Here is a 576716-nt window from a genome sequence, read left to right on the forward strand (position 1 = left end):
CCAGCTGATTAGAGAAATATTCTACAACAATTTTCAATCCAACAATCATATCATTTCGTAATTCCTTGTCTTTTCGATCCAATTTATAATCATTATGATCGACTTTATCAACCAATTTATCGATTCTTATACCAATTTCATCAATTTCATCGATTTTTTTCATTAGAGTTGTAAATTTTTCCTCAAGAATGTTACATTTTAGGTAATAGTGAGTTAGCTTCTCACTGTATTCAAACAATTCTCTCATTAAGCTATCACGTACAGTCATCGAATTACGTAACAGAGCAGCCATATTCACCGCACTTGTCTCATCCGTAACATCACATTCTAAGTTTGAAATTATTTTCTTCTTGGCATTAAATGCATTCTTTTGTTTATCAAACTTTAACGTATCATTATCAGTTTTGTGGAAATAATTTCTCACTTTACCGGTATTGAAACCAGCTCCAAATTTATTTATTGTCATAGTGAAGTAGTACGTGGAACTGAGAAAATCTTGAAACTGCAATCTCTTTTATATAGAATAACGCTTTCTTCTCTTATTTAGATCCTGCCAATTTGTAACTATTATGATCGATTTTATCATTCAATTTTTCGATTCTTTCATCAATTTCGTCGATACGTTTTTTCAACAGATTTGTCATTTTTTCCTCAAGAATTTCACATTTTAATGCATATTCATTCAGCTTCACACTATATTCATTCATTTCTTTTGTAAAGCTATCACGCAGTGGTGTCAAATTACTCATCAGAACACTGATATTCACCGCACTTGTCTCATCAGTAACATCAGATCCCAAGTTTGAAATTATTTTCTTCTTGGCATTAAATGCATTCTTATATTTATCAAACTTTAACGTATCATCATCAATTTTGTGAAAATAATTTCTCACTTTACCAGTATTGAAACCAGCTCCAAATTTATTTATCGTCATAGTGAAGTAGTACGTTGAACTGAGAAAATCTTGAAACTGCAATCTCTTTTATAAGATGATACCTTCTTCATGGAGCTCCTCAATTATTGACTGTATCTCATTATGGTGATTCGTATGACCAGCAGCAGATGATGCAATTAATAGTTTTAATCGCTCGACCAGTTCGTTTGGATCGTTCCAATGTACATAGCTCACGGGATTATTATTAACACGCATATATCCCTTGCCTTGTACAAGTTTTGTCTTCGGTGGAAATAATTCACTAATTATTTTCTTCCATTTATGTCCCTTATTCCCACGAAGCTTTCCTGTACTAATGTTATCTGCTCTGTGCACATTAGTTTGAGAAAGAATACTTTTATATGTGTCTAAATCATCTTTAGTATAGTCTTCAGGTTCTTTCATGAAGATCAATTCAAATAGACCTTTCGTGCCAGGATAATACTCCTTATCGATAATAATAAAATTACTGTAATCATCAACATTAAAAGCACATTTCGCAAGCCACATTTTATTCGTCACTTTATCTAATTTAACTTCAAAATTACTGTCAATTTTATCCTTAGCATTATTCGTCAACAATTCTATATATTTGGATGCAATTGAACCAGACTTTATCGTACTTCGATTAGCATCTTTTACATCCTCGATGGATGTATGCACAGGTAATTCTATTTGTCTCGCTAAATCTTGCGTGCCATATTCATTATTCTTCTTCACCTTCTCCTCCTCCTCCTCCCCCTCCCCCTCCTCCTCCTCCTCCTCTTCATCATCTTCCAGAGAAAGGTACTGTGTTTCGTGCGACTGTGGATATTCCTGCTCATCATCCGATGAATGACCTTGAACGTTAATTCTGGAGCTGCGTATGAAATCTTTCCGCTGTGGAGTCGATGTGAGATAAGACTTTCTTCGTTTCATCGGAATTATGAAAGATTCCTCGTGTGAGAGAGATCTCTTTATAGGTTCCATTTTCATCTCATGTTTCGGTGCAACGAAAATTGCTTGATTATTTTCGGTGAGCTTCTTTAATGGTTCAACTATTGGTTTAAAAGTTTCATTTAAACTGTCTTCCATCATTACTCTGTCTGATTTGAGTGCGCGATATTTTTGACGAATTACTTCACTTGCCTCAGCAATCTTCTTTAGAAGCTTTTTCTCCTTCATTTTGTAAAGCTATTCTCTATTCAATATATAGACTTGTTCAACGTTCAAGGTTAAACTAACATTTTTGACCATTAACATCACTCTTTAATCACAGCATATTTATTGAAACCCTTTCGATATCGTCCATTTTGCATTGCACTGTCTTTATCAATTACTAAAAATCCATAATCACGCTTCCAACAATTTGAACACAATTCATAAAATTTTTCAAACGCCATATCTGTATTTACATGTTCGTTATATATATGTTTTAGGTTAGTTCCATCTTGTTTAAAAATAATTAAAAAATTTGCATTATCACGTATTAGATGTTTTGGTATCCTTGCATAAGTCTGACAAAGATAAAAGCAATCAATCTTAGAATGTCTACCCATGGAGAAGTAGTCTCTTATATTGTCTTGCTTATCGGTTGCAACATCATCAAATATGAAAATTGAATTTGGTAGTGCTTCAGCTACTTTTATAACCTCACTATTATTAGAAAATTGGAAATAACTAATTTCTTCATTGTCCGATAATAGTCGCTCCAAGTATCGATATTTTGGTTGCTGCAACGATTTTGAATAAACGTATAGGTTTTCAAATCTCACACCCTGAGGGCTTTCTATAAGGCTCAGCAATACATTTGTTTTTCCACAATTTGAAGGGCCACAAACTATACAGCGTATGGTTGATGGGAGTAGAGGTCCGTGACGTCTCATGCATTTATCGGTTGTTCGGTAATCTATATTAGAAACACGAATACCGAGCGGCTGCTTTACGAAGTCCATGACTGAAAACTCTGTGGTCATACAACCTATTTATAGGAATGAAATGAATTGTTTGATCAGTTCTCATCATGCCGTTATTAGTGTTAGATGTGTCAAGTTTGGAGGTATTAACCGCTGAGCAGTTTGAATACATACCGAAAATTTTACTTTTAAAGTACTTTCCGCGTAGTATTCAAGAGGTTTGGAATAAATTGCCTGAACATATTCGTGCAGATCCTGAAGTACAACAATATCGCTGGTGTTTTAAACATCATAATCTACCTAATACAGATCACATTGATGGACCGCTCCCTTCAATAAAAGATTGCTGGGCTTGTCAGCAAACTCTGTGTGAGAAACAGAAAGAAAGTTCCACATGGTAAGCTACGGTTGTGGAACTTTTTTCAATAAAATACTGAATAAATTACCGTTCGAAGTACACATACCTGGCTACAATTATTGCGGACCAGGTACTCGACTTCGAGAACGGTTAGCACGTGGTGATCCTGGTATAAATCCTCTAGACGAAGCCTGTCGTGAACACGATATCGCATATTCAATATATAAGGATCTGCCACCACGTCACCAGGCTGATAAAGTTCTTGCACAGCGTGCACGAAAACGTATCACTGCTAGTGACTCATCTTTACGTGAACGAGCAGCTGCAGCAGCAGTCTGGGCATCCATGAATGTAAAACGAAAACTTGGCTTAGGCCTACAAGTGCATGGAAGAAGCATGAAGAAAAGAAAAATTCGTGTACCGAAGAAACGAGGAGGTTTATTGAGGAAAAAGCAATTTACTCAAAAAAAAAAAACGGGGGGGTTTATACCTCTGCTCCCACTGTTGAGTGCAGTGGGCGCATTAGCTGGGGGCGCAGCAGGTATAACAAAAGCTGTAAACGATGCGAAAGCATCCAAGAGACAATTGGAAGAGATACAGCGTCACAATCGTGTAATAGAAGGCAGGCGTGGACATGGTTTATACCTAACCCCTTACGGACGAAGGGGAGAGGGTTTGAAAAGGAGGAAAAAAACCTCGCAAAAAAAAAATAAGCAACCTCCCGAAATCTGGAGCTACTAGTAATATTCAATTATTACATGCATGTCAGGATATACCACATTTTCGAGGAGTTTTTATGCGCACATCTCTACCGCAAACCGTACTATGCAATGAGTGTGCAATCGTGAATCTTGATGAAGATAAAGGTTCTGGTACACATTGGGTTGCCTACGTTAAACGTAATCATTACGTAAAGTATTTCGACTCCTTTGGAAATTTGAAACCTCCAATTGAACTTTTAGATTATTTTGGTCCTTCTGCTATAATCTACTACAACCACGATCAATATCAATCGTATGATACAAGCATATGCGGTCAGTTGTGTGTCAAGTTTCTACGTGAACAATGTCTTTAACGGTTACGCTGTCTGACCGCGAGTCCATATTAGAGGCAGATTTTTTCCCACCGATCAATCTTCGGGAGGAGCAATATGAACTTGGTCTCGTAGACTTTCAGAGCTTCAATTCAATCGCTAATGTTGATGAGTCGAACAATAAGTTTTACTACGATACTGAAGATCTGACTATACCTACAGGTTGTTATGAATTGAGTGCTATAAATGATCTTTTGCGTACATTGATGCATGAGGCGGATAATGAAGATGTCATTATTCTACGTGCTAATAATAATACGTTGAAAAGTGAAATAAAGTGTAAATATCTGATCGATTTTACAAAACCTAATAATATAGGCTCTTTATTGGGTTTTTCGTCAGATCGAATTATTCAGCCGAACACTCTAGCCGAATCAGACCAGCCCGTAAACATTATAAGGGTGAATATTTTACGAATTGAATGTAATATTACTGCTGGTGCATATACAAACGGCAAACCTCAACATGTTATACATGAATTTTTTCCAAGCGTGCCACCAGGCTATAAAATCTCGGAAACACCGAAAAACGTCATTTACTTGCCAGTCATTGTGAAAGTAATTGACCGTCTTACTTTGCGCATTCTCGATCAGGAAAACCGTCTAGTAAATTTCGGTGGGGAAGAAATTACAATTCGATTACACATTAGAAAATGCTAATTTACAAGAATACTTATAAATCACCGATACCAGATGAGCCTATCATCAGTCCAACAGTTGCTGCAGGAGCAGATACATTGGGTGGGGATTACGTTAGAAGACCGCTAACAAGAAAAAATATAACCTTTCTTCAATCACTGGGTTTCAAGGTCAGAAATAAAAATGGACCTGTTGGACGTAACCACACAACCTGTGTACGACAATCGCATTACTAAAATGGAAATACATGCTTACAATCCGTATGCAAATGCATCATTGGGAAATAGTGACGAAATTCGAATTCCAATACAACAGCAAGATTTAATTCTTCTACCATGTGAGAGTTACCTATACATAGAGGGAAAATTAATCGAGGGCACTCGTGCTCAGGGTGCAACAGTTCAAGATACAGTGGGACTTGACTGCAATTCCATGGCATTCTTGTTCGATGAAATTCGCTATGAATTGAATGGTATTGAGATTGACCGCAGTAAGAATGTGGGTATTACTAGTTCCATGAAGAATCTCATTTCTCTGACTGGGGAGGAGAGTACGAGTCTACACCATTCAGGATGGTTTCTATCAGATTATAAGCCTACGAAATATTTTAATTTTTGCGTACCACTGAAAATGCTGTTGGGTTTTTGTGAAGACTATAGAAGAGTCATAATAAATGCACGTCGTGAGCTCGTTCTCATTCGAGCGCGTAATTATACGAATTCGATATATTCTTCAACGAAAATCACCGACTCCAAAATTGATGTTCAAAAAGTGCAATGGAGAATTCCTCATATATCATTGAATGAATACACAAAACTTCAATTTCTACGTATTATCGACCAAAACAAAAGCCTCACCATGGCTTTTCGATCCTGGGAACTCTACGAATACCCGCTTCTACCAGAAACACAGAGGCATACGTGGGCTGTAAAAGCTGCAACACAATTGGAGAAGCCTCGATACGTTATTCTAGCATTTAGAACAAATAAGAAGAATACGCAGCATATGAAGGTGCTTGACTTCGATGATAGTTTTGTTCGTGATATTAAAGTCTATCTTAATTCTGAATTTTATCCGTATGATCGACTTGATACTGATACTGAAAAATCACGATTTTCTGTACTATATGATATGTATGTTAAATTTATCCAATCCTATTATGCTGGAGAAAAACCGTCGAAACCAATGCTTGATTACAACAATTTCTTAGAATATGGCCCTCTCTTTGTCATTGATTGTTCGCATCAAAACGAATCTATTAAATCTGGCACAGTTGACGTTAAAATAGAGATCGATTGTTCTAAAAATATTGCAAGTAATACTACTGCGTATTGTTTAATTATACATGATAAAATTGTTGAATATAACCCGCTTACAAGTATTGTTAGAAATGTAAGTTAATCGTTAATAGTTAGAAATGTAAGTTAATCGCTAATAGTTAGAAATGTATGTTAATCGCTAATAGACTATAGTTAAGCTTATCATTATAATGAAGGAAAAAAATAATAAATAAGATATAATAATCATTTATTTGTGTTTAAATTATTCATTACAAATGTTTTCTAAATTAATCTTTTGAAATTTGACTAACAATTGCAAATGTCATATTATTGTAATTTCCACCATGATACGTGAATGTTAATATTTGATTTGAAGCTGCATCTTGAAAATTCTTGAATTGTTCTGGTTTTTCCAGTAATGCCATCATCCTCGCAGGCAAGAAGAACCATTCCTTCGTAAGCAGCTTTGCTATTATTCTCTCCCCATATTTGGTTTTAATTTTCGATAATTCAGTTATTCGGTATGACCCCCCAATCTCCAAAGTATTCAGTTTTATAAAAGTTTTTGGTTCTACAGTTGCGAGTTCATTAATCTTAGTTAAATCCATTTCTATAATAATAAAATAATATTAAGAATAGAGAATAACGTAAAAGAGAAAAAATAATTCTTACCTTCTAAAGATTATCTACGACAATTACGTGACAATAAAAAAATATTCTATCTGCAACGTGAAACTGGTACTTTGCACTGCTTAAAGCTTCAATACTGCTATTACACCACAATAAAATATTATGACTGCAGCGTTACAGACTTGAACTTTCGACTGCTTCACGCTTCTAATCGAGACTGAATGAAATTTCCTAATTGCTAGCGTGGGTGACTTTGAATAATATCCTAGGAGGGAATAAGATATACACACTTGGAAATTGAGAGTAGGGGAAGTGTTGCAGGCAAACGAAACTTGGGTGGCTTTGAATAATATCGTAGGAAGGGATAAGATATACACGCTTATTGGAAATTGAGAGTGGAGGGACTGTTGTAGGCGAACGACATTTTTGATGGGTTACTCACTCATGATTGTAGATTTCAAAGAGAATTCATTATTTTAAACCTGTTGATACATGTATTCTTTAGATCAAGTAGTTGTTAATTAAAATAAATAAATCCATTTAATTATATACACGTTCCTTATATAAAGTGACATCAGTCTAGAATATAAACTTTTCATTGTTTAAAAGCAAGTCGTGAGATACACGTTCTTCAGATCAAATAACCGTCATCTAAAACAAATATATTTAATTCAAACGTGTCATAACACGTACTAGATGGTGCAGATAGTCACGTTCCTCAGATAAAGTAATGACAGTTTAAAATATAAACTTTTCATTATTTAGAAACGAGTCGTGAAATATACGTCCATTATTACTTGGGTTGGGAATACTAGCATCTTAAGGACATATCCTGAGTGCAGCTTAAAATTTACGAGCGCATCAATGGCTTTTCGACAATCTTACGTCACACTGTGACTCTGTTTAGCACGTGGGATCATTTGTCTGCTCTGCTTGTGAGAAAAGTCTTGAGAAAAAAATAGCTAGAGGCTGAATGATTTGTCTGGTCTGCTTGAGGGAGGAAAAGTCACGAAAAAATAGCTAGAGGCTGGTTTAGAGGGTAAAATATGGTCAGAAAGTATCGAGCGCATCAATGGCTTCTTGACAATCTTACTTCACAACTGTGACTCTGTTTAGCACGTGGGCTCATTTATCTGACCTGTTTGTGAGAAAAGTCTCGAAAAAAATAGCTAGAGACTGGTTGAGAGGGTAAAATATGGGCAGAAGGTATCGGGTCAGTTTTAGAGAGCCCTGGGAAAGCTCATAGGAGGAACATTGGGTGGTCCCTAGAATTTCACTCCCCATTGTTTCGCAAAAGGAAAAATAATGTCTGTTAACTATGTGACATGTAGAGCATGCTTACAGGAAGATGTAATGAATAATCTATTCATTTATAATATGCTTACAGTAATTTTTATTCAACATTCAAAAGATTTAACATATAATACTTTTATTCAATATATATATATATATATATATATATAACTAAAAAGAGTTTTAACATATAATATTTTAAAATATCAAGCTATTCTTCTGCCCTTGCTACCACCATCGTTGTCTCCTCCTCATCCTCCTCCTCCTCCTGCTCCTCCTCCTCTTCCTGCGGAATTATCCCTGCCTCTATCTCAATCATTCTGATACCTCTCATCAACAGTTGTATACAGCGTGTTACTGTAAAAAATCATCAGATTTTAGAAAAATGTATGATGCAATCTCATTCATAATAACTTACTATTTTCATACTCCATTCCATGCGTCTCGATTGTTTCTTCATTTACCGCTTGTGATAAATTTTGCATAATTTCATCTATTATTCTTGTAATTATATGAATTACTGGAGAATTCTGTCTATACGCTAAATTAATAATCACTTGATACTGCATATTTTTTCACTTTATATTTATCGACAGCTTGTATAAGAAAAAAGGAATCTGTACCCAAGGTTCAAGAAAGGTATAATGTGAAATTAAAAGAAGGACCCAAGGAGGAAAATAGTAGGAGGGAATAGAATGGGTATGTGGAGGGAAAAAGACCCTTCAACGGTGTAGAGGTAGGTTGAGAGGGAAGAAAAATGGTTAAATGTGAAATCAAGTTAAATGGAGGGTCCATAGTAGGAAAATAGTGGGAGGGTCTAGGATAAGTATGTGGAGGGAGAAAAGACCCTCCGAGGGCAGGACTAAGAAAACAAAAATGGCAGTCCGTAAGATGCTTAGGACCCCTAGCGGTGTAGCTGCCCCAGTAATTTTCGTGATCGCCACCTAGTGGAGAAAAAAGAAACTTTTTCCTCCACCAACTAAAATACAAAAAAAAGTTCTCTGGGTAACTGTCAGGATAACTAACCATCCGGGCCCTAGGGTGATGGGAGAGGGGTAACCCTTAGGGAACTAGTGGACCCGTAGGATAACTAACCATCCGGGTCCTAGGGTCATGAGAGAGGGGGTAAGCCTTAGAGAACTAGTGGACCCGTAGGATAATTAACCATCCGGGCCCTAGGCTGATGGGAGAGGGGTGAGAGACTCTAAGAGAGAAAGAGAGGATGAGAGGGATCTCTCTCTCTCTCTCTCTCTCACTCCCCATAGCCAAAGCATTTCCTCCGCACACCCGCACCCTCCTCATCACCCAATAAACCCTAGCTCTTAAGAAGACACTTCCCCCCGCACACCCGCACCCCCCCTCATCACCCAATATACTCCAGCTCTCAAGAAGACACTTCCCCCCGCACACCCGCACCCCCCTCACCACCATGTCACAGGAACCCAAGACACTTCCCCCCCGCACACCCGCACTCCCCTCACCATCGTGTCACAGGAACCCCCTAGCTACCACTACTGTAGTCGCATCTTACACTGCGGGAAATGAAATTGCCGTCCTTATCTGCAATAGTATATCATAGGAATTTGGTAAAGAATATACGGAGTGAAGTTAACTGAAAGGTCGACCGATCAATTTCCTATGTTGTAAGTGTGCATCCAAAAAGACATTACCGCCGCGACGTCGCGGCGTCACCTGCGCGTCAAAAAACCGCCGTGTGTACCAAGCCTAAGTTAACTACTACGCGACGCTACACGGATAAGTCCCTATTCCTGCGCGTGCGCGTCACTCGACAGTTATTCGCACTTACTCCGTTCCCGCGTACTCGATCACAACAACAAGAAGAACCCAGGTTGTTTACGTCTAGGCTGCTAAGGTCGCGAGTCCTCACGATGATTATACTAAGTCCGCGGCCTTGAACCCACTCAAGGGAACGATCCTATCAACGGTCAAACTCACAACGAATATATGTAATCGCGAACACTTTTACTAATTCGCGCCTTTGCACAATAAGATGTTCGTTATCGGTCCGACGGAATGACCACTCCGCTAGATTGCCCGCTTACCCGTGACAGGTGAGCAGGGCCAGCGGTTCCCTATAAAACCGTTCGGTGCTACGAGCCCTAAAGCCCCAGCACACCCCGGGACGTCACTGGACTTTATCACAAAACGAATAATCACCCTAATTTCTGCTTACAAGGGCTGGCTCTCTTCTATCCCCCTGCTCTCTCTCTGTCCCTCTGCTCTCTTTCGGTCCCCCTCTCTCTCTCTCTTCCTCCCTCGCCTCAGTCTCTCCGTCTCTCTCTCGCTCTCGCCCTTAATTCTCGCCCTTAGGGCAGTAGGTTTCCTCTGGCCGGTATGGATTCGTGGCGGTGGCAGTCGCTGCACTTTTTCGTGCCTTCCAATTTCTGTCCGGTAGCGGCTGTCACTTCTGGGGTTCGTACCGGCTGGGGGAACTCAGATTCTGGCACTATGTGTCACTTATGACATCTAAACTACGTGTGTCGGGGCAGTCCGCGGAAGCAGGTAAGGACCTGCGCCTGTCCCGCCGCTGCCCCGCTACACCCATCGCGCGGCACTAGGGAGCCGACAAGTTATTGATCCTAGATCAATACTTATCGGTTGATAACTTCCTAGTTCGTACGCGACCCGCCTATCTAGCGCTTGAGATTAGCAAAGCGCTAGATGGCAGCTATAGTAACGTTGCGAGAACGCAACGTTACACTACATACATCAAATATCCTCAATAGATACTAATATAGCATAATAATATTTTGACGACATTTGTGTTACTTGCAATTCCTTCCATCCTATTTCATTTTTTTCTTCCTTTGCCTTATTACAGGAGAACGTAATATTAAGAGTTGGTGGTATAAATGTTAAACATTTTGTAAGAAATGCTTTAACCACAATTATATCTAATGAATTGGGTACTTGCCTTTCATGGACTGGACAAAAAAATCACTTATCATTTAAGAATACCTACATATCCAAAATTGTAACCGGTAAAATTCCTAGTTTACATTATTTTTTTATTATATCTTTCTATTCTCTTTCCTTCATCATCCTAATAGCAACTATATTTTGTGCACGTCTTCTTTACTTTAGGAATACAAACAATTTACAGACTTAATCTTAATAGTCAATTTAATTTCATACAAAAATATCAATTTTAAGAATTTCATAATTCATTTCGTTTTTTTAATACATATTTGTAAGAAAATATATATATATACCCTCTTATTAAATATTCTAATTTTGTATTGATATTTTAGATACGATTATGAAGCGTTATCCAGAAAGCTCCATTTCTGAAATAGAAGAAATAATGAAGGAGTGGTTAAGACGTTTTAATGACAGGATTCGTTACCTAAATAAAAAAATTCAAAATGTGAATGTTTAGTTTAACCTTTAACACAGAGTTTTGTATGCAACTATATTTAATTACATATATATTTTTATACAACTTTTCTTTTTAATATCTTCTATTGAAAGCAAAGTGTAGGGATGATTATTCTTATTTGAATTAATAAGTTAATGACAACAATTTATAGCTAAAACTATATACAATTTATATAAAATACAATCGAAAAAATAATTTAAATGCAAATTTAATTTTGATAAAATTATGTATTTAATTATTAATTATTAAACAAACCTTTATTATTACTTTCCTTGAATTTATTAAGAAAATTCTGTTTAATAAATTAGATGATTGCATAAGCTTATATACCTGATTTAAATATAAAATAAAGATTTCAACAAAAAATCAGATAAGAACTTATGCAATCATTTAATAGATTGTACACGCTCATAATAATTTTTAGGTCTATTGACAACTGTAGAATGTCGACTAAATGCTGACTACAAATAGTCGTCCAAATGTTGGCCGTTCTTAGTATACGTATAGTCATCTTTCCAAGTTGTCTTAAGGTAGATTTAATGAAGTCCACTTCTAGTTAGCTTTTATTTCGGGACGTCTGCCATCGCTAAGATAACATAGAGTCGACATTACGGCAATCTAAAGTTAACAAATTTTAGTCAATTTCATTTAAAGTTAACATATAGGCAACTTTAAGTCGACTTTGTGCTGTTAGGGCCTGTATGTATCTATACGCGTATAAACTGGCTAATAGTTGGCTTCAAACAAGCCGAAAGTCGGCTTTACGATACCACTAATAGTTGACTGTAGGACGCCCATTTAATGTCGACTTTTAATGACTATTTTAAGTCAACTTTAAGTTGACTTTATTTTGACACCAAATTGGGACATCTGCCATCTTAAAGACAGCTTAAAGGTGACTTTCTAGCAAGAAAAAGTCGACATTAGAGTCGACTTTAGGCAACATTAGTCGACATAAAGTCAAATATAAGTCGACTCTGTGCTATTAGGGATATTTAAGTTAATAATATTATATAGTTTTATAATATTATAGACATCTTACTTTCTTTTATTAAAATACTGGGTAGAATATAATTACTTTATAATAGGGCCAACCAATTGATGTTTTTTCATTGGCCAACATTTTTGTTTGTAGAAATGTCAACAAATAAGATTATTTTAATCAATATATATGCATGCAATAATTTACTTTATTATTGTGGTAACTGTCATTTATTCTTGTATAGTACAATCGTGTTATAAAATTTATATACTACGTACCATATCTGATAGAGCTGTTAAATATATTGTATTATATGAATTAATATTCTGTTCGAATAACTGATGCAGAACAACTTAAGATTGCACGTAGTTTAAAGATATATAAGAATGTACAACATTAGTATAAAAGAGTTTAAAATATTATAAATATAAGGAAGGCTATATATTTATAGTTTGGTATTCATATATAGTGAATTATAGAAATATGACACTGTGAACACTGCATAGAGCTGTTTCAGAAAATAATAATTTAAGAAAGCTAGTGTTGTGAGAAACAATATTTAAAATTTATAATATTGATGATTCTTTGTCTTCATATAAGTTTTCAAAGTTCAGTACCCAGTCAATATTGTCCAGAGCAATGCATCGAAAAATGATACCATCTAGTTAACCTTTTAACAAATAAAAATTTAGTGTTAATATTTTGAAAGTTTTTGTGATATCATCCCATATAGCACACTTGATTAAAAGTGGTTTTATAAACATTTTTCAGTCACCCAATTGACTAAAAGACACTGTGACGTTACTGTCTATCTCAAGGGATAGTGTAGAAGGGGAGGGAGGAGTGATCCCTCACCGATCGCGTTCGCGTCCCAATAGGCGACTTCCTACAAGACCCGGGCGTCTTCGATGTAATTATTTTATAATTCCCGAATATTTATTGATACAGAGGGGGTTCTAACCTTTGTACGTGAATATAGGGAAAGGGGTGCTAAATTTAGGGATGGCGATATTTTCCAACTGTATCGATATTTCGTATCGATACGTATCATGAAGTGAAGTATCGATAGATATAAATATCGACGATGTGAGTATCGATACAGCAAATATCGATAATATCGGTACAGTTTCGGCCATTAATCTTGCGCCAGGCGAGGGGAAGTAGGAATTAGAGGGGTGAAGGGATATCTAGGGAGTTTGTCCGTAGCTGTCAAATGGCGCGATTAACCCTCAATTTTGGATCGTAAACAAAAGTAATATTTTCGGAAAACGATTGCGGAAAAGAAGGAAGGATTTTAATACATAACAGAGAAGAAAAAATATATCAGATGAGTATAAATTAATAACACAAAATGAAAATTATTGTGAATTTATAAAAAAATATACTTTGTGGTTATTTTATCTCCGTTACAGGCTAAATTCTATTCTTCATGAATTTAAAGCGCAGGAAAGAAATACTTAAAGAACAATGAATGAAAAGGACTAATTTATAAAGCATTTCTGTGTGGCCCAATAGTTTCAATAATTGTGACATAATGTTTTAATAGTGAATGTGTAAGAAAGATTGCTGCGTATACAAAGAAATTTTATTATAAAATAATAATGATGTTTAATAATGTTTTGATTCCTATTATTATAAATTAAAGTTAGTTCAATAAAAATATTATTTTAATTTCTTCCTTAACCATACACAATTTCTATACGTACATAGTAATTACATATTCTTGCAGAACTTATCTTTAAGCTACTCTAACTAAATTGCAACTATTTTAAATCTACAGCTCATAATTATTTACTTCAATGATTTTTATTTTTCAAAGTGAGACAAATTGCGTAGAGTTTTTGCAAATTTCTTATTAGTCTGTCACATTCTTCGACATATTACCTTTTATGATATTTATATGACTCCTTTGCACTATTTTCTTCTAGTCTATAACATATAACAATAATTTTATTATAAATTTTAAATACATGCAGATAAGATGATTATGTTGATATGTAATTAATTTTATAAATATTGGAATGATTGTTAAACTATTGTCTTATTAAATTTGGAAAATTGGCATTTGAATGATGCTATTTAAATTGGGCCTCTCTTCTGTGAGATATGTTTTCATAATACTTGGATAGATAAAGTTCCTTAAAAGTTATATGTGTATAATACTGAGTTCATCTTATTTTTTAGCTTCAAGTAGTTTTCCAGCTATGTGTTTGAATCGTTTGAATATACATTTTGAATATAGAATACTCATCTTTTTTCCTTACTCTTATTATAATGTTGTCAGGATTGATAGAAAGATATTTCAATCATTTGAAAATGATGGATATACATATGGCTACTGGATAAATTAAGGTTTTAGGACAGATAAGTTTCATGAACAAATAGGAATAATAAAATAAGTATTGCATATTGGGAATGGATATCCAAATATGTAGCTGAAAAATATAATTTGAAGCTAAAAACAAGATGAACTCAGCAGTATACATAAACATATTGGTCAACAATATCCTCTCAAATGGAAGGAAAAGATATCATGTGGATGAGGTGCCAAACATATTTAAGTACAATAAGTCCAGTGTCCATTCTTCAAATTTAATACAGCAATAGTTTACCAATTATCCTAATTATTATAGAAATAATTAGACAGCAGAATAAGCATATCTGAGCATATTTGAAAATATTTAGAGAATTAGTGGTATATGTGTTCAAAACTAGAAGAAGAAGGAATAATCAAGGCAAATAAATGTCATACGAGATGTGGAAGCATGTGAAGTACGGATGAATAGAAAATTAGCAGAAACTTTATACAAATAATCTCACATTGAATAATAAAAATCATTGAAGTAAATAGTTATGAGCTGTGGATTTAAAATAGTTGCAATTTGGTTAGAATAGCTTAAAGATAGGTTCTACAAGAATATGTAATTACTATGTACGTATAGAAATTGTGTATGATTAAGGAAGAAATTAAAATAATATTTTTATTGAACTAACTTTAATTTATAATAATAGGAATCAAAACATTATTAAACATCATTATTATTATATAATAAAATTTCTTTGTTTACGCAGCAATCTTTCTTACGCACATTCACTACTATAACATTATGTCACAATTATTGAAACTATTGGACTACACAGAAATGTTTTATAAATTAGTCCTTTTCATTCATTGTTCTTTAAGTATTTCTTTCCTGCGATTTAAATTCATGAAGAATTGGATTTAGCCTGTAACAGAAATAAAATAACCACAAAGTATATTTTTTTATAAATTCACAATAATTTTCATTTTGTGTTATTAATTTATACTTATCTGATATATTTTTTCTTCTCTGTTATGTATTAAAATCCTTTCTTCTTTTCCGCAATCGTTTTCCGAAAATATTACTTATTTGTTTACGATCCAAAATTGAGGGTTAATCGCGCCATTTGACAGCTACGGACAAACTCCCTAGATATATCCCTTTACCCCTCTAATTCCTACTTCCCCTCGCCAGGCGCAAGATTAACCCATTAACGTCCAAAATGTCAAAATTTCTTGCACGTTTTCAAAGTGATTTTTTCCTATGTAATTGGCGTTGAAATAATTCTTGAACCACATATTCTGATGTAAAATTGCATGCTCTTTCAGAATCCGTTGCCAGAATCATGATAAAACTCACAGGAAAAGAGATATGCTCGATTGAAACATAAAAAAACCTAAATTTTCGAAAAAAAAAATTTGTAGGATTTTTTTTCGAAGTGTTACGGTGAAGATATCACTTTGCGACCGTGATCAAAGGTGATCATGGGAGTTGAAGTTTAACAGGGAATTTTTTTGTTGACCTTGAACCATCGCTTCTTTACAAAATGGCGGAAAAAACGATTTTTTTTTTTTCAATCTTCATCAACTTTTTTCTCGAAATCTATGGTCTTTAGAAAAAAATTCATAAAAACAAAAATGCCTTAGAATCGCTCGAGGAACATTCTCAAATTTTTTCAGAATTTTTTGAGACATTTTTTGATTTTCCGGGAAACTTGTGAAATGGAATTTTCAAAAATGTCTCCAAAAATTCTGAAAAAATTTTAGGATGTTTCTCGAGTGCTTCTAAGACATTTTTGTTCTTATGAATTTTTTTCTAAAGTCTATAGATTTCGAGAAAAAAATTGATAAAGTTGAAAAAATAAAAATTCGTTTCGGCCGATGTTTTGAAAACCTATTGGTAAAAAAACGTTCTGTCTACGAAAACTCGGAAAAAATGTTACAATATTGCTCGAATGATTCTAACTTATTTTCATTCTTTTTTCAAAGACTTATAGATTCCGACAAAAATTTCATCCTTTATTTCCATTTCATTTCGGCAGATAAGCGTAATTTTTGGTCTCATGTATTCATGAATATTCGTCTTTTTTTGTTCTCTTCTTTCGTATTTTTGTACATACGGATGAGTGATAAATAAACGAAATCATTAATTTCATACATTATGTCGCGGAAACGTGTAAGATCTTCTGAATATGAATCAGATTCAGAAGATAGTGATTCAGAACGCAACGTATTGATTCCGGATCCTGACTATACAGGTTCCGATGATTCTGGTTCCGATTTTGATTCAGATTGCGAACATGAAATACCCAATATCACTTACAATAAAGCTCGTGCAAATTATTCTGAAAAACAAGATAAACTTGAAAAAGGTCATGAATTCACTTGGATTGAGGGTGAAAAGTTACACCCTGATTCTTGTGAAGATAAAGTATTATTGTCCGAATCGCAAAAAAAGAAAATACGTAGGACCGAACCTTTTCAATTGTTTGAAACCTTTTTTTCTATTGAAATGAAAAAATATATTATTGATGCGTGTAAAGACAATGGTTATGATCTGAAATTGAAAGATCTTGATACTTTTATTGGAATAGTTATTTTTTCTACATTCAATCCCAGAAAATCACAGAGAGATTACTGGTCATCTGATCCGTATTTATCTAATGAAGTAGTTTCTTCTGCAATGTCTCGCCAACAATTTGAAATCACAAAATCTAAATTGAAGTTTTCAAAAAACAAAGACAAAGATTCAAATGATCGAGGATTGCGCGTTCGTTCTCTACTGAAACTTTTTCAAAATAACATCATGAAATTCGGAATATGGAGAACTGCTCTATCCGTTGATGAGATGATGGCCAAATCCTATGCAAAAACTGTTTTGAAACAATTTATTCGAGGAAAACCGATAAGATTTGGTTTGAAATTTTGGGGCTTGTGTACTTCGGACGGCTATCTACTGAATTTGGATCTTTATTGCGGCAAGAATTCTCAAATTGGAGATAAGTTATCTAAATGTGCTTTAGGTTCACGAGTAGTATTATATTTATTACAACCATTTTTTCAAATAATAAGTTATAACAAAATTTCTCAATTTCATCTGTACTTTGACAACTTCTTCACGAACATGGATTTGGTATTACATTTGAAGAAATTGCGTTTGAAATGCACTGGTACTATCAGAGATAATCGAGTCAAAGAAAAAAATGTGCTTGATAAGAAAGCTCCAAGAGGGACATATGTGGTGAAGCACGACGTAAACAGTGGCATAAATTTCATTACTATCATGGATTCGAAGCCCGTCTCAATAGCTTCAACTGCAGCAGGTGTCAATCCTCTATCTATTTCAAAAAGATACAGCGCAGAGGCTAAATCTAAAATTGAAATACCTTTTCCGCAAGCTTTTCACCTATATAACAAATTCATGGGAGGTGTTGACCTGCATGACGGACATTGCAATGACATACTCCCAAGTATACGATCAAAAAAATGGACATGGGTAGTTTTTATGAGACTTATACAGGCGTCTATTACTAATTCTCTTGTAATTTTCAATGCTGCTAACGATGGAAAGAAAAAAGTTGGAATAAAAGAGTTCACTATTTCGATTGCCAAATACTACTTACAAAAAAGTAGTCGCAAAAGTAAAGCACATGGACGATCTAATAGTGACAAATTGAGGATTTGTTCGAATGGAAACTGTCCAATAAGAACAAGAATTTTCTGCAAAAGATGTAATTTAAATATTTGCAATAAATGTTGGCTAAAAAAGCACACCTAAAAGTATGAATAAGTGAGAGGCAAGAGGACTCACGGAAAACAAGCACCCCGAGACGTGAGAGGCAAGGGGACTCACGGGAAAAAGCACCCCAAAGGAGACAGAATTTTACCACGTCCACGCCGTAGTCTCTGGGTAACGCTAAGAGTAAAAAAATCTTCCTAAAATATGCACAGAAATCGTTTTTTACCAATAGGTTTTTAGAACATAGCGGCCGAAACGAATTTTTATTTTTTCAACTTTATCAATTTTTTTCTCGAAATCTATAGACTTTAGAAAAAAATTCATAAGAACAAAAATGTCTTAGAAGCACTCGAGAAACATCCTAAAATTTTTTCAGAATTTTTGGAGACATTTTTGAAAATTCCATTTCACAAGTTTCCCGGAAAATCAAAAATTGTCTCAAAAAATTCTGAAAAAATTTGAGAATGTTCCTCGAGCGATTCTAAGGCATTTTTGTTTTTATGAATTTTTTTCTAAAGACCATAGATTTCGAGAAAAAAGTTGATGAAGATTGAAAAAAAAAAATCGTTTTTTCCGCCATTTTGTAAAGAAGCGATGGTTCAAGGTCAACAAAAAAATTCCCTGTTAAACTTCAACTCCCATGATCACCTTTGATCATGGTCGCAAAGTGATATCTTCACCGTAACACTTCGAAAAAAAATCCTAAAAATTTTTTTTTTCGAAAATTTAGGTGTTTTTTATGTTTCAATCGAGCATATCTCTTTTCCTGTGAGTTTTATCATGATTCTGGCAACGGATTCTGAAAGAGCATGCAATTTTACATCAGAATATGTGGTTCAAGAATTATTTCAACGCCAATTACATAGGAAAAAATCACTTTGAAAACGTGCAAGAAATTTTGACATTTTGGACGTTAATGGGTTAATGGCCGAAACTAGTATGTATGTACTATGTCCAATTTATATATATATATATATATATATATATATATTAATAAATGTCACCGCGCGGTTACATTGAAGTAATAATTTTATTGTGTATTACTGTAAACTATTTGAAAATGAGGCTAATATGAATAAATTGAACTGTTAAAATAAAAGATTATATTTATTTGATAGTAGACACTGAATATTTTATTACATTAAAACCCCCAAGATAATTATTTTTATTTTTTTTTTTATAAATATATAATAATTTGTGATTTCTCTTCATTCTATCCATAAATCTCTGTATAAAATTGCAAAGTTATATATTTAATAAACTAATATTTATAAGTACTTAAATAATATTAGCACAGTGTTAGCAGAAAGAAGATAGCTATACTTAAGCCATCAAATTGACTATGAGCAAGATATAAAAGACGTCAATAACATTGGTTGCTGCATGAAAGTTAACAATACCCATAATTATAAATGCCAATCATCCTTCGACAAAGATCCTAGAAATAGTAAGTGCTGCAGATGTTCTCCAGTTAGACGATTTCTTTCTTCAGTTAAGATTTGACCACATTTGGAAAAAACTCTTTCGCAAGGAACAGAGGTTGCTATTACCGCCAGATACCTTTTAGCAAGCTTACCCAATTCTGTGTTGTTTGATTTCCACAATTCAATAGGAGATATAGTTATATCTATTGGAGGTTATGTCAAATAATACTTTAAGTCTTGTGGTATCTCGTTCTCTTGAACATTTAAACTTCTTTCAGATCTAATTCTATGTACTAAGCTTTCATGATAAGACCAGAATCCACTACCTATGGTTACATTTACGTTAGTAGTATTATTTTCAACTGTTAATTCTGATCTTTCTTCATTTATAAGTTTAACAATTTCATTAATACTATTTGTGCAAGCTGCATCATTATTAAAATGGACAATTTTAAATCTTGGATCTAAAATTGTACTAATTGTTAAAATCTTTTCGTTTTCAATGTTGCTAAACCGTTCTTGAAATTTTTCTAACAATAGATGTTTCATTTCATTCCCAATTTCAGTTTCTGATATTGTTTCTATTAATTTGATTTTTAAAGTATTAACGATAGGTATAACTTTGCTAGCTGTCAAATACTTTTCACCTGATATTATCTTTGTAGCATTTTCAAATGGTTTCAAAAGAGAAACAAACTTTTTTACAGTGTGAAGTTCAAATGCTTTGATCATTGACGGAGCATGTGGAAGCTTCAATAAAATGGAGCTAATTTTATTGGATAATTCTATAAATCTAGACAACATGTTATATGTGGAGTTCCATCTCGTTTCTACTGATTGAATTAATTTTAACTCCGTAATGTCTCTTAGCTTGTCTGCTGCAACAACAGATTTTTTAAAATAAGTAACAATACTTTTTATCTGCTTAATTATGGCATTTATATTATCCGACTCTATTACTTTTGTTGGAATAAGGTTTAGACTGCGCAAAACATGATAGATGCTTCTCAGCTCCAAAAGCATCTTTTATTGCTTTCTTAATATTAGATCCGCTATCAGAAACAATTACTATTATGCTTTCTACATTTATTTCCCACACTTTAATAATTGTTTTCAGCCACTTCTCTATATTTGATGCGCTATGCCTTTCATCAAGCTCTGTCACACCAATCGTAATTGATTTATGATTATTATCCAATATGTAATGACCTGTTAGTCCTAAGTAGCTTTTCGTGTTCAATGGCTCCGTCCAAATATCAGTTGTTAAAGATAATTGTGAAAGTTGTTTTAACTGACTTTTTATCATATTCGATAATACTTCGTATTTCTCATCAAGTAATTGGGTTATAGTTTTCCTTGTTGGAATTTTATAAAGAGGTAAAATTGTTTGCATAAACAATTTAAACCATTCTTTCTCCACTGTATTATATGGTAAATTATTTTTTGCTATCATAAATAAGAGTTTATTAGTAATTTCAGCTACTTTTGATCCTCCATCTGAAATGACATTATAATAAAATTTAATTTTATCCAGCATATACGGGTTGAACGTTAACGCCGCACTTCCTTTAAACGGGTTATTCCTGAGACTTTTCTAAGGAAAACGCCGTTGGCCGTTTTGAAATCTAGCCACTGGTTAAGGAGATATTAAAGATTAAATTTTGTATGCAATTATTGATTTTACATATGATTGCAGTGGTATTGTTGGTATGTACGTGTGGCAAGTTCAAGTATAAGAGAGAAGTTGCTGCTATGACGTTTCACTCTCCCCTTTTATTGATTTTTTCGGAATCGTTGAGAAGTTGCTGCCGGTTAGCTGTTTTGCTTTTTTATTGATTAGCTGGATATTTTGAGATTTAATTCGCGTTCTCGCGCAGAAGCTAACGCGTACGCGCAATTTACCTACGGAGAATCTTGGTTAACTGTTATTGTGTGCGTCCCCATACCATTTAATTTCCGATGCCAAATAATTAATGGGCAAATCGAGATAATGTAAATTAAATTCTATGAGGATTGAACACTTTAAACCAAGACTATGCTCCAGTCAATGAGCGCTCAGTTGTGCATATCTGTCGATCATTGACTGTAAGCGAGAAAAAGAAGCTATAGCCGAATAGTCGCGTCGTTGACGGTTAGCCTAATAAATGAAAATATTGCGTAATCAAATGTTTATTTACCTGATTTTATGGAGCAACTTCAAGGATGGGCAGCATTGTAAATGTGCTCCATATGGTCACCTTCAGCATCGATGCACGCCCTTGCTCGTCGGAGATTTGCTTGGACAGTGGCTACCATCTCAGGTGTGATCTCCGTGATAGCCACATCCAATCGCGCTGCTAGTTCTTCCTGACCCCGCATTAGGTGTCTTCCCGTGTAGACCTTTTCTTTCAAGGCCCCCCAAAAGAAGAAATCTAATGGATTCAGATCAGAAGATCTAGCAGGCCTAGGGATGGGACCACCACGGCCGATCCATTTGCCGGAAAACTTGCGGTGCAGCAGGCCTTTCGCAGTGGCCGCATTATGCGGAGCTGCTCCGTCGTGCTGGAACCACATTTTCTGCCGAATTTCAAGAGGAACCTTTTCCAGAAGGTCTGGAAGCTAATTCTCTAGAAATTCGGCATAAATGTCTCCCGTTAATCGAGATGGTAGGATGCACGGTCCAATCTGTAAACAATTCACAATGAACTTTAGTTGCAAGCATTATTAGCATTTAAGAAACGTGAATAAGTGTTAGAAACTTACCAAATATTTCCCGACGATGCCTGCCTAGAGATTTACCGACCATTTGTATTGAGATTTCTGTTCTCTTATTACATATGGGTTACTCTCAGCCCAATGATGGTCGTTTCGCATGTTTATATCACCATTTTTGTCAAACATACTTTCGTCAGAGAATAAGATACAATTTATGAAATCGTTATCCTCTCCATGTTTTGCGAGAAGCCAGCGGCAAAACTGCAAGCGGTTCCCATAATCTCTGGGCAATAATTCCTGTACACTTGTGTACTTGTAGGGGTGCATCGATTCGCCATGGAGCACTCGCAGCACCGTGGTGTGATTGCTGCCTAAATCTCTGGCTACGGCTCGTGTGCTGGTCCTCGGCCTCTCCCGGAACTCGCGCAGCACCCTCTCCTCAAAGGCAGGAACGCGTGATGTTCTCTGCTTGCCGTTGTCCCTATAATTTGGCGCTAAACTGCCCGTGTCCCTCAAGCGCTGCACAACCGTCTTCATAAACTTTTTTGTCCGGGTGTCGCCGATTGGGGAACTTTTCCGCGTACACCCTCGCGGCAACGGTAGCCGAAGCATTGTTCTGCGAGTATAACTGGAGCATATCACAATATGCAGTGTTGCTGTAACTCAGTTTTCACTAAATTTACGGTTGAAAAACGAAGCACAATTATGTCGACAAACTGGCAATAGTTTTTTCAGTTGCTAATAACAAGCACCCCCTTTTTTTTATAGCAAGGGCTACTTTCGCACCGCTAGGGTTGTTATTAGCAACTGAAAAAACTATTGCCAGTTTGTCGACATAATTGTGCTTCGTTTTTCAACCGTAAATTTAGTGAAAACTGAGTTACAGCAACACTGGATATTGTGATATGCTCCAGTTATACTCGCAGAACAATGCTTCGGCTACCGTTGCCGCGAGGGTGTACGCGGAAAAGTTCCCCAATCGGCGACACCCGGACAAAAAAGTTTATCAAGATGGTTGTGCAGCGCTTGAGGGACACGGGCAGTTTAGCGCCAAATTATAGGGACAACGGCAAGCAGAGAACATCACGCGTTCCTGCCTTTGAGGAGAGGGTGCTGCGCGAGTTCAGGGAGAGGCCGAGGACCAGCACACGAGCCGTAGCCAGAGATTTAGGCAGCAATCACACCACGGTGCTGCGAGTGCTCCATGGCGAATCGATGCACCCCTACAAGTACACAAGTGTACAGGAATTATTGCCCAGAGATTATGGGAACCGCTTGCAGTTTTGCCGCTGGCTTCTCGCAAAACATGGAGAGGATAATGATTTCATAAATTGTATCTTATTCTCTGACGAAAGCATGTTTGACAAAAATGGTGATATAAACATGCGAAACGACCATCATTGGGCTGAGAGTAACCCACATGTAATAAGAGAACAGAAATCTCAATACAAATGGTCGGTAAATCTCTGGGCAGGCATCGTCGGGAAATATTTGGTAAGTTTCTAACACTTATTCACGTTTCTTAAATGCTAATAATGCTTGCAACTAAAGTTCATTGTGAGTTGTTTACAGATTGGACCGTGCATCCTACCATCTCGATTGACGGGAGACATTTATGCCGAATTTCTAGAGAATTAGCTTCCAGACCTTCTGGAAAAGGTTCCTCTTGAAATTCGGCAGAAAATGTGGTTCCAGCACGACGGAGCAGCTCCGCATAATGCGGCCACTGCGAAAGGCGTGCTGCACCGCAAGTTTTCCGGCAAATGGATCGGCCGTGGTGGTCCCATCCCTTGGCCTGCTAGATCTTCTGATCTGAATCCATTAGATTTCTTCTTTTGGGGGGCCTTGAAAGAAAAGGTCTACACGGGAAGACACCTAATGCGGGGTCAGGAAGAACTAGCAGCGCGATTGGATGTGGCTATCACGGAGATCACACCTGAGATGGTAGCCATTGTCCAAGCAAATCTCCGACGAGCAAGGGCGTGCATCGATACTGAAGGTGGCCATATGGAGCACATTTACAATGCTGCCCATCCTTGAAGTTGCTCCATAAAATCAGGTAAATAAACATTTGATTACGCAATATTTTCATTTATTAGGCTAACCGTCAACGACGCGACTATTCGGCTATAGCTTCTTTTTCTCGCTTACAGTCAATGATCGACAGATATGCACAACTGAGCGCTCATTGACTGGAGCATAGTCTTGGTTTAAACTGTTCAATCCTCATAGAATTTAATTTGCATTATCTCGATTTGCCCATTAATTATTTGGCATTGGAAATTAAATGGTATGGGGAAGCACACAATAACAGTTAACCAAGATTCTCCGTAGGTAAATTGCGCATACGCGTTAGTTTCTGCGCGAGAACGCGAATTAAATCTCAAAATTTCCAGCTAATCAATAAAAAAGCAAAACAGCTAACCGGCAGCAACTTCTCAACGATTCCGAAAAAATCAATAAAAGGGGAGAGTGAAACGTCATAGCAGCAACTTCTCTCTTATACTTGCACTTGCCACACGTACATACCAATACTACTGCAATCATATGTAAAATCAATAATAGCATACAAAATTTAATCTTTAATATCTCCTTAACCAGTGGTTAGATTTTAAAACGGCCAACGGCGTTTTCCTTAGAAAAGTCTCAGGAATAACCCGTTTAAAGGAAGTGCGGCGTTAACGTTCCACTCTGTATAACATTACATTTAATGTACTGGTTAGTTGTAATTTTCTTATTGGTAACACACTAACTATTTTATATCATATATGTATTACAATTACATTATTGAACTGTAACACTACATGCACAATATGAAATAGTTATTATGTCACTGATTGGATAATTACAACTATATTGTATTTACTATAGAGATACATTAAAGAAATGCATTTTGTTTTAAATTACTCAGATATATATATTCCACCTTGAAATGAGATTTGTTTAAATAACGTATTATCTATTCGGGGCTGTTTGCTAATAGTTGAAGTTGAATTTGAACGTTGTATATTTGATAACATAGAAGTTGAAGGCTTTGAAGTCAATATAGAAGAACATTGGTCTATTTGACATGGATTTGGATCGTCTGGATCATCTATTGAGTTTCCTTCTCTTCCTTCAGTGCTATTAGATATATGCTATAAGTATATACAATTATTGTATAAATTTAAAATATTCAAATTTAAAATTAAATTGATCAAAAACCACATACAACTTGTTTTCTCTTAAGACTCTTTTTGTTAGTATTAGTACCATTATCAGTACTTATCTCTATATTTGGGTGTAGTCTTTGTAAATGGAACTTTAAATTAGTTGTATTCCCACTTGTCTTAATTTCTAGTTGGCATATTTTACATTTTCCACCATTTGGGATTTTTACAAAGTACTTCCAAACTAAACTTTTTGGTGGCACTAAGTATAATGAAATTATTAATTATGTCAGTGCAATATAAATACATAATAATGTATTTATTAAATTTAAAAAGGAAAATAAAAGGAAGTTGTGAATGTGAAAGTGAATATGATGTATTAATTCATACTGGTTATCAGGAATGATACGGCCACTTTTCAGGAACAAAATTTTAGGAACTTTTGCAGGATATATTTGATAGGTGCTGAAAAATCATTGAAAAAATCTATACAATAAAGTTAATCAACATTTATTTATTTTTATCATAAAATGTAAAACAAATACCTATAAAATCAGTGAAAGTAAATATAGACTGAAGTCAGAATAGATGCCACTATTGAGCTACTTATTACCTTAAATAGTCAGGTATATATGGTAACCATTTTAAATATTCCATTTTTTCTTGTAGATCTACAAAATCGTTTGCTTCTTTCATATTGTAGAATTTTAGGCTAATTGTGAATTTATTAACCTTAGTTATTGAGAATTGTGTATTTATGAAAGACTTTGCAGTTTTACTAATCTTCATTAAGTGATAATTGCCTATATTTTCTCCTTCTTCTAGTGAGACTATGTTGACAAGAAAAGGTCCAGTATGAATATTAGAATATTTGTTACCTTTTTGTTCTAACGCCCTTTTGATACCTTTTTTCTTTATTTCTAAAGCATTATTTTCTTCTAGAAGATCCTTTTGTGTTTTTCCTTCTTGGATGTAGTTGTTTTGTTGAGTTACAGAGGTGATCTCTCTTTGTTCAACATTGTCTTCTGAGTATGAGTTTGTTTGTGTTCGCGATTTTTTATGTGCTATATCCGCGATTGGATAATACATTTTATCCATTTTTATTATTATCTTACCACTTTGTGGGTTTTTTGTTGGTAGTTTGTTTTATAATTTACTAATAATAGTAATTTACAATTGGGTTTATGCAACTTTTCTATAAATTTTGGTTTTATTCTACTAATATACGATTTAGCAGGTTAAGATCATTTGAACGCGCGCGTACTCGAGATGAACGCGAAATATGGTCTATTCACTTGAAACGTTTCTCTTCAACTGAATATAGCGGTTACACACGTGGAGAAGTTGCACGCCATTTGCATTGAAAAGAAAACTGTGATTTTCGTCCAAAAAGCTTTACTTTATAAAGTTGAATTAGCACCTCTATGTAATTGGAGCACATTACATTATAATATATATATATATATATATATATATATATATATATATACATGTTTATTTCAAGTTAGACAAAGATATTTTCATATCTCAAAAGTTTGGGAAAAGTTTACCTATTTTTCTAATTAGTTTATGAATTTTGTAGATTCTTTGACCGAGAGAAAGAGTTGTATACATATAAGATTTGCATTGATTGCATTTTCTTTAATCCACTGGAATATACAAAAACTACTGAATGGTTTTAATGGTGCTTAAAAATTTTGTTGAGGGAAAAAGATTGTTTGTAGAATAAGTACGTATAATGTTTACATTGAAAATAAATGTGTGACTTTTGTGTCAAAAGCTTTGCTTTATAAAGTTTAACTACCATTGCACTTATTTAATTAGAAAACTTCAATTGTATGCAACTATTTCATGTTATCTATTCTTAACAGAATCTTAACAATTAGAATTTATCATTCCAGCTTATCCTACCTAATTACAACATTTTTATTGTATTTTAGGCTATATCCCTCATTTTCTCTAAATGTCGCTGAAATCTTTTTATTTCAGATTCTAGTTATTGAATTGAAGATTGGAAGAGATAATAGTGTTATCAAGGAGAGGACCAAAGTTACTACAATTTAACTTTCAACAACCCTTAATGAATACAGTTTCCATTTAAGTTATTATTTCTCCATTTTATCAGAAGGTTTTATAAAAAATAAAGATTTGCCTGTATACTGAAAAAACTTAAATCCTCTACATCTCCAGGTCCCGATACTATAAGCAATGAAATAATTAAATGCCTCCCAACAAATTTCAGAATTAGACTACTCAATATATACAATCAAATATTCAATACGGGGTTATTCCCAAAAGAATGGAATAATTATGACATAATCTTAATTCAAAAACCAAACTCACACAAGTTCAGACCTATAGCGCTACAAAATTGCCTCAAAAAAATATTTGAAAAATTAATCTCAAACAGACTCTCATCACACTTAGAGAAAAACAACATTATACCCACTATGCAGTTCGGTTTTTGACCCAATAACTCATGCAATGATTGCTTACTAATTTTCACGTCGGAAGTTTACAAAGCATTTATCAGCAAATCAAATTTAACGGGATCCCTCAAGCCCTCTGTAGCCAACATTACGGAACGAAAAACGAGGGAGAATTTTCCAGCGCTATTTTTCAACCAATTTCAATGTTTTTGGGCTTGTTGAAATCGTTAAGACTCGCCTTTTGTTTAAAATAAAGCCGTATTTTCCGAGAAACGTAAAAAAATAAAATTATTTAAAAATTCGCATTAATAATATTTAAACGCAAAACAAATCGAAAAATCGGGCTTCTTTATGACGAGGTGCCAGACCTAACGATTCCAACAAGCCCAAAAACATTGAAATCGGTTGAGAAATAGAGCCGTACCATTGTCCCGCGTTTCTGAGGTGGACGAAAACCAAAAATTTTTAGGAAGGCAGCTAGGCTTCCGCTCCTCTCGTGGCTCACGCTAACGTGTTCCCCCACTCCAGCATCCAAACTTACTGCGAAGCTTTCCTCATATTTACGCTATTCCCCTATCTGTAGCTATAAACATATAAATACCGCTAAAATAATGTTGAGAACATTTCGTTTCGCCGATATAATGAAATTGCTAAAAATGCAATTATCATTTTGAAATAAAATTGTAGAAAAGGAGATTTCGAAATGCTTGAAATATAGGGCATACGGCGAAACGCGGGACAATGGTACAGTCGTATTTTTCAAAAGAATTTGATGAGACTAATAATAATTAAAGCCATTCTTCATGTAGATTGTCCTAAAGAGCTCGCATTTTCGATAAAGCTTATAGTTTTTCAGCTATGAACGATTGAAGTTGCACGGCGCACAAATACATATTTCTTCTCTCGCGTAGATCAGCTGTTGTGCACGTCCATCTTCAATCGTTCATAATTAGAAAACTATAAGCTTTATCGAAAATGCGAACTCTTTAGGACAATCTACATGAAGAATGGTTTTAGTTATGACTAGTCTCATCAAATTCTATTGAGAAATACGCCTGTACCATTGTCCCGCGTTTTAACATAATTTCTGGTCTTCAAGCGTCCTGACTCGTTCATGCTGCAATTTATTTCGAGCAAAGTAAAAATGCATCAACAAGTTGGGTGGCATCATTGAATAGAGCGTGAAAAGGGGAGACGCTTTTATATTTTCATAATTTTGCAACGCTTCTTTTGGTCATTACAACGCGAACTGTAAAAAGATGCATACTCGAAGTAAATAAAATTAGCTTCCCCTCTCCCCTCTGCAGCTTGTTGCCTCGTCCAGCGTATGTACACCAGCATAGTAGGCCTACTTACATACGGGTGCGACTGTGTTAGTGACTCGTGAGTGTACTGTAAACAAACACACATAGCGTTTACCATGTATGTATGTGCGTCTTATTTTCAATCGCGAAATTGCCCTTCTAAATTTATTGCATTGCACCTTCTACGACAAACTTTATAAGATTAAGAAATACTCATAGCAGCATGTACATTATCGAGAACTTCTAATGTAATTTTTCAATGTGCAATCGTACTTTCATTTGTTCCGAAATAAATTGGAGAATGAACGAGTCAGGACGCTTGAAGAGGTGAAATTACGGCAAAACGCGGGACAATGGTACAGGCGTATTTCTCAATAGAATTTGATGAGACTAGTCATAACTAAAACCATTCTTCATGTACATTGTCCTAAAGAGCTCGCATTTTCGATAAAGCTTATAGTTTTCTAATTATGAACGATTGAAGATGGACGTGCACAACAGCTGATCTACGCGAGAGAAGAAATATGTATTTGTGCGCCGTGCAACTTCAATCGTTCATAGCTGAAAAACTATAAGCTTTATCGAAAATGTGAGCTCTTTAGGACAATCTACATGAAGAATGGCTTTAATTATTACTAGTCTCATCAAATTCTGTTGAAAAATACGACTGTACCATTGTCCCGCGTTTCGCCGTATGCCCTATATTTCAAGCATTACGAAATCTCCTTTTCTACAATTTTATTTCAAAATGATAATTGCATTTTTAGCAATTTCATTATATCGGCGAAACGAAATGTTCTCAACATTATTTTAGCGGTATTTATATGTGTATAGCTACAGATAGGGGAATAGCGTAAATATGAGGAAAGCTTCGCAGTAAGTTTGGATGCTGAAGTGGGGGAACACGTTAGCGTGAGCCACGAGAGGGGCGGAAGCCTAGCTGCCTTCCTAAAAATTTTTGGTTTTCGTCCACCTCAGAAACGCGGGACAATGGTACGGCTCTATTTCTCAACCGATTTCAATGTTTTTGGGCTTGTTGGAATCGTTAGGTCTGGCACCTCGTCATAAAGAAGCCCGATTTTTCGATTTGTTTTGCGTTTAAATATTATTAATGCGAATTTTTAAACAATTTTATTTTTTTACGTTTTTTAGAAAATACGGCTTTATTTATGACGAAAGGCGAGTCCTAACGATTCCAATAAGCCCAAAAACATTGAAATCGGTTGAAAAATAGCGCTGGACAATTCTCCCTCGTTTTTCGTTCCGTAATGTTGGCTACAGAGGGCTTGAGGGATCCCGTTAATTGCCGTGTTCTTTGATATAGAATCCGCCTTCGATATTGTATTACCAAACATGTTAATAGAAATATTGTCTAAAATACAAATACCCGTTAATCTTCAAAAATATATTTTCTACTCCTTAATAGATAGGAATATCAAATTCTATTACAATAATGTGTTAATGAGTCAGGGAAGTTTATCTTTAGGACTCCCACAAGGCTCTTCCTTAAACCCAATTCTTTTCAATATTTATCTCCACAATTTAGCAAACAGCCTTGATCCTCATTGCAAATTCATTCAATTTGCAGATGACATAGTAGTTTACTGCATAAACTCTAACATTAACGAATCATTGAATTATTTGGCTAATTCTCTAAACAACATTCATTATTTTTTAAACAATTTAGGACTAAATATATCCCCTTCCAAAACAACAATGGTACACTTCACAAGAAAAACTTCTGTAGATAGAGTACCTTTTCTAGATTGCAATCTGGGAAGAATTACATCAAAGGACGAACATAAATTCCTGGGAGTTATATTTGACAATAAACTTCTATGGAATAAACAAATCATTTATACCAGAAATAAATATAAAAGCCTTCACAACCTATTCAAATGGCTTACTAACACAAATTGGGGATGTCACTCTAACTCCCTAATTAAAATCTTCTCTACTTTAGCTAGACCAAAAATTGAATGGGGATCATTAGTATATATCAACCCCACTAACAGAACATTAATAAACAGTTACAATAGCATGCTTCTTTCTCTGTTAAAAATGTCTCTAGGCCTTTCACTCTCAGCTTCGGGTAACATTACCTGGTTTCTATCCAACAAATGGGACATACTAACTAGCATAAAGATAAATCTATCAAAATTATTACTCACTAGACTCGCTCTTTCAAACCACCCTACTATCATGACTCTAAGTTCATTAAACAAACACATAATAGATAATCCATACACATCAAAATGATACATCCCAATATTCATCACTTACCATCGACAACTCTCAATTTGGCACAAAAACATCTACAGATCACCTTCCCTTCCACACCTAAAAATCCCATCCTTCAACAAACAAGATACCATTAGGACAATAACAAACATAGGGTATGCATGCAAAAACGCTGCAAACCCAAATGAAACATTCAACATAGAATTAAACAAATTGATCTCAACAATCGACAATGTTCAAGACATATTTTACACGGATGGCTCAATTGCCAGAACTAAATTACCAGGAGAAAATAACACCAAGAAATTGTGTGGATCTGCACTAATGAATCACTCTGGAAATATCTCAGCCAAAATTAAACTTAATGAATTATCTGACATCTTCTCAGCAGAACTGTCTGTGATATGGCTGGCAATAAAAAAAATCACCGACTATACAAATAGATTAAGGATTCTTAACGCCACGTTCATTATAATAACTGATTCGTTGAGCTCTATTACGAAAATAAAATCAGAAATAAAAATCCAAGATACCAATTTTTTCATAACACAGATCAACCAATTACTTTATCAATTAAACATAGCAGGCATAAAAATCATTTTTATATGGATTCCAAGCCATAAAGGCATTATAATAAACGAAAAAGTAGACAAATTAGCAAAATGTAACAAGACCACACCTAATATCCAAATAAATTTAATAGATATTTCCAATATTCACTCATATAACAGAGATAAACTGATAGAAAACTTTGAAAAACAAAACTCTTGTCCCAGGAATAACACTGAAACAAAATTCTTTAAAATATTCAAAGGAAAGAAGCAGAAGGCACAATGGTTTGTGAATCTTGGTTTGACTAGGAGAGAAATCTCCACTATAAATAAGATTTTTGCAAACCAATTCATTTGCAATTATTATTTACACAAAATAGGATATACACAAACTCCAAACTGTGAATGTAATGGAAATGACACACAAAACCTCAACCACATAATAGGTGCTTTCCTTTTACACGAAAACTCAGTTAAATCTCCGTTATGTGACTCAGTTGAGTACAGTTTATGTTACTTAAACTGTATGCAAATGAGTCGATCAGACTCACTTTAGGTGTAAAAGGAAAGCAATGAATATACGCTAGTTAAGCACTTAAGTATAGTTTCTTTAAGTCTACCATATAAAATATACTTTTATATGACAAAGAACATTTATAACTACACACTGTTGTGGGTTTTGTTTTAATAGACTGATATTATATTTTTTTAATGCCTTTATTCATCTCTTAGAATTTTATGCCTAACAACTTACTTACTCGAAAGATCAAACTTGAACGAATAACTGTCGAATGAATTCTACCGGATATCTCTCGAATAATCGAGTAGTCGAGATACATCGAACAATCGACTTATAACTAACTGTACATTTTGATCATATTATATTTTTTTACTATAGTAACGCTACAAATATTCCTCCCAGAGAGTAAATTAATGATAAGTTATTAAGCGAATCTGACGGATTTTTTAATCTTTTGTGCCGCTGGATATGTTTTAATATGTGTAGGTTCATCGGAATTATTTTCAATATACGCTGGTTTGAGTCTTTCTATTGAAACTGTAGCTGGTGAACCTTTTATATTTATTTTAAAAACTTTATCCGTGATTCTTTGCAAAATTTCATATGGTCCTTCATAAGGAGATTCGAGTGATTTTCTTGCGTCAATCCTTATAAATACATGGGTACATGTATACAGGTCCTTATGAATGAATATCTTCTTATTTCCATGAAAAAGTGTTTGAGATGGACGTAATTTTCTAATTCTTTTTCTAAGATCTTCCAGGAAAAGTCGAGGTTGTCCAATGTCTGCTACATCCACAAAATATTCACCTGGTAATCGTAATGTAGTACCGTATAACATTTCTGCTGCAGATGCTTTTATGTCCTCCTTTACAGCTGTTCGCAAGCCTAATAAAATCAGTGGAATATTATCAACCCAATTATTATCATTGTTGTTATGACACATTAACGCTGTTTTTAAAGGTCTATGTAACCTTTCTATCATTCCATTAGATGAAGGATGATAAGCTGTTGTTCTGATTTTATGAGCTCCAAGAGTTTTAGATAATGCTTGAAACAACTGTGATTCAAATTGCTGACCTCTATCTGTGGTAATTATTGATGGTGTTCCAAAACGTGAGATCCAATTTGCAATGAAAGCTTCTATGATTGTTTCGATACTTATGTCTTTTATAGGTACTACCTCTGGCCATCGTGTAAATCTGTCTATTAAGGTAAGACAATATTTATATCCTTTACATACTGGAAGTGGTCCGACAATATCCAAATGGATGTGTCTAAATCTCTCATCAGGAATGGTTATGTTATCAGGAAATGTTTTTGTATGTTTGTTAATTTTATTACGCTGACATTGAAAACATACTGTAACCCATTCTGAAATATCTTTGTTCATATTGGGCCAAATAAATTTCCTTTGTATTAATTTTTGTGTTGCTTTAACACCAGGATGTGATAACTTATGAACATTATCAAATATTTTTCTTCTCAGTATCAATGGAATAAAAGGTCTAACATCTGATGAACTAGTATCACAAATTAAATAATTATCAATATCTTGCATTAGTAGCTTTTTTAATTGTAAAGATGTTTTGTTATCTTGTAACAACATTTTTAATTCCTGATCGTCCTGTTGTGCTTTAACAATGTCTTCTGTAGAGATTATTACATGCATATCTATTTGATTAACTCTAGACAAGGCATCAGCCACTATATTATCCTTTCCTGAAATATGAATTATTCTTGTAGTAAATTGACTAATATATTCTAATTGTCTTGCTTGTCTCGGTAATGCTTTATCAGATTTCTGGTTGAAGGCATAAAGCAGAGGTTTGTGATCCGTTTTAATTATCAAGTCTTGTCCTTGAATTAAATTTCTGAAGTATTTTAGACTACTGAAGACTGCTAACAACTCCCTATCATATGTGCTGTATTTCTGTTGTGCATCTGATAATTTTTTTGAATAGAATGCTAATGGTTGCCATTCCCCTTGATAGCATTGTTCAAGAACTGCTCCCATACATGTATCTGATGCGTCGGTATACAAGGCTAATGGAGCATCATTATGAGGATGATGGAGCAGGCACGAATTCGCTAATAGCTACTTGACTGTGTCAAATGCTATTCTACTTTCTTCAGTCCATTGAATGACTCTTTTATCATTCTTCTTGGAGCCAACTAAATATTTTTGTAATGACATTTGAGGCTTAGCTGCTTCTTTAATAAATTTTCTATAAAAATTTACCATTCCTAAAAATCTTCTTAGGTCTTTAACTGTTTGTGGTAATTTATAATCCAAAATTGCTTGGACCTTTTCTTTTATAGGTTTAGTTCCATCCTTAGTTATATTATAACCAATGTAATTGACTTCTTCAACAAAAAATTCGCATTTAGGAAGGTTAATAGAAAGTCCATATTTTTGCAATCTATCAAATACTTCTCTAATATGTTTTTCATGTAATTGCTCATTAGAAGACGCAATTAGTATGTCGTCAATATAAGCATGACAAAAATCAAGACCTCTTAATGCCTCATCAATCAGACGTTGAAAAGTTTGAGCTGCATTTCTCAAACCAAATGTCATTACTTTAAATTGAAACAAATCAAAAGGGGTTATTATTGCTGTTTTTTCTTGATCTTCATCTGCTAGAGGAACTTGATGAAAAGCCTTTTTTAAATCAACTTTTGAAAATATCCTGCACCCATCCAATATATTAGAAAAGTCGTGTATATGTGGAATTGGATATTTGTCCGGCAATGTGACTGCATTTAGTCTTCTATAATCACCGCAGATTCTGTATTCACCTGCCTTATTTTTAACTAAATGTATTGGCGTTGCCCAATTGCTGGAAGATGGTTTACATAATCCTTGATGAATCATGTCTTCAATATTCTTCTTAGCTATTTTATATTTGTCAGTTGGAAGTCTTCTAGCTTTTTCGAAAATGGGCATTCCTTTAGTAACTATATAATGCTTAATATTATGTACATTTTTTTTAACAGCTAAAGGTTTTATAATATCTGGAAATGACTTAATAATATTACTAATTACATTATTAAACTTATTAGAAATATCAACTAAAGTAATAGTGGGATACATAGCTTTGGTAAGTTTGGCATTTTTAGACAATGAGGTTATACCATCGATAATACATTTATTTCTTATATTTACTAGTAAACTATAATTAGATAAAAAATCAGCTCCTAAAATCGGGATACTCACATCAGCTACAATAAAATTCCATTGGAAATTTCTTCGTAATCCTAAATTAACATCAATTAACTTCATACCATAGGTTTCTATCTTTGTATTGTTAGCTGCATATAATATCTGCGTTGCTGGTAATATAGATTCCTTTTTTACATAGGCAAATGGAAATACTGATACATCGGCTCCAGTATCAATCAAATACCTGTTTCCCGATTTGGTATCAGATATTAACAGACGATTTTTATGTGCAGATGCACCATCACACGTCTGTATCTGTGGCGCATTTATTAGTTTTCCTGCTTGTTAACAGAAGGATCAAAATTACACGGCATCTTATATTTATAAGCGTTATGTCCAAATTTTTTATGATAATAGCAAATTGTTTGCTCCTTAGGCTCTTTTGATCTATTTCTATTTTTATTATATCTCCTATTTCGACTGCGAGATCTGGATCTATTGAAACCATCCATCCTTGCCGTTAAAGCAGCTATTTGTTTACATAAATGCTCAATATCTGTGGAATTATTCCTATGTTTATTAATATCATTGCTTTGACATATTTGGTTTATAGATAGTGAAATAATGTCTATAATTCTATCAGCTTGCTGAGCCAATTTATCAAGATCAACATCTTCATTAATAGAAAGTACAGTTCTAACATTTTCTGGAAGGTGTTCCAAAAAGTATGTTTTTAATAGAGAATCACCAAGTTGACCTTGAGCTTGATTTCTTAATTCCATGAGAAAAATAGATGGCTTTTTATTTTCCAATTGTAATCCATGTACTAATTTTCTTAACTTAGACTCTGCCGACTCTTGAAATGATTGTATTATTTTTTTTTTAATTGCTGCATATTTGTCTTCACTCGGTGGTGAAATCATTAAGTTTGATACGAACGGAAGTATCTCATGATCAAGATTATATAATATATATTGATATTTCAAATGATCATCTTTAATATTGAAAATATCAAAAATTGTTTCCACCTGAAGAAACCATAACGTAGGATTTGGCTTGTAAAATGGCGGCAGTCTAACTTCTTTAGTCGTCATGTCTAATCCTTTTACATCCAAACTTTTTGAAAAACAATCAGGGCTATCAGTTACTGATTTTGGAATTGTAGGTGTTACCTTCTCTTCTTCAATTTTATTTTCTTCTACCTTTATTTTAGAACGAGTTGTTGGCGGCATTTCAGTACTGGACGGAAGATCACGTCGGGGTCACCAATTTATAGTTTCTTTAAGTCTACCATATAAAATATACTTTTATATGACGAAGAACATTTATAACTACACACTGTTGTGGGTTTTGTTTTAATAGACTGATATTATATTTCTTTAATGCCTTTATTCATCTCTTAGAATTTTATGCCTAACAACTTACTTACTCGAAAGATCAAACCTGAACGAATAACTGTCGAACGAATTCTACCGGATATCTCTCGAATAATCGAGTAGTCGAGATACATCGAACAATCGACTTATAACTAACTGTACATTTTGATCATATTATATTTTTTTACTATAGTAACGCTACATAAGCATCGCTTGCAACGCCTCCAGTCGTCAATTTTTATAAGTTGTAGGGAGAAATTTAAAATCTCGATTTTGGTTTCTACCATTAATAATAATTTAATTTCTTTTATAAAATAAGGGATATGAATTTTAAAAGTAGTGGAAACCGTATTTGTTGCGTGCCCGGGTGTCCTAGTAGTGAAAGAAAAAACCGTGAACTCCATTTTTATGTATTTCCTGGGCGTAGTTACGAACAAGAAAGAAGAAAAAAATAGATAATATCCATCCGTCGAAAAGAGTGAGGAAATATTGTTTGATAAATGATAATATGGTTTGATTTTGATTCATTTTTCGTTGGCAGATATAAAAATAAGCCTTGGATTCCGACCAAAAATTCACGCATTTGCAGTAAACATTTTGTCAGAGGTAAAAAATGTAATGATCCCAGAAAGGATTCTTATAATCCTACAATTTTTCCTTGGACAAGAATATCGTCAACTACTGCAGCACCAGCAGAAAGAAGTGAACGCAGAGAGGCACGAAAGTCTGAAGAACTAAGAATTGTTTCCGACAGTGTCGTTTCGGATTTTATTGAAACAGTTAATTTGCCTTTAGTTAATAAATGCGAGATAGCCGTTCACACAGATCCTTCTGAAGAAGTCACGATTGCTAACGGTGTAGACCGTTCAAATACTCTATATTGTTGGCAAGATTCTTCCAGAAATGAAGCGTCAACACAAACATATATCTTCGTTAAAAAACCCACTAATAAAGATAAAAAAATTATGTTTCCTAAACTTTATAAATCAAAGTCTATAGCAACGAATGTTAATATAAAGGATGGATTTCAATGGTCAGCAAGTATTAAAGATAACAGTAGTATGAAACAATTAGGGGGAGTTACAATATCCTTTTTTACGATACTTTTAAATATTTTAAAAGTACATTTTGAAGGCCCTTCAAAATTTTATCGAACATTATGTCCTGCAGATAGACTACTTCTATTCTTAATGAAGATGAAACTGGGTTTAACGTTTACTGCACTTGGATGTATTTTTAAAGTTTCCACAGTAACAGCATCATCCATTTTTTATAGCATCCTTCATGTGGTTTTTGAAGAAACAAAAACCTGGATATTTTGGCCCTCAAAAGAAGCTGTAAAGCTAATAACGCCCGCATCATTTGCAAATTACCCTAATTGTCGGGCAATAATTGATTGTACTGAGTTGCAATGTGAAACGCCTCCTACAATTGAACAACGAGCATTAATGTATTCTACCTATAAATCTGGTTTTACTGTAAAATATTTAATTGCTATTACTCCGTCTGGTTACATTTCGTTTATATCAAAAGGCTATGGGGGTCGTGCAACGGATGGTTTTATAGCGAATGATTCAGGTTTTATAAAACTCCTTGAGCCCGGTGACGAAGTCATGGCTGACAAAGGCTTTCCTCAAATTAGATCAGAGTTATTAAAAAAAGAATGTACGATTATTATGCCTCCATTTGCATTTGATCCACAGTTTACAAGGGAAGAAGTTTTAGAAGGATATTCGATAGCTAGTGTTAGAATACATGTTGAGCGGGCCATTCAGAGGATAAAAATATTCAGAGTGCTGGATCGTGTGAATATTGAAATGCTTCCATATATTGATACAATTATGCATGTTGCATGTGTGCTTGCAAATAACAAAGAGCCATTAATTAAGCCAACATTATGATTTAATCTATCTACAAATATTTCTAATAGTATCAATGTTATGTTTCTTAATTATTTATTCAATCAAATTGTTTACACTGCGCTAAAAGTGGAATGTAATTTTTGAAATAAAATTGTTCTATTTTTGGCACAACATCTAAAAGAAAACTTTCATCTTTCACGACTAATAGATGAACATACTGTCCACGTGAATAAACGAACAAGTGACAAGTATTAACATTAAGAATATACAGGGATAATTGAATTTGCGTATAATACTGACTACTTCTTTTTAAAATCAAATTTCCACTTTCTTCAAAACTCAAATATGGAAGAAAAAATTGGAAGTTTTCTTTATCCACAATATTTGCATTTTGCCGACTATGTGGACATTTGATTTCTAATAGTTCGCATTCTTCATTAAAAATAACACCATCTGGACTACATGCCAGGAATGGCTGCTTCAAGGATACTACTAAACCAACCTGGTGAACGTGGTAGCCAGTAGCCTTTTGAAAAGCAGATCTGGCTTCAGGCTCCATTTCAATACCGTAGCGCAAAGTTTATTTGATTTACAGAATATTTCTGCTTAAGAAACCGCCGGACCAAACTTTCAAAATTATACTGCCTTGTTTTAATAGCATGTGCTTTATTGCTGCATGTTATTCTTACATGTCTCTCCCTGAACCAAGTATAACTTTCGGATTGTTTCAGTGATAAAAAGCAAATATCTTCCCAGGTTTTCTCGGAGACTACTACATATTTGTTGTAAAAAGATCAATATTCCGCTGAACATTTTTATCTTACTAATTTCAATTTATTTTGAAACATGTAAGTTTCGTAAGAATGGTAGCTTCTATGGTCAGCAACAATTTGTCTTTCTAATAATTTATGCAAAATTTTGCGATAGCTTTCCTCTTTTCGAGTTTTTTGTAACAAATTTTCCTCTTTCTCTAGAATGGAGTTCTTTTCGGCTTGTACCATATGGATGAAGGATGAATTTTCAAAAAAATGGTTATTTGAAATATTCGTTACATCTTCAAAAACTAAAACAGTATCACCTATCACTAATTTTGGTGGAAAAAGGTTTATAATTTTCGATCCTTTATGGTATTTATCCAATTGTGATTGTGCAGGCTTATTCCATATCATTGGCTTATCTGTTTTTGAACACGTATTTTCCAAATTTACATATAAGCATATTGCGGCAGCGTGCTTACAATATCCTTTTCCTGCTTTACAGGAGCATAGTGTATCTTTGACACTTCGATCTTGATTGATCTAATATAGGGGTAAATTTAGTACAGATAAAATATACTGAGCTATTTACATAAATCATTCTTCTATAGGAAAATTGGTCCCAATGACGTCGAAATAACTAAAGCTCTAAGCGTACTGACGTCAAATTGATCAATTTTGCTACCGAGGTATCTCCTACCTGAATTTCCGGTCTGTATATATTGGTATCAGTTTTGGTACTTAAACCACCAGGAGTTTCACGCAGAACAAAACCTTTTAAAATATGAAAGTCTGTGTAAATCTCCTCCACTACATCACTCACGTGATAACTTTCAATTAATTTTCTTCCTTTATTTAAGCTTTTTCGCCTAAATAAGCTGGTATCTACCGTTTGGAATCCACTTCTTAGTAAAAGAGCCATTCTTTTAGCCTTACTTTATTTTGTGAGCATGCTAATAAATTTTATCATTAGTTCTTTCAGCAAAGGTTAATATTACGATTTTTAAATTTATGTACCTGATAATGTATTCGCGCTCTCATGAGATGGCGTTTCGATCGTTTTTTGTCGATGCTTAACTAGCGTATAGGATTGTCCACTGAAAGATCATATCAGATACATCATGATAAAAATCCTAGAAAATTGCTATAAACCACATAATTACATTTGTAACATTATAGAACAGATTGACCTAACTCACCTAAAAATTTTACTTAAATTCCTGTTAGACAAAAGTTATATCTAAATGCCACAAAAAGAGATTCAAACATGGCGCCATATAGTTGGCGATAATACCAACTGCCAAACGTGAAACTTACAAAATAGAAACAATAATAATAAAACTATAGTACTACCAACCATCAAAATTGTTATCTGATGGAAAATCATTTGATACAGTGGAATCCATAAGAAGGAAAGAAGAAGAACCGCTATATTCGTCGAAAGTTGTATGGTTGTAGCTAATCAAAAGTATGCGCTACATGTATATTTGTGTACACCGTGCAGCCGCGGTTACATACATATATGATGAATGCAGCACTATAATCTATACATATGTATAAGTCTATATATATATTGTAACCGGGGAAACGGGTTCCAGGTTAAAATAATTAACTAAAAGGTCCGAGACACTTGATTTATTTCAAACTAATCACAACAACCAAAAACTGAACTAAATCCTGAGGGGGAGAGGCCTCCCGCGATGTCCTGGCACACTTATTATACGCGTACACTGATTTCATTAATCACTAACTAAAGGAGAAAGGGGGAAAATTCGGGGAAAACGGCGGGCGGAAAACGACGAAGGGAGAGAAAAAAGGAAAAGGAATAGGTCAAGGAAATTCCCCCGCGGCTCCGACGGCGATGTCCGGCGATCCCACGACGTCCGCCACGAGAAACTCCACAAAAATTCGTAAAAACGATGGCTGGGGCCTGCAATATCGAAATCCGAAGTATTTCGATATTTGCAGCGACGACCCAACTCTCTATACAAATCCACGTACGATTGCTCCAGAGGTAGAACAAGGTGTAGTCCGAATTGACACTTATTCCTTCGTTCTCCGTGTCATTCCCCTCATTCCGGGGGTTCCAATTCGGCATAGTTCCGATCGGGATGCAGGGACCAATCATTGATTAGGTATGGATCCGCGATCCATAATTCTCGCCGTTCCGGCTAATTACTCCTATGCTTCGCTTGCTAGCTGGCTGGCTAGCTCCTGCACGAAGATCCTGCGTGGTCGTCCTTAGCAGCAGACGACACTATGGCTTCGTGGCTCGGCGGCGGGGCATTGCGGTGCGGGGTCGGCGAGTCGTGGTTCGGTGATGGCGCGGGCAAGGGGGAACGCAGCTAGGCGCGTGAGGCGTCAGCGCGGTAAGGAGAGGGGACGGGACTCACTGCTAGGCGCTCGCGGCGCGAAGCGCGGTAAGGGGAAGGGTAGAGCGACGCGTAAACATACGCGGACGGTACAATGGGTGCGAGGGAGATAGACTTATGTGGGTTTAGCACGGGTTAGAAAAGGATAGAGTGACAACAGTTTTCAAGCTCTTGTTGGAGCAGAGGAATCGGTCTTATAAACTACTAATAAAATTTATCATTGGGAATATAATATTTAATTCTAATTAAGCTAAAACCTAAAAACATTCGCTCAATCCTCAATCATACCATGTCCCAAAAACGTTTACTCTCCTTCCGTGGATGGCGATTACAATATCCCTTAAGCGGGTAACTACATTACCATCACACGGAAGGTTCATCTATGCTCACTCACTCACTCATAAGCATACTCAAGGGGACGGGAGGTACTAAGGGGGGAGACAAGAGAACTAAAAAAATATGTACGTTTCTGTAACGTGTTTCCACCACGTTACAATATATATATATATATATATGTGTGTAATCGGGTAGATAAGGGGACCAAATCTTGTGTAAAATGGTATTTAGCGGTACATCTGGTACAAGTAAGGACGGTCCCCATAACTTCAATAAGTCTGAAGGTATATATGAGGACGGTCCCCACAAATTTAAATTTTTACTAAACGGTAGTTATAGGTACCGTCCCTATATCTGCCTATACTTATACATAGTATATATTATATATGATTATATAAGAAAATATATATATATATGCTAAATAATCTAAAAAATTTAATCTATCACCGAATAAAGAAAATATTATGTCGCGTACGCGTATATGTACCGAGATAAATGAAGCTAATTAATAAAATAATCAGCCGTGGCGAGGGTTAGCTAATAGTCGCGCACCGAGTCACCTATCCACCCTTGCCAATGCACTGGCCAGTGACAAGGGTCCTAATTCTTTTTTATCTACGAACTATTTGATAAATTACTACCGCTACCGACTGGCTGTCGTCGCCAAGAGGGTCGGGTCCGCTGCAAAATGCATTGTTTCAGAATCAAGGCCACAAGACCAACCAGCCGGGGCCCTATACCCCACCCATGCGTCGTAGTAACGAGGGTCATGTCCGCTGCAGAATGCATTGGCTCAGAACCAGAACCACAAGACGTCATCGGCAGGGGCCCTATGCTATCGCAGCGAACATATCAAACATAATTACCCATCGCCAGGCCGATAGAGGCGCGACGCGACCTGGGGAGAGAGAAAGGTGCCCCGAACCGTGATAGTTCCCGAGATCAGCTGGAAAACCCCCCTCTATCCCCAGCAAATAATAATACGACGTTCGTCGTCCCTCGCCGATGGGTTGAGAGGTCGCAGACTCATGGCCTAGGCTCAGAGCGCAAGATCAAACCCCACAAACAAGGGATAGACGAAAGAGTCAAGGTCACGACTGTGGGGAGAAAAGAGGCACCCTGATTGACGAAATGCCTGTTCGCTCCCCCCAGCTCGGGTGCGGGGTGGAGGCTCATGGTCAATGGACCACCGGACCACTGCCTAACTCCCGAGCTACCTTAACCCACCCCCCCATAATGCCTAGACGTCCATCCAACCTTTACCGGAAGTCTCAACGGCAAGGGCCGAATGATAAAGAACCAAGACCAACATCGTGAGATCAAGAGCGGAGAGTTCTCATTGGTCGAACAATCAGCCCCCGGTCCCCTCGACCCAAGTGGGGGGTGGAGGCTCATGGTCAAAAGACCACCGGACCACTGTCTACCTCTCAGGGGGTCAAGGTCACCGTCGACTCGTCACTACCCATGCCTATAACGAACGTGACTCTATGAGCGGCGATAAAGAATAACCGGGGATCTTATTGACGAGCCTTGATCCCATATATATATATATATATTGTAACGTGGTGGAAACCCGTTACAGAAAAATGCTTATTGTTAGCTCTTCTTCGGTCTCCCCCTTAGTGCCTCCCGTCCCCTTCAGTATGTTTGTGAGTGAGTGAGTGAGCATAGATGAACCTTCCGTGTGATGGTAATGTAGTTACCCGCTGAAGGGATATTGTAATTGCCATCCACGGAAGGAGAGTAAATGTTTTTAGGACATGGTATGATTGCGGATTGAGCGAATGTCAGTAGGTTGTATATTATTTAGGATTAAATATTATATTCCTAATGGTAAATTTTATTCGTAGCTTATAAGATCGATTCCCTGCTCCAACATGAGTTAGAAAACTGTTATTGTCCTATCCTTTACGCTCCCATGCCCGAATGCCTATAATGCCCTCTCTCTCTAACCTTCCTGCCGAGCGCGGTTGTTTACGCGACGCTCCTACCGTCCCCTTACCCAGTCTCCCCGCCGAGCGCCTCATCGGTTCCTTCCCGTTACCGCGCCGCGCCTCGAGCGCCAGGCAGCGAGTCCCAGTCCCCTCCCCTTACCGCGCTGACGCCTCGCGCGCCTAGCTGCGTTCTCCCCGGCCCGCGCCACTACCGGCCCATCGTTGCCGACCCCGCACCGCATCGCCCCGCTGCCGAGCCACGAAGCTACAGTGTCATCTGCTGCTAAGGACGACCACGCAGGATTCTAGCGCAGGAGCTAGCCAGCCGGCTATCATGCCAAGTATATGGGTGATTAGCCGGAACGGCGAGAAATATGGATCGCGGATCCATACCTAATTAATGATTGGTCCCTGGATCCCGATCACAACTATGACACCCCGGAATGAGGGGAATGATTGAGAGGACGGAGGAATATCCGTCAAATTGGGCCAGATCTTGTTCTACTGTCAGAGCATCAGTACGTGGTTTAAGTAGAGAGCTGGGTCGTCGCCGCAATTATTGAAATTCGGTGTAATTCAATATTGCGGGCCCCAGCCATCGATTTACTGAAGTTTTGTGTGGAGTTCTCGTGGCGGACGTCGTGGGATCGCCGGATTTCATCGTCGGAGCCGCCGGAGAATTTTTCCTCGCCCCGTTCCCTTCCCCTTTTCGCTTTCCATAGCTTTCCCCAGTTTTCCCTTCAATTAGTGTTTAATGAAATCATTGTGCGCGTATAATAAGTGTGCCAGGACATCGCGGGAGGCCTCTCCCCCCGAGATTTTTTAGTGTTTAATAAAGATTGTGTCCTCGGAGTTTGATCGTGTCTTACTAATTATTTTTAACCCGGAATTCCTTTTCCGCGCGTTACAATATATATATATATATATATATATATAAAGTGAATGCACGGAAAGCATCACTATACTAAGCACGAGGGAGTTAAATCAGAATTAAATTAAATTGTATCATAAATCTAAATTAGATTAAATTGATTTGACCAACTCCCAATGTCACGAGCAAGAAAGGTAAACATCGCGTACGCGAGCTATGTGTATTGAACGCGCCTAGTAGTAAGTGCAAGTGCGAGCGTACCGAACGTAAACAAACCGCGCTGAGAGGACAAGGAAAAAATATCAAAGAAAAATTATCTATTCAACACGTGCTATTATTTAGAAATAATATTGCACGATATAAAGCGAATATGGAAGAGAATAATTACGTGGAGATAAACGCGTAATAACTGTAACAGAATTACTATGTCAATAAACGAGAACCGATTATCACTAAGTTAAATTATGTTCCCCACACCCAAGCAAAGACATAAACCCAAGCAGAATAAATCCAGGCAGAATCACAATTAATTATGCCAGGACCAAACCACGAGAGCCAAGTCAATGCAAACTAAGAGATACACGAATATTTATCTACGCGGGCCGAATGGCAACCATGCTCGACAATCGAATACACATGTAATAGTGATTACCGTGTAAAGACGATCGGCCATGGTATCCACCAGCAATCGGAGCTATCATGGACCTTTGGCACGAAGGGCAGCACAGTAAGGGGATCCTCGTGACCATGCCCATTGTTCCTGTCCCGATTCGAGACAGGCCCAATGAACAACCCGCAACTATAGATCCTCCCGGTCGTCGACCCTTCGTGAGCCCCGTCACCACGGCAAGGTAGTCCAATCAATAGACGGGGGTCTTCCGGTTCCTGAGAGTTTCCGGCAGAATTGGGGCGGCGAAAAAAAGAGATTGCGCAGGAAGAAGAGGATGTACGTTCGCTAAGAACCATCCTTTCTTCTCTGCGTTGTAGTCCTGGTGACTCTAAACCCTTTTTATTTTCGTTTTGTAGTCCCAGCGACATTAAACCCTTTTTGTTTTGTTTCATAGTCCTGGTGACTCTAAACCCCTTTCGTTTTATTTCATAGTCCTGGTGACTATAAACCCTCTTATTTTCTCCTTATGGTCCCGCCGACTTTAGACCTCTTTGTCTTTCTATAAATCACTGGAGTTGTCGCTCTCGCTAGCGTTCACCCGGACTTTCCTTAGTTTGTTCGCGTGAACAGTTTTTTCTTTATTGTCGATTTTTACGGTCACGTTGTTCTGTTCAGTGACCCTTGTTACTTTGTACGGTCCATTGAACCTAGGGGAGAGTTTTCCACCCGTTTCATTGAATAGCAGGACGTTATCCCCTATGTTGAACCTGCAAGGGTTGATCTTCCGGTCGTAGTAATCCTTACTGCGCATCTTTGCTTTGATCAGGTTATCCATAGTTTCTAATTGGAGGTCCTTGATTTTCCTCTTCAGGTTCTCCCAATATCCCGGATAGGTTTCTGTGCCCCAGGTCGGTGGTGTCTTTCCTAGCGGTACATTGGATATAGTCCCGAACACCAATTCATGAGGGGTGAATTTAGTGCCTTGGTGTACGCTAGTGTTGTACGAGAAGGATGCTAATTCTAGAAATTTATCCCAATTGTTAGTTCTATCCACATAAATCCTCAGATATTCTTTCAGCACGCGATGGGATCTCTCTATGGATCCATTGCTCTGAGGGTAATATGCCGTGGTGGTCCAGTGTCTTATCCGCAATTGTTTCATCATGCGTTTCATCATTATGCTGTTGAATGCGCTTCCTTGATCCGTCAGTATCGCTTTTGGAGATCCGAATTTGCATATGAAGTGTTTGGTGAATGCATCGGCTATCTGTATTGAATCCGCCTTTTTTAGAGGTATCGCTAACGAGTATTTTGTTAGTAAGTCTTGGATTGTTAATATATACAGATTTCCTTGATTTGTTTCAGGTAAGGGCCCCACTATGTCCATTGATACTTTATCAAAAGCATTCCCCGGAGTATCCGTTAGGATCATGGGTTGTTTGGTCTTGCGCTGCACTGTTTTGTTCAGCTGACATTCTTTACATCTGGCTATGTATTCCTGTATATCATTCTTCATCCCCTTCCAATAGTAGTGTTGGCGTATCCTCTGTAGGGTCTTATGTATCCCCTTGTGTCCACCGTAAGCTGATTCATGAAAGCTTTTTATGGTTTCGACTCTTTCGTTTTCTTCCACAGGCCTGGTTAAATTTAACGTGATGGTTATTTTACTAACTACTCCGCTCAATCGGTCCTTGGCGATTTGGATCATTCTTTCCCATGATATTCCGTTTAAGTTTTCCGTTTTTGCTATAGCGAACGATGTTATTTCATGGTCTGTAATCATTAGTGATAAGCAAGAGAAACATTCGATTAAATTGTCTTCTTCTACGGCTGCGTGGGGGCCATGATTTGCTGCGAGTGCCACGTAGTATTTGTTTCCCATCTTATTAATCTTCCCTCTCCCTACCATTAGTTCTCCTAGGGGTGGCCACTTGTTCTCTTCCTTCAGGATTATTGCTCCTAAATCTAGGGGGTGTCCCCGTTTGGTCACCAGATAGACTAGGTTGTCGTTTACTATATGTAACGGATCTCGATTTTCCGTCAATGTAATTGTCCCTTCCTGCGCGTCGTTATCAATTCTTTGCACCAGTTCGTTTATTCCCTCCCCGGCAGAGCCATATCCGTCGTTTTCTGGTTCGGAGCTCTCAATTTCTCCATCGTTTTCAGAGTCGGCGTCTTCTTCAGATTCTCGAGGGGATGTAACAATCTCGGCTTCGTCGGCCTCATACAGGATTCGTTCCTCGGTCCCGGGAATCGATGGTTCTGTGTCTGTTTCTTGTGGCCTGTTTGTCCCTCTGGTGTTGATCGGGTCTAAGCTTCTTCTACTACTCGGTGTGCCCCTTTGAGTTTCGAACACGTAGAGGTTTGGTTCCCGACCTGCCATTTCTTGTCCGTTGGTTATTGGGCTTGTGGATACCTCTGTTCGTAACCTCCTTTTTCTAGGAGGGTCGAAGATCCCTTCTGAGGCGTCGCTGTCCGTCTCCCTACCTCTTGGGCGGATACGGGGGCCTGTTTTCGGTTTTATTTCCAATTCTTCTTGCTGGTCTTCGTGGGACGTTGATATTCGTAGCCTCCTTTTCCTAGGAAGGTCGAAGATCGTTTCCGATGCATCACTATCCGTCTCCCTATCTCTTGGGCGGATCGGAAATATTGAGACATTCCTTGACAAAGCATCGGCGTTAGTGTTTAGGCTTCCTGGTTTGTATTTGATGGTGTACTCGAATTCGGATAATTTTAGTCCCTACCTGGCTATCCTGGAGGATTGGTCCCTGTTATTGTGAAGCCAAACTAGGGGTCGGTGATCGGTGATCAAGGTAAACTTTTGTCCGTACAAGTAGGGTCGCCACTGTGCAGTGCAGTACACGATGGCCAATAATTCTTTCTCAATTGTGCTGTAATTAATTTCGCGCTTAGTCAGGGTCCGGGATACATAGGCTATTGGTAGCTCCTTTCCGGGATCTCCTTGGCTCAATATGCCTCCTATGGCATATCCCGATGCGTCTGTTGCGAGGGTGAAGGGCCTTTCGAAGTCCGGATATTGTAATACGGGTTCTTTACAGAGTGCTTCTTTCAATAACCCGAATGCCGTCCTTTGTTCTGTTTCCCACCGGAACTCCTTATCTTTCTTTAGCAAGGTGGTAAGGGGCTTGGAGATTTGTGCGAAATTTCTAATGAAACGCCGATAGTATCCCACCAAACCCAAGAATTCCTTTATATTTCTCGGCGTCCTTGGCGTAGGGAAATCCATTACTGCGGAAATCTTTTTCGGATCCGGTTCTACCCCATTTGCTGATATTTTGTGTCCCAGGTATGTTACTTCCTTTTGGAGTAGGTGGCATTTGTCCGGCTGGAGTTTTAAATTTGCTTCTCTCAACTTACTCGCCACACATTTCGTGGAATTTTTCTTCAAATTCTTCCAGGGTCGTTGCATAGATGACGATATCGTCCATATAAATGAACAACGTTTTGCCCTGTAGCCCTACCATCACGTTGTCCATCAACCTTTGAAAGGTAGATGGCGCATTTTTTATGCCAAAAGGCATTCTTGTAAAGTGATAATGCCCGAAGTTTGCTGAAAATCCGGTTCGGGGTGCGTCCTCCTTCCTCATCCTTATTTGGTGGAATCCGGAGGCCAGGTCAAAAGTGCTAAAGTATCGAGCACCCCCTAACTGGTCTAATATTTCCCCTTATATTGGGAATAGGGCATGCGTCACTGATGGTCCATTCGTTTAGGGCTCGGAAATCCACAACCATGCGCCATTTGGGTTTTCCCGAAGGGTCTGGTTTCTTCGCCACTATCCAAACCGGTGAATTATAAGGCGATGTGGAGGGTTCGATTATCCTGTTCCTTAATAACTCATTGACTTGATTTTTTATTTCTTCCTGATGAATAGGTGGGAAGCGAGACTGCTTTATATGTACTGGTCTCTCGTCGGTCAGTAGCAGCTTGTGATCTGTGACGTGAGTGGCGCCAAACAGTTCTCCCGGTAGGTGGAAGACATCAGCGTACGCTTTGATGAGTCTCCTCACCGTTTGCCTTTCCTCCCGCGTAAGGTCTTCAGTCCGTATCAGGGTCTCAATAACTTGAGCTCTATCAGGTTTTTCTTCTCCATCCTTTATGAACGTGCAGAGAATGCTGGTTCCGTCCATATACGTTTCTTTCTTTCCGATCCTTAAATCCGATTTCCTGATCCCCAGCTTTAGCCCAACTTCCTGCTCTGAATTTATGGGATCCCTTAGTTTCAGAATGGGGTTATCCCTACTTTCTCTGTCCTCCAAACTCATGCATTGGTCCGATTCTGACTGAGTATGCTCGCAAGGATCACAGGTACCACCGACGAGTCCGGGGCCCGCAAGCTCCTGGACGACCGAAACTCCTATTGCCTCGCAATGGGTAAGGTCCTTCTGCGCATCCTTGGGCAAAAACGTCTCCTCCAGATCGACATCAATGCCTACGAATTTATTTTTAGGACGTTTTGAACGTTCCTTTCCTGATTCTCTCCCGGATTCCAATTTCACTTCTCCTTTCCAGGCTTCAGATGGTTCCTTTGGGCGTTCCTTTTCCCGTAAGGCTGCGATTTCTCTTCGTTCGTTTAGCGTCCATTCTAAACTCCTGCGTTGGTCCGATTCTGATTGAGTATGCTCGCAAGGATCACAGGTACCTACGACAAGTCCGGGGCCCGCAAGCTCCTGGACGACCGAAACTCCTATTGCCTCGCAATGGGTAAGGTCCTTCTGCGCATCCTTGGGCAAAAACGTCTCCCCCAGATCGACATCAATGCTCACGAATTTATTTTTAGGACGTTTTGACCGTTCCCTTCTGGATTCCTGGTTGATTAGGGCCATTTCCCTGCCCTGTACCACCAGTTTTCCCCTCCCGAAATCCACTGTAGCCTGAAGGGTTTCCAACCCTTCCAGTCCCAAAAGCCCTTCCTGTTTTATAGGGAAGTCGTTCCCTATTACGTGGAATTTTAGCGGTTTCCCCAGAACTTGGAGCTGAACACTACCCATCGTGTAGGTGTAGTGCTCGGTGGTTCCCCGAATTTGGGTGGTGTCTTCTCTGTTTATCGACCAGCTTGGTCCAACATTCGTCAATTTTATCAAGTTTAGTGGTGAGCCTGAGTCCACCAGGAACGTTAGGTCTTTCTTTGATCCCTCTTCCTTTGCCCGTATAAACACGATGAGGTCCCTGCTAGTTCGTGTTATAGTTGCGACGTTGATGGTCCCGAGGTTGGGTTTACATAAGGGTTGTGAGGGTGGCTTGTCGGTCTGTCCTCTCCAGTCGCACCCTGGTTCACTGGAGAGTTTTCCGCGTTTCCCTGTAACTCCATGTTCCTGATCCTAGTCCTGCAGTCTATTAGGTAGTGTCCGGGTCTTTTACAGTAACGGCAGACTACTCCCGAGGCATTCTGCAAATTCCCACTCCTGGGGGCTCCTTGTCGGTTAGGTTCCTCACGGCCTGGCTCTGTATTCCTTACAGGTTGGCCGTGTGCTACTCCCCTCCCTTCCGGGGCATGATAATACCCTCTTTCTTTCTCCAACTTTAAAATCTTACTGTATTTGATAGCATTGTTAAAGGCTTCTCTCATCGTGTTACAGCCTTCCATTCGCAGGTACATTTTATAGTCATGGGGTAATCCTTCGATGAATGACGCGAGGGCGAAATTGTCCAGTTCTTTTAATGAACCTCCTCCCTCGTCTAAATCCTCATCTTCTAAGATTGCCGTGTGGATGTCTTTAACCCTGGCAATATAGTCCATTATATTTTCCTCCGCGACCTTGTATATTCCCGCTAGTTGTCCTTTATAGTAGTAGCGGGATCTAGCTGGGGCGAACGCATGTTTCAATATTTTGAGGAAGTCGTTGATAGATAGGAAGTCCTCGTCTTGTACTGCTAGGTACGCGTGACCTTTTAATCGGGTCCGCATCATCCTGGTAAGATTAGGTACCGCTTCGGGTGGGACCATTTTCCTTGCGCCCTTACATGCGCGTGCGAATTGGAAGTAAGTCATGTTTGATCCATCATAGGTTGGGATCGTAGTTAGGATGTCTTTCATTGACATCGTATAATAAGACGGGTTAACATTGAATTCCGACCCTGTGCTATCGAGTGGGGGTAGCCCGAATTTTATCCCTGCTAGTGGGTCATGCCTTGGCACCCTAGTTCGGCCAGGTGCAGATTCCCCTATGGTTGTTGCTCCAGGCAATGGTGTGGACTGGTAGTGTGGTAATCCTCCGGGTAATGAAGCTTCGCTTGTAGTCATCAGGGATTCTTGCTTTATTTTGGATACTTCATTCTCCAGAGTTTCTTGCTTCTCAGTTAACAGTCGTATTTTCTCTAAAAGGTACAATACTTGGCCGGCATTGTTCGTTTCCCATGCAACTTTATCTAAGTTCCCGATTTCGGTACTTTCTTTCCTGTTTCCTTCATGGTCGGAATCCATCTTGGCGGTCGTTTTTTGGCAACTAGATTTTCGAATCCCACCGCTGTCACCAATTTTGTTGTGTCTAAGGGGGAATCCCACGATTCGGATATGGAGATATCCCTCAAACCGACAACATATATTTTTGGGCCGCTGTCACCAGTTAATTTTTAAAGAATTAACAAACTTGATTATGTTAACATAACTTTATTTTACAATAGGGGTTTGAAAGGTACAGGATACATTTTATACGTTCCTACAATCCTTTCTTTTGTATTAGGGTCCTGAGCCCCGAAATATACCGAATAGTCTCGGTATGCTATCCTACAGAATACGCAGTTCCTGGCTGGACGGATGTCCAACGTTTCGTCTCGGCAACTAACGCATTTATCTCCTTTAGGGAGCTCGACCCGATAGATCCAATGTGCGACTATCTCGATGGTTCCGGCTGGATCTGGATCTTCATGGCACCAGCTACAGTGATAGTGTGTGGCCCGTTTCAGGGTCAAAGTACTTGTGGTCCGTTACAAACGTCAGGTCCTGGACCCGTGGGAACGCCGGCTGCATGTGGTGGATGAAGCGTTGGGGGGACTCTCAGGTTGAAAGGGATGTATCCCGGGGGTGGAAGATCTATCGGGATGAGTTTCCAGACGATGGGAGTTTCAGGTATCCCGTTGATCTCAGCAGGGGCAGCGGGAGGTCCTTCTATGGAGAGCTTCTGGAAGGTGGGGGCCACTGAGGGTAGTCCCGGGTGGTAGTAGTCCAAAGGCGAGATCCCTGAGGCTGAGTGAAGTCGCTGGAGCTTCCTTAGTTGGTTCTTGCGACCTCCTCTCTTTTTGTGGCTCCGAGTTCTGGCTGGTGGGGGTCCAGGTTTGGTATTTGATTCCCTCCCAGAGAATTCAAGGATTGCGGTTGTCCGCACTGGCCTTGGGTTTGATTTCGAACCAGGTTGCGGTGGTCCGCGCTGCCTGTGAATTTATTTAACACAAACTGGGTTGCGGTGGTCCGCACAGCCCAGTTGTGAGCCTAAAGGGGATTGCGGTGGTCCGCACTGTCTTAATAAGATCCTTTTCTTTCCAAAAAGCTCCTTTATTGCGTTCCCAGTCGTATGGGTAACGTAGGTGAAGTTACAACTGAACTGACAGCGCTGTGGTATCGCCTTATATACCCGAGGACGGACCATGGAGAGAGACCGCTCAAGAATTTGCACGTTCAACAGCTGCACCAATCAGGAAGCAGGGATTCTCTCTCAAGGTATTTCCTTTGGTTTTACATTGTTTGCTTATTCTAATTTACATAAGAAGTTTCTAACTTAATGTTAATTCATGAACTGTCTTAATTATTAATTATTTATTAATTATTAGCTGCTAAAGTAGCTTTATGTATCGTCTTTACATACTCGTATTCAATTGAGATTTGACATAACTAATCCTTTTATAATAGGTATCTACTCCGTCAATTATTAACTTAATATCTTAATTAATTATTTATTTATTAGCATCTAAAGTTCTGATATGGTCCGAGGTAGTTCCCCCACCATCTGGATTCGAGCCAATCACAGGCGAGAGCTTAAACATTGTTATAACTTAACGAAATTTAACATAAACAATCTTTCAACAATGTTGATAAACCCTGCCAAGTATCAGCTTAATATCTTAACTAATTAATTATTTATTAATATCTAAAGTTCCGATATGGTCCGAGGTAGTTCCCCCACCATCTGGATTCGAGCCAATCACAGGCGAGAGCTTAAACATTGTTATAACTTAACGAAATTGGGTCGGCGACAGTATTCCTAAAGGTAGTGGTATTTTAATGTTAAGCAGTTGGCAGCACTGATGGAATGATTGAAACTATACTAAAAGTATAATGGTGTGTGTTATGTGTGTGTCATGTCATTTTCAGTCGTACCAGCCGTGATGTATCTTAAAAAATAAAATCAAACCTATAACCATAAACGTCAAATGTGTTTTAATTATAGGAGAGATTTCCCCTGCTAAGAGTGATTAAGAAAATATTAATTAATGACCAAAGATTGAGTTACAGTGTAGTACATTTATTCTACAAATATGGAAAATCATATGTTAATATCAAAATAAGGATCAGCTTCTCAAGTACTTTACACCACTTCTTACTGAAGCAGAAAACGAGCTGTAATCAGATACGTAATTTATGTTTTCCAGAAAATTATATTATCCAATATTATTAATTAAAATTGGACATATTTCTTTGTGTAATTGGTTTTCCTTTTCCAGATATATATTGAATGTAAAGGGTTAAAATATACTCTCTATCGTAGCCCTGTTTTATCCTTATATATCAAGAGGCTGATCAGGGATGTTGATAAATCTTCGTATAGAAAAGAATAAAGGATTGTCCAAGCAATTTGAAAGATATATATTACATGGAGAAACTGTTGATATGTGAAGCTGAAGTAGAGTTTCTACATTTACCGAAATTGACAAATATATTTTGCAAGAACCGTTGCATGCTTCTAATTGTAAGTAATAAGAAATAGTATAAAAGGGGGGTTGAAACTTTCTCTACATTAATTCTTATTTAATAGTTAATCATTTTAAACCGTTGACTGTTAGCATCAAAGGTATACAATACGTACTCTGGAAGTTTAAGTTTATTACAGATAGATAAAGATGTCGAATGTCAACAGTCAAGGGTTTAATATATAACACACAACTTTAAGTATATGAATTAAAATCAATACTTTACGCTTTCTATTTCATTATTCCAAAAAATTTCAACAGAAACGCCCTATTTTAATAGATGGAAACTATAGAAGGATAAAATTGTTATGAGTTTCTTACAGAAGAAAAGCACAAGTAGAATATTTGATGTGTATCTGTTCTTTGGTAAATGTAGATGAGCTATGATTATTGCAATCAAACAAAACGAGTTCTTATGATTTAAAATGTGTCACTTCATTAAAATATTATAGTAGCGTAGATATGTTTTCATTTTAAATTGTAAATTTATATTTTATTATTAATAATTTCAAATTGTACAGAATCTTTTGAATTTAAATGTTTATGTTTCATTAAAATTAATTCCTGTATAATATCTGTATTTTCTGTTATAGTAATTGTTGGAAAATACTCACTATCACAATTAATTTCATTGGATGTAGTTGCAATATTATTAGCACAATAAGCCATATTATTATATTCAATACATTTTAACTGTTTAATATCATTATTAAACTCTTCTATTAAATTGCATATGTCTTTTTCCATATTATTATTTTCCTTTCCACAAATTTGTTCTATATTTTCGTAAAATTGTTCTATTTCTACATTTTTCTCATAAGTTATTTTTCGTTTCTCTCTACAACTATGATTATTATTTAAAATCTTCTGTATATTTAATCTACTTTCTTGTAATAAAAACTTGATTGCATCTGCAATATATATATATATATATACAGGGTGTAACGAAACGACCGCCTTTTTTCGTAACTGGAGGTTCGGGGTGACCATCCAAATGCACGTGTAAAATTTGGTTCGAATCGTTCAAGGGGTTTAAAAGTTATTTCCATTTAAAACTCACCCTTTTTCGGTCCTTTTCGAACGACTTTAACTGTGCATAATAAAGTGGAGAAAGTGAAAAAACAATTGACGAACACCCCACTAGAATGTAAAAATTATCGATCTCGCGCGATAATACATTTGCTATTTATTTCATTAATTTGGCTATTAGATTAATTTTAAAAATAGCAAAATCCTTTTCATTACAATTCCAAATCAATTCAATACAAGTATCATTGACTGAATTGATGGAAAGAGGGAGAAGATAAAATGAAAAGGAAAGTATCAAAAGCTAAGATGTCACGCGACTGCACTGATAATTTAATAGGAAACACATCAAGGCATTTTCTTTCTACAAACGAAGGTAAAAAGAATGATTTAAAATCAATTCATTGATGACAGAAAAAATTAAACTTACCCATTTAACGTTCTCCAAGTTCCTTTACACCGAAGTTTTTGAAAAAGCTTCAAACTGGCTTCTCAATGATTTCCAGAATGTACACTATCATTGATTTTGCATTTAAGAACTCGCGAATTTAAGCAAATTAGGTGTTAACCTACGTTTCTTCAAAACACCGGTTAATTTGACACTTTTTGAACTGTTTGAAGTAGGCTGAAAAGAGAGACACAGAGAGATAGAATAATCAATAATTCGTTTCGACCACTCTTAATCACCCTACTTCAAACAGTTCAAAAGTATCAAATTCACCAGTGTTTTGAAGAAACATAGGTTAAAACCTAATTTGTTTAAATTCACAAGTGTTTAAATGCAAAATCAGTGATAGTGTGCTTTCTGGAAATCATCGAGGAGCCAGTTTGAAGATTTTTCAAAAACTTCGATTTAAAGGAACTTGCAGAACATTTAATGGGTGAGTTTAGTTTTCTCCTTCATCAATGTATTGATTTTGAATCATTCCCTTTAGCTTCGTTAGTAGAAAGAGAATGCCCTCATGCATTGTCTATTAAGTTATCATTGCGCTCGCGCGATATCTTAGCTTTTGATACTTTCCTTTACATTGCGTCAACTCGCTCTTTCCATCAAATCAGTCAATGATGCTTGTACTGAATTGAATTGAAATTGTAATGTAAAGGATTTTGTTATTTTTAAAATTAATCTAATAGCCAGATTAAAGAAATAAATAGCAAAAGTATTACCGCACGCGATCGATAATTTTTACATTCTAGCTGGGTGCTCATCAATTGTTTTTCACTTTCTCCACTTTCCATTATGCAGTTAAAGTCGTTCGAAAAGGACTGAAAAAGGGTGATTTTTAAATATAAATAACTTTTAAACCTCTTGAACGATTCGAACGAAATTTTACACGTACACTCAGTTTGTCACCCCGAACCTCCAGTTACGAGAAAAGGCGGTCGTTTCGTTACACCCTGTATATATAATATACAAGTGGAATTAATTTATTTTTAGTTTCAGACGATATATTGAAAAGGACAATAGACGTAAATAATAAGAGGCGAGGATTAAAGCAGAGAAAATACGTTATCTTTTGTTGATTTGAGTATTACATATATTATTTTTTATCAATATAGTGCTCAATTCAGTATAAAATTTAATATACAGAGTGAGGTACTTAAGCCGCCCCAAAGTAAAAATATAATTAGACGGGTATCTTTTGTCTATATATAATATATATCACTTTTCGTATATGACCTTTTTGATAACAAATAACAAGAGGCTTGGAAAAGGTCCTATGCAAAAATTGAATATCTTTTATAGTTAAAGAGATACGCAGCTTTCTGCATCCATATTCTGGGGTGACTTAAGTACCTCACCCTGTATAAGGTGATTAATTTATCTTGAATCTGCTAAAAATGCGGACATGAAAAATAAAGGGTTCTATTTAAAAATCACAACGTAACATTCGTGTGATCTTTAAATGATATTTCACAAGATGATGTAAATGGCATCGCATATGCTATTCTTTCTACCAAATTTCTTTTATTTAAAATATTTTGCTCTAAAATGTATATTTATCCATTTATTTGGCAATTTCAAGTTAAATAAATCATGTGTATAATAATTAGTTTATAAAAACAAATATTATCTTACTTAGAAATACTGCTAGGCTAGGAGCTTTATCAAGGGAACTGTTCAAGCTTCTATGATAGCTTTCACAAAAATTATTTGTTCTGTGTTTCATTTTAAAAACAGAAATATTTTAGGGGTAACAGTTTGAAGCCAGTAGTTTTTATAATAGTTTAAATATTTTTGAAACAATAAGTCACCGAATTCCTTGATTATTTCGTTTTCCATAAAATAAAAAACTTTTTCTACACACTTTTCCGGCAACAGTGCTAAGCTTATTAATTTTTTAATTACAATATATCTTTCGGGATGTGTTAATTTAGTTATTGTTCTACTAATAAGATTCAATTTTTTTGCTCTTTTCACCAATGCCTATAAAATGAAATTCATATAAATAAATTATATAGTTTTAAGGTATATTACTGTAAATTTTAAATACTTGAGCATAATGAAAATAACAATGTGTTATTTTTATTGAACTAAAGCTTAGTTTTATAGCATTTTCTAGAGCTTTTTCATAGTCGGACATTGAAATTTGAGGGCGAAAATGGGAGAAATTCTGCTTTATAAAATTGAAAACTTGAACGTAGGTTTGCATATCTTTAATTTTCATTAAAACCCATAAACAGGGAGCCGCCTGAAAAAAAGTATGCTATTAAGTAAAATGTAAAAGCCTAAACCATATTATTAATAATAATAAGCGTTTACTGTAATTAATATATCATTCTCAATTATGGTCATAATTGTTGTAAGCTGCAAGTTTTTTTCATTAAATTTTGGAACGCATTTGAATGTTCCATCAATAAAAATATATTTTATTTTAGTACTGATCCCATTCAGTAATGACGAATCATAAAATATAATCGCATTGGTTTCTTCAGTATTTTTTAAAACTTTAACATTTAATTCGAATTTGTCATAACTTTCCATTCATTATTTTCCATTTTTACTTTAGTAACCTCACTATTTGACATTTTTCCATTTCACACCTCTTTCTTCTACAACTAGCATGTAAACACTTCTCTACTCCAAAATGGCGGATGGGTCTCATTTTTCGTATTCATTTATTGGTAACGGACCATTTCATGTTGGCACTACATGATATTGACCAATCAGCGCTCTCAGATACCATCATCCTGAGCGCTATAGTCAACTAACACGAATCTCCTATATGCCGCTGTTAGAGAACCTCCCTGTACATATACCGCCAAAATGATGCAATTGTATTTTTCTTTTTCTATCAAATCCATCTACTCTCAAACGAAAAACTGGATATATTTCTTTCTCTCAAACGATTTTCTATCGATTAGGCTCATTAAAACTTAATTTTGATGAAAAATAAAAAAGTGGGGGCTAACTTGACGGTCAACTTTCATTTTTATTTTTCAAGAAAACTATTAACTCTCAAATGTTACTCTTGGACTCTCAAACTCTCTCAAACGATTCTCAAACGATATGAATTATTAGAATTTAAAAATTCAATAGTCGGGCAGCGTTGCCAAGTCCGCCATGTTGGAAGATACTACGCTGTATAGTTTGTTGGCGAGAATTGAATATACCACGCAAAATGTATAGTAAGTGTGATTCACAGAGAAGAAACGAAGTATAGTGTTTTAGGTATAATAAGCTCTCAGTGCTTTCGGATGTGTTTTGGCCATTAATCTTGCGTCGCGGCGTTGTGTAGTTAGAATCAGAGGGGCGAGGGGATTTCTAGGGAGTTTGTACGTAGCTGTTAAATGGCGCGATTAACCCTCAATTTTGTATCATCAACAAAAATAATATTTTCGGAAAACGATTGTGGAAAAGAAGGAAGGATTTTAATAAATAACAGAGAAGACAAAATATATCAGATGAGTATAAATTAATAAAAAAAATGAAAATTATTGTGAATTTTTAAGAAAATATACTTTGTGGTTATTTTATTTTTGTTACAGTTGAAATCCGGTTATGATGACTTTCAATTAAGGAAAAAAGTAATTATAGACTAATAAATGAAAAAGTATTAAAACATGAAGCACTTCTCTGTATGGCCCAGTCATTTCAATAATTGTGACTTAATGTTATAATAGTGAATGTGTAAGCGATTAGTGCATATACAACAAACTCTTATTGTAAATTTAATAATCTTGTATGACAATGTTTTAATTGCTATTATTTTAAATTAAAGCTAGTTTAATTAACATATTTTTATTTCATCCCGTTCTCAAAATTCTAAACACACATGGTAATTACCTATTCTTGTAGTAGTCATATATTCGTTAAATTACATACAAAATTACAACTGTTTTATATTTGTAAAGCATAGCTGTTTGTTGAAATGATTTTTATTATTCAATGTGAGACAAATCGCATTTTGTTTAGGCAAATGTCTTATTTATCCGCCACATCCTTCCATATCTTATGTAACATTTATTTGCCTTGTTAGTTCTTTCTTTTAGTTTTCAAAATATACGATTAATTTTTTGCTATTTTTATATACACTCAAATATAGCTATTCTATTGACTAATTAATCTTATAAATGTCAAGATGATTGGTAAACCATTGTTCTATTAAAGTTGAAGAATGGACACTTGAATTATTTTACTTATAATGTTTGGCATCTCTTCCATAGGATATCTTCTCTTTAAATTTGAGAGGATGTTGTTCTCCAATACATTTAAGGATACTGCTGAATTTATTTTGCTTTTAGCTTCAAATAATTCACATTTGGATATCCTTCCTCAATATATAATACATATTTTGTTAGTCCTATTTGTTTGTGAAATTTATCTGTTCTAAAACCTTAATTAATCCAGTTACTAGATATATAATATATCATTTTCAAAGAATTGATATCTTTCTATCAATCTTAACAATATCATAATAGATATAATGAAATATGTATTCTATATTCAAAATAGATATCCATGCGTGTAGTTGGAAAACTATTTAAAGCTGAAAACAAGATGAACTCAGCAGTATACATATACCTTTTAAAGAACTTTATCTTCACAAATATTATCAGAACATATCTCGCAGAAAAGTTGCCAAATTTTAATAGCATCATTCAAATGTCCATTTTACAAATTAAACAAGATAATGGTTTAACAATCATTTCAACAATTACAAAAATAATTGCAGATCAGCAGTATTATTAGATCTGTGTGTATGTATAAATGATTAGAAAATTAATGTTATATGATATAGACTGGAAGAAAATAGTGCAACGGAGCCAAATAAATGTCGCATAAGATATGGAAGGATGTGGCGGATAAATAAGACATTTGCCTAATCAAAATGCGATTTGTCTCACATTGAATAATAAAAATCATTGCAACAAACAGCTATGCTTTACAAATATAAAACAGTTGTAATTTTGTATGTAATTTAACGAATATATGACTACTACAAGATTAGGTAATTACCATGTGTGTTTAGAATTTTGAGAAAGGGATGAAATAAAAATATGTTAATTAAACTAGCTTTAATTTAAAATAATAGCAATTAAAACATTGTCATACAAGATTATTAAATTTACAATAAGAGTTTGTTGTATATGCACTAATCGCTTACACATTCACTATTATAACATTAAGTCACATTTATTGAAATGACTGGGCCATACAGAGAAGTGCTTCATGTTTTAATACTTTTTCATTTATTGGTCTGTAATTACTTTTTTCCTTAATTGAAAGTCATCATAACCGGATTTCAACTGTAACAACAAAAAAAATAACCACAAAGTATATTTTCTTAAAAATTCACAATAATTTTCATTTTTTTTATTAATTTATACTCATCTGATATATTTTGTCTTCTCTGTTATTTATTAAAATCCTTCCTTCTTTTCCACAATCGTTTTCCAAAAATATTATTTTTGTTGATGATATAAAATTGAGGGTTAATCGCGCCATTTGACAGCTACGGACAAACTCCCTAGAAATCCCCTCGCCCCTCTGATTCTAACTTCCCCTCGCCGAGACTTAAGATTAATGGCTAAAACGTAGTATCCCGCAAGCACAGAAACTGTAGCGTAGGATCCCGCAGTGAACAGAAACTATAGCGTAGGATCCCGCAGGGAACAGAAACTGTAGCGTAGTATCCTAAGGATACTACGCTATAGGAAAATTATACTACGGTAGTATAAGTTGGCAACGCTGTAGTCGGGGGGCCAACTTCACGGAGGTTGACCGGCCTTGTCTCTCCATGGCCGTGTTCCGTTATTGACTGTGAGTACTGAAAATCTATAGTTTATGTCACGCAAACTATAGATTACTAGTACTCACAGTCAATAACGGAACACGGCCAATAACGGAACACGGCCTGTGAGTACTAGTAATCTATAGTTTGCGTGACTGGATGCTTACGTTCAGTGATCTGATGCGGGTTAGGGTTAGACCCAGTTTCAGAGCTGCAACTTTCGAAAAAACTCTAGATGGATCCGAGTCTAGTGAGAAGGCTTCCGCGAGTGGATCTGATCGGTACATACTAGATTGTCCGAAAACTTTTGTAGAAGTGAGTCGACTACCTATATGACTAGTGAATATGGCCGAAATCTAGTAATATATTGCTATAATGTCGTAAGGCATTTATTGTAGTATTCATTTAGATATCAAGATGAGAAAAAGATAATTGAATAATCTTCAAGATAACGTCAATTTAAAGAAGCAGAAGAAAAAACTGCAAAATAAATGTAATTAAGAAAAACTATGGATCTTAGATAAGTAAAAACGTTTGAATAATTTAAAGTATTTATATATTGAATTTACTAGTGTTACTTTGTGGAAATATATTTTGTACAAATATGATTTAGGTGTTTGTGGCTTTCGCAAAGGATTAAAGAAATGCAGCATAAATGTTTATCAGAATAATAATGAGAGACGAGACAAAAATGACTGATAAGTGTAATTAAAATATTCATGCGTACTTTATTGACATATATGTCATCTGGTATAACTTTTACTGCTACGATGTTCATATTAATTATGATTTTATGATGAGAAACGCATGGGTCAAAGAAGGCAATACTTCTTACAAGGTAAATGTAAACAATTTGCAAATGTATTATACTTTCAATTTCAAATATAAAACTGTGTCTTAACTGTTTAGTTGATTAATTATTTAGATATTACTTTTATCGCTGGAATGATATCTTGCTCATATCTACGATGAGCAGAAATAAGAAGATATGAAGGACTTTCGACTAATCCCATCCATGTAAATTGCTTCTTTTGGCACAGAGTTTATGGTTAGTAATCGCAAGGTATATGTAATTTTTATTACAGTGTTTATTAATTCAAAGTTACTTTTAATTTGTTTAGCTTAATGAGTTTATATATTAAATATGGTCTGCTTTGGTTTTTCAGATATTACTGAGCGACTGAAGTGGAACTTTTATCAAATAACCTATTCAAGGATTATAATAAATATATAGAGTATGGATATATATATAATTATTAATAATCATACGCTGCAAGATTTGTACAGATGACAAGTGTCTTTATAACAGTGATTTTGCAATACTTAATTAGAACAAGTTCAAGCAAAGTTAAATTATACAAGTTAATATTGAAATTTTATCATTTTCACTATTATTAAATATATTTAATAGATATACAATATGCAGGGCGTACCACTTAAAATGCTCCAGAACATAGATACAAAAAGACGCGTACCTCTTCAACTATAAGAGATATTCAATGTTTGCACAGGACTTTTTCGAAACCTTTTGTTATTTGCTTCCAAAAGGGTCATATGAAAAAATTGAATATCTCTTATAATTAACGCAATACACGCTTTTTGTATCTATGCTCTGGGGCATTTAAGTGGTACGCCCTGCATATTGTATATCTATTAAATATATTTAATAATAGTGAAAATGATAAAATTTCAATATTAACTTGTATAATTTAACTTTGCTTGAACTTGTTCTAATTAAGTATTGCAAAATCACTGTTATAAAGACACTTGTCATCTGTACAAATCTTGCAGCGTATGATTATTAATAATTATATATATATCCATACTCTATATATTTATTATAATCCTTGAATAGGTTATTTGATAAAAGTTCCACTTCAGTCGCTCAGTAATATCTGAAAAACCAAAGCAGACCATATTTAATATATAAACTCATTAAGCTAAGCAAATTAAAAGTAACTTTGAATTAATAAACACTGTAATAAAAATTACATATACCTTGCGATTACTAACCATAAACTCTGTGCCAAAGGAAGCAATTTACATGGATGGGATTAGTCGAAAGTCCTTCATATCTTCTTATTTCTGCTCATCGTAGATATGAGCAAGATATCATTCCAGCGATAAAAGTAATATCTAAATAATTAATCAACTAAACAGTTAAGACACAGTTTTATATTTGAAATTGAAAGTATAATACATTTGCAAATTGTTTACATTTACCTTGTAAGAAGTATTGCCTTCTTTGACCCATGTGTTTCTCATCATAAAATCATAATTAATATGAACATCGTAGCAGTAAAAGTTATACCAGATGACATATATGTCAATAAAGTACGCATGAATATTTTAATTACACTTATCAGTCATTTTTGTCTCGTCTCTCATTATTATTCTGATAAACATTTATGCTGCATTTCTTTAATCCTTTGCGAAAGCCACAAACACCTAAATCATATTTGTACAAAATATATTTCCACAAAGTAACACTAGTAAATTCAATATATAAATACTTTAAATTATTCAAACGTTTTTACTTATCTAAGATCCATAGTTTTTCTTAATTACATTTATTTTGCAGTTTTTTCTTCTGCTTCTTTAAATTGACGTTATCTTGAAGATTATTCAATTATCTTTTTCTCATCTTGATATCTAAATGAATACTACAATAAATGCCTTACGACATTATAGCAATATATTACTAGATTTCGGCCATATTCACTAGTCATATAGGTAGTCGACTCACTTCTACAAAAGTTTTCGGACAATCTAGTATGTACCGATCTGATCGGATCCGGGTTAAAGGGGATTAAGGTAGGACGTACTCAGACGTGATCGAAATTCAAAACAGCATTGGTAAAATTTCAATAAGCAAATAAAGGTAAACTTAGTTATAAACTTTTATTATTAACATTTTATCACGTAGTTTTTCAATTTCATCAGGTAAAAATAAAAAATTAAGAAGAATTAAATTATATTTAAAATGATAACCTTAATCTTATTTTTATTGTATTTAAATGGCAATAAATTTTCTGTATATTTGCAATTAATTACTAAATTTTTTCAGAAATAAAGATGGATCAATACTACGCTCACAATAGATATGTAGGTATGTAAAGTTTAAATGTAGTACAGAATACTAAAATAGTAAAGTATTCAGTTTTATTAATTATACTTTAATTTCCTGCACAACCCAAAATATTGGAGTGAAAAAAGTGTATTTGCATTAATTATTAAATCTTAATTTCATTAGACTTTATTAAAAGGAAATATTTTAATTAATACTTTCTTTTTTTTGACAGATCTGAATAAATATTCCTGGACAATTGGAAGCACAAAATTGTTGTTGGAACATATAAGGAAAAATAAAAATATAATACAAAATAAAAATATTGGTCAAAAAAAATTATGGGAGGTAATTGCTGCAGAATTAGGTAAAAAAGGATATTTAGTTAATGGCAAGCAGTGTTCAAATAAATGGAAATCCTTTAACTTGTTGGTAAAACCTATTGCTATTGGTCACTTGTCCGTTTTTGACACTTCAATCACGTCGGAATACGTCCTACCTTAACCCCTTTAACCCAGACCCGATCAGATCCACACGCGGAAGCCTTCTCACCAAATCCGGGTTAATCTAGGGTTTTTTTCGAAAGTTGTATTACTGCGACTGTAGTAAACCCTAACCCGGATCAGATCACTGAACGTAAACATCCACAGTCAATAACGGAACACGGCCCATGTGTGAGTGTGAGTGCCGATCTTTTTGTTGTTGATTTAGCATGATTCATTCAACAAATTACGCGGGTACGAGAAGAAAAATTATCTGATTGTTTAACTGCTTAAAAATTCTATGCGATAATTTATTAATATTTTAGTCATTTTAGTCATCATAAATGGATAATCTTTCGGAGGTAAATAACAACAACTTTATTTTTGTATTTTCAAAAACTACCCGATCAGCTTAATCTTTTTTTTTATCATTTAATAATAGAAAATTTAATTTAAAAGATTATTCTATAAACAGGTTTGTATTTGTTTTTACTAAACTGCTGCAATAATATACATTAATTAAATATATTAAAATAAGGGAAATGATGTGTTTAAAGCATATTTATCTTGTTTTGACTAATTGTACCAGTTCAGCGGTACAGCAAAAAAAACAGGCACAATATGTGTATGATTTTGTATGTTTCTATAGTTGAATGTATTTAACCTTGAATTATTATTTTATAGATGACCTTTGGGGAAGTTGAGATAGATGATAGATATAAGAAACTGAAAAGGGCTTTAAAGCTTTCTTGTTTGAAGAATGAAAAGAAAGATATTTTGTTAGGAAATCGAAGTCAGACCGTGCCTCGAGCTTGGCCAAGTATGTCTAGTATACATCCAGATACACATGATACAGACAGTATGAGATCTGCACGGGGAAGTGAAGTGGTATCAGCTAGTAATAATTTTGGATCTGTTTTATTAAAGAAAAATGATCTTTTTATTAAAGGAAATCTTGTAACATCAAGTGTGAAAAGTTTTCATGTTAGAAAACATGATGATTCTATAATAATGCCACCTCCTAAAACAATTAATATTCCATGCAGTTCCAGAAAAGTTAAAACTGTTACAGGCAAAAGTTCTTCAATGTCTAGTTATAAATCATTTTTGGATTGTAATCAAAGTAATTTTAATAGTGAGAATTCTGATTTAAAGAATAAATTGTCACTAAGGAAAAATAAGACTCTGAGCTGTAATTCTTCATACCAAGAGCAAATAAACAACGTTAGGAAAGATGAGCCTGTTTTCAAGAACTGGCGTCTAATTCTAAATGACCAATTCCAATTAATTATTAAAGGAGAAATAAATAGGTAAATGTATTATTTGTAAACAGAGAGATGGCTTTAAATCACCCTAGTATGGATATAAAAAAATACTTATCTTTATAATTATAAAAATATCCATTTTTTGGGTAGTTACTTTTACATTCAGAAAAGTTATATGCCTTGGATGTATCTTGAATGCCTCACTCCATATTGGGTTTTTCTATAATTATAGCATATAGAATTTAAGCACTTAGTATCATTGTATTTGATCAAATTTTAAAACTGATTTTTTTTTTTATTGCTTTTTTAATTCAATAAAATTAACTGTTTATTATAAATTTAATTGTTTTTTAACAAATTATATTCACTCAATACTAAATTGAATCATATACAAAAATATAGAGTGCTCTTAAAATCAAATTATATGGAACTTTCTATTAGCCAATTAGAGAAGAACCCTGTGTATTTTTAGTTTCTAAAGTTTGCTGTAATATTTTTCATGCTTCAGTGGGAGAATTGCGAGAAGTAAGCCAATCTTGAGGAGATTGTCTGCATCCATTGTTGAGTCCATTAACAAACGTATCTATCGCCTTGAAGGTGATATAGTAGATAACAGAAGAGGTAAATAAATATCAGTTATCATTTTAGCTTTCAAAAATGATTATATATTTTTTTAATAGAATTACCGGACTATGTGAGAGGTAAATTTGTTAATGGTTTTCCTGATGATTGGGTGAATGTTTATCAAATTTGGAGATCTTTTGTCTTCAATGGTTCTAAACCTACTTTCCGTTGGCCTACTGCAATCACAGATAGCGATGACGATCTACAAAGCAAAATAACAGATATAACATTGTCATATAAGCCTAAAAGGATTTTGGATTCATTAACTTATACAAATGAAAAAAGATCAACTACTGCACTTCCTACCAATTCGTCTGAAGAAAATAAAGATATTTCCAGTACGGAAAAAATGATAGAAAACCAACAAAATTTATCTAAAAGTAATGAAGTTTATAACTCTTTGTCGAAAAATCATAATTATAATTTACAAAAATCTTTCAGTAGTGAAAGAGAAGGGGAGGAAAATAGAGAGAGAAATAAACTTGAACTTCATGGTCAAAAACTTTTAAATTTACTTGTTGAAATACAAGAAACATTGACAGAAAAACTGTTAGTTTTAGCTGATAATCTAAAAAATAATATTTTCTCCCAAGAATACATTCTGAAAATATTAGAGTTACTTGAACATCTTCATTTTATTATGTCATATACAGAAGACCTAACATTAGCTCAGGGCATTCATGTAGCTAGAATGAATGATCAGAAAGAACAAGAGAAGTTAGTAGTAGACTCTGGCGTTGATTATGAAACGGAGAATAGCAGTGCTAAATGCTACAGTGAACCAAGAAATGAAACACCAAAAACTTCTATACTGAATGATATGAGTGAAAGCGAAATTTATTTAGGAGTTCCAAAAGTTTCAGTAGAACTTATCGAAAAGCATATGGTCATGATACGAAATCGTCATCAGAAACGTCGGATTAAAAGACCAAAGAGATTGAGAGATGTGAAACAGCTAGCAAAGGAAAACCAAATATTAAATGACCAAAAAATCAATAAAAACAAATTCAGAAAATTTTCGAATAGTATAAACAATGATTCAAATTCTACTCTTAGTTTTACGGAAGACGATGCGCCTGAAGCAATACGGGGTAAAACTGATTTACAATCTTATGTAACTGCTGCAAAACCCATAAGCTTTAGATCAGAGAAGGTTGGTGTAGATTCCAAGTACATAGAAAATATTTTAAACAGCAGGAGTAATAATAGCGATAATAATTCTAAAAAAGATCCAAATGTTGCACAAAAGACTAGGATGTATTTAAATGAAGAATGTACAATGAATAGCAATAATTCTGCGAAGAGTAGCAATAATTCTACGAACAGTAGCAATAATTCTATGAATTATTTTTCTGAAAATATAAATTTACGACATGAGCCAAGAACAGTATTATCTAATATTATAACTAATTCAAATTCCAAGGAGACAAATAATCCTTCATCTTGTGGGAATACAAATGACGATGCTAATTATAAGACGAGGCATAGATCATCCAAATCAAAATCTGTAGAGAAATCAATTAATATAAAGTATTTAGAATATAATCTTGACAAACAGAAAAAGTCTAAAAGTTTAATAGACTGGTTACCTGCAGTGATAAATGTGTCTAGCAGCCCACTGAAGTTTGGTTTAATATTTAAAGGAAATCTATTAAAGTAAGTTATTTTTGAAATAAAACAAAATTGCTATAAGCTAAAGCATTTACAAGCTATTTTTTTTAGCAACTCGGGGCACATTGATCACGGGAACTTTTCTACAAAGATTGTAAAACAAAAACTATCAGCGAAAAAATTTATAACAGTCGATGATGATGTTTATACATTAGTTGGTTCTATGAAGGATGCGAAACATGGTAACTTTCTTTATTTAACGGGAATCCATATACCGACGTTACAGGGCACAAACTATTTCGCATGCAACGTCCTCATTTGTTGACGGATTGTAATGTTATTTCATGTTTTTGGAAATGCCAGAAGATTATTTACTGAAGTACATTAGGCGAATTTACACAAAAACTTAAAAAATATTGTGTAAATAAATATATTAACATTTATGAAACAACAAATAAATTACAAAATCCCCCAACGTACTTTACTAAATAGTGTTCTTGCGTTTCCAAAAAGTAAAAAAAATGCAAATCCGTCAGTAATGACGATGCTGTTTTTTTTTGGACGTTTTGGAAATGCAAAAACATTATCTAGTAAAGTACATTGGGGGATTTTGCAATCTATTTGTTGTTTCAATAATGTTAATATATTTGTTTAAACAATTAATTTTTTTTTTAATTTGCTCAATGTACTTAAGTAGATAATCTTCTGGCAATTCCAAAAGCATGTAATAACATTACAATTCGTCAACAAATGAGGACGCTGTATGCGAAATAGTTTATGCCCTGTAATATCGGTATACGGATTTCGTTAATATATTAATTTAATAAAACTGTTTATGATTGTCTATACCTAATGAATTGTTTAGTTATTCCAGAAGTGCTACTAGTAGATTGTAAAAATGGCTGTCCCACAAAAATAGAACATTTTTGTAAAATGTGGAAATTTCTGGAAAAAAGTAAGTAAAGAAGGCAATTTGTGTATTGGAGAATAAAAGTGATTAACCATTTCAGAGGCACAATTGTTAAAACCGGAAACTGATCATGACTCAACTATCAATACTTTGGATGTTTCCGTTAGTTCTAGGGGTAGGAGAATTTTACCTCCTTTAAGTTACTGGACTGGTAAATATTATATTTTTAGGAAAATGTAATTACTCCTAACATGTCTGTTAATTTTTAGACGAACGAGTAATTTTAATAGGCGACATCCCTCATTATAGTCCAGGTATGTCGCCGAAGTTTGAAAATAAATCACCTTCGCTAAGCCCTAAAGTAAAAGTGAGTTAATAATTATCTTTGTAATTATTTTGGCGTAAAACATTACTAAAACTGTAGGAGAAGCCGGAAATGACGATCAAAGTAGATACCAAAATTGTTGCCTTTATAAAGTTAATCTCATAGGATTATTATCGTTTTTGAAAGTAACTGTAACATTATTTGTTAATAAGGCCAATGAGAAAGATGTTACTGTGAGTTCGAAGACGGTCAAAAGGGAAACAACGAATAGCTTCGTTTCATCTAAGTGGTTAACTATGAATACTAAACGAAGAATTATAAATAGATTACAGTTTCCTTCCACCGATTCATGCGACAACGAAATTAGACGCAGTAATAAAGTAATTTATTTTCATAAACTTAAATTGTTAATAAAATAATTAATCTGTATTATTTTATGTTTTAGAGACGAAAGTCGAATGAAAGTAAAAAAAATACAGAAACGGTATGTAATGACTAGTGCTAAATTTGTTAAATAAATATATATAAAATTTTCATGTTTTTAAACTTACTTGTTTTAGGTGTATAAAGATAAGCAGACTTTACGAAGGAAGCTTAATTTGAAGAGCCAACAGAAATCCGAGTTAAAAACAACTAATCCAAAACCTAAATCTTCTGTCTCGTAAGAGTTTTTTTTTAGTTTAAAATATATGTAGTTCTTTACAATAGCATACCAATTTATTTAGGTATTTAACGAAGCAAGAATCAACAATAATGCAGAATTCACCTCGTGAATTGACCTTCAAATTTTACGAAGGTACTATGAATGGCGATGATATTTTTTCCGAAGATCAAATGTCTATTATTTAAAATTAACGTAAAAGGAATATTAAAAAAAAAATTGGTGAAATCAAATAGAATTCTGTTGTATCACTTTAAGAGATTTAATATTAAAAAGTGTTTAAAGGTACTGAGCCAATGAAGGCTCTTAGTTATTTAGAATAGTAAGAGTATAGTAAATTATAATTAATCGTTTATTTTATTTATATCAAAAGAATATAAATTTAGCTCAGCGAATTCAGAAATCCAAAGTAGTTTTGTTACAATGATTTTCCATGTACTAGAAGCTTACTGTTTTAATTGAAAAAATAGTGCACAATATCTTCAAGATAAAGAGTTTGGTTTAAAAAAAAGCTCACTCACTTGTGTATAATATTATTCTATAAGAATAAAATATACTTTTCACACTTTAATTTTAAACAAACTTTTGTTAATCATGATCTCGTGTAAGCTTATTAAAATAGCGTTATATTAGTTTGCTGTAAAATGAAAGAGACAAAGAAAATCGCTGCTCTTTTTGAAGATCATAAATGATGTATATATTTTTTCATGCAATCAAGAGCAAAATTCTAGAAATAACTAATGCAAAGGGAGCAAATATATATATATATATATGTACATATAACATTTGTGAGCAAAATTTCATTATTTTTAATTTTTATTTATTAATTGTATTATTCCACTTTTTTATGTTCGTACTATATAAAATAACTTTCAGAAAATATGCTTCGATAAATAACAATGTATTCGCGTTAAGCATACGTTCATCGGGGTAAATTTTTCACGATTCAAAAGTAAACCATTCTTCATCGTATGTAAGATTAAAATATTAACTTATTACTAATAAACTGACAATTGTCAAATGAAGTTTCACAGGTGATAAGTTTTGTACATCTGCCTCGTCCTCTTATTAAAGTCGACCTTTTCAATTGTTCGTGGACGTCTCCTGACTGAGATTCGATGAGTATCGTGTAAAGGGTTGAAGAAAAACTGTTTATAATGGATTACAGTTAACAATATGATTATATGATATAATATAAGGAGAATAAACATAATATGCACATAGATCTGAGTTGTTAGCTCTCATCGTACAATGGAGTACCGTCCCCACTGAGAGACATACTCCGGGGACTAGAATTCGTATGCGGAGTTCCTCATGGTGATTTGTAAGAAGAGGGAGTGCGATTAGACGTCTGTCGACTTCGCGGAGTGGACCTCCCTGACGAATCATCATAACTACCTGGTGTCTTTCTCGATTCCTCATATCTTGGCGTGCAACCTCTGAAAATTTTAAAGATTTAATGAGGTTTTAACCCTTTTGAAATTAACTCTTTACAGTTACAGCATTACTAATTTCATTCAAATTAAATTCTCACTAGCTGAAGATATTTAAAAACATTTATTTAGCTTACGAGACTCTTGGAGCGGGTTCCTTCAATCTTGCCTATGCTTCAGCTGCTTTTTTCCAATCCATAGGATCTCTTGAGGGAGTGGACACAGGTGGTGTAGGTCTATGAGTTGGGGTAGACCTATGGTGAGTTGGAGTCATTGTGGGTGGCGCAGGGTGCATAAACGGTCCTTGATGTTGACTTGGCGTTTGTTGGCCATACTTGGTGTTGACTGACCAAGATGAGGTGTGTGATGTAGCATTTGATAAGGTGTTATGACCGGGGTTTGTCCAGATGGTGTGTAAGGCCGGTATTAGGATATGTGTGTATTCCCCCGTAATTTGCTGCACCCGTTGCACCAGGTATGTGTGGTGGATAATGATGTGAAGTCTGATTTGCAACTTGAGATAGCGAGTGCAGCATATGATGAGGAAGATTCTGAGCTACTCGCTGTATTGCTTCTTGATTCATTCCTAAAAATAATAAGATAAAGCACTTCAAAAAAAGATTTTTATTTACTCGAAGAATAAAGATAACTCTATAATGAAAGTACAGAAAGTATACGAAAAAATCTATTTCAATACATTTCATAATAAAGAGAAATTAAATAACGAACCACTCGCACCTCCTGGTGTAGTATTATAAGGAGTTCGCGATGTCATGGTCCCACGAGGTGTGCTTGGTGTCGCCTGCCTTGGTACCGGATCTCCAAAATGTTCCTTGAACCATCTGAACAAATCACTAACCCTTCCGAACATTTGTCCCCTGAATCTGAAACCATCCGGGGAGACAGTAACGTACTCGTGACAACATCTCACTCTTGATAAGTAGGATAGCAAGAACTTTCCAGGATAATTCTAAATTAAATGTCATTCATGACAATACAATTCGGAATATATACGTAAAACAACAAAACTTAATAAAATCTAAAACTATAAGTTTGAATAAAATCATGCAAGAAATATAAGTGAAAGAAGTGAAAGCAATATATGTATATGTTACTTTGGCAGCTGAAATAATATAAGGAATTCCTCCGGGATTTTCCTTTTTCTGTTTCTTTAAAATTTCATCAGCCTTGTCTTTGATACCTTCAACTTTTGGCTTGTAATATTTAAAATCCAGTAGCTCCGAGGCACATGCAGCCATAGAATTCACATGTCTGGCTATAATTTCATTCGGGTCCTCGAACTCTTCGCTACCGATCCACAAGCTGTGACCCAAAGAAAACGCGTTTTCCTTTCCCTCTTCCCTGACATCTGTATGCTGATAAATCTCATCCGTAACTTTCCAAGTTACTATTAAATGGTCTGCACCTTTGCTGCTTGGCCTAACAATTGCCTCTCCTTGTTTCATTGTTTGCATAAGCTTCTCCGCTTCTGTAAAGCTTATATTGTGGAACGAAGGATGGACTATCACGCGTTTTACGTAAGTTTGTCTTTGCTTAATTTTCTTAGCCTCCTCTTCAACTTTCAAATCCGTCTGTTCAGCATCGGCATCATAGAATGGATCACGTTGGGGTCTGAAAAGATTACAGAAATTCTGATTGTTTATTATAATTCTAATATAATAATGCTAAAGAAATCACATTATAATCACCTCCATTCGTGATTCTTGTCAGCCAAATCACTGCTTTTCCTGGTGCATTCAACGCTAAATCGCTCACAACTTCAATCTTAATGACTCTACAGTGGATAATCTGACCGACGCCGACTCTTTCTTCTGGATCGGCCACATGCTTATCAGATAAATTTTTAATATGAGTGTATCCGGAGATCCCGTTACCTAATCTTAATCTTACACCAGTAGCCTTTCCTAGGTAAGAACCAGCATCAAAGTGATTCCACACTTCTGAAAATTCGGGGAAACCATTTTTCAAACAGAAAGGACATTGCCATAGTCCAGTGTCCTCGTTTCTAACAGGATTTGCCTGATCTAATTATTCACCTTATGGTTTTCTATGATTAATTCCACGATGTGGTAAAATTACTCCATGCACGTACGATGGGAAAAATTATTTTGTATCCTTCATTGACCATTATACACATTTTGCTGCTGTGTACCTGATGAAAAGGAAGAGTGAGGTAGAAATATATTTTAAACAGTGTGTTGAATTAGTAGAAACTAAATTTAATGCAAAAATAGAATGTTTCAGATGTGACAATGGTGGCGAGTGTGCATCTAAGGGTTTAAAAGAATTTTGTTTAACAAAAGGAATTCAAATTCAATATACAATACCTAGAAATCCTTAACAAATTCGGGTGAGCGAACAATTTGGTCAAACAATTTTAGGAAAAGCAAGATGTTTGATCTTTGACTTAGATTTCGATAAAAAATACTGGGGAGAGGCAGTCAGAACCTCTGTATATCTGTATAATAGGACTCCTTTAACTGTACTGACAGACAATCAAGTACTATCAGAGTTATGGTATGGTTATAAGCCAGATCTAAACGAAATAAAAGTTTTTGGTTCGACAGCCTATGCGCATATACCAAAAGAAGATCGATTAAGTAAATTGGATTCCCGTAGTAAAAAACTGATAATGATTGGATATTGCAACAATGGCTATCGTTTAATTGATCCTGTCTATATAATAAAGTAATATGTGTAAGGTCAGCCATATTTGATGAAACAAATAGGAAAGACGTATTTGAAGAGAGATGTGTAATAAAAGAAATAGTTTCTGAGGATAAAATGGACAGTAAAGATGGACCAGTTTCTGAGGAAGCAGAAAATGAGGAGAACACAACAGAAAGAGAAATAACTTTAAGAAAAAGTACTAGAACTAGTGTACCTCCTAATTACTTGAAGGATTACAAATGTAATCTAATGATGGTTTTAGCAACTGGTTGGACTTTTACAGAAATACCCAATACTTATGAAAAAGCAATGCAAATAGGAGATGGTTGGGTTGAAGCAATAAATTAAGAGATATCTGCTCTAGTTAAAAATGAAACGGGGGAAATTGTAACAGCACCATCTAATGAGGAAGTCAGCGATTCCAAATGGATATTTACTGAAAAATTAATAAATGGTGTTAAGAAAAAGAAGGCACGCTTAGTCGCAAAAGGATTCCAGAAAGATTCAGTGAACCAAGAAATTTATGCACCAATAGCTAGAATGTTAACTTTAAGATCATTGTTATCAATATCCGTAGAAAATGATTCTTATATCAAGCAATTAAATGTTAAGTCTGCTTTTTTGTAAAGTTCACTAAAAACTCCAGTTTATTTAAATCTGCCGGATGGTGTTAACGTAGAAAACCCAGGTCAAATATGCAAGTTAAAGAAAGCGCTATATGGTTTGCGTCAAAGTCCAAGATGTTGGAATGAATGTATAAATGAATGTTTGATTGATAAGTTAAATTTTGTAAGATCCAAAGTAGATTCGTGTTTGTATTTTGATAACTTTACTTATGTTTTAATTTGGATAGACGACTTAATTCTATTTTCTAAAAATCTGATTGAGTCTAAAAGGATTAAAAGTAAATTAATGAATATCTTTGATTTCAGAGATTTATCAGGTAATAATATTGTATTTTTGGGACTAGAGAAAAATATTGAAAAGGGCAAAATTACTATTAGTCAAAAAGATCTTATATATAGTCCAGGCGAATTACCTGAGAATGAGCTTTAAAGTGGATGCAAGAGGTAGAGGTCTAAACAAAATTTTAATCGGTCGGGAAAGGTGTTAGGAATAAGATGCTATGATGCTCGCGCGCAGAAAGTTGTGCTCCTTTAGTTATAAACAAAAATGTGAAAAAAATCGCGAAAAAGCTGCGTTTTTCTCCAAACATTTGCGTTTATCTCAAAAACTAACGGTTTCTCGTGAAAATTGTAACGTTATTCCCGTCAGTGTGAGCGGCCACTCACTCTACGGGTTTTCCATTACCTTCGCCAGTCCTTATATCTATCGTTAACAGGGCGCTATCGTTAACAGGGCGCCATTTGGTCAGTTGGGTGGCCAACAAGGCAACAACCCTACGTTATCATTCGAGTCTTTCGACTCCATTCTCTATGCATCTTATACGGCCCTGTGGCCATGCATTTGGACGGTAGCAGTAGTCAGGGTAGCTCAGTATGCTTGGTCGTGGAGAGAGGGGAGGTTTCCTTGAGGAAGTCCAAACCTCGCAGACCTATCTGCTGAGGGGCATATATCTATCCCTCACCACCCACACACAGGTGGTAGTGAGGAGTGCGGAAACATGCGGTATCATTGCCAAGCATAGAGTTTGCCAGGAGCGGACCACCACGGAGGCAATTTTCGCGGTCCGTCCATCCATAGCGCAAGTCTATGGAATTACGTAGGGCAACGGGACACATTTCAATGGGATAACTACGCCCCTGCACAACCTACTATGCATTGGCCGGTATCCAGTCATGACGTCAGACGTACATACGTCTACTCGAAATCGCTGCAGCAACCGAAGTATCGATATCTCGAACAGCTTTTGCAAGACACGGAGGAAATTGCTTACTTTCAATTTTCAAACAATTGCGAGGTTGTGAACGTCGCGGATGCAAGCCGAGTTCTTTTTTCATATTCGACGATGTGGCCAACGACAAGCAGGACAATATAAGGGACTACATTTGCATGGGTAGACATTCCAACATCGATTGCTTCTATCTCTGTCAGACTTATGCGAAAATCCCAAAGCATCTGATACGAGATAATGCAAATTTGCTAATAATATTTAAGCAAGATGAAACTAATCTGAAGCATATTTTCAACGATCATGTCAACAGTGATATGTCGTATGAGAAATTTCTCAAATTGTGTTCAACCTGTTGGAGTCGCGATTACGGTTTCTTAGTAATAGACAAGGATAGCTCTCTGAAGAACGGTCGATATCGCAAAGGTTTCGACGAGTACGCCACGATCGAGTGAACGGACTTGAGTGGTAATAGTCTCAGTTTTGATCGACGAACAGGTCAGTTGATGATCGGATCTGTTAAGTTAAGAAACCGTGTCAGTTTGATCGGTTGACAATCGAGTGAACGAAGTGCAGACTTGTGTGCCAGTTTATCGACGAACAGGTCGGTTAATGATCGGATCTGTTAAAAACCGTGTCAGTTAGATCGGTTTATAACTGTTTTAAACAAAAACAGCTTGGGGAAACCTGTTATATACCCTGTAACGTTATTCCCGTCAGTGTGAGGGGCCACTCACACTACGGGTTTTCTCATTACCTTCGCCCGTCCTTTTCTATCGGTATCAGGGCACCAGTTGGTCAGTTGGGTGGCCAACAACCCTACGTTATCATTTGAGTCTTTCGACTCCATTCTTTATGCATCTAATACAGCCCTGCGGCCATGCATTTGGACGGTAGCGGTAGCCAGGGTCGCTCAGTATGCTAGGTCGTGGAGAGAGGGGAGGGTTCCTTACGGAAGTCCGAGCCTCGCAGACCTACCTGCTGAGGGGCATATATCTATCCCTCACCACCCACACCCAGGTGGTGGTGAGGAATGCGGGAACATGCGGTATCATTTGCCAAAGCATAGAGCCTGCCAGGAGCGGACCACCACGGAGGCAATGTTCGCGGCCCGTCCAGCCATAGCGCAAGCCTATGGAATTACGGAGGGCACCGGGACACATTCTAACGGACTAACTACGCCCCTGCACAACCCACTATGCATTGGCCGGTATCCAGTCATGACGTACGTGCAGGCTGGCCTATAGCACACGCCTCACGTACGCGAACGGACCCATGGCTGCTGAGTGCCGCGTCACGCGCTAACCAACACGCACGGACACATCAGCACAGTCCCATGGTCGCATTCCGACTGCCTGTTATGGCAGTCTGCGCACGACATTCGCGCAGCCTACTTGACGCGCGTAACCAGCGTTCAAGCCAGACTCGATGTTCTATTTCCCCTCCTCGTGGGGACTTATAGACACTGTCATTCTTTTAGGACTCCCCGAGGCCGCTTCTCCTGATCTCAGGTTGCCTGGGTTGTTTGGCATGGCCCTGCCTTACTTCTCAGGACAACCTGGACATCGTTTACTGTAGCGCCGGTCTTTTCATCCGGGCCTCTGCCTGTCAACGGGGTCTATCCTTGACGTTAGCTATAATCCACTCGTGAGCCTATCTCACGAGTCGATAACGTAGGGATTAATAATATCCACTGTTCGGAAGCTTTTATACTTTTTATTCGGTATCTTGCATACGTAACGGGGAACTTCGTTACATACCCCCCTCCGTAACGGAGGTTTCGACCCGAAACCGAAAGCGCCTGAACACGAGTTCGTTTTTCGCTACTACGCCCAAGCGTGCAGTGATGCACCTCAGTCTGGGTTTACTGTTGCGGTAGCTTAGGCTTGTATGGCTTGATGTCTGCCGTAGACATTTTGCCAGTGACGTTTCCTGCCAAATCAGACAATTCTACAACTGTCTCCGATAACTTTTTCGCAATGATAAACGGTCCACAGAATGGTTTGTTCAGTGCAGCCGATATGTGTTTTGCGGCATTCGAGAGCTGTCGGTTGCGAACTAAGACTAACTCGCCAACCTCATAGTGCTTTTCACGACGACGTAGATTATACGGTCTTGCCTGTCGTTCGTGCGCTTCTTCGAGAGCATACTTGAAAACTGTTCTGAGTGTTTCCAAGCGTTTCATGCTTGCCAACCACTTTTCTGTCGGTTGTTGCATGATTTCGGTATCGCCTTCTAATTCACGTCGCGTCGACCTTGCCGATTCTGGTTCTCTACCCAGATTAGCGAATGCAGATGTAGCTTGCAGTGTACCATGGTGGGCAGTATTAAATGCAAATCTAAATGCATCCAAATTCTGATCCCACTCTCGATGATCAGAATCGAGAAAGGCCCTCATCATCATCTTCAGGCTTCTATTCACCCTTTCGGTGGGGTTTGCCTGGGGATGATATGGAGGTGTCGTGGTTTGCCTCATACCCGTTAATTGTAATAAAGCAGTTATATCTTTATTTACAAATTCGGTACCATTGTCGGTAACTAAAACTTTTGGTGTACCCCATCCATGAATCACCAAGTTTTCGATAGCCTCTGCAATCTTTTTGCCGTTAGCGCGTCGAAGTGGAGCTACTTCGATCCATTTTGTGTATAGGTCTTGGATTACCAACACATACGAGAACCCTTGTTTACTTGGCGTCAGTGTCCCTGGCGCGTCGCGGCCGCGGCACAGCTTGCGCGCCTGACCACTAGGTGGCTAGCGCCACGAGCAGCACTCTCGCTGGCAAGTTTCGTGCCGCGGAATTATATAGATGGGTCCTTGATAAGGACCCATCGCACCCCAAACTTGTCGCAACCAGCAGCGTAGCAGCCGCAACAGCAGCAGTTTGTCGCCTTCACGGCAATTTTTGACGCCTCACCAGGCAAGGTTGCCAAGTGTAGTACTTTCCAAGGTTGCCAAGTGTAGTACTTTTGGTACTACCGTAGTACCCAAAAGCGACATATCCTATAGCGTAGTACTATTTTGGGTACTACGCTATAGTCGCTGCTGATACTACTGGTCGGCGGAAATACGTCAGAGGGTAGAGACTGTAGAAGGACCGCAATATAGATATTTCTAATTACTAATTTCAAAATACATAATGTATGGTCCGTGAGCCAAGACAAATGTTAGTATTATTGTATCGTACATACAATATACATACCGCAAGTTATAAAGTAATATAAAGAAATAAAGTGACAGTTTTAACCTTACTGACAGCTGATATACTGATTGTATAAGTGAATAAATAAAGTGACGAAATTTGTAAAATGTACATAAAAATAATTTTTAAAAGTATATAAAGGACTGAACATTTTAGATAAGTATAACAATAAATTTTATAATATAAAATGTAAGATATAAATATTTTGTGGTACTTTGTGGGATTTTATTTCAGATTAAATTATAGTAATGTGTTTACTATGTCACTGTGCTGAGGATGGAGCTATGCGGATTTTCAAAATTAAAATAAAGGAATAGACTAAACATAATGTGGTTATTGTGTCATCGTTGAGATTCAAACTATGTTAATTGAGACGGATAATAAAATAAATGAGTGAAAAAACTGGGTAAATACAATAATAAATAAAGAAGCTGACAAATTAGATATATAATATAAAATGTAAGATATTTTATAGTACTTTCTGGGATTTTATTTCAGATTAAATCATAGTAATGTGTTTACTATGTCACTACTGAGGATGGAGCTATGTGGATTGAACATTAAAATGAAAGGAATAGATTCACCATATTATGGTTACTGTGTCATCGCTGAGGATCAAACTGTGTTAATTGAGATGAATATTAAAAAAAACAAGTCAACACATTGGGTAAATACGATACAAATAAAGAAGCTGACAGATTACATTTGTAATTTCAAATGTAAGATTTTATATAGTACTTTTTGGGATTTTGTTTCAGATTAAATTATTGTAAAGTGTTTACTATGTCAATGCTGAGAATGGAGCTATGTGGATTGAACATTAAAACAAAAAGAATAGATTCACCATAATGTTATTTCTGTGTCATCGCTGATGAGGATCAAACTGTGTTAATTGAGACAGATATTAAAATAAATGAGTCAGCAATTTAGGTAAATGCAATAATAAATAAAGAAAATGACAGAATAGATATATGATATAAAATGTAAGATGTTTTATAGTACTTTGTGGGATTTTGTTTCAGATTAAATTATAGTAATGTACGTGTGTTTACTGTATCACTGCTGAGGATGAAGCTATGTGGATCGAACATTAAAAAAAAAGAATAGATTCACCATAATGTGGTTACTGTGTCATCGCTGAGGATCAAACTATGATAATTGAGATGAATATTAAAATAAAGAAGCTGACAGATTAGATATATAATATAACATGTTAGATATTTTACAGTACTTTGTGGGATTTTATTTAAAGTTAATATATGTAAAATAAAATTTTTTTTTTCTTTTTACAATTGTATCTATATTAATTACTATATGTTGCAATCTCTTAAAATTAAGCCTCTGCTTTTATTAGCAAACTAATAGTTCCACACGACAGTGATGCCAGAATCAAGCTTTTAGCAACAAAAATGAAGATAAGCGCTAGCCAGCAGCAGTATAGAAAATTTAAAGGGAAGCGGTACAAACACAACTATGCCTGGAGAGCATAGGTGTGATTTGGACTTCAGGCAACATTGGCGTCAGAAGAAGAGCGACTACCGCTAACCGTGACATTTTTACGTGTCATCCGAGTGAAGTGGTGCTGCGTTTACCTAAAAACTCAAAGCAAATAAAAATGCTTTTCCTAAATTGATTTTTAATATTGATAAAATGGTCAAATGTAGCCATTAATTAATTAGATTTGGTAATAAATACAGAAAATGCGTTTTATTATAACAAATGAGTTGAGGTAAAATAAACTCAATGTTTTTATATTAATCTGTTAACAAATGCATTTTTTTATTTATTATTGAGTCCAATAAATTAATGGTTATTAAACAAAATTCCTTGTAATGAAAAAAAAAAAGAAAAAATTTTAAACTTCACTAAGACTCGAACACGAGCCCACCGCATGACAAACGGCAACCTTACCGCCTGCGCTACAGCGCTCACTTGATGTACTAAGAGCAAAACAGCCTTTTAAAGACTGACTACAATTCTTTCACTAACTCGTCATAAACGATCAAGAATTAGCTGCAATAATAAATACATTTATCTCCACAGCATTATTGCACTAAATTTATTATGTTTTTAATTTGAAGCATACATTTTACATGAAGATACGATACTTTAAGGGTGTTCATGCAATACTCTAAATACAAAACTATTCATATGCTCGTTTATCATAGTTATTCGACTACATATAACAAATTTTATAATATTACTTAATTAATTTATGATAGTTGAGCATATGAATAGTTTTGTATATAGAGTACTGAATGGTTACCCTTAAATTATCATATCTTCATGCAAAATGTATGCTTCAAATTAAAAACAATAAATTTAGTACAATAATGCTATGTAGATAAATGTATTTATTATTACAGCTAATTCTTAATCGTTTATGACGAGTTAGTGAAAGAATTGTAGTCAGTCTTTAAAAGGCTGTTTTGCTCTTGGTACATCAAGTGAGCGCTGTAGCGCAGGCGGTAAGGTTGCCGTTTGTCATGCGGTGGGCTCGTGTTCGAGCTTGGTGAAGTTTAAAATTTTTTCATTTTTTTTTCATTACAAGGAATTTTTTTTTTAATAACCATTAATTTATTGGACTCAATAATAAATAAAAGAATGCATTTATTAACAGATTAATATAAAAACATTGAGTTTATTTTACCTCAACTCATTTGTTATAATAAAACGCATTTGTTGTATTTATTACCAAATATAATTAATTAATGGCTACATTTGACCATTTTATCAAAATTAAAAATTAATTTAGGAAAAGCATTTTTATTTTATTTATTCACTTATACCATAAGTACATCAGCTGTCAGATAGATCAAAGCTGTCACTACTCCTTATTTCTTTATTACACTTTATTTTTCCGTATAAAAAACATTTGTCTTCGTTCACGCCGTTCACGGTGACAGACTGTGAATATAATATATATAATTTTTGATATATTACGTTCTGCATTTAAGATGGCTACTGACGTATTTCCGCTGGCAGTATACTTTGTGCAGTCTGCATTCCTTATATCAAAATTCACTTACTATAGAGCGTAGTACTATTCAAGATGGCGGACTTGGCAACCTTGTCACCAGGCCAACAAAACGAGCGCCTCCACCGGCGAACTCTACGGGTCGACTACTTTGGTAAGTATCACCCAACCACCCACCGCCTACCAAGAGGGGACTACCCCTCTGCGACAATACCCTCCCTCCTCAGGGAGATTTCTCCGGGGACTTCCCGGGAGAATTTAACCCTCTCCTTCCCCTCCACACTGCCTCCGAGGACTACCTCGGACCAGTGTTGCCAGAAAGTAGACCGTCGGTCTACAGAATTTCCCCCTCCACTTACCACCACAGATGCAGGCTCGCTTGCGTGAGCCGTCCCCGCTTCTACCGCTGCTCGATGGTCACGAACACAAGTAGAAGCGTCCGTACATGTGTCGACTGGCTTCGCTCGCTCTCGCCTATCCTCGGATTAAAGAGAGAGCGGAGATACTTTCTCGGACCTCTCTGTCTTTCTCGCTGTTAGCGTCTAGCAGAAGTTCGAGGCAAAATCTTTCCGCTTCGCTTTGCCGAAAATCTACGAATATTTTATGTTATTTACATTTGCAGCCTAATGCCTTTATACATGTTTTTCAGCATTTTATATAAGCATTGACTTATTTAAATCAATAATAAATTAAGGAAATGCGTATTTGATATATAATAATTATTTTAACTACAATTTCATCTTTATATTTTGCTTATTTCCGTAAAAGCTGCATTTCATTAATTTATTATTGATTCTCGTAAGTCAATGGTCATTAAAAAAAAATTTAATTTAAAAAAAAAAAAGTAATTGGCAGGAATCGAACCCGGATCCACGAATCGCCACGCGGTTACCTTACCGCCTAGACCACAAAGCTTCTTCGGTGCACCGTAGGCAGAAAGTCTTCTTAAGGACTTGAAATCTTCTTTTGCACCGTATAAATAAACGAGCAACCGACAGCTTTATTCATTATTATTCTGTCATAATGGTACAAAAATTAAAGAATAATTATATATTGAATAGTTTTCAAAAGCTGTTCCAATAGCCAAGAACGAAGATAAATATAATCAACGCTCGTAGTTTCCGTCCTTGGCTATTGGAACAGCTTTTGAAAACTATTCAATATTTAATTATTCTTTAATTTTTGTACCATTATGACAGAATAATAATGAATAAAGCTGTCGGTTGCTCGTTTATTTATACGGTGCAAAAGAAGATTTCAAGTCCTTAAGAAGACTTTCTGCCTACGGTGCACCGAAGAAGCTTTGTGGTCTAGGCGGTAAGGTAACCACGTGGCGATTCGTGGATCCGGGTTCGATTCCTGCCGATTACTTTTTTTTTTTTAAAATTAAATTTTTTTTTAATGACCATTGACTTACTAAAATCAATAATAAATTAATGAAATGCAGATTTTATGGAAATAAGCGAAATATAACGATGAAATTGTAGTTAAAATAATTATTATATATCAAATACGCATTTCCTTAATTTATTATTGATTTAAATAAGTCAATGCTTATATAAAATGCTGAAAAACATGTATAAAGGCATTAGGCTGCAAATGTAAATAACATAAAATATTCGTAGATTTTCGGCAAAGCGAAGCGGAAAGATTTTGCCTTGAACTTCTGCTAGACGCTAACAGCGAGAAAGACAGAGAGGTCCGAGAAAGTATCTCCGCTCTCTCTTTAATCCGAGGATAGGCGAGAGCGAGCGAAGCCAGTCGACACATGTATGGACGCTTCTACTTGTGTTCGTGACCATCGAGCAGCGGTAGAAGCGAGGATGGCTCACGCAAACGAGCCTGCATCTGTGGTGGTAAGTGGAGGGGGAAATTCTGTAGACCGACGGTCTACTTTCTGGCAACACTGCCTCGGACCCAGTGTTCCGACCCTCAAGTCCAGGGTTCTCGAAAGAGTCGGGTAGCGAGAGGGGTAGAATTCACCTTAGGGGTTGGGGTGGCTCGGAGCCACTATAGCTCTGGGAGAAGGAGGCCGAGGGGTAAGGGGACTTCCCCTTCCCTAAAACCACTTCTCCTACTTCGCTCCCTCCCGTGGCTGGGGATTTTACTGAGGAATAGCCCAGGGAAAATTGCCCAGTCCGGGAGCTTCTAAGTCCGCATACCTTTCTGGGGAATTCTGGTTTCTGGGGTTCTAGGGAATCTTCGTCTACCGAAATTCCCTAGAAGTTGACGAGAGCAAATTCCCTAGAAAGTCGATAATTAGTCTAGCGGTTCTTGTAAATATATATATATTGTAAATTTTGTATATTTTTATTTATTTAAATAAACAACTCATTTTTGCCTAGTACCTTGGCTTTGAATTTTATTCTAGAATAAGACCTTCCCTTCTGATCACAGGTTCGGAGCTCTCTTAGGACATTGTTTCGCACATAATCATTAATAACTTATTTGAATTGATAATGAAATAAAAATTAAATTTTTATAAGAATTTTTTGAGCGTAACTATGGAATATTAAAACCCCATTTTTACATATTTTTTAATCTAATATGTTCATGGCAACAAATAAACATTCTACAATAAAAAAAAAATTATTGGTTGGAATCGAACTCGAATCTGAGGTTTGAAAGATGGAGCAGGATTGAAGCAGGACGAAAAGGAATTTTACTCGGCTCTTCGGCTAAACGAAAGTTAGATCGAGAGGGAGAGAGAGATCCGATAAAACTATGCCGTTCTCTCTCGAACTCGATGTATAGCGAAGATGTCCGAAGCTGAGCGATGGTAACCGAAGGAGGTTGCACACGCATTTGCACCACAGTAATGGTGTGTGTGTGTGCCTAACAAAGTGCTTCTCATTCGCGTCCGACAGATGGCGTTAGTGGTTTTATGGAATTTTCGACTTCTAATCAAGGTTGCCAAGTCCGCCATCTTGAATAGTACTACGCTCTATAGTAAGTGAATTTTGATATAAGGAATGCAGACTGCACAAAGTATACTGCCAGCGGAAATACGTCAGTAGCCATCTTAAATGCAGAACGTAATATATCAAAAATTATATATATTTGCTGCTTTCCTTTTACACCGAAGTGAGTCCGAGATCAGTGAGTTTTAGTACTCAGTTAGTGACGCCATTTTTCAATGGTTTTTAAGTGAGCTATGCAGTTTTAAAAGGAACGCGCTTTACTCAGTTTTTGATGAAAACTAAAACTAAATTAATTTTATTGGTCAATTCTGTTAAGTCTAGACAGTCTGGATTATCCTAACCTAACCTAAATTTGAAACTCTCCCGCTATATTAATTGTCAAAAACAAAATAAATACTCCGAAATACTCGGATATTAAAAATAATCTTGAATTGTAATTAGAATGTAAAGAATATTTATACTTATTAAAATTATATTTATAAATAGCTTAAATTATCTTCTTTTTGGTACGAAGCCAATAATCAGTTTATATCTTATACGTGCTACACATCAATATAAGTTATTTAACTATATTTATTTTTTTGTTATAGGAAGTTCTGCTGTCATAGGTGCTCATTGTTTTTGAAAATTACAATACTAACGGATGTACAGTAAGAAGCAACAAAAACGAGCTATTTAAAGGAAACTTACAATATCATTGTTATATATCAAATTTACTTTATATCATTAGCTTTTTTGTTTATAATATGATTAATTCTGTTTCTAATAATATTATAAATGTAAAATTTATTCTTTGTTATATTATAACAGTTAGTAAAACGATTGTATTTTAATATATAATTAAATAAAAACTATCAGATTGCAGTAAATGATATGGATTCAGATTTAAGTACATCAAATTCATCGACATCAAAGATTTTTTCCTCCTCTAATTCATCATCAGATTCGGACTTACCTGATCATCCTAGAAAGAAGCAGCATCGTATAACTTCATTTATGGAAACTGTGCACAAATACGATGATGAAGAATTTAAAGAACATTTTAGATTAAACCGTACAACTGTTGACTTAATAATAAGTAAGTATACTTTGTTTCTTCAATGCTTTCTTAAAATAACATAATATATAGCTGTATAAAAAAGCATAAATTTCAGATATTGTTGAAACAGAGCATATTTTACCAAAACATACATTTGGTAGAAAAAAGATATGCGCAGAAAAATCAGTTTTGTTAACTTTATAGTATCTTTCAAATACAGAAACATTTCGAGAATGCTCTGATAGATTTGATATCACTAAAAGTTCATGCCATCGCATCATTTCCAAAATTGTAGATTTGTTGGTAAAAAAAAGTACACAATATATTACATGGCCTATTAATAATGAGTTGCATAAGGTACAATCTGGATTCTATAAAATGCAAGGGATAAAGGGAGTAGTTGGTGCTATTGATGGATGTCACGTTAAAATTAAAAAACCAGCTTCTAAGTACCACTATGCATATTATAATAGAAAAGGGGATTATAGTGTTCTTATACAAGGTGTATGTGATCATAAGAAAAGATTTATTAGTTTTTTCTGCGGAGAACCAGGGCCTATTCATGATAGTCGTTTATTAAAAAAGTCATCATTATATAAAAAGGGTATGAATGGATTTTTGAACAGAAATTTTCTATTAGGTGACTCAGCATATCCTTGTTTAAACTGGCTGATTCCACCGTTTAAAGACAATGGAAATTTGATTTCAAATAAAAAAATATTTAATTATCGTCATTCTGCAACAAGAGTCGTTATTGAAAATGCTTTTGGGCTTTTGAAGGGGAGGTTTAGGAGACTAAAGTTTTTTGAAAATGACGATTTAAAATTGGTGACAAAATGTATCATAGCTACTGCTGTACTACATAATATATGTATAGATAATAATGATATTGACACACAATTGATATAGATGATGAAAATGATGATAATGATGATTCTATAAATATACAAGGAGTTTCTGGCATCAACGAAATGTGTTCCAGACGAGACGAAGTATATATGAATATGTTTAAATGAACACAATTATATAATTGAATAATAATTCTATTTATTAATGACGAATAAGGAATTTTTTATATTTTTTAATGTATGAAATAGTTTTTCTTATAATTCTTATATAAGATACAAAAACTTTAAGAACAAAACTAATTAAATTAACAAAATTTATTTTAATAAACTTTTTATATAAAATTTTCAATTTAAGTAATAAACGTTACTTAATTACTCTATTAAGCTATATGGTATATCAGCGGTAAACTTTAAACACTATGCAAATGTTAAATGGAAAAATAGTTTAAATTTCTTAGTACTGACTAGTAATTATAATCACATTACTTGTTCAAACGTTTAATAAAACGTCAAGCTTTTCTACATTTTAATACTGGTTGGTGTAACCTTAAATCATATTACGCTTGCAAATATTTAATGAAAGGCAACCTTTATCTATGCTGTAATACTGACTAGTAACCTTAATCTCTCTCTCACATTATTTTTATGTATGTTCAGTAGAAAATTAAAGTTTTTTACTTTTTAAAAGTAATTATGTAGCTGTTGCTGTATTTTATAAAATATTAATCATACACATTTTTTTCCTTTAAAACCTTTTGTAAACTAATTAAAGCCTCTATTTTCTTTTTTTCCATTTCCATTTTATCTTTATATAATCTCACTTTTTCTTCTTTATATTTTAAGCTTTCTTTAATGTAAACTTTCCTGCTCTCCTCTTTTTCTTTCATAACTATCATTTTGTTTTCTAAAAAATCTTTCTTTATTTTTACCAGCTCAATAGTAGGATTTTTTCTTTTTCGCTTTGAAGATGATGAGCTGCTGGAACTATTGGAAGACGAATCATCTAGGTGTTCTTCGAAATTCTCTACTTCAGGTTGTGCTATAGATTCCACTTGAGTTTCTTCGGTATTTATATCATCAACATCTATTGAATGTTGACATGCATTTGTTGGGGAATCTCCTAATAACTCATCCAATCTATTATAAAATACAAATTTCACTGGACCCCTTCCTGTTCGAGATTTTATATCTTTTGTACTTTTATAAGTTCGCACTAAATTTTGCCATTTCTTTTTACATACTGCTTCAGATACCTATAAATAACAGAAAATATTTTATTTTACTACAGGATGGTAATAAAAAAGAATCAATTACTTGACAAAGCAATTAAAACAACACGTAATTGTTACTTGTGTTTTTATAACCTATAATATTAGAAATTTTACTTACCTCAATATTTTGACTACAAAGTTCTTCACTTATAATTGTCCAGAAAGTCTTTCTCTTATGAATGTGATGCATATCATCATACCGTGCTTCAACAGCTGTCAATAAAGTAAGCGTTTCATTTATTGACCAAGTAGTTCTCTTATCTTTTATTTGTGTTGCTTTTGAATTATCATTTAATTCTTGCAACTGGAAGTTTCCATCAAAATCATTTCTTTCCCTCAAGGCTTCCTCTTCATTTTCTTGAAATTCTGAGCTTATGTCAAAAGCTTCGACATGTTTTATTGCATCATACTCTTGATTTTTAATAAAAGGCTCATTAAATTCATTTAAGCCTATAAACTTATTAGAAACCCAAAATCTACTATTTTTCTCTTAAAAATACATGAATTAACAAAATTAAAAACGTTACCGAATATTTTTATTTACATGTTTATACTAAATGCTTACCAATATCTTGTACATAAAAATCACCATTCTTATTGGTTACAAACCCATCGTTAGTTCTTAAAATGTAATATGCCATAACTACGTATAAAAATTGATTAAAACTATCGGATTTATTATCGGTTAAGTAAATACTTTTATTTTTGTGCCTCCCTGCTTAATTAATTAGTTATAACCGTTATATTTAACTGTCATAATAGTGTATAAGGAGATGACAGTTAAATATGTACTACATACACGCTCTCTCCATTGTCTCCATACACTTGTCCACACACTTGTCTCCGAGAACCTATAGATGAGTCTGACAGACTCATCAAAGCATATGCTCCTCAGCTAGCTCAAATGCTAGGGGAAACTCAGTTCTGTCTCAGTTCAATCACAGTTACCAACATCAAAAGGAACGCGCATTTAACTGAGCCATGACGTCACAAGTGAGATTTAACTGAGTTTTGGTGTAAAAGGAAAGCAGCTATTATATTCACAGCCTGTCACCGTGAACGGCGTGAACGAAGACAAAAGTTAGTATACGGAAAAATAAAGTGTAATAAAGAAATAAGGAGTAGTGACAGCTTTGATCTATCTGACAGTTGATGTACTTATGGTATAAGTGAATAAATAAAATAAAAATGCTTTTCCTAAATTGATTTTTAATTTTGATAAAATGGTCAAATGTAGCCATTAATTAATTAGATTTGGTAATAAATACAAAAAATGCGTTTTATTATAACAAATGAGTTGAGGTAAAATAAACTCAATGTTTTTATATTAATTTGTTAACAAATGCATTTTTTTATTTATTATTGAGTCCAATAAGTTAACGGTTATTAAAAAAAAATTCTTTGTAATGAAACAAAAAATGAAAAATTTTAATCTTTACCAAGACTCGAACACGAGCCCACCACATGATAAACGGCACCCTTACCGCCTGCGCTACAGCGCTCACTTGATGTACCAAAAGCAAAACAGGCTTTTTAAAGACTGACTACAATTCTTTTATTAATTCGTCATAAATGATCAAGAATTAGCTGTAATAATAAATACATTTATCTACTGTAACGTTGCGTTCCCGCAGCGTTACAATAGCTGCCATCTAGCGCTTTGCTAATCTCAAGCGCTAGATAGGCGGGTCGCGTGCGAACTAGGGAGTTATCAACCGATAAGTATTGATCTAGGATCGATAACTTGTCGCCTTCCTAGTGTCGCGCGATGGGTGTAGCGGGGCAGCGGCGGGACAGGCGCAGGGCCTTACCTGCTCCCGCGAACTGCCCCGACACACGTAGTTTAGATGTCAAAGGTGACACATAGTGTTAAAGAGTGCCCCGCCGCCGATATAGTGCGACCCCACTGACAGCCGCCACGCCAAAGCTAGAAAAAGGAAAGGTGCAGCGACTGCCAGGGAGCCGCGAACCCATATTGGACAACGGGACACCCAAGCCCTTCGGGCCAGCCACCAAGGGCGAGAGCGAGAAAGGGAGAGAGAGAGAGAGAGAAAAGGAGAGAGAGAGAAAGCCGAGAGGGGGACGATAGAGAGAGAGAGAGAAAAGCGGGAAAGAAGAGAGCCAGCCCTAGAAAGCTGAAGTAAGGGTGATTATTCGTCTTGTATTATAGTCCTGTGACGTCCCGGGGTGTGCTAGGGCTTTAGGGCTCGTAGCACCGAACGGTTTTATAGGGAACCGCTGGCCCGGCTCACCTGTCAAGGTTAAGCGGGCAACTTAGCGGAGTGGTCATTCCGTCGGACCTGTACATCGCGTCAGTGTGTGTGGAAGCGCGACTTAGTAAAAGTGTTCGCGATTACATCGACTCCGCGTGAGTTTGACCGTTGACAGGGACGTTCCCTTCAGTCATTTCAAGGACGCGGACTTTGTATAGTTATCGTGAGGACTCGCGACCTTAGGCGTCTGATAGTAAACAATCCTGGTCGTTGTGGTGTTTAAGCGCGGGAACTGAGCGAGTGCGGGTAACCGTCGCGGGACGCGCACGCGCGGAAGGAGGGACTTATCCGCGTAGCGTCGAGTAGTAGTTAGCCTAGGGATCCGCCGGTGGCGCGCGAGTACCGCGCGACTCGGTGGGGCCAGCGTTGCCAAGTGTAGTATAATTTTCCTATAGCGTAGTATCCTTAGGATACTACGCTACAGTTTCTGTTCCCTGCGGGATCCTACGCTATAGTTTCTGTTCACTGCGGGATCCTACGCTACAGTTTCTGTCCTTGCGGGATACTACGTTTTGGCCATTAATCTTGAGTCTTGGCGAGGGGAAGTTAGAATCAGAGGGGCGAGGGGATTTCTAGGGAGTTTGTCCATAGCTGTCAAATGGCGCGATTAACCCTCAATTTTATATCATCAACAAAAATAATATTTTCGGAAAACGATTGTGGAAAAGAAGGAAGGATTTTAATAAATAACAGAGAGGACAAAATATATCAGATGAGTATAAATTAATAAAAAAAATGAAAATTATTGTGAATTTTTAAGAAAATATACTTTGTGGCTATTTTATTTTTGTTACAGTTGAAATCCGGTTATGATGACTTTCAATTAAGGAAAAAAGTAATTATAGACTAATAAATGAAAAAGTATTAAAACATGAAGCACTTCTCTGTATGGTCCAGTCATTTCAATAATTGTGACTTAATGTTATAATAGTGAATGTGTAAGCGATTAGTGCATATACAACAAACTCTTATTGTAAATTTAATAATCTTGTATGACAATGTTTTAATTGCTATTATTTTAAATTAAAGCTAGTTTAATTAACATATTTTTATTTCATCCCTTTCTCAAAATTCTAAACACATGGTAATTACCTATTCTTGTAGTAGTCATATATTCGTTAAATTACATACAAAATTACAACTGTTTTATATTTGTAAAGCATAGCTGTTTGTTGCAATGATTTTTATTATTCAATGTGAGACAAATCGCATTTTGTTTAGGCAAATGTCTTATTTATCCGCCACATCCTTCCATATCTTATGCGACATTTATTTGGCTCCGTTGCACTATTTTCTTCCAGTCTATATCATATAACATTAATTTTCTAATCATTTATACATACACACAGATCTAATAATACTGCTGATCTGCAATTATTTTTGTAATTGTTGAAATGATTGTTAAACCATTATCTTATTTAATTTGTAAAATGGACATTTGAATGATGCTATTAAAATTTGGCAACTTTTCTGCGAGATATGTTCTGATAATATTTGTGAAGATAAAGTTCTTTAAAAGGTATATGTATACTGCTGAGTTCATCTTGTTTTCAGCTTTAAATAGTTTTCCAACTACACGCATGGATATCTATTTTGAATATAGAATACATATTTCATTACATCTATTATGATATTGTTAAGATTGATAGAAAGATATCAATTCTTTGAAAATGATATATTATATATCTAGTAACTGGATTAATTAAGGTTTTAGAACAGATAAATTTCACAAACAAATAGGACTAACAAAATATGTATTATATATTGAGGAAGGATATCCAAATGTGAATTATTTGAAGCTAAAAGCAAGATAAATTCAGCAGTATCCTTAAATGTATTGGAGAACAACATCCTCTCAAATTTAAAGAGAAGATATCCTATGGAAGAGATGCCAAACATTATAAGTAAAATAATTCAAGTGTCTATTCTTCAACTTTAATAGAACAATGGTTTACCAATCATCTTGACATTTATAAGATTAATTAGTCAATAGAATAGCTATATCTTAGTGTATATAAAAATAGCAAAAAATTAATCGTATATTTTGAAAACTAAAAGAAAGAACTAACAAGGCAAATAAATGTTACATAAGATATGGAAGGATGTGGCGGATAAATAAGACATTTGCCTAAACAAAATGCGATTTGTCTCACATTGAATAATAAAAATCATTGCAACAAACAGCTATGCTTTACAAATATAAAACAGTTGTAATTTTGTATGTAATTTAACGAATATATGACTACTACAAGAATAGGTAATTACCATGTGTGTTTAGAATTTTGAGAAAGGGATGAAATAAAAATATGTTAATTAAACTAGCTTTAATTTAAAATAATAGCAATTAAAACATTATCATACAAGATTATTAAATTTACAATAAGAGTTTGTTGTATATGCATTAATCGCTTACACATTCACTATTATAACAATAAGTCACAATTATTGAAATGACTGGGCCATACAGAGAAGTGCTTCATGTTTTAATACTTTTTCATTTATTAGTCTATAATTACTTTTTTCCTTAATTGAAAGTCATCATAACCGGATTTCAACTGTAACAAAAATAAAATAACCACAAAGTATATTTTCTTAAAAATTCACAATAATTTTCATTTTTTTTATTAATTTATACTCATCTGATATATTTTGTCTTCTCTGTTATTTATTAAAATCCTTCCTTCTTTTCCACAATCGTTTTCTGAAAATATTATTTTTGTTGATGATATAAAATTGAGGGTTAATCGCGCCATTTAACAGCTACGTACAAACTCCCTAGAAATCCCCTCGCCCCTCTGATTCTAACTACACAACGCCGCGACGCAAGATTAACGGGATCCCTCAAGCCCTCTGTAGCCAACATTACGGAACGAAAAACGAGAGAGAATTGTCCAGCGCTATTTTTCGACCGATTTCAATGTTTTTTGGCTTGTTGGAATTGTTAGGACTCGCACCGTGTCATAAATAAAGCCGTATATTCCAAAAAACGTAAAAAAAATAAAATTGTTTAAAAATTTGCATTAATAATATTTAAACGCAAAACAAATTGAAAAATCGGGCTTCTTTATGACGAGGTGCCAAACCTAACGATTCCAACGAGCCCAAAAACATTGAAATCGGTTGAGAAATAGAGCCGTACCATTGTCCCGCATTTCTGAGGTGGACAAAAAGCAAAAATTTTAAGAAAGAAAGCTAGGATTCCTCCCCTCTCGCGGATCACGCTAACGTGTTCCCCCACTCTAGCATCGAACCTTACTGCGAAGCTTCCCTCTCATATTTACGCTATTCTCCTATCTGTAGCTATACATATATAAATACTGCTAAAATAATGTTGAGAACATTTCATCTTGCCGATATAATGAAATTGCTAAAAATGCAATTATCATTTTGAAATAAAATTGTAGAAAAGGAGATTTCGTAATGCTTGAAATATAGGGCATACGGCGAAACGCGGGACAATGGTAAAGTCGTATTTTTCAACATAATTTGATGAAACTAGTAATAATTAAAGCCATTCTTCATGTAGATTGTCCTAAAGAGCTCGCATTTTCGGTAAAGCTTATAGTTTTTCAGCTATGAACGATTGAAGTTGCACGGCGCACAAATACATATTTCCTCTCCCGCTTAGATCAGCTGTTGCGCACGTCCATCCTCAATCGCTCATAACTGGAAAACTATAAGCTTTATCGAAAATGCGAGCTCTTTAGGACAGTCTACATGAAGAATGGCTTTAGTTATGACTAGTCTCATCAAATTCTATTGAGAAATACGCCTGTACCATTGTCCCGCGTTTCGCCGTATGCCTTATATTTCAAGCATTACGAAATCTCCTTTTCTACAATTTTATTTCAAAATGATAATTGCATTTTTAGCAATTTCATTATATCGGCGAAATGAAATGTTCTCAACATTATTTTAGCAGTATTTATATGTGTATAGCTACAGATAGGGGAATAGCGTAAATATGAGGAAAGCTTTGCAGTAAGTTTCGATGCTGGAGTGGGGGAACACGTTAGCGTGAGCCGCGAGAGGGGAGGAAGCCTAGCTTTCTTCCTAAAAATTTTTGGTTTTCGTCCACCTCAATAACGCGGGACAATGGTACGGCTCTATTTCTCAACCGATTTCAATGTTTTTGGGCTTGTTGGAATCGTTAGGTCTGGCACCTCGTCATAAAGAAGCCCGATTTTTCCATTTGTTTTGCGTTTAAATATTATTAATGCGAATTTTTAAACAATTTTATTTTTTTACGTTTCTTGGAAAATACGGCTTTATTTATGACACGGTGCGAGTCCTAACGATTCCAACAAGCCCAAAAACATTGAAATCGGTTGAAAAATAGCGCTGGACACTAGTGATGGCGATATTGTATCGATACTTGTCAGTATCGATATTTTCATGACGATACTATAGATTTTTATATTGATACTTTGCTCCTCGATAAATACCAGTATCGATACAAAGGTTCGAATATCGAACTTCGATACATTTGTATATATATATATAATGGATAAAAATACAAAAAATGCGCGCGCTACAGCTTTAAAATAATGAAGTTGGTTTTGATTTCATTAACAGTTACAAAATGCCTTAAGATTTGTCCAATGGGATAATCGCAAAACGGAATAAAAAAAATTGGTTCCTTCCGAATATTTCCATTGCCGCGTAGTATTCCGTATGGTTAACATGCGATGTGTAATATTAACCTCTGAGTGTAAGGAAAATAAAGGAAAATAAGTAAAACATATGCGTTTTTCAATTAAACAAACAACAGATCCCATATTAACAGTATGCATAAAGATTTGCTTAACTAATAATTAATTTTTCTATTATTTATTTTTGTTTGGTGTTATAAATAAAATTTTAATATTAGAACTATTACTAATAAAATATTTTGTTTATACTAGTGCCACGAGCAAGTCCAGTATGGAAATATTTTGTGAAGACAACGTTAGGGGGGAAGTGTAAGGTTTGTCAAAAAGAAATAAAAGGAAGTGGCAATACAACCAATTTAAAATTGCATTTGGAAAGAATACATCCAAACGTGGAATTAAGTTCCAATGTTAATAATAAAACAGATGTGCTGACGACAAAAAGAAAAGCTATGGTAACTATCTGTATAATCATTTCAATAAAAACAAAATAATATTACATTACACAGATATACATATTAATAATTATATATAAAACAGCACACACTTGAAATTGATGATTTAAATCAAGATCCTGATGACCCAGATTATCCATTTCACATTTCTCCATCACATACTTCTTCATCTTCCACCTTATCCACAGTAACTTCAACAACAACTTCTGTTGTAGAAGAGCCAACAAAACGAAAACAGCCAAGAATAGATACGACTTTAGTTAAACAAAGTTCCTTTCAGGGTAAATAAAAATCGAATTATATATTTAATTGAGAAAGACAAATAAATGCCAAGTATTCACATAACACAAACACAAATATGTTATTGAGACACGCTATCTTCATTAATATATATTTATAAATACTCCAAAAAGAGCTTTTTAATTTTGTTAAAACTAAATATATTTTACAATAATATTTTTTATTTTAGACGGAGGAAGTAAAGCAGCAGAAATAACTAACAAAATTTTATTTATGCTTGCAAAAGATAACATGTCGTACCAAACAGTTGAAAAAGAAGGGTTCCAATTATTTGTTAAAACAATTGTGCCTTTGTACAAAATTCCTTGCAGGAAAACAATCACTAAACTGATGGAAGAAAAATATGATGTTCTATCTACTATGATTAAGAATAATCTCTCAAAAGTTGAAAATTGATCGTTAACTACGGATATTTGGACGGATCCATTAAACACTAGAAGCTACCTAGGTGTCACTTCTCACTATATAGTTAATAGTAAGCATAAATCAGTTACCATCGGTGTCACTGAATTAACTGAAAGGCATACTTCCGATTATATTGAATCTTGGTTTCTAGACATTATAAATGATTGGAAAATTAAGAGTGATAGTATTGTAGTTGTTGTGAGTGATAGTGGTGCTAACATTAAAAAGGCAATTAAAGATGCTTTTGGCAGTGAGAAACACTTGTCGTGTATTGCACATACGTTGAATTTGATACCTGCAAAAGTAATAGAGTTATCTCCTGATATAAATTTAATCTGTAAAAAAATCAAATCTATCGTAACACATTTTAAAAAGTCAGTCATTGCAGCAGATAAATTGAGAGCTAGTTCTAATCTCAAATTAATTCAATCGATTGACACAAGGTGGAATTCAACACATGATATGTGTCAAAGATTTGTGGAGTTATCTGATATAATAGGAGGAATTCTTTTACAATGCACTACGGCACCATTAATGGTTACAGCATTAGAGCTACAAACTACAATAGAATTTATAAATCTCTTAAAACCATTTGTTGACGCAACAAAAATAGTTTCTGGTGAACTTTATTTAACAGCGAGCAAAGTAATACCAGTTATTAATACCTTAAGAGTTGCATTAAATATATCACAGCCACAAACTGAAATTGGAATTGAGATGAAAGAATTGCTAGTACAACAATTTCAACAAAGGTTTGAAACTATTGAAGATGAATCAAATTTAGCAATCTCTACAATACTGGATCCTAGATTCAAAAACATTCATTTCAAGGATGAGTTGGCTTGCTCTAATGCTATTAAAAATATTTCAAAAACTTTAAACAAGAGAATCTTAAATAAACAGCCTCTCCAAAATAATTCCTCTAATATTACTGTTAAAAATGACTTCTGGTCATACCACAAAGATTTGGTAAATAAAATTAAATCACAGGAAATAGTGAATTCGAATGATAATGAAACACCTGATGATCTAAGGTATTGCTATATATATTAGAAATTTTTACTCTTATATTTAATTAACTTGCATTTACTATTTGTTTAAGGTTTTACTTAATCCAGCCTCCAATTGAAATGACAAGCTGTCCCATTCAATTTTGGAAGTCCTCGAGCGATACAACATTAGGTAAATTAGCTATGAAATACTTATCAATAATAGCTACATCAGTTCCCTGTGAGCGAATTTTTTCTATGGCTGGTAGAATCATCACAGAGTCGAGGAATCGTTTGAACGCGGAACATCTTCAACAATTACTTTTTTTAGGTAAGTTTTTAACTGAGGGTTTTCAAATGTTGTTCTCCTTACATAAAACTATATTATATTTAGGTTCGTTATCTAGCGAAGATTGGCAATTTCCACAATGAACTAAATACTGAATGGAGAGACCACACTACATTGTATAATTTTAATATTAACATTTATATTATTCTTATTAATTATATTTATACGTACAAAATTAAGAATATCATTTATTTAAAAAATTGTCTATAAAGGGCAAATTAAAATTGGAACTCAGTCTTAAAATATTAATTGGTCCATAGCTTACTCCAGACTGTTTATGATGCAAATAAAGGAGCAAATATAATTATGTATAACATAGTATAACCTATAAGGTCGTACAATTGATGTTTGATAAAAGATAGGAAAATGAGGTAAAAGTAAATAATATATTTCGATTGAGTTGAATCGATATATCAATATATCGAATATCGATACATTGACTTCGATGCTTCACTCGTATCGATACTTCTGTTTTTGATACGTATCGATACGAAATATCGATACTTTTGGAAAATATCGCCAGTGGACACTTCTCCTTCGTTTTTTGTTCCGTAATGTTGGCTACAGAGGGCTTGAGGACACGTCCGAAAGCACTGAGAGCTTATTATACCTAAAACACTATACTTCGTTTCTTCTCTGGTCGTTTATTTTCAGGGATTAGATCCAGATCTCGGATCAAACTTACCGCAGTGTCGCAACTTACGAAAAAAAAATACTAGATCACCCTAGACTAATCCGGATCTAGTGAGGAGGCTTTCGCGAGAGTGAATCCGGATCCAGATTTAAGTAGAGTAATTAGGGCCAATTCAGGTGTGGAAATTTTAGCTGTCATCAGTGGCATTATTCTAATCAACAAAAGGTAAATATTAAATTTCCAATTTGTTTTGCTAAAGATAAAGAAAGAAGTATAATAATCATTAATAATTTTCACTTTTTATATAATATATTAATTTTCTTACATAATTTCTCTTAATAACATATTATTTACAGATTAAACAATGGATTATATGAATTTATGGAATATTTTATTTGAAAATGATGAGGAGGAAGATGATGTATAAATTATGTAAGAAAGTTAATATATTATATAAAAAGTGAAAATTATTAATGATTATTATACTTCTTTCTTTATCTTTAGCAAAACAAATTGGAAATTTAATATTTACCTTTTGTTGATTAGAATAATGTCACTAATGACAGCTAAAATTTCCACATCTGAATAGGCCCCAATTACTCTACTTAAATCTGGATCCGGATTCACTCTCGCGAAAGCCTCCTTACTTGATCCGGATTAGTCTAGGGTGATCTAGTTTTTTTTTTCGTAAGTTGCGACACTGCGGTAAGTTTGATCCGAGATCTGGATCTAATCCCTGAAAATAAACGTCCTCTGTGAATCACACTTACTATACATTTTGCGTGGTATATTCAATTCTCGCCAACAAACTATACAGCGTAGTATCTTCCAACATGGCGGACTTGGCAGCGCTGCCAGCAGGGGGAAGATTGTAAACACGTCCTAAATCCTTAAGCGGTGGTGTGCGCAGATCAGCAGATGTTTATGAGTGTTCTGACTCGAAATGCAACTAAAAACAAGTCCACGTGATAAAAAGAAAACTTTATAAATAAATATATATATATATATATTTTATAATTATCAAATAACTGGAAATATATTATTAAACGTATATAGAATATAATTATAAGAATAAAATGAATGTCATAACATGTACTACTTGGGTTAGAAGAGGCGTTTCAGCATCACACCCAGAAAAGGTTATATTTTCTTCATTTTATTGGGGGGAATTTTGAATAATGGTATATTGCTTATTATAGATCAGAAATAGAATATTTTTAAACAGTTTTAGAATGCCTTGAAATTGTATATATCTTTTTGAACATTAGTGTAAATAAATTAAAAATATGGGTAAAACTGTAGTTTAACTTTAAATTATGATGAAGCTCCGCAGAATTAATAATTCATGAACGTGCAAAATGGCTCTATTGACAAAAATTTCTGCTATCAATTTTTGTTACAGTTATATGTGGTTTTAATAACATAGTCGTAGGTAACAATAGTTATAATTTCCATCTCTTGTTACAAATTGTATAATGTAGTGTATGTTTGGCTTAGATTCTTGAGACTCTACCATCTATGGTAGAACATCTCCAGCATTTATTTGTCTTTTATATCAATATATTGACTCTTTTATAAGTTGTGAGTAGGCATATAAATTTTGTTTAAACTTTTCAAATGGGATTATGCAGACAATATCACGTTGAGTAGCACATTAAGAAGTGTCATAACGTTAACACATTTAAGAAATGATTTGTTTAATTTATCATTTGCTAAGTTAATGTGATTTCTTATTTTTAAAGATACTATACTTTTGTAATTATAAATCAATAACATTAAGATAATATTTCTTCTAAAAATTGACTTTATGATGTTTTTTTTTTGACATATTGTTCTGAGCAATGCTGACTGATAATCCAGCCATTTAAATGAAGAATATTACCAATACTTATTCCTACATTACACTGATACATAACCCTCTGCAAATTACAAAAGCCGCTTGAGGCACCTTTAACCTAATGTTTATCAAATTTGTTTTTTTAATTATTTCAAAACTAATGATGAGCGGTAATATTTGTTAATAGAATCATCTTCTGTATTAATAAATTATAAATTCTATAAAGTTTTAAAAAAATTGTGGGTGTGCAGCTTATAATTTTTACCAATGATATTTTTTATATTAATTGTATAATTAACTTAAATATTGAACTACATGTTGTGAAATTATAAAACACTGATTCTTTCATTTTAATGTCATAAACAGCCATTCGAAACCATTACTTTTGTGTTGAAATACATTAATTTGGAAATATTTATATTTTTTATATCATTGTTACATTGTATCTTGGACTAATCTTGAAGATAGTAGATATAATTATACTACTATCCATTATAAAATGCTTATTTTTAATTTTAGTACAAAATAATTAGAAAAAGTGTTTTTTTCTATTAAAACTAAGATATTTCATCATTAAAAAATTTCAGAATTATGTAGGTTTGGAAAAGGTTTGATTAAGGTAGTACAGCCAATAGATTCAGACTGTACTAGTCAGACATATTTTAACTTTAAAATAAACAAAATCCTTCTTTATAATTTAATTAATAATGATGAAATATCAAATATTAGATGGAACACAATGTAGAAGAAAAGATTACACTTTTGTATTTGCATTTAATTCCATTTTATTAACTATCATCTTCTACTTATATTTTTAACTTGGTTTTTCTTTTAAGAAATCTTTATTTCTCTTTTGATTTTAATCTTCGATATGTTATATTGTTTATGAAAACATACCCTACAAATTCACCAAATCCAATCTTCAATTTATCTACAGAAACAGAAATAATATCATATTTTCTCAAATCAATAAGCATATTTTTATTAAATAAAAGAGATTATCATGTACGTTAATCATTATTTCAAAAAATCGATTTGGTGAATTTGTAGGGCATGTTTTCACAATCAATATTACATATCGAAGATTAAAATCTAAGAGAAATATAGATTTCTTAAAAGAAAAACGAAATTAAAAATATAAGTAAAAGATGATAGTTAATAAAATGGCATTAGATGCAAATATAAAAGTGCAAACTTTTCTTCTACATTGTATTCCACCTATTATTTGATATTTCATCAATATAAATTAAATTATAAAGCAAGATTTTGTTTATTTCAAATTAAAAGTATGTCTGACTAGAACAGTCTGAATCTATCGAACTTACTACCTTTCAATTTATCCATTGTAAGTTGTATATTAGTTTAACATGTGCTAGTATTTCTTAGATTTACTGTATACATAGGGTGGTCTAAAAAACAAATTTTTATTTGAATCGAAATCCGGTAGTGGAAAAAAGTTGTCTAAATGTTTTAATAATAAACCTAAAATTTTTCAACCCTCTATGTCATTACCTTCTGTTTGTCCCCTAAACTGAAAGCTCTTAATTTGTATGGTAAATTAATGACGCTGAAGATAGCCGACAGTTACGGACGCAAGTTGAGAACCACTGCTCATACTTAATTTTGCAAAAAAACATAATATTTCGAGATTTAGATAACGCAGAAGCTTAAATTAGTCAAAAAAGAAAACATTCATATAATATTTATGAAGAAAATCGACTTTGTTCATTGATTTTTACTGTCAAGGAAATTCGTCACCAACGAGCTATTCACGGCTGTTTTCAGAACGCAGGAAATTTTTTTACTTTTTTTCAGCCATCCAGTCATTTAGATTGGGCCATTCCACGTCAAAACGGACAGGTTTCGGAGTACAACACCGAATTAAAAAAAAAATAAAATATGTATATATATAAGAAAATACAAGACTTTTGGCGCTAGTTAGAGTCAAAAATCTTTTTTCGTTCCGGAGATACGAGCTGTCAAAGTTTGCACTTTTGCTGTTTTTGGTAAAAACACGCAATATTCGAAAATTTATATATCCTAAACGAATAAAGATGAAGACTCTGGTTGGAACGAAAGCACTCAGGAAGAATAATATTTTGTTAGAAAAATATTTAAAAAAAAAAGTTTTTTATAATTAGTTAAAACTATTAACAATTAAAATAAACATTTCAATTAACAAGTGTGTTGTCATGCTCTGACAATTATAAAAAAATATCAGGAATGTTCCTTGGAATGTCCTCTATAAAGAAAAAAATTAAAACGCGTATACTCTCTAGGTGTTCATAGTGAAAAAAAAATATTTTATCACGACGCGAACGGCCAGAAGCGTCGTTCGAGCGGTGTTAACCGGTGAGGCGCATGCGTAACTGAGCGCGACTAGTCTCTAAATATCGGAATCCATCAATCTATGAATAATGCGAGTTAATAACATGTTTTAATTGTTTTTTTATGTTTTTATAACTATTATAAATTAACAATATATTTATTATTATTCTGCTTTATAAGCAGTCGTCATTTATTTACAAAATAATTAGAAATAAGACATTTGAACATGGCATTGAATATACAAATTATATACTAATTTATATATATATATTATATTAAATTATGGCAGAAGAAAATATGAATATGAAACTGCTGTACTGAAAATATTTAACAAACTTTTACAATTGTATAATTATCTGATTGAGGAAAAGCTTTAGTTTATAATTGTGTTGTTGAATCTATCGTTAAAAATGCACGATAATTTCTAGTTCCTTTAACTATTTTCACTTTTCAAGAAAATCTCGTTCAAAGTGTTTTAATAAGCATTAAAATAATTTGAACGAGATTTTTTTGAAAAGTGAAAATAGTTAAAGGATCTAGAAATTATCGTGCATTTTTAACGATAGATTCAACAACACAATTATAAACTAAAGCTTTTCCTCAATCAGATAATTATACAATTGTAAAAGTTTGTTAAATATTTTCAGTACAGAAATTTCATATTCATTATATTTTCTTCTGCCATAATTTAATATAATATATAAATATAAATTAGTATATAATTTGTATATTCAATGCCATGTTCAAATGTCTTATTTCTTATTATTTTGTAAATAAATGACGACTTGTTATAAAGCAGAATAACAATAAACATATTGTTAATTTATAATAGTTATAAAAACATAAACAAACAATTACAACATGTTATTAACTCGCATTATTCATAGATTGATGGATTCGGGCATGTATATTGGGATCTGACACGTGGGCGGAGTCTATATATATAGATAAATAAAAAAACGAATATGGCGCATGAAAGCCTAAGTGTCTAAATATCTATTGAAATTACAGGAGGGTTATAATGATTTCGATGGAAAATATCTGTACAAACTTTTCTCCCAAATTCAAAAGTTTTAAGGTTTTCAATAATAAATTGCAATTTATTGAAAAATATCCATAAGAATCAATGTAAAACCCGGGCTTCCTCTGCTTTCATTTTTTACCGCTTGAAGCGCTTCAACTATGTCAGATCCCAATAGAGACTAGTCGCGCTCAGTTACACATGCGCCTCACCGGTTTAGGCCGCTCGAACGACGTTTCTGGCCGTGCGCGTCGTGATAAAATATTTTTTTTCACTATGAACACCAAGAGAGTATACGCGTTTTAATTTTTTTTCTTTATAGAGGACATTCCAAGGAACATTCCTGATATTTTTTTATAATTGTCAGAGCATGACAACACATTTGTTAATTCAAATGTTTATTTTAATTGTTAATAGTTTTAACGAATTATAAAAAATTATTTTTTAAAATATTTTTCTAATAAAATATTATTCTTCCTAAGTGCTCTCGTTCCAGCCAGAGTCTTCTATCTTTATTCGTTTAGGATATATAAATTTTCGAATATTGCGTGTTTTTACCAAAAACAGCAAAAGTGCAAACTTTGACAGCTCGTATCTCCGGAACGAAAAAAGATTTTTACTCAAACTAGCGCCAAAAGTCTTGTATTTTCTTATATATATACATATTTTTTTTTTTTCAATTCGGTGTTGTACTCCTAAATCTGTCCGTTTTGACGTGGAATGGCCCATTGTGATATATTAAGTCCTATTTTTATTTCCTATTATTATTTTTGCATATATTTTAGGATATTTCAGATCGCTTAGGTGTTCCATACTGGAAAATAACCGAAGAAATTTCCGAGAAGCCCCACATTTTCTGTTATTAGGCTCTCAACATAAAAATTAGGTCAGATTTTTACATTTCATAGCACATATTAATGAATTTGGTCATATTTGCAAATCCGAATTGCTATCGGTGCAGTGATATTGTAAGAGAATGGTCGAGTTTTTATCTAATTTTTAACCATTTTTTCAAATTAATCTTTAATGTATTTTCGTATATTTTTTTTTTATTTTATAAATTTTAAATGTCACACTTCAGTGATCATTTTGTGCAATATAACAAGGATTTTTTCTTTCAATTACTGTCACGGACCATATTATTTATTTGTTACTTTTATTTTTTTTTTCATTATAATTTTTTACCATTTTCAGAATAATTGTTAAATTGTAATAACATTTAAAAATTTTCATGAATTATAATTGTCAAAAAGTAAATTTATTTTCCCATTGCATCGAGCCGGCCGATACCGTGGAAAAGGAGTTTGGCGCGGGTCGTTGGCTAAACTTGGGAGAAATAGAGAGCGAAAAAGAGGTCCGAGAAAAGTATATTCATCCCTCTCGTACTCATACCTCACCGGAGCTAACCGAACTTGAACGGCGAAAGCCGAGACACGCACGTATCGATGTAGCTGTGTGCGTGACCAGCGAGCGGCGACAGTAGTGGGGTTGGCTCACCGATGTACCGTTGGCACTGTGTGCGTGCTAGCTAGTGGCGGCGTGGTGGGGATACCGAATTCCCACAAGTTAACATCTCTGGGGGGAGGCAAGCTAGGTCCAGCGTTCCCTTTGTTATCATCGGCTCTGCGTATATTTCAACAAATTAGTCAAATCTTGCGCCAAACGAAACAGCCTCATTTCTTAACCGATTTTAACGTTTATGGACCTTTTTGAAAACGCCAGAAGATTATCTAGCGATATTCGTTGGCCAATTTTTCAAAAAATGAAAAACTAAAAAAAAATAAAAAAAATTGAAATTTAAAAAATCGGCCATTGAAGATCGCTAGATAATCTTTTGGCGTTTCCAAAAAGGTATATAAACGTTAAAATCGGTTAAGAAATGAGGCCGTTTCTTTTGGCGCAAGATTTCGCTCTGTAATGTCGATATACAGATTCCCCTTAAGGAGGTCCCTCCGTGTGACGGTCAATGTTTATTGCCTTTTTTTGAGAACCTGGGTCTTAAAATTGCGAAAAGATACACACTCCAGGTTTTATTACACGTTTATTGGTATTTCAAAAGTATGTATAATTTGTGTTGAAGCAAAAACTTCACTGTAAAGTGCGTTTTGTCAGTTTGAATACACCCATGAAGAAAAGCCGGACCAGGACGGTCTCCACGATCGCGACTGATTGGTTTTTCTAAAATGAAAAAAACGGCATTTTAATCTGTAGACATGGAACTAAAACTAGAATCAATAAAAAATAATAAAAATTGAAAAATTGGCATGTGTTTAAAATTAAAAATCAAATTTAAAATTTTTATTTTATATTTTTTTTTTTTTTTAATAAAGGGTTTGGAATTTTTGATTTATTCTAATTCATACGAAAACTGCTTGTAAGGAAGGTACTGTTCAAATTTCAAAGTAATCGGTCAACCTGTTTTCAAGATATAATGGAGACCAGTTAATTAGTAAAACAGAGTTTTGAGAAAAACGCCTTTAAAGAACCAATTATGCTTTACACTATGAAATCTATTACTCACGATTAGTCTGCTATGCCTGGTCCATAGAGAGTTCCTTCTTTAACCTTAACTTTTAAGATCTTTCTATACATATATTTTTAAAACTCTCAGGTAGCAAAATGAACTATCACAATAGGATCGGTGCGCACCACCAAGTTGAACAGTTCACTATCGCTAACCAACTGCTCTTCTTACGGCTATAGCTTTTGAAGAACTTTCAATATAAGAAAACTACTTTAAAAACATATACTACACATGTTTAACAATAAATTTATGCAAAAACAAATAAATTGAATTTTTGAAACCGTCACACGGAGGGATCCCCTTAAGTAACTTTAGCTGGGAACATACGCGTTTCTCGCAGATGAAAATTGAAAAAAAGGAGTATAATGATCCCTGCTCCCTAGTAAAGTCCGCGTTGTTTAGCCGTTATACATTGGAAACATTCTTAATTGGATGTATTTTTTCAACAAATTTTGAAATCATTTCTGAAAGCTATAATGGGATGAGTTTTTCAATTAATACTATACCTCCGCAATAAAAGAGTTACGAGTGATCTCTCCCTGGTGATAATAATCCCGGTATTAGGTATTGACGTTCAAGATCTCATTTGAAAGATTTATAAAACTTAATTTAGGGAGACCTTGCTTAAATTATGATAATATATCATTCACGGAAAAATATCAGTTTGAAAATTGGAACTGCCAAACTTACTGTATACGCACAGTAGAGCTCGGCGGTAATGTACTTGTCCTTGAGACACTTCCGTGTCTCTTGATAATGTTAATTCCATCAATATAAAATATGTTAAGCGCCAGGTTTGATCGTAGAACCATCACCACGGAAATATCATCCACACCATCACTAAATACTTCAGCTAACTCAGATGATAAAATCGGTAGAGAGGCAAGGTCAGGAAGATGTCAATGATATCTACTGATATTAATCAATAAAACTCAAATTAGAGAAGAATCCTCTTTCTTTATTTTCCCATTTTGCTAGTCAATAACTTTCCCCACATACTTAAAAGCTATCTTATTCACATACACATTCATCCATCGAATCACGGGTCGGAAATGCAGAGATTCCTTCTCGGATTATTTCCCCCGAATTTCTCCGTATGACGAGCATCTCCTAATGACGGGGAATAAATAGTCTCATAATTAATCTGCCAAGTCCCGTAAGAGGCATTATCGACGGGCTAGGATATTTCGACTTCCTAGGGAGGTCCTAGGCACACACCCTCCAACCGCGCATTTCAGAGGGACCCCTTAGGGTGGAGTACTCGACGAGGAGTCCGCGAACAGGACAGATGACACCCCGGCCACTCCAAACAGCGGCAGTGCCGTAACGCCCAACTTCCCTCCTCCACGCCGATTGGATACCACTCACCCCGATTAAAGCCGAAATATTCAGTCTGCGAAATAATCTACCGACCAACCGACGGTCAATTACTGTTTCAGAAATGAGACCGACTCACTCCCAATAGGAAAATTCCTCTATTTTACAAAATTCCAGCCGATGGACACCTCGGGAGTGGTGCCCTATGCTACCCCGGGACGTAGCGACGAGGGGACTCCACCTTCTCGCTCCCACCCATCGCTGCATGTTACTACGCCGGGGAGGGACTCTGAGAGAGATATTCACTCAACAGAAAACCAACTCCCGAAAAAAATGTAGGAAGAAAATGGTGACTTTTCTTCCTGAGGCCCACTCAGGACACCTCCCCCTTCTTGGGTCTGTCCTCCCAGCTAAACTCATCACACGGAGGATACCCTAGAAAGAACGATGACCTCTAACCTGTATGATACGACAACTGAGCAGCCTCTCCTTAGGTTCATTTCCTCACGGGGTACCTTAGCTTGCTCCATACTTATCTCCACATCAGTCCCTCCTAGAGTTCCGCTTCTTCTTCTCCACATATTTTCACCGTGTTCTTCATTCAGACTCGGCCTGGATTCACTCCCTGTTTCTTCACTAACAACTCGGCAAGCTGAGATCTCCAGGACCGTTCTCCTCACTCCTCCTCGAACAAGACAACGGACCCTTCTCAGTTCCTCGCGACTCGGCAGACAGAACCAGAACGTCTTCTATAAGATCCTTACTCCTTGACAGTCGCAACAACAGAGAGCTCTCCTAGCTCCGTACTTCTCAGTAACCGGTACAGGAGAGACTTCTTCGCTCGTGAAATTCTTTCTTCACTTAACACATTGTTGACCGGCAATTTTACTGAAAATTTATCTCATGTCACCGGCTATTATTTCGTAATTGGATGTGGAAGTAAAGCAATAAAAATAAACTTTAATAAATTTTATTTATTATTCAACTTTTAATATTTCTTTTTCGTATGATAAGCAGTATAACAATCACCTACGTGTAATGGTACACAACAGCTTTTCACAGTTACCACAATTTGATTCACAATCACTAGGACAATCAGATAAAGAATCCGCGTATAATTCATTGAAAGATTTTTCATTACGTTCCGTCATCGTTTTTTTAAATTTTTTTAATTATTAAATATTTTTTTACAACAAAAGATTTGGCGGGTCTTATAAGCGAGAGAAACAGCTTGTGTTATACTGACCAACAATTGCACTGTATGGTCGCCAACAGAGAAAACAATAGCGATGCGAAAAAAAAGGGCATCACGAGTTTATTCGTGGCCGGTCAGCAACGTTCGGCCATAAAAACACGAGTTAACTCGTGACCGGTCAACAATGTGTTAATTTTTCCCCGCTCCACCCCTACTTCTCTCGATATTCTCCTTTTGTGTTTAGTGGCATGTTATTGGCAATTTGGGTAAATCTTTGCCTAATTATTGGCTACTTTTAAACGGGTTTAAGCCATTTGCGACAGTTAATTCGCCAACTTTTGTTGAAGATAGCCGACCAATGTTTTCAAGTCGGAGCTATTGCATGCCTAGCTCTTCTCTCACTCACTCCTATCAGAGCTTTCAGTTTGGAGCGGGTACTCGCGTTGCTTCTCTTTTCTAATCATTTCACTATCCTTCTCTAATCACGCTGCCCAACGTATTCTCTCAGACAATACTATGCTAACAATTACCCACCGTTTCTCCGACCCGCGTCCGAATTATCACGACAAACCAACTTTTCATACCTTGCATACAGTCGCTTTCAATCAATACAAAACTTTCAATATTTACTGACTCGACATAATATAAATTAAATCCTAATCTAAGTCACTGATCAATGTGGGGGATTTTAGGGAAAAGGAACAGGGGCAAGTCGGATGGTGGGTATGTCTCATGAAATAAATAAATGTTTCATCGTCCTCCTAGTTTTCCGAATCTTAGAACTATTAAAGCTTTGGTACGGGGAAACTGAAAATCCACGTCACAAAGTATAATAGTATTAATTATTAAGACTGGCTTCCAAAATATCAATATTAGTAGTTTTCAACCAAAAAGTCTTTCAATAGGAGTTAAATTATTGAAAAGCTTTCACGTAAAAAATGTAGAAGAAAATGTGTAATGAAAATTCATGAAATAAAAATATATGGTACTGCTTGGGAGACACTCCGGATGCTGTTAGCACTAGAAACCTATCTAATTTCTATATAGTAACGATCAACGTTAGTTAATTACGTATAACAAATTAAAATTTTGATAAATTCACTTAATTCAGTTGGCACTATAAAGTATTTAAATGTTCGATTTATTACTTGCTTTATTACAGTTAAATTTTATAGATCAATAATATAAATATCTTGCTGCTATAAAGCTGTTCTAATATCATGCAAGCATGAAGCTGCAGTTTGTATATATGTTAATATGGAAGTAACTTGTTCTAAGACGAACCAATGATTTGGAATAAACTATCACAAAAACAATTGGAAAAATATCGAAAAGGCTGTAAAATTTCCAATTTTTTTTACTAAGGAAGAAGAGTCAAATATGGTTTCCCAGATCAATTGCAAAATACTGATGCTCACTGAGAGTCATTTAACCATGGTTCCGCCAATGGTTGAAAAGATAAAGGATGATGTTAAATTTACTGCTGAAAAGGAGGCAATAGAACGAGCAAATATTCAAGAAGAATTGAAACTTCACAATCTATTAAAAATCCTACATTATTTACAAATTAATTACAGTGACAAAAATACTTACTACTGAAATGCAATAACCAAAAATGAATATTTATATGTAAAATTTCAATAATTAAAATGTCCAACAAAACATTTAGATCAATTTAACTATATCAGAGTGGACAAAGAAAAATTGACAGATGTATGCGTGAAATCAGTAAATTAGTCTGAAACCGTTTTAGGGTTTAACGACCGGTCAATTAGAATAACGTGCAGCTCTAAAGCACACGAGATAAAAATAAGGCAAAATAATTTTGAAGAAACAGCAATTAGATTTAGTAAAGGTGTGCAAAAAGGAAACATGAAAAATAAAAAGATAGTATATGGTATTAGTATGGAAAGGAAGGCCATACGCTATGTTGAGAACAAATAAATTACAAAAGTATTTCCAGTTGGCTCCGAAAATTCAAAGTATTGCAACTTCTTCCTGCGTTTAGTCCAGATGGATTTATATTAATTGATGGTTCCTACCGATTCTTAGAAGTAAAGTATCCTTTCAGATGTAAGGTTACTTTTATAATTGATTGGAAAACTAGAACGAGCATTCCTGAATATTTAATATTTGACGAAAATGATAATGCGAGCTTGAAAAAATCGCATAAATATTATACCCAAATAAAGGTTTCCACGTATGTTTTGAATCTGAAAAATTGCCATTTTTTTATCTAATCGAGTAAAGATCACATTCATCAAGAGACATGGTAGTGGCTCAACGGCAAGTACATTGGAAAACAGTTGGGATACGATTATTATTAATGTATACAGCAAAGAGGTTTGTGTCACATACTTTTCATATCAATTTCTTTCGTAATATTATTAATTTAGAAGTTTCATTTAAGTTTAAATATTTTATATATTCAAAGACCTTCCAAATGAGCCTTCAAGTATGAAAATCAGTCTACACATTCCAGAAATATAGGAACCTTAAGACCGAATTTTAACGAAACATTTAAATTTTTTTCAATTTCTTCTTTCGAGTATGTCTCAGCCTGAAGGTGACTACTTATGTGTTAACGATCGATTATCGATGAATAATTGAAGACGATGGATAATTAGTAATTAATTATTGATCGATGGATATGTACGCGTACTCTTACACACAGGTAACTAACAAGCACAAGCAAACAAACAATTAATCATTCTATATTTACGGCAATTTTATGTGAAAATGATAAATTTTTTTATAATTTTTTTTTTAAGTATCTTCATGTCGAGCGATTTGAATTTGAAAACTGCTTTTTTGTCTACAAAAATTCTGAGGGTTTTTAGCTCTGAATTTGCGAACGTTTTACGACCCTACGGCAAAATATAGGATATTAAATAAGCGTTGTTCTTTGAAATAAAAGATTAAGTATGTATAGTTACCTGCTTTTTATTTACTTATTGCAGTAATTAACACATTGCTGACCGGCAACATTTTTGAAAATTTACGTTATGCGCCTGGCTATTGTGTTGAAAGTGGATGTGGAAGTACAAAAATATAAATAAACTGTAATATATATTTTTACGATTAAACTTTTAATATTTCTTTTTCGTATGATAAGAAGTATAACAATCACCTACGTATAATGGTACACCACATGTTTTGCAAATATATCGGGTTTCGCTTCCGTTTTCCTCTTGAAGAACATACTCTACACGCTCTAGTCGGATTTGTTTTTCTGGCAGTAACTATTTTTTTTAAGACGTGGTCTCTTAGTTGTCCGGAAAGCCTGGAGGGTGGATCTTTAGAAGGAGCTATTTGAGATCTTCGAGAAGTGTTAGGTGCAGTGCTGCATTCTTTGGAGACTACAGTTATCCATTCTCTGGCTACTTCCAGTAGAAATTATTTATATCTCATTTTACTTACTAGCCGATAGGTACAGTACATTTTATATGCATTAAACAAGGTGCAGTTTATAAAAAAAAGCTAACTTTTTGTACCACTTTACAGTTTTTCGTAAAATACTGCTATTCGCCAAAAACTGATCTGCACGATCTACTCCTTTCATATGCTTATTCTATTGCAATACACATGTAGGTTTGATTGTGTCATCTTTATAATTTTTTTTTCGATATCCACTTGATTTCATAGAAGCATCATGAATAGTTGATACAATCCGTACTATTCTTTTATCTTTCCAAACATTAAGAATAACTGGTCCCTTTCGTAAAAAAAGTCATTTCTCCTCTTTGTAGACATTTAGATTTTTCCAACAGGACTTTTGGTAAGCCACGATTTTCCCGTATGGTATCACACACTAATGTTTTTCTTCTGAACAATAGCTCGGCTGTAGAAACGCTGTTATAGTAGTTGTCCTGGTATGTGTTATGCCAACAACCAAGATACGGTTCCAATATCGACAATATAGTTTCTTGCAACTTTTTGCCTTGCCCCGAATAGATCTCAAAGTTACATATATACCCACTCTCACCTTCACAAAGCATTCTGATCAAAATTTCATACTTCGTTATCTTCAACGGGCTGTACGTTCTAAAGCTGATACGTCCTCTGAAAGGTACTATTGCTTCATCTAAAGCTAGCTCCTGTTTGGGTATGTATAGAGCCTGATATTTTGGAATGATATAATCTAAAAGCGGTTTAATTTTGGTAAGTCTATCTTGAGGAACTATATGTTGTGTATTATCATTTAGATGTAAAAATGTGAGAATTTGCTGAAATCGCATTCTGGTCATAGTTGCCCTAAATATTGGTGTTTCAACTAAAGGATCCGTTGACCAATAATCTTTCCAACAAGATTTTCTGGTTTGACCCATCAATATCAGCAATCCAAAAAACTTCTTTATTCCATTGGTGGTCACTTCCGTCCATGTTAATGTTTTTGCAGAGATCTTATGTAAGGCTTTCATTTGAGAATGGTACAAATTGGTCTGCGTAACGAATAAATCGAAAAATGTATTTTCAAAAAATAAATCTGTTACTTCGCTGATAGTTGGTGTATCACCAAGTTCAATAGTTGCACCAGGAATCTTTAAATAATTCGGAAAGTTTGGTGTGACATCATGTTCGTTCCATTCTTCCTCCAATTCGTCGTCGCTATCTGATACTATTATATTTCTTTTTCGAGATTTTGGGGGCATAATATTAGATTCACTATCTTCTGATACAGTATCATTTTCGAAGTTACCAGAATTTTATTCACAACTATTAGGACAATCAGATAAAGCATCTGCGTATATTTCAGTAAAAGATTCTTCATTCGTGCGTTTGGTCATCGTTGAAATTTTGGTTACAACTAAGAACGATACTTGGCCGGTCTTATAAGAGAAACACAACTTGAGGTATGCAGACCAAATAATAACACTACAAGATTTCCGACAGTGCGCAGTAAAAACAATAAAGATGCGGAAAAAAGTTTATCACGAGTTTACTCGTGACCGGTCACCAACGCTTGGCCACGTAATCACGAATTAATTCGTTACCGGTCAGCAATGTGTTAAAAAAAAATTGTGAGATACCCAAAAAAACAGGCTCCGCCTGTAAAAAAACGGACGGCAATTACGTTGATCCTGCCTTAGCTGATCCTATTATTAATAAAATAAATATTCGAATTAAAAAACGTATTGAGACCTAAGTAATGTGCAAGCATTTGTATTTTTGTTTTAATACAGGTTAGAAAAATATTCAAAACACAAAAAAATTATTTGCCTGGCCAGTTGTACGTTATAGCATGAAACAGCCATATTATGAAATTGCGAGAAACGACGTTTGTATTGGTAGCATTCAGCAGAAACAACAGTTACGTAACTATTGAGTAATTCTTTTTAAAATTCTACTTCTATTAGATAGAATTGTAGGAGCTAAGAGTAATAGCCAATATCATACATCGCTCCCCCAAATGTTGTTTCTGTTGAATGCTACCATTGTAAGATAGTGACTTACATATGAAAATTACGGTCCCGGCAAGTAACTCCTTTGTGTTTTGAATATTTTTCTAAAGTGTATTAAAATAAAGATACAAATGCTTACCTATTACTTGGATCTCACTACGATTTTTAATTTGAATATTAATTTTATCAATAATAGGATCGGTGTGTGTAGGATCAATGTACTTGCCATCCGTTTTCTTACAGTCAAAACCCGTTTTTTTAGAAATCTCACAATGTTTTTTAATTACTGCAATAAGTAAATAAAAAGCAGGTAACTATACATACTTAATCTTGTATTTCAGAGAACAACGCTTATTTAATATCCTATATTTTGCCGTAGGGTCGTAAAACGTTCGCAAATTCAGAGCTAAAAACCTCAGAATTTTTGTAGACAAAAAAGCAGTTTTCAAATTTAAATCGCTCAAAATGAAGATAATTTAAAAAAAAAATTATAAGAAAATTTATCATTTTCACATATAATTGCCGTAAATATAGAATGATTAATTGTTTGTTTGCTTGCGCTTGTTAGTTACCTGTATGTAAGAGGGCGAGTACATATCCATCGTTAATAAATAATCGATCGATAATGCATAAGTAGCCAACTTCAGGGTGAGACATACTCGGAAGAAGAAAATGGAAAAAATTTAAGCGTTTCGTCAAAATTCGGTTTTACGACTGCTATATCTCTGGAATGCGTGGACCGATATCATGGTTGATGGTTCTTTTGAAGGGTCTTTGAATACACAAAACATTTAAATTTAAATCAAACTTTTAAATTAATAATGTTACGAAAGAAATTGATATAAAAAGTATGCGACATAAACCTCTCTGCTGTATGTATATATATGTATATATATATATTATAACGCGCGGAAAGGAATTCCGGGTTAAAATAATTTAATAAACACACGGCCAAAATCCAAGGGCACACTCTTTATTTATCACTGCTAAAAATCTCGGGGGGAGAGGCCTCCCGCGATGTCCTGGCACACTTATTATACGCGCACAATGATTTCATTAACACTACTCAAGGGAAAACTAGGGAAAAGCAAAAAGGGGAAGGGAATGGGGCAAGGAAAATTCTCCGGCGGCCCCGACGATGACATCCGGCGATCCCACGAAGTCCGCTACGGAAAACTCCACAAAACTTTGTAATAATAATGGCGGGGGCCTGCGATATTGAAATTCGGCGTATTTCAATATTCACAGCGACGACCCAGCTCCCTATTAAATCCACGTACTGATGCTCCAAGAGTAGAACAAGGTGTAGTCCGAATTGACATTTATTCCGTTGTTCTATCAATTATTCCCCTCATTCCGGGGTGTCAATTCGGCATAGTTGCGATCGGGACCCAGGGACCAATCATTGATTAGGTATGGATCCGCGATCCATAATCCTCGCCGTTCCGGCTAATTACTCCTATGCTTCACAGGCTATCTGGCTGGCTAGCTCCTGCGCTAGAATCCTGCGTGGTCGTCCTTAGCAGCAGACGACACTATGGCTTCGTGGTTCGGCAGCGGGGCGATGCGGTGCGGGGTCGGCGACGATGGGTCGGTCGTGGCGCGGGCAGGGGAGAACGCAGCCTGGCGCGCGAGGCGTCAGCGCGGTAAGGGGGAGGATAGAGCGACGCGTAAACATACGCGGACGGGACAATGGGTGCGAGGGAGATAGACTTATGTGGATCGGGTATGGGCTAGAAAAGGATAGAAGGACAACAGTTTTCAAGCTCTTGTTGGAGCAGGGAAATCGGTCTTATAAGCTATTAATAAAATTTACCATTGGGAATATAATATGTAATTCTAAATAAACTACAACCTAGAAACATTCGCTCAATCCTCAATCATACCATTTCCTAAAAACATTTACTCTCCTTCCGTGGATGGCAATTACAATATCCCTTAGGCGGGTAACTACATTACCATCACACGGAAGGTTCATCTATCCTCACTCACTCACTCACAAGCATACTCAAGGGGACGGGAGGCACTAAGGGGGAGACCTGAGAAGAACTAAAAAATGTGTACATTTCTGTAACGTGATTTCACCACGTTACAATATATATATTAATTATTATAGTGTCCCAACTGCAATCCAATGTACTTGCCGTCGAGGCACTACCATGTCTCTTGATATACATTGTAACGCGGTGAAATCACGTTACTTAAATTTAGCATGCGATACTTCCCCCCTAGTGCCTCCCGCATCCCATAAAAAATATGAGTGTGAGTGGATTCGTGTAAGGATGAACCTTCCGTGTGACGGTAATACAATTGCCCACTGAAGGGATACTGTAATTTCCGTCCACGAAAAGCGAGTATATTTTTAGGAAATGGTATGTCTGTAGAAAGAGTGAATGTTTTTAGGTTGTAGTCTATTTAGAATAAGTGTTAAAATATTATATTTTAATTCTGTTGAACTGCTTTATAAGAATCTGCATTTACTCGCAAGAGCTTGAAAAACTGTTATTCTTTCATCCTCTTCTCGCGCCATTATCGCCCATACATAAGTTCTTCCTTCTCTTACCCGTTGTAAGAGACATCACCTCTGTTTACGTTATTCGCCTATCGTTTTTTTACCGCACTTCGCGCCTGATGCGCCTAACATCGATTCCTTTACCGAGTACCGGCCCTCCCCACGCTGCGCGCCTGACGCACCTAGCTGTGATCATCCGTACAGCGCGAGCCGCGAGTACCGCGCCACGCGTACCGTCACCTTACCGATCTCGCTACAACGCAACTAATACTGACACCACACTGCCCTGCTGTCCAACTATGGAACTCCCAGCATCATCTGCTCCACCGAACGACGGCGCAACCATCCAGCGCAGTCAAGCTGTCTATCAATCTGCGAGAGATTGATTGTTGATAAAGGGAACGACTAGAAAGCATGGATTGCAGATCGATATCTAATCATTATTGGTTCCTGGATTCCAATCGTGTTCCGAAACCCCAAAATGATGCCTTTTCCAATAGAGACAAAAAAGAAAGGAAAACACAGGAATTGCTTTCAGTTTCGGACCACATCGTATCTATTACTGTTCGAACGCGAACAACCACCTCCCAAACTTCTGTTGTAAGGATTGATTGGTTCGTTGCGGGAGATATATTCGAAGTACCGGCTCTGCATAACGTGTCTAATATTTTAGTTACTGTTTTTTGGAGTTAACACGGAAGTGCGGACCGTGTGGAGGACCGGTGAAACGTCTTTGGACTGCCGGGCTACATCGTTCCCTGCTTTTTCCCACGTCATTCTCTTTTCCTCATTTTTGGTTTCCCTTCATCCTTCTACCTGTCAACCCCCTGTTATTTTTTCCGTTGTCTCCCTTAGCCTTTTTTCCTCTTAGTAAGTAGAATCTGCTCTGCATCATATTATAAGTCTGCGTGAGCATCGCGGGAAGCCTCTCCCTTGACTTTTCTTTAGTTGTGAATTTTGGTTTAATAAAGTTATTGTACGCGAAACAGTGGTGAATTATTTTGGCCTGGAATTTCCACCCGGTCACAACATATATTGTTCATGTAAATACAATCTTTGATCGCATTATCAAAATTGAACTGTTTTATATTTACTTTTTAAAGTTTTTATACTGATGACACTATATGGCGCAACCCCGGCCGCCTGCAGATTAAAGCTACTATTACAGTCATGTAAATATTTTTCTCTAACTTGATGAAAGCACAGAAATCAGATATTACAGCCAGCAAAGTATTTTCGGGCAAATTGTCCAAAATGATTTCTCATATATTAAGGAAATACTGGATTTTTTACCAGTACACGGTTTCACAAAAGGTTTTGATATTCTTTTAGCAGTTGAGGCTCTTTTAAATATATTCGAAGTGGATTTTTCCAAATGTTCTTCCATCACCATTATCAGTACTGTAACGTTATTCCCGTCTGCAGTGTGAGGGGCCACTCACACTACGGGTTTTCTCATTACCTTCGCCCGTCCTTATTTATCGATATCAGGGCGCCAGTTGGTCAGTTGGGTGGCCAACAACCCTACGTTATCATTGAAGTCTTTCAACCCCATTCTCCATGCACCTTATACGGCCCTGCGGCCATGCATTTGGACGGTAGCGGTAGCCAGGGTCGCTCAGTATGCTAGGTCGTAGAGAGAGGGGAGGGTTCCTTGCGGAAGTCCGAGCCTCGCAGACCTATCTGCTGAGGGGCATACATTTATCCCTCACCACTCACACCCAGGTGATGGTGAGGAGTGCGGGAACATGCGGTATCATTTGCCAAAGTATAGAGCCTGCCAGGAGCGGACCACCACGGAGGCAATGTTCGCGGCCCGTCCAGCCATAGCGCAAGCCTATGGAATTACGGAGGGCACCGGGACACATTCCAACGGGCTAACTGAGCCCCTGCACAACCCACTATGCATTGGCCGGTATCCAGTCATGACGTACGTGCAGGCTGGCCTATAGCACACGCCTCACGTACGCGAACGGACCCATGGCTGCTGAGTGCCGCGTCACGCGCTCACCAGCACGCACGGACACATCAACACAGTCCCATGGTCGCGTTCCGACTGCCTGCTATGGCAGTCTGCGCACGACATTCGCGCAGCCTGCTTGACGCGCGTAACCAGCGTTCAAGCCAGACTCGATGTTCTATCTCCCCTCCTCGTAGGAACTTATAGACACGGTCATTCTTTTTAGGACTCCCCGAGGCCGCTTCTCCTTATCTCAGGTTGCCTGGGTTGTTTGGCCTGGCCCTGCCTTACTTTTCAGGGTAACCTGGACATCGTTTACTGGAGCGCCGGTCTTTTCATCCGGGCCTCTGCCTGTCAACGGGGTCTATCCTTGACGTTAGCTATAATCCACTCATGAGCGTATCTCACGAGTCGGTAACGTAGGGATTAATAATATCCACTGTTCGGTAGCTTTTATACTTTTTATTCGGTATCTCGTATACGTAACGGGGAACTTCGTTACAGTACCAAACCGATGGTAAAAAAAAACATTGGTTTAGAGCTGGACAGTTAAAATGCACGATTTAAAAATTCCAACTATACACGGTGTTATTCATCAGCAATCATTGTGTGGCTCAATTTTCAAGCTTTCCAATTCTTTAGAAAAGATCACTAAAATAGTAAACTACGCTAAAGATGGTAATAATTGTTTAATCCACAGGAAATTTCAACAATTTATTACTGAACATGACGCTATCTATCCAGACATAGTTCTACATTACCCGGTACGTTTGCTTAATAGTGCAAAATGTTTATGTACTTTCTTTACCTTAAAGAAGGATATTTCCCTTTATTTGAAAACAGCGAATAATTGAGAGCCTGAAAAGCATAACGTGACTCGCGCTAGAGGTAGCCCAGCATAGTACACAAGGGAGTGGATAACGTCTACTCACTGCAACCAATGTAATATTTTGAGTAAAGTTGCAATATTTTCAAATCGCAATTTCTCAGTTAATAATAATCGGATTGATTTCTTTTTCGTGACAAAATATTGGTGAATGTTCAGCGCTTCTGATTATTCCAAACTTATCATTAAGTTGTCAAAAATATTATTTAATTCATTACATTTTCTACCTATTAGATATATTATGTTTAACAATTTATAAAATAAGTTTGATGCAATGAATGCATTGTACAAACATGAAATTTATAATTTGGTTTTTAAGCTCTAAGGTGGGTAAAATTTATTAATTATTTATTAATAAGTATTATGACAATTTTATGATAAGTCTGGATTAGTCAGAAGCACTAAAAATTCACGAATATTTTGTCACTAAAAAGAAGTCAGTCCGACTATTATTAACTGAGAAATCGCGATTTGAAAATATTGGAAATTTACTGGAATTATTACATTCGTTGCGGTGAGTAGACGTTATCCCTTCCCTTGCGTACTAGGCTGGGCTACCTCGAGCGCGAGCTGCGTTATGCTTTCCAGGCGCTTAATTGCAAATACAAAGAGATTATTAATCTCTTCACTGATAAACATATATCTCTTGCTGAATTAGCCGTGATTACGGATTTAAGATTTTTAAATTTAAATCTGCAAAGAAAGGATCAAAATATCAAGAGCTAGTTACCCACATTAATTCCTGTAGAAACAAATTGCAAATGCTGAAAAATCAATTCAGCAGCGATATTTTTCATTATTTTCCTTCTATTATTATTATGCTTCAAGAGAAAAATGAGGAGAGGAATTCGATGTTAAATATTATCTTCATTTTATTGATTCTCTGAATGACGAATTTGAATAGCGTTCCACTTTGTTTTAAAATACTTCAACCCAAATTAATTCTTTTCCAAAACCCGTTAACTGCTAACATTGCAGAGAAAAATATCAATATAGCAGATGAGTTATTATATTTGCAAAGTGACATCTCTTTAACCCTTTAACGTCAAATGTACACGTTTACACTTGCATACCTTCGACGCCGTTAATAAGAATCAAATCGGTTGTAAAAAAATCAGTAAACTACGTTTTTATATAGATTTTCGTGAGTACTTTCAGAATCCGAAGTGCAAAATTTGAAATATAACTTATACTGTAATTATTTTTGCGATTTTAGTGAAAAAAACGCGCAATTTTTGCGAATTTTTTTGAAAAACCATTATTTTATCGGGAAATCTTTTAAGCAATGGCTCTCAATCCTACGAAAATCGTGCATCAATTAAATTTTCTTCAAAACCATACCCAAGAGAACATTAAAAATCAATGTGGCCAATCTAATATGGCGTTCGGAAATCGAAAAATGTATTGAATAACTGATTAATTTTTTACTCACAAACGATTAGCATTACAAAAAATAATTATGGAATATAAAGTGTTTAAAATTAACTGAAGAATATGTATGAATTTTTGTAGAATTTTGGGAGGTTTTTGTGTTTTTGCGGTTATTATCATATTTTTTTTGGATCTGAAAATGCACCAAAAAATTCTGCAAAAATTCACACATATTCTTTATATATTTCTAAGCACTTTTTGTTGTATAAATGTTTTTGTAATACCAATTATTTTCGTTTATCAGTGACAAAATTTGTATGTCCTTTTTAATAAAATATTCGCATTTACAGGCTAGAAGCAACATTTACCTTTTATGCCGGCCTTCATTTTGATAAAAACATAGTTATAAGATTAATGCTTAAGACTATAATGAGTTTCATGTAATGTGCATAATGTAGATAAAAAAAGAAAAAAAGAAATTTTTAGATATAACCCTACTTTACTCTACCCACTCGTGCCTCCGATCTTCATACTCACCAAACCAACACTCGCGGACCCAGGAGTTCGTCACTTCTCCCGAATTTTATGACTCCAAACCGATGCATGGTTTTATCTTATTACTCTACAAATTATTCCGATTTTGTTGCAACCTATGGATTGCTTTTGATGTCAAAAATAGAATAAAAACTTTCACTTCTTTTTTTCACACAGGACTTCCGAACAGTATTTATATTAGGGTGATTCAAAAAAGGTCGAAACAAAAATTTTTTTAATGCACATTTTTTTTATATTTTATGCATTAAAATAGAATTTTTCACCAAATTTGACCACTGTAATTCAATTTTAAAAGGTGGCGCAATTTATTTCGTTATAATTTTTTTACTGTAATATCTTTTTCGTCATAACCTATCATGAAATACCTTTTGAATAAGTTTTATTTTTTGGATGATCCTTCAGTTATGACATGACGTTAGTGAGTATTGTGAGTTTTGTTGAGCGAATGGCCGCCTAGCGGGGGCGAAGAGAGTTAATGAGCCAAAATAGAGTGCCAAGTCGAGACAGCATAATAGCACATACCGTTCTTTCATAAGTTTCCTCAAAATTGTTACATTATTAATAGCTAAATAATGATTATTGTGCGGTTAAATGCTTAACAGAAATAATATGGTATTGATTTTGTGTGAATAGTGTAACTTTATGATAGGTTATGACGAAAAAGATATACAGTAAAAACATTATAATGAAATGAATTGCGCCACCTTTTTAAATTGAGTTACAGAGGTCAAATTTGGTGAAAAAATCTATTTTAATGCATAACATATAAAAAAAATGTGCATTAAAATAAAAATTTTTTCGACTTTTTTTTAATCACCCTAAATTACATGTATGTAAATTGCATTTTGTACATAATCTTCGAGTTCTCGTAGTACAATTTTCAATTTGATAAGAATGTTGAGTATCTGCGGATTCAATTTTATGCTTTCCAAGAATTGTATAAAAACTTGTATTGAGATAATTTTTAGTAATTCTCAAAACGAATTCTTTTGTTCCTTTTTTCTTGCCTGTTATCGGAAGGACTTCAATATATAAGACGGCGGCATTCGTAACCGCAGCTCTTGTATCAATCTTACCATGATTAACCATGTCCACTTCTTCGAATGCATCCATGATCGTACTTGATTTGCATGTTGATTGTGTAGATCTACGCCACTCATGAACTTATTGTAAGAACAAAAAGCATTAGAAAATGGTATAATATTCTTGCTATGTGATTCTTTATCATAGCGGTTTATACTAGATAGTGGACTGACACCTGAAGCCGTCGACAGAATAAATACAGGCTTAGAATCCATTAAAGTAATGAAATTCATCCCACTCAATCTGTTGTGTTTTACTGACTAGGTGCCCCGCTTCACTTATCAATATCATTCATTGTTTTTATTCTATTACTTCGCACTGTACCAGTTGCTCGAAGACCAATCTTTTTCAAATGCACTAATAAATCTGGAGAGCAAAATAAATTGTCAAAATAACAATGGTATTCGTTGAGTTTCCGAGGAGTGCAATGATGCAAAAGGGGTTGTAACATTTGTAAAATGACGCGTGAACCTAAAGAATAATTCGGTAGTAGAATATTCTTTGTGTTCTCTCCACAATAAATATCAAAGTGAAATAAATAACCACTGTAAGAACATAAAGCCCATAATTTGATACCAAATCGTATCGGTTTTCCTTTGATGAACTATTTGAGAACGTATCTACCGTTGTATTTGACCTTTATTTCATCAATGGATAATGCGGGGGAGAAAAAATGGAATATCTTGATATTTTGATTGAAAATATTCACTATTCTTCGAACTTTCCAAATTTTGTCTTCCTTATCTTCCTCATTTGGTTTGGAATACTTCAATTTCGATTTAATTTTCTTGAATTCAGTTCGACCCAAAGCAGACACAACCGGATCAGCACGTAAAAATAAATTAGTCGACCAATAGTCCCTCTGAGAATGCCTTTTATTATAAGAAGAAAATAATAAAATACCTAAGAAGACATCAAATATATCGCGTGTAAGTTGATAACCATTCGAACAAGTACAGTCTATAATATATTGTTTTAGATCATCAGAAAAAAAATACTTAAATAGATCAGTTGGTGTACTGCATAAAATGTTTCTTTTATCCTTCTCAGATTATAAATTTATATTACTTAAATCGCTCGAATAGCATTTTTCTCCATCAACCCAACTGCATTATGCTCTTATTCCAATTTCTTTTTAGATAAATCATACTGATGAAATATCTGTGTATATGACGTCTTCGGAAACGACAAATCACAACCAATGATTTCGTCATCAGAATTTGTATCGTTCAATAATTCCGTATTATCTTTGTCATTATCATAGGTATCGGACTTACCCGAATCTTCGGAATTAAGAAGATATACAGCTTCAATATACTGATTATTTTCAGCTGTTTCGACGAGTCCACCATAACGCATTTTTAACTTTTTAGTACGATTTTTTATTTTAGGCGTAGTTAATTTATCTTATGGATAATCGAGAATAAAGAAAATATACTGAGAAAGTAGTGCAAAATTACTGCCACGGAATTGAAAGTCAAAGATTAATAATCAAAAAAGTTTCTAATAAAAGTATCAAAAATAAAAATTAAGAAACTTGGATTATATATAAATTTATGAAGCATAAAGAAAGTAGTTCAATTCGAAATATTTAATTCCAAAATGAAAACTATTATACATGATACGTGTTTATTCCTCCCACTGCATGATATAATATATTATTTGGTCAACTCTATAAGAGTTAGTAAGACAAAAAAATGTATAGAACAAAAAGTGCTTAGAAATATATAATGAACATGTGTGAATTTTTTGGTGCATTTTCGGATCTGAAAAAAATATGACCATATTCGCAAAAAAACAAAAATCCTCAAAAATTCTACAAAAATTCATACATATTCTTTAGTTTATTTTAAACACTTTATGTTCTATAATTGTTTTTTGTAATGCTAATCGTTTGTGAGTAAAAATTAATCAGTTATTCAATACATTTTTCGATTTCCGGACGCCATATTAGATTGGCCATATTGATTTTTAATGTTCTCTTGGGTATGGTTTTGAAGGAAATTTAATTTATGCACGATTTTCGTAGGATTGAGAGCCATTGCTTAAAAGATTTCCCGATAAAATAATGGTTTTTCAAAAAAAGTCGCAAAAATAATTACAATAGAAGTTATATTTCAAGTTTTGCACTTCGGATTCTGAAAGTACTCACGAAAATCTATATAAAAACGTATTTTACTAATTTTTTTACAACCGATTTGATTCTTTCTAATGGCGTCGAATGTATGCAAGTACAAACATGCACATTTGACGTTAATGGGTTAAACACTGTAAAAGGAAGGGCCAAAATTTCTTTCAGCTATTCAGCAATATAATAAATATACGAAACTTAGAAATTTTGGGCTTCGAATATTTTCGATATTTGAGTCGACGTATTTATGTGAAACTTTATTTTGACAGATGAAAAATATAAAACTTACAAAAAGAAGTGTATTAAGTGATGAGTCATCACTCAAATTGATGCGTCTTGCCATCTGTAATATACCAATGGATACTTCGTCTCTTGTTTGATGATGTATTGTCCAATTAAGTTAAAATATTTCATTTTCAGTACAGTAGAATAAGTCTACTGGGGATGCCACTTTAAAAAAACGCGCGCGTGCATAATACCGCCTAATGGATCATGTGGAAAAATATTAAAAGTTAAATAATCGTTTCAAATTGATTACAGTATAATTTTATATAAATAAGGAAATCAATGCTTCTTTATAAAAACTTATCGAATACACATTAGACTGCAAGATGTGGTGTGTACGTGTGTGTGTCTGTATAACTACTAATATGCAATATTGAATTGATTTGACGTTTAATTAAAATATTCCAATGAATCATTCTATTAGAAACAAAATTGTTTTTCTATTTAGAATTAAAACATAAATTTGCTCTTGCGCCCGCTTTCCGTGTGCCGTTCACGGGTCTGAAATGGAGTAACTTGTAGATAATGAGTAAAAGGGGGCGACAGGAATAGGAGGGGAAGAACTTAGAAACATGACTGTAGCGTGTCAAATTCGTCGATAACTGACTTTGAGGGTTGAAAATTTTCAGGTTTATTATTGAAATGACTAGACAACTTTTCCGCACTATTGGATTTTTATTTGAATAAAAAGTTGTTTTTCAGCCCACTCTAACACATATATTAAATAATTTTACAGTATCAGCAAAAACAAGAAGTATTATGACTTATCTAAATACTCATTTCAGATTAAATTAACTCAAAGGGAAATAATGGAAATTGTTGAAGACCGCAAAAAAAATGCAGAGTAAGTAATTTAATATTTAGTTGACGGGATATTTCTCTAAAAATGGTTTATAGAATATGATTCGTTTTACTATAGTACTTTTTAGTGTCACATTTAATTTAACCATATAGCACTCATTTTCTATTATTTTATTTTTATAACTTTCACTGTAGGGGAGACCGGGGACAATTATAACAAAAAGTGAGTCTCGTTTTTCTCCGAGAATCTTAGTGTTAAAAATCTCAAAGACGGTAATACTACATATGTCTAGAATACAAATATATTTTTATTGAAATAATATTTTAATTAATCCATAAGCAAACAATTAATATAGTACCACAAGCAATTTGTTACATTCGGCCCCATACAGGTGTCAATTGTAACACATCGATTTTCAATTGTAAAATGTGTGTAATTCCCATCGTGCATGGATATAAAAATAGTTGAAGACACTTCGATAAACAGAGTATGTTATCTAAAGATCATATTACCTTAAAAAATGAAGTTTACTTGTAAATAATGAAAATAACCATAATTGACTGTTTTATAAAAGTAAAATCTTTTTTATGAAGAATATTTTTATTTTTTGTAACATTTGAACATTTACTTGATCAGAACGATGCTTATTGCAATATGTAATGTCAATTAGCATGGTACAATCGACACCAGTTTACTTGTTACATTTGACCCCATACGTTCCAATTACTACGTAGTAAAATTTCGCCAAGATAATTTCATATTTAAAAATCGTTCGACATTGAAAAATTTATGCAAAGAAATGATAATTTCAGTCATATATTGAATTTTAATATTTACACAATAGTGAATGAGCAAGTCAAAGTTAAAGAGCAAGTGATATAATCACTAAAGCGGAGAAAATTGATTACCTCATTTCTACAAACAGTTGGCTTAGCATTGGCGATCCTAAACAATTGCAACTACATTGTCTTGTAGTATTTAAGAAAGGTACTAAATGGTATTAAATTTCATTAACGGACGGAGCTACAAATGTGAATGCTACAAATGCCCAGTGTTACAATTGTCCCCGGTCCCTCCTACATTATAGCATCATATATTTGTAGGTATTGCTGTTTGCTACAGTTAATATTAAATTAAAAAAGATATAAAATACTCGAAAGCTAAACTTAAATAAACTGAAGGCGCCTACCTTATTTTGTCATTACAGAAAGACCAGCATATATGTTGTACGTCATATATTGTATATTTGTGATATAAATTTCAGAGATACTGACGATTCCAAAGATGATTCGCCCAAGGATTGTACTTCTAATAGAACAAAAGATCACGTTAAGAGATCATCCAGTTCTGAAATTTCAGCAGAAGATGAATACAATTTTAGTAAATACGATGATGAAAGTAAGTTATTTACAAGATTTTTCTAACATTTCATTGCATGTATTTTTTCAATTCAATTTAAAGATAAAATTTTATTATATGTGAACAGACTGATGTACTGTCTTAACGGGATCCCTCAAGCCCTCTGTAGCCAACATTACGGAACGAAAAACGAGGGAGAATTGTCCAGCGTTATTTTTCGACCGATTTTAATGATTTTGGGCTTGTTGGAACCGTTAGGACTCGCACCTTGTCATAAAAAAGCCTTATTTTCCAAAAAATGAAAATCAAATCAAATTGTTTAAAAATTCGCATTAATAATATTTAATAGCAAAACAACTCGAAAAATCGGGCTTCTTTATGACGAGGTGCCAGACCTAATGATTCCAACAAGCCCAAAAACATTGAAATCGATTGAGAAATAGAGCCGTACCATTGTTCCGCGTTTCTGAGGTGGACGAAAACCAAAAATTTTTAGGAAGGAAGCTAGCCTTCCGCCCCTCTCGTGGTTCACGCTAACGTGTTCCCCCACTCCAGCATCGAAACTTACTGCGAAGCTTTCCTCATATTTACGCTATTCCCCTATCTGTAGCTATACACATATAAATACCGCTAAAATAATGTTGAGAACATTTCATTTCACCGATATAATGAAATTGCTGAAAATGCAATTATCATTTTGAAATAAAACTGTAGAAAAGGAGATTTCGTAATGCTTGAAATATAAGACATACGGCGAAACGCGGGACAATGGTATATTTGATGAGACTAGTAATAATTAAAGCCATTCTTCAAAGAACTCGCCTTTTCGATAAAGCTTATAGCTTTTCAGCTATGAACGATTGAAGTTGCACGGCGCACAAATACATATTTCGTCTCTCGCGTAGATCAGCTGTTGCGCACGTCCATCTTCAATCGTTCATAACTGAAAAACTATAAGCTTCATCGAAAATGCGAGCTCTTTAGGATAATCTACATGAAGAATGGCTTTAGTTATGACTAGTCTCATCAAATTCTATTGAGAAATACGCCTGTACCATTGTCCCGCGTTTCGCCGTATGCCTTATATTTCAAGCATTACGAAATCTCCTTTTCTACAATTTTATTTCAAAATGATAATTGCATTTTTAACAATTTCATTATATCGGCAAGATGAAATGTTCTCAACATTATTTTAGCGGTATTAATATGTGTATAGCTACGGATAGGAGAATAGCGTAAATATGAGAGGGAAGCTTCGCAGTAAGGTTCGATGCTAGAGTGGGGGAACACGTTAGCGTGAACCACGAGGGGGGCGGAAGGCTAGCTTCCTTCCTAAAAATTTTTGCTTTTCGTCCACCTCAAAAACGCGGGACAATGGTACGGCTCTATTTCTCAACCGATTTCAATGTTTTTGGGCTTGTTGGAATCGTTAGGTCTGGCACCTTGTCATAAAGAAGCCCGATTTTTCGATGTTTTATGATTAAATATTATTAATGCAAATTTTTAAACAATTTGATTTTTTTTTCATTTTTTGGAAAATAAGGCTTTTTTATGACAAGGTGCGAGTCCTAACGGTTCCAACAAGCCCAAAATCATTAAAATCGGTCGAAAAATAACGCTGGACAATTCTCCCTCGTTTTTCGTTCCGTAATGTTGGCTACAGAGGGCTTGAGGGATCCCGTTAAGGGAAAGAATGTAAGATATAATCTAAAAATTATGTTAACCTTTTTTGATGTATATATTTTTCGGTTATTGTAAACTAGTGGAAATTTGTTATTCCATGGTTCATAGAGTCGCTGATCATGAATCTGATATCATATCTAAAAAATTCAAAATGTTAGAACCAAAATGGTGCGTAGAAATTCAATAATTAACCAGATCTGTTTGCAATTTCTTAGTCAAGGTGTTTTGCTGGAAGCTGATTATAAATCTGATGAAAGATACGTGATGAGCGACTATCAAAATCCTACATTAACAAATTGTACATACTTATCTCAAGAAATATTGTCAATAATGAATTTTTGTATAAAAATCATCAGCTTTTTAAATTTGATATATTTGTTAATTTACATAATACATATTGACATTGTTCTAACTGCACCCAGATAGCCATTTGTGTACAGATTTCGTGCGGATTTCTGGCAGATTAAACCAAGGCTTGCACGCAGAAAAGTAGTGCCATTCCACATCAATATGAATAGATTTTGAAGTACAGCACCGATTTGTTTTAAAAAAATATATGTAATATATAGGAAAATATGAGAATTTTGGCGAAGTTAAAGTGAAAAATATTCTTGGCTCCGGATATACAAGCTGGTAAAGTTTGTATTTTTACTGTTTTTGGTAAAAGCACGTAAACTTTGGAAACTCATATCTCCTAGACATATTAAGATAGAAGTCTTTGACTGCAACGAATTTATATACTCTGAAAGATTGATAATTTATTAGAAAAATATATAAAAGTAGTTTGTAATAAATTATTAACACCGTTAACAATTAAACATTTCAATTAACCAATGTATTGTCATATTCTGACAATGTAAAACAAATATTAGGAGCTTCCCTTGGAATGTCTTCTATAGAGAAAAAAATAAGACGCGTATACTCTCTTAGTCTTCATAGTGAAAGAAAAGATTTTATCACGACGCGCACGGTCAGAAGCGTCGGCCGAATAACGTAAATCGGTAAAGCGCATCCTAAGCTGAGAGCAAGTAGCTTCTACACGTCGAATTCCATCAATTTACGGATTAGATAATTTAATAACATGTTTTAATTTTTTGTTCTTATTCTTATTACTATTCTAAATAAACAATATATATATGTTATTATTCTACTTTATAAATAGTCGTTATTTATTCACAAAATAACATAAAATAAGTTATTTTAACATTTGTTCGAATATAAAAATTATATACCAATTGATATTTATATATTTCATTAAATTATGACAAGAAAATATTATGAACGTGAAACTCCTATACTGAAAATATTTAACAAACTTTTACAATTGTAAAATTATCTAATTGAGAAGAAGCATTAGCTTATAATTGTCTTTATAATTTATCGTGAAAAATGCATGATTTTTTCTCGTTTCTATAACTACTTTCGCTTTTTTTAAAACGTTGGTTCAAATTATTTTTAAGTTGTTCATATTCTTTATTACTACAAAATGTAAATTTCATATTTTTAATGTTATCTTCGGCCCATTGAAATAATAACAAAGCATTTTTATTTGATTATTTAATGGTCTTTGTAAACTAGCTTTAACGGCAAGCTGTTTTAGTCAATCTATTACCATCATATACATTTTTAACATATGAAGTTGTGAAAACGTGCTAATCAGCATCTATTCCGAAATCTTCCTAGTGGTGAAGGAGATTTATAAAATTTGATTTATTTTTATTTTGAACTGCACATCCATTAGAAAAATAAGTTATCTTCTTAATAGTTTCTCAGTATTTGGTTTTTAAGTAATCAATTAATTTTGTTTGAAATAAATGAACTGCTACAGTATTGTGATTTAAATTTTTCGAAATTACAACAGACTCGTGGTCAATTTCATAATTTCTTTTAAAATATTATATATGAGCAATTTCACCAATTCGGGAATTGGTTTACTGACGCACATCCCAGATTTTTTTTATATTCTCAGATCTTGTACTCTTTATCGAAAAATGATTCTCTAATTTTTTTCAGAATTTTTTATCCATTATTTACGACGTGGTTATATTGGAAATTTTTTAATTTTAAGTACGTCCTATCTTTTAATTATTTTTCTATACTTTTTCAAATAACTTAATAAATTTTTTTCACACATGATTTCCATATAAAAAAATCTCACCTTTCCAGTGGAATAATTGTTTTTCTAGTAACATCACTTTATACCGAAGAAATTAGCGTTTAAAGGATAAAAATCAATTTTTCAGGAAATGCGTATTTTTTTCTTTTTTGGTAGTAATTTTTTGGTAAAGTTGAGAAAATTTCACATGGAACCTGTAACTTTCAAAATGGGATTCCTATTAAAACTCGTCGAATCAATAATAATAAAAAAAAAAAAAAGAAATTATAAATAGTTTACTGTAAGTAGGGGAGACAGGGGCTAGTTGTTACGGGGGTAAGAAGTTACAGATGAAAAACAGGTAAATAAACATATTGTAGAAGAGCATCAATACAAGTAAATGCTTCTTATAACGTCCGCTAATGGATTAAGTATCTTAGTCGCACTAATATTGTCGATGAAGGAAGATATAGGAGTAGCTGCTGAAAATACTAGGTTTGTAAATTTTTCTTGTAAACCTTATTTTTTATTTTTTAATATTATAAATTATTTTATCATATAGCAATTGTGTATATTTATATAAATTTGAAGTTTTTTAATGATCTCAGTATATAATAGAAAAGCCAAATCTTCTTTTACGACTTTTTTTATGCATTAAAGATGTAATTGTGTAGTCGGGGCAAAATGTTATAAATTTTCGGGGCTAGATGTTACGTGTCACAATTGACCTCAAGTTATAGATACCTAGACTCTTAAATTTCTACGCTAAAATTGGTTTATGTTTAAGTCATCGTGTTAAATTATAGATACTTTTATTTAAAACCATAAAACTATTATTATTAATTTATTTTATAGAAAATGCGAGTATATAAGAGAAAAACTGAACGTGGTACACAACCAAAAGAATTATTTGAAAAAGTTGCTCTTATTATACAGGAAGACAATACAATGAAAATTCGCAGAGTAGCGAAAGATTTTGGTTTATGTCACATGACTCTGGCAAGATATTTAAAAAAAAGAAAAATAGCCTTAGATGAAGGAAAATCCATAGATTCTGTTACAATAGGGTATCGGCCAAACAGACAGGTCTTTGATAAACAGCAAGAGAAAATCTTGACCGATTATATAATTAAATGTAGCCAAATTTATTATGGGTTAACTCCAGAAGATATTAGAAAAATTGCTTATGAATGTGCGCTTAAATATCATATTGAAATGCCACAATCATGGCGAATTAATAAAGAAGCAGGTGTAGACTGGTTTACTGCTTTTTTAAAAAGACATAATTCTATGATTTCAATAAGAATTCCTGAAGCTACCAGCTTAAGCCGTGCTACCTCATTTAATAAGACAAATATTGATAATTTTTTTACAAAATTAACTTCAATAATTGACAAATATAAGCTAACTCCTTCTCATATCTGGAACGTAGATGAAACAGGAGTTACTACTGTACAAAAACCGAGAAAAATTATAGCAACAAAAGGAGCTAAACAAGTCGGATCTGTAACTTCGGCTGAAAGAGGTTCTCTTGTTACTGTTTGTGTAGCAGTCAATGCAACTGGAAATTCCGTTCCTTGTATGTTTATATTCCCTAGAATTAGATATAGAGACTATTTTATACGCGATGGTCCACCAGGATGTATCGGTGCTGGGAATAAGTCAGGTTGGATGACTGAAATAGAATTTGAATTATTTCTAAATCATTTCATCGATCATGTAAAGCCATCTATTTCGAACCCTGTACTTTTACTGTTGGACAATCATTGTTCGCACTTAAGCATCAGTGTGGTTGAAAAAGCAAAGAATAATAATATAATATTATTATCATTTCCACCGCATTGCTCCCACAAATTGCAACCACTGGACGTAAGTGTTTATGGTCCTTTTAAAAATTATTGTTCCAATAAGCAAGATGCTTGGCTAAGAAACAATGCCGGAAAGACAATGAGTATACACAATATTCCATCCATAGTAAAAGAAGCTCTTCCGATGGCACTAAATCCGGTTAATATTATTGCTGGATTTCGCAAAACTGGAATTTTCCCATTAAATAATAGTATATTTCAGGAAAAAGATTTTCTTTCTGCCTTTGTCACTGACAGGGTATTAACAGAACAAAATAATGAACAAAGAGATCAAATTTTACCAGTTGCAGGTCCATCTAATCCAGATAAAAATTTATCGCCTGGCCCTATTAATTTTAATCCAGAAGAAATTCGACCGTATCCAAAGGCACCTCCTCGAATTAAGAATACATCACGAAAAAAACGAAAATCTGCTATTTTAACTGATTCACCAGAGATACAATTATTGAAGGAAGAAGAAGATAAAAAGTTAAATAAAAAACGAAAGGTTAAAAGCAAAAAGGAAGTGTGCGTGAAGAAAAAAAAAGTAAAATATAATAATGAAAAAAAAGATGATGAATGCTTTTGTTTAATTTGCTATAAATCGTTTAATGCAAGTAAGCCTGGTACACAGTGGGTTCAGTGTATGCAGTGTGGAAATTGGTGTCACGTTAAATGTGTGAAAGGTGATGTTTTGCATTATATTTGTTTCAATTGTAAATCTGAAGACGATTCTGATTAATTGGTGCATTATTTTTGATCTAATATGTTTAAAACTTTGTAATAATCATATCTTCATTCAAGTTAAACAAATAAATTAGTTAAAAGTTAATAAAGAAAAATATAATTCTGTTTTATTATATTTACCTTTGCATCCAATTTTAAAGAGACAAAATTTATCACTTTTTACCCCCTATGATGTAACAACCTACCCCAAGACTGGGGCAATAAGTTGCAAGCAATATTATTTAAAAATTATTAAATTAAAGACAGCCTAATAGGTATATAAGAATTGCTTATAGCGGATAATATAGTGTTATGATGTAGAAAGAACAGCATTTGATTTTAATTTAAAATATATGATTAATTAACTAGTTATTTTAAATATAATATAAAATGTCACAACTATCCCCTGCCTCCCCTATTATGGACTATCTCGACTCTCAGGGACTTTTTTTCCAAGTATGGCACTAGAGCCTGTAATATTTATTCGAAATGACTTAATTTTATTACTGTAACAGCCGGTGTCTTTGCATAAAAATCGGGATTACGTAGGAGTACCAATTTAAATTTTTTTAATTGCAGTAATGGCTCTCCCAATGTATTTTTTCTACTCTGTATATCATTTTTTATTTTTAAATCAACTTCAAACCTACAAATTTTAAACTTTGAACTTTCAAAACAAGAGTATATTTATGGTTGGGGAACAAAAAATTTAAATTGGTACTCCTATGTAATCTCGACTTTTACGCAAAGACACCGGCACTTACAGTAATAAAATTAAGTCATTTCGAATAAATATTACAGGCTCTAGTGTCATACTTGGAAAAAAGTCCTGAAGAATCGAAATAGTCCATAATACTTGCGGTCAACTATTTATTATTTCTTTTTTATTATTATCGATTCGACGAGTTTTAATAGGAATCCCATTTTGAAAGTTACAGGTTCCATGTAAAATTTTCTCAACTTTACGAAAAAAATACTAAAAAAAAAATACGCATTTCTTGAAAAATTGATTTTTATACTTTAAACGCTAATTTCTTCGGTATAAAGTAATGTTACTAGAAAAACAATTATTCCACTGGAAAGGTGAGATTTTTTTACATGGAAATCATGTGTGAAAAAAATTTATTAAGTTATTTGAAAAAGTATAGACAATTAATTAAAAGATAGGACGTACTTAAATTTAAAAACTTTCCAATATAACCACGTCGTAAATAATGGATAAAAAATTCTAAAAAAAATTAGAGAATCATTTTTCGATAAAGAGTACAAGATCTGAGAATATCAAAAAAATCTGGGATGTGAGCCGATTTAACCAGTTACCGAATTGGTGGAATTGCTCATATATGTATATATACAGGGTGTAACGAAACGACCGCATTTCCTCGTAACTGGAGGTTCGGGGTGACAAACTGAGTGCACGTGTAAAATTTCGTTCGAATCGTTCAAGGGGTTTAAAAGTTATTTACATTTAAAAATCACCCTTTTTCGGTCCTTTTCGAACGACTTTGATTGCACAATGGAAAGTGAAAAAACAATTGATGAACACCCCAATTAGAATGTCAAAGTTATCGATCGCACGCGATAATACTTTTGCTATTTATTCCATTAATCTGGCTATCAGATTAATTTTAAAAATAGCAAAATCCTTTTTTTCACATTTCCAATTCAATTCAGTACAATTATCATTGACTGAATTTATGGAAAGAGCGAGAAGACGCAATGAAAAGGAAAGTATCAAAAACTAAGATGTCGCGCGAACGCACTGATAATTTAATAGGAAACGCATGAGGGCATTCTCTTTCTACTAACGAAGCTAAAGAGAATGATTCAAAATCAATACATTGATGATAGAGAAAACTAAACTTACCCATTTAATGTTCTCCAAGTTCTTTTACATCGAAGTTTTCGAAAAAGCTTCAAACTGGCTCTTCGATGATTTCCAGAAAGCACACTATCACTGTTTTTGCATTTAAGCATTCGTGAATTTAAACAAATTAGGTATTAACCTACGTTTCTTCAAAACACTGGTTAATTTGACACTTTTGAACTGTTTGAAGTATGCTGAAGAGAAAGAGAGAGAGAGAGAGTCACAGAGAGGAGAAATAATAAGTAATTCGTTTCGACTACTCTTAATCAGCCTACTTCAAACAGTTCAAAAGTGTCAAATTAACCAGTGTTTTGAAGAAACGTAGGTTAATACCTAATTTGTTTAAATTCACAAATGCTTAAATGCAAAAACAGTGATAGTGTGCTTTCTGGAAATCATCGAAGAGCCAGTTTGAAGCTTTTTCGAAAACTTCGATGTAAAAGAACTTGGAGAACATTAAATGGGTAAGTTTAGTTTTCTCTATCATCAATGTATTGATTTTGAATCATTCTCTTTAGCTTCGTTAGTAGAAAGAGAATGCCCTCATGCGTTTCCTATTAAATTATCAGTGCGTTCGCGCGACATCTTAGTTTTTGATACTTTCCTTTTCATTGCGTCTTCTCGCTCTTTCCATAAATTCAGTCAATGATAATTGTACTGAATTGAATTGGAAATGTGAAAAAAAGGATTTTGCTATTTTTAAAATTAATCTGATAGCCAGATTAATGGAATAAATAGCAAAAGTATTATCGCGTGCGATCGATAACTTTTACATTCTAATTGGGGTGTTCATCAATTGTTTTTTCACTTTCCATTGTGCAATCAAAGTCGTTCGAAAAGGACCGAAAAAGGGTGATTTTTAAATGTAAATAACTTTTAAACCTCTTGAACGATTCGAACGAAATTTTACACGTGCACTCAGTTTGTCACCCCGAACCTCCAGTTACGAGAAAATGCGGTCGTTTCGTTACACCCTGTATATTAGGGTGACCGTTAAAAAGTGAGTTTGCGAATTTTTTTGATACCACTCCTTAGATCGGTTCTAAATAGAATAACAAACATTTTCTCACCGCGACAACTCTTTTTTTTTAAGGACAAATGGTGCCTGTAAGCTCGATGTTTTTTGCATTTGATTAGCATTAGGATTTTCAACAATTCCAGTTCTAATTTTCTCACAGTTATATGACGCGTTTTAAAAATTATACAATAATGGAAACTCACTCTCCTGCTATATACAGGGTGAGGCAGGTAAGCCGCTCCAGAATATGAATGCTGAAAGGCGCGTATCTTTTTAACTATAAAAGATATTCAATTTTTGCATAGGATATTTCTGAATGCAATTAACAAGAGAGGCTTCAAATATGGTCTATGGAAAAATGGAATATTTTTTATAGTTAAAGAGATACGCAACTTTCTACGTCCGTATTCTGGGGCGGCTTAAGTGCCTCACCCTGTATATGTAAGGAAAAAAATTGAAACTCATTTAATTTTACCCTGGCTTGTTGCAATGTTTTAATGAACATGACGTTAAAAATCGGCGAGAAGAAAAATATTTATATTGCCGAAATTCTCCAAATTTAAATTATATTAAGGCCTCTCTACACACATACATTATGAAAAATATTGGTAATTAGGGTTTTGAGTGTTTCATAATGAATTTCTTTTATCGATTCGTTCACTATTTAATATATCCAACAATTTTTAGTATTTTTTTTATAAATAAACTACAGCGCTGAATGTAGATTTTTAAATTTCATTTGTTTTCATTCAATTTGTATCTTTTTCCTGGGAATAATTTACAAACATTACGTTAGAAAAAAAACAATTTATTGTCCAATAGAACTTATGAAATCTTGATATTTATTCAACTCTATGTAAAAATTAATAAATAAATCATAAAAAATATTCGGACAATTTTAAATTATTTTTTGTTTCGGACACAAAATAAGCTAGTTAAAAAATGAATAAATAACAAAAAAATTCAATCAAAAGGTAAGTAAAAAGATCTAATTTTGTTCATTTTCGATATAAACAAAATACAAAGAAAATAAATGAAGTATCATCAAGATTTCATAAGTTCTATTGGACAATAAATTATTTTTTTCTAACGTACTGTTTGTAAATTATTCTCAGTAAAAAGATACAAATTAAATGAAAACAAATGAAATTTAAAAATCTACATTCAGCGCTGTAGTTTATTTATAAAAAAAATACTAAAAATTGTTGGATATATTAAATAGTGAACGAATCGATAAAAGAAATTCATTATATATGAAACACCCAAAACCCTAATTACTAATATTTTTCATAATGTATGTGTGTAGAGAGGCCTTAATATAATTTAAATTTGGAGAATTTCGGTAATATAAATATTTTTCTTCTCGCCGATTTTTAACGTCATGTTTATTAAAACATTGCAACAAGCCAGGATAAAATTAAATGAGTTTCAATTTTTTCCTTACATATATATAGCAGGAGAGTGAGTTTCCATTATTGTATAATTTTTAGAACGCGTCATATAACTGTGAGAAAATTATAACTGGAATTGTTGAAAATCCTAATGCTAATCAAATGCAAAAAACATCGAGCTTACAGGCACCATTTGTCCTTAAAAAAAACGAGTTGTCGCGGTGAGAAAGTTTGTTATTTTATTTAGAACCGATTTAAGGAGTGGAATCAAAAAAATTCGCGAATTCACTTTTTAACGGTCACACTAATATATATATATATATATACTAGGGTGACCATAAAAAAAGAAAAACTTTTGCGGTGCTATTATTTTGTTAAGAATGATGAAAAAATAGGAATCAAATTTTTTTAGATTTTTTTGAAGCCGTTAAATGGTGCCGATATCGTTTTTAAAATTAAAAATTTAGATTTATTAAAAATGATTTAACAAAATTATAAATTAATATTGTGCTGGATTAATGTTTATTTTATTACATTTTCTTGTAATTTAAGTAAAGGACTTTTCAAAGCACAATATTAATTTATAATTTCGTTAAATTGTTTGCAATAAATCTAAATTTTTAATTTTAAAATCGATATTATCACAATTTAACGGCTTCAAAAAATTTTATAAATTCGAGGATCTCTTTTTTTTATAATTTTTGACAAAGGAAAAGCTTATTGGAATTTTGGTTTACATCTAACCTCGAAAAAGTGGAAGAACATCGGATTTTTAACTTTAAAAACGATATCGGCACCATTTAACGGCTTCAAGAAAATCTAAAAAAATTCAATTCCTATTTTTTCATCATTCTTAACAAAATAAAAGCACCGGAAAAAATTTTCTTTTTTTATGGCCACCCTAATATATACACAGGGTTTTTCTCTAACGGCGGCATATAGGAGATTCGTGTTAGTTAACTATAGCGCTCAGGATGATGGTTTCTGAGAGCGCTGATTGGTCAATCCCACAAAAACCAGACTTCGACTGTAAAAAAAGGCGGCAAGTACATAAACCATCTAGCATAAATAATATAGTAAAATTATCCATTTAAAAAAAATAGTGAAATCCAAATATTAGGCAAGTATATTTTTCCACCTTAGAAAAAGTTAAATTTTCGGAAAAAAAGGAACAAAAAAGTTACTTGCCGGGCCCGTAATGTCCATGCACAGTGAGAAATTGAATCGTGTATGAGATTCAGCTATAGCGTAGTATAGCAAATTTCATTTTAAAATACAGAGTGAAGTTAGCCGGACCACATACGATTCTATTTCTCACTGTGCATGGATATTACGGGCCCAACAAGTAACTTTTTTGTTCCTTTTTTCTTTTCGAAAATTTAACTTTTGCTAAGGTGAAAAAATACACTTGCCTAATATTTGGATTTCACTACTTTTTTTAATTGGATAATTTTACTATATTATTTATGTTAAATGGTTTATGTACTTACCGCCATTTTTTACAGGCGAAGTCTGTTTTCTGTGGGATTTCATAACGTTTTGTAAGAGTATGATATTTAAAAAATTAAATTATTCTTTTAATTTCTACAGATTTTAAAGAAAATTTCCACCCTTCTCATTTTTTGAAACAGCAGCGCTTAACTAATAAAAATATATATATTAATATTGAAAAAATATCACAGTCAACACATTGATTTTATTGATATTTGTAATGCATTTTGCACAAATGAACTTCATAATTAATGCTCAGACTAGTTTTTTAATGTTTCCAGTTTCACCATAATAAAAGTTTGATTAAATTTTTCATAATCAATAAACATACTTTCAACATATAAAAGTAATTAAGTAAAATGTATGTTTTAATTAATTTACATTTTTTGTTTATCAACATTTGACTTTTTACCAACATCTTACTTTGCCAAACTTCAGTAACTCCCTCAGCTGCTTCAGGTGATACAGGGGCAAAACTAGAAAAGCAATTCGTAAAGCTTGAAATAAGCTACAATGAAGCATATAATCGAAGTTGGCATTGTCGTTTTGCATACGCCGTTTCTTTTTAGCACCAATCATTGTCACGTTTATGCTGCTAACTTTTGACAAAGGTGACATGGGAGATACATTGGCGAGTCGTCCTTATAAATTTCCTGTGCCAAAGTCTTCAAGTTTTCGTTTCGTAAATTTCTACACACTTCAAACTGGTCGGATTTCTGGTGCTGCAAAATGGAGTGGAAACCATTAATTTTTGGACTTTGTTTCAATTGAGAATAAACGTCCATTTTTTCATCCATACCAATGACCAGTATACTGCCTACGGCGTTGAATACTAGCATAGGTAACAGAGGAAAACAATCAACAGTTATTAACTCAATTTTACAGAATTTCATCCAATGAGTCTCATCCTTAAATTATGGCTGAGCAATGGATGACGTTTTTCTGAATATTGGCTTATTCTTACTTTGCCAATCTTTCAATGCTTTCATCTTTGCCTGTTTTAAGTACCAGAATGCAGGAGTGAAAAGCCCAATTGTTGATTCAATTCCAATAGTCAGTATGTGTGCGAACCTTCCTCCTTGGATTTTTAATTCATTTGTACCAAATGTATTTAAGTCAAAGCAGAAGTATTACTATTTGCTATAATACACTTGCACAGTGACTGTAAAATACTAAATGATGACACTACGAGTAAACCTAAAATCAAATTCATCATTTAACAATCTCAATCTTCAAAGAAAATAAATATTTGAAGGAACATGAAGCATCTCAGTTATTTACTAGTATTTGATGTTGCCCCATCTCCATTTTCTTTATTGCTTAGTGACCTAAATTTCTTGAGACTAAAGATCTGTAATATTTGGGTATCTTTGCATCTTTTGTAAACATCTATTATCGTATAATTAGCTTAAATCCAAACACTAGTCAACTTGTACTCAACGTAAAGGAAGGTTCATCGGAATGCGTCATATTTTCCAAACAAGCATTACTATAATTTAGTCTGAAATATTTGTTCTCATATATAATATAACCTATCGAACAATTGAAATCCATATCAGTTTAAGATAAAGAAAAAGTTAAACATAAATTTTATTAATGATTTCCACACCTGGAAGTCGAGCATATGATTATTAAATACCTTAACAATTTCTTTCAATTAATATCCTCCTGATAATGACCGATGAACATTAATGTTGAAAGTTTACTTCTCATTGGCCCAGAGTTGTAAATATTAATCTTATTTAATCTAGTCAGCTCTATCCTCATCAATGAAAACGAAAATGTTTTGTCTTAATTTAATCTGAAAAAGAAATACCTACAAAGTATATTATATCCTGTATTGTAAAATATAATGTTATACTTATCTAATTAGCGAATCCTTCAGTCATTGTTAATTGAATTTATTTGTTATTGTAGAAATTTAACGGATGCAATATCGCAACACGATGAATAACCTCACTGCATTAAATAAAAATAACCTCACATTACAATTTACAGTTCAATATAGTCACCGAATTAATGATCGATTATATCGATTTTAGTTGACAGTTCACAACCTTATATAGTTTGGTCGTTGAGTATATTATGTTGAAAGCGTTGTGAAAATGACGTCATTTTTCTTAGCGACCAACTTCAGCCCGAGATATACACTCTGGCTGGAGAAGAAGATTATGAAGGAAAATTTTATTTTCGATATATATATAGCTAACAGAATATGAGATCTCTGGATTGCGTGAACCGATTTTGATGCTCTTAGACGCAAATGAAAGCTTTTTCAAAACCATTTTAAGAAAAGCTTTACTTAAATAACGGCAATAGATTATTCGCGGAAAAACATCGGTTTGAATATTGGGACGCCCCAACTAGTTGTATAAGAGTGTAGTGCCCCGACGGCGGTATAGGCATCACTTTTTCTACTTTTATGTACTTGCCGTCGAGACACTACCGTGTCTCTTGATGGTGAGAATGCTTATAATGCAGAGTGTTATAGGCGGGACAGAATTAACATTAATACTTTGTTAATTTATATAAGTATTTATTTTGCACTCAACTTTCCACTTCTAAAGCTCAAACTAAACTGAATACATAGTCATCGACAACCTTATCCTTCGAGAGTTGTACTCTCTGATCTCCAAACAAAAAATGTTTTTTTTTCTGTGTACATAAACATTATATTTCTAAGTCGATAACTCTTTTTCATTGTCTACCTGAGCCTAGCCTCACCCTATCTCAGTCCATTTTAACTAGGTCGTACCTAGTGGGCCGCGGGCCACGTACCCAAACCTCGGTAAAATTTACTGTCCTTCTAAATGTGATACTCCAAACTCAACAGTTTGATGGGCTCTATAATTATTCAATCGTCTCCGTTACAAACCCTACTTCCCGAGTACAGAGAGTACAACTATCTCTGGATGGATTTACAATTTTTATAAACTCCAAATATAAATACTTCATCAAACAAAATTAATTTTAACTTTGAACTTTAACACAGAGTAATAACAAATATATTGTTAACTTATAATAGTAATAAGAATAAGAACAAAGAATTAAAATATGGTATTAACTAATCTAGGTCGTAGATTGATGGAATTCGGCGCGTAGAGGCTAGCTTCTTTCAGCTTAGGATGCGCTTTACCGGTTTACGTCGTTCGGCCGACGCTTCTCACCGTGCACGTCGTTATACAATCTTTGTTTTCACTATGAAGACCAAGAAAGTATACGCGTTTTAATTTTTTTTCTCTATAGGCGAAATCACAAGGATCATTCCTAATATTTTTTTACAATTGTTAGAATATGTCAACGCATTGGTTAATTAAAATGTTTATTTTAAATGTTAACGGTGTTAATAATATATTACAAACTATGTTTTATATATTTTTCTAATAAAATATAAATCTTCTTGAGTATACTGGTTGCTGTCATAGTCTCCTACCATAATTTGTCTAGAAAATCTGAATTTCCAGAGTTTATGGGTTTTTACCAAAAACAGCAAAAATGCAAACTTTGACAGCTCGTATCTCCGGAAAAAAAAAAGATTTTTCAATCTAACTTGCGCCAAGTCTTGTATTTTCTTATATATTAACATATACATTTTTTAAGAAATCGGTGTTGTACTTCAAAATCTGTCCATTTTGACGTGGAATGGCCCTGTATACATTTGCGTTGTTCATTGGTCAGTATTCTGCTAGCAGAGCCTGCGTGCAGTTACTGGTGGTAGGTTGTAAGTAGATATCGAGCAGACCCTGCGCTATCTGTCTAACGGCAGACTTATTATAGATTTGAGGCAGCTACTGCGAGAACCGTCTAGGAGTAGATTTTCATAGAATAATAGCATGCATCGTATAGCGCCGTAATATTTTATCAAATCTGTAACCAGACTTTTGTTTGAAGATTGCACAAATGTGGATGTATAGTAATATTATGAAATTTGGTAGTATTGATAAAATATTGTAGCTCTATTAAAACAGTTCGACTTTGAAATATTGCAATAAAAAGTTTTATCATAATTGTTCAATTAGACGTAATTTCTTATACTTAATAAATAAATTGAAAAAATAATGTACATAATGGGCCAGAGGTTTCTTATAAATTGCTCTGTCAGAATACACAAAGATTCACAGGGGCATTTTGTGGTGAAACTTATAAAGTGTTAGACCACTCTATGTCAAAACGGATAGATTTCGGAGCATAACACCAATTTTTTTAGATTAAGTTATGTTAAAATACAAGAAAATACTAGACTTTAGACGCCAGTAAGAATAAAAACTCTTTTCTGATCCCGAACATACAAGCTGTTAAAGCTTGCATATTTGCTACTTTTGGTAACAACACATAATCGTTCAAAATATGGCTGCAGTTATTCGAATAAAAGTAATTTGTTTATTTGAAAAATAAACCTAGCATATATTAAGTATTAGAATTATCCTAATATTCGAATAAGCGAATCAATAACTTCTACTTTTCTAAATATTCGGATTTAAAGAATATTCGAATAGTGCAAGGACGTTAAAAAACACAAGATCTGTAGCCCTCTGGTGAGGATTCTTTGTGGACACTTGTATATCTGTAAAAAATTTCTGCAGCAGAGTTTGTAAACGCTTAATATTTCGTATTTTACTACATTTTTGAAGCTTAAACATCGGCAAGGCACGTGTAATGTGTTTAAAAGCATATAATAAAAACCGAAAAAAAAAAACACTTTCGTGTAAAAAACAACGGCAAGTAATTTGGTCTTTTCTCTCCACAAAAATTAAAATCCCAATAAAATAACATCAAAAAAAATATTTACACAAAATAAATCTCAAACAAAAATACCGGCAAACACAAAGAATTAAAATCACTTAAATTCTACAAGTAATTATTTGATCCCAAACAAAAATAGCGGCAACACAAAGGATTGAAATCACTTATAAATTCGACAAGTAATCAAGCGGTAATATAAAGCACTGAGGTCGCATAATTTAGGCAACTAAAAAAATGTAAATAAATAATTAATTATTATATCATTTTTGTATACATACTACTTGCCAGGAGGGGCCAAATAGTGTTATGTATATTTAAATCTTCGTTACAGTTGCATATTGAAATATATACTACTCTACACTTTTTGGCCCCTCCTGGCAAGTAGTATGTATACAAAAATGATATAATAATTAATTATTTATTTACATTTTTTTAGTTGCCTAAATTATGCGACCTCAGTGCTTTATATTACCGCTTGATTACTTGTCGAATTTATAAGTGATTTCAATCCTTTGTGTTGCCGCTATTTTTGTTTGGGATCAAATAATTACTTGTCGAATTTAAGTGATTTTAATTCTTTGTGTTGCCGGTATTTTTGTTTGAGACTTATTTTGTGTAAATTTTTTTTTTTTTTTTTTATGGTATTTTATTGGGATTTTAATTTTTGTGGAGAGAAAAAACCAAATTACTTGCCGTTGTTTTTTACACGAAAGTGTTTCTTTTTGGGATCTCGGAGCTTTTTGTAATATGTGACAAAGATACATCTTAAGAATTTCTTTATGCAAATAATACAAAATGTAGTGAAACTCTTAAAGAAAGAATGTGTATTCAATAAATAAATTTTATTGGAAGGGAATATAAATTGAAATATATAAATAATTATATTGTTAACAATAATCAATTTTATTTAACAATATTAAAAAAGGTATAGTACAACAGTTTAAATACTACATTGAAAAATTATAGCTAAAAACAATGAAAAATTACATATCAACTCGTTATAAATAGTTTTGATGAAGAAAGATACAATAATTTTCTAAACAAAAAATATGTATTACGGGATTTTATTTGAAACGGCGCGATACTCAGTGAGAAAATAATTTAATAATGATAGAAACTCATTGTGGAAATCATATCATTTTTAAATAGTTTACTCACTAGATATATTGCAGCCGAAGGCGCTATAATTGCGGCCAATATTTAGTGAAATGGCGTTTTAAACGCAGCCGTGGTGCTAATATTGTTGAACATGTTATTACAAGTAAAACGTTTTTACCCATGATAACAACTTTCAACATTTATAAAAGCAACCGTTAGAGATACGAATAAGGTAATATTGAATTAATTAAATTTTCTCAAAGAATATGATAAACGTACCTTTTGAATTTCTGGGCCATGTTTTCTTTTGAACAATATGATCGTTCGCATATATCCATGATTTATCCTTACGTATCAAAAACGTATAATGACCAGTTGCAGCATTCTTGCCGTCATGGAAAATCGCACAATTCGCTTTATAAACTTTATCACCCATTTCTAATTTCTCAATAGGTATACCTTTAATGTTTCAGTTTTTAAGAACAATCCAATCTTTAACGTTTTCTATATTTTCAGTTTTGGTATTATATAATGATAATTTAACAATCAGAACTTTGTTAGTAACTGTACTAGCAATTTTTTGCTGAAGTTCTAAAGAACTCATGCAATTACTGCACAAAGAATTCTATAGTTTTTTTCTACTTAGAGAAGTTGCTCTGAATTATTTCTTTCATGTGCTCCAAGTAACTATGAATTCACGTGGAAAACTCACGTGCGGATCATACTAACAAAACGAACACTTCGATGGATACTACATATACGTCGCGCCTGCGTTGCGGCCATATTGGAATCAGTTTCACACCTATAGCACCAACACATTCGATAGAGCAAAAGTAAAGGACAGAAGATACGCTTAAACGTGTAAGAGTGAGAGGTCCGATGGAGACACCAAAATCTTGGTCGGGAAGAGAAGAAACGCTAAATGAAATGATTTGAGCTATTAGTGGAACGTAATCGTGAGATCTCATTATTGCGTGAACCGATTTAAACGTTTGCGGTCTCATTCGTAAGCTTATATTAACATTATATAACAAAAGTTTCATCAAAATTTTCATTAAATGAACCGATCGGAAAATATATCCATCGGAAAAATCGTGAGTCCAAACTTGGCGTAAAAGTAGGTAGTGTCGCGCGGCTCTTTAAATTACTTGCCGCATAACACTACCGTGTTACTTGATATCTTTGTTTAAAAATTGCTTGACTGCTACGAAAAACTGAATCCAGGTTAGGTCAAATTAAAATATCTTATACGTTACTTTAAATTAATTTATTAGCTTTATATTTTTATTATATGCTTTTAAACATATTACACACGTCTTGATGATGTTTAGTCTTCCAAAACTTCTTAAAGTGCTAGATATTAATCGTTTACAAACTCCGCTGCATATTTTTTGTTCAAGTATATGCCAGTGTTCAAAGAATCCTCACCAGTGGGCGACAGACCATGCACCGGTATTTATAAACAGAACTTGAGCTTAAGCTCCCCTTGAAGCCTATAAGATATGTAACATAGTGTAACGTCGCGTTTCGCGGCTCGGCCTCGAACAGTGTTTCACTAAGGGAATTACCTAAATTTTTAAGAAGACACCATTCAGCCATGATTTACCAAGGGAAGGCAGGGACCAGAAACGGACGACAAGACACACGGAGTTATTAATGTCCAGGGAATGCTAAATAAAGCTTCTGCACAATCATGATTATAAAAGTTATAGATTTATTCCCGCGAACAGAATGAAGATACACATATAATCTACTCTTAATTACTCTAATTAACGCAGATATTTTCTTTATCTAGTAGTTGGACGCCAGTGCGCTGGGATTCTGTTGATTTTCCTCCGCGGTTGGCCAGCTTCAGACCTTCAGGCGTGCACCTAGACGCTTTTTAAATTTCACCTGAAATAATGGGGTACGGCTATGGGGAAGAAAGTTCGAACACGGTATGCGATGGGAAACCTTTGAGGAGGCTCTGAATGGCTCTCCTCCAACGAGGGACTACACCCCGACCAAAAATGTTCCTAAGAAATGGGAGTTCCCTACGCGACTCGCGATCATTGAAGTATATTATCTCATGAATACGAAAACCGATCCCGAAAAATAATAAACACAATAATCATTTATTATAAATAAGAAACCGACTAATATTACGCCGGACCAAATTCGAGATAAGACAAGGAACTAGGTAACAAGGAGCCCTGGCCTGTCCTAAAGAGAAAGCCAATTTTACCTGAGAGCAATAGCTAATTGCGAATGACAATGGAAGGAGGCTGCTGCATGCGTCTTTGCAAGAAGTCCACCACTAGGTTGTCCACTGCATTCAAGCTATACTTCCCCTTTATTCCCCAGTTGTATTCACTCACAACTTTCATAAAATAGGAAATCAACTACAGGCCAATGCCCTATTACCGTATTTGCAACGGGAAACAAATTAACACATGAGGAAAGAAAAAAATAAAGACTACACACATCTTAACCAGACGGGACCCAAATTTTGTGCCTTAGGCGACCACAACACGCGAGATTATCAGATCGGCGCATGCGCGAATAGATCAGCTATCGACCCGCGATTTATCGTAATACAAGCAATAATCGCGAGTACAGGCAGGTGGCGCTTCACCCTCCCCTTTACCGTAACTAGTGTAAAAAACTCAAAAAATTTGAATTTTTTCGAGACGAATACAATGCCTTGTCACAATAGAATATAGACTTTATCGGTCTTAAGCTTGAATTTGAGCTTAAGTTCTGTTTATGAATATCGGAGTGATAATGTTCGAATACGGATTCCTTTGTTGTATATGCTCGAAGTTCTTATATACATATGTATATCATCTTTATTTGATAGTCTGGTCTGAGATTATTTGAATTTTAGAAAAATATTCGGATAATAGATTTATTAGTGTTATTCGGTGAGACGCTACTGTCTATCCTAGAGGATAGCGTAGAAAGGGAGGCAGGAGTGATCCCTCACCGATCGCGTTCGCGTCCAAATAGGCGACTTCTTACAAGACCCGGGCGCCTTCGATGTAATATTAATAATGCCCGAAGATTTATTGATACAGAGGGGTTTCTAACCCTCGTATGCGAATCGAGGGGATGGGGTGCTAATAACAGTAATTCTTCAATTCCGGTTAAACTCTCTTTATTATAAGTTCCGTACTCAGTATGATGCAATGTTCTCCTTACGCGGTTTAGTTACGCTAACGCGAAGTCCTAAATGTGGGCGCGGCCTACGTTGTGTGAACGCGGCTGAAGCCCCGATGACATAGTAGCTAGCCTTGCGCTCGAGCCACTAGTCGGCGTTCGCGGCGGTCCCGGTAACCGGAAATTTTATCGAAAAAATTTGTAGCATGGAGTATACTTTCTACATATCGCATGAATATGACTAAAGTTTGCGCATATCCCTACAGCTCACCTAGCGGAGAAAGTAGGCGAAACTTCCCCCAGGCAGTTGACACTTGACAGATTGGTTATTATTTGTATTATTGGTTAATGTCAGATAAATAATAGTTGAATAAGTTAATGTTGAATTTTTTATTATAAAAGGCATAAGATGTTTCATGAAAAATATATTGCAGTTTGCTATCAAATGGACGCCGAATTTATATAGTTATTGTAAAGATGACTGAAAAAAAGGAGCATATAATTAGCTTTTATACACTCAAAGTAGGTGTATAAAAGCTAATTATATGCTCCTTTTTTTCAGTCATCTTTACAATAACTATATAAATTCGGCGTCCATTTGATAGCAAACTGCAATATATTTTTCATGAAACATCTTATGCCTTTTATAATAAAAAATTCAACATTAACTTATTCAACTATTATTTATCTGACATTAACCAATAATACAAATAATAACCAATCTGTCAAGTGTCAACTGCCTGGGGGAAGTTTCGCCTACTTTCTCCGCTAGGTGAGCTGTAGGGATATGCGCAAACTTTAGTCATATTCATGCGATATGTAGAAAGTATACTCCATGCTACAAATTTTTTCGGCGAAATGTCTGGTTACCGCGGTCCCCACCGAGTCGCGCGCATCGCGCGGTACTCCGCGCGCCACCGATGGATTCCTGAACTAACTACTACGCGACGCTACGCGGATGAGTCTCTATCCCCGCGCGTGCGCGTTACTCGACGGTTATTCGCACTCACTAAGTTCCCGCGTACTCAATGTTACGTACTGGGTAGTTGTGGCCGCCTATCGGTCGAGTTTTGGCTGACTTGACACTAGAGTCTGGGTCAGTAGAAACGCCGACCGAGCTTTGCGACTCACGGTACAGTATACTAAAGTATTACACTCCGAGCGGTAAGAATGTAATGAGTTGGCAAGCTTCGGGGTGAATGATAGTATGTATAAACATACGTTGGAACAGCAAGTTTGACACAAAAGTTTGTATTTTCAGGTATTACAATTATACTTACAGTAAACGCTAATTATGCTGGATCAGCATTCGCAGGATTATTTACTATTTGTCACAACTATTGGAGAGACTAGACTCTCCGGTGGTTGTGGATTACTCGCACTTTATTAATTATGATCAGTTCGTAGTAATTGTGCTCGTCTTCCAGAACGGTACGTGTTAGGCACGACTGAAAGATGTACACTCGCGACAATTTCTACACGACTCGTTTCGGATTTAATTATACTAGACTTAATTACCAGTACACGGCGACTGGGCAAGAGATTTGTTAGAATACGGTGGAGTACTCTGCTCCCGTGGAACGAACACTAGAGTTACGACCTTGGAACGCGGATGATGCGGCAGCGGCTAAGCTTGCACAGAATAAGACTCGACTTGAGGGTCGCGGAACTCGCATATATATAGGAGGCTTAATAGGTCATGTGTCGTCAGTAGCGCCATGATCTTTCGACACATGACGACCAAAAAGTCTCCACATCCACGGCCGACGCCCAAGGTTTGACGCATTTCCGGAAAAGAATTCCGGGTGTCAGCAATGTGCAATACTACTGGTATTGCACACGGACGCGTGCGATCTACTTTGGTCCGGCGAGGTGGCTGACCCCTACGTTACACAACCACAACAACGACCCGGCTTGTTTTGGTTCGGTACTTAAGGTCGCGAGTTCTCACGGAAATTGTACTAAGTCCGCGGCCTTGAACCGACTCAAGGGAACGATCACGTCAACGGTCAAACTCGCAACGAATTTATGTAATCGCGAACACTCTTTTTAATTCGCGCCTCTACACTATGATTTTCGTTTAAGGCCCGACTGAACGACCACTCCGCTAGGTTGCCCGTTTACCCGTGACAGGTAAGCAGGGCCAGCGGCTCCCTATAAAACGATCGGTGCTACGAGCCCTAAAGCCCTAGCACGCCCCGGGACGTCACAGGACTTTTTCACAAAACGAATAATTACCCTTATGTTAGCTGCCTAGGGCTGGCTTACTTCTCTCTCTTTCTCTCTCTCTCTATCTCTTGCTCTCTCCTTCTCTCTCGTTCTCTCTTTCTCGCTCTCTCCTTCTCCCTGGCTCCTCTGCCGCCCTTTTATGGTGGCCCGAAGGGCTTGGGTGTCCCGTCGTCCGATATGGGTTCGCGGCTTCCTGGCAGTCGCTGCACTTTTCCTGTGTACTCTGGTGGCGGCTGTCAGTGGGGGTCGCACTTAATCTCGGCGGTGGGGCACATGATAGGCACAATGTGTCTTCTAAGACCTCCTAACTACGTGTGTCGGGGCAGTTCGTGGGAGCAGGTAAGGCCCTGCGCCTGTCCCGCCGCTGCCCCGCTACACTCATCGCGCGACACTGAGAAGCCGACAAGTTATCGATCTTCGATAAATAACTCATCAGTTGATAACTTCCTAGTTCGCACACGACCCGCCTATCTAACGCTTGCGATTAGCAAAACGTTATATGACAGCTATTATAACGCTGCGGGAACGCAACGTTACATTGGATAACGCGACTAACTTGATGTGCGAATAGGTATAGTTTTAATATCTTCAATTTCGAGAATACGAATATTTTTATTGTTACCTAATATTCATATATTCAAATCTCGATTCAAATATAAGTAATATATTTGAATTTCAACTGCAGCCCTAATTAAAAATGCATATCGTTTAAATTATTGAAGGTAGAATGCTCTATGGTTGGAACCAAAATACTTATGAAAATTCATATTTTATGAGAAATAAAAAAAAACAATTAAGCTTCGTCTGTAAAAAAAGGCGGTAGGTACATAAATCGTCTAGCATAAATAATATAGTAAAATGAAATATTCGAATTAAAAAATTAATGAAATTTAAGTGTTAGGTAAGTATTTATTTTTACTGTGACAAAAGTTAAAATTTTGAAAAAAAAAAAATACTTACAAGAAAGATACTTGACGGGCCCATAATGTTCATACCTAAGTCGCAATCTTACAACACAAGCGCTGTTTCTCGTAATTTTAAAATGTGGTTATTTAAGTATGTTCTCTTGATCACACACACACACACACTCACACAGTGAAACTCAACTGGCGGCGTATAACTGTTACCCTTACCCTACTTACATTCTATCTCTCCGAAGTAGAGTAAATTGAGCTCCTTGAAATACGCAATGACGAAATTCAATGTCCTGCCCAGCAATTTTATCCTGCTAATTTCTGTCCTTTTGGTCTCGATGACAGATGACCCCTACTGCACAGTAAAGCTGAGTCTTTTCCTCTCATTTGGTGCTACGCGTGCCCCGAAACGGCCGAAACTCATTGGCACAGCGCAGTTTATATTTCAATATTACAAAAAGCAATTCTATAATTGACCTGTTGGAAAAAGGTGCATACTAGTCGCAATAATCTGCTCTATAACTTACTTAAGTTTCAATGAAGCTGGGGAATTTTCCCAGATATGTCTTGTAACCGGTGGAATCGATCCAGGTTAAAATAATCTGAACAGTTTTTTCGGGAACACTAACTTTATTCAAATAACTGAACTTAACTCAAAGCAGGAGCCTCCCGCGATGCTATGGCACACTTATTATACGCTACACCAATCGTCTTATCACTAAAGAGGGAAGGAAGGACTTGAGGGAGGTTGGCAGAGCTAAATTCAGGGATCAGCAGGGGTAGCGACAGGGAGGGCACTAAATGGGAAGGTGGACGGCAGGGAGAAAAGCAGGGGAAAGGACTCAACCGCTCCGGCGACGTCTCTCGGCTTCCTCCCGCGTCGACACTCTTCTAGAACTCCGCACGAAACCAATGCAAAGATTGGGGCCAGGAATAAGAAGTCGGTACTCCTCAATAATCCCGCACCGACCCAATCAACTTCACAATCCTCGGCGTGCGGCCTGCTAATCACGCAGCGCAATCGGTTTCCAACCGACTCGTTCGATAGCAGGAAAAGATCTGGCAGTTCTAATTCTACAACAAAAATGGTCTGGTCCTTATTTCCCTGTTCATTCAGGGGTCCAGATGCTTTTACTAATTCCTAGGACATTAGCATTCATCAGGGCAACAGCGCATGCTCTCGATCATCCAGCCAATTATTATGTGTAATATTGACTATTATCCGCATTCGCACTGTTCCCTAGGTTTCTCAATCTCTCTTCCAGCGGTGTCGTCTGCTATGTGGCTTGGTGGCTTCTCGGGGGGGGGGGGGGGGGGGGTCGGCATTGGTGGGTCGGTAGTGGCGCGGGAGTAGCGCTGGCAGGCGAGCTCGCAACTCGGCGCGGTAATGGGAAGGAACTGGTGGGGTGTTCGGCGGGGATAGGCGGTAAGGGGACGGTAGGAGCGTCGTGTAAACAGTCGCGCTCGGCAGAAAGGTTAGAGTGAGAGGGCATTATAGGCTTTGGGAGTTTTGGGACATGGGAGAGTAAAGGATAGGAGAACAACAGTTTTCTAGCTCATGTTGGAGCAGAAAAGACTTCTTAATGCTACTTTTAAGTAAAATAAAATATTCTTAATACGCTTTATATTACATACAACTAATCCTACAAACATTCATCCAATTCCCAATCATACCATTTCCTAGAAACATACACTCTCCTTCCATGGGCGACACTTACAATATTCCTTCTGCAGAAAACTACATTGTAGCCCCACGGAAGGTTAATCATACTACACTCAACACTCACAGGCATACTGTGGTGGCGCGGGAGGCACTAAGGGGGAGAGAGGAGAGCTAAAAAATATGTACATTTCTGTAACGTGTTTCTACCATGTTACAGTCTAAAGATATTGTACTTCAAAACGAATCGTACTCTATGCAGTCCATGTTAAAATTTGCAACTTTGAGGTTTCATAACTCAAAAATTAGTACGGATTGTGGTACTGGAATTTTGACCACTCATCAAGTATGATACAATCAACCTATAAACTATGCTTTAGCAAATCTGGGGGAATGGTCATTTACAAAAGAATATACTTAATTCCATTGCATATAACACAAGCTCGGATAGTAAATTTTTTTGTGTCACTATTTTTTTTTGTTTTTTTTTTCGAAATTTTAACTTTTGCCCCAGTAAAAATAAATACTTACTTAACATTTGGATTTTACTAATTTTTTTAATTCGAATATTTAATTTTATTATATTATTTACGTTAGACGATTTATGTACTTGCCGTCCTTTTTTAGAGGGGAAGCTTGTTTTTCGTGGGATAATTTACACGGTAGCGCTCGGCGGAATATATCTATATGTATTTATTAATTAGTTTACTCAATTAAACCTTAAAATATCTGTAGTTTTACCATTTTAGGATTCATTTGTATTGTAAAAATGTATACAATTCATTAATAGTAAATCTAAAACAGTTATATGCAATTTACACAGGTTTAAACTTTTGAAAAGTGAACGCTCAGGTTTGTTTACGTCTGTTTTCATCGTTCGACACTTAGCGCTTGGTGCATGACTACTAATCCAGATTGTACACAGATATGTTAAAGCATTTACAAACGAGATGCGTATCGTATTGACTATTTTATGTCCCAATAGGTTGTCTCCTCAAATGTCAACCAATCACAGATACGCCCGGTTAAATAATTTCGTCATTTAATTACTCCTAAATAAGGGGCAATAGAATAAAAAATTTAAGATATTCGTCTTCAAATCCTTTTCTATTTCTAAGCTTCTCCTATTGGTCGCTTTAAATTACACAGCCTATATAAAAAAATCTAGTTTCTTTGACATGAAAATGCTAAATGATACTAATTTATAGTTATCTATTTAGTGTTATTGATAAAAATATTTCTTTGTTGTCTAGGTACTAACATAAATTATACGATAGGAGATGTAGTTTCCTTTAATGACAAAGATAACAAGCCTTTAATGGAACAGGATGATGAAGATTCTGATGATGAAGATGACATAATAAAGCAAGATGACAATTTGGTATTATTAGGACATGTTGAAGGGGATTTCAGTATGTTAGAAGTTTTTGGTGAGTTTTTTTAAAATAACTAACAAATTAATGTATGTATTAAAAGTACTCTAAAATTCGTCATTTATATAAGACTGTTTTTAATTATACAAAAAGTTAATAATTATGTTTATTTCAGTTTATAATGAAAAGGAAGGATCATTTTATTGTCATCACGATTTATTGTTACCATCATTTCCATTATGTATTGAGTGGCTGAATTTTGATGCTGAAGATGCTAAACCAGGTATTGTTTATTATTTAATACGTTAACCCGCCAATAGGAGCGTGGAGTGTTACGGATACCCCGTTTATTTTTCGTTATTTGACGTAAAATATTTACGAATTCAGATTTTCTTTGCAATAATATTATCTATGCGATGTTCCCTTTGGTACACAATAGCAGTTGGATTTCTTTAAGTTATTTCTATTAATTAAACTCTAATACTTGTAAGTGACTGTATAAATTTTTTATTAAGGTACAAATAGATTTCTATTCTTGGAGTGCTCTAGACAGGGCTGTTCCTGGATTGATAGCCGCTTAGGCACAAGAACATTTTTGCGCCCCCTTCTTAAATTAGTATATTTTACTGAATGATTTTTAATATAATGAAAGGTATACAAGGTGAGGCACTTAACGGGAATCCGTATACCGACATTACAGAGCAAAAACTATTTCGCATGCAGCATCGTCATTTCTTGACAGATTTGCATTTTTGTGGACTTTTCGGAAACGTATGAACATTAGTAAAGTACGTTGGGGGATTTTGCGATTTAATTGTGGTTTCTCAATAATGTTAATTTATTTATTAAAACAAAAATTTTTTTTCATTTTTTGTTAATTGTCCTAACGTAACTTGGTAGATAAGCTTCTGGCATTTCTAAAAACCTGTAATAACTTTACAATCCGTCAACAAATGACGACGCTGCATGCGAAATAGTTTTCGCCCTGTAATGTCGGTATACGGATTCCCGTTAAGCCGGCCCAAAATATGGATGTAGAAAGACGCGTATCTCTTTAACTATAAAAGGTATTCCATTTGTATATAGGACCTTTTCGAAGCCTCTTGCTATTTGTTTCAGAAAGGTCATATGTGAAAAATAAATATCTGTCACAGTTAAAGAGATATACGTCTTTTTGTATTAATGCTTTGGGACAACTTAACTGCCTCACCTTGTATATAGATCAAATTTAATGAAATAACAGTGGAAATGAATAAAAGGGAAGTTTTGTCATAGGCAAATGAATCAGTTTATGTGTTATAGAAGGTATGAAACCAAATTATATATATTTTTTAAAATTATTTAATGCAATAATATTAAATATATTAAAAGAATATAAATTAATATGTGTGTAACAAAAACACAAATAGTACATATGAAATCGTTATTTTTTTAATCAGTGTAGTATTACTATTTATGTGTGTATATTATTTTAAACTTTTTTGAAATAAGTAACACACATACATAGGGTTACCAGAGCCAAATGTTAAAATGGTGGACATTTCAAGTTAAAATTGATTAGAATGGAGGGCAAAATTAAAAGCAAAGGAAAAATTAACTTTTCATTTTCTTTAAAGCAAAAATGCACCAACATTGTTTTAAAACTAATATATATATATATTAGAGTGTCCGTTAAAAAGGCATTATTTTTGTTTGTTTGTTAACTATATCTTACTTAGTATAGAATCAGATAAAAATGAGGTTTGCAAGAGTCTAGCCGATTTAGGTAGTAAAAGCCCGTGCCACCGAAGGATTTAAGTTAAAAACTGGATTTCACATAGAAAAATGATATTTTGTGACTATTTTGCATGTCATTTCTTCATTCTTCAAATATTGCACACTATGATGTAGCTTTAGTTAGTTTAAGGGTCCTTGAATATGGATCCATAGTGAAATTTATCTTTTCACTTGTTACAACCTTTATTTCCCGTGTTAATATTTTTTTAAATAACGATTTGCAATAATTCATTATAGCCGTATCTTGAGTAATTTCTCCTTTTTTACGTCGGTATCTCCGCCCCTTTTCGTTCTGACATATCTGAATATGATAAGATTATTTAAACATTTTGTCTAATTTTTTGTAAAATGCGTTTCATGGGTTAATGTTGTTAAAAAACATTTATTTTTGATGACAAATCATTTTATTCCTGTGTCTTCTAGAATCTCTATCTTTATCTCTCTTCCTGTTTCTATTACTTCGAAATGATTAATTTTTAAGTTAAAAGTAGAGCCTCTAAGCTCTACCTTAACCCGGCAATGGGCGCGCGGGGTGTTCAGAACACCCCAAAAATAGAAATCTATTGGTAACGTAGCGAAAAATTTGTGCAGTCACTTAAAAATATTAGCGTTTAATTAATACAAATAATGTAAAGAAATGCAATTGCTATTGTATACCAAAGGGAACTTCGCATAGATGATATTTATTGAAAAATAAATCTGTATTTGTAAATATTTTACGTCTAATAACGAAAAACAAATGGGGTGTCCGTGGCACCCCACGCGCCTATCTACGTAAAAAAAAAGCACGCGCCTATTGGCGGGTTAAGGGGTTGCATTGCGCGTCGAAAAAGTACTTCCAAATTATCTTCTAAAATCTTAGAAATTTGAATATTTTCGTAGGGACCAAATTGGCTCGTATTGATCTTCTTAATTAACGTAAAGGCTTATTTTTTTAATTAAAAAAAAAATTTTTTTAATCGGATATTAATAATAATATTTTATTTCCCATCAATAATTTCGAAAAAGGGAGCCTTTACGACACTGCGCCAAACTTCAACGAGTAATTTGAGACTAAGAAAAACCAAATATTCCAGTAAATGTAGAAGATTTTGTGGAAATACTGTTGTAGCGCAACAAGGAAAAATTTGCAAATTTACCATTGCTGCGTTACAATAGTATTTCCACAAAATCTTCAACATTTATTGGAATATTTGGTTTTTCTTAGTCTCAAATTACTCGTTGAAGTTTGGCGCAGCGTCGTAATGGCTCCCCTTTTCGAAATTATTGATAGGAAATAAAATATTATTATTAATATTCGATTAAAAAAATTTTTTTTTAATCCAAAAATTAAGCCTGTACAAAAATTAAGCAGATCAATACGAGCCAATTTGGTCCTTATGAAAATATTCAAATTTTTAAAATTGTAGAATATAATTTGGAAGTACTTTTTCGACGCGTAATGCATTCCCTTAAGGATATATTGAATGCATTTTTAATTTCTTCAAATTTAAATATTTTTGTTAATGAGCTCTTAAGTATATTTAGATATCATTTTTGGTAATATTAATATATCTTATTGTAAAATATATTAATATTACCAAAAATTCCATCTAAATATACGTAAGAGCTCATTAACAGAAATATTTAAATTTTAAGAAATTAAAATGCATTCAATATATCCTTAAGGTAGAGCTTAAAGCCTGTACTTTTAACTTAGAAACTAATCATTTCAAAGTAATAGAAACAGGAAGAGAGATAAAGATAGAGATTCTAGAAGATACAGGAATAAAAGGATTAGTCATCAAAAATCAATGTTTTTTAACAGCATTAACCCATGAAACGCATTTTACAAAAAATTAGACAAAATGTTTACATAATCAAGAGACACGGTAGTGTCTCGACGGCAAGTACATATAAAAGTAGAAAATGACATGTCTATACCGCCGAGCACTACCGTGTACTTATACAGCAAGTTTTGCCGTCCCAATTTTCAAACCGATTTATTTCTATGAATGATCAATTGTCATAATTTAAGTAAAGCTTTACTTAAAATGGTTTTGAAAAACCTTTCATTTGAGCCTATAAACATTAAAATCGTTTCACGTAATCCAGAGATCTCATACTCTGTTAGCTATATATATGCCGAAGTTAAAATTCTTCTCCCTTCTTTCTTCCCGAGTGAATGTCCGAGGCTGATTTTGTATGTCTCGGGCTGAAGTTGGCCGCTAAGGAAAGTGACGTCATTTTCACATCGCTTCCAACAAACTATACTCAACGACGAAACTATAGTTGTGAACTTGCAAATAATTCGATGTAATCGATATAACTAATCCGGCGACTTGTTAACTGTCAATAGTAATGTAAGGTTATGTAAATTTAATGCAGTGAGAATGTTCATTATCATGTTAGTGAATGAGTTTAATTTTTAAAATGACAAATAAATTCGAATAATAATGACATAAGAAGTTGACAATTATTAGATAAGTATAACATTATATTTTATAATACAGGATGTTAGTATACTTTGTGGTACTTTGTGAAATTTCTTTTTCAGATAAATTAAGATAGAATATTTCTAATTGAATTGTTGAGGATAGAGCTGACTGGATGAAGTAAAATCAATATTTACATATTTTCAACACTGTGCGAAGAAGATGTATACTTTCAACATTTATGTGCATCAGTGATTATCAGGAGCATATTAATTGCAAGAAATTGTTAAGGTATTTGAAAATCATATGCTAAACTTGCAGGTGTTGAAATCATTAACAAAATATATGTTTAACTGTTTTTTCTTTAAACTAATGTGGAATTTAACTGTACGATAAGTTATATCATATATACAAACAATTATCCAGGAGACAATAAAACTTTCTTATTACTACGATTAAAGAAAAGTAGATGAATATTTGCTAATCGTTACTTAATATTCAATTATAATATAAAAAAAGTATTAAAACCAAATATTTATCTACGCTCCCCTAATCAGAGTAGAAAGAAATTATTATTATCTGCAAAAAAATTATTTAATTTCTTATAAGTTTAACATTGAGTTTTATAATATAATATATAATATATTTTTTGAAACTTAGTGAGATTTTATTTCAGATTGAATTATAATAACGTGTTTATTGTGTCATTGTGCAGGCTTGAGCTGTAATATTAAATATAAGAAATCAGAAATGATATCAGTTTGCCATAGTAAGACCCATAATGCAAAGTTAATGGTGAGAGTTAAATCTAAGAAAAAGGTGGAGAAATTAACAAATTTGGAGGCCAATTCTTGATAATGAAAGGCTTGCAGGTGATTTTGGGCATAAACTTTTGAAATATATATGTCTATTAAATAATAAGTATAATGAAAACATCATCTAGATGTGAAACAATGAAATGGAGTCATCATTTTAATATTTTCCATTCGATAAATAATACAGTGAATAAATTTGGGAAAATGGAAGCAGTATATCTAAAATACAGGCTTCCATTGCATTAATTTGTGTATTTTCTAGTTTATATTGATGAAAAGAAAATACAAATGGCACTAGTTTGCTTGAAAAAGAGCCCTGATTCATAGTTGATATTGGGAGTAACAGTTAAGAAAAAGGGATGAATTTCCAAGCAAATCCTTAAAAGTGAAGGGCTTGTAGATGATTTTGGGTATACAATTTTGGAATTAAAAATCACATAGTTGATGAAAATTATAACAAAATCACGTGGTTCTCTAAATATGAAAAGAATTCATGATTGCAATATTTTACATGTGATGGGGCATACAGTGAATAAATTTAGGAAGCTGAAAACTATATATCTAAAGAAGAGAGGCATCCATTGCAGGAGTTGGTGTATTTCCTAGTTTATATATAATGAAAGGAAAATATAAATGGCACTAATGTGCTGGAGAAAGTGCCATAATGCAAAGTTGATATTGAGAGTGACAGCTAAGAAAAAGGTGGAAAAATGAGTCAATTCATAAGAAAATCCTTGAGAGGGAAGGATTTGCAGGTGATTTTGGGCATACAATTTTAGATTTAGAACTCATATAGTTGATGAAAAACATAATAAAATCTTGTAGATGTGTAAATATGAAAGGAATTCATGATTTCAATATTTCACATGTAATAGAGCATACAGTGTGTAACTTCAGGAAACTGAAAGCAGTACACTTAAAAACATAGGCTTCCATTACATTAACTGGTATATATTTTACAGTTGATATTAATGAAAAGAATATATAAATGTCACTAGTTTATCAGGGAAAGAGCCATAAATCAAAGATGATAGTGAGAGCAACAACTAAGAAAAAGGTGGATTTGAAGGTAAATTTAGAAATAAATTTTTGAAAGCGAAAGGCTTTAAGGTGATTTTGGGTATAAGATGTTGAAAATATAATTCAAACAGTCATTGAATCCTATGTTAAATGCATCTAAAAGTGTAATTATGATAAGAACTCATCATTGTAGTATTTTTTATTTTACTTATTAGATTAATAAATTAATATCTCGAATTGAAGCGTTACATTATGGAACGATCACAACATTGGAAAATGTTTTGTAAGATTGAATTAGTTAAAACAATTTTTTAGTTTTAATTCCTATATTCTTACAAAACGTTATAAGATCCCACAAAAAACAAGCTTCGCTTGTAAAAAATGGACGGCAAGTACATAAGTCGTATCTAGCATGATTAATATATAATAATATAAAATATTTTAATTAAAAAAAATAGTGAAATCCAAATGTTAGGCAAGTATAAATTTTTACCATGGCGAAAATTGAAATTTGGAAAAAAGTAAATAGTAATACAAAAATTACTTGCCGGGCCCGTAATATCCATGTGTAAGTCGTTATCTTGCTATATAAGCGTTGCTTCTCGTAAGTTATAAATGTGGCTATTTAATACGACTGCACACAACGGGCCCGGCAAGTAATTTTTGTATTGCTATTTACTTTTTTCCAAATTTCAATTTTCGCCATGGTAAAAATTTATACTTGCCTAACATTTGGATTTCACTATTTTTTTTAATTAAAATATTTTATATTATTATATATTAATCATGCTAGATACGACTTATGTACTTGCCGTCCATTTTTTACAAGCGAAGCTTGTTTTTTGTGGGATTATCCTATAAAAGAGATTACACTTTCCATATTTTCCCAGTTGATTGTGTTACTTCACAATGTCGATAAATAAATTTGGAGGTATTTCCACTACCAGTAATGTGAGAAAATATTTCCGCAAAACTGAAGATGAAACATTAAAATTTGATAAACGTATGAATGCATTTAATGCTAAGGGGAATATTATTTCAAATTTAGGATTTGCTGCTACTGATGAGAAATGTGCTGTGAATATGCGTGTTCTGCTGGATAATATGAATGCTGTACGTGAGAACCTTAAAAATGAAATGCAAGAAAACAGTGATATTTTACGAAGTATTGCGTTAAGACTGGATGAAACCGAGTTAAGGCTGAATGATTTTCAAGTGAAATTGAGAATTTTCATGCAGAAACATGTTGAAGATAAAGCAGATTTAAAGAAATATGCATCAATTTTCATGGAGAATCAGGCTAAAGAAGATGCTGAATCAAAGAAACATATAATGAAGATAATGCAGAATTAAAAAAAAAAAAGGGCTATTTTTCATGGGGAGAATCATGCTAACGAGAATTCTTCTTGAAATAATTCGTCAAAGAGTTTTATTAGGAAAAAGAAACTTTTACTACCATCACTGCTCGATGTACCCTTGTAAACCCAACACATACCTGAAGAGTTATGGATAGTGAAGAAAAGAAAAAATTGGTCGAAGAACTGCATGTACCTGCAAGACGGAATTTTCAACGTAGAAGAGTTATAATACGAGGATTCGATGACCTCTGGCAAGCAGATCTGGTTGATATGAAGAATTATACTGACGGAGGTTACCACTATATTCTCACAGTTATTGATGCATTATCGAAATTTGGATGGGCAGTAGCACTAAAAACCAAAACTGGCAAGGAAGTGACATCCGCATTTACGAAGATTCTGAAAAGTGGGAGATGTCCCAAAAATTTGCAGACAGATGATGGCAAGGAGTTTTATAATAGTGATTTCAAATCGCTTATAAAGAAACGTAGAATAAATCATTACTCAACATACAGCGTATTGAAAGCTACGATAGTTGAGCGCTGGAATCGCACGCTGAAGACTGAAATGTGGAAACGATTTACGTTGAATGGAAATTATAAGTGGCGAGGCATACTGCAGCGACTAGTTGAAGACTACAACGCAAGAAAACATCGTACTATAGGAATGCGACCAGTTGATGTGACGCCAGATCATGCTAATATGCTCCTGACTACAGTATACAATAATATAAAGGTTGTTGGTCGTGCCAAGTTCAAAGTAGGTGATTTTGTACGAATCAGTAAATACAAGAATGTATTCGCAAAGGGATACACACCCAATTGGACAACTGAAATATTTGAAATTATAAAAGTGCAGAAAACAAATCCTGTTATATATTTACTTAGAGACTCTAGTGGTACTGATATATACGGAGGATTCTACGAATATGAACTTTTAAAAACTGCTAATCCTAATGTATATCTAGTGGAGAAGGTATTACGTAAGAAGGGTGATAAGGTCTTTGTGAAGTGGTTAGGATTCGAGAATACACATAATTCATGGATAAATAAAGATAATATGTTGTAAAAACATTATTTATTAATAAAATTATTCAATTTAAATATAATTAATTTATAGGGTGATAAGGTCTTTGTGAAGTGGTTAGGATTCGATAATATACATAATTCATGGATAAATAAAGATAATATTTTGTAAAAACATTATTTATTAATAAAATTATTCAATTTAAATATAATTAATTTATTCTATAATGACCCCATGGTAGAGTCGATACAGTTCCGTGCACGATATAACGCTTATCATCATATGGGTTGAGAGCTACTTTCCGTTGTGCAATCGAATAAACATTATGCAATTTTGAGCGAATTAAATTTTGATTGCGGACTTGTACAGTAAAATTTGTTAAACATTCCTTATAGTCCTCGAAGGTTATGTTTCTAGCAACAACGTAAGTCTTAATACCTTTAGCTTTTTTGATAATTTTATTTTGTACTTTAAATGTGTACATTTTTGATCTCAGTCCAATAAACTCTGTCATTATCTGCCCATTATTCTCATCTTTCATCAGCCCAGGGACTTTTTTATTCACTAGAGGTAAATTGTACTGATTGTTGGGAGAATAATCGCTTGTATCGAATTTAGCAAGATTCTCCCTCATAATAGTGTAAATATCATCACACTCAATGCTGTATATTAGACTATCCGTATCGGTATATAACGCTTTACATTTGCTACCGAACGTAGGAAGCATATAATCATAATGAAAATCATACAAACATGTTTTCGAAATATCAAGAATGCTCATACCTACGTATATAGGCTTATCGAATTTAGCTGCTAATTTTGATTATTCAATCGGGACCAAATTCTCACTGAATATAGTGCGACTGTGAAAATTAGGCTTAGCAATCATTGCTTCAGCACCATATCTTCCCTCCCACCTACTCACGAGTCTCACATCAACTCTATTTCTAACATTTTCCAGTCTTACCGAACACCGCATTGTTCATTAATTTGAAAAGATTTTTCTCAAACTAATTTTTAGATGCTGCACGCAAACTAGTGTTCAGATCGATATATTTACGTAACCAGGTGGACTGCTGAAATCCTAAAACGCGATGAATGTGTTTTAAGACAATACCATTACGCATACATTGCTGTAAAGCACGATAGTGTATAATATAGCGTTCCTTATTTTCTAAAGTTGCAAGTAGCTTCTTCTGACGTGTACCCGGTGGGGCATCACGTACGGGACAAAATGGAAGGTCGGAATGTTTATCGTGAAGCATGCTTGGATACTCTAAATCAACCTCTAAAATATAACCCTCGGGTGAATCTATCGGTATATTACAGATATCCAAATTATTAACATTTTCAATCCAGCGAAATCCGTGAGTAGGTAGCGGTTGAGATATTGCCCACCCATACAAATTATTTACATCGTAGTACATTAAATACTTAGAAGGTTCCTCGGCATTGTAGTTTTGCATGTACCGATTGTTAGCCTTTTCATAGCGGTGCGAGCATTGGCTTAAACCACCACGTATGCCTCGTTCTGCAAAAAGCAGCATTTCTACGTCAGTGAAAAGTTCTAATCTTTTTCCTGTATGTTTGAGCATTGCATCCCAAGTGAAGCCTGGGAGTGTATAATAATGAGCAGGATCCAAATTATAAGTTTGCATGCAGCTATCACGAAAATTTTCGAAAATGTCAGCCAACAATAGTACATCAGTTTTCAAATAGAGATCGCTATACTCCCCAAGTGTTCGTATTTGAAATTTGGTCCATACCTCCTTAGCGTGATTATACGCACCCTCACTAATATCACTATCGGATAATCTATTATAGAATATCTCGCGTGGAGGTAAAGCAGTTTCCTCCAGACGGTTCAGACTATCTATGTAATCGTAAGGAAAAATACCTTTCCTTGTCAGAAGGTTAAATTGTTCTATGTTTAAATATGAGAATTCTGACTCTAAATTTTTTAACTGTGATCTCGTTAAATATGAACTCAATTTGTCTAAACTAGATGCCATAAATTTGAAAGAATCGATAAACCTTAGTTGTATATTATATTTACGGATGAATTTAGTGAATGAAATATACTTCTCCTTATGTACAGGTAACAAATGTACTGAACATTCATACAAGTTAGCGATTGTACCGAAAATAAAATGCGCATCATAACCTGATAAATTATGAAAAATTACTGATATTACATGTGAATCTTTAAAGTTTAAATTACAATTATTATGAGCATGTCCCCTATATTTACCAGTTAAATGATCATGATCGCGAACACGTATTTGATCTGGAAGAAACGGCTTTTTACATATATGACAGTTGGGTTCAGTATAATGCCTTGAATTTTCACTAATACTTAATTTATGCATAGGTACTACTGTTTTCAGTTTTTCACTCGCTATACTAGCCATTTTATCAAGCTCATGTCCAAACCATTCAATACAATCAAGTCCTCGATATGATTTATAATTAGAAAGCGTTGAATCACGAACGCTTTTAAAATAATAACCTATACTAAAAGGTATGTGTTTTTGATAAATACCAATATCGTCATCCGTTTGATCAACTTTTTCAAGCAAGCACTCAATGTCAGCGTATATGACAAATGGTACCCTCTCACTGTTCTTCATGTTATTGAAGGAAACCCAACGGTCCTTGTCAGGTAGCACAATTTGGATGTTTTTATTCAGTTGCGCACAATCACGTTCATGCGATTTTAGTTTCTCATCATTGTGGAAATAATGTAAGCAACTATAAAAGGGAAAAAGTAATATTAGAATATAGAAGCAGTAATTATATATATATATATAGACAGTAAAACATACCGATCACAAATAAGATGAGAGCGTTTTCCTCTAGTAAGCTGTCCATTTAGCAGTCTGGAAAGGTTCCTGATGCATATAAAATGTGCTGCTGCTCCTTGATGCTCGAGGAGAAGAAGAAGATTAGCGTGCCTGGTCCTCTTGCATTTTGTTAATTGTAGAGGTGCTATGATTGCATTCTCATTCCTCTCAGTCCCTTCCACCATAGTAAAAATATTAATAGAGACATCATTATCTTCCTCAAATTTCGGAATCTGTTTTAATCTAGTCGGAAACGTTATACTTCTAACGTCGAAAACAATTGTAAAATGAGGATATGAAGATTTTCGTTGGGGATAAGTATTCGGTTTTGCCGGATAGAGTGCTGCCGTTACAGCCCATGCAAAACATGTATTATCATCACTGTGAATGTTTATCACAGCCTGTTTATTCTTCATAGATTCTGGAAGCTCGACTGCACAATCTATATGCAGTGGGTTATAATAATTTATATTTATAATTAAATTCAGAATTTTTTCCAACGCCCATCCACTATCATGCTCTTGAAACTCACTCAATTCTTTTAGAATTTTGTCTATTATATTTGAATTGTACCAATCACTAAAACTATCAGTTTTGTATAAGACTGCATTGCGGGTTGAGATATGTTTAATATCACTAATCTCTTTACAAATAAATTGGCCGTTAAAGATGCAATTTATCTTAACTGCGTTCACGTTATTAAACACTTTTTCTGTGTAGGTCTGTACTAAGTCTTTTGCACCTGTTAGAAAATCACGTGGTTCTATATAATTATAATTTACAACCATTCCGCTACATATTCGAGATTTAAATGAAAACTCGAGATCTTTCCAAATAAGCTTTCTCACTCCAATTGATTTTTTATTTTTTGCCGCATGCAGAAGTAGACGTTGGATAGTGGTTATTTCAGCCAGATTTTTGTGTACTGTATCGGGAGCTGCAGATCTATTAGCATCTCTTAAACTTCGAATATAATCACGACACTTGCGTACCCACTCATGATAATTATGCTGATTTCCTAAGTCAGGATTCTTGAGAGCATGATTCAAACAATAACTCTTATCCTTAGCTGCTCTAAGTAGAAGACACTGTATTTGTGCAATTTCTGCAAAATTTTTCTGCAGCGTGCCTATAGGTGTGTTGCGATTAGAGATTCTGAGTTTATGCATATATTCACGACATTCGCGTACCCACTCGCGATATTCTTCTTGCGTTTTCAAAACTCTATTTCGTAGAGACATCTTTTGTTCTTTTCTTCGAGAGGACTAATCAGGAACTGAGGAAAAGTGGGTAGGAAACTGAGCTCTTCAGATAAAGGATCTCTGAAACACTTCAGGGGGTAAGAGAACATTGAGGACAGGTAACGACATGTTAGAAAATAGATGCAAGCGTTTTTCAGTTATACATATATTCCAGATTTTTGCTCATACATATATTTCATATAATAGACATTTTTTAAGGCACACACACCTTCTTGATTCAAACATGCTGGAAGATTTGAATTATGCAAGCTATCTTCTAAATCAAAATCCCCCCACATAAAATTATCTACATTAGTTATTTCTAAATTACAAATATCTCTTAACCAATTTGTATTTTCAATTCCTTTCACAAAAATCTCATCCTCATCATCATAAATATACTTCCTTATAATATCTTTATATTTATAGTAGGGTGAGTAGCCATCCGCCCAATTTAAGCCGTGATAATTTAGAAAGAACCAGCTAAAAAAGAAACATTATATTAAACAAAAATAATATATATTTTTTCATTTTCATATACTTACTCTGTCCGCTTTCGCTCCTCTTCACTTAGCCACGAATATGAATAGGGCGGTGAAAATAAAATATGGAACACTTTTTGTTCTTGTATAACAGCAAATTCTTTGATTATAAATGACTTATCCGTCAAACGGAATCCTTGAAAATCAACGAACGATGGTGCCATTATGCCTACGTTTTTTATACTAAAATAATACTATTTAAATATGCATGTGTCATGAAAATTTCTCCCTCTCTTCAAGCTAATTGTTCTTCATCCCTCCTACTATCCTCACCATAGGTCAAAACTATCTCCCACTATACGTAGCATAGGTCATAAATATTTTCTTGAGGACCAATGACGTTTCCGTTCTTCCAAGAGTGGCAGGTCAGTCATTTCCCCACCGTAGGACAAAAGTTTTGTCAACCCTTAAAGCATCTTAGAATTACCGCCCACTACATGTAGCATAGGGCAGAAAACATTCTCTCTTAGAGCCAATGACGTTTCCGTTCTTCTAAGAGTAGTATGGGCATCTTCCTACCGTAGATTAAAAAAATTGTTGACACCTCCCTAACAGTGCTTAAACGCTCGAAGAAATCATAGGACAGGCATCAGTATTGCTTTAACGTGTACTCCGTTGAAAACAGTTCAGTATAACTTTATTCTTCACTTTTACAAGTATACGACTTAAAATGGATAATCTTCTATATATCACCCATATCATTGATATTGATGGGTTTATGGTGAATAAGAAATTTATTTATAAGGAAATTGTAATTAAAAATTTAATTTCTTGGAAAACATATTATGCAGCATTTCGCATCCGTGATTCATTTAGAAGTCTGAGTATTTCAGACAGAAAAAGTGTCAGTTATGTTTTCAAAAATGTGCATGGAATTAGATATGGCAACACGGGATATGAGAAGTTTACCCAGGAGGATGTACACAAATTTGTTAATAATAGTGTATATGAATGTGAATATCCAATCGTTGCGTATAAAGGCGGGCACGTAGAACAGGATTTATTAAATTATCTGGATATCCCAAATGCTAACTTAAAAAATTTCGGCTGTCCGAAATTCGACAATTTAATACGTCACATTCAACCTGTCAGACTCCATGTAAATTACATGAAAAATTGTATACCGATTGTGAAAAGAAGCCGGATACATTGTGTGTATCAAGAAGCTAACGTTTTCGCACGATTGGTACAGCAACAAATAGATGTAAGTATCATGAGTTAAGCTTGCAATTTGTAAAATATTAACTGAATTTCTTTGTTTCAGATGATTGAATAAAATATATATAAGTTTCTCTATCATTTATATATAAATTTTATGTATATATGTTTAATTATAAGTTTAATTGTAAAAAAAAAATCATTTTATATATTTGTATAAATTTATGTATATATATATAAATAAATTCCATCTGGCAGGCACATGCAACTCTTCTACCAATTGTTTCTTCTCCTCACTTCCAATGACTATTCCACTACGTATTATGTTTACACTAGCTCATCAATCACTGGCGGTAATATAAGTTTCTTTAGAGCATAATTCCAATCATTTTCTCTTTTCTTCTCATTGGCAGTCGTGATTTCCTCTTTTTGGTGCTCATTAGAGATATAATTTGCAACAATTTCAATCTACCATACATATCTTTCCGTAATGCCTCAACTTTTCGATCCAATTTATTTTCAATATAATCGACTTTATCATTCAATTGATTAATTCTTTCACTAATATCATTAATTTTTTCATCAATTTCATCAATTTCATCAGTTTTTTTCAACAGAGTTGTAACTTTTTTCTCAAGGCGGTTACATTTTAGGTAATAGTGAGTTAGCTTTTCACTGTATTCAAACAATTCCCTCATTAAGCTATCACGTACAGTCATCGAATTACGTAACAGAGCAGCCATATTCACAGCACTTGTCTCATCAGTAACATCACACTCTAAGTTTGAAATTATTTTTTTCTTAGCATTAAATGCATTCCTTTTTTTATCAAACTTTAACGTATCATTGTCAATTTTGTGGGAATAATTTCTCACTTTACCTGTATTGAAACCAGATCCAAATTTATTTATCGACATAGTGAAGTAGCACGTTGAACTGAGAAAATCTTGAAACTGCACACAATCTCTTTTATAAGATACCTAGGTTTAGTAAGAGCTAGGTATTAATAAGATGTCCTAGCAAAAATGTTATTATTCCTGAAATTGATGTTAAATTGTTATTCTATCCAATAGGGGAGACTATTAAAATTGTATCCTTTCATTTAAAGATTATTTTGTTATTCTTTGCATCGGTTTAGTTAAAACCATGCAAAGTTATAATTCCATGCTCGATGGAAAGTTAATTCCTTGCAAGATATCAGCAACTTATCACAATAGCTATCTACAATTTAACTAACGAGAAAAGGGTAGATTGCGGTAGCCACCTAGCGGCAATTACTGGTACTATCAATTAAATTGAACTAGTTCACCCGTGTGTATAATTACGTAATATTAAAATACCATTAGCGCGAAAGAAGATTAAGGAAGGCAGTCACCTAGCGGTGACTACTAGAACTAGCAATTAACTCAAGCTAGTTTATCTGTGTAGCAGAGTCGAAAATAGTTAGGCTACGTAAGGTAACTAACCATCGACTTCGAGGGGTGAAAAAACCTTCCTTCAACTAGGGTCCCTGTAGGATAACTAACCAACGATACCATAGGGTGAAAAATACCCCCTCCCTAACCAAACTCGGTCCCACTATAAGACCTTCCAATTGTGACATAGGCTGAAAAAAAACCCTCCCTCTCTAACCAAACTCGATCCCACTATAAGACCCTTTCCTTCCTCATCCCCACCACTACCATACTAAGAGAGTCTTATTCCCACCCATCCCCCTTCCACACCACAAAACAGCTACCCCCACTCCCTGTCATCGGAACCGCATTGCTACACTACTAACCTAAGATGTAGATGTGGCAAATTATACTAAATGGCATAATAAGTCCGATATATAAAATTTAGTATAAATGGAGAATGTATAAAATGGCTATTGGGTGTCAAACACCCAGACGGAACTTTAAAGGCTAAATAAAGTTTGGTCGAATTTCTAATTTCCATGTTTCTTAAGATAAGGTAGTTCAACAAATTTGTTGAGATTAGGGTGGCTAAAGTTGCTGAATAAGAGAAAGTAGCGTCTCCACGATTTTATATGTATTATATTTTATTATATATTTTTATATATTTATGTACTTCCCCTCTAGATACTACCGTGTCTCTTGATTTCTTTTTATTCTGATTAGAGTTCGAAGTGTAGATTAATATTTGGTTTTAATATTCTCTTATATTATAATTGAATATTAAATAACAATCAGCATATATTCGTCTATTTAAATCTTGTCGTCGTAATAAGAAAGCTATATAGTTTCCTGACAAATTGTTCAGGTGTAGGTTACAGCCTTTTGGAAAGTTGGAATATCAATTTAAAGAAACTAAAAAGTAAAACATGCAATTTATTAATAATTTCAATGCCTGAAAGTATAGTGTATGATATTTTCGATTAACTTAACAAATTTGGTCTACTAATATGCTGCTGATAATGAACAATGCAAATTTGTGTTCAATGTAAACTTCTTATTAGCAATGTTTTAAGTATCAGTAAATCCAGTCAGTTCTATTCTTAGCAATGAAAAAAAAGAATGTTTTATTTTATTTCAACCTGCAATAGAGAGAGAAACTCCACAAACTACCATAAAGTATATTGCATCCTGTATTGTAAATTATAATGTTATACTTATCTAATTGTGTTCTCCTTCTGTCATTACTAATTAAAATTTTTTAAATGTGGAAAATATATATTATCACATACAAAATCACAAAACAATTAATTATTATATTTATGTGAACAACATTATCTCAATAAACATAACATTATTTTAAAAGCAGCACCGGACAAGATTCTAACAGTTCAAAATTAGGTAGATAGTAGTGAGAAAATGATATCAATTGTTCGGCCGACATCAGGTGTCGAGAACTCGAAACAAATATTTCTAGGGAAAATAGTCGAAACATATATTCTAATGTTGGAAGAAGAAACTAGATCTAATCTTAATTTTGGCAATAATATGGATAACAGAGTGTGAGATCTCTGGATGGCATGAACCATTTGTGATGTTCATGGTCTCAAATGAAAGCCTATTCAAAATCATTTTAAAAAAACTTTACTTAAATCATAACAAAGTATCATTCACGGAGATAAACCGGTTTGAAAATTGGTACGGCCAAACTTGCTGTATAAGTTACACACTAGAGCTCGGCCCGCTCGGCAATATGTACTTGCTGTCGAGACACTACCCTGTGTCTTGATAGTTTAATCCTCCTCTTTTGATTAACGTAATAAAATATACTTCTTGTGGTTCCGATATTTGTTGTAACATTTTTTGCTGAAAAAAAATGTTTTTCGCTTTTTTTTTCTTAGAAATTATAATATTTATGTAATAAGCTGTTGTTGGAGATTTTTAAAATTGTAATAAATCTTTTAGTTAATCCCTACTATTTTAAATCACATAAGAATTTCTTGAAGAAAAATATATGATATTTTCAAGGTTTCCGTGTAAAAATGATTAAATAATAGAAAATAGAAAATGATCGATTTGTCCGATTGAGCTCAAGAGTATAGTTAAATATTTTAATAAAAAAATATTTAATTTCTATTTTACATAAGTTAGGTTCAAAATTTTATAATAAAAATAATGGCAGCTCATTTACTTGAAATAAAAACTAAGAGAATTTGATTTATTGAAGGGCACATTTTTCCTGAATATTTAACATGTAATGTGTGAAATCTTATATCATATTTATAGTACGCACCGTGACCCTATTTCACATAAAGTAGTTTCTCATTACATTTTCACCAAGTTTTCTAAATTTAAACAGAAAATTCGCTGCTATTGTGTATATGATGTACTTTTTGTTATGGGGACCCTGTTTTATAAAGCTCGAAGCTTTTAAGGTGCCTCAGAGCATGGATGTAAGAATAAATGCATTTTGGCAACTGTGTAGGATATATCAGTGTTTTTAGAGATCTGAGTGACTTTTTACAACCTCTTCTCTACTTGTATACATAAAGATGTTATACAAAAGTTACTATTTCTTACAGTTACGAAGATTTATTATTTTGCACATTCTAGCTGTAGGGCATGTCAGATGCCTGAATCTATATACATACGTACATATATATATAATATTAATTTTTTTCAGGAAATTTTTGCGCTATAGGCAATATGACACCAATAATAGAAATATGGGATTTGGACCTAATAGACTGTTTAGAACCAGCATTTAAACTTGGTGCTAAGGGTAATAAGAAAAAGAACACAAAAAGATCCGGTCATAGAGATGCAGTATTAGATGTAGTATGGAATCAAAACTATGTGTTAGTTTGCTTTGTTGTTTGTTTTTTAATTGACCCTTAATTAGGCGCATGGGATCACCTTGCTGATATTATAAGTATGCTAAATATTCCGATGTGTCTGATTAAGGGTTAAACTACTTTTTATCAGATTTTATTTATTTAATGATTTTTTTATTTAATAGACATATTTTGGCTAGCGGTTCTGTGGATCAAACAACTTTATTATGGGATATGGAATGCCTTAAACCTGTTACCAAGTTTGATTCATTTAACGAAAAAGTCCAAAGTCTTGCGTGGAATCCATCAAATGCACATTATTTATTAACAGGATGCGCTGACAAGTAACTAAATTTTGTATTCAAATATAACTTTAGTTATATGAAAGCATGAAACTAATTGAAAGAATTTCTCGATATAAGGTCTTTATTGTTTATAATTGCAAGTAATGAATAACGTTCACATAAATAATAGCAAAATTGTGGTGATGAAAAAAAATCGAGTTTTTTCTCGTACAATTAAAATTACTTTTTATACTTTAAAATAAATTTGATCACCAAATTTGCTTTAGAAGCAAAATGTATACAGTTTGGCAACAGACTGCCTACAGAAATCCAGCGGATCACACGACCTTTTCTGTTCCGCTATAGAGGGGAATCTGGCCTACTGATTCTGCAATGCAGAAACTTTCAACAGACTGCCGACAGATTGTATGTAAATTCTGTAGGACTTTACAAGTTAGAAAATGACGATCAACGAATAGCCATTGTAAAAATTAATTCAGTATTTCTGCTTTTCGTATTTAGTTTAGTTACTTAAGTTGTATGGTACACTATAGGTTAAAACCTCAGCAAATTTTACGATTTTTAGGAAAAAACGCATTTCAATTTTTTGATCAACTCATACTTAATATTTTATATAATTCAGATCTATAATATATTTCTATAGAGTTGAAAAAACTCGATTGACCACAATTTTTTACTTGCAGAACTTCTACAGGATGTGTATACAATGTGTTGATATTTTGTAGGAAGTCTATGCACAACAGAATCTGTAGGCCAGATTCCCCGCCATGGTGGAAACAATAAAGGTCCATATCTAAAACAGAAGCTGCTTACAGAAATTGCTACTAAGGTGAGGTCTGTACATTAATTTTAAAGGAAGGCACAATTATCTTTATAATAGTTTTTGCTAATTTAACAAGTTAATGCTGTAAGGAATATATTAATTGTATAAAGTAAAATGTTTTATATGAAAATTGAATTTAAAATTCAAATAATTGCAATATTTAATTTTTAGATAGAGAAATAGAGAGTGAGAGAGAGAAAATCTTATTCATAAAGGAAACGTTTTTAAAATAATAAAATTTATCATAAAGTAAATTGTGCCTCTTTTAAAATTAAGCTATAGAACTCAACATTGGTGCAGGTTTTTATTTTAATATATTGAAATAAATATTAATTGCACCATAAAAAAATAATCAATATTATAAGTCACCTAATAAACATATAATTAGGGGGAAGTTCCCTAGTATCGGACACTTAAGCTTTTTTTTAAGTAAAGTGATCAATAATTTCTACATCTCACTTTAAGTTAATAGAAACTAATTTATATTATATAAGATAATGTTACTAAGATAAAAATAATATTAAAATAAGGTAAAACTGTAAAATTTTGATATTTAAGATTCACAGTATTATATAGCAGATCATAAAAGAGTCCTCTAGTTTCGGACAGTCATTATTTTTGTCTTGAAATAGTTTTTCTGGTTATTATAATAGGTAAAATGAGCAACTACTAAAATTGACTAGGTACCTATTTTATTTAATTATATTAAAGAACATTAATATTAATTATATATTTATTAATAAAAATATATTTTGTTGTTTTATTCGCAGTAATCACAAATGTAATGATCCTCACCAGATTCGACATCAGTGCAAGATTCGTGTACCCACTTATTACACATTTGGCATAAAATCCAATCCTCGTCATTATTTTCTAAATACAACAAAAAAGTGGTAGCCTCTGTTTGAGATTTTGCTAATGAAGCAGATAATTTTTTAGAATTCTTTATTTTTCCAAGATCGTTGGTCTATCTTCCTTTAAAAGCTGCTACCCTGAATTTAGAGGCTTTCAATGTGATAGTTTTATTTTCAAGCTCTTTTTTGTAAGGAGAGGATGTCAAAGTTTCACTTTTTTCAACCTTTCGTCGCCTATTTGTAATTCTTCTTGCTGAAGCATCTGGGACAGGGGATACTTTGTGAATTTCATCAACAATAGTGCTATTTGTTGATGGTTGTGATTCAACACTCTTTTTATCTTTAGCTGGAACATCTGTTACAGCGGATGGCAAATAATCTAAGTTATTGAAGACATTTGGATTATAAGCCATAATTCCCGTGCATAGAAATCCAGGTTTGGCTATTTCTAAACGGGCGTCAAATGTAAAAGCTTATGCTACCATTCCAACTACTTCATACTCTGTTATTCTTAATCCGGTGTTAGCTCCCATCCATGATTCGCATGCCTCGGAATATGCATCTTTAAAAGATTTCATGAAAGCTCTGTCCAAGGGTTGTAACTTATGAGTTGTATGGGGTGGCGTACTTAACATACGCACATGATTATCTTTTGCATAAGTTATAACAGCAAGATCTTTGTGACTGCAGTGTCCGTCTAAAAGAAGTAGCACTGGGTGTTCTTTAGAAGGTTTAGAATATCTTACAAAGTGTTGAAGCCATTTAAAAAAAAACTCAGCATTCATCCACCCGTTTGGTTGTGCCATAGCTATACTATTTGGTGGAGCATTGATCATTAGTCTCTCATTGATCCTCTGCCGAGGAAATATGAAATAAGGAGGGATAAAGTAACCGGTAGCACTTATGCAAAACAAAACCGTCACATTTTTGCCTCGCTCTGTAGATTTTAGTTTGCCAACTTGACAATTAATTTTTAACGTCACTACTTTCATTTGTTTGTGAACAATACTAACACCAGTTTCTTCACAATTAAAGATATTAGATGGATCAAAATTAAATTCATCGGAGAGATTCTCATAAAACTGATCTACTTGTGGCTTATTAAAGCCTACAACCCCATAATGCTTGTAGACTCTGGTTTCCTTAACTTATCTCAGGATGACGTTTGATGAAATTGTTAAAATAAAGTCTATATTCCAACGGATCTTTGCACTCTTTATTTTAATACATCTCTTAACTTATACAAAGGTTTACACTTGGTATCCACGTTCTTCGACTAACGTATTGCAAACGTTCTCCCCTTTTTTTACGCACTCTCATATTTTAAATATCATTGCTGCCAACTCGCACATACTACTCATTGCTGCCAACCCGCATATAGTAATCATTGCTGCCAACCCATTATCAACACGCCCCCTCAATGATAGTTCAAATATGATTTTACATTTTATCTTATACATATTCCAAACCTAACTTATCTCTAAATTTTTCAAATAGAACTTTGTTTAGGGGTTTAGTCATAATGTCCCCTGTCTGATCACATGATCGTAAATACATTATTTTAATATCGTTTTCCTTTATTTTATTTCTTACGAAATGAATTTTTATATCTACGTGTTTTAGCCTGCCATGGTACATTGGATTGCCGCATACCTTTATAGCACTTTGATTATCTTCATATATTTCCAATGGTAGTATATCATTAACTATTTTAAGACTTAAAATTATATTTTTTAGCCATATTCCCTCGCTTACTGCTAGACTTAGTGCGACATATTCGGACTCAGTAGATGACAATGCAACGGTACTTTGTTTTCTTGACAACCATGTGACAGTACAATTCGAAAATTTATATATAAAACCTGAGGTAGATTTCCTGTCAACCTTATCGTTAGCCCAGTCAGCATCGACATACCCTTGTATTTTAGGTTGTTCATTATCTTTATTTTTCCGATATACTAAGCTTAAGTTTATAGTTCCATTTATGTATCTAATGATTCGCTTAATAGCTTGCCACAACTCCTCGCTAGCGCATGATTGATACCTGCTTAAAATTCCTACACTTATGCACAAATCCGGTCTAGTACATGAGGTAGCATATATCAAGGCCCCTATTGTACTTCGACACTTTCGTTCTACTTCTAATGACTCTGACTTATCTCTTTTTAATATACTGTGGTCGAAGTTTTGTTCCATTGGAGTGGTAATAGGTTTGCACTCCCCCATTCCTAGATTGTCTATCAAATTTTTTAAATATCTGGTTTGATTCATAGTTATAGTCTGTTCCTCTAGATTTTGTTCTATTTTAATACCTAAAAAATAGTTTATAGTTCCTAGATTTTTCATCTTTAATACGTAATTTAGCCTATTGATAATAATCTTAACTTCACTTTCTTTTGTTCCAGCTATTAACAAATCATCTACAAAGATCAGTATATATACTTTGTTCTGACCATTTATTTTAGTATATATGCAATATTCAAACTCACATCTCTTAAATTCTAGATTCATCATTATTTCGTGAAATTTCTCATTCCAGTTTTTCGGTGAGCCTTTGAGTCCATATAAAGATTTATTAAGTCTTAATACAATATTTTGTTTGCGATATTTTATAGTATCTCTCAAACCATCTGGAACTTCTAAATATACCTTTTCTTTTATGTCGCCATGCAAGAACGCGTTACACACATCCAGCTGATAGACTCTCAATTTGTATTCATTACATATAACAAGGAAAATTCTAATTGATTGCATTTTTGCTACAGGACTATATATATCTGCTTCATTTATATTTCTCTGACTAAAACCTCTAGCAACTAACCTTGCTTTATATACTATGTGTCCTGCCTCATCCGTTTTTTTCTTAAAAACCCACTTACAGTCTATGGTTTCTCCTTCGTTTGATCTCTTCACTGGATTCCAAGTTTTTGCTTCCTCTAGCGACATGATTTCCTTGTCGATGGCTTTCTTCCAGTTTGTAGATTCGCTTCCTTGTATCGCTTCCTCATATGATCCTGGTTCATTATTAATTGCAATCATTGCTGTAAAGAAATCTTGCCATTTCCATGGCGCTCCAAGCAAATTTCTATCCCTCAGTCTTCTTGGAGATGTTTCTGTGACTTGAGTCCCTTGTTCCTCCATAGATCTCTCTGCTATACTCGATTCATCACTTATGGGTTCCTCTCTGAAATTGTCTAAATCCTGTTCGCTCCCTCCATTAATTTCAGAGTATTCTTCTTCCATATCTCTTTCTTGGTTTTCCTCACCCTCAAGATTCATTTGGCTATATTCAATCTCGTCTGATAGAACCTGTCTTTCCTTTTCTGAGTTAGTCAAAGATTTTGTTTTGATAAAAACTATATCTTTTACTACTTCAAGCTTTCCTGTATTTTGAAAATATATGTAGTATTTCCATATCTATGTCTTTTCCATAAAATAATTGGTAAGGAGATTTTCCAATTACTTGACTTGGACCAGTCCTGTTTAAAGTAAAGGCTGCCGTATTAATTGCTTCTGCCCAAAGATTCTTCTTCATACCCACCAACATGGTTCTAGCAGCTTCAACCAACGTTCTCATCTCTCGTTCAGCTCTACCATTCTGCTCTGGCGTATATTTGACAGATTTCTGATGTATAATGCCCAAATCATCAAACATGTCTTTCAGGTCCTTATTTATAAATTCTAAGCCATTATCTGACCTGACTATTTTAATTTTATACTCCGCTGATCTTTCCATGGTCTTTATAAATTTCTTGATGCATTTCTTCACTTCGGATTTGTACTTTATAAAATATACAAATCTCATCGATGAATAATCGTCCTTCAGCAAAAGAAAATAACGAGCGCCCCCTATTGACATTTCTTCCATGGGTCCACATAGATCCATATGTACTAGTTCAAGTCTTTTGGTTGCTCTAGATGTGCTTCTTCCAAATGGCTTTTTGTGTTGTTTTCCATTTAAACAATCTTCACATACATACTCTGCACTGTCGTCTATATACTGTATGTTCCTCATTTTAAGGTACTTCTTGACATATTCTATATTCTGATGCACAAATAATTTGTGCCACTCAGACAGTTTTTTCTTTTTCTTCTCTCCTGTGCATTCAATGCTTGCATAGGCTTGATTATTCTTGCTTGTTACGAAATCCATTAGATACAACTTCTTTTGTCTATGGGCCACTGCTCGAATATTTCCTTGCTTGTCATATATCTCACACTTTTCTTTGTTTGATTTTAAGTAATACCCATTGTCGAGAGCACAGCCCACAGAAAATAAATTAAATTTAATCTCTGGTACTAGTAATACGTTTGACAAAATAGTCTTATATACCTGTTTTCCCACTCTTGAACTGACTTCTATTTTACCAACACCTTGTATTTGTACTTTTTTACCATCTCCCAATGACACACAATTTCTTGACATTTTGTCGTTTAATTCCACAAATTGTTCTCTGTCCCAACACATATGATCACTCGCACCCGTATCCATCAACCAAGCTTCTGACTGTATGGATAAGTTACTTTCATTTGTACCTATGAATGCATTGTATCCTCTCTTATCTTCATTCTCTGGACTTTGACTTCCTTTTATATCAACTTCTACTTTTTCTGTCGTGGATTTCTTCATATTGCATTTTGAAGCTATGTGTCCCATTTTATTACATTGGAAACACTTCCTGCTATCCTTTTTATTTCCTTTTGCACGACAAAATTTTGCAAAATGACCAGGTTTGCCACAGACAAAACATACTTTAGAATTTTGACTTATATTTTTGTTTTTAATGCCTGCCAATGCGACTGACTCTTTCTCAACTGACATATACCTTTCTTCTTCTATGAGTAGTCTAGAGGTTAGTTCCACCAAAGTCTGTTTTTCGCTTTCCACTGACTCCCATGCTGATCTAAAATGTTTGAATTGCTCAGGCAACGACATTAAGATTTTAGTCATTGTCATCTTATCTGATATAGGTTCTCCCGCTTGCCTTAACTTATTTCGTACTTCTTCCAGTTTAGCAAGGAATGTGGATATAGAATACTCTCCAAACTCACACATAAAGAAATTTTGTTGTAACAAATGTATACTGACCGTTGACTCTTTATCATATATACTTTTTAACTTATGCCAAATGTCCCATGCTGTATTACACGACAATAAATGTGATAATGGCCCCTGTTCCATTCTGGTCACTAGTATTTCCTGTGCCTTTGCATCCTTCTTTAACCATAATGACTTTGCTGCTGCCTCTTCGGGTTTTCTTTCTTCCCCATTTACTATTTCAAACAAATCTTTACTCTTCAGTATAATTATGGTTTGGAATTTCCATATTTGCCAGTTATCTTTGTTTAATTTTATCCCAACTGCCGTTGCGTACTCCATTTTGAATTTTGTTGAAAATTTTTCCTTATTTTATTCTCACTATTCTTATGAATTTCTATGAACACTCAATTTTCCAACGGATCTGGGCCCATAACCTGTTAAAATAAAGTCTATATTCCAACGGATCTTTGCACTCTTTATTTTAATACATCTCTTAACTTATACAAAGGTTTACACTTGGTATCCACGTTCTTCGACTAACGTATTGCAAACGTTCTCCCCTTTTTTTACGCACTCTCATATTTTAAATATCATTGCTGCCAACTCGCACATACTACTCATTGCTGCCAACCCGCATATAGTAATCATTGCTGCCAACCCATTATCAACAGAAATCATAGTAGAAATGGGGACCAGTAGATTTCGTTGTTTTGTTAAGTCTGTGATCCAACTTCAAGCTTTCGGCAAGGTCAAAAACGAGCTTTAAAAATTCTTTCCGAGTGAGAGGCATGCATCTACTGGACATGTCAATTACGTGTTCTACTAAAGCTTGCTAAAATTTTTCGTTAAAAGTTGGCTCAAATCTTCCTCGTTTAGCCAATAAATTAATTTCTTCGCCTCGTTTTAAATTTTTATATAATCATGCAGTGTACTCTTAGGAATATTATAAATTATTGATGATTTTCGTAAAAATAATTCTCTACTTAGATCTTTAGGAATAGCCTTTCTCATGTAGAACGCAGTATTTTTGTATTTATTGACTGATTGATTCTTTTCACGTTGTCTGCTCATATTTAATTTTAACAAATATTCGATACGAGTCACTAGAATTAAAAAATCATAAATGTTAATTTGTCCGACATTAGGGGATCTTTCAGATGTCCGGTTTTAAGGAAATTTGGATACATGCAAAAATATTGACTGGTCTCAAAGGATTTGTTCAATCTTAAAAATAGGAAAGGAATATAAGAGGTGACATATACCTAGTAACAATAATTAGTATTGGTTGTTTCAATTTTAAAATGTTAGTGGTTTTTACAAATACCTAAATATTGCTTGCGACAAGATATTATGCGATGAAAAATTTGCGAACGCTCTTGCTTGTTAACCAGCTTCGACACGCTTAAGCCCCACCTACCGCTTAGTATACGTGACAGGTTTGTTCTAGTAGTGATGATAGTCAAAAGGTGGGGGTCTTCAAACGACCAAATCAAATAGTGTCCGATCTTAGGGACTCTGTCCGAGCTTAGGGTACTTCCCACTACTACAAGGTCTAGCCGGATTAGTATACAAAAAGTTCCCCCATCGACGTTTTAAAAATCATTTGGCTGGTCAAATTCTGGCTGAGAAATAAGATTTTTCTTGATAGTTTTATATTTCTAACCCAATGATTCAACAAATAATCCAACAATGTTATATTTTCAGTTTTTATTTTATTATGACTCTTCTATTGAATGGTTGTTAATGAAAATTTGCACCATCAAAATTACTGTTTGAAAATATTGAAAAATATTTTTTATATAGCTCACAGTTATTTGCTGTTTAAAAAAAATCATGAAATCTTTGCTCTTATTTTTAACTATTTTCAAAAAATCTAACATATAATTTTAACTTATTTTTTCTGTATATGAATTGTATGCGCCAGTATGCATTCCAATTTCTTAAACCGGTTCAAAAAATAATCAATGTCGAAACAACAACAAGCTTATGAATCTATAATCGATAATTGCCAACTTTACCGGAAGATTGCCGAGAGAATAGACAATTATGTCACTAGATTTTCTGAAATTCTAACTTTGTTCGTGTTGCTTGTACTTTCTGCATATTTCTATAAAAGTGTATACTTCGTGTGACATATAATGGTAACCGGAGATTTCGCCGAAAAAATTTGTAGCATGGAGTATACTTTCTACATATCGCATAAATATGACTAAAGTTTGCGCATATCCCTACAGCTCACCTAGCGGAGAAAGTAGGCGAAACTTCCCCCAGGCAGTTGACACTTGACAGATTGGTTATTATTTGTATTATTGGTTAATGTCAGATAAATAATAGTTGAATAAGTTAATGTTGAATTTTTTATTATAAAAGGCATAAGATATTTCATGAAAAATATATTGCAGTTTGTTATTAAATGGACACCGAATTTATATAGTTATTGTAAAGATGACTATATAAATTCGGCGTCCATTTAATAACAAACTGCAATACATTTTTCATGAAACATCTTATACCTTTTATAATAAAAAATTCATCATTAACTTATTCAACTATTATTTATCTGAAATTAACCAATCTGTCAAGTGCCAACTGCCTAGGGGAATTTTCGCCAACTTTCTCCGCTAGGTGAGCTGTAGGGATATGCGCAAACTTTAGTCATATTTATGCGATATGTAGAAGGTATACTCCATGCTATAAATTTTTTCGGCGAAATGTCCGGTTACCCATATAATATACATTTTTAATGAAAAATGCAAAAAGTGCAAGCAACACGAAGAAACGTTATAGTAAATATTATCCAAAACAATAACATTCCTACTAATTATTGTTCAATTATTGTTTTTTCTTAAATCAGATAAGGCTCATCTTCAACATAAAGAAAAAGTGAAAAGCGCAAAATTTGATTGGCTAATTTTCAGATTTTACATATTATGTTGGACGTGAAACTTATCTGATTTTAAATGGTACCGGGCCATTGAGTGCATTATCTTAAAAGAAATGTAAAATCCTGTTGAATAAATTTAAATTTAAATTAAGTTTAAAAATGTCTGAAGAAGGTTCAAACGTAAGTATTAATTATGAGCATTTAATTAATTTTTTATATTTAAAAATTAGCTTTATGTTATATTAATTCAATGATTATTTTATAATATTATTACTTAATATTCATAGAATAATAATTTTTATTATATTTTATATCAAAAACTAAACGAAAAGTAGGCCGGACTCTCATCAAGGCGGTTGGTCCCGAAAATAAAGTAAATATTGTGTCATTTTAAAACATCAATCTTATATCTTTTAATTCTTTCCAGATGCAGGTGAATCAATAGGGAGCTCTGAAGTGGAAGCAGATACAAAACGGGAGATTGCTCATGGGGGGGCCCGCGTTAATCCCCGCCGGCAGGCGGCGCCGGTGGTCGCAGAAGTTTCTCAGGCCCATCTAACCCCTAACGCCATCTGTCGGAATTGTTCGCGAAGAGCACTTTGTTGTACACGCGCACCATTACTTTAGTGAGAATACGTGTGCGGCCTCCTTTGCTTAATATCGTTCAGCTTCGGTCAGCTTCGGTATACGTTGAATGCGAGAGAGCGGCATAGTTTTCTTGGATCTCTCTTTCTCTCTCGATCTCACTTTCGTTTAGTCAACGAGTAGAGTAAAAATCCTTTTCGGCCGTCTGCTTCAATACCCCGTCGTTCATACCCCAGATTCGAGTTTGATTCCATCCAATAATTTTTTTTTATGGTGGAAATTTTAAATATTGCCATTAACAGTGTAACGGTATTCCCGTCAGTGTGAGGGGCCACTCACACTAAGAGTTTTCACATTACCTTCGCCTGTTCTTATTTCGGTAACAGGGCGTCAGCTGATCAGTTGGGTAGCCAACAACCCTACGTTATCATTTGGGTTCTTACAAACCCCATTCTTCATGCATCTCATACGGCCCTGCGATCATACATTTGGACGGTAGCAATAACCAGGGTCGCTCGGTGTGCTAAGTCGTGGAGAGAGGGGAGAGTTTCTTGCGGAAGTCCGAGCTTCGCAAACCATACATGCTAAGGAACATGTTTTTCCCCCTCACCACCCACACATAAATGGTGGCGAGGAGTGCGGGAACGTGCGGTATCATTGCGGAGCATAGAGCCAGTCAAGGGCGAACCACCACGCGGAGGCAATGTTCTCGGTCCGTTCAGCCATAGAGCAAGCCTATGGGATTACGGAGGGCACCGGGACACATTCCACCGGGCTGACTACGCCCCTCAACAAACCCTTCACTGAGAGAAAGGTTTATTTGCATCAATGTGAAAATTATTTATCTTAAATAAATGGTAGAATCCAATACGGCAATATAAAGGTAGTGTTTGTGAGCAATATATGCTGTATTTGGGTGTTTTAATTGGATCAATGAAATGATATATTTGTCCTAAACTTATCCGTTGCTTTGAACGGGGATGGAAAGAAAGATTTTTGTTTAAATAATCTTGGCATATATCAGTCTCTCAACAGCTTCGACTCGACTATTATGCTAATTATTATTTATTATTTACGTGAAAAAGCGATTTGTAGATATTCTTATTTTCAGCGGCAATGGGACTCGAACTTGGAACCTCACGATCAGCAGCCTACAACCTAACCTACTGCGCTAACTAGCAATTCTTACAAATTTGGCTTCGAATCCTAACTTCTTGATAACACAATTGAATAAAATTTTAACCATCATTCAGGTTGACAATTCTACGTCAGTCAGTCCTAATCTTTCTAGTTAAATTTTGAAAAAAGAATAACTTAAGAAACAAAAAATGTTTTTAAAACAATTTAGATTAATATAATAAAGATATGTAGGCAATCTAAGAATGCTGATAAGTAAGAGGGGGTCTCTGTATAAACGTTCTAGCCTGCAGCGTATTTATTTGTTTAAACCTGTCGAAACTCTTGTCGAAAACCTTCTCAGAAAAATACAGCATAGTTGTGCGAATTAAAATTGTGCATTCATTGAAAGTAAACATTATTTCTGCAAATTTTATATTTAATTCATTCAAAACATGATTTATTTCTCTTAAATAAATCTTATTCGTTCGAATAAATCATGTTGAGATAGATTATATTATTCTGTTAATCAAGTAAATACTATTGTGACAAATAAACCATGTTTGAATGAAGAATTCAGATTCTGTAGGTAAATAATACATTAGTTTTTATCGTATTTATTTGGTTCCAACTATACTTTTCTCTCGGTGTTGTACTTTGGCCGGTACCCAGTCCTGACGTACGTGTAGGCTGGCCTATAGCAGACGCCTGACGTACGGGAGCGATCCCACGGCTATGTGCTTCCGCGTCACGTGCCTCAGTGTACGCACCGACACACCAGCACTGTCGTGCGGTCTCATCCCAACTGCCTGCCATCAGCAGTTAGAGCACAACGTACTGCGCAGCCCGCTTGAAGCGCGTAACCAGCATTCAAGCCACAGAGATTCGATGTTCTATTTCCCCTCCTCGTGGGGTCTTCTATATAGAAACAGATATATTTTAGTACTCCCCAAGGCCGCTTCTCCTTATCTCAGGTTGACGGGTTGTTTGGCATGGCCCTGCCTTACTTCCTAGGACAACCTGGACATTACTTCCTGAATCGGCGGTCTTTTCATCCAGGCCTCTGCCAGTCAACGGGGTTCATCCTTGACGTTAACTATAATCCACTCCTGAGCCTATCTCACAAGTCGGTAACGTAGGGATCAATAATGTCAACAACTTGGTAGCTTTTATATTCTTTATTCGGTATCTTGCATACGTAACGAGATAATTTCGTTACGACAAAAAAAACTTATATAAAATTAATATAACAATATACAAAACTTTTATAAAATCTGATATAAAAACTAATATGAAAATTATATAAAAAATCAAATCGTACAGTAATCTATAATCCATTTAATAGACAGTGGGTTCTGACTGAAAGATAATGTTAGTTAATATAAAATATATTGTAAACTTCACTCTTATTACTTACTTTTGTAATAACCTATTCTTAATTATGCGCATATGATAAGAGAACAAGTCAGCTAGCAACATAACATAACAACGAAAAAATAAAAGAATCTTTATAACAAAATAAGTTTGAAAACATGAACCTTTCTATCATTAGATAGCGACACACAGAAAAACTTTTCAATAAAACATTACTTTTCATACTTACCTTTTATTTCTATTCGCACCCATTTGGTAAAAATATACACCTCTTGATATATACAATGGATGGGTTTATTTGTTTTTTCTGTGAATCTCTTGATATGCAACCTACACGGATTGGTATGTGTTTTAACATATTAAAGGCGGAAGTCGTAGTACTATGATTTGTCTCGACTGTAGCTTAAAGGCGGGTGTCATGGTCAGTCGTGGTGGCCGCGTTACCTAGCATACTTTCGTCAAGATCCCCCGCCTTTAATGTGTTAATACTTTCATTTAAATTGCCAAATTTCGGACAATTTAAATTTTCTAAATTTAAATTATTAATATTAAGTTTACTTAAGAAATCACGTTCCTAGCGTCCACCCTCATATGCCACTACTGATTGCACACTGTCACGTTGAATATTTTTTATAAAATTATAAATTTCATTTGGGGAAAATTGTTTGTGGCTCATATTGCCATATTTGATTCCGTGTACATTTTTATACACATAATTAGCAGCCTTTTGATCTGCAACACTTAAATTTCTAAATGTACCATTAACACTAAATGATGCGTAATATATTGTAACGCACGGAAAAGGAATTCCGGGTTAAAAATAATTAATAAGACACGATCCAACTCCAAGGACACAATCTTTATTGAACACTAAAAAATCTCGGGGGGAGAGGCCTCCCGCGATGTCCTGGCACACTTATTATACGCGCACAATGATTTCATTAAACACTAATTAAAGGGAAAACTGGGGAAAACTATGGAAAGGCTACGGGCGAGAAGGCGGCGGGGAAAAAGCAAAGAGGGGAAGGGATTAGGGCAAGGAAAAGGTTCTCCGGCGGCTCCGACGATGATATCCGGCGATCCCTCGACGTCCGCCACGAGAACTCCACGCAAAACTTCAATAAATCGATGGCTGGGGTCCGCAATATTGAATTACACCGAATTTCAATAATTGCGGCGACGACCCAGCTCTCTACTTAAACCACGTACTGATGCTCTGACAGTAGAACAAGATCTAGTCCATTCTGGCATTTATTCCTCAGTCCTCTTAATTATTTCCCTCATTCCGGGGTGTCATAGTGAGCATAGGTCTGGTCGCGATCCAGGAACCAATCAATAATTAGGCATGGATCCGCGATCTAGATTTCTCGCCGTTCCGGCTAATCACTCCTATGCTTCACATGCTATCTCGCTGGCGAGCTCCTGCGCGAAGATCCTGCGTGGTCGTCCTTAATAGCAGACGACACTATAGCTTCGTGGCTCGGCAGCGGGGCGATGCGGTGCGGGGTCGGCAACGATGGGCCGGTAGTGGCGCGGGCCGGGGAGAACGCAGCTAGGCGCGCGAGGCGTCAGCGCGGTAAGGGGAGGGGACTGGGACTCGCTGCCTGGCGCTCGAGGCGCGGCGCGGTAACGGGAAGGAACCGATGAGGCGCTCGGCGGGGAGACTGGGTAAGGGGACGGTAGGAGCGTCGCGTAAACAACCGCGCTCGGCAGGAAGGTTAGAGAGAGAGGGCATTATAGGCATTCGGGCATGGGAGCGTAAAGGATAGGACAATAACAGTTTTCTAGCTCATGTTGGAGCAGGGAATCGGTCTTATAAGCTACGAATAAAATTTACCATTAGGAATATAATATTTAATCCTAAATAATATACAACCTACTGACATTCGCTCAATCCGCAATCATACCATGTCCTAAAAACATTTACTCTCCTTCCGTGGATGGCAATTACAATATCCCTTCAGCGGGTAACTACATTACCATCACACGGAAGGTTCATCTATGCTCACTCACTCACTCACAAACATACTCAAGGGGACGGGAGGCACTAAGGGGGAGACCGAAGAAGAGCTAACAATAAGCATTTTTCTGTAACGGGTTTCCACCACGTTACAACTCCTCCCCACTTAGCTCGGACCTCGGGGGGGGGGGGGGGGTAGGGGGTGCTATACTAACTTAACCTACTATTTACAAAAACTTACACTCTAAACCATCGCGGGAGAATGTGCCTCGGAAATTTTCAAATTTTCTATAAAAAGGGGGAATATGCTTAATCTACTAAAGGGTCCTTATGCGGAAGGACAACGCAACTTACTACTAACTGTACATAATTCAAAATATCTAGCGCATTATCGCGCTCCTGACTCGATACAACTCAAAGGGGTGGCGCTACGCGCCTTCTTAACTATAAAACTAAAATCTGGCACTGTCGTGCCACCAGAACTACAGGAGCTCTTAACTAGTGCATTCTGCACTCCGGAATCTATACAACGTAGCTCTTAATTTATCTAGGTGCCGCTGCACCGACTACTAGGGCTCTTGCCCATTAACAAAATAACCAAAAATTTCCCTTCCTGGGAGAACCGTGGAGAAAATTGGGTCGTCGAGCCCTTAGGGCTTCTGTGGCCCAATTTGTCCTTAAATTTCTACGTTACTACCTTCAGGTAGCGGGGGGAGACTCGTGGCAGGGGCCGGGGGGGGGGGCTTCCGGCGCAACGCGGACGCGAGTCGAGTGCTAAATTCGCGCGGAATGACCGCTGCAACCAGTGCGCAGATCCACACAACCACACACACGCCACCACCATGCCAATAAAATTGAAATAAACGCTTACCTGGACGGCTTGGTCGGCGATGAGCTCCTGGATGAGGAAAGAGGAGGTGTGTTGGAATCGGGGGGGCTTTTCCCCGTCCGGGGTTACTTTCCCGAAACTAATTGGCTTGCCCAAAGCCGCAACAGCTCGAGGGGGACTGGGCGATCGCGAACCGAACTCTATATGGATGAGGCGAGCGCTACGCGGGGAACTCGACACGCGATTCGAACATGAAACTATCAATTCCCGCGATCGAGACGGCGACGGTTTTTGACATAGCGACTGACCGCTCTCATCCACTGTAAACTTAAGCAAAACAACATAATACTGTAATTCTGAACTATTTAGGCGCCACGGTTCAAGGGCTTGCTTCTTAGGGCGGCGGGGCATAGGCTATTTTTCGGGCGGGCTGGGGCAACGGGCTAAGGGCGGCAGGGTAGGGGGCAGCGGGGTTAGGGCAACACATATAGGGGACTAGATCAACACAGACACATAGGGGGGGGGGGGGTTAGGACGGACAGGGAATCGGCGTCAGTCGGCCGGGCTCCTTACGAGCGGCGACAATGGGGGCAGGTGGCTTTGGCCACCCCCTCCCACCCACAACCGAAACAGAAAAGCAGGTGGTTGGGTTGTGGGCACTCCTGGAAGGAATGCCCACTCCCACCGCAGGCCCAGCACCCCTTGGGGTTGGGCCGGTGGGTGGGGGTGACCCTCGCCCCTGCAGGAGCGGGGCCCGGTGACCGCTGGCGCCGGGGAGCGGGAGAGGAGGAGGGAATAGGAAGGGAAGGGGGGGAGTAGGAGGCAAGGGAGGAAGGAGCAGGACGGGGAGGATAGGAGGTGGGAGGAGAGGGAGGTAGGGTTTGGAGGGAGAGGAGAGGGGTCATAGGGCCGCGGGGAGGACTAGGACGGGACAATTGGGGAGGGGGAGAGATGTTAAGGGACATTAAGGGAGGGATGGCGGATGGGGCAGGGGCGAAGAAGCGAGGGGAGGTTCGGGGAGGCATGGGAGGGCGGATCGGGGCTGCCAGGGGCTGGATGAGGGGACGGGGGGACATGATGGCGGAGGGAGGGCGGAGGAGGGCGCCGGAGTAGCTGCGGACGGGAGAAGGACAAGTGGGGCGGAAAGGTGGTACGGGCGAGCGAGAGGACGGCGGGCCGGGGACGGGGGGAAGGGAGAAATGGACGTGGCGGGGCGGGCGGGGAGGATCAGGGGTAACGGGGCGACGGGGGGACTGGGAAGGGGGGGAGGATTGGGGGGGCAGTAGGGGGTAGGGCTCCATCGACGCTATTGGGGAGTAATAGGCGTCGAGGTCGGCGGGATCCATTTCCGGGAGGCGGGATCGGCGCGGAGGTTCTAACTTCTCCAGTGCCTCCCGTACCTCCCGGGCCGCGGTCCGCACCGCAGCAGTCTCCTCCTTGGTGGGGAGCCGCAGCGGCCGCGGCTTAGCCGCCTCCCGCCAAGACAAGTGAAGCTTCCTACGAAGCTCCTCCGTCATTGGCGGGAGTGGCTGGATCCCGCCGGCCTCGCCGCCGGCGACAATCGGGGGATAATATATTTCCTGGGCCGGGGGGAAGGGATCGCGGACACCGAAGGAGGGCCCGGGCTCGGCCGGGGACCGGGGTGGGCTCCCCGGCGGAGTCCGACCCTCCCGGCCCAACATCCTCCTCGGTCCGGCCCGGTGGTGTGGCAGCATCCTATAAATGGGTAAAAAACAATTAGCGGGGTTGTTGCGGGTCTTAATATTAACAGATTAGCGGGGGGGTGGACGTTGGGTTCGGGGCCGAAGTCGGACGGGGGAGCGAGGGGGTGGGCGCCCGTTATTCGGGGGTTTGGGGACGGTAACCGGGGTCCGGGATCGCTGAAGTGCCGGTGTGGACTCCCTACTGGAGTGTGTTCCTTTCAGCCTGGCGTCGCTCGAACTCCGATCCTGCAAAGCGGTCTTTTTCTGAAATCGGGGGCGGGGGTGATCGCGTGGGGATACGACGGGGGGAGGGTTATCGGTTGGGGTAGCAAAGTAGGGTTTCAGATCTTTGACGTGCACTCGTTTCACTAGAGTGCCGTCTTCGGCCTTAAGGCGGTATACTGCTGGGGACAGGACCGTGTCAATGATATATGGGCCTATGAATTTGGGGGCAAGTTTCGAGGCAAATCCCTGGGTGCCAGACGAGAGTACGTAATATTTGCGCAAGACTTGGTCGCCCTCCTTGAACTCGACGTTCCTTCGTCCTTGGTCATACCGGGCTGATTGGCGGAGAGTGGCTTCACCTAAATTCTTCCGGACCAAGTCTCGCAAATGTCCTAAATTGGTAACTCTGTCTGCCCAGGTTACGGTATCGCGAGGTTCGTATTCGGTAGGGGAGGGTTCTTTTGCGAGGGTTCGGATCAGTAAGGGGTGGCGGCCAAAATTGAGAAACGCGGGGGAAAATTGGGTCGAACTCTGGGTTGACGTATTTAGGGCAAACTGCAGCGCTTCGAGTTTTTTGTCCCATTCGCGGTGGTTTCCCTCAACGTACATCGCGAGCATGGTCTTTAGGGTCCGGTTTACGCGCTCTACGGGGTTGGCTTGGGCGTGGTAGGGGGGGGTGGTGAGTTGGGTAATTCCGTAAGCTTCTGTAAGGGCTTTAATATCCTTGTTGACGAACTCCGTGCCGTTGTCGGTCAGGAAGAACATCGGACATCCCCAGCGATGGACTATAAGGGAAGAAAAAGCGGCAGCGATAGATCTGCCATCCGCCTTTCGCAAAGCTTTCAACTCTACGTACTTGGTGAAGGTGTCCTGAAAGACCAACAGATATTTGTTCTGGTTTTTGCTTTGCGGAAGCGGTCCCATGATGTCTGCAGCTACTAGGATCCATGGTTCTTCGACGACTCGTTCTCTCATCAGTCCTGGGGGGCCTTGGGTGGACTGTTTGTGGGTCTGACAAGCACGGCAAGTTCGGATATACTTAACTACGGAGGGATAAATTCCTGGCCAATAGAAATCTTGGGCTAGGCGGGCATAAGTCTTTTCGATTCCTAAATGGCCGGACTGGGGAGGATCGTGTGCGTCGCTAAGGGCTCGGGGGCGGCTTTCGGGAGGCAGTACTAACTTCCAGGCATTCATATCTTCCAGGGCAGGTTTATCAGTGTATTTGGGCGATGGTAGTACAGCTTGTCCTCGTGAACTTTCCAATCCGGGTATTTCCAGGGAGCTTCTTGTACGTTCTTCATGCGATTAAGGTACCAATGATTTTGGGAAGAACCTATGGTGGCAAGGGCGGTGACAAGGGAAGGATACATACGGGAGAGGGCATCGGGGACCACATTCGCAGAGCCTTTTCTATGTTCGATCGTCATATCGAACGATTGCAAAGCCAATGCCCAACGGGCGAGTCTTCCTGTGGGATCGCGTAGCCGCTGCAACCACCGCAAACTACTGTGGTCGGTAATTACTCGGAATGCCGTACCCTCTATATAGGGGCGGAACTTCTTCACGGCCCACAATACCGCCAAACACTCTTTCTCCGTCGTGGAGTAGTTTCGTTCTGCGGGGCTCAGTACTCGGCTCGCGAACACCACCGGAAGCTCCGCTCCGTTGCTCATTTGTGTCAGGACCGCTCCTATCGCGGAGTTGCTGGCATCGGTCTGGACTATAAAGGGTTGGGAGAAGTCGGGGCGGAGAAGGACAGGGGTGGAGGACAGAGCGGACTTTAAAGCTTCGAAGGCTGTTTGTTGTGCGTCTTCCCACTTCCAGGGTGCGTCTTTCTTCAGGAGCTGCGTTAGTGGGACCTTGTGCTCGGAGAATTTGTCTATAAAACGGGCGTACCAGCCCACCATTCCGAGAAAACGTTGTAGCTCCTTGATGTTTCGTGGGGCGGGGTATTGTACGACGGGGGCGATCTTCTCGGGGTCGGCCTTTAGTCCTTCCTTGTCGATGATGTAGCCCAGGTAACTGACTTGTTGACAGCATAGCTCGCTCTTTTCTGGGTTGACGGTCAAGTTAGCGGCTTTTAGGGCTTTTAGGACTTTCTCCACGTACTCCGCGTGTTCTTCAAAGGTTTCGTTGACGATAATGATGTCATCCAGGTATGCGAAGACGTGGGTGGACCATTCGGGTTTGATGAGTCGGTCCATCAGTCGCTGGAAGGTAGCGGGGGCGTTGGTAAGGCCAAAGGGCATTCGGGTGAACTGGAAAAGGCCGGCTCCGGGGACGGTAAAGGCAGTTATTTCTCGGGATTCGGGGCCAACGGGGACTTGGAAGTAGGCTTGGCTCAGGTCGAATTTGGTGATGTAACGGGCTGTTCTTAATCCGTCGAGGATGGCATCGATGTTGGGCAGGGGGTAGGCGTCCTTCTTGGTTACGCGGTTGACATCACGGTAGTCGATGCAAAAGCGAAATTTGCCAGTACTTTTCTTGATAATTACGGGACAGCTGCTCCATGCACTACTGGATGTTTCAATTATTCCAGCGGCCAGCATGTCCCGTACCTCTGCGTGCGCAAACTTTAGCATGGCAGGGGATAGACGGCGGGGACGTTGTTTAATGGGAGGGTGACCTTAGATATCAATATAATGGGAGGTGAGGGGAGTAGGGGAGAGGGATTGGTCGGAAATGGGCATCAGGGTTCGGCAGAGGGTTTGGAGGGTCTCTTTTTCGCTGGGGGAGGGAGCAACTAGGGCTAAGCCATCAAGGGTAAGTTCAACGGGGGGTTCGGTAGGGGAAGGGGAGCGTAAGGGTCGAGAGGGAGAGTTAGGAGTGCGCCACGTCAGGTTTGCGAAGTCCAGGGTAATCTGCAGGGCTTCCAAAAAATCCACTCCTAGGATGCAGTCGTATCCTAGGGCTTTGCACACCCGAATCGCCAGGACTTCTGTCTGCCCGTCCAAGTGGAATCGGACTCGGGCTTCTCCTTGGGCTGGTTCGACGGCTACATTAGCAACTTGTATATATGCTACTATGTGGCGTAGGTGGTTTTTCAGGAGGTCTCCTATTCTCTTCCCGAAATATGAGCGGGCAGCACCGCTATCCAGCAGAGCGGGGAAGGTGTGTTGGCCAATGCGTAAATTTAGGAAATATCTGGGATCATGTTCAATGGGGGAGGCAGGGGAGAGTTCGGGGAGGGAATCCAGGGCGGTATTGGGACTCTTGGGGCGGGAGTTGAATCGTCGAGTCCTAACGATGTCCCGATCATTCGTTTCCCGGGCTCGGCTTATCTTTACAGTTGGGTCAGGTCTTGGTGATCGTGCCCATCCGTCCACAACGGCAACAGAATTTCCCTCGGGGGTGGGAGCACTGGGGAAAATGATGTCCTGGGCGATGACAATTCCAGCAGGTGTTCGGGGGTGTCCTCATCTTTTGGAAATCCGTATCTCCAGTGGCTGGGCTTCCAGGAAGGGGTTGATTACGATCGAGAGGAGTATTCGGCAGGGAAGGAGGGGTACTGTTTTGAGGAATTTTCGCGGGTTTGTTGCGTGGGCCTTTGGAGGGTTTGGACTTGGGGGATGTCGGGGAGGAGGGTTTATTGGGGGTCGGGGAACTGGGAGTGACGGTGAGGGTAGGTTCTTTTCCTTGGACTAGGGTTAATTCGGCTTCAATGGGGGCGGCAGGATAACGAGGACTGGTAAGGGGGTTATAGGCCTCGGTAGGGAATAGGGACGCAGAGGGCAGGGGAGGGGGAGGATGTTTGGAACGATCAGCCAACCTTCTGGTGTCCACTCGATGGCACTCGTTGATCAGGTCCTGGAAACTGGACAGCTCTTCTCTAGCTATTTTCTGGCGATACAGGGGAAGCAGATTGTGGTAGGCCAGGTCCAGTTGCTGCTCCAATTCCATAGGGGGGTCCATTCGTCCCAAAATTCTCCTAATTTTCATAATGAAGTCCAGCGGTCGTTCCTGTGGTCCTTGGGTCCGAGCGGTGGCTTCTTGTCGGATTACGTGGGCGGGGTATTTGATGGCGAAGGTTTTGCAGAAAGCCTTGACGAAATCGTAATATCCTGTCCATGCGGGACTTTCCAATCGGAACCAGGTTAACGCGGTTCCTGCGAGGGCAGAGGGGAGAGCGCGTAAGACGGCCGGGGCCGCTAGATTTCGACCTTGGATCAACTCGTGCAAGGAGGCCAGGAACTCTCGAGGGTCCTCGTCGAATTGTCCGGTGAACACAGGGATATATTTAGTGAGACTATCCCACGCGCGCATTTCCGGGGTAAGGGTCTCTGATAGGTGGGAGGAATTTAAGTGATAAGGATCAAACTCTCGAAGAGTGCTGGGCTGAGGGGGTTGTTGGGAATGTTCAGGGATTGGGGTAGGGGTGAGCGTAGGGGTGGGAGTATGGGTCGGGAAGTAAGGGGCACTAGACTCGGCGTTAGAACGTACTCGGTATGAAGCCTGACGGGCCATAGGCGACGTCGCTTCATACTGGTTCGGTCCGTGCCATCTAGGGGTTGCCAGGGGAGGAGGGGGATTGGGACGGGACGGGGCCATAGTGTAGGTACTATGGAGGATCGAGGCAGGATTCCACCTGGGGGAAGGGTTGCGGAGAAGAGGGGTAGTTCGGGAGGGAGGGGGGAAGGCAGGTTGGTATGGGGTAGGGGAGGGATGCGTCAAAGGGGTGGCGGGTAGCGTTCGGGGTAGCGGCACACGATCCGGGGCACTAGGATCCTGAAATGACGAAAGTTTACGCGGCAGGGGCGGGGGTTGATCGGCGGGGGGGGGGGGGCTAAGGGCAAATTCTCGTAGCGATGTTCCGTTCTTCCTGAAAATGAACAAGGGTGAAAGGGGTTGTTCCGGGAAGCTGCTTCCGTCCTGGTGGATTCCTGTAAACGCGAAGTCGATTCTTCGGCAATAGTGGTCGCTACGGGGGAGGAAAAACTAACTACGTTGCGACGGGGTTGAATCACCTCCCGTCGCGGGGTGGGAGGGATTTCGTCGCACGATAGATCAATTAAATGGATCTCCCGAGATCCATGGGGGTTGCGGGGTTCCACGGGGGGAGCTAAGGGTGGTCTTGGCGCAGGGGTGGCAATTATATCAGCGGAGGGGGGTAGGTCGCAATCTGAGGGGAAGGTCATGTTCGTTCGTGGGGGAGGCATTACGTCCGGCGCGAGCATGGAGTCCCAATAGTAGGAATTCCCACTATTGTCACTCTCGAAAGATTCGGTTCTGTTCCCGGCGGCCCGAACGTCAAGGTCCATTTCCCACGGAATGGACATGTCTCCGAACAAAAAACGGCTACGAAACCTGAAAAGTCGATCGCGAAGAATTGAGGGAGACCCGGAAATTTGTAGCCCGTAGGAGCGTAAAATTAATAAAATAACCTGTAAGGGGAGGGTACGAACAACATCGCGATACGTTTCAAGGGAAAAACCGGGAGGGGAGGGTGGAGAAATGCTCATCACCTACCTTTTACGCCGACCAGGGAAGCAGCGGTCCCAGCACTCCGTTGGCGGTGGGGGAAGAAGAGGCGTCGGTACGGCGGGCGGCGGCAGATGGCGGTAGCGGCGGCGGTCGGCAAGGCAGGCAGGCGGCACAATTTAAATTTGAACAGTTTGAATCACTCGCGAAAACTTTCTAAGTTTGAAAAGGAAAACAAAAACACTAAAGGTCACGAGCACTCGACCCTCACCCGCGATGCACGGAAACGCGGGAGATTACCGCCCGAGCCAACGGTCGAACACTGTAGGGGAAGGGGGGGGGGAAGGTAGGGGAAGACCAGGAGAAAATTCGGAAAACTACACTTTTTAATGAAATCACTGCACTCGCGGGCACTTCGGACACTCTACGCGGCGGGGCCCCACGTTGGGCGCCAATTTGTAACGCACGGAAAAGGAATTCCGGGTTAAAAATAATTAATAAGACACGATCCAACTCCAAGGACACAATCTTTATTGAACACTAAAAAATCTCGGGGGGAGAGGCCTCTCGCGATGTCCTGGCACACTTATTATACGCGCACAATGATTTCATTAAACACTAATTAAAGGGAAAACTATGGAAAGGCTACGGGCGAGAAGGCGGCGGGGAAAAAGCAAAGAGGGGAAGGGATTAGGGCAAGGAAAAGGTTCTCCGGCGGCTCCGACGATGATATCCGGCGATCCCTCGACGTCCGCCACGAGAACTCCACGCAAAACTTCAATAAATCGATGGCTGGGGCCCGCAATATTGAATTACACCGAATTTCAATAATTGCGGCGACGACCCAGCTCTCTACTTAAACCACGTACTGATGCTCTGACAGTAGAACAAGATCTAGTCCATTCTGGCATTTATTCCTCAGTCCTCTTAATTATTTCCCTCATTCCGGGGTGTCATAGTGAGCATAGGTCTGGTCGCGATCCAGGAACCAATCAATAATTAGGCATGGATCCGCGATCCAGATTTCTCGCCGTTCCGGCTAATCACTCCTATGCTTCACATGCTATCTCGCTGGCGAGCTCCTGCGCGAAGATCCTGCGTGGTCGTCCTTAGTAGCAGACGACATTATAGCTTCGTGGCTCGGCAGCGGGGCGATGCGGTGCGGGGCCGGCAACGATGGGCCGGTAATGGCACGGGCCGGGGAGAACGCAGCTAGGCGCGCGAGGCGTCAGCGTGGTAAGGGGAGGGGACTGGGACTCGCTGCCTGGCGCTCGAGGCGCGGCGCGGTAACGGGAAGGAACCGATGAGGCGCTCGGCGGGGAGACTGGGTAAGGGGACGGTAGGAGCGTCGCGTAAACAACCGCGCTCGGCAGGAAGGTTAGAGAGAGAGGGCATTATAGGCATTCGGGCATGGGAGCGTAAAGGATAGGACAATAACAGTTTTCTAGCTCATGTTGGAGCAGGGAATCGGTCTTATAAGCTACGAATAAAATTTACCACTAGGAATATAATATTTAATCCTAAATAATATACAACCTACTGACATTCGCTCAATCCGCAATCATACCATGTCCTAAAAACATTTACTCTCCTTCCGTGGATGGCAATTACAATATCCCTTCAGCGGGTAACTACATTACCATCACACGGAAGGTTCATCTATGCTCACTCACTCACTCACAAACATACTCAAGGGGACGGGAGGCACTAAGGGGGAGACCGAAGAAGAGCTAACAATAAGCATTTTTCTGTAACGGGTTTCCACCACGTTACAATATATATACACTACCGGTCAAAAGTTTAAGACCACTTGAAAAATTTGGCTGAAAAACAGTTGCTTCTTTAAACGCGCATAGCTTGATAACGAAGAAAGATACAAGATAATTCAAAACAGCATTGGAAAGGTGACTAAATTCCGCATACGATGGAATTAGATTCATATACGAGAAGCTTATAATTACAGAGTTGCAATTAAATAAAAATGCTGCTAAATTTAAAAATTTTAATTTTTCATTATGTCAATTCAACCTGTTGCAGCACTTGTAATAATTATGGTAACTATGTGAAACTTTGGTGACATAAAGCTCAAAGCTTTAGTTTTAATTTGAGGCATCAAACATAACGATATTCATTCCATTTCCTTATTTTCATAACGTTTTTCTGAGTGATGTCGAGAAAAATTTTTCACCAAAATCAACTGCCCAAGCATTTGAAACAATTTCAGGTATAAGAATCCGTCGGTATTAAACGACTTATTCTACTTGTTTCATATTGCAAATTTATTCAATTAAAAGAAATATGATAATTGTAAATCTTCAAATTAATAAAATTTATTTGGTTAATCATTACTCTACATTTGTTGATTTAATTTAAAAATGAATGGTGCTTTGTGTTAATTGAATAAAAGCGCAATATGGAATAAGTAGAATCCCACAAAAAACAAGCTTCGCTTATAAAAAAAGGCGGCAAGTACATTAATCGTCTAGCATGAATAATATAATAAAATAAATTATTCGAATTAAAAAAATGAGTGAAATCCAAATGTTAGGCAAGTATATATTTTTACTGTAGCAAAAGTTAAAATTTCTAAAAAATAATAGTAATACAACAAAGTTACTTGCCAGGCCCGTTGTATGGAATGGCATTGAATAGCCACATTTTGAAATTATGATAAGCAACGCTTGTGTTGTAAGATAGCCATTTAGGTATGAACTTTATGGGCCCGGCAAATAACTTTGTTGTATTACTATTATTTTTTAGACATTTTAACTTTTACTACAGTAAAAATATATACTTGCCTAACATTTGGATTTCACTCATTTTTTTAATTCGAATATTTTATTTTATTATATTATTCATGCTAGACGATTAATGTACTTGCCGCCTTTGTTTACAAGCGAAGCTTGTTTTTTGTGGGATCTTATAACGTTTTGTAAAAATGTAGAAAATAAAAAAAAATAATTGTTTTAATTAATACAAGCTAAAGAAACATTTTCCAATGTCCATTGTAACGTCCAGGGTTGTGCAATTACTAATTTTAACACGATGCTCAACTACGATTTCATATCGTCGCTGAGCCTTTAGGTAGCGTTATTATATTCTTTTAATTTAGGCGTCGTAGGTAAGGAAAAAAAAATCCTGGGCGTACAAAATGAGAAGATGTGAAATTCAGAATAAAAACAATATAATTCAAATGTTACCTGATAATGATGAACAACAATGATAAAAAAAAGAAGAAGGTAGAAGGGAGACTCTCTTGTTGCTGTTTATTGGACTACGGTCGTCGTTGCCGTAGGGAACCAGGGATGATTGTGTGAGCGTTCGGTGAAAAGAAAATGTGTGCACTGAGTCGATTGTAACAAATTTTAATTTAGTAACTAAATCGCTAGGTTATACAAAAAAAAACTACTGCTCTTGAATTTTAACAATATTATGAATCGCGAACTTTGTCTCACTTTCTAGGTTAAAGACTTATGCAATTTCTTGAATTTAATTGACTTAATCAAACGTAAAAAATGAGTCTAACTTGAAAAGGAATGAATGGAAGAAGAAGAATGCAAACAGCGTCCATCCGCTCCGCTCTTAAATAATTAGCTGGGGGGGGGGGGGGGGGGGGAAGAACGTTGCGTCGCCTTCAGCCAATCAGAAGGCGCTACTGCCTAAGCTTGGGTACGCTAGAGAATGAGACAAAGGGTGCTGAGCTTGCACCTTTTGTATATAATCGTTTACTTATAACTAAACGCAATTATTAAATAATATTAACAAAATATAAAGATTAATACGGCATTAGCCGTCGCATGAGCAAAATGTGTCCTAATCCGGACGCGAGAGAAAAGTAATAATAATAAAAAAAAGGAAAAAGGAGGAAACTGCGAGAGGAAAACGATCATCGTTTTAGGGTTAAAGATCCCACAACAATTAAATTGTTAAACGGTTGACCGCTTCCAAGGGCGAGTTATAATAAAAAATTATGCACGTGGCTACCTGTGGTTCGATATCCCGTTACTCATGGGACCGGATGTCTAATGTTTCTTATTCCTATGGTTGGACTTATATAAACGGTGGCCCGAATGGTTACGGAGAAGAAAGGGAGGAAAAAGAAAACGCTAAAATAGTTAGGCGTGAAAAATATATGCCCGAATGGTTACGGAGGAAAACACTTAATACTTTATCGCAATTATGTTCCCCATGGTTTATTGGGGTTAGGAAAATTGAAATTCCAATATCTATCTTCGTAGATAATGGAATTTACAAAGGTTCGATTGTTTTCTTTTTGCTAAAGGGTTTCTTTATGCAAATAAAAAGCATTCTTGCAGCAAAGGCATGTGTTAAGTGGAGCAATGAAAAGTAATGATCTACGGCAGATGTTACAAAAGATGTGGTTAACATCTTCTGCAGCTCTAAGTCGATGTTGGCGAATTGTTGCTAGGATACTTCGTTTGTTGTCCGGAAGGGCGGCCTCACAATAGGCACAGATCCTTTGGGTTGGATTGGTCCTAACATATTTGTATAGTAACCGCTCACAAACGAAGAGTTCCTTTGGGGCCATGCTGATAATGAAACGGATTTGATGGTTAAAATTTGGACACAGGATGTATTAAAGATAGAATAGAAGAGGCATAAGGCAGTAAGCGTGAGATCCGCTGACTAGTGTCTGAGAGAAACGTTATCGCGAGTAACGTGACTAACGGTGGGTTTCTGAGGAAACAAACAAAGAGAGAGAAAGAGAAAATAAGGAAGAGAACAAAATTAGTATTTGTTAAATAAATTGACCCAAAGAGGAGGAAAAAATATGGAGAATTGTAAGGTGAGGAAGATTCTGGACATTGAAGAACTTTGAATTTAATGTGACACCTGCAATCTTTTATTCCCGACTAAGGGAAAGTGTTAGCATTTTAAATGACCAAAAAGGCAAATTAGATTACCCAACAGGAAAGAATGATTAATAAAAGAAGATTATTTAACAATCGAGTTAATTAATTCCTTTCTAATAAAGGGGGAGAAAGGGGCTGGGTCCACGCGGCGCGATGGTAAGGCGATCGCTGGCGCGTTTTGGAAACGTGAAACATTTTTAAATATAAATAAGACATTTACTCCTAAACGCAAGGAAAGATAATGAATGAAACATTCTTAAATATAAATAAGACATTTACTCCTAAACGCAAGGAAAGATAATGAATGAAACAAAATGTTCAAGAACAACTTCAAGGGATGCTAATGATCGGTCTGAACAAAATAATGAAAGTATCGAAACAATATTACATTTACTCTAGGGTAACAAATCTATTTAAAAGAAAAAAAAAATTTCGGGAACGCTTAAGAATTAAGAATAATCGGCCTGGACGTTACACCATATTGTTGCAAAATGTAAAATTTTAATTCAGACATTAACTTAATAATCTATTAAATAAAATACAAAATAATGCAATGATGAATTTGTATCATAATTACACTTTTGGAGAGTTCCCTCATAATATTCACTGACTATATTTGAATTATATTTCCCAGATTTTAAGCCCAAAATAACCTGCAAGTTTTTCTTATAAAATGCTAATTAATACAAATTTAATGCATTTTGAAAAGAAATTAAAATACAAGGCCCTGAATTCACATCATGATGTGAATGTAGTAATTTTTTTATATATTTTGAAGGGAAAATGGACCTTAAGGCTTTAAATGTTCATAACATTGATGAAAATTTGGTTACTTTTTGACATTTTTGCAGGGTCTGGTCTTACGCATAAAATTTGCATTCTACCAGATTTCATACAGAAATTAGTATTTTATTATCATTTTAAATTTGGTATATTTCAATACAGAATTTAATAATTGCACAAGCTAGATAAGAAATGAAAGAAATACACTACGTATTATGTCCATAGAAATTTATAGCCTAATATCTAGTAGATTTTTGCTAATTATTAAATATTTTATTTAATATATTTTCTGAAATCTGTTGAACTTATTACATATTATTCGTTAAAATTTTTTAAAGTCAACTCAAAGATGCTTTTATGTTACCTTATACACCATACATAATGCAAAAGCCATTTTTATTACTTTTTATCCAACTTGGTGGTTAGATGTGTTTAAGATGGTGTACAGTATGTGATATTTGCAAATATCCTATTAATTTCGCAACCATTTAATTTAATTTTGGTAATAGATGAACAGCTATTTTTATAGTTTATATTTTTTAATCTTAAATATTTTACTAGCTGTACTATTTAATTTTCTTGGCTTATGCGATATTGCTGACACTATTATATATATTTATCATCTTCTGAAAATTATACGTAGAGTTAACTGTGCTTATTAATAGACTACAGTTCTTTTGCAAAAGACTCCTTTTTATGAAAATACAGAAACTACTATTTATTTTATAAAATTAGGAATGCTAGATTATTATTTATTAATAACATATTCATCCTATTATTCTGAAAGAACATATACAAAATTTATACAATATTTTGGAGACGATAATAATTTCTTTTTACTTTAATTAGAGAGGCGTAGAGGTAAATATTTGGTTTAAATATTCTTTTATATTATCATTGAATATTAAATAAAACGTTAAGCAAATATTCATCTACTTTTCTCTAATCGTATATAGTAATAAGAAAGTTTTATTGTCTCCAGGAAAATTGTTCAAATGTAGGATATTATCTTTTGGACATTTGTTATCCATATCAATTTAAAAAAAGAAAAATTGAAACATGCATTTTGTTATTGATTTTAATGCCTCAAGTATAGCATATCCCATAAAAAACAAGCTTCGCTTGTAAAAAAAGGACAGCAAGTGCATAAGTCGTATTTAGCATGATTAATATATAATAATATAAAATATTTTAATTAAAAAAAATAGTGAAATCCAAATGTTAGGCAAGTATAAATTTTTACCATGGCGAAAATCGAAATTTGGAAAAAAGTAAATAGTACTACAAAAATTACTGGCCGGGCCCGTAATATTCATGTGTAAGTCGTTATCTTGCTATATAAGCGTTGCTTCTTGTAAGTTAGAAATGTGGCTATTTAATACGACTGCATACAACAGGCACGGCAAGTAATTTTTGTATTACTATTTACTTTTTTCCAAATTTCAATTTTCGCCATGGTAAAAATTTATACTTGCCTAACATTTGAATTTCACTATTTTTTTTAATTAAAATATTTTATATTATTATATATTAATCATGCTAGATACGACTTATGTACTTGCTGTCCTTTTTTTACAAGCGAAGCTTGTTTTTTGTGGGATCTTATAACGTTTTGTAAAATATAGGAATTAAAACTAAAAAATTGTTTTAACTAATTCAATCTACAAAGCATTTTCCAATGTTGTAATCGTTCCATAACGTAACTTTTCAATTCGAGATACTAATTTATTAATCTATTAAATAAAATACAAAATATTACAATGATGAGTTCTTATCATAATTACACTTTTAGATGCATTTAACATAGGATTCAATGACTGTTTGAATTATATTTTCAACATCTTATACCCAAAATCACCTTAAAGCCTTTCGATTTCAAAAATTTCTGTCTAAATTTACCTTTAATTCCACCTTTTTCATAGTTGTTGCTCTCACTATCACCTTTACATTATGGCTATTTCTCTGATAAACGAGTGACATTTATATATTCTTTTCATTAATATAAACTGTAAAATATATACCAGTTAATGCAATGGAAGCCTATGTTTTTTAGGTATACAGCTTTCAGTTTCCTGAAGTTACATCGTATGCTCTATTACATGTGAAATATTGAAATAATGGACCCCTTTCATATTTACACATCTACATGATTTTATTATAATTTTCATCAACTATGTGATTTCTAATTCCAAAATTGTATACCCGAAATCACCTGCAAGCACTTCAGTCTCAAGAATTGCTTAGAAATTGATCCCTTTTTTTTACCTTTTTCTTAACTGTTACTATCAATATTAACTATGAATCAGGGTTATTTTTCAAGCAAACTATATAGTGCCATTTGTATTTTCTTTTCATTAATGTAAACTAGAAAATACACAAATTAATGCAATGGAAGTCTCTCTTTTGTGGATATACTGCTTTCAGTTTCGCAAAATTATTCACTGTATATTCTATTGCTTGGAAAATATTAAAATGATGACTTCTTTTCATGGTTTCATTTCTATATATATAGATGATGTTATCATTATATTTATTATGTAATTGACTTATATATTTCAAAGAGTTTATGCCCAAAATGACCTGCAAGTTTTTCACAATTAAATATTGGCTTCCAAATTTTTTAATTTCTCCACCTTTTCCTTAGGTTTAACTCGCTCAACATTAACTTTGCATTATGGCTCTTTCTATCGTAAACTGGGGTATCATTTTTGACTTCTTCTATCAAGAGACACGGTAGTGTCTCGACGGCAAGTACATATAAAAGTAGAAAATGACATGTCTATACCGCCGAGCACTACCGTGTACTTATACAGCAAGTTTTGCCGTCCCCATTTTCAAACCGATTTATTTCTATGCATGATCAATTGTCATGATATAAGTAAAGCTTTACTTAAAATGGTTTTGAAAAACCTTTCATTTGAGCCTATAAACATTAAAATCGGTTCACGTAATCCAGAGATCTCATACTCTGTTAGCTATATATATATGCCGAAGTTGAAATTCTTCTCCCTTCTTTCTTCTCGAGTGAATGTCCGAGGCTGATTCTGTATGTCTCGGGCTGAAGTTGGCCGCTAAGGAAAGTGATGTCATTTTCACATCGCTTCCAACAAACTATACTCAACGACGAAACTATAGTTATGAACTTGCAAATAAATCGATGTAATCGATATAACTAATCCGGCGACTTGTTAACTGTCAATAGTAATGTAAGGTTATGTAAATTTAATGCAGTGAGAATGTTCATTATCATGTTAGTGAATGAGTTTAATTTTTAAAATGACAAATAAATTCGAATAATAATGACATAAGAAGTTGACAATTATTAGATAAGTATAACATTATATTTTATAATACAGGATGTTAGTATACTTTGTGGTACTTTGTGAAATTTCTTTTTCAGATAAATTAAGATAGAATATTTCTAATTGAATTGTTGAGGATAGAGCTGACTGGATGAAGTAAAATCAATATTTACATATTTTCAACACTGTGCGAAGAAGATGTATACTTTCAACATTTATGTGCATCAGTGATTATCAGGAGCATATTAACGGGATCCCTCACGCCTACATTATCGACAGTTCAAGTCAATAAACAATTAGTTTAATAAAATTCAAATGCGAAGCAAATTGCAAAAACGGGCTTCTTTATGACAAGGTGTCAGTCCTAACGAGTCAAACGAACTTAAAAACACTCAAATTAGTTGAAAAATAATGCTGTAACATTGTGCCGTGTTCTTGAAGAGAGGTTACACTTTTGGTTATTTCCACTTCAAGAACGCGGGACAGTGGTACAGCGTTATCCTTCATCCGATTTGAGTTTTTTTAAGTTCGATTGACTCGTTAGAATTGGCACCTTGTCATAAAGAAGCCCGTTTTTGCAATTTGCTTCGCTTTTGACTTTTATTAAACGAATTGTTTATTGACTTGTACTGTCGGTAAAGTACGCGTGAGTGATCCCGTTAATTGCAAGAAGGTATTTGAAAATCATATGCTAAACTTCCAGGTGTTGAAATCATTAACAAAATATATGTTTAACTGTTTTTTCTTTAAACTGATGTGGAATTTAACTCTCGGGTAAGTTGTATTATATATATACAAACAATTATCCAGGAGACAATAAAACTTTCTTATTACTACGATTAAAGAAAAGTAGATGAATATTTGCTATTTGGTACTTAATATTCAATTATAATATAAAAAAGGTATTAAAACCAAATATTTATCTGCGCTTCCCTAAACAGAGTAGAAAGAAATTATTATTATCTGGAAAAAAATTATTTAATTTCTTATAAGTTTAACATTGAGTTTTATAATATAATATGTAATATATTTTTTGAAACTTAGTGAGATTTTATTTCAGATTGAATTATAATAACGTGTTTATTGTGTCATTGTGCAGGCTTGAGCTGTAATATTAAATATAAGAAATCAGAAATGATATCAGTTTGCCATAGTAAGACCCATAATGCAAAGTTAATGGTGAGAGTTAAATCTAAGAAAAAGGTGGAGAAATTAACAAATTTGGAGGCCAATTCTTGATAATGAAAGGCTTGCAGGTGATTTTGGGCATAAACTTTTGAAATATATATGTCTATTAAATAATAAGTATAATGAAAACATCATCTAGATGTGAAACAATGAAATGGAGTCATCATTTTAATATTTTCCATTCGATAAATAATACAGTGAATAAATTTGGGAAAATGGAAGCAGTATATCTAAAATACAGGCTTCCATTGCATTAATTTGTGTATTTTCTAGTTTATATTGATGAAAAGAAAATACAAATGGCACTAGTTTGCTTGAAAAAGAGCCCTGATTCATAGTTGATATTGGGAGTAACAGTTAAGAAAAAGGGATGAATTTCCAAGCAAATCCTTAAAAGTGAAGGGCTTGTAGATGATTTTGGGTATACAATTTTGGAATTAAAAATCACATAGTTGATGAAAATTATAACAAAATCACGTGGTTCTCTAAATATGAAAAGAATTCATGATTGCAATATTTTACATGTGATGGGGCATACAGTGAATAAATTTAGGAAGCTGAAAACTATATATCTAAAGAAGAGAGGCATCCATTGCAGGAGTTGGTGTATTTCCTAGTTTATATATAATGAAAGGAAAATATAAATGGCACTAATGTGCTGGAGAAAGTGCCATAATGCAAAGTTGATATTGAGAGTGACAGCTAAGAAAAAGGTGGAAAAATGAGTCAATTGATAAGAAAATCCTTGAGAGGAAAGGATTTGCAGGTGATTTTGGGCATACAATTTTGGATGTAGAACTCATATAGTTGATGAAAATTATAATAAAATCTTGTAGATGTGTAAATATGAAAGGAATTCATTATTTCAATATTTCACATGTAATGGAGCATACGTGTGTAACTTCAGGAAACTGAAAGCAGTACACTTAAAAAACATAGGCTTCCATTGTATTAACTGGTATATATTTTACAGTTTATATTAATCAAAAGAATAAATAAATGGCACTAGTTTACCAAAGAAAGAGCCAAAATGAAAGTTGATAGTGAGAGTAACACCTAAGAAAAAGGTGGATTTAGAGGTAAATTTAGAAGCATATTCTTGAAAGCGAAAGGGTTTAGGTGATTTTGGGTATAAAATGTTGGAAATATAATTCAAATAGTTATTGTGAATACTATGTTAAAAGCCTTTAAAAGTGTAACTATGATAAGAATTCATCATTGTAATATTTTGTGTTTTATTTAATAGAATAATAAATTAATATTTTGAATTGAAACTTTACATTATGGAACGATGAGAATATTGGAAAATGTTTTGTTAGATTGAATTAGTTAAAATAATTGATTAGTTTGAATTCCTATATTCTTACAAAACGTTATAAGATTCCACAAAAAACAAGCTTCGCTTGTAAGGAAAGAACGGCAAGCACATAAGTCGTATCTAGCATAATTAATATAGTAATATAAAATATTTTAATTAAAAAAAATAATGAAATCCAAATGCTAGGCAAGTCTAAATTTTTGTTACCATGATGAAAATTAAAATTTGGAAAAAGGAAAATGGTAACACAAAAATTATACTTACCGGGCTCGTAATATTCATGTGTAAGTCGCTATCTTGCAATTTAAGCGTTACTTTTCAAAAGTTAAAAATGTGGCTATTTAATACGATTGTATACAACCGTCCACCGGCAAGTATAATTTTTGTGTTACTATTTTCCATTTTCGAAATTTTAATTTTCATCATGGTAACAAAAATTTATACTTGCCTAGCATTTGGATATCACTATTTTTTTTAATTAAAATATTTTATATTACTATATTAATTATGCTATATACGACTTATGTACTTGTCGTTCTTTCTTTACATGCGAAGCTTGTTTTTTGTGGGATTAAATATTACAGCTCAAGCCTGCACAATGACACAATAAACACGTTGTTGTAATTCAATCTGAAATAAAATCTCACTAAGTACCAAAAAATATGTTACATATTATAATATAAAATTAAATGTTATTCTTATAAAAAATTAAATTTGAATAATTTTTTTGGAGATAATAATAATTTCTTTCTATTATAATTAGGGAAGCGTAGATAAATATTTGGTTTTAATACTTTTTTATATTATACTTGGATATTAAATAACGATTAGAAAATATTCATCTACTTTTCTTTAATCGTAGTAATAAGAAAGTTTTATTGTCTCCTGGAAAATTGTTTGTATATATAATAAACAGAAACTTTTATTGTCTCATGGAAAATTATTCTTATATGTGATATAATCTATCGGGCAGTTGAAATCCATATGAATTTAAAGAAAAGAAAAAGTTGAACATGAATTTTATTAATGATTTCTATACTTAAGATTTTAGCATGTGTATCAAAAATCTTAACAATTTCTTTTAATTAATATGCTCCTGATAAGCACCGATGGACATAAATGTTGAAAGTATACTTCTCCTTGACTCAGTGTTGAAAATATTAATCTTATTTCATGCAGTCAGGTCTACTATCTTCAGTAATGAAAATAGAAATGTTCTATCTCAATTTATCTGAAATAGAAATTTGACAAAGTACCACAAAGTATATTAACATCCTGTATTGTAAAATATAATGTTATACTTATCTAATAATTGTCGACTCCTTATGTCATTATTATTCGAATTTATTTATCATTTCGAAAATTGAACGCATTCACTAACATAGCAATAATTAACCTCACTGTATTATATATAAATAACCTCACATTACAATTGACAGTTAACAGTATTCGCCGGATTAATTATATCGATTACATCGATTTTATTTGATAGTTCAGTACACTGGTTTTTTCGTTGAGTATAACCGGTTGGCAACACTGAGAAAAAATGACGTCATTTTCTTTAGCGGTTAACTTCAGCCCGAGACATACATTCTGGCTTGAAAAGAAGAAGATTATAGAGAAGAATCTCAATGTTCAATATATATATATAGCTAACCGAGTATGAGATCTCTGGATTGCGTGAACCGATTTTGATGTTCGTGGGCTCAAATGAAAGCTTGTCCAAAACCATTTTAAGGAAAACTTTATTTTAATCATGACAATTTATCATTCATTGAAATAAATTGATTTAAAAATTGAGACGGCCAAACTTGCTGTATAAGTTACATGGTAGTTCTCGGCGGTATAGACATGTCATTATCTACTTTTATATGTACTTGCCGTCGAGACACTACCGTTTCTCTTGATATTAAAAGAAGATATTGCACAGGATTCACGAATTAAGATATTTTTTCAAGGTATATCCAAGTCAAGACCATCTAGACCTAAATACGACCATACTTGGGATCCACAGATTGTTCTTAATTACTGGTTAAATGAACCAAATAATAAGGACTTAGAAATGACTGCTCTCTCTAAAAATTGATTACCCTTCTTGCTCTGGTCACTGCACACCGTATGCAAACGTTTTCCTTAATCAAAATAAATAATATTACGTTTTTTGAAGGAAGAATAGAGATTTTGATTATTGATCGGATAAAGACATCTCGGAAGAATTCAACTCAACCAGTATTAGAGTTATTTTTTTATACACTGGAAAAAATTTGTCCTGCTAACACACTTAAATTTTATTTGGAAAAAACTAAAAATATACGATAATCAGTGAAGAATTTATTTATTTCATTAACCCATTAACGTCCAAAATGTCAAAATTTCTTGCACGTTTTCAAAGTGATTTTTTCCTATGTAATTGGCGTTGAAAAAATTCTTGAACCACATATTCTGATGTAAAATTGCATGCTCTTTCAGAATCCGTTGCCAGAATCATGATAAAACTCACAGGAAAAGAGATATTCTCGATTTAAACATAAAAAACACCTAAATTTTCGAGAAAAAAAAATTTTTAGGATTTTTTTTCGAAGTGTTACGGTGAAGATATCACCTTGCGACCGTGATCAAAGGTGATCATGGGAGTTGAAGTTTAACAGGGAATTTTTTTGTTGACCTTGAACCATCGCTTCTTTACAAAATGGCGGAAAAAACGAATTTTTTTTTTTCAATCTTCATCAACTTTTTTCTCGAAATCTATGGTCTTTAGAAAAAAATGCATAAAAACAAAAATGCCTTAGAATCGCTCGAGGAACATTCTCAAATTTTTTCAGAATTTTTTGAGACAATTTTTGATTTTCCGGGAAACTTGTGAAATGGAATTTTCAAAAATGTCTCGAAAAATTCTGAAAAAATTTTAGGATGTTTCTCGAGTGCTTCTAAGACATTTTTGTTCTTATGAATTTTTTTCTAAAGTCCATAGATTTCGAGAAAAAATTGATAAAGTTGAAAAAATAAAAATTCGTTTCGGCCGCTATGTTCTAAAAACCTATTGGTAAAAAACGATTTCTGTGCAAATTTTAGGAAGATTTTTTTACTCTTAGCGTTACCCAGAGACTACGGCGTGGACGTGGTAAAATTCTGTCTCCTTTGGGGTGCTTTTTTCCCGTGAGTCCCCTTGCCTCTCACGTCTCGGGGTGCTTGTTTTCCGTGAGTCCCCTTGCCTCTCACTTATTCATACTTTTAGGTGTGCTTTTTTAGCCAACATTTATTGCAAATATTTAAATTACATGTTTTGCAGAAAATTCTTGTTCTTATTGGACAGTTTCCATTCGAACAAATCCTCAATTTGTCACTATTAGATCATCCATGTGCTTAACTTTTGCGACTACTTTTTTGTAAGTAGTATTTGGCAATCGAAATAGTGAACTCTTTTTTTCCAACTTTTTTCTTTCCATCGTTAGCAGCATTGAAAATTACAAGAGAATTAGTAATAGACGCCTGTATAAGTCTCATAAAAACTACCCATGTCCATTTTTTTGATCGTATACTTGGGAGTATGTCATTGCAATGTCCGTCATGCAGGTCAACACCTCCCATGAATTTGTTATATAGGTGAAAAGCTTGCGGAAAAGGTATTTCAATTTTAGATTTAGCCTCTGCGCTGTATCTTTTTGAAATAGATAGAGGATTGACACCTGCTGCAGTTGAAGCTATTGAGACGGGCTTCGAATCCATGATAGTAATGAAATTTATGCGACTGTTTACGTCGTGCTTCACCACATATGTCCCTCTTGGAGCTTTCTTATCAAGCACATTTTTTTCTTTGACTCGATTATCTCTGATAGTACCAGTGCATTTCAAACGCAATTTCTTCAAATGTAATACCAAATCCATGTTCGTGAAGAAGTTGTCAAAGTACAGATGAAATTGAGAAATTTTGTTATAACTTATTATTTGAAAAAATGGTTGTAATAAATATAATACTACTCGTGAACCTAAAGCACATTTAGATAACTTATCTCCAATTTGAGAATTCTTGCCGCAATAAAGATCCAAATTCAGTAGATAGCCGTCCGAAGTACACAAGCCCCAAAATTTCAAACCAAATCTTATCGGTTTTCCTCGAATAAATTGTTTCAAAACAGTTTTTGCATAGGATTTGGCCATCATCTCATCAACGGATAGAGCAGTTCTCCATATTCCGAATTTCATGATGTTATTTTGAAAAAGTTTCAGTAGAGAACGAACGCGCCATCCTCGATCATTTGAATCTTTGTCTTTGTTTTTTGAAAACTTCAATTTAGATTTTGTGATTTCAAATTGTTGGCGAGACATTGCAGAAGAAACTACTTCATTAGATAAATACGGATCAGATGACCAGTAATCTCTCTGTGATTTTCTGGGATTGAATGTAGAAAAAATAACTATTCCAATAAAAGTATCAAGATCTTTCAATTTCAGATCATAACCATTGTCTTTACACGCATCAATAATATATTTTTTCATTTCAATAGAAAAAAAGGTTTCAAACAATTGAAAAGGTTCGCTCCTACGTATTTTCTTTTTTTGCGATTCGGACAATAATACTTTATCTTTACAAGAATCAGGGTGTAACTTTTCACCCTCAATCCAAGTGAACTCATGACCTTTTTCAAGTTTATCTTGTTTTTCAGAATAATTTGCACGAGCTTTATTCTAAGTGATATTGGGTATTTCATGTTCGCAATCTGAATCAAAATCGGAACCAGAATCATCGGAACCTGAATAGTCAGGATCCGGAATCAATACGTTGCGTTCTGAATCACTATCTGAAGAATCTGATTCATATTCAGAAGATCTTACACGTTTCCGCGACATAATGTATGAAATTAATGATTTCGTTTATTTATCACTCATCCGTATGTACAAAAATACGAAAGAAGAGAACAAAAAAAGACGAATATTCATGAATACATGAGACCAAAAATTACGCTTATCTGCCGAAATGAAATGGAAATAAAAAATGAAATTTTTGTCGGAATCTATAAGTCTTTGAAAAAAGAATGAAAATAAGTTAGAATCATTCGAGCAATATTGTAAAATTTTTTCCGAGTTTTCGTAGACAGAACGTTTTTTTACCAATAGGTTTTCAAAACATCGGCCGAAACGAATTTTTATTTTTTCAACTTTATCAATTTTTTTCTCGAAATCTATGGACTTTAGAAAAAAATTCATAAGAACAAAAATGTCTTAGAAGCACTCGAGAAACATCCTAAAATTTTTTCAGAATTTTTCGAGACATTTTTGAAAATTCCATTTCACAAGTTTCCCGGAAAATCAAAAATTGTCTCAAAAAATTCTGAAAAAATTTGAGAATGTTCCTAGAGCGATTCTAAGGCATTTTTGTTTTTATGAATTTTTTTCTAAAGACCATAGATTTCGAGAAAAAAGTTGATGAAGATTGAAAAAAAAAATTCGTTTTTTCCGCCATTTTGTAAAGAAGCGATGGTTCAAGGTCAACAAAAAAATTCCCTGTTAAACTTCAACTCCCATGATCACCTTTGATCACGGTCGCAAGGTGATATCTTCACCGTAATACTTCGAAAAAAAATCTTAAAAAATTTTTTGTTCGAAAATTTAGGTGTTTTTTATGTTTCAATCGAGCATATCTCTTTTCCTGTGAGTTTTATCATGATTCTGGTAACGGATTCTGAAAGAGCATGCAATTTTACATCAGAATATGTGGTTCAAGAATTTTTTCAACGCCAATTACATAGGAAAAAATCACTTTGAAAACGTGCAAGAAATTTTGACATTTTGGACGTTAATGGGTTAAATAAGCCGGTTAGAGGAGTAACATCTCAAACTTTGAGTCGTTGGGTAAAAGATACACTAATGAAGAGTGGAATTGATGCAACAGTGTTTACGGCACACAACACACGTCATGCATCTACATCAGCAGCGAAAAGACTGGGTGTAGACTTGGATTTGATTAGAAAAACCGCAGGATGGTCCAAGAAATCGGCGACATTCGCCAGATTTTATGATAGAAGTATTGTTAATAATGAACAGAGTTTTGCGTCAACTGTATTACAAGGTTAATCTTTTCTATTATTTGTTTATTTTAATTAAGTTGAAAGTAAAATGTTTTTGTTAAAAATGGAATTTCAAAAACTGTTTTTATTGCCGTTTCTTTAAATATCTACCATTTGATCTTGAGGAGGCACGTAATACAATTAAACAATTGAACGAACTTACCAAGTGAGGTTCAATTGAAATTGTATAAGCGCCTCCTCCGAGAAGATCAGTCCCACCCATTAATTATGTTGACTAAGGTAAACATATGCTACCCTTATTATCTATATTAAGCTTCGATAATAATCCCAAATAAAACGGCAATATTTTGAAGAATGAAGATAGTAGAGTGTCGGTGTTGTCATATGCGCCTGACTTTTGTCTTTAAAATTGTGGCCATACAGCAAAGTAGAGGGACTACAATTGATCTTCTCGGAGGAGGCGCTTATACAATTTCAATTGAACCTCACTTGGTAAGTTCGTTCAATTGTTTAATTGCTTTTTGGACCACTGCCATATAATTGATATATCCACATTTCACTGTAAATTCACGTGATAAACTCACGAGCGAATCACGCCTACAACATAATCCTTCAATAGATATTAATACCACTTTGTACAAACTGCAGTCTGCGTTGCTCCTGCGTTCTGGCTTCACACCTATAGCACCAACACATTCGAATTGCCTCGAAAGAGTGGGGAAAAGGACAGAAGATGTCGGAGGAAGGCTTCGAATGTGAAAGAGTGAGACTTCCGATCGAGACAACAATTTTCGGTCGGGAGAAGAAAAAACGCTGAAACTATAATAGCTAATTGTAATTGCTCAATCTTGATATCTCGGCATTAAGTGAACTGATTAGGCGTTTTTAGTCTCATTTGAAAGCTTAGATTCGATTTATACACTGAAAAAAATGCGCTTGAATTAACGAAAATCTAATCAACTCAATCAAATCGTCGCGTCACGGGCTGTCAGAAACATCTATAATCAATTTAACTATTTATGCCGTTAATTCTTAATTTCATAGCTGAACTTAAATTGACAGAATAAGTGCTTCTTTGGAAACAAAGTGTAATTATATGAATGCCAATTATAGTTGTTTGAAATAACATCTTTCGCAAAATAATATCATTAAAATTACAGCAAGTAAAGAATACTTCAAATAATCAGATCCCTTATTGATTTGACTATAAATAAAATAAATGCATTTATTATTAACTTGATTACTTAAAAAATGTGATCAATGCAATTAGTTATTTTATTGAAATTATAATTTCTTAATATAAGAAATTTCAAGTACAGTCCATTCAATTTAATATTACGTTGACCTAAATAACAATTTATTTAAAAAATAAAATATTTATTTGATGAAACATTTTCTTCATTTGTAATATCATTGACACTCTTCCATTGAAATGCACACATGTATATTTTTATCTCAAATACTATGAAAATGAATTATAAAATAACTTAAATTGATTACAATTTTAATAGATGCGATTTTATTATCTTTTGTTGCAATGAAAGAAGTAGTCAAATAAAATTTGAAGGATCATTTTTGCTATTCAAATAATATCTGATTTACTTGACTTGATGACAAATGTAATTAATTCAATTCTATTTCATGTCAAGATAAATGTAAGTTATGTACCTCTAATATTATAGGTGTTTAAAACAATGTGGTTTGTAAGCTATACAATTAAATATAAATATCATTGAATATATAGCATGATTCATTCAATTAAATTCCGTTTTATCCAATCTTATTTTTATTCGACCCTATAACAAAATCATTAGAATTAAATACATTCTATGTTTCATTTGATATTGAAATTAAATATAATTTTGATAACAAAAAGTTATATTAAAGTATGCGTTATTTATAGAAAAAAGAAATATTTGAATAATTTAATCATTGCTCATAATTAAGTAAATCCATTAATTAATCGTGAAGGATGAATTTGCTTAATTGTGAACATTTACTAAATTATTAAGATGTTTCTTTTTCCTATGTATAACGCATACTTTAATTTAACTATTTGTTATCATAATTAAATTCAATTTCAATATCAAATCAAGTATCTCTTTGACACAGAATATATATACAAAATAATTTTTAATTGCAAGTATTTTTGTCATGAAATAACTGATGTTCAGAAAGGGTTGTATAATGTACGTAAACTAAAGGCAATTTTATTTAAAGAAATTTATTCTTAGAAAACACAAATTATATAAATTTTATTTAACAGGGCAAACGCATATTATAGGTCTTATTAAAAGATGATATTACATAGTTTAGAGAAAACTTAAAAACATCTCTCGTTTATACCTTTACATCAAATGCATGGAATATATAACTTATTATCACTCATAACATGCATACTATGTGTAATATAACTAAATAAATTTGTATGTGAAATAAAATACAACTCATTAGTTAGAGCAACTTCAAAAGCATGAAGGTGCAAGGAAAAACGAACAGTTATAAGTTTTCTTAACACAAAAAGGACATTAGAGCTTTTTCTTTCTACTAAAATATTTTTTATCTGCCCAAAATATGAAAACAAATCATCAATATTTACTTTTAGAATCATATTTGGTTTATATAATACACCATCAATTGAAATCCAAGATTGTATGGTGTAGTCAACATTCTTAAGAAAGAAAGCAAGTTGCGAGTTCGTATTACTCTGTAAATCATTCAAGTTTTTATTCAATGTAGGTCCTATTAATATAGCTTTCTCAAAACCTTTATTCGTTATCAAAGTAAAATTCAGTTGTAACTGTTGCTTTAAAGCTAATGTATATGCAATGTTTTTGCGACTTGTGATTACTTTTGCACTATCTTTAAATGATTTATGCTTAGCTTCGAAACGTAGTGATGATATATATTTAGGAGGACCCATTTTTTGCATAAGCCTTGGATAGTGTAGAAGGAAGTGATGTTTAGGTTTGAGTCGTTCACCAAAAAGCTCTAAATATAAAGCATGATGCTCTGACAATATAATTTTAAGTAAATTTGTAGTGCCTTCTGAATATGACGGAGCCATAATTATACAAATTATTTCACGAAGAAGCGTATACAGTTTCTATATTTTATTTTCTTCTGGAATCAAGTCACCAATAAATAAACCCAAGTGTTTTATAAAGCATGACATTTCTGATGCTGTGTATATAATACAACCTTTGTTCAAAGCTTCTCTATTTACTGGTGGCGGTATATTGATATCATCATTTAACCCAAAATCAAAGAAGCGAATTCTATTATTAAGAGTTTCTAATGATAAATGTTTTTCAGTATTTATTAAAGCATTTAAGATCTGTGCTGATTCATAACGACAAATACCTTCGAAGATATCGTGCATAGGGTCAAAAGAAATATTAGTAAGAACATTAAAATTTGGCAATATGTTAAATATACATTCTTCTACAACTCCATTTGAACATTCAGCAACATCTATTTTATAGATATCAGCTGTACGTATTATTTGTTCTTCTTCTATCAACTGATTGAATCGGTCTTCTTTCTCAATTGAGCAAAATCTACAACAATAATTGAAGTTGAAGCTATTATTGAATCCTAGTATGGTATTGAGTCCAAGATTATCACCAGTTATAAGTAATAAAGAAAAATATACTTTTTGTGATGAACCTGATATATCAACATATATGCCATCTGTTTCGAGCTGTACGAGCTGTTCTATAATGTTAGAAAATATTATTTTGTTTCCTAAGTTTTTATGATCATTGGCATTATGTAATTGCACTAAAAATATATTTTCAAGCACACTTGAATAAGCAGGTGGAATACATGCGATACTGCAATAGACAGCTCCAAGTTTATTTATGCCCCGATGAGTTCCTAACGGATTATTAACTTCAAACTCATCATAGTACAATATTAAAGGTAGTACAATGTTATCAAATTTCTGCTCTATCTTTGGCCACACTTCTCCTTGAAGAATGAATATACCGATCGACTCTGTCTAATTTCTTTAATGTAGGATAAAATTGAACCAAAAACTCCAGGTAACTGGAGAAATTTAGTAAATACAATTGTTAAAGGTATAACATACAAGTCTCTTTCTTTTACATAATTTGTCTTTTGTTTGCTTTACGTCTCGAATCTATTTCTGAACTAATGATAATTCTGAGTGGCAAAATGAGATATTGAAAATCAGAGAAGTATTTTATTGTTTGATATTCACTCTTATAAATATTAAAAGAATCTTTGAAAATTTCAAACATTTCATCTATTTCAGTTTGCGAATCCAAGTCTTGCACAGAATTACATTTCTTTTTAATAGTTTGAACAGAATTTAAAATTAATTTGACATCATGTATTACCTCTTGTACGAAATTTCGCGGTAAATTATTATTTGCATATAACTTAACTACAAATAATGCAGTAACATTGCACATTTCTTTTGCAAAATGTATAGGTTTAATACCGGGAACATCAGTCGAGTCTGACGGAGTTTTATCATTTTCCTCGCTACTACTATCTAATATGTGAATGCCAGTGTCTTCAATCATTGCATCATTAGAATCTGTAAACCACATGTCAACATCTTTTCGGATTTCTTCGCAATTTGAACTTACAACTTGAGTTTCAATTGATGGATATGGTTCAAAAATAAAATCTTTCATGTGTGCTCGAAGCAAATGCCTTTTAAAATTATGTATATCAGTAAATATTCTAGCGCAATTATATTGTCTACAACGAAGAGTCAAATTGTGTCTTGTAACATCATGCTTTAACTTCTAGTGCAAAAGAAAATGCTTGTCTGTAGGACAAGGTTCAAGACAAATCGGACAGAAATACATAATGTAACCAAAAATACAAAGCTGTTATTAATATGTTGTCTCATACAAATTTGTATGAAATAGTAATATACATATATGCAAAAATAATAGTTTTTAATATATATTTTATCCAAATATATATGATTACTCGAACGATAAATTATGCAGTTACAAGCCTATGCATTATATTTTAATGCACTTATTATTTCAAGAATATAAGATATTTTTTTATCGTATCTGGTTGTAAACTTGTACAATTCTAGTTGAATGAGGTACCATATGTGTTTACTTTGTGATGGATAATTAGCATCAAACGTATGAAATGTTTTAAAGCATATATCTATAGCTTTCAAAACCGTGGGAACAGTATATAAAATAGTATCAACGCATACAAATGTAGTATAAATATCTTTTAAAGATGGTCCCACTACAATAATATACGGCTGAACTGTAAGACCTAATTGTTGCATAGCTCTTGCCTTCTCTTCGCGTACACGTGTCACATCGCCAGCAATCTGCAACACAAATTTCTTATTAAATCTTTCTCTTAAGAAAAATGAATTTTTAATATAAATATAAAAAAAATAAACTCACTGTAACATGAACGATAATACTCTCTTCACATTCGGCCATAGAAGGTTTGAAGTGCTTCTTCCTTGTACATTTTCTTCCTTTAGGAGGTATCATATAAGCCAGTAAAGATAATTGTACAGCAACTTACGAATCTTTAATGAGAATAAAAATTACTACACATGTAAATTCTGCAGCCTAATAAGTTCATTATTCTATAATTTTTAAAACATCTGTATTGTAAATTCTTCAAAGGAAAAAAGCTGAAGTATATTTTGATCTTACCATCTCCTATTTCTTGCTGCAATAAATCATTCAGATTTTGAACGCGTTGTATTTTTTTTTTATTAGTGGGACATACTGCAAGTATGCGCTCAAAAAAACTCTACCAATTTTCTATAGAATTTACTTCTTTCGTTAATTCTAAATAATCAAAATCTTTTTCAATTAGCATAAAACCCATTGGATTGCGTAATATTGGCCATTTATCAATTATATCAAAAATGTGTTTATCCTTGTTTTTCTGCCATTCGCTTATTCGTGTAGCTCTTGTCACTTCCCAATGACTTATTACGCTTTCCCAAGGAGCTTGATGTTTACCAAGCCATGTAATGCTATCTTTTATGTCATTACTTAATATATTGTCTAAAAAAATGTTAAGTTTCATTACACAATTTTTACATAAATATTAAACACATACAAGTTAATAATACTAATATAATACATTTTAAACAATAAGTAACATACCATCAGAATCATTATTATTCGTAGAGGTAAAATTTGTTGATAATCTCTTGTACATTCGAATTTTATTTCTATATTTATCGGCTAGTTTACACCTAACAGATACAGACTTTTCATACTTTGATTTACTCTTAGAAATTGGAGGAACATAATATAAATTAATATCTTCGCTTGGAAAAAGTTCTATTATATCCTTGGCTAATATATGAAAGTCGTGTTTATTTAACTTTCTGTTGTGTGTAAAAGAGAAAAATATCTAAATGTATTTATATTTAATACGATTAAAGTAATAATTTTTCTTAAATAGCTTAACAAACCCATGAACGTGATCAATAATATGTGTAATAGTTATATCAACCAGGATGTTTCGATTCTGCCTTGAAAGTGTTTTTGATTTTTTGTAGCTTTGAATTATTGTGCGACCTGATTGACTGTTTTGAAGTATTGTTTTTACTTTCGGCTGTGTGAGCCTCCTATACATGTCATTTCCTACAAAAGATTTTGTTCTCTCTAATTGGTGACAATTCGATGCGGTATTTTCTTCGTCAGGTTCGTCTGATATGCTATCAGTATCACACAATGATTTATCCTCCTCCTTATTGAGCTACAAATAATTAAAAATCATATAACAACAAAATATTTTTACATAATGTTAATTAACAATAAAATCAATATTATAAATTTAAAATAAATTACATCTTACAGATTTGCACCAAAAAGTTGCTCCCATTTTTCTATAAATTTAACACGAATGCCTATTTCCGGTATCAACTCTTTTTTTAGAGGCAGTGTTAACGCTGATAATATGGCCTTTGTGAGTCAATGGAATTCTTTAGTAAATATATAAAAAGTAAACGGTTGGTGAAAATAAACATAATTTGAAAACTATTTTTATCCAAAAAGAAGTTAAGAAAATGTTTACATAGATTGGTTAAAATAATGAGAATTAGACATTACGATTACATTAATGCGATTACATACTACCTAATTTATTCAATCAATTTAAAGTTTATTCCAGCCAGACAAATCATGATGTACAATGATCGGCAGAAATGGCGTCCCTTGATGCGTTTAGGAACCGCATTTTAGGATCCTTCACTGTATACTCTATTCTGCTAGGCGGAGATAGGGGAATGGAACGCGATAACTATAGTAGTTAGTTTATCTCGCTCTAAATGCGTGAGTGCGAGAGAGAGAGCTTTATACGGCATAGCAGGGCAAGCCAGGCGTCCCGAGGCTTATTTCTATCTGTGCCATTGCCTATGGCTATCTCTCTCGCTCGGTAAGAATCATTCGTCCGTCCTTGTTTAGGTCAGTTCTACGCCAATGGATACTCTCTAAAGAAGATTTTCTCAGGCGACACCATTGAAGACTGCGATTACAGCGGGGATTTTAAAATACTGTGCACCTGTCACTGTCAAACGTCAGTATGAAAGATTATTGTCGCTTACAGCGTTTGGTGCAATTAACATTATAAGTCTGGATTATTATGTGATATTCTGTAATGCACAAAAACAAATGCCGAAGAAGCGAGCTCCTGCTCATATGGATTAGATTACAAAAAAAGCATAAATATAACATTGTATATTTTAAGGTTTGCAAAAATATGTTTGGAGGCAGTAGCAATGCTTCCAAATAATTAACAAAAAGAAAAGATAATAATGCTTTTAAAACGAAAAAAAAAAATATCTCCCGCGGGACTCGAACCACCGACAAAAGCGCTTTAACTAATCTTCGAGGCAAGCGACCTAGCCATTGAGCCACGAACTCTTCATGACTATTGATCAAGATTTCTTCAATGTAAATGATATTTTAAACTGAAGGATATTGAGATATATTATTATCAATGTGTAAAGATTATAAAAATATTTCTCTAATAATAATTAGTTAAGTGTGCGCGTTTAGGATATTATTCTATACATATTAAAATTTAAAAGAAATAACTCTTCTTAGTCTGATTAATAAACGAGTGAATTTTATTAATTAAAATTATGTTATATTTACAAGAAAAGTTACATAAGTGGAAACCACTATATTCTTATATTTAAATGAGTTTCTTCTATAATGCCAATGACTTATTGGTTTAAAAAATTAAAAGTAAATTAACATATGTATATATATATGTGCATTACAGAATATCACATAATAATCCAGACTTATAATGTTAATTGCACCAAACGCTGTAAGCGACAATAATCTTTCATACTGACGTTTGATAGTGACAGGTGCACAGTATTTTAAAATCCCCGCTGTAATCGCAGTCTTCAATGGTGTCGCCTGAGAAAATCTTCTTTAGAGAGTATCCATTGGCGTAGAACTGACCTAAACAAGGACGGACGAATGATTCTTACCGAGCGAGAGAGATAGCCATAGGCAATGGCACAGATAGAAATAAGCCTCGGGACGCCTGGCTTGCCCTGCTATGCCGTATAAAGCTCTCTCTCTCTCGCACTCACGCATTTAGAGCGAGATAAACTAACTACTATAGTTATCGCGTTCCATTCCCCTATCTCCGCCTAGCAGAATAGAGTATACAGTGAAGGATCCTAAAATGCGGTTCCTAAACGCATCAAGGGACGCCATTTCTGCCGGTCATTGTACGTCCAATTAAATATTTTATTGAATAACCGGGAATATTTTCTTATATCTTGCAATTACTTAATTTTGTTAAAAATCTAAAAATAGTTAAAGCTGCTTAAATAAATATACTGCATAAGAACGAACATTTTTTAATATCATACTTTTTTTTTATCGAATATAGAAAGCTGGTGATTATGAACACATGACGTGAATATTTAGACGAATTTGGTAATAAAATGATTTCCAATTACAAAATATTACAAGCAAAACAACAAAGGCTCGAAACGACTCTATATAATGTTAGATTTTTTGTTCCCTTGAATGAATTCTTTACACTATTATGCACTCGTGTGTAGCTATCTTTGTTTTTTGATTAAGTTAACACCGTAAATACTATAGAGACAACAGAAATTACAGAGGGTTCGTTTGAGAAAAATAACAAGTCCAATTCACCATGCATAAAGTCTATCTCGAAAATTTAGACTATTGACTGAATTATATCAGAAGCAATAAAATAGTAAAGAATTTCGACTTACCTTTAAATCGCTTTTTTAATGTCTGTAATCCCCAATCTTCTAATAGGATATTTATCTCGCATCAAATTGATTACTGCACATTATAGAATATACCGACTTTATCAGAATCACTTACAAAAATATTCCTAATAAACGCAATATCTTCTCTAAAGCTCGATGAGGTCTTGCCGCGATTGTTACCACCAAGCCGTTTGCTACAAGTCAGAACACGTTAGATTGAGCCGGTCGTCACGCGGACGCCGCAGAGCAGACTTGGCTTCGGTTGGTAAACAAAAGTACCAATAACGTTTGAATCGTATCCAGCGCGAAATTTTGAATGTTTTTTCATTAAAGAAATCACTGTAATAAGGAGTCTGAGTCAATATCGTCGATGCAATTTTGCTAATTGTAATAGATCCAATCGCAATTTTGGCAGTTCATTTCTATTAAATCTACTATATTTACATCGACAAATAGATTAAATAACCTCTTGTGTTATTGAAAAATATACTTAAATTATAAGAACGAACGACGATATGACGTATAATTATCTATTTCCTATAACTACATATGACATTAAAACTGTTGAAAGGTCTGATTGAAAAGATATAATAAATTAAATGCTATCGATCATTCATTTAATACTTCTTTCAGTTGATACAATATTATTTTTTGATGGTATCTTGTCAAATGATATCTCATGATGCAATATTTGGTTTAAGTTGTTTATGTAATTGCATCATGTTAATGTAGTATTCATATAATTATATATATTATTATATACACATGAAGGAAGTAAATGTTTAATAATTAAATTAGTTTCTAAAAGGAGCACAAATTGTTTTGAAAAGAAAATCACGCAGCCTCTTTATACGATAAACAAGTCAATTACAATTGAATATATAATTACATTCTAAAATAGAATTTATACATATATAAAACGCTGCATCATCAATCCTATTCTTTATTCATACCAATTTTAAATAGTATTGAAACAATTCTTTGAAATTATCAATTTACTTGTTTTTATTTATAGTACGAAATTGGAGGTGAATTATATTTTCAAAACAACATATACTTCTCTTATAGGCTTATTTAATTAAAAGAATATCTACTCACTTTAAATGATCTAATGGTATATTTAATTGTACCAATACTACATTAACATGAAACAATTGCAAAAATAATTAAACCAAATATTGCACCTTAAGATACCAATTGTACAGCGTGCTATTACAAATAATATTGTATCAATTGCAAAAAGTATTGAATGAATTTATTAATTGTATTTAACTAATACTATCTTTTCAATTAAACTTGTAAATTTTTTTAATTCGATATATAATTCCAAGAAGTATATAATTATGTCTTATATTCTTATTTACTCTTGTTTCAAGTACATTTTTCAATAACATGATATTATTCAATCAACTTTTCGACATAATCATAGTAAATACGATACAATTGAACTACTAAATGTTTCATTGATTTAATTACATTTATCTCAATTGCATCGATGATGTAGATTTAATCGCATTTTTTTTCAGTGTATAATGAAAGTTTCATTAAAATTTTAATTAATTTGATTAATTTCAAAATATACCTATCTGAATAAAATTAGCTATAGTTTAGTCAAGTCATCGCGTAAAGAGGGTAGTGTCTCGTGTTTTCAAGTTACTTGCCATCAAGACACTACAGTGTCTCTTAATGAGTTGGGGGATCAGAATGGAGAGTACATTTATACCCAAATTGGCTCGACTGATTGGACCACTACGATCTGTTTCCTTCACCAGACCGAGAATTCGCGCATTTAATGTTGAACGCACCTTTGTGTGAACATTTACCGGATCCCCATCTTGTGAAATATTTCATATTTATTCACACAATAATGGGCATAGCTGCGAACAGCAATGGTAATTATTTCCCTAGGAACTGTGCATACTTTTCGCTGTCTAATCTTTTTGATAGAAAGACAGGTTAAATCTGAAAAAATAAGATATTTTATTATTTAAATTTGTTTAGGTTTTAGTTTCTTTCCGAATTTAATTGAAAGTTAACTCATTATTTTGTCAGCAATTAAACAAGTTCACACTTTAATCATTAAGCAAATTTAGGAGGCACTAACTCAGACGGCGCAAGAATTTTGCGTATACAATTGCACATAATTTTTTGAGTTGAAAAATCTGGCTGGCGTGAATTTAAATCATCCGACTACACAATATCCGATTCATTTTTTTAAAGGAATGAGACCTGATTTTTAAAGTTCAATATTTTTTTTCATAGTAACTGATAATTTTGTTATATTTGAAACTCAAAGAATGCGTTTGGTTTATGGAACAAAGGTAACCGATTAAATAAATAACAGTTTAGCCAGATATGGGTTAAGTGGGATTTCTTCATTCGTATTACAGATTTTCATTAAATATATCTAGAGTATATTTCAATTTAATAGTTCGATGGAAATATGCATAAAGAAATTATAAAAATAATAGCTATGTGGTAATAACAATAATAGTGATAATGATAGTGGTATTATATTTCTATATACATATTAATAATTTATTATTTTATGTTTAGAATGATAAGACTATTTGACTGCAAGGATGAAAGTATGACGCAATGTATAAAGATCCAAGGCGAGGTTGAAAAAGTTGCATGGAATCATTTTAATACAAATTATTTCCTGGTAAGTTTCTTTTTCTAAATAAATTTTATTTCTATAAATAATATTCAACTTTTGTTTTTATAATGAAGGCAAGTACAAATAATGGATATATTGAATATATGGACATAAGAAAAAACAAACCAATTTGGCAAATTTGTGGACATCAAAAGGAAGTAACAGGTATAATAATTTACCATACCTCTATTTCTGTAAGTTCAAACAGCATACCCCTTTACCCTTTAGCGCCTGAAAGGACATTTTTTCATACCTAAGTTCAGAAAATTACTATACGATGCATTTCATCGAAAAAAATTAGGAACTACAGTTCCCTATGTTTTGAAAGTTACTTTTTCGAATAGTGGCTGTTAAAAAAATCGAAAATGAGTTTTTTTATAGAAAAATAACAAATTAAAAAAAACGAAATTTTTAGATGAAATTTTGGATTTAAGTTAGTTTTTAATGGTTTGTGCATTTTTCTACACATTTAAGACATACAAATATCACGTCCATGATACCTAAATTGATAGGAATTGGCCGTAAATAATTAAAAATAAATGTTATTTAGACAAGATGGCGTCTGAAACAACAAATTGTAGTTTTAAATTTCAGTAATTTTTTTCTCGATAACTATGACCTAAGGAAAAATTTTCTAACAACAAAAAAGTCTTAATATTAGTCAAAGAATACCCTCAATTTTTTATAGGACTGTAAAAAGAATTTTTGTTCTAGAAAATGGAGAAATTGAAATTTTCGAAATATCATTTAAATAAGCTGAACAAATTTGAGGGTATAGTTTGTCTTATATTATGACTTTTGTTCTTCGAACATTTTCTCTTAAACCCATGGTTATCAAGAAAAAATTGCTTAAGCGTTCTTTGAAGTCACTGATCACAAATCTAACCTTTTTATTGTATGATTAGTTCCAAAGAGATTTTTTATATTGTTTGCATGATAAATCATTGTTTGAATCAATAAATCATATTATTTCGAGAGTTCACTGTATTACTGAAGAAACTTTTTATGATAATAATTCATGATTAGTTATTTCTCTCATTTCTCTAAAAATAATTAAAAAAGAATATAATTCTTTGGATTACTACTGTTATTTATTTTTTTATTCTTTGACGTCTCAACCACCTCAACGGAAAAACTAGAAACTAATTCAAGAAGAACTCTTTGAATTGGAAGAAAATGAAAATGGCATTTTGAATGCTCCTTTCATTCCTTGCTTGAATCATTCTGGCTCTTCTGATTCAGATTCTGAATCTGACACGGAATTAGGCACTTCTTCAAAAGGGATAAAAAATATTCCAAAAATTTCCTATAGACAGGTACGAAATAGTTATGAGGAAAATCAGACAAAATTAGCGCTAATTCACGATTACAAATGGGTTATAGGAGAATGACAATATCATGCAATACCCAAAAATGATTTTTTACTTCCTGAGAAAACAAAAAAATTCTTATTATAATCCTAAAATTATCTAAGAGTATTCTTTGACTAATACTAAGATTTTTTTGTTGTTAGAAAATTTTTCCTTAGATCATAGTTAAGGAGACAAAAATTGCTGAAATTTAAAAATACAATTTATTGTTTCGGACGCCATCTTGTCTAAATAAAATTTATTTTTAATTATGTACGACCAATTACTATCAGCTTAGGTATCGTGGACGCGATATTTGTATGTCTTAAATGTGTAGAAAAATGCAAATACTATCAAAAACTAACTCAAACCACAATTTCATCTAAAAATTTCGTTTTTTTTTTAATTTGGTATTTTTCCACAAAAAAACTTATTTTCGGAGTTTTTAACAGCCACCATTCGAGAGAGCAACCTTCAAAACATAGGGAACTGTGGTTCCTGTTAAAATTGTATTACTTAAGAGACACCAGTAATCCTTAATTTTACTTTCACTAGATTTATTTAACATAAGCCAGAGTACATACAAGAGCAGTCCCTCATACAGCAAACACAAAAGAAAATAAAATATGATACTCTCGTTACTAATTTCTTTCCATCTATAATTCAATTCACGACGAACTACTCATCTTAAACGCCATCTTGCTAGTTTTTTTTAATCGCCTTTCCCTCTTCTCTTTTTGGATACACGGCTTAGCGGCATCTAGTGACCAACCTACTCAAAACCTAGAATACACTGTTACCAATCTTAACTACTACGTATTTCTACCAATATGTTCAACAGTTCTTAATTTTTTTTTCGATGAAATGCATCGTACAGTAACTCTCTGAACTTTGGTATTAAACAATGTCCGTTCAGGCGCTAATAGGTTAATACACCGAAAGCCCACCTGAATATTTACGTATGACGTATCCTCTCACGTAATTTTTAGAAAACTATTAGTCTATACAAGGTGTGTCAGCAATGATATTTTTAATTTTAACTACATATTCTTGAGGATAAACTAAATAGGGGAAAGTCCTATACTATAACATCCGTAAAATCATCATTGCTAAGATAAATCAGTTTTAAACCGATAAATTAGGGCTTAGATTCAACGGAAATATTTTACTTTAATCTCACTTTCGTTCACAGTTTCCTTTCAAAAAACAAAAGAAGTTCGTATTTCTCAACCGTTCTGTATTGCCGTATGAAAACACACACACACACAATCGCGCGCGCCCAACTACGCCCATTATTAATATTACCTCCTAATATCTTATATTCCTATTCCTAGTGTTATATGAAATTGATTTTCTGTCTATTTTTAAAGAAAACCTCAAAAGCGCCTATAACGTTGAAAATTAAGGGCAACGATACGGCGTTATTTGTAACTTAATTTTCAAGTCGTTTTATCTTTTCGATGGTGAGTGTTGAAAATAGTTCGCTAAGTCCTGATTGGCAGACTGTGAGATGCGCATGCATATCAAATAGACTGGATGAACGGGAGTTTGGTAACGCAACGTTTTTGAATAGATGAAGAAGAGTAACGGTCACGGAAAGGTTGAATTAAGAAACAGAAAAATATTATAAGAGTGCAAGCTAAAAGTAAAAACTGTTAAAAGAGTGTAGTAAGATTATATTGTAAATAAGACTAATTAAAATTAAAAACGTACGTATTATATTTTCAACAGTACGTCCTATAAACTGCTCTATCTAACAAGGTAGTTAGAAAATAAATATTATATTAAAAGAGCGATTTGAAGAAAATCTTTGTTCGCTTTTTTAGAATCTTACTATTCTATTACATAGAGCAGATTGCTACGTTATTGAAAAAGCAAAATGACTTGAAAATCGGTTTTCACATAAGTAATACAATAGTCTTGTCTCGAAATTTCGGCCTAAGCCCAGAGCCTGAAGGATCCTTTTAAGAATAAATAAGTCTTTTTTCATTTTATGAAAAGACATGACACAAAATTAAGAATAATTTTTTGTTAATGCCGTAGATTATTATTCATAGTTTTTGCATGCTCTTAGGTACAAGAATATTCCAGATAAGTTAGTAAAACTTATGCTCTCCTCTTTTTTTCATTACAATTTCCTTGGTGAATTGTTACATATTACATTTAGGATCATGTCATATTGTAGTCACTATAAAATAGAAACCGGCTTATGAATGGGCTAGTGTAACGTTATTCCTGCCAATGTGAGGTGCCACTCACTCTGCGGGTTTTCCATTGCTTTCGCCCGTCCTTATTTTCGGTAACAGGGCGCCAGTTAGTTCGTTAAGTGGCCAACAACCCTACGATATCATTTGAGTATCTCATGCCCACTACGTACATGCATTCTTACAGCCTTACGGCCATACATTTGGACGGTAGCAGTAATCAGAGTCGCTCAGTGTGTTAAGTCGTGGAGAGAGGGTAGGGTTTCTCGCGGAAGTCCGAGCCTCGCAAACCTACATGCTAAGGAACATACTTTTCCCCCTCACCACCCACATATAAATGGTGGTAAGGAGTGTGGGAACACATGCGTTATTATATCTGGGCATAGAGCTTGCCAGCGCGGACAACCACACAGGTAATGTTCTCGGTCCGTCCAGCCATAGCGCAAGCTTATGGAATTACGGGGGGCACCGGGGCACATTCCTGTGAGCTCTCTCTCTCTCTCTCTAACTACGCCCCTGTATAGTCTCCTATACACCAGTCGGTAGCCAGTCCTAAATAGCACACGCCTCACTTACGCGAACGTACCCACGACTGTCTGGATACCATGTCACGCGATCAGTAGCACACACAGACACAATATTACAGTCGCGTGGTCACGTCCCGACTGCTTGCCATCGGTAGTCAACGCACAACGTACTGTGCAGCCGGCTTGTAGTGCGTAACTAGCGTTCAAGCCACAGATTCGATGTCGTATTTCCACTCTTCATGGGGACTTTGAGACAGCCATATTTTAGGACTCCCCGTGGCCGCTTCTTCTTATCTCAGGTTGCCTAGATTGCTTGGCATGGCCCGGCCATACTTCCTAGGACAATCAGGACATTGCTTTTTGAGGTGCTATCTTTTTATTCAGGCTTCTGTCAGTCAACGGGGTTCATCCTTGTCGTTAGCTATAATCCACTCGTGAGCTTATCTCACGAGTCGGTAACGTAGGGATCAATAATATGCTCTGCTCAGTATTTTTTAAGTTCTTTATTCATTCTACATCAGTATCTCGGATACGTAACAAAGAACTTCGTTACACTAGTTTTACTGGCAATTCTATTCAGCCAGGCACTATGCAAAAAGCACTAAACAAAAATTATGGATAATATGTGGCATAAAGAAAATATTCTTCATTTTTTGGATTGTCCTTTCGAAGAATGGAGGAAAGCTTATTTATTCTTGAAGGAATCCCTCAAGCTCTTCACTTAGGTCAAAATTGCCAGAGAAGACTATGGCCTTACTTGAAGACCTATTTTCGAGTCATTTTGCTCTTCCAATGATGCACCAAACTGCTCTATCTGACGTTCCGAAAGCCAGGCGTTAAAAACTGCAAGAGTTTTAGAAAGGTTGAAGATTTAAGGGCATGTTACATGTGGGTCGAATAACAATAACCTGCTGTCAGTCAATTGTTTACTGCAACAAGTGGCGCGTGAACAGCTGCAATGTGGCCGAAAAAGCACGCATGTAGCAACTATTTTAGTAAATTTGAAAATTTGCTTGTATACAGGGTGGACCACACAATTCGCTCCAGATAATGAGAATCCGCTAGAGCTATATGGTGGAGGGCTATGCATATGATTGGGAGTCGATGGGATGCAGTGAGACGGCAACGTTTCTAAATTCGCTGCTATGTCACTCCTAGTAGTCTCTTTCTCTGTCTTTCTCTCTAGCAGCCAATGATCAATCGGTGCTTCAGAGAGAGAGAGAGAGAGAGAGAGAGAGAGAGAGAGACTACTAGGAGTAATTAGCAGCGACGTTAGAAGCGTTGCCGTTTCACTGCGTTCCGTCGACTACCACTCATACGCATAGCCCTCCACCACATGGCTCCAGCGGATTCTCACTGTCTGGGGCGAATTATGTGTTCCACCATGTATAGTAAATAAATGAATAAACTATGTTGAAAGTGTCAGTCAGCATGATACTGTAACATTGAGCATCAGCAACGCGCTAAAGTGGTAAAAAAAATCAACTTCATGAAAGGATATTAGGAAATCTACAATTTCGCAAAGGACTAGCTAATATAATGAAAAACAAGGAAAACAGTCAGTCAGTGTGTTTCTATAACAAATGTTGTCAGCAAAAAAATAGAAAGGTGTGTTACGCGCTTGTCTTTATAATGATTTTATATAATTATTAAATATTGTGAATTCAGTATTTTTTTGAAAATATTAAGCGGACTGCTGTATTTTATAGAGTATTATATTATCCCACAAAAAACAGACTTCGCCTGTAATAAAAGGCGGCAAGTACATAAACCATCTAGCATAAATAATATAGTAAAATTATCCAATTAAAAAAGTTGTGAAATCCAAATATTAGGCAAGTATATTTTTTCACCTTAGCAAAAGTTAAATTTTCGAAAAAAAAAGGAACAAAAAAGTTACTTGCCGGGCCCGTAATGTCCATGCACACTGGGAAATTGAATCGTGTGTGAGATTCAACTATAGCGTAGTATAGCAAATTTCATGTTAAAATACAGAGTGAAGTTAGCCGAACCACATACAATTCTATTTCTCACTGTGCATGGACATTACGGGCTCGGCAAGTAACTTTTTTGTTCCTTTTTTATTCGAAAATTTAACTTTTACTAGGGTGAAAAAATATACGTGTCTAATATTTGGATTTCACTACTTTTTTTAATTGGATAATTTTACTATATTATTTATGCTAAATGGTTTATGTACTTGCCGCCTTTTTTTATAGGCGAAGTCTGTTTGTGTGGGATTTCATAACGTTTTGTAAGAGAATGAAATTTTTAAAAGTTAAATTATTCTTTTATTTCTATAGAATTTAAAGAAAATTTCCACCCTTCTCATTTTTTGAAACACCAGCGCTTAACTAATAAAAATATATATATTAATATTGAAAAAATATCACAGTCAACACATTGATTTTATTGATATTTGTGATGCATTTTGCATAAATGAACTTCATAATTAATGCTCAGGCTAGTTTTTTAATGTTTTCAGTTTCACCATAATAAAAGTTTGATTACATTTTTCATAATCAATAAACATATTTTCAACATATAAAAATAATTAAGTAAAATGTATGTTTTAATTAATTTACATTTTTTGTTTATCAACATTTGACTTTTTACCAACATTTAACTCAAACTTCAGTAACTCCATCAGCTGCTTCGGGTGATACAGGGGCAAGACTGGAAAAGCAATTCGTCAAGCTTCAAATAAGCTACAATGAAGCATATAATCGAAGTTGGCATTGTCGTTTTGCATACGCCGTTTTTTTTAGCACCAATCATTGTCACGTTTATGCTGCTAACTCTTGACAAAGGTGACATGGGAGATACATTGGTGAGTCGTCCTTATAACATTTCCTGTGCCAAAGTCCTCAAATTTTCGTTTCGTAAATTTCTACACACTTGAAACTGGTCGGATTTCTGGTGCTGCAAAATGGAGTCGAAACAACTAATTTTTAGACTGAGTTTTTTTCCATTGAGAATTAACGTGCATTACCAATGACCAGTATACTGCCTCTCGTCTTGAATACTTGCATAGGTAGTAGAGAAAAACAATTAGCAGCTATTAACTGAATTTTACAGAATTTCATCCAATAAGCCTCATCCTTAAATTATGGCTGAGCAATGGACGACGTTTCTCTGAATATTGACTTATTCTTACTTTGCCAATCTTTCAATGCTTTTATACTTGCCAGTTTCAAGTCTCAGAATACAGGAGTGAAAAGCATAATCTTTGATCCAAGTCCAATAGGCAGTATGTGTGCGAACCATCCTCATTGGATTTATAATTGAATTGTACCAAATGTATTTAAGTCAAAGCACAAGTATTACTATTTGCTATAATACACTTGCACAGTGACTGTAAAATACTAAATGATGACACTACGAGTAAACCTAAAATCAAATTCATCATTTAACAAACTCAATCTTCAAAGAAAATAAATATTTGAAGAAACATGAAACATCTCAGTTACTTACCAGTATTTGATGTTGCCCCATCTCCATTTTCTTTATTGCTTGGTGACAGCGTTGCCAACTCCGCCATTTTGATTATACTACGTTGTACAGTGATGCCAGAATCAAGCTTTTAACAACGAAAATGAAGTTAGCCGCTAGCCAGCAGCAGTATAGAAAATTTGAAGGGAAGGGATATGTACCCCTTCTCTTCAAATTTTCTATACTGCTGCTGGCTAGCGGCTAACTTCATTTTCGTTGTTAAAAGCTTGATTCTGGCATCACTGTCATCACTGTACAACGTAGTATAATCAAAATGGCGGAGTTGGCAACGTTGCTTGGTGACCTAATTTTCTTGAGACTAAAGATCTGAAATATTTGGGTGTCTTTGCACCTTTTGTAAACATCTATTAATGTATAATTAGCTTAAATCCAAACACTAGTCAACTTGTACTCAACGTAAATGAAGGTTCATCGGAATGCTTCATATTTTCCAAACACGCATTACTATAATTTAATCTGAAATATTTGTTAGCATATATGATATAACCTATCGAACAATTGAAATCCATATCAGTTTAAAAAATAGAAAATGTTATCAAACATTTTATTAATGATATCCACACCTGGAAATCGAGCATATGATTATTAACACTTGGCCTGCGGGTATACTTCGCCGCCGTATTACGCGTGCAACGGAATGCAAAGCGTTGCCTAGCAACACAAACAATACGCATTTAATATCACACAGACGTAATAACTCGTATTTAGTAGATTTGTGGTGGTTAGCAAGTACCTATCACAAATTTACTAAATACGTATTTTTACGTGACCCGCGCTCCAGTGAAAGACTGCAATAAACGTAAAAATACGTTCCCTGCATGCCAAGTGTTAAATACCTTAACAATTTCTTTCAATTAATATCCTCCTGATAATGACCGATGTACATTAATGTTAAAAGTATACTTCTCATTGGCACAGAGTTTATAAATATTAATCTTATTTAATCCAGTCACCTCTATCCTCAACAATGAAAATGAAAATGTTCTGTCTTGATTTAATCTGAAAAAGAAATACCACAAAGTACCACAAAGTATACTACATCCTGAGTTGTAAAATATAATGTTATACTTATCTAATTCGCGATTCTTTCTGTCACTGTTAATTGAATTTATTTGTAATTATTTGTGAGTTTAGAAATTTAACAGATGCAATATCACAACGCGATGAATAACCTCATTGCATTAAATAAAAATAACCTCACATTACAATTTACAGTTCATTATAGTCGCCGAATTAATTATATCGATTATATCGATTTTAATTGACAGTTCACAACCATATATAGTTTGGGTTTGGTCGTTGAGTATATTATGTTGGAAGCGTTGTGAAAATGACGTCATTTTTCTTAGTGACCAACTTCAGCCCGAGACATACACTCTGGCTGGAGAAGAAGAAGATTATGAAGGAAAATTTTATTTTCGATATATATATATAGCTAACAGAGTATGAGATCTCTGTATTGCGTGAACCGATTTTGATGTTCTTACGCGCAAATGAAAGCTTTTTCAAAACCATTTTAAAAAAAGCTTTACTTAAATAATGGCAATGATTATTCGCGGAGAAAAATCGGTTTGAAAATTGGGACGCCCTAACTAGCTGTATAAAAGAGTAGTGCCTCGACGGCGGTACAGGCATGACTTTTTCTACTTTTATGTACTTGTCGTCGAGACACTACCATGTCTCTTGATAATACAGAATTGTAACATTATTGGATCCATGAAAAGCAAATATACCTATTAGGGTGGTCCTTATTTAGCAAAATTTTTATTTTTGTTAGCAGGACCCGTCCATTGTTTTAAATGCTAAAAAAAATGTATCAAACTGTATCACAATGGATCAATTTTATCAGGTGCCCCTGGCACCTCCATTTCTCCCCTTCAAATAACATTAGTTCTTGACACAAATTTTGGTATTATTTTTTTCTTTGGAGTAAGGATGAGCTTTTTAAATTTTCCACCATGATAAACTGTCCAATATAAGTCATAGTATCTTCAGAAAAATTGGGTGAATTTCCGGATACATTCGTAAGAGGTGGCATGACTTTGAAATCAACCCTAAATCTTGCAATAATTTGGTATTCAAATATCTCATAAACGCCTGAATGAAATCTTAAATTATTATAGTGGATTTGTAAAGCTTTCGAAACCAGAGCAGCTATAAGATTATGTAATAAAAAGTGGGGGATTATTATTAAAAAAACGAAGGTCACTTTCATATGAGCTTCACATGATCTTGCAAGATCAGACCAATGATAGAATCTTATGCTTCTTTTTGAGTCAAAAAACTTTTGTTTCAACCAGTTTTTCATAAAATGCCATTTTTAGCAAATATTTCAAGATATTATTTAACATGTGATTCTATTATCCAGATAGGAAAATCTTCTTGTGAGATATTTGATCCGGTATGATTACAGAGTAAATTCAAAATCAAAATGGGAATTTGGAAAAGGAGAGGAGTAGACTATGCATCTAAAGTGGATTTATGTAGATGGGTTATTTAGAAAGTTAAAGGAACAGAGTCTCGTAGTCGTATGGTACGAGAGTGCTACGAGCACTGTGTATGTGTACGAAAAGAAAAATAGAAGCAGGGTCGTAGCTTCAAAAAGGTTCAAGAGAGCTACCTGGCGCGACTTGCGAGCTTAACCCGTTTCGGCCGAGAATGACACTCATCGTGCACCGGTCTTTCACCGCTCACAACTTATGCTATAAACGTTAGAAAAAATTGAGAGGTACATGTTTTTAAAGTTCGAAACCTGCCCTTTTCGATGGTACATTCAAAATTGCTAAAAAATATTATTAATTATGAATAAACGTCGATTAAATACAATAAAACGTGATTTTTCCACTGCCTTTTTTTTTAAGTTGAATTTTCAAAGACTTTCCTTTTAGCAATCGACTTGGAACCCTTTTAACCGGTGGAATAAATGTCTGAAGTTAAAGAATTTATTATTCAACAATTAATTTTTCGTTTCAATAATTTCAAAATGGCGCCCAAACCGCAAAAATTTTGCCAAATTATTTATGAATTTTTTCCTCGTAAACGAGAAACTTGTCAGCAGAGTGCTAAGAGGAAAAAGTTCTTTAAATCTTTTAGAAAATATGTCTGAATTTTTTCAATGGGTTTTGATTAATTTTTTTGTTTTGCAAATCACACAATTTTTGCAAAACCGACAAATTGCTCAAATTGCTTCAAAAAAATTCTTATATATTCTTCAGCTAATTTTGGAAACATTTTATTCTTGTCAATTTTGTCTTAAAATAAAACGCATCTCTCGTCTGTTTGCCGTAAGTACTATTCACGTTGCCCAACTATCACCATCGTGGAGGTCGACGAATTTAGATAGTCTCTTTTTCGTTTTTCTTTATTTTAGTAGTTTTGTATATTTTTAAAATTGTTTTTTATATTTTTTTCATAAACTTCGGACGTTCCACATTTCCATGAAATATGCGAACAGATTCAAATTTCTATGAATGCAAAGACAAATGAAAATTACGAATGGTTCCGTTGAAAATCGTATTGAAGAAGAAAAAATTGTTCCGTTGCAGATAAAGAATATTCCAAATCTCAACTTCTGGTACTTCTGTAGTACAAAAATAAAAAAATGGCAGTAGCACCGATAACGAACCGAGTTACCAAAGTGTATCGCGAAAGTAAAGAAATAATTTATTTCGAATTTTATAAATTTTTTATTCAAAAACAGTACGTTTTAATAAATTATTGACAAGAATAAAATGTTTTTAAATTTGCTGAAGAATGTATAAGAATTTTTTTGAAGCGATTTGAGCAATTCTTCGGTTTTGCACAATTTTTGTCATTTTAGAAACAAAAAAATGAATCGAAACCCGTTGACAAAATTCAGACATAGTTTTCAAAAGATTTCAAAAACTTTTTCCTCTTAGCACTCTGATGACAATTTTCTCGTTTACAAGGAAAAAATTGAATAAATAATTTGGCACAATTTTTACGGTTTTGGGCGCCATTTTGAAATTACTGAAGCGAAAAATTAATTGTTGAATAATAAATTCTTTAACCTCAGACATTTATTCCACCGATTAAAAAGGTTCCAAGTCGATTGTTAAAAGGAAAGTCTTTGAAAATTTAACTTAAAAAAAATGGAATGGAAAAATCACGTTTTTTTGTGTTTAATCGACGTTTATTCATAATTAATAATATTTTTTAGCAATTTTGAATGCACCATCGAAAAGGGCAGGTTTCAAACTTTAAAAATATGTACCTCTCAATTTTTTCTAACGTTTATAGCATTAGTTATGAACGGTGAAAGACTGGTGCACGGTGAATGGCATTCTCGGCTGAAACGGGTTAAGTACATTTCGACCAGCATTTGACTAATGAGAAACGCTCTACGAAGCGGCCATCCGGTGGCGTTGTGCCAAAGTGGGGACCGTGAAATAGAGACGAGGACTTTACCGGACCAAAAGGCTGTCCAAGATCCCTGACCACTCGCACCAACATACCTTCGATCTTCAATACTCTTGTTAAATCAAATTTTGACATATTTGCTGAAATTGACATTTCATGAAAAAATAGTTAAAATAAAAGTTTTATGTCTTAAGAAGAGGCATAAAATTCTAGTATTAGTCTGATCTAGCAAAGTCATATGAATGTCAGTAGACAAGCTAGGCCGGTTCTGCCCCCCCCCACTCCTGTCCACTCGGATCAGCCTGGTTGCGAGGTAGTGGGGGAAATCGGAGGCTCCACTTGAGCTCGCAGCAAGTAGAGGCGAGAGGGTTGCGGGTGGGGGAAGGGGTGGGGCGTGGTGCGTGAGGATACTTGCAGCCTTTTGAAATCACACTCCCACTCGTCTGACGTCAGATCCCAGTCGGTAAAAGCAGTTTCCTAGATGGTAAAACAGATTCCCTTCGCGGTGTTTTTTTCGCTCGCGTAACCTTGAATCTTTTTTCCATATGCTTGTGTTGGAAAGTTAATTGTGTGATGTCTTCTAATAGCTACAGGAGGGAATAACTCCGGGAGATAAAATAACGCTGAGGTTTAACTGGTAGAAAACTGTTTATTAAAATATTTTCAATACAGAATATAAACATTGAGTGGCTAAGCTACGAATTTACAAAGAATTGACAGAGTCTAGAGTTTAGACTAAGGAGTCCTCTGTCCTTGAGCGAGTTTTCCTCTTCCGATGGGTTCGAAGCACGATGGAGAAAAATTTAGTGTGCGTACAACCTATGCTTGGGTTAAATACTGCTAGGCACTAGGAGCAGAGACAAATCACGATGTCTTCAATTAAATATCAACAAGCACACTCTGATGCTGCTCTTCCAAAGTTCTCTAACTTCTACTTAATTTTATAAATCAACAAATTGTCCTCTATATTATCACTAATATCACCACCAATTATTTCAATTACACTATTACCATCATCAGAATCATTTGCAACTAATACTTCGTTTGCTTCATCTTTAATCATCATCATCATCTCATTCTCAATATCGATTATTCCAGTAACTTTATTATTTTCAAAAATCGAGAAATTGTCCTCAATATCATCACTATTATCACTGTCAATTATTTCAATTACTGTATTAGCATCATCAGAATAATCTACATTGAATACTTCGTTTACTTCATCTTCAATTATCATGTCATTCTCTCTGTTGATTATTCCAGTAACTTTATTATTTTCAAAAATCGAAAAATTGTCCTCAATATCATCACTATTATCACTGTCAATTATTTGAATTACAGTATTAGCATCATCAGAATCATCTGCAGTCAATACTTCAGTTACTTCATCTTCAACCATTGTCTCGTTCTCACCGTCGATTATTTCAATATATTCCTCGCTACAATCATCACTTATAATTTCCTCACAACGTTGCATATTTGTATTAATTTGAAACAGTAATTCAAATAATAAGTTCATATCTCTTTCAATTTCATTTAATATATTGTCACTACAATTGTATATAACTTTAATATTAACCATTGAAATATTTTTTCTTCAAAATGTCTCCTTTACTTTAAACTGTTAAAACGGAGGATGAAACAAAAATCTAATGAACTGTTTAGAGCTACTCAAGTATTTAAAACATTTCCACCACCAACTACCATAATAAGAGACACCTTTTCAACAAAAACGTTGGAGGTGTGTGTACTTATCATTCATATTTTATTTCTTTTGATAAAATTACACCCTACTTTAGATAAGCAAACACATATCATCCTCTTGCTAAGCGATGAAACCAAAATCATCGTGAGAATCAACGTAATAGAGTTTCAAGGCAGAAACATTTAAGGTATAACACATACACATGCTTTTAATAAAAGAAGAAGAATAATTTTATTAATAAGCCTATGTCGTTTAATTCTTAAATATGATACATATTAGAAAGGTTTGTATGAACGATGTATGTTTTGGATGTTCAACTACTTTTGATGCATCAAATTTCAGCGAGAGAGAAGCCTGCTTTAGATATACACATATCTTTACACGTATTAAATATCAGCACGTGATGAAAATTTAGTACCTCTTATACGCTCCACACTTGACCTTACCGTATAACGATATGTCTACGTATGGTGAAATTGAGATCTTCAGCAAGATCATATTTTTTTAAAAAATATTAATTTATATTTTATCCAGATGATAGATCTTTACAGATATGTTCATCGCTAACACATTGAAGATCATCAAAATATTCTTAAATGATTCATGCATATTCTTTTAATAGAGTCATTATTTGATTAATCAGCAGTATATCATCTTACTAATCAGTGTTAATGACATATTAAACATCTGCACACGTTTTCAACAAAAAATTATTTACCCCTTCCATCAATGAATTTTACCCCCTCCATCAACAATTTTTTCTATATAAATGGATTCGAACAATAGTGAACCAGCTTCAATCTGTTCAAACTTTAGTTAGTGCATCGACCGCACAACCAGCAAGAATCTTCAGATCAGTACATTAGTTAGTGCATCAACCACAACCAGTAAGAGTACTCAGATCAGTTTATACCTCAGTCTCAACTGATAAAAAAAGGTAGGAATATATTATTCAAATATTGTTTTAATTTTCGATAATAATAATATTAGTTTTCTGCAATACAGGGACTAGATAAAATGGCATTTTTAACTGGAGTTAATGCATTCACTTTCATCTCTGAGAAGACATTTGTTAAATTAAACAGTCTCGAGGAAAATAAAGAATATGAAATAATTGAAATGATGAAAATAAAGACTAAATATGGAATGAGGATAATAGCGAAACTATCAACGGAGGTTTGGTTTTATCTCCCTGCCCGGATGGTTGCCTTACTCGAATCGCAGGATCAGTTTACGGAGCTGATAAATCCAGCATCAAAAAATATTTTGATCATGAAATATTTAGGTGGAAAATATAATAATTTAGAATTTAAGATTAAACAATAAGTGATTTGTATAATAAATGAGTGAATAAATGCTTTAAATATTTATTAAAAAGTGCTTTATTTTTTTCTAACCTTACATATCTAACTTACATTTCTAACAATATTCGTAAACGGATTATAGTCCACAATTTTATCATGTATAATTAAACAATAGGCTGTAGTATTACTCGGAATATTTTTCCAATATTCGATTTCAATCTTAACATCGACCGTGCCTGTATTAACTGACTCGTTCTGATGTGAACAATCAATTACAAAGAGCGGGCCGTATTGCAAGAAGTTTAGGTAATTGAGCATTGTTTTCGACAGTTTTTCTCCAGCATAATATGAGTGGAAAAACTTTACATACATATCATAGAGTACGGAGTAGCGAGATTTGGTGAAATCAGTATCGAGACGATCGTACGGATAAAATTCAGAATTTAAATAGACTTTAACATCACGTACATCACAATCGCTAAATTTAAGTACATTCGAGTATTGATCGTTCTTCTTATTTTTTCTAAACGCCAGTATCACGTATCGAGGCTTCTCCAATTGTGTAGCTGCTTTGACAGCCCATGTATGTCGCTGTGTTGGAGGTAAAAGGGGATATTCGTAAAGCTCCCAGGAACGAAAAGCCATGGTGAGATTTTTATTCTGCTCGATAATGCGTAGAAATTGTAGTTTGGTAAATTCATTTAAAGTTACGTGAGGCATTCTCCGTTGACTCGGTGCAGTTCAATCCCAGAATCGGTAAACTGATTCGAAGAAAATATTGAATTTATATCATTACGCGCTCGTATCAGAATGAGCTCATGGCGTGCATTGATAACGACACGTTTGTAATCTTTGCAGAATCCCAACAGCATATGCAGGGGAACGCCAAAGCTGAATGTGTCAGCAACATTTTCACGCTCTTCAGTGGCAACGAACCAGCCAGAATGACGTAGACTTATACTCTCTTCACTGCTTAAAGATATGAGATTCTTCATATTGGTAGTGATACCAACGTTTTTGCACCGATCAATCTCAATACCGGTCAATTCATAACGAATTTCATCAAACAGAAATGCCATTGAATTAGCGTCGAGCATAACTTTACCCGTCAAAGGTGTAGTAGAAGCACGAGTACCTTCAATCAGCTTCCCCTCTATGTAGAGGTAACTACCACTGGGCAAAAGAATCAAATCTTGCTGTTGTATTGGGATACGAATTTCATCGCTATTTCCTAATGATGCATTCGCATACGGATTGTAAGCATGTATTTCTAATTTAGTGATGCGGTTGTCGTACGCAGGCTGTGCGGTAACGTTCAATGGATCCATGATTTCTTTTCTTCACAGTCAGACCCAATGAGTGTAAAAAATCTATATTTTTTCTTGTCAACACTTTTCTGCCACCGATCACGTTGTTCCCTATTTCACTCTGAGCTGATGTATTCAGCTCTGTTGCAGCTAATTGACTGATTGTTTCATCGAGTAATGTTGGTTTATAATCGTCGGTATTCTTATAAATCAACATCTTCTAATGTGTAATCGTATGGTGATTTCCTCCTTTCCAAAATTTACAGGACGATTGTCTTGATCGAGAATACGTAATGTGAGACGATCGATTACCCTTGCAATGACTGGCAAGTAAATGACGTTCTTCGGTGTTTCCGAGATTATATAGCCTGGTGGAACGCCTGGGAAAAATTCGTAGATGACATGTCGTGGTCTACCGTTCGTATATGCACCAGCGGTAATGTTAGATTCGATATGAAGAATATTTACTTTTAAAATATTTACAGGTTCGTCCGATTCAGCCCAAGTGTTTGGTAGGATTACGCGGTCTGACGAAAATCCTAGCAGAGAACCAATATTATTAATCTTTGTAAAATCAATAGAATATTTACTTATTATTTCACTTTTCAGTGTGGTATTATTAGCACGCAGAATAATAACATTATCCTCGTACGGTAACTCCAACCGCATACGCAAGTATTCATTTATCGCACTCAACTCATAACAGCCTGTAGGTGTGGTTATTAGTTTATTTTTACCAAAGTAAAAATTATTATTCGTCTTATCTACATTGGCGATCAAGTAGAAACTTTGAAAATCTACGAGTCCCAGCTCATAGTGACCGTCGTCCAGATTGATCGGTGGGAAAAAATTTGATTCCAATATATGATCATGTCCTGATAGCGTAAATGTTAAAGACATTTCGTCTGTTCTCTTAGAAATTTAACACACAACTGACCACAAATGCTCGTATCATACGGCTGATATTGGTCATGATTGTAATAAATTGTACTAAGCGGACAGAAGTACCGTACGAGTTCAGTCGGTGGTTTCAGATTGCCGAAAGAATCGGAACAATTTACAAGATTATTGCATTTAACGTAGGCAACCCAGTGAGTGCCTGGACCATTAGAATCATCAAGGTTAACGATTGCACATTCATTAGACAATGAACCGTCTCGCGGTAGACTTGTACGCATAAAGACTCCACGGAAGTTTGGTATATCACGACATACGTAAGATAATTGAATATTACTTGTAGCACCAGATCTTGGTAGACCGTGTACAGTTACTTTTTTGTTCGCTTCTTTGACATTGATTTTTTTGCTACCCCTCCTCTGCTTCGTTTGTACAGTGCGAGATACAGCCCCCGTCCGCCTCTTGCAGTTGCTTCTATCATATGATTGTGACGCTGCATTTCTTCTAACTGTTTTTTCGCAGCTTTGGCATCGTTTACAGCTTTCGCTATACCTGATGCTCCACCTGCTAGTGCCCCCACCGCACCTAGCAGTGGTAGCAGAGGCAACAAGCCGCCCCGTTTTTTAGGCACTCGAATTTTACGTTTTTTTACAGCACTATTTCCAGTTTTTATCGCTGCTACTTTCCTCACTATATCTGTTTTTATTCCTAAATCAAGTTTACGCTTTGCGTTCATAGACGCCCAGACAGTTGTTGCTGCAGCACGCTCACCCAAGGTTACGTCTGTGAAGCTAGCGGTGCATTAGTTAAAAAACGAGTTTCTGAGGAGAGTTCTAGCTTCTTTATGCATAGTTCTACAGTTCCCTTTAATTTTTATCAATAGTTCTACCTATTTAGCCTTCCTAGCAAAAAATACTAAATGTACCGCTAACTTCACGCAGCGGCACATTTTTTACTTCAGGCCAAAATTCAAATCAGAGTAGTGTTTTCGATTCCATTTAAAGAATTCTAGAGTTCCCTAAGCTTCGTTTAAAGAAAAAAGCAATACTTGGAAGGAAAATCAATAAAATTCAAAAAGAAAAAAAATACTAAATGTACCGCTAACTTCACGCAGCGGCACATTTTTTATTACAGGCTAAAATTCAAATCAGAGTAGTGTTTTCGATTCCAATTAAAGAATTCTAGAGTTCCCTAAGCTTCTTTTAAAGAACAAAGTAATACTTGCAATGAAAATCCGTAAAATTCAAAAATAAATAGAAATACTAAATGTACCGCTAACTTCACGCAGCGGCACATTTTATATTTCAGGCCAAAATTCAAATCAGAGTAGTAATTTCGATTCCATTTGAAAAGTGCCAGAGTTCCCTAAGCTTCTTTTAAAGAAAAAAGCAATACTTGGAATGAAAATCCTTAAAATTCATAAAAGAAATACTAAATGTATCGCTAACTTCACGCAGCGGCACATTTTTTATTACAAACTAAAATTCAAATCAGAGTAGTGTTTTCGATTCCATTTGAAAAGTGCCAGAGTTCCTTAAGCTTCGTTTAAAGAAAAAAGCAATACTTGCAAGGAAAATCCGTAAAATTCAAAAATAAATAGAAATAGTAAATGTACCGCTAACTTCACGCAGCGGCACATTTTATATTTCAGGCTAAAATTCAAATCAGAGTAGTGTTTTCGATTCCAATTAAAGAATTCTAGAGTTCCCTAAGCTTCTTTTAAAGAAAAAAGCAATACTTGCAATGAAAATCCGTAAAATTCAAAAATAAATAGAAATACTAAATGTACCGCTAACTTCACGCAGCGGCACATTTTATATTTCAGGCTAAAATTCAAATCAGAGTAGTGTTTTTGATTCCAATTGAAAAGTGCCAGAGTTCCTTAAGCTTAGTTTAAAAAAAAAGCAATACTTGGAATGAAAATCCTTAAAATCCAAAATTCTATTATTTCAATGTATAATTTTCATTGTATGAAATCTCAAGTGAAATAATATTATCCAACAAAACATACCGATTAAGTGGAATTATTCACTATATTAAAAAACAATTACATTACGTAGTCATAACTAACATTGGAGTAAATTGGTATTGTTTTGATGGATTAAAACCAAAAACTATACGACTAAATTCAGAATATTTAGTTACACCTCACTTACTCATATATAGTAAAGAGCAATAGGCTTTATATGCACGTTAACAAAAAACAAAAATTAAAATCCAAAAAAACAAAAAAATTGAAAATAAAAAAAAATGCAAAAAAACGAAAGAAGCCAGTCTCAACACGTCCACGTCGTAGGCTTTTAGGTAACGCAAAGATTGAGAAAAAAATTTGAGAAAAATTTTGAGAAAAAGTGGCACAAGATTACAATTAACAAAACAGCATTTTTCTTTAAACGAAGCTTAAGGAACTCTGGCACTTTTCAATTGGAATCAAAAACACTACTCTGATTTGAATTTTAGCCTGAAATATAAAATGTGCCGCTGCGTGAAGTTAGCGGTACATTTAGTATTTCTATTTATTTTTGAATTTTACGGATTTTCATTGTAAGTATTGCTTTTTTCTTTAAAAGAAGCTTAGGGAACTCTAGAATTCTTTAATTGGAATCGAAAACACTACTCTGATTTGAATTTTAGCCTGTAATAAAAAATGTGCCGCTGCGTGAAGTTAGCGGTACATTTAGTATTTTTTTTCTTTTTGAATTTTATTGATTTTCCTTCCAAGTATTGCTTTTTTCTTTAAAAGAAGCTTAGGGAACTCTAGAATTCTTTAATTGGAATCGAAAACACTACTCTGATTTGAATTTTAGCCTGTAATAAAAAATGTGCCGCTGCGTGAAGTTAGCGGTACATTTAGTATTTTTTTTCTTTTTGAATTTTATTGATTTTCCTTCCAAGTATTGCTTTTTTCTTTAAAAGAAGCTTAGGGAACTCTAGAATTCTTTAAATGGAATCGAAAACACTACTCTGATTTGAATTTTGGCCTGAAATAAAAAATGTGCCGCTGCGTGAAATTAGCGGTACATTTAGTATTTTTTGCTAGGAAGGCTAAATAGGTAGAACTATTGATAAAAATTAAAGGGAACTGTAGAACTATGCATAAAGAAGCTAGAACTCTCCTCAGAAATTCGTTTTTTAACTAATGCACCGCTAGCTTCACAGACCCCCCAAGGTTGCGTCACCAGCTATGATACATTTATGTGCACGTTTTGCGAGCACTTTATCAGCTTGATGACGCTGCGACAAGTCTTTGTATTGCGAATATGCGATATCGTGTTGTAGACAGGCTTCGTCCAGCTGATTCACACCTCGATCACCGCGTGCTAATCGTTCTTGAAGTCGAGTTCCTGGTCCACAGTAATTGTATCCCGGTAAATGAAGCTCAAACGGTAGTTTGTTTATTGTTTTATTGAGGAATGATCCACATCCAACGCACGACATGTATAACAATCTTTTATCAACGGTGGTAGTCCATCCGCATGAGTAGTATTAGGTAGATTAAAATGTTGTAAACAATAGCGATATTTTTGAACCTCAGGATCTGCACGAATATGCTTGGGTCATTTATTCCAATATCTTTCAATACTGTGTAAAAAGTACTTTAAAAGTACAATTTTCGGTACGTATTCCAATTGATCACTGCTTAACTCCTCTAAACTTGTAACATCCAACACAAATACTGGCATAATGAAAACTGATTGAATTCTCCGATTTCATGCTTATAAATAGCTCATGCAATTACGATTTAACGCCACAGTCGTTCGAGAATGCATTTAGTAAAGCAACCATTAAGTATCAATATCTCTAATACTGATTATCACACTGCCACCGTTAGTGATATGAAACGTCATGGATCTTTGCTACCGTCAACTATACGCTGTATAGTTTGCGGACCCTCAAATTGTGGGAAAACAAACGTATTGCTAAGTCTTATTGAGAGACCTCACGGTGTAAGATTTGACACCCTGTATGTTTACTCGAAATCGTTGCAGCAACCGAAGTACCGTTACTTGGAACACCTATTGACGGATATGGAGGAAATTGGTTATCATCAATTTTCAAATAATAGTGAGGTTATAAATCTGTCACATGCATTACCAAATTCAATCTTTATATTTGATGATGTGGCAAGCGATAAGCAGGACAATATAAGAGACTACTTTTCAATGGGTCGGCACTCGAGCATCGATTGCTTCTATCTTTGTCAGACCTATGCCAAGATCCGCAAAACATCTGATTCGTGAAAATGCAAATATGTTAATAATTTTTAAGCAGGATGGGACTAACTTGAAGCATGTTTACAAAGATCATGTAAACGCTGATGTGACATTCGAAAAATTTTGTGAATTGTGTTCAAAGTGTTGGCAGGAAGATTATGGATTTTTAGTAATTGATAAGGACAGTAGTATGCAAAATGGTCGATATCGAAAGGGTTTCGTTGAGTATGCAACACTCGAATAGCATAAAGCATCATATCAGTGCTGGAAAGTGTTAGTTTAACGTAGAGCTTTGAACAGTGTAAAGCTTTTAATTACACAAACGGACCGGTTACATTATTAAGCAAATCAGTTATACAGATAAACGGGTCAATTGAATCGCTAAACAGGTCGGTCAAACCGTTAAACCGGTCAGGCGAACTGCTAAACAGCTCGATTGAACCGCTAAACAAGTCGGTCGAACCGCTAAACCGGTCGATTGAACCGCTGAACTGGTCGGTTAAACCGTTAAACAGCTCGATTGAACTGCTAAACAGGTTGGTTGAACCGCTGAACCGGTCGGTCGAACCGCTAAACCGGTCATTTGAACCACTAAACAGGTCGGTCGAACCGCTGAACCGGTCATTTGAACCGCTAAACAGGTCGGTCGAACCGCTAAACAGGTCGGTTGAACCGCTAAACAGGTCGGTTGAAACGATAAACAGCTCGATTGAACCGCTAAATAGGTCGGTCGAACTGCTAAACTAGTTGATTGAATAGCTATAAAGATCGATTGAACTAGTACATTGACTCGTTAAACAATTAAACAATTGAACGAACTTACCAGGTGAAGTTCAATTGAAATTGTACGAGTGCCTCCTCCGAAAAGATCAAATGGTAGTCCCTCTACTTTGCTGTGTTGCCACAATTTTAAAGACAAAAGTCGCGCGCATATAACAGCATCGACTGCCTGCCATCTTCATTCTTCAAAGAATTGCCGTTTAACTTGGGATTATTATCTAAACTTATATAGATAATAAGGGTAGCATATATTTACATCATTGGGTGGGATTGATCTTTTCGGAGGAGGCACTCGTACAATTTCAATTGAACTTCACCTGGTAAGTTCGTTCAATTGTTTAATTGTATTACGTGCCTCCTCCTCAAGATCAAATGGTAGATGTTTAAAGAAACGGCAATAAAATAGTTTTTGAATTTTAATTTAACAAAAAACACTTTACTTTCAACATAAATGGAGTAAACATAAAATAGAAAAAATTAACCTTGTAATACAGTTAACGCAAAACTCTGTTCATTTCTGATAACGCTTCTATCATAAAATCTAGCGAATGTCTCCGATTTCTTAGACCATCCTGCAGTTTTCCTAATCAAATCCAATTCTACACCCAGTCTTTTCGCTGCTGATGTAGATGCGTGACGAGTACTATGCGCCGTAAAAACTGTTGTATCAATTCCACTCTTGAATAGTGTATCTTTTACCCAACGACTCAAAGTTTGAGATGTTACTCCCCTAACCGGCTTATTTGTTGAAACAAATAAATTTTGCACCGATAGCCGTATTTCTTTAGTTTTCTCCAGATACACTTTAAGTGTGTTAGCAGGACAAATTTTTTCCAATGTATAAAAAGGTAACTTCAAAATTGGTTGAGCTGAGTTCTTTCGAGATGTTTTTATACGATCAGTAATCAAAATCTCTATTCTTCCTTCAAAAAAAATAATATTACTTATTTTTATTAAAGAAAACGTTTGCATATGGTGTGCAGTAACCAGTGCAAGAAGGGTAATTAATTTTTTAGAAAGAACTGTCATTTCTAAATCATTATTACTTGGTTCACTTAACCAATAATTGAGAACAACTTGTGGATCCCACGTACGGTGATATTTAGGTCTGGAGGGCCTTGATTTAGATATACCTTGAAAAAATATCTTCATTCGTGAATCCTGTGCAATATCCTCTTTTAATATTAGAGATAAAGCCGACCTTATTCCATTTAATGAACTATAAGATAAACCCCTTTCATATTCATTTGATAGAAATGAAATTATGTTTGAAATATCTGGGTTAAAAAAATTCATAGAATGTTCTTGACTAAATCTCCACCATTTTCTAAACGATACATCATAATTCTTCAAGGTTGATTTACAAATTGCCGACAACATAATTTCCATGGCATTATCTGGTACCCCTTGATTAGTCATTGCTTGGCAGATAATTTGGCCGCCACCAGGGTAAGGTCTTTCCAAAGTGGGTGAGGTATCCTATTACATGATGAAAGAAGATTAATATCAGGTTGAAAAATTATTTTTTCCGATGATAACATTTCATGGAAAAGGGGATACCAAGGTTGACCAGGCCAATCTGGTACTACCATTATTCCCATTGCTCTTTCCATCTTTATTTTTCTTAAAACCTTCAAAATAATACTAAATGGAGGGAAAGCATAAAAATTCAGATTCTTCCAGCATAGCGTAAATGCATCAATCGATTCAGATCCAGGATCCTTTTTCCATGATATGTAACGACTAGATTTCTTGTTAGAAAAGCTCGCAAACAAATCAATTTCAGGTTCTCCCAACATAAAGATTATTTCATTGAATGCAATATTTGATAATTCATATTCTGTTTCCGGTTCTAACTTGCGTGACTCAAAATCAGCCTCAAAGTTATCTTTTGAACTAATATATGAAGCAAAAATAAAAATGTTTCTAATCTCACACCACTGCCATATATCCTTGGTTATACTATTTAAATTTGCAAACTGTATGCCTCCCATCCTATTTATATAAGAAATTGCAGTGGTGTTATCAATTCTTAATAAAATACGAGCATCGCATAAATCTTTAGCAAAACACAATAATCCAAAGTATGCTGCCTTAAGTTCCAAGTAGTTGATATGAGCTACCAGATCACTATCTGTCCAAAAACCATGGAGTGTTTCATTTTTGCATACTGCTCCCCAACCCGTAGAAGATGCATCAGAAAAAATTTCTATATTGTATTCTGAACAATCAATTGAATTGTATCCTGATAAAATGTGTGTCTCCCACCATTTATAGTCCACTTTATTTGGACTAAGTTGCATAGACGCATTATAATTTCCATTACTCTTAATTAAAGCTAAATATTTCTCCCTTTCAAAAAGTTTTGTATATGTCCAACTATATTTAATGGCTGGACAACAGGCTACAAGTGTACCAATGAATCTAGCATATTCTCGGATTTGACATTTTAATAATACGCTGAATTTTTCTACTAATTTTTTAACAGCTAATCTTTTAACATTTGAAAGCTCTAATGTCATTTTAGACGAGTCAAAAATAAAACCCAAAAATCTACATCTCTGATTTGGTACACCTTGAGATTTCTTCTCATTTATAATAAAACCCAAGGTACATAATAACTTCCTAGTTATCATATAATTTCGTTCACATTCTATTTTCGTATCACCTAGAAGCAGAAAATCATCTAGGTAGAGAACTGACTGTAATCCTATTTTTCTCAAATGACATACAACTGGTTTTAACAATTTGGTAAAAACCCAAGGCGCTGTACATAATCCAAATGGTAAACAGGTAAACTCATACAATTTTTGACGAAATTTAAACCTTAAATACTTCCTATGAGCTGGATCAATAGAAATCATATAGTATGCATCCTTCAAATCTATGGTAGACATAAAAGAATTTTTATTTAGAAGTTTTATAACTATCTTGTAATCCTCTAACTTAAAATGTTCTGTTTGAATAAATTTATTTAAACTTTTAAGGTTCAAAATGAATCTAAAAGAATTATCTGGTTTAAGAGTTAAGAAAAAACTTGAAATGAATTGTCCTTCAACAGGATCACATTCAACTATGGCCCCTTTGTCTAAAAGCTGTGTAATTAACACTAAGGCATTGATTTCGTCAGCATTAGATAATCCATTTTTTATATTAATTTCTCTTTGTAGAGGTATCAAACTGAACGGAATTTTATAACCTTTTATCCATGATAAAACTTTTGTATTAGATGTAAAAGAACTCCAAGTATCATAAAAAAATGATAATCGACCAGCTAATACACTTACAGAGTCACTTAACGCTTCTTCTGATAATTGCTTTTCCTGTAAGAAGACTTGTAATTGCTGTTGTGAGATTTCTGTTGATGATCTGGTCTTTTTCGGTTGGACGATGTCGAATTCAACATTTTTTGCCCGCTCGCCATCCCTATTTGTTTGTTGAATTGGGTGAGCGGGGTCTTGAAGTTTTTTGTATTTTTCGTTGTTGAAAGCTTTGTGACCTTCAGTTCAGCAGCCGACTGTTCTATCATTTTTGCTGCCTTAAGATTTTCAGATAACTTGCTACCAAAAAGATAGACATCCGAATTCGTTTGACGTAATGCGTCCTTCATAGCAACATTTACATTTGCTACAATTAAACTCCTACGAATTTCAGTTTCATCATGCATAGCATCTGCTACAAGCCTACAAACATCGCTTAAAGCTTCAATGATTGGTATATTATCCGTTGACTCTTTAATTAAAAGAGTCGAAATAGTTTCTCCCAGGCCTGAAAGACAAGCGACTAACTTCTCTTGTTTTGACACAATTCTCTTGTCTCTTGTTCTAGCAACTTCATTCATAACTTGCAAGACTTCATCATTTAATTTTGGAGGATCTAGAAACATACAATTCCTAGGAGGAGGATATTTTTTAATAAGGTCCTCTTTCTCCTCCGCCGGTAGACCTAAAGACAAAATGTCTGCCCAACGGAGAGCAAAACTCGAATGTATGGGCTCAGCTAAACTCCTTTCCTCATTAAGCCTCTTTCCAATAACTTTTAGGATCCCGTCACTGAGATTGGATTCAACTGGATCATTGATTGTTTCAGAAGTACCAGGTGTTACCCTCTCAACCTCCCTGGTAGTTGCAGCAACGACGATATTTGAACAAGGTCCGATCGTTGGTGACACAACCTTATGTTCTTCATTCTTATCCGTCTCAGGAGACGAATTTTCTCTAGAACTCGAACTATACGAGCCTGATAACAGACCAATATGAAAATCATTAAAATTTCTTTCAAAATAGATTTGAAGAAAAAACATTTTTAGAAAAAACTTGACTAAAGGGTTAGATCCCTTATGACAAGAACAATCAAATTTCATTTTTAGGTTAGGCCCTCCAAATCAGTAAAAAACTCATGTAGACAAACCACATAACCAAGGGATAGTACCCTTGAATTATTATTTTACATCAATCCTTAACCTTTAAGAAAACAAATTTCTTACTATGATGCTTCTTCTCCTCCTCGGTCTCCGATTGACTCGATGGATCTCGGCGACGAGATTTCTTCTTCTTACTTCTTTTAACTAATTTCTTTAACCGTTTAAATAACATTTCTTCATCTTCTGATGAATAACTACCACGTTTTGACCTTTTCTTTCCCATTTTTAAACTAAATTTAACAAAAACGATGTGGCTCTTCCAACACAAAGAAGAGGAATGAAGATGGCAGGCAGTCGATGCTGTTATATGCGCGCGACTTTTGTCTTTAAAATTGTGGCAACACAGCAAAGTAGAGGGACTACCATTTGATCTTGAGGAGGAGGCACGTAATACAATTAAGAGTTTACAATAAAAATGGATGAAAAGTCACTACTTAAAAAGATTGCTGAAACGAGTGAGGTGATTGTGAAAAACATGGTGCACTGAAATCGAAAAGATCAATGGTGGAAAGTAGATTGAATGAAACTTTTAAACCAATAGTCGATCCACTGGAAAAACTAGTTATGCAAACAGATAAAAACAATGAAGAATCTTATGACTTAAACATTGATATAAATTATGACAAGAAGCGGAACGTTATCATACTTCAACCCCCAATGAGTATATTATCAAGAAATAAAAGAAATTACATAACAATAACAGTACTCTTACAAATAAATCATTGATGATCTATGATGATGATGAAAAATCTACTTTTGATAAATCAGTATTACCAATGAAATCAATGCCAGAATCTACATCATTACATTCAGAGCCTGGACAAGAATCTGCATCATCACATTCAACATCAAGACAGGAGACCTTAGGATTGCTCTAAAAACAAATAAATCATTCCATAGATTGGAGATCTTTTCCACCTATTGCACGTCATTATATGCAGTTGTTTCTTTTCGGTAGTTAAGATCAAATCGATCATGGTTTCGGAGTTACATTAGATAAAAGGAACCAATATGTGATTGGAAGATGTACATTTGATATTAGTCATGAAGGTGATATTTTAATTGATAAAAAGCGCTATATTAGTACGAGAGGTCTTTTTGAATTAATCTTCATGAAAGAGCCTGATATAGAAAGCTCTACACCATTGATGACAAGATCATATATAAGCAAATCCTTGAACAAACTAAATCATATAAAAGAGCAAATAATAGTTACCAACAGGTTCAAGGGAATAAGGGTCCAAAGTATAAGAAAATTATTCAACCATTAATTTACAATAAAGTACCATCACAACGAGTGATAGCTGGTAGTGGATTTATGCGTGTTATTGATGAGCCTGCAATCTATATACATTGGAACGATCCTAATGAATTAGTTGATCGATTGCGACTTTTAATTGTATCAACCACCGCAGGTCATACAAACCACGATAATGAAATACAGTCAATAATAGAAGAGATGCGGGAAGAGGATCTTATTCTATAAAAGGGTACAATTTATTAAAATTTTTATCAGTTGCGTACCACACGTCAATATGTCAATTAATAAATTTGGTAGTGGTTTTATCGTAAGGAAAGAATTTAATATTTTACATTAAATGTGACTAAAAGAGCACTTGATTTGAATAATAAAAAAATAGTAAATTTGACTATTGATTTTGATAATAATACATGTGCTGTGAATATAAAGTTCTTGCAATACAGTTTAACTAAATTGGAGGATAAAATTGAAGAGAGAATAAATAAAAAAATACAGGAGATTGAAGTAAAACTTTTGCAAACAAACAGTAAGATTAATGATGGATCCAAGAAGTGAATGTTTAGGATGCATCATACATTTTATACTCATGATAATCAATTGTTTTCGAAAGAAAAAGAATCATGACTGATGAAAAGAAATAGAAATTATATGTGTCTGAGGGAATGGTTGTAAAAACAAAATCAGGGAAAATCGTGAGTGATGAAGAGAAATAGCTGGTGCAAGAGTTAAATGTCCCTGCGAGAAGAAAATTTTTCACGAAGAAAAGTTATAATACGTGGTTTCGATGATCTCTGGCAGGCTGACCTAATTGATATGCGTTATTACGCTGATACTGGTCATCACTATATTCTCACAGTAATCGATGCTTTATCAAAATACGGTTGGGCAGCAGCTCTGAAGACCAAGAGTGCTAAAGAAGTAACTGCAGCTATGGATAAAATCTTGAAAAGTGGTAGGTGTCCGAAAAATTTGCAAACTGATAACGGGAAGGAGTTTTATAACAGCGATTTCAAACTGCTTATGAAGAAACGGGGTATAAATCATTACTCTACGTACAGCACTTTAAAAGCATCGATAGTTGAGCATTGGAATCGAACATTAAAAACTGAAATGTAGAAAAGATTTACATTGAACGGTAGTTACAAATGGCGAAATATGCTACAACAGCTTATGGATTATTATAACACACGGAAGCATCGTACTATAAGAATGCGTCCAGCTGATGTGAAAGCTGAGTATGCTGAGCAGCTACTAACTACTGTATACAACACAATTAAGATCGTTGGACGTTCCAAGTTCAAGGTCGGCGATTTTGTGCGAATCAGCAAATACAAGAACGTGTTTGCTAAAGGGTACACAGCGAACTGGAGTACTGAAATATTTCAAGTTACAAAAGTGCAAAGGACAAATCCAGCCACATATTTACTTAGAGATTTTCACGGTAAAGATATATATGGAGGATTTTATGAATATGAACTCCTAAAAACTGCTAATCCTAATGTATACCTGGTAGAAAAAGTGTTGCGTAAGAAAGGGAACAAGGTTTATGTAAAGTGGTTAGGTATGGATAAAACGCATAACTCGTGGATAAATAAGACAATGTTTTATGATCATTTATGTAATATAAATATTCTGTATTGAAAATAAATAGGAAAAACATTTTTTTTATATAATAAAATAAATACACAATTATTCTTTTAGTCTATAATGACCCCAAGGTAGAGTGGCTACAGTACCGGGTGTGACAAAACGCTTATCATCATGTGGACTGAGAGCAATTTTTTTCAAATAGTGAGGTTACTAAAGTAAAAATGGAAAATAATGAATGGAAAGTTCGAATATTCTTACTATCCATTCATTATTTTCCTTTTTTACTTTAGTAACCTCACTATTTGACATTTTTCCATTTCACACCTCTTTCTGCTACAACTAGCATGTTAACACATCTCCACTCCAAAATGGCGGATGGGTCTCATTTTTCTTATTCATCTATTGGTAACGGACCATTTCATATTGGCACTACATGATATTAACCAATCAGCGCTCTCAGTTACCATCATCCTGAGCGCTATAGTCAACTAACACGAATCTCCTATATGCCGCCGTTAGAGAAACACCCTGTATATTGCATGTAATACACATTTCTCATTGCACATATACGATCATGATTCATACATACTATTTTTTAATTTAAATTCGCCCCAATTATATTCATCTACATTATTAATATCTAAATCAGATATTTTTTTTAACCATTTCATTTTTTCCAGACCTTTCACAAAAATCTTGTCTTCCTCGTCCTCATAAGATGTTAGATATTTTTTAATTATTTGTTTATGTTCATAATAGGGTGAATAACCATCCGTCCACTGTAGACCGTGGTAATTTAAATACAGCCAACTATAAAATGTATTTTATTAGATAAAAATCAATCAATCAATCATTATAATATTAACAAATTTCACTTACTCTGATTGCTTTCTTTCACAATCAATAAGCAAAGCGTGCTGGAATGGTAGAGAAAATAGGATATGTTGCACTTCTTTCATACAGCTGCAAATTCTTTTACTATGAAAGATTTGTCAGCCAATCTAAACCCTTGAAAATCTACAAAGACAGGAGCCATCCTTTCACACTGATCTTATTAAAATGGTTTGATACTCCTCTGATCGATTTATATATAAACAAAAATTTTTAGGGTGGGGAGGAGGAAGAAGTATGTGCACATATCAATTATATAAACTGATGTATATATGTATGAAATTTTATATTAGAGATGTGTACAGATCTCAATTTTCTCTAGATTTCTGAAATTTGCTGATTATGTACAAAATACTGTATCATCGCAACCTTGATGAAAATATTAATTTACCTCAAGATATAAAATCCACATGTTATATTGAAAAGATCTTCATGTAAATATGACATAGCGATGTATGCACATCTCAATTTTCTCCAGACTTCTGATTTTCACCGATCGTATGCAATTTCTATAGAGCTCACAAGATGTATCATCACAACCTTGATAATAAACTCATTTTACCTCGAAAAATAAAATGTGTGTTATATTTGAAAGATCTTCATGTAACTCTATCAAGAGTAGAGCGAGAAGAAAAAAACATAATACGTCTTCTTTGCATGTTCTGTTGAAACAGCAATCCTTTTACTTGAGTTGGAGAAAACGTGATAATCTTTTAAATCTAATTCTCAGTCTACCAAGTTCACTCAATACAGTTTGTTGCCAGTGATTTAGTAAAAAAATAGAAATTGTAATAGGTGTTCCAAACAACAGCAACAACATCATCCGAATGGATACTGAGGAGAATGATATTCCGGTCATTGATTTAGTGAGTGACAGTGATTCGGATATCCTGTTCGATGAGAATGGTGATGATGATCCGGAAAATAATGACGTTTATCAGCTGCTTTCCGAGGTCAGGAGAGACTTGGAGATGAAAGCGAGGATTAATCTGTTATTGGAGGATACGGATATGGAGGAGGATGAAGAGGAGGAGGAGGTGATGTACATACATCAGGAATTTTCACAAACTGTAAGTAAATTATTATTATTATTATTTCAATTGAAAAAATAGAGAGTAATATTTTTTCTTTTCTTTGTAGACACAGACCACGGCTACACAAACAGAGCCTGTTGTAGATTTGATACCATTCTATTGGTGTCGAAGATGTAGTGATTATGGACATCTGGCCATAACATGCCCTGCTCCGAGTTAGTGCAACATTTGTGAAGATTATGGGCATAATACCATAGATTGTGGACATGATCTGTGGTAACTGGTAAGAATTGTTAAAAGTTTAGACTCTTATAAAATTAATTAATTAAATTGTGAAAATAAAAGCTATTTTTTAATAATAAATATTATTTTTGTTCACAGATATTGTTCCAATTACCCTTTTATTCTTCACGTGTGAATAGACTTAGTTTGATCAAGCTGTGATAAATTTTCTCATTATCATTATTATTATTATTATATAATTATAAATGTAAATGTATGATATTTATTTTTTCCTAAAATTCATACAAATTCTTCACCGTCATATTTCTATCCTGGATCTCTATTACGTTCATTCTCACGATGATTTTGGTTCCATTGCTTAGTAAGACATTTGTACTTCTAGAGGAGTGAGAAGAAAGGATGATATTTTCTTCCTGGAAGAAATTTAATCTTAATTCAATTCGAAGGAAGAGATTTTACCACTGTTGGAACTGGGATGCTACTGAAAAAACCTCATTAGCTCTTCAAAGTTTATACAGTCAACATGTATATTGAACTATGATTCGTTAGTGAAGAAGTATTAGGGGAGAGGCCTTCCCTAATATCGTTAAATTTAGAAGAAGTGGTAGTGGAAAGGCCCCCCTCCCCTAATACTTCCGGAGGAACCTATGGATGACTAGGAAGAGAGGTGGATACCTGGTCATGGAGGTCTTCCTGGAGGTGAGTTATTATTAATATTATTATTATTATATTTCATGAGTAGATAACAGTGAGGTGAACAACATTATTAATATATTTTTTTTCTGTTTAATAGAACATACCCGCTACATGCGTGAGGGAAGACGCTTGGAGTACTAAGGCTGGAAAGAGAAGATCCTTCGGGAAATCTCCTACCAGGAAGACTTCGATTTCTTCGGGATCCGCTGAATGCAGGATGGGTATTGGGGATCACCCAACCTCCAGCATGAGGATCCCGAAGATGAGGATGGGTGGCCTCCTACGCGTAGTGAGGAGTTCATCAACGCATTTTTTAATATTTAACTGGTAAGAGTTCACACACACACACACACACATATATATATATATATATATTTAAAAGTTAAGACTAATAATGAATAATTTTTTCTTTTTTTTTAATTATAGATGCTGTTGCTGTCCACCTCTCCGCAGCGGTTGATGTTTGTGCCTATGTGTTTGTGTGTGTGTGTACTTTGTATTGTTTTAAATAAACAGGGTTTTTTATGCCTTCGGGCTTTTTACCTTAAATTTATTGTTTTTTATTTCCTGACAATTCCAATAATCCTATATTTTATATTATTATTATTTGTATTTGTATTATTATTTTAAAAATTATACTCATTTTAATAAAATGTGCGTGTATTATTTTTCTTCCTCTCCACTAGCCTTACATAGGGAGATGGGGTTCATCTTAGTACTAGCAGAGATGAAACGGGAGATTGCTCATGCGAGGTCCCGAGGCAATCCCTACCGGTAGGCGGCACTGGTGTTGGCAAACGCGTGTCTCAGGTCCATCTAACCCCTAACGCCATCTATCGGAAGAGACCACGAAGCACGAGCGTTAAGCTTAGAATAGGGTAAAACATATATGCATTGTTGCCAGAAAGCGGAATAAAGAGAGAGCGGAGATATTTTCTCGGACCTCTCTGTCTTTCTCGCTGTTAGCTTCTAGCAGAAGAGTCGAGGCAAAATCTTTCCGTTTCGCTTTGCCGAAAATCTACCAATATTCGATGTCATTTATATTTGCAGGCCAATGCCTTTATACATGATTTTTTCAGCATATTTATTTATCAGCATTGACTTATTTAAATCAATAATAAATTAAGGAAATGCGTATTTGATATATAATAATTATTTTAACTATAGTTTCATCGTTATATTTCGCTTATTTCCGTAAAATCTGAATTTCTTTAGTTTATTATTGATTATTGTAAGTCAATGGCCATTAAAAAAAATTTAATCTTAAAGAAAAAAAGAAAAGTACCGTTCAGGAATCGAACCCGGACCCACAAATCGCCACGCTATTACCTTACCGCCTAGACCACGAGGCTTCTTCAGTGGACCGTAAACAGATAGTCTTTTTAAGGGCTTGAAATCTTCTATTGAACCATATAAATAAACGAAGAACCGACATCTTTATTCATTATTATTCTATCATAATGGTACACAAATTAAAGAATAATTATATAATGTAGATTTTCAAAAGCTTTTCCAATAACCAAGAACGGAAACTGCGAGCGTTGATTATTTATCTTCGTTCTTGGCTATTGGAAAAGCTTTTGAAAACTATTCAAAATATAATTATTCCTTAATTTGTGTACCATTATGACAGAATAATAATGAATAAAGCTGTCGGTTGCTCGTTTATTTATATGGTTTAAAAGAAGATTTCAAGCCCTTAAAAAGACTATCTGTTTACGGTGCACTGAAGAAGCCTCGTGGTCTAGGCGGTAAGGTAATAGCGTGGCGATTTGTGGGTCCGGGTTCGATTCCTGAACGGTACTTTTCTTTTTTTTTTTAAGATTAAATTTTTTTTAATGGCCATTGACTTACAATAATCAATAATAAACTAAAGAAATTCAGATTTTACGGAAATAAGCGAAATATAACGATGAAATTATAGTTAAAATAATTATTATATATCAAATACGCATTTCCTTAATTTATTATTGATTTAAATAAGTCAATGCTGATAAATAAATATGCTGAAAAAATCATGTATAAAGGCATTGGCCTGCAAATATAAATGACATCGAATATTGGTAGATTTTCGGCAAAGCGAAACGGAAAGATTTTGCCTCGACTCTTCTGCTAGAAGCTAACAGCGAGAAAGACAGAGAGGTCCGAGAAAATATCTCCGCTCTCTCTTTATTCCGCTTTCTGGCAACAATGCATATATGTTTTACCCTATTCTAAGCTTAACGCTCGTGCTTCGTGGTCTCTTCCGATAGATGGCGTTAGGGGTTAGATGGACCTGAGACACGCGTTTGCCAACACCAGCGCCGCCTACCGGTAGGGATTGCCTCGGGACCTCGCATGAGCAATCTCCCGTTTCATCTCTGGTACTAGCAGCAGTAGTATAGTAGTAGTAGTAGTAAAAAAGAAACCATGTAGAGGGGTCTTAGAGGGGATAGACGGGGTCTTGATACGCGACGAGGACGATGACCTTGATCACGGTGAGCGCGAAACGCTGTGCTCAGCCGAATAGCACATCCGAGACCGCTATTCTGTCACTCACTCTCTCTCCCTCTCTCTCTCTCTCTACGGGAGAAAGACTATCGTGGAAAAAAATATTTAAAAGATGAATGTTGGTGAGGGGGACTCGTCACGTCCGAATTTCATCGGAAAGTGCCAATGGTGAGCTCATACGCGTGTATTGAGAAACGTTCGAATACATCGGAGCATACCCATACATTTAAGTAAAAAAAACATCTATATCTAATCATACTGTTGGGTGAATCTAGTCCCTAAACTTATTAAAAATTACAGCAGTTCCTAAAGCAATTAAAAAAATATGCTCTGACGTCATCAGAGTGGGGGAACTCATAAATGGTGGGGGTCACGCACACAATGCAGTCCCTAAACTTATATCAAAATTATGACACGTTCGTGAAGCAATTAAAAAAATTTACTGTGATGTCAGCGGAGTGGGGGAACTCATATGATAACCAAGTGGGGGCATGACGTCAGAGGAGTGGGGACACCTCCTGCCTCTCGCGACGGGGACCCCCGCGCGCCGCACCCCCCTTGCCACTGTTCCAGTATCGGCATAGCTACGCTACTGATTGAATCTTTTGCAATGTACATTTAACAAGTTAATAATTTATATTTTCGAATTGTACGTATTGTGACGACGAAAATCAGTCCAAATACGACATAATTACGATTAATTTTAGCTGTCTTATTAATTTATTAAAACTGTTAATTACATTTTAAAGTTTACGTAATTATGTTATGTTTGGACTCATTTTCGTCGTAAAATTATGTACAATTCGAAAATATTAATTATTAACTTGTTCAATGTACATTGCAAAAGCTTCAATCTTATCTTTTGACTTTTGTCAAAAATGTTTATGTTTTTATAGTGTTCACACTTGAAACTCGGCCGCTCGGCTTTCGGTAACTGTCACAGCCCACAAGCTCAGCTGAGTGTGTCCACTACCTGTGTATTTGTTTAACATTACCATTTATTGAATCTTTGTGTTTATGGGCTAATAACGCGGACAATAAAATCCTTCGCCTAATCAAACCCAATTATAAACGACGATCTTTAATGGCTAATAACTTTTATAATTAAGATTGCTAGCCTAAAAGTGTTTCGAACTTTTTTACTAAAAATTTCACCCACTATCCGAATATCTCATTTTGGCCATAGTTAACCGGACACCCTGTATATTTTTACCGTGGCAAAAGTTAAAATTTCGAAAAGAAAGTAGTAACACAAACTAGTTACTTGCCGGTGGTCCGCAATGTTTTTATGTAAGTTGCTATCTTACAATACAAGCGTTGCTTCTCCTAATTCCAAAAAATAGCTATTTAATGTCATTGCATATAATAGGCCTCCGGCAAGTAATTTCTTTGTGTTACTACTTTCTTTCCGAAATTTTAACTTTGCCACCGTAAAAATTTATACTTGCCCAACATTTAGATTTCACTAATCTTTGTAATTATAAATATTATTTTACTATATTATTTACGATGGACGATTTATTTACTTACCGTTCTTTTTTTACAGGCGATGTCTGTTTTTTGTAGGGTTTCATAACGTATTTTAAGAATATAGTAGTTAAAAGAAAATATAATTATTTTAATTCCTCCCCAATATAAAAGAATTTCCAAATTTCCAATCATTCCATGCAGCAGCACTTATCTAATCAAAGCATTTATTTAATAATGTGGCCTTTTAATAGGCATTTCTTTTGCTTTGGAATATAAAGCTTTCCAAACTCTATAATTCCAAAGAGAAATGCTTGTATAATCAAAACATTAATTTAATAACGTTATTTCTTAATATAAATTTCGAAAGATGTTTACTATTATTTTGTGTAAATAAAAATTAATTAAATTCACAAAGACTCATTTTGAAAACTTTAAGTGTTACTGTTATAAATGTTTTAATATGATGTATAATACTTGATTAGGTAAACGTATTATCAACAAACAGGGTTCTTCATTATTTATGAGCAAGTGTAACAAAAAAGATTGATATTATTATTTGTAATAAGAAATTTATATTATCAATTAATGGTCTTTCAATATACCACTTAATCATTATTTAATAAATCTTGAAGGGAGAAGGAGCTGCAAGGACCTGTGCAATTACATATTAGTGATTCAAATTTAGTGAATTTGTGATCTTTTTGGAGGGTCTGGTTTTAAAAGGGAAAATTTAGTTCTGGCAGTTTCTCTAGAAAAGTTATGGCATTTCATGATAATTGTAGGTTTACTACACAGGAACATAACTGATAGAAATCCCCAGAAGCCATTAGATGATGGAGAATTAGTTTAAAATTTTCAATATTAATAACATTTTCAGATTTGTCATTGTACGATAAGGGACAAGAAGAATCTTTTAAACTCTCTCCTATATTTTTGAGATTTCTTAATCTTTACATAAACTAAATGAGAAGCGCTTCATACATTTTGAAGGGCAAATGGCCTGCAAGGGTCTGAATTTACATAATATTGACGAAACTTTAGTTAATTTTCTAAATTTTTGAGAGTCTGGTCTGATACACATGAAATTTTTATAATACCCATTTTTGTGCAAAAATTGGAGCATTTCATTGTCCTTTTTATTTTACTACATTTGATTAAAGAATTTAATAAATGCATTAGCTGGATAAGAAACAACAGAAATACAGTGGGCCGTATTCATAGACGTCACTCGAGCTGAACTCAAGTTTTAATGCTACAGTTTACGTTACATATACTGTAGTATTTTAGCCTGTTTCGAGTTCGAGTGGAGTTCGAGTGACATCTATGAATACGGGCAAGTATGTTTTTTCCCTAGAGAGACTTATAGCTTAATATCCAGCAGGTTTTTTAGACATTAAATATTGTATTCAACCTGTTCTCTGACAACCGTTAAACTTATTACACATTATTCTTCAAGAATTTGTATTTGCATCTCACGCAAAGATGTTTCTACAGTTAACCCATTTAACACGTACAGTCAAAAAGACGTGTTTATTGCCTTTTAGCCAAACTGATGGTTAAATGTTTTTAGGATGGTGTGTGAGGAATGTGATCTTTACAAAATCTTGTCAATTTCTAACCTATCAAGTTTCACTTTGGTAACAGATAAAACCTATTTCTACAATCTAAATTTCTTATATTTAAACATCTTAGTACATCTGCAAATTAATTTCTTCAGCTAATGCGATTGCTTACACTATTAATTTTATTAATTGTTGTAAATTAAACCAGTTGTTCACTTGGCTTATTAAAAGACTACAATTCTTTTACAAAACATTTATTTTCAAATAAAAATACAGACTGTTCAATTTATTTTATATGATCACAAATGATTGATTATTATTTTTACCAGAATATTGACACTGATTTTCTTAAAGGTCATATGCCAAATTTGGAAAATTTTTCAGAAAACAATAATAATTTATTTTTACTCTGATTAGGGACATGTAGATCAACATTTGTTTTTGATATTCTTTTATGTTATAATTGAATATTGAAGAACAGTTAACAAATATTAAATTAATTTTGTCTTATCGTAGTAATAGAAATGTTTTATTGTCATCTGAAAAACTGTCCGAAAGGAGGATAGTCTTTTGAAGATTTGGTATTGATAAGAGTTTAAAGATAAGCAGAAATAAAACATCCATATTATTATTAATTTGAATGGCTCAAAGTATATCATATGATTTGCAATTACCTAATCAGTTTGTGTGAATTAATATACTCCTAATAACGGCCGATGCACATTAATACAGGGTCTTTTCCTAACAGCGGAGCATAGGAGATTCGTGTTAGTTGACTATAGCACTCGGAATGATCGAATCTGAGAGCGCTGATTGGTCAATATTACGTAGTACCAACAGATAATAAGCCGTTACCAATAGTTGGATACAAAAAATGAGATTCATCCGCCATATTGGTCTGGAGAATGTTTACATGCTGATCGTAGCGGAAAGAGGTGTAAAATGGAAAAATGTCAAATGTTGTCGTTACTAAAGTAAAAATTGAATACTTTGAATGAAAATGAAGAATATTCGTAATTTCCATTCATTATTTTCAATTTTTATTTTAGTAACCTTACCATTTGACATTTCTCCATTTTACACCTCTTTCTGCTAGGATTAGCATGTAAACATTCTCCACACCAATATGGCGGATGAATCTCATTTTTTGTATCCAACTATTGGTAACGGCCTATTATATGTTGGTACTACGCAATATTGACCAATCAGCGCTCTCAGATTCGATCATTCCGAGTGCTACAGTCAACTAACACGAATCTCCTATGCTCCGCTGTTAGGAAAAGACCCTGTATGTTGAAAGTAAACTTCTCACATTGGTAATGTTGTTAACATTAATCTCAGTTAATCCAGTCAGCTGTGTCCTCAGCAATGAAAATAGAAATGTTTTATTTTAATTGAATCTAAAAAAAAATCCATAAAGTATATAACCTCCTGTTTTGTAAAATATAATGTTTTACTTATCTAATAATTGTTGACTCCTTCTGTCATTATTGATTGAATTTATTTGTGATTTTGAAAAGTTAACACATTCATTATCACAACACTATGAATAACCTCACTACACTAAATACACATAACCTCACATTACAATATACAGTTAACAATAGTCGTCGAATTAGTTATATCGATTATAACGATTTTATTAGACAGTTCACAGCCATAGTTTGGTCGTTTAGTATAATTTGTAGAAAGCGTTGTGGAAATAACGTCATTGTCTTTAGCGGCCAACTTCAGCCCCAGACATATACAGTGGCTGAAGGAGAAGATTATGGAGAAGAATCTGAATTTTCGATATATACATGAGATCTCTGGATTGCATCAACCGTTTTTGATGTTCATGGTCTCAAATGAAAGCTTGTTCAAAACCATTTTAAGACAAGCTTTATTTAAATCATGAAAATGGATCATTTGCGGAGATAAATCGATTTGAAAAATGGGACGGCCAGACGTGCTATATAAGTTATACGATAGTGCTCGGCGGTACAGGCATGTCATTATCTACTTTTATATATACTTGCCGTCGAGACATTACCGCGTCTCTTGATAATTGAAAAATAATGCAATTTTTCACAATTTGTTACGGAAACCTCTCTTTAATTCATTTACTATATACAAATAAATTTTCAAATTTGCTAAAACAGTTACAACATTCATGTTGTTTTTACCACTTTACAGTCACCTATCTGCCAGTTGTTGCGCACGGTAAACGACTGACTGACTGCAGGCTATTTTTATTCGACCTAAATATAACCTGCCCTTTAAATTTCAGCCCTTCCAAAACTCTCGTAGTTTTTGACGCTTTGCTCCTCGACTATGTGTGTGTGTGTGTGTGTGATAAAACAGTAAAATTTTTAAAAATAAAATTTCTTATAATCGCGTTTTTTTAATTGTAAAACTTATTGTTTGCCTATATACCTTATTCGATAGAGCATTTCATACGGTGCATCACCGAAAAAATAAAACGACTTTAATAGCCCACAAATAACGCAGTATTGTTGTACAGAATTTTCAACGTAATAAGCGCTTTGGAGGATCCTTGTAAAGATATGCAGAAGATAGATTTTATTCAGCTCCAGGATTAAGAGAGTAAAAGAAAATGTCGGGAGGTAATATTAATAATCGGAATATTTTCACATATGTGCCTGTGGTGGAATCGAATAGTGAGAAGTACAAATTTCTTTTCCTGATAAGCACCTAACCGCAGATTGCTAACAAATTACGTACAGAATAGAAAAGACTCTACTAGCAACCCGCTTGCAACTATGTCCACTATTCTCAACATTTTTCTCGTAAAGTCTGCTGATATAACCTATTAGCAAATGGATGTCAAAAACAGTGCAAACCTGACGCATAATCTAACTACAGATTAAGGTCAAAATAACAGTAGAATTTGATTTTCATCATGTGATAATAAACTGAGAATAAAACGAAAGGAAAATCTACTCTGCTGTACCTTTGGTATTTTCAAATGCTTCAATATTAATAAGTCAATTTTTTTTATTACGAATAAATTTTTTTTTATTTATTAGAATAAATATAGAACTAACAATCTTACATTTAATCTTTCAGTATATGCTGTAGTTAGTATTTTTTTCATTTTTAAAACTAGTGTTGTAAGTTTCAAGTTCTGAATTTAACCTGAATTACCTTAATTTTTAATGATTTAACGATTTCACAAATTTTTGCCGATGAAAAATCTTCATCATTAGTAGGACTCGAATTCAGATCCTTATGATGATGGATGAGACAGATGTCATGCGGATTATACTTTTTCGCATTAATCAAGCGATGAAATTTTTATTTGTCTACGTATACTAAACGGAAGTCTGCACTCAGAATAATACTTCGCTTTTATATTTAAAGTATGAACAGGATGTGGCATTACAGATTCTTATACCAATTGACGTTATTTTGCTTATACAATTTTCGGCAGAATTTGTCAAAGGATTAATGTAAGTTTTGTATATAAACTGTAATTAGGATCTGGCATTACAGGTTCTGCTGCCAGCTTGACGTAATTTTGCTGAAAAAATTTGCAGCGGCATTCTGATTTATTCTATGAGCAATGGGTTTTGCTATCAGGTTTTTTAATGCAATAAAAGTATCAATGAAAGTGAAAGGAAAATAATTATTCCGTTATATCTAAGCCCTCATTTCTCTTTTTAAAAATAAATTATCCCGGCAACGATGCTTTTGCGGAAAAAATGTTACAGGACTTTTCGGCTTAGTATACCCTCAAAAAAATATATGGTTAAAATTACATACATAATTGCTGATGCACCCTAGATGGCGTCACCGGCCGTCTAAAGATTCAATATGTTTTATGACAATAATATAAATTTACGAGCCACACAACTGCCTTGAAATATAACATTTCGATTTAATTTACGACTAACCCCATTTGAGGATAGTAAATTTTTCTACATAAAAATTCCTTATCTTTCGGAAAATCGTCAGCTTTTGATAACTGGAGAATTATTAAAATGAAAAATTCTTGTAGATTAAAGCTATGTTTGGGATTAAAGGATACGTTTAAAGATTTATGTAAATTTCTTTCGATAGGTTATAGAATGTAAAATTTGTACAGAAAATCAAGTACAATCGAGTCTGCGAGTGCAAACATTTGGCATGAAATGTTATATGTATACATGCCAAATTTTAATGTATATAATTGTATTTGTCTGCAATAGGATTATCCCTGAGCTCGTCGTATAAGGATATGCTTATAACCACTTCAAATGATGGAAACATTAAAGTTTGGGATATTTCTACAGAAACAGAACCAGCTCTTGTTTGGCAAAAGAAAACCAACTTAGGTGCAATTCAATGTCTTGCTTCTAATCCTGATAATCCGCTAATATTAGCTGTAGGGGGTGATAATAAGGCTCATAATTTTAAAGTAATGGATTTAAGTGAAATTCCAGAAGGTAAGAGGATGCATTTTAAAAGTTATTTACTATACGCATGCCAATGCAATAACAAAGATGTTTGAAAGTGTCACTATTATAAAATGTGATTTTTTTATAATTATTCACTTTAAATAAATCGAAAACAGCAATTGATATTAAATTTTCCATAGAAGCGTCAATCTTTGCTTCGAAGAGAATGTTAAATAACCATGTAGAAAGTATTCTAAGTGAAGGAACATATAACTTATGAAAATAGGCATGCGATCCCTGTCCTCTCTCTTTTTCCCGGAAAATATACTTTTTTAAGTGAATTCTAATGAGATTTAATAGGTCGGTTTATTAATTTGTTAAATATTTAATAAATTACATTGTTTCCGTTAAACTTTTTTCAATAATATTAGTGTTTATATAAATATTTTTAATGTATGTGTGCTGAATTGTAAATGACAACTGTATATTAAAGTCCCTTTGAGTTTTTCAAATAGATCCTTATATTTTTGATTGCATATTTTTAAGGGTTACCTCAACAGCTTTTTAAAACATTATATTAATTTATGGTTTTATATATAGTGGTCCACTAGATATTTGATTTGAAGCTGCATATAGATGCTCCTTTTACTGGACCAATGCGTGTGTGATTGTTACACATACAAATATTTAGTCACTCACCTACTTATAATTTCAAATCGAAGTATCTAATGAGCGGTTGGTTTTAATGATAAATTAATGTATTGTTTGAGAAAGCTGTTGAATTAAGCTATATAAGAATAAACAATAGAAAAGTATAGTTTTGTTAAAAACAAAATAATTCAAAGTGACCTTCATAATTTTATATTCTTCTATTTAGAGTATTGTTTAAATTTTCATTTAAGGAGGAAAATATACGTAACAATTTTTTTTTCCATTCATATAATAGAAAAATAGGTCTAGAATACGATTTTAAAACTCTTAATATGATTTTAGATTTATTTTTGTATAATTCTGGAGTTAAAAGTGAGAGTCCAGAACGCAAACGTATCTGAGGCATAATTCTTAACATCCACCTCAAAATAAGAATTAATGTGCTATTCGAAAATTCAAAATCTATTATTGTTTTCCATTTATTTACGACGGAAACTTATAATAAAACCACCCTGTATAACCTCAATTTACAGCACACTGTTTTTCATTTATTTTTACAGTGTGTTCAAATTTCTTTACATTTTTTATCACTTTTACATTGTACATCTAATTACCGTACACTTAACGAGAATCCATATACCAACATTACAGGGCAAAAAATATTTCGAATGCAGCATCCTCATTTGTTGACGGATTATAAAGTTATTTCATGTTTTTGGAAATGCCAGAAGATTATCTACTGAAGTACATTGGGATAATTAACAAAAAATGAAAAAAAGATTTTTGTTTAAATAAATATATTAACATTATTGAAACAACAAATAAATTGCAAAATCCCCCAACGTACTTTACTAGATAATGTTCTTGCGTTTCCAAAAAGTTCACAAAAATGCAAATCCTTCTAGAAATGATGATGCTGCATTTGATATAAATAATAGAAAAATTTCATCTTCGGAAAGTCGTCAAAATGAAATTTTTGCATTATTTATTTCAAATGCAGCATCGTCATTTCTAGATGGATTTGCATTTTTGTAGACTTTTTGGAAACGAAGGAACATTATCTAGTAAAGTATGTTGGGGGATTTTGATAACCCACAAAAAAGTAAGTTCCGCCTGTAAAAAAAAGACGGCAAGTATGTAACATAATAAAATCAAATGTTTCAATTAAAAAAATGAGTGAAATCCAAATCTCAGGCAAGCACACTGCTGGAAATTGAATCGCCGTCTTCGTGCTATTGTATGGTATAAGAGTTTAGCAGAAAATGTAAGAAGTGAAGTTAGCCTAACGGTAACCGAATCAATTTTGCGCAACGTACATATTTTTATAGTCTTAAAAGTTAAAATTTCGAAAAAAAAGTTACTTGTCGGGCCTGTTGTCATTAAACAACTACATTTTGAAATTATGAAAAGCAACCTTTCTATTGTAAGATAGCCACTTACGCATGAACATTACGTTGCCAGTAAGTAACTTTTTTTGTTACGGTTTTTTTTTCGAAATCTTAACTTTTTAGACTATAAAAATATGTACGCTGCGGGAAATTGATTCGGTTACCGTTAGGCTAACTTCACTCCTTACATTTTCTGCTAAACTCTTATACCATACTATAGCGCGAAAACGGTAATTCAATTTCCTACAGTGTGCTTGCCTGACATTTGGATTTCACTCATTTTTTTAATTTGAACATTTTATTTTACTATGTTACATACTCTAGATGATTTATATACTTGCCGTCTTTTTTTTACAGACGGAGCTTGTTTTTTCGTGGGATCTCATATCGTTTTGTACGAAAGTAGGACAAAATAAAAAGTTATTGTTTTAACTGATCCAGATATAAAGGAACTTTCTGAACTTCCTAACATCCCAAAGAGCAATACTTATCTAATCTAAGCATTAATTTAATAATATTACCTCTTAATTTGCATTTACAAATATGTTTAGTATTATTATGCATATATAGAAAATTAATTAAATTTCCAAAGCTTCATTTTAAAAACCTTAAGTATCACTGATATATTTTATAGTGTTATATAATTTTTGATTAGATCAATTTATTATCAACAAATAAAGTTGTTAATTTTTTATGACTAAGTGTAAAAAGTAGAATAGATATTATTATCTGTAATAAGAAAACTTACACAATCTTTTAATGGACCTTTAATATATTATTTAAACATTATTTAATGAGCCTTGAAGATAGGAATTGCAAGGCCTGGAAGTTATATGTCATTCGTGCAAATTTAGTCAATTTTTTATATTTCTGAGAGGTTTAATTTTATAAATGAAATTTACATTTTAGTAGTTGCTGTGAATGTGTATGTGTGAAAAAGTTATAGCATTTCATTATAGTTTTAGTTGTACTACATAGGAAAATGACTGATAAAACCTCCTGTGGAAACCACTAGATAATGCAGAATCAGTTTTAAATTTTTGATATTATTTATATTTTTAGATTAATCATTGTACAATAAGAGAATAGAGGAATCTTTTGACTTTTCTGATATTTTTGAGATTTATTGATCTTTACAAAAATTATTTGAGAAGCATTTTATACATTTAGAAGGGAAAATGGACTGCAAAACTCTGAATTAACACAATATTGATGGAATGTTAGTCAATTTTTGACATTTTGGAGGATCTGGTCTCTTACGCATGAAATTTGCAATCTACCAGTTTTTGTGCAGGAATTAGAGTGTTTCAATGTAGATTTAATTCACTACACTATGGCACAGATTTTAATAACTGCAAGATGGATAAGAAACAAAAAAAAATACAGTGTTTTATTCATAGAGATTTATTGTCCAATCTCTAGCAGATTATTTTAGGTATTAAATATATTATTTAACATGTCTTTTGACAACCGTTAAACTCATTATACATTATTCATGAAGATTTTTTTAATTATCAACTCACACAAACACAATGATGCTTTTACTGTTAACCCATATACCACATATAATAAAAAAGACATTTTTATTATGTTTTAGTCAACTTGATGGTTATATTTTTTTAAGATGATGTGCGGTATATGACCTTTGCAAATATCTTATCAATTTTGAAACCATTAAATTTCATTTTGATACCAGATAATAATTTCTACAGCTTATATTTATAATTTTAGATATCTTACTAGCTATACTATTTAATTTCTTCAGCTGATGTAATTACTGACACTGTTCTACTTAACAACAGTTATAAGTTAAACCCAGAGTTAACTTTGCTTATTAAGAGATTACAGTTCTTTTGCGAAAGATTTATTTCAATGACAATGCAGACTCTTGTATATATTTCATAAAATCACAAATGTTTGGTTATTATTTTATAACAAAATATTTATACTGATTTTCTAAAAGATCATGTCCAAAATTTAGAAAATTTTTCAGAAGACGATATTTTCTTTTTACCTTGATTAGAGAAATGTAGATCTATATTTATTTTTAATACTTCGTTATATATTGTAATTGAATATTAAATAATATTCAGCAAATATTATTCTACTTTCTTCTAATCGCTGTCATAAGAAAGTTTTATTGTCTCTTGAAAAATTGTCTGAATATAGGATATAGTTTTTTGAATAGTTCGTAATTTCAGGAAAAGGGAAAAAACATGCATTTTGTTAATGATTTGGATACTCAAAATATAACATGAATTTCAATTACTTTAACAGTTTCTATCAATTGATATACTCCTGATAATGATCGAAGAACATTAATGTTGAATATAAATTTCTAATTGGCACTGTTGTAAATATCAATCTAAGCAGATCCAGTCATTTCTGTCCTCTCAGCAATGAAAAAATAGAGGTTTTATTTTAATTTAATCTGAAAAAGAACTTCCAAAAGTACCAAAAAGTTTATTACCTCCTGAATAGCAAAATATAATGTTCTATTTATCTAATCGACGATTCCTGTTATCATTATTAATAGATTTTATTTCTGAATTTAAGAAACTAACACTACTATAGTCACCATAAAATACGTAACCTTACTTCATTAATGGGTTAAATACCATAAATACACAAAACTATACATTACATTACACAGTATTCGCCGGATTAGTTATATCAATTTTATTTGACAGTTCAAATCGAGCTATATTCTATGGCCTGTGCATAACTGGTTTTGTCGTTGATTTTATATAACGATCAACTTTAGGGCGAGAAAGACGTTTCTAGGGGAACTACACGAAACAGACATTTCTCGGGGAACTAGACGACATAGATGTTTCTAAGGGATTTAGATGATACAGAAGTTTTTAGTAACTTCGATCATTTTTTGACAGAAAGAAAATCAAAGAATATGATAAATCAAGCTTACATTAACGGATTTTAATGTATATGGTCTTATTTTAAAGCTTTTGTAAAATGTTTTAAAGTAAAATGATTCTCTGTTCATGACATATATGTATACATTCATATAGAAAAAACAGTTAAAAAAAATTTTGAGGTTAGGGCGGTCAAACTTGCTGTTCCGTAGCACAGTGCGAAAGAATAACGATAGAATTTTTTTAATTGCCCGCCATACGATCGAATATAAGAAGGTAGATCTACATACAGGGAGTGGGGATAGAAAAGGTGGAAGGGATAGAAAAGGCAGAAGTAGACAAGTCGTCATCGAAAGAGGTAGATTGAAAAATACGGATATAAGTATATTGCTTGTAAAACATTGTGTTTAAGTAAGATACGTGTGGGTTTTTATGCCTCTGGCTTTTCCCACAGATGAGCAATAAAGAAATTTTCATAATTGGCTCAAGACAAGTGTTTAATTTAATTGAATATATTGTTCCCTAAGTAAATATTTAAAATTAGTAGTTACTTCCTATAAGTGGGTGGATGCCCTATGTATATTGTAAAGTTCAATATACGTGACACTTGCTGTATAAAGAGGTAGTGCCTCGACGGCATATACTATATGTATATAGATGTACTTACCGTCGAAACACTACCGTGTTTCTTGATTTATTTGTTGCTTCAATAATCTTAATATATATATTTAAACAAATTTTTTTCTGTTTTTGTTAATTTTCCTAATGCACTTTAGTAGATAATCTTCTGGCATTTCCAAAAACATGAAATAATTTTACAATCTGTCAGCAAGTGAGGACGCTGCATGCGAAATAGCTTTTGCCCTGTAATGACGGTATACGGATTCCCGTTAAACATAATTATTAAATATTAAAACCCTTTTTTTTTACATATTTTTTAATCTAATAGAGTAGTGACAATATATTAACATTCCACGATGAAAAAAAAAGTTTTTGAATGGAATCAAACTCGAATCTGGGGTATGAAAGACGGAGGATTGAAACAAATGTCTAAAAAGAATTCTTATTCGACTTGTTGGATAAACGAATGTGAAATCGAGAGGGAGAGAGAGATCCGAGAAAACTGTCGTTCTTACTCCCACTTGAAGTATAGTATACCGAAGTTGTGCGAAGCTAAACGATGTTACCCGTTTCGGCTGAAAACGCCACTCTCGGTACACCGGTCTTTCAAAGTTCATAACTAATGTTATAAGCGTTAAAAAAATTTGGGCAATACATAATTTTAAAGCTAGAAACCTGTCCTTTCCAATGGTAAAATCGAAGTTGCTAAAAAAAAGGCTAATTATGTGAGAATGTCGTTTAAACATAAGAAAAGCAGGATTTTTTACTCTCTTTCTATTTAAATTGGGTTTTCAAAGACTTTTCCTTCAGTAATTGACTTGGGAACTTTTTAACCGGTAGAATAAATGTGTGAAGCTAAAGAATACATAATTCAACAATTGATTTTTCGCTTCAGTATTTTCAAAATTACGCCCAAGACACTACATTTTTTTTTTATTATTTTAACGTCATTAAGCTGCTACCTGCAACTTATTTGACTTCCACAATGTTTTCACAAATGATTTTTACATTAGAAAAATATTAATCATTTACATAGTAATTTCTACAATACTAGTATTAACGATAATAACCTAGCAATTATGGTTATAACAATTTTGATGACAATATTTGTAAGTATATAATAGATACATGTATAAATATATAAATAGGCTACCATACGTTAGTGTTCATACTCCCCTTTTTTTATTTTTTTTTTTTACAAGATTATATTTGTAAATTACAATTCGCAAAACATTTACATATATGTGTTCACATGCCGCAATCATGGGAGTTGAGATAATTGTATTTATGTGTAGCGGTAGTTGGAGCTTTAGCTTGAATAGTTTCTTCAGGAGTGTGCTTCTTTCTGAGTCATGTACAGGACATTGCCACAAAATGTGGTTCAGATCATGGACACTAGTGTTACAATAGCATAATGGGCTATTTATAACTTTTATTTTAAATAAAGAAGCTCCTAGGTTATAGTGATTGGCTCTGCACCGATTAATGGTTACAATATGGTGACGTTTTAACGAAGTGTTATAGAACCATGGCTTAGATATGTAAGAATCAAAATTTTCAAAGTAATTTTTCCCTTTAGATTCAGTTTCTTCTATATGCACGTTTTTAGTTTGGGATTTCATTTCTTCTTTATAAGTTTCGTGGAAATCCGTGTGGGGTATTACTATTCTAACTGAGCTGATTGACTTTGTGGCTAATTTCGCCAGTTTATCTGCTTCCTCGTTACCAACTAGCCCAATGTGAGCAGGCAACCAAACAAATTCAATAGAGTAGTCTGGGTTTTGCTTTTTGAACTTGTTGAATTTATGTTTTATATCTAATGTATGTGGATTGTAATCGGTACTAATTTGTATCTTTTCAAGTGCCGATAGGGCGCTTAATGAGTCGGAGAAGATTATGAAATTTTTGGAAGAGTTTTCAATCGCAATATCAAGTGCATTGGATAAAGCAAAACTTTCTGCCGTGTATATTGATGCCTTATTATCTATGGAGAAGTTCTTTTGCAGTTTTAATTCTGGACTGAAGCAAGAGGATCCTACATAGTTGGCTTGTTTTATTTTACTGCCATCGGTATATATGGTATATGCTTCCTGTGTGTGTGTTGAGATGAATTTATTCAATATACTGTTGGGATCAATAGAGCTGTTATTCTTTAAGATAGGCCCTAAGTCTTTATTGATTTTTATGGAGGTTACAACGTCTTCAAATTCATTAGAATATAGGTCTGTTGTATCATATTTATTCAGTTGACAAATGTCCATCAAGTATTTAATACATTGTTTAATTATTGGGAGCTTTCTATTTTCTTTCTTACGAAGCATATTATGATACTTTAGAAGAGTTTGTTTGCTAGTTGAGTCAGTATCTAGCCAAGTTTTTGTTATGGTGCGACTGCCCAAATAGATTGCTCGGTCTTTGATGAAAGACAGTTTCGATTCTGCATTTATGATATTAGTGGGTGTGGAATTTCTATATCCTAATGCCAATCTAACTGCTATTAGTTGTATTCTATCTAATTTTCTTATATTTGCACTCTGATTGGGATAATAGACAAAGAGTCTGTAGTCGATTATGGGCCTGATGAAACTTTTGTATAAGATTAAGAGTGTGTGTGGATCTGAGCCCCACCATGTGCCTCGCAAGAATCTTATCATATTCATTGCTTTCATACATCTGGCCTGTACCGATTCAATTTGTGGAAGGAAGGAAAGTTTGTAATCGAACATTATGCCAAGAAAGCGAACCATTTCACTAGATGTTATGATACAATTATCTATATTGATATTTATACTTCCTGGTTTACTGTTATTTACATTGAAATGTGTTAATACTGTTTTTTCGGGAGCTAATTCTAAACCTAGATTATATAATGCCTTTTTTACTATTGTAACAGATTTCTCGATTAAATTTACACTTCTTTTTAGGGGAGATACTTTTGAGTATATCACAATATCATCTGCAAATTGTAATACAGATGCGCTTTTTGGAAGTTCTCTAATTATGTTTCTAACATATATAATGTATAAGAGAGGGCTAAGAACTCCTCCTTGGGGAACACCCTTGCATACTGTTCTATATGTCATTTCTTCATTACCGTTCCCACTACTCATACTGGTGTAGAATATGCGTCTTTCATATGCCAAAAAGTGAATGAATTTGATAATATTATAAGTGCAGCCTATATCTGAAAGATGCTTTAATAAGATGTTCGAATTTACGTTATCGAATGCTCCCTTAACGTCCAAAAACGCAGCAACAACATGCTTTTTGTTAATGAAAGCTGAATTGATGTCCATTGCTAAATTCATTATATTATTTACGCATGATTTTCCTTTTCTAAAGCCGTGTTGGCTGTGCTGCAGTAATTTATTTGTTTCGCAAAACCATTGTAGCCTATTTTTCACCATTGCTTCAAACAGTTTGCACATGCACGAGGTCAGAGCTATTGGTCTAACACTTGTACTATCCGTTTTGCTTATAAAGTGTACATAGGAATTTTTCCAGTCATCAGGATAGCTGTTGGTTGTAAACATTTCGTTGTATATATCTAATAGTAATAGGTGATATTTGATAGATAATTTTTTGATTACTTCATAGTTTATGCCATCCATCCCTGGTGAAGATTTTGTTTTCATAGCATAAAGCGCAGCATTGAGTTCCATATAGTTAAACTGTGTTTCAAAAAATGAATTATTTGCACACTTCGGGATCCAAGATGGATCTGTGTTGACCCATGGAGGACTGATTTTCTCTAACGCTTCTTGGCGTGATCTTTTCAGCGAATGGTCGTTTACTGGCGTGGATGGTTTAATTTTGGTCCATTTATTTTTGAAAATTTTGCATTTATTCCACACATATGTTGGGTTGGAGTCAAGATTGATACTTTCAGCAAATTTTTTAAAACTTTCTCTTTTATTTTTCTTGAACGATTTGATTGCTATGGCTGAAATTCTTTTATGTTTTATAAATTCTTTTGAATTTCCACTCTGCATCCATCTCTTGTATGCAGCTTTTCTTAGTCTTTTCATTTCGTCGCATTCTTCATTCCACCATGGGACTGGATTGTAATGTTTTCTTTGTATTTTATTGTTGTTTTTGCTTGTTGTACTATTTATTAAAGATTGTGATATAACTTCCATGAAGGATCTGTATTCATCGTTAGGAGTTAGGTTTATGAAATCTTTGGAATAAAAGATACGGTATGACTTCTCTAGCTCAGCGTCAAAAAACTCCCAATTGGTTTTTATGGACATTAGTTTAAATGAACTTCTATAGTAACAGCATTTTTCTACACTTATAGTAATTAGTAACGGAAAGTGATCTGAACCTCTCGAATCCTCATCCGTGCTATATTCAATTTTGTCTGCAACATTACTATTGGAAATCAACAAATCTAAGTTTGATTTTTGCCCCGTTTGAGTATTTATATGAGTGAGGGAGTCAAGGTTGTGAATAATTAGGTCGTTTTCATTGACACTTTCATATAATCTGTGGCCATTATTGTCTGTTTTAGAGCATCCCCATATCTGATTATGTGCATTGAAGTCTCCGACTAAGATACAGTGAGAGTTGTAATTAAGGTTTACATTTTCTATTATGGTGTTCCATTGGGTTTGTGAGAGGACAGTGCCTGGAGTTCTGTAGCAGATTATGATATCTAATTGTGGTGATATGTTTTTAATTGTTATTCCAAACATTTCCACAGAGATGTCTGGAGATTTAATATTGTCTAATGTTGAAAAAATTAGATTTTTCCGGATGCGTGTTAGAATGCCCCCTCCTCTGGAATGTGTTCTGTCCTTTCTCAACGTGGTAAATCCTGCAAAATTAGGATTATTCGAATCTGGACTTGAAAGGGTATTTAACCAAGATTCAACGCAGATACAAATATCCAGGTTCGTTAGCATGGTTAGGAGTTCTTCTTTACGTTTATTGAAACTCCTCACATTCCAGAAACAGATTTTGAGACTATTTTTGTAACTTTTATTATTGTTGTTATTATTAGATGTGCTGGACATTTTGATTGAAATTGAAATGATAAGATAAACTACAGATTTTAAGTATTCATGGAACAGTCAGATTCCTCATCCTCTACCGAGGAGTTTGAGATGGAGTGATGAGCAAAAATGTTATTGTTGATTTTTCTTTTTATTCTTGCACATCTGGCTTTTAAGCTTTTGTCTTCAGTAAGTGAGTATGTTAGATCTAAAAGATTTATTATTCCTTTATGGTTGCTATTGTATTTGTCCGCCACTCGCACAGCGTCATTTTGACTTTTGCCAAAGCTATCTTCGAGAAATGATTTAAATTGGTTGAACGTAAGGATATATTCATCTGGAGAATTTTCCATAGTTTCCTTGACAGACATCAATGCGTTCTCTATTTGTGTGGTTCCCCCTGGAGTATCAATAGTGTCATTAAAAATTTTATCATTTTTTGGTTTGTTTGCACTCGATTTTTTAAAAGCCTCCTCTCTGTTTTTACATTGATTTTTGTACATATCCCTGTTCAGAGGAGATGTTATAGTATTATCTAGCTGCGGAGCATGAAAAGTTGTGATAACAGAAATTGTAGAAGACAAAGAGGCTGCCTGTCTTTTCAATGTATTGGAGTCTAAGATTGGAGCAGGTTGTGGGATTACCGAATCTAAGGATAGCTTGTCAGTTACTATGTTTGGGGCTTTTTTGTTAAGATTAGATGGGTCGAAATCGAAATTCAGATTGGCCTGAGTCTGTGGTATTAATGAGGAGAGAGGATTAGCAATATTTCTTGTTGAATTTGTGTTTATATTGGGGCAGAGTTTAGCGATGTGGCCACTTTGTTTACACACATAACATTTAGTGAGGTCTGTACTGAAATATATCCAATGCGGCGTGTCTTCATATACAATCTGTAGGGATTCGGGTATTAAATTTTCGTGTTCTTGTTGTATATACACTTGTCGACGAAAGGACATAATGTGTGATCTTCCCGGTTTAGATAAGCTAGCTTTTAGGTGACTTACTTGGGATACAGTTTTGACTCCTAATTTCTGTAAGCAGGCCAATAACACTTCGTTGGAGATGTGAGGGCTAACGTTTGATATGACAACTCTGATGTTTTTTTCCATCAGTGGCCGTATTTTCAAAGTAATGTCTTTAATTAGTACTGTTTTATTCGTTAATTCTTCTACCAGTTTGGAGTTTGTCATGTAAATACATACTCTTCGGCCTGATATTTTGGAAATAAAGGTAATGTGGTTGATGTCAATTAAGTTTTCTAACACATCTAAGTACTCATCTGTGGAAATGTCTTTTATAGCATCTAGTATGATAGCTTGATCTTTCGTCGGTATCGTTTTTCTTGCAGTAGCATTTGCGTAGGTCACTTGAGGCGTAGGTACATTAGTGATGGGTATTAGAGGTGTCTCGATTGTGGATCTTCTGGTATCAGAAGCCCCCAATTTCGTGGAGCTATGCATTGCGGACTGCCGAAGCAGCTGTTGTGCACAGTTTCACAAAAATCTCTTTTCGCGTCGCAGTATAAGACTAAGACTATATGTATACAGGAGTGTGTTAAGAAGAGTCAACACACACCCACACACACAAAATGATAGGTAAATACAGGCGGAACGTTAACGATAAACACGTCTGCTCGTCGCGACTGCCGAAACCAAACTCACACTATATTTTTGCTATACTTTCATGAATTTTTTATTCGAAAACTACAAGCTTATTTGCAAGGGTCAAGGGAGAAAAAGTTCTTAAAATGCTTCAATGAATTAACCCAAAATTTTTTTAATAGTTTTTGCGGATTTTTTTTATATATAGCAAAATTTTTGCAAAATGGAAAAATAGCTCAAAATTTTTCCAAACATTCTCAACTGTTCTTTAGCTAATTCCGAAGACCTTTTATTTTTCAATTATCCGATCATTTACTTTATGCTTTTGCAAAATGCAATTTTGGAAAACAGTATAAGCAATAGTATTTGCCGCAATTGATGCAACATCTGCTGGTCCTTTGACAACACCCTTCGTAATTACATGCTGATCTTGGTTTTGATTGGTACTTGTGAGATTTCATATCACCCAACTTTGAATTCGATAAATACTTCTACTCACTTCCTTACAAAGATATTTTGTTTTCATGTGAATACTTTGATTTTTGTTGCAAATGTTCCAGATTGTAACAGCATTTGTGACTGACTCTTGAATAATTCGTATAAAAATTTTGAATAGCCGTTTTTTTCAACTTATGCTTGGTGAAGCTTTCTTACATCGAAAGTCATGTAACTCAATCCCTCCCATGTATTTATTGTATAATATGAAAGCAAAAGGAAATCCTATTTCTGTTCTATCGCAAACATTTTGCGAATATCTTTTCATTGGTTTGATAGGGGTCACACCGACCAATGTAGATAAAATAGTAACTTCTCTTTGGAGTCAATTACACTGATAAAATTCAGGTTACTATTCTTGTCACGTCTTACTTTGAACGATCCTCGTGGAGCTTGTTTTTCAAATGTGTGCTTTCCTTTTATTCTGTCTTTACGAAATGTTCCTGTCGATCGTAAACCATATTTGCTCAAATAAGTTACTAAATCTGGACTGGTAAAATAATTATCAAAGTAAATATGATAGTTAGATAATTTTCTTTTTGAAAATCCGATTAGAAGTGGATTGATCACTTGTAAGACTACTCTGGAGTCAAGTGGACATCAAGATAACTTTATTCCAAAACTTTGATCGTCTTTACCACAATAAATGTCAACATTGAAAATATATCCATTAGCTTCACACAATCCCCAAACCTCTATGCCAAATTTGTCAGGTTAGTGGGACAAATATTATTTTAGGCATATGCGCCTGAAAAATCTAATCATCATTTCGTCTACAGAAAGAGCGGTTTAAAAAAAACAAATTGTTGAATTTTGTTTTAGATAAATTCCCAATTTTCCGAACTTTCCCAACTTTGTCATCATCATTTTTATCATGATTTTTAGAATATTTTATTTTACATTTTATTTTAATAAACCTATCGCGCGTTTCATCGCTGAAGGAACAGCAAAGCACATAACGAGAAAGCCCTTTTCCCAATACTCTCTTTGATCATTTCATATGTTGTATGACGATAGCAACAATATCCCTACAAAAGTATTCAGTTCTTCTATAGGTAAATCGAATCCATTTTCTTCACAAGCTTCAATGATACAATTTTTATTTCTAAAGAGAAAAAAAGTTCAAATAATTCTGCAGGTGACATTCAGGATATTTTCTCTGTATTTTATCGCTTAAAAGTAATTTGTCATCTAAATTCCCCAAGCAAACTTTTTCTTCTTCACTCCATGAAAAATATATTTATATGATACATTTAGAAATTAAATGCTCGACTCAGAATTTTCATCATCTGATTCAAAATCTCTATCAGAACCTGAGTTGCATGCATCATGTATTGTTACATACTCATCATCCTCATGACAATATAAATTTTCATTCTAAGTTGATTCAGATTCGTCCTTGTTAGATATTTTTGTTGCTTTCCGTTTGGACATATTTACAATATTTAGGAATTCAGATTTTCAGTGAATAATTTGTTACTATCCGTAGACAGAATGAAATGAAAAGAAGTATTTGTTTATTTTAATGGATTTTTGAGGTCGAGTTTATGCTCTCAAAAATAATTCCGTGCCACCCAGCCAGGTTCAAATCTGGACAATGACAATTCTTTTGTAGCAAATGCAGGAAGAATCTGGGCTGCAATTATCTCTCTAACGCAAAATTTACAAACAATTTCAAATTTCGATAAATGTTAAGATAAATGTAAATGCTTAGAATGGTTCCATAGAAAATGGCTCTGCAGAGAGGAATTATTACGCTGAAAATATTGTTCCGTTGCAGATAAAAATATTTTAAGGTTTATCCAATACTTCTATAATGCAAAGATAGAAAATCTAACAGTAAGCGATAATAACGAACCGTGTTACCATGTAGTGTCGTAAAACCGAGAAAAAAGCAGCTTTTTTAAACTTTAGAAAGTTTTATTCAAACCAGTATGTTTAAATAAAAAATATATCAGGATCAAATACTTTCAGAATTAGCTAAGGAATAGATGAGAATTTGTCAGAAACGTTTTGAGCTATTTTTCTATTTAGCAAAAATTTTACTATTTGCAAAAAAAAAATTCTGCGAAAACTATTTAAAATCAATTGGGTGAATTGTTTGAAAGATTTTAAGAACTTTTTCGTTTTTGACACTTTGCTGATAAGCTTGCAGTTTTTGAGTAAAAAATTCATGAAAGTATTAGCAAAAATTTAGTGATTTGGGTGCCATTTTGAAAATACTGAAGCGAAAAATTGATTGTTGATTTATATATTCTTTAACTTTTAGATATTAATTCCATTGATTAAAAAGGTCCCAAGTAAATTGCTGAAGGGGGGGAGGGAGTCTTTGAATACTCGATTTAAAAAGAAAAAGAGTGAAAATATCCTGCTTTTGTTGTGTTTAAACGAAATTTTCACATAATAAGCCTTTTTTAGCAATTTCGATTTCACCATTGGAAAGGATAGGTTTGAAATTTTAAAATTATGTATTGCCAAAATTATTCTAATGCCTACAACATTAGTTATAAGCTCTGAATGACCAGTGTACCGAGAGTGGCCTTTTCGGCCGAAACGGGTTAAGCGAAGGAGGTCGCATATCTATTCGCACCAAAGTAGTTGTGTGCGGGTATATTAAAGTGCCTTGCGATTCATTCCGATAGATGGCGTTAGGGGCTATATGGTTCGGATATATTTCTGCGATCACTAGAGCTGCCTACCGGCGCGGATTGCTACGGTACACCGTATGAGCAATTTCCCGTTTCGTCCCTGATATGAACATTAGAAGCCCGGCAATTATCATTTTGTGTTACTATTTTTTTTTTTTTTTTTCGAAACAGTTCATTTTTTATCAAGTATTGTGGCTATACCGATTCTGGGGTAAGTGCAGGCGAGGGGAGTGCGTAGCGCGGAGGGCCTATTGTCAGAGGAGGGAGGTCCCCACTCCTCTGACATCATACTCTCACTCAGTCAGCATATGAGTCTCCCCACTTCGCTAACGTTACAGTATACTTTTTTAATTACTTTACGAATATGCTGCAAATTTGATATAAGTTTAGGGACTATATTCGCCCCACCACCAATACGATAGGTTACCTCAGACATGAGGCTTACAATCGGTGTTGGGGTATAACGGGGAACGAGGGACCCATTAACGCTTTGGTCAATCTTCACTGACAGTGCTTAAAGAGTACGGACCCTTATAATCAATCTCACGTTAAATATTTTGTTTGAAATTTCTTTTTTGCACTGATCTAACTAATCATTGTGAAACTACATTAAATGTGTTGTTTTTATTGCTGGTAAGTAAATATTTACATCATTATATCAACTTTTTGAAATTTCATATAGCCTTTATATTTTAAATTGTTGAGAAAATTTTTTTTATGGTTTTGCTACTCGAGAGAATTCAACTGTAATATAAGTGCTTTTTCCAAGTTCTCATAATATTTAAGCATGCTTACTTTAATTTGTTGATAATTTTGATGAATTATGAAAAACTAAATTATTAACATTACATCTCTTTTTTGCAGCTAGACAATGCAGCGTTGTTCGTTTGTGCAAGAAAGCAAGAATTATAAATCAATACATGCGGATTTTGAATGCCAATGTAAAGAAAAACGAAGGATCCCCTTAGCAAAAGTCGTCCTATTCAGACTATTAGCAGCTACATTTGAATCTATAGAAAGAAACGAAAGTACTAGCTCAAATACTATTCCTACTGTGGATGATTTAGCCATAATCGGCGAATTCATTGCGGAACGGGAAGCTGCTCTATCCCCTACCTGGTCCTGCAAAGTTGGAAATTTATCCATGTTAGACGGAAGTGTATAGACATTCCAGCAGTTTCAGTGGTTTTTGCTACAATTGTAGAAATCGTAGTCATAAGTACCTTGATTGTCCAGAACCTCAGCCTGTGTTCACCTGAGCTAAATTCACTGTATTTTTCAAAATTGATTATTTTTTACTAGTCTATAAACACTAATCTACAATACGTATACGAATACGATTGTGTACTATATTGTGGTATATGTTAAAAATGGTATTAAAAACAGTCTTGATGCGTTTGATATATTTATTGTAATAGGACTTTGCCCTTGGCAGAAACGTACAACTCGATTCTTAACAGAAACTTGTCTCACCCTCTTTTTCAATGATTTTCTTCCCTCACATACAGGCCCTCACCACTTATCCATTTTCGATGGCGCCCTCTCACTTGTAGAATTACTACAATCACAATATATTGATAAGAATTGTAAAAAAATAGTGTAAATATTCGTTGTTGTACCGAAAAAGAGACAAAGTCCAATCGTCGTTGCTGGTTGTAACGCTATTCTCCTTCAGGCCTATATATTGTAAGATATCAGAATGGTTAACCTAAATGATAGGCCTACTCTTATTTAATTTAACCGCGGTATAGATGGAATTGGTAGAGAAAAAGTTACTCAGGATGCCTGGGCCTAAGCTCTGTGAAAGTCGAAACTGGAAAAAGGAAGATCGCACTCTCCCGGATCAACCGTCGAGCGTATTATAGACACGGTAGGTGTTGTCCTATGTTTTTGTTATAACAACAGTGTAGAGCTGTCGCAATGCAAATAAAGAAATTTGATCGTTAATTGATTTTTATCAAAACAGGAATATATTTACATGTTTGTAATTTGAATAAAATATAAATTTATATTAACGGGAAGGCGTATACCGACATTACAGGATGGCTCCACTTGAAACTTTAATTTTCAAAATACTTCGGTATTTCAAAACAGATTTCAATTTTTACAACGGCTTTTGAGTCCTCGGAGAAGCATCTTTTAACTAAAATAAAGCATTTCTCGATTAAAACAAAATATAAAAAATTCGGAACAACAAAACTATTATATTTTAAAAATAAAAATGGAATTGCGAAAACAGGTTTTTTTATTCAAAAGAGTTTACTTCAAGGATTGTAAAAAATCTAAAAACACTTCGATTGATTCTGAGATAAGGCCAAACTTTGAAAATTAGTAATTTGTATAAAATTCCATATGGTAACCGTGAGACTGAACATACACTGTGGGAAATTGAATCGTGGCCATTTCAGTTAACTTCACCTCGTACTTCCTTGGCCTAAACTAAACTATAGAAAAAATCATTTATGTTGGTATCTTGAAACCGACTATAGCAAATAGTGTAGCCAACTAAAAATAATATCTGTTACTTACATATAGTCAACTCGTCGTTAGTTCGTAAAATAGCAAATGTCAATTACGAAGTGTCAAGAGCTATTTGTAGCGCAAATTATCATTTTAATAGATATTTTTTCAATAAAAACTTAAAATTTCTCTATTGCAATGGAATCTAATTAATTTTTTTAAGTACACTGCAGAACAGCTGAATCAAATGAAGTGTTATGTAAAAAAAGCATAATAATTATCAGATAAGTATTCAAACTATAGTGGAGAATACCAATTAGAAATATTTCTTTGTTAAAAGGTTTTTACAATTTTAATTACAGGAGTTATTATACTAAGGAGGAGCTAAGGTTAACAGTGTAGACAAAAGACCGCTGTTATTCGTGTAAAATGTAAGGTGTAAAAATAGGTTCATCAAATAAAGCTAAATAATTGCTTGGGTATATATAAATATTTGTATTTACATATTAAAAACAATAACATTTTGCATATTTTTAATAAAAAATTTAATTCCAGGCATACTGGACAAAAAAAAATTGGAACTTGTTGGGGTCCCTTGACAGACATTTTCACCGCTTCAATTAGTCCATCAATTCTTGATCAGGAAAATTAGGTAGATCTTCTAAAATATTAAATAATTTTGCATGGTAAGAATTATTTGTGTCATTGTAAGAAGTTTTTATCTATTTACCTTCAATAGTCAATTGCATTGCCATTATTTTCTATTATATTCGTATCAACCTATTTGGGACAGAGTTGACTAAATTTAAACAAATTTCAGGCTCTCCTCTAAGGTCTTCCCATTCCCTCATCACATGTTGCCTTAATGCACTCTTCGTTCTCTCAGCCTCTGGCCTCCAACATTTCGTGATTATACCCCATATGTTTCCTATCACATTTATGTCGGGGGATTTTGATGGCCAGTCAACTAATGATATCTCTGGATGCTGGTTGAACTAATCCTTGGTTTTGTAAGAGGTATGCACGCTAGAATTATCTTGAACGTATTCTATTACAGGATTTCATTTACTGGATAAAAAGCTCTTATTGTTGGTAACATTACATCCTCTAGAACATCTACATACACATCAGAGTTCATTTTGGTATCAATTGCATGTAATTATCCAATACCATGCTTGGATATCCATCACCAAAATACTAATGAAATCCTAATGCTTCTATCTCTTGGAAAAACATATTTTTCCTCCAGCTTTCCATCATCTGATCTCCAGACATGCATTCGCCCATCTGCAGTGGAAACGAATACTTTTTCATCCGTCCAAATTACCTTTTCCCAATACTCTTCCATTTTACTTATATGTTCTAAGAGCAAATCCAACTCTTCTTTCTCTATGTTCATTTGTATACTTTATTTTTTTACAGGGACGATGGCAATGGATTCCCTGACGATGCAGAATATTGCGTATTGTTTTCGGTGTAACATTCGAATTGATTTCATTTAAAATCATGGCAGATGGCTGGAAAGGATTATTTGCCATTGAATTGACAATAATTCTATTTTCTTCTGCTGTTGTCTTGGCAAGTCCATGATTACTCTTCCTACAGTCTTGTAATCCTTCTAGGCCATTCTGTTCATAACGATAAATCCACTTACTGACTGTGTGTCTGTTTAAATTCAACTTCCTTGCAATTTCAGAAATTGTATAATTTTCATCTTTTAAAGCAATGATCTTTCCTTTCAAAAAGATATCTTTCTCTCTTTGATTCATGGTTACCTTTGTTTAAACAATTTCGACTGAACTGTATCCCACAGTCTTATGTTTTTTCTTCAATTGTTTTTCCATAACTTCCATTAAAAAAAAGAATGTACAAAACATTAGAATGTGGGATACAGTTCAGTGGAAGTTGTTTAAACAATGGCAAGCATGAATCAAAGAGAGAAAGATATTTTTATAAAAGGAAAAATCATGGCTTTAAAAGAAGAAATTTATACACTTTCTGAAATTGCAAGGAAGTTGAATTTAAACAGACACAAAGTCAGTAAGTGGATTTATCATTATGACCAGAATGGCCTAGAAAGATTTCAAGACCATAGAAGAATCAATCATGGTTTTGCCAAGACAACAAAAGAAGAAAATAGTATAATAGCGTAAATTCAATGGTAAATAATCCTTTCCAGCCTTCTGCCATGATTTTGAATGAAATCAGTTCCAACGTTACCCCTAAAACAATCTGCAATATTTTGCATCACCAGGGAATCCATTGCCACCGTCCCTGCAAAAAAAATAAAATATACAAATGAACATAGAGAAAGAAGAGTTGGATTTGCTCTTAGAACATATAAGTAAAATGGAAGAGTATTGGGAAAAGGTAATTTGGACGGATGAAAAAGTATTCGTTTCCACTGCAGATGGGCGAATGCATGTCTGGAGATCAGATGATGGAAAGCTGGAGGAAAAATATGTTTTTCCAAGAGATAGAAGCATTAGGATTTCATTAGTATTTTGGTGATGGATATCCAAGCATGGTATTGGATAATTACATGCAATTGATACCAAAATGAACTCTGATGTGTATGTAGATGTTCTAGAGGATGTAATGTTACCAACAATAAGAGCTTTTTATCCAGTAAATGAAATCCTGTAATAGAATACGTTCAAGATAATTCTAGCGTGCATACCTCTTACAAAACCAAGGATTAGTTCAACCAGCATCCAGAGATATCATTAGTTGACTGGCCATCAAAATCCCGCGACATAAATGTGATAGGAAACATATGGGATATAATCACGAAATGTTGGAGGCCAGAGGCTGAGAGAACGAAGAGTGCATTAAGGCAACATGTGATGAGGGAATGGGAAGACCTTAGAGGAGAGCCTGAAATTTGTTTAAATTTAGTCAACTCTGTCCCAAATAGGTTGATACGAATATAATAGAAAATAATGGCAATGCAATTGACTATTGAAGGTAAATAGATAAAAACTTCTTACAATGACACAAATAATTTTTTACCATGCAAAATTATTTAATATTTTAGAAGATCTACCTAATTTTCCTGATCAAGAATTGATGGACTAATTGAAGCGGTGAAAATGTCTGTCAAGGGACCCCAACAAGTTCCAATTTTTTTTTGTCCAGTATGCCTGGAATTAAATTTTTTATTAAAAATATGCAAAATGTTATTGTTTTTAATATGTAAATACAAATATTTATATATACCCAAGCAATTATTTAGCTTTATTTGATGAACCTATTTTTACACCTTACATTTTACACGAATAACAGCGGTCTTTTGTCTACACTGTTAACCTTAGCTCCTCCTTAGTATAATAACTCCTGTAATTAAAATTGTAAAAACCTTTTAACAAAGAAATATTTCTAATTGGTATTCTCCACTATAGTTTGAATACTTATCTGATAATTATTATGCTTTTTTTACATAACACTTCATTTGATTCAGCTGTTCTGCAGTGTACTTAAAAAAATTAATTAGATTCCATTGCAATAGAGAAATTTTAAGTTTTTATTGAAAAAATATCTATTAAAATGATAATTTGCGCTACAAATAGCTCTTGACACTTCGTAATTGACATTTGCTATTTTACGAACTAACGACGAGTTGACTATATGTAAGTAACAGATATTATTTTTAGTTGGCTACACTATTTGCTATAGTCGGTTTCAAGATACCAACATAAATGATTTTTTCTATAGTTTAGTTTAGGCCAAGGAAGTACGAGGTGAAGTTAACTGAAATGGCCACGATTCAATTTCCCACAGTGTATAAAGTTATTCTATTTTCTAATAACTAGATGGCGTCAGTGAGATGCAATAGGCTGTCTATAGGTGCAATGGAGAGAGAAAGAGAGAGAGAGAGAGAGAGAGAGAGAGAGAGAGAGAGAGAGAGAGAACAATAAAGCATATTCAAATATATTGTGTTGTTATTCTCTCTCTCTCTCTCTCTCTCTCTCTCTCTCTCCGTTGCACCTATAGATAGCCTATATGTGGGTCCGTGGGATAGTGATGGATGGAGGTTAAAAAATTCTCAATTGCAGAGGTATCATTCTTTATTACACTAGTTCGTACCTTTATAATGTATTAGTATAGACCCACATCGAGTCCTTACGGTAAGACGGTTCGAAAAAGAAGGAACAAGTCGGAGACAGTGATGGGAACTTGTGGGAATTCGGTATCCCCACCACGCCGCCACTAGCTAGCACGCACACAGTGCCAGCGGTACATCGGTGAGCCAACCCCACTACTGTCGCCGCTCGCTGGTCACGCACACAGCTACATCGTTACGTGCGTGTCTCGGCTTTCGCCCTTGAAGTTCGGTTAGCTCCGTTGAGGTATGAGTACGAGAGGGATGAATATACTTTTTTCTCGGACCTCTCTTTCGCTCTCTATTTCTCCCAAGTTTAGCCAACGAGCCGCGCCAAACTCCTTTTCCACAGTATCGGCCGGCTCGATACAATGGGAAAATAAATTTACTTTTTGACAATTATAATTCATGAAAATTTTTAAATGTTATTACAAATTGATAAATATTCTGAAAATGGTAAAAAATTATTGTGGAAAAAAAAATTAAAGTAACAAATAAATAATATTGTCCGTGACAGTAATTGAAAGAAAAAATCCTTGTTATATTGCACAAAATTATCACTGAAGTGTGACATTTAAAATTCATTTAACAAAAAAAAATTATACGAAAATACATTAAAGATTGATTAATATGAAAAAATGGTTAAAAATTAGTTAAAAACTCGACCAGTCTCTTGCAATATCACTGCACCGATAGCAATTCGGATTTGCAAATATGACCAAATTCATTAACATGTACTATGAAATGCAAAAATCTGACCTAATTTCTATGATGAGAGCTTAATAACAGAAAATGTGAGGCTGCTCGGAAATTTCTTCGGTTATTTTCCAATATGGAACACCTAAGCGAACTGAAATATCCTAAACTATATGCAAAAATAATAATACGAAATAAAATTAGGACTTAATATATCACAATGTGAAATAATGTCAAACAATAGCTCAAACCCACTATTTTCAAATTTTTTTATGCAAAATTTGAGTGTAGAAGGTACTTCTGCCTTGAAACTTTTGCAAATTCATATATAATTGTTAATAGCTAAATAATTATTGCTCCAGAATTTACTTAAAATAAAAGTTTATTGAAATTGAGTTTTACGCTATGATATTGATAAATCTGACTTTATCTCTGCATTGAGAGACAAATAACTCAATTTCTTATGCTTCTCGAATTTTTCTTCGGCTATAATCTGGTATAATAGTCTGAATGAACACAAATAGATGCTATTAATTATCAACAAATTATGTGGGAATCAAAATTGGGGATTCTAAGCTATGCTACAAAATAATGACCAGAAATGGCTAAAATTGTCCAATTTCAAATTGATTTTCTACAAAATTGGAGTATCGTAGGCGCTTTCGGTTTGAATTTTTTGCAATTTCAATTATGTCCGAAGAATCATCCGAGAAATACGAGAAATTCAATTATTTGCCTCTGAATATTTGCATAAAGTCAGATTTTTCAATATCATGAAGTAAAACTCAATTTCAATAAACTCACCATTTTAGAGCTTTCAGAATTTCGGGCAACTTCAGCTTTAGAAGAAGAGCGACTACCGCTAACCAACACACTTTTATATGTCATCCGTGTAAAGTGATGTAGCGTTTACCCAAAAACTCTAAGCAAATCAAAATCTTTTTCCTCATTTAGATTTTAATTTTTACAAAATGCTTGTATATAGCCATTAATTAATTACATTTGGTAATAAATACATATAAAATGCATTGTTATTATATCAAATAATAAGTTGAGGTACAATAAACTCAATGTTTTTATATTAATCTGCTAACAAATACATTTTTTGTGTTTATTATAGAGTCCAATAAGTTAATGGTTATTAAAAAAAAATACTTGTAATGAAAAAAAAATGAAAAAATTTTAAGCTTCGTCAAGACTCGAACCCGAGCCTGCCGCGTGACAAACGGCTGCCTTACCATCTGCGCTACAGTGCTCACTTGGTGTACCAAAAGCAAAACAGCCTTTTAAAGACTGGCTACAATTCTTTCATTAACTTGTCATAAACGATTAAGAAATAGCTGCAATAATAAATACACTTATTTACACAGCATTATTACACTAAATTTATTATGTTTTTAATTTGAAGCATACATTTTGCATGAAGATATGATAGTTTAACGGTAACCATGCAGTACATTAAATACAAAGTTATTCATATGCTACATTGTCGTAAATTATTCGAGTACACGTAACATATATTGTAATATTACTTTATTAATTTACGACAATGTAGCAATGGTGTGTGATAACATTAATTTAAGGCTTTATTTACCTATTAAATCAGTAATAACTTAAAGATAAACAATATAAATATTTATCCATTTTGCAATTGCCCTCAAAATAGAAGGGAAAAATCATATTAATATTTAATATACAAGGTTTTGAAGATTTTTTCAATAGCTTTCGAATGGATCTAGGAAGAAATTTATATCTTTATTATTAAAAAAGTTATGATGCTTTTAATATACACTAGCGTTTAAAAGTTTAAATACAATAAAGTGAAAATCGACCCATTTTTCAAGTTTTACATCTTTACTCCAAAAAATTTTATAATCAAAGTAAGTAATAGTAATTTCTCGCCCAAACATCAAATTTTTCCTGTAGGAGTTTTTGTGTAAAATTATTGATTTCTAGGTTTTATGAAAGTAGTGGAAATTGACAATTGTTTATTAAAACTGTCATAACTTTTTTAATAATAAAGATATCAATTTCTTCCTAGATTCATTCGAAAGCTATTGAAAAAAACTTCAAAACCTTGTATATTAAATATTAATATGATTTTTCCCTTCTATGTTGAACGCAATTGCAAAATAGACAAATATTTAAATTGTTTATCTTTCAGTTATTACTGAGATTTAATATGTAAACAAAACCTTCAATTAATTTTATCGCACACCAATCGAAAGAACTTTAAATAACCTTTCGATTGAAATATGGTACACTTCTATACCATTTTTTGGAAGAAATTTATAAAAGTTGAAAGATGGGTCGATTTTCACTGTAGTGTATTCAGACTTTTGAGCGGCAGTGTAAATTCCGAAATATTGCAAGATCTTAGTCGATTAACAATTTTATCTAGATTTAAAAATTAAAACATGGTCTCATCAATTTATTACGATATTGGTGAACCTATAAAAGAATGTTAAACAATATTTATTAATTCCATGCATGTTTCCTGATTGAAGATAATAAATAATACGCGTAAGTTTACCGAGAGCTATTCAAATTAAACGCTCGATAAATTCGGTAGTCAGAATAATAAAGACAATCTTTGCTGAAATGACATAATAGAAAATCAATATCAGCTAAGAGTTCATCATTTTGTTTTGTATTGCTTAACCGATTCAATTGTTATTGATTTGCCTGATTAATCATCCTTTCTTCCCACGATTGAACCGCTCTATTGAATCAGGCCAATAAGAAAACAGCGGTTCATGAAATTTCACAAACACCGATAACTTTTTAATTAAGGGATGTAGAAAAAAAAGTTATAAAGATTTTCAACTCATAATCGGCCACTCTATCGATGGTTTTCGGATTGGCATCGACTTATGAAATACCCAATCCAAAAATTTTGTTCGCAAAGTCCGAAAGTGGTCAGTTAATTGTTATTAACAAATTAATTGTTTAAGTAGCTGTAACATATTCGTTAGTATACACAGGAACATGTTTAATGTAGTAAAAGATGCAGTTTTACAAAAGAAAATTGCATGTGGTTTAAATTTTCAAAAATGTTAATTTATATTAAAGCTATTGCACATTTAATGCGAACTTCACATCTTTTTCGCTTAGCGCGCACAAGTTTAATGATATTTTTTCTTCTATTAGACTGATTGAAATATATGATATGTTATTTTAAAGCCTAAATTTTATTAAACAAAATATAATTATCAACTTTTTTTTCCATTTTGACAAAAATTAATATCAGGATTAGAAATTACAAAATTTCAACGCAATATAAAAATTTAACTTGTTTATACGGATAAAAGGGTAGAAAAGCTGTTGTATATTGCTTATAGAACCTTCTTAATAATTATATACTTTGGTTATTCAACATTTTCTCGTTTGATCCCATGAAAACGCGATTATATTGAGAGTGATATGCGCGTATTCGAGATAAAACTCCCAGCGCAAAAGTACTATGCTTATATTTGTATATAAAATACAAAGCTGTAAATTAGTTACTATAGTTCCATTGTTCAATTAACATTTATAAGACTGCAAAAAAAAATTGTGTGAAGTTAAAGACTTCGCGCTATTCACTGCAATATATGATTTACATTCTGATGTTTGCTTTGTTCATAAAAAGTATAGTTCCGCGTGTTTGTTTCGCACATTTATTGCCTGGAGTTGCATATGTGCATTTGTTGTGTATTCTTATGTATTTTATATTAATTGTGAGTAGTAATATTTTATAACGGGATTTGTGCATTATTTACCAACAAGATAAAAAAGGCTCAAAATTAATTAGTACACATAATAGACGTAATAATATAAGATGTGTCGCAAACGCGCGTATGTAAAAACGAAATGTATCATTGTTTAGGTTTGCTGAAGAGCACACTTCTTATATTATTACGTCCATTATGTGTACTGTGATATAACTGTCTATCCCGAGGGGTAAAATAGAACGGAAGAGAGGAGTGACCCCCTCCGATGGCATTCGAGTCCCAATAGGCGACTTCCTATAATACCCGGGCGCCATCGATATTTAATTTATATAGAACCGAATATTTATTTGAACAGAGGGGGTTCTAACCCTCGTACGCGACGTTAGAGGATGAGGTGCTAATAATTACTTCTCCGAATTCGGTTAACTCTTTTTATTATAATCTTCAGTATCGATACGTTACAATTTCTAATACAACGCAGCTCCAATAGGATAACGCAATGTCACTAATGTGGGCACGGTCTAAGCTGTGCGAACGCGGCTGAAGTCCCGATGACACAGTAGTTACCCTCGCGCTCGAGCCACTAATTTGCGCTCGCGACGGAATCCATTGTGTCGCGCGGTACTCCGCGCGCCACTGGTGGATACCTTAGGTAACTACTACGCGAAGTCACGCGGATGAGTCCCTACTCTCGCGTGCGCGCGTCACTTGACTATTGTCCGGACTAAGCTCCCGCGTACTCAATCACAACAAACGACCCGGATAGTTATGATCCGAGTACGTAAAGTCGCGAATCTCTATGAAAATCTAGTAAGTCCGCGGCCTTGACCCGACTGAAGGGGACGATCACGTTAACCGTCAAACGGGCAACGAACTTATTTAATCGAGAAACTCTTTTTATTTGCGTCTATACACAAAATATAATTCGCCCTAAAGGTCCGACGGAATAACCACTCCGCTAGGTTGCCTGCTCACCCTTGACAGGTCAGCAGGACCAGCCGTTCTCTATACGACCGATTGGTGCTATGAGTCCTAAAGCCCTAGCACACCACGGGACGTCACAGGACTCTAATACACAACGAGTATTCACCCTTATCTCCACTCGAGGTCTCTCTCTCTCTCGTTTCCATTCGAAAATACCCTTCTTTGCACACTCTTAGGGCAGTATTTCCCACTGTCCGGTATGGGTTCGCACCCAAGCGGCGGTCGCTACACTTTAAAAATTCGCAAATTTCTGGTAGCAGCAACTGCTGTCTTGGTTGCAGATTTCCTATCAGTGGCGGGGAATAATCCTGGGCACAATGTGTCGCCTTTGACATCCAAAATGCGTGTGTCGGAGCAGCTCGCGTCAGCAGGTAAGGCCCTGCGCCTGTTTCTCCGTTGCCCTACTACACCCATCGCCCGACACTAGGGAGCCGACAAGTTATCGATCCTAGATCAATAGCCTATCAGTCGTTAACTCCTTAGTTTGCACTCAACCCGTCTATCTAGCGCTTGGGATTAGCAAAGCGGTAGATGGCAGCTATTGTAACGCTGCGGGATCGCAACGTTACAGTACTAATTATTTTTGAGCCTTTTTAACTTGTTAGCAAATAATGCACAAATCCCATTGTAGAATATTACTACTCATAATTAATATAAAATACATAAAAACTCTGTAATGGTTTCTTCTACCACGATGGGCTGATCGTGATGGCTATCTTCCTATTACCTTCGGCCGTCCTTACATTCGGTACTTTTAGGACGCCAGTTGGTCATGTGGGTGGCCAACAACCCAGTGTTAACATAGGGGTCTTACCCCGCCATTCCAATCGTATGCATTTCCCAATGGGCTGATTGGTAGTGCATAGAGAACGGTACGGAAGCCTGGTTCGCTCAGTATGCTAGGTCGTGGAGAGAGGGGAGGATCCCTTACAGGTAGCCCGAGCCTCGCGACAATAGACACACTCTCCCACCCACCCACTCACATATGTGAGGGAAGGTGAGGAGACGAGAACATCATCGAGATCTTTTCTTATAGGGGACTGTCAGGATGGTGCATTCCCGCAATGCCTAAGTCCGCGGAGCTATGCGCGTTGCCATGGACTTAGCGGCGGCACCCGGCATGCAGCAGAAATTTACCATACCTGCACAGATCTCCTATGCATCGATAGCATACAGTGAGTTCGTTGCGTAGGGAGCAAGCTCATCTCACGCACACGGACACACTCGTCGGTGAGCCGGTGTGGTGTACGTCCGCTTTGTGTGACGTCCCAGGCCCGACTCACTCTCTCATTTCCCCCTCCTCAGGGGACTAGAGAATTCGCCTTTCGCAGGAATCCCTGTGCCCATTTCTATTCGTCTCAAGCCATCAAGTTACTTGGCACAGCCCTGCCTTTCTCGCTTAGTCGGCTTGGACTTTTAAGTGGAGCGCCGGTCTTTTTATCCGGTCTTCTGACGGTCCACAGGGATGTTCCTAGACGGTACTTCCCGTCCACTCGGAAACCTATGCACCGAGTCGGTAATGTAGTGTTTGAAGTAACCACTACTAATCGTTAGGTTTTTCTTTAATTTCTTTATTAAATCCGGTATCTTGATACGTAACGAGAGAACCTCGTTACAAAAGACACAACTAATGAACAAATGCAACCTCAGGCAATAAATGTGCGAAACAAACACGCGGAACTATACTTTTATAAATAAAGCAAAATCAGAATGCAAATCATATATTACAGTGCATAGTGCGAAGTTTTTTACTCCACACATTTTTTTTTTTTGAACTATTATAAATGTTAATTGAACAATAGGACTATAGTAACTAATTTATAGCTTTGTATTTTATATAAAAATGTAAGCATAGTATTTTTGCGCTGGGAATTTTTTCTAGAACACGCGCACATTGCTTTCAATATGTTTGCGTTTTCACGGGATCAAAGAAGAATATTTTGAATAACCAAATTATACAGGGTGAGGCACTTAAGCCGCCCCAGAATACGAATGCTGAAAGAGGTGTATCTCTTTAACTATAACAGATATTCAATTTTTCCATAGGACATTTTCGAAGCCTCTTGTTATTTGCTTTCAGAAAGGTTCTATGCAAAAATTGAATATCTTTTATAGGTGAAGAGATACGCGCCTTTCTGCATCCATATTCTGGGGTGGTTTAAGTGCCTCACCCTGTATAATTATTAACCCGCTAATAGGCGCGTGCTTTTTTTTACAAAAATAGGCGCGTGGGGTGCCACGGACACCCCATTTGTTTTTCGTTATTTGACGTAAAATATTTACGAATTCAGATTTATTTTTCAATAAATTTTAACAATGTGACATTCCCTTGGTATACGATAGCAGTTGCATGTCTTTAAGTTATTTTATTAATTAAATGCTAATACTTGTAAGTGACTGCACAAATTTTTCGCTAAGTTACCGATAGATTTCTATTCTTGGGGTGCTTTGGAGACCCCGCGCGCCTATTGACGGGTTAAGAAAGTTCTATAAACAATATGCAACAGCTTTTCTACCCTTTTATCCGTGTAAACAAGTTAAATTTTTATTTTCGTTGAAATCTTGTAATTTCTACTCCTGATATTAATTATTAAAGAAATAGAAAAAAAATCGATTATTATACATTATGTAATAAAATTTAAGCTTTAATATAAGAGATCATATATTTCAATCAGTTCAATAGAACTAAAAATATCATTAAACTTGTGCGCACTATAAGACGAAAAAAATGTGAAGTTCGCATTCAATGTGCGCTAGCTTTGCTTTAAATTAACATTTTTAAAATTTAAATAACATGCAATTTTTTTTTGTAAAACTGCATTTTTTGCGACACTAAAAATGTTTGTTTATAGCAACAAATCTGTTACAGCTATTTAAACATTTAATTTGTTAATAACAATTAAGCTGACCACTTTCGGACTTTGCGACAAAAATTTTTGGATTCAAGAGGTCAAAATACATAGATAAACGTTGATTGCAACCGTGGATCTCTAATTGGCTACGGAACCACCCTCCGGATCCTAGATTAATTACAATATATTTGTACAAAATAAATTATATAATATAGTTTATTTGTAGGTAAATACATCCCCATCTTTTCAAAATAATCATTGAAATATTTTAGTATAAAAAAATTGCAAAAAATTATCTAAACTTTAAGCGATTTCACTGGTATAGAACCTTAATAATCTAGGCATTACATGCTTTGGTCTGAGCTGCTAAATGTCTTTCTTGGTATTTTGTATAAGGTCTTTCTACAATAGAGCATTGAAGTAGCTTCTTGAAATAGATGTTTTAACTTGATATAGGTACACGACAAAAAGTAGCATTTGTCGATTTTTTTTTAATTCAACCACGTTTAGGGGATAATGAATATCATTCGATCGTAACCAAACTTCCGTTATTCCTTTTTTATAAATTAGTACCAAGTTTTAGCACCCCGCCGAACATATTCGAATGATTTTCATTATTCGACACGCCCTAATGTGGAATTACTATCGTTCAAGGATCGATTCAATATTCTTACGCCCTTATGGCGCTTTGATAAATGATTTCGACTCAGGGTGCCTATGAAAGGGGTTAAACTTTAACATTTTAGAATAGTCTTAATATCGTTGAATAAAACTTGTGTTAAGAAACAAAAAGTTTAGGGGTTTGAAAGCCTCAAACCTTGCTAATATAATTGCTTTCTTGTAAACCAATTGTTATTTAACAGTTTCAGAAATCTTCAAGGAAAGGAATTCTTTTGTAAAATGAGGAGCTAATAAATTTTGATGTCAATGGAACCATAATTTATAAAAATGAGGTAAATATTTCATAATAAAATATTATACAATGACTAAATAATATTTTCTTCAATAAAAATCTTATTAACTTTAACTGCATTTCGAATTGAATATTTCTTATTGTTGGAGATTAGAATAAGGTAAGGCACGTTTGGTTTATTAAAATCATAAGGCATCCCGCTTCAGTACTCTCTCCGCTTCCATTTCCTTTTCTTAACTATCCCCACGAGAGTTGCCAGCAGTGAAGCCAGTCTAGGTCTAAACTGTCCCTCGACTTTAACATCCAAACCCATACAGTTAATTTAGCTGGGAGATGAGAATGGAGGGTCCATTGAGAATCAAATTGGCTTTACTGTTTGTCAGTAATTATTGTTTACAATCATAATACAATCACGGAAACCGTGTTTATATTCATATGATACATGACTGCGTTTCAGTTCAAATTAGCTACAATAAAGCAACTGCTGTCAATAGTACTCTTTGCCACCCATGCTGCACAATTTCTAATTGTGGGTCTTATTTCGCTTATGTGAGCTACATCTTTTAAATATTAATAATTCATGTATACCAAAATTATGGAGCTGCACTATGAAAATCGTAGTTTTCTCATAACAGGCACATTCTTGAACGGATTTTATTTTATTCATAATTCTTTAGAAGTACCAGAATCTATTTTTGGACTGAATTAATTGAAAATTGGATAAATAAAAAATATTTTGCGGTTTATTATGAAGATAATTTAGCGTACGGATTCAATAATCAGACGCGAACGCATGACCCTAGAGCTTGCCTGATGCCTCCACCCCATTCGACCGTCGCACAATGGGACAAATCGTCTGTTACGTCCTGAGTTGACTGTGAGTGGAAAAGTTGCCTCAGGAAAAGTTTATTTAAGTGTGGGTTCAAGTAACCGCTGCCTACTAGCTGGTAGTGAATAGTAAGAAATTCGATAGAGGATTTATGGTAGTAGTCTGGTAAATCGACCGGTTTTGGATGGTATTTTTCGGGAATTTTTTTGACTATCTAAATGAAATGCAAAAAACTGAAAATCTTATATGTTGTTAATACTATATTGAATTATACAATTTTTTTTTTAATTATTACGATATTTTATTTAAATTATATGGGGTCAAAGTAGGCGAAAAATAAAAAACATGTGTTGCTGGCCCGTGAGGTATCTCCAGTTTGGGTAATCGGAAACAAAAAAATGCAACGGATTATTGTTCAGTAGGATTGTCATTCTGGCAGGTGCTAGAAAAAATTAATTTGGTTGAAAAATAATAAAATGGCGAACTTCGAAAGAGAAAGATACAATTTTTTAGTGTAAATTGGGCTGTAAATTGAAAAGTAATGAATGAAAAACATTGATTCTAGTACCCGCCAGAATTACAGATGTGTAGAATAACCTGTAAAAATTTCAGCACGATCGGTTCAACAGAAAATCTGTTATGCCACGGGCCGACCGAGAAAACGTGGTTTCGAGAAAAACGCGTTTAAAGTTTGGCTAACAGAACTTTCATCCTCACACTAATCGTCGATCCCCGGTGCGTGCAACAAGCTTTAGGTCTCTTCATACGTGTCAAACGCGGGTATATCTGGTTATATTCTTTCGTATCTTCAAGGAAATATAAAGGTAATGAGTCATAATAGTGAGGAATAACCGTTAGCAGCTGTCGTGCACCTTACAGCGTTCAATTATGCGGCGCTCTCGAATATATGTTATATCTTTGTTAATATTTTGAATATCGGTTTAAAATTTATACACCATATTCTCATGTTGGTATACTATCGAAATATGAAAAAAAAACATTTTTTTTCGACCCAAATAACCAGACTACTACCTTATCGAAGGACGTAACACTGATTTCAAATCGACATTGATGGTTTTTAATAGTTTCTTTATTAAATGTAACGAATAAGAGCCTTGCTGATTAGTTACAAGACTATTTAGGTTGGTGGTACAGTTTGTTCTGTCTTAGAGACTAATCAAATTAGCTGATGCCGGATCCTGTATCAGAGTCCAGGGAGATGGCTAAGCCAATCAGAGTGTTTCTAAAATGGGTCTTCCCTATCTTTGCCTAGTAAGAATTATAATACTTTAAGGTGAGTGGTAGGTAAAACTCTCTCACGGACTTGTAGTCCCACGATGCGACGTGCAAACGTAGGCAAAGATAAAGTCCCGGCGAGGGCAGCTGTAAATTCTGGCGTATTGGAATTCCATCCTGGTGCCGTATTGTCTTTCTAAAATAAATTTAATTTTTCGGAATTAAATAATTGGTCAGAGGCATACACTTCCTTCCTTAAAGATAAATCGTCATCGATCGTTTGTTTAAGATGTTAATCCCATAAGCCAGAATGCTGTAGCTCATGACTTAATTCTAGAACGATTACATAGTTTGATTATAATATATTGGTATATTGACTTTATAATAGTGACTTTGTGCTCTCATTCTCGTTTCATTCGTTGATTAATGTTTACCCACTTTTGTTAGGAATCTCGTAAATTGTTTGTTCGGTTATAAAATACCCGTTGGTGGAAGAGAAATGACGTCAGCGAAAAGAGCGGAAGCTTGAACGTTATAGGTGGACAAGGCAATCCTATTCCTATTCCGGGGATTATCAATTCGAGAGAGATTTCTACGCGATAGGATACCTCCAGGACATTGGTTTGGAGATATCCAATCCTCAGTTCCCTCCATTACCCGACAGCACAGTGTGGGCTACAGGAATCTGACCGAAGCCCAAGTCACTAGAATTTCGGATATATGGACCGGCATATCTCGTTTTGTTATTGTTTGAAAGATGACTGGATGATATCTTCTAATAACTTTAGGATAGGAGATCTCCGGTAGACAAAATAACGCTTAGAATAACTGGTAGAAAATCTGTTTATTTTACTAGGATCAATACAGAATTTGAATATATACATGCGATAAAGATCGCTCACTGAGTATAGAGTAAGAATCACCCATAAAGACAAATTAGGCAATCCCAACCTTGGCAAAAACCCTAGGTCCCAGGGTAGGATACTTCGCACCTGAGATTCCCAGGCAACGAAGTTAGGGCAGAAAAGGACGACGTTCTCCTGGAGACCAAGAAACCGACGAGGAGAAAGAATTGCCAGCTAGGAGTCCTAGTGGTGTCGCAGAAGAGGAAGGAATGGCTAAGCTGCTAATTATACAAAAGTTTGACAGTCTAGAGCCTAGACTGACTGAAACGAGCCGCGCTTATCACGGAACTCTTGGGTATTGATATGTACAATAGACCCAAATAATAACAGCGAGAGAGAGAGTTTTACGCCGTGGGCCACCTATCGGCCTCTGTTGGAGGTAGGATCAAGAGAGACAGAGTGTGAGCGGGAGCGAGACGGCCAGAGAGTCCCAGACCGCTCGTACCTACACTCCGATCTCCAACAGTTATTTTTTATGTGATTAGCGAGAATGACAAAACTTTTGTTGACATATGTCGCGTAACAGGATAGCTATTAAGCTTAGTATAAAGTGGGCCTGACGCATGGGCTTTTGCATTGCTTACTTTTATAAAATATGCCTTTTTTATAAAATAAATTATACAAATATATATATTGTAACGCGTTTTTTTGGCGAGTTTAGTCGCCGCAAAAACCGTTCGGTTCGATTGACCGAGAAGGATCAAAATAAATATGGACAAGTTTAATGTAGGTAAAAAAAACATTTTATTCAGGGAATAAATAAAATAAACAAGTATTTACAATGTTTGTGTGTACATCTGTTTGAAAGTTGATTGGGCGATATCCGCAAGGAGGTCTAGGAAGGAAGGCTCTAGGGTGACAAAAACAACGCCCAGGAAATCTGGTAAAAATCAGTTTATTTGATTGGAAAAAAAAATACAAAAGAATCAAAAAGTGCTCCAAAGGAGGCTGAGCCGCAAATTGTTAATCCACCCAAAATTACAACTACGAAATCCCAACCCTGTGGTCCCCAGGTCCCCGGACAGGATTCCCCGCACCTGAGACTCCCAGGCAACGAAGATAGAGAGAAAGGAAGACGATTTCTTGGAGCCCAAGAAATCGACGATGGAGCAGAAATGCGTACTAAGAGACTTAGTGGCGTCGCAGGAAGGGAGGAATGGCTAAGCTGCTAATCATACAAAAGTTTGACAGAGTCTAGAGCCTAGACTGACTGAAACAAGCCGCACTTATCACGGAACTCTTGGGTATTGATATGTACAATAGACCCAAATAATAACAGCGAGAGAGAGTTCTACGCCGTGGGCCACCTATCGGCCTCTGTTGGAGGTAGGATCAAGAGAGACAGAGTGTGAGCGGGAGCGAGACGGCCTGAGAGTCCCAGACCGCTCGTACCTACACTCCGATCTCCAACAACATCGATCTTATAACCTTAACCTATATGTGTTTGTGTTGTTTGTGTACTGCCGCTGCAGGTGTGTTCGCATATGTGTCGGTCGCTATGTCGCTAGTACAAAATTCGCCCGCTGGCGGCGCTGCGCTCGGTAGCCACACGGAAGGGCTCGGATAGGCGGCGCTACGGTCGGTAGCCACTCGGAGGGGCCTTTCGGAACGGACCGGTAGGCGGCGCGGCGGTAGGTGGCCTTGTGGCGATACAAGCGCCAGTTCAACCATAGAACGAAGTCAGATGTCGGACTCAAGAAGCAAACCTACTACCTCCACTACAGCTATGGCGGATGAGACTTCAGCGCCATCTTCGTCTAGTTTGGTTTTCAGTAGGTTACAGAATCACATTCGACGTTTGGAATCTAGACAAGGCTTATCCAGTAAAGAGCCGTTGGGACAAGAAAGACTACTTTAAAATAAATATTTTATTTTCTTGTAATGTACAAATGTTTTATTATACAAAATATATATACGTGAAACGTTATTTTGGTGCTGTTATTCTAATATAGTGAAAATACCCAGAAATACCTGTGTTGGAAAACAACCGCCATAAATTGGTGACCCTGAATACGAATTCAAACACGTGCACCCTCAACGGAAACCAACCGACATCACACCCTATAGAACAGAAAAATACAAAACGGAATACAAGAAGAGATGACCGAATACACAATAGAGGAAAATAAGTCAAAATTACCAAACGATTTATTGACTTTCGACCCAGAAATTACGGATGACATATCACATCCGAGAACCATGCAAGCGAGCACCCCGTTGAAACAAAAAATCGAGCCTGAAAATGGCAAGTACTTCCATCAATCGGATGAGCACATAAATCAGAACAATTTCAATTTCAAGAGGCCAAAATTACCTCCGTTCAATAAAAAAGAGCTCGACTTATGGTTTCTACTAGTTGAATCCGAATTTCGAGCATCCAGAATCTTCGACGATGAGGTTAAATTTAATGCAGTCGCACGCGCTTTGGATACAGACTCCGCTATTCAAATGGCTGATGTCTTCAGAGATCCTCCTAAAAACAATAAATATGATTACATAAAAGGCATAATTTTAGAAAGGTTCAAGGACAACAGAAAAACCGAACTGAATCGCCTATTAAAAGAAATGACTCTAGGAGAAAAAAAGCCTTCAGAACTCCTAAGGCAAATGAAAAATTTAGCGAGAAATGATGTCAGCGACAAAGTCATCCACGAGCTGTGGATAGAACGATTGCCGACCACCATTGCTCCATTCCTGGAAATTTCAGAAAACTTATCGTTATCAGGGTTAGCTGAAGTAGCGGATCGCATCGTGCTTAGGCAAAAAGACCACAGTATCATGGCTGCTTCACATTCCTTCCGATCAGATAACACATCAGAATTGGACCTTATTAAACAATCCATTCTCCAGATGAATAAAGCTCTGAACTCTGTCCTGCAAGAAATAAAAGAGTTAAAAGAGGATCGAGCATCCAGATCCAGAAATAGATCATTATCAAGATCATCTCACCAGAGATCTGCCTCACCAAGCAATCCTGGAATCTGCTGGTACCATACAAAATTTGGCACGAAGGCAAATAAGTGTGAACCAGAATGTAAATTTTCATCGTTGCTAAAAAATCAGGAAAACTGAAGAAGCTGTCGCCAATAGGGGCCTTGGATGACAGCGATCACAATAACAATACCATTGGTATAGCATAAATTGAGCCTCGATTACACATCCTGGATGGAGAAACAAAACAAAATTTTCTCATCGATTCAGGAGCTTCAGTTTCCATCATACCTGCAAAAAACAATGAAAAAAGCAAGCAAGCAGCTCTGGTTCTCTTTGATGCAATTTCATCTACAATAAATACTTATGGGACTAAAATGCTCACGCCAAACTTAAATCTCCGAAGATCATTTCCATGGAGTTTCATCGTGGCAGAAGTGGAAACACCAATTATTGGAGCAGATTTTTTGGCACACTATGGACTCATGGTAGACCTGAAAAACAAACAGTTAATCGACACAAACATTTTGTTAAAAACAAAAGGAAAAATACACAGCACCTCATGGTATGGTATCTCAACAATTCACCCTGAGATGAATTGTGCTGACTTACTTACTGAATTCATTGAAATAACCAGACCTTCTCAAAATTTTACAATGACACCAAGGAAAGCAGAATATGCGCACAGGATCATAACTTCTGGACCACCTGTCATGGAGCGTCACAGGAAGTTGGCTGGAGAGAAAGCAATGGCTGCCAGAAGTGAAATTCAAAACCTGTTAAACAGAGGGATCATCAAGCCTTCCAGTAGTTCCTGGGCTACTCCGATACACCTGGTTAAAAAGAAGGATGAAAGTTGGAGATTATGCGGGGATTATAGGAAGCTAAATGACAAAACAGAACCTGATAAGTACTCACCGCCTCAAATTCAAAGCCTCTTCCCAATGTTAAGTGGCAAAACAGTATTCTCAACTCTGGACCTTGAAAAAGCATATCACCAAGTGCCAATGAGTGAAAGTGACAAGTGTAAGACGGCCATAACCACACCATGGGGTTTATTTGAATATATGGTTATGCCGTTTGGCCTAAAAAACGCGTCACAGACGTTTCAAAGGTTCATAGATTCTATCTTTCGGGATCTAGAATTCATTTTTGTGTATATAGACGACATTCTGATAATGTCGAGAAACATGCAAGAACACCATGGACACTTACGTGAAGTTTTCAAAAGGCTAAGAGACAATTCTCTATCCATCAATGTGAATAAGTGCGTATTCGAAAAGGCAGAAGTGGATTTCCTCGGTTTCACTATTAATGAAAAGGGATATTTTCCAACAAACTTCAAGGTACAGAAGATAATGGACTATCCGAAACCACAAACAGTTGCTGAATTGAGAAGATTCCTTGGCACGATCAATTTCTACAGAAAGTGTATCCCAGGCATGGCAGAGCTTCAGTCGCCCCTGGATCAGTATCTGAAATCTAACAAGAAAAATGACAAAACCATGATACTATGGACAGATGATACAAATAAAGCATTCGGTGACCTTAAGAAGAGGTTAGCAAACATCACAAGAATAGCATTCCCAGCAGAAAATGCCAAAGTTTCACTAAAAACCGATGCCTCGACAACAGCCATAGGTGCAGCTCTGGAATAAATGGAGAATGGCATATGGATACCATTAGGTTTTTTCTCAAGAAAATTAAGCCTAACAGAGCAACGATATAGTACTTACGACAGAGAGCTTCTTGCAATATTCGCAGCTGTCAAACATTTTCAATGTTTACTTGAATGCAGGCAATTCCAAATTAAGACGGACCACAAACCTCTCATATATGCCTTCAAGCAAAAATTGGATAAGGCATCAGAAAGACAACGCAGACAATTGGATTACATTTCCCAATTTACAACAGATATCACATATGTAAAAGGAGATGAGAATGTCGTAGCAGATGCACTGTCAAGAATTGATATGATCAATATGCCTACAGTGCTCAGTGCAAAAACTATTCTAGAAGCACAGTTAGAAGACAAAGAACTCATTGAATTGCTTAACGAACCTACCTCAATAAATTTACAGGAAATTGTTGTAAAACCAAACATCAAGATATGGTGTGACATCACACATAATGTTGTGACACCATATTTACCCAAGAGACTCAGAAAGCTAGCTTGTGAGGTTATCCACAACCTGTCACATCCAAGTATAAGAATCACTTCAACCAAAATCCGAGAAAAGTTTGTGTGGCCTGGAATAAAAAAAGACAGTGTCAAATGGGCTCGTGAGTGTTTGGCTTGCCAGAAATCAAAAATTCAAAGACACAACAAAATTAAACCAAATCATATAGAAGTGCCTGAATCACGTTTTAACCACATACATATCGACATTATTGTGCTAAAAGAAGTGAAAGGGTTCAGATATTGCCTTACTATCATCGATAGATTTTCCAGATGGCCAGTTGCAGTTCCTCTTCGAGACATAAGTGCTGAAACAGTAGTAACTGCTTTATTCGACCATTGGATAAGCCAATTTGGAACGCCTCTCATCATTACCTCAGACCAAGGAAGCCAATTCGAATCAACCTTATTCGAGGCTTTGGCAAACTTCATTGGAGCAAAGAAGATTCATACCACAACGTATCATCCGCAATCAAACGGCATGATTGAACGTTTTCACAGGACTTTAAAGGCTTCACTAATGTGTTCACCGAAACCATGGGTAGAAGTGTTATCGACTGTCATGTTGGGCCTACGCACATGTTATAAAGAGGATTTAAAAGCAACTCCAGCAGAACTGGTTTATGGAACAAACTTACGAGTACCAGGAGAATTCTTTGTTCAGGAAGAACTACCATCCAATCCACAAGTGTTCGTCGAGAAACACAGAGAGTTTATGCGTGGTTTAAAACCAACAGTTACTGCACATCACACTAAATCCAGAATGTTCATCCTAAAGGATTTACTTACCTGCAGTCATGCGTTCATAAGATGTGATCATGTGAAGGCACCTCTCGAAGCTCCATACATTGGTCCATACGAGATCATGGAAAGAACATCTGACAGAGTATATAAATTAAAGGTTAACGGAGTACCTCAAAATATTTCACTGGATAGGCTTAAGCCAGCTTACATTAGCAAACCAGATGAAGAAGAAAAAGCAAATGAACCAGCAGCATCAACTTCAACGACACGTCCAGCAAACAAAAAGAAACAACAAGAGCAGACGACGACCAGATCAAGCACTTCACCCACAAAGGAGACATCCGAAGAACCTAAAAGGGAATCGGAAATGGTTCCTGTGCTAAGTCATCAGTGGACTTCGACCATGGACAAACCTAAGAAGACCTATGAAAGGGTAAAGCCGATTAAAAACAAGAAAAACATAACCTTTAATATTCCTCAGGAATATTATTCAAAGGGGAGTACTTGTGGCGATACAAGCGTCAGTTCAACCATAGAACGAAGTCAGATGTCGGACTCAAGAAGCAAACCTACTACCTCCACTACAGCTATGGCGGATGAGACTTCAGCGCCATCTTCGTCTAGTTTGGTTTTCAGTAGGTTACAGAATCTCATTCGACGTTTGGAATCTAGACAAGGCTTATCCAGTAAAGAGCCGTTGGGACAAGAAAGACTACTTTAAAATAAATATTTTATTTTCTTGTAATGTACAAATGTTTTATTATACAAAATATATATACGTGAAACGTTATTTTGGTGGTGTTATTCTAATATAGTGAAAATACCCAGAAATACCTGTGTTGGAAAACAACCGCCATAGCCTCACGGGAGGGCCCGGGGAGCCAATATGGCGGGAGCCAATATGGCGGTCAACGGGGGGAGCTGAAAATAAACGGCATTAATCCCTGTAAAGAAATGGTCGTTGGTCCGGATAACTCCTGGACTCGGCCGTTAGCATGGGCATCGGGCAAGGAAAGGCATAGACGACGCGGAGAACTCCTGCGCCAGGATGTGCTTGGAGAACTCCTGAGCAAAGGATGGGTGTACGCGGAGAACTCCTGCGTAGGATAAGGTTAGGAGATTTATCCGGAGAGCTCCTGGATACGGAATGCTCAACTGGGTCGGAGCTCGGTCTTATATACCCAGTTGAGCCGCCGAAAACGGTATCGGCGCTGCGGAGCGGCCGTTCTGGGTAGTTAGGGTGGGGCATGACGAGAACACTATACTTTGCGCACGCTATAGTAGAGGCCGTGGTATCGGCACGTACCCCACAGCTCTCCCCACCACGCGGTATCGTGCATGGGGCAGCAACAAAGCAAGCGTCTCGTCACAATATATTGGAACGTGGTAAGTAGTGTGGCTGAGAGGATTCTATTACCGGGTGGCGTGGGGGTCGGGGTTCCGCGGGGGAGGGGAAGTAGGGGAATTGTCCCACTCCTCGGCTGAGACCGGGTGGCGAGGGGGTCGGGGTTCCGCTGGGGAGGGGAAGTAGGGGAATCGCCCCCACTCCTCGGCGGAACTTCGGTCAGATTCTGCACCTAACATCCCGGCCGCAAGGCAAGGGGATCGCAGAGCGCGGGGGAGGGTAAGATAATTTGGGGGTACACATGTGACCTCCCCCAATATTACGTTAAATTCCTTATAGAGTGGATGGGGTGCCCAAGCGATTCTTTACGCTCCTGGGATGACAGTTGGTGGGTGCCCAACCGAGTCCTTACGCTCCTGGGTGCCCGCGCGACCGACTCCCCCGTAGATAGTGAAAGCGATAGCATTTTTATTTTTATTTTTTTTTCTTAATGGTTTTTTCTTTGAAGGTGAATAGTGTAGACGCTTTAGAGAAAGAGAAAGAGAAAGAGAAAGAGAAAGAGAAAGAGAAAGAGAAAGAGAGAAAGAACACTCGTAGAGAGCGATTCGCTGATCGTTCACCCTTATTTTTTTTTAGTAAGGTAAAAAAAGGGAGTATAATTTTTTTTTTAATTATAATTTATTGAAGTATGTGCGAAACAATGTCCCAAGTCGGCTCCGATCCTCTGGTCAGAAGGGAAGGTTTTTTGTTCTTAAAATAAAATTGTCAAAACAGTTTAATGAGAAAATAGGAGATTTATTCAATAAATAATATGGTACAAAATTTACAAAAATATATTCAATAAAACCACTATACATAATTATGGACTTCCTAGGGAATTTGTTGTCGTCAAATTCTAGGGAATTTCGGTTGACGAAGATTCCCAAGAACCCTAGAGACTAAAATTCCCCAGAAAGGAACGCCAACTTAAAAACTCCCAGACTGGACAATTTTCCCTGGGGTACTCCCCAGTAAAATCCCCAGCCTCGGGAGGAAGCGGATGTGGAGAAGTGGTTTTGGGGAAGGGGAAGTCCCCTTACCCCTCAGCCGCCTTCTCCAAGAGCTCTAGTGGCTCCGAGCCACCCCAACCCCTAGGGTGAGTCTACCCCTCCCACTACCCGACTCTTTTCGAGAGCCCTGGATTGAGGGTCGGAACACTGGGTCCAAGGTAGTCCTCGGAGGCATTGTGGAGGGGAAGGAGAGGGTTTAATTCCTCCCGGGAAGTCCCCGGAGAAATCTCCCTTAGGAGGGAGGATATTGCCGCAGAGGGGAAGTCCCCTCTTGGTAGGCGGTGGGTGGTTGGTGATACTTACCAAAGTGATTCACCAGAAGAGTTCGCCGGTGGAGGCGCTCGTTGGGTGGCCGGTGGAGGCGCTGCCGTTGAGTCGTCAAAAGATTGCCGATGAGGCGTCAAAAGTTGCTGCGGTTGCTGCTGGTTGAGCAGCTGTCGAGCCATTTTGGGGGTGCCATGGGTCCTTATCAAGGACCCATCTAAGTAATTATGCGACACTAATCTTGCCAGCGAAAGAGCTGCTGCGGGCGCTGGCCACCTAGTGGCCAAGCGCGCAAGTAGTGTCGCTGTCGCGGCCGCGACGCGCTAAGGCCTGAAGACGCGCAAGCGCGTCGCGGAGAGATAAAGACAGATAGAGCGGCTAGACGCTGTCGGTCTAGCCGTCTACTGTCAGCGCAAGAGAGAAAGGGAGATATAGGAGAAATGTGGAATCTACTTCTCAGCATTTTGCTCTTCCCAATCTTGAACAAACTCCCCCCGTTGACGCGATGGCGTCAAGACAAGGAAGAATAAAGTTAACTCAGTTTAACAAGTTTATTTACAAAAAAAAATAAAAAGATATAAAACAGATAGGGACGAGACGACTATTTTTTAAGATGGATGTGCAGTTTGGCGGAGTGCAGTTCGAGGGCCGACGACCACCGCAGGGTTATTTTGCCCTGCGGGGCCCAGGCCTTCCAACGCCGCAACTTCAAGTCCGTATAGAGGGGCACCTCGATGAGTTGCCCGAATGCCTTTACTATAATTTTTTGCGCATTGCGCTCGAGCTCCCTGGCGCTGGGATCGTCTAAGACTTTCCCAGACCAATTCGCCGAGGCAATGCGCTTCTGGATGGCAACCACTGGCCTCCGACGTCGTGGGTTCGCCGGTGGTTTCAGTGTTGGTGGTGGTGGTGGTGGCGCTGGGGCCGGTTCCTCCTTCTTCTCCACCAAAATATTGTTAATGGGGGCAAGCCCCCGGAGGAAATCGAGCTCCACTTGGGGAGCGTGGATCTCGAGGACATCTTCCTCCTCCTCCCACTCATAGCCCACGCCCAATAGGTGGGCCCATGGATTGTCCGCCATGATCAAATCGCTGCACCAAAAAGGTAGATGATGAGTAAGAAGACTCAGTAAGTATTTTGGGAGTGTTGGAATAAAAGACATGGCGGAAATCATAAGTGTTCCTGAAGGTTTGGGACAGGAAAGAAAATAGGCAACCTGAAGAGTCCCAGGATGCCGAATGGCAGGGTAAAGACCGACACTGACATGACCCGAGACGATGGCTACGCAGGGACTTTGCAAAGTTGCGAGCGACTCCGTTGAATCTCTTTTCTCGCGGTTTTGAGTATAGCTACTTTAGCTACCCCGTCTACCCCAGGTACTAGTTTAAGAATCCGCCCCAAGGTCCACATGCGCAGGGGGTTGTTGGGTACTTTGATCAGAACCAAATCTCCTTCACCAAATTCCGAGTAAGTGTTCTGCCATTTTGGCCTATTCTGCAATGTGTGGATGTATTCGGAAGACCACTTCTTCCAGAAGGTCTCGGTGATTCTAGTCACGTTTTGCCAACGGTTTAATGAAGATTCGCGTAGATCCAAGGTGGAAAATTCCGGGGGGGAATTTAACGCTCGACCTGACAAGAAATGCCTCGGAGTGAGTACGTCCAACGACTCTGGATCATCATGTAACCGCGAGATAGGCCGTGAGTTGAGGCAGGCCTCAATCTTGGTCAGTAGAGTGGTCATTTCTTCGAAATTTGGCACGAAGACTCCGAGGGAGCGCTTTAGGTGTTGCTTCATACTTTTTACCGCACTCTCCCAAAGACCGCCCAGTGAGGAGTGGCAACCGGAATGAATTTCCACTCGATTTCGCCGAGGGAATCAGTTTTCTGAGTGCGGGCGGCTTCTACAGCGCATTGTTAGGCGCGTTTGAGTTCTGCGTCCGCTCCTTGAAAGTTAAGGCCGTTGTCTGAGTACATGACAGCGGGTTTTCCACGACGAGAGATAAACCGAGACAGCGCGGCGAGGAAGGCCTCGGTATCCAGTCGAGAGACGAGTTCCAAGTGAACAGCACGGGTAGATAGACATACAAACACTGCCACGTAGCATTTTATGGATTTTGCATTACGACCGTGATGTAATTTCACCAAAAAGGGCCCGGCATAGTCTACTCCGGTGTGTTCAAAAGTGAAACTGCGAGAAACCCTAGCGGCAGGAAGTGAACCCATAAGTTGGCTACCGAGTTTAGCGCGTTCGCGAACAAACGTGATGCATTTATGAACACATGATTTTACTAGATTTCGCGCATTCACGACCCAAAACCTTTGTCGCAACGTGGACAAAGTTAATTGGAGTCCCCCGTGAAGTGTATCAAGGTGGGTTTGCCTAATGAGTATGGCAGTTAAGTGACAGTCCGGTAGAATAATGGGGTGTTTCGTTAGTTCAGAAATTTCGGCGTTTCGAAGCCGCCCCCCTATTCGTAAGATTCCTTGTGGATCCAGTATAGGATATAAGGAAAGAAGCTTTGATCGCGACGGTATACGTAACCCATGATTCAAGGCTGAGATTTCGTTGGCGAAGTGTGTTCGTTGAACAACCTTTACCAAGGCTTCAATCGAACTGCGAATTTCCAATGCAGACAGGAGGGAGTCCTCCCCTTGGCCGGTTTTCCTGGTCCGCTGGACAAATCGAAGAACATAAGCCATAACTCGGACCAGTTTAAACCAAGACGAAAACTTGTCAAAAAACCAACACTTAGTTGTGTCTAGTTGAGCGGTTAACGCTACCTTCCGACTTTCTTCCGTGGTTTCAAAGACCTGAACAGGATTGACGATTGGCTCACGGAGAAAAGCAGGCCCATGCCACCAAAGTGAGTCATCTGATAACTGTTGAGCACTGGTTCCTCTTGAGCACAAATCCGCAGGATTCAGCTTAGTAGGTACATGATGCCAGCTGGCTTCAGGAAGATGCGTTTGAATATATGAAACGCGATTGGCCGCAAACGTCTTCCAATGTACGGGTTGCTTTGCTATCGAAGCTAATGCGACCTGCGAATCCGAGTAGCAACGAATCGCATCACAATTCCCGACAAGACTTCCTATTACATGAACCAATAGCTTGACTAGAAGTGTGGCTGCAACCAACTCCAACCGAGGTATTGAAGTGGTCTTAATCGGTGCGACTTTTGTTTTGGACATTACTAAATGTACCGACAGATGACCGTTCTCATCCGTAAGACGTTCGTAGACTACAGCACCGTAGGCCAACTCTGATGCGTCGCAAAATCCGATCAATTCGCATTCTCCAGTATTGGGAGTTTGCCCGGTCCAGCGGGGAATGCGTAAAGACTGTAAGTCGCGGAGCTGCTCATAACACTTGAGCCATTTGGACTGAACCGGCTCAGAAATCTCTTCATCCCAAGAGAGTTTGAGAAACCAGGTGGATTGCATTAACTGCTTTAATGTTATGACGATTGGAGAGATCCATCCCAATGGATCAAAGATCTTAGCATTCTCTGATAAGAGGATGCGTCTGGTGAGTACACCAATAGATGAAGGAGAGACACGGAAGCGAAAGCTATCATCCCCTTGATCCCAATATATGCCCAAGACTTTACTTGATCCAGCAGGATCCTCAAAGAAAGAGTGCGGCTCGGTAGGTTCAAGCGGGGAAGTCCCCGGTTGATTGAATGCCCATTTGCTCAAGGAGAAGCCCCCTTTCGCTAGTAGAGCGATGAGTTGTTCCCTGACCGAACTGAGTTGCTTTAAGTCATGGGCCCCAAAAAGTATATCATCTACGTATGTAGAATTTAACAAAACATCCTGCGCGAGAGGGAAGTTAGCCCCGTCCGTGGAAGCTAATTCGCGCAAAACTCGCGAGGATAAAAAAGGTGCCGGTCCCGTACCGTAGGTCACCATGTTGAGTTCGAAAGCCTGAAGCTCACCGAAATCAGTCTTCCATAAAATGTTCTGATACTTGCGGTCCTCAAGACGCACAAGAATCTGTCGGAACATTTTAACAATGTCCGTCACGCCAACATATCGAAAGGCACGCCAATTCATTAGGATCCGCGTGATGTCCTGCTGGAGCTTGGGTCCAATGAATAACGTGTCGTTAAGCGAGACGCCCGTAGATGTTTTAGAAGATGCGTTGAATACAACGCGAATCTTTGTCTTCTGGTTCTCGGTTTTAAAAACAGCATGATGAAGCAGGAAGACGCGAAAATCAGAGTTCATAGGAACAGGAGACATATGTCCTAACAATTGATACTCCTGCAAGAATTGAGAATAACTTTCAGCTTGTTCTGGAGAGGTTTCCAATCGCCGAAGTATTCGTGTTAAGGTTTTCTCTGCTACCCAAGAGGAAGAACCTAAGCTGTGCTTCTCGATGTCGGATCGAAAAGGTAAAGCAACGACAAAACGACCTGAGGAGGTGCGTGATACCGTATTCACAAAATGTTGTTCACAGAGGGAATCCTCTGTGGACATGGGTTTGATTTCCGGAACTTCTTCCAGTTCCCAGAAGTCGCGAAGAGTTTTTTCTACCTCAAAGCAATGATACACCGTGACACTATGAGAGCGACCAGTCTTGGGTACGACCCCAGCTACGATCCACCCGAAAATAGTCCGCTGAGCAAGCAACGTATGATCAGGATAATGCATGTACGGGCTTTCCATCAATGCTGCAAGATAGTCTGCACCAATGAGCACATCAATTGGAGCCCTAGTTGAAGCGAAGTTATCAGACAGATCAATTTCGCTAAGTGCTGGAAACGACGACGGAGAATAAGTCGGAGGCATATATTGAGTAATACTTGGTAAGATCAATGCAGTTATATCCAACGAAACACCGTGTCGTGATAGAGAATGAAGCGTAATCTGTACCTCTGCGCGAACGTTTTGAGCCGAATTCAGAGAGACGCCATGAATGGTCGCGTTGACACGTTTTCGCGATACCTGTAGTTGCTGAGCTAGATTTTCCGAGATAAAGGAAGTTTCTGAGCCCGTGTCAACTAAACCGCGGACTATAACCCGAGAACCATCAGGAGCATCAATTCGGGCAGAGAACGTGACCAGTAGAACCGACCGTGTATCGGAAACACTGAGATGTGTTGTAGTATTCGAACTAGAGGGTTCGGGCTCGGAAGCGGAGTTGACTGCGGGGGTAGTCCCCCGTGCCTTGCTCCCCCCGGTGCCAGATTTGTCAAAATGCAGTAAGGTATGATGCATTTTACTACATTTCCTGCATCGTGACGAGGAAGAACAATTCGAGCAACTATGTCCGGGTCTCAGGCAGTTGATGCAGAGGTTCTGTGAGAATCCGAACTTTGAACGAGCCTGAGGGGTCAATGCAAGGTAGTCCTTGCACTGATACAAGGGTGCGGCGACACTTTGCCACCCGGGAGTAGTAATTTCGCTCTATGAGGTTGGTAGCACTTAGCGCTTGAAGCATTTTATTCAAGATGCTATCTCATAGCAAATTTGATGTACAACTAATACATAAGCTGCATATGTATGCGTGTATACAAGTAAATATGAGATATCTGAAATAAGAATTGGAGCAAAGGAGCATAGCATGAGAAATAAGTAAGGCATTTAATTTGAATGAAATATAAAAATAGATTTAATATTATTAATTGAAAAGGATGATTTTTCTAATCATTTTATTAATGATATTAAATAGTTATTTGAAATTAAATACACATGAAAATTTAATAATCAGATAAGTTAATATTTTATATTTTGATTGCTATTGCATGAAGAAATTAGTGTTAGCAAACGTTCTCTGTATTAAAATAAAGATTTTATTTCGCAGGTTATTTCAAATGAATATGTCAGATTTTTCTCAATGGTGTGGTGTATTCTATGGTAAACTACAGTGATCCCTCCTTCAATTGATGCACAGATGGACATGGCTAACCGTTTAAGAAGAAGCTATGAAATAAAAAACCTATAAATATAAAGATTGATATGCTGAATAAGTATTAAGTAAGTAGCAATATCATTACCACATGTAAATGAGTTAGAATCCATTGCAATTAATGAGAAAAACATAATATGATTTATTCGGTATAATACACAAGTGAGACCAACATGTATATTCTCACACGTATTAGGTTTTATATGTGCTTATTATCATCTCTGTATTTACTTGTATATTAATAATGAAAAATTTTGATTTGCACATGACCTAATAGATCATTAAATCTTAAAGTAATGATATCTGTTAAGTTTTAAGAATATACTAACGGCTCTTTCAATTTTAGTGGCTTTATTCGGAGACTCATTGGTGTGTGATGAATAATTAAATATATATGACAATTTTATTGGAGATTATAAAAACCAACAGCGGCTGATTGGAAATATAAAGAGTTTTAAGTTTAAAAATTCTTAGGTACTTAATAAAGAGTAATTAAAAAAGAATTATCATATTGGTGCAGAATTGACAAAAAGGTGAAACAATTAACAAATAAAAATGACTAACTCCTTATTTAAGTTATTCACGATTATAAATATGAATTCTCCATCATTTGCCAGGTATTTATTGCTTGTATCTATTCAATTTTCAATTATTTTCTCTCTCAGATGATTATATATATATATATATATATATATATATATCAATAAAAATTAATGGAATGTTTGGGTTCTTAGTCATTTTTGCCTCCTGTTATCATTTATCCCTATTGGCTAAGTTATTTAAAACTAACGGTTACTTTCTTTTATTAATAATTCATTAATGTTGGTATATTTCTCGATTAAAGCTAATATCTGCATTCCTGTTCTTCATTGGAAATATTGTTTCTTTCTTTTTCTCTTGTAGCTTTTATATTTCATTTTTCACTCGTTCAATACCAATATTACTTTTTCTAGTAGCATTTTTATGAAGCCCATATAAGAATGTAGAATCAATATCAGTATAGTAATTTTAATTATACATTGCAGATAAAACAATAATTATACAGGTCGTATATATATATATATATATATATATAATCATCTGAGAGAGAAAATAATTGAAAATTGAATAGATACAAGCAATAAATACCTGGCAAATGATGGAGAATTCATATTTATAATCGTGAATAACTTAAATAAGGAGTTAGTCATTTTTATTTGTTAATTGTTTCACCTTTTTGTCAATTCTGCACCAATATGATAATTCTTTTTTAATTACTCTTTATTAAGTACCTAAGAATTTTTAAACTTAAAACTCTTTATATTTCCAATTAGCCGCTGTTGGTTTTTATAATCTCCAATAAAATTGTCATATATATTTAATTATTCATCACACACCAATGAGTCTCCGAATAAAGCCACTAAAATTGAAAGAGCCGTTAGTATATTCTTAAAACTTAACAGATATCATTACTTTAATATTTAATGATCTATTAGGTCATGTGCAAATAAAAATTTGTAATTATTAATATACAAGTAAATACAGAGATGATAATAAGCACATATAAAACCTAATACGTGTGAGAATATACATGTTGATCTCACTTGTGTATTATACCGAATAAATCATATTATGTTTTTCTCATTAATTGCAATGGATTCTAACTCATTTACATGTGGTAATGATATTGCTACTTACTTAATACTTATTCAGCATATCAATCTTTATATTTATAGGTTTTTTATTTCATAGCTTCTTCTTAAACGGTTAGCCATGTCCATCTGTGCATCAATTGAAGGAGGGATCACTGTAGTTTACCATAGAATACACCACACCATTGAGAAAAATCTGACATATTCATTTGAAATAACCTGCGAAATAAAATCTTTATTTTAATACAGAGAACGTTTGCTAACACTAATTTCTTCATGCAATAGCAATCAAAATATAAAATATTAACTTATCTGATTATTAAATTTTCATGTGTATTTAATTTCAAATAACTATTTAATATCATTAATAAAGTGATTAGAAAAATCATCCTTTTCAATTAATAATATTAAATCTATTTTTATATTTCATTCAAATTAAATGCCTTACTTATTTCTCACGCTATGCTCCTTTGCTCCAATTCTTATTTCAGATATCTCATATTTACTTGTATACACGCATACATATGCAGCTTATGTATTAGTTGTACATCAAATTTGCTATGAGATAGCATCTTGAATAAAATGCTTCAAGCGCTAAGTGCTGCCAACCTCATAGAGCGAAATTACTACTCCCGGGTGGCAAAGTGTCGCCGCACCGATACAAGAGATGGTTACTACCGCAGTGGGCACAACCAGTACTATTAACACTCGTATCGTGTGACTTCAAGGATTTCCCAGATTCCTTTTTGGAAGTTTTAGGTTTGTTACCTAAGGATTGCAATGAGTTAATGTGACGCGTTAAAAACTCAGAAAATTGAAGGAAAGTGGGATAATCTTTGCTGTTTCCCAAATACATCTCCCAGGCCAAACGAAGGGTGTCATCCAATTTGTTCTTTAGCGAATGAACAATGATGGGATCCCAATGATCGACGCCGTAACCTATAGTTTTTAGGGCTTTGAGAGCAACCGTGACAGAGTCTCTAACTTCTTTCAGAACCTTAAAGTTGTCACCCCGTAACACTGGTACTTGAGAAATCTGATCTAAGAACGTATCCGTGATCATCCGTTTGTCCGTATACCTAGCTACTAGAGTGTCCCATGCTATCTCATAATTCTCGGAGGTAATCGCTAAAGATTTAATCACCGTTGCCGCTTCTCTTTGCAAACAGGATTTTAGGTAATGGAACTTGTCCCGCCCGGAGACGTATACTTTGTTGTGAACAATGGAACTGAACGTTTCATAAAAGTTATTCCATTCTAAGTAATCACCGGAAAACTTCGGTAAATCGATAACTGGAAGCCTAATGTGGTTTATTTCCCCTGGAGACGCAGTGGGGCCTGATGCCGACATTGCACCACTGGATCGAAATCCATCTAGATGTCCCAGAATAAGTTCTTCAGCGTCACTATGGGCATCAAGGGCTGCTTGATACCAGTTTTCCGTTACGTACTCCATTTTAGCTAATTCGGCCGGTTTAGTGTGAGTAGTGATCTTAACGTGAGTTTGATGCAACACCTTAAGCCACTTTTCTACAGCGGTAAGCCTATCCTCCAAGAAGGGAAGGGTGAAGTTGTTGACTCCACGCTTCTTGGTGTTAACGACCAACCGAACGAATTCATCCCGAATCATGGGCACGTAATTGATTGCTTCTAATAATTCCCCTGAGCTAGCCATTTTGAAACTTTATTCCAGAACAAAACCAAAACCTAGACACAGCCCGGAACACCCACTCAGGAACATTGATGCACTTCGGACGTTTTTTGCCGGATATCTAGCTCGAAGGACCATAAATTTGTGCGAAACAATGTCCCAAGTCGGCTCGGAACCTGTGGTCAGAAGGGAAGGTTTTTTGTTCTTGAAATAAAATTGTCAAAACACAGTTTAATGTGAAAATAGGAGATTTATTCAATAAATAATATGGTACAAAATTTACAAAATTATATACAATAAAACCACTATACTTAATTATAGACTTCCTAGGGAATTTGTTGTCGTCAAATTCTAGGGAATTTCGGTTGACGAAGATTCCCAAGAACCCTAGAGACTAAAATTCCCCAGAAAGGAACGCGAACTTAAGAACTCCCGGACTGGACAATTTTCCCTGGGGTACTCCCCAGTAAAATCCCCAGCCTCGGGAGGAAGCGGATGTGGAGAAGTGGTTTTGGAGAAGGGGAAGTCCCATTACCCCACAGCCGCCTTCTCCAAGAGCTCTAGTGGCCAGTGCTGTTAGATCGTGCCGGATTTCTCTCCCCACCACGCGACCGTAGTCTCACTAACACACGGTCAGCCGGTAGCATCGGTGAGACATCCCTACTCATGCGCTACTCCCTAGTCACGCACATCATTGCAGCGATACGTGCGTGTCTCGGCTGCCTTCGCTGGGTCTCGGTCGGATTCGGCACAACTGCAGAGTGAGAGAGAGCAGTATAGTTTTCTCGGCCCTCTCCCTCTCCCTATCTTGACTGTCTCTTAGTCAAGGAAGCGTGGCAAAATCCTTTTCAGCCAGCACGGCAAGTGTAGTCCAGTCAAATCAATAAAAATAATGACCAAAAAATCGTAAATTTTTTTTTTTTTTTTTAAATGGTAAATCCTTAGGAGCGAAAATTTGCAAAATTCAAATTCCTAAGGGGTTTGCTAACGGGGGGGGGGGGGTGAAAAGGGGGTAACCAAAAATATTTCGACTCTTGTACTTCGTAAAATAACAATTTTTTTTATTTAACTTAGAAAAATATTCTCTACAACTATTATTGGACAATATTTTTTGTAGCGAAATCGGTTAAAAAGTTATTCAGGAAAAAGAAATACAAATTTTGCAATGTTAACTTATTTAATTTAATATTTTGAATCCGGCTATTTTAATCGAAAATAAGTTTAAATATTTTTTGTAGGGTATTTAATTAACTAGAATCCAAATTAGTTAAAAAATGATTTTTGTCAAATAGAACCTTCGGTAGGGTGCATCGCGCGAAGTTTATTATTTTAATGACTTATTTTGCTCAGCGAATAAAGTACACATCTTTACTTGCTATTTTTTATGTTCAAACATTGAGCTCCTCGTATTTTTAATATATTTACGAAAAATGCTTTAAATAATAAACTCGTTTCCACACCACCCTGGAGGTAGAGGTGAAGGCGCATTTTTTTTAACGTGGTATCCCCAGAAGGTATATTCCACAGCATTGCTTATTTAGCCAAATTTAATACCATTACAACTTAATTTGTCAAAGGGATTAGTGTCAAGACACGCATTTGAAAACATTGGTGGCCTGGCCTAGTTTTACCGAAATTGCTGAACAGTATTTTTCTGGGAAAGTATGTTGGCTTAGCAAAAATCATACTTCCTCCTTTAATACTGGCCTATTTGGAAATTATGTGGAAATAGGAGGTAAGTGGGTAATATAACGTTCCTCCCTACACGATGGGAAGAGGGGGAGGAGGGGGAGAAGGCATTACTAGAACCCTTTTCATTTGGGTGGTAGCGAATTGTGTAGGTGGAATGGTTGGTTTTGGGTGTGTTATAGGTGAAATGGTTGGTTTTGGGGGTGTTGTAGGTGCAATGTCCGTTGATAAGTCCCTGATGTTGTCCGTGGGCGATGTTCGTGTAACCGTTTGCATAAGTGCTTCGTTGTTTCTCTTGCGTAAATGATGACATATTGCAAAGACGGCTGCTGCTATGAAGACAATGATGAGAGTTGATGCTGATGTGATAATGTGATGCTGGATGGGTTGATAGAAGTATTGGTCGTCTTCACTGAGCTCCTTGTCCAAATTATTGAGATGGACGCTTAATTGATTGAGGTCGCTGACCCTTGTAAGGATATTTTCTAGCCGGGGTACGTTGCTAGAAGACTGTTGTATTCTTTCCGCTAGAGCTTCCAATGAAAAGTTAAATCTCGGCAGAAAATTTGTTATGCTCGGCGATTTAACGGTTTGTACGGTCTCTAGAATAAAATCAGTAGCAGTAATAATGCAATTATTCCGTATCGTTATCGTTCCGGAACCTGTTATTTCTAGCGTATATTTATCTTTATTTTTACAAGTTACAGTGAGTTCTTCCATACGTGGTACTGTATAGAGCCAGGAGACTCTGTCTTTTAGTGAGATTAACATAGGTTGTACAAGGTGAATAAGTTTATGTTCGCATGTTTCGGAGGCCTTGTTTTTTAGGTATAGAGTTATTTCGCATGGGTTTTCGCTTTTCATATTGTTTGACGGCTTGTATGTGGGACAGAAATATTGGTCACCTACATGACTGCATTTTTTTAGGTCATCTGCACTGTATTCGGTGTACCGTTCTGTCGTAATGTCTATTGCCAAGAATTCATTTCTGATGTCGATAATAGAGTATAATGACGTTGAGTTTGATACTGGTATGGTGTTACGTCCCTAACCAATTAATCCCGAAAAACTAAAATTATTTTATTAAAAGAAATAGGATAATTGAATGTGATCCCATATGCCAGAATCTGTAGGCACCGTCGCCGGGACCTTATCTTTGCCGACGTTTGCATCTTGCATCGTGCGACTCTAAGTCCGTGAGAGAATTCTACCTCCCACTCACTCTAAGATGCTTTTATTCCTATTGGCCAAAGATAGGATAAACTCATTTTAAAAAATGTTTTGATTGGCTTAGCCATCTCCCTGGATCACGATCTAGGACCCTGCGTCGGTTAACTCGATTTGTCTTTAAGACAGTTCTAATTGTACCTTCAACGAAAACAGCCTTGCAAGGCTATTATACCTGTTACGGTTAATAAATAAAAAACCATTAAAAATTATCGAAGTCTACTTTGAGTGTGCTGCATCATTCTACACGAATCCTTCATCGAATTTCCTAAAACTACTACCAGCTGGTAGGTAGCGGTCACTGGAGCCCACAACAAAAACTGTTCCTGAGTTTACTATACAAGTCAGGACATAACAATTGGTGTCAGAAGTGGGATACCGCTCTTTGGGAAAATCATCGAGGACTCGCCATAATATTTGGTAACTCGCTGGACAACGCTGAACGAAGCATCCTATCGCCTATCCAACACTGAATTGGAATCAACATCGAATTAGCCGCCTTGCCAAATTCTGCTTGGGTAACCTCTTCCAACGACTACAACTTCAACCAACGATTGCACCGCATCATCGCTCATCGACGACTCTACTCACCTCGTTATTCCACGATTAAATAGTAAGTCTAAAAATCGATATGCCTGACGAGCACGGTCCTTATGTGAGTAGATCGATCCCCTCGGGGAATCAATCCGTCGGAGAACGTTCCGTCGCGAATACTAGTTGTTCCGATCAGAGAAACATCGTTAAAAGCGTAATCGAGGGTCTTCCTAGCTATGACGGGACCGACCCATTAGATCTAAACAGACTAGTTAAGAAAATACTTAATGCAAGGAGATACGTAGACAAAGTTGACGAAGAAGAATTAGTTTTCCAAGCAATTAAACACTGCGGAGAAAAGTGCAGCAACGACTAAAACCGTTAAATATCGAAACGTTGCAAGGACTAGCCGACGCGCTATCTGAAAATTTCCGCCGCGGAGATGAACTCGTAGAGCATATAGAAGAAGCAGTGAAACTCGATCTTCAAGACGGAGAATCCATAGCCGACCTCGCGTGCCGTTTCCGAAAACTAGCTTTGATACTAATAAAGTACACGGAAGAATATAAATGCTTGTCTGCCTCGGAATTTATTAATAGATTTATCGCAAAACTGTATCATCGAGCACTTCCGGAAATAATCAAGAATTTTCTAAGCAATTCTTACCCGACTCTAGAAGGAATAATAGAAGACGGATTTAAACTGGCCGATAGACATTCAATAAGCCGAGAAAAAAAATTCTTTAGATCGAACAAATCGAAGGAAAGTTTTAGGATAGCGATGGCAACTCCGACCGCGAAAACGAAAGACAAATGCGATCATTGTACGAGAACCAATCACTCATCGGAGGATTGCTGGTTTAAAGACAAGCAACCCAAAAAGGAGTCACAAAATACTGATTCCAATAGCGAAAAGAAAACCGGAGACAAGAAACTTATTGTGTGTAGATATTGTAAAAAAGCCGGTCATGCGATCGATGAGTGTAGAACCCGAATTCGAAATAATGAAAAAAGAAATAAAAATCAAAAAAACTTGAGTCAAGATTCGGGAAACGGAAAAAACCCTCCACGTTCGAGCGTGGAGTCGAGCTCACAAAATTAATAAAAAACGAAATTCAGCCTGCGTTAATCGCCCACTGTAAATTCGCCAAAGCCTTAGAGAACATAAATCCTCCTACTCTCCTTTTAAATTCCAAGGAACTAAAAAACCCAAAATCCAAATTCCTAATAGACAGTGGTTCACAATTGAACCTCATCAAGTACTCCGAAATCAGGGAACCCTCTCTTATCAACTCACAAGAGATTTATACACTTAATGGGATATCCGAAAAAGACCAGCCCAAAACGCTGGGTCATCTCAATCTCACTATCCAAAATCAACCCTGTCAGTTTCATGTTATATCGGACGAACTACCAATCCCTTACGCCGGAATTTTAGGAAGTCCTCTGCTCACCAAACAAGGTGGGAAATTAGATTTCAAAAATAAGTACTTGGAACTCGGAGGAGTAATCATTCCTTTCCTTGATAAGGAAAGGGTCCTCTTAAAGGCTAGGCACAAAACCCTAATGTACGTGAGGACTAGCGAATCGGAACTTAGAGAAGGCTATTTGCCTCCACTAAAAATTCAAGACGGTATTCTTTTAGGAGAAGCATTGGTTACTAACGATAATGGCATCGCCTACGTATACGCTGTTAATACTCTCGACAAGGACATAGAATTAGATGTACCCGTAATTTCACTGTATCCATTCGATACGAGCATAGACGAGGATAATCAAAAGAATGCCACTAGCTCTCCTAACGGTCCTATTAACCAAAATAGGCCAGAGAGAATTTTGGAACTCATAAGGTTAGATCATCTAAACTCCGAAGAGAAAGAACACGTGATGGAGATCGTCACTGAATTTGAAGATATATTTTATCTACCAGGCGAACCTCTCAAGGCCACGAGCGCTACCACTCACCGCATCCTTACGGTGGACAATATTCCCATTAATACCAGGCAATACAGATTTCCCCCTGCTCAAAAGGGAGAGATTCAAGAACAAGTCTCAAATTTGTTAGAATTCAACATAATAGAGCAATCAAAGTCACCGTATAATTCACCACTATGGATCGTCCCCAAGAAGCCCGACTCAAAGGGAAATAAAAGATGGAGGTTAGTTATAGACTATCGAAAACTAAATGACAAAACGATAGGAGATGCCTATCCTATCCCTCTCATAACCGATATCCTAGATCAGCTGGGAGGTGCCAAATACTTCTCGATTTTAGACCTCGCGTCCGGGTTTCATCAAATCGAAATGCATCCAGACGACAAACAAAAGACAGCCTTCACCACTCCTAACGGTCACTACGAATTTAATAGAATGCCCTTTGGGTTGAAAAATGCCCCCGCGACCTTCCAAAGACTAATGGATCAGATTCTACGCGGTCTGCAAGGCAACGAATTATTCGTATATATGGACGATATAGTTATTTATGCCCGAACACTCGAGGAACACGCTAAGAAATTCGAGAAACTCGCGGAACGTCTCAGAGAAGCAAATTTACACTTACAAATTGACAAATCCGAATTCCTACGCACTGAAGTAAAATACCTAGGACATATAATTTCCGCGGATGGAGTCAAACCTAATCCAGACAAAATTAAGGCCGTAAAAGAATTTCCGACTCCGAGAAGTCGCAAAAACGTCAGGGAATTCCTAGGCTTGGCTGGATATTACAGACGCTTTATTAAAAACTTCGCTGAATTAGCCAAACCATTATCGGATCTAACAAGTAAAAACGTAACGTTCGAATGGACACCTTCCCAATAGGAAGCTTTCACGTCTTTACGGGATAGACTCTGCGAGGCACCAATTCTCCAATATCCCGACCTTGAAAAACAATTCATCGTTACTACCGACGCATCAGGTTACGCGCTTGGAGCTATTTTATCACAAGGAAAAATTGGTCAAGACAGGCCCATAGCCTTCGCTTCGCGCGTCCTAAACAAACCCGAGCAAAATTACTCTACTACAGAAAAGGAAATGGCAGCCACAGTGTTTGCCCTCAAAACCTTCAGACCTTACCTGTATGGTAGAACGTTTATACTTTACACCGACCATCGACCTTTAGCTTGGGTACAAAATATGAACGACCCCACGTCGCGTGTAATGAGATGGAGAGAGAGGCTCAAAGAGTTCGACTTCAAAATAGTCTATAAATCCGGCAAAAATAATACTAACGCCGACGCTTTATCTCGAAACCCCATCGAAACAGCAGAAGTATACTGGAATTCCTCCAAGAAAACCTCTGGACAATCTACTTCTGGGCAACTAACATCATCTTCAACCAGAACTAGCACTGGAACGACTAGAAGAGTTCCTGCGCAAGGAGTAGCGCCTTTACCTAGGCCTGATCAACCAAAGGAAGGGGCGTCAGCTACGTTAAAAACGCAACCCGGAACTTCTTCGACATCGGCACCAAAAACTGGAACTGTATCTATGAAGAAAGTCGTCCTGAATGTTCCACCCAGGAAACCTGCTACAAAAACGGATACCACCATACCTAAATCCATTTTAAAATCGGCAAAACCCAGTGTCAACAAAGACCCCGATTATAAAGCCTCCTCCTACTCACAACAACAAATTTCGCGAGGAAAATCAGATGCTACTTCTAGCGAACCAAGAGATTGGTGTCGTTATCAATTAAGGGAAAGAAACAAAATCCCAAAAACTCTTAAGGGTTTAGAATCAGAATCCTACCAAAATAAAACAATCGATAGCGAATTAGAAACGACTATCGAAACAAGCTCAGAAAGGTCAATCGCCCAAGATTCTGACAACACGGGAGAAACGCATCCGAATACCACGAGTAATTCACCATTCAATGCCAGCGAAATCACTATGAACCGAGATACTACCTCGCGAAACGATTTAATCGACCCCAAACAACCTCAGATGTCAAGTGAATCGCCAATCATTAACACAAGAAACGAGGCCGGACTACCTTCCAGTACTCCCCTACGCAGAATCACTAAATCAAACGAATTAATTAGACCTAATGATACTACTATTGCCCCTTCTACCAATGCCCTGTTCACGCCAGGAACAGAAAATGATACTGATCATTTTGCAAATTCATCTACCGAGACGATTAAAGAAACGATTACTCATAAAGAGAATGATTATTCTTCATGTCCAGAACTATATAATTTTCGGACCAATCCATTTGCATATCTCCAAGACTCTCCTAGCTACTACCATGAAGAGTCACCTGACGCGTCACCGACCACTAGCTGTGCCTCGTATAACTCAGAAAATGACGCAAGAAAAAAATCAGGTGATCCCAAACTCAATAACTTGAAGAAAAACTTAATCATATCAAGGGATAACTTAACCATGAGGAAGGACCACATAATATATTTAATTAGATCCAACGGGTCTTTATTAAATTCAATAGGAAATCCCAAAATAAAGCAAACAAACTATCCCATCGGCACAGTCATTGTACAAGGGAAAGGTATTTTTAAAGTCATATATGTTTCTATACTTGACATCTCTACCAATGTCCCTAACGAAACTGACCTACGTATTGCTTTTTCCAATTTAAAAACTGAAATGACTAAATACGACCTCTTCTCTGCCAGGATATCGAATTACCAAGAAAGATTCGGTAACACTACTTGGAACAGAATGGTAACTTTACTAGAGAGCGCCGTGCAAGATAGTGACATTATAATCACTGTTTGTCAAGAATTAATCACCATACCGTCACTCGAAGATAAAGACGAAATTATGAAAGAAAATCACTCGTCACCCTTGGGAGGACACAAGGAAATGGTTAAAACCTATGCCAGGATTAGGAAAAATTATTATTGGGATAATATGAAGGCTGACATCGAAGACTTCGTCAGAACCTGTGAGGTCTGTCAACGGAAGAAATTGGTCCAAATAAAAACAAAACAACCAATGATACTCACAGATACTCCCATGGAACCTTTCGATAAAATTGCCATGGACATAGTAGGACCCTTCGAAATTTCTGAAAAAGGAAATCGATATATACTAACTACGCAAGACCCATTAACCAAATACAGCCTCGCCATCCCTCTATCCAGAGCCACCGCTGACGATATAGCCAATGCATTATTGGAACATTTAATCCTCAAGTTTGGCTGCCCAAAGATTATCCTAACCGATCAAGGTACAAATTTTGTAGGGAAAATCATGAAAAGCATGACAAAATCCTTGCAAATTGAACAAATCAGGACCACGGCCTTTCACCCTCAATCAAACGGATGTCTCGAAAGAAGTCACCAAGTATTGGTTGACTACCTTAAGAGCTACACCAACAGGAAAGACTGGGACAAGTGGATAACCACTGCCGTATTCAATTACAATACCAGTAAGCACGAAGCCACTGGATATACTCCCATTGAGTTAGCCTTTGGCAAACCTGCACGAATCCCTTCCAAATTTCCTTCCTTGGATAATGCAATTACAGTGGATGAGTATACGCAAAATCGAAAAAACCGTTATCTTGAAATGCTAAACGACGCTCGTACGCGCCTCGAGAGGTCTAAATTAAAATCGAAAGAAAGGTATGACAAAAACGTAAACCCCGTCGTATTCGAACCGGGACAACACGTCTACCTTACAAACAATATCAAGCATGGTAAACTGGATGATAATTATAAGGGACCTTATCTCATAACTAGAGTCATTCCAGAATGTAATAATTTAGAAATAGAAATGTCTAAGAATAAAAAAAAATCGTTCATTGCGATAGAGTTAAGTTAGCCTTTACTAAGTAGCATGACATTTTCAGATGACAATGTACCACGCAGTTCTCGTCACGCTGACGCTGTGTGCGATAAGATCATGCTCAGGTTTCATCGCCTTCGACTGTGGAACGCCAATTACAGAAATAAGTAATTTCAATGCAATAGAATTAGAAGAATGCGTGGAACCTATTCCGAAACCCAAGGTCACCCAAACTAAAATCCAACTCCTACAGTCCCAAAATTTCCATTCGATACCTGTCAAACAATGCAAAATTGAAGTGAAAAGATTAATTTATCATTGTGGAATGCTCTCCCACATTTCCATGGTAAATTTAGGACTCGCAGAATACATAGAGGATACCTCTCGCGAAGCTTGTCTAAAAATATTTCATACCAACATGTATAACGGGAAAAACACTATTTTCAACCAAATACCAATTAACGGAACTACTTCTCGTGCCGTGACGTTCGCCGGAACTGTAACTAACGAAGGCACTTGCCAAGGCGAAAGATATTCGGATTACTACGGGTCTTGCAATAACGTGATCGTCACCGGAGTAATTAAATTCATGATATTAGAATATGACGCTCAGATCAATTTATTGACGAATCAAATCGTACTACGCTCTGGAGTTCGTTGCACTTATCTAGAAGGCCACTGCCTAGACACGGAGGGCGGTAATACTTACTGGGACGTAATTCAAACGGACCAATGCAAATTCTCGTACTACAACGTGCTTTATGAGGGGCCCGCGGAAAACATTAGGGGAGACACACTAGAAAAACTAGGCCAAGAAATCTATTCAGTTGCTATAGGGGATACCTCCTTTGCCCTAGCCGTCAGTACCTACCAAATGGTATGCGGATATAAAATACAGAAAACCGAACACCCTACTCTATTTATTATAGACGATAAGGACGGTAAATTCTTTACTAAAAGGACTTCTCTAGCCACGTGAGATATGGACATTCTGTCATATGTGAATTCTAAAATAGTCTACGTTGAAAAGAAAATGAGAAACCAGATCGCGAAATTGTATAATCTACTCACGGTAGAACAATGTAAAATTAAAAATGAACTCCTGAAAACTCAATTAGGCTATCAACCTCAGGATCCTGCTTATTTCGCGTATTTATTTATGAGAAAATTTGGTTACACGTCAATTAGAACCGGAGACACTATTCGCATTGTCAAATGTTTACCGGTAGAAGTAAGTCTACGCGAAACTACTGAGTGTTATAATCAGCTACCAGTCTTCAAGGGTAATGACAGTTACTTCATGACCCCCATAACAAAAATATTACTTAAAAATGGAGATCATACCGAATGCAATAAAATTCTCGCATCTACCTATCTTATCAATAACACGTGGCTCGAATTTACGCCGCAAGTCAGTAGGGCTATCCCCCCTATGAAATTAACTGCGTCGCCCTCTCCAAATTTCACATACGAATCGCCGCATAACCTGGCCGCGAGTGGAATTTATTCCAACCAAGACATACTAAGACTACATGAAAATATTATGTTTCCGATGGAAAAACCCGCCATAATCCATACTATATCTCGCGAAGCCACAGGGCACAATGACGGGAATCATAACTTACGAATCAATAGTCTCCTAGATGAGGCAACACTCCAGAGCCAAATAAAAAAATCATGGGACAAGTTCTTTAATTTTCTAAACTCAATCGGAAATATTAGTGCCGCATTATTAGGAATCTTCGTAATAATTAAAGCAATAAAATTCGTATTAGATGCTCTAATAAATGGATACGCTATCCATTCGGTGGTAGGATGGAGCGTTTGGTTACTCGCCGCCATATGGAATACCTTAGCTAATTTTGTAATACATACTAAATCAAGAAAACCTAATTCGGACGTAGAAAACCCCGTGGAAAACGAACAGGGAAATAGGACGTACGCTATCCCTATCGCCCCCTCCACTAAACCAAAGCGCAATGAGTCCTTTAAACCTATCCCCCATGACCTACCTCAGCCGATTCCTCGTCAAGAGATGCCTCACCTTAACCCACCTATTTCTCAAGACCTGTACCCTAGATTATAAATTTAAACGCATCATAAACATTTTGTATAAATGTAAGCAAATCAAAGCGAGCCTTCGCTTCTAGCCTACTGTATGTAAGCTTAATAACTTTTAAGTCACTCTACACAGGTCGACATACCAATATATTATAATCAAACCATGTAATCATTCTAGAATTAAGTTATGGACTGCAACATTGTGGCTTATGGGATTAACATCTTAAACAAATGATCGAAGACGATCTATCTCTAAGGAGGGAAGTGTTACGTCCCTAACCAATTAATCCCGAAAAACTAAAATTATTTTATTAAAAGAAATAGGATAATTGAATGTGATCCCATCTGCCAGAATCTGTAGGCACCGTCGCCGGGACCTTATCTTTGCCGACGTTTGCATCTTGCATCGTGCGACTCTAAGTCCGTGAGAGAATTCTACCTCCCACTCACTCTAAGATGCTTTTATTTCTATTGGCTAAAGATAGGATAAACTCATTTTAAAAAATGTTTTGATTGGCTTAGCCATCTCCCTGGATCACGATCTAGGACCCTGCGTCGGTTAACTCGATTTGTCTTTAAGACAGTTCTAATTGTACCTTCAACGAAAACAGCCTTGCAAGGCTATTATACCTGTTACGGTTAATAAATAAAAAACCATTAAAAATTATCGAAGTCTACTTTGAGTGTGCTGCATCCTTCTACACGAATCCTTCATCGAATTTCCTAAAACTACTACCAGCTGGTAGGTAGCGGTCACTGGAGCCCACAACAAAAACTGTTCCTGAGTTTACTATACAAGTCAGGACATAACAATGGGTATAGGATATACTTGTAGTAGATCGAATTCTTGTGGAGTAATCAGTGGGATGCATAGAACGATTATTAATTTGTTCGTTTTTGAGAATATAGTTGGTTTTAATAACTTCGACAGTAAATGTATATTTGTATTGGTCAACGATATTGGGAATTGTGTGCCTGCAGGAATGTATGGTTGCGCTTCCCTCAGATACCGCATAATTTGAGAATGTGATATGATCTTTGGATTGATTATACCGTGGTTAGCTTGTGTGACGAAATCTAGTAGAGAGTCAGTTTCAATCAAAAGTTCTTCTACAATTATACTGAGGTTGTATAGTACTTCTAAATTAGTTTCCTTTTCCATCAAGTCCTTTTCCAATTGTAGTAGTCTTTCTTCGTTCTCGTTTACTTTAGTTATGGTATCGTTTAGGATTTCTAAATTTCTGCTGACTATTTGTATCTGCTTTTTCATTGCCATTTCGGTTTTGTGCATTTTTCGATCTATTAGTTTTAAATGATTATTAATTTCTTCTTCGTCTTGATTATCCATAGTTCCGAAGAGAATTTTACCTGTAGATCCTACCCCACTTATTAAACCGTGTTGGATTCTTGTCGAAAATGATGTCATTTCTGTCACTTCGCGGAGTTCCCTTTCGATAGTGTCGAGTTTAAATGTTATATGGTCCACCGCAGTGACGCAAGTTCTTACATTATTATCCATACGATAGAGGCGTTGATCATAGAGGAATTTCATAACCCGTGTATGCCTTTCGTGGTATACGGCCATATCAGTATGCAGGACTAGTTTCCACTGTTGTCGATAGAAATTTAGTAGTCCAAATTTTTCATAATACAACCCTGGTTGTCCTTTAATTGGTCTAATCTCTACCTGCCCGTAGATCTTGCAAATTCCAATAGCCATTACGGTCATGACATACCTATAATTAAAATGATAAGGTTATTCCCTATTCTATTTGTTTAGAGAAATAATTTTTCTTATTCCATTTTTTATTCAACGTTTACTCTTGTAGCGTAAAAGTAAAGTAACATTCAATATTCTAATGTGTAGTGTGACTTTTTCGTGGACGTTAAGTCAGCAGTTTTGTAACATTTTTCGGTAAGGTGGGGGTCTTCCTATATATTGACTTGCCTTGAGACGTACTGTTATTTGTAACGATTTATTCATCGAAATTAAAAGTGACACTATTAATAACGCATGGAAAGTAATGGAGGGTAAAACAACCAGAAAGCAGCAAGTTGCTAAGGCGAGGCCCCATGACAGAGGCCTAAGGGACCACCGAGGAAGGAAATTATTCGCCATCGTGGCGGGTGGTAAGTAAATATATATATATCCGTATTCGATATATGTGCGATTAAATTTCTTAATCATGTAACATTTTAATTTAATATTCTTTTCCTTGTGTTTAGTTGTAGTGCAGGATGGCGCTGCTATAAAAGATAGGCAGCTTTTCCACGCCGGGGTCTGATTGGATCAAGCCTGGGAAGAGGAAATGGTGCAATCGGACGACGACTTTCGGTGGGATTTCGATTACTTCGGGATCTTATGGATGCAGTCCACTTCTCCTTACCGTGGATGGGGGAGGACTAACCGCCAAGTGGAGGATCCAAGGCAATATGAACTGCCCCATATGTCCGAGAAGGACGTACTTATGTTCCATAATTTATTGTAAGTTCCCTCCAACGCAGGGGAAATATGTAAATATATGTTTAAAAAATATGTTGAAAAAAATAATATATGTATATTAGTTTTAAGTTTTAAGTAATCAATAATTAATGTTTTAATATTTAAAAAAAACTTATTATCTTTACCTTCCATCTTTGAAATCTATAATACACCCATTCTAATATTATCAAATCTTTTATTTGAGTTTATATAAGGAATATATTTATTTCATTAGAAATAAAAGAGAGCATGAATAGTTTTATTTTAAATAAATATATTTGAAAATTTTTGTTAATATGTAGAAAATATAAAAGTATATATCTCAAACATTTCAAAGTGAATAAAATTTATTACTTTAACAATCTAGTTTTTAATAATTGTGTTTTCATTTACTCTATGACGCATAATTTCTCTTTCCTTATTGAAGCCCACCAGTGCCAATTAGCATTTTGAGAATACCAACCTACATATCTATTATAGTCTCTTTGTCGGTCAGATTATAAATGCTGACACAGCATGCGGAGTCCAGTTGTCTAGTGACACAGTAAATCGAATACATAATACACGCTGGGTTTTAATTCGCGGCCGGTCAGCAACCTTTCGCGTGTCTCCTTTGTAAGCGTCGCAATCATGGCAGTTGATTGGGACTACAGAGTGATAGTCCAGTGAAATGAACATTTCGAAATAATTTAATATACTAATTAATTGTTAATAGAAGAAACGTTTAGGACTAAAATATACTTTCTCCGTTAATATTTTTTTTTTAAAGTAATTTTTGCTCGCTAATTTGTGGTTTAAAGTAATGGCAAAATCGCTGTAACAGCTACGAGTGCTAGTTGTCAGAGTTGTCACCTACTTATACTAATGAAGGATGTTATAACGAAATGAAATAAAAGCTATTCCATTATTTAGAAAAATTGATTTACTATGAGTCTACCTGAAGGAACATATCACAATAAACTGCCTCGAGCCCAGTTCACATTCATTTATTCGCCTAGGCAACATTGTTTTTAAAGCCAGCATGTTCACATTTTTTCTCTCTGCACACATATATCTTTACAATTTATTTTTTGTCTTACTTTCTACATTAAACTTAACTAACCTCCCACCCCCCTTATATAAATCCTATATTAAATTATGTATTTTGAGGATTTCCTCTTCTGTTCTGGTCGGCTGACACCCGGACCACCCTTCTCCAATTGATATTTTTTGTTGACCCAGCCGCAAGAGTGAAGCCATCGAAAACCCCATCAGTCGAAATCCTCCTAGAAGAACATATCCTGTATCATTCGCCGAACCAATTCGTCCTCGGCTTAACGATTGCATCAACGAATGTACCGCTTGTAGTTTCTTTCAATATAGTCAATAATCACAACTGAAGACAATAAAAAAACTAAAAAATTTAAACTTACCTTTAATTTGATAAATACATAGGTTACATGAATTGCAGTAGTTTTAAGAGCATTTATTTTTTAATGTTTTTAATATAAATTAAATTAGAAAAATAATTTAAAAAAATGATTTAAAAAAATCTGATAAAATTATATATGTAACTCTTCAAACACCTCAACTTGAATTATACTCACTTTGACCGTATTGGCGGTTGATTTTACTTCGAATGTACTTGATTGCTTCCATTCTTCTTTTCATTTCGACTGAAAATTTGAATATCTGCACTTCTTCCACTACTGACCAAAAGATATAACGGGATCCCTCACGCGTGCTTTACGGACAATAGAAGTCAATAAACAATTAGTTTAATAAAATTCAAATGCGAAGCAAATTGAACAATCGGGCGTTTGTTGGACAATGTGCCAGTCCTAACGAGTCAAACGAACTTAAAAACACTCAAATTAGTTGAAGAATAACGCTGTACCATGGTGCCGCGTTCTTGAAGAGAGGTTACATTTGGTTATTTCCACTTCAAGAACGCGGGACAGTGGTACTGGTATAGCGTTATTCTTCAACTAATTTGAGTGTTTTCAAGATCGTTTGACTCGTTAGGACTGGCACATTGTCATAAAGAAGCCCGTTTTTTCAATTTGCTTCGCATTTTACTTTTATTAAACGAATTGTTTATTAACTTGTACTGTCGGTAAAGAACGCGTGAGGGATCCCGTTAATCAGTTCGATATCCAACAGCATGATTTTATTAAAATTAGAATCTTTTTTGTTATATATATATTCCCATTAGAAGCACGTACCGAGGACAATAATATTCGTGTTTCCTACATTTTTATTCAAAGCAGTATAACCATTCACCGTTACGTAAAAATGAATAGAATTTATGTAATGGGTTCTTAAGTTTTTAATAAATATACGTGCCTTAGCGCTAATACCGATAAATAGCTTGCTTTTTGAACGCTCCTTACTGCAAAATATTAAATGTATTACTACAATAACATTCAATTTAGTCATAATTCACTCACGATTTGTCGTCAGCAATTCTCCGATTTTCATTCTATTATCATGACAGGAGCTCATAATATTATACAGTATGACGTCAAATATAAAATATAGTATGTCATTAATTGTATGTAAATATCGCGATCTGAGCTCCTCATCATAATGACATAATAGACCATAGTGTTAATATTTTGTTTCAATGTAATCTCATCACAATATAAAACATTATGGGCTAAAACATAGATATTATATGTCTTAAGTAATCGTGATGTTTGGGACTTTGCTATGTAGGAAGTTTGTATAATGTGTTAGTTGATGCTCCCCCAGATTTAAAAATATTGTGCTCGCGATTTCTACAATCTGCCACGTACAATTACATCTTTTAGAAAAGGCGTACGAGCAACAAAAATTATTATGATCTTAGTATATGCCGTGATTACGAATGGAAACAAAAAAATGGTATAAATACGTACATGTAATACTTTTCTGTTATATTCCTGTAATTCCTTAAGCGGGTACAGTCAATCAACAGCCTCATTGGATAGTAGTGCAAGCTGATTTCCAAGTGTACAAAATATATATAATTTTTGTGGCTTATTGAATATACAAACGTAATAGTCTTGATGTTACTATTTGGACGTTTCTGTGTTAATTAAAATCGTGTATTGCTAAAAATTGTGAAATTCAAGAAAATAAGTTTTTTAATATTGTTGGGAGTAATCACTGATATAATTGTTTTGTGGTGGCAGTGCTGGTATCAACTTTTAAAAAGACACCGCTGATCATATTATATAGCAATAAGTAAGTTAATTTTTCTATTTTGTTATTTTGAAAAAATAAGAGCCGCTACCACTTTTGTACTATTTATAGGTTATTATAACAATGAGCTCAACTAGACCGAAAACTTTTCAACATCAATGGTATGATGAGTTTCCTTCTTGGAGGGCTTGGTTGCGGAATGTACCCACAGATACCGAAAAGTATCACTGCATTGCCTGCAATGTTACTAACAAATGTGGTAAATCGAATATCAAGGACCATAGTAAAACCAAAAGTCATATAAAAAATATGGAAAAATTGAATGCCACAGAAGTGATTTATGAGAACGTAAATCCCCGTTCTTCTTTTAATGGACAGTTCTCTTTCAATGAAAGAGTTAGAGTCGCTGAAATTAAATTATCGACATTTTTTGTGGAACACAATATTCCGTTTATATATAGCGCACATTTGCTCAGCATGTTTCAAGATATAGGCAAAGAACCGGAGATTCTACAGTCTATGTTTCTAGGCAGAATGAAACTTACGAAGATTATTAATAACGTTATATGTCCTTACGAAACAGAACGAATCTCCGAAACTCTGAGACATAATAAATTTTCAGTTTTGGTTGATGAAATGTCAGACATTACTAACAAAAAAAAATGACTCTTCTTACTCGATATGTGGATAGTGAATCTTTGTCCGTAAAGACTGATTTATTACAATTAATAAATTTGAATGCAAGCGATTGTTCCGCACAGAAAATTTTTACCGCATTTTACAACGAACTAATAAAAAAACAAATACCATTATCAAATATAATTGGCCTGGGATGTGATAATGCATCAGTAATGACTGGAAAAAATGAATCATTTCAAACGTAACTTCCTAAGTGGTCTCCGCGGTTGATTACTATACCATGCATTTGCCACTCATCTGCTCTAGTAGCCTCTAATGCATGTAAAGCTTTACCATTAGAATGTGGAAACTTTATAAAGAAATTGGTAGCTTTTATAAGAGGAAGCCCTAAACGGACTGCAATTTTCAAAGATTTCCAAAAATCTTTTACGGGCGAAACAAAGAATATATTAAAATATGCCGAGACCCGATGGCTATCGCGTTATGAATGTATCAAACGTATCCTAGAAGAATGGGATATCTTACTGAAATTTCTATTAGAACAAACTTCAGAAAAAGTACTTCAAGCAGAGGAACTACTCAACATAATGGAAGATAGCAAGACAAGGGCCTATTTAATGTTTTTGGAACACATCCTTAATAAATTGAATTCATTTAACGCCTTTTTTCAAGCAAAAGAAACAAAAACTCAAAGATTATATCAAGCATCTTTGAAATGTTTAATATTTATGGCTACAAAATTTATAAAGCCGGCATTACTAAAGCTACAAATATTTTTACCTTACTTAAATAATATTGACTTTTCCAAAAAGGAAAATCAGTTGCCTATTGACGAAATAGATATCGGTTCTGATTGTGCAGAATATTTAGATCAAAAATTAATAGAAAATAAATGGAATGCAGATGAAGTGAAATTAATAAGGGAAAAATGTTTATCTTTTTTGATAACAGCGACAGAAGAAATTCGTGATCGTTTTCCAATTATGGATCCTTTTTTTAAAAATTTGAATATTTTAAATAGGGAAACAGCATTATTTGATGAGGACCGAGAAACAAGTTCTTTGCAGCTAATTCCCATTTGTCACCGTTTCGGTATATTTGATGACGAAGGTATTAAGCAAGAGTGGATGTGTTTATATTCAAAGGAAAGTTCAGATATAAGAAATTACTGGTCCAAACTATCTTTTGATGATATGTGGAAAGCTATATGTTCTGCGACAACAGACAAATCCACATTCCGATATCCTAAATTAAGGTCATTATTGAATCTGGTCAGATCTCTGTCTCACTCAAACGCAGAGGCTGAAAGATGTTTTTCTATTATACCAGATTGTAAAACGAAGAAACGAAATACACTTGGGCATGATACGTTAAATTCTATCTGCGTTATTAAATACGCACTGATGACAAAAGAAGAATCCTCTTTTACAATGACTGTCACAAAGGATCATCTAAACTTAATGAGTAGTAATACTTTATATTTACCAACATCCAAAGAAAGAGAAAGCAATTTAAATTTACGTTCTCTTCATGATCCTGAGGATAGTGGTAATGATGAGAATGAATTTGATATTAATTATGATAAATAAGAAATCAAAATCTCATGGGAGTATTATTCAACTGACATTAATGTCATATTTTTGAAAATCTTAAATATTATTTCTTATGTTTGTTATTCATGAGTTGTAAAACAATTGAATTTTATTAAGTACTAAATTAATGTAATGTATAAATATTTATGAAATGTTGAAAGAAGAAATTTTCAAATAAATGGAATTCTAATGGAAAAAATATTTTAAGAAATTTTATTTTTAATGCTGCCTATCATTCTCTTTCTGTATCAAAATATATTTATGCCAAAAGTCTGCATAAACTTTTATACAGCTTGATACAAGTCAAGAAAAGTAAAAACATTGTTATTTTCTTGTGAAGGTGTTATATGACCAAAACACAACCTACTTTCATCCACAATAGACCTTATATTGATAATATCTATTTAACTTATTAAATTCTTTCTAAGTAAGCCATTATTGCATCAGAAAGTTATCTTTTTGCTAAGCCAACACACTAAAGGAACAATACGATCTTAGGATTTCTTCAGAGTCAGGCAAGGCCACCTATGTTTACAAATGCATGTGTTGCCATACATACTGTATCAACAGTCTTTATGAAAATATCTAAATTAAAAATAAATTAGGAAAGAGTATTACATGAAGACCTTTCCTAATAGAGTAAGGTATGATGCTGCATTTCATATATTAAATACGGGCCTGGCCAACAAAAAAGTCAGTTGTGCTACGATTCTCATCAAGAGCAGTCATCTTCTCTTAACTAATAAATCAGTATCATCAAACTTACAAGTCTGACTCCACTGTATGACTTTGGATCCTTCAACCTAAGTCACCTCAAGGGGTAACCCCTTCACTAATCAAGCAAGTGTACCAAACACGATTGACGCATTCGTCTCACCACCCTTCACCTCCTGGACGATATTTATTGAGAGAATTTTCAAACACAATATTAAGCTAGTGGCATCAGTGGGAATCGTCAAACTTCACGAACGGACCTAATCAATTTGTCAACCTTTCCTCTCAGAAGTCACGGAATAACGACGCACACCTCTAATTTCGACAACGATCTTAATTGCCTTCAGGAGATTCTTCGATTGGGAACAGAAGAATTGCAGCCAGCCAAGAAGATGAAGAGCTGGTGAGTAAAGTTATGAGTAATTCGGTATTAGAATAATTTTTGTGAATCAAGTGTTACCGAGAGACCGTGGAAATTCCATGCAATAGGACCCAATCTATTCGGTCCAGACGCGATCTTACCCGAATTCCCCAGTGGCTAGAGGGGGACAAACATACCTATTGCATATATGTTGTAAGAGAAATTGATCTACCTTAGAGCAAATTTGGCACCTTCACCCAGAAAAGCCACAAATGGTAATAATCCAGTCATATTGAAATGAAATTTACGAAATAATTAAAGAAATACTTAAATCTTCATTATATATTTTTTTAAACTGGTAAACCATAAAAAGTAAAAATTTGCAGTAATTAAATTTAGAGGGGTTGAGCTTCGGGGGAGGGATAGGGAAGGGTCTGTAAGAAAGGGGTAACCAATAAAATGTAAACTCCTTTGCGTCAAAGAACATTTTTTTTCATTCTTTTTAAACTACGAAGAAACAGTATATCTAATGTAAAAATATTTTTATAGCTTGTATGATTCATAATAAAAGTATGGATCATAAGTTTGAATTATTTTGGATTTATTTATATTTTCATGTATATAAATACATTTATTATAAATAGTACAAGCTATAAAAATATTTTTACATCATATATTAGAACAGTCGTTTAATTCAAAAAGAAGAGGTTACCTGGAAAGTTTTCCGGGAACTTTAACAATAGAAAATTTTAAAGATTTCAATGTGCTGTGTCTGAATTTTAACTTTGCCACCTTGTATCTTTGCCATTCGCGCCGCCCCATTATAAAAATGGTATATAAAAGCAGTTTCTTAACATTACAATAAATTATGGAACATAAGTACGTCCTTCTTGGACATATGGGGCAGTTCATATTGCCTTGGATCCTCCACTTGGCGGTTAGTCCTCCCCCATCCACGGTAAGGAGAAGTGGACTGCATCCATAAGATCCCGAAGTAATCGAAGTCCCACCGAAAGTCGTCGTCCGATTGCACCATTTCCTCTTCCCAGGCTTGATCCAATCAGACTCCGTCGTGGAAAAGCTGCCTATCTTTTATAGCAGCGCCATCCTGCACTACAACTAAACACAAGGAAAAGAATATTAAATTAAAATGTTACATGATTAAGAAATTTAATCGCACATATATCGAATACGGATATATATATATTTACTTACCACCCGCCACGATGGCGAATAATTTCCTTCCTCGGTGGTCCCTTAGGCCTCTGTCATGGGGCCTCGCCTTAGCAACTTGCTGCTTTCTGGTTGTTTCACCCTCCATTACTTTCTATGCGTTATTAATAGTGTCACTTTTAATTTCGATGAATAAATCGTTACAAATAACAGTACGTCTCAAGGCAAGTCAATATATAGGAAGACCCCCACCTTTCCGAAAAATGTTACAAAACTGCTGACTTAACGTCCACGAAAAAGTCACACTAAACATTAGAATATTGAATGTTACTTTACTTTTACGCTACAAGAGTAAACGTTGAATAAAAACTGGAATAAGAAAAATTATTTCTCTAAACAAATAGAATAGGGAATAACCTTATCATTTTAATTATAGGTATGTTATGACCGTAATGGCTATCGGAATTTGCAAGATCTACGGGCAGGTAGAGATTAGACCAATTAAAGGACAACCAGGGTTGTATTATGAAAAATTTGGATTACTAAATTTCTATCGACAACAGTGGAAACTAGTCCTGCATACTGATATGGCCGTATACCACGAAAGGCATACACGGGTTATGAAATTCCTCTATGATCAACGCCTCTATCGTATGGATAATAATGTAAGAACTTGCGTCACTGCGGTGGACCATATAACATTTAAACTCGACACTATCGAAAGGGAACTCCGCGAAGTGACAGAAATGACATCATTTTCGACAAGAATCCAACACGGTTTAATAAGTGGGGTAGGATCTACAGGTAAAATTCTCTTCGGAACTATGGATAGTCAAGACGAAGAAGAAATTAATAATCATTTAAAACTAATAGATCGAAAAATGCATAAAACCGAAATGGCAATGAAAAAGCAGATACAAATAGTCAGCAGAAATTTAGAAATCCTAAACGATACCTTAACTAAAGTAAACGAGAACGAAGAAAGACTACTACAATTGGAAAAGGACTTGATGGAAAAGGAAACTAATTTAGAAGTACTATACAACCTCAGTATAATTGTAGAAGAACTTTTGATTGAAACTGACTCTCTACTAGATTTCGTCACACAAGCTAACCACGGTATAATCAATCCAAAGATCATACCACATTCTCAAATTATGCGGTATCTGAGGGAAGCGCAACCATACATTCCTGCAGGCACACAATTCCCAATATTGTTGACCAATACAAATATACATTTACTGTCGAAGTTATTAAAACCAACTATATTCTCAAAAACGAACAAATTAATAATCGTTCTATGCATCCCACTGATTACTCCACAAGAATTCGATCTACTACAAGTATATCCTATACCCATACCAGTATCAAACTCAACGTCATTATACTCTATTATCGACATCAGAAATGAATTCTTGGCAATAGACATTACGGCAGAACGGTACACCGAATACAGTGCAGATGACCTAAAAAAATGCAGTCATGTAGGTGACCAATATTTCTGTCCCACATACAAGCCGTCAAACAAAATGAAAAGCGAAAACCCATGCGAAATAACTCTATACCTAAAAAACAAGGCCTCCGAAACATGCGAACATAAACTTATTCACCTTGTACAACCTATGTTAATCTCACTAAAGAGTCTCCTGGCTCTATACAGTACCACGTATGGAAGAACTCACTGTAACTTGTAAAAATAAAGATAAATATACGCTAGAAATAACAGGCTCCGGAACGCTAACGATACGGAATAATTGCATTATTACTGCTACTGATTTTATTCTAGAGACCGTACAAACCGTTAAATCGCCGAGCATAACAAATTTTCTGCCGAGATTTAACTTTTCATTGGAAGCTCTAGCGGAAAGAATACAACAGTCTTCTAGCAACGTACCCCGGCTAGAAAATATCCTTACAAGGGTCAGCGACATCAATCAATTAAGCGTCCATCTCAATAATTTGGACAAGGAGCTCAGTGAAGACGACCAATACTTCTATCAAACCATCCAGCATCACATTATCACATCAGCATCAACTCTCATCATTGTCTTCATAGAAGCAGCCGTCTTTGCAATATGTCATCATTTACGCAAGAGAAACAACGAAGCACTTATGCAAACGGTTACACGAACATCGCCCACGGACAACATCAGGGACTTATCAACAGACATTGCACCTACAACACCCCCAAAACCAACCATTCCACCTACACAATTCGCTACCACCCAAATGAAAAGGGTTCTAGTAATGCCTTCTCCCCCTCTTCCCATCGTGTAGGGAGGAACGTTATATTACCCACTTACCTCCTATTTCCACATAATTTCCAAATAGGCCAGTATTAAAGGAGGAAGTATGGTTATTGCTAAGCCAACATACTTTCCCAGAAAAATACTGTTCAGCAATTTCGGTAAAACTAGGCCAGGCCACCAATGTTTTCAAATGCGTGTCTTGACACTAATCCCTTTGACAAATTAAGTTGTAATGGTATTAAATTTGGCTAAATAAGCAATGCTGTGGAATATACCTTCTGGGGATACCACGTTAAAAAAAATGCGCCTTCACCTCTACCTCCAGGGTGGTGTGGAAACGAGTTTATTATTTAAAGCATTTTTCGTAAATATATTAAAAATACGAGGAGCTCAATGTTTGAACATAAAAAATAGCAAGTAAAGATGTGTACTTTATTCGCTGAGCAAAATAAGTCATTAAAATAATAAACTTCGCGCGATGCACCCTACCGAAGGTTCTATTTGACAAAAATCATTTTTTAACTAATTTGGATTCTAGCTAATTAAATACCCTACAAAAAATATTTAAACTTATTTTCGATTAAAATAGCCGGATTCAAAATATTAAATTAAATAAGTTAACATTGCAAAATTTGTATTTCTTTTTCCTGAATAACTTTTTAACCGATTTCGCTACAAAAAATATTGTCCAATAATAGTTGTAGAGAATATTTTTCTAAGTTAAATAAAAAAAATTGTTATTTTACGAAGTACAGGAGTCGAAATATTTTTGGTTACCCCCTTTTCACCCCCCCCCCCCCGTTAGCAAACCCCTTAGGAATTGAATTTTGCAAATTTTCGCTCCTAAAGATTTACCATTTAAAAAAAAACAAAACAAAATTTACGATTTTTTGGTAATTATTTTTATTGATTTGACTGGACTACACTTGCCGTGCTGGCTGAAAAGGATTTTGCCACGCTTCCTTGGCTAAGAGACAGTCAAGATAGGGAGAGAGTGACAGGGCCGAGAAAACTATACTGCTCTCTCTCACTCTGCAGTTGTGCCGAATCCGACCGAGACCCAGCGAAGGCAGCCGAGACACGCACGTATCGCTGCAATGATGTACGTGACTAGGGAGTAGTGCATGAGTAGGGATGTCTCACCGATGCTACCGACTGACCGTGTGCTAGTGAGACTACGGTCGCGTGGTAGGGAGAGAAATCCGGCACGATCTAACCGCACTGCTCGGTGGGGACCGCCGCGAACGCCAACTAGTGGCTCGAGCGCGGGGCTAGCTGCTACGTCATCGGGGCTTCAGCCGCGTTCGCACGACTTAGGCCGCGTCCACATTTAGGACCTCGCGTAACATACTGATACCGTGTAAGGAGAACCGGATATTGTAGTGAACACGGACTTTATAATAAAGAGAGTTTAACCAAAGTTGAGAGGAATTAGTGTATTAGCACCCCTTTTCCTATATTCGCGTACTAGGGTTAGAACCCCCTCTGTATCAATAAATATTTGGGAATTATAAAATAATTACATCGAAGGCGCCCGGGTCTAGTAGGAAGTCGCCTATTGGGACGCGAAAGCGATCGGTGAGGGATCACTCCTCCCTCCCCTTCTACGCTATCCCTCGAGATAGACAGTAGCGTCACACCACCTAGTAGTATAGAGTATACAGTAAAGGATCCTAAAACGCGGTTCATAAACGCATCAAGGGACGCCATTTCTGTCAGTCATTGTACAATGGGCTTATTGCTATTAGCCAACAATCAGCAGTACAGTACTTGCCAATGATCTATGCTACTCTACTTTGGAGAAACAATTACAGACAGAGTCAACAAAGCAATTCAAATGGTAAGTTAAATGATACAATTATATCAATGCAAAAAGTCTTATAAATTAATTAATAAATTGAAATATAACATTACATTATTATTTCACATTGCTTTATATTTAAATTTTATTCCTAATATAATTTTTTCTTATAATTTACAGCTCTTTTATGAAGGCCCAAATAATTCTAAAGATTGGATATATGTTAACAACACAAAGCATACTTGGTAAATTTGGTTGTCTCCTCTACAAATTACTACTGCAAGTGATTATGCAACATAAAAATGAAATATAAAAATCTTTCTTTCATCATGAAACATATTGGGACTTAATTTAAACATGAAATTTAATAAAATGATTTAGAAATTTAAGTACTGATAGATAATGCAATTTGTTCCATTTTTGGGCTCTAATAAAGAAAAGTGACCATATAGTTATATTATTACAATAAAAACCTAAAAAGGGAAATAAGAAAATATTGTTTTGTTTTTTAATTATTGCTATTTATAAAAAATAAGTAAACTCATGGAACATAATTCATCTATATAAGGTGCAAGAAAATGAGTGTTTAATATACATATTTTAAGACTACAATTAAGGATGATCTGTGCATAATCGATTTATTTTTTGTGTAAACATTACATGGACAAATTTATTTAAAATCCATGCTCAATTCTAATGAATATAAGAAACAAATATTTCTGAAACCTAGATGTTAAAGTTACATCGATAATCCTTGCAACACTATATATATATATTGTTGTGGTTCGTTCGCAGATTCACGACAAACTTAAGAAATTTTTGTATAATAAAGATTTATTAAGGATTATTACAATGTCTCTTCTTATACAATTCGTTATCCCAGAGCTATGAGCTAGTTAATAATGTACTTAAGAGGCAAAGGATTGCCTAGAAAAGTCTAAAAGGTAGGAGGACTAAAGGTCCTAAAAGATTCGACTGGTTCCTCTTAGCTGTAGACTCGAACTGACTTTTGGGGCTGCACGTTTGGGGCACTTACCCTCAAAGTGCAGCGTCAAACATTACCTTATAAGGTAACATTTGTGGGTCCCGATGGTAAAATGCGTCATTGTTCTAGAACGTTCGACTGCCGTCGAAGTGCATTTGCCACGTGTTGGGACTTAGCCTTGGCGACAGAGTGAACGAGCTACATCTAGCAGTTCATGTTACACTTAGGAATTTGTCGCTTTTAGGAGTATTTCTCCTTTACAATGAGGCTATTGATATTTTAATATATTTATAATAGATTTAGATTTATTATTTATGTTTTTAAATGATACTAATATTAATAATATTAATTATATAGTGCTTATTGTAGTAAGAGTTATGTACGTTTATTCTGTGTACATAACACCACTCCCCCCCTGGAAGAAGAGGGTGGGTGGTTAATAATCGGGGGCGTATTGAAAATTTGCCGCTTGCTCAGGTGTGACGATAATCATGTGTGTTGGGGTAGCGTCGTCCGTTGCTGGGGCGGCAGCGTCGTCCATTACGATGGCATTGGATGGCAATGACTGTATTGGCCTGAGTCTTGGCTTAGGTTTTGGTTTTCTGTGAAGAAATTGCCAGATTATGTAGATGGTTAATCCTATGATGATTAACGTTGTAGTAGAATATGAGATGGCCATATGTTGATAGACGTGGTGTTGTCCTAGGTCTTCGTTTCCTACGTCCTTTTTCAGCTGTTTTAGCTGGACGCTGAGCGTGTTGAGGTCGTTGACCTTGTTCAGGATGTTATGCAGCCTGGGAATTTTGGTTGTGTTGATTGCTGCTACGTAGTTTTCAGGATCTATGGCTCTCAAAGAGAAATTATAGTGCGGGATATAGTTTTTATGTTTGTTGGGCTTGGAGGTTTGTACGGGTTCCAAAACAAAATCAGTAGCTGTTAGGATTCAATTTTTGTATAAATTAATTACTCCGGAGCCCGTTAATTCTATATTATATGTAGGTTTTTGTTTGCAGATTACTTCTACAATTTCTAATCGCGGTGTGGAGTATATCCACGAGGCTTGGTTTTTCATGGGAATTAGCATCGGTTGCACTAAATGTATAAGTTTATGCTCGCACGTATTTATATCTACGTATTTTAGATATAATGCAATTTCGCATGGATTAACTACTTTTATTTTGTTGGATGGTTTATCCGTTGGACAGAAATAATGATCTTTTATCGTATAACATTTTTGTAGTTCGTTTTCGGTATACTATGTATAATGCTCAGCAATGCTGTCTATTGCTATGTATTCCTGTCTTAAATCTATTATGGAGTGTAATGTTGTAGAATTCTGAATAGGGATTGGGATTGGATATATTTGCAAAAGATCGAATCCTTTGAGCGTTATTAGGGGTATATGAAATACTACAATTAGTTTATTGGTTTTGGAATAAATTGTGGGTTTCATTAGTTTTGAAATTAAATGTATGTTTAGTGTTTCTAGTGGAAAAGGGAATTGCGTGCCAGGAGGGATGTGAGGGATCGCATCCTTGAGATATTTAAGAATTTTTGTATAAGGAATAATTTTCGGATTTATTATTCCTTGGCTCGCCTGTATTACGAAATTTAGTAAGTGTTCCGTGTCTATCATTAATTCTTCGGATGTAAGATTTATGTTATATAGAGCTTCTCGTTCGTCCGCTTGAGTAGCTAGGTCACGTGCTGCTTTTATCAGCATTTTTTCGTTCGCATCAATTTTTTGTATCGTGCTATTATAAATTTCTATACTTTGGTCGACAATTTGTATTTGATTTAGGAGCGCTAATTTGTTTGTTTCTACTGTTTGATCTATGCTTTGCAAATGTTTGTTTATTTCCTCTTCATCGTTACTGTCTATTACTCCGAACAAAATTTTTCCGATTGACCCTACTCCGTTTGCTAGCCCTCGTCTGTTTCTCTCTTGATGTAACGTTATTTCGTTTATTTCGTCTAGGTTTCTTTCGGCTGTCTCTAATTTGTAGACGATATCGAAGACGGAGTTGTTACAGATATTTTTTCCTTCGTAATTGTAACAGAGGGTGTGGTTATGTAGGAATTTGTTTAGTTGCGCGAGTCTTTGGCGGTATTCTACTATATCGGTTGTTATTACTAATTTCCACTTTTCTTTATAAAAATTGACAGTGCCGAATTTCTCATAGGATAGTCCCGGTTGACCTATGACGGGATTATTCTGGACTTGCTGGGAGCTTCTGTGGATCGTTATGACCATAAGGGTCAGCATGCACCTATAATAAATTATAAGTTTTGGTTAATCTTGGGGTTTAATATATATACTTTGATTAAATTTTATTTCTATGGGGAATGGTTTTGATAGCTGGTCGCGAAGGTGCGACTCGTTCATAGACGTTAGGTCAGCGTTTTTGCGTGAATTTGAGCGAAGTGGGGAATGGTCTATATAATCGCGTTTTTCCTCACGGAGAGTTTCATTTCGTATTACCAATTTGTGGAATATTTTAAAAATTGTTTTTTTTTTTTTTTTTTTAAATGGTTCTTGTGGTGTATAAGAGGCGGGATATGTACGACCGGGAGCTGTTCGATGATCAAGGAAGGCGTTTATTCGTCCAAATCGAGGGCGGTAAGTGTGTTTTTTTTTTCTATGTACATTTATGACTTCTCTTCTTTTTTTTTGTTTAGTTGTGATCAAAAATGAGGAAGCAGTGGCGTTTCGCCGTATGTGTCGGTGGAGCGACCGGAAACAAATAGAGTTGGAATGGAGTGACGAGGGGTACGAGGACGACTTCCGGGTTATGTTCGACCTGTACGGAATCCGGTGGCTTCAGTACACGGGCGTGGAGGCCTTCCGTGGCTGGGGCTATCCTAATAGCCAAGTCGCTGGGTTGTTCGACAGGACTGTATGGACGGAGGAGCAAGTCCTGCGCTATCATAATTTGATTTAAAAAAAATATATATATTTATATATAGTTTTGTAAGATTATTATGTAACAAGGGAAAGAAAGGAGAGGAGATTTTTTTGAATAAATTCTAAGTTACTTTTATATATATTTATTTTTATGTCTAGTTATAGTACCTTTCCTCGTTAGTTAGGTTTAAAATTAGGTAAAGTAAAAAGGAAGGAGAGTGGAAACATTTATAATAGTAATATGAAAGAAGGGGAAAATTATAAAAATACTATAAAAATTATATTTTTTTTTTTTTTGAGAGGAATTAAGATTAACTGGTTAATTATAATAAAAATATTTCAAAGTTGATTTTTCATAATAATTATCATTATAGTTAGGTAGTTCTAGTAGTAGTAGTATATAGTGATTATTAAATTTTAATGGTAATTATGAGGTAAAATTGTAGTAGGAAATAAATTAGGGTGATTGGAAAAGGAGTTTTATATGAGAGAGGATGGTATGAGTGGGTGGTCGAGTCGGTAACTATGCGTGATAAGGTTTTAGCCTATTGACGTGGGTTACGATTTTCTTTTTACCCACTGCTAATTCGTAATTTAATTCGCTTAGTTTTGCAGTAATGGTATAGGGACCGTCGTATAGGTGTTCTAATTTCTTCGGTCTTCCAGCGGGAATCATTTCTCTCTTTAACAATACTTGGTCTTCTGCTTCATATTTTGATTCTTGTGTATTGTGATCGTAATAAATCTTCGATTTTTCCTTTTCCAATATTAATTGGTCTTTCATGATGTTACCTGTTGAGCAAATTCTTTCGCGAAGCTCGTTATAATAATCTTCAAATGTATATGTAGGTTGCGGCGGATATTTGAGCGTGGTCGGTAATTCAACCTCGCGTCCAAATAGCAATGAGAAAGGCGTTCGGCCTGTAGCTGTGTGTGGTGTAGTGTTATAGGTGAACATGGCATAGGGTAACCATTCGTCCCAATTGTCTAAGTCTTCGTTGACAAAGTTTTTTAAGTACGACGCCAATGTTCGGTGCGACCTTTCCAGCGCACCATTCAACTGTGGGTGGTATGCCGTGGTCTGTATTTGGTCAATTTTTAATAGCTTACAGACGTCCTTAAAGAGGTTATTCAGAAAGTTAGTACCCTAGTCAGTTAAAACCTTTTGGGGCAGCCCGTAAGAAAAAATGATCCTTTCAACGAATAGTCGTGCCACAGTAGAGGCTGACTGGTCTTGAATTGGTAAGGCTATGCTGTATCTTGTAAAGAGGTCTTGGAAGGTTAAGGCATACTTGTTTCCTTGTTGGGTCGCAGGGTATGGTCCTATTATATCTAGGGCGACCTTTTCGAAGGGCTCTACTGGCGTGTCTGTTATCTGCATTGGTGCACGTCTCACGTTGCCTGTTTTATTGCGTTGGCACTTGTCACATTTTTTTATGTATTCTTCAATGTCCTTTTTCATTTTTGGCCAGACGTGTTTAATTTTAATTCTTTGCAGGGTTCTGTTTACGCCTTCGTGTCCTCCGAAAGGAGTATCGTGATACTCGTAAAGGATTTGATTTATCATTGTGGGAGTATAGGTCGATGATTTCTCATCAGCTGTTTCTTCCTCGGCGTCGGAGTTAGCTGACGTTGCATCTTCGTTTGAATCGGTTGGCCTTGGGGCGGCTTGCCGTGCTTTTGAGCGTGTGATCATGTGTATACGACTTAGCGCATCTGCGTTTGTATTCTGAGTACCTGGTTTGTATCTAATCTCGTAATCGTACTCGGCTAACTTTAATCTCCAACGCATTAATCTGGAGCCTGGGTTTTCTACATTGAAAAGCCAAGTGAGGGGTTGATGATCGGTAATGATGGTAAATCTAGTACCATATATGTAAGGTCGAAAATTTTGTACAGCCCAAACTATAGCTGCTAATTCTTTTTCCGTGGTGCTGTAACTTACTTCGGCCTTGTTTAGCGTTCTGCTGGCGTAAGCAACGGGGAGGTCTTTGCCTACCTCGCCTTGCGATAATACGGCTTCTATTGCCTTATTGGAGCAGTGATGCCGATCTGCGGACGGACGGACTCCCCACCATCCCTCCGCGGACTCACCAACACATCCAGGGATGCCTGCATCCGTGAGTCAACCCCACTCATGTTCCTACTCCCTAGTAACTCACACCATTGCAGGGATGCATAGGTGTCTCGGCTTGCGCCGCTCAAGTTCGATGAGCGTCGGTTGTCTGGGGTGCGAAAGAGAGCGGAATAATTTTCCCGGATTTCTCTGTCTCGAACCCGAACTGACTCGAACTGAACTTCGTTCAGCCGACGAGCTAGAATCCTTTTCGGTGGCAATCTCAACTTTTCCTTTCGTAGATTCCGGTTCAATTACTGTAAAAAAGTTTCGTATGATGATAAGAAATGTTAAAATTGTTTTATTGTATTATTAAATAATAAATAAAAACAATATATTAATACATTGGAATATAATAATGTACAATTTTAATTCCCACACCTTTTTATAAGCAATTAAAGTGTTTATTTATTTCTCCATTAATAATAATCATTAAATTAATAATTTATTTTAAAAAGCCATCTTAGAATGTATACAAATCTTAAACAAAATTAAAAAAAAAAAATATCCAATAAGACTCGAACCCGCGACAATCTGCGTTGCGAGCAGATACTTAGCCACCTGTGCTACACAACTTTTCGACATTTCTTGTATAAACGGACAATGTAAACGGAGGTTCTCGTGAAATGATACTTATCGTATTTCTTTCTTCAAAATAGTTTTAAAGCTGAAATCGTATGCAGAGTTATAATTGCATAATATATATATATGAGGCCGAATAGAAATTATGCAAATTAAAAATATTCGAATCTCCGAAAATCAATTTCAACATTATTTTCGAAGATGTTAATGCAAACGCTATTCAGCATTATGAAGCATGAAATATAATAAACGTCTATTTTCAGAAAAAAAATAACAATGGAAAAATATGTTTCTTTGCTTGTATCGTTAAATAATCAATAGAAGTAGGCTTTTTACATGTAATAATAATGTGTAACATTAATACCTACATCCTATATCATGCAATTACAATTTAATTCTTCATTCCATTATTAATAATGATTATATTAGCAATTTTTATCAGAAATCATTATTTCAATATAATCATTTTATATAAAAGTGAAAAAAAATTCAGGACTCGAGTCTGCGGTGATAAGCATAGCCAGCGGACATTTAACCACATGCGTTACACAATTTTATGTTGTCTCGTAAATAAAATAGCAATGTTAATGAAGCTTTCTTTGATATCTTATTTATATTTTCTTATAATATAGCTTACATAGAGATAATTCTATCGTTTTCCATCATACCTTCGTTTAGGCAACAATTTCGAGCAAAACATTTTCTTGATAGCTAGGCTATAATTGATACATTAGTTAAGGATAACGAGAATATGTATAAATCGGAAAAAGCAAACATGAAGAATATTCCATAACAGTAAATCTATGCCTTTTTCACCTTGAACTATTATTTTAGTTCTATAGAAATGATTTTAATTATGTTGGTCTCAATTTTATTATTAACAACTTATAATTGAAGATAGAGTCTTATTAAGGATTAATTTAATTAAGTAATATGGACATTTTGCTTAAAGCTCTAGTCTGTAATATTATTAATACTAAACGCACCGATAATTATTTTATTTATGTTTAATTTGCAAAATGACTTGTAACCTATACGTGGTACCTTTAATGTTAATTATTTAATAAATTGGAAGGAGATAGAAATAATAAATATGATACACATTTATTTATTAACTTAAATAATAATTTTTTATTACAGGGCCAAACCCTCCTCTTCCACCCCACCCTCTCCCTCCACCACCCCATCCTCCTCCTCCTCTTCCTCCATACCCTCCTCCTCTTCCACCCCGTCCTCGTCCCCGCAATTGTGCCCAATGTTGGTGCGCATTCCCACCTCCAGATTTTTTATCTGTAAAATAATAAATAGGAATTATTTCAAATTACAACAGCTACATTACAGAGAAATTGTTATATAAGTATAGTAATTGAAATGCCAATATGTATACTATATAAATAAAACAATTAATACTTACGGTGACGCGCCGACACCATTTGCTGTTGCTGCTGTTGCTGCTGTTGTTGCTGCTGCTGCTGTTGTTGCTGCTGCTGTTATTGCCGCTGCTGCTGTTGTTGCTGCTATTGCCCTTTTTTTTTTTTTTTTTGGATTGACATGGCTGGGAAAACTCATGTTCACCTGCGCAAACGATGGTCCTTATAACGAGGTATCCTTTGCTCAGGTAGTGTGGGACTTGCTACCGACCTAAGGAATGCATGTGGAGAATTAAGGCCTTATCACCCTAACCGCGCGAAAATTAAGACTACATCCCCCTAACCTCTCGAAATTTAGGACGTCTACACCCTAACCTTAATTCCACCTGCGCATTGGATAGGATTTATGGTTATTCCGCACCTAACCACCAAAACCCATCCATGAGTCAACACTGGGCCGGATTTACAGTTAGTATTACTTCAGCTACCAGTGGACTATGGGACGACATTTAAGTCGCTTTTGGATCAGTTTTACCCAATCCGAAGAGAGAGAGAGTGTAGAGATATAGACCTGAAACAATGTTAATGGAGGGCGGAGGATGGGGTGAATAGTACTCTCGATTAAAGCGTGTTAGTGTCGCGATAGCTATCAAAATAATACAGCAGTCCCCCCTCGAGTTACACTAGACGCTCCAACCGAGAGATTGGGGGAAGAGCATAAATGCATTTGGACAATCACTCTCCTAAGTGAGCGAATCAATCATGAAGAGAGCAAATGTTCAGTTCATTTTCCACTCCAGCCGGCACCCAGACAAGCCAGTCCACTCTTGTTAACAAGATACGTATAGTCTAGCCAGAAAGGGCACCAAATGGAGGTCAAATATAGCAAGTGTGCTTTCCAGGATAGGCAAAAATAAAGTTTAATAAAATTTTGGAAGGAGAAGAAAGAGGCAACCTCACACTCTAGTAGAATTTAAAGGTAGGAAAAAAGAAAGCGCAAATTCATCGAAACAGCCACCCTCCCCCAGGGGAGAGAGAGAGGGAACGATTGCTCAGTCCATCCCCCACCCCACTCCGCACCCAGACAAGCCAGTCCACTCCTGTCAACAGGATACATATAAACCAGCCAATAAGGGCACCAAAAGGGAGGCCGAACACAGCAAGTGCGCCAACCATGAACAAAATTTATTAGGAAAAATTTATTATTATTATTATTAATTATTATTAAAATTCCTTCCATATTCCATATTCTCTCCCCCCCCCCCCTCTCATAAAGAGGGGGGTGGGGGAAACAAGGGAGATAAAAGGAGAGGCGGTCTCCGATTTTCCACCTTTAGAAGAAGAACAAGAAGGCAAGAGAGAGAGCAGCCGCTCAACCCGCTCCTCACCTTGGTCCACACCCATATAGGTCAGTCCGCTCCCGCCGACGAACAGTCCAGCCGAAGATCAGTAGAATAATAAGTGTACTATTTCATAAGAGAGGGAGTAAAGTTCCAAAGGAAAGGAAGGAGGTGATCCTTCATCTTAGTAGAATTTTTGTAGATTTTTAGTAGAATTTTGGGGGCAGGGATAGCACAAATGCGTTTTAGACAGTCACCCTCCCAAGAGAGAGAGAGACTGTTCAGTTCATTCCACACCCCAATCCGCACCCGAACAAGCCAGACCCTGTCAGCAGGATACGTATAGTCTAGCCAGTAAGGGCACCGAAAGGAGGCCGAATATAACAAGTGTGCCCTCTAAGATAGATGATAAATGAAGTAAAACTAAGAGAGAGGAGGGAACACCCTAACGTCCTAACACCCAGACAAACCAGACCCCTCCCGCAAACAGGATACGTATAGTCCAGCCAGCAAGGGCACTGAAAGGAGCAGAACATAGCAAGGGTGCCCTCCAGGATAGATGATAAATGAAGTAGAACCAAGAGAGGGGAGAAGAAGGAGGTGATCCTTCACCTAAGAGGAATTTGGGGGGAGGGGCAGCACAAATGCACTCGAACAGCCACCCTCCCAAGAGAGAGAGTGGCTGCTCAGTTCATTCCACACTCCAGACCACACCCAGACAGGCCAGACCTCTCCTGTAGGCAGGATACGTATGGTCTAGCCAGCAAGGGCACCGAAAGGAGGCCAAATATAGCAAGTGTGCCCTGCAGGATAAATGATAAATGAAGTAACTAAGAAGGAGGTGATCCTTCACCTTAGAAGAATTTGGGGGCAGGGGTAGCGCAAATGCATTTGAACAGCCACCCTCCCAAGAGAGAGAGTGGCTGCTCAGTTCATTCCATACTCCAGACCACACCCAGGCAGGCCAGACCTCTCCTGTAGGCAGGATACGTATGGTCTAGCCAGCAAGGGCACCGGAAGGAGGCCGAATATAGCAAGTGTACCCTCCAGGATAAATGATAAATGAAATGATTAAGAAGGAGATGATCCTTCACCTTAGAAGAACTTGGGGGCAGGGGTAATCCAAATACACTCGACAAACCACACCCCCAAAAGAGAGAGCGACTGCTCAACTCGTTTTTCACTCTAAACCACACCCAGACAAGCCAGACCATGTCTGCCGATAAGCACGAACAGCCCAGCCAGTAAGAGGACCATGTGGAGGTCAAATGATAGTAAGTGCGTATGACAGGAGTAGATTTAAGAGAAAGACGATCCCTCCCCATATAGGAATCTGGGGGAAGAGCGCAAATGATTATTATTATTTTAAAGGGTAAATATAAGGAGAAGAATGAGAGGCGACCTCCTCCTTTGATGGAGTTGATGAATGAGAATGGGTATGAATGATATTAGGCTAGTTACTGACCACTTCAAGAGTGGTCTTTTGAGTATACTCGCGAGATGGGCTGGTTTAGCGATGATTGTATATGAGAGAAAGCGTGGAATTACTACTAAGCTATTACTACTGATCCCAGTAAGACCCCCGATCCGCTCAAGGTCCGAATCTCACCCCGTGTACCCTTACCCTGAGCCCATCGGCCAGTAGCAGCGGAACCATGAGCCATCCCATATTGACCCAGCCGTGATCGAAGAAAAACAGTTCGGCCAAGACATCTCAGACTCCATAGAAGAGAAAAGTCTCGTGCCCGTAAGGAATCGACCGTAAATGCCCAGCTCCAGAGTCCCACCCAATCTCTACGTATCTCCGAGAAGACCAGAGACCCTCCCTATGAGACAGAGGAACAGCCGACAGTTTCCACCAGAAGTTCCCCAAGGCCCCGTATCGGTCAAAGAAGAGAAGTAATGTCAGCAATGAGCGGACCAGGGCAGGGAGAGTGGGGGAAGGGTCTCTGATCATCCGAATCCAGAAAAGATCCCACCCGAAGAGAGCCATACAGGGTCTGAACTCCCGTAGAGCACAATTCCGGCAGGACCAGGACTATCCATCTCCACACACTCCCGAGGAGCCACCAGATCCAGAGAATTGTTATGTACATAGAATAAACATACATAACTCATTGTTACAATAAGCATTATATAATTAGTATATTTAATATTATTTTCATTTGAAGACATAATTAATAAATCTAACTTATCATAGTTATACTAAAATACCAATAGCCTCATTGTAAAGGAGAAATACTCCTAATAGCGACAAATTCCTGAGTGTAATACGAAGCGCCAGACGCAGCTCGTTCACACTGTCGCCAAGGTTAAGTCCCGACACGTGGCAAATGCACTTCGACGGCAGTCGAATGTTCTAGAACAATGACGCATTTGACCATTGGGACCCGCAAATGTTACCATACAAGGTAATGTTTGACGCTGCACTTTGAGGGTAAGAGCCCCAAACGTGCAGCCCCAAAAATCAGTTCGAGTCACTAGCTAGAAGGAACAAGTCGAGTCTCCTAGGACCTTCAGTCCTCTTATCTCTTAATCTTATCCAGGCAAACCTTTGTCTCTTAAAACTATAATTATCTAGCTCATAGCTCTGGTTATCAACTTGTATAAAGAAGAAACATTGTAAATAAAAAATCAATAAATCTTATTATACAAAAGAATTTCAAGTTTATCGTGAATCAGCGATTGAACCACAACAAACTGGTGGCAGCGGTAGGATCCGTTGACTGGTGAAGATCAAACCTACATAAATCTTCATCCCAAGGAAAATCAAGAAAATTTTATTTCTTCGATCGACCAACCTCTACAAGGACAAACCGACGTGGACAATCATCGATACTCAACGAGACATCCGTCAACTTCGCCTTTCTCAGCAACGGAGCGACAAACCCACAACTTCGAGGTTCACCCCGCAAACTACCTCACGACTACAAGAAATCAACGACTGGAAACCAGCAGAACTTGCAGCCAGCCAACCAGTGAAAATGAGCTTTTGGTGAGTACGGTACCAATCATATCAGTAGCAATTTTATTTGTGAACATTGTAACCGCGAGCCCATAGCGTTCGTCGTACTAAATTTCTTCCATGTACCGTAATCCCGATAATTTAGACCGAACTCAATCTGAACCTAGTTTAACTCCCGCGTTACATAGTGTACCTCGACCAAATCGTGTTTCAATCTCCCGAGAGATAGACAGTTGCATCTATCAATTAAGGAATAGAACCTTGCGTACTCTTAGAGAAACTGACGAAGGAACCCCATTTCGAAACGTAAATACGCGAAGACAGAATAGACTAACTATGGCTCACCATGGCAGCGCGAACAACGACGCCCCAGAATTAGACCATAGTTACACCGCGGAACGCCCGCCTATCAGAATAGAAGACGCACCAACAAACACGATCCCTCATGACGAAACCGTCCCTCCTAGCGCCATAGATGCTGAAATTAGAAGGTTACACAACAGCATAAGGCCCCGCGAAATTAGCGCAATTGAAGAAGAAAACGCGAGACTGAGAGACGAACTCTCCAGACTACGCCAAGAGTTTAATAGGCTCCCCGCGAGGACCTCCACGGCAAGACCGGCACAACGAACATCGTATGTGACTCCCTGCGAAAGACCTCGATACGTGCCAAATTTTGACGATGAGGAAGAAGAAGAACCTCATCACGGATATGCTTCCCTACATGTAACTCTCGGAAGAATTGCAAAGTATAAAGGAGACCCAGACGAGCTAGAACCGTTTGTGAATTCTATAGTTATGGCAAACCAAAATCTACACCCGTTAGATAGAGACGAATTTCTACGGCAGGTTAGATTCACAATACTAAGAGGCAAAGCTTATACTGAAACTAAGCACAAAGTAATCGAAAATATCGAGCAACTAATACGAGAATTAGAAGAAGCATTCAAACCCCGACGGTCTACCGCGACCCTTCAAAATAGTTTAAATCGATGTCGACAAGGAAAAGACGAATCGGTACGATCCTATGCTTCTCGACTAGAAGACATATTATCAGGTTTGAAAGAAAGATGCATCACGCCAGCAAATGACCCGGCTAAAAACGAAGCCATAGAAGAATTGTTAACGCAACAAGCGAAACATCAATTCATAAAAGGATTGAATTTTAAACTCCAAGTTATGGTAGCATCTTGCGAACGTGCAACTCTAAGAGAATCAATTGCTATCGCAATAGATCGTGAATCCTTGACTCGCTCCGACGAAGAGTACAGAACTCAACAGGGCTTGACCCATGGCAGACGCGATAACCAAGGACAACAACGACCCTCCGGACAACGGAATAATTCGCACCTCCATTGCAAACACTGCGATAGGAAAGGACATGTAGCCGAAAAATGCTACGCGCGACTTAGCAACGCAAAACGGACTCAGAGTCACTCATCTTCCGTTAACAAAGTATCCACCTCTTGCAATTATTGCAAAAAACCAGGACACACCGTCCAAGAGTGCCGCACCCTAAAAGCAAAGCGAGAAAGAGAAGCCCAACAGAATGCAAATAACTCAGAACAACCAATTAACGAAAACTTGAATCGACCAACACCTGTAGGAAATCTAACCGCTAATATGGTATTATATACTCCTATAAAAAATTTGATCGAAGTACAAGCCGCTGAATTCATTCGACCGGCAACCTTACTCTTCGACACTGGAGCCGATGTCTCCATAATTAAAATAAGAGTCCTGCGCAAAGAAACAATAGCTGACAAAACTCCAATTATGCTAACAGAAATAAGTGGAACACCCGTGAAGACACTAGGGTCAGTTTACCTACACATAAAAGTCGGAAAATACACTATAACCCATAAGTTTCAAATAGTACCAGACACCTTTTCGCTAATAGCCGACGGACTAATCGGCATGGATTTCTGGAAAAGAAACAGCTTCCATTATGAAAAGGATGTGTCCTTGACGATGCTGGGACACACCTGGCCAATGAAACAAGTAGTATCACGTACGGTGTCACTAAAACCGAGATCACAAACATTAGTAGCCGCGTTAACTGATAGTAAACAAGACGGTATTGTATACGGACACCAAATACTACCTGGAGTGTATATAGGTAACTGTGCCACTAGGCCAACCAACTCTACCTGCTGCGTCAACATTTTGAACATCACGGAGAAAGGACTCGAGATACCCTTGCCTACAGTTGTGTTAGAAGATATTCCGAGTCCACCGACTCAGGGCGACGACCCTTCTGTACCCATAACCGTATACGCTGTAAATAATTGCGCCAGCGATCGACTCGCCCGGCTAAAGTCTCAATTAGAACTAAATCATTTAAATCAGGAAGAATTGCGCACTCTAACAGAACTCTGTGAGGAATACAATGATATATTTCACTTAGAAGGTGACAAACTCCTCACCACTGAAGCGGTAAAACATACCATTACTTTGGTAGAAAATACCAAACCTATCTTTAAAAAACCCTATAGGTTACCTGAAAAGCATAAACAGGAAATTGATAAACAAATTTCTCAGCTAGAAGCTGACGGAATAGTACGGCCGAGCCGAAGCCAGTGGAACGCGCCACTGCTCGTGGTACCCAAGAAATCCGATGCACAAGGAAATATAAAAATGCGCATCGTCATAGATTTTCGCAAGCTAAATGAAGCTACTATAGGTGATGCCTATCCATTGCCAAACATCACCGAAATATTGGACCAACTAGGCCATTCAAAATATTTCACCACCCTTGACCTAGCCTCTGGATTTCACCAGATAGGCATGGCCGAAGAAGACAGGGAAAAAACAGCCTTCTCCACACCCCTAGGGCACTACGAATACAACCGCATGCCCTTTGGATTGAAAAACGCGCCAGCTACGTTTCAATGTTTAATGAACACCGTATTATCCGGACTCCAAGGGATCCAATGTTTCGTTTACCTTGACGACATAGTAATTCACGCCCCTACTCTAATAGAACACAATAAAAGACTGAAACAAGTGTTCATTCGACTGCGTGAAAATACTCTAAAGCTGCAACCGGAAAAATGCCGTTTCCTTCGCAAGGAAACTTGCTACCTGGGTCATATAATTACAGACAAAGGCATCTCTCCAGACCCAACTAAAATAGAAGCTGTAAAAAATTTTCCAGCACCCAAGAGCGTAAAGGACGTACAATCCTTTTTTGCCCTAGCAGGCTATTACCGAAGGTTCATTGACCATTTTGCTGACCTGTCGAAACCCATGACGAACCTATTAAAGAAAAGAGTGAAGTTCAACTGTACCTCCCTAGAACAATCATCATTTGAAAATCTAAAGGAAAGATTGATTACTGCACCACTTTTACAGTATCCAGACTTTCATCTTCCTTTCATTCTGACCACGGACGCCTCCAATAAAGCAATAGGAGCCGTGTTATCGCAAGGCGAGGTAGGCAAAGACCTCCCCGTTGCTTACGCCAGCAGAACGCTTAACAAGGCCGATGTAAATTACAGCACCAAGGAAAAAGAATTAGCAACTATAGTTTGGGCTGTACAAAATTTTCGACTTTACTTATATGGTACTAGATTTACCATCATCACCGATCATCAACCACTCACTTGGTTTTTCAATGTAGAAAACCCAGGCTCCAGATTGATGCGTTGGAGATTAAAGCTAGCCGAGTACGATTACGAAATTAGATACAAACCAGGTACTCAGAATACAAACGCAGATGCGCTAAGTCGTATATACGTGACCACGCGCTCAAGAACACGGCAAGCCGCCCCAAGGCCAACCGACTCAAACGAAGATGCAACCTCAGCTAACTCCGACGCCGAGGAAGAAACAGCTGATGAGAAATCATCGACCTATACTCCCGCAATGATAAATCAAATCCTTTACGAGTATCACGATACTCCCTTCGGAGGACATGAAGGCGTAAATAGAACTCTGCAAAGAATTAAAATTAAACACGTCTGGCCAAATATGAAAAAGAACATTGAAGAATATATAAAAAAATGTGACAAGTGCCAGCGCAATAAAACAGGCAACGTGAAACGTGCACCAATGCAGATAACAGACACGCCAGTAGAACCCTTCGAAAAGGTCGCCCTAGATATAATAGGACCATACCCTGCGACCCAACAAGGAAACAAGTATGCCTTAACCTTCCAAGACCTCTTTATAAGATACAGCATAGCCTTACCAATTCAAGACCAGTCAGCCTCTACTGTGGCACGACTATTCGTTGAAAGGATCATTTTTTCTTACGGGCTACCCCAAAAGGTTTTAACTGACTAGGGTACTAACTTTCTGAGTAACCTCTTTAAGGACGTCTGTAAGCTATTAAAAATTGACCAAATACAGACCACGGCATACCACCCACAGTTGAATGGTGCGCTGGAAAGGTCGCACCGAACATTGGCGTCGTACTTAAAAAACTTTGTCAACGAAGATTTAGATAACTGGGACGAATGGTTACCCTACGCCACGTTCACCTATAACACTACGCCACACACAGCTACAGGCCGAACGCCTTTTTCATTGCTATTCGGACGCGAGGTTGAATTACCGACCACGCTCAAATATCCGCCGCAACCTACATATACATTCGAAGATTACTATAACGAGCTTCGCGAAAGAATTCGCTCAACAGGTAACATAATGAAAGACCAATTAATACGGGAAAAGGAAAAATCGAAGATCTATTACGATCACAATACACAAGAATCAAATTACGAAGTAGGAGACCAAGTATTGTTAAAGCGAGAAATGATTCGCGCTGGAAGACCGAAGAAATTAGAACCCCTATACGACGGTCCCTATACCATAACCGCAAAACTAAGCGAATTAAATTACGAATTAGCAGTGGGTAAAAAGAAGATTGTAACCCACGTCAATAGACTAAAGCCTTATCACGTGTAGTTACCGACTCGACCACACACACATACCATCCTCTCTCCTACACTTTCTCGATCCCTCTAATTTACTTCCTACTACAATTTTATTTCATAATTACCACTAAAATTTAATAATCACTATATACTAAAACTAGTTAACTATAATAATAAATTCTTCTACGAGTAATCAACTTTACCATATTTTTATATATCAAAATCAACTCTTAAATATTTTCATTACAATTAATAAGTAAAGCTCGATTCAAAAAAAAAAAAAAAAGATAAGAGATATATATATGTAATTTTAATTCTACAGTACTCTTATAATTTTCCCCTCTCATATGATTATTACAATTTTTATTATTTTTTTTTCCCTCCTTTCCTTTTGCCCTAACTATCTCTAAAACTTAACTAATAGGGAAAGGTACTAAAATTAGAAATTAAAACATACATTTTAAAATAAACTGGAATTTATTCAAGAATCGCCTCACCACATTCACAATTGTTACAAAAATTTTAAAATATAAATACAATTGTTTAAAATCTCAAAAACACAAAAAAAAAAAAATATTTTTTTTTCTAAATTAAACCATGATACCGGAGGACGTCTTTTTCCTCCAGAGGTGGACCCTTCCACCCCTCAACCTGCTGGTTGGGGTACCCCCAACCACGGTAGGGCTCCACCCCGGTGTATTGGAGCCACCTTATCCCAAACAGGTCGAAGACGACCCAGAAGCTATCCTCCAAGCAGTCATAATCCCACTCATGGTACCTCTGGATGCGGTCCGACTTTCGGCACATCCTCCGGAACTGCACCGCACCCACGTTGAAGATTATGACTAAATAAACTAAAGATAAGGGATAGAAACAAAAACTAAAACAAAAAAAAAGAGAGAGACACTCACCATTATCTAGCCTTAGGAAAAGGCGACGACCCTGGCCGTCAATCTCCCCTCGGTCGTACATATCTTTCCGCTTGTATACTTGAACAGCCATGTCACTATCGGTTTCCAGAACTTTGAGAATCGAAATGAAATTCCCCGCACGGAAACCACTAATATATAGTCCATTCCCCACTTCGCGCAAATTCACGCAAAAACGCTGACCCAATGTCTACGAACTAGACGCACCTTCGCGACCGACTAAAATAACTCCCAGTAAAAAATAAAACTTGTTAACATTTTTCACATTAAAACTCCACAATTAACCACACTTCCCCTTTATTATAGGTGCATGCTGACCCTTATGGTCATAACGATCCACGGAAGCTCCCAGCAAGTCCAAAACATTCCCATCAAAGGTCAACCGGGACTATTTTATAAAAAATTCGGCACGGTCAATTTTTATAAAGAAAAATGGAAATTAGTGATAATCACCGACATAGTAGAATATCGCCAAAGACTCGCGCAACTAGACAAATTCCTATATGATCAAACCCTTTGCTACAAACAAGAAGGAAGAAAAATCTGTAAACACCCCGTCCTTGATACCGTCTACAAGCTAGAGACAGCCGAAAAAAACCTAGATGAAATAGATGAAATAACATTACACCAAGAGAGAAACAAACGAGGACTAGCAAACGGAGTAGGATCAATCGGAAAAATTTTATTCGGAATAATGGATAGTAACGACGAAGAAGAAATAAATAAACATCTACAAAGCATAGATCAAACAGTAGAGACCAACAAAATAGCACTCCTGAAACAAATACAAATTATCGACCAAACTATAGAAACTTATAATAACACGATACAAAAAATAGATGCGAACGAAAAAATGCTGATGAAAGCAGTACGTGATCTAAAAGCCCAAGCGGACGAGCGAGAAGCTCTATATAACATTAATCTTACATCCGAAGAATTAATGATAGACACGGAACACTTACTAAATTTCGTAATACAGGCGAGCCAAGGAGTAATAAATCCGAAAATTATACGATATACAAAAATTCTCGAATACCTTAAGGATGCGATCCCTCACATCCCTCCTGGCACGCAATTCCCTTTTCCATTAGAAACACTAAATATACATTTAATTTCAAAACTAATGAAACCCACAATTTATTCCAAAACCAACAAACTAATTGTAGTATTTCATATACCTCTAATAACGCCCAAAGAATTCGATCTTTTGCAAATATATCCAATTCCAATCCCTATTCAGAATTCTACAACATTACACTCCATAATAGATTTAAAACAGGAATACATAGCAATAGACAGCATTGCTGAACATTATACAGAGTATACCGAAGACGAACTACAAAAATGTTATACGATAAAAGATAATTATTTCTGCCCGACGGATAAACCATCCAACAAAATAAAAGCAGTTAATCCATGCGAAATTGCATTATACTTAAAATACATAGATATAAATACGTGCGAGCATAAACTTATACATTTAGTGCAACCGATGCTAATTCCCATGAAAAACCAAGCCTCGTGGATATACTCCACACCGCGATTAGAAATTGTAGAAGTAATCTGCAAACAAAAACCTACCTATAATATAGAATTAATGGGCTCCGGAGTAATTAATTTATATAAAAATTGTATCCTAACAGCTACTGATTTTGTTTTGGAACCCGTACAAACCTCCAAGCCCAACAAACATAAACTCTATATCCCGCACTATAATTTCTCTTTGAGAGCCATAGATCCTGAAAACTACGTAGCAGCAATCAACACAACCAAAATTCCCAGGCTGCATAACATCCTGAATAAGGTCAACGACCTCAACACGCTCAGCATCCAGCTAAAACAGCTGAAAAGGGATGTACAAAACGAAGACCTAGGACAACACCACACCTATCAACATATGGCCATCTCATATTCTACTACAACGTTAATCATCATAGGATTAACCATCTACGTAATCTGGCGATATCTTCACAGAAGACCAAAACCTAAGCCAAGACTCAGGTCAATACAGGCATTGCCATCCAATGCCATCGTAACAGACGAAGCCGCCGCCCCAGCAACGGACGACGTTGCCCCGACGCACTTGATTATCGTCACACCTGAGCAAGCAGCAAATCTTCAATACGACCCCGATTATTAGCCACCCACCCTCTTTTTCCAGGGGGGGAGGGGTGTTATGTACATAGAGTAAACATACATAACTCATTGTTACAATAAGCATTATATAATTAATATAATTAATATATTTAATATTATTTTCATTTGAAGACATAATTAATAAATCTAACTTATCATAGTTATACTAAAATACCAATAGCCTCATTGTAAAGGAGAAATGCTCCTAATAGCGACAAATTCCTGAGTGTAATACGAAGCGCCAGACGCAGCTCGTTCACACTGTCGCCAAGGCTAAGTCCCGACACGTGGCAAATGCACTTCGACGGCAGTCGAATGTTCTAGAACAATGACGCATTTGACCATTGGGACCCGCAAATGTTACCATACAAGGTAATGTTTGACGCTGCACTTTGAGGTAAGAGCCCCAAACGTGCAGCCCCAAAAATCAGTTCGAGTCACAAGCTAGAAGGAACAAGTCGAGTCTCCTAGGACCTTCAGTCCTCTTATCTCTTAATCTTATCCAGTCAAACCTTTGTCTCTTAAAACTATAATTATCTAGCTCATAGCTCTGGTTATCAACTTGTATAAAGAAGAAACATTGTAAATCAAAAATCAATAAACCTTATTATACAAAAGAATTTCAAGTTTGTCGTGAATCAGCGATTGAACCACAACAGGATATATGAATATCGCATTCGGACCGTGCGGGGCTAATCGGCACATGCAGAGATCCCTATAAGGAAAAGAAGATACCGCTGTGGGGTTGAATATAGGAAAAGAGGGAGGGGGGCAGGTTTATCCATCGCACCCCAAGAAAACTCCCCAGAGCCTCTTGCATCAGTCCAGTGGTGATAAGGTCACCAGAATCCGGAAATTAAAAGGAGGGGGGGGGGGGGGGGGAACCCTCGGACCAGAAAAGGACCACCCGTGGTGAGAGCCGTGCAAGGGTCGGTGATGACAGCCAAGATCTAAGCTCCTCTCGAAAGCGGTCCAAACCACATCAGAGAGGTCCACCCAGCTCGCCTCCCCGAAGAGTCCCGCAATCCAGTGGATAGGCATTTAATCACACTGGTTTAGGGGGAAAGACATCGGCGTGGAGAGCAGTATCCCATCGACTCCCAGACTGGAACCACACATTGATCGGACAGACACAAGGACCCCAGGGTAGGAATTTTAGACCACCCAGGCTTGGGAAGGAGTATCCACGATGCGAGCAGCACGAGGGCCAATGAAGACAACCAGGATCCTTGATCCCACCGAGTAACACTCCCCCCAGCCAGGACAGGACTATTTCCAAGCCTTCCCGAAGAATCCGTTAAATCAATGGATAAATATAATCACATCAAACTCATGAAGGATCATCGACAGGCTCAGCAGTTCCAATTTCCCCGAAAGTGCGACAAGAGGAAACCATATCCCCTCATTTATGGTTGAAGAAAATTAGGAAAAATTGGGAGAAAGGTCACAGCGTTTAGTGCATCAGGGCTTCCCACCGGGCCCGTCCCAGTTAAGATACAGGCTAGGTCATGAGTGAATAGCCATGGGGAAGAAGCACCCGTCCAAGACGGGGAGACCGCGTACCTACGCCTACCCCCCACTATTCCCTCCATTCTATGATTTTAGAAGAAAATCATAAATCCGATTCATGGATACGGCCGATGCCCCCGCCCACGAGAGATCAGTAAGAGCCAAGGGGCCGCTCATTCGATCCAGCCAGGGGTCAGAAGGTCAGTCCTCAAATTAGTCAGACGCGTGCCAATGACCGACGGGGGGACAAGGAGGGCCGGTGATCAAGTCAGACGCCAGAGGATGGAACAGGAGACCAAGAGGATCAGCTGGGAGACTTTTACAGGCCATGACGCGCCCAGGAAGAGCAAGGGTCAGAGAGCAAATCAACGCCAAAGCCCCAAGAGCACGAACCAGGACCAACAAAAGAGACCCATAGAGCGCCAGATGCTTCCCTGAAAAGGAGCCCCGACTGTAAGGCACAATGCCAAATGGAAGGCCAGCCAAAGCAGCGTAGGGTCAGTGAGGCAGCAACGACAGCTCTGTTAATGATATATCTACGGCGAAAAAGCAGTTCTAGCAAAACTATACGGAGAGGGTACTAAACAGATTTAGTTTAGTAGGAATTAGTGGTTCGGGTAAATTTTATTATTATTATTTATTATTATTTATTTTTTTTTATTTTTATTTACATACCTTGGAGTGTGTTGCCCCTGAGGTGGACGTCCATCTCGCGAGTTGCAGGAATAATAGGAACAGTAGAGATTAGGATGTTACAGCTGGTGTAGAAAAGCTAGTAATAATGATTTTTTTTTTTTTTTAATTTCAATTACTATTCCTATCTCAAGTTCGATTTTAGGTTTTTAATATGTATATTTTTATGATTTTTTAATTTCACAATTTTATAGTTTTGATCCCTCATAGTAATGTAGTTGCTGATAAATTCAAAGGAGAAAGAGAGTGGAGAATGTGTGTATAACAAAGTTTATTTATTTACATGTTTACGTAGAAAGATTATAACATTCATAACAACTTTTGTAATAGTGTTATAACAATGGTAATTCACAAAGTAGACTTAGGTGTACTAATTACGAGTAATACAGATTCTGATTCTCTTGGCTAGTGAGGCAGGGACAGGATTAGGGGCCAAGTTAGAAGACTGAATGCGTCTTTTGAACCTTGAGGTATTAGAGGTAAGATTACGATTGTCGTATAGCCTGTCCTTGTCTCTAATGACTAGCGTTAAGAATTTAATTACGATTTGCCAGTTATCTGTCGTGGAGATCATTTGATTGACTAGATGAGACAAAGTAGGAGGGTTGTCAAGAAGATGAAGAATCGAGGATCGTTGACTATCCCAAAGATGACAAAAGAAGACCGTGTGTTCAACAGTGTCCACGTCAGATGTACAAGGGCAAATGTTGCTATTATCTTTTTTGTACTTAAGTCTATGAGGGCCGAAGCTGCCGTGCCCTGTAAGGATTTGTGTGAGGTAGAAGGAATTACCGCCATGTGGTCTCTCCACCCAGCTCTTAATGTCTGAGATAATGGAGTGGGTATGTCTTCCTTTGGAGGCGTTGTCCCATAGGTCCTGCCAGTGATGGTAGAGTTCGTCATCGAATTTATTAGAGAGAGGATTAAACGAGTCATTTAATAGGCCAGATTTTCTATCTTCCATACGCATAAGAAAGTCAGCATGCAGATGTGAGGGAGGGATACCTGAGATAACAAAAACAGCTTCATAGGAGACAGTTCTGGCTGCTCTGGCTATTCTCAGGGCAGTAATTCTATTTACTTTGTTTATGGAGTTCTGATTTTTTATAAGAGTGAGTGCCCCATACCAGATGGGTAGTGCGTAGTAAGTGATGCTGCTAATAGCATAGAAGTAAGAGGCTCTAGCAGTCCATTCAAGGCCATAAGTATTAGGCATCAGTGGGGAAAGTTGTAAAGCCACCTTTTTAGCTTTTAATGTAGCATAGTTTATATGAGCTTGAAAATTTAACTTGCCATCAATTAGGACCCCAAGATATTTGAGGTAATCCTTGGGTTTAAATTGGAAGTCCAGAAGAGTGAAATTTATGGCCTTGGTATCCTTAACAAAAATGGAGGAAGGATTGTTCAGATTGATGATTGCCTCTGTTTTGGATGGAGTGAGTGAGAGTCCTCGGGAGTTTAGCCACTCAATGATGGAGAGGAAGGTGCGATTTGCTTTGGTTAGAAGAGACCCGATGTCAGGGGCTGCAATGACAATTGCAATGTCGTCGGCGTAGCCAAAGATGTGTGTGTTAGCAGGGAGAGAGAGTTCAAGAACACCGTTGTACATGATGTTCCAGAGGATGGGCCCAAGTACAGAGCCCTGAGGAACACCAGTATTTATGTTTCTAGAGAAAATGGTGTTGTGAGATTGTACAATAAGAGTTCTGTCAGAGAGATAATTATCGAGAAGATTCTTAAGATAGTTAGGGATGAATTGAGAGGAGTGGATCTCATGTTTTATAAAGGACCAAGAGGCTGTATTAAAAGCATTCTTAATGTCAAGCGTAATTAGTGTTCGTATACGGTTTGATGTTTTAGAAGAAGTATATCGAGAAGGTGGTTTAAAGTGCTTCACTGCAGTGTTAATTGCATTAGTGGTGGAACGATTGGGCCGAAAGCCAAATTGATTATCCTTAAGTATATTGTTGGATTCAACGATAGAGTTTAATTTAGAGTGTATGATTTTCTCAATAAAGAAGGCTAGTGAGTTTATGACACAAATGGGTCTAAAGTGACTAGGAGTTGAGACATTGGGTTGATTGACTTTGGGAACTAAAACGAGCCTTTGCTGTTTGAGTTCAGTGGGAAGATAGCCTGCGTTGAAAATATGATTGATAAAGATGGTCAGGACATCTGTGATACATTGAGTGGCAATTTTTATGATTTTAGCTGGAACACCATCAGGACCGGTGGCTTTGTTGCATGAGATTCTCTTGGCCAATAATGAGATATCCTCAGGTAGGATAATTTGTTCAAAAGTATCTGTTTGACGTTGAAAGTCAAAGTGAGTCTACTTGGCGGGGCTGATAAATTTGTTGGAAATAAAGTGTCAATGATATTGTTCAGATCAGCCGATTCAAGGCGTATTGCTCTGCACATGAGCTTTTTCCTCACTATTTTATATGCAAGGCCCCAGGGGTTTGACCTGAGATCAGTACAGATGTTTTTCCAGCAGTTTGTTTTGGATTTGAAGATTAGTTTCTTCAATTTGATTTTAAGTTTTTGTAATTCAATAAAGGCATTCTTAGTAATATCGGAATTTATACCGAGTCTAGCCTTAAGCCTGATAAAGTTCCTGAGGTGCTTATGACAGAGGTTTCTAACATCTTGTATTTCATTGTTCCACCAATATACAGGTCTTTTGGTGGTGCGATTTTTTGCATTGGTATGTTTGATGATATTCATTGATGCATCGCAGACTCTGTTGCAGACTTGCAGAATGAGTTGGTACATTTTATCTATATTATTGCTGGAATCGGCGACAGTTTCTGACATAGAGATCTCCAAAATTTTGTTCAAAAGCTGCGGTGCCTCAATGGTCCATTTTCCAAATATATTAAGCTCGTTTGTATGCTTGTTAGACCACCTAAACATATTAGCCTGTGCAAAAGAGGTGTAGCAGCGATGACGAGCAACATGGCGGCAAACAATATGGCGTCGATTACACAGTTGAAGTGATACCACAATAGCGAACATTAAGTTGGCAACACTATACTAGTCAAATGTATACTCAATTGAACAAACTGTACTTAGCCGGTGCACATGCACTAACACAATGTATATATGTATATGACGGCCTTGCAATAATGTTCAACCCTTTATAAATAGCAATCCCTCCCACACTCTCTCTCTTTTGTACAGGTGTTACTAATTGGACAACTGGTCCAGACACCTAACTCTTCAGATTCGAAGTCCGATTTTGTAATTGTGAAGGGAAGTGAAAATAAAACGTTTGCAAACGGAATATTCTTGGGAAGATATTTATTCTCCTGATTATACTAAAACGCTACAAAGTGGTGACCCCGACGTGATCCGTCAGGATTACATTTTAACGGCTGACACGTGGTTTCTGGAGCTCTTCTCAACCTTGTGGGAATCGGTGACTATAACGGGCATCCTTTAAGTGATGCCTCTTGAATACTCGCCTCAACCTGGAGGAACAACACAAAATTCATTAATGGACTTGGAAAATGAGCCCCTGAGGCTCGATCAAAGGGAAAATGAGCCCTTGTGGCCATCACGTGGTGAGAACGGCCTTCCCGCCAACGCGTCCATCACCGAAAACGGCCCTCCCGCATCAAATACTCCACCGATAGGGAATGGAGAAGTCCACGCAGTGTGGAGGCAGCAGTTACCTGCATTTATGTCGGAGGCTCCGGACATTTGGTTCCTCCTCATCGAAGCTGAGTTCACGGCAGGAAAAATCCGTAGGGATGAAACCAAGTATTTGGCGGTGCTCAGGGCATTGGACGCGGGAACGCTGCGAAATCTCACCGACGTCTTACGGTAACCTCCTGAAAAAGGGAGGTATGAACATTTAAAAAACATGATATTAAGTCGGTTCGTAGAACCGAGGTCCAAACAAGTGGATAATTTACTAAAAAATTTAGTGCTAGGGGACAAGAAGCCCTCTCAACTGATGCGCGAAATGCGCGATTTGGCCAAAGGGGATATCGGAGTGGACATTCTGCATCAGCTTTGGCTGGAACGCTTGCCCGCTCATATGAGACCGCACCTCCTAACTTCCAGCAACCTCGGCTTGGATGGAGTGGCGGAATTGGCGGATAGGCTCCTCGACGTCTTCAACTCATCATACACAGTAGCAGCAACCACCAGCAATACCTATAATGAAAGGAGGATAGAGAAGAGGCTTGATGATATGCATGCGCTAATCCTGAACTGCATGCAGGAGGTGAAAGAGCTAAGACTCGCGCAAAGGACTACCGAAAATAGTGGGTCCAAATCTAAGCACCGGTCACGGTCCAAGACGCCAGCAAAAAATAAAATCTGCTATTACCACGAGCGGTTTGGTAAGCAGGCGCAAAAATGCATTGAACCCTGTCTGCTCCATGAATCCTTCCACAAACGGTCGGAAAACCAGTAAGGCTGTCGTCTCTGAAAACTGAAGATGACAGCAATGTTAATAGGGTAGACAGTGAAACGCGTCTACATATTTATGATAAGAAAACTCACCAAAGTTTCCTGGTTGATTCAGGATCGGTGATTTCTATAGTCCCAGCTGGAACGTCGAGGAGAAACTCGTGTAGACAAGCTCTGATGCTTTTCGCAGCCAACTCGACACCTATCCATACATATGGGACGCTGGACAAGGACTTGGATTTTGGACTACGAAGAAGCATGCAATGGACGTTCGTAGTTGCTGATATCCCAACAGCAATTTTGGGAGCAGACTTTCTCACCCATTATGGATTGCTGATCGACCTGAAACACAGAAGGTTAATTGACTCGGTTACAGGGCTAACTACTAAGGGCGAAATGTTGGAGACGTGTTTAATTAACATCTCAACAGTTACACAATCAATGCAGTACCATGATCTCCTCACTAGGTATGTAGAGATTACCAAGCCTTTCCTAAGGCCTAGCCAGATGGATTTGACTTTCGCACATCAGATAGCCACAACAGGTCCTCTTATCTTTGAGAGATTTAGGAAAATCTCAGGGGACAGGGCAGCAGCAGCAAAGATGGAGATAAACAAACTCCTAGACATTGGAGTTCTGAGACCTTCACGCAGCCCATGGGCAAGCCCCATCCATCTTGTGCCTAAGAAGGATGGAAGTTTAAGAATGTGTGGTGATTACAGAAGACTAAATTCAGTAACTGTGCCGGACAGATACTCACCACCATTAATACAGGATCTGTTTATTGTGTTACATGGGAAGAAAGTGTTCACAACGTTAGATCTGGCCAAGGCGTACTACCAGATTCCCATGGTTGAGCAAGACATACCGAAAACAGCAATCAATACTCCATGGGGGCTCTACGAGTACGTGGTGATGCCATTTGGGCTAAAAAATGCTACCCAGACGTTCCAGCGGTTCATCAACCACATCTTCAGAGGTCTAGACTTTGTCTTCTGTTACGTTGATGACATCCTGGTCATGTCAGCTAACGAGCAGGAGCACCGACAGCACCTTACTGCAGTGTTTGATGTCTTGAAGAAACATAGCTTGTCCGTGAACCTAAGTAAGTGCAAATTAGGTTATAAGGAGATTGATTTTCTGGGATTCCGAATCAGTGAAAGTGGGTACTCACCCTCCAGTGACAGAGTGAAAAAAATCCTAGATTTTCCTAAGCCAAGCAACATCTTGGAGTTGAGACGGTTCTTGGGGATGTTAAATTTCTACCGGAGATCACTACCATGTGCTGCACATCAACAGGCCCACCTGAACCAATTTCTGAAGGCCTCAAAGAAAAATGACAGGACCCCAATAAATTGGTCCAAGCTAGCTGAAGAAGCTTTTGAGGACTGCAAACAAGCACTAGCACATCACACACTTTTGGGGTATCCTACTACCAATGCAAATCTTCGGCTTTCTTGTGATGCCTCCTCGACAGCCATTGGAGCAGCCCTGGAGCAAGAAGAAAACAATGCTTGGCGTCCACTGGGTTTCTTTTCCAGAAAACTTAGCAGCACTGAACAGCGATACTCCACTTATGATAGGGAGCTACTGGCCATATTTGCTGCCACCAAGCACTTTGAGTATCTTCTGGAAGGCAGGCACTTCGTTATTATCACAGACCACAAACCACTGATTCACGCATTTGCACAAAAGCAGCACAAGATCTCAGATCGTTAACTGAGACAACTAGAGTACATTTCAACACTCTCCACAGACATAAAATATGTGAAGGGTGAAGAAAATGAGGTTGCTGATGCACTTTCGACGGTAAACACTATCCAAATGCCCACTACACTAACACCTCTTGACATCCAGAGAGCTCAAGATGAAGATCCAGAGTTGAGACAGCTGCTGACAAATCCAACTGCACTTAACCTGCAAAACATTATGGTAGAACCTGAAGTTAACATATACTGCAATGTGGATGGAAATACGGTTAAGCCATACTTACCGAGTAACCTTAGGCAAACAGCCTTCAGGGTAGTTCATCATCCAGCACATCCTAGTATACGTGCCACTTCAAGAATGTTGAGGGAAAGGTTCACCTGGCCAAAGATTGGTAGTGACGCTGCAAGATGGGCTCGTGAATGCATAAGCTGTCAAAAAGGAAAAATACAAAAGCATAACAAGTTGTTACCGCAACACATTGACATACCTGAGTGTCGCTTCAATCATATTCACCTAGACATCATCATTCTTCCTAAGGTTGGTGATTATCAATATTGTCTCACAATTATTGATAGATTCTCCAGGTGGCCGGAAGCAGTCCCACTCAAGGACATGACAGCAGAGACGGTATCACAAGCATTCTTCACTAACTGGGTATCACGTTTTGGCACTCCACTCACACTCACCACTGACCAGGGAACACAGTTCGAGTCTGCCTTGTTCTTATCATTGGCGCAAGCAATTGGAACCAAGCGCATCAGAACTACTGCCTACCATCCACAATCAAATGGCTTGGTGGAGAGGTGGCATCGCACACTAAAGGCAGCACTAATGTATTCCACGAAACCTTGGTTCGAAGCTCTTCCAGTGGTACTTCTGGGACTCAGAACTTCCTTCAAAGAGGATATCCAGGCAACTCCGGCAGAAATGGTGTATGGCACAACACTGAGGATCCCTGGAGACTTCTTCGTGTCACTGGACCAACCTGCAGATCCACAAATCTTCATTGACAGGCACCGTGAAAGGATGAGATCTCTACGCCCAACAGCAACCGCTCACCACAACAAGGCTAGATTTTTCATTTTAAAGGACATTCATACTTGTACTCACGTGTTTGTTAGAAACGATGCTGTGAAACGACCCCTGGAACCGCCATATGATGGGCCATTCAAGGTGGTTGAAAGAAACTCAGACAGAGTTTTCTCAATCCTCATCAATGGAGTCAAGAAGAGTGTCTCGGTTGAGAGATTGAAACCGGCATACTGCAACAAAGAGGACCATGATATTGAAGGAACGGACCAGCACGAGGAAGCACAGCACTCAACAATGGATCCACCGGAAAGAACATATAAAAAGGTTCAATTAAAACTCCCGCACAAAAACAATTAACGTGGCACATTTGTTATGTGTCATTCAGGGGGGGGGGGGGGTACTTGTAGCAGCGATGACGAGCAACATGGCGGCAAACAATATGGCGTCGATTACACAGTTGAAGTGATACCACAATAGCGAACATTAAGTTGGCAACACTATACTAGTCAAATGTATACTCAATTGAACAAACTGTACTTAGCCGGTGCACATGCACTAACACAATGTATATATGTATATGACTGCCTTGCAATAATGTTCAACCCTTTATAAATAGCAATCCCTCCCACACTCTCTCTCTTTTGTACAGGTGTTACTAATTGGACAACTGGTCCAGACACCTAACTCTTCAGATTCGAAGTCCGATTTTGTAATTGTGAAGGGAAGTGAAAATAAAACGTTTGCAAACGGAATATTCTTGGGAAGATATTTATTCTCCTGATTATACTAAAACGCTACAGAGGCATCTTCAGTGAGAAGATCGAAAAGTATATAATTATGATCGCTACCGGAATAGTCCCTACTCACTGACCAATTTTTTATTCTATCCAAGAGTCTACAAGAGATCAGAGTAAGATCCAAGATTGATTCAGCGTTGAATCTTTGGTAAGTCGGTGAGGAGCCTTGATTACAGAGAATTAGATCGTGTTTGAGGAAAAAGTCTTTTAATAAACAGCCTCTTCTGTTTTCCTTATTAGAGCCCCATGCGTAAGAGTGAGAGTTAAAGTCTCCACCAATTAAGACAGGCTTATTTGTCTTATATAGAAAATCAGATAATTTATCTAGGTATGCTTGGAAATAAGTGAGATTACAGTTTGGAGTGATATAAGTACTAACAATCCAGAGTAAAGGGAGTTCATAAACACAGAATCCATCAGTCGCAAATGAACTAAGGATGGGAGGGACACGCTGAGAGACCAGAAGGATTGCACAATTGTTAAGCGTACTAGCAATCCAATTGTTTAAGGTGATGTTTCTGGCTTGTTCGGTGATTAGAACGATATCACAGCTTTTCTCAAAAATATATTGCTCCATAATGGCTTGAGCTTTGGAACAAGTGTTTAAATTTATTTGAAGTATTCGTAATACTCCATCCTTGGTTCCAGCAATTTTAGTTTTAGACTTTTTAATATTGTTCATTGTTTTCAGAATCCTGACCCTAACATTAAAGGTGTAAATCTTGAAACGTCCATCAGCCTTATCCACAATCATTTTGATGTTCTTAGGTAGGGTATTAGAGCTAGGCTTGCCATTAAGTGAGAAATTCAGGTCTCTTACTATGTTAAAGGAATTTAGAGTTTTGAGCTCAGTTACTTGTTGTTCGGAGAAGCCGAAATTTGGTAGTAAGGGATTAATGTTGTCAATAATTTGACTATCTTTAATTTCAAAAGGTATTCTTTTTAGGGTAACGGAAGTGCTGAAGTTGATAAGATTTTGCCTGATCTTATAGTCATCAAAAAGACTGTAGGAGAACTGATTGGTCGTGCCAAAGACAAGTTCCAGTTTATTATTTAGAGGTCCCGTTGTTCCAGATTGATTTCAGTAATGTTGACAATGGTTTGATTCTGCTTGTTGATAGTAGTTTTGATGTTCTCTAATGGTATCTGACTAAGTGTTGGGTCAGTAAGAATATTAGCTAGTTCAAAGAGTGGATTGAAGAGATTTTTATTTCTATTAGAACCAGTGGACCTCTTCTTTTTAAGGAGGCTGCGAATTCTGACTTTATTAGAGCGGTTTGCATTATAGTTAATAAGTTCAATGTCAGAGCAGGGATTAGGACTAGGATTAACAGCAGAAGGAGTCAAGTTATTTTGTACAGGAGCCTGCTTTTCATTGCTGTTAGGAGTGATGATAAATTTCAAGTAGTTTGACATTGTGAGCATCTAGCAGTCAGAATTTGGAGTCTTCTTAGAGAATGTTTCTCGGGAGTACATATTTTATCGCATAACAAGATTATTTATAACAATGAACAAATTCACAGATAAGATTTAGAAAGTAAGGAGAGAAACTCCAATTCCCCCAGGCAGAGGAGAGCAAACCATGTAACGAACTAGAAAAAAGTAAATATTTTTTGTAAAAGTGTATCGAGGAGTAGCCAGGATTCTTCAGTTTTCAGTATGGATATCATAAGGAGATGTAGGCTATTAGGAGATAAGGAGGTGATGTTAAAGTGTTTCCACTTGGGGCAAGTGAAGATTATGTGTTCCCAAGTAGGTCTAGAAGAGGAATTTGTACAATTGCAGGCTCTGATAGGTGGGAAAGGTGACAATAGAAAGAGACAGATACTAGGGGAGAGAAGACCGTGGGTTCTGTAGAACCAATTGTTCAGATTTGGTATGAGAGTGGAGAGATGTGAAATTTGCGGATCAGTTATTTCTGTGGAGAATGTATGATGCCAAATAAACTGCCAGTAATTTAGCATGTCATTAATATTATTTCTGGAAAATATCCTAAGATTTGGGCCAGAGATGTTTATGTAATTGGAGTTTAACAGGGTGTGAATAACAACATTGGCAGGTGGTGTGCAGGCTATAATGGACCAGGTAGTCAGGTTAACAGGAAGTAGGTAGGCTCCTTTGGGAATAAGTTTAATTGTAACATAATTTACCGTCTGCCTGAAGGACTCAACACATTCGTGATTAAATTTCCTCAGTGTGTCTAAGGGGCAGTAGCCAAAGATAATATTATACGTTCTGATAACTAGTCGGTAATAGTCCTGATAGGTGGTGACTTTAGGGCCATCTAAGAGGGAGAAAATCTTTTTCTTCATAGAAAACAGTTTTTTCTTAAAGATCCGTAATTGATTCAATTGTGAAAGACTTAAGTCTTCAGAATTGATTATACCCTCAGATCTTTGTAGTTGATAAGTAGAGCTATTAGAGGGTTGCGCTTCTCTTATGGTAATATTATTTAAATTGGTTGGTAAAACGCTAAAACCGACTGACTCGTTTCTACCATCACTGGCAGGGTGATCCCTAGGTACGACAGGGGTAGTGTCGGTAATATAGGACGGAATCTGTGACCGACTGATATCTGGAAAGCGTATGTATGGTTTAAGATTTGGAGAGAGGTTATCAGTAGGTGATAAGAAAATGAGGTAAGTTATTGTTTGAATTACCCGATGGTAAGTTATCCTGGGAGGAAGATATCCGGATGGTAAGAGGAGGAGTACTAGGTGGAGATGAATTATTTAAAGTGTCATCCCTATTTCCTTCACCCCTACTCCCTCTGGTAATCACTCTCATATCAGCATTGACCAGTAGATCAGTTAATTGGGAAGACTGAGATAAGGTCGATATTGGGTTGGCAATAAGAGAATTGGAGGCACAAGGTTTGGCAGAATCAGAGGACAGACATTTCTTAGTTATTTCAGCTGGTGAGCCAACAGTAGTATGTCCTGAAGAGGTCCAGGGTGTATCCCTCTTTTCGTTTTCATTCTCCATAACATTCCCCAGATCACTGCACACCAACACTGAGGCAACCGAATCAGTTGGCTGAAGTGGGGTCTGTGAAGAATTTATAGTGTTTGATAGTTTATCACTTCCAGCCTGTTGTGGTAGGGCTTGATGGTCCGCCACTTTGGTGGATGAACTGTGTGTTGAGGGCCCCAAATCCTTGATACCACTATTAGTAGAGAGATTAGCAATCACTGGTCTATTAGAGGGTCCAGCAGCAGTATGACTAAAGGAGGTGGTAGGGGAGTTGTTGGCTGTGTTTACAATGGAGACCTTAAGTTTATTATATCTCCTCCTTTTACCATTCCTCTTATTCCTTTTATTGGGAATATTGCTCATTAAGTTTAACAAATGATTGTTTCGTGGGTAATTATTACTCATTTCCTTATCAGGTGTACAAATATATTCGCAAATTGTTCGCAATACACGACGATAGATGGACGGTGTAATTTTGACTCCTAAGTTAGTGAATAAGTTGATATTCTGCAACATGAATTTAAGGAAAAATTTGCAAATCGAAAATTTAAATAGAAGTTTAATCATATATATATATTTTGAGGAAAGCAATTATAAGAGTCTACAAAACTCTTTTCTTTCTTTTTTTTTAAGGGGGTGGGGCAGGAAGATGAAATTTGAGTTATAGCTAGTAAGCTAGTAAAATAGCAAATTAAGGGATTTTTGGCAAATAATTATGCATGAATTATTTCCTATTGAGCAATCGAGTAAGAATAGGGGGGGATGATTGCATTATTAATTAATAGGCGCTCCTATTTTTTTTTTTTTAATAGATAGATAGTAAAATAAAATAAAATAAATTGAGATTTTACCTGGGCAGATTGTACTGGTGATAGTCTAGGAAGAGTGGGATTTTGTGGACCTTGTAGATTTACACTACTGTAGTTCTATGATTAGTATGGCCTAGTATAAATCAGAGTTAGCATTTTCCAAAGACCTCAAAGTTGTAATAGAAACTTTTTTGTTCGGATCGTGATGTATTTTAAGATCGATCAAGAGACTGGTGTAAATTAAGCTTGTCTTTTAGTATTCCTAAAAGAGGCTAGTCTCAGAGAGAGTTATGTAACCAGACTGTAAAGCTGTAAAAAAAAGAATAAAATGAGTGTTTATAGAATAAGGTATAAAAAATAAAAGTTTTTTTTTTTTTTTTAAAGGTGAGGGGGAGACTATAGTAAGTTGTTAGCAGTGAATTGTTCTAGGAATTGTATCGCAGGGGAATTAAACGCTATTTGGTCAATAAAATACAGGGAAGATAGTAAATTAATATATTCTGTAAAGTATTTGAGGATATAGGTTTTCTACTTAATTTGAGGTAATGAAAAGTATGAAGAGCTAAGATTTGAAGAAAGACATAAATGAGAGTACTTTTAGAAGGATAGCATAAGTGTGAGGGGCTCATGAGTGAAAAGCAATGAGTAGGGAAGGAAGATAGTAAAAAATCCAGATAATTAACCACAAAAGGGATGCTATGTAGGGGCCTCGGGTTATTGCAGTTCAAACTATTAGATGTCGGCTAGATGAATTTAAGTAAAGAGTGAACAACTAGTAAATTTAATGGGAGGAGTGTGCGAGATTCCTTCAAGGGAAGTTCCTGTACCTCATACCTGCACTTCCACCAGTCTCACCCCTTTTAATTTAGAAAAGATGGAGATTTACCTTTAGAGATTGTTAGATGAGTGCTTTGATGATGTCAAGAGTGATCCAATTAAAAAGTAGGAAACCAAGGAGTATAGAAGCAATACTGTCTAATTCAAAGAGGGTCAGGTCGAAAGTTGTGAGATTCAGAGTTGGTTAGAGTAAATTGTTTCCCTGGTTAACAAAGCACTGTACGATCGATCAAGTAGCTAAGAGGCTGTTATAGACTAAGCTTGTCTTTTAGTGTCCCTAAAAGAGGCTAGTCTCAAAGGAGGTTATGTAGCCAATTATAGAATCTGCAAAGAAAGAAAGGAATAGAATGAGTAATTAAAGAATAGAGTGTAAGAGTATAAAGTATGAGAGGGAGATTATAGTAGGATGTTTGGCAGACAATTTGATTTAGGGGATTATCTCTTGAGGGATTTGAGCGCTATTTAATCCAAGTATACAGGGAAGATAGTCAATATTATTTATTCTATTAAGCAATTGATCTAAGATTCAGAGAGTGACATAGGTAAGAGTATTTTAAAAGGATTGTATAAGCATAAGAGGCTCAGGAGTGAGAAGCAAGGAAGAAATTTAGGTTTCTAAACCAATTGACCACAAAAGGATGTAATGAAGGAGCCTCCAATTAGAGTTATTAAAGGCAAAGTCGAAAGTGGACAACTAGTAAATGAAAGGGGGGGGGGAGTGAGAGAGATTACATGCATGATTAAGTCAAGAGCATTCCTTGTTTATCATAATTGCGATTGTCATAAATTTAAATTTAGAGTTAGAATGGAGAGTGAGGATTTACCTTAGTAGATCATTAGATGAAGAAGACTCTAGTATAATTAAGCAGTGAATAGTCCCTAGATCATAAGACCAGAATTTGTCGAGATTATGCCACCTTTCCCAATTGCCAGAGTTACCAATTGTAGAGTCATTGTGATGTCGATTAAGATATCGGGTTGTGAGATCAGTCGTTGGTATAGGAGACAGACGTAAATTAGCTACTACTGCCCCTGGTGCTCCACCAACCTCCTCACCAGGTCCTCCAACGCAGCAATTCGCTGGTTGGTGGTGGGGCCAACCTCCGCCACACTGGCTATGACATCTTGAATTTTATCTGAAATAAACATATTAATTTAATTAAATAAGAAAAGTCTGAAAATATAAAATTTCCAGGACGATGAAAAAGGTTTACTTACTTTCAGCCGCCGATTCGTTGCTCGACATTCTGAAACATAAATATTAGTAATAAATTAAATATGTATTTAAATTGTTAATTTAATTATTAATATTTGTGTTGTGTATATTATGCAAAAATTTTAAACTTTATGACCTTTTCTATTTTTCAAATTTAATAGTAATATAACACTTTTATTAATGTATTTTAAAGTTTAATAAATTGAATAATATACACTAAGAAAAGTAAGAGTACTCACGCTCCAAATAGATGAGCCAGTTGATCCATGAGAACTGAAGCTCCACTTTGACAGCTACCTATAAAAGCAACCTGACTAACAATATTATCGTATTAAAATTGGTATAGTTTCTCACCAATTCCATATGTAAGGTGTATTGGAAAGAGTTAAACTAGATCATCAAATAATAAAGGTAATAAATCTGTCGCCACAAAATGTAAACACGTATAGCGCCTCGAAGTAAACAAATGTTTACCTCGTTCAGTCGCTTTCAACCGCTTTCTTTGAACGACTTAAATTAAATACCGCAATAAAAGTGTAAAAGTTCGCGTAATTTTTTTAGCGTATTTCGCGCTTTTTTTGTGTGAATTTTATTCATAAACAGTGAATAATCATTTTCACGTGTTTTCCAGTGTGTGTGAGTGTGGTGGTAGTTTTTTGTGAAAAGCGATACTCCCTGCTAAGGATTATTAACAAGGAAATATTACATCTTGTGTGAGTACAATAATTTTCATTATAATAAAAATAATAATAAGGTGGCTTCAAAGGAAAAATCATCAAACCGAAAAGCAAAAAAATTTCAATTGCAATGGTATGACGATTATCCATCTTGGAAGATTTGGGTGAAGAGAGTTCCGAATGATGATTACAAGTATTTTTGCGTTGCTTGCAATAAATCTTATGCTTGCGGTCGATCACAAATTTTACGGCACTCTGAATCCTTAAATCATCTAATGAAAATGAAGGAAATAGATACTGCAGAAGACGAGGATATTACAAATCCTGGTACTTCTAGAGATGAGTAGCTTGATTTCAGTGACAAAGTTAAAGTAGCTGAAATCAAGTTAGCTACCTTTTTCGTAGAGCACAACATTCCGTTTGTTTACAGTGCAGAGCTATTGACGATATTTAAAGAGATTGTTAAGGAACCAAATGTTCTTCAATCAATGTCTTTAGGGAGAACTAAATTGAAAAATATTATTAATAATGTTTTATGTCCGTATGAGACAAAACGGATAACAAATAAATTAAAAAACAATAAGTTTTCCGTGTTTGAAGATGAAACTTCAGACATTACAAACGAAAAAAAAATGACATTGCTTACACGATACGTGGACAATAGATCTTTACGCGTACATACTGAATTACTTCAGTTAATTAACTTAGACGCGAGCGATTGTTCTGCTCAGAAAATATTTAATTCATTTAGTTCAGAATTAATTAAAAAAGAAATACCTGTAGCTCAGATTATCGGATTAAGTTGTGACAATGCTTCGGTAATGGTTGGAAACATGATTCTTTCCAAACCAGATTAGTACAAAAATTTCCACGATTGGTAACAATTCCATGTATTTGTCATTCCTCTGCACTGGTAGCTGTTAATGCTCGTAAAACTTTACCAACGGAATGCGGAAACTTTATAAAAAAAGTGGTTTCTTTTATAAGTGGAAGCCCTAAAAGAACCGCTATTTTTAAAAATTTCCAACAAGCGTTTACAAACGAAAATAAAATATTAATAAAGTACAGAGAAACACGTTGGCTTTCACGTCAGAAATGTATAGAACGTTTGTTAGAAGTATGGGATGTATTTCATAGTTTCTTATTAGAACAATTTTCAGAAAAAATAAGTCAAGCAGAGGAATTGCTTCGAACAATGGAAAATAGCGAAACCAAAGCTTATTTATTGTTTTTGAATAATATTATGAAAAAATTTAATTCATTTAATGCTTTTTTTCAAGCTAGTGAAACTAAAGTATACCTAGTTCAACAACATTCTTTGCAATTTCTGACCTTTTTCTTGCAAAAGTTTTTAAGGCCTCCACTATTAAAAGAGGAATTAGTTCCTCAATATTTAAGAAATTTAAATTTTTCAGCAATTGAAAACCAGCTACCTCTAGAATCAGTTGATATCGGCCTTGAGTGTGCTGATTATTTAGAAAATCAATTGATAGAGGAGAAGCTTGATGAAAGAGAAGTACAATTAATTCGTCAAAATTGTTTGTCGTTTTTGCTAAAAGCTAGCGAGGAAATTCGAGACCGCTTTCCTATTTTCGATAGATTTTTAGAAAATTTGAATATTTTTAAAGCAGAAGAAGCATTATTTACCGAGGATCGAGAAGCCAGTACTTGGAAATTGCTGGAAATATGTCGTAGATTAGGCAATTTTGACAAAGAATTAATTAAAAACGAATAGACTTCTCTTTATTCAACAGAAAGCTCCGAAGTAAAGCAATATTGGTCTAAGTTACCATTTGACAATATGTGGATGGCGATATGTTCTAAATTATCAGAAAGAAAAGAAATAAAATATCCACAATTGCGTTTGTTATTAAATATTGTGAGGTCTCTTCCTCATTCAAACGCGGAAGCAGAAAAATGCTTTTCCATAATTCCCGATAATAAAAATAAGAAACGCAATAAACTATCGCGTGAAACAGTAAATGCAATTTGCGTAATAAAGTATGCACTTAGATCCAAAAATGAAACATCGCTTTCAATGACTGTGACAGAACAGCATTTAGAAAACCCAATTAAATGTAAGGCATTCTATTACAGCAGGAAGCAGCTTAAATGTTTATAGTTAAGATAATAGCGATGACACTGACATAGATTTAGAATAAATAATTATAATAGCAAGTCGTTTGTTAAACGACTACTTTGCAAAGCTTGTATACAAACATTAAGTCGATACTTTCACCGACTACTTTGCAAAGCTTAAATATAAATATTTTTAGTCGGTGCCTTGACCGACTACTTTGCAAAGCTGGAATATAAATAGTAATAGTCGGTGCTTTAATCGACTACTTTGCAAAGCTAAAATAAAAAAAGATTAATAGTCGGAGCTTTCACCGACTACTTTGCAAAGCTAAAATTGAAACATTGTATAGTCGGTATTTTCATCGACTACTTTGCAAAGCTCTAACATATTGTGTCATTTATAGTTGGTTCCTTTACCGACTACTTTGCAAAGCGTTAAAAATTATAATTGATGTAAATAATGTCTGTAGAGTCAGAGGATTGTTTAGTGGGTAGAATTTAGGTCTTAAAGATCCAGGGAGTTTGAGCGGGCATCGAAAAAATCGGTGCAAGGGCAATTCCTGGGGACCATGAGTCCCACACTACCAACGAACTAAAATCCTATCGTTAATTCGAAGGAAGTTTACTCGTTGGTGTGCGTAAATGCATTTTAACCTCACAAAAAAAAAAGAAAAAAAAATAATAAAAATGTTATCCTATCCACCCTTACACTTTATATGCAGGAATCTTCTCGCCGCTATAAGGAAACAGAGCAGGTACGAAAAATAAAAAAGTTAAAGATTTTATTTATTTGGATAATAAAAATGTCAATTTTTCTTAAACATAAGCTATTGCATTTGCAAGAGCTTTGTGTGTAAAAATAAGTAAAAATAAGTTTCGACTTATTCCGTGAGGCATTATTTACGGAAATCAGCTGTTACTTTCGAAAAGGCGATGTCCTATTAATCTAAATGTACATCAGTCCAACAAGGATAGCGCTATGAAATCATAACACGAGTTTTTCTAAATTTCGAAAGCGCAGGTACTTATTAAAAGGAATGCGGTGCCTCTTTATCTATTAGGAGAATGCGTGCGAGGGAGAAAACAACAGTCTTCGCTACGAATATCCGCACAAAGAGGAGAGCACGATAATGCTCCAAATTTTTATAATTGTAATACGAGTCATAAATACACACAATTGCTACTAGATTTTATATAATATTTCAGTGCAAATGAAATAAATTTTATGCACATATAATTGTAGCAACTCCTGAATATTCAGAATGAGCTGATGGTAGTTTTCAAGTTGTATAATAATTATTTCTTGATGAATTCATTATAATTATTCATATTTAGAGCGTTATTGCTTTTTCCTCTTTGTGCGGATATTCGTAGCGAAGACGAGCTATCTCCCTACCATGTAATCTCTAAATACAATAAGGGGGAACGCTATCCTTTTAATAAGAAAATTTGCTTTTGCTATTTATAAAAACTCGTGTTATTATTTCGTATCTCTATCCTTGTTATACTCATACATTTGAATACCTAGAACATTTGCTTTCTAAGAAAAACAGCTGATATTCGTAAATAATACGTGGCCCCGATTAAATGCTATATACTATGTTTTTAAAATCACTATTTTTAAGTCAAAAATTTAATAGGTTCCTCCTTCACAAATGGTTTTCATTACGCTGGTCTTTATCCACGAAATGTGTAATCATCATTAAATATTGTGACGCTACTGGCTATCCTTGTGGATAGTATAGAAGGGGAGGGAGGAGTGATCCCTCACCGATCGTGTTCGCGTCCCAATAGGCGACTTCCTACTAGACCCGGGCGCCTTCGATGTACTTTTGGTAATACCCGAATATTTGTTTATACAGAGGGGGTTCTAACTCCCGTACGCGGCTATCGGAGATGGGGTGCTAATATGATAACTCGCTAATCTCGGTAAAACTCTCTTTATTACAATCTCAATAATCAATACAAGATCCGTTTCGCGTTACACGGTAGTGGGGAGTTACGCTGGGTCCTACGTGTGGACGCGGCCTAAGTGGTGCGAACGCGGCTGAAGTCCCGATGACGTACTAGCTAGCCTCGCGCTCGAGCCACTAGTTGGCGTTCGCGGCGGCCCCACCGAGTCGCGCGGTACTCGCGCGCCACCGGCGGATCCCTAGGCTAACTACTACTCGACGCTACGCGGATAAGTTCCTCCTCCCGCGCGTGCGCGTCCCGCGACGGTTACCCGCACTCGCTCCGTTCCCGCGTACTTAAACACAACACCGACCCGGATTGTTTACTATCGGACGCCTAAGGTCGCGAGTCCTCACGATAACTATACAAAGTCCGCGGCCTTGAAATGACTGAAGGGAACGTCCCTGTCAACGGTCAAACTCACGCGGAGTCGATGTAATCGCGAACAATTTTATTAAGTCGCTCTTTCACACACACTGACGCGATGTACAAGTCCGACGGAATGACCACTCCGCTAAGTTGCCCGCTTACCCTTGACAGGTGAGCCGGGCCAGCGGTTCCCTACGAAACCGTTCGGTGCTACGAGCCCTAAAGCCCTAGCACACCCCGGGACGTCACAGGACTGTAATACAAAACGAATAATCACCCTTACTTCAGCTTTCTAGGGCTGGCTCTCTTCTTTCTCTCTCTGCTCTCTCTCTTTCTCTCCCGTTCTCGCTCTCTCTCTCTCGTTCCCGCTCTCGCCTCTCTCTCTCTTTCGCCCTGGACACTGGCCCGAAGGGTGGATAGTCTCCGCTGTCCGGTATGGTTTCGCGGCCGGGCTGCAGTCGCTGCACTATCACTGGGTATGATGCTATATGTAGCGGCTGTGGCTTTGGTCGCGAAATTTTATCGGCGGCGGGGAATCTATCGCACCAAGTGTCACCTTAGACATCTAAACTACGTGTGTCGGGGCAGTCCGCGGGAGCAGGTAAGGCCCTGCGCCTGTCCCGCCGCTGCCCCGCTACACCCATCGCGCGGCACTAGGGAGCCGACAAGTTATCGATCCTAGATCAATACTTATCGGTTGATAACTCCCTAGTTCGTACGCGACCCGCCTATCTAGCGCTTGAGATTAGCAAAGCGCTAGATGGCAGCTATAGTAACGTTGCGAGAACGCAACGTTACAATATATATATTCTTTTGTAAAAACATACGATGTTTCCGTTAAAAAATTAACGTCATTTCACGTATACCCTTTTATCATAGTAATGAAGTCATTTTATGACTGTTATTTTTTTTCTGAAAATAGACGTTTATTATATTTCATGCTTCATAATGCTGAATAGCGTTTGCATTAACATCTTCGAAAATAATGTTGAAATTGATTTTCTGAGATTCGAATATTTTTAATTTGCATAATTTCTATTCGGCCTCATATATATATATTATGCAATTATAACTCTGCATACGATTTCAGCTTTAAAACTATTTTGAAGAAAGAAATACGATAAGTATCATTTCACGAGAACCTCCGTTTACATTGTCCGTTTATACAAGAAATGTCGAAAAGTTGTGTAGCACAGGTGGCTAAGTATCTGCTCGCAACGCAGATTGTCGCGGGTTCGAGTCTTATTGGATATTTTTTTTTTTTTAATTTTGTTTAAGATTTGTATACATTCTAAGATTGCTTTTTAAAATAAATGATTAATTTAATGATTATTATTAATGGAGAAATAAATAAACACTTTAATTGCTTATAAAGAGGTGTGGGAATTAAGATTGTACATTATTATATTCCAATGTATTAATATTTTGTTTTTATTTATTATTTAATAATACAATAAAACAAATTTAACATTTCTTTATCATCATACGAAACTTTTTTACAGTAATTGAACCGGAATCTACGAAAGGAAAAGTTGTAATTGCCACCGAAAAGGATTCTAGCTCGTCGGCTGAACGAAGTTCAGTTCGAGTCAGTTCGGGTTCGAGACAGAGAGATCCGAGAAAATTATTCCGCTCTCTTTCGCACCCCAGACAACCGACGCTCATCGAACTTCAGCGACGCAAACCGAGGCACCTATGCATCCCTGCAATGGTGTGAGTTACTAGGGAGTAGGAACATGAGTGGGGTTGAGTCACGGATGCAGGCATCCCTGGACGTGTTGATGAGTCCGCGGACGGATGGTAGGGTGTCCGTCCGTCCGCAGATCGGCATCACTGTATTGGAGGCGTCTGTGGTCAAAATGAAAGGAAGATGAAAGTCTGGATACTGTAAAAGTGGTGCAGTAGTCAATCTTTCCTTTAGGTTTTCAAATGATGAGTGTTCTAGGGAGGTCCAGTTGAACTTCACTCCTTTCTTTAATAGGTTCGTCATAGGTTTCGACAGGTTAGCAAAATGGTCAATGAACCTTCGGTAATAGCCTGCTAGGCCTAAAAAGGATTGCACGTCCTTTACGCTTTTGGGTGCTGGAAAATTTTTTACAGCTTCTATTTTAGTTGGGTCTGGGGAGATGCCTTCGTCTGTAATTACATGACCCAGGTAGCAAGTTTCCTTGCGAAGGAAACGGCATTTTTCCGGTTGCAACTTTAGAGTATTTTCACGCAGTCGGATGAACACTTGTTTCAGCCTTTTATTGTGTTCTATTAGAGTAGGGGCGTTTATTACTATATCATCTAAGGAAACGAAACATTGGATTTCTTGGAGTCCGGATAATACGGTGTTCATTAAACGTTTAAATGTACCTGGCGCGTTTTTCAGTCCAAAGGGCATGCGGTTGTATTCGTAGTGCCCTAGGGGTGTGGAGAAGGCTGTTTTTTCTTTGTCTTCTTCGGCCATGCCTATTTGATGAAATCCAGAGGCCAGGTCAAGGGTGGTAAAATATTTTGAGTGGCCTAGTTGGTCCAATATTTCAGTGATGTTTGGCAATGGATAGGCATCACCAATAGTAACTTCATTTGGCTTGCGAAAATCTATGACGATGCGCATTTTTATATTTCCTTGTGCATCGGGTTTCTTGGGTACCACGAGCAGTGGCGCGTTCCACTGGCTTCGACTCGGCCGTACTATTCCATCGGCTTCTAGCTGAGAAATTTGCTTATCTATTTCTTGTTTATGTTTTTCGGGTAATCTATAGGATTTCTTAAAGATGGGTTAGGTGTTTTCTACCTGAGTAATGGTGTGTTTTACCGCTTCTGTAGTGAGGAGTTTGTCACCTTTTAAATGAAATATATCATTGTATTCCTCACAGATATCCGTTAGAGTGCGCAATTCTTCCTGGTTTAAATGATTTAGTTCAAATTGAGACTTTAGCCGGGCGAGTCGGTCGCTGGCGCAATTATTGACAGCGTATACGGTTATGGGAACAGAAGGGTCGTCGCCCTGAGTCGGTGGACTCGGAATATCTTCTAACACGACTGTAGGCAAGGGTATCTCGAATTCTTTCTCTGTGATGTTCAAAATGCTGACGCAGCAGATAGAGTTGGTTGGCCTAGTGGCACAGTTACCTATATACACTCCGGGTAGTATTTGGTGTCCGTTTACAATGCCGTCTTGTTTGCTATCCGTTAACGCGGCTACTAATGTTTGGGATCTCGGTTTTAGTGATACCGTACGTGATACTACTTGTTTCATTGGCCAGGTGTGTCCCAGCATCGTCAAGGACACGTCCTTTTCATAATGGAAGCTGTTTCTTTTCCTGAAATCCATACCGATTAGTCCGTCGGCTATTAGCGAAAAGGTGTCTGGTACTATTTGAAATTTATGGGTTATAGTGTATTTTCCGACTTTTACATGTAGGTAAACTGATCCTAGCGTCTTCACAGGTGTTCCACTTATTCCTGTTAGCGTAATCGGAGTTTTGTCAGCTATTGTTTCTTTGCGCAGAACTCTTATTTTAATTATGGAGACATCGGCTCCAGTGTCGAAGAGTAAGGTTGCTGGTCGTATGAATTCAGCGGCTTGTACTTCGATCAAATTTTTTATAGGAGTACATAACACCATATTAGCGGTTAGATTTCCTATAGGTGTTGGTCGATTTATGTTTGCATTGACTAACTGTCCTGAATTATTCGTATTCTGTTCGGCTTCTCTTTCTCGCTTTGCCTTTAGGGTGCGGCACTCTTGGATGGTGTGTCCCGGTTTTTTGCAATAATTGCAAGAGGTGGACACCTTGTTGACGGACGATGAGTGACTCTGGGTCCGTTTTGCGTTGCTAAGTAGCGCGTAGCATTTTTCAGCTACATGTCCTTTCCTATCGCAGCGTTTGCAATGGAGGTGCGAATTATTCTGTTGTCCGGAAGGTCGTTGTTGTCCTTGGTAATCGCGTCTGCCATGGGTCGAGCCCTGTTGAGTTCTGTACTCTTCGTCGGAGCGAGTCAAGGATTCACAATCGATTGCGATAGCAATTGATTCTCTGAGAGTTGCATGTTCGCAAGATGCTACCATAACTTGGAGTTTAAAATTCAATCCTTTTATGAATTGATGTTTCCCTTGTTGCGTTAACAATTCTTCTATAGCTTCGTTTTTAGCCGGGTCATTTGCTGGCGTGATGCATATTTCTTTCAAACCTGATAATATGTCTTCTAGTCGAGAAGCATAGGATCGTACCGATTCATCTTTTCCTTGTCGGCATCGATTTAAACTATTTTGGAGGGTCTCGGTAGACCGTCGGGGTTTGAACGCTTCTTCTAATTCTTGTATTAGTTGCTCGATATTTTCGATTATTTTGTGCTTGGTTTCGGTATAAGCTTTGTCTCTTAGTATCGTGAATCTAACTTGTCGTAGAAATTCTTCTCTATCTAACGGGTGTAGATTTGATTTGCCATAACTATAGAGTTCACAAACGGTTCTAGCTCATCTGGGTCTCCTTTATACTTTGAAATTCTTCCGAGAGTTACATGTAGGGAAGCATATCCGTGATGAGGTTCTTCTTTTTCCTCATCGTCTAGATCTGGCACGTATCACGGTCTCTCGCAGGGAGTCATATACGATGTTCTTTGTGCTGGTCTTGCCGTAGAGGTCCTCGCTGGGAACCTATTAATATTTTGGCGTAGTCTGGAGAGCTCGTCTCTCAGTCTCGCGTTTTCTTCTTCAATTGCGCTAATTTCGCGGGGCCTTATGCTTTTGTGTAATCTTCTAATTTTAGCATCTATGGCGCTAGGAGGAACGCTCTCGTTATGAGGGATCGTGTTTGTTGGTGCGTCTTCTATTCTGATAGGCGGGCGTTCCGCGGTGTAACTATGGTCTAATTCTGGGGCGTCGTTGTTCGCGCTGCCATGGTGAGCCATAGTTAGTCTATTCTGTCTTCGCGTATTTACGTTTCGAAATGGGGTTCCTTCGTCAGTTTCTCTAAGAGTACGCAAGGTTCTATTCCTTAATTGAGAGATGCAACTGTCTATCTCTCGGGAGATTGAAACACGATTTGGTCGAGGTACACTATGTAACGCGGGAGTTAAACTAGGTTCAGATTGAGTTCGGTCTAAATTATCGGGATTACGGTACATGGAAGAAATTTAGTACGACGAACGCTATGGGCTCGCGGTTACAATGTTCACAAATAAAATTGCTACTGATATGATTGGTACCGTACTCACCAAAAGCTCATTTTCACTGGTTGGCTGGCTGCAAGTTCTGCTGGTTTCCAGTCGTTGATTTCTTGTAGTCGTGAGGTAGTTTGCGGGGTGAACCTCGAAGTTGTGGGTTTGTCGCTCCGTTGCTGAGAAAGGCGAAGTTGACGGATGTCTCGTTGAGTATCGATGATTGTCCACGTCGGTTTGTCCTTGTAGAGGTTGGTCGATCGAAGAAATAAAATTTTCTTGATTTTCCTTGGGATGAAGATTTATGTAGGTTTGATCTTCACCAGTCAACGGATCCTACCGCTGCCACCAGTTTGTTGTGGTTCAATCGCTGATTCACGATAAACTTGAAATTCTTTTGTATAATAAGATTTATTGATTTTTTATTTACAATGTTTCTTCTTTATACAAGTTGATAACCAGAGCTATGAGCTAGATAATTATAGTTTTAAGAGACAAAGGTTTGCCTGGATAAGATTAAGAGATAAGAGGACTGAAGGTCCTAGGAGACTCGACTTGTTCCTTCTAGCTAGTGACTCGAACTGATTTTTGGGGCTGCACGTTTGGGGCTCTTACCCTCAAAGTGCAGCGTCAAACATTACCTTGTATGGTAACATTTGCGGGTCCCAATGGTCAAATGCGTCATTGTTCTAGAACATTCGACTGCCGTCGAAGTGCATTTGCCACGTGTCGGGACTTAACCTTGGCGACAGTGTGAACGAGCTGCGTCTGGCGCTTCGTATTACACTCAGGAATTTGTCGCTATTAGGAGTATTTCTCCTTTACAATGAGGCTATTGGTATTTTAGTATAACTATGATAAGTTAGATTTATTAATTATGTCTTCAAATGAAAATAATATTAAATATACTAATTATATAATGCTTATTGTAACAATGAGTTATGTATGTTTATTCTATGTACATAACAATTCTCTGGATCTGGTGGCTCCTCGGGAGTGTGTGGAGATGGATAGTCCTGGTCCTGCCGGAATTGTGCTCTACGGGAGTTCAGACCCTGTATGGCTCTCTTCGGGTGGGATCTTTTCTGGATTCGGATGATCAGAGACCCTTCCCCCACTCTCCCTGCCCTGGTCCGCTCATTGCTGACATTACTTCTCTTCTTTGACCGATACGGGGCCTTGGGGAACTTCTGGTGGAAACTGTCGGCTGTTCCTCTGTCTCATAGGGAGGGTCTCTGGTCTTCTCGGAGATACGTAGAGATTGGGTGGGACTCTGGAGCTGGGCATTTACGGTCGATTCCTTACGGGCACGAGACTTTTCTCTTCTATGGAGTCTGAGATGTCTTGGCCGAACTGTTTTTCTTCGATCACGGCTGGGTCAATATGGGATGGCTCATGGTTCCGCTGCTACTGGCCGATGGGCTCAGGGTAAGGGTACACGGGGTGAGATTCGGACCTTGAGCGGATCGGGGGTCTTACTGGGATCAGTAGTAATAGCTTAGTAGTAATTCCACGCTTTCTCTCATATACAATCATCGCTAAACCAGCCCATCTGACGAGTATACTCAAAAGACCACTCTTGAAGTGGTCAGTAACTAGCCTAATATCATTCATACCCATTCTCATTCATCAACTCCATCAAAGGAGGAGGTCGCCTCTCATTCTTCTCCTTATATTTCCCCTTTAAAATTATAATAATCATTTGCGCTCTTCCCCCAGATTCCTATATGGGGAGGGATCGTCTTTCTCTTAAATCTACTCCTGTCATACGCACTTACTATCATTTGACCTCCACTTGGTCCTCTTACTGGCTGGGCTGTTCGTGCTTATCGGCAGACATGGTCTGGCTTGTCTGGGTGTTGTTTAGAGTGAAAAACGAGTTGAGCAGTCGCTCTCTCTTTTGGGGGTGTGGTTTGTCGAGTGTATTTGGATTACCCCTGCCCCCAAGTTCTTCTAAGGTGAAGGATCATCTCCTTCTTAATCATTTCATTTATCATTTATCCTGGAGGGTACACTTGCTATATTCGGCCTCCTTCCGGTGCCCTTGCTGGCTAGACCATACGTATCCTGCCTACAGGAGAGGTCTGGCCTGCCTGGGTGTGGTCTGGAGTATGGAATGAACTGAGCAGCCACTCTCTCTCTTGGGAGGGTGGCTGTTCAAATGCATTTGCGCTACCCCTGCCCCCAAATTCTTCTAAGGTGAAGGATCACCTCCTTCTTAGTTACTTCATTTATCATTTATCACTTATCATTTATCCTGCAGGGCACACTTGCTATATTTGGCCTCCTTTCGGTGCCCTTGCTGGCTAGACCATACGTATCCTGCCTACAGGAGAGGTCTGGCCTGTCTGGGTGTGGTCTGGAGTGTGGAATGAACTGAGCAGCCACTCTCTCTCTTGGGAGGGTGGCTGTTCGAGTGCATTTGTGCTGCCCCTCCCCCCAAATTCCTCTTAGGTGAAGGATCACCTCCTTCTTCTCCCCTCTCTTGGTTCTACTTCATTTATCATCTATCCTGGAGGGCACCCTTGCTATGTTCTGCTCCTTTCAGTGCCCTTGCTGGCTGGACTATACGTATCCTGTTTGCGGGAGGGGTCTGGTTTGTCTGGGTGTTAGGACGTTAGGGTGTTCCCTCCTCTCTCTTAGTTTTACTTCATTTATCATCTATCTTAGAGGGCACACTTGTTATGTTCGGCCTCCTTTCGGTGCCCTTACTGGCTAGACTATACGTATCCTGCTGACAGGAGAGGTCTGACTTGTTCGGGTGCGGATTGGGGTGTGGAATGAACTGAACAGTCTCTCTCTCTCTCTTGGGAGGGTGGCTGTTCGATTGCATTTGTGCTACCCCTGCCCTCAAATTCTACTAAATTGAAAGATCACCTCCTTCTTTTTCCTCTCTCTTAGCTTATTTTATTTATCCTGGAGGGCACTCCTGCTATGTTTCTGCCTCCTCTCGGTGCCCTTGCTGGCTGGACTATAAGTATCCTGTCTACGGGGGGGGGGGGGGGGGGGTTTGGCTTATTTGGGTGTGATTTGGGGTGTGGAGTGAGCTGAGTGGTCACTCTCTCTCTTGGGAGGGTGGCTGCTCAAACGCATATGTGCTACCCCTTCCCCCAAATTCTACTAAGGTGAAGGATCACCTCCCTCCCCACCTCTCTCTTAGCTTATTTATTTTATTCTAGAGGGTACACTTGCTATATTCGGCCTCCTTTCGATGCCCCTACTGGCTAGACTATACGTATCCTGCTGACAGGAGAGGTCTGGCTTGTTTGGGTGCGGATTGGGGTGTGGGATGAACTGAACAGTCTCTCTCTTTCTCCTGGGAGGGTGACTGACTAAAACGCATTTGTGCTACCACTGCCCCCAGATTCTACCAGGGTGAAGGATCACTCCCTTCCCCTCCTCTCTCTTAGTTTTACTTCATTTATCATCTATCTTAGAGGGCACACTTGTTATATTCGGCCTCCTTTCGGTGCCCTTACTGGCTAGACTATACGTATCCTGCTGACAGGGTCTGGCTTGTTCGGGTGCGGATTGGGGTGTGGAATGAACTGAACAGTCTCTCTCTCTCTTGGGAGGGTGACTGTCTAAAACGCATTTGTGCTATCCCTGCCCCCAAAATTCTACTAAAAATCTACAAAAATTCTACTAAGATGAAGGATCACCTCCTTCCTTTCCTTTGGAACTTTACTCCCTCTCTTATGAAATAGTACACTTATTATTCTACTGATCTTCGGCTGGACTGTTCGTCGGCGGGAGCGGACTGACCTATATGGGTGTGGACCAAGGTGAGGAGCGGGTTGAGCGGCTGCTCTCTCTCTTGCCTTCTTGTTCTTCTTCTAAAGATGGAAAATCGGAGACCGCCTCTCCTTTTATCTCCCTTGTTCCCCCCCCCCTCTTTATGAGAGGGGGGGGAGGGAGAGAATATGGAATATGGAAGGAATTTTAATAATAATTAATAATAATAATAATAAATTTTTCCTAATAAATTTTGTTCATGGTTGGCGCACTTGCTGTGTTCGGCCTCCCTTTTGGTGCCCTTATTGGCTGGTTTATATGTATCCTGTTGACAGGAGTGGACTGGCTTGTCTGGGTGCGGAGTGGGGTGGGGGATGGACTGAGCAATCGTTCCCTCTCTCTCTCCCCTGGGGGAGGGTGGCTGTTCCGATGAATTTGCGCTTTCTTTTTTCCTACCTTTAAATTCTACTAGAGTGTGAGGTTGCCTCTTTCTTCTCCTTCCAAAATTTTATTAAACTTTATTTTTGCCTATCCTGGAAAGCACACTTGCTATATTTGACCTCCATTTGGTGCCCTTTCTGGCTAGACTATACGTATCTTGTTAACAAGAGTGGACTGGCTTGTCTGGGTGCTGGCTGGAGTGGAAAATGAACTGAACATTTGCTCTCTTCATGATTGATTCGCTCACTTAGGAGAGTGATTGTCCAAATGCATTTATGCTCTTCCCCCAATCTCTCGGTTGGAGCGTCTAGTGTAACTCGAGGGGGGACTGCTGTATTATTTTGATAGCTATCGCGACACTAACACGCTTTAATCGAGAGTACTATTCACCCCATCCTCCGCCCTCCATTAACATTGTTTTCAGGTCTATATCTCTACACTCTCTCTCTCTTCGGATTGGGTAAAACTGATCCAAAAGCGACTTAAATGTCGTCCCATAGTCCACTGGTAGCTGAAGTAATACTAACTGTAAATCCGGCCCAGTGTTGACTCATGGATGGGTTTTGGTGGGTAGGTGCGGAATAACCATAAATCCTATCCAATGCGCAGGTGGAATTAAGGTTAGGGTGTAGACGTCCTAAATTTCGAGAGGTTAGGGGGATGTAGTCTTAATTTTCGCGCGGTTAGGGTGATAAGGCCTTAATTCTCCACATGCATTCCTTAGGTCGGTAGCAAGTCCCACACTACCTGAGCAAAGGATACCTCGTTATAAGGACCATCGTTTGCGCAGGTGAACATGAGTTTTCCCAGCCATGTCAATCCAAAAAAAAAAAAAAAGGGGCAGTAGCAGCAACAACAGCAGCAGCGGCAATAATAGCAGCAGCAACAACAGCAGCAGCAGCAACAACAGCAGCAGCAGCAACAACAGCAGCAGCAGCAGCAGCAGCAGCAACAGCAAATGGTGTCGGCGCGTCACCGTAAGTATTAATTGTTTTATTTATATAGTATACATATTGGCATTTCAATTACTATACTTATATAACAATTTCTCTGTAATGTAGCTGTTGTAATTTGAAATAATTCCTATTTATTATTTTACAGATAATAAATCTGGAGGTGGGAATGCGCACCAACATTGGGCACAATTGCGGGGACGAGGACGGGGTGGAAGAGGAGGAGGGTATGGAGGAAGAGGAGGAGGAGGATGGGGTGGTGGAGGGAGAGGGTGGGGTGGAAGAGGAGGGTTTGGCCCTGTAATAAAAAATTATTATTTAAGTTAATAAATAAATGTGTATCATATTTATTATTTCTATCTCCTTCCAATTTATTAAATAATTAACATTAAAGGTACCACGTATAGGTTACAAGTCATTTTGCAAATTAAACATAAATAAAATAATTATCGGTGCGTTTAGTATTAATAATATTACAGACTAGAGCTTTAAGCAAAATGTCCATATTACTGAATTAAATTAATCCTTAATAAGACTCTATCTTCAATTATAAGTTGTTAATAATAAAATTGAGACCAACATAATTAAAATCATTTCTATAGAACTAAAATAATAGTTCAAGGTGAAAAAGGCATAGATTTACTGTTATGGAATATTCTTCATGTTTGCTTTTTCCGATTTATACATATTCTCGTTATCCTTAACTAATGTATCAATTATAGCCTAGCTATCAAGAAAATGTTTTGCTCGAAATTGTTGCCTAAACGAAGGTATGATGGAAAACGATAGAATTATCTCTATGTAAGCTATATTATAAGAAAATATAAATAAGATATCAAAGAAAGCTTCATTAACATTGCTATTTTATTTACGAGACAACATAAAATTGTGTAACGCATGTGGTTAAATGTCCGCTGGCTATGCTTATCACCGCAGACTCGAGTCCTGAATTTTTTTTCACTTTTATATAAAATGATTATATTGAAATAATGATTTCTGATAAAAATTGCTAATATAATCATTATTAATAATGGAATGAAGAATTAAATTGTAATTGCATGATATAGGATGTAGGTATTAATGTTACACATTATTATTACATGTAAAAAGCCTACTTCTATTGATTATTTAACGATACAAGCAAAGAAACATATTTTTCCATTGTTATTTTTTTTCTGAAAATAGACGTTTATTATATTTCATGCTTCATAATGCTGAATAGCGTTTGCATTAACATCTTCGAAAATAATGTTGAAATTGATTTTCTGAGATTCGAATATTTTTAATTTGCATAATTTCTATTCGGCCTCATATATATATATTATGCAATTATAACTCTGCATACGATTTCAGCTTTAAAACTATTTTGAAGAAAGAAATACGATAAGTATCATTTCACGAGAACCTCCGTTTACATTGTCCGTTTATACAAGAAATGTCGAAAAGTTGTGTAGCACAGGTGGCTAAGTATCTGCTCGCAACGCAGATTGTCGCGGGTTCGAGTCTTATTGGATAATTTTTTTTTTTTAATTTTGTTTAAGATTTGTATACATTCTAAGATGGCTTTTTAAAATAAATTATTAATTTAATGATTATTATTAATGGAGAAATAAATAAACACTTTAATTGCTTATAAAAAGGTGTGGGAATTAAAATTGTACATTATTATATTCCAATGTATTAATATATTGTTTTTATTTATTATTTAATAATACAATAAAACAATTTTAACATTTCTTATCATCATACGAAACTTTTTTACAGTAATTGAACCGGAATCTACGAAAGGAAAAGTTGAGATTGCCACCGAAAAGGATTCTAGCTCGTCGGCTGAACGAAGTTCAGTTCGAGTCAGTTCGGGTTCGAGACAGAGAAATCCGGGAAAATTATTCCGCTCTCTTTCGCACCCCAGACAACCGACGCTCATCGAACTTGAGCGGCGCAAGCCGAGACACCTATGCATCCCTGCAATGGTTTGAGTTACTAGGGAGTAGGAACATGAGTGGGGTTGACTCACGGATGCAGGCATCCCTGGATGTGTTGGTGAGTCCGCGGAGGGATGGTGGGGAGTCCGTCCGTCCGCAGATCGGCATCACTGCTCCAATAAGGCAATAGAAGCCGTGTTATCGCAAGGCGAGGTAGGCAAAGACCTCCCCGTTGCTTACGCCAGCAGAACGCTAAACAAGGCCGAAGTAAGTTACAGCACCACGGAAAAAGAATTAGCAGCTATAGTTTGGGCTGTACAAAATTTTCGACCTTACTTATATGGTACTAGATTTACCATCATTACCGATCATCAACCCCTCACTTGGCTTTTCAATGTAGAAAACCCAGGCTCCAGATTAATGCGTTGGAGATTAAAGTTAGCCGAGTACGATTACGAGATTAGATACAAACCAGGTACTCAGAATACAAACGCAGATGCGCTAAGTCGTATACACATGATCACACGCTCAAAAGCACGGCAAGCCGCCCCAAGGCCAACCGATTCAAACGAAGATGCAACCTCAGCTAACTCCGACGCCGAGGAAGAAACAGCTGATGAGAAATCATCGACCTATACTCCCACAATGATAAATCAAATCCTTTACGAGTATCACGATACTCCTTTCGGAGGACACGAAGGCGTAAACAGAACCCTGCAAAGAATTAAAATTAAACACGTCTGGCCAAAAATGAAAAAGGACATTGAAGAATACATAAAAAAATGTGACAAGTGCCAACGCAATAAAACAGGCAACGTGAGACGTGCACCAATGCAGATAACAGACACGCCAGTAGAGCCCTTCGAAAAGGTCGCCCTAGATATAATAGGACCATACCCTGCGACCCAACAAGGAAACAAGTATGCCTTAACCTTCCAAGACCTCTTTACAAGATACAGCATAGCCTTACCAATTCAAGACCAGTCAGCCTCTACTGTGGCACGACTATTCGTTGAAAGGATCATTTTTTCTTACGGGCTGCCCCAAAAGGTTTTAACTGACTAGGGTACTAACTTTCTGAATAACCTCTTTAAGGACGTCTGTAAGCTATTAAAAATTGACCAAATACAGACCACGGCATACCACCCACAGTTGAATGGTGCGCTGGAAAGGTCGCACCGAACATTGGCGTCGTACTTAAAAAACTTTGTCAACGAAGACTTAGACAATTGGGACGAATGGTTACCCTATGCCATGTTCACCTATAACACTACACCACACACAGCTACAGGCCGAACGCCTTTCTCATTGCTATTTGGACGCGAGGTTGAATTACCGACCACGCTCAAATATCCGCCGCAACCTACATATACATTTGAAGATTATTATAACGAGCTTCGCGAAAGAATTTGCTCAACAGGTAACATCATGAAAGACCAATTAATATTGGAAAAGGAAAAATCGAAGATTTATTACGATCACAATACACAAGAATCAAAATATGAAGCAGAAGACCAAGTATTGTTAAAGAGAGAAATGATTCCCGCTGGAAGACCGAAGAAATTAGAATACCTATACGACGGTCCCTATACCATTACTGCGAAACTAAGCGAATTAAATTACGAATTAGCAGTGGGTAAAAAGAAAATCGTAACCCACGTCAATAGGCTAAAACCTTATCACGCATAGTTACCGACTCGACCACCCACTCATACCATCCTCTCTCATATAAAACTCCTTTTCCAATCACCCTAATTTATTTCCTACTACAATTTTACCTCATAATTACCATTAAAATTTAATAATCACTATATACTACTACTACTAGAACTACCTAACTATAATGATAATTATTATGAAAAATCAACTTTGAAATATTTTTATTATAATTAACCAGTTAATCTTAATTCCTCCCAAAAAAAAAAAAAAAATATAATTTTTATAGTATTTTTATAATTTTCCCCTTCTTTCATATTACTATTATAAATGTTTCCACTCTCCTTCCTTTTTACTTTACCTAATTTTAAACCTAACTAACGAGGAAAGGTACTATAACTAGACATAAAAATAAATATATATAAAAGTAACTTAGAATGTATTCAAAAAAATCTCCTCTCCTTTCTTTCCCTTGTTACATAATAATCTTACAAAACTATATATAAATATATATATTTTTTTTAAATCAAATTATGATAGCGCAGGACTTGCTCCTCCGTCCATACAGTCCTGTCGAACAACCCAGCGACTTGGCTATTAGGATAGCCCCAGCCACGGAAGGCCTCCACGCCCGTGTACTGAAGCCACCGGATTCCGTACAGGTCGAACATAACCCGGAAGTCGTCCTCGTACCCCTCGTCACTCCATTCCAACTCTATTTGTTTCCGGTCGCTCCACCGACACATACGGCGAAACGCCACTGCTTCCTCATTTTTTATCACAACTAAACAAAAAAAAAAGAAGAGAAGTCATAAATGTACATAGAAAAAAAAACACACTTACCGCCCTCGATTTGGACGAATGGACGCCTTCCTTGATCATCGAACAGCTCCCGGTCGTACATATCCCGCCTCTTATACACCACAAGAACCATTTAAAAAAAACAAAAAAAAAACAACAATTTTTAAAATATTCCACAAATTGGTAATACGAAATGAAACTCTCCGTGAGGAAAAACGCGATTATATAGACCATTCCCCACTTCGCTCAAATTCTCGCAAAAACGCTGACCTAATGTCTATGAACGAGTCGCACCTTCGCGACCAGCTATCAAAACCATTCCCCATAGAAATAAAATTTAATCAAAGTATATATATTAAACCCCAAGATTAACCAAAACTTATAATTTATTATAGGTGCATGCTGACCCTTATGGTCATAACGATCCACAGAAGCTCCCAGCAAGTCCAGAATAATCCCGTCATAGGTCAACCGGGACTATCCTATGAGAAATTCGGCACTGTCAATTTTTATAAAGAAAAGTGGAAATTAGTAATAACAACCGATATAGTAGAATACCGCCAAAGACTCGCGCAACTAAACAAATTCCTACATAACCACACCCTCTGTTACAATTACGAAGGAAAAAAAATCTGTAACAACTCCGTCTTCGATATCGTCTACAAATTAGAGACAGCCGAAAGAAACCTAGACGAAATAAACGAAATAACGTTACATCAAGAGAGAAACAGACGAGGGCTAGCAAACGGAGTAGGGTCAATCGGAAAAATTTTGTTCGGAGTAATAGACAGTAACGATGAAGAGGAAATAAACAAACATTTGCAAAGCATAGATCAAACAGTAGAAACAAACAAATTAGCGCTCCTAAAACAAATACAAATTGTCGACCAAAGTATAGAAATTTATAATAGCACGATACAAAAAATTGATGCGAACGAAAAAATGCTGATAAAAGCAGCACGTGACCTAGCTACTCAAGCGGACGAACGAGAAGCTCTATATAACATAAATCTTACATCCGAAGAATTAATGATAGACACGGAACACTTACTAAATTTCGTAATACAGGCGAGCCAAGGAATAATAAATCCGAAAATTATTCCTTATACAAAAATTCTTAAATATCTCAAGGATGCGATCCCTCACATCCCTCCTGGCACGCAATTCCCTTTTCCACTAGAAACACTAAACATACATTTAATTTCAAAACTAATGAAACCCACAATTTATTCCAAAACCAATAAACTAATTGTAGTATTTCATATACCCCTAATAACGCTGAAAGGATTCGATCTTTTGCAAATATATCCAATCCCAATCCCTATTCAGAATTCTACAACATTACACTCCATAATAGATTTAAGACAGGAATACATAGCAATAGACAGCATTGCTGAGCATTATACATAGTATACCGAAAACGAACTACAAAAATGTTATACGATAAAAGATCATTATTTCTGTCCAACGGATAAACCATCCAACAAAATAAAAGTAGTTAATCCATGCGAAATTGCATTATATCTAAAATACGTAGATATAAATACGTGCGAGCATAAACTTATACATTTAGTGCAACCGATGCTAATTCCCATGAAAAACCAAGCCTCGTGGATATACTCCACACCGCGATTAGAAATTGTAGAAGTAATCTGCAAACAAAAACCTACATATAATATAGAATTAACGGGCTCCGGAGTAATTAATTTATACAAAAATTGAATCCTAACAGCTACTGATTTTGTTTTGGAACCCGTACAAACCTCCAAGCCCAACAAACATAAAAACTATATCCCGCACTATAATTTCTCTTTGAGAGCCATAGATCCTGAAAACTACGTAGCAGCAATCAACACAACCAAAATTCCCAGGCTGCATAACATCCTGAACAAGGTCAACGACCTCAACACGCTCAGCGTCCAGCTAAAACAGCTGAAAAAGGACGTAGGAAACGAAGACCTACGAGAACACCACGTCTATCAACATATGGCCATCTCATATTCTACTACAACGTTAATCATCATAGGATTATCCATCTACATAATCTGGCAATTTCTTCACAGAAAACCAAAACCTAAGCCAAGACTCAGGCCAATACAGGCATTGCCATCCAATGCCATCGTAATGGACGACGCTGCCGCCCCAGCAACGGACGACGCTACCCCAACACACATGATTATCGTCACACCTGAGCAAGCGGCAAATTTTCAATACGCCCCCGATTATTAACCACCCACCCTCTTCTTCCAGGGGGGGAGGGGTGTTATGTACACAGAATAAACGTACATAACTCTTACTACAATAAGCACTATATAATTAATATTATTAATATTAGTATCATTTAAAAACATAATTAATAAATCTAAATCTATTATAAATATATTAAAATATCAATAGCCTCATTGTAAAGGAGAAATACTCCTAAAAACGACAAATTCCTAATTGTAACATGAACTGCTAGATGTAGCTCGTTCACTCTGTCGCCAAGGCTAAGTCCCAACACGTGGCAAATGCACTTCGACGGCAGTCGAACGTTCTAGAACAATGACGCATTTTACCATCGGGACCCACAAATGTTACCTTATAAGGTAATGTTTGACGCTGCACTTTGAGGGTAAGTGCCCCAAACGTGCAGCCCCAAAAGTCAGTTCGAGTCTACAGCTAAGAGGAACCAGTCGAATCTTTTAGGACCTTTAGTCCTCCTACCTTTTAGACTTTTCTAGGCAATCCTTTGCCTCTTAAGTACATTATTAACTAGCTCATAGCTCTGGGATAACGAATTGTATAAGAAGAGACATTGTAATAATCCTTAATAAATCTTTATTATACAAAAATTTCTTAAGTTTGTCGTGAATCTGCGAACGAACCACAACAATATATATATATAGTGTTGCAAGGATTATCGATGTAACTTTAACATCTAGGTTTCAGAAATATTTGTTTCTTATATTCATTAGAATTGAGCATGGATTTTAAATAAATTTGTCCATGTAATGTTTACACAAAAAATAAATCGATTATGCACAGATCATCCTTAATTGTAGTCTTAAAATATGTATATTAAACACTCATTTTCTTGCACCTTATATAGATGAATTATGTTCCATGAGTTTACTTATTTTTTATAAATAGCAATAATTAAAAAACAAAACAATATTTTCTTATTTCCCTTTTTAGGTTTTTATTGTAATAATATAACTATATGGTCACTTTTCTTTATTAGAGCCCAAAAATGGAACAAATTGCATTATCTATCAGTACTTAAATTTCTAAATCATTTTATTAAATTTCATGTTTAAATTAAGTCCCAATATGTTTCATGATGAAAGAAAGATTTTTATATTTCATTTTTATGTTGCATAATCACTTGCAGTAGTAATTTGTAGAGGAGACAACCAAATTTACCAAGTATGCTTTGTGTTGTTAACATATATCCAATCTTTAGAATTATTTGGGCCTTCATAAAAGAGCTGTAAATTATAAGAAAAAATTATATTAGGAATAAAATTTAAATATAAAGCAATGTGAAATAATAATGTAATGTTATATTTCAATTTATTAATTAATTTATAAGACTTTTTGCATTGATATAATTGTATCATTTAACTTACCATTTGAATTGCTTTGTTGACTCTGTCTGTAATTGTTTCTCCAAAGTAGAGTAGCATAGATCATTGGCAAGTACTGTACTGCTGATTGTTGGCTAATAGCAATAAGCCCATTGTACAATGACTGACAGAAATGGCGTCCCTTGATGCGTTTATGAACCGCGTTTTAGGATCCTTTACTGTATACTCTATACTACTAGGTGGTGTGACGCTACTGTCTATCTCGAGGGATAGCGTAGAAGGGGAGGGAGGAGTGATCCCTCACCGATCGCTTTCGCGTCCCAATAGGCGACTTCCTACTAGACCCGGGCGCCTTCGATGTAATTATTTTATAATTCCCAAATATTTATTGATACAGAGGGGGTTCTAACCCTAGTACGCGAATATAGGAAAAGGGGTGCTAATACACTAATTCCTCTCAACTTTGGTTAAACTCTCTTTATTATAAAGTCCGTGTTCACTACAATATCCGGTTCTCCTTACACGGTATCAGTATGTTACGCGAGGTCCTAAATGTGGACGCGGCCTAAGTCGTGCGAACGCGGCTGAAGCCCCGATGACGTAGCAGCTAGCCCCGCGCTCGAGCCACTAGTTGGCGTTCGCGGCGGTCCCCACCGAGCAGTGCGGTTAGATCGTGCCGGATTTCTCTCCCTACCACGCGACCGTAGTCTCACTAGCACACGGTCAGTCGGTAGCATCGGTGAGACATCCCTACTCATGCACTACTCCCTAGTCACGTACACTCTGGGAAATTGAATCGTTCCGAAACGTCAACAGAAATTAAATAGGCCTAAGTTAGCTGGTGGACAATTCTTTTCCATATCGCGCGGCTTACCTGCTATTGTACCGAGCCCCAAGCAATAAACTGAGGGTAATAAACCGACCGAAAATGACGAATCCTTATATACCTGTACTCAAATTGGCAATCAAAAATTCTAATTTTAATATTATTAATTAAACATGTTTTAAATTATTATCAATACATTGCTTTTATTTTTAAGATGAGAATAAGCTCAAACACGAGACTAATAGGACGATTATTTATGTATTAGATGTATGCTATAGTTCTTATTTTATTAAATTCTAATGATACTTTATTTTATTTTGTATTTCTTTTATTTAGTAAATTAAAATAAATGAAAAATAGCAGAAATAAATCATTAAAAATTATCAGCGTTAATACGATGTCTAAAAAAATAAGAATTTTTCATCCTTTATCAAATTTCCCAGCTTAATATGTTTCAAAGCAATAAGCGAAAAACATCACCTTCTTTATTAATAACTGCTTTCGGCTACTTTCCAACGCTTGAAACGTAAACAAATTTTGATCAGCTGCTAGTATGATTGTTGTTGATATTCTTGAGATGTAAACACAAATAGAGCAGCTTACCTTACTTAGAATACCATTTAACTGTTATATAATATAATAAAAATATTATTAAAAGATAAATAAATATTTCTTTCATGTAAATATACAATTAAAAGATGTGTAAATACTTTAAATTCCTATCTAAATTGCTCAAAAAAAAGTTTCATTACAATTTAATAAAATAAGAACTACAGGATACATCTAATACAGAAATAATCGTCCGATTAGTCTCGTGTTTGGGCTTATTCTCATCTTAAAAATAAAAGCAATGCATTGATAACAATTTAAAAAATTTTTAATTAATAATATTAAAATTAGAATTTTTGATTGCCAATTTGAATACAGGTATATAAGGATTCGTCATTTTCGGTCGGTTTATTACCCCTAATTTATTGCTTGGGTCTCGGTGCAATAGCAGGTAAGCCGCGCGACGTCGAAAAATCTTGTCCATCAGCTAGCTTAGGCCTATTTAATTTCTGTTGACGTTTCGGAACGATTCAATTTCCCAGAGGTACTGTCTATGTTAAGATCAATTGTTTCACTTTTTAAATGATTATCTCGGCCTTCGTGTTAAGTACTTATTTGCTAAGCTTACATTCAATTTCACTTTTGTTTATTGAAAATGCCCAATGTGTTATATCTTTATTAATACGATACCTTTATTTTTTAAGTAATTTCTAAATTTAAATATCAATTTTTGTATGTGATGTGAATTGATTAGAAACTCATAAATTTTTTATATTTTTATTTCGAATGGTAAAAGATTAATATTTTCCAATTTTTGGGTTTCTTCATTTACCAAGGCGTCAAAATTTTTTTGCAGTTTTCCTTTATTGAAATATTTTACTATTAATCCATTCTTTAATTGACTTATTGTTCTGTAATTTGTTACAGTCAAATCTTTTAATACAGCTATAGTAACGGACATTATTATTATATGTAAAATTATTATATAACGTATAAAGTGGCATATAAAACAAGTTGAAACAAAAATACTAACAAATAAATTTATAAAATGATGGCTTATCGCCAAACGTATTTTGTAGGGCTCGATGGTATCTCTCTTGCGTGTTATTAGTTCTATCTAATTGATTAAACGAACTTAATATTGTGGGATCAATTCTGTGTAACCAAAATGTTTTATAATATTTGAAAAATGTTTTAAATATTTCATTCATTTCTTCATCTTCAATTTTAAAACTTTCCACAACCAAACTGAATCCCAAAGCTATACAGCTAGCTGGGAGAAGTGGTAAATTATAAATTTTCCTTAATAAAGTGTTGTATTTTCCATATATTGTAGGCGACTTTCCTTTTAAAATTTCAAGTAGCTTGAATGCTGTGATTTTTTTACGAATGGCCTGTAACGAAAAATTTAACAAAAATTTTCATCATGTCGCATTTTTACACTTATATATGAATCACAAAAGGAAATAAGTATTTGTAGTAGCTTCTGTGAAGATAATTATTGAAGAAATAACATTTTGATTACATGCTTTTAAAATTGCCAAAAAGCAGGGTATGTCCTAGCCTTTATAACTCTGGCCTAAATATTTACAAAGAATGTCACAAGTTAACGTTATTGCTTTACTTTTCAAAAACTGTTAAGTTTATTGTATTTATTCCTTTTTTCTCATTATACCTTTGAAGTGCGCGTTAAGTAGGTATAGGAGTGTATGTATATATGTGGATAAAGGAAGATATGAAAGATAGAATTAGAAAAGAACACTGGAAAAAAAAGAGAGACTATACTGCATTAATATATATATATATATTGTAACGTCTCGTTTCGCGGCTCGGCCTCGAATAGTGTTTTCACTTCAGGGATTACCTAAAAAGAATATTTACGAAACTCTATTCGGCCTTGGTTTGCCAGGGGAGGGCAGGGACCAGAAACGGACGACAAGACACACGGAGGTTTGATGGCCAGGAAATCTTAAATAAAATCTCGTTACAATTTTTAATATATAAAAATCACAATTTTATTTCCGCGAACAAAAGTGAAATCATACATGAGTTTGATGTTCCCATTTAACTTAATTTAGTCGATTATAATTTTCCGATGATATGGTATTGGGCGCCAGTTCGCTGGAAATTCTCTGAATATACCTCCGCTGTTGGCCGGCTGGAGACTCGTCTCATGCGTGGACCAAGACGCTTCTTAAATTTTACTTAGAATAACGGGGAAACGGCTAGGGCAAGGATATTCGAACTGGCTCGCGTCGGGAAAACTTCGAGAAGGCTCTGGGTCGCCTTTCTCCGACGAGGGACTACACCCCGTCCTACAAAGTATTCCTAGAATACAGGGGATCCCTATGCGATTCGCGACCCGTCCATTAGCCCACTGCTCTTAAACCGCTCCCGAAAACGTAACCGATCAAAGAATAAAACTCCGGATTAAGTAGTCTTCCGCAAGTCGAGGAATTAACATTTAATCGAATGTTAAGCCGACTACCTGATGCCGGACAGAGCTCGAGGAACAAAAAGGAATAAACAAAAAGACAATCAAAAGAAGTCCTGATTCCTCCTACAGAGAAATCAGGTTTACGTGGGAACTAATGCTACTTAGGCCATAGAAAAGAGTCTAGGATACTGCATGTGTCGGTGCGTGTCCTCTACCACCAGGTCGACTGCTACACCTCCTGTTATGCTCTTAATTCCTGCGTGACACTCAGCCACTAACTACGCACTACCATACCCAGAGAAATAACTACAGGGCAATGCCCTTACCGAGATATAAAAATGGACGATGCCAAAAAGAAAGTAAAAAAAAAGGAACACGTCCAGACTCGAAGGTCCCAAAATTTCGAGTCAGTCGGGAGGACAGTGGCACGCGAGATAATTACTGTCGCGCGTGCGCGAATCGACCCTCTATCGACCCGCGATCGAACCTATTACGCGTAATGATCGCGGGGTCGCACAGGTGGCGCTTGCCCATCCCCTTTACAGAAATTACCAGAAAGAACGGAACATTAGAATATTATCATGACGAACGTACGCGTCGTTACAATATATAGGATGAGTAGAGGAAGGAGGGGATATAGAATGCATTAGTTGTGAAAAGTTATGTAAGACAATGAAATAATAATGAAAAAAGAAACAAGAAAACCAATTGATATAAGGAGAAAAAAAACAAGTAAAAATAATGCTTAGGAGTGAAAGATTAGAAATATGAAGTAAAAGAAGGAGGAGTATGCGAAAGGGAATTGTACATATATGTTGTGACGCTACTGTCTATCCCGAAGGATAGCATAGAAGGGGAGGGAGGAGTGATCCCTCACCGATCGCGTTCGCGTCCCAATAGGCGGCTTCCTACAAGACCTGGGCGCCTTCGATGTAATGTTTAATAATACCCGAATATTTATTTATACAGAGGGAGTTCTAACCCTCGTACGCGAATCTAGGGGATGGGTGCTAATAATTGTAATTCCTTAATTCCGGTTAAACTCCCTTTATTATAAGCTCTGTACTCGATATAATACAAGGTTCCCTTTTACACGGTATAAGTATGCTACACGAGGTTCTAAATGGGGACGCGGCCTAAGTTGTACGAACGCGGCTGAAGCCCCGATGACGTAGTAGCTAGCCTCGCGCTCGAGCTACTAGTCGGCGTGCGCGGTGGTCCCTACCGAGTCGCGCGGCGCTCCGCGCGCCACCGGTGGATTCCTGAGATAACTACTACGCGACGCTACGCGGATGAGTCCCTATCCTCGCGCGTGCCCGTTCCTCGACGGTTATTCGCACTCACTAAGTTCCCGCGTACTCGACCACAACAACGACCCGGCTTGTTTTGGTGCGATACCTAAGGTCGCGAGTCCTCACTGAAATTGAACTAAGTCCGCGGCCTTGAACTGACTCAAGGGTATGATCACGTCAACTGTCAAACCAGTGCTGGTAACTAGTGGGAAATCCCTCTCTCCACCACGTCGACCAAGCTGGAACGCACACATGCATCCGTCATCCGTGAGAGATCTTTGCACCCCTAACGGAGAAAACCAAATTATTAGGTGCCCACTTGCACTCCTAGCGGAGAAAACCAAACTATTAAGTGCCCACTTGCATTCCTAGCGGAGAAAAGCGAACTACTAGCTACCGACACTGCCATTTGGCATATCTGTGTTTCGGCTACCTTCGCTAGACGTCGATTCACTTCGGGTGCAAGCGAGAGCGGTATAGTTTCATCGCTCCTCTCTTTCTAATTCTTACTTCTCGGCTACTTGGATTCTCTCTCAACTTTCGTTTAAAATCCTTTTCGCTCATCTGTTCCGCTAGAGTAGGATAGCGCGAGTATTGCTCTCTCTCTCTCTCCTATCTCTCCCAATTCGCTGCGTATCTGTCAGCGGATTAAAATTCTGTGAATATAAACATAAGGTTTTAATATAACATTGTACTACATTTATTATTATGATAGTATGCAAGACATATGTTCCTCTCGAAAGGAGAAGGAGGGTTTGTCGAGAAATCAATATTATAATTTACTTACAGTAAAAAGCAAGTTAATATCTTTCAAAAATTTTTATGAAAATTAATGTATGCTTTGTAATAACCTAATTGTCGTTTTAGCAATATGTATGATAGCATTTCTCATAAATTATGTATAATTTAAGATTTCACGGGACTCCGAGCAAAATAAACAGCTTGCTGTGTACAACACATTTTGTGCGAAACAGTGCCCAAGTAGTGTCCAGTCCTGCGGTCAGAGAGGAAGGTTTGTTGTTCTTAAAATAAAATTGGCAAAGACACAGTTAAAGATAAAAGGAAGATTTATTCAATAAATAATATTGTACAAAATTTACAAAAAATATATACAAATAACCGCTATACTTAATTATCGACTTCCTAGGGAATTTCTGCGGAAGAAGATTCCCAAGAACCCTATAAACTAAAATTCCCCAGAAAGGAAAGCGGAGCAATAAACTCCCGAGCTGGACAAGTTCTCTGGGGTATTCCCCAGACAAATCCCCAGCCACAGGAGGAAGCAAAGGTGGAGAAGTGGTTTTAGGGAAGGGGAAGTCCCCTTACCCCGCAGCCTACCTCTCCACAAGCTATAGTGGCTCCGAGCCACCCAACCCCTAGGGTGATTCTACCCCTCCCACTACTCGACTCTTACGAAAGCCCTGGATGCGAGGTTCGGAACACTGGGTCCAAGGTAGTCCTCGGAGGCAGTGTGGAGGGGAAGGAGAGGGTTTAACTTCTCCCGGGAAGTCCCCGGAGAAATCTCCCTTAGGAGAGTGAAGAGTGCCGCAGAGGGGTAGTCCCCTCTTGGTAGGCAGTGGGTGGTTGGGTGATACTTACCAAGTATTTTACCCGATGAGTTCGCCGCTGGAGGCGCTCTTGGATGGATGGCCGTGGAGGCGCTGCCGAGGAGGCGTCAATAAGAAAGGCCGAGAAGGCGACAAAAACTGCTGCTGTTGCTGCTGCTACGCAGCTGTCGAGCTAGTTTGGGGTGCGATGGGTCCTTATCAAGGACCCATCTAAGTAATTACGCGACACTAATCTTGCCAGCGAGAGAGCTGCTGCGGGCGCTGGCCACCTAGTGGCCAAGCGCGCAGGTAGTGTCGCTGTTGCGGCCGCGACGCGCTAGGGCCAGAAGACGCGCAAGCGCGCCGCGGAGAGATAAAGACAGATAGAGCGGGTAGACGCTGTCAGTCTAGCCGTCTACTGTGAGCGCAAGAGAGAAAGGGAGATATAGCAGAAATGTGGAATCTACTTCTCAGCATTTCTGCTCCTCCCGATCTCGAACACATTTATATTATTTCAATTTGTAATTATTATCTCTTTTTAATATTAAACAGTTATACCTTGTTGAAATTATCGATTATTACAATTAAAATTTCAAGCACTCTGAAACATGTAAAACACTTTGTAATTCCAAATTACCATCTACATGCTTAATTTAAATAAATATGTTTTTCAGAATTTTCCATGTTTCATGTATATATAATTCTTGTGTCCTCCTGTCAATATATCCTTCATTCTCGTTCACCTACTTGAAATTAATTTAATCTGATATTACTTACACTGGAAATTAGATAATTTATTAGTTTTCCCTATTGATTTAAAGTCAAAACGACTTTAAGGCAGAGATAAAGATAGATTATTGTTAATTTCTACGGAAATTGCATGGTACACATCTACTCAAATCTACTGCAATCTGATTACATTTGAATATGCTACATTAAACTATTCTGAATGTCTACGAAATGATTACTTGACAATATTGTGGAATAGTTGCAAGGACTTAGAAATGAAATGTACAATTAAAGTTCAGTATACAAAATTTATTTTTAAAAATTTAAAAATAATAAATATACCCTCTTGAGTGCTGAGGGGGCTGAGGGGGTTGTGGCACCATCCGTCGGTTGTTTGGTCGGCTATAATAATTTCGGCGCGATTGACCTCCAAACGATCTTCGATCTGTAAAAAAAGTACAAGTTAATGTTAAATTCTTTTGTAATATAAAATCTATCGTGGAATGTAGGTGTAATTTATGTCATCCGATAAGCTATTTTAAGTCTGATTGACGCGACTGATTAAGATATAAATCCGTACAATTTAGAAAACGTTATACTTCGTATTATTACGATTATATTCCGTTTACCTGGATAATCGCGCCGATGTCCTTGAGGCTGGTAGGCATGCTGTGGCTGCTGTTGTTGCTGTTGCTGTTGCTGCCGCTGCTGCTGTTGCTGCTGCTGCTGTTGTTGCTGCTGCTGTTGCTGCTGCTGCTGCTGTTGTTTCTGCTGTTGTTTCTGCTGCTGTTGTTGTTGCTGCAGCGGCAGCTGTAGCTGCTGAGGCAGCAGAACTGGCTGCAGTTGCTGCAGGCTATTTAAACATTGCGGCTGCAGCGGTGGCAGCATTTGCACCAAAGTTTGCAGCTGTGGCTGCGGTGACTGCAGTAGTATCTGCGGGGATGGCAGTGGCTGCTGCTGTATACGTGGCAGCTGCTGTTGTCCCTGCTGGTGCTGCTGCTTCTGCTGCTGTTGTTGCTGGTGTTGTTGCTGCTGTAGCTGCATCTCCTGCAGCTGAGCAGTAACCAGCTGCAGCTGCTTTTGCTGCTGCTGCTGCAGCTGAACAGTAAGCACTTGTAGCTGCTTCTGCTGATGCAGCAGTTGTTTCTGCTGCTCCTACAGCCGGGTTTCTATACGCCCTGTGCGCTCCAAAATAAAGGCGAGCATCTCTCTATCTGAATCTGTAAATTTTTGTTGAACAGATTAATAAAATGTTCGAGATTGGGAGGTGCAGAAAATGTTGCGAAGTAGATTCCGCATTTCTCTGTTATATCTCCCATCTCTATTGCGCTCACAATAGACGGCTAGACCGACAGCGTCTAGCCGCTCTATCTTTCCCTCTCTCCGCGGCGCGCTTGCGCGTCTTTTGGCCCTGGCGCGTCGCGGCCGCGAAGCGACAATACTTGCGCGCTTGGCCACTAGGGGGCCAGCGCCCGCAGCAGGTCTCTCGCTGGCAAGATTAGTGTCGCGTAATTATATAGATGGGTCCTTGATAAGGACCCATCGCACCTCAGCCTTGCTCGACCGCTGCCTTTGACCGCAGCAACAGCAGCATCTTTTGACGCCTCCACGGCAGCACCTCCACCAGGCCATTCAAGAGCGCCTCCACCGGCGAACTCATTGGGTACCATACTTTGGTAAGTACCACCCACCACCCACCGCCTACCAAGAGGGGACTACCCCTCTGCGGCAATATCCTCCCTCCTAAGGGAGATTTCTCCGGGGACTTCCCGGGAGAAGTTAACCCTCTCCTTCCCCTCCACACTGCCTCCGAGGACTACCTCGGACCCAGTGTTCCGACCCTAAACTCCAGGCCTCTCGACAGAGTCGGGTATTGGGAGGGGTAGAATCACCCTAGGGGTTGGGGTGGCTCGGTGCCACCATAGCTCTTGGAGAAGGAAGCTGAAGGGTAAGGGGACTTCCCCTTCCCTAAAACCACTTCTCCAACTCCGCTCCCTCCCGTGGCTGGGGATTTTACTAGGGAATACCCTAGGGAAAATTGTCTAGTCCGGGAATTTATAAGTCCTCGCTCCTTTCTGGGGAATTCTAGTCTCTGGGGTTCTTGGGAATCGTCGGTTACCGAAATTCCCTAGAATTTGACGACAACAAATTCCCTAGGAAGTCGATCATTTTAGTCTAGCGGTTCTTTTGTGAATATATTGTAAAATTTTTGTACATTTTATTTATTTAAATAAAAACTCCTTTGACCTCTTATCTTTGGCTTTGAATATTTTATTCTAGAATAAGACCTTCCCTTCTGACCACAGGTTCGGAGCCAACTTGGGACATTGTTTCGCACATAAAAGTTTAACCTAAACAGTTTTTACATACATTATATTTATACTTACAAAGCAATTTATCCTCCTCAGACATGTTCTGAATAATGAAGAATAAAAATTAATTGATTTGATATATTTGTTGGATTGGTTAAACTGTTGATAATGCAATATATTACAAATTAATGTTAGTTTTCTATCATACCATGAAAAGTAAAATAAAGCTATTTTAACACGTTAAGTAACAGTGTTAAAGAATTGTGTTTTGAAACAGCCAAATCATTTACACTGATATTTAACGGGTTAAAAGACGAAAAATTACGTTGTCAAAAATTATTATCACTACTGCTCCATATATATTTACTACTAAAATTGTTTACTTATGTCAATTTTGAATAATAATCTTAATTAACAATGTAAATTTAATTATTACATTACACAAATATTTTTAATAACTTTGAAAGTACTTACATAACAGTATTTTCCATTGATTCAAATCAAAATACGGCACTGGCAACTTATACCCCACACTTTTAAATACGACTAACTAACGCTTACAACATCCCGAATACATGGCCTAAGGAGTATACAGTGTATATGTTGATATTAACCCGTGGGAAATTTTCCTCCCCACTTTATTTCCATAGATCATATAATAAAAGTGGCAGGCTGACTTAGTGTGGACTTGAAAATACCTCAAAATACCAACATCGAATGTTTCCTATTTGGCTGTTCGCTGATGCGCCCATAAATCAATCATATCCTACAGCATAATTGGTGTGATTTATACCACAGTTCCTAAGACTTTTATGAAATTGATTTTTAGTCCACACCGCTCCACTTATATTAAATGCATAAATGAAATATTGTGCGTAACAGTGTCCAAGAATGCTCCAAACCTGTGGTTGGGTGGGAAGGTTTTCTTTTGAAATAAAAGTTTCAAACGCCATTTAAATACAGGAAGGAATATGTATTCAAATAAATAATATATAAAAAAATTTACAAATAATTTAAAAATATGTACATCGGAGCAAGAACCGCAAGAACGCGACTTAGAATTATCGCGGGCCTAGTGAATTTGTCCTCGTCAAAATCCTAAGGACATTCTTCCTAAGAAGTTTCCCAAGAACTGAAGGAAGGGAAAATCCCTAGGTCCGATCGCGGACTTAAGTCCTCTCCCGGACTAGAAATTTCCATGGGGTATTCCCCAGCAAAATCCCTAGCCAAGGAAGGGAGCAAAAATGGAGAAGTGTTTTGGGGAAGGGAAAGTCCCCTTACCCCTCAGCCTCCTTCTCCACGAGCTCTAGTGGCTCCGAGCCACCCCAATTCCTAGGGTGAGTTTACCCCTCCCCACTACCCGACTCTTGCGAGAGCCCTGGATTCAAGGGTAGGGAACACTGTGTCCGAAAGAGTCCTCGGAGGCAGAGTGGTAGGGGAAGGAGAGGGTTGAATTTCTCCCGGGAAGTCCCTGGAGAAATCTCCCTTAGAAGGGAGGAGAATGCCGCAGAGGGGAAGTCCCCTTTTGGAAGGCGGTGGGTGGTTGGGTGATACCTACCACAAGAATCGATCCAGAAGAGTTCGCCGGTGGAGGCGCTCGTTGGCCTGGTGGAAGCGCTGGTGCCGTGGAGGCGCAAAAGGTGCCGTTGAGACGGGTTGCCGTATAGGCAGTGGTGCCGGAAGGCGCAAAAATGTCAGCGGTGCTCGGTTGCTGCGGCGAGTGCTGCTGCTGAGCGGGTTGGGCTGCGATGGGTCCTAATCAAGGACCTATCTATATAATTTCGCGGCATGAAACTTGTCAGCGAGAGAGCTGCTTGAGGCGCTGCCCACCTAGCAGCCAGGCGCGCAAGTTGTGCCGCTACCGCGACGTGCCAGGGCCAGTAGACGCGCAAGTGCGCCGCGGTGAATGATAGAGAGAGATAGTGTAACGTCCTGGTTCGCGGGGCTGAATTTACTATACAAAACCCCGTGCTGTTCGCAGAATTACCGTTTCGGGCACTATACGTTAGGCTAGTTTGCCCGGGACCGGTCGCGATTCGAAACGTTGGACAAATGAAAATTGCAGAGATATATACCTTGTACGTTGAGAAAAGGCTTCCTCGTCGATGATGGAGATGGAAGGATGAGAAAAATATAGACACTAGGTTCACTTTTGGAAATGATCAAATAGTATAATTAAAATAGAGACAATGATTACAATTAGATAAAACTATGAAATAAATGCTAGTTAGAACAATGAATACAAGTAATACAAAAGGAATTAACACAAATCGATTTAAGTGACAATGTATCTTGGCTCAAAGCAATAATTAGAATGAATGAATCTTTTAGACTTAATCTCTATGTTTCCTTAACCTAGCGCTGGGCTCTCTGACCCTCGGAGTGGGGGGTGCGCATTGAGCAAAGGCGCATGATTTCAATCCCCCACTATGTAGTTCGGAACTCAGCTCACTTCTACAGTATCTGTTCCCAGGGAAAGAGACGTTACAATAGATAGAGCGGCTAGACACGGTAGGTCTAGCCGTCTACTCTGAACGCAAGAGAGATGGGAGATATAACAGAAAAATGAGGAGTCTACTTCTCGACATTTTCTGCTCCTCCCGATCTCGAACAAATATCATTATGTAACAATTTTATTGGATTATAATAAATGTATTTAGGTAATAAATAAATTAAAGTTGTTATAATTCAGCTTCAATTTATGGTATTTTATTAGGCATTTTTGAAACTAAACGTACAAATACTATTAGCTTTAAATATGAGATCATGCTTGATTAATCAAAAGTTAACATGATGACTGAAGGAAAAACTTTAATTAAAGGTGTACTGTCAAAATTAGCCCATATATGCATAGTTTTCGTGGTAGATACGTTTCAGAAATGAATTTAATTATTTCTTATGTAATTTTATATTCTGAGATTACAGTGCTTTCTCCTTTTCTATAAAATCGCCGTCAATATTTCTTAATATCTTTTCATTCCTTATATGTTGTAACTGGAAGGTCTGCAAATAATCAAAAACCCCGAAAATAGTTTCTGGAATAATCGTTTATTCCTACTAACACTCAGGGGAAGGGGCCTCCCGCGATGCTCACGCACACTTATTATACGCGTACACAGTATTTTTCGGGTTCTCACTTATGTTCTAAGGGGGAGGGAATTACTCAGGGATGGACCGGGGCTGGGTAGGGGCGGACTAAAAAGGGTGACGGGGTTAAACGGGGAAAAAACGTATGGGGAAACAGGTGACAGGTAGGGATGATGAGAGCACTGGGAAAAGCACGGCGGCGACCACTTCGACCACGAATTTTGACACTCCACACTTCCTACGACGTGACGACTTAACAATTCTGAAGAAGGGGCCCGTATTCATAAGACAAAGCTCTTATTGAATAGCAGCGACGACCCTTCTGTTTCTCTTACACTATATAGCAGAGAAAGCTCGGCGGCAGGCGGATTGTTCTAACTGTAGAACAGAAGTGGCCCGGTCCCTGGTCCTTCGTCTCTCCTGGGATCCGGGTCCTTTTCCTAATTCCTAGGATCTCATTATCTTCCAGGGCAACAACGCATGCTCTCGATCAATCAGTCAATTATCCTATGTACGGTGTATTCCGAACCAAGCTGCTCGGGTAATGATTTTTTTTTAAAGGTTGGTAATGGTAAGCCAAGCCGAAAGGTGTTCCGAACCTAACTGGACAAAATACACTTAAGTTATAATGGTTGCATTCAGTAGAGACAAATGTTGAGAAAGCGGTGTATGTTATTGGCTATTACTCTTAGATCCTATAATTTTATGCGGAACATTTGAGTAATTCTTTTTAAATTCCTACTTCTATTGGATAAAATTGTAGGATCTAAGAGTAATAGCCAATAACAGACACCGCTTCCTCAACTTTTATCTCTACTGAATGCAACCAGTATAACCTTACAAAGGATTGCTCCACTGTATTTGATTTTTCAGTTATACTTGCTAAATTTATAAATATGAAATAAGATAAATAATAATAAACTTATATACTTCCATATATTTGTGAACATTGTTAAATAAAAAATAACCAAATACTTTCTACCTGACGTTTGGAAATTGCCATTTTTTTTTTGCTTTTTTAAAAATTGTTTGGCAGATGAAGGATCTAAACCAAGGGTGTTTTAAAATCAATATAAAATTATTGAATGACATACAAATTTTGCATAAAAATTATTATGGGTATTAATCATTTCAAATTAAAGAATAAATTCCTTCGGTTACAACAAAATCATATATAACGTGTTTATTTTCTTCAATCAACTGTATAAACATTTTTCCAGAAATTCCGGACATTATTAACGTACAAATTTAACTTAAAGCATAATCATTTTGTCGGGTCAGGCAAGGTTCGGAACACATATCGGCTTGGCTTACCATTACCAACCTTCAAAAACAAATTATTGGCCGAGCAGCTTGGATCGGAATATGTAGGTAATATTGCCTGTGATCCGCATTCGCGCTGTTCCCTGGGTTTTTTAATTTCTTGGCCAGCTGTGTCGTCTGCTGCATAACTTGGTGGCTTCCGCGCGGGGCTCTGCGGTGCGGGGTCGGCGAGCGTGGTCGAGGTGTAGGGTGGTCGGGAGAGCGGTAGCCGTGGCGGGGGAGTAGCACGGGCAAGGGAGATCGCAGCTCGGCGCGCTAGCGGTGCGGCGCGGTAACGGGAAGGAATGGGTGGGGCGCTCAGCAGGAATATGCGGTGAGGGGACGGTAGGAGCGTCGCATAAACAGTCGCGCTTGGCAGGAAGGTTAGAGTGAGAGGGCATTATAGGCGTTTGGGCACGGGAGCGTAAAGGATGGGAGAACAACAGTTTTCTAGCTCTTGTTGGAGCAGACGAGACTTCTTAATACCAATTTCACATTAAAATAAAATTTTCTTAATATGCTTTATATTATGTACAACTAATCCTACAAACATTCATCCTTCAACACTCATACACTACCCCAAAAACATACTCTCCTTCCGTGGTCGACACTTACAATATTCCTGCTTCGGAAAACTACATCGTCGCTCCACGGAAGGTTCATCATACTACATTCACTCCTACACAGGCATACCGGGGAATCGCAGGAGGCGCTAAGGAGAAGGGAAAAGAACTAAAAGAAAACTATGCATTTCTGTAACGTGTTTCTACCACGTTACAATATATATATTGTAACGTCACGTTTCGCGGCTTGACCTCGAATAGTGTTTTCACTCCAGGAGATTCCCTAAAAGAATATTTATCGAACGCCATTCGACCTTGGTTTGCCAGGGGAGGGCAGGGACCAGAAACGGACGACAAGACACACGGAGGTTTTATGGCCAGGAAATATTAAATGAAGTCTCGTTATTATTTTTAATATATGAAAATCACAATTTTATTTCCGCGAACAAAAATGAAGCTATACATAAATTCTATTTCGCATTAACTCAATTTAATTAATTATTTCATCTGGTGGTGTTAGTTCTGGGCGCCAGTTCGCTGGAAATTTTCTTAATATGCCTCCGCGGTTGGCCGGCTGGAAACTCATCTCAAGTGTGGACCAAGACGCTTCATAAAATTTATCTGAAAATAAATGGGGGAACGGCCAGGGCAAGGAGATTCGCACGGGCACGCGTCGGACAGTCTTCGAGGAGGCTCTGAATCACCTTTCCTCCGACGAGGGACTACAACTCGTCCTACCACGTATTCCCAGAATACAGGGACTCCCTACGCGATTCGCGACCCATAAACCTTAGCCTTCTACTCTCTAAACCGTTCCCGAATAAGGCAACGTAACAATTAATGAAAAGGAACAATATCCAAATTAATACGTCCTCCACGAGTCGAGGAATTACCGCGCAATCGAACACTAACCGACTTCTAACGACGGACGAAGCTCGAGGACAAGAAAGAATGAATAAAAAGACAATCAAAAAGAAGTCCTGGTTCCTCCTACAAAGAAATCAGGTTTACCTGGGAACTAATGCTACTTAGGCCATAGAGAAGAGTCAAGAATGCTGCATGCGTCGGTGCGTGTCCTCTACCACCAGGTCGACTGCTACACCTCCTGCTATGCTCCTAATTTCGGCTCTACTATTTGATGCACTAATTACGCACTATCCTGCCCAGGGAAATAACTACAGGGCAATGCCCTTACCGAGATATAAAAATGGACGACAGAGAAAAGGAGAAACAAAACGGAGTACGTTCAGACTCGCTAGTCCCAAAATCACGAGTGAATCGGGAGGACAGTGGCACGCGAGATAATTACTGTCGCACGTGCGCGGATCGACCCCCTATCGACCCGCGATCGAACCTATTACGCGTAATGATCGCGGGGTAGCACAGGTGGCGCCGGCCCCTCCCTTTTACGATAGTAAGAAGACAGAGCAAAACAAGAAAATTATTTTTACGAGCGGATGCTTCGTTACAATATATATATATATATATATATATATATATGTGTGTGTGTGTGTGTGTCCAGTCGGGTACTTTTAGGGGCTAACGTATATATAATTTTTTATTACATAAATACCTTCTGTTTTTAATTCCATTAGGAACACTGGTGGTTCATTTCCACCAAAAAGTTATAGCATTTTTTATATAGTTCTTATATGCAAAGGTATATATGAGGACTTATTTATGGAGACATCACCGAATGTCTAATGAAATTTGCCAGTACACATACACTTATGAGGACTTACCAATGAATAGGGATTTATGAGGACACTAGCAAATGAATGTATTTATAGGGACATTAAAAAGTAATGATATTTATTGTGACAGTCCTTAAATATACCAATATGTCAATAAGGTACATTTATCTTCTTAATAATTATATGGTATAGAAAATCATTAATTGGGGGGATAAAGTTGTCAATTTATTTTGAAAACACTATCGAATTTAAATACATCAATTAATAATAATAATAAACCTTTATTGAAGATTCAAAATTACCATAACCTTAAGAATTTCTTAAACAACACTTATATCAGATCTACGAATTTCTCAGAAATTGACCATTCTATGAAAAATAATTTATTAAGTATCTATCAATGTAGGTCAGATAATTATATGTCATCTACTCGCCTCATTCATAAAGAAACTTTAAGAAGAAGATAGTCTTAATAACAGTCTCTAATAAATTATTAAAACGAAATCCGTCGTGAGTATAATTGCTTAAAGTGCAGGACGTACTTTTTTAAAAACTCCTCTATTGTTCCCACAAGTACCAATGAATTTACAGATAAAGCTGCTTTGAGTACAGTAAGTGTATTGTCGAAAGTGAATGCTTTACTAGGGTTTATGTATCATTTTTTTAAACAATGCTGTTACTGCAGTTAAAGAAACTTATGTAAAAACATTGCTACATATGGGAACACTAGTTAAGTTTTTGAAAAAAATGTAACTGACGTGTTTAGAGCGTTCCTTTTTCGCAGGATCTCCGTTTAATTACTTGATGGAAGGTAAGGATCAAACTTATTTTCTTTTCAACAATTGGCTCAACTATTAAATTTTCAAAGTGGTAAATCTCCCTGTCAAACAATGTAAAATATCTACAGCTTTAATTATAGGCTCCCAAACTTTTTATTACACACAGCTCAACAGTTCAACTAAATTATAAAAACATAGTCAAATTAAAGCCGATCATTCACAAAGTATTGAAACCTACGCTTTATTGAATATATTAATTTACAGTAAAGCACGCGTACTTTTTAAAAATTTTAATTATTCTTCTCATATATGTACCAATGACTTTACAGGAAAACTCCTTTGATTGAAGTAAATGTATTGTTGAAAAAATCTTCAGTTTTATATACAGGTTATGCATCAATTTTTAAATAACACAGTTATTGCAATTAAAGAAACTTATGTAAAATACTTTAGTACAATAAGGATACTAATGCAATATTTTTAAAAATGTTTGTGTTGTACTTAAATGGATTATATTCAATGCGGTTTTCATTTTAACAATTTTTGAGAAATCAGCTTGAAACTGACAATATTTTTCTAATAGAGCTAAGTTATAGCGCGATGAGTAATAAAAATATTGGGAGTCTGCTTATGCCTCAGAAAAGTTTTTAATACCTGATAGAATTTTGTTATGCTACCTGTGTGAGAAGTATTTCAACAAGATTGGAAATGTGTTTAATTGCGATCTTGCACTGAGTAATTGAACACAGTTCGTATTAAGTATAAACGTATTAAGTATACTACATGCAGCGTTTTTACGAAATTATTAGCGTCCCTATAAGTACCCATTTTTATCAAATAAGATCCTTTAACAGCCATAATTATATTGTTTAGATAATCAATGCATAAAACATACCAGACCATCGATTTTCCTAACAAAATAATTATTGTAGTCAAAGCACCTTACATGAAATTTTATTTTAATATTAATGGGAACAGAACATCACTCGATTTACACTATGAATCCGTTCTATATACGTTCATGATTTATTCTCACACTTCAATAAAATAGTATATATTAGATAAAATAGAAAAACGCGTGTTCACATCATCGTTATAGCCTAAATATTAATATCATATAATTCAGATTATATATAAGAATCTTTTATCAAATCGAGAACGTTTCTGAACAGACATATATAGTGCGAATCAAACTGAATATAGTTTTCAAAAGTGTATATGCTGCACTTAAAATAATTGTATCAAATAAAATCTACGTTTAAATAAGTTTTAAAACAATTTTTATCATAAGCTTATTTCATTTTGCACATTTAATAATTATTTGTTGACTAGAGTACCCACAAGTACCCAGAGTAGAGCTTGTGGATATTACGTACTTTCCGAAAAATGCTATTATGGTTCCTACATGTACCTTCTTATATAAAATGAATCTTTAACTGCTATTACCTAAATCTGTAATTAAATGCTTAACCTTGGTAAAGGAGTGAAATAAATATTTATGTAGTTCACACAGAATTTATTTTTCATTATTTCTCCAATGGATACGTTTTTATGGCATCGGTTAATTTTTGAACGGTGTTATGATATTATTTGTTAGTAAATCGAAAGAACGCATTAGCGCTATAGCCTATACAAAGGCGACCTCTTTGTTACTAAGCTACGTGGTTTGAACGTCTAGAAGTGGATGGATAGCAGTAGATTCTTTTAAGAGTTCTCGAAAGTGTGTAACAAGCTTCGGATAGAACAATTCTTTTATCATTAAATTTATTAAGTTATTTTTAATTCTATTTGTGAGAATTAATCTATCTTTGTGCGTGAATAAATATGTATTGTGAGGCCACTGTCTATCCCGAGGGATATGGTAAAAGGGGAGGGAGGAGTGATCCCTCACCGATCGCGTTTGCGTCCCAATAGGCGACTTCCTACAAGACCCGGGCGTCTTCGATGTAATTTTAATAATACCCGAATATTTATTTATACAGAGGGGGTTCTAACCCTCGTACGCGAATATAGGGGATGGGGTGCTAATACAATAATTCCTCAACTTCGGATAAACTCTCTTTATTATAATTCCGTACTCAATACAATACCCGGTTCTCCTTAGGGCCAAAGCAGAGACCGAGATGTAAATGCTCATGACAGTCGCAATTATTCATGGTTGTAATGTGTCGCATTTGACGTTGTGACCATGTACTATTTTAAGATAGTACATGTTCACTAAAAAGATATATATATATCTATCTATAGAACATTGAGACATATTATGGTCATATTATCAAGGCCATAATATCATGTCCTATACGCTTGGCCTACCTATCATCGGAAATACCGTATAACGTTCGGTGATTGATAGGTCATAAAGTAAAGTAACGATCGTGGCCCATAAGTCGTATGTTAAATGGGTCTAACGAACTACGGCCTTCCGCGGCTCCCGAATATTCAAGTTGAATTTTCGGAAGAAGTTAGACCTTGGATCTGATTGGTAGTACCAATAGCTTAATCGGCTCCGCCAATTAGATTTAGCGTTACGAAAGGTTGGGGATAGGGGACCAACAGCTCGTTGCTGGTGTCTCCCGATTTTTGCGACACTCGTTATCTAGTCCTGAAGAAGATCAGTCGCGATCTTAGCAACTCGGAAATTGAAGACTCGCATCGTAGCAAGTGAAAAGTGTGGAAGCTACTCGACTCCGCTCTGCTCAGCTCTGCCCTGCTCTGCTCTGCTCTGTCCTGCTCTGCTCTGCCCTGCTCTGCTCTGCTCGACGCTGCTCTGCGCTGTCCTGCTCTGCTCTGCCCTGCTCTGCTCTGCTCTGCTCCGATCTGCTCTGCCCTGCTCTGCTCTGCTCGACGCCGCTCCGCTCTGCTCTGCTCTGCTTTATCCTGCTCAGCCGTCGTTCTCCAGCTCCAACGGAAAAGGTTAGCGGGAGTCCCAGCTCCTAGAAATCCTTATATCCCGAGTAAACTTCGGAAAACGCGATTAATAGCCGTGATATCGTCAAAAACCACGAATTACGAATTAAACATACTCCCAAAGTGCGTGGATTGGGAATTAGGGACACAAATGAGAAATTGGAACAATGGTCTAATATCGAGAAACTTTGAGATTCGCTAGTAATTCAAGGACACCGTCGTCTTTGGGTTTTCGGATATGAAATGTACATAATTTTTATCTATAACTTACGTTAAGTCCTTTTATCGATTACCGTGTATATAATGTCGTATTAAAGTATTGTATTTTCCGAGAAATTGGTTATGCGCTTACAGTATAGTTGATGGGTCGAATTCGGGTATAAAGAGTGTCCGGGATATTCGTTCAGTTTCGAATTTCAGTTACGTTTCGTACAGTTCGTCGCGTTTAACCAGGGGTGCATCCCGAGGTCGAATTCTCCCCGAAAGGAGCTACCTCGTTCGATCACCTCGTGGTAATCCAGTTCGTTTTCTCGTCAGAAGGAACCCCGGAGGTGAATTCTCCCAGAAAGAGCTACTCCGTTCGGTTCTCTTCGCGAGAGTATAGTTTCGTTTAGTTAAAAGGTCGCAGGAGAAACACCTGCCTTGGGTAGGCCTTTATTTGATTAGTTAGTTGTTTAGTAGAGTAGCTAAGGGGATTCTATGACCGGGTGACGAGGGGGTCGGGGTCCCGCGGGGGCAAGGGAAGTAGGGGAATTGCCCCCTCTCCTCGAGCGGTTGTGCGCATGCGCATCCTCCTCCCCCGACGTTAAACTCGTAGGGTACACACGTGGGCCCACTCTTACGTTAAGCAGTGGACGCAGAGAAAGAGAGAAAGAGAGAGAGAGAGAGAGAGATTCCATCGATGATTGTCGGTATCGCTAACTACCGATAGTTGTCGCGTGTATCCCCCCTCTGACTCCTTTGGTGGGGGGGGGGGGGGGGGTACAAATGTGGCCTCCCCCTTTTACCTTAAATTCCTTAAAGAGCGGTGCCCAAGCGAATCTTGACGCTCCTGGGATGAGAGTTGGGGGGTGCCCAACCGAGTCTTTACGCTCCTGGGTGCCCGCGCGACGGACTTCTTTTAAGGCGAATAGTGTAGACGCTTTGGAGAAAGAGAGAGAGAGAGAGAGAGAGAGAGAATACTCGTAGAGAGCGATCCAGTGATCGCTCCCCCATATTTTTTTTTTTTTTTTTTTTTTTTTTCGTAAGTTAGAAAAAAGGGAATCTTTTTTTTTTTTTTTTTTTTAATTATAATTTATTGAAGTATTAAAAAAGTTTTATTTACAATGCTTTTTTTTAGAAATTTTTTTTACATTCAATTGCATGATGTATATATTTATGACAAATGCTACACCACTCTGGTAGTGAACAATTGATGCGTAGGTGACCATATTTTGTACAATTTGTACACCAGTAATGTGGTGTGAGATCTATCTGAGGCTCCATTTGCGTAGCCTCAGTTCTTGTAGCAATGGACTCCGTTTGTGTGGCCATATTTTTCACCTGGGACATATTTGAAAAACATTTTGTTATTTTTTTTTTTTTTTTTTGATATTGTAATAACTATTTTAACAAAGCAAATATACTTACAAAAATCACAAAAAGATTTTTAGGCTTTCGCTGCTTCTCCTTCGTTTTCCTCCTCCTCCTCCTCCTCCTCCTCATGCTCTTCTTCTTCTTCTTCTTCCTCTTATTCCACCTGCTCTTGCTCCGCTCGCTGTAGCCCTTCTTGTATTCGATTTCTGAGCTCCACTAGTTTTTCAACTAGTACTATCAAATCAGGATCGTCACCCAACAAATCTTCGTCCTCTTGCACTTCTTCCTCCATTTTACCCATTATTTCCACAAGTTCTTTAACCAAGGCGCTAAATTCAGGATTATCCTCCGGATTCCTCAACAAATCTTCGTCCTCTTCCTCTATTTGTTCCTCTATTTCACTTATTATCCCCACAAGGTCTTCAATCAAGGCATCAAAATCAGGATTATTCTCAAAAATGTCTCGTTTTTTAGGTGTATCACAGAACATTGTCACTGTCGTTGCTAGCGTTAAAATGATCTCAAGATTTTTTGTCACTAGTCGCTCAGATGCAAAACGATCTTCCAATGAAATATGAACTTACTGATTAGACACGTATTTTGTAGTTAATCTGATACCTTTCTTTCTTCTTTATCAATACATACATATTAGTCTACTCTTTATCAAAACGTATTAGCCTCCTATCCGAGAAGCGGAACGCAGTCAAAGAGAAGGAGAAGGAGAAATAGAATTTTGAGGTTGTGAAATGAACGATATTTTTTTTTTGTTTTTTTAATTAAAATTTATAAATATATTTTTAATAACACACATAAAAAAAAAAGTTATAATTGAATTTAATAATAAAATATTATAAAAATGAAGTGGTAGTGAGAGTAGCAGTAGGAGCGGTATCATCTACGAGAAAAAATATTTATTATACTACTTATCCAAGCACTTGATAAAATTTTTTTTTTTTTTTTTTTTTTCATTGATTCTTACCGATTGTTGATGGTTTCCAGTAGCTGGAGAACGTCATTATCCTCATCGAACCGTAATATATTTTCTGGAGAAATTTCTTGCTCCATATCAATACCCTCCCACTCCATTTCACTACTAAAATCTGATAGATGAACCTCATCATCATCATCATCATCATCATCATCGTCATTATCCCCATCAGACTGGATATTTGATGTGGATTGTTGCCGCTGAAGCTTCTTCCTCAACATTCTCACAATCGCGGTCAACGCGTTGTTATTCACGTCTTCTATTTCACCCCAATCTCCTTCCAAATCTACTTCTTCTTCTTCTTCCTCCACTAATTCATCCATATTTAGAATGTTTTCAATATTTTGTTCAGTAGATAATCTGTACAATTTAATTACACCCATTTTTTTTTGTAGAAACTATCACGTCAAGCAAACTCGGTAGACTGAGAATGGTAGAGATGTAAGCTCAATACGAAATGTATAATTATTATTATTTTCTCTATCAATACGTATTAGATTTCTCCACTTCACAATAACTATTAACAGGTTATTATCCTCCTCTTCTACTACCTCGTCCATACTTTGGATGATATCGTTTTATCATTTTTCACGTGAATTCAAGGTTGAGGAGCAGGGGTTTGCTAGTTGAACAATCGTTGTAGTTTTTAATATATATTTTTAATAATAATATTATATACACACAATAACAATAATAGTAATGATAATATTGGTCTTAAACTGGAGCAGCAGCAGCAGCAGCAGCAGAATCTGCGATTAAAAAATTGAAAATGATTTATTATTATTATTAGTCTTAAATTTTAATTTCATGAAGTACTTAATGTTAGAAGAGTTAAAACTTTTCTTACCGATTGGTGGCTAAAGACGTGGTATAGGTTGATTATTGACATTATCAGAATCACCAGCACCAGCAGCAGCAGCAGCAGCAGCATTAGGCTGAAGCGGTGCAGGTCTTCGAAGTGGTTGATGCTGCTGCTGCAGAAGCCTCCATGTATTTCGTCCTACTACTAACCGCGGTGTTGGCTTTACTATAGCTACAGGCTTTCCTGTTTGTTGATAATCCAACAATGTCATTTTTTTGTCTGGTAAACTGATTTTTTTTTGGTTCGAATTCATTTTGTCTACTGTCAGAAACACTACTGAAGTCGACATTGCTCTCCAGTACGAATAATCCTTATCTATCTCTACTCTAGATTGAGTTACATCTCTTAATCAAAACGTATTAGATTTCTTTCCGTTTACCCCTGATGAAATAGGAAGGGGAATATTTACAATAATATTTCTACAATAATTTTTAAACTATTCTATAAAAATTTAATAATAAAAGAAAAAGAAATGTGGTGATTCATCTTCCTTCTTAGTCTGCTTTGACGCATTATCTTTTTCCTCCTCCTCCCCCTCCTCTATTTTTTTCTCTTCTTCTTCTTCCTTCTTCATCTCCTTTGGCTCAATATCTTCCCCGGTCTGTTTCTCTTCGTCTTTCTTCACTTTAATTTAAAAATACAAATAGGTAATAATTATGAGAAGGTAAAAAAATAAAGTAAATACTTACATTCTTCCTCCTCTATTTTCTCCTCCTCCTCCTCCTCCTCCTTCTCCTCTATTTTTTTCTCCTCTTTATCTTCTTCCTTCTTCGTCTCCTTTGACTCAATATCTTTTTCCTCAGTCTCTTCGTCTTTCTTCACTTTATTTTTTTGAAGAAAAAAATTTTACAAACAAATAATAATTATGGAAATGTAAAAATATTATAAAATAAATACTTACAGTTTTTATGCAAATAATGATGCAGTTTCCGTTCATACTCTTCGAAGTAACGATTGAAGAAATCGTTAATTCGATTCACGTATTCCTCTGTCAATTCTCTGGGAGGAGTGGGTGAAAGAGGAACAATATCCTCTTGAATCATGATTAATTTACACTTTTCGCAGCTCATTTTTTCTTACTGTCACCGACGATGTTGTAACATTGAATGAGGCTGCGAGGACTTGTTTTCCCCTCTTTATTTCTCTATGATTTTTAAAGAATCACATTTTTGCTTTTATCCATTTGGCAAAAACTGATACCTCCTCGTACGGACAGTGGATACGTTCATTGTTCAAGTTCTTCTCTCGAACGTGTAAATTGCACGGTGTTTTTTCAAAATCATATAATTCAATTAAATCCTTAAACTTAGGGCAACCATACACTTCTAAATTAATATTATCCACATTCATCCTATTCAATAGATTTTTTTCAATGTTCCCTCCCTTGTAGGCTACTACGGGATTCTCGCACGTTAGGCAACCTCTAATAAAATCTTCCACATCCTCCTGCTCGTATTTCTCGAATCCCGTATCACTGTATTTTATACCATGCACCATATTTAGCAAAAACCACACAGTTTTTTTGTCTTTTTCACTAAGGTTTTTCATACTGTCACGCAAACGAAAAGATGCGTAAGAAATTTGGTTACTTTTTAAATCAATTATAGCTATATCTTTATATTTAAGTTCTTTTTTATAAACTAAGAAACCTTTTATATCCATTATGTGAGTTATTCTATGCATTGTTGCGCTATTCTCGACGAAGATAAAAACTGAAATGAAGCATCTCCGAAGAAATATCTCCGTAGAGAGAGAAAGATTTTTTAAAAATATAAAGTTACATTCGATAAGGAGTCCATTCTTTCTTAATCTCTGGAAGATATTTTTTTTCCGAAGAAACTAACAATGGGAAAAAATTCTTAGAAAATATCCCCTCCTAAAAAAAAACTATAAATTTTAATATTTTCTTAAATGCGACAAAAAAAAAGATCGTTCAGTATTGCATCGAGCGACTGACGACGACGATAATGACACCGACATTCGTTGATTTTCAAGGTTTTGTATTGACCGACAAGAGTTTTATAGTTAAAGAATTTGCGGTGTTGCGTGATAATGAAGTGTATCACAATGTATTTTCACCACCATTTCAAGAAGCTTGGTTGAGCGATCTCGAGAGAGAACAGAATGAGTAAGTATTTTTTTTTTTTTTAAATGTAATGTTTTGTATATAATTTTATTTTTTTTTTAAAGTTGGCTTTATTTTAATCGACATGGATTCAATTGGACCGACGGTCATTCACCTTATTACAAGCATAAAGATGTAATAAGAAAGTATGTAACGTCGTACGATGAAGATTGGATTTTCGTGAAAGGACGGGAGAAATATGATTGGTTGAGAAAAATTTGCAACTTAGAAAATATATACAATGCGAAGGAGTGTGAGTGGGGTAAATTTAGTCTTGGATGGAGTAAAAATTTCGAACCACCGTTACCCAAGTGTATGAATCATTATGGTATATGTTCACTGCAAAATGTTTACTTTATGAAATCTGTATATGATCAATATATAAAGGAATAAAAGACTTCTGAAAAAAAAAAAAACAATGTATATCAATGTCAGTATGCATCTCGGACGAAACAATGGGATGTGTAGATACCCCTACTTCCATTCTCTATTCGATATATATATAAGCGTTACTCTTCGCGAGAGACGCATTCGCAATTATTAATTTATTGTTGTTGTTGTTCACCGTATGACAGAGTCATTTCTTTAAGAAACACACAAAATGTCGACTGAATTGCGAAGAAAATTTTTTACAATTAATAGTGCGAATGAGTACGATGCGTGGGTACTGGAATGTCGCGAGCATATTCGACGATTGAGCAACGCGGATCGAGCTTTACCCGTTGGAACGCGTCAGAAGAATTTTGCCGAAATCGCGTGTATAAAGTGTCTGTTGCTACGAGCGCAGAGGGAATTGAATTATATTAAATCAGGGGCTGGTTGTAGCAATGACGTACAAGGACTTACCTGGGAGGAGCTTGATTCGGCGTTTCGAAGTCGAATATGCAGCGGCATGGTAGTTAATAGTAATTATATAGAGCCTAAGGATTTTTTAGTAGACGCGGAAGTATTAGTGCGTACGCGTATAGATAAGGTATTTGTTAGTGCAAATAGCGTTAAGGTTAATTGTGTATTTAACGGACAATTCATCTCTAAGGACCAGAGTGATGATAAAAACATTAGTACGACTAATGCTACATTGTATAAGACTGATAATTTTAGTGATTGGTATAGGAAAAACATTTTAGACGTTATAATGAAAAAATTAAGTGAATTTCAAGAGCGTGATAGTGGATGGGCTTTGCACAAAATTCATTATTTAATAGTTAACATTAATCGTTTTAACCCGTTGCACGCGGGTTGTAGAATTAATATACCATCCGCTATCACGAGTAGGAAAGCTCTGATAAATTTAGAAACCAGTGATAATGCATGTTTCGCGTGGTCCGTGACGGCGGCACTCTATCCGGCAAAACCTACGGCTAATCCAAAGCGCACGTCCTCTTATCCACATTTTCGGACGGTTTTAGACGTCGGTAGCCTAACCTTTCCGACTACGCTAAAACAGATTCCGAAATTCGAGACGGATAATGACGTGTCGGTTAACATCTTTACCTTGGAGAATGAAGAGCCAAATATCGACGCAAAAATCGTACCGCTTCAGGTGACGAAGAAGAAGAGATCGAGGCATGCTAATCTTCTTCTCGTCAACGATGAACAGGGGGCAGGACATTTCATGTGCATAAGGAATCTGTCGAGATTGGTGCGAAGTCAATTCACCAAGAGCAAAAATGCGCATTATATATGCGATCGGTATGTATTAATAATGATACAAATATAACTGCATATGTTTTATTTATTTATTTATTTATTTTTTTTTTTTTTTTTAGATGTCTCCACTACTTTCGCACAGTGGAGAGGCTGGAGTCGCATGAGCAGGATTGCTCGCAGCTCAACGATAATCTCCGATTGATGTTACCGAGAGAGTCCGAGGATCGCTGGGTTTCCTTCAAGAACATCAAAAATGGGGAACGAGTGCCATTCGTCGTATACGCGGATCTGGAGTGCATATTATCAAAAGTTGAACAATCGAACAGTAGTGATATTTATCAGAAGCATGAACCTATGAGTGTAGGCTATTATTTAAAAAGTGCTCGCGATGCGTCACTCTCGAAATACGATGCTCATCGGGGTGCCGACTGCATCGAATGGTTCGTACGCGAGCTCGAGGTCATTGCGCGCATCGCGAGCGAGAAACTGGGGACTGTCGTGCCCATGCATAATCTTAGTATTAGCGAACGATCGCGTCACTATAATGATCCCAATTGTCATATATGCAAAAAGCCGTTTCTTCCGAATCAACTCCGAATTCGCGATCACGATCATCTGACCGGCAGATACAGAGGACCGGCTCACAATAATTGTAATTTAAATTTCAAAGATTCGCATGTCATTCCAGTCATTTTCCACAATTTTTCCGGCTATGATTCACATTTCATTTTCGAGACGATCGCTAATTTGTACGAGGGATCGGTATATCTGCTGCCTGTGCATAAGGAAAAATACATTTCATTCACCAAATATCTGCGAAATTATAATATACGGCTGAGATTTATCGATTCGTTCAAATTCATGGCCTCCAGTTTGGACAAATTGAGCTCGTACTTGGCGGAATCTCAGCTGACAAATTTGAGGTCACAATTTTCGGAATTGAGCGTCGAACAGTTGAATTTGCTTACGAGGAAAGGTATTTTTCCTTACGACTATATAGATAGCGCGGCTAGATTGGAAGAGACGGCTTTACCACCGCGACAGTCGTTTCGCAACAGACTGACCGACAGCGATATCAGCGAGGAAGCATACAATCATGCCGTAGAGGTATGGACCAAATTCCACATGCGCACACTTGGGGAGTACAGTGACCTGTACCTGAAGACCGATGTCCTATTGTTGACCGATGTTTTCGAAAGTTTTCGCGATAGTTGCATGCTAAATTATGAGTTGGATCCAGCCCATTATTATACGCTACCGGGCTTCACCTGGGACGCGATGTTGAAGCATACGGGAATCAGGCTGGAGCTTTTCACGGACGTGGATATGTTGCTGTTCGTGGAGCGCGGTATACGCGGTGGTTTGAGTCAGTGCTCCCATCGTTACGAGAGGGCCAACAATCGGTATATGCGGGACTACGATCCGGCGGAACCGTCGAAATATCTCATGTATTACGACGTAAACAATCTGTATGGGTGGGCAATGTGTCAGCCGCTGCCCACCCATGGATTCCAATGGATCGAGGACGCTGCCAATCTCGATGTCTCCGCTATACCCACGGATCATCCCGAGGGTTATATTTTGGAGGTCGATTTGGAGTATCCGCGCGAGCTTCACGACAAACACGCGGACCTACCGTTCTGCATGGTACGCGAGAAGCCGCCGGGCGCGAGCCAGGAGAAGCTGCTGGCCACTTTAAACGATAAGACCCGTTACGTAATACATTATCGCGCTCTGCAACAATGTATGCGTAATGGACTCGTACTAAAGCGTATACATCGCGGTTTAAAGTTTCAGCAGTCCACCTGGCTACGCGATTACATCGAGCTGAACACGCGTTTGCGCACCGCGTCCACCAACGAATTTGAGAGGAATCTCTTCAAGTTGATGAACAACGCGGTTTTCGGTAAAACAATGGAGAACGTGAGGAATAGAGTTGACGTGAGGCTCGCAACCAAGTGGGAGGGAAGATACGGGGCGGAAAGCCTGATTTCCAAACCGAATTTTCACAGTCTCGCGATTTTCAACGAGAATTTGGTCGCGATTCAATTGTCGAAATTGTCCGCGAAATTTGATAAACCCATTTACGTGGGAATGAGTATTTTAGATATTTCAAAAATTTGCTTGTATGAATTCCACTATGACTATATGCTTCCTACATTCGGCGGTAAATGTAGAGCGATGTATACCGACACGGACAGTCTGATATACAGTGTCGAGTGCGACGACGTTTACTCGGTCATGAAACGCGATCTCGCGCGATTCGACACCAGCGATTATCCTGACGATAATCGGTATGACTTGCCACGCGTCAACAAAAAGATACCCGGTCTGATGAAGGACGAGAACAATGGTCGTGTCATGACCGAGTTCGTAGGACTGAGGGCAAAAATGTATACTTTCAAGGTGCAGGACTGTGCGAGAATTACCAAAAAAGCCAAAGGTGTCAAAGGTTACGTTATCGATAGAAATATAACATTTGACGACTACAAGGATTGCTTGGATAATTTCACCGTACAGTCTCGCAGTCAAAATTTGATTCGATCGAGGCTGCACCAGGTTTTCTCGATCAGTCAGAGAAAGGTCGCCCTCAGTCCGTACGACGACAAGCGTTTCGTTACACCCGGCACCGCGGCGACTCTACCCTGGGGACATTATAGTCTAAAATAATTTGTTTATTTATTTATTTATTCTATATTTTGATACATCTTAATAAAAGTTATTATAAAACATTGCTCTTATTTATCCAGGAATTGTGCGTCCTGTCGAATCCCAGCCACTTAACGAACACTTTATCGCCCTTTCTACGCAATACTCTCTCCACCAGATACACATCGGGATTGATGGTTTTCGAAAGCTCGTATTCGTAAAATCCACCCAACAGTTCCGTACCCCTGGAATCCTTGAGGAGATACGTAGCGGGATTGGTCCTCTGCACTTTCGCCACCTCGAATATTTCGGTAGTCCAATTAGGCGTGTAGCCTTTGGCGAACATCTGCTTGTATTTACTGATTCGTACGAAATCACCGACTTTGAACTTGGCACGACCTGCGACCTTGATGTGGCTGTATACTGTCTTGAGTAGCTTATCTGCATGCTCGGGTTTCACATCCACGGGACGCATTCCCGTGGTACGATGCTTTCGCGCATTGTACGCGTCCACCAACTCTTGCAGCATAGCGCGCCACTTGTAATTACCGTTCAACGTAAATCGTTTCCACATTTCCGTCTTCAACGTACGATTCCAGCGCTCGACTATCGACGCTTTCATCACGCTGTAGGTCGAGTAGTGATTTATCCCGCGTTTCTTCATCAACGCCCGAAAGTCACTGTTGTAAAACTCCTTGCCGTTGTCGGTCTGTAAATTTTTCGGACATCTGCCGTCCTTCAGTAGGATTCTCGTCATTGCCGTCGTCACTTCTCCGCCGCTCTTGGTCTTCAATGCCACCGCCCAAGCGTATTTCGAGAGGGTATCGATTACAGTGAGAATGTACTGGTGACCCGCATCGACGTAATTGCGCATATCAACAAGATCGGCCTGCCAGAGATCGTCGAAGCCGCGCACGATGACTCTTCTGCGTGGAAAATTTATCCTCGCCGGTGCGTGGAGCTCCTCCACCAACTGTATCTTTTCTTTGCTCATTTTTTCAAAAATAGACAGATTCTTCGAAATTCCTAATGAAAAGTGTTGCTAAGTATTGCTCTTTCCAGATCTCTTTTACTCACTTTATCATCCAATTTTTCACAAATTGTTTGAAAAATTTGGTCCATCTTTTTCTCAAATTGTTCATTATGTTTATTCAATGTCATTGTCAGATATTGTTTGAATTCATGCAGTAAATGTTCTAAATTTGGTTCGTGTTTCCTACTCTCACCATCCAGTCCAATTCCAAATTTATTTATCGACATTTCAAAAATCAGTCTCCTGTTCCTCGTTATTATTATTCCTCTTTTTGATGGCTCGTAATGTCGAGAGTATACAGTCTACGATGTATGTTAAACAAATGCAAATTTCACAGCAGCAGGAGTCAGACATTTATTTACCTCGTACTACCGAAAGACGTTGATATTACACTGAGGTAAGAGTGTAACGTGCAACTTTCTTTATACGATGAGATCCTCGTCGCGCAACTCCTCGATTATCGACTGTATCTCGTTGTGATGACTCGTATTACCGGCAGCCACCGACGCGATCAAAAGTCTCAAACGTTCGATCAATTCATTCGGATCGTTCCAATGTACGTAGTTGATTGGTCCCTCGGTGACACGCATAAGACCTTTACCCTTTTTTTTCGATGATGCTGATGACGGTTTACTTGCGCTCGACGGTTTACTTGCGCCCGACGGTTTACTTGCGCCCGACGGTTTACTTGCGCCCGATGTTGACGCGTCAGAAGTTGACGATTTTCTTGCGCGTGATGTTGATGGTAACCGATAAGGCGGTAAAATAGGTTTTCCCAATAGCAATGGTTTCATAATTTCTGTATATTTTGCACCTCTATTACCTTTGATTTGTTTTAGACTATCGTTTAACAGTTTATGCGCTTTAGTTTGATTGAGAATACTCTTGTATTGTTCCAAATCGTCGGGTTTTATAATGGCTCGATTGGGTTCTCTCATGAAAATTAGTTCATAAGTACCCATTGTACCGGTGTATAACGTCTTATCGAGAATAATATCTCCCTCATGACTTATTTCAAATTTACATTTACCAAGCGTCAGTTGATCATCTTCATAACGAGGTCCAAAAGTACGATCAATCAAGTTATCCCTATCAGTCAGAAGTAATTTAATATACTTGCCAGGGATCGGATGTAATTGAATATGTTGAAAGACATGTTGAAACAAGCCTGGTTCCTGTTTTTCATCAACATTTAATTTTTCTAGCAAACTTTTTTTTGAATCGGGCGACGGTTGATCGGTTATAGAAGACTCGTCGTCGTCGTCGTCGGTCATGAAATCCAATGGATTCGTAATAGTTTCACTAATATTACTACTACTAAGATTCTTTGCTCGTTTATGCGGTGTCGATGTGAAATAGGCTCCCCTCTTCAATTTATCGTTGTATTTGACAAACGAACTATTATTATTATTATTATTTGTGTTATCCTCCGTTTGCGAAACGAGTTTCTTCAATGGTTCCACTATCGGCTTGAATGTCTCGTTCAAACTGCTCTCCATTATCGCCTTCTCCGATTTCAAGGCACGATGCTTGTCGCGAATGACCTCGCTCGTCTTGGCGATCCTCTTCAGAAGCGATTTTTCATCCATCGCGATGCTGTATAAAACAGCTTTCCCCCGAATTGAACGGTTTTTAACCGACCTGTTGCGATGCTGTATTCTCCCCGAACCGACACGGGTTTTAACCGACCTGACACGGTGATCCGAACAGCCTGCGCTCCAGTATCAAACTGACACTCAAGGCCGTGATCGTGAAACCTTACCGGCATGATTATCGACATTCACAAGGCCGAAATCTTACCGGCAAGGTCGAAACCTTACCGGCCTGACAAGACCGTTCACTCGATCGTGGCGTACTCGTTGAAACCTTTGCGATAACGACCGTTCCTCAGAGAGCTATCCTTGTCTATTACTAAGAAACCGTAATCGCGACTCCAACAGGTCGAACACAATGTGAGAAATTTCTCATACGACATATCACTGTTGACGTGATCGTTGAAAATATGCTTCAGATTAGTTCCATCCTGCTTAAATATTATTAGCAAGTTTGCGTTATCTCGTATCAGATGCTTCGGTATTTTCGCATAAGTCTGACAGAGGTAGAAACAATCGATGTTGGAATGTCTACCCATGCAAAAGTAGTCCCTTATATTGTCCTGCTTGTCGTTGGCCACATCGTCGAATATGAAAATGGAATTCGGCTTTGCATCCGCGACGTTCACAACCTCGCAATTGTTGGAAAATTGAAAGTAACCGATTTCCTCCGTTTCCTGCAGAAGCTGCTCCAGATATCGATACTTCGGTTGCTGGAGCGATTTCGAGTAGACGTACAGGTTCTCGAATCTCACACCGTGCGGACTCTCTATGAGGCTCAGCAGCACGTTTGTCTTACCGCAATTCGACGGACCGCAAACTATACAGCGTATCGTAGATGGTAATAGCGATCCGTGACGTTTTTTTTTTATTTGCGCGGTAGCATTGTGAGCATCCAAATTTGTCACGCGAATAGTCGGCACGTGCTTCACGAAATGCATCCTCGCTATTAACCTTCGGGAACAGCCGTATCGTTCATTTATATTTCGCGAATTACGGAACTATTCGGTCAGTTGCCATTACGATGGCGTTCATGCTAGTCGTCGTCGATTCTCTGCATAACTTGACGAATCATCAGCTCGAACACATACCGAAGATCGTATTGCTCGAGTACTTTCCAGACAGTATCGCGAGTGTGTGGGAAAGATTACCTCGGCACATTCGCGCGGACTCGGATGTGCAGCAATATCAATATTGTTTGCAACACTACAATCTACCTGATACCACTCACCACGACGGACCACCGAGACGGATAAAAGACTGTTACGTTTGTCAGCAAGAGAAGCAGTTGCTCTAAATGTCTGGATCGTTCTTCAATAAAGTCTTGAAAAAATTGCCATTTGAGCTGCACGTGCCCGGTTACAATTATTGCGGACCCGGCACTCGACTTCGCGAAAGATTGGAGCGCGGCGATCGTGGTATAAATCCGCTGGACGAGGCCTGCCTCGATCACGACTTAGCATATTGGCACAACGAGGATCTACCGGAGCGTCATCAGGCCGATAAAGTGCTAGCGAGGAGAGCGCGTGAACGTATTAACGCAAGAGACGCGACCTTGGGTGAACGCGCGGTCGCCGCAGCCGTATGGGCATCGATGAATGCTAAGCGTAAACTTGGCTTGGGATTACATAATAATAATATTGTTGCGATGAAGAAAGCAGTAGCGGCTAAAAAAAAGAACAACAACAAGAAAAAAATTGGTATTACGAGGAAGAGAAGAATTCGAATGCCGAGGAAACGGGGTGGTATAATACCTATACTTCCACTACTAGGTGCAGTCGGAGCATTGGCAGGTGGAGCATCGGGTATAGCGAGTGCTGTAAACCGTGCAAAAGCTGAGAGAGAACGATTGCGGGAAATGCAACGTCACAATCGCGCGATGGAAGCGTCGCGCGAGAGAGGCCGAGGTCTTTATCTGAAACCGTACAAGCGAGTCGTCGGAGAGGGTATCCGTGGAAAAAAAAAAAACAAAAAAAAACAAAAAAAAAACAAAAAAAAAACAAAAAAAAAACAAAAAAAAAACAAAAAAAAAACAAAAAAAAAACAAAAAAAAACAAAAAAAAAACAAAAAAAAACAAAAAAAAACAAAAAAAAAACAAAAAAAAACGGTCGAGGAAGAAAATGAATGAGGGAAAATTTCGTCGTCGTCGCGATGCTCTCCCGGATTCAGGTCCTACTAGTAACGTACAATTGGCACTCATCTGCCGACGCATACCATACTTCCGTGGAGTCTTTATGCGCACATCTCTGCCGCTAGACGGACCGCGGTGCAACGAGTGCGCGATCGTGAATCTCGACGATCAATGCGGTCCTGGTACCCACTGGGTAGCCTACGTCAAGCGTAACGACATCGTCCTATATTTTGATTCCTTCGGAAATTTGAAACCGCCGAAAGAATGTGTGCGTTACTTTGGTCCTAACGTTACAATCTACTACAATCATGATCGATATCAATCGTACGATAAAAGCAATTGCGGTCAGTTGTGCGTGAAATTCCTGCGAGAACAGATACTTTGAAAAAAAAAAAAAATGTCTTTCACCGTGACATTATCGGATCGTAAATCAGTATTAAATTCAGATTTCTTTCCCCCCATCAATCTGCAAGACGATCGCTACGAGATCGGTCTCGTGGACATGCAAACGTTCAACTCGATAGCCAATGTGGACGAGACGAATAATAAGTTTTACTACGATAACGATAAGGTACTGACGATACCCAGAGGCTGTTACGAGTTGAGTGCCATAAATGAATTTTTCCAGTCTGAAATTTCTGCGAGACATGAAATTAAAGACAACATTGACAGCGTCATTCTTCTACGAGCGAATAACAATACACTGAAGAGTGAAATATTCTGTAAATATTCGATTGACTTTGGAAAACCGAATAACATTGGCTCGCTACTGGGCTTCTCGTCGAATCGCGTGATCGAGCCGAACGTCCAGGCTGAATCCGACGATACCGTGGACATTGTGAAAACAAATATTCTACGCATCGAGTGCAACATTGCGGGTGGTGCGTACACCAACGGTAGACCACGACACATTATTCACGAGTTCTTTCCCAGCGTACCACCGGGCTATAAAATCTCGGAGGCACCGAAAACCGTCATTTATCTACCGGTCATCGTCAGAGTAATCGACCGTCTCACGTTACGTATCCTCGATCAGGACGATCGTCTCGTAGACTTTGGACGTGAAGAAATTACCATAAGATTACACATTAAGAAATGTTAATTTACAAAAGTAGTAGCGAGGATTATAAAGCGGTGAAACTGGATGAAACGTTCGCTAGTCGTTCGTCCTACGTGGAGTCGAATACACCGGCTCGGAGTGAAAATCGCGACAAGAGGAGCTTCCTGCTAACGAGAAGAAATATCGAATTTTTACAATCATTGGGATTCACCGTGAAGAGATTGGGCGAAGGTAGTACATAGTGGAACAATGGCAGATCCCTTGAACGTCACCGCACCGCTGACCTACGACAATCGCATCACGAAAATGGAGATGCATGCCTACAATCCGTATGCGAACGCCTCGTTGGCGAACAGCGACGAGATTCGCATTCCCATACAGCAGCAAGATTTGATACTCCTGCCGTGCGAGAGTTATCTCTACGTCGAGGGCCAGCTGGTGGAGGGTACGCGTGACGCGAGCGCCACCAACGATGATACAGTTACGCTCGACTGCAATTCCGCGGCTTTCCTCTTCGACGAGATTCGTTATGAATTGAACGGTATCGAGATCGACCGATGCAGAAACGTCGGTATTACCAGCACTCTGAAGAATCTCGTTTCCCTGAGCACCGAGGAGAGCGCCAGTCTACGTCATTCCGGATGGTTCGTCGCTACGGCCAGAGACCGGCTCAAAAAGGAGGAGGCTGTTAAGAATTTCAGCTTTTGCGTGCCCCTGAAAATGCTGCTGGGATTCTGCGAGGATTATCGGCGAGTCGTCGTTAACGCGCGTCACGAGCTCGTTCTCATTCGCGCGCGCGACGATACAAACGCCATTTACTCGGCGGTGAAAATCACCGATTCGTCGATCAAGCTGCTACGAGTGCAATGGAGAATACCCCATGTGACCCTGAACGAAATTACGAAACTCCAATTTCTCGGTATCGTCGAGCAGGACAAGAGTCTGTCACTCGCTTTTCGCGCCTGGGAACTTTACGAGTATCCCCTTCTGCCCAAGTCGCAGCGACACACGTGGTCCGTGAAAGCGTCCACGCAATTGGAGAAGCCGCGATACGTCATTCTGGCGTTCAGAACGAACAAGAAGAGTAATCAGCACGAGGATGTGCTGAGATTTAATCATTGCAAAGTCCTCGATGTCAAACTCTATCTGAATTCCGAATCCTATCCGTACGATCGTCTCGACACTGATTTCACGAAATCCCGCTACTCCGTCCTCTACGACATGTATGTAAAGTTTTTCACCTCCTATTACGCTGGTGAGAAACTCGGGAGACCCATGCTCGACTATACGGACTTTTTGACGTACGGGCCGCTCTTCGTCATCGACTGCTCGCATCAGAACGAGTCCATAAAAACCGGCACGGTCGACGTTAAACTCGAGATCGAGTGTATGGAAATCATTCCGGATAATACTACAGCCTATCAAGAGACACGGTAGTGTCTCGACGGCAAGTACATTTAAAAGTAGATAATGACATGTCTATACCGCCGAGCACTACCGTTAACTTATACAGCAAGTTTGGCCGTCCCAATTTTCAAACCGATTTATCTCCGTGAATAATCCATTGTCATGATTTTACTAAAGCTTTTCCTAAACTGGTTTTGAACAAGCTTTCATTTGAGACCATAAACATGAAAATCGGTTCATGCAATCCAGAGAACTCATACTATGTTAGCTATATATATATCGAAAATCAGATTCTTCTCCATAATCTTCTTCTTCTTCTTTTCCAGCCAGAATGTATGTCTCGGGCTGAAGTTGGTTGCTTAACGTAGATGCTAGTGACGTCAGTAGACGTAAACGTAAACATAGTTGCACACAATCGTAAATAGTGTGTGTGTGTGTGTCTCAGCGATATATGATTTATTTCGTTTAATATGGTAAATCAGGTTAAGCTGCAAGTTTGATTGACAGTATTAACCTTAAAATGAACCCAATTTTATAATAAATAAATGAAAGAAAATGATTAGGCTATTCTTATTTGAAACCGATGAGGTTATACTCGTACTCATCATACTCATTAAAAGGATTTTTAAAATTACTTAAAGGAATCAACACATTAGATAAGTATAACAATGAATTTTATAATATAAATTGTAATATATTTTGTGGTACTTTGTGGGATTTTATTTCAGATTAAATTATAGTGATGTGTTTATTGTGACTGCTAAGGATCGAGCTGTGTAGAGAGAAATATAATGTGACTATTGTATCGTTGCTGAGGATAGAGCTTACTGGATGAAGTAAGATTAATATTTACATATTTTCAATTCTATGCCAAAGAGAAGTATACTTTCAACATTTATATGCATCGGTGATTATCAGGAGCATATTAATTGCAAGAAATTATTAAGGTATTTGAAAATCATATGTTAAACTTCCCAGTATTGAAATCATTAACAAAATGCATATTTAACTGTTTCTTTTCTTTACACTGATGTGGGTTTCAATTGTCCGATAGGTTATATGATATATATACAAACAAATATATCAAATTAAATTATAGTAATGCTTGATTGAAAGATGTGAAACATTCCAAATAACCCTCTTTACGTAGAAACCAAGTTGACCAGTGCTTGGATTTTACAATAGTAGATGTTCACAAACGAAACAAATACATACCCAAGTATTAAAGATCTTTAATCTCAAGGACGTTAGGCCACTAAGAAATAAAGGAAATGAAGGTGGTACAAAGTCAAATGCAGGTAAGTAAATGAGATGATTTATGTTCCATCAAATATTTATTATTATTGAAGAATTTTGATTATTAAATGATTAATTGGTTTTAGGCTTACTATCAGTGCCATCGTTTAGTACTTTACAGTCACTACGCAAGTTTATTACAGAAAATGATGTATACCAGAAAGAGAAACGGTTTCTACGTATTCATTGAATGACCATGGTTTAATATCCTTTTTGGTTATGAAGCATTACAAATATTTCATCAGATATTTACCATGGGCACAGAAAGCTCAATTCTAGAGGAAGATAATAATGATTTGGTTTGACACAGGATATGTCAAAACTCAATGGTGATGTTGAGAGCTATAGTCTCTGAAAATATCAAAAAGTAGTATATTTAATGCCAAATTCTGACAAATGAAAGGCTTGTAACTCAGTTTGGTCTGAAATTCTTTAGAACATAAGGCAAATAGTTAACAAATATTATGACCAAAACATCTAAAAGCTTATAATTATGAAAATACAACTAATTTATCATTTTTCACATTAGAGGCATATGGTAGATGAAAGTAGGAAATTGACAGCAGAATTTCTAAGAAACTGAGGCTTCAATGAAATTCTCTGTGGTATTTCCTGATACAGAAGGTCCAGGGGAAGATAAAAATGATCTTGGTTTGGCAGAGGATATGTCAGAACTCAATGGTGATGTTGAGACCTGGAGTTAATAAAAATATGAAAAAAGGAGTAAATTTAATGCCAAATCCTAACAAATGAAGGGCTTCTAATTCAGTTTGGACTGAAATTCTTTAGAATATGAGGCTAATAGTTTACAAATATTATGACCAGAACATCTAGAAGCTTATAATTATGAAAATACTACCAATTTATCATTTATCACATTACAGGCATACGGTAGATGAAAGTAGGAAATTGACAGTAGAATTTCTAAGAAACTGAGGCTTCAATGATATTCTCTGTGGTATTTCCTGATATAGAATGCTGAAAGGAAGATAAAAATGATTTTGATCTGAAAGAGAATATGCCAGAAATCAATCAAGAGACACGGTAGTGTCTCGACGGCAAGTACATAAAAGTAGGTATAGACGTGTCTATACCGCCGTCCAGGCACTACTGTATCTTATACAGCAAGATTGGCCGTCTCAATTTTTAAATCGATTTTTTTCCGTAAATGAAACACTGTCATGATTTCAGTAAAGCTTTTCTTGAAATGGATTAGAACAAGCTTTTATTTGAGCCCATAAACATCAAAATTGGTTCACGCAATCCAGAGATCTCATAATCTGTTAGCTATATATATAACAAATTTAATTTCTTTCCGTCATCTTCTTCTTCTCCAGCCAGAGTGTATGTCTCGGGCTGAAGTTGGTCGCTAAGAAAAATGACGTCATTTTCACAACGCTTCCAACATAATATACTCAACGATCAAACTATGTATGGTTGTGAACTGTCAATTCGGCGACTATATTGAACTGTGTAAATTGTAATGTGAGGTTATTTTTATTTAATGCAGTGAGGTTATTCATCGTGTTGCGATATTGCATCTGTTAATCTCTACAATCACAAATAATTCAATTAACAGTGACTGAAGGATTCGCGAATTAGATAAGTATAATATTATATTTTACAATACAGGATGTAGTATATACTTTGTGGTACTTTGTGGTATTTCTTTTTGCAGATAAATTAAGACAGAATATTTTCATATTCATTGATGAGGATAGAGCTGACTGGATTAAATAAAATTAATATTTACAAGTCTGTGCCAATGAGAAATATACTTTCAACAGTAATGTGCATCGGTCATTATCAGCAGGATATTAATTGAAAGAAATTGTTAAGGTACTTAATAATCATATGCTAAACTTTCAGGTATTGAAATCATTAATCAAATGCATGTTTTGCTTTTTGTTTTCTTTAAACTGATATTGATTGTAATTATCCGATAGGTTATATCATATATATATAAACAAATATTTCAGATTAAATTATGGCAATGCTAATTTGAAAGATATGAAACATTCCAAAAAATCTTTATTTACGTAAAATACAAGTTGACCAGTATTTGGATTGGAACAAATTATACGATAGTAGATGTTTACAAAAGATGCGAATACAACCAAATATTACAGAAGTTAGGTCAACAAGCAATAAAGAAAATGGAGATGGGGCAAAATCAAATACTGGTAAGTATAACTGAGATGTTTCATGTTCCTTCAAATATTTATTTTCTTTGAAGATTAAGACTGTTAAATGATGAATTTGATTTCAGGCTTACGCATAGTGTTATCATTTAGTATTTTACAGTCACTGTGCAAGTTTATTATAGCAAATAGTAATACTTGTGCTTTGACTTAAATACATTTGGTACAATTGAATTAGAAAATCAAGGAAGAAGGTTCGCTCACATACTGACTATTGGAGTTGAATCAAACATTGGGCTTTTCATTCCTGCATTCTGGTATTTGAAACAGGCAAGGATGAAAGCATTGAAAGATTGGCAAAGTAAGAATAAGCCAATATTCAGATAATCGTCATCCATTGCTCAGCCATAATTTAAGGATGAGATTCATTGGATGAAATTCTGTAAAATTGAGTTAATAACTGTTGATAGTTTTCCTCTGTTACCTATGCTAGTATTCTAGGCCAAAGGCAGTATACTAGTCGTTGGTATGGATGAAAAAATGCACGGTTACTCTCAATTGAAAGTCAGTCCAAAAATTAATGGTTTCTACTCCATTTTGCAGCACCAGAAGTCCGACCAGTTTCAACAGTGTATAGAAATTAGCGAAACGAACATTTGAGGACTCTGGCACAGGAAATGTTATAAGGACGACTCGCCAATGTATCTCCCATGCCACCTTTTTCAAGAGTTACCAGCATAAATGTAATAATGATTGGTGCCAAAAAGAAACGTGGTATGCAAAACGACAATGCCAGCTTTGAATATATGCTTAATTCTAGCTTATTCAAAGCTTTGCGAATTGCTTGTCCAGTCATGCCCCTGTATCACCTCAAGCAGCTGATGGAGTTACTGAAGTTTCACAAAGTCAGATGTTGGTAAAAAGTAAAATGTTGATTAACAAATGGAATGATTCATGTTTCTTTAAAATATTATTTTCTTTGAAGATTTGAGATATTTAAATGAGTAATTTGATTTTAGGTTTACTCAGATGTTATCATTTAGCATTTTACAGTCACTGTGCAAGTGTATTATAGCAAATAGTAATACTTGTGCTTTGACTAAAATACATTTGGTACAATTGAATTAGAAAACCAAGGAAGAAGATTCGCTCACATACTGAATATTGGAGTTGAACCAATCATTGGGCTTTTCATTCCTGCATTCTGGTATTTGAAACAGGCAAGGATGAAAGCAATGAAAGATTGGCAAAGTAAGAATAAGCCAATATTCCGCTAATCGTCATCCATTGCTCAGCCATAATTTAAGGATGAGATTCATTGGATGAAATTCTGTAAAATTGAGTTAATAACTGTTGATTGTTTTCCTCTGTTACCTATGCTAGTATTCTAGGCCAAAGGCAGTATACTAGTCATTGGTATGGATGAAAAAATGCACATTTATTCTCAATTGAAACTCAGTCCAAAAATTAATGGTTTCCACTCCATTTTGCAGCACCAGAAATCCGACCAGTTTCAACAGTGTATAGAAATTAGCGAAACGAACATTTGAGGACTCTGGCACAGGGAATGTTATAAGGACGACTCGCTAATATATCTCCTATATCACCTTTGTCAAGAATTAGCAGCATAAATGTGATAGTAACTGGTGCTAAAAAGAAACGTGGTATGCAAAACGACATAGTCAGCTTTGAATATATGCTTGATTGTAGCTTATTTAAAGCTTTGCGAATTGCTTGTCTAGTCTTGCCCCAGTATCAACTCAAGTAGTTGATGAAACTAGTGAAGTCTAGCAAGGTCAGATGGTGGTAAAAGTCAAATGTTGATAAACAGAAAATGTAAATTAATTAAAACATACATTTTACTTAATTATTTTTATGTTGAAAGTATGTTTATTGATTATGAAAAATTTAATCAAACTTTTATTATAGTGAAACTGAAAACATTAAACAAGTAGCCGGGGCATTAATTATGAAGTTCATTTATGCAGAATGCATTACAAATATCAATAAATTCAATGCGTTGACTGTGATATTTTTTCAATATTAATATATATTATTTTATTAGTTAAGCTCTGCTGTTTCAAAAAACGAGAAGTGTGGAAATTTTCTTTAAATTCTGTAGAAAAATTAAAAGAATTATTTAATTTTTTAAATATTATACTCTTACAAAACGTTATGAAATCCCACAAAAAACAGACTTCGCCTGTATAAAAAGGCGGCAAGTACATAAACCATTTAGCATAAATAATATAGTAAAATTATCCAATTAAAAAAAGTAGTGAAATCCAAATATTAGGCAAGTATATTTTTTCACCTTAGCAAAAGTTAAATTTTTGAAAAAAAAGGAACAACAAAATTACTTGCCGGGCCCGTAATGTCCATGCACAGTGGGAAATTGAATCGTGTGTGAGATTCAGCTATAGCGTAGTACAGCAAATTTCATGTTGAAATACAGAGTGAAGTTAGCCGAACCACAGACGATTCTATTTCTCACTGTGCATGGACATTACGGGCCCGGCAAGTAATTTTGTTGTTCCTTTTTTTTTCAAAAATTTAACTTTTGCTAAGGTGAAAAAATATACTTGCCTAATATTTGGATTTCACTACTTTTTTTAATTGGATAATTTTACTATATTATTTATGCTAAATGGTTTATGTACTTGCCGCCTTTTTATACAGGCGAAGTCTGTTTTTTGTGGGATTGTTTAATCATACACGATAAAATTGTACAATATAATCCTCTTACGAATATTGTTAGAAATGTAAGTTAAAAAAAAAAAAAAAAATTATTGTTAGAAATATAAGTTTATAAAAAAAAAAAATAAAATACTTTCTTAAAGTTCTTAATGTTTTATTCCTAAATTCTACATTATGGGAGATTAAACGTAGGGAATAAATAAATATTAATAATTATAAGCATCAATTAATTTTTTATTTTTAATACAAAATATCTATCAAACTTTACACTTAAATTCCACGTTGTGGTTTTTTCCTCCTTTATATAACATTATTAAATTATTGGCTGCTGCAGCCTTTTGTAGCTGCTGCAACTGCTCCATATCTTCCGCCAATTTTGCCATTCTCCCTGGCAAGAATACCCAATCGGCTGTTGGCAGCTTTACAATAATTTTTATGCCATATTTTGTCTTAATTATTTCAACTTCAGATATTTCGTATTCGTCATTTTCCGTTAAGCTATCTAATTTAACGAATTTTTTTGGAATGACACTTCCCAATTCATTGATCTTATTGAAGTTCATTTTTATCTCTATGAAAAAATTAGTCTCATTAGAGTAAAAAAAAATCAATTAAATAATGCATTTACTAATCGAATGAAAAAGAAAATCCTTACCTTTTTTTATTTATGTAAGAATCAAGTTTATTTTTAATGCGTTCAAACACACACACACAAACTTATTTTTTCTGAATAGTTCAAGCACGCGTGGTACGACTATGCAGCTCTCGTTTAACAGACTGACTTTTTATATGAACGATATTATCATATATTAAGCGTATGCAATGTTTGGAAGGGGTAATTTTTGTTTTTTTTTTTTTTTTTTTTCTTTCTTACTTGCGATGAATTTCCATTGTGATTGACCTATAGGTTTATCACAGTATAACACAATAGGAAAAAATATCTATGGATATCACTATACGGGGATTATTCAGAGGGTATAGTGTATCCTTCTTAATTAAGAAAGAAATAATGGAAGGGGTAATTTTTTTTTTCTTACTTGCGATAAATTTCCATTGTGATTGACCTGTAGGTTTATCACAGTATAACACAATAGGGAAAAATATCTATGGATATCTCTATATACGGGGAGGGTATAGTGTATCCTTTAAGAAAGAAAGAATGGACTTCTAATGTAATTTCATATTGAAAACAAACGATAAAGACTCTCTCTCTCTCTCGACGGGATTTCTTCAGAGGCTGCATTCAGTCCTCGAACGTTCATCAGTGCGGATAGTAAAGTAGAAAATTAAAGAAATGGAAAGTGAACGTTGTTTAGTGACAATAAATCTAGTAGAGGAGGAGGAGGATAAAAATCAAGCAGAATCGATGTCTGATTACATCAAAAGAATTAACGATTCTCATAATCGTTATTTTGAAGAATATGAAGCAATGCTTCATCATAATATGCACATGAACTGTAAATACTTATTTTAATTTCTTTTAAAGAAAAAAATCCCTTCCCATCCATACAGATTGTTTATTTCAATAAATAGAATCATAAAAGAATTTTACGACACATATATTTGAAAACTGTTAACAATCCCACTATTTGACCAATTTTTTTTTTTTTTTTTTTATTATTATTCAAAACGAAGAATTACGAAAAAAAAATTTTTTTCTTTTATTTTTTACCAGCCATTGCTTTAGAGGAGAGGGAGGAAGAAGAGGAGATGGTGGAAGAAGAGGAGATGGTGGAAGAAGAGGAAGAAGAAGAAGAAGAAGAAGAAGAAGAGTTTGTGATTTTTGTAAGTATATTTGCTTTGTTAAAATAGTTATTACAATATCAAAAAAAAAAAAAAAAAATAACAAAATGTTTTTCAAATATGTCCCAGGTGAAAAATATGGCCACACAAACGGAGTCCATTGCTACAAGAACTGAGGCTACGCAAATGGAGCCTCAGATAGATCTCACACCACATTACTGGTGTACAAATTGTACAAAATATGGTCACCTACGCATCAATTGTTCACTACCAGAGTGGTGTAGCATTTGTCATAAATATATACATCATGCAATTGAATGTAAAAAAAATTTCTAAAAAAAAGCATTGTAAATAAAACCTTTTTAATACTTCAATAAATTATAATTAAAAAAAAAAAAAAAAAAAAAAAAAATATGGGGGAGCGATCACTGGATCGCTCTCTACGAGTATTCTCTCTCTCTCTCTCTCTCTCTCTTTCTCCAAAGCGTCTACACTATTCGCCTTAAAAGAAGTCGGTCGCGCGGGCACCCAGGAGCGTAAAGACTCGGTTGGGCACCCCCCAACTCTCATCCCAGGAGCGTCAAGATTCGCTTGGGCACCGCTCTTTAAGGAATTTAAGGTAAAAGGGGGAGGCCACATTTGTACCCCCCCCCCCCCCCACCAAAGGAGTCAGAGGGGGGATACACGCGACAACTATCGGTAGTTAGCGATACCGACAATCATCGATGGAATCTCTCTCTCTCTCTCTCTCTCTTTCTCTCTTTCTCTGCGTCCACTGCTTAACGTAAGAGTGGGCCCACGTGTGTACCCTACGAGTTTAACGTCGGGGGAGGAGGATGCGCATGCGCACAACCGCTCGAGGAGAGGGGGCAATTCCCCTACTTCCCTTGCCCCCGCGGGACCCCGACCCCCTCGTCACCCGGTCATAGAATCCCCTTAGCTACTCTACTTTGTTTAGTGAAGAAATTCGTTGGATTGGTCCCGAGAACTCCGGAAAACCGTTTTCTACGCCATTTCGAGTTATAGTTTTGTAGAATACGAATAACGATCTATGCGCTATGAAGTCTGACAAATACAGCAATGTCTTTTTGGAAATATAGACACTTTATTATCGAATATAGTATGTAGTGATTTGACCCGAACTGCCAAACCTTTTGCATTTCACGTTTCAGGAACTCACCCACTCTCCGCTTCCGTAATCCTACTCTTATATTCACTGACCTAGTTGGCATTTTAGTTTGACGAATACAGTATTTTGCAGTCACTACAGTACAGTGGTTCTTTCGGGAACCTGGCGCCCAACTTACGTTACAGATTTTGATTTAGTTACGGCTTACGAATATCTTAGGGTATGCCAAAATTTTTGTAGTGTAGCAACGTGTCGTATGCAAGGCAGAGGAAACCGTATCGTAACGGATATTTGGGGAACTTACTTAAAGTGTGCTACATTTGAATCTCTGTTACTGAAAATCATACGAGACAACCGACTGAATTTGTTTTCTTTTGGAAAATTGACTATGATAATTAATTTAATTTGTAAAGGTAATTTAATTTAAAGCGAACATTTAGTACTTAGTTGTATTTGCATTAATTTTGCAAACTAACATTTAAAATAACCATGTATTGTTAAACTATATCTGTTCTTTCCTATTTTTATATAAAATTTATATTTTCTTTTTCTATTAAACAGTTTTCTAATGGAACATTATGAAAGTGATTATGATTTCTATATTTTAGTCCAGCATTGGGCTAATTTAATTATTTTATACCTCCGTAAGTATAAACAAATTCGGTGGGTAAATAGACGATGGCGTGTCAGACCTATAAATGATAGAAGAAAGGAAAATGGTGAATACGATAATTTATTCCAAGAAATTAAAAACGATCCTCAATTATTTTATCGTTACACTCGTATGTCATTACCACAGTTTGAAAAATTATTAGGCTTAGTGAAGCCTTATTTATTAAAAAAAAGTCCACGCGCATTGAACCCAGAATTAAGACTGTTAGTGGCCTTAAGGTATTTTATATTCCGTTCTAATATATTCCTCTTACATGATACATACACATCATTAATACTATGACATAAATTGAAATTAATTATAACAATATTTTTTAGGTATCTCTCAACAGGAAATTTACCGCTAACTCTTTCCCTTGCATTTCGAATAGGAGAATCTACCGTTCATGGAATTAATAAGGAAGTTTGTTCAGTTTTAGTAAAAGTACTACAGCCATGCTATCTGCCTCAGCCTAAAGAAAATGATTGGATAAATTATTCTGAAGGATTTTGGACATATTGGAATATGCCAAATTGTGTTGGTTGCATAGATGGGAAACACATACGATTAAACTGCCCCCAAATTCTGCATCATTATATTTTAACTACAAAAAATTTTACAGCATAGTATTAATGGCCATTTCTGACCATCTTTATAGGTTTACACTTGTGGACATAGGAGCTTACGGAGGTATGTAGTACATACATACATAATGAAAATCCAGAAAACTATAAACATTATAACAATATCAATTTATATTACTGTTATACAGGAAACAGTGACGGGGGCATTTTTAATGAGAGCAACATTGGAGTAAATTTAAATAAAGAATCTTTGTATTTACCAAAAGGACAAAAAAACTTGCCTGGCAGTAACTTAACCCTTAAATGCATGATTTTTCCTTTTTTAATACCATAAATTGACACAGGTAGATAATTAAGCATAGATAAAGGGAAAAATAAAGAAAAAAATATTTATTTTCCAAAAAGTATATTTTTATAAAAAAAACTTACTGATGTAGATCTACATCAGTATGCATTACAGTTAATATTAATAATGTAGCCTAAGTACTGAGCTATTAGACGATTGTCGTCGAATTAGGCTTACTGCAGTGAATGAAAATCTTTGAAACAGTTGTTTCTCTGATTTAGACACAGCGGTATATTACATTTGGTACACGACCATTGTGTGGTGCCTTTACAATTGGGCATCTTGCACCGTAATCGATTGGCAAATACGGGCCAATGTTCGAATCCATCCACGCGCACATCTTTTGACGGGAGTGGATGTTGCGGCCCTTTTTGCCTTTTTATTTGAAGCTCGCGTTCTAGAGAGTAAGTACATGGGCGCCCTCTTTTACTACCTCCAGACATACCTATATTACACAGTGTGTCAGCTAAACAATTACGAAACTCCCCAAGATTAGGCAGCTGCTTTTTTGTGACACCTTTAGCAATTAAATTTTTTTTCATAAGTACCCATGAGTTGATTGTAGTGAGGTCCAGTAGATGATAAAACAAGCGTAAATACCATTTTCGGCTCTTTATTCGAATTCGATAGCGTCCTAAAAAGCTGTCCATTAGGTCGACTCCTCCCATATGCATGTTGTACTCTTGCACAATTTTGGGACAAGGAATGTCAATTTTTCGTTTAGCTTTCTTGTCGTATCTTGATACTTTTCCAACAGGCTCGGCGCCGACGTAAGTCGATAAAACAGTGACGACTTTATTATCTTTCCACGCAGTGGACGAAAAGTCTACTCCATCTGAATGGGAAACGCGTTCCTCATATGTACCTCTCAGAACAGAAGTTTTCATAAGTTCCTTTTTATCAGGGAGTCGACAATTCGGTAGCCTGTTTTGCTGAATAGTTCCGACACATTGTATACCCTGTTTATTCAAATAATTTACCAAAGGCAGGGATGTGTAAAAATTATCGAAGAATACAATATGATTGTTCATCCTTGGTATAGCTCTCGCCAAACGTATAACGACGTTATTTGTTATTCCTAGATCAGGTTCATCGGCTGGTTTGTCTTTTTTTTCTTCTTGTCCAGAATAGACCTCAAATCTGTAAGCATATCCCATAAGATTACAGAGAACAAAAAGCTTATAGCCCCATTTGTGAGGCTTACTTGGTAAATATTGCTTCAGGAAATGTGCAATTTTAGTGGAACACATCTGCTCATCTATTGAAAGTCGTTGGTCTATTGCAACTGATGAAAATGTCGTATTTAGCTGTTCTATCACAGGCCGAATCTTATGGAGACGATCGTGATCGGAATGGTCTCGCGGAAGATGTTTGTTATTATCGTTGAAATGTAAGTAGTTCCGAATCATCTCAAACCGATTTACAGGCATCGCGCTCTTTACAGGATCGTACCCAAACTTGGAATGCCAGTATGAGCGTACACTAGGGAATTGCTCCACTGACATAAATAAAAGAATACTTATGAATTTTTTAAACTCCTCAACAGTAGTAGTGAAAGATACTGAAGGGTTTTTCTGTACTGCATATAAGTTAGTTTCATCAACAATTTTTTGAAGAAACTCTGGTGTGAAGTAGTGCAAAAAACATTTATATGGTGTATCAAGTTCAGTTATAGCAGAGTCTGTTGTGTTTGGTTGGTGAATTATTTTCGATTCGTCAAACAACAAACTGTCTATTTTCCAAATGAGTTTCCTTTTATCAAACTCTACATATTGTTGAATACCTTCTTGCATGGGTAATGAAATAATAGTTTGACTTGATGGGCCAGGCAAATCTTGAACTAGTGGTCGATCACTATAGGTAGGATCTTCATGGTCCTCTGCATCCTCGTCTTCCAACTCTTGAATTATTTCTCTTGCATTAGCGAAAAAGGTTTCTTCATCTTCACTTTCATCTTCCAAGCCATCCTCAGAAATATTTCCATCTTCTAAAGCTGCCAGAAGTTGTTCTATGTCTTTGTCTGCCAATTTACGGGACATTCTGGATAAATAATCATAAAATTCATATGAATATAGTATGTATCTGTATACAAATAAGTCAAAAATAAAAAAATATATTATACCTACAGTAAAACTTTTGTTTAACCGATTTTGCATACTGATGTATTTCTACATCACAATTATACAGCTAATATTTACAAAAACTGTTACTGTATTTAAAAAAATAAATAATGCAACGTGTTCTGCTTACCTCTATCCTCTCATCAATCACTTTTATCGCGTATTAATACTATTTAGTATGTATTAAAATAAAATTTTAATTTGACCGCCAAAGTGCGTATTCGAAAATGCTGCGCAAAGCTGTCAAATTATGACAATTGAAAAAGTTAACTGCCATATTGTGACAGCTTGCGTTCAGAAACTAAGATAAATATTTTTAGCACCTAATAAAAGCAAAAAATACTGTGTTTGAGTTGCCGTTTAGAAATTATGTAAGGACAAATACACTGATGTATAAATATATCATCATGCATTTAAGGGTTAAAGTCCTCTTTATACTTTGTGGCTGTTGATGCTGTTATGTACTATAACGACGCTTTCGATGTCAGCCATTACCGTCGCGACACCCCGCCGTATAAAAAGGAAAAGCATACCCGAAGACAGACGCCATTGATTCGACCCGGTTAAGGGAAGGAAACTAATAAATGCACTATTATAAAAAATAGTGGTTGGGCGCCAGATTCGATGTGGGAACCGTAGCATCTGAGGTCGGGCAGCATGCCTCTTCTTGTTCTCCCGGACTAGTCAGCTAAATAACAAGGGTAGAGGGGCAGGGTCAGGAATTAATACTCCATATGTACAGGGATCAATGAATCATTGCGAGCCAATGAGTCTATTACTATCTTTATTCTGCCTCTTCCTGTCACTAAGCGTTCTTTACAGATTCGCAACACATAGTACTTCATCTCAGTCATTCACACAGTCATACCATACATCGCGAGTCGGAGAAGCGAGGATGCCAATTTGGGTTATTTCACCCAATTCTCTCCGTGAGATGAGTGACTCCCGATGACGGGGAACGAACCGACCTGAAAATAAGTTCGCCAAGTCCCGTAGGAGGCGATGTCACCGGATTCGGGTATTTCGACCTTGCAGGGAGGCCCTAGGCACTCACCCTCCTACCGCGCAATTCGGAGGGGCCCTTTCAGGAGGCAGTACTCGACGAGGGGTTCGCGACAGGACAGTGGGCGCCCCGGCCACTCCAGACAGTGGCAGTGCCGCAACGCCCCACTTCCCTCCCCCAAGTCGATCGGATACTATACATCCTGAATTGAGAATCGGGATATCCAATCCGGGCACGAATCTACCGGCCAACCGACGGCCACTACACCCTGGCAACGAAACAAGGTCAATTCCCTCCCAACAGGAGGATTCCTCCTAACCTAGAAATTTCCGGCCGAGGGACACCTGGGGAGCGGCGCCCTAGACGACCCCGGGACTGAGCGACGAGGGGACTCCTCCACCCTCTCTCCCTCCGCACCCTCCTCTGCCTGGAATAACACCCGGGAGGAACTTTGGGAGAGAAATTCCCTCACCAGAGACCACGCTCCCGGGGAAGACACAGGCAGGAATTGGGGACCTCACTTCTCCAGGACCCGTCCAGGACGTCTCCCCCCTCCTGGGTCGGTCCTCTCGGCTACACTCACCCCACGGAGGATATCCCGGAAAGAAAAGATGAACCCTGACCTGTGGAATGCGACTGCTGGACAACCTCACCGCAGAATCCTTTCCTCTCGGTGTGCCTTAACCTGCCGCAAGCCCATCGTGGCCTCAGTTCCTCCTGGAGGTCCTCACTCTCCACTCCGCTCTCTGTACTCGAACTCCTATTTCGAATTCGACTCCCTCGGCATTCCTTATTACGGAGGCTTCTCCGAGCTCCTCCGTCTGCCGTGGCTGATTCCAGAGAGAGCGACTTTTTCGCTCCAAAACTCTATCCTCAACTCGCTTTCTTTCCCCACTCCGCTCCTACTTCTCTCGGGATCCTCTTCTTCTATTGTGGAGACACGGCATTGGTAATCCAGACGTCTCCTGGCCCAATTATTGGTTAATGTTTACAGGTATCTAACCAGTGGCGACAGGTGATTCGCCAGCGTTGATTCTGTTTGCTGACCTATGTTTTTAGGATCGGCGTTATCACGCGTCTCGTTCTCCTCTCCTTCTCCTCTCAAAGCTTTCGGATTGGAGTGGGTAGCTCTTTTCTTCCTCTCTCCCTACTCTCAGGCGGCCTCTCCTTATCCACACTGTACAACGTATTCCTACTAACAACAACTTAATCACGAAAATTCGTCGCTTCTCCGACCCGCCTCCGAATCTTCGCGACAAACAAACTCCCCGCACCTTTCACACTATCAAACATTCGATTTATACCTATCATAAAGTGAAATAATTTCTATGTTACGTTAGGGTTCAAAATAGGGGATTTTCCAGGTGGAAGGCAGGCGTGAGTTGGTCGGTGGATATGAGTTGCTAAGCTCATATCAGGCCCATTATCGCTTTGTGACGGGGCTACGGAAAATCCACGTCACAACTCCCCCCTCCTTCCCCCAGGGTACCCACTAACACCCTGGCTATCACGTCAAAGTAAATCTTTCAGAGGGCCCGAAACATGGCCAATATTCTGAATTGATAAGATTCCTCCCTCCGCAGGGGACTCACCTTCCCCTTCCTTTCTCCAGGGAGGTCTCCAGAACCGATCTTCCCTCGGCAGGGGAGGTTCTTAATCTTCTTCTACAAAAGGTTCACCCGTTTCGGGGATACTTACTTACTACCACCCGATACCGGAGAAATTCTTATTCTACGCCTACCCAGGTTTGGGGAAAAGAACAAAACTACTTCCCAGTACTTGGGGACACATTTTTATTTTACAGTAAGAAGTCTCAATATGATCCTCCCAATATGCTTGGGGAACTTAAAAACTAATACAAAGAATCACGCCCGATTCGGGGATTAAAGATACATAAGTAATTAAACTATAAAAGAAAATAAAATCTCTTCTGCTGGTGTCTATCGGGAAGCGGCGGCCACGGGACAATTCATGAAGGTGTGGCCTCTGGCCAAACAGAGGTAGCATCTGGGTCGTCCCCGTATTACTCGGCGGATTGGTGGGTTGTCTCCCTCTCCGTCGACCTGATAGTAATGGATTCGCCTCTCCACTAATTGAGGTTGGTCCCCGTCTCGTCGGGAGAACTGCCGAGCGCTTTTATAGCAGTGGGCGCCCTCGGGCAACTGCCTCTTCGTCACGGTGACCAAAGCAGGTGATGCTGGCTCCGCATATTCTGGCCCTCCTGGCCCAGTATCCTCCGGGGTCTCGGCAGAGGTCGCCCTCGGGAAATGTTCTCCGGACCGGGATCTGTCACGGTTGCCATTTTGTCCCGAAGGTTCCGAAGTTGGGTACGATTCCCTTCTTCTTCGGTCCTTGGGTATAGCTCCTTTATTTCCATAGATGGGTTGCTTCGCACTTGCGGATGTAGCTGCTTCTACCCTTGGTTCGACTGACTCCACTTGGGTGCTTGCCTCTAGGTATGTAGGCTTGGGGGCCTCCATTTCTTGCCACTCAGTCTGGGTCCCTTTATCGTTTGGACCCGGGTCCGGGCCGATGATTTTAATGATGTCCGTTTGGACGGCCTGATCCAATTGGCCCACTTGTACTGATGTCGGTCGGGAATACACTTTGACAGTATTCTTGTCTTCCTGGAATAGCCGGGTTAAGCTATCGGCAACCCTTTCTCTGAGGCTGGGATAGCGTTTACACCATTTGTCGATTTTATTAAGGAATGGCCAGAGAGGCCGGCTGGGATCGGTGCCGTCTGGATCTGGCGGCTCCCCCTCCAAATCGACTTCCTCGTCACTACTCTCGTTAGTCGTGGGACGGATGGTTTCGGTTTCGCTCTCCTCCTCGGCCAGGTCTATCACCTCGAAATCGTCCTCAGTCGGGGCCTTTGGCTTCGTCTTTGGCCGTCTTAAGGGAACATCCGGTGTTTCGTCCGGAGGGATGCCAAAATCGTTTCCCTTAAACATGGTTGGGGGTCGAGTTTTATTTCAGGCGTGTCTTGATAGGATCGTCCACTCCGGCCGATGGATACTCCCGAGACGGGGATGCGGTCCCAATTCTGCCTGGGGATGACGTCGCTCCTCCCGAGACGGGGATGCTGTCCCGACTCTACTCGGGGATGGTGTTGCTCCTAAGTTGGGAATTCGCCCGTGGCTCTTCACTCGGGGATTCGTTTGCTGTAAAGTACGGTTTCAGATAGGATATGTGGGTTTTAAGACATTTCTCTGAAGCAATATCCTCCAATTCGTATACAACCGGGGAAATAACCCGACGCACCCGATACGGTCCCTGGTACTTTGGGGTAAGTCTTGCCGAGAAACTTTTGATACCCGACGACAGATAATGTGCCTTGGATAATACCAAATCACCGACTTGGAAGCTGATATTTCTACGACCCCTATTATAATAGTGTGCTTGTTTGGTATAAGCTTGATCTAATTTTTTAACTACCCACTCCTGTATCGTTCGTAGTCGTTTCATTCGTTCGCTCCATGACGCTTCGCCCTCGCAGGGGACTACCGCACCCTGTTGTAATCGGAAACAGTCTATCGGGGTCAGTTCTCTTCCGAGATTAAGAAACGCCGGACTATATCCCAAGGTTGAGTGCTGAGCAGTATTAAACGCAAAGCGGAAATCTACAAGGTGAGTGTCCCAATCTCTATGATTTTCATTTAAAAAGGCGACTATCATCGTTTTTATAACCCGGTTGACTCGTTCAACGGGGTTTGCTTGCGGGTGATAGGGAGGTGTGGTCGCGTGATGTATTCGAAAATCTCCACATAATTCTCCGATTACTCGATTAATAAATTCGGTGCCGTTATCGGTAAGCAATACGTTCGGAATTCCCCACCGCGAAAGTACTAGATCTCGGAAAGTCTCACTAATGTTAGGCCCTGTGGCTCGCCGAAGGGCACTTAACTCCACCCATTTTGTGAAATAATCTTGGAATACCACTACATACGCAAATCCCCGCCGACTGGGCGGAAACGGGCCCATGATGTCCGCGGCCACACAGTCCCACGGTCTCTCAACAACTCTTCGACCCATTTGCCCGGCCGGGGCTTTCACTTCCACTTTCGTTTTCTGACAAATCTCGCACTGGGTGACATAATTATGAATGTCCTTATACATTCGTGGCCAGAAATATCGGATCCTCACTCGACGATGCGTCTTCTCTATACCGAGGTGACCCGCTTGAGAGTCGTCATGGCACTCTCGCAGAACGCGCGCTTGCCATCGTAGAGGCACCACCAATTTCCAAGCGTCAAGGTCACATAGATCCGGCTCGCACTCGGGTGACGGACGGCACACGAAAAGACGCCCCTCACGAATTTGCCAGTCTTTAAACTTTTTCGGTTCTCTGGACACGGCGGCGCATTTCCGCGTATACCAATCGTCACCCGGATCCGCCAAGTCGGTTTCGGGTCCCGCGTCCCGTAGCTCTATCAAATTTAAGACGTATAACTCCCCTGTTTTCTGGGGGATCCCTATCGTGCTGTCCTCCCCTGTTTTCTGGGGGATCCCTACCGTGATGTCCTCCCCTTCTTCTTCATACATGCGCGACAAGGCGTCCGGCACATGATGAAGCGCTCCCTTTCGGTGGATAATCTCGAAGTCATACTCCAGTAATTCCAGCGCCCAGCGTGCAAGACGACCCGTGGGATTTTTAACGTTATGTAGCCACCTAAGGCTGCTATGGTCCGTAATCACCGTAAACTTGGTACCCTCTAGATACGCCCGGAATTTCTTTATTGACCAAATGACGGCGAGACACTCTAGCTCGGTCGTCGTATAATTTCTTTCCGCGTCGTTCAAGGATCTACTCGCGAAAGCGATCACTTGCTCGCGACCCTCCTGCTCCTGGGTGAGTACCGAACCTAAACCGATCGTACTGGCATCGGTTTGCAACGTGAAAGATAGCTCGAAATTTGGACAAGCCAATGTCGGAGCCACAGTTAGGTGGTGGCTTAAGTCTCGAAAGGATTCCTCTTGTTCTTCCCCCCAATTCCAGACCTGGTTCTTTTTTAACAGTCGGGTGATAGGTTCCGCTTTAGTGGCAAAGTTGGGTATGAATCGTCGGTACCACGACGCCATCCCCAAGAATCTTCGAACCTGTCTTAAATTTCTCGGAGGAGGATAGTCTAATATAGGCGCGATCTTCTCGGGATCCATTCTCAGCCCCTCCCGATCGACCAGAAAACCCAGGTACTTCACCTGCGACTTGCAAAATTCGCTCTTGTCGGGATTAATGCGCAATTCGGCTCCCACAACACGGTCGAAAACTATTTTTAACCACCGGAGATGCTCAGTGAATGTCTCTGTCACTACGATTATATCATCGAGATACGCGAACGCGTGGGGCTCCATATCGGGGCCTATTAGTTTGTCCAGTAGACGCTGAAACGTAGCGGGTGCTCCCGTCAACCCGAACGGCATTCGAAGGAAGTGAAATAGACCTCGTCCCGGGACAGTAAAGGCAGTGATCTCTCGACTAGACTCTTCCATTGGTATCTGGAAGTACGCTTGACTAAGGTCAATGGCGGAGATGTAGTGAGCCGCGCGTAATTTTTCTAAAATGCTCTGCATATAGGGCAGAGGATAAGCGTCCTTTTTAGATACCGCGTTTACTTTCCGAAAGTCTAGGCAGAACCGGTAGGTCTTGTCCGCCTTACGAACCATTACTATGGGGGACGACCATTCGCTTTGCGAAGGCTCAATAATTCCCTCGGCCAGCAATCCATCCACCTCCCGGTATATAGCCTGCTGGATGATCGGCGCGACTGGATAATACCTTTGTTTGATCGCCCCTGCTCCCCCAACATCGATGCGATGGGACGCGAGTCTTGTCAGGCCGCGAGCTGCCAACAATCTTGGGCGCTCGGCCTCGAGGAACGATTCTAGGATCTCTTCCTCCTCCGGTCTCAATTCGCTAATCCCTAAACACGCCTCGGAATATTTTCCCCCGATACCGGGGAGTCTTATACCTCCCGTCACTTCTGCGGGGAAAACCGTTTCACCCGGTATGCGGGGATTGTCTAGAGACTCCAAGTCTATCTCCCAATCACCGGGGATCTCGTTATCCTTTTCAGAGGAAAGTATGGAAAACACCCGATCCTCCCATGGATCTTCCAAGGGATATTCGGGGATCGCTCTTCTATCACCCTCAAAGGGGAAGATCTGGTCAGGTTGGGAATCAAACCACCAACGAAACTTCCCAAAATCTACGACGATTCCGAACGTCTTGAGTGCATCCAACCCTAGTATGCAGGGGACCGCCAGCGGGGGAAAGAACTTGGTTTTAACCTCTCTACTAACGACACCCAAGGTCATAGGGAGTACCATTTCCCCCGATATCTCTGCCACATTGCCATTGGCTGTCGTTACAAGGCTTTTTGAGTTTGGTTGGACAGGTAGGTCCAGGCCAGACAACATCTGTAATCCCGCGTCTCCGAGAAAGGTACTCGTTGCTCCGCTGTCTACGAGAACTGGCAAGGGAACGCCCTCGATTAACGCCGCAATATATAGTAAAGGATTTTTAGTCGGTGTACCGAGCCCCAAGTTGAGAGATTCGGTCCGCCCCAAGATACCCCCTTTACTCTGGCCGGCCATGGGCATGTTCAATGGCCTCTTTTTTCGTTTCCCGTCTGACATGAACACTGTGCGCTCACCACCCCGTCTCGGCCGCAACGGTAGCAAAAGATTCGCCGAGTGGACGCAGGGCAGTTCCTCCACGAATGGCCAGCTTGTTGACAATTCCAGCATTTCAGCGGACGACGTTCGACTGCCGAGGTCTCTGTGCAGTGCCGCTCCGTTGAGACCTGAGCCAGGTTCACATTCTCGCCAATCTCTCCCTCAAGGTGGATTCTCTCATCTTCCACTTCCTGGACTTCGCTCAACAGGGCCGCTGTTCGCCGGGGTACCCGAGCCGTTCGGACATTCGAGGGGCACGCTAATTCAGGATACAACACCCGATCTGGGGGAGGTGGTGCGGTATAGGTTAGAGCTGCTTTTATAGCTTCCTCCACCCGACAGGCTCTCATTTCCAGAGCATCAAAAGTTCTTATCGCGTCAATATCGATGGCGGGTTGCAACCGGGGCAGTAGGTTTTTATATGCCATCCAAATCCACTCTCTCTCCGGCCAGGGAGGGTTCAGTCGATCTAATAGGTTCCTCATGCATACAAAGTAATCGGCCACGATTTCCCCCTCTCCTTGAGTGCGTCTCGCTATATCCTGTCTCAAATTGAATTGCGCGTTAGGTCCGCCGAAACGCAGTCGGAAGGCACTTTCAAACGTCGGCCAATTGCCCCATCGCGAACGTAATCCCCTATACCATTGGAGGGCAATGCCGGTCAGTGCATACCGGACGTAGTCGAGCATCATCGAGTCCGAGATATTTAACGGAATTCGTACGTCGATTAACCGTAGGAGGAAAGCCTCCGGGTCTTCCCCCGCTCTACCTGAGAAACCGATTTTTAGACGACTGAACATGGAACATATAGCGGAAACTTGGTTCGCGAGGTTGTCTCTAGTATGACCGATGGTTCCGTAAGTTCTGGGTGGGGGCACCGCGTGGGTGGAATAGGTCAAATATGGGTCTATGGAGCCAAAGGCACCCCCGGGGATCGGCTGTTCGTGCCCCTCTCCTGAGAGGAGATTTCCTCGGGAAAAGAATTCGCCTGACTTATGAGAGTCATAATTAGAGGCTTCCGTAGCGCAACGGGGATCATTATAATTGACAGTTTCCCTAACTGCGGCCTGGGTAGGCCCTGCGGTAACCTGGATTGCCCCCGCGGTCTGCGTTGCGGGTACAAAAGACACGTAAGGATAGCGTCCTACCGACAGGTTCGAGGAAATGGAAGTGGCTACTATCCGCTCGGGTAGGGTTCGGTCAGGATCCAGGAGGGACCGATCCTCACCGGGATCTCCACCGGCCTCCCCTCGGGCGGGCAAGGCCCTGCCGAAAGCTTCCCCAGTCATCGGCGTCTTCCTCGACACTCTACTATCGGTTGAGGGATTTGTTTCCCCCTCCGCCTCCCTAGTTCCGATCGGCCGAACTACGGATAACCGTTCTAACAAAGTGGCGAGTTGTACTTCTAACCTAGATATTCTCGCGGCGTCCCGACATGAATCGGGATTGCCTACGATTTCGTCGTGGTATCGTGTTCCCGACAAGGCCTCGCCCTCCGATGCGGACGAGTCCAAGACTCTCTCTCCGCGCCCGGCAGGAGCGTTATATGGCGGGCCCCGAGGCCGAGATTTCATAGACAGATCTGGCGCGACACCCGAGGGACCGGGGATCGCCAGATCTGAGTCTTCCGCTCTCCCTTCCCCCGACGACAAATTCGAGTCCACCGAGGCTGCCTGGTCCTGGAGTCGAAGATAATTGTAAAGACGCTTTCGAAGAGTCGGTACTACGCCGTTAGTTGGCTGCCCTAGTGTGGATAATTGGGCCGTTACCTCCGCGAGGTTCAAAGTATTCACCCACTCCAGAGGGTCTGGATCCTCCGGGTCCGCACTAGGGGGCGTTGGATCACTCATTTTTTTTTTTTTTTTTTTTTAAACTAGGCGAGTAACTCAATTGGGGAACAATCTATCTCGGGGAATGACACCCGTGTAGGACACCCAAAATTCCTCTTAACCACCCTCACTCTTGTAAAGTCGGAAAACTCACCTGTTTTTCCCCGGGGAGTATCACCCGGGTAAAACGGACGGTGGACCCTGACTTGAAGAAGACGAGGGGAAACAAATCGGAACAGTAATGGGGAAAAATTAGAATCACCCAGTTATACTCGCCTATCACGCCCGATTTTGTCGAGGGAAACCCTCACCAATCGGAAGTGGGGAATACCACCCACACCGATCAGTGGACGACCACCTCCTCTTATCGGGGAATATTTACACGCCTAACGTTCTCGGGGAGTTCTACACCCGGGCTCTTATCACACACTTATTCACTGGTCCGAGTCGCAATTTACCGTGATCTCTACGATTTATTATTATTTATTTATTTATTTTATTTCCGTATCAATTAATTCTTCGAATGGCACACCCGCAAGACCTGGGGATCGAATCCGAAGATATTTTCGGCCGAATATCGCTAACCAAACGTGAACGTGGAGGATATCACTTAAAGTTACTATTAATCACATAAATCCGCGAGTTCGCGAAGGCGTCGATATTAAGAAAATTACTTACTTCGTACCCCCTGGAACAGCTTTCCTAATCTCGGTCTGTTTCCCTGGTCGTAACCGGTACTCCCGAGGTTTAGGCCAATATGTACTCGTCCTTTGATTCTGGGCTATCTCCTCTCACTGCCACTGGCTAGACTCTAGCGTGGGTAATGGTCGCGATGTCGTCTATCTTAATTCGCGTAATCTGTTATGGCTTCACACGTCGTGTCCTGCTAAGATGCTTCAACCAACTGACTGCGTCGGTCGCGCTTCGCCCGAGAGGTGGGGATCGCGGACCAATAGGCATAGTCAAAATTATAAACAAACGGTAGCCGGCGAATGATCGGCGGACTCCCGGTTTGTTGCTTTCCGAGGATTAGTGTTCTTAGAAAATCAAAAGAATCATAACACTGGCAGTCCTTTAGCCCATTCCACTTCACTTGAGCCCATCTCCCAGTATTGGGGAATAATTGTTTTTCGTCGTATTTAGGTGTTTATCACTTTTATGATCGGGTTTTTTTTTTATTTGGTCGCTAACCGACCAAACCTAAATTTACTTAACCTACTAATAAATATAAAGGTAAACACGACATGACCCAAACGATCTTATTTCCATTAAATCGATCCATCTAATATCAGGAATTATAAACATGAAATAACAAAGACAGTCTCACATCCATTCATTCTTCCCATTTATTCGCTTAGCAACAGGAATTACTATCACGCTATTTCATGACCCCATGTACGTATCCGATCACTTCGGGCCCCACGTTGGGCGCCAAATTTTATAACGACGCTTTCGATGTCAGCCATTACCGTCGCGACACCCCGCCGTATAAAAAGGAAAAGCATACCCGAAGACAGACGCCATTGATTCGACCCGGTTAAGGGAAGGAAACTAATAAATGCACTATTATAAAAAATAGTGGTTGGGCGCCAGATTCGATGTGGGAACCGTAGCATCTGAGGTCGGGCAGCATGCCTCTTCTTGTTCTCCCGGACTAGTCAGCTAAATAACAAGGGTAGAGGGGCAGGGTCAGGAATTAATACTCCATATGTACAGGGATCAATGAATCATTGCGAGCCAATGAGTCTATTACTATCTTTATTCTGCCTCTTCCTGTCACTAAGCGTTCTTTACAGATTCGCAACACATAGTACTTCATCTCAGTCATTCACACAGTCATACCATACATCGCGAGTCGGAGAAGCGAGGATGCCAATTTGGGTTATTTCACCCAATTCTCTCCGTGAGATGAGTGACTCCCGATGACGGGGAACGAACCGACCTGAAAATAAGTTCGCCAAGTCCCGTAGGAGGCGATGTCACCGGATTCGGGTATTTCGACCTTGCAGGGAGGCCCTAGGCACTCACCCTCCTACCGCGCAATTCGGAGGGGCCCTTTCAGGAGGCAGTACTCGACGAGGGGTTCGCGACAGGACAGTGGGCGCCCCGGCCACTCCAGACAGTGGCAGTGCCGCAACGCCCCACTTCCCTCCCCCAAGTCGATCGGATACTATACATCCTGAATTGAGAATCGGGATATCCAATCCGGGCACGAATCTACCGGCCAACCGACGGCCACTACACCCTGGCAACGAAACAAGGTCAATTCCCTCCCAACAGGAGGATTCCTCCTAACCTAGAAATTTCCGGCCGAGGGACACCTGGGGAGCGGCGCCCTAGACGACCCCGGGACTGAGCGACGAGGGGACTCCTCCACCCTCTCTCCCTCCGCACCCTCCTCTGCCTGGAATAACACCCGGGAGGAACTTTGGGAGAGAAATTCCCTCACCAGAGACCACGCTCCCGGGGAAGACACAGGCAGGAATTGGGGACCTCACTTCTCCAGGACCCGTCCAGGACGTCTCCCCCCTCCTGGGTCGGTCCTCTCGGCTACACTCACCCCACGGAGGATATCCCGGAAAGAAAAGATGAACCCTGACCTGTGGAATGCGACTGCTGGACAACCTCACCGCAGAATCCTTTCCTCTCGGTGTGCCTTAACCTGCCGCAAGCCCATCGTGGCCTCAGTTCCTCCTGGAGGTCCTCACTCTCCACTCCGCTCTCTGTACTCGAACTCCTATTTCGAATTCGACTCCCTCGGCATTCCTTATTACGGAGGCTTCTCCGAGCTCCTCCGTCTGCCGTGGCTGATTCCAGAGAGAGCGACTTTTTCGCTCCAAAACTCTATCCTCAACTCGCTTTCTTTCCCCACTCCGCTCCTACTTCTCTCGGGATCCTCTTCTTCTATTGTGGAGACACGGCATTGGTAATCCAGACGTCTCCTGGCCCAATTATTGGTTAATGTTTACAGGTATCTAACCAGTGGCGACAGGTGATTCGCCAGCGTTGATTCTGTTTGCTGACCTATGTTTTTAGGATCGGCGTTATCACGCGTCTCGTTCTCCTCTCCTTCTCCTCTCAAAGCTTTCGGATTGGAGTGGGTAGCTCTTTTCTTCCTCTCTCCCTACTCTCAGGCGGCCTCTCCTTATCCACACTGTACAACGTATTCCTACTAACAACAACTTAATCACGAAAATTCGTCGCTTCTCCGACCCGCCTCCGAATCTTCGCGACAAACAAACTCCCCGCACCTTTCACACTATCAAACATTCGATTTATACCTATCATAAAGTGAAATAATTTCTATGTTACGTTAGGGTTCAAAATAGGGGATTTTCCAGGTGGAAGGCAGGCGTGAGTTGGTCGGTGGATATGAGTTGCTAAGCTCATATCAGGCCCATTATCGCTTTGTGACGGGGCTACGGAAAATCCACGTCACAGTACATAGAATAAACATACATAACTCATTGCTACAAAAAGCATTATATAATTAATATTATTAATATTATTATCATTTAAAGATATAATTAATAACTCTAAATCTATCATAATTATATTAAAATATCAATAGCCTCATTGTAAAGGAGAGATACTCCTAAAAGCGACAAATTCCTAAATGTAATACGAAGCGCCAGACGCAGCTCGTTCACACAGTCGCCAAGGCTAAGTCCCGACACGTGGCAAAATGCACTTCGACGGCAGTCGAATGTTCTAGAACAATGACGCATTTGACCATTGGGACCCGCAAATGTTACCATATAAGGTAATGTTTGACGCAGCACTTTGAGGGTAGGAGCCCCAAACGTGCAGCCCCAAAAATCAGTTCGAGTCAAAAGCTAGAAGGAACAAGTCGAGTCTCCTAGGACCTTCAGACCTCTCATACCTTAATTTTATCCAGGCAATCCTTTGTCTCTTAAAACTATAATTATCTAGCTCATAGCTCTAGTTATCAATTTGTATAAAGAAGAAACATTGTAAATCAAACGTCAATAAACTTTATTATACAAAAGAAATTCGAGTTTGTCGTGAATCAGCGATAGAACCACAACAAACTGGTGGCAGCGGTGGGATCCGTTGACTGGTGAAGATCAAACCTACATAAATCTTCATCCCAAGGAAAATCAGGAAAATTTATTTCTCCGATCGACCAACCTCTACAAGGACGAACCGACGTGGATGATCATCGATACTCAACGAGACATCCGCCAACTTCGCCTTTCTCAGCAACGGAGCGACAAACCCACAACTTCGAGGTTCACCCCGCATACTACCTCACGACTACAAGAAATCAACGACTGGAAACCAGCAGAACTTGCAGCCAGCTAACCAGTGAAAATGAGCTTTTGGTGAGTACGGTACCAATCATATCAGTAGCAATTTTATTTGTGAACATTGTAACCGCGAGCCCATAGCGTTCGTAGTACTAAATTTTTTCCATGTACCGTAATCCCGATAATTTAGACCGAACTCAATCTGAACCCAGCTTAACTCCCGCGACACATAGTGTACCTCGACCAAATCGTGTTTCAATCTCCCGAGAGATAGACAGTTGCATCTCTCAATTAGGGAATAGAACTTTGCGTACTCTTAGGGAAACCGACGAAGGAACCCCATTTCGAAACGTAAATACGCGAAGACGGAATAGACTAACTAAGGCTCACCGTGGCAACGCGATTAACGACGCCCCAGAATTAGATCATAGTGTAACGAAGTTCCCCGTTACGTATACGAGATACCGAATAAAGAACATAAAAGCTACCGAACAGTGGATATTATTAATCCCTACGTTACCGACTCGTGAGATAGGCTCACGAGTGGATTATAGCTAACGTCAAGGATAGACCCCGTTGACAGGCAGAGGCCCGGATGAAAAGACCGGCGCTCCAGTAAACGATGTCCAGGTTGTCCTGAGAAGTAAGGCAGGGCCATGCCAAACAACCCAGGCAACCTGAGATAAGGAGAAGCGGCCTCGGGGAGTCCTAAAACAATGACAGTGTCTATAAGTCCCCACGAGGAGGGGAAATAGAACATCGAGTCTGGCTTGAATGCTGGTTACGCGCGTCAAGCAGGCTGCGCGAATGTCGTGCGCAGACTGCCATAGCAGGCAGTCGGAACGCGACCATGGGACTGTGCTGATGTGTCCGTGCGTGCTGGTGAGCGCGTGACGCGGCACTCAACAGCCATGGGTCGGTTCGCGTACGTGAGGCGTGTGCTATAGGCCAGCCTGCACGTACGTCACGACTGGATACCGGCCAATGCATAGTTGGTTGTGCAGGGGCGTAGTTAGCCCGTTGGAATGTGTCCCGGTGCCCTCCGTAATCCCATAGGCGTGCGCTATGGCTGGACGGGCCGTGAACGTTGCCTCCGTGGTGGTCCGCTCCTGGCAAAACGCTATGCTCTGGCAATTGATACCGCATGTTCCCGCACTCCTCACCACCACCTGTGTGTGTGGGTGGTGAGGGAGAAATGTATGCCCCTCAGCAGGCAGGTCTGCGAGGCTCGGACTTCCGTAAGGAACCCTCCCCTCTCTCCACGACCTAGCATACTGAGCGACCCTGGCTACCGCTACCGTCCATATGCATTGCCGCAGGGCCGTATATGATGCATAGAGAATGGGGTCGAAGGACCCAATTGATAACGTAGGGTTTTTGGCCACCCAACTGACCAACTGGCGCCCTGATACCGATAGAAAAGGACGGGCGAAGGTAATGGGAAAACCCGTAGTGTGAGTGGCCCCTCGCACTGACGGGAATAATGTTGCAAATGGCGCCCAACGTGGTTTCTGATAATAGATTAATTATTCGGCGAACGAATAATCCACAAGTCCGAGAAGTTACCGGAAGTGTTGGAGTTTTCAGGGAATAGGTGGCCCACTATTTTCTGGAGGCTCGGAAACGCTGAAAAAGCATGAAAAGATCATCTGGTTGTAAAAGGGATCAAATTCTGTTAAGAATTGATAGCCTGATCGAATTGACGTGTTCACGTAGAATTCGAGCAACCCATGCTAAGCTAACGGAAAATTGGATGAGAACCACGGGCGTAAATATAATTTAATATTATATTCGCCCGTGTTAAAATCTAACGCTACCGAAAAGGCTACTTGACTGGGCAAGTGACAGCTGAGCGTTTGTTTGTAAACAAGTCGACCGGCTGAGCTGAGCCATGCTGCCTGGCGGAGCCCGACCGGCTAACTGTCAGAGCAGTTCAATTAGCTAGCTATCGAGATGTTGCCAAACATAATTACCGAATTAAGCGCAGAATCGGAAATTTGGCAACGGATGATAACGCCTCGCTAACGTTCCGCGAGCCGGCAAGTCGCCTCACATCTCATTCTACCCTGGATCCCTATAGAACTATAGTTCTTTCCGTCTCTCTCTCAGCCTTCCTCGCTCTCTCTCTCTCTGCCTACAATGGCTTCCTTGAACGCCTCGCCCTCGACCACGACTGCCGGCGGAACCGCCGACGCTCCCGTCGCTCCTGTGCCTATGGCACAGGACTCCTTTGATGAGGATGCCCTTCTGGCATCCCCATCTCCTGCGGGCCCTGTAGAGGGTCCCGCATCCGATCCCGTTCCCGTTCCCGTGGCGCAGGTTGTCCGTCAAACGCCAACCTGCGTTACTGTTATCGAGGTGGGCGGCAGCCCACCTGTTCTCGAGGGGGTATCGAAACACCCTGTAGAGTCTGGGCATGAGGAGCTGGGTACGCATGTACTCAGCGAATTAATGCAGCGACACTGCAGGATGCGTTCGGTAACCCCGACGCCTATGGGGAGGAGCAATCAGGGTCTTCCTAGGCGTAGTCTAGTGGAGTTGCTGGCTGCTCTCTTCCGAGCGGACCTGGACCTCTACCACGAAGTCGTGGCAGCGGTCGAGGTGGCCGAGGCACCTGTGCTGAGCACCCCTGTCCGTATGCTCTCCCGAAAGGAGCGCAAGCGGGTCAGGGAGGTCCAGCGGGAGACAGCGGTAGCTGCTCCGGAGACGAAGCGGCCGTCATACGCAGCTATGGCGTCCGTCAAGCCTCCGAAAGGAGTTAAGCAACCGTTGCCGCCTAAGGTGACTCCGGCACCACCGGTGAAGAAGGCGAAGCCTTCCGATCCTGTGGCCACGCGCGCTACCGGCAATTTCGGCATACGTGTATGCTGGAATTGCAAGGGTAAGGGCCATCGGTTTTCCGAATGCCCTACACCAATTACAGATGCTTTCTGTAAGGGGTGTGGGCGCACCGGGAAAACGTTGCGCACCTGCCCTGCCTGTGGGCCGCATTGGCAGACAATCGGTCCATACGTGGCGAATGCGGGTACGAACGTACCACGTAAGGTGATAGCGGCAAAACGCAGATCCGAGCGTGGGAAAGTACACGCCCAACCACGGCTTTCCGAGGCGACTCCGAAGGCAGTTCCCCAGGTGGTAACCCCACCGAAGGAAAAACCTTCGAAGCCGCTAAAGACGAAAGCGGCTCGTAAGGAGGTTTGTATGGATAGGGTTTCACAGCTAGTCGAGCCCTAGAAATACTCCTCCTGCAAGTTACCGAATGTTACCGGTACGAGAAATAGTACGATCCCGCACGCTACCGTACACCTCGGTGAATTTCCCATCAATTTCCATCCTATTTTCCTTCCTTTTCATTCCTTTCCTATCCATCCAAAACAAAAAGAAAATTGATGGGCTTGAGCCGGTAAAGGCCAATGTTTTCAGGACGAGGTGAGACAGAGACCACACGTGGACCCTCTGTCGAGAAATGTTACCGGTACTGCCATCTAGCGGTAATCGACGGCAAGACGAATCATTAATTCGTGGAAGTGCTGCCGTCGGTCGTGATCGATGGTACTGGAGGTCGATGAACTCGATCCTAGTGCTGCCATCTAGCGGCCCGTAGATGAAGCAGAGCTATCGAGCGCCTAGATCGAAATTCGATTAATCGAAAGGCGATTGTTATCGAGCAGAAGCGATAAGTGAGAATACGAGAATCACTTAGATCGTCTGCGCATGCCCAAAGCTCGGGTGGGGGTAACCTATCCGACGGACGGCTCACGGGGCAAAACAAAATTTTGCCGGATCACTCCAGCGACAACCCTTGGACCAGACAGAACGAACAGCACTATTATATTGATACGTAGATGGCTGAGTCCACAGGACGGAAGAGGAGTACCGGGTCGGGCGACTCTGATGAGTTCGCAGAACCGACAGCTACCGATGCTTCCCAGGTAAACCTGGAGAAGAAGATCTCGAGTCTAGACGAGAGAATGGAAAAACTGGAAGGGTCTTTCCAGGATTTCATTTCTCAAGTCCAGCAGGCTTTTGACAAGCTGCTGAAAAATAAGACTGTTCCCGATGAAGCAGCAGTGGCAGCTGCTTCTGCTACCGACAAGCGCGCTAGAGGCCGACCGCGAAAGACCGCGGCCGCTCTACCGGCATCGGCCAATCAGGGTCAACCTTTGTTGACAGTGACAAGGCCGAGCGATGATCTCGAATCTCAACCGACATCAGACGATGCTTCGGCTGAGATATTCCAGGGGGCCTACAGGACGAGGGTCCTGAAGGGAAAACCTGGAAAAGTTACCGGCCAAGGGGATGACTGTATGCCCCGTTGGCGTGTTCTCGAATCTCTCCAGAGATCAAACTTGACCTTTGCGGGCGATGGAACGGAGGCGGTTGAGAGTTTTATTTCTCGAACCGATGCCGTCCTGAACCTTCTCAGGGTAAGAGATTCCGACCTTGTTGACGTCTTTCCCCACATCCTAACAGGTGTGGCGAGGATGTGGTTTGAGGATAATGAATTCTCAACCTGGTCTGATATTAAGTCCGCCTTAAGGTCTTATTTCAGATCACAAACATGGGAGGAGGAACTGGAGACTGAGCTTCTAACAAGAACTCAGGGTGCTAACGAATCTGTGCGAGCCTATTTGCAGACTATACAGTCGTATATTCGGAAAATAGGCAGAGAAAGATCGGATTGGAGCCGAATCGCTATCGCGCACAAAAATATGCTACCGGTGTATAGAAGAGGCATTGCTATACACAAATACATGACGTATCGAGAATTCGAGCGTTTGGCGCTCAATTTCGAAGCCGCTTATAGGCCGTCATTAAAATACCGTCCACCTGCCGCGCCTGAGGAAAGTTTAGTTCCTGAGTTGGCGTATACCGGCAGTCATGGAAGATCCTGAGAGTCTAGGCGACACGGTGTGCGTGCCCTAGAAGTGGATAAAACATCCAGCTCTGATACCGACGAATCAACAACGGAAGATTCGAATGATAACGAAGAGCATTTGAAAGCCTTTAAATCAACAAGGAACCGACAAGGAACCAGTTCCAAGTCGAAACCTTCGTTAGATAAGGCAGCTGGCAACAATAACAGCCGGCAGGGCTCAAAACGTAAACAACCGGGCCCGAGCGCTACCTGCTTTAATTGCGGGAAAGCTGGACACGGTTGGAGTGCGTGTAAAGAGCAGAGAACAATGTTCTGTTACCGATGTGGCAGCAAAGGGGTTTCTACAGCGGAGTGCCCTAAATGCTGTTCAAAAAACGCCAAGAGGAGTTAGTAAAATTTCCCGAGAATGTTACGACACTCCAAGAGCGGAAAAACATGATACCGAAAATCTTGGGTGAAAACCAAGATAATATATTCCCGGATAATTATGTCGAAGAATATTCAGTACAGCAATGTGTGAATATTAACCATAATTATCGCTCCCGCGACTTCTCAGACCAACATGTTATGTTGGAGACGGAGAATGTAAACAAACACTCAGAGGACACAAGCGCTCGAGTGGTGGCTACCGAAAATTCGAACGATGATCAATCGGTCGATAAGTTACCGGTCGGTGATATTACTGATATAGTAATTACGACGTTTGGCGATAGATCTAGGAAACTAGCATTCTACACCACGATCACCGTACAAGGGGAAAAGCTGCGTGCGCTGGTGGACTCGGGAGCCTCACGCACGTTTGCAGGCAAAGTAGCCATTGAATTGTTTAATTCAATTGGTATACAAGCCAATAAGATAGAACCCTTAAGAGTTACCGTTGGCAACAATTACACATGTAAAGTAATTGAGTCCGTCAAGATCCCGATATTTCTTGAGGGTAAGACAACTATAGTTGACACACTATGGATGCCTTCCTTGTCGAGTAATTTTATTTTGGGACTTGATTTCCTACAAGATGCTCATGTTGTCGTGGACTTCTCCACGGGAGAATGGGCTTACAAGGAAAAACCTCAAAATAAACATTGGTTCTCGAATGCCGAATCACTAAACTGTGTAGTGGTGAATAACGGCTTAATGGTTCTCGATAATGATAACGCTAAGAAATTACAAGAGTTTCTAGAAATTAAACTGCCCCCCATTTCTGGAAAACCTGGAATTTCAAAGTTACCGGCAGTCATAATTGACGTGCAAGATCACGAGCCAATCAGACAGCGAGCTCATAGGTGCACGGATAAAATCCGCCAAGCTATGTGGCAAGAGGTTGACGATATGCTAACCAATGGCATTATCGAACCGTCGCAAAGTGATTGGGCGAGCCCGGTAGTCATGGCGAAGAAAGCCAATGGCAAGCTCCGCTTTTGTGTGGATCTCCGGCGCGTTAACGCTGTAACTAAAAAGGATGCGTACCCATTACCGAACATGGCTGCGATCCTAGATGAGTTACGACAGGCCAATTATTTAACAACGCTCGACTTGAGTCAAGCGTATTGGCAGGTACCGCTAGCAGAAAAGTCACGTGGTATCACGGCTTTTATTGTTCCAGGCAGAGGCTTATTTCAATTTAAGCGAATGCCTTATGGATTAACTAATGCTCCCGCAATATTCCAGCGTGCTCTGGATAAATTATTGGGTCCCGAATTTTATCCACATGTATTCGTCTATTTGGATGACATTATCATTGTCACCAAAACATTTGACGAACACTTATTATGGTTGGATAAAGTTATCGAACAGTTAAGGCAAACTGAGCTAACGATAAATAAGGAAAAAAGTTTCTTCTGTAGAACGGAAGTAAAATATCTCGGATTTATCGTAGACAGTCAAGGTCTTCGCGTGGATTCGGCGAAAACAGAAGCCGTAATCACGTTCCCGATACCGAAGAATTTAAAGCAAATTCGTAGATTCTTGGGAATGGCATCTTGGTATAGAAGATTCATTCCAGAATTTGTGACAGTTGCTGAACCGCTAACGAAATTGACAAAGAAAAATCAGTCATGGGAATGGACAGCCAATCAGCAGTCAGCATTCGACGCGCTGAAAGGATGTTTAACAAGCGCGCCAACTCTTGCCTGTCCAGATTTTTCGATCCCGTTTGCATTACAGACCGATGCTAGCAATGTTGGCTTAGGTGCTGTTTTGACACAAGTTATCGAAGGTCAAGAAAGAGTAATCGCCTACGCGAGTAGAGCGCTTACGGATCCCGAAAGAAAATATACCGTTACCGAGCAGGAATGCTTGGCAGTGGTGTGGTCGATAAGGAAGCTTCGATGTTACCTTGAGGGTTACCACTTCACTGTAATTACCGACCACAGCAGTCTCCGATGGTTGCATAATTTAAAAGATCCATCTGGAAGACTTGCTCGTTGGGCTCTCGCCTTGATAGAATACGATTTTACGATCGTACATCGTAAAGGAGCTTTAAATCATGTTCCTGATGCTTTGTCAAGAGCACCGGAAAGTTTAAATGCTTTGCTACCGTCTTACGCCGATACCAAGGATGCGTGGTATTTAAAGCGCGTAAAGGATATCGAAAGAACGCCAGAAAAATTTCTTGATTGGAAATTAGATGGAGAGTTGATGTATCATCAACGACGTTCAGATTTGGCAGATGCTGAGCTCGAAGATCTTGATGCTTGGAAACTGGTGATACCCAGGGAGTACAGGCAGAAAGTGCTCGAAGAATGCCATAAGTTACCGCAAGCCGGCCATCAAGGTATCGATCGTACATATCGACGCCTTTCGATAAATTACTTCTGGCCAGGTATGTTCAAAGATGTAACGGCTTACGTCAGTCACTGCGACGAATGTCAGCGTTGCAAGGTAGAACGACAAGCTCCCGTCGGCTTCATGGGACGTCGAATTGTTGAACAGCCGTGGACTGTAATATCGGCAGATATTATGGGCTCACTGACGCCAAGTAAACAAGGGTTCTCGTATGTGTTGGTAATCCAAGACCTATACACAAAATGGATCGAAGTAGCTCCACTTCGACGCGCTAACGGCAAAAAGATTGCAGAAGCTATCGAAAACTTAGTGATTCATAGATGGGGTACACCAAAAGTTTTAGTTACCGACAATGGTACCGAATTTGTAAATAAAGACATAACTGCTTTATTACAATTAACGGGTATGAGGCAAACCACGACACCTCCATATCATCCCCAGGCAAACCCCACCGAAAGGGTGAATAGAAGCCTGAAGATGATGATAAGGGCCTTTCTCGATTCTGATCATCGAGAGTGGGATCAGCATTTGGATGCATTTAGATTTGCATTCAACTGCCCACCATGGTTCACTGCAAGCTACACCTGCATTTGCTAATCTGGGTAGAGAACCAGAATCGGCAAGGTCGATGCGACGTGAATTAGAAGGCGATACCGAAATCATGCAGCAACCGACAGAAAAGTGGTTGGCACGCATGAAACGCTTGGAAACACTTAGAACAGTTTTCAAGTATGCTCTCGAAGAAGCGCACGAACGACAGGCAAGACCGTATAATCTACGTCGTCGTGAAAAGCACTATGAGGTTGGCGAGTTAGTCTTAGTTCGCAACCGACAGCTCTCGAATGCCGCAAAACACATATCGGCTGCACTGAACAAACCATTCGGTGGACCGTTTATGATTGCGAAGAAGTTATCGGAGACAGTTGTAGAATTGTCTGATTTGGCAGGAAACGTCACTGGCAAAATGTCTACGGCAGACATCAAGCCATACAAGCCTGAGCTACCGCAAGAGTAAACCCAGACTGAAGTGCATCACTGCACGCTTGGGCGTGGCAGCGAAAAACGAACTCGTGTTCGGGCGCTTTCGGTTTCGGGTCGAAACCTCCGTTACGGAGGGGGGTATGTAACGAAGTTCCCCGTTACGTATACGAGATACCGAATAAAGAACATAAAAGCTACCGAACAGTGGATATTATTAATCCCTACGTTACCGACTCGTGAGATAGGCTCACGAGTGGATTATAGCTAACGTCAAGGATAGACCCCGTTGACAGGCAGAGGCCCGGATGAAAAGACCGGCGCTCCAGTAAACGATGTCCAGGTTGTCCTGAGAAGTAAGGCAGGGCCATGCCAAACAACCCAGGCAACCTGAGATAAGGAGAAGCGGCCTCGGGGAGTCCTAAAACAATGACAGTGTCTATAAGTCCCCACGAGGAGGGGAAATAGAACATCGAGTCTGGCTTGAACGCTGGTTACGCGCGTCAAGCAGGCTGCGCGAATGTCGTGCGCAGACTGCCATAGCAGGCAGTCGGAACGCGACCATGGGACTGTGCTGATGTGTCCGTGCGTGCTGGTGAGCGCGTGATGCGGCACTCAGACAGCCATGGGTCGGTTCGCGTACGTGAGGCGTGTGCTATAGGCCAGCCTGCACGTACGTCACGACTGGATACCGGCCAATGCATAGTGGGTTGTGCAGGGGCGTAGTTAGCCCGTTGGAATGTGTCCCGGTGCCCTCCGTAATCCCATAGGCGTGCGCTATGGCTGGACGGGCCGTGAACGTTGCCTCCGTGGTGGTCCGCTCCTGGCAAAACGCTATGCTCTGGCAATTGATACCGCATGTTCCCGCACTCCTCACCACCACCTGTGTGTGTGGGTGGTGAGGGAGAAATGTATGCCCCTCAGCAGGCAGGTCTGCGAGGCTCGGACTTCCGTAAGGAACCCTCCCCTCTCTCCACGACCTAGCATACTGAGCGACCCTGGCTACCGCTACCGTCCATATGCATGGCCGCAGGGCCGTATAAGATGCATAGAGAATGGGGTCGAAGGACCCAATTGATAACGTAGGGTTGTTGGCCATCCAACTGACCAACTGGCGCCCTGATACCGATAGAAAAGGACGGGCGAAGGTAATGGGAAAACCCGTAGTGTGAGTGGCCCCTCGCACTGACGGGAATAATGTTACAATAGTTACACCGCGGAACGTCCGCCTGTCAGAATAGAAGACGCACCAACAAACACGATTCCTCTTGACGAAAGCATACCTCCTAGCGCCATAGATGCTGAAATTAGAAGATTACACAACAGCATAAGGCCCCGCGAAATTAGCGCAATTGAATAAGAAAACGCGAGACTGAGAGACGAACTCTCCAGGCTACGCCAAAATTTTAATAGGTTCCCCGCGAGGACCTCCACGGCAAGACCGGCACAAAGAACATCGTATGTGACTCCCTGCGAAAGACCTCGATACGTGCCAGATCTAGACGATGAGGAAGAAGAAGAACCTCACCACGGATATGCTTCCCTACATGTAACTCTCGGAAGAATCCCAAAATACAAAGGAGACCCAGACGAGCTAGAACCGTTTGTGAATTCTATAGTTATGGAAAATCAAAATCTACACCCGTTAGATAGAGACGAATTTCTACGGCAGGTTAGATTCACAATACTAAGAGGCAAAGCTTATACTGAAACTAAGCACAAAGTAATCGAAAACATCGAACAACTAATACGAGAATTAGAAGAAGCGTTCAAACCCCGACGGTCTACCGCGACCCTCCAAAATAGTTTAAATCGATGCCGACAAGGAAAAGATGAATCGGTACGATCCTATGCTTCCCGACTAGAAGACATATTATCAGGTTTGAAAGAAAGATGCATCACGCCAGCAAATGATCCGGCTAAAAACGAAGCCATAGAAGAATTGTTAACGCAACAAGCGAAGCATCAATTCATAAAAGGATTGAATTTTAAACTCCAAGTTATGGTAGCATCATGCGAGAGCGCAACTTTCAGAGAATCAATTGCTATCGCAATCGATCGCGAATCCTTGACTCGCTCCGACGAAGAGTACAGAACTCAACAGGGCTCGACCCATGGCAGACGCGATAACCAAGGACAACAACGATCCTCCGGACAACGGAATAATTCGCACCTCCATTGCAAACGCTGCGATAGGAAAGGACATGTAGCCGAAAAATGCTACGCGAGACTTAGCAACGCAAAACGGACTCAGAGTCACTCATCTTCTGTTAACAAGGTATCCACCTCTTGCAATTATTGTAAAAAACCAGGACACACTGTCCAAGAGTGCCGCACCCTAAAAGCAAAGCGAGAAAGAGAAGCTCAACAGAATGCAAATAATTCAGAGCAGCCAGTTAATGAAAACTTGAATCGACCAACACCTGTAGGAAATCTAACCGCTAATATGGTATTATGTACTCCCATAAAAAATCTGATCGAAGTACAAGCCGCTGAATTCATACGACCAGCAACCTTACTCTTCGATACTGGAGCCGATGTCTCCATAATTAAAATAAAAGTCCTGCGCAAGGAAACGATAGCTGACAAAACCCCGATTACGCTAACAGGAATAAGTGGAACACCTGTAAAGACGCTTGGATCAGTTTACCTACACGTAAAAGTCGGAAAATACACTATAACCCATAAATTTCAAATAGTACCAGACACCTTTTCGCTAATAGCCGACGGACTAATCGGTATGGATTTCAGGAAAAGAAACAGTTTCCATTATGAAAAGGACGTGTCCTTGACGATGCTGGGACACACCTGGCCAATGAAACAAGTAGTATCACGCACGGTATCACTAAAACCGAGATCCCAAACATTAGTAGCCGCGTTAACAGATAGTAAACAAGACGGCATTGTAAACGGACACCAAATACTACCTGGAGTGTATATAGGTAACTGTGCCACTAGGCCAACCAATTCTACCTGCTGCGTCAGCATTTTGAACATCACGGAGAAAGAACTAGAGATACCCTTGCCTACAGTTGTGTTAGAAGATATTCGGAGTCCACCGACTCAGGGCGACGACCCTTCTGTACCCATAACCGTATACGCTGTCAATAACTGCGCCAGCGATCGACTCGCCCGGTTAAAGTCTCAATTAGAACTAAATCATTTAAATCAGGAAGAATTGCGTACTCTAACAGAAATCTGTGAGGAATACAATGATATATTTCATTTAGAAGGTGATAAACTCCTCACTACAGAAGCGGTAAAACACACCATTACTTTGGTAGAAAATACCAAACCTATCTTTAAAAAACCCTATAGGTTACCTGAAAAGCATAAACAAGAAATTGATAAACAAATTTCCCAGCTAGAAGCCGACGGAATAGTACGGCCGAGCCGAAGCCAGTGGAATGCGCCACTGCTCGTGGTGCCCAAGAAACCCGATGCACAAGGGAATATAAAAATGCGTATCGTCGTAGATTTTCGCAAGCTAAACGAAGCTACTATAGGTGATGCCTATCCATTGCCAAACATCACCGAAATATTGGATCAACTAGGCCATTCAAAATATTTCACCACCCTCGACCTAGCCTCTGGATTTCACCAGATAGGCATGGCTGAAGAAGACAAAGAAAAAACAGCCTTCTCCACACCCCTGGGGCACTACGAGTACAACCGCATGCCCTTTGGATTGAAAAACGCACCAGCTACTTTCCAACGCTTAATGAACACCGTATTATCTGGACTCCAAGGGATCCAATGTTTCGTTTACCTTGACGACATAGTAATTCACGCCCCTACTCTAATAGAACACAACAAAAGACTGAAACAAGTGTTCATTCGACTGCGTGAAAATACTCTAAAGCTGCAACCGGAAAAATGCCGTTTCCTTCGCAAGGAAACTTGTTACCTGGGTCATATAATTACGGACAAAGGCATCTCTCCAGACCCAACTAAAATAGAAGCTGTAAAAAATTTTCCAGCACCCAAGAGCGTAAAGGACGTACAATCCTTTTTAGGCCTAGCAGGCTATTACCGAAGGTTCATTGACCATTTTGCTGACCTGTCGAAACCCATGACGAACCTATTAAAGAAAGGAGTGAAGTTCAAGTGGACCTCCCTAGAACAATCATCATTTGAAAATCTAAAAGAAAGATTGACTACTGCACCACTTTTACAGTATCCAGACTTTCATCTTCCTTTCATTTTGACCACGGACGCCTCCAATAAAGCAATAGGAGCCGTGTTATCGCAAGGCGAGGTAGGCAAAGACCTCCCCGTTGCTTACGCCAGCAGAACGCTTAACAAGGCCGAAGTAAACTACAGCACCACGGAAAAAGAATTAGCAGCTATAGTTTGGGCTGTACAAAATTTTCGACCTTACTTATATGGTACTAGATTTACCATCATCACCGATCATCAACCACTTACTTGGCTTTTCAATGTAGAAAACCCAGGCTCCAGATTGATGCGTTGGAGATTAAAGTTAGCCGAGTACGATTACGAAATTAGATACAAACCAGGTACTCAGAATACAAACGCAGATGCGCTAAGTCGTATATACGTGACCACGCGCTCCAGAGCACGGCAAGCCGCCCCAAGGCCAACCGACTCAAACGAAGATGCAACCTCAGCTAACTCCGACGCCGAGGAAGAAACAGCTGATGAGAAATCATCGACCTATACTCCCACAATGATAAATCAAATCCTTTACGAGTATCACGATACTCCATTCGGAGGACATGAAGGCGTAAATAGAACCCTGCAAAGAATTAAAATTAAACACGTATGGCCAAATATGAAAAAGGACATCGAAGAATACATAAAAAAATGTGACAAGTGCCAGCGCAATAAAACAGGCAACGTAAAACGTGCACCAATGCAGATAACAGACACGCCAGTAGAACCCTTCGAAAAGGTCGCCCTAGATATAATAGGACCATACCCTGCGACCAAACAAGGAAACAAGTATGCCTTAACCTTCCAAGACCTTTTTACAAGATACAGCATAGCCTTACCAATTCAAGACCAGTCAGCCTCTACTGTGGCACGACTATTCGTTGAAAGGATCATTTTTTCTTACGGGTTACCCCAAAAGGTTTTAACTGACCAGGGTACTAACTTTCTAAGTAACCTATTTAAGGACGTCTGTAAGCTATTAAAAATTGACAAAATACAGACCACGGCATACCACCCACAGTCGAATGGTGCGCTAGAAAGGTCGCACCGAACATTGGCGTCGTACTTAAAAAACTTTGTCAACGAAGATTTAAATAACTGGGACGAATGGTTACCCTACGCCATGTTCACCTATAACACTACGCCACACACAGCTACAGGCCGAACGCCTTTTTCACTGCTATTCGGACGCGAGGTTGAATTACCGACCACGCTCAAATATCCGCCGCAACCTACGTATACATTTGAAGATTACTATAACGAGCTCCGCGAAAGAATTCGCTCAACGGGTAACATAATGAAAGACCAATTAATATGGGAAAAGGAAAAATCGAAGATCTATTACGATCACAATACACAAGAATCAAATTACGAAGTAGGAGACCAAGTATTGTTAAAGCGAGAAATGATTCGCGCTGGAAGACCGAAGAAATTGGAACCCCTATACGACGGTCCTTATACCATAACCGCAAAACTAAGCGAGCTAAATTATGAGTTAGCAGTGGGTAAAAGGAAAATCGTAACCCACGTCAATTGGCTAAAGCCGTATCACGTGTAGTTACCGACTCAACCACCCACACATACCATCCTCTCTCACCTCTTTTCCCCATCACCCTAATCTACTTCCTAATACAATTTTATTTCATAATTACCACTAAAATTTAATAATCACTATATACTAAAACTAGTTAACTATAATAATATATTCTTCTACGAGTAATCAACTTTACAATATTTTTATATATCAAAATCAACTCTTAAATATTTTTCATTACAATTAATAAGTAAAGCTCGATTTAAAAAAAAGAGAGAAAAGAGATATATATATATGTAATTTTAATTCTACAGTACTCTTATAATTTCCCCCCCTCATATGATTATTAGAATTTTTATTATTTTTTTTACCCTCCTTTCCTTTTGCCCTAACTATCTCTAAAACTTAACTAATAGGGAAAGGTACTAAAATTAGAAATTAAACATACATTTAAAATAAACTGGAATTTATTCAAGAATCGCCTCACCACATTCACAATTGTTACAAAAAATTTTTAAATATAAATACAATTGTTTAAATTCTCAAAAATACAAAAATTTTTTTTACTAAATTAAACCATGGTACCGGAGGACGTCCTTTTCCTCCAGAGGTGGACCCGTCCACCCCTCAACCTGCTGGTTGGGGTACCCCCAACCACGGTAGGGCTCCACCCCGGTGTATTGAAGCCACCTTATTCCAAATAAATCAAAAACGACCCAAAAACAGTCCTCAAGGCAGTCGTAATCCCACTCATGGTCATTTTGGATGCGGTCAGACTTCCGGCACATCCTCCTGAACTGAACTGCACCCACGTTGAAAATTACGACTAAACAGAAAAAAAAGGGATAGAAACTACGAAATCAAAACTAATTAAAAACCAATAAAAAAAGGGGGGGATATATAAAGACACTCACCATTTTGAAACTTTAAGAAGAGTCGACGCCCCTGGCCGTCAATTTCCCCCCGGTCGTACATATCTTTCCTCTTATAGACCTGTACAGCCATCGCACCATAAACTTGAGAAACTTTTAATTCAGTCGAAACGAGACGAAATGAAATTCTCCGTACGGAAACCACTAATATATAGTGCATTCCCCACTTCGCTCAAATTCACGCAAAAACGCTGACCCCATGTCTACGAACTAGACGCACCTTCGCAACCGACTAAAATAACTCCCAGTAGAAATAAAACTTACTAAAAAATTTTTTTTTACGTATTAAAACTCCACAATTAACCAAACTTACCCTTATTATAGGTGCATGCTGACCCTTATGGTCATAACGATCCACAGAAGCTCCCAGCAAGTCCAAAACATTCCCATCAAAGGTCAACCGGGACTATTTTATGAGAAATTCGGCACGGTCAATTTTTATAAAGAAAGATGGAAATTAGTGATAATCACCGATATAATAGAATATCGTCAAAGCCTCGCGCAATTAAACAAATTCCTATATGACCAAACCCTTTGCTACAAACAAGAAGGAAGAAAAATCTGTAAACACCCCGTCTTTGATACCGTCTACAAGCTAGAGACAGCCGAAAAGAACCTAGATGAAATAGATGAAATAACGTTACATCAAGAGAGAAACAGACGAGGACTAGCAAACGGAGTAGGGTCAATCGGAAAAATTTTATTCGGAATAATGGACAGTAACGACGAAGAAGAAATAAATAAACATCTACAAAGCATAGATCAAACAGTAGAGACCAACAGAATAGCACTCTTAAAACAAATACAAATTATCGACGAAACTATAGAAACTTATAATAACACGATACACAAAATAGATGCGAACGAAAAAATGCTGATGAAAACAGTACGTGATCTAGAAGCCCAAGCGGACGAGCGAGAAGCTCTATATAACATTAATCTTACATCCGAAGAATTAATGATAGACACGGAACACTTACTAAATTTCGTAATACAGGCGAGCCAAGGAGTAATAAATCCAAAAATTATTCGATATACAAAAATTCTCGAATACCTTAAAGATGCGATCCCTCACATCCCTCCTGGCACGCAATTCCCTTTTCCATTAGAAACACTAAATATACATTTAATTTTAAAACTAATGAAACCCACAATTTATACCAAAACCAACAAACTAATTGTAGTATTTCACATACCTCTAATAACGCCCAAAGAATTCGATCTCTTGCAAATATATCCAATTCCAATCCCTATTCAGAATTCTACAACATTACACTCCATAATAGATTTAAGACAGGAATACATAGCAATAGACAGCATTGCTGAGCACTATACAGAGTATACTGAAGACGAACTACAAAAATGTTATACGATAAAAGATAATTATATCTGTCCAACGGATAAACCATCCAACAAAATAAAGACAATTAATCCATGCGAAATTGCATTATACTTAAAATACATAGATATAAATACGTGCGAGCATAAACTTATACATTTAGTGCAACCGATGCTAATTCCCATGAAAAACCAAGCCTCGTGGATATATTCCACACCACGATTAGAAATTGTAGAAGTAATCTGCAAACAAAAACCTACTTATAATATAGAATTAATGGGCTCCGGAGTAATTAATTTATATAAAAATTGTATCCTAACAGCTACTGATTTTGTTTTGGAACCCGTACAAACCTCCAAGCCCAACAAACATAAACACTATATCCCGCACTATAATTTCTCTTTGAGAGCCATAGATCCTGAAAACTACGTAGCAGCAATCAACACAACCAAAATTCCCAGGCTGCATAACATCCTGAACAAGGTCAACGACCTCAACACGCTCAGCATCCAGCTAAAACAGCTGAAAAAGGATGTACAAAACGAAGACCTAGGACAACACCACACCTATCAACATATGGCCATCTCATATTTTACTACAACGTTAATCATCATAGGATTAACCATCTACATAATCTGGCGATATCTTCACAGAAGACCAAAACCTAAGCCAAGACTCAGGTCAATACAGGCATTGCCATCCAATGCCATCGTAACAGATGACGCCGCCGCCCCAGCAACGGACGACGCTGCCCCGACGCACATGATCATCGTCACACCTGAGCAAGCAGTAAACCTTCAATACAACCCCGATTATTAACCACCCACCCTCTTTTTCCAGGGGGGGAGGGGTGTTATGTACATAGAATAAACATACATAACTCATTGCTACAAAAAGCATTATATAATTAATATTATTAATATTATTATCATTTAAAGATATAATTAATGACTCTAAATCTATCATAATTATATTAAAATATCAATAGCCTCATTGTAAAGGAGAGATACTCCTAAAAGCGACAAATTCCTAAATGTAATACGAAGCGCCAGACGCAGCTCGTTCACACAGTCGCCAAGGCTAAGTCCCGACACGTGGCAAAATGCACTTCGACGGCAGTCGAATGTTCTAGAACAATGACGCATTTGACCATTGGGACCCGCATATGTTACCATATAAGGTAATGTTTGACGCTGCACTTTGAGGGTAGGAGCCCCAAACGTGCAGCCCCAAAAATCAGTTCGAGTCAAAAGCTAGAAGGAACAAGTCGAGTCTCCTAGGACCTTCAGACCTCTCATACCTTAATTTTATCCAGGCAATCCTTTGTCTCTTAAGACTATAATTATCTAGCTCATAGCTCTGGTTATCAATTTGTATAAAGAAGAAACATTGTAAATCAAACGTCAATAAACTTTATTATACAAAAGAATTTCGAGTTTGTCGTGAATCAGCTATAGAACCACAACAATGCATTCAAGTTATCACCACGAATTATGAAGCCATACTCAGGCACAAATTTAACCAGGAAGCAGAAAATTTTTAATTACAGACTGTCAAGAGCACGGAGAGTAGTCGAAAGCGCTTTTGGAATTTTCGCCAGTAAATGGCGAGTATTTCATACAGCCATTACAATGTTACCAGAAACCGCAGATGCAGTAGTACATGTCTCTGTATGTTTACATAATTATGTACTGAAAGAAGAGCAGAGGAGTGGCTCAAGAATATTTAGTCAGGAGGTTTCTTCTAATAATATAGCTAATGAGGTAAAGGTAAAATTGAAAACACAAATGTATGAACTTTATAAATAATATCTTTCCATTAATATTATAAGTATGTTTAGGATTCAACTTGGACCAATATTTTACATTCTTCTGATATATTTAGTGATAATGATGTAATTAATGGTGAGAAGCAAAGAAGTTCGTTAAGCGATTTTTTTCTATCTGAAGAAGGAAAAGTTGTTTGCAAGATGAATATATTCAAAGGGGTTTATATAAAGATTGCAATTAAATAATGTTTTTTTATGAATGTTAATAATGCGATGAGTACTATTTTTAATTTTGCATAAGAAAAATTGCCAATAATAAGCGATGATTTTTAAATAGAAGTCATTTATTATAATAGAACATATTGAATTTGTATATGAAACAGAAAATAAAACTTTTGATTAATATTTGTACCAACTTTAAATTAATCTCATGAATACAAACATTAAATTTTAGACTTCATTAAATCAGAATTAATATTCTGATTTTAAATTAGTCATTTAATAATAAAATCACTTTATTTAACTTAGAATGTTTTGCTTCAAATGTATTTTTTTTTTAATAGATAATTTTTAAGTATATTATTATCAATATATTTGAATAAATACCAAGGAATAAAAATAAACAAGCAAAAGATTAAAAAGAAAAACAAATATTTTTTAAAAATAAATCATAGTTTTTTAAGAAAACAAATTTTAGGTTATTTAGACCAACAGCTTCTTTCTTCTTCCTTATTCATTTATGTAGTGTAAATATCAGCAAACACAAGATTTAACTTTTCTTACATTACTTTCATAGTATTTAATATATTCCTCTTATAATGGCATCGTTACTGCCTCTATTATCTTTTTTCTTCTCTCTTCTTTTTCATCTTGAGGTATATTATTTATGAATTTCAATTTTATATAGTTGAAGATTTTTTATCTAGATAGCTTGTTATTCTTTGGCTAACTTGAACAATGGTTTGCTCTAATTCTTTAACGTCATTAACCTTATTTTTTTATTTGTCGTACACTTTCGTTATTAGAGTTTTGCGTTTCATAAATAGTTTTCTTGTTTCTTTCAATGTTTTCAGTACTTTCTGCAACACTAGTATTGAATGATGACTCAATATTTACAGCATTACAATTTTCTTTTTCAATAGTATCTTCTTTTTTGTGACAATTAGTGTAGCTCCTAGAAATAAAAAAAATATTTAATAATTTATAATTTAAGATGATGGAGTATAGTTTAAACGAATTTATAATTTGATAAAATTATATATTTTAATTTTTATGAAAATAAATTAAACTAAACCCAAGTGCTGTTGACTTTAACTTTAACGCGTTTACTATATAAGATTTTATAAACAATTTCATTATATATTACAGAATAAATATTAATATTATCGCATTGTTAATTTTTATTACCTCCGTCTTTTAATAAATTGATTCAAAAATGACAGCTGAGAGAAATAACTAAATTTTGGATGTTTCATTGCCCCACTTCCACTCTTACACTCTGCTTCTATTTTCCGTTTTTCTCTTGAATACTGATCCCTTAGTGAAAGGCATCTTTTTTGGCAATAAGCAGGTGTGTACATTGTACCTAAATGAACCGAATTCAAATATTAATAAATTTTATAACGTTGCGTTCTCGCAACGTTACTATAGCTTCCATCTAGCGATTTGCTAATCTCAAGCGCTAGATAGGCGAGTCGCGCACGAACTGGGGAGTTATCAACCGATAAGTATTGATCTAGGATCGATAACTTGTCGGCTCCCTAGTGCGGCGCGATAGGTGTAGCGGGGCAGCGGCGGGACAGGCGCAGGGCCTTACCTGCTCCCGCGGACTGCCCCGACACACGTAGTTTGGATGTCAAAGGTGACACTGATAGTGCCTAACAGTACCCCGCCGCCGAAATAGTGCGACCCCACCGACAGCCGCCACACAAAGAAGGAAAAAAAGGAAAGGTGCAGCGACTGCCAGGGAGCCGCGAACCCATATCGGACGACGGGACACCCGAGCCCTTCGGGCCAGCCACCAAGGGCGAGAGCGATAGAAGGAGAGAGAGAGAGAGAGAGATAGAAGAAGAGAGACGAGAGAGATAAGAAGAGAGCCAGCCCTTGAAAGCAGGAATTAGGGTGATTATTCGTTCTGTAGTAAAGTCCCGTGACGTCCCGGGGCGTGCTAGGGCTTTAGGGCTCGCGTAGCACAGAACGGTTTTATAGGGAACCGCTGGCCCAGCTCACCTATCACGGGTAAGCGGGCAACCTAGCGGAGTGGTCACTCCGTCGGACCGATAACGATTGTCATAATGTGTAAAAGCGCGAATTAGTAAAAGTGTTCTCGATTACATCGATTCGTTGTGCGTTTGACCGTTGACAGGAACGTTCCCTTCAGTCAGTTCAAGGCCGCGGACTTAATATAATTATCGTGAGGACTCGCGACCTTAGACTTTCGAGAGTAAATAATCCGGGTCGTTGTTGTGTTTGAGTACGCGGGAACGGAGTGAGTGCGAATAACCGTCGCGTGACGCGCACGCGCGGGAAGAGGGACTTATCCGCGTAGCGTCGCGTAGTAGTTAACTTAGGAATCCGCCGGTGGCGCGCGAGTATCGCGCGACGCGGTGGGATCGCCGCGAACGCCACTAGTGGCTCGAGCGCGAGGTTAGCTAGTACGTCATCGGGACTTCAGCCGCGTTCGCACTACTTAGGCCGCGTCCACATTTAGGACCTAGCGTAACACAGCAATAACGTGTAAAGAGAACCGGGTCTTGTATTGAAAACCGACTGTATAATAAAGAGAGTTTGACCGCAGTTATTGAGTTATTGTATTAGCACCCCATCCCAGATATTCGCGTACGAGGGTTAGAACCCCCTCTGTATAAATAAATATTCGGGTATTATCAAAAGTACATCGAAGGCGCCCGGGTCTTGTAGGAAGTCGCCTATTGGGACGCGAACGCGATCGGTGAGGGATCACTCCTCCCTCCCCTTCTATACTATCCCTAAGGATAGCCAGTAGAGTCACAAGTTATAAAATTATATAAATCAAATTTAATGACACTTACTGCATGCATTCTCCAACATTATACAAGAAATTTCTTTCCATGCATTTTCTTTTATATTTATATTTTTAAAATCTACATTTCTCTTATCATATAAAAAAGGTCTTTCTTTAAAAAGCTCAATTAACAACTCATCACCTACTTTCTCTGAAGTATTGTATGCATCATTTCCACTAACTTCCAAATCGCCAACAATACTATCCTCCACTTCTTCTTCTCCAGCAATATTTGTATAAATAATACTATACATTGAATGGTCTGTCATTTTTTTTACATAAACTGTAATTAATTAATAACAAATATGTAGGTTAAAGAACTCTATGTAAAATAACACGTTGTCCCGCGCTGTTTCTATCAAAACAAGTTCTCAAACCATTCATTACGGTACGAGAGGCACACATTAACTGAGTTCCCCAAACATCCGTTACGATACGGTTTCCTCTGCCTTGCATACGGCACGTCAAATACGACCCATTACGACCATGAATAATTGCGACTGTCGTATCAATCATTGCGACTGTCGTGAGCATTTACATCTCGGTCTCTGCTTTGGCCCTTACACGGTATAAGTGTGTTACGCGAGGTCCTAAATGTGGACGCGGCCTAAGTTGTGCGAACGCGGCTGAAGCCCCGATGACGTAGTAGCTAACCTCGCGCTCGAGCCACTAGTCGGCGTTCGCGGTGGCACCCACCGTGTCGCGCGGCGCTCCGCGCGCCACCGGTGGATTCCAAAGATAACTACTACGCGACGCTACCAGAGTTGACAAGTGTAGTACTTTCGGTAGGGGAGACCGGGGCAAGTTGGCCTAATTTTTACAATTTAATTTTTTTCTTAAAAAGTATTAATAATATTGGAATGAATTTTATACCATACTAAAGTATTCCATACCTGTAATATTTGTAATTTTTTTAAAAGTTGTAGCCTAATTTAAAAAAAAGATATATGTAATTTTTCAACTTTGTTTTTTCTGGCCAACTTGCCCCACATGCGGGGTAAGTTGGCCGAAAAATAAATTTCAAAATATAACGGTATAATTGCGTTTATTGACAATGGAACTTAAATAATTTAATCTTAATTATATGTCAAATTGAATTTCAATAATATTACATATAACAAATAACAATAAATAAATATCTCAAACTATTTAACTCATATTATAAATACTAAGGTAAACAATAATTTATTTACAGTTAGAGCAAACAAAATACTTTTTTTTACCAGAACACGACTCATGTGCCCAATTTCTGCATGATGCACACTGTATCCAAGTTTCATCGGAACTGTCATTATATGATTCGTCACAAATAAGGCAAAGCCAATCGTTATTCTGATTTGTTTCCATCTCAGCTGATTCATCATTCTTACTATTAACCTTTTTACAAGTCTTTTTATTTGGCATACTTTGTGAATCTGATTGTTGTTTTTCAATCTTTTTCTTTTTATTTTTACTTTGTGAATGTGATGGTTGTTTTTCAATCTTTCTCTTTTTATTTTTACTTTGTGAATCTGATTGTTGTTTTTCAGTCTTTCTCTTTTTATTTTTATTATTTATAGAGCGTTCCTTTTCTTGAGCTAGTTCGTTTCTTACTACGCTGTCCGTTAGAATTGCACTTTTTCTTGACTTTCTCCGCTTTCGTTTTGGATCCCTTTCTGGAGCTTTTGGCAATGGTCTCAAAACTTGTAGAATATTAATATTGGATGTTGACGTTGATGGTGTGATTTCATTAGATTCACATTCTTTTACAGTTGATGTCGGTTGCTGAGAAACAGGCCTATCAGTACAAAATCCAGGCAAAAAATCTTGTTCTTGAAATATATTATTGTTAAAAGGATAAATTCCTGTGGCTTTAAACCCAGCTGTGATATTTTTATTTGATAGTGCCAAAGGTAGAGCTGATTTAACGATTCCAGGAATATCATATATAGTCATTGTTTTGCCAGGATTGTTGGTCATCCAGTTGTCTGCATAGTTGTTAAAATAGTGTTTGAAGGGACCGTACACACTTCTATCTAATGGCTGAAGTTTGTGTGTACAATGGGGTGGAAAGGATAGCATAATTATACCATTATCTATAGCATAATCGATTGCCTGTATGGACAAATGTGATTGATGGTTATCTAGCAGTAATAGAACAGGTCTTTCTTTAGAGCATTTGACATGTTGAACAAAATGTTTTAAAAAGAAGCAAAAATGATCTTCATTTATCCAGCCAGAAGGATTGGCACATCCTACACTTCCCACGGGACCATTATTCAAAAAGTATGGTTGATATTTAACCCGCGGAAAGACGAAAAGTGGTGGAATAGTATTACCTGTAGCTGAGACTGCAACCATTAAAGTAACAAGTGTACCTCGTTCTGCGGATGTAATTTTGCCAACTTGTTTTGTCCCTTTTCGAGCAATAACTTTGATGGGTTTTTGTACCGTAGTTGTGCCAGTTTCATCCGCATTCCAAATATCTGCTGCTGTTAATTGGAAACGATCTAAAACATCCTTCAAATTTTGAAAAAAAGAATCAACATTATGTTTATTAAAAGATGATGCTCTAGCCAAGCTTGTAGCTTCTGGAGTCCTAATTGAAACTTTATTGTTATTGCGTTTCATAAATGAAGAAAACCAATCTGCTCCTGCCAATTTATTATCAATCCAATTTTGTGGTAACTTCAAGTTTATGTGAGATGCGTTGCTATATGCTAGTTGCCTAATTTCTTTAGGAGAAAGCCCAAAATAAATATCGGCACATTTTATAATATAATTTATTAAATTTTCTTCCTGCTCGTGAGAAAACACCTGTAAAGTATATACATGTATATAACATACACACACACATTTTAAAGGTCGCGCCATTCTTGGTTCCAGACAATAAGCTCAATCTTAGCAATACGGTTTGATCACAATAACAGACAACTTATTCAAATTATTTACCATTGTATGCTTTTTGTATCCAACTGAAAGATCTTGCGCATTACCAGCCATCCAGTTGTCCAATTCTGTTGATGAAAATTTTGAGCAGTATCTTGTCAAACTGCGATAAGGAATTTTGAAATCTTTGGAAGTTTCTGAGATAGATCTTCTATTATATTTTATGGCACACACAGCTTGTAAAATGATATTCGATGTTAAAGCTGCTCTGTCAGTTTTTCTGATGTAGTTTCTCACCATTTTTACCTATAGAATCCATGTGGAAATAATGAATGTGATTTTGTTCAATATTATCGTTTCGGCCAACTTGCCCCAAAAATAATCGGCCAATGTGCCCCAAGATACTTTTTTGACTTTTGACTTAAATAAAAAGAATTTAAAAATTGTAAAGGAAAAACTTTTCTAAGGAAAAACCCCACTAAAGCACTCTACACGATATACACTTAATTAGAATATATTATTATTATTTATACACAAATTATCTGAATGTTTCAATATCGTTACATTTTCACTAATAGAAATCATAATATTACTAACTTACTTCTTATTGCGAGGAATTCAGCTTTCTGACTGAAAATCAAAACAAACATTCCTCACAGTATAGCACATCATTGATGTCAACTACAGTGCGCCCCACCATTCCAATCGCGAGATATCAACACTCGGCCAACTTACCCCGTCGGCCAACTTGCCCCGGTCTCCCCTATTTATCTAATGAAGTAGTTTCTTCTGCAATGTCTCGCCAACAATTTGAAATCACAAAATCTAAATTGAAGTTTTCAAAAAACAAAGACAAAGATTCAAATGATCGAGGATGGCGCGTTCGTTCTCTACTGATACTTTTTCAAAATAACATCATGAAATTCGGAATATGGAGAACTGCTCTATCCGTTGATGAGATGATGGCCAAATCCTATGCAAAAACTGTTTTGAAACAATTTATTCGAGGAAAACCGATAAGATTTGGTTTGAAATTTTGGGGCTTGTGTACTTCGGACGGCTGTCTACTGAATTTGGATCTTTATTGCGGCAAGAATTCTCAAATTGGAGATAAGTTATCTAAATGTGCTTTAGGTTCACGAGTAGTATTATATTTATTACAACCATTTTTTCAAATAATAAGTTATAACAAAATTTCTCAATTTCATCTGTACTTTGACAACTTCTTCACGAACATGGATTTGGTATTACATTTGAAGAAATTGCGTTTGAAATGCACTGGTACTATCAGAGATAATCGAGTCAAAGAAAAAAATGTGCTTGATAAGAAAGCTCCAAGAGGGACATATGTGGTGAAGCACGACGTAAACAGTGGCATAAATTTCATTACTATCATGGATTCGAAGCCCGTCTCAATAGCTTCAACTGCAGCAGGTGTCAATCCTCTATCTATTTCAAAAAGATACAGCGCAGAGGCTAAATCTAAAATTGAAATACCTATTCCGCAAGCTTTTCACCTATATAACAAATTCATGGGAGGTGTTGACCTGCATGACGGACATTGCAATGACATACTCCCAAGTATACGATCAAAAAAATGGACATGGGTAGTTTTTATGAGACTTATACAGGCGTCTATTACTAATTCTCTTGTAATTTTCAATGCTGCTAACGATGGAAAGAAAAACGTTGGAATAAAAGAGTTCACTATTTCGATTACCAAATACTACTTACAAAAAAGTAGTCGCAAAAGTAAAGCACATGGACGATCTAATAGTGACAAATTGAGGATTTGTTCGAATGGAAACTGTCCAATAAGAACAAGAATTTTCTGCAAAACATGTAATTTAAATATTTGCAATAAATGTTGGCTAAAAAAGCACACCTAAAAGTATGAATAAGTGAGAGGCAAGGGGACACACGGGAAAAAAGCACCCCAAAGGAGACAGAATTTTACCACGTCCACGCCGTAGTCTCTGGGTAACGCTAAGAGTAAAAAAATCTTCATAAAATTTGCACAGAAATCGTTTTTTACCAATAGGTTTTTAGAACATTGCGGCCGAAACGAATTTTTATTTTTTCAACTTTATCAATTTTTTTCTCGAAATCTATGGACTTTAGAAAAAAATTCATAAGAACAAAAATGTCTTAGAAGCACTCGAGAAACATTCTAAAATTTTTTCAGAATTTTTGGAGACATTTTTGAAAATTCCATTTCACAAGTTTCCCGAAAAATCAAAAATAGTCTCAAAAAATTCTTAAAAAATTTGAGAATGTTCCTCGAGCGATTCTAAGACATTTTTGCTTTTATGAATTTTTTTCTAAAGACCATAGATTTCGAGAAAAAAGTTGATGAAGATTGAAAAAAAAAAATTCGTTTTTTCCGCCATTTTGTAAAGAAGCGATGGTTCATGGTCAACAAAAAAATTCCCTGTTAAACTTCAACTCCCATGATCACCTTTGATCACGGTCGCAAGGTGATATCTTCACCGTAACACTTCGAAAAAAAATCCTAAAAATTTTTTTTTTCGAAAATTTAGGTGTTTTTTATGTTTCAATGGAGCATATCTCTTTTCCTGTGAGTTTTATCATGATTCTGGCAACGGATTCTGAAAGAGCATGCAATTTTACATCAGAATATGTGGTTCAAGAATTTTTTCAACGCCAATTACATAGGAAAAAATCACTTTGAAAACGTGCAAGAAATTTTGACATTTTGGACGTTAATGGGTTAATCAGCAGTATATCATCTTACTAATCAGTGTTAATGACATGTTAAAAATCTGCACAAGTTTTCAACAAAAAATTATTTACCCCTTCCATCAATGAATTTTACCCCCTCCATCAACGATTTTTCTATATAAATGGATTCGAATAATACTGAACCAGCTTCAATCTGTTCAAACTTTAGCTAGTGCATCGACCGCACAACCAGCAAGAATCTTCCGATCAGTACTTTAGTTAGTGCATCAACCACAACCAGTAAGAAAACTCAGATTAGTTTATACCTCAGTCTCAACTGCTAAAGAAAGGTAGGAATATATTATTCAAATATTGTTTTAATTTTTCAATAATAATAATAATAATAGTTTTCTCTAATATAGGGTCTACATAAAATGGCATTTTTAACTGGAGTTAATGCATTCGCTTTCATCCCTGAGAAGACATTTGTTAAATTAAACAGTCTCGAGGAAAATAAAGAATATGAAATAATTGAAATGATGAAAATAAAGACTAAATATGGAATGAGGATAATAGCGAAACTATCAACGGAGGATTGGTTTTATCTCCCTGCCCGGATGGTTGCCTTACTCGAATCGCAGGATCAGTTTACGGAGCTGATAAATGCAGCATCACAAAATATTTTAATCATGAAATACTTAGGCGGGAATTATAATAATTTAGAATTTAAGATTAAACAATAAGTGTTTTGTATAATAAATGAGTGAATAAAATGCTTTATATATTTATTAAAAAGTGCTTTATTTTATTTTCTAATCTTACATATCTAACTTACATTTCTAACAATATTCGTAAGCGGATTATAGTCTATAATTTTATCATGTATAATTAAACAATAGGCTGTAGTATTACTCGGAATATTTTTCCAACACTCGATTTCAATCTTAACATCGACCGTGCCGGTTTTCACTGACTCGTTCTGATGTGAACAATCAATTACAAAGAGCGGACCGTATTGCAAGAAGTTTAGGTAATCGAGCATTGGTTTCGACAGTTTTTCTCCAGCATAATATGAGTGGAAAAACTTTACATACATATCATAGAGTACGGAGTAGCGAGATTTCGTGAAATCAGTATCGAGACGATCGTACGGATAAAATTCAGAATTTAAATAGACTTTAACATCACGTACATCGCAATCGCTAAATTTAAGTACATTCGAATATTGATCGTTCTTCTTATTTTTTCTAAACGCCAGTATCACGTATCGAGGCTTCTCCAATTGTGTAGCTGCTTTAACAGCCCATGTATGTCGCTGTGTTTGAGGTAAAAGGGGATATTCGTAGAGCTCCCAGGAACGAAAAGCCATGGTGAGATTTTTATTCTGCTCGATAATGCGTAGAAATTGTAGTTTGGTAAATTCATTTAAAGTTACGTGAGGCATTCTCCATTGCACTCGATGCAGTTCAATCCCAGAATCGGTAAACTGATTCGAAGAAAATATTGAATTTATATCATTACGCGCTCGTATCAGAACGAGCTCATGGCGTGCATTGATAACGACACGTTTGTAATCTTCGCAGAATCCCAACAGCATATGCAGGGGAACGCAAAAGCTGAATGTGTCAGCAACATTTTCACGCTCTTGAGTGGCAACGAACCAGCCAGAATGACGTAGACTCATACTCTCTTCACTGCTTAAAGATACGAGATTCTTCATACTGGTATTGATACCAACGTTTTTGCACCGATCAATCTCAATACCGTTCAATTCATAACGAATTTCATCGAACAGAAATGCCATGGAATTAGCGTCGAGCATAACTTTATCCGTCAAAGGTGTAGTAGCAGCACGAGTACCTTCAATCAGCTTCCCCTCTATGTAGAGGTAACTACCACTGGGCAAAAGAATCAAATCTTGCTGTTGTATTGGGATACGAATTTCATCGCTATTTCCCAATGATGCATTCGCATACGGATTGTAAGCATGTATTTCCAATTTAGTGATGCGGTTGTCGTACGCAGGCTGTGCGGTAACGTTCAATGGATCCATGATTTCTTTTCTTCACAGTCAGACCCAATGAGTGTAAAAAATTTATATTTTTTCTTGTCAAAACTTTTTTGTCACCGATCACGTTTTTCCCTATTTCACTCTGAACTGATGTATTCAGCTCTGTTGCAGCTAATTGACTGATTGGTTCATCGAGTAATGTTGGTTTATAATCGTCGGTCTTCTTATAAATCAACATCTTCTAATGTGTAATCGTATGGTGATTTCCTCCTTTCCAAAATTTACAGGACGATTGTCTTGATCGAGAATACGTAATGTGAGACGATCGATTACCCTTGCAATGACTGGCAAGTAAATGACGTTCTTCGGTGTTTCCGAGATTTTATAGCCTGGTGGAACGCTTGGGAAAAATTCGTCGATGACATGTCGTGGTCTACCGTTCGTATATGCACCAGCGGTAATATTACATTCGATACGTAGAATATTTACTTTTAAAATATTCACAGGTTCGTCCGATTCAGCCCAAGTGTTTGGTAGGATTACGCGGTCCGACGAAAATCGTAGCAGAGAACCAATATTATTAATTTTTGTAAAATCAATAGAATATTTGCACATTATTTCACTTTTCAGTGTGTTATTATTGGCACGCAGAATAATAACATTATCATCATAAGGTAACTCCAACCGCATACGCAAGTATTCATTTATCGCACTCAACTCATAACAGCCTGTAGGTATGGTTATTAGTTTATTTTTACCAAAGTAAAAATTATTATTCGTCTCATCTACATTGGCGATAGAGTAGAAACTTTGAAAATCTACGAGCCCCAGTTCATAGTGACCGTCGTCTAGATTGATCGGAGGGAAAAAATTTGATTCCAACACATGACCGTGTCCTGATAGCGTAAATGTTAAAGACATTTTGTCTGTTCTCTTAGAAATTTAACACACAACTGACCACAAATGCTCGTATCATACGACTGATATTGGTCATGATTGTAATAAATTGTACTAAGCGGACCGAAGTACCGAACAAGTTCAGTCGGTGGTTTCAGATTACCGAAAGAATCGAAATACTTTACAAGATTATTGCATTTAACGTAGGCAACCCAGTGAGTGCCTGGACCATTAGAATCGTCAAGGTTAACGATTGCACATTCTTTAGACCATGGACCGTTTCGTGGTAGACTTGTACGCATAAAGACTCCACGGAAATTTGGTATATCACGACATACGTGAGATAATTGAATATTACTTGTAGCACCAGATCTTGGTAGACCGTGTACAGTTACTTTTTTGTTCGCTTCTTTGACATTGACTTTTTTGCTACGCCTCCTCCGCTTCGTTTGTACGGTGCGAGATACAGCCCCCGTCCGTCTCTTGCAGTTGCTTCTATCATACGATTGTGACGCTGCATTTCTTCCAACTGTTTTTTCGCAGCTTTGGCATCGTTTACAGCTTTCGCTATACCTGATGCTCCACCTGCTAGTGCTCCCACCGCACCTAGCAGTGGGAGCAGAGGCAACAAGCCGCCCCGTTTTTTAGGCACTCGAATTTTACGTTTTTTTACAGCACTATTTCCAGTTTTTCTCACTGCTGCTTTCCTCACCATATCTGTTTGTAATCCTAAACCAAGTTTACGCTTTGCGTTCATAGACGCCCAGACAGCTGTTGCTGCAGCACGCTCACCCAAGGTTGCGTCACCAGCTGTGATACGTCTACGTGCACGTTTTGCGAGCACTTTATCAGCTTGATGACGCTGCGATAGGTCTTTGTATTGCGAATATGCGATATCGTGTTCCAGACAGGCTTCGTCCAGCTGGTTCACACCTCGATCACCGCGTGCTAATCGTTCTTGAAGTCGAGTTCCTGGTCCACAGTAATTGTATCCCGGTAAATGAAGCTCAATCGGTAGTTTGTTTATTGTTTTATTGAGAAATGATCCACATCCGACGCACGACATGTATAACAACCTTTTATCAACGGTGGTAGTCCATCCGCATGAGTAGTATTAGGTAGATTGAAATGTTGTAAACAATAGCGATATTTTTGAACCTCAGGATCTGCACGAACATGCTTGGGTAATTTATTCCAATATCTGTCAATACTGTGTGAAAAGTACTTTAAAAGTACAATTTTCGGTACGTATTCCAATTGATCACTGCTTAACTCCTCCAAACTTGTAACATCCAACACAAATGCATGCATAATGAAAACTGATTCAATTCTCTGATTTCATGCCTATAAATAGCTCGTGCAATTAAGACTTAACCTCACAGTCGTTCGAGAATGCATTTCGTAAAGCAGCCATTAAGTATCAATATCTCTAATACCGATTATCACACTGCCATCGTTAGTGATATGAAACGTCATGGAACTTTGCTACCGTCAACTATACGCTGTATAGTTTGCGGACCCTCAAATTGTGGGAAAACAAACGTAATGCTAAGTCTTATTGAGAGTCCTCACGGTGTAAGATTTGACAACCTGTACGTTTACTCGAAATCGTTACAGCAACGGAAGTACCGTTACTTGGAACAGCTATTGACAGATATGGAGGAAATTGGTTATCATCAATTTTCAAATAATAGTGAGGTTATAAATGTGACAGATGCATTACCAAATTCAATCTTTATATTTGATGATGTGGCAAGCGATAAGCAGGACAATATAAGAGACTACTTTTCAATGGGTCGGCACTCGAGCATTGATTGCTTCTATCTTTGTCAGACCTATGCCAAGATCCCAAAACATCTGATTCGTGACAACGCAAATATGATAATCATTTTTAAGCAGGATGGGACTAACTTGAAGCATGTTTACAAAGATCATGTAAACACTGATATGACATTTGAAAAATTTTGCGAATTGTGTTCAAAGTGTTGGCAGGAAGATTATGGATTTTTAGTAATTGATAAGGACAGTGGTATGCAAAATGGTCGATATCGGAAGGGATTCAATGAGTATGCAACCATCGAGTAGCATAAAGCATCATATCAGTGCTGGAAAGTGTTAGTTTAACGTAGTACATTGAACAGTGTAAAGCTTTTAATTACAAAAAACGGACCGGTTACATTATTAAGCAAACCAGTTATACAGATAAACGGGTCACTTGGATCGGTAAACCGGTCAGTCGAATCGTTAAAGAGGTCGGTTAACCGCTAAACCGATTGATTGAACCACTAAACTGGTTAGGTGAACCGTTGAACCAATCGATTGAACCGCTAAACAGGTCGGTTGAACCGCTGAACAGCTCGATTGAACCGCTGAACCGGTCGGTCGAACCGCTAAACCGGTCAATCGAACCGCTGAACAGCTCGATTGAACCGCTAAACAGGTCGGTTGAACCGCTAAACCGGCAGGTGAACCGTTGAACCGGTCGGTCGAACCGCTAAACCGGTCAATCGAACCGCTGAACAGCTCGATTGGACCGCTAAACAGGTCGGTTGAACCGCTAAACAGGTCAGTTGAACCGCAAAACAGATCGGTTGAACCGCTAAACCGGTCAGGTGAACCGTTGAACCGGTCGGTCGAACCGCTAAACAGGTCGGTTGAACCGCTGAACCTGTCGGTCGAACTGCTAAACTAGTTGATTGAACAGCTTTAAAGATCGATTGAACTAGCACATTGACTGCTTAAGCAATTAAAAGTTTACAAAAAAAAAAAAAAAATGGATGAAATGTCACTACTAAAGAAGATTGCTGAAACGAGTGAGGTGATTCGTGAAAAACATCGCGCACTGAAATCGGAAAGATCAATAGTGGAAAGTAGATTGAATGAAACTTTTAAACCAATAGTTGATCCACTGAAAAAACTAGTTATGCAAACAGATAATAGAAATGAAGAATCTTATGACTTAAACATTGATCTAAATCATGACAAGAAGCGGAAACTTTATCATACTTCAACCCCCAATGAGTATATTGTCAAGAAAAAAAAGAAATTGCATAACAATGACGGTACTCTTACAAATAAATCATTGATGATCTATGATGATAATGATGAAAAATCTACTTTTGATAAATCAATATTACCAATGAAATCAATGCCAGAATCTACATCATTACATTCAGAGCCTGGACAAGAATCTGCATCATTACATTCAGAGCCAGGACAAGAGTCTACATCATCATCACATTCAACATCAAGACAGGAAACCTTAGGATTGCTCAAAAAACAAATAAATCATTCCATAGATTAGAGATCATTTCCACCTATTGCACGTCATTATATGCATTTGCTCCTTTTCGGTAATAAAGATGAAATCGATCACGGTTTCGGAGTTAAATTAGATGAAAGGAACCAATATGTGATGGGAAGATGTACATTTGATATTAGTCATGAAGGTGATATTTTAATTGATAAAAAGCGCTATATTGGTACGAGAGGGCTTTTTGAATTAATCTTCATGAAAGAGCCTGATAGAAAGCTCTACACCATTGATGACAAGATCATATATAAGCAAATCCTTGAACAAACTAAATCATATAAAAGAGCAAATGATAGTTACCAACAGGTTCAAGGGAATAAGGGTCCAAAGTATAAGAAAATTATTCAACCACTAATTTACAATAAAGTACCATCACAACGAGTGATAGCTGGTAGTGGATTTATGCGTGTTACTGATGAGTCTGTAAACTATATACATTGGAACGATCCTAATGAATTAGTTGATCGATTGCGACTTTTAATTGCATCAACCACCGCAGGTCATACAAACCACCATAATGAAATACAGTCAATAATAGAAGAGTTGCGTGAAGAGGATCTTATTCTATAAAAGGGTACAGTTTATAAACATTTTCTTCAGTTGCGTACCACACGTCAATATGTCAATTAACAAATTTGGTAGTGGTTTTAACGTAAGGAAAGAATTTAATATTGGTACATTAAATGTGACTAAAAGAGCACTGGATTTGAATAATAAAAAAATAGTAAATTTGACTATTGATTCTGATAATAATACATGTGCTGTGAATATAAAGTTCTTGCAACACAGTTTAGCTAAATTGGAGGAGAAAATTGAAGAAAGAATAAATAAAAAAATACAGGAGATTGAGGCAAAACTTTTGCAAACAAACAGCAAGATTAATGATGGATCCAAAAAGTGAATGTTTAGGATGCATCATACATTTTATACTCATGATAATCGATTGCTTTCGAAAGAAAAAGAATCATGAGTGAAAAAAAGAAACAGAAATTATATGTGCCTGGGGGAAAGGTTGTAAAAAGCGAATCAGGGAAAATCATGAGTGAAGAAAAGAAACAACTGGTGCAAGAGTTACATGTCCCTGCGAGAATAAATTTTCCACGACGAAAAGTCATAATACGTGGTTTCGATGATCTCTGGCAGGCTGACCTTGTTGATATGCGTTATTATGTTGATACTGGTCATCACTATATTCTGACAGTGATTGATACCTTATCGAAGTATGGTTGGGCAGTAGCGCTTAAGACAAAAAGTGGTAAGGAAGTGACCACAGCTATGGGAAAAATTTTAAAGAGTGGAAGATGTCCCAAAAATTTGCAAACTGATAATGGTAAAGAATTTTACAACAACGAGTTTCAACTGCTCATGAAAAAACGTGGAATAAATCATTACTCCACGTACAGCACGTTAAAAGCGTCAATAGTCGAGCGTTGGAATCGAACCTTAAAAACCGAAATGTGGAAACGTTTTACACTGGACGGTAGTTACAAATGGCGAAATATACTGCAACAGCTGGTAGATGATTATAACGCGCGAAGACATCGTACTATAGGAATGCGACCCGTTGACGTGAAACCTGAGCATGCTGAGCATCTGCTTGCTACTGTATATAGCAACATTAAGATCGTTGGACGTACCAAGTTCAAGGCTGGTGATTTCGTGCGAATCAGTAAATACAAAAATGCGTTTGCTAAAGGTTACACACCGAACTGGACTACTGAAATATTTCAAATTACAAAAGTGCAAAGGACAAATCCTGCCACGTATCTACTTAGAGATTCTCGTGGTACAGACATACATGGTGGATTTTATGAATATGAACTTTTAAAAACAGCTAATCCTGATGTATACTTGGTAGAGAAGATATTGCGTAAGAAAGGGAATAAGGTATTTGTAAAATGGTTAGGAATGGATAAAACGCATAATTCGTGGATAAATAAGAATAATGTTTTGTAATAATAATAATAACAATTTATGTAATAAAATATAATACAATAAATACAGCTATTAAAATCTAGTCTTTTAACCTATGATGTCCCCAAGGTAGAGTCGCTACAGAACCGGGTGTTATGTGACGTTTATCATCATACGGACTGAGAGCAATTTTTCGCTGAGTAGTGGAAAACACCTTGTGCAATTTCGAACGAATTAAATTTTGGTTTCGGGACTGTACGGTGAAATTATCCAAACAATCCTTGTAGTCGTCAAAAGTTATGTTTCTATCGATAACATAACCTTTGACCCCCTTAGCCTTTTTGGTAATTTTCGTACAGTCCTGCACCTTAAAGGTATACATTTTCGCTCTCAGTCCAACGAACTCGGTCATGATCTTTCCATTGTTCTCATCCTTCATTAGCCCAGGCACTTTTTTATTGACTCGAGGTAAGCCGTACCGATTATCAGGAGGGTAATCGCTGGTGTCGAATTTGACCAGATCACGTTTCATGACCGAGTAAACATCGTCACACTCGATACTGTACACTAGACTGTCCGTGTCGGTATACATCGCTTTACATTTACTGCCGAATGTAGGAAGCATATAATCGTAATGGAATTCATACAGACAGGTCTTTGAAATATCTAAAATGCTCATGCCTACGTACACGGGCTTATCAAACTTCGCGGATAATTTCGACAATTGAATAGCGACCAAATTCTCTTTAAATATCGCACGACTGTGAAAATTCGGTTTGGAAATCAACGCTTCCGCCCCGTATCTTCCCTCCCACTTGGTTACGAGCCTCACGTCAACTCTATTCCTAACATTTTCCATAGTCTTACCAAATACTGCATTGTTCATTAGCTTGAAGAGATTCTTTTCGAAATCGTTTTTCGAGGCCGTCCGCAAGCGTGTATTTAATTCGATATACGCCTTCAGCCAGGTGGACTGCCGGAACTTTAAACCGCGATAAATGCGTTTTAAGACGATACCGTTACGTATACACTGCTGTAGAGCACGGTAGTGTATCACATAACGCGTCTTATCGTCGACGGTTGCGAGCAGTTTCTCCTGGTGTGAACCTGGCGGCTTCTCACGCACCGGGCAGAATGGTAGATCGGAGTGTTTGTCGTGAAGCTCGCGTGGATATTCCAAGTTCACCTCCAAAATATAGCCTTCGGACGAATCCTCGGACACATTAAGGATGTCGAGATTGGCAGCGTCATCGATCCATTGGAAACCGTGGGTTGGCAACGGTTAACACATTGCCCATCCATATAGATTATTAACGTCGTAATACATCAAGTATTTCGACGGTTCCGCCGGATCGTAGTTTCGCATGTACCGATTGTTGGCCCTCTCATAGCGGTGGGAGCACTGGCTCAAACCACCGCGTATACCGCGTTCAATAAAAAGCAACATGTCCACATCGGTGAAGAGTTCCAGACGGATTCCCGTATGCTTGAGCATCGCGTCCCAAGTGAAGCCTGGAAGCGTATAATAGTGAGCAGGATCTAAACTATAATTTTTCATGCAGCTATCGCGAAAACTCTCGAAAACATCGGCCAACAATAGGACATCGGTCTTTAAATAAAGATCGCTGTACTCCCCGAGTGTTGTCACAGAGAATTTGGTCCATACCTCTTTGGCATGATTATATGCTTCTTCCGTGATATCGCTATCGGACAGTCTATTGTAGAACAACTCTCGTGCAGGTAAAACCGTTTCTTCCAAGCGAGTAATGTTATCCACATAATCGTAAGGAAAAATACCTTTTCTCGTAAGCAGGCTGAACTGTTCAATACTTAATTCCGAAAATTGTGACTCTAAATTTTTCAGCTGAGATCTATTCAGATATGAACTCAATTTATCCAAACTGGATGCCATAAATTTGAACGAATCGATGAATCTTAGCTGTATATTATACTTTCGCAGATATTTACTAAATGAAGTGTATTTTTCCTTATTTACAGGCAGCAAATTTACCGATCCCTCAAGCGTATTCACGATCGCCTCAAAAATAAAATGTGAATCATAGCCGGATAAATTATGGAATATTACGGGAATAACATGCGAGTCTTTAAAGTTTAAGTTGCAATTATTATGAGCCGGTCCTCTATATCTACCAGTTAGGTGATCATGATCGCGAATACGCACTTGATTTGGAAGAAACGGTTTTCCACAAATGTGACAATTAGGTTCACTGTAGTGCCGCGAAATTTCAACATCACTAAGAGTATTCATCGGTATTACAGTCTTCAATTTTTCGCTGACGATGCGTGCAATGCTCTCGAGCTCGCATACGAACCATTCGATGCAATTAGCACCTCGATGTGAATTATAACATGAGAGTGACGCATGGCGAGCACTTTTTAAATAATACCCTACACTAAAAGGTACATGTTTCTGATAATCGTAACTATTTTTACTACTATTACTACTATTGTCAATTTTCTCTAGTAAACATTCAAAGTCTGCATAGACGACAAACGGCACTCTTTCACTGTTCTTCTGGTTCTTAAAAGATACCCAACAGTCTTCTGCATTCTTTGGCAGTATGACACGGATATTGTCATTAAGCTGCACACAATCCCTCTCATGAACCTGAAGTTTATCTGCCGTATGAAAATAGTGTAGACAGCTAAACAAAAAAATGAATATGATTTTAGTATGAATATAATATTTATGTATACATATATTTGTACATCCATTACAAACCGTTCACAAATATGAATAGTATGTCCCCTTTTATTTGTCTGGTTGCTTATTAATCTAGAAAGATTTCGTATACATAGAAAGTGTGCATTTCCTTGGTCATCTGTGATAAGAAGGAGATTAACATGTCTCGATCGCTTCTTCTTCGTTAGCTGAAAAGGTGTGATGTTTATTTCAGTTTTGCTTTCATTTTCCTCCTCCTCCATTGTGAACACATTGACTGAAATGTCATTATCCGATTCAAATTTCGGGATCTGTTTCAGAGTGGTTGGAAAGGTTAAGCTTCCAACGTCTAAAACAGACCGATAATGCGGATAGGAGGATGTACGGTAGGTTTTGGCGGGTGGTTTTGCAGGAAAAAGCGCTACCGTCACAGCCCATGTAAAACATGCACTATCCTCATTATCAATGTTTATCACAGCTCTTTTATGTATTATACTGGGTGGTAAATTGACTCCACATCCAGCACGCAGTGGATTATAATGATTTATATTGAGTATCAAGTTCAATATTCTTTCCAAAGCCCATCCACTATCGCGTTCTTGAAACTCGCTCAAGTCATTCAATATTGTCTCTACAATATTTTGCCTATACCAATCGCTAAAATTATCAGTTTTATATAAAACATAATTTTTTGTACTAATGTTCTTATCATCACTAATATCCTTACTAATAAATTGTCCATTTAACACACAGTTTATTTTAACACAATTTACACTACAGAATACTTTATTTACACGGGTATGTACAATTTCTTGTGCATTTAACAGAAAATCACGTGGTTCTATATAATTTGAGTTTATCACCATACCACTGCATATTCGGCTATTAAACGCTGATTCAAGCTCCTCCCAAATGAGTCCTTCCGCTGCATTGGAGCCAGAACCAAATTTAATGAAACTCTTATCCTTTGCCGATCGGAGGAGGAGGCATTTAATGCTCGCGATCTCGGCAAAGTGTTTCTGTCGCGTACCTACTGAAGCATTTCGATCAATGTTTCTTAATTCCTGAATATAATCACGACATTCGCGAACCCATGTAGAGTATTCATCCTCTGTTCTAATTGAGCTAAACTTTTTTCGAAGTTCGGTATACATTTTGTAAATGTATGATCACTGGAAGATCTCTGATAAGTTGCTTCGTGTCCAACAATAAATCGCTGGGTGAAACTATAATGAAACTTTTCACCCGCGATGAATCTTTTTATAATTCGTATGAAGATGAAATTTGATATACTTAGTCATCTATTTATGTGTATGTGTGAATGTTAAAATCGTTTGAAAATGGAAAAAAATCAGGTATCAGATATCCAATATGCTGATTCTTTATTTTAAACACGTGCCGTGAATCAGAACAATAAGAATACTGCAGGAGTTTGATACAATAATGCAAATTGAATTTTCAAGCTGATTTATTTATTCCTTCTTTTTCTCATACATAAATTTCATATAATAAACATTCCTCAACGCACACATAATATTATGGTTTAGACATGTAGGTAGGTATGTATTGCTATTACTATCTTTCAGTCTAAAATCACCCCACTCATATTCATCGATATCACTTATAACAAAATCGCAGATATTACTAAGCCAATTCTTCTTTTCGAGTCCCTTCACGAAAATCTCTTCATCCTCATTTGAACTCACATATTTCCTTATAACCTCTTTGTATCTATAGTAAGGCGAATAACCATCCATCCAATTTAAACCATGATGATTATAATATAACCAGCTAGATGGAATGAAAAACAAGAAACTCATCATTTAAAAAGATATACATTTGGAGAATCAATTATACTTACTTTGATTGCTTTATCTCCGCCTCATTTAACCATGTATATGGAAACGGTGGTGAAAATAAAATGTGAAACACTTTTCCATCACGTAAGACTGCAAATTCTTTCATTATGAATGATTTATCTTTCAATCGAAAACCTTGAAAATCCACAAATGTTGGAGCCATCCTTTCAATCTTCAAGATTCTTTTGGAAAAATTGTGTTAAACTGTTGTCCCTGCTCCCTCAACCGATTTATTTACTCGAGAGAGTACTGGACAGTAAGTTGCACCCCAAGCACACAATGAATAAATCAAATATTTGCACATGCTATTATATATTAGTTTAAAAATTGCTGAGCTATGGAAAAAAGTAACACACTCAGCTACATTTAGGGTAAAACGGCTTCAGCGGGGTCAGTAACATGCTGCAAAGATTCAAGGTTATGCGAGCGAAAAAATCACCCCAAAGAGAATCTGTTTTACCATCTAGGAAATTGCTTTTACCGACTGGGACCTGACGTCAGACGAGTGGGGGTGTAACGTCAAAATGCTGCAAGTATCCTCCCGCACCCCCGCAACCCTCTCGCCTATACTTGCTTCAAGCTCACGTGGAGCCTCCGATTTCCCCCACCACCACCGCTTAGCACTTTTTGGCTCCCCCCAGTACCTCGCAACCAGGCTCAGCCGAGTGGACAGGAGTGGGGGGGGGGGGCTAGAATCGGCATAGTATGTCTACTAATGTAAGCTGTTTCATTCTCCAGAATAAAACGTATATATACAGCCGCTGAATATGCTTTTAAACTTGCATCACAAAACGTGTGCAATTCTATTCTAGTGTATGTATCTTCTTTCGGTGAAACGCACCGTGGCACGCGACATGTACTGACTTCTTTTAAGTGTTCAATCCATTCTAGCCAACCTACTTTTTCTTTGTCCCTTAACTGTTCGTCCCAGCCGATTCCACTTCGCCAAACTTCTTGCATCAAGATTTTTGATTTCAGTGTGAATGGCGCAATAAGTCCTAATGGGTCAAAAATTGACATAATTATTCTTAAAAATTCTCTTTTAGTCGGTTTTCTAGCGCCACTCATTATTTCTTTTGGAACTCTGTCTAACCCTACATTAAATCCTAGCATATCCGTTTCCTGATCCCAGAAAAGACCTAGTACTCGTTCTTCCCCTTTTTCGCCTATCTGAGTTTTCGAAAGATCATTGTTTATCGCTTGATCATCAACTGCAGCAATTACTTCTTGATTGTTACTTGCCCATCCATGCATCATAAAATTAGCCTGTGCGTTTATTTCTATAATATCTTGAACTAATTTCTCCGCCTCATTTACCGTTTTTCTGTTTGTTAGAATATCATCTGCATAACAATCACGCTTTATCACCTTTACTGCATCTGGTTTGTTTTCCTTAAACAATTCAGCGTATCTATCCTTTACATATATAGCACTACACTGTGAGGATTTCGCACCGAAAAGAAGACATGTCATCTCAAAAATTTCGGGCTCTCCTTTTCTCTCTTTTCCTCTCTATAAAAAACTGCGCTGGGCGATCCTTTTTTATTACACCTGCCCGCATATACATATCCGCGATATCAGCTTTTATAGCAATTGCATGTAGACGAAAACGCATTATTACACCCGGCATTGGTTGTAACAAATCTGGACCTTGTTCAAGTTGCTTGTTTAAGCTTTCTCCATTTGTTTCTTCAGCTAGATCAAACACAATTCGAACTTTATTTGGCTTGTTTACCTTACATACACCAAAATGATATATAAACCATCTATGAGTTTTACATTCTTCATCGTTGACTTTCCTCGCGTAACCCATGTTTATTAATCTTTGCATTTCCTGATAATATAATGCCCCGTATTTTTCATCCTTGTCAATTTTTTTTTCCTGCGCCAAGAGTCTTTTGAATGCCGTTTTTCTTATGTCAACTGAAGACATCGTATCTTTTTTCCATAATAATCCTGTTTCCCAACCCTTATTCACGCGTCTAGTCGTATTTTCTAAAATTCCTATCACCCTTTCATGTCGCAAATTAGGCCTTTTCGTGTCTTTAACCCCAAAATCGTCCATTTGGAAATATATCTTAATCATATCATCTAAACCGTAAATATTATTAATTCTATCCTGTTCAATTTCAATAGTATTATCGTTAGCACATGTTAACACCTTTTGATTAAAATTTGACTGATCTAATACGCCATGGACGATGCAACCTAAAAATAGTGAGGAAAGAGCAACTCCCGTTCCCGAAACTGCACGTGTTTTAAAAGCCGTTAATAGTTGCCAGTTATCTTGTCCTATCAAAATTTCTGGCCTTATGTTATCATATGGCTGTACGAAAATATTTTCCTTTTTCGCTATCAAACGTACTAACTCCTTTGACAATGTTTGTGATGGTAAACAAAGACCAGGCACAGCTATCGCATTTTTAATCAAGAATTCCTCGAATTCCCCATTAATACGAAAAATGACTTTTTCACAACATGCGGATACTATTTCGCGATCGTTTAATCCTTTAATTTCTTAATTAATAGATGTCCCTGTTATCCCTAATCGGTTTGCAATATCCTTGTTGATTAATGTAATCGTTGATCCATCATCCAACATTGCAAAGGTTTTAATGGTTGACGACGATCCTAGTATTTCTATCGCTACTATTTTTAGGAGCGCCTGCGGTAATTGTCATTGTTCAACATTTCTTTTTCTTGAATGATCATGACTTATTGTCGATATGGGTTTCGTTGATGCTACGGTTGTCTTTGTTCCTGCCGATTCTTTTTTATCCATATATGCTGACTTTGGTGTATGCAAAAGTACATGGTGTCTTCTTTTGCATTGGCTACAATTTTCAGCCTTACATTCATCCTGTCGATGTCCCGCTTCTAAACATTTGTAACTTAGACGAAATTTACGCGCCAAAAATCGCCTTCTCTCTATATTCTCTCGAATAAATGTTCTACATTCAACAGGCTTGTGATTATTGCGTTTGCATATGCCGCATGTAAATTCACGATGCTCATTTCCCAAAAATTTAGACTCTACATTTACGCTTGTTACCGCGGTTGTCATTTTATTTGCTTTAGTTCGCGTTGACTGTTTATTTTGTAGATTGAATTTATCTGTCAATTCAATCTCACTGTCAAAAATACCGCCCGCTACAGCTAATTCTGCTTCACGGTAAAGATAATCAGCTAACTTTTCTAGTTCAGCTTTATCTTCCAATATGTCCGCTGCATATTTATTATAACCATATTTCAATGCCGAAGGCAACTTCTTTGCTACGCCCTAAACTAATTCAGGATTATATAAATAACCTGTCAGTTTGAGCGATTTAAAAGCAGAAACGGCATTCTTTAGTTTGGCTGCAAAACGCATTAAACTAATTTCTCCCGTACATATAGCAGGTAAATCCTGTAGATCTTTTACGATTTTATGTGCTAAAATTTTCTTGTTCCCGAAAAGCATTTCTAATGTTTGCATTATTGTTTGCGCATCGCGGCCTGTCCCTAGCAACGCCTGAACCGCCTCTCGCGCCTCGCCCTGTAAAGCCGAAAATAAACGAGATACATTCTCTCTGGGAGTATAACCTGCTAATTCTGACGTTAGTTCAAAAGATTCTTTAAAATGCATCCATTCCATTGGATCTCCGGAAAAAATGGGTAAAGCCTTTGCTGATGTGAGCCTATTTACAAGACGCGAATTTCCCTCTGAGACTGTGCTTTCTTGTACTGCACGCAACGTAGACACAATCGCATTCGTCAATTTCCATATCGGGTCATTCGTACAATCATTCTCTTGAATATGTCGAATATCATTTGGTACTTCGACATCGCTTCTAATACATTCATTTCTATATCTACTGACGTAATCATCTATCGATTCTAACCTCCGCGTTCCACGATTCGCAACAACTTCAGCATGGTTGTTATATCGCGAATTACATATCGATGAATTAATAATAGGATGAAAATTATCGCACACATTATTCTCGCGTCTAGCTACATCAAATTCTACATCATTTCCCACCTGTACATTAAAATTACGCATATTCGGACTAGATAAAATATCAATCATTTGATCGCTCACGCTTCTCCTCGTCTACCTTGGTGAATGTTCTCGCAGTTCCTCGCCGTTGTCCATCCGCCTCGATATATTAGTTGTCTGTTCCTCCTCTCGTTCTGGAAGTTCTACGTGCTGTCCTTCGTCATCTACCATCCGCGTCTCAACTGTAGAAGAATCTTGTGTCTGTTTATTCCTCCTTTCCCTTGTAGTTGCTCTTCTGCTACTGGCTTTTTAGCAACACTTCTATTCTTATTTCTCACTTCTGTTGTCTTCTTAGCTTCTTTCGGTTTTCTTTTATTTTTGTCAGCAACCGGATTCACATTTCTTTTTCTAGCTGATTGAGCTCCTGCTAACTTATTCATCTTTTGAGGCGGTTGCCATGTCGAAGGATCAGATACTAATTGCACTTCACTAGTCTTTACATGTCTTTTAGGTGGTATTGTGATTTAAACTAAATCTTCTACAATAACTTCGCCCACTCAGATATTCACCATTACACGGTAAATTCCCCGATATTAAAAGTTTTCCCGGGTTTCGGCACCAAAAATTGTTACTCAATAGGTGTACAAAGTTTATTTAGTTTTTTTTATAAATGAAATACAATATATAATTTCGTTAAACAAGGATTATCAATTAACAGTTATGCGTCCGATCACTTTGGAGATTATCTTATTAATGATTTACTTCACAACTGTAAATAATATGGTCGCTATGGTGATAGAATTATGTAACTCGCTTTTAACACGAACATGCGCAGAACAATATATGTCTTACTTTCATTACAAATTGTTACTAACGGGAAATCTATAGGATGGAGAGGAAGGGAGGGGAAGTTATGGAATACTTCTTAATATAATAATAAATGTGAACTTCACATGACTTTCCTATGGCATATTTCCAAGGCCACCTTGTTCTAGTACCCAGACGCACCACGGCCCGCCTTTCGGCTTCCCCGTGTGACGTAGGACCCTCAGAAACCATGGAGTCGAACTCCCCTCGGGGTCAAGACAACCTCAGAATATCATAATATTCTGAGTTGATGGGTTGAGGCCACGAATGCAATAATGCGATTCGCGCGATAGAACTTGTTGACCAAAATATACCACAAAATATTAGACGTTATCAACTCCAAATATCTTTCTTTACTTATTCACATATCTTCCTCTCTCCGGTATCATTTGACCGGTAACACCCTCAATTACAAAATGTCGCAAGAGGCAGACATTGTTTGTAATTATTTTTCAATGTGTCGCAAGAGGCTGTCATTTGGTATAATTTCTGTTAAGGTGTCGCAGAAGGCAGACATTGGTTTAATTTTTGTTAAGGTGTCGCAGTAGGCAGATATTGGTATAGTTTTTGATAAGGTGTCGCAGTAGGCAGACAATAGCTCAGTCGTTCATATTAAACCCTAATCATCATTATCATCATTATCATCATCATCATCGCTTTTATACCCATGAAGAGTAAGAGTCCTTTCATTTGCTACACAAGTTTTAGCATATAAATGATTTGTTGCAGTTAACAATAAATGTTTTTTGGTTACTGCAATAGTAACGCTATTAAAGTTTGTACACTTCAAGTAGCTTTTAATCACGCATATAGAATTTAACGTTGCAGAGCTAATACTATTTCTTTTTTTCGTTTTCACATCAGGTATTAGTGAAAAACAGCGCTCGGCTTCTGCATTGGAATGCGGTAATGATCGGGCATTGTTAAGAAGCAATCGCAGTTGAGGATATTTTTTAATTCCTTCAGACGTTAATTGAGAAGATATTGTTATCTACATTTTATCAAAAGAAAGTTTAGACCATGCAATTCTTTCATCCGGCGATTCTTTATGAAAAAGAGAAAACTATTCATTTTTTAAATCCGTTTCATTTAAAATATCAAAAATATTACCGATTTTTATTAATACTGCAGCCGATGAATCTCGGTCGGAATCGAAAAGAGCAGTTTTATAATCGAAAATTGTTAAATTTTTGAAAAATTCATTATTGAATGGAAAGCGGTTACGGATTTCCTCAGCAGATTTTATTAAAAATTGCAAGTAGTTTTTCTTTATGTCATCAACTTGTATTTTGGTTAATGACTCTTCGAGTAATTTATCTTGGAGATATTCTTCGCAATTCAGTACCAACATTTATATCATCTATATCCATAATATTGTTTTGATTGGAGAAATTGATATTAATGCAGCCTTCTTCCATCATTACATATTTTAATAACGCAGGTTTAATAAATGTACTTAATATGGAAAATAAAATTTCTATAGATTTTGGCTGCAATAAATGAATTTTGGTTTCCCGAGACTGAAATTCCGCATTAAAAGTATTGAATTTTTCTAATACAAAATGCAAAAAATGCAAATACGCTTTAGTTTCAACGTGTTGCATATATTCATATAATTGAGTAGCCTGCCTATTATTTTCAGAGGACTCTCTAATAAAAATGCACGTAGAATATCCCAATTTTCTAATACTCAGTCTATACATTTTTGCGAGATAGCCATCTAGTTTCTGCGTATCTCAAAATACTTGATATTTTCGGAGCGAAACAATTTTGAAACTCACGAAATATAGCCGTTCTTTTAGGGCTTCCATGTATGAAAGTGGCGATATTTTTTATAAACTCTTCGTGTACCGAAGGAATCGCTTTGCACGCGGTAGAAGCCGCAAGTGCCGATAAATGGCATATGCATGGGACTGTAATTATTTTTGAATTTTTTTCTAAAATTTTTGTCCGAAAAGACGAATTTCTTCCTACCATAACGGACGCGTTATCACAGCCTATAGCTAGTACTTGCGCTAAGGGAATTTGTTTTTTCATTAATTCATTATTGAACGCGGAAAATATCTTGTCGGCAGAGCAATCTCTTGCATCAAGGTTTATTAATTGCAAGAGCCGCGCTTGTATTTCTAACGTCGATGGTTCTATATAACGAACCATTATGGAAAACCATTTATTGTTGGTGATATCCGACGTTTCATCAAAGAATACCGAAAATTTCGTGTTTTGCAGCGTTCCCTTCAGTCTATTAGTCTCTTCACGACAAACGACGTTATTGACTATTTTCGATAATTTAGCGCGTCCTAATTTTACAGCTTGTAGGACTAGCGGCTCCTCGCCTATACTTTGAAAAAGATCTATCATCGCGGCACTGGCAGAATATGGAATATTATGTTCGACAAAGAATGTAGCTATTCTAATTTCTGCTATTTTCACGCGATCACGATACTCGAAATCAGGTTTCTTTCTCGCTTCAGAATAGCTACTAGTAGAAGCTTGCGGAAGACCACAATCGCCAACTGTTACGAATTTATTCGTATTTCTTTGGTGTTGTAACAAAGTTCCCCGTTACGTATACGAGATACCGAATAAAGAACATAAAAGCTACCGAACAGTGGATATTATTAATCCCTACGTTACCGACTCGTGAGATAGGCTCACGAGTGGATTATAGCTAACGTCAAGGATAGACCCCGTTGACAGGCAGAGGCCCGGATGAAAAGACCGGCGCTCCAGTAAACGATGTCCAGGTTGTCCTGAGAAGTAAGGCAGGGCCATGCCAAACAACCCAGGCAACCTGAGATAAGGAGAAGCGGCCTCGGGGAGTCCTAAAACAATGACAGTGTCTATAAGTCCCCACGAGAAGGGGAAATAGAACATCGAGTCTGGCTTGAACGCTGGTTACGCGCGTCAAGCAGGCTGCGCGAATGTCGTGCGCAGACTGCCATAGCAGTCAGTCGGAACGCGACCATGGGACTGTGCTGATGTGTCCGTGCGTGCTGGTGAGCGCGTGACGCGGCACTCAGACAGCCATGGGTCGGTTCGCGTACGTGAGGCGTGTGCTATAGGCCAGCCTGCACGTACGTCACGACTGGATACCGGCCAATGCATAGTGGGTTGTGCAGGGGCGTAGTTAGCCCGTTGGAATGTGTCCCGGTGCCCTCCGTAATCCCATAGGCGTGCGCTATGGCTGGACGGGCCGTGAACGTTGCCTCCGTGGTGGTCCGCTCCTGGCAAAACGCTATGCTCTGGCAATTGATACCGCATGTTCCCGCATTCCTCACCACCACCTGTGTGTGTGGGTGGTGAGGGAGAAATGTATGCCCCTCAGCAGGCAGGTCTGCGAGGCTCGGACTTCCGTAAGGAACCCTCCCCTCTCTCCACGACCTAGCATACTGAGCGACCCTGGCTACCGCTACCGTCCATATGCATGGCCGCAGGGCCGTATAAGATGCATAGAGAATGGGGTCGAAGGACCCAATTGATAACGTAGGGTTGTTGGCCACCCAACTGACCAACTGGCGCCCTGATACCGATAGAAAAGGACGGGCGAAGGTAATGGGAAAACCCGTAGTGTGAGTGGCCCCTCGCACTGACGGGAATAGCGTTACAAATGGCGCCCAACGTGGTTTCTTATAATAGATTAATTATTCGGCGAACGAATAATCCACAAGTCCGAGAAGTTACCGGAAGTGTTGGAGTTTTCAGGGAATAGGTGGCCCACTATTTTCTGGAGGCTCGGAAACGCTGAAAAAGCATGAAAAGATCATCTGGTTGTAAAAGGGATCAAATTCTGTTAAGAATTGATAGCCTGATCGAATTGACGTGTTCACGTAGAATTCGAGCAACCCATGCTAAGCTAACGGAAAATTGGATGAGAACCACGGGCGCAAATATAATTTAATATTATATTCGCCCGTGTTAAAATCTAACGCTACCGAAAAGGCTACTTGACTGGGCAAGTGACAGCTGAGCGCTTGTTTGTAAACAAGTCGATCGGCTGAGCTGAGCCATGCTGCCTGGCGGAGCCCGACCGGCTAACTGTCAGAGCAGTTCAATTAGCTAGCTATCGAGATGTTGCCAAACATAATTACCGAATTAAGCGCAGAATCGGAAATTTGGCAACAGATGATAACGCCTCGCTAACGCTCCGCGAGCCGGCAAGTCGCCTCACATCTCATCCTACCCTGGAACCCTATAGAACTATAGTTCTTTCCGTCTCTCTCTCAGCCTTCCTCGCTCTCTCTCTCTCTCTGCCTACAAATGGCTTCCTTGAACGCCTCGCCCTCGACCACGACTGCCGGCGGAACCGCCGACGCTCCCGTCGCTCCTGTGCCTATGGCACAGGACTCCTTTGATGAGGATGCCCTTCTGGCATCCCCATCTCCTGCGGGCCCTGTAGAGGGTCCCGCATCCGATCCCGTTCCCGTTCCCGTGGCGCAGATTGTCCGTCAAACGCCAACCTGCGTTACTGTTATCGAGGTGGGCGGCAGCCCACCTGTTCTCGAGGGGGTATCGAAACACCCTGTAGAGTCTGGGCATGAGGAGCTGGGTACGCATGTACTCAGCGAATTAATGCAGCGACACTGCAGGATGCGTTCGGTAACCCCGACGCCTATGGGGGGGAGCAATCAGGGTCTTCCTAGACGTAGTCTAGTGGAGTTGCTGGCTGCTCTCTTCCGAGCGGACCTGGACCTCTACCACGAAGTCGTGGCAGCGGTCGAGGTGGCCGAGGCACCTGTGCTGAGCACCCCTGTCCGTAAGCTCTCCCGAAAGGAGCGCAAGCGGGTCAGGGAGGTCCAGCGGGAGACAGCGGTAGCTGCTCCGGAGACGAAGCGGCCGTCATACGCAGCTATGGCGTCCGTCAAGCCTCCGAAAGGAGTTAAGCAACCGTTGCCGCCTAAGGTGACTCCGGCACCACCGGTGAAGAAGGCGAAGCCTTCCGATCCTGTGGCCACGCGCGCTACCGGCAATTTCGGCATACGTGTATGCTGGAATTGCAAGGGTAAGGGCCATCGGTTTTCCGAATGCCCTACACCAATTACAGATGCTTTCTGTAAGGGGTGTGGGCGCACCGGGAAAACGTTGCGCACCTGCCCTGCCTGTGGGCCGCATTGGCAGACAATCGGTCCATACGTGGCGAATGCGGGTACGAACGTACCACGTAAGGTGATAGCGGCAAAACGCAGATCCGAGCGTGGGAAAGTACACGCCCAACCGCGGCTTTCCGAGGCGACTCCGAAGGCAGTTCGCCAGGTGGTAACCCCACCGAAGGAAAAACCTTCGAAGCCGCTAAAGACGAAAGCGGCTCGTAAGGAGGTTTGTATGGATAGGGTTTCACAGCTAGTCGAGCCCTAGAAATACTCCTCCTGCAAGTTACCGAATGTTACCGGTACGAGAAATCGTACGATCCCGCACGCTACCGTACACTTCGGTGAATTTCCCATCAATTTCCATCCTATTTTCCTTCCTTTTCATTCCTTTCCTATCCATCCAAAACAAAAACAGAAATTGATGAGCTTGAGCCAGTAAAGGCCAATGTTTTCAGGACGAGGTGAGACAGAGACCACACGTGGACCCTCTGTCGAGAAATGTTACCGGTACTGCCATCTAGCGGTAATCGACGGCAAGACGAATCAATAATTCGTCGAAGTGCTGCCGCCGGGCGTGATTGATGGTACTGGAGGTCGATGAACTCGATCCTAGTGCTGCCATCTAGCGGCCCGTAGATGAAGCAGAGCTATCGAGCGCCTAGATCGAAATTCGATTGATCGAAGGGCGATTGTTATCGAGCAGAAGCGATAAGTGAGAATACGAGAATCACTTAGATCGTCTGCGCATGTCCAAAGCTCGGGTGGGGGTAACCTATCCGACGGACGGCTAACGGGGCAAAACAGAACTTTGCCGGATCACTCCAGCGACAACCCTTGGACCAGACAGAAGAAGCAACACGCACTATTATATCCATACGTAGATGGCTGAGTCCACGGAACGGAAAAGGAGTACCGGGTCGGGCGACTCTGATGAGTTCGCAGAACCGACAGCTACCGATGCTTCCCAGGTAAACCTGGAGAAGAAGATCTCGAGTCTAGACGAGAGAATGGAAAAACTGGAAGGGTCGTTCCAAGATTTCATTTCTCAAGTCCAGCAGGCTTTTGACAAGCTGCTGAAAAATAAGACTGTTCCCGATGAAGCAGCAGTGGCAGCTGCTTCTGCTACCGAAAAGCGCGCTAGAGGCCGACCGCGAAAGACCGCGGCCGCTCTACCGGCATCGGCCAATCAGGGTCAACCTTTGTTGACAGTGACAAGGCCGAGCGATGATCTCGAATCTCAACCGACATCAGACGATGCTTCGGCTGAGATATTCCAGGGGGCCTACAGGACGAGGGTCCTGAAGGGAAAACCTGGAAAAGTTACCGGCCAAGGGGATGACTGTATGCCCCGTTGGCGTGTTCTCGAATCTCTCCAGAGATCAAACTTGACCTTTGCGGGCGATGGAACGGAGGCGGTTGAGAGTTTTATTTCTCGAACCGATGCCGTCCTGAACCTTCTCAGGGTAAGAGATTCCGACCTGGTTGACGTCTTTCCCCACATCCTAACAGGTGTGGCGAGGATGTCGTTTGAGGATAATGAATTCTCAACCTGGTCTGACATTAAGTCCGCCTTAAGGTCTTATTTCAGATCACAAACATGGGAGGAAGAACTGGAGACTGAGCTTCTAACAAGAACTCAGGGTGCTAACGAATCTGTGCGAGCCTATTTGCAGACTATACAGTCGTATATTCGGAAAATAGGCAGAGAAAGATCGGATTGGAGCCGAATCGCTATCGCGCACAAGAATATGCTACCGGTGTATAGAAGAGGCATTGCTATACACAAATATATGACGTATCGAGAATTCGAGCGTTTGGCGCTCAATTTCGAAGCCGCTTATAGGCCGTCATTAAAATACCGTCCACCTGCCGCGCCTGAGGAAAGTTTAGTTCCTGAGTTGGCGTATACCGGCAGTCATGGAAGATCCCGAGAGTCTAGGCGACACGGTGTGCGTGCCCTAGAAGTGGATAAAACATCCAGCTCTGATACCGACGAATCAACAACGGAAGATTCGAATGATAACGAAGAGCATTTGAAAGCCTTTAAATCAACAAGGAACCGACAAGGAACCAGTTCCAAGTCGAAACCTTCGTTAGATAAGGCAGCTGGCAACAATAACAGCCGGCAGGGCTCAAAACGTAAACAACCGGGCCCGAGCGCTACCTGCTTTAATTGCGGGAAAGCTGGACACGGTTGGAGTGCGTGTAAAGAGCAGAGAACAATGTTCTGTTACCGATGTGGCAGCAAAGGGGTTTCTACAGCGGAGTGCCCTAAATGCTGTTCAAAAAACGCCAAGAGGAGTTAGTAAAATTTCCCGAGAATGTTACGACACTCCAAGAGCGGAAAAACATGATACCGAAAATCTTGGGTGAAAACCAAGATAATATATTCCCGGATAATTATGTCGAAGAATATTCAGTACAGCAATGTGTGAATATTAACCATAATTATCGCTCCCGCGACTTCTCAGACCAACATGTTATGTTGGAGACGGAGAATGTAAACAAACACTCAGAGGACACAAGCGCTCGAGTGGTTGCTACCGAAAATTCGAACGATGATCAATCGGTCGATAAGTTACCGGTCGGTGATATTACTGATATAGTAATTACGACGTTTGGCGATAGATCTAGGAAACTAGCATTCTACACCACGATCACCGTACAAGGGGAAAAGCTGCGTGCGCTGGTGGACTCGGGAGCCTCACGCACGTTTGCAGGCAAAATAGCCATTGAATTGTTTAATTCAATTGGTATACAAGCCAATAAGATAGAACCCTTAAGAGTTACCGTTGGCAACAATTACACATGTAAAGTAATTGAGTCCGCCAAGATCCCGATATTTCTTGAGGGGAAGACAACTATAGTTGACACACTATGGATGCCTTCCTTGTCGAGTAATTTTATTTTGGGACTTGATTTCCTACAAGATGCTCATGTTGTCGTGGACTTCTCCACGGGAGAATGGGCTTACAAGGAAAAACCTCAAAATAAACATTGGTTCTCGAATGCCGAATCACTAAACTGTGTAGTGGTGAATAACGGCTTAATGATTCCCGATAATGATAACGCTAAGAAATTACAAGAGTTTCTAGAAATTAAACTGCCCCCCATTTCTGGAAAACCTGGAATTTCAAAGTTACCGGCAGTCATAATTGACGTGCAAGATCACGAGCCAATCAGACAGCGAGCTCATAGGTGCACGGATAAAATCCGCCAAGCTATGTGGCAAGAGGTTGACGATATGCTAACCAATGGCATTATCGAACCGTCGCAAAGTGATTGGGCGAGCCCGGTAGTCATGGCGAAGAAAGCCAATGGCAAGCTCCGCTTTTGTGTGGATCTCCGGCGCGTTAACGCTGTAACTAAAAAGGATGCGTACCCATTACCGAACATGGCTGCGATCCTAGATGAGTTACGACAGGCCAATTATTTAACAACGCTCGACTTGAGTCAAGCGTATTGGCAGGTACCGCTAGCAGAAAAGTCACGTGGTATCACGGCTTTTATTGTTCCAGGCAGAGGCTTATTTCAATTTAAGCGAATGCCTTATGGATTAACTAATGCTCCCGCAATATTCCAGCGTGCTCTGGATAAATTATTGGGTCCCGAATTTTATCCACATGTATTCGTCTATTTGGATGACATTATCATTGTCACCAAAACATTTGACGAACACTTATTATGGTTGGATAAAGTTATCGAACAGTTAAGGCAAACTGAGCTAACGATAAATAAGGAGAAAAGTTTCTTCTGTAGAACGGAAGTAAAATATCTCGGATTTATCGTAGACAGTCAAGGTCTTCGCGTGGATTCGGCGAAAACAGAAGCCGTAATCACGTTCCCGATACCGAAGAATTTAAAGCAAATTCGTAGATTCTTGGGAATGGCATCTTGGTATAGAAGATTCATTCCAGAATTTGCGACAGTTGCTGAACCGCTAACGAAATTGACAAAGAAAAATCAGTCATGGGAATGGACAGCCAATCAGCAGTCAGCATTCGACGCGCTGAAAGGATGTTTAACAAGCGCGCCAACGCTTGCCTGTCCAGATTTTTCGATCCCGTTTGCATTACAGACCGATGCTAGCAATGTTGGCTTAGGTGCTGTTTTGACACAAGTTATCGAAGGTCAAGAAAGAGTAATCGCCTACGCGAGTAGAGCGCTTACGGATCCCGAAAGAAAATATACCGTTACCGAGCAGGAATGCTTGGCAGTGGTGTGGTCGATAAGGAAGTTTCGATGTTACCTTGAGGGTTACCACTTCACTGTAATTACCGACCACAGCAGTCTCCGATGGTTGCATAATTTAAAAGATCCATCTGGAAGACTTGCTCGTTGGGCTCCCGCCTTGATGGAATACGATTTTACGATCGTACATCGTAAAGGAGCTTTAAATCATGTTCCTGATGCTTTGTCAAGAGCACCGGAAAGTTTAAATGCTTTGCTACCGTCTTACGCCGATACCAAGGATGCGTGGTATTTAAAGCGCGTAAAGGATATCGAAAGAACGCCAGAAAAATTTCTTGATTGGAAATTAGATGGAGAGTTGATGTACCATCAACGATGTTCAGATTTGGCAGATGCTGAGCTCGAAGATCTTGATGCTTGGAAACTGGTGATACCCAGGGAGTACAGGCAGAAAGTGCTCGAAGAATGCCATAAGTTACCGCAAGCCGGCCATCAAGGTATCGATCGTACATATCGACGCCTTTCGATAAATTACTTCTGGCCAGGTATGTTCAAAGATGTAACGGCTTACGTCAGTCACTGCGACGAATGTCAGCGTTGCAAGGTAGAACAACAAGCTCCCGTCGGTTTCATGGGACGTCGAATTATTGAACAGCCGTGGACTGTAATATCGGCAGATATTATGGGCTCACTGACGCCAAGTAAACAAGGGTTCTCGTATGTGTTGGTAATCCAAGACCTATACACAAAATGGATCGAAGTAGCTCCACTTCGACGCGCTAACGGCAAAAAGATTGCAGAAGCTATCGAAAACTTGGTGATTCATAGATGGGGTACACCAAAAGTTTTAGTTACCGACAATGGTACTGAATTTGTAAATAAAGACATAACTGCTTTATTACAATTAACGGGTATGAGGCAAACCACGACACCTCCATATCATCCCCAGGCAAACCCCACCGAAAGGGTGAATAGAAGCCTGAAGATGATGATAAGGGCCTTTCTCGATTCTGATCATCGAGAGTGGGATCAGCATTTGGATGCATTTAGATTTGCATTCAATACTGCCCACCATGGTTCACTGCAAGCTACACCTGCATTTGCTAATCTGGGTAGAGAACCAGAATCGGCAAGGTCGATGCGACGTGAATTAGAAGGCGATACCGAAATCATGCAGCAACCGACAGAAAAGTGGTTGGCACGCATGAAACGCTTGGAAACACTCAGAACAGTTTTCAAGTATGCTCTCGAAGAAGCGCACGAACGACAGGCAAGACCGTATAATCTACATCGTCGTGAAAAGCACTATGAGGTTGGCGAGTTAGTCTTAGTTCGCAACCGACAGCTCTCGAATGCCGCAAAACACATATCGGCTGCACTGAACAAACCATTCGGTGGACCGTTTATGATTGCGAAGAAGTTATCGGAGACAGTTGTAGAATTGTCTGATTTGGCAGGAAACGTCACTGGCAAAATGTCTACGGCAGACATCAAGCCATACAAGTCTGAGCTACCGCAAGAGTAAACCCAGACTGAAGTGCATCACTGCACGCTTGGGCGTGGCAGCGAAAAACGAACTCGTGTTCGGGCGCTTTCGGTTTCGGGTCGAAACCTCCGTTACGGAGGGGGGTATGTAACGAAGTTCCCCGTTACGTATACGAGATACCGAATAAAGAACATAAAAGCTACCGAACAGTGGATATTATTAATCCCTACGTTACCGACTCGTGAGATAGGCTCACGAGTGGATTATAGCTAACGTCAAGGATAGACCCCGTTGACAGGCAGAGGCCCGGATGAAAAGACCGGCGCTCCAGTAAACGATGTCCAGGTTGTCCTGAGAAGTAAGGCAGGGCCATGCCAAACAACCCAGGCAACCTGAGATAAGGAGAAGCGGCCTCAGGGAGTCCTAAAACAATGACAGTGTCTATAAGTCCCCACGAGGAGGGGAAATAGAACATCGAGTCTGGCTTGAACGCTGGTTACGCGCGTCAAGCAGGCTGCGCGAATGTCGTGCGCAGACTGCCATAGCAGTCAGTCGGAACGCGACCATCGGACTGTGCTGATGTGTCCGTGCGTGCTGGTGAGCGCGTGACGCGGCACTCAGACAGCCATGGGTCGGTTCGCGTACGTGAGGCGTGTGCTATAGGCCAGCCTGCACGTACGTCACGACTGGATACCGGCCAATGCATAGTGGGTTGTGCAGGGGCGTAGTTAGCCAGTTGGAATGTGTCCCGGTGCCCTCCGTAATCCCATAGGCGTGCGCTATGGCTGGACGGGCCGTGAACGTTGCCTCCGTGGTGGCTCCTGGCAAAACGCTATGCTCTGGCAATTGATACCGCATGTTCCCGCACTCCTCACCACCACCTGTGTGTGTGGGTGGTGAGGGAGAAATGTATGCCCCTCAGCAGGCAGGTCTGCGAGGCTCGGACTTCCGTAAGGAACCCTCCCCTCTCTCCACGACCTAGCATACTGAGCGACCCTGGCTACCGCTACCGTCCATATGCATGGCCGCAGGGCCGTATAAGATGCATAGAGAATGGGGTCGAAGGACCCAATTGATAACGTAGGGTTGTTGGCCACCCAACTGACCAACTGGCGCCCTGATACCGATAGAAAAGGACGGGCGAAGGTAATGGGAAAACCCGTAGTGTGAGTGGCCCCTCGCACTGACGGGAATAGCGTTACAGTGTAAAACCGACGACTCGTGCTTTTGTATTTCCGGATAACCGCTGCACAAAGAATTTTCGCAAAATAAGCAATAACATTTATACTTGTCTTCCGTAATTTCTTTTAACCACTTCCTCCAAAATGGATGTTTATCGTACCAGTGATGTTGAAATATTTTCTTATTCGCAGGCTTCTTATTTCCTGCAGTGGAGGACTTCCTTGTTCTTTTTTCTGTTGGAGTGGAAGAATCCGAAGACATTTCCATAAAACTCTCTATCACTTTTCACAATCTCAAACACAAAAATATAAGTTTTGCAACAGTTTTCACTGTAATAGATTTTAGGCAACTGCCGTGGATACAAAGGTTTCGTTTCCTTTTATATATTTATTATTGTATACAAACACAGCTAGCAATGACAAAATTTTAAAAATTTGTTGTTTTGCATTTTCATGTTACAGTTAAATTAGTATTTGTCAAGAAAAAATGAATTGGATTTGAACACGCGACCACAGAATCAGTAGTCTCGCGCTCTAGCTATTCAGCCGTACGCCGATTTGCATAAGCATTATTTTTCAAGTATACATATAAGGAATGAAAAAAAGTAGAGGAGCTATGCGGTTCCGATGACAGGGAGTGGGGGAAGCTGTTTTGTGGTGTGGAAGGGGGATGGGTGGGGATAAGACTCTCTTAGTATGGTAGTGTTGGGGATGAGGAAGGAAAGGGTCTTATAGTGGGATCGCGTTTGGTTAGGGAGGGTGGGGGTATTTTTCACCCTATGTCACAGTTGGAAGGTCTTATAGTGGGACCGAGTTTGGTTAGGTAGGGGGTATTTTTCACCCTATGTCACAGTTGGAAGGTCTTATAGTGGGACCGGGTTTGGTTAGGGAGGTGGTATTTTTCACCCTATGGTACCGTTGATTAGTTATCCTACGGGGACCTAAGTTATCCTACGGGGCCCTAGTTGAGGGAAGGTTTTTTCACCCTTCGAAGTCGATGGTTAGTTACCTTACGTAGCCTAACTATTTCCGACTCTGCTACACAGATAAACTAGGTTGAGTTAATTGCTAGTTCCAGTAGTCACCGCTAGGTGACTGCCTTCCTTAATCTTCTTTCGCGCTAATGGTATTTTAATATTACGTAATTACACACACGGGTGAACTAGTTCAATTTAATTGATAGTACCAATAATTGCCGCTAGGTGGCTACCGCAATCCCCCCTTTTCTCGTTAGTTAAATTGTAGATAGCTATTGTGATAAGTTGCTGATATCGTGCAAGGAATTAACTTTCCATCGAGCATGGAATTATAACTTTGCATGGCTTTAACTAAACCTATGCAGCGAATAACGAAATATCCTCTAAATGAAAGGGTATAGTTTTAATAGTCTCCCCTATTGGGGAGAATAACAATTTAACATCAATTTCAGGAATATTAGTATTTTGATAGGGCAACTTATTAAGTCCTAGCTGTTACTATACCCAGGTCAGGTTCACCAATTTATTAGGCCTTACAGCTCCTCACTTATAGTATGTCCTTAGAGGGTACTATTTGACCATTCAGAACCAATCCTAGATCCTCCCACTATTCTCTCCTTCTATGGACCCTCTCTAGACTTTCATTCAAGAAATCATTTACCTTTCTACGAGCGAATTAGTTAAAGTGATAAAAAGATGTTTGACTAAAATTATACATTCGCGGTACCACGGGATACGGCTATAGAGAAGCTAACCTTCAAGAGGAGGATGTGGATGAAAAAGGAGGAGGAGGAGGAGGATGAGACATGGAGACTGGATGAGTAACTGATAGTAAAACTTTAGTTATTGAATAAAAAACAGTTTTAAGAATTTTTATAGCCTTCCCTGACTTATCTTTTAGCCATTTTTAGCTTTTCAGGTAAGCATATCATACGATCCATCTAACAAGCAGGCTAGGTATTAGAAAGGGAAAGAGTTGTCAGTGCACTTCATTTTTTTGAAGGGTAAAGCAAAACATAACTTTTACCTAGACATTAAGAAGCTGTATTGGCACCATTCTAGCGATTGGAGAACTGATTGCTGAGTGTGCTGATATCTTCTAGAACGGATATGCTCGAGTACCTGACGCCTGAGATCATGTCATGTCATGACTTGTTACTTGATTTATGACCTTTTAAATCCTCGATTTTTTCATATTCTCTCAATTTTTTATATGCCTAGCTATCGAGAGGAATGTGCTCGTAAATTTTACCGTTTCACTTAAGAAAAGTCTGCAACACGTTTATGCAATTAAAAGAATTCTGGAGAAACCACTGGTAACGTGTCATGACCTGTTTGACGCAAATTTTCCCCAGTTCACTTTAGAAAAGTCTACAACATGATTATGCAATTAAAAGAATTCAGGAGAAACCGCTTGTAACGTGTTACGACTTGTTTGACGCAAATTTCGTAGGTGGGAAAGAATACCCAACCACCCAAATATTAACTTCCAATAAGAATGCATCTCATCCCCTTCCATGAATGCATCTCATCCCTTCCACTATTTTTAAAACCCTTGTTGTCAGCAATCGGGAAATTTCAGTCAGTCAGTTTTCATTAGAAGCTTCAAGGAGGTGAAAGATCCAGTGCAAAGCTATATTCCGAATATTTTCCTTGCTGTACCACAGAAATTCTTTTGGGTGGTAAGAATTATTCTTTTATTATTATTCTCTTTTCTTGCTATTCTATTTCAATATTTTTCTTTTCTCAATTTCTATGTTTTTTCACAGAAAAATGGATTTAACCAAGATCAATGCACTTGCAAGTGTAACTTACGAACCTAAGACTTTCGTAAAGCTGAATACTTTTGAGGAGAATAAGGAGTATCAAATCACTGAATTAGTGAAAATTAAGACCAAATATGGAGAGAAATTAATAGCGAAGCTGGCTACCGACGAATGGTTCTTCCTACCCTCAAGGATGATGAAATTACTGGAGTCGCCTGAACTAATCAAAGAACTTCAAAATGCTGCATCAGCGAATACATTAAAAATCTTATATGTTGGAGGACGATACAATAATTTAGAATTTAAAGTTACCCAATGATAATCATAAGATAAATTTTGGAAATGTTTGTAAGGAATGTTTTTAAGGAATGACATCAATAAATGTTTATTATATCTTATTTATTTATTTTTTCTTTATCCCTCACTACATTAGTAAGATACATATAAATCTAGTCTATTAACTTACATTTCTAACAATACTAGTAAGCGGGTTATATTCAACGATTTTATCATGTATAATTAAACAAAACGCAGTAGTATTACTTGGAATATTTCTAGTACAATCAATCTCAATTTTAACATCAACAGTGCCTGACTTTATAGATTCATTTTGATGCGAACAATCGATGACGAAGAGAGGACCGTATTCCACAAAGTTTTTGTAATTAAGCATTGGTTTCGACTGTTTTTCTCCTGCATAATATGAATGGATAAATTTAACATACATATCATATAGTACAGAATAACGGTTTTTTTCGCTATCACTATCAATTCGGTCATATGGATAAAATTCTGAATTCAGATAGACTTTAACATCACGAACAGAACTGTCATTGAATGTAAGCACCTCCATATGCTGCGTACTCTTCTTATTTTGTCTAAATGCTAGTATAACATATCGAGGTTTCTCCAATTGTGTTGCAGCTTTTACGGCCCATGTATGCCTCTGTGTTTCAGGTAGAAGTGGATATTCGTAGAGTTCCCAGGAACGAAAAGCCATGGTTAAACTTTTGTTTTGCTCAATCAAACGTAGAAATTTAAGTTTTGTATAATCATTCAGTGATACATGAGGAATCCTCCATTGCACTTTTTGCAAATCAATTTTGGAGTTGATGATTTTTCTCGAAGAATGTAGTGAATTTATATCATCACGTGCTCGAATAAGAACGAGTTCATGACGTGCATTTATTATAACTCTTCTGTAGTCTTCACAAAAACCCAACAGCATTTGCAATGGTACACAAAAGTTGAAATGATTCGTAGACCTGTGATCTGTTAGAAACCATCCTGAATGACGTAGACTTGCACTTTCCTCAGCAGTTAAGGAGATGAGATTCTTCATGGAGCTAGTAATACCCACATTCTTACAGCGATCAATCTCAATACCATTCAATTCATAACGAATTTCATCAAACAAGAATGCCATGGAATTACAGTCAAGTCCTACGACATCTTGGGCTGTTGCATCTGGAGCACGGGTTCCAACGATTATCTTTCCCTCAATGTAGAGATAACTTTCACAGGGTAGAAGAATTAAATCTTGCTGTTGTATAGGAATTCGAATTTCATCACTATTTCCCAATGAGGCATTTGCATAAGGATTGTATGCATGCATTTCCATTTTAGTGATGCGATTGTCGAACACCGGTTGAGCGGTTACATCTAATGGATCCATTTTTATTTCTAACGTTGAAACCCAGTGATTGTAGAAAGGTGATATTTCTTCTTGTTAATGATGCGCCAACGTTACCTTCGCTCAATGTATTTTGTCCTCCAGCGTTACCTTCACTCAATGTATTCTGTCCTGCTGCAGCAGTTGGACTGATAGGCTCATCGAGTATCGGTGATTTATAAGTATTCTTGTAAATCAACATTTTCTAATATGTAAACGAATTGTGATTTCTTCACCTCCGAAATTTACTATACGATCTTCCTGATCGAGAATACGCAAGGTGAGACGGTCAATTACTTTCGCAATGACTGGCAAGTAAATGACGTTCTTCGGTGTTTCTGCGATTTTATAACCTGGCGGAACACTCGGAAAAAATTCATGTATAACATGTCGAGGTCTACCGTTTGTGTACGCACCAGCTGTAATGTTGCATTCAATTCGTAGAATATTTACTCTTATAATGTTTACGGGCTCGTCTGATTCAGCTAATGTGTTCGGTGGAATAACACGATCTGATGAAAAACCCAACAAAGAGCCTATATTGTTAGGTTGTGTAAAATCAATCTGATATTTACACTTTATTTCACTTTTTAATGTATTATTATTAGCACGTAGAAAAATTACTTCTTCTTCATCACTTTCGAACATCTGAGCACGTAAAAAGTCATTTATAGCATTGAGCTCATAACAACCTGTAGGTATAGTTAGCTCCTGATCATCAACGTAAAATATATTGTTTGTCTCATCAACATTAGAGATTGAATTGAAGCTCTGAAAGTCTACGAGACCGAGTTCATAATGTCCATCTCGAAGATCGATCGGGGGGAAAAAATCTGACCCCAATACCGAGTCACGGCCAGAGAGTGTAACTGTTAAAGACATTGTTCACGTAGAAACTTGACACACAACTGACCGCATATGCTTGAATCATACGATTGATATTGGTCGTGGTTGTAGTAGATTATAGCAGAAGGTCCAAAATATTCCACAAGTTCAATTGGTGGTTTTAAATTTCCGAAGGAATCGAAATACTTAACGTGCTTATTACGTTTAACGTAAGCGACCCAATGTGTTCCAGGACCTTGTTCGTCATCAAGATTCACAATTGCGCACTCATTGCGTTGCGCATTTTGAGGTAGAGATGTACCCATAAAGACTCCCCGAAAATGCGGTATTTTACGGCAGACGTTTGATAATTGCATATTACTAGTAGGTCCAGATTTTGGAAGTCCATTTATTTTCTTTTCCTTTTCCTTTTCACTCCCTCTCCTATTCGACTGTATGGTGCGAGGTATAAACCTTGTCCCCGTCTCGCTTCCATTAAGCGATTGTGTCGATGCATTTCTTCCAATTGTTTTTTGGCTGCTTTGGTGTCGTTTACAGCCTTTGCTATACCTGCTGCACCGCCAGCTAATACGCCCACCGCACTCAGCAGCGGAAGCAATGGTAATAAACCCCCCCGTTTTGTTTTAGTAAGTGACTTTTTCCTCAATAAACCACCTCGTTTTTTCGGTACACGAATTTTTCTTTTCTTCGTACTTTTTCTAGGCACTCGCAGTCCTAAGCCGAGTTTCCGTTTTGCATTCATTGATGCCCAGACAGCAGTCGCTGTCGCTCGTACACCTACGGATGAGTCACTAGCTATGATACGTTGTCGTGCACGGCGTGCAAGTACTTTATCAGCATGATGACGCGAGGGCAGGTCCTTATATACTGAATATGCGATATCATGCTCACGGCAAGCATCATCCAGAGGGTTTATTCCTCGATCACCACGTGCTAACCGTTCATGAAGGCGAGTACCTGGACCGCAATAATTGTAGCCAGGTACATGCAGCTCGAAGGGTAGTTTATTTAGCAGCTTATTGAAAAAAGATCCACAACCATATCTCATCATGTCATGCTTTCCTAACGGGTTCGTTGGCACATCCAGCAATTTTTTATTGAAGGCGGTATTCCATCAAACTGATCTTGATTAGGTAAATTATAATGTTCCGTACAGGCACGATATTGTTGCACTTCAGGATCTGCACGAATGTGCTCAGGTAATTTACACCAAACAAGTCGAATACTGTTTGGAAAGCGCTTCAATAGTAAAATTTTTGGAATGTATTCAAGCTGCTCAATAGTTAAATCCTCCAAACGTAGCACATCTAACATTAACAACGACATAATGAGAACTGATGAGATAATCTGCTTCGAGCCTATAAATAGCTTGCATGATCATAGAGTTTTACAGTTATGGATTTCGTAAAGCAACCACTGCACATTCGTGTCTCCAACGCCGATCGTTTTATTGTCGGTGGGGGTTGTGGAGGAAGGAGTAAACGTCATGGATCCCTACTTCCATCTACAATTCGTAGTATAATTTGCGGACCCTCGAATTGCGGTAAAACAAACGTACTGCTTAGTCTCGTAGAAAGTCCTAACGGTGTGAGATTTGAAAATATTTATGTATACTCAAAGTCGCTTCAACAACCCAAGTATCAATACCTTGAACGGTTATTAAAAGGACTAAAAGGTATTGGATATTTTAAATTTTCAAACAATAGCGACGTTGTAAAGGTAACTGAGGCGTTACCCAATTCTATTTTCATATTTGATGATGTTGCTAACGATAAGCAGGATAATATCAGAGACTACTTCTCCATGGGTAGACATTCAAATATTGACTGCTTCTACCTCTGCCAGACTTATGCTAAAATTCCTAAACACATGATTCGTGATAATGCAAACCTTCTCATAATCTTTAAGCAAAATGGTACTAATTTAAAACATATTTATAACGATCATGTAAACACGGATATGTCATTTGAAAAATTCAATGAATTGTGTTCAAAGTGCTGGCACCATGATTATGGATTTCTAGTGATCGACAAGGATAGTACAATTCAAAATGGTAGATATCGGAAAGGTTTCGATGAGTATGCTAAGATTAAATAGTATACCGTTTGCTTAAGATTGTTCAGTTTAGAGCTAAGTGTCCATCAAAACACACACATCAAATGAGCATGGAATAAACCTAGTATAAACGTGGAAATAAAAACGTGGAAATAAAAACGTGGACTGAATCTAAATTGAACGTGGATTGAACGTGGAAACGTAGATTGAACGTGGATTGAACGTGGATTTGAACGTGGATTGAACGTGGATTGAACGTGGATTGAACGTGGATTGAACGTGGATTGAACGTGGATTTGAACGTGGATTGAACGTGGATTGAACGTGGATTGAACGTGGATTGAACATGGAAAGCAGGAAAATGGAAGAAAAGATGCTGCTAAAGAAGATTGCCGCGAAAAGTAAAGTAATTCGTGAAAAATATCGTGCACTCAAATCAGGAAGAGAAATGATGGAAACCAATTTAAATGAAACTTTTAAACCAATTGTTGAGCCATTGAAGAAGCTCACTGAACATAATGAGATGACCTTCGTGTCCCCGAAATATGAGTATAAACAGGAACCGCTACAGAAGACTACTGCAAGCGATAATTCTTTGATTATTCCATCGGAACGTAAAAGAACTTATTTCTCATCGACTCCACAACGTAAATATTTCGCAGACAACTCTAGAATTAAAATTCCAACCCCTTCATCTGATGATGATGATGATGAGCAAGGAAATTCACGACCTAATGAAACATTATACCTTTCTCTGGAAGAGGATGGGGAGGAGGAGGAGGAGGAGGAGGAGGAGGAGGAGGAGGGAGTGAAAGTGGAAAAGGATGTTAATGATTTAGCAATACCATCACCAATGCAAGCAGAAACTCCATCATCACCATTGCAAAGATCCTTAGATTTAAATAGTTCTTTGTCAGAATATGCACCAATTGGACGTAAATATATAGAGATGTTTCTGCGTAAAAATAAGGATTTAATTGATGATAATTTTGGAATTGAACGAGATGTTAGACTTAAGAAAATGAGACTTGGAAAATGTTCTTTTAAAGTAAATCGTAAAGATTTTATTATTATTGATGATGAGTATTATCAGGGTACTATTGGTCTATTTGAATTGATCTTCATGAAAGAGCCACATGATTATACTGAAGATGATTTAAAAACATATAAGAATATTCTTTCTCAAACTAATGTACACAGAGCAGATTACAGTAGCGAGGGAAAGCTTCGTGGGAATAAGGGTCATAAATGGAAGAAAATAATTAGCCCATTATTTCCTCCAAAGAATCTTGTAAAAGGTAGCGGTTATATGTGTGTTAATGATAAACCAGTGAACTATGTACATTGGAATGATCCGAACGAATTAGTTGAACGTTTGAGACTTTTGATTGCATCATCTGCTGCAGGACATACGAATCATCATAATGAGATACAATCAATAATTGAGGAGCTTCATGAAGAACGTATTATCCTATAAAAGAGATTACACTTTCCATAATTTCCCAGTTGATTGTGTTACTTCACAATGTCGATAAATAAATTTGGAGGTATTTCCACTGCCAGTAATGTGAGAAAATATTTCCGCAAAACTGAAGATGAAACATTAAAAATTGATAAACGTATGAATGCATTTAATGCTAAGGGGAATATTATTTCAAATTTAGGATTTGATGCTACTGATGAGAAATGTGCTGTGAATATGCGTGTTCTGCTGGATAATATGAATGCTGTACGTGAGAACCTTAAAAATGAAATGCAAGAAAACAGTGATATTTTACGAAGTATTGCGTTAAGACTGGATGAAACCGAGTTAAGGCTGAATGATTTTCAAGTGAAATTGAGTAATTTCATGCAGAAACATGCTGAAGATAATGCAGATTTAAAGAAATATGTATCAATTTTCATGGAGAATCAGACTAAAGAGGATGCTGAATCAAAGAAACATATAATGAAGATAATGCGGAATTAAAAAAAAAAAAGTGCTATTTTTCATGGGGAGAATCATGCTAAGGAGAATTCTTCTTGAAATAATTCGACAAAGAGTTTTATTAGGAAAAAGAAACTTTTACTACCATCAGTGCTCGTTGTACCCCTGTAAACCCAACACATACCTGAAGAGTTATGGATAGTGAAGAAAAGAAAAAATTGGTCGAAGAACTGCATGTACCTGCAAGACGGAATTTTCAACGTAGAAGAGTTATAATACGAGGCTTCGATGACCTCTGGCAAGCAGATCTGGTTGATATGAAGAATTATACTGACGGAGGTTACCACTATATTCTCACAGTTATTGATGCATTGTCGAAATTTGGATGGGCAGTAGCACTAAAAACCAAAACTGGCAAGGAAGTGACAGACGCATTTACGAAGATTCTGAAAAGTGGGAGATGTCCCAAAAATTTGCAGACAGATGATGGCAAGGAGTTTTATAATAGTGATTTCAAATCGCTTATAAAAAAACGTAGAATAAATCATTACTCAACATACAGCGTATTGAAAGCTACGATAGTTGAGCGCTGGAATCGCACGCTGAAGACTGAAATGTGGAAACGATTTACGTTGAATGGAAATTATAAGTGGCGAGGCATACTGCAGCGACTAGTTGAAGACTACAACGCAAGAAAACATCGTACTATAGGAATGCGACCAGTTGATGTGACGCCAGATCATGCTAATATGCTCCTGACTACAGTATACAATAATATAAAGATTGTTGGTCGTGCCAAGTTCAAAGTAGGTGATTTTGTACGAATCAGTAAATACAAGAATGTATTCGCAAAGGGATACACACCAAATTGGACAACTGAAATATTTGAAATTATAAAAGTGCAGAAAACAAATCCTGTTACATATTTACTCAGAGACTCTAGTGGTACTGATATATACGGAGGATTCTACGAATATGAACTTTTAAAAACTGCTAATCCTAATGTATATCTAGTGGAGAAGGTATTACGTAAGAAGGGTGATAAGGTCTTTGTGAAGTGGTTAGGATTCGATAATAAACATAATTCATGGATAAATAAAGATAATATTTTGTAAAAACAATATTTATTAATAAAATTATTCAATTTAAATATAATTAATTTATTCTATAATGACCCCATGGTAGAGTCGATACAGTTCCGTGCACGATATAACGCTTATCATCGTATGGGCTGAGAGCTACTTTCCGTTGCGTTATCGAATAAACATTATGCAATTTTGAGCGAATTAAATTTTGATTGCGAACTTCTACAGTAAAATTTGTTAAACAGTCCTTATAGTCCTCGAAGGTTATGTTTCTAGCAACAACGTAAGTCTTAATACCTTTAGCTTTTTTGATAATTTTATTTTGTACTTTAAATGTGTACATTTTTGATCTCAGTCCAATAAACTCTGTCATTATCTGCCCATTATTCTCATCTTTCATCAGCCCAGGGACTTTTTTATTTACTAGAGGTAAATTGTACTGATTGTTGGGAGAATAATCGCTTGTATCGAATCTAGCAAGATTCTCCCTCATAATAGTGTAAATATCATCACACTCAATGCTGTATATTAGACTATCCGTATCGGTATATAACGCTTTACATTTGCTACCGAACGTAGGAAGCATATAATCATAATGAAAATCATACAAACATGTTTTCGAAATATCAAGAATGCTCATACCTACGTATATAGGCTTATCGAATTTAGCTGCTAATTTTGTTAATTCAATCGTGACCAAATTCTCACTGAATATAGTGCGACTGTGAAAATTAGGCTTAGCAATCATTGCTTCAGCACCATATCTTCCCTCCCACTTACTCACGAGTCTCACATCAACTCTATTTCTAACATTCTCCATAGTCTTACCGAACACCGCATTGTTCATTAATTTAAAAAGATTTTTCTCAAACTCATTTTTAGATGCTGCACGCAAACTAGTGTTCAAATCGATATATTTACGTAACCAGGTGGACTGCTGAAATCCTAAAACGCGATGAATGTGTTTTAAGACAACACCATTACGCATACATTGCTGTAAAGCACGATAGTGTATAACATAGCGCTTCTTATTTTCTAAAGTTGCAAGTAGCTTCTTCTGACGTGTACCCGGTGGTGCATCACGTACGGGACAAAATGGAAGGTCGGAATGTTTATCGTGAAGCATGCTTGGATACTCTAAGTCAACCTCTAAAATATAACCCTCGGGTGAATCTATCGGTATATTAGAGATATCCAAATTATTAACATTTTCAATCCAGCGAAATCCGTGAGTAGGTAGCGGTTGAGACATTGCCCACCCATACAAATTATTTACATCGTAGTACATTAAATACTTAGAAGGTTCCTCGGGATTGTAGTTTTGCATGTACCGATTGTGTTAGCCTTTTCATAGCGGTGCGAGCATTGGCTTAAACCACCACGTATGCCTCGTTCTACGAAAAGCAGCATTTCTACGTCAGTAAAAAGTTCTAATCTTATTTCTGTATGTTTGAGCATTGCATCCCAAGTGAAGCCTGGGAGTGTATAATAATGAGCAGGATCCAAATTATAAGTTTGCATGCAGCTATCACGAAAATTTTCGAAAACGTCAGCCAACAATAGTACATCAGTTTTCAAATAGAGATCGCTATACTCCCCAAGTGTTCGTATTTGAAATTTGGTCCATACCTCCTTAGCGTGATTATACGCACCCTCACTAATATCACTATCGGATAATCTATTATAGAATATCTCGCGTGGAGGTAAAGCAGTTTCTTCCAGACGGTTCAGACTATCTATGTAATCGTAAGGAAAAATACCTTTCCTTGTCAGAAGGTTAAATTGTTCTATGTTTAAATATGAGAATTCTGACTCTAAATTTTTTAACTGTGATCTCGTTAAATATGAACTCAATTTGTCTAAACTAGATGCCATAAATTTGAAAGAATCGATAAACCTTAGTTGTATATTATATTTACGGATGAATTTAGTGAATGAAATATACTTCTCCTTATGTACAGGTAACAAGTGTACTGAACCTTCATACAAGTTAGCGATTGTACCGAAAATAAAATGTGCGTCATAACCTGATAAATTATGAAAAATTACAGGTATTACATGCGAATCGTTAAAGTTTAAATTACAATTATTATGAGCAGGTCCCCTATATTTACCAGTTAAATGATCATGATCGCGAACACGTATTTGATCTGGAAGAAACGGCTTTTTACATATATGACAGTTGGGCTCAGTATAATGTCTTGAATTTTCACTAATACTTAGCGTTCTCATAGGCACTACAGTCTTTAGTTTTTCGCTCGCTATGCTAGCAATTTTATCGAGTTCTCGCACAAACCATTCTATACACTCGAGTCCACGATATGATTTGTAAGTTGAGAGCGATGAATCACGAACGCTTTTAAAATAATAACCTATACTAAAAGGTATGTGTTTTTGATAAATACCAATTTCGTCATCCGTTTGCTCAACTTTTTCAAGCAAGCATTCAATGTCAGCGTATATGACAAATGGCACCCTCTCACTGTTCTTCATGTTATTGAAGGAAACCCAACGGTCCTTGTCAGGTAGCACAATTCTGATGTTTTTATTGAGTTGCGCACAATCACGTTCATGCGATTTTAGTTTCTCATCATTGTGGAAATAGTGTAAGCAACTATAGGAGGGAAAAAGTAATATTAGAATATAGAAGCAGTAATTATATATATATATATATATATATATATATAGTAAAACATACCGATCACAAATAAGATGAGAGCGTTTTCCTCTAGTAAGCTGTCCATTTAGCAGTCTGGAAAGGTTCCTGATGCATATAAAATGTGCTGCTCCTTGATGCTCGAGAAGAAGAAGATTAGCGTGCCTGGTCCTCTTGCATTTTGTTAATTGTAGAGGTGCTATGATTGCATTCTTATTCCTCTCAGTCCCTTCCACCATAGTAAAAATATTAATAGAGACATCATTATCTTCCTCCAATTTCGGAATCTGTTTTAATCTAGTCGGAAACGTTATACTTCTAACATCGAAAACATTTGTAAAATGAGGATATGAAGATTTTCGTTGTGGATGAGTATTCGGTTTTGCCGGATAGAGTGCAGCCGTTACAGCCCATGCAAAACATGTATTATCATCACTGTGTATGTTTATCACAGCCTGTTTATTCTTAATAGATTCTGGAAGCTCGATGGCACAACCTATATGCAGCGGGTTATAATAATTTATATTTATAATTAAATTCAGAATTTTTTCCAACGCCCATCCGCTATCACGCTCTTGAAACTCACTCAATTCTTTTAGAATTTTCTCTATTATATTTGTATTGTACCATTCACTAAAACTATCAGTTTTGTATAAAACTGCATTGCGGGTTGAGATATGTTTAATATCACTTATCTCTTTACAAATAAATTGTCCGTTAAAGATGCAATTTATCTTAACTGCGTTCACGTTATTAAACACTTTTTCTGTGTAGGTCTGTACTAAGTCTTTTGCACCTGTTAGAAAATCACGCGGTTCTATAAATTATAATTTACAACCATTCCGCTACATATTCGAGATTTAAATGAAGACTTGAGATCTTTCCAAATAAGCTTTCTCACTCCAATTGATTTCTTATTTTTTGCCGCATGCAGAAGTACACGCTGGATAGTTGTTATTTCAGTCAGATTTTTGTGTACTGTATCGGGAGCTGCAGATCTATTAGCATCTCTTAAACTTCGAATATAATCACGACACTTGCGTACCCACTCATGATAATTATGCTGATTTCCTAAATCAGGATTCTTGAGAGCATGATTCAAACAATAACTCTTATCCTTAGCTGCTCTAAGTAGAAGACACTGTATTTGTGCAATTTCTGCAAAATTTTTCTGCAGCGTGCCTATAGGTGCGTTGCGATTAGAGATTCTGAGTTTATGAATATATTCACGACACTCGCGTACCCACTCGCGATATTCTTCTTGCGTTTTCAAAACTCTATTTCGTAGAGACATCTTTTGTTCTTTTCTTCGAGAGGACTAATCAGGAACTGAGGAAAAGTGGGTGGGAAACTGAGCTCTCTTTAGATAAAGGATCTCTGAAACACTTCAGGGGGTAAGAGAACATTGAGGACAGGTAACGACATGTTAGAAAATAGATGCAAGCGTTTTTCAGTTATACATATATTCCAGATTTTTGCTCATACATATATTTCATATAATAGACATTTTTTAAGGCACATACACCTTCATGATTCAAACATGCTGGAAGATGTGAATTATGCAAGCTATCTTCTAAATCAAAATCCCCCCACATAAAATTATCTACATTAGTTATTTCTAAATTACAAATATCTCTTAACCAATTTGTATTTTCAATTCCTTTCACAAAAATCTCATCCTCATCATCATAAATATACTTCCTTATAATATCTTTATATTTATAGTAGGGTGAGTAGCCATCCGCCCAATTTAAACCGTGATAATTTAGAAAGAACCAGCTAAAAAGAAACATTATATTAAACAAAAATAATATATATTTTTTCTTTTTCATATACTTACTCTGTCCGCTTTCGCTCTTCTTCACTTAGCCACGAATATGAATAGGGCGGTGAAAATAAAATATGGAACACTTTTTGTTCTTGTATAACAGCAAATTCTTTGATTATAAATGACTTATCCGTCAAACGGAATCCTTGAAAATCAACGAACGATGGTGCCATTATGCCTACGTTTTTTATACTAAAATAATTCTATTTAAATATGAATGTTTCATAAAAATTTCTCCCTCTCTTCAAGCTAATTGTTCTTCATCCCTCCTACTATCCTCACCATAGGTCAAAACTATCTCCCACTATACGTAGCATAGGTCATAAATATTTTCTTGAGGACCAATGACGTTTCCGTTCTTCCAAGAGTGGCAGGTCAGTCATTTCCCCACCGTAGGACAAAAGTTTTGTCAACCCTTAAAGCATCTTAGAATTACCGCCCACTACATGTAGCATAGGGCAGAAAATATTCTCTCTTAGAGCCAATGACGTTTCCGTTTTTCTAAGAGTAATATAGGCATCTTCCTACCGTAGATTAAAAAAATTGTTGACACCTCCCTAACAGTGCTTAAAAGCTCGAAGAAATCGTAGGACAGGCATCAGTATTGCTTGAACGTTTGATTCGTACGACAAATAACATTCCATTTTAAAAATGTCTTCACTGTTTCATATTACACATATAATCGATTTTGACGGGTTTATGATAAACAGAAAGTTTGTGCATAAAGAAGTGGCAATCAAAAACTTAACTACGGGAAATACGAATTACGGTGCATTTCGTGTTCATGAGCCGTATAAAAGTTTATCGACTAAGGACCAAAAAAGCGTAAATTTCGTCTTCAAAAATATTCACGGGATAAAATATTGCAACACAGGATATGAACATTATAATCAAGAAGATATTTACAAATTTGTGAATAGCATAAAATTGGATTGTGAATACCCCCTAGTAGCTTATAAAGGGGGACATGTAGAACGGGATGTTCTGAATTACTTGGATATCCCAAATACAAATTTGGAAAGGTTTGGTTGTCCTAAATTTGATAATTTGATAGCCACTATAAAACCTTGCAACACCCCGTGTAAACTACACGTAAAAATGTTCACCAATCATACGAGAAAGCCTATACATTGTGTATATCAAGAGGTAAACGTTTTCGCACGATGGGTACATCAACAAATAGATGTGAGTATCAAATGTTAAACTTACAATTTGTAAAATATTAACTGGATTTCTCTGTTTCAGATGATTGAATAAAATATATATATATATATATATATTGATATAAGTTTAATTATTAGTTTAATTGTAAAACATTTAATTTTATATATTTGTATATCAGATCAATTATAAGTTTTTATCATTTATATAAATTTTATGTATATTTGTTTAATTATAAGTTTAATTGTAAAAACATTTCATTTTATATATATAAATAAATTCCGTCTGTCATGTAACTCTTCTACCAATTCTTTCTTCTCCTCACTCCCATGACTATTCCACTACGTATTATGTTTACACTAGCTCATCAATCACTGGCGGTAATATAAGTTTCTTTAGAGCATAATTCCAATCATTTTCTCTTTTCTTCTCATTGGCAGTCGTGATTTCCTCTTTTTGATGCTCATTAGAGATATAATTTGCAACAATTTTCAATCTACCATACATATCTTTCCGTAATGCCTCAACTTTTCGCTCCAATTTATTTTCAATATAATTGACTTTATCATTCAATTGATTAATTCTTTCACTAATATCATTAATTTTTTCATCAATTTCATCAATTTCATCAGTTTTTTTCAGCAGAGTTGTAACTTTTTCCTCAAGGCGGTTACCTTTTAGGTAATAGTGAGTTAGCTTTTCACTGTATTCAAACAATTCCCTCATTAAGCTATCACGTACAGTCATCGAATTACGTAACAGAGCAGCCATATTCACAGCACTTGTCTCATCAGTAACATCACATTCTAAGTTTGAAATTATTTTCTTCTTGGCATTAAATGCATTCCTTTTTTTATCAAACTTTAACGTATCATTGTCAATTTTGTGTGAATAATTTCTCACTTTACCGGTATTGAAACCAGATCCGAATTTATTTATCGACATAGTGAAGTAGCACGTTGAACTAAGAAAATCTTGAAACTGCAATCTCTTTTATAAGATACATAGGTTTAGTAACAGCTAGGACTTAATAAGTTGCCCTATCAAAATATTAATATTCCTGAAATTGATGTTAAATTGTTATTCTCCCCAATAGGGGAGACTATTAAAACTATACCCTTTCATTTAGAGGATATTTCGTTATTCGCTGCATAGGTTTAGTTAAAGCCATGCAAAGTTATAATTCCATGCTCGATGGAAAGTTAATTCCTTGCACGATATCAGCAACTTATCACAATAGCTATCTACAATTTAACTAACGAGAAAAGGGGGGATTGCGGTAGCCACCTAGCGGCAATTACTGGTACTATCAATTAAATTGAACTAGTTCACCCGTGTGTGTAATTACGTAATATTAAAATACCATTAGCGCGAAAGAAGATTAAGGAAGGCAGTCACCTAGCGGTGACTACTGGAACTAGCAATTAACTCAACCTAGTTTATCTGTGTAGCAGAGTCGGAAATAGTTAGGCTACGTAAGGTAACTAACCATCGACTTCGAAGGGTGAAAAAACCTTCCCTCAACTAGGGCCCCGTAGGATAACTTAGGTCCCCGTAGGATAACTAATCAACGGTACCATAGGGTGAAAAATACCACCTCCCTAACCAAACCCGGTCCCACTATAAGACCTTCCAACTGTGACATAGGGTGAAAAATACCCCCTACCTAACCAAACTCGGTCCCACTATAAGACCTTCCAACTGTGACATAGGGTGAAAAATACCCCCACCCTCCCTAACCAAACGCGATCCCACTATAAGACCCTTTCCTTCCTCATCCCCACCACTACCATACTAAGAGAGTCTTATCCCCACCCATCCCTCTTCCACACCACAAAACAGCTTCCCCCACTCCCTGTCATCGGAACCGCATAGCTCCTCTACTAAAAAATATTAAGAAATATTGACGACGATTTTATAAAGAAGGAGAAAGCACTGTAATCTCAGAATATATAATTACCTTAGAAATAACTAAATTCATTTCATAAACGTATCTACCAATAAACTATGCATATATGGGCAAATTTTTACAGTACACCTTCAATTAAAGTTTTCTCTTCAGTCATCATGTTAACATTTGATTAATTAAGCATGGGCTCATATTTAAAGGCAATAGTATTTGTACGTTTAGTTTTAAAAATGCCTAATAAAATACCATACATTCAAGCTGAATTATAACAACTTTAATTTATTTATTACCTAAATACATTTATTATAATCCCATACAATTGTTACATAATGATATTTCATTTATGCATTTAATGTAAGTGGTGCGGTGTGGACTAAAAATCAATTTCATAAAAGTGTTAGGAATTGTGGTATAAATCACACCAATTATGCTGTATGATATGATTGATTTATGGGCCCATCAGCGAACAGCCAAATAGGAAACATTCGATGATGGTATTTTGAGGTATTTCCAAATCCCCACTAAGTTAGCCTGCCCCTTCTATTATATGATCTACGGAAATAAAGTGGGAAGTAAAATTTCCCACGAGTTAATATCACCATATAAACTGTATACTTCTTAGGCCGTGTATTCGGGATATTATGATCGTTAGTTAGTCGTATTTAAAACTGTGTAGAGTGACAGTGCGTGTTTTTGTGCCAAAAAAGGATTAAATACAATTATGTAAGTACTTTCAAATTTTATATCTATATTATAATATAAAATTTGTTGACTTTGTTAATTCAAATTATTATTCGCAATGAATAAAACTATAAAATTTTAGAATTAATATATATAGAACACACACAGTACTGACAATACATTTTCAGTATTAAATTTTTTATCTTTTAATCCGTTAATTATCAGTATTAATGATTTGTTTATATCCAGACATAATTCTTATTACTGTTATTTAACGTGTTAAAACAGCCTTATTTTATATTTTACAATATTATAGACAACTGAAAATAATTTCTAATAAATAGCATTTTTGAAACTTTAACAAATGCAAAAAATATTTATGAAATTAATTAATCCTTTTATTTTCATTTCCAGAACCATGACTGAGGAGGATAAGCTGCTTTGTAAGTATGAATTTATTATTGCTGAAAAGTTATTAAGTTGAACATTTATTAATTACTCCTTCAAACTTACAGATACCGAGAGAGACATGCTGCTTATTCTTTTGGAGCGAACGAGCAGGATCGAGGGCCTGCTCGTTGAGCAGCAGCAGCAGCAGCTGCAAAATTTGACTGCTCAGCTGCAACAGCAGCAGCAGCAAGAGGCCTACCAGCCCCTCAAAGATGTCGGCGCAATTATCCAGGTTAATAAAAATTTTCTTAGTTAGCCCCTTTGCAGCTTAAAACGTAGCATGTAACCATGTTCCAATTAGATTATCATTGATTTGGCACGGGATTCAAAATATAGAAATTTTATTATTTATGGGTGTGTGGTACAACTATGGTAACATTACATAACTTCCATGTTCAAATCGTAAAAACTTAGATTACAGTTTCATTTATTTGTCGATAATACGTTTGAATGTTTACTAAAACGGAATATAATCGTAATAATATGAATGTATGTTTCCTAAATTGTACTAATTTACATCTTAATCAGTTGTGTCAAACAGATTTAAAATAGCATATCGGGTTATATAAATTACACCTATCACCTATGTACCATGATAGATTTTATATTAGAAAATATTTTCACATTGACATATACTTTTTGTGCAGATCGAAGATCCTTTGGAGGTCAATCACTTCCGACTGCCTGCTATGGCAGTCTGAGCACCACACGCGCAGCCTGCTTGACGCGGGTAACCAGCGTTCAAGCCAGACTCGATGTTCTATCTCCCCTCCTCGTGGGGACTTATAGACACTGTCATTGTTTTAGGACTCCCCGAGGCCGCTTCTCCTTATCTCAGGTTGCCTGGGTTGTTTGGCATGGCCCTGCCTTACTTCTCAGGACAACCTGGACATCGTTTCCTGGAGCGTCGGTCTTTTCATTCGGCCCTCTGCCTGTCAACGGGGTCTATCCTTGACGTTAGCTATAATCCACTCGTGAGCCTATCTCACGAGTCGGTAACGTAGGGATTAATAATATCCACTGTTCGGTAGCTTTTCTATTTTTTATTCGGTATCTCACATACGTAACGGAGAACTTCGTTACAACTTTTAATAACTTTCATTCTATCTTCTTGTTGACCCATCTTCAGTGTTCGATGTTTCTTTCGTATTGATTTACTAGCATTAACAATTGCTTTATTCACTTTCTCTACCTCTTTTAAACTTCTCATATTTTCACTACCAATTTTGTTGGTTTGTTTTTCCATGATGTGTTGTCTTTGCCACATACAATATAACTAACTTCAATTAACCACATCATGTATGTTTTAATATTTTTGTCATGTGACACTCTCTATTCTCTCTCTCCATTTTTATTTGATAATTATAAATTCATCAAAATCTTTACGATATCTTCCACTATTGAATTGACTATCCTTGTCAATTACCAAAAATCCTCATTTTGGTTTCCAACAGATTGAGTATAAATCACAAAAATTTTCAAACGACATATTATTATTTACATGTTCATTATAAATATGACGTAAATTTTTATTATCCGATTGAATATTAGTATAAAATTTGCATTGTTACGAATTAAATGTTTAGGAATTTTAGCATAAGTCTGACAAAGATAAAAACAATCAATTTGAGAATGTCTACCCAACGAAAAATATTCCCGAATTATTGATTGGTTATCACAGGCTACATCGTCAAAGATAAAAATAGAATTTTGCATACTATCATTAACAGGAATAACATCTATATTGTTGGTAAAAGTATAATAATTAATTATATCCTCTAGATTATTAAAAACATTTTGTATGAAACAATATTTTGGTTGATTTAATGATTTAGAATAAACATACACATGCTCAAAGCGTAATCCGTGAGGACTGTGAAGAAGTGCAAGAACTGCATTAGTTATACCACAATTTGATGGACCACATACTAATGCTCTGATAGTATTTGGTAATAATATTCCATGTCTTCATTGTTCTTCTGCGCTTGTTGAATATTTATTATCTAAATTATAAACTGGTATTCGTAGATTTTGCTTTATAACATTCATTTTTACTTTATACTATAATTCAAAGTTAGTTGAGGGGTATATATAGAGAATGCACTCAAGAGAGTGAGTCAGTCAGTTTAAATCATGATCATAATAGTGATTGATTCTCGTATTGATGATTTGACAGAAGAGGAATAAAAGTATGTAGCAAAGGTGATTCTTACAAAATATTATTCACATGAAATAAAATATTTGTGGAATCGATTACCTGACCATATAAAATATGATAATGAAATTATAGAATGTCGTTCGTGTACAAAACATTATAATCAACCGTGGTCACGAAGTCATATTGATGGTCCTACACCAGCTGTAAAAGATTGTCATGAATGTCAAATTTTAAAACAAAAGGAAAAAGAGGTAGAGGACTAGTTAACAGTGTTATTAATGCTCTTCCATTTGAATTACATATACCTGGGTATCAATTTTGCGGACCAGGTACACATTTAAACAAACGATTGACAAGAGGAGACAGTGGTGTTAATCAATTTGATGCTGCTTGTAAAGAGCATGACATTGCATATTCAAAAAACAGTGATCTGAAAGAGCGACACAAAGCTGATCGAATTCTTGCTGAAAGTGCAAAAAAACGTATAACTGCTAAAGACGCTAAATTTTCAGAACGTGCAGCTGCTTTAGCTGTCTATAGAGCAATAAAAACAAAAAGAAAATTTGGTATGGGTGTTGTAAAGAGGAAGAGAAAGAAGAGAATTATTCCAAGTGCTAAACGAGGAGGATTTTTAGCATTTTTAGCACCTATTTTAGCAGGTCTTTCAGCCATTAAATCATTAACTGGTGGTGCTGGAAGTATTAGTAAAGCAGTGAATGATGCTAATGCAGCACGAAAACGATTGGAAGAATTAAAGCGTCATAATAAATCAATTGAAGGACAAGGACTTTATTTGACTCCTTATAAGAGAGGTCGTGGATTAAGAAAACAAATAATAAAACAGAGGAAGAAGAAAAAAAAATAAATGACGTAACAACCAATATATATCTAGAGAAAATGTTAAAAAATTTACAAGGATTTCGAGGTGTTTATATGCGTACAAATCTACCTAAAAAAATTCATAAGAAAGAATGTGCAATTGTAAATTTGGATAATAAAGAAGGATCTGGTACTCATTGAGTTGCATATATAAAAAATGCAGATAATATTAAATATTTTGATTCGTTTGGAAATTTAAAACCACCGAAAGAATTAATAGATTATATTGGTGAAAATACAAAAATCGTATATAATTATAAACAATATCAGCATTATTCTGAAAAAAATTGTGGTCATCTTTGTATTAAGTTTCTTCGTGAAAATATATAGAACTATCATAATATATTCCTTCAGTCTCTTTAAAAAGTCCATAACGTTAACATTAAACGATACAATCTCACAACTAGAATCTTATTATTTTCCATCCATTGAATTGGAAAATGATGAAGATTATGAACGTGGTTTAATTAGTTTTGAAGCTTTTAATTCTATACCAAATATTGACGCAACTAACGATAAATTTTATTTTTATAATTTGAATATAGATATTCCTTATGGTTCTTACGAAATAGAAGCCTTAAATGATTTTTTACGTGAATCGCTGTCAGCAAATGAGGTAAATTCAGACAATATTGAGAATTACCCAATTACAATACGTAGTAATAATACAATTTTAAAAAGTGAAATTTTCTGCATTTATGATGTACATTTTGAAAAATCCAACAGAATCGGATCTTTACTTGGATTTACTAAACGTACTATTTTGGCAAACAAATGGCATAAATCAGACTTTCCTACTAACGTTAATAAAGTGAACATTTTGCGAATAAGCTGTAGTATTACAACAAGAGCCTATAGCAACGTATCATTAGTGCACACAATTCATGAATTTGCACCAATTGTACCACCTGGGTATAAAATTGTTGAGGTACCACCAAATGTAATATATCTCCCGGTAATTCAAAAAATTATAAATCATTTAATTATACGTATTTTGGATCAAAATGATAGCTTAGTTCATTTTCGTGGTGAAGAAACTACTGTTCGATTACATATAAAAAAGAAGCATAAGTAAAATGCTTATATATAATCAAACACAACATCTTTCAACTCTCATTCCTGGAGCAACTCGTGAATCGGAAGTACAACTTGGTAGAAGAGGTTTAAATCTATCAAATATTAAATTTCTACAATCATTAGGTTACATTGTGAAAAATGATCGACATACTAGACATTCAAGAATCACCCGTGTTGGACAATCGAATAACAAAAATTGAAATTCATGGATATAATCCTTATACCAATACAAATTTGAGAAACAATGATGAAATTAGAATTCCAATCCAACATCAAGATCTATATATATTACCAAGTCAAAATTTTCTCTACATAGAAGGAAAAGTAACAAGAACTGACGAAGGTAAAGATGAAGTATTTCTTGATAATAATTGTATGGCATTTCTCTTCGATGAGATTAGATATGAATTGGATGGTGTTGAAATAGATCAATGTAGAAATGTTGGGATTACAACATCTATTAAAAATTATCAATCAATTGGTAGTATTAATAAAAATTATATAGAAAATGCAAGTTGGTGTCATGATGCTTTAAAATATACCACGAGTGATAAAAAATTCTTTTCTAATTTTTGTGTACCATTACGAATGTTATTGGGATTTTGCGAAGATTACAATTATATTGTACTAAATGCCCGACACGAATTAATACTAATTCGATCTTGAAACGATTTGAATTTTCTCTTTTCTGGGTATGATAAACCAAAAGTTAACACATCGATTGAATTAACTAAAATTCAATGGAAAATACCGCATATTACATTGAAGGAAATGAATAAATTAGCAATTCTACGTTTTGTTAAAAATGGAAATGTTGTTACTATGAACTATCGAACTTGGGATTTATATGAATATCCTCTTTTACAATCATCAACCAAACATACTTGGGCTGTGAAAGCATCTACTCAACTGGAAAAACTACGTTTTATAATACCACAAAAAACAGACTTCGCCTGTAAAAAAAGGCGGCAAGTACATAAACCATCTAGCATAAATAATATAGTAAAATTATCCAATTGAAGAAAGTAGTGAAATCCAAATATTAGGCAAGTGTATTTTTCCACCTTAGCAAAAGTTAAATTTTTGAAAAAAAAAGGAACAAAAAGTTACTTGCCGGGCCCGTGATGTCCATGCATAGTGGGAAATTGAATCGTGTGTGAGATTCAGCTATAGCGTAGTACAGCAAATTTCATGTTAAATACAGAGTGAAGTTAGCCGAACCACAGACGATTCTATTTCTCACTGTGCATGGACATTACGGGCCCGGCAAGTAACTTTTTGTTCCTTTTTTTTTCAAAAATTTAACTTTTGCTAAGGTGAAACAATACACTTGCCTAATATTTGGATTTCACTACTTTTTTTAATTGGATAATTTTAGTATATTATTTATGCTAGATGGTTTATATACTTGCCGCCTTATTTTACAGGTGAAGTCTGTTTTTTGTGGGATTTCATAACCGTTTTGTAAGAGTATAATATTTAAAAAATTAAGTAATTCTTTTAAATTTTCTACAGAATTTAAAGAAAATTTCCACACTTCTCATTTTTGGATACAGCAGCGCTTAACTAATAAAATAATATATATTAATATTGAAAAAATATCACAGTCAACACATTGAATTTATTGATATTTGTAATGCATTCTGCATAAATGAACTTCATAATTAATGTCCCGGCTACTTGTTTAATATTTTCAGTTTCACTATAATAAAAGTTTGATTACATTTTTCACAATCAATAAACATACTTTCAACATAAAAATAATTAAGTAAAATGTATGTTTTAATTAATTTACATTTTCTGTTTATCAACATTTGACTTTTACCACCACCTGACCTTGCTAGACTTCACTAGTTTCATCAACTACTTGAGTTGATACTGGGGCAAGACTGGACAAGCAATTCGCAAAGCTTTAAATAAACTACAATCAAGCATATAATTAAAGCTGACATTGTTGTTTTGCATACCACATTTCTTTTTATCACCAATTACTCTCACATTTATGCTGCTAATTCTTGACAAAGGAGATACATTGGCGAGTCGTCCTTATAACATTTCCTGTGTCAGAGTCCTCAGATGTTCATTTCGCTAATCTCTAAACACTGTTGAAACTGGTCGGATTTCTGGTGCTGCATAATGGAGTGGAAACCATTAATTTTTGGACTAAGTTTCAATTGAGAATAAACGTGCATTTTTTATCCATACCAATAACTAGTATACTGCCTTTGGCCTAGAATACTAGCATAGGTAACGGAGGAAAACAATCAGCAGGTACTAACTCAATTTTACAGAATTTCATCTAATGAATTTCATCCTTAAATTATGGCTGAGCAATGGGCGACGTTTTTCTGGAAATTGGCTTATTCTTACTTTGCCAATCTTTCAATTCTTCCATCTTTGCCTATTTCAAGTACCAGAATGCTGGAGTGAAAAGCCCAATGTTTGATTCAACTCCAATAGTCAATATGTGAGCGAACCTTCTTCCTTGGTTTTCTAATTCAATTGTACCAAATGTATTTAAGTCAAAGCACAAGTATTACTATTTGCTATAATACACTTGCACAATGACTGTAAAATACTAAATGATAACACTATGAGTAAGCCTGAAATCAAATTCATCATTTAACAATCTTAATCTTCAAAGAAAATAAATATTTGAAGGAACGTGAAGCATCTCAGTTACTTACCAGTATTTGATGTTGCCCCATCTCCATCTTCTTTATTGCTTGGTGACCTAACTTCTGTAATATTTGGTTGTCTTTGCATCTTTTGTAAACATCTATTATCGTATAATTAGCTTAAATCCAAACACTAGTCAACTTGTACTTTACGTAGATGAAGGTTCATCGGAATGCTTCATATTTTCCAAACAAGCATTACTATAATTTAGTCTGAAATATTTGTTTGCATAAATGATATAACCTATCGAACAATTGATATACATATCAGTTTAAAAAGAGAAAAAGTTAAACATAAATTTTATTAAAGATTTCCACACCTGGAAGTCGAGCATATGATTATTAAATACCTTAACAATTTCTTTCAATTAATATCCTCCTGATAATGACCGATGCATATTAATGTTGAAAGTATGCTTCTCATTGGCAGAGAGTTGTAAATATTAATCTTATTTAATCCAGTCAGTTTTATCCTCATCAATGAATATGGAAATGTTCTGTCTTAATTTAATCTGAAAAAGAAATACCACAAAGTATACTACATCCTGTATTGTAAAATATAATGTTATACTTATCTAATTCGCGAATCCTTCAGTCACTGTTAATTGAATTATTTGTGATTATAGAAATTAACAGATGCAATATCGCAACACGATGAATAACCTCATTGCATTAAATAAAAATAACCTCACATTACAATTTGCACAGTTCAATATAGTCGCCTAATTAACAGTTCACAAACATATTGTAATGGATTCTTCTACCACGATGGGCTGATCGTGATAGTTATCTTCCTATTACCTTCGGCCGTCCTTACATTCGGTACTTTCAGGGCGCCAGTTGGTCGTGTGGGTGACGAACAACCCAGCGTTAACATAGGGGTCTTACCCCGCCATTCCAATCGTATGCATTTTCCAATGGGCTGATTGGTAGTGCATAGAGGACTGTACGGAAGCCTGGTTTGCTCAGTGTGCTAGGTCGTGGAGAGAGGGGAGGGTCCCTTACAGGTAGCCCGAGCCTCGCGACAATAGACACACTCTCCCACCCACCCACTCACACATGTGAGGGGAGGTGAGGAGACGAGAACATTATCGACATCTTTTCTCATAGGGGACTGTCAAGGTGGTGCAATCCCCGCAATACATAAGTCCGCGGTGCCATGCGCGTTGCCATGGACTTAGCGGCGGCACCAGGCATGCAGCAGAAACCTACCATACCTGCACAGGTCCCTTATGCATCGATAGCATACAGTGTGTTCGTTGCGTAGGGAGCAAGCTCACCTCACGCACACGGACACACTCATCGGTGAGCCGGTGTGGTGTACGTCCGCCTTGCGCGACGTCCCAGGCCCGACTCACTCTCTTATTTCCCCCTCCTCAGGGGACTAGAGAATTCGCCTTTTCGCAGGAGTCCCTGTGCCCACTTCTCCTCGTCTCAAGCCGCCAAGTTACTTGGCACAGCCCTGCCTTGCTCGCTTGGTCGGCTTGGACTTTTAAGTGGAGCGCCGGTCTTTTCATCCGGTCTTCTGACGGTCCACAGGGATGTTCCTAGACGGTACTTCCTGTCCACTCGGAAACCTATGCACCGAGTCGGTAATGTAGGGTTTGAAATAACCACTACTAATCGTTAGCTTCTCTTTAATTTCTTTATTAAATCCGGTATCTTGATACGTAACGAGAGAACCTCGTTACATACCCCCCTCCGTAACGGAAGTTTCGACCCGAAACCGATACTTTCGAGCCTAGTTCGCTCTATCCTTGTTAAGGGTCTACTTTTGGCGGTATTTCTGGCTTGTAAGGCTTGATATCAACTGTTGACATTTTTCCAACCATTTTGCCTGCCAGATCTGACAGTTCAACTACTGTTTGCGATAACTTTTTAGCAATCATGAACGGTCCGGTGAATGGTTTATTCAACGCGGCCGATATATGCTTTGATGCATTCGATAGCTGTCGGTTTCGAATTAGAACTAATTCGCCAACCTCGTATTGCTTTTCACGACGGCGTAAGTTGTAAGGCTTAGTCTGTCGTTCGTGAGCTTCGTCGAGAGCATGCTTGAAAATCAACCTTAAGGTTTCTAAGCGTTTCATTCTCGCTAGCCACTGTTCGGTAGGCTGCGGAATGATATCGGTATCGCCTTCTAATTCACGCTTCATCGACCTTGCTGCTTCTGGTTCTCTCCCAAAATTCGCAAAAGCCGGTGTAGCTTGCAATGAATTATGGTGGGCCGTATTGAATGCAAATTGGAACGCGCTCAAGTGACGATCCCATTCTCGATGATCAGAATCGAGAAAGGCCCGTATCATCATTTTCAGGCTTCTATTGACCCTTTCTGTTGGGTTTGCCTGAGGGTGGTAAGGAGGTGTTGTCGTTTGCCTCATACCCGTTAGTTGTAACAAAGCGTTTATATCTTTGTTAACAAACTCAGTACCGTTGTCGGTCACTAAGACTTTCGGTGTACCTCATCTGTGTATCACCAAGTTTTCGATAGCTTCTGCAATTTTCTTGCCGGTAGCTTTTCGAAGTGGAGCGATCTCGATCCATTTCGTGTAAAGGTCTTGAATGACCAATACGTACGAGAACCCTTGTTTACTTGGCGTCAGTGCACCCATAATATCTGCCGATATTACGGTCCACGGCTGTTCAACAATTCGGCGACCCATGAAGCCGACGGGAGCTTGTTGTTCTACTTTGCAGCGTTGGCATTCGTTGCAATGGCTGACGTATGACGTCACGTCTTTGAACACACCTGGCCAAAAATAATTTATCGCAAGGTGTCGATAAGTACGATCGATACCTTGGTGGCCGGCTTGCGGTAATTTATGGCACTCTTCGAGCACCTTTTGCTTGTATTCTCTTGGTATTACCAATTTCCAAGCATCGAGATCCTTTAATTCAGCGTTAGCTAGATTAGAGCGTCGTTGATGATACATCAACTCACCGTCTAGTTTCCAATCTGGGAACTTTTCTGGTGACTTTTCGATATCTTTTACGCGCTTCAGATACCAGGCATCTTTGGTATCGGCGTAAGTTGTCGGTATTAGTGCATTCAAACTTTCCGGTGCTCGTGACAGAGCATCTGGAACATGATTTAATGCTCCTTTTCGGTGTACGATTGTAAAATCGTATTCCATTAAGGCGAAAGCCCATCGAGCGAGTCGTCCGGATGGATCTTTTAAATTGTGTAACCATCGAAGACTGCTGTGGTCGGTAATAACAGTGAAACGGTAGCCTTCAAGATATCATCTAAACTTCTTGATGGACCATACCACTGCCAAGCATTCTTGCTCGGTTACGGTATATTTTCTTTCAGGTTCGGTAAGCGCTCTACTTACGTAGGCAATTACCCTTTCCTGACCTTCGATAACTTGTGTCAAAACAGCTCCTAGGCCAACGTTGCTGGCGTCGGTTTGTAATGAAAACGGTATGGAAAAATCTGGGCATGCGAGCGTTGGTGCGCTCGTTAAACATCCTTTCAGTGCGTCAATTGCTGACTGCTGATTGGTTGTCCATTCCCACGCTTGATTTTTCTTCGTTAGCTTTGTTAATGGCTCAGCAATAGTCGCAAATTCGGGTATGAATCTCCTGTACCAGGAAGCCATACCCAAGAATCTGCGAATTTGCTTGAGATTTTTCGGTATCGGGAAGGCAATCACAGCTTCAGTTTTAGCTGGATCTACCCGAAGTCCTTGGCTGTCGACAATAAACCCGAGATATTTCACTTCTGTTCTACAGAAATGGCTTTTCTCTTTGTTTATTGTTAAGTTTGCTCGCCTTAACTTCTCGATAACTCTCTCTAACCACAATAAGTGCTCATCGAATGTTTTGGTGACAACTATAATGTCATCCAAATAGACGAACACATGAGGATAGAATTCGGGACCAAGTAATTTGTCCAGAGCACGCTGGAAAATTGCGGGAGCGTTAGTTAATCCATACGGCATACGTTTGAATTGAAACAAACCTCTGCCTGGAACGCTGAAAGCCGTGATACCACGAGATTTCTCCGCTAACGGTACTTGCCAATACGCTTGACTTAAATCGAGCGTTGTTAGATAATTGGCTTGTCGTAACTCGTCAAGAATACCCGCCATATTTGGTAATGGGTAGGCATCTTTTTTCGTTACTGCGTTAACACGCCGTAGCTCTACGCAAAACCGAAGTTTGCCATTGGCTTTCTTTGCCATGACCACCGGGCTTGCCCAATCGCTTTGCGATGGTTCGATGATGCCATTGGTTAGCATTTCAACAACCTCTTGCCACATAGCTTGGCGGATTTTCTCCGTGCATCTATGAGCTCGCTGTCTGATTGGCTCGTGATCTTGCACGTCAATTATGACTGCCGGTAATTTGGAGATTCCCGGTTTTCCAGAAATGGGGGGTAGTTTGATTTCTAGAAAATCGTGTAACCTCTGAGCGTTATCTGTATCGGGAACTGTTAAGCCGTTACATATGACTACACAATTTAGTCTTTCGGCATTCGAGAACATAAAATTATTCTGTGGTTTTTCCTTATACGCCCATTCTCCTGCTGAGAAGTCGACAATCACGCAAGCGTGACTAAGGAAATCCAGTCCCAGAATAAAATTGATAGACAAGGATGGCATACATAGTGTGTCCACTATAGTTGTCTTCCCCTCCAACAGGATCGGTATCTTAGCGGATTCATTAACTTTGCAAACGCAATTGTTTCCAACGGTAACTTTCAAGGTTTCTATTTTTCTGGACTTTATACCAATTGATTTAAATAAATCTATGACTTTTTTTCCTGCGAACGTGCGTGATGCACCAGAATCTACTAATGCACGCAGTTCGTTCCCTTGAATGGTGACTGTCGTGTAAAATGCTAATTTCTCGGCACTATTACCACATGTGGTAATTATTACATCGGCTAAATCACCAGTCGATAACTTGTTCTCGATCGGTAAATCTTCGAAGATTTCGGTATTGGCAACCAGAGCGTCTGGACGCTCCGCATTGTTTTTATTTACATTCTCTAACCTGGGCATTTCCGATGGGTTTGAGAACGTGCGATAACTGTAATCATGCTCGATATTCGAACATCCTTGTTCCGAAATTGGATTTTCGTGATTACTCGGTATTTTTTCGTCTCGCTTCACTTGCGAGATTTGCGATATCTTTTCATCCGACGCCTGGAGCTGCGTAGAATTCTGGGTAGAATTTACGAGCTCCTTTTGCCGTTTTTTGACGAGCAGTTAGGACATTCCGCAAGGGAAATGTCTTTTTGCCCGCATCGATAGCAGAACATCTTTCTGGCCTCTTTACACATACTCCAACCGTGTCCCGATTTACCGCAATTAAAGCAGGTCATGTTCGAGCCAGGTTGTTTCTGTTTAGAGCCGCGCTGACCTTGATGTTTATTATTAGCTTTCTCCTACGGTTTCGATTTGGAATTATTATTCCTTCCTGGATTACCGGATGATTTGAAAGCTTGTAGATGCTCTTCGGTATCTTTTGAATCTTCTGATGTAGATTCATCGGTATCTGAGTCGGAACTTTCGTCCACTTCAAGAGCACGCAGTGCGTGTCTCCTAGACTCCCGTATCTTTCCACGATTGCCTTTATATGCCAGTTCAGGAACTAAAGTTTCCTCTGGCATAGCAGGTGGGCGATATCCTAATGACGGCCGATATGCGGCTTCGAAATTGAGTGCTAAACGCTCAAATTCTCGATACGTCATCGCAGTATGTATAGCGATACCTCGTCTATACGCCGGTAGCATGTTCTTGTGCGCGATAGCGATTCGGCTCCAGTCCGATCTATCTCTGCCTATTTTGCGAATATACGATTGTATAATTTGCAAATAGGCTCGCACAGGCTCGTTAACTCCCTGAGTTCTTGTAAGAAGCTCAGTTTCCAACTCCTCTTCCCAGGTTTGTGATCTGAAATACGACCGTAAACCGGACTTAATTTCAGACCAGGTTGAGAATTTGTTATCCTCAAACCACATCCTCGCCACACCAGTTAAGATGTGGGGAAAGACGTCAACCAGGTCGGAATCTCTAATCCTAAGCAGATTCAAAACGGCGTCGGTCCTGGCAATGAAGCTCTCAACCGTTTCCGTTGAATCGCCCGCAAAGGTTAGATTCGATTTCTGGAGTGACTCGAGAACTCGCCAACGGGGCATGGTGTCTTCCCCTCGGCCGATATCTTTTCCGGGTGTCTTGCGAGTGACCTTCGTTGCGTAGGTTCCTCGATACACCGCAGCGGTACTTAATCCCGAAGCTTCATCAGAAGCTAGTTGGGATTCGATATCTTCGCCTGGCCTAGTCAGTGTCAGCAAAGGCTGGCCCTGATTGGCCGGTCCCGGTTGGTTCGTCGCGTTTTTAGGCGGACGGCCTCTGGGGCGCTTAGCGGGAACAGCCTGCGCTGTTCCTCCGATAGCTTTTCCTTGAGTTAATTGCTCGAAGGATCTCGATATTTGCGAGATGAGATCTTGGAAAGAATTTTCCAATTTCTCCATTCTCGCATCGAGATTCGATACCTTGCTTGCCAGGTCAACCTGAACAGCATCGTTATCTGTCGGGTCATCGAAATCCTCCGATGTATTTCCCGACCCGGTACTCCCTCTCCTCTCCGCATTCTCTGCCATCGCACGTACTCAAAGCTTGTTCGGTGTTAAGGCGTCTATGAATGTCGGAGGTTGTCGCTGGAGTGAGCCAGGTTTGTTCCGCTGGCTCCGATAACCCGCTCACGGTAGGTTACCCCCACCCGTGGCTTGGGTGCGCGCGTAATAGTCGTGGAAGGTGGCGCCCCCATTTGTACTACTCGCTTACTACCCATTCTGTGCTTGATCTATGATCTAGCCATCGATAATCGACTATCTATGGTCTAGTTCGAACAATCACCCCTAGATGGCAGTGCTTGTCTGGGTTTGTAGGAAATTGTAACGTGGTTGAAATAAATTGTTTATTTAACACGGTATTTCACTAAGCGTTTTTCCTTTATTAATTCCTAATCAGTCTTCTTCACACGTGTGGGATTAAGATAAGATCCCAAGTTACACAAAAGAGAGAACAAGAGGTCATTAGGACCTTATATATATACATGGTGATACATGCGAGGTCAATTACATATATACATTGTTTTTTCCTGTGTGTGCATCTGCATGGTATAGTTGATGACATTAAATGGCTTATATGTAAATTAGGTGCATGTAAGTGTTGCCAACCCAAAATCCAAGGTTGAAGTTCGTTGTTGTGTCAGCACTGGTCGACGCCATATTGCTTGTTCGTGCCGCCACAGGTTCAACCATCGATAATCAATAGCCAATGGTCTAGTTCTCTTGATCACCGCAAGATGTCAGCACCTGTATCGATTATCGATCAGTGGCTCTCTTGGTGACCGCTAGATTACAGCACCGTTAACTTTTTGGCAGAGAGTCTGTTTACAGCCTCAATCTGCCCATTGTGTTCCTTGTGAGAACTTTGTTTATTTGTTTTGGGAAGGAAGGAAAATAAGGAAAGGAGTTTTGGATGGGTAGGAAATCACAAGGATTTTGCGGTATCATACGATATCATACGGTAAATAATGCGGTACCGATCGATAGCTTTAAGGAGGAGCGTCTTTAGGGTTCCACAAGCTGTGAAACTCTATCGAGGCTTACCTCCTTTTTCGCCGCCTTCTTCTTAGGAGGCTTGGACGGCCCCGCTTTCGGCTGTGAAGCCTTCGGCGTTGCCACCTTTGCCTTCTCCGAAGGCCGTGGTTTAGGTTTGGACGCCTTCCGCATACGCTTCAGGACGTCCCACGGTACGTTCGTACCGGCCTGCGCCACGTACGGTCCGCATGTCTGCCACGACGGACTGCAGGCGATGCAGGTCCGCAGGGTCTTCCCCTTACGGCCACACCCCTTGCAGAAGTCCTCCACAATGGGTGTGGGACACTGGCTGAACCGGTGTCCCCTGCCTTTGCAGTTCCAGCAAAACCATTCGCTGAAACTGCCGATACCGCTGGCCGCCGGCTTAGGCTTCACGCTGGCTTCCAGCTTTGGCCTTTTCGCCGGCGGAACCTCTGCCTCCTTCGGCGGCAGAGGTTTCTTGGCATTCTTGGCCTTGCCTGACACCACATTTGCGTATGATGCAGGTTTCGGCTGAGGCTTCGAAACCTCTGTCTCCTGACAAGGTCTCTTCCTCTTACCACGTCCCTTGCGGGGCGGAGCTTGGGGGGGCTTCCCTGTCACAGGACGCGAGGCCCCCTCGACCGCTTTCACCACGCGGTGAAAGATATCGAGGTCCCGGAGGAAGAGCGCCACCAAATCCTTTTCCGTGTAAGACACGGAAGGCTTTGGCGGCGATCTTTCCTCGGAGGAACGAGACGCCGTGCTCATTCCTCGAAATTGCTGGGAGAGCTCAGTCACCTGTGCAGGTGTCCTGGGACTCTCCCTGGGAAATTTCGGGGAGGAGTTCAGCAACTATTCCTCCATTGCGAGATCGAGTGAGCCTATGCTCGCTCCGGTAACCTCTGATGGCAGATCGAAGTCTACCACAAGGAGCTCCAGGGGATCGAAATCCTCCTCGAGGAATGAGATCGGTGAGCCCGGAGGCGACACCGATCCCACGGTAAGCGGCCTTACCACTGAAAGTGGTAAGGTCACTTGGACCCGCGGAGCAGGGGGAAGCGGCTGGGCCGCAGGATGCGACATCGTCGCAGGAGGTGACTGTGTCGCGGAGGGCGGCAGGGCCGCAGGAGGCGACTGTGTCGCGGAGGGCGGCAGGGCCGCAGGTAGCAGCGGGGCTGCAGGAGGCGGCTGGGTCGCGGAGGCGACGGCTTCGCCGTCGGCGAGGATGAGGGGGGCTTGTGAGGCCATGGAGGAGAGCGGAGCTGTAGTCAGTCCCAAGTAAGGATTGGCAATGAGCTCCTGTTGGCTCGCTCACCGCTCGCTAGGCGATACCCTAGGTTGCCAAATTTTCAATTAACCAGTATTATCTAGCTAATTGAGTTTGACAACATTGCGGTAACTAGGCTGATAGTCCAGCCGGTGCGCGAGGACCGACGACTGTTTTCAGCCGGCTCGTCCTTGGCTAGCGCTTGGCTGTGTTTACAAACACGCGCTAGGCAGAATCCTGCCTGTACTATGAGCCTTTACGATAGCATTACTATTTAACACGGCGAGTATAATATTAAATTATATTCTCGACCGTGATTCTCATTTACCATGATTTTCGTTATCTTGCACTGATTGCTCGAGTTCCATGGGGCTGCATGAACCCGATTGAGCAATTTACTACCTATGAGTAAATTCTCTTGACAATCACGTGCACTATGTTTTTCAGTATTTTACTGACGATATTTATGCTCGGACACATGGCTTATTTAGATTATTAAAATCCTCAATAATTTAATTTACATAAAACCACGTTGGGCGCCATTTGTAATGGATTCTTCTACCACGATGGGCTGATCGTGATAGTTATCTTCCTATTACCTTCGGCCGTCCTTACATTCGGTACTTTCAGGGCGCCAGTTGGTCGTGTGGGTGACCAACAACCCAGCGTTAACATAGGGGTCTTACCCCGCCATTCCAATCGTATGCATTTTCCAATGGGCTGATTGGTAGTGCATAGAGGACGGTACGGAAGCCTGGTTTGCTCAGTGTGCTAGGTCGTGGAGAGAGGGGAGGGTCCCTTACAGGTAGCCCGAGCCTCGCGACAATAGACACACTCTCCCACCCACCCACTCACACATGTGAGGGGAGGTGAGGAGACGAGAACATTATCGAGATCTTTTCTCATAGGGGACTGTCAGGGTGGTGCATCCCCGCAATGCCCAAGTCCGCGGTGCCATGCGCGTTGCCATGGACTTAGCGGCGGCACCAGCCATGCAGCAGAAACCTACCATACCTTCACAGGTCCCTTATGCATCGATAGCATACAGTGTGTTCGTTGCGTAGGGAGCAAGCTCACCTCACGCACACGGACACACTCATCGGTGAGCCGGTGTGGTGTACGTCCGCCTTACGCGACGTCCCAGGCCCGACTGACTCTCTTATTTCCCCCTCGTCAGGGGACTAGAGAATTCGCCTTTTCGCAGGGGTCCCTGTGCCCACTTCTCCTCGTTTCAAGCCGTCAAGTTACTTGGCACAGCCCTGCCTTGCTCGCTTGGTCGGCTTGGACTTTTAAGTGGAGCGCCGGTCTTTTCATCCGGTCTTCTGACGGTCCACAGGGATGTTCCTAGACGGTACTTCCTGTCCACTCGGAAACCTATGCACCGAGTCGGTAATGTAGGGTTTGAAATAACCACTACTAATCGTTAGCTTCTCTTTAATTTCTTTATTAAATCCGGTATCTTGATACGTAACGAGAGAACCTCGTTACAATATATAGTTTGGTCGTTGAGTATATTATGTTGGAAGCGTTGTGAAAATGACGTCACTTTCTTTAGCGGCCAACTTCATCCCGGGACATACATTTTGGCTGGAAAAAGAGATGAGGAAGGAGAAAAATGTTATTTCGGCATATATATAGATAACAGAGTATAATATCTCTGGATTGCGTGAACCGATTTTCATGTTCGTTGGCTCAAATGAAAGGGTTTTCAAAACCATTTTAAGTAAAGCTTCACTTAAATCATGACAATTGATCATTCATAGAATTAAATTGGTTTGCAAATTGGAACGGCTAAACTTGCTGTATAAGTTACACGGTAGTGCTCGGCGGTATAGACATGTCATTATCTACTTTTATATGTAATTGCCGTCGAGACACTACCGTGTCTCTTGATTAGCATTACAAACAAATCGAAAAGGTAAAATATCAAATCAATCTCATATTTTTGATCATTGTAATATATTAAATGTTCGTCTCTATCTTAACTCTGAATCATATCCTTACGACAACTTAAACATAGATTTTGATAAAAATAACTTTAGTTTGTTATATTTAATGTAGTCAAAATTTAAATCTGTTTATTACGGATTACAAGAGGATAATTTATTTACTCTTAATAAATTCAAGAATATAGCGCCTTTAATTGTCATTGATTGTTCACGTCAAGTTGAATCCATTAAAAATGGTACTGTTGACATTAGAATAGATTTTGAATGTAAAAAAGATATACCTTTGAATACTAGCGCTTATTGTTTAATTTTTCACGATCGTATAGTTGAATACAGTCCACTAACTAATATTGTTAGAAAAATTACATAATAAATTATAATTTTACACAAAAAAATTATTAACAATAAGATTAAGGATAGGGGAAACATCTTCGTAGAATGTGTATTGTCTAGTACCTGAAAGAGATTTTAAATAAAAAATTGTAAAAAAAATGTAATTTTTGAATATATTTTGTATTTTATAAAAAAAATGAATAAATAAATTAAGATTTTTTTTAATTATAAAATAATAGTTTTATTACAAATTATCCCATAGTTTATAACGTATACTATTTTATGATACTACAATATTTATATAAAACATTGTTATTAAATACACTAAAATCATTTTTCACTTAAAAATTGTTTACATATAATTTGTTCTAGAATATAATACAATTGGTTTTAAATAAAAATATAAAATTTCGTTTTGTACAATAGAATATTTGTTAAAAACTGTATGTTTTTCAATCAATTCAAGAATACAATTTTTAGACTTAGCAGAACGAGCAATTTTTACAAAATCCTGAAATGTTTGTAAAACTATATTCAAATTAAATTGTAACCATTGAGTTGTAATATTAATACAACGATAAAGAGATAACATATTTTTACAAATTTTACTTGATACATAAACAACAATATTTACTTGATGAAATTTAACTTTTTTTCCAATTCCATCAATTTTATCCAACAATTCTATTGATGTATCATCACTAAGTAGATGAAGAGTTGGTGTAGGCATATTATTAATAAATTTATAAATAAATTCATGATAATTATAGACCTCATTCCATGTTTCTTCAGAAAATTCAATGAAGTCATTTGTTGCAATGTGACTAAGGATGATTGATATAGTAGCTTTTTGAATATTTGAAATTTTAATACCAATTTCCAAATATTCATAATCATTTGAAGTTTATAGATATCGCCTTCCCAGAATAAGAATCGGTTTCCTTTAAACAAATATATGTGTAATTAATAATAAAAAAGACAATTTAAAAATTTTTTTTACTTACTCTTGAGGAACAGCGTTCATGCTTGATGATTAAACGATTACTGACTAATTTTTTAAAGAAATTTTTGTTATCTTATAATTCATTTTTCTTAATTTGATCAATATTATACTTTGGCTCTTCGGCAAATGAATTAAATCTCTTAACACGTCCAGAGTCGAAGGATTACTCCTTTCATACTTTGATATGATTCATCATTAAAATCATGATTAGCATCATCGTTTAAATAATTTCCTTTAAGATTATGATAATGGTTGATATCATCTCCATAAAATGTTAACATCCTCACCATAAGAGTTTTTAATTTTTCACCTAAAGTGATACTTGAACATTCAATATTAAATAATGATAAATCAAATTTATCTGACTTTACAATTATACCCATGAATTCATCATAGGCTTTATACATATCATTTTGTATTATATAAATTTTTTTTATTTGTATATTTGAACAACGTAAAGTTTTGATAAAAATTTATTTCAGTTTGAAAGACTGATTCAACTGTGGTGAATTTGTTGGGTTTTAATACTTTACAACTGGACAATTCCATCACATAATTAGGAGTATAAAAAATATACACTTTTCCAGAATTTGTTAAAACGGCTGCTTTAACACCATCATATTTAACATAATTACCTAATAATTGTTGATATGATCTTGGATATCCTGAATCTAATTCTCTAGTAAGAGCATCAAATATATGTATATATTATTATCTGAATATAATATTATTTTACCAACACTTATTTCATGTACTGCCGTTATTCTAGTAAAGTTACTCGGTAAAAATGTTAAAAAATCTGCAATAAATTTTCCATTTCTATAATATCTTTTTTTTTAATTCTATGAAATTCAAAGTGCCAAAACCATTTTCCGTACATAATGAATAGTGTACCATCAGTAATTAAATAAACAAAATCTTTAGACGATGTTTTATATACATCATCAAATTTTGGTGGTATTTCATTTTTAAGATGATTATAAGATTTTTTAATTCCTCTAGTAGCTGGTTTAGCTGTTATAGCAGGAGGAGCAATAGTAGTTGGTTTAGTGGTGCTAACAGAAGGAGCAATAGCAGTAGAAATTTTATTTTTATCAATTTCTTGATTGTCATTATCATTATTTTCAATATTGTATAAACTTTTTATATCTAATATGTCAATATTATTAAATAAGTTATCATTAGTATTTTTAAAAAATAAATAAGTAGGATGCATTAGTGTACCCTCATGATTATGAGAAAGCCCTAATGTATGATTAATTTCATGCATTAAAACATAAAAAAGACTAGATTTCTCTTCTGGTATATCCCCTAAACCATAAAACCAGTTTATGCGTCTTCGTAAATGAATTTCTCTAGGACTATTATCTTTATCGGGGAGAAAAGCATGTCCTAGAACATTGTCTGCTAAATGACCAGAACATTTAATGTTTGGTTCTAATTTATTATAGTGATTATCATATTCAAACGATATAACTATATCAGCATATTGTTTTTCATTAGTATGATTAAATTCTAAACCTGTCATATTACTCCATATTTTAAATACTTCAACAGTAGTAGCAATTTGTTCTGGTAATCCCACAATAAAATGCCAATATAATTTCTTTTTATTCCATTTCAATTGTTCTTGATTAAGATCCAAAACATCGTCTTTTACACCACATCTTTCTTCTTTCATAGATTTAATTATTTCATTATATGAACTATCAAACGCTAAATTATAATATTGTTTAAATAACGTCATACCATTTTCTATTTCTTCATTGGTATACTTCATCCAATTTAATTATCCGCTTTAGAACCATTATTAATTTTATTAACATATCCATACTTTATCAAAAAATTTATCATAAACTTATCATATTGACTACTTTTGTTTATTATAATTGAAATTAATCCAGCAAGTAAGAACATAATGTATCCGCACTGCATTTTCGTTGAAAATGTACTATCACTTGTTAAAATGTAAACTGGTTGCGTGAAGCAAAACTAAGCTATCGAATCTACCAAACATCTTGTTTTATACGGTGAGTCCCCTCTACAAAAATCTGTAGAGATACACACGTGTTGATAGAAAAAAGGAAAATGTTAATTAACAAACTATTATCTTCTATACACGTGCCAGAATAAAATTAAAATTTGAATTCATTAAATCATTGACTCCAAAAAAACAAACAAACAAAATCTGTAGAGACACGTGTTGATAGGAAAAGAAAAAATTGTTAATTGACAAACTATTATCTTCTATATACGTGCCAGAAAAAAATTAAAATTAAATACAGTAACTCATTGACTCCAAATAAGTCTATTACATCTTATTAAATTACTGTCTAAACAAGCATGAATAAAGAAGTTGAAGGTTGTTAAGTGATAGAAAAAAAGTAAATACTCATGATTTCAGTTAAGTCTACTACATCTTGTATATTTATATCTATGAGTAAAAATGTAAATGAGAAAGAACAATATCCTTTATACACGTTGTAAAGGAAAAAATTATTATTTTTTTTAACACTAAGTTATTTAGTATTTATTATGATAATTACAACATATATATATATATATATATATATATATATATACAAAATTTTAATTATGCTTTTGTTTAAACAAATATACATTTCTTAAAGCACAAATACCAGAATGAGTTATACATTGTGGTAGATTTTTTTCGATATAATCTTTCACTCGGTAATCCTTATAATCGTCTAGATCATAAACGTTTACATTACTTACAATGTGTTTTAAATAAGTAAGTTTTTCAGATCCTTTCACATAAACATCAACTCCACTGTTTTATTTGATATACTTGGTTATTATATTTTTATGGCATTTATAATCAATGTATCCGTCAGACCAATTAAAACCATGATGGTTTTTTGTTAACCATCTAGTTGTTTTTTTCTCTTCAGCACTCAAACTATTAAATAGAAAAGGAGGTGAAAATACATAACATCCCACTTTATTTTTATCCAAAATAGCAAACTCCTTAATTATAAATGATTTATCTGCTAATCTGAATCCTTGAAAATCAACGTACATTTTTAATATTCTTCGAATTTTTTTTCAGCACAACAACAATAAAAACACTTTACTGATACTGTTATTAAAATTCTTATTTTTTCTGTTCTCTTTTCTCTTCTTATTCAAAAATCTGTATATTGTAAACCAGATAGTGTGTTACTCTCTAAGCTTAAAACAAATGAGACTGGTCTGTAGCTTTTATACAACTCACATCTACGAGAATTTGCAATTAATACATAGAAAGCGTATAAGTTTTTCTATAAAATGAATAATCAATGCACTATTCCGATGAATCTTTCAATTCAATCACCTCCTCTTCCTCCTCCTCCTCATCCTTTTCCTCCTGCAAATCTTCTCCTTCTTCCTCTTCTTCATCTTCTTTACTGTAGAGTTTCCTTCTATAATAAAATATTGTATAATTAGAAAAAGACAATATATAAATTCTTGATAATCAAAAAAAAATATTGTTAACTTACTTTTTGCCTTTATTGATTGATTTTTTTTCACATTCATCCATACTCGTTTTTCCTTTTTCTTTTTTTTTCACATTCATCTACAATTCTTCTTTCAAAAACAAATTTATCTGCATCATACAATTTTATATAAAGATTCGAATTTTTCCTCAGATTCTCAAGATAAAAAAATTTGTCAGATATATCAATAATTTTAGAACTAATAGATCCAGTTAAAAACATACTCCATTTTGAATCTATTTCTATAACTCTTCTCAATCCATAAGTTGTGTTAACTTTTTTAATTTTTGAAACTTTATACAATTTTTTTAATTTTATTGTTTTATATTAATTATAGATAAATACTTAACAGGAGCATTTATGTCTTGATTTATTATTTGTAGCTTATCCATTTTTTTTACACACTCAGACATTAAATTTTATGATTAAATAAAAACTTTTTTCGCTGAAGACCAAACTGTCGTGATGGTTGACAGAACAATAACTTCATTACTCTCGTAGAAAGCTTCACTTATATACACACACCCTTTTGAAGCTCTTTAACATTAAAATATAATAATCACGAATTTGTAGGGAGAGACGTTTAAAAATGTTCAAAAACCTAACACAATGGTGATATAAGTTATTGATATTGATAAAGTAGACTTTGTTAGACCTCATTCAGTTAAATATAGTTCTTTTTCTACACGTGCCGACGATAAAATTGCATCAACGTCTAACCAATTAGACTTTATTAGCGGATGGAAGTTCATACGCTGACGACTCAATGAATACATTATTCCATATAAGAAGTTTTTGAAGTTTGTGTATCGATGCATCAGCAAATGCATTTTGATGCATAAGCGATTACATTATTCATTCATGCATGCATTTGCGCTCACATATACACACGCACAACTCATCGAAATTTGCTCGTGCAGACAATTATGTTCTCTTACAGTGGGGGGAGAGAGAGAGAGAGAGACAGCAAAAAAGTTACCAAAATTTTTTTTCATGAGACACGTGTCCTGTTGGTATACCCTAAATTCACCGAAACAGTTTTTAAAATGCGCATCCCTTCTTAGCAACTGGTGAATATGGTCAATGTCACGTAATTTCTTTGCGCAGATAGGTATATTCTGGTATACTCTATAGTCTAAAAGTGATTTCAAGAATAAAGTTGTACATATGTTTATATTATTTAACCTCGAAGCAATGACAGATTATCTAATTACTTTAATTCTTAGTCATTCCAATATAAAAAGTTGCAAATATGTAGAAATTATATGTTATGAAAGAGAAATTGTATAAAGATTTGGAGAAGAGGTGTGGAAGGAGATACAATTAGATAAGTAATTAAAATAAAGAAAAAATGAATAAGTAGATTGTTTTAAATTAATTACTCGAGTGCTTTGTGGAATATTTATTTATTTTACAGATGCCACTTATTGCTCAAAACCTTCAGTGATACTAATATTTGAAATGGTGTTTATTGAAAATACTGTTAGGCTGCTTACACATTTTACACTTGTCAACATGATGAGGATCCTGCAGTTAATATGGCCTTGTAGATTAATACGGATAATGATTAATATTTTGGAACTATTCCCGAATTAATTTTGAAAATTATTGAATATGAAATTTGTGTCATGATGATATTTATTGGTTCGAGGACTGAATGCTACGCATCTCCATTGGAGGTACATTTAAATTGATTCAACCACGCGGTTATTGATGAGAAACCCTACCGTAATATTATGCACCCTAATTTCAATAGATACAATAATTAATTAAGCTTGTAGTCTTTGAGAGAGAGAGAGAGAGAGAAATATATCTTCGAATAATGTACTAATGCTTAAAAAGTTAGGCCGTCTTATAATATTAGGGAATTTTAAAAAACTTAAGACATAACTGGTTACTAATATTAACATGAATATATGCAACAATTATTGGCCACATATGGTCATATTACTAGATACGTTGGTCATGAAATATAATAATCTTTTTTTTTTACAGATCATAAGATTCTCAAAAATTTGTGGACTAGGAAGTTAATGGACAAAGGAATATATGACAGAAGCTATGAAACCAGTGCAGTCTGTATCAAGCTATAATAGTTTATTGAGCTCGTATTAAATTCTAAATTCATATGTGTGATTAAGGTCGTTGCATACCTCCCAGTATATGAACAAAATTATTCATGTGTCGGCTGTGGATATAAAATGGAGGCAATGGAGCATAAAGCTGAGCTTGACCACAGTATTATCCACCTATCAAAAATTGGCTATCTATTTACATTTAAGATTATTCGATCAACAGTAGTATTGTGAGAAAGTGTTAAAAATTAATTATTGCATAAGGACCTACTTGATATGTATTATTTGAACCTTTTTACCTGCTAGGTAAAAAGGGAAAATATAATTTCAATTCATGAATAACGTAAGCCATATTTTAATACCAATTTTTGCACTTTATTAAAAACAAATTAATTATTTTTAAATGCTTCAAATATAATTTACATATGTATGTTCATACACAAAAAATTTCTAATAGCTTATAGAATATATTCGTTTACTGAATGATTTGTTTCGAACGTTATTGTTTCTTCCTTCTTAAATGGTCTTATATTTTAGCATATTCGTCTTTTTAATTGGTCCTTTACCAATAATTAATGTCTTCGGAATACATCTTAGATCATCTAAAAGATATTGTAGAACAGTTAGTAAATATGTGCATTTTTTTTTCCAACCAGAGATTTCTATAAATTGAAGTTTGTGTGTATTAGATAATAAAGGGACTGAAAGATTTAAAAGAGAACGTTTTCTATCTTCAAATGAATCTGTCTCTAATATATTTCCAAGTTCTTCGTGGAGGATTTGTGCATATAACTTCTATTTCTTATGTATTTATCCACACTCAGTCTTAAGAAATTTAAATATTGTGAAAGAAATATCCTTTGGTTATCAGAAATTGGCCTCTTTATATAGTATAAAATATGTTAGAATATGTACCTAAACCATCTTCTTTTGAATTAAGCGAAGATATTTGATTTTCGTAAAAGGTTGATTTTAGAGGAATATATGTTACCGCCAATATGTAAGTTTCATATTAAATATATTCGTAGCATATATTCTACTGGCATAAGCTCTTCAATAACAATGATTTAATAGCTTGCAATTTCAACAAATTTTTGAATTATTATTCTCATTATATAATCACAATTATTTAATAACTATTTTTTTAGCAGATTCTTCTATTTTGTAGCATTAACAAAATCTGGTTATATTGAGATAAAATTGCAAAAGGACTTGTATGAAAATATTCCTCATTAAATTGTTATAAATCAAATGACTATAGCTTTTTATATTTAAAAAAATATCATAAAGTACATGTATAGAGAGAAGTTTCCTTCACAAATTAATGTCAATAAAAAAATATGCGCATCAAGCTTGTATATCATTTATTATTTTGCGTTTCAACTTGCTTTATTTATTCAAAAGAAAAGTCTGTAAGTATGGTGAAAAATTATTTTTTTCCAAATGTATAATATAAAGATGGATTTATTTACCACAAAAACAATGAATATCGATCATTAAATGGCAGTATTACTATGTAAGTATAATACTTACACATTTATGTAAATAATTTACAAAAAATTTGAATAAAAAAGTTATAACAGATATTTACAATGCTCGAAAAGAACTTGTAAAGGTACTGCTAAAATTATAAATGGCAGTTTTCGCACAGGGAAAATGCATAATCATAACATAGATAGAAATTATGCAATTGTATCAAAATTTAGAAAGGATATTAAAAGAACGATTATCGAATTGGCTTGTACAACTAAACAAGCATATGATTTCTGCTCTATGAAGTAAGAATATTTTATCGTTTTTATCAGGACAATGCCATCTATTATAAATATTTTTCTAGAAACGAGAAAGCGGCAACGCTTTTATCATTCAATAAAATTAAAAAAACTGCGGAATATTGGCGAAAAAAAAGTTTTCCTCCACCAGTGGATGAGTTAATAGAAATTGACAGCATTTTTAACAAACGGGAATATAAATCTTTCTTCCAGTTTCGTGTAAATGGAATAATAACGAAGTTAAGAACATTAACTTTACAAGATGAGGATTATATATTTGTATTTTTTTATGAAAAACGGCTTTGTAAAGAAGCGGAGCATTTTAATTATATATATATTGACGGAACATTTAATACTGTACCACCAATTAATGATGCCCATCAATTACTTACAATTATGGGTGAAAAAAATGAAAGGGTATGTTCTTAATATAAAATTTCCTTATCCTTCCCCTTTTAGTATGATAATATTAAATATACTGCTATTTTATTTAGGCTGTTCCATTTATTTGGATATTTTTAAACAGAAAAACAGAGAAAATTTATATTAAAATGTTACAATTTATAACTGATAAGATAACAAAGAAACTACAACCAAAAGTTGTAATGACGGATTACGAACAAGCTTTGCAAAATGCTGTTAAATTTATATTCACCAAATCCGAAATAAAAGGCTGTTACTTTCATTTTGTTTACGTAAGAATGTGTTGTTAATTTAAATATTCTTTGTCTCACAATTGATTGCAAATTATTTACATTGGTATAATATTTATCTAGAGTATTAAAAAACATGTAAGACAATTAAAAATTTATACGTTATTGAAAAGATTGCCATTGAACATTAATATTAAAGGTAACATGATTTTGAGAAAAATATATAATTTACCTCTTTTACCGCCTCTAATCGCAATACAGACTTTTAAGAATATAAAAAGAGAATGTTCATTGTTTGAAGCATATGATTTATTTAAACCATTATTAATTTATGTTGAATGCTTTTGGATAAGGAAAATAACACCAGAACGGTTTAGTGTTTTTAAAAGTGAAAGAAGAACAAACAATTATATTGAAAGATACCATCGCAGTTTGAAAGAAAGAGTAGGATCTAAACCACCGCTTTATCAATTTTTACGTGAGTATATCTTTTATAAATTTATTTGAAAAATATTAATAACATTTCTTGATTTGCAGGGGCTCTTATGAATTTAGTGAAATTAAGTCATATTCAATTACAACAAGCAGTAAATAACATTCCCAAAAATAAAACCAAATTTACAATCTTAGATAAACTTCAAAATGAAGTTATAAATAATTTTGTTAACACAAATAAACATTTAAATTGCCAAAACGAAAAGAAGGATATCGAACAATTTCAATTGCTCCTAATTTACACCAACAAATACTTCCGCAAATTTTTAAAGAACTTAAAATATACTAAAGGTAATTATTCACAAAATAATTATACTTCTTCAGATAGAATCTTGCACTAGATGAGAAAAGGCAATAGGAAAAGCAGGGTTTCCATTAGAAGCAATATTTTAAGTACTGCAAATCCTAAAATGCATCCTGATAGATGAAGTACAAAGATATGGAAAAAAGAGGCCAATTTTTGATAACCAAAGGATATTTCTTTCACAATATTTAAATTTCTTAAGACTGAGTGTGGATAAATACATAAGAAATAGAAGTTATATGCACAAATCCTCCACGAAGAACTTGGAAATATATTAGAGACAGATTCATTTGAAGATAGAAAACGTTCTCTTTTAAATCTTTCAGTGCCTTTATTATCTAATACACACAAACTTCAATTTATAGAAATCTCTGGTTGGAAAAAAAAATGCACATATTTACTAACTGTTCTACAATATCTTTTAGATGATCTAAGATGTATTCCGAAGACATTAATTATTGGTAAAGGACCAATTAAAAAGACGAATATGCTAAAATATAAGACCATTTAAGAAGGAAGAAACAATAACGTTCGAAACAAATCATTCAGTAAACGAATATATTCTATAAGCTATTAGAAATTTTTTGTGTATGAACATACATATGTAAATTATATTTGAAGCATTTAAAAATAATTAATTTGTTTTTAATAAAGTGCAAAAATTGGTATTAAAATATGGCTTACGTTATTCATGAATTGAAATTATATTTTCCCTTTTTACCTAGCAGGTAAAAAGGTTCAAATAATACATATCAAGTAGGTCCTTATGCAATAATTAATTTTTAACACTTTCTCACAATACTACTGTTGATCGAATAATCTTAAATGTAAATAGATAGCCAATTTTTGATAGGTGGATAATACTGTGGTCAAGCTCAGCTTTATGCTCCATTGCCTCCATTTTATATCCACAGCCGACACATGAATAATTTTGTTCATATACTGGGAGGTATGCAACGACCTTAATCACACATATGAATTTAGAATTTAATACGAGCTCAATAAACTATTATAGCTTGATACAGACTGCACTGGTTTCATAGCTTCTGTCATATATTCCTTTGTCCATTAACTTCCTAGTCCACAAATTTTTGAGAATCTTATGATCTGTAAAAAAAAAAGATTATTATATTTCATGACCAACGTATCTAGTAATATGACCATATGTGGCCAATAATTGTTGCATATATTCATGTTAATATTAGTAACCAGTTATGTCTTAAGTTTTTTAAAATTCCCTAATATTATAAGACGGCCTAACTTTTTAAGCATTAGTACATTATTCGAAGATATATTTCTCTCTCTCTCTCTCTCTCTCTCTCTCTCTCTCTCTCAAAGACTACAAGCTTAATTAATTATTGTATCTATTGAAATTAGGGTGCATAATATTACGGTAGGGTTTCTCATCAATAACTGCGTGGTTGAATCAATTTAAATGTACCTCCAATGGACATGCGTAGCATTCAGTGCTCGAACCAATAAATATCATCATGACACAAATTTCATATTCAATAATTTTCAAAATTAATTCGGGAATAGTTCCAAAATATTAATCATTATCCGTATTAATCTACAAGGCCATATTAACTGCAGGATCCTCATCATGTTGACAAGTGTAAAATGTGTAAGCAGCCTAACAGTATTTTCAATAAACACCATTTCAAATATTAGTATCACTGAAGGTTTTGAGCAATAAGTGGCATCTGTAAAATAAATAAATATTCCACAAAGCACTCGAGTAATTAATTTAAAACAATCTACTTATTCATTTTTTCTTTATTTTAATTACTTATCTAATTGTATCTCCTTCCACACCTCTTCTCCAAATCTTTATACAATTTCTCTTTCATAACATATAATTTCTACATATTTGCAACTTTTTATATTGGAATGACTAAGAATTAAAGTAATTAGATAATCTGTCATTGCTTCGAGGTTAAATAATAAACATATGTACAACTTTATTTTTGAAATCACTTTTAGACTATAGAGTATACCAGAATATACCTATCTGCGCAAAGAAATTACGTGACATTGACCATATTCACCAGTTTCTAAGAAGGGATGCGCATTTTAAAAACTGTTTCGGTGAATTTAGGGTATACCGTCCTGTTCACGTTGCAACGAAAAAATTGATGAGTCACACACACACACACACACACGTTATTAGTGATGCTACTGTGCATGCCAATACACATAATACTTTTTCATGTTGATAAAGATACTCACTGCCTTGCCGACGGGGCCGGGGCCTTGTCGGCGGCGCGCATCCAGGCGCGCATCCAGGCGTACCCTCTTACACCCTCATACTACCCCCCTCGGAGGCGGGAAAAACACACACAAACTCACGGGGTTTAAAAAAGGGGTGGCGGTGGTGGTGGGCTGAGCCTTATTTTTTAAAAAAAGGGCGGGGCCAGTGGGGGGACACCCCCAAAACTGGACACGAACCATATTTGGACATGACCATATATGGATCGAACCTTATTTGGAATAACCCCCTCACTTCTCTTCACCTCCCCTCACCTACACTTCATCCAAGTCCTGTCTAGTACTACTACTGGTGGAAGTAATATAATGTGTGAATGTTGTATGGATGTAAACATTATAAATATCTTAGACGAAATTGACAGAGATTTGGAGATAATATTGGAACGTTTAATTGATAGTGATGAAGAAGGGCAAATAGAGGAGGAGGATGAAGTACAGTTGGGTGCAGAAATCTTGCGTCAGGCGAGGGGATATAGGAATCTGAGGGGCGGAGGGATTTCTAGGGAGTTTGTCCGTAGCTGTCAAATTGCGCGATTAACCCTCAATTTTGGATCGTAAACAAAAATAATATTTTCGGAAAATGATTGCGGAAAAAAGGGAAGGATTTTAATACATAACAGAGAAGAAAAAATATATCAGATGAGTATAAATTAATAACAAAAACTGAAAATTATTGTGAATTTATAAGGAAATATAGACTTTGTAGTTATTTTATTTCTGTTACAGGCTAAATCCTATTCTTCATGAGTTTAAATCGCAGGAAAGAAATACTTAAAGAACAATGAATGAAAAAGGACTAATTTATAAAGCATTTCTGTGTGACCCAGTGATTTCAATAATTGTGACATAATGTTGTAATAGTGAATGTATTAAGCGAATGCTGTGTATACAAAGAAATTTTATTACAAAGTAATAATAATTTAGGATAATGTTTTGATTCCTATTATTATAAATTAAAGCTAGTTCAATTAAAATTTATTATTTTAATTTCATCCTTAACCACACACAAATTCTATATGTAAATAGTAATTACATATTCTTGTAGAACCTATCTTTAAACAACTCTAACAAAATTGCAACTATTTTAAATCTGCAGGTCATAACTATTTACTTCAATGATTTTTATTATTCAATGTGAGACAAATTGTGTAAAATTTCTGCTAATTTCTTATTGATCTGTCACATGCTTCCTCATCTCGTATGACATTTATTTGTCTTGATTGTTCCTTCTTCTTCTAGTTTTCAGCACATAACAAAAATTTTATTATCATTTTTAAATACACGCAGATAAGACGATTATGCTGATTTGTAATTAGTTTTATAAATATTGGAATGATTGTTGAAACATTGTCTTATTAAGTTTGGAAAATGGGCGTTTGAATGATGCTATTTAAATTGGGCCTCTCTTTTGTGAGATATGTTCTCATAATACTTGGATAGATAAAATTCCATGAAAGTTATGTGTCTATTACTGAGTGCATCTTATTTTTTAGCTTCAAGTAGTTTTCCAGCAACGTGTTTGAATATACATTTTGAATATAGAATACTCTTATTTCCTTACTTTTATTATAATGTTGTCAGGAATGATAGAGAGATATATCAATCATCTGAGAATGATAGGATATACTCATAGCGACTGTATAAATTAAGGTTTTAGGACAGATAAGTCTCATGAACAAATAGGAATAATAAAATAAGTATTGCATATTGGGAATGGATATTCAAATATGTAGCTGGAAAATATAATTTAAAGCTGAATACAAGATGAACTCAGCAGTATATATAAACTTATTGGTCGACAATATCCTCTCAAATGGAAGGAAAAGATATCATGTGGATGAGGTGCCAAACATATTTAAATACAATAAGTCCAGTGTACATTCTACAAACTTAGTACAGCAGTAGTTTACCAATCATCCTAATTATTATAGAAGCAATTAGACAGCAGAATAAGCATATATATATGTCTGATCATATTTGAAAATATCTAGAGAATTATTGGTCTATGTGTTGAAAACTAGAAGAAGAAGGAACAATCAAGGCAAATAAACGTCATACGAGATGAGGAAGCATGTGACGGATCAATAAGAAATTAGCAGAAATTTTACACAATTTGTCTCACATTGAATAATAAAAATCATTGAAGTAATAGTTATGACCTGCGCAGATTTAAAATAGTTGCAATTTAGTTAGAGTATCTTAAAGATAGGTCCTACAAGAATATATAATTACTATTTACATATAGAATTTGTGTGTGGTTAAGGAAGAAATTAAAATAATAAATTTTAATTGAACTAGCTTTAATTTATAATAATAGGAATCAAAACATTATCCTACATTATTATTATTTTGTAATAAAATTTCTTTGTATAAACAGCATTCGCTTATACATTCACTATTACAACATTATGTCACTATTATTGAAATCACTAGGTCACACAGAAATGCTTTATAAATTAGTCCTTTTTCATTCATTGTTCTTTAAGTA

The 576716-nt window shown here is 37.0% G+C and overlaps 13 protein-coding genes and 1 long non-coding RNA gene across 23 annotated transcripts; 6 read left to right on the forward strand and 8 right to left on the reverse strand.

Moving 5' to 3' along the window:
- Positions 1 to 20182: 20182 nt before the first annotated feature.
- On the reverse strand, positions 20183 to 22522 carry LOC136781470 (E3 SUMO-protein ligase ZBED1-like). The gene is made up of 3 exons (XM_066740378.1): positions 22207 to 22522; positions 20930 to 21466; positions 20183 to 20847 (listed from the first exon to the last, which is right to left on the reverse strand). Exons 1-3 carry the CDS (start codon positions 22520 to 22522, stop codon positions 20183 to 20185), a joined length of 1518 nt encoding a protein of 505 aa, XP_066596475.1.
- Positions 22523 to 37899: 15377 nt separating this feature from the next.
- LOC136781471 (uncharacterized) lies at positions 37900 to 39300 on the forward strand. Its single transcript, XM_066740379.1, has one exon. It carries the CDS (start codon positions 37900 to 37902, stop codon positions 39298 to 39300), a length of 1401 nt encoding a protein of 466 aa, XP_066596476.1.
- A 25383-nt stretch (positions 39301 to 64683) lies between these two features.
- Positions 64684 to 72294, forward strand: LOC136781175 (probable serine/threonine-protein kinase DDB_G0267686). Of its 9 annotated transcripts, none has more exons than XM_066739954.1 (14): positions 64684 to 65205; positions 65392 to 65433; positions 65627 to 66235; positions 66558 to 67183; positions 67647 to 67759; positions 67819 to 69418; positions 69485 to 69615; positions 70239 to 70328; positions 70384 to 70494; positions 70553 to 70597; positions 70708 to 70988; positions 71054 to 71092; positions 71169 to 71269; positions 71334 to 72294. In XM_066739954.1, exons 3-14 carry the CDS (start codon positions 66218 to 66220, stop codon positions 71455 to 71457), a joined length of 3279 nt encoding a protein of 1092 aa, XP_066596051.1. In that variant the 5' UTR covers positions 64684 to 65205; positions 65392 to 65433; positions 65627 to 66217; the 3' UTR covers positions 71458 to 72294. The 9 variants fall into 9 exon arrangements, 7 of the variants coding, with proteins under 7 accessions (XP_066596051.1, XP_066596054.1, XP_066596055.1 ...); XR_010823876.1 differs by having other exon boundaries at positions 64685 to 65205; positions 70708 to 70980; positions 71334 to 71371; XM_066739957.1 differs by having other exon boundaries at positions 64685 to 65205; positions 70384 to 70458; positions 70553 to 70650; positions 70821 to 70988.
- Positions 72295 to 73330: 1036 nt separating this feature from the next.
- Positions 73331 to 74851, reverse strand: LOC136781473 (transcription elongation factor SPT6-like). Its single transcript, XM_066740380.1, has 5 exons — positions 74816 to 74851; positions 74401 to 74742; positions 73818 to 74354; positions 73432 to 73672; positions 73331 to 73353 (listed from the first exon to the last, which is right to left on the reverse strand). The coding sequence occupies exons 1-5, from the start codon at positions 74849 to 74851 to the stop codon at positions 73331 to 73333; spliced, it is 1179 nt and encodes a 392-aa protein (XP_066596477.1).
- Positions 74852 to 96457: 21606 nt separating this feature from the next.
- Positions 96458 to 99004, forward strand: LOC136781474 (E3 SUMO-protein ligase ZBED1-like). The gene is made up of 6 exons (XM_066740381.1): positions 96458 to 96485; positions 96679 to 96878; positions 96964 to 97159; positions 97735 to 98617; positions 98686 to 98903; positions 98967 to 99004. Exons 1-6 carry the CDS (start codon positions 96458 to 96460, stop codon positions 99002 to 99004), a joined length of 1563 nt encoding a protein of 520 aa, XP_066596478.1.
- A 1462-nt stretch (positions 99005 to 100466) lies between these two features.
- On the forward strand, positions 100467 to 388473 carry nclb (no child left behind). Of its 2 annotated transcripts, XM_066740055.1 has the most exons (12): positions 100467 to 100694; positions 126748 to 126806; positions 128029 to 128162; positions 155277 to 155453; positions 155572 to 155679; positions 173667 to 173841; positions 174003 to 174161; positions 226238 to 226346; positions 226415 to 226505; positions 268371 to 268607; positions 299507 to 299596; positions 388460 to 388473. In XM_066740055.1, the coding sequence occupies exons 1-11, from the start codon at positions 100632 to 100634 to the stop codon at positions 299545 to 299547; spliced, it is 1353 nt and encodes a 450-aa protein (XP_066596152.1). In that variant the 5' UTR covers positions 100467 to 100631; the 3' UTR covers positions 299548 to 299596; positions 388460 to 388473. The 2 variants fall into 2 exon arrangements, with proteins under 2 accessions (XP_066596152.1, XP_066596151.1); XM_066740054.1 differs by lacking the exon at positions 388460 to 388473 and having other exon boundaries at positions 299507 to 299664.
- On the forward strand, positions 304627 to 305598 carry LOC136781475 (uncharacterized). Its single transcript, XM_066740383.1, has one exon. The coding sequence runs from the start codon at positions 304627 to 304629 to the stop codon at positions 305596 to 305598; it is 972 nt and encodes a 323-aa protein (XP_066596480.1).
- LOC136781231 (uncharacterized) lies at positions 322770 to 330433 on the forward strand. The gene is made up of 2 exons (XM_066740060.1): positions 322770 to 323765; positions 329501 to 330433. Exon 2 carries the CDS (start codon positions 329501 to 329503, stop codon positions 330413 to 330415), a length of 915 nt encoding a protein of 304 aa, XP_066596157.1. The 5' UTR covers positions 322770 to 323765; the 3' UTR covers positions 330416 to 330433.
- On the reverse strand, positions 371947 to 373188 carry LOC136781265 (uncharacterized). Its single transcript, XR_010823891.1, has 4 exons — positions 372956 to 373188; positions 372599 to 372847; positions 372423 to 372527; positions 371947 to 372247 (listed from the first exon to the last, which is right to left on the reverse strand). It is a non-coding gene; the product is annotated as an uncharacterized lncRNA (long non-coding RNA).
- Positions 376034 to 376798, reverse strand: LOC136781476 (uncharacterized). The gene has a single exon (XM_066740385.1). The coding sequence runs from the start codon at positions 376796 to 376798 to the stop codon at positions 376034 to 376036; it is 765 nt and encodes a 254-aa protein (XP_066596482.1).
- A 24611-nt stretch (positions 388474 to 413084) lies between the features above and the next one.
- Positions 413085 to 414238, reverse strand: LOC136781285 (putative uncharacterized protein DDB_G0294196). The gene is made up of 3 exons (XM_066740137.1): positions 414128 to 414238; positions 413198 to 413723; positions 413085 to 413125 (listed from the first exon to the last, which is right to left on the reverse strand). Exons 1-3 carry the CDS (start codon positions 414236 to 414238, stop codon positions 413085 to 413087), a joined length of 678 nt encoding a protein of 225 aa, XP_066596234.1.
- A 38808-nt stretch (positions 414239 to 453046) lies between these two features.
- LOC136781286 (piggyBac transposable element-derived protein 2-like) lies at positions 453047 to 454912 on the reverse strand. The gene has a single exon (XM_066740138.1). It carries the CDS (start codon positions 454910 to 454912, stop codon positions 453047 to 453049), a length of 1866 nt encoding a protein of 621 aa, XP_066596235.1.
- Positions 454913 to 558621: 103709 nt separating this feature from the next.
- LOC136781287 (uncharacterized) lies at positions 558622 to 559860 on the reverse strand. Its single transcript, XM_066740139.1, has 2 exons — positions 559537 to 559860; positions 558622 to 559464 (listed from the first exon to the last, which is right to left on the reverse strand). Exons 1-2 carry the CDS (start codon positions 559858 to 559860, stop codon positions 558622 to 558624), a joined length of 1167 nt encoding a protein of 388 aa, XP_066596236.1.
- Positions 559861 to 563572: 3712 nt separating this feature from the next.
- LOC136781288 (interstitial collagenase-like) lies at positions 563573 to 565099 on the reverse strand. The gene is made up of 5 exons (XM_066740140.1): positions 564970 to 565099; positions 564389 to 564880; positions 564059 to 564313; positions 563901 to 563963; positions 563573 to 563799 (listed from the first exon to the last, which is right to left on the reverse strand). The coding sequence occupies exons 1-5, from the start codon at positions 565097 to 565099 to the stop codon at positions 563573 to 563575; spliced, it is 1167 nt and encodes a 388-aa protein (XP_066596237.1).
- Between the last annotated feature and the right edge of the window lie 11617 nt (positions 565100 to 576716).

The sequence above is a fragment of the Prorops nasuta genome, unplaced genomic scaffold, assembly GCF_024137725.1.
Source record: "Prorops nasuta isolate Cenicafe-Biocafe unplaced genomic scaffold, Cenicafe_Pnas_1.2 PNAS00022, whole genome shotgun sequence".
Classification (NCBI taxonomy): Eukaryota; Metazoa; Arthropoda; class Insecta; order Hymenoptera; family Bethylidae; genus Prorops; species Prorops nasuta.

Excerpts from the sequence above, each read along its gene's own strand:
- LOC136781288 (XM_066740140.1), bottom strand. The coding sequence starts at position 565,099 with ATGCAGTGCGGATACATTATGTTCTTACTTGCTGGATTAATTTCAATT. Across the intron at positions 564,881-564,969 it reads TGTTAATAAAATTAATAATG|CGTTTGATAGTTCATATAAT; the intron begins GTTCTAAAGCGG and ends ATTATAATTTAG. Across the intron at positions 563,964-564,058 it reads TGTTTATTTAATTACTGATG|ATTTTTTAACATTTTTACCG; the intron begins GTACACTATTCA and ends AATTTATTGCAG.
- LOC136781473 (XM_066740380.1), bottom strand. The coding sequence starts at position 74,851 with ATGGTCAATGAAGGATACAAAATAATTTTTCCCATC. Across the intron at positions 73,673-73,817 it reads ATATTATTTCAGCTGCCAAA|AATTATCCTGGAAAGTTCTT; the intron begins GTAACATATACA and ends CATTTAATTTAG. Across the intron at positions 73,354-73,431 it reads TACACCAGGAGGTGCGAGTG|AGTTATCTTTATTCTTCGAG; the intron begins GTTCGTTATTTA and ends CTTTCATTATAG.
- LOC136781471 (XM_066740379.1), top strand. The coding sequence starts at position 37,900 with ATGATAATATGGTTTGATTTTGATTCATTTTTCGTTGGCAGATATAAA.
- LOC136781175 (XM_066739954.1), top strand. Across the intron at positions 67,184-67,646 it reads ATTAAAGGAGAAATAAATAG|TGGGAGAATTGCGAGAAGTA; the intron begins GTAAATGTATTA and ends TTCATGCTTCAG. Across the intron at positions 71,270-71,333 it reads AAACCTAAATCTTCTGTCTC|GTATTTAACGAAGCAAGAAT; the intron begins GTAAGAGTTTTT and ends CAATTTATTTAG.
- LOC136781474 (XM_066740381.1), top strand. The coding sequence starts at position 96,458 with ATGCGATGTGTAATATTAACCTCTGAGT. Across the intron at positions 97,160-97,734 it reads TAAACAAAGTTCCTTTCAGG|ACATTATAAATGATTGGAAA; the intron begins GTAAATAAAAAT and ends CTTGGTTTCTAG. Across the intron at positions 98,618-98,685 it reads GAAACACCTGATGATCTAAG|GTTTTACTTAATCCAGCCTC; the intron begins GTATTGCTATAT and ends TATTTGTTTAAG.
- LOC136781476 (XM_066740385.1), bottom strand. The coding sequence starts at position 376,798 with ATGATTGTGGATAAGGCTGATGGACGTTTCAAGATTTACACCTTTAAT.
- LOC136781475 (XM_066740383.1), top strand. The coding sequence starts at position 304,627 with ATGACCGAATACACAATAGAGGAAAATAAGTCAAAATTACCAAACGAT.
- LOC136781231 (XM_066740060.1), top strand. The coding sequence starts at position 329,501 with ATGACAATGTACCACGCAGTTCTCGTCACGCTGACGCTGTGTGCGATA.
- nclb (XM_066740055.1), top strand. The coding sequence starts at position 100,632 with ATGAATGTCATAACATGTACTACTTGGGTTAGAAGAGGCGTTTCAGCA. Across the intron at positions 100,695-126,747 it reads CAGCATCACACCCAGAAAAG|ATTAAATTAACTCAAAGGGA; the intron begins GTTATATTTTCT and ends TACTCATTTCAG. Across the intron at positions 126,807-128,028 it reads GACCGCAAAAAAAATGCAGA|AGATACTGACGATTCCAAAG; the intron begins GTAAGTAATTTA and ends TATAAATTTCAG.
- LOC136781286 (XM_066740138.1), bottom strand. The coding sequence starts at position 454,912 with ATGTCCCGTAAATTGGCAGACAAAGACATAGAACAACTTCTGGCAGCT.
- LOC136781470 (XM_066740378.1), bottom strand. The coding sequence starts at position 22,522 with ATGTGGTTCCAGCACGACGGAGCAGCTCCGCATAATGCGGCCACTGCG. Across the intron at positions 21,467-22,206 it reads GGCGTGCATCGATGCTGAAG|ATGGAGGATCAAAAGTAGCT; the intron begins GTGACCATATGG and ends ATGTCATTTCAG. Across the intron at positions 20,848-20,929 it reads TAAACCTTATTCCAACAAAA|CAGACAAGCTAAGAGACATT; the intron begins GTAATAGAGTCG and ends CTGTTGTTGCAG.
- LOC136781287 (XM_066740139.1), bottom strand. The coding sequence starts at position 559,860 with ATGGCCTCACAAGCCCCCCTCATCCTCGCCGACGGCGAAGCCGTCGCC. Across the intron at positions 559,465-559,536 it reads ATCCCCTGGAGCTCCTTGTG|TTGCTGAACTCCTCCCCGAA; the intron begins GTAGACTTCGAT and ends ATGGAGGAATAG.
- LOC136781285 (XM_066740137.1), bottom strand. The coding sequence starts at position 414,238 with ATGGTACCCAATGAGTTCGCCGGTGGAGGCGCTCTTGAATGGCCTGGT. Across the intron at positions 413,724-414,127 it reads CGGTCAAAGGCAGCGGTCGA|GAGCAGCAGAAACAACTGCT; the intron begins GCAAGGCTGAGG and ends ACCCGGCTGTAG. Across the intron at positions 413,126-413,197 it reads ACATCGGCGCGATTATCCAG|TCGCGTCAATCAGACTTAAA; the intron begins GTAAACGGAATA and ends TATCTTAATCAG.